The 576,716-nt window shown below is 43.4% G+C and overlaps 19 protein-coding genes, 4 non-coding genes and 1 pseudogene across 40 annotated transcripts; 9 read left to right on the forward strand and 15 right to left on the reverse strand.

Annotated features, from left to right (window-relative positions):
• Positions 1-25,145: 25,145 nt before the first annotated feature.
• SPRY3 (sprouty RTK signaling antagonist 3) lies at positions 25,146-95,398 on the reverse strand. 2 transcript variants are annotated; one of them, XM_036305672.1, is made up of 2 exons: positions 95,023-95,398; positions 25,146-29,052 (listed from the first exon to the last, which is right to left on the reverse strand). In XM_036305672.1, the coding sequence occupies exon 2, from the start codon at positions 28,947-28,949 to the stop codon at positions 28,083-28,085; it is 867 nt and encodes a 288-aa protein (XP_036161565.1). In that variant the 5' UTR covers positions 28,950-29,052; positions 95,023-95,398; the 3' UTR covers positions 25,146-28,082. The 2 variants fall into 2 exon arrangements, with proteins under 2 accessions (XP_036161565.1, XP_036161564.1); XM_036305671.1 differs by lacking the exon at positions 95,023-95,398 and adding an exon at positions 34,556-34,920.
• Positions 94,626-122,027, forward strand: LOC118654339 (histone H2A-Bbd type 2/3-like). Of its 2 annotated transcripts, XM_036305673.1 has the most exons (3): positions 94,626-94,870; positions 114,745-114,923; positions 121,293-122,027. In XM_036305673.1, the coding sequence occupies exon 3, from the start codon at positions 121,485-121,487 to the stop codon at positions 121,830-121,832; it is 348 nt and encodes a 115-aa protein (XP_036161566.1). In that variant the 5' UTR covers positions 94,626-94,870; positions 114,745-114,923; positions 121,293-121,484; the 3' UTR covers positions 121,833-122,027. The 2 variants fall into 2 exon arrangements, 1 of the variants encoding a protein (XP_036161566.1); XR_004966994.1 differs by lacking the exons at positions 114,745-114,923; positions 121,293-122,027 and adding an exon at positions 95,393-95,632 and having other exon boundaries at positions 94,662-94,870.
• A 576-nt stretch (positions 122,028-122,603) lies between these two features.
• LOC118654447 (40-kDa huntingtin-associated protein-like) lies at positions 122,604-125,178 on the forward strand. Its single transcript, XM_036305769.1, has one exon. The coding sequence runs from the start codon at positions 122,622-122,624 to the stop codon at positions 123,828-123,830; it is 1,209 nt and encodes a 402-aa protein (XP_036161662.1). The 5' UTR covers positions 122,604-122,621; the 3' UTR covers positions 123,831-125,178.
• A 6,946-nt stretch (positions 125,179-132,124) lies between these two features.
• LOC118654498 (histone H2A-Bbd type 2/3-like) lies at positions 132,125-132,975 on the reverse strand. The gene has a single exon (XM_036305860.1). It carries the CDS (start codon positions 132,665-132,667, stop codon positions 132,320-132,322), a length of 348 nt encoding a protein of 115 aa, XP_036161753.1. The 5' UTR covers positions 132,668-132,975; the 3' UTR covers positions 132,125-132,319.
• A 15,346-nt stretch (positions 132,976-148,321) lies between these two features.
• Positions 148,322-166,279, forward strand: CLIC2 (chloride intracellular channel 2). 2 transcript variants are annotated; one of them, XM_036305082.1, is made up of 7 exons: positions 155,241-155,247; positions 155,676-155,682; positions 156,463-156,572; positions 156,698-156,823; positions 162,585-162,691; positions 163,642-163,823; positions 164,805-166,279. In XM_036305082.1, the coding sequence occupies exons 3-7, from the start codon at positions 156,517-156,519 to the stop codon at positions 164,958-164,960; spliced, it is 627 nt and encodes a 208-aa protein (XP_036160975.1). In that variant the 5' UTR covers positions 155,241-155,247; positions 155,676-155,682; positions 156,463-156,516; the 3' UTR covers positions 164,961-166,279. The 2 variants fall into 2 exon arrangements, with proteins under 2 accessions (XP_036160974.1, XP_036160975.1); XM_036305081.1 differs by lacking the exons at positions 155,241-155,247; positions 155,676-155,682 and adding an exon at positions 148,322-148,638.
• Positions 166,280-195,486: 29,207 nt separating this feature from the next.
• RAB39B (RAB39B, member RAS oncogene family) lies at positions 195,487-202,161 on the forward strand. The gene is made up of 2 exons (XM_036306092.1): positions 195,487-195,899; positions 199,157-202,161. Exons 1-2 carry the CDS (start codon positions 195,685-195,687, stop codon positions 199,581-199,583), a joined length of 642 nt encoding a protein of 213 aa, XP_036161985.1. The 5' UTR covers positions 195,487-195,684; the 3' UTR covers positions 199,584-202,161.
• A 9,754-nt stretch (positions 202,162-211,915) lies between these two features.
• VBP1 (VHL binding protein 1) lies at positions 211,916-236,414 on the reverse strand. Of its 5 annotated transcripts, none has more exons than XM_036305232.1 (7): positions 236,261-236,407; positions 233,732-233,833; positions 232,005-232,129; positions 222,559-222,649; positions 218,732-218,830; positions 214,385-214,523; positions 211,916-212,687 (listed from the first exon to the last, which is right to left on the reverse strand). In XM_036305232.1, the coding sequence occupies exons 1-7, from the start codon at positions 236,351-236,353 to the stop codon at positions 212,617-212,619; spliced, it is 720 nt and encodes a 239-aa protein (XP_036161125.1). In that variant the 5' UTR covers positions 236,354-236,407; the 3' UTR covers positions 211,916-212,616. The 5 variants fall into 5 exon arrangements, with proteins under 5 accessions (XP_036161125.1, XP_036161127.1, XP_036161129.1 ...); XM_036305234.1 differs by having other exon boundaries at positions 222,583-222,649; positions 236,261-236,397; XM_036305235.1 differs by lacking the exon at positions 211,916-212,687 and adding an exon at positions 213,051-213,082 and having other exon boundaries at positions 236,261-236,409.
• A 10,108-nt stretch (positions 236,415-246,522) lies between these two features.
• LOC118654300 (phosphatidylinositol-binding clathrin assembly protein-like) lies at positions 246,523-281,977 on the reverse strand. Its single transcript, XM_036305623.1, has 16 exons — positions 281,899-281,977; positions 278,353-278,495; positions 274,300-274,375; positions 271,753-271,855; positions 271,499-271,592; positions 270,026-270,137; positions 268,537-268,643; positions 268,125-268,166; positions 265,201-265,280; positions 264,277-264,353; positions 259,235-259,318; positions 259,086-259,116; positions 253,425-253,557; positions 250,011-250,067; positions 247,650-247,757; positions 246,523-247,006 (listed from the first exon to the last, which is right to left on the reverse strand). The coding sequence occupies exons 1-15, from the start codon at positions 281,975-281,977 to the stop codon at positions 247,650-247,652; spliced, it is 1,326 nt and encodes a 441-aa protein (XP_036161516.1). The 3' UTR covers positions 246,523-247,006.
• Positions 281,978-288,728: 6,751 nt separating this feature from the next.
• Positions 288,729-337,065, reverse strand: BRCC3 (BRCA1/BRCA2-containing complex subunit 3). 4 transcript variants are annotated; one of them, XM_036305412.1, is made up of 11 exons: positions 336,878-337,064; positions 336,219-336,235; positions 335,398-335,452; positions 316,023-316,142; positions 312,238-312,325; positions 309,665-309,753; positions 306,094-306,149; positions 303,492-303,623; positions 302,604-302,647; positions 300,789-300,958; positions 288,729-290,181 (listed from the first exon to the last, which is right to left on the reverse strand). In XM_036305412.1, the coding sequence occupies exons 1-10, from the start codon at positions 336,998-337,000 to the stop codon at positions 300,807-300,809; spliced, it is 876 nt and encodes a 291-aa protein (XP_036161305.1). In that variant the 5' UTR covers positions 337,001-337,064; the 3' UTR covers positions 288,729-290,181; positions 300,789-300,806. The 4 variants fall into 4 exon arrangements, with proteins under 4 accessions (XP_036161305.1, XP_036161307.1, XP_036161308.1 ...); XM_036305413.1 differs by lacking the exon at positions 288,729-290,181 and adding an exon at positions 293,597-293,692; XM_036305414.1 differs by lacking the exon at positions 335,398-335,452 and having other exon boundaries at positions 312,238-312,323; positions 336,878-337,065.
• A 174-nt stretch (positions 337,066-337,239) lies between these two features.
• Positions 337,240-347,791, forward strand: MTCP1 (mature T cell proliferation 1). Of its 3 annotated transcripts, none has more exons than XM_036304967.1 (7): positions 337,240-337,815; positions 342,765-342,948; positions 343,066-343,236; positions 343,318-343,369; positions 343,457-343,920; positions 344,840-344,907; positions 347,717-347,791. In XM_036304967.1, exons 2-4 carry the CDS (start codon positions 342,844-342,846, stop codon positions 343,363-343,365), a joined length of 324 nt encoding a protein of 107 aa, XP_036160860.1. In that variant the 5' UTR covers positions 337,240-337,815; positions 342,765-342,843; the 3' UTR covers positions 343,366-343,369; positions 343,457-343,920; positions 344,840-344,907; positions 347,717-347,791. The 3 variants fall into 3 exon arrangements, 2 of the variants coding, with proteins under 2 accessions (XP_036160860.1, XP_036160859.1); XM_036304966.1 differs by having other exon boundaries at positions 337,241-337,815; positions 342,797-342,948; XR_004966932.1 differs by lacking the exons at positions 342,765-342,948; positions 343,066-343,236; positions 343,318-343,369; positions 343,457-343,920 and having other exon boundaries at positions 337,244-337,815.
• Positions 343,937-348,079, forward strand: CMC4 (C-X9-C motif containing 4). Its single transcript, XM_036304965.1, has 3 exons — positions 343,937-344,431; positions 344,840-344,907; positions 347,717-348,079. The coding sequence occupies exons 1-3, from the start codon at positions 344,295-344,297 to the stop codon at positions 347,857-347,859; spliced, it is 348 nt and encodes a 115-aa protein (XP_036160858.1). The 5' UTR covers positions 343,937-344,294; the 3' UTR covers positions 347,860-348,079.
• Positions 348,080-354,774: 6,695 nt separating this feature from the next.
• LOC118654457 (macrophage-capping protein) lies at positions 354,775-355,979 on the reverse strand. Its single transcript, XM_036305781.1, has one exon. The coding sequence runs from the start codon at positions 355,920-355,922 to the stop codon at positions 354,873-354,875; it is 1,050 nt and encodes a 349-aa protein (XP_036161674.1). The 5' UTR covers positions 355,923-355,979; the 3' UTR covers positions 354,775-354,872.
• Positions 355,980-360,721: 4,742 nt separating this feature from the next.
• Positions 360,722-376,207, reverse strand: FUNDC2 (FUN14 domain containing 2). The gene is made up of 5 exons (XM_036305453.1): positions 376,009-376,207; positions 369,432-369,570; positions 367,978-368,053; positions 367,292-367,423; positions 360,722-361,584 (listed from the first exon to the last, which is right to left on the reverse strand). Exons 1-5 carry the CDS (start codon positions 376,139-376,141, stop codon positions 361,507-361,509), a joined length of 558 nt encoding a protein of 185 aa, XP_036161346.1. The 5' UTR covers positions 376,142-376,207; the 3' UTR covers positions 360,722-361,506.
• A 772-nt stretch (positions 376,208-376,979) lies between these two features.
• On the forward strand, positions 376,980-474,797 carry F8 (coagulation factor VIII). Of its 5 annotated transcripts, none has more exons than XM_036304845.1 (28): positions 376,980-377,081; positions 379,223-379,305; positions 382,388-382,559; positions 397,664-397,785; positions 398,687-398,809; positions 401,458-401,670; positions 403,363-403,422; positions 404,434-404,538; positions 407,505-407,726; positions 408,310-408,571; positions 411,714-411,885; positions 413,470-413,563; positions 414,240-414,454; positions 417,584-417,734; positions 418,549-418,758; positions 420,894-423,972; positions 427,803-427,938; positions 429,550-429,762; positions 433,055-433,283; positions 433,686-433,868; positions 439,664-439,780; positions 440,914-440,985; positions 442,584-442,669; positions 445,437-445,592; positions 468,648-468,792; positions 469,422-469,570; positions 471,030-471,206; positions 474,496-474,797. In XM_036304845.1, exons 2-28 carry the CDS (start codon positions 379,233-379,235, stop codon positions 474,649-474,651), a joined length of 7,092 nt encoding a protein of 2,363 aa, XP_036160738.1. In that variant the 5' UTR covers positions 376,980-377,081; positions 379,223-379,232; the 3' UTR covers positions 474,652-474,797. The 5 variants fall into 5 exon arrangements, 4 of the variants coding, with proteins under 4 accessions (XP_036160738.1, XP_036160741.1, XP_036160739.1 ...); XM_036304846.1 differs by having other exon boundaries at positions 377,001-377,081; positions 379,227-379,305; XM_036304848.1 differs by lacking the exons at positions 379,223-379,305; positions 382,388-382,559 and having other exon boundaries at positions 376,986-377,081.
• Positions 382,819-383,267, reverse strand: LOC118653902 (annotated as a pseudogene).
• Positions 403,065-403,171, reverse strand: LOC118654802. Its single transcript, XR_004967069.1, has one exon. It is a non-coding gene; the product is annotated as a U6 spliceosomal RNA (small nuclear RNA).
• F8A1 (coagulation factor VIII associated 1) lies at positions 455,794-458,279 on the reverse strand. Its single transcript, XM_036304850.1, has one exon. It carries the CDS (start codon positions 458,128-458,130, stop codon positions 457,000-457,002), a length of 1,131 nt encoding a protein of 376 aa, XP_036160743.1. The 5' UTR covers positions 458,131-458,279; the 3' UTR covers positions 455,794-456,999.
• LOC118653903 (histone H2A-Bbd type 2/3) lies at positions 459,012-459,596 on the reverse strand. Its single transcript, XM_036304851.1, has one exon. It carries the CDS (start codon positions 459,465-459,467, stop codon positions 459,120-459,122), a length of 348 nt encoding a protein of 115 aa, XP_036160744.1. The 5' UTR covers positions 459,468-459,596; the 3' UTR covers positions 459,012-459,119.
• Positions 474,798-481,325: 6,528 nt separating the features above from the next.
• On the forward strand, positions 481,326-482,784 carry SMIM9 (small integral membrane protein 9). The gene is made up of 2 exons (XM_036305624.1): positions 481,326-481,464; positions 482,651-482,784. Exons 1-2 carry the CDS (start codon positions 481,326-481,328, stop codon positions 482,782-482,784), a joined length of 273 nt encoding a protein of 90 aa, XP_036161517.1.
• A 9,341-nt stretch (positions 482,785-492,125) lies between these two features.
• Positions 492,126-492,315, reverse strand: LOC118654921. Its single transcript, XR_004967160.1, has one exon. It is a non-coding gene; the product is annotated as a U2 spliceosomal RNA (small nuclear RNA).
• A 13,389-nt stretch (positions 492,316-505,704) lies between these two features.
• Positions 505,705-543,285, forward strand: MPP1 (membrane palmitoylated protein 1). The gene is made up of 12 exons (XM_036305290.1): positions 505,705-505,904; positions 522,431-522,574; positions 522,856-522,934; positions 525,329-525,414; positions 528,576-528,644; positions 531,123-531,319; positions 533,974-534,080; positions 537,016-537,096; positions 539,199-539,279; positions 539,916-540,118; positions 540,244-540,318; positions 542,643-543,285. The coding sequence occupies exons 1-12, from the start codon at positions 505,803-505,805 to the stop codon at positions 542,817-542,819; spliced, it is 1,401 nt and encodes a 466-aa protein (XP_036161183.1). The 5' UTR covers positions 505,705-505,802; the 3' UTR covers positions 542,820-543,285.
• Positions 543,286-546,101: 2,816 nt separating this feature from the next.
• Positions 546,102-560,069, reverse strand: DKC1 (dyskerin pseudouridine synthase 1). 2 transcript variants are annotated; one of them, XM_036304809.1, is made up of 15 exons: positions 559,928-560,069; positions 559,091-559,158; positions 558,624-558,710; positions 556,870-556,961; positions 556,473-556,657; positions 555,334-555,398; positions 554,602-554,728; positions 553,828-553,958; positions 552,832-552,975; positions 551,052-551,172; positions 550,018-550,136; positions 549,038-549,141; positions 548,480-548,528; positions 547,579-547,731; positions 546,102-546,909 (listed from the first exon to the last, which is right to left on the reverse strand). In XM_036304809.1, the coding sequence occupies exons 1-15, from the start codon at positions 559,941-559,943 to the stop codon at positions 546,844-546,846; spliced, it is 1,527 nt and encodes a 508-aa protein (XP_036160702.1). In that variant the 5' UTR covers positions 559,944-560,069; the 3' UTR covers positions 546,102-546,843. The 2 variants fall into 2 exon arrangements, with proteins under 2 accessions (XP_036160702.1, XP_036160703.1); XM_036304810.1 differs by having other exon boundaries at positions 559,091-559,155; positions 559,928-560,016.
• LOC118654872 lies at positions 548,609-548,737 on the reverse strand. Its single transcript, XR_004967129.1, has one exon. It is a non-coding gene; the product is annotated as a small nucleolar RNA SNORA56 (small nucleolar RNA).
• On the reverse strand, positions 553,483-553,615 carry LOC118654858. The gene has a single exon (XR_004967116.1). It is a non-coding gene; the product is annotated as a small nucleolar RNA SNORA36 family (small nucleolar RNA).
• Positions 560,070-576,716: the final 16,647 nt, after the last annotated feature.

Raw genomic sequence — 576,716 nt, forward strand, 5'->3', positions numbered from 1 at the left:
ACCCAATTGTGCCAGCCAAAATCCTAGGTTGTTAGCCAATCTTGCTTCATCTATACCCCCAACCCAATGCCCTTCATTTTGAAGCAAGACTAAGATGTATCATTTCATTGAACAGACTGTCAAACTACAACGGGGAGGCCGGGGAGGGTTGGGGGGGCGGGGGTGAGAGATCAACTGAAGGACTTGTATGCATGCATATAAGCATAACCAATGGACACAAGACACTGGGGGAAGGGGAGTCCGGGGGAAGCTCGGGGGGGGGGGGGGAAGGAGACATATGTAATACTCTTTGTAATACTTTAAGCAATAAAACAAAATTTAAAAAAAGATGTATCATTATCATTTCATCCATAAATATTTCAGTATCTCAAAGTACTCACTTGTAAACATAATTACAATACCATTTCTAAAGATAACTATTCTTTAGTTATCTGAAGCTATTATTGCATGTAAAGATAACACCTATTCCTTAATATAATCAAATATTCACCCAGTGTCCAACTTTCTCTGGTTGTCTTCTACATTTTTTACAATTCATTTGTTTGATTCAGGACCTAAACAATGCACATATGTTGGAGTTGGTTGGTATGTCCTTTTAATCTTTTTTTCATCTATAGGTTCTAGTTTTTCTCTTCTCCTTCTTTTCAGTGCATTTGTAGAAGAAATCAGTTCTGTCCTGTAAAATTTCCCACATTCTGGATTTGACAGAATGCTTCTCCCCCATGGTGTCATTTAACCTCGTCCAGGCTTCCCTAACTGATTAAACTGGTGTGGCATCACCACTCACCAGCGCCTCTGACCCCTGTATTTTCCTGTAGTTAGATATTGAGGTTTATCAGATTCAGATTCAAATTTTAGCAAGAATAGATGATCTTTTTAAAAATATATATTTCTTTACTGATTTAAAAATATATATATTAAAAATATGTATTTGTTTATTGACTTCAGAGAGGAAGGGAGAAAGAGAGAAAGATAGAAACATCAACGATGAGAGAGGATCATTGATTGGCTGCCTCCTGCACGCCCTCCTACTGGGGATCGAGCCCACAACCCAGGCATGTGCCCTTGGCCTCAAATCTGAGACCCTTCAGTCCGCAGGCTACTGCTGTATCCACTGAGCCAAGCCGGCCAGGGCATAAGTGGGGTTTTTTTGTACTTCCTATTGCATCCCATCAGAAGACACATTGTATCCGTTTGTCTTTCTTTTTGTGATGTTAACACTGACTGGTTTGTTCATGTGTTGTCAGCTGATCTATCCATTATAAACTTGTCACCTAAAACTGTTGGCAGGTGATCTTTGTCAAAATCTGAATTAATATACTCACTCAGTACATGGCCAACCCTTTAATTACTTCTTGATTTCAAATCTTCAATAACTTAATTCTCTACAGACTTCTAAGTAGAATCAAATCATCTTACTTTGTGATCTCTTTTTCTAAGCAATTTCTCTTTACTTTTAACCTAGTCTTCAACTTAAAAACCAGTTCAGAGAAATAGAAAAGGACTTTTTCTATGTACCTAAGACCTATCACTATTGTGCTCTTTATGATATCATTATGTTCAAATACACAGCGAATTGAAGTTGGTTCCTGTCTCAGCTATTCTCATTTCGTGTGGGTATTTTCTTTTAATTTATAGACATTAACATAATCATTGTTGTAACACAATCATTGATGAAGCAATGCTGTGCAGTTTTTTTTTGGGGGGGGGGTAAGGATTCAGTCTTGGGTGAAAAGATATAGTGACAATGAGTCAGGAACTTAAAAATGACCCACCCTGCTGCCAGCGTTGCTACAGAATCTCTTGGTGAATAGCCCAGATCCCTTCCAGTAAGCGGCTCAAAACGTTTGATTCCATTTTTTTATTTGGTTGCCAATTTATTAAGTGGTTAACCTTGGACTGCATCTATCCAGCATTTAATTAATTAAGGCCAGCTTGAAATACCTTTAGAAATCTTAATAATTTCAATACACCAAGCTGGCACATTTATAAGCATCCAGCAATTGCTGAAATACTAAATCATCTTCACTAAGATGCAATAGTTGCCAGCAGAGCATTAATCAACTCAAGAGATAATTGTTGAACTGAAAGAGTAAAAACAATACAACACTTCTCCCTCTCCTCACAGCTCAAGAGGAGAAAACTGGTGAGAATTACAGGTTTGTAGAATTTCAGAGCTAGACAAACCCTCAGAGGCTACTGAATTTATCATCCTTATTGTAAAATGGAGAAAGTGAGACACGGAACAATGAGTTAGTAGCCAAGTCAGGATTAGATTCCATGGCTCCAATACATAAGTATTCCTCATTTCCCAAATACTTTTTAAAATATTTTTATATTTGTATAGATTTTAGAGAGGAAGGGAGAAGGAGAGATAAAAACATCAAAGATGAGAGAGAATCATTGATCGGCTGCCTCTTACATGCTTCACACTGAGGATCGAGCCCTCAAGTTGGGCATGTGCCCTGATCGGGAATTGAACTGTGACCTCTTGGTCCATAGGTCGACATTCAACCACTGAGCTATGCCGTCCGGGTCCAAATACTTTTATTATGGAAAAGATTCTAACTTACTACTCACTATTCTAACTCACTCTATACTTCTATAGACAATACTAGGAGGAGACGCTGATGTTGCTAAACAGCATTTGTGCATCTTGTATAAAATTTCTGAACTACATTGTTGTTTTACTCTATATCATATTAGTGCATGGAACACAGGGCATAGTTTTGAAAGTATAATTCTAAAGCCATTTCTTTATTCTGAAATAGGAAGTAAGAATTTTCCTCGTTGCCTTTACTTACCTACTATAGGTACATCCCTGACTTCTGGAGTATCAGGCCACAGCAGTACCTGTAACCATTGAATTACAAACAGTGGTTTACACAAAAAGCATTTCTATTTGGCATTGAACTTCAGGATATGAGTTTGTGAAAGCACTAAACCTCATTAATATTATGTCTAGTCAGACACAATGGCAATTTCCATTCTCTGAGTCCATACCAGCTGAATGTGTGGCTCTGCTTGTGGTAACATCAGAAGAAAAATAAAAGTTGACTATGTGGATTCCGGGAAAACAATTCCCCTACAACACATCAACAGTCTATGAGAGAAAAAGAGAGAAAAGAGATCGGATGCAAAGTAACCCTGGGCCAGGCAACAATAATAAATATTTCAATGGTGCTCAAAGTGCAGTGTGTATGAAAACCACCTGAGCCTGGCCTGTATCGCTCAGCGATTGAGTGTTGACCTATGAGCCAGGAGGTTATGGTTCGATTCCTGGTCAGAACACATGCTCTCTCATCATTGATGTTTCTCTCTCTCTCCCTTCCTCTCTGAAATCAATAAAAGTATATTTTAAAAAACCACCTGAGAAAAATTGCTAAAGATATGTAGATAGAGGTAGCAGTGGTTCCCAAACCACTATGTGTGAGCTGGTTACACAATTGTATACAATTACCAAAATTCATCTGACTGTACATTTAAAATGGATGAATTTTATTGTACATAAATAATATCTTTATACAAATTTTAATACCATGAGGTCATGTTGTATAGAGGAAAAGTTCTTGTCTCCAAATCTATGTAGCCATAGAAATAAACTCAATGAAATTTTATTACAAAAAGCAAACAGTAGAGATGCTAACATTGACCTGAGGAAATAATAGGACAAATATATTTAAAAGAGAAGAACGTTCACCTTTCAAGAAGTCAATTGGAACCACAATTGTTTATAACTTTATTTCATTTTAAAATACTTAATAATATTTTAATTAATCCAAAGTAAAGATTCAGCAAGATTTTCTCTCTGAGTCATATCTCCATTTAAAAAAACCCTGTGATGGTTTTCATATTAGTTCCAGCTGCTATCACCTCCTGTCTGTTAAATGTCATATAGACTTTTAATGTGTTTTACCCTAGTACTTACTTGTACTTTGAAATGTGACCAAAATGCCACACTAGAAAAATCCTCAAGGGAAATACTTTACTGTTATACTTTAGGCTTAAGTATTCAGAGATGAGTTTTTCATATAACTTTAATTCTATAGCTATGAGAAATGAGGCTAAAAATAAATTGGTCAATGACTACACAGATCCCATGGGGTAGGATTGGTAACAGAAGCCTAGATACATTCATTAACATAAGGTAATACTAAGTAGCATATCCAATGTACATCATGCAGGAAAGTTCAGTCACATACTAGTATTTAGGTAAAGCCTGATACCTGGAAACTGTTAAGCACAGAAATTGGTATACAGTCAGTTTGAGGGGGTGGACTTTGGCAGCAGAGTGGGTCGAGGCAGGAAGGAGACAACTATAGGACTGAAGTTTAAGATTGTCACTCTATTACTATAGAGGAGAGGTATATGAATACCAGGAAGGTTTTCAATATAAGAGTACAAACACAGGTTTGGAACAAGACAGGGACTGTCAAGGGATCTCAAATTTAAGCTGGTAGCTTGGTCATGTAAGGAGCTGAAATAGGGAGCTGTTAAGAGGGTCTATTAAGATGATATTTTGATAGGAAGTTCCAGGAATATAGGAATCCTGACTTATCCCAATTATTCCTCCTTTCTATGAGGTCCCTGAGGTAGATATAGCTACAAAAGAAGACAAAACAAAAAATATTTGTTAGTTGAGAACTTGGATCCCAACCTTTGAAAAAAAATAGATTTTTATTGATTTCAGAGAGGAAGGGAGAGGGAGAGAGAGAGAAACATTAATGATGAGAGGGAATCATTGATCGGCTGCCTCCTGCACACCCACAGGGGATCGAGTCTGCAACGCAGGCATGTGCCCTTGACCAGAATTGAACCATGACCATAGGTTGATGCTCAACCACTGAGCCACACCAGCCAGGCTTGGATCTCAATCTTAAAAACTCGTCAGTTGGTCTGAGTCATATGAAAAAAAAAAATATTTATTTATTTATTTAAGCCTAAAGGCTTAAGTGGCTTCCTTCTAAGCCCAAACATGAGCCTCTATTACCTTCCAGCAACATGAAAGGCCACATATTCCAATGTCAGGGAAATGGGTCAAAGAAGAAACACGTTACTCAGTACCTAAAACTAAGTTGTCCTAGACCACTTTCCCTAGGCCCAGGTATCATATATGAAAAGAGGACAGGAGATAGAGAAAAAGGTAGGCTTTCTCCTAAGAGTTGCAGGCTCCCAGCCATCTTATCATTAAAACCATTTATTTACCTGTCTTCTACTCTAACCATCTGCAATCTGAGGTAGCTCAATGGCAAACTATCAGGGAATGGTAACATAAAAGCTAGCTATTAGATCTTGATACTGATTGTGGCAAGCAACAGACAAGCAAACCAGCCAGAAATTTAATATGATTTTTCAGGGGATATGATATCAAAAGCACAGGTAACAAAAGCAAATATAGACAAGTGGGATTGCATCAAACCAAAAATTTTCTGCACAGCAAAGGAAATAATAACAGAATGAAGAGACAACATATGGAATGGGAGAAGATATTTGCAAACCATATATCTGATAAGGGGTTAAAACCAAAAATATATAAGGAACTCACTACTAAACAACAATAAATAAAAAGGTAGATAGATAGATAGATAGATAGATAGATAGATAGATAGATAGATAGATAGAATCCGATTAAATGGGCAGAGGACCCAAGGAGACATTTCTCCAAAGAAGACATACAAGTGGCAAAAAGGTATAGGAAAGGTATTTAACATCACTAATCAAGGAAATGCTAATCAAAACTACAATGAGGTAACTCCTTACACGTGTTAGAGATTATCAAATAATCTATTATTAAATAAGATATAAAAATCTAGTCCCAAAATCATAAAAGATAACATGTGCTGGTGAGGATATGGAGAAAAGTGAACCCTTGAAGTTGCTGGTGGGAATGTAAATTGGTACAGCCACTGTGGAAAATAGTTTGGAGTTTCCTCAAAAAATTTAAAAATATACATGTCAGATGATTTAGCAATTCCACTTCTGAGTACATATCCAAAGGAAATGAAATCAGTATCTCAAAGTGATATTTACACTGCCATGTTCATTGCAGGATTATTCATAATAGCCAAGATATGGAAACAATCTAAGTGTCTATCAAAAGATTAATGAATAGCTTTAGCCGGTTTGGCTCAGTGGCTAGAGTGTCGGCCAAGGGACTGAAGGGTCCCCAGTTCGATTCCAGTCAAGAGCACATGCCTGGGGTTTCAGATTCGATCCCCAGTAGGGGGCGTGCAGGAGGCAGCTGATCAATGATTCTCTCTCATCATTGATGTTTCTATCTCTCTCTCTCCCTTCCTCTCTGAAATCAATAAAAAATATTTTAAGAAAGATTAATGAATATATATACTAGAGGCCCAGTGCCATGCACCAGTGGGTCCCTTGGCCTGGCCTATGGGTATTGGGCAGAAACCGGCTCTCCGACATCCCCTGAGGGGTCCCAGATTGTGAGAGGGTGGTTCTCGGGTGATGCACCCCGGAATCGGGCTCCTTCCTCTCTGGTTCTGGGTGCATCACCCAAGAACCGCAGCTGCCAAGTCACTGCAGCTTGGCAGCTCTTGTGTTGAGCATCTGCCCCCTGGTGGTCATTGCGCATCATAGCTACTGGTTGGATGGTCGAACTGTTGGATGATCACTTAGACTTTATATTATATATATATTACCTTTTAAAAAGAAGGTAATCCAGCCATTTGAAACATCATTGATGAATCTGGAGGTCCTATGTTAAATGAAATAAGCCAGACACAGAAAGACAAATTACTCTCTGATCTCACTTATATAGAGAATAAAAAATGTCAAACTCATATATTCAGGGAATGGTGATTGCTGGGGTTGGTAGGTGGGGGGAAATAGGGAGTTGTTGTTCAAAGGATACAAAGTTTCAGTTATACAGTATAAATTCTAGAGATGTAATGTACAACAATGAGTTTAATTTAATGCTGTTATTGTATACTTGAAATTGCTGAGTGGATCTCAAGAGCTCTCAACACATTCACAAAAATAATAACCATGTGAGGTGATGGATATATTAATTAGCTCAATCATGGCAGTCATTTCACAATATATGCATGTATCAAAACATGTTTTATACCTTAAATTATACAATTTTTATTTATCAATTATATCTTAATGCAGCTGAGAAAATCCTCACTCTTCCTCTTGTTATTTTATTGTCTTATACAAATCACTTAACTTTCCAAAGCCTCAGTTTCCACATCTGTTGACAATAGTAAGAAAAAAATATACATCATAAGGTTGTCATGAGTATTAAACTTTATACCTGGAACATAATAGGAACTCACTAATTGGTATCTATTATTTTTATACTGTAGTTATTCCCAAACATACTTCTCTAGAAGTATTTTTACAGTAAACAGGCCTAGTGAACCTGCCCTTGTTAACGATTGGAACTCTTGCCAGGAGAAATCTCTTTGTTTTCTCTAATGAGGATAAGCATCACTTTAAAGGAAAGATTCTCCTAGTGTTCTGCATTTCCCCAGTTTATACTTTCTGCCAGAGATCATAGACTTCCAATTTCAACAAACACTTTTTATGAGGATAATACTTAAATCTTCATCTCTCTGGAGATTAGACTGCATTGGGAATGAAGTGAAGTCGTGTACAGGAGAATGAACAGCCTCCACTAGAAAGTGCTGAAGGAGAAGCAGTGTAATATCAGAGTTTTACTTAATTCCAGAAGTGGATAAAGAATTTTGGAAAGGAACAGAGTGAAGCAGTACATACAGCAGTGTCTGGCACCCAGGAGACATTCAATCAATATTTGTTGACTTCAGTAAAGATTGCTCCAATTTAAATTCCCATAATATCCATTTATTTATTCATTCACAGTAAATATAATATAATCAGGTAGTAAGAAGTCCTGTGGCGGGGGGGGGGGGGGGTGAAGCAAAACAAGAGGATAAAATGGCGAGCAATGCTGATTTAGGGTGGTCAGGGGAGGCCTCCTTGAGGGAGTGACATTTGAGTGGACTCCTGAATTAAGTGAGAGAGTAGAACATGTAGATATCATGAGAAGAGCATGTAGGGAGAGAGAGTCAAGGCTGTTGTGATAGACCAGGGAATGTAAGCTGGGTTAAAAAGGGCCTGAAGGTGGGGAGGTCAATTTTGGGTGGTATTTGAAGATAATAGGAGTGAGAGAGCCAATACTGAAATTATGCAGATCTCTTTTCATGCAAAGATTTTAATACAGTTAACCAATTAAACATATTATTATATATTACTAGAGGCCCGGTGCACAAAAATTTGTGCCCTGGCGGGGGGGGGGGGTGTCCCTCAGCCCCATTTGTGCCCTCTGGACCCCTTGGGAGATAACGACCTGCTGGCTTAGGCCTGCTCATGGGTGGCAGAGGGCAGGCCCAATTCCTAGGTGCAGCCCCTGGTTGGGCTCAGAGCAGGGCCGATTGGGGAGTTGGGGCACTGCCCCCTGTCATGCACAGAGCAGGGCGGATCAGGAGGTTGTGATGCCACCCTCAGTCATGCTCAGGGTAGGGCCGATTGGGGGGTTGGGGAGCTGCCCCCTGTCACACTCAAGGCAGGGTCGATGGGGAGGTTGCAGCGCCACCCCCTGTCACACACAGAGCAGGGTGGATCAGGGGGTTGTGGTGCCACCACTGTCACTCACAGAGCAGGGCCCATCAGGGGGGTTGGGGCTCCGCACCTTGTCACACACAGAGCAGGGCCCATCAGGGGGGCTGGGGCTCCGTACCCTGTCACACACAGAGCAAGGCTGATCAGGGGGTTGGGGAGCTCCCTCCTGTCATGCACAGAACAGGGCCGATCAGGAGGTTGTGATGCCACCCTCAGTCACACTCAGGGTAGGGCCAATTGGGGGGTTGGGGCGCCACCCCCTGTCACACTCAAGGCATGGTCAATGGGGAGGTTGGGGCACCGCCCCGTCACCCACAGAGCAGGGTCCATGGGGGGATTGGGGGGCCGCACTCTGTCACACACAGAGCAGGGCCGATCAGGGGGTTGGGGCGCCGCACCCTGTCACACACAAAGCCGCAGGGCAATCAGGGGGTTGGGGAGCTCCCCCCTATCAGGCACAGAGCAGGGCCGATCAGGGGGTTGGGGAGCCTTCCCCTGTCACGAACAGAGCAGGGTGGATAGGGAGGTTGTGGCCCCACCCCCTGTCACACACAGAGATGCAGGGCGATCAGGGGGTTTGGGCGCTGCCCCCTGTCACGCTGCTCCAGGGGCCAGGAGGCCTCGCGGCTCCACTGATCCCAGTGCTGGGAGGCATATTACCCTTTTACTATATAGAGGCCTGGTGCACGGGTGGGGGCTGGCTGGTTTGCCCTGAAGGGTGTCCTGGATCAGGTTGGGGTCCCCACTGGGGTGCCTGGCCAGCCTGGATGAGGGGATGATGGCTGTTTGCAGCTGATCACACACCCTTCAGGGTGGGGGTCCCCACTGGGGTGCCTGGCCAGTCTGGGTGAGGGGCTGAGGGCTGTTTTCAGGCTGGCAGGTGACTGAAGCTCCCAACCGCTCCTTTTTTCCTTTCTTTTTTATTCTTGGATTTATGGCTGTCACTGGAGCTGAGAGCCAGCTTTAGCTGTGAGACCTCGCTGCTGAAAGCAGGTTTCTGGCTTTGTTTACTTTCTGTATTTGAAACTTTGTTGCGACTCCAGCTCTGAGATCCTGGCTGACTGAAAGCAGGTTTCTGGGGTTTTGTTTAGCGTCTATATTTGTAACAGTGTTTCTTAGCAGCTCAGAGCCCAGCAGTGGCAGGCGGGGAACATTGGAGTCCTCCGTCACTGAAGCAAGCAAGCCTCCTGTTCGTGTCAGTAGCCTGGCTGCTGGCCGCCATCTTGGCTGGCAGTTAATTTGCATATCTCCCTGATTAGCCAATGGGAAGGGTAGCGGATGTACGGCTAATTACCATGTTTCTCTTTTATTAGATAGGATACTATAGGCCCAGTGCACAAAATTTGTGCACTTGTGAGGGCGGAGGGTCCCTCAGCCCGGCCTGTGCTCTCACAGTCCAGGAGCCCTTGAGGGATGTCCAGCTCCCTGTGGGGAGCGGGCTTAAGCTGTCAGTCATACATCTTTAGCTCTGCCGAGGAGGCGGGAGAGGTTCCTGCCACCACTGCTGCGTTTACCAGCTGTGAGCCGTCTTTTGGCTGAGTGGTGCTCCCCTGTGGGAGCGCACTGACCACCAGGGGGCAGCTCCTGCATTGAGCGTCTGCCCCCTGGTGGTCAGTGCACGTCATAGCGACCAGTTGTTCACTGTTCGGTCGATTTGCATATTAGCCTTTTATTATATAGGATACAGGTCATGTCAAGATAAGTTCGCAGCCCTAGCTGGTTTGGCTCAGTGGATAAGAGCATTGGCCTGTGGACTGAAGGGTCCCAGGTTCAATTCTGGCCAAGGGCACATGCCTAGGTTGTGGGCTTGATCCCCAGTGGGGGGCGTGCAGGAGGCAGCCGATCAATGATTCTCTCTCATCATTGATGTTTCTATCTCTCTATTCCTCTCCGTTCCTCTCTAATATCAATAAAAATATATTTTTTAAAAAAGATAAGTTCTCAGAATGTAAGAGAGCACTATGAAATATTCTGGGATTAACTAAGACTATCCCAGGCAAATTGGGACAGATTATGACTCTATGTGTATACCCATTTTTATACTGAAAAGAAGCAGACTATATGGTTAAGAGCACAAAACTTTTGATTGTGCTCCAAGATGGTCGCGGAGTAGGTGGGTGTTACACTCACCTCCTCTCTGGACCAAATTGGAATTATGACTAAAATATAGAACCATCAGCCTTAATAACCATCTGAAGACTAGCTGAAGAGAATTCTTATAACTAAGGATTTACAAAAGAAGCCACATTGAGACTAGTAGGAAGGGCAGTGACACGAAAGGACTGGTCCCGCTCCCACGGGTGGTGGCTGAAATTCCAGAGGGATATCTCAGCTGAAAAAGTTCCCCCTGAGGAGCTGGGGTCTCAATTTCAAGCTAGGCTCCCCAGCCCAGAGCACCAGAGCTGGTAAGCAGTGCCCACATAACATCTGGCTGTGAAAACCAACAGGGATTCTGTCTTCCAGGAAGAGGCAGGAGTCTGCTAGAGACAGGCGCCCTCTTAAAGGGCCAATGCACAAAATCTCACTCCCAGCCACTCATGATGGCCTCTGGCAGAGGGAGAACAGACAGATCAGACTAGAGTCATATAAGAAGAGACTAGGATTTGTGGCTCTGGGGAGAGAACTGAAGGGACAGCCACCAGGGCCCCTGTGCTTAGTCCCTCTTCCACACTGCAAATGCCATCTTTCTTCTGTGGAGCAAACCCCTCTTTATGCTATCAGACTGAAGGAATGCAATAGCCCCCACCATCTGGACTCCCTCTCACCCCACCCTTCGAAGCTCATGCCCTGCTGAGGAGATAGCTGCCTGGGCTGGGGTGCAGAGCTCTGGACAGACTCAAGGTGTGTCAGTGACTGAGTGATGTGTCTTTGGGTCAGGGCCATTCATCCCACTTTCTCATTAACCTGACTGGCACCCTCTACCCCGATAGTAGATCCACTAGCCCGACCCTCGGGGCTCCTGGTGCCCCCAACCTCCCTATTGCTGGTGTTTTGACCTGCAGAGGTCTGAGCAGAATCTAGGATAGACTAAGTAGTGTGGCTCTGGAGTGGGGGTCACTCCTCTCACTTTCCTCCAGTCTGGCTGGCACCTCACCCTCCTGGGACATCCACTAGCCCCACCCTCCCAACTCCCAGTGGCCCCCCTCTGCTGAGCTTGGCATTCCAACAGAATCTTAGATAGGCTGAGGTGTGTGGCTCTAGGATGGGGGCCATTTCCCTCGCAAGCCATGCCAGTGCAAAGCCCTCCCTTTCCACGGACAAATATCAGTGTGTTTGAGCCTGATAAACTCTGCTGGCCTCACCCTGACGACTCCCTGAGACTCAGCCCCACGACAAAGGTGGGTATCCGGCAGGTGGCAGAGAGACTTTATAAACCCTGGGACATTTGCTGACTGACCTCAGACCCAGCACTGGCACTAAGTTTAAACCTGTATCAATCTGGTGAATATCACTCACCTCTACCTAGTAGTGAGTCACTGAGAACCTACCTCATGCAACTCGAGAACTGCCTGAGGCTCTTTCAGTGACTTAGGAATTTTGCTGACCTGCCCCAGGGGCTGGTACTGGTAAAAGGCAGCCTTGGTGCACAGCTTGGTCTTTCTCGCACCACCCAGGCCCAGCAAAGACAGCCACAAACTCTGGATCACTGTATAGCTCCAAACAGATTGCCCAGTGCCAGTCATCCTAGGCAGTCTCACATTGGCCTGCACCAGAGTCCCTCCCAAGAGGCCCCAAAACCATCACACCCAGTGGCCATCTTCAGACAACATCAGGGGAAGATCCAATCAGCTTATAAGAGGCAAATCCAAAGGGAGATCTCAGCAGGCACCAGACACTGCTGAGGTGAATTCCACTTCGTGTGGGCAGCACCTGCACAGCAGCTTGTACACTGTGGTATGGGTCGATCCTCATAGTCAGCCTGAGGGTCAACCCTATGCACAAATGAGTCAGTAGCAATCAAGACTCAATCACAACAGGAAGACCCACGTAAAACACATAGGAGAATTCCTGGAGCACCCAGCTCAGGTGACAAAGAAGACTGTGACACTGAGTCAACAGGACACCTACTATATAAGGCCATCCTACCAAGACTAGAGGTCATAGCAGCTCTACCTAATACACAGAAAAAAAAAAACACACAAAGAGGCAGCCAAAATGGGGAGACAAAGACTCATTCCCCAAATGAAAGAAAAGGAGAAATCTCCAGAAAAAGAGCTAAATGAAATGGAAGCAAGCAATTTACCAGATTTAGAGTTTTTTAAAAAATGGCTATACGGATGCTCAAGGAACATAGTAAGAATTTCAACAAATAGATAGCAAGCATAAAAGGACATAAAACCATAAAAAATATACTAGAAGGAATAAACAGTAGATTAGATGAATCAGAGGATCAAGTCAGCAATTTGGAAGAAAGGGTAACAGCAAACATCCAATGAAAGCAGAAAAAAGAAAAAAGAGAATTTTAAAAAACGAAGTTAGTTTAAGGGAACTTTGGACAAGATGAAGCATAACACAGCCTCATCATAGGGGTACCAGAAAAAAAAGAGAGAGAACAAGGGCTCAAGAACCTATTTGAAGAAATAATGGCTGAAATCTTCCCTAACTCGGTGAAGCAATAAAACACAAAAGTCCAGGAAGCTCCAAGAGTCCCAAGCAAGATGAACCCAAAGAGGCCCACACCATAGTTAAAATGGCAAAGGTTAAAGACAAAGAGAGGCCAAACCAGTTTGGCTCAGTGGATAGAGTGTCAGCCTGTGGACTGAAGAGTCCCAGGTTCGATTCCGGTCAAGGGCATGTACCTTGGTTGCAGGCACATCCCCAGTAGGGGGTGTGCAGGAGGCAGCTGGTCAATGTTTCTCTCTCATCAATGTTTCTAACTCTCTATCCTTCTCCCTTCCTCTCTGTAAAAAATCAATAAAATATATTTTTTAAAAAAGGCAAAGAGAGAATCTTAAAAGCAGCAAGAGAATGACGGTTACCTACAAGGGAGCTTCCATAAGAATGTCAGCTGTTTTCTCCAAGAGGATATAACCCTTGTAAACATTTATACACCCAACATAGGAGCACCTAAATACATAAAGCAATTCTTGATGGATATAAAGGGAGAGATCAACAGTAGTACAGTCAGTGTAGGGGATTTTAAGACCCATTAACATCAATGGATCTTCCAGACAGAAAATCAACAAGGAAACAGCTGCCTTAAATGACGCACTAGATCAGATAGATTTAATTGATATCTTCAGAGCATTTACCACAAAGCAGCAGAATATACATTCAAGTGCACATGAACATTTTCTAGGGTAGACCACATGTTAGGACAGAAAACAAGCCTCAATAATTTTAAGAAGATTGAAATCATATCAAGCCACTTTTCTGACCATAATGGTATGAAACTAGAAATCAACCACAAGAAAAACACTGGAAAACACACAAATTTGGTGAGGCTAAAAACATGTTACTGAACAATGAATGAGTTAATAATGAGATCAAGGAAAAAAAATCAAAAGCTAACTTGAAACAAATGAAAAAGAGAACACAAAACCCCCAAATCTATGGGACACAGTGAAAGCAGTCCTATGAGGGAAATGCATAGCATTATAGGCCTATCAAAAAAAAAACACAAACCAACAAGAAAAACCTTAAAGAAACAAACTTTATACCAGAAAAACACAACAAAGCCCAAAGTGAGCAGAAGAAAGGAAATAATAATCAGAGCAGAAATAAACAAAATAGTCTTTAAAAAAACAAAAACAATGAATAAGATAAGTAAAATCAAGAGTTGTTTTATTGCCCTCAGTGGTCGGCAAACTCATTAGTCAACAGAGCCAAATACCAACAGTACAACGACTGAAATTTCTTTTGAGAGCCAAAATTTTTAAACTTAAACTATATAGGTGGGCACATTGTTATTAACTTAATTAGGGTACTCCTAAGGCTTAGGAAGAGCCACACTCAAGGGGCCAAAGAGTCGCATGTGGCCCGTGAGCCACAGTTTGCCGACCACAGCTTGGCTCAGTGGATAGCGTGTCAGTCAGCCTATGGACCTAAGGGTCCAGGGTTTGATTCAGGTCAAGGGCATGTACCTCCATTGCAGGCTCCTCCCCAGCCTGGGCCCTCGTTGGGGCTCGTGCAGGAGGCAACCAATCCATGTATTTCTCTCACATCTATATTTCTCTCTGTCTTTCCCTCTCTCTTCCACTCTCTTTACTAGTAAAATCAATGGAAAAATATCCTCAGGTGAGGATTAAAAAAAAAGAAGACTTGGTTCTTTAAAAAGATAAACAAGATTGATAAACATTTATCCAGACTCATCAAGATAAAAGGAGAGAGAACCCAAATAAATAAAATCAGAAATGAAAGAGGAGCAGTAACAACTGACTCTACAGAAATTCAAAGGATTATAAGAAAATATTACGAAAAACTAAATGCTAACAAACAGACAATCTGGATGAAGTGGATAAATTCGTAAAACTATACAGTCTTCCAAAATTGAATCAGAAAAAAAAATCAGAAAATCTGAATGGACAGATTATAGCTAATGAAATTGAAGCAGTAATTAAAAAAAAACCACCCCACAACAAACAAAGTTCTGGACGTGGCTTCACAGGTGAATTTTATCAAACATTCAAAGAAGAACTAACATCTATCCTTCTCAAACTATTTCAAAATATTCAAGAGGGAGGAACACTCCCAAGCTCATTTTATGAGGCCAGCATTATCCTAATTCCAAAACCAGATAAAGACACTACAAAGAAAGAGAATTATAGGCCATTATCCCTGATGAACATAGATGCTAAAATGCTCCACAAAATATTAGCAAAATAGATCCAACAATACATCAAAAAGGTCACACACCATGACCAAGTGAGCTTTATTCCTGGGATGCAAGGTTGGTACAATATCCACAAATCAATTAACGTGACATAAACAAAATGAAGGAGAAAAATTACATGATCATATCAATAGATGCAGAAAAAGCACTCAATAAAATCCACCACCTAATTATCAGAAAACAAAACTAAGTAAGTAATCCCATTTACAATTGCATCAAAGAAAAAATAAAACACCTAGGAATAAATTTAACAAAGAATGTAAAAGACCTGTACTCAGAAAATTATAAGACACTGAAGGAAAAAATTGAGGAAGATACAAATATTCATGGATAGGAAGAAATAACATGATTAAAATGTTCATCCTACCCAAAGCAATCTATAGATTTAATGCATTTCTTATCAAGATAAAAATGGCGTATTTCACAGAATTAGAACAAATATTACAAAAATTTATACGGAACCACAAAAGACCCTGAATAGCAACAGCAATCTTGAGAAAGAATAACCAAGTTGGAGGTATCATGTCACCTGATGTCAAACCATATTACAAGGCCATAGGAATCACAACAGCATGGTACTGGCATAAAATCAGACATAGAGATCAATGGAACAGAATAGAGAGCCCAGAAATACACTCATGCCTGTATGGTCAATTAATATTTGACAAAGGAGTCAAGAACATACAATGGAATAAAGATTGTCTGTTCAATAAATGGTGTTGAGAAAATTGGACAGATACATGCAAAAATGAAATTAGACAACTTCTTACACCATACACAAGAATAAACGCAAAAGGGATTAAAGACTTAAATGTAAGACCTGAAGCCATAAAAGTCCTAGAAGAAAACATAGGCAGTAACATCTTTGACATAACTCTTCATAATATTTTTTCTGATATATCTCCTTGAGCAAGGAAAACAAAAGAAAAAAATTAACAAATGGGACTACATTAAACTAAACAAAAAACCAATCAATCCAATTAAAAAATGGGCAAAGGACCTAAATAAATACTTCTCCAAAGAGGACATGCAGATGACCAATAGACATATGAAAAGATGCTCAATGTCACTAATCATCAGAGAAATGGAAATTAACACCACAATGAGATATCACCTCACACCTGGCAGAATGGCTATCATCAATAAATCAACAAATAAGTGTTGGTGAGGATGTGGAGAAAAGGGGACCCTTGTGCACTGTTGTTGGAAATGTAGACTGGTGCAGCCACTGTGGAAAATAGTATGGAGGTTTCTCAAAAAAATTAAAAATGGAACTGCCTTATGACCTCACGATCCACTTCTGGAAATATATCTGAAGAAACCTGAAACACTGATTAGAAATAATAAATGCACCCCTCTGTTCATTGTAGCATTATTTACAATAGCTAAGACTTGGAAGCAGCCCAAGTGCCCATCAGTAGATGAGTGGATAATAAAGCTGCTGTGCATTTACACAATGGAATACTACTCAGCCATAAAAAAGAAGGAAATCTTACCTTTAGCAATAGCATGGATGGACCTAGGAAGTATTGTGCCAAGTGAAATAAACCAGTCATAGAAAGACAAATATCATATGATTTCACTTAAATGTGGAATCTAATGAACAAAATAAGTTAATAAACAAAATTTAAACAGTCTCATAGATACAGAGAACAGACTGGCAGCTGTTAGGAGGGAGGGAGTTTGGGAGGCTGGGTGAAAAAAAGTGAAGGGACTAAGCAAAAAAAAAAATACAATAGCTCATAGATACATACAAGAGTATGGTGATTACCAGAGGGAAAGAGGGTGGTAAAGCGGGAAAAGGGGGGATAAATGGTGACGGAAGGAGACGTGACTGAGTGTTGAACACACAATACGGCATACAGATGATGTATTATAGAACTGTACACCTTGAACCTATATAATTTTATTAATCAATGTCACCCCAGTAAATTTTAAGAAGTTATCTGACATTTAAAAGGAGATGACTGTTAATTAATTCAAGAGCTAATCTTAAACTCTGACAGGCTGAACAATGGAAAAATCCAGGATTATTATCTTGGTGTAAACATAATGTGATTGAGTTGAAAACCACAACAAAAGAGAGATTTCAGCTGTATACAAATATCTGTATGCGCATGTATATAATGTAGCCAAACTTTCAGAAGGCATCATTAAATTAAATAAATATTATTTCCTTTCTTTAAAAAAAAAAAAAAGCACAATAGTTTTAGCCATAGTTCCTGGGTCAAAACCAGACACAGAAAGCCTTAAGTAATTTACCAAAGGCCCATAGCACATGGTGTAGCAAAGTATAATCCTTTGGATGAAATTCATCAAGGCTGTCTCCTCCCATTTTATATTGTCTTGTGTGCTTTTATATTTATTTTTTTTTTAAATTCAATGTTGCTTCTGGACTTTTAGGTTATGCTCTAGCCTTTTATGCAGTAATTGCCCTTTACTCTCTCGGTTCCAATCTCCATTCTGCTTATTTGATGTTCTCTTGAAATAGATTTCAATGTTCCTACTGTTAATGCTTGATACCACAACCACATTTGACCCTTCTTTGAGAACTACAGACATTCTGATTTCTCTGTACACATGCTATTTTATGCAGCTCATCCTAAGATCTTGTGGAAATTGTTGTTGGGCAAAGTACAATCACTCCATTGGCAGTGTAGCTATTAGCAAGGAGCTTTTTGAGTTATATTTTCTAGGAAAATCATAGATCTCTAAAACATGGCCTCTAACAACCCAATTTTTTCATTGCCTCTTAATTGTTACCTGAAAGGCAGCCCTGCCTGAGGCAGGTCAGGATTATAAGTGCCCATCACTGTATTTTTAGGCTTCTTGATTCCCGTAAGTTGCTTGTCTCTGTACCTCCCCCATACAAAAGAAGGCATTTCAAGATGAAATTATTACTAAGTAGATTTTTCTTAACTAGCTTGCAATGTGACATGTAGAAATACCTAGCTTATTCATGGCTTGTTCTTAATTTGTTAACATGGCTCAGATAAGAGGAATAAAGGAGTGCTTTGTTAAATAAATATATTTTTGTATTTAAAAATAACTTTCAAATAAATACTTAAAAATTGTTGGCAAAATGAATGATGAATTAGGAATGTGTATTATACTTTCAAAATAAGGAAGACACAAGAGGTCCATTTTATAAATGGTACAGAATTCCATTTTTACCAAATAAACAAGTAGCCAGATGTATGGCTCTTAGGGGAATAGAAGTGGCCCCCTCTGGAAATTTCTAATATCTGGGATGGACAGGACAGGAATGGGTCTGGGTAATCCGTTCTGGGGCCCTGGAGTTCAGGAAATGTGTTCCTTGCAGTTACAGATCATTCTGAGGACACTAGATCCTCAAATAAACTACTTCCTCAGATTAGCCACATCAGAAAGCCCCTTCCCTCCTTTCTGGCTTTTATAGCAGCAGCTCTTCCTAATAGGCAGCCCTCCCCCCTGGCTTCCTGTACATACTGCCTTTCAGAAGAGACATCCTTTTTTGACTCCCTCTCCCCACCCCCACCACATCCCCCCCACCCCCCGCTCTAACCTATGACAGGCCTCAGGAATAGTCCCAAAGAAACTGTGGGCTAATTCAGTCCTAAGGCCATGCAGATTGAGTATAAGAAGTCCAGAGATCCCATTACTTTGATATATTTTTAAAGAACTTTCTCAGTGAGGGCAAAAAGAAAGAAAAGAATGATCTCTGTCCTCAACTCCTAATTTCTTTGATTGTCATTAAGGCCAAGTTCAGTTTAAAGGTACATACAACCCACCCAAGTGTTAAGCCTTGATGCATGTTACCAGGCAGACACAACACAGAAATGATTGTTATTAAAATAAAAACAACTTTTATTATGTTGTTTTAGAGACTCAGCCTCACATATGTGTTTTACATTAATTCCCTCAAGTATAACATTCCTTTGTATTTGTGCACAACCTCAGACGTTAAAAAATGCTTCTGCTTTAATGACTCTCACAACATCTCTAGCCTTTATTATCTCCATTTTACATATGAGAAAAGCAAAGGTCCAGGGAGGCCACAGAGGAGAGAAAGAAGCAACATGGTATAAAGGCAAGACCTCTGGCAGAGGAGTTAGAACACTTGAATTCCCATACTCCTAACTGCCCCTAACTCACTGTGTGTTTATGAGCAAGTCACTTTCCCTCTCTGAGCTTCAGTGTCTGCATTTATAGAAGAGATGATTGGGCTTTCTCCACGGTGTTTCAGTATTACAATCACCTGGGGGCTTTAAGAAAATCCATTCTTCGGCTCCACCTCCAAAGATTCTGATTTCATTTGTCTGAGGAGACTGTGATTTGCACAACACCACACTGACTCAGAAGATGCCAATCCGAGGAAAGTCACAAATCCAGTCTGGTATTTCTCTCTGGAGGAGAGAAACCTTGTCATTTAGTATAAGATCCAAATACTGTGGGGGCATGTCCTAGAAGGGAGTTTGAAAGGCTGAGAGTGTTAGCAGGCATATTCTAACTTTGAACCTCTAGGGGTGAGCTCAAGGGCCCCATTCCATCCACCTCTCTCTCTCTCCCTCTCATGTGCAAACACACACACACACACACACACACACAGAATCATTCCAGTGGAAGTGCTGTAGGAATTTGAAAAAAAAAAGAGTGCTGATATAAGTCAAGGACAAAATGGAGTTCAAGGATACAACTGCACTAAGAGGTTAGTGAAATGGAGTTTTAGGTGAGAGAAACAAACTGATTTCTTTCACATGGTTATCTTTTCTTAACTTTTGTTTTTCTTCCTGGACCCACATTTACCCACTACTTTTTTTCCTCTCTCTTTCCATCAATAGAGCTTATATATTAAGATGGGCCTGGAGGCTTTTTCTTCTTGGGAGGTCTTCACTCCCATTGGAAGGGGACCTTTTAGAAGAAAATTCACAGTAAAATTGTTTAAGCCAACTCATCTCTGGTATTATAAAAATAGTGGTTTTTCCCTACTATTTCCCTTTTACTGTTCCTTTTTGTTCATCAGAGTGGCAAAATTTTGAAGGCTAAGCTTAAAGTGTAGGCCTAGGATAAAAGGGACATAGACTTCAAAATGAGCCTCAGGATGCATTTATGATTCACCTCAGCTTGTCACAATAGGAGAGCATACAGGTGACTTGAGGTTAAAGCCTTGTATTAATAAAACTTCGGTGTTTGCCTGAGAAACTGTATCTGTTTTTGTTTTTTTACCCTTAGTAACTAGCAACAGCAGTGTTAGTCACTTCTATGACTTGGGGGCTTCCTGATTCTTGTCATCTGTGTCTCTTACCATCAGAGATATGACCATTATCTGGTACAGTCACTTAAAAGAATTGCTTGAATAGTTGGAGAATGACAACTCATGGGTCAGGATTATCCCCTTCTTCTCCAGAGGCCTGGTCATCAAACACATTTGGGAGCAACACATATAACTTTGTAATGACAGCAAGATCCCTGAACAATGAGCAGTGTCATTCCAAAGATGTCCTTTGAAGGGCTATGTGTCTTGTCCATCCTGGTCTTTGAAAGATGCAGCACTGCTAGTGTTGTGATGATAAATTTGAGGGTCAAGATAAGGATACCGGCCTAGATTAGGATAAAGGGAACAAGGATTTCACTCTTATCAAACCTTAGGCCAGAGGTTCAAAAGGGGTACTAATGAGCACATGTGATCCAGCCCAAGTTGCCAGAGTAGAAGACTAATTTAGGATTCAGAGGCTGAGAATTTTGGCTACATTCACAACTAATAAAAAGTCTAGTGGATTACTACAAAGGTTTTGATCTGAGAAACTAGAAGTTGGGAACTGGAATTAAAGGAGAGAGGAGAGGCCGAAAAGGTCAGGCTTAAGGAGAGAAAGATCAAGAGCTTGGTTTGAACACGTTATGTTTGAAATCTCTATAGATATCATAGTAGGGATGCGAAGTAGGCAGCTGAATATATGAGTGGGAAGTACAGGGGAGCAGTCAGGCTGGAGATATAACTTTGAGTCATCATGTAAATGGTGCCCAAAAAGCAGATTCCAAGGATCAGTCCATGGGATACTTGAATATGAAAAGGTGAGGGAGATGAGGGGATCCAGCAAAGAAAACAGAGAAGGAGCAGACAGTGGGAGGAAAACCAGCAGAGTCAGTTATCCTGGAAGCCAAGTGGTAAAAGTGCTTTTTAGGAGGACAGTGTAGGCAATTGTGTCAAATGCTGCTTGTAGGTCAGGTACAATGCGAACTGAGAAGTAATCAATAGACTCACTAAATGGAGGTCACTGGAGTACAGTTTTGGTAGATTGTTTGAAATGATAGCATGATTTCATTATTCACCTTGGAAATTTTTCAGAATTCCCTTATGCTAATCGTTTCCTTTTTTAATAATATATTTTTTATTGATTTCAGAGAGGAAGGGAGAGGGAGAGAGAGATAGAAACATCAATGATGAGAGAGAATCATTGATCGGCTGCCTCCTGCACACCCCTGACTGGGGATCGAGCCTGCAGCCCGGGCATGTGCCCTGACCAGGAATCAAACCGTGACCTCCATGTTCATAGGTCAATGCTCAACCTCTGAGCCACCCCAGCCATGCTCACTTTTTCTTATATGAAAAAAGAAAAGAAAAGGAATTAAGCCAGTGGTATGCATTCAGTGTTTGTTTGTTTTTGTTTTTTTATGATTTGACCATAGATATGAAACCACATCAATGGGTTTCATATCTATGGTCACATGTGTAGGGCACAGGGAATTATTATGTATGAGAATAAAAGATAGTATAACTCTTAGCATGTGTCTAGGCTCCCCCTCTGAGAGCATGCCCCAGCCTTTCCCCTCCCTCTTCTTCCCCCATCGGCAATGTGCATCTCCTAAACTCTAAGAGTCCCCACAGACTTGCAACTAAGGGAGCAGTGGGCAGAGGGCACTCATCCCAGGCTAAACCCCTGAACCTGTCCCCAAGACCTCCTTTTCTCAGACTTCTCAGTGAGCCAAAGCAGCCCAGCCTAGGATCACTTCTTTCCTATAACACTTTTAGGGAACCAAAGCAGGCCCACCTAGTCTCTCTTCTCTTGCTTCTTCTATCCTAGGCCCTTCCTTGTTTCACTGTCCCTAGCTTTAATAAATGTACTCTCAAAATCACCCGTGTTGTGAAATTTTTCCTGCACAAAGTCAAGAATCCACACACTACAGGCCAGCCGGAGGCAGACGTGCTCCAGGCCGGGTTCCTATGGGTAGCACTAATAGCCTAAGCCCTGCCCTCGCTGAACTTCAGGTTTTTCACCGGTATAAGTGGGAAGACTCGACTGGATGTTGTCAGAGGGCCTGTCTAAATGTAAATATTCTGAGAGTGCAGGTTAAGAATTAGATGAGGCTGAGAGGAGAAACATGAAATGTGAACAGTGAAGGCTGGGGAAATGGATTGATCTGTAAAATTAGTGATTGGTCTGATAGCAACAAACCCCATGATCTACTTCTAAGTTTCTTTGAATTTTATAAACCTCCCAGTAGTTAAAATAGTAGGAACTTGGTACACCCTCCCATAATCCATATGTGAGAGAAAAAAGACTGTGTCTATAGGGTACCATCACAATTAGTTGAAATATAAAAAATTCAGTCAACCAACATAGTATTTTATTTCCATGTTACAAAATAACTTGTTTAACCATTTTTTCCTGAATTTATTAACTTGACCAGTTTTTCTGTTATTGTGCTGATGGAGCCTAAATGAACATATGTGAATTGCTGTACTGTACATGCATTGGCTTAGACATGCTTTTTGAAGAGCTCAGTACAATAAAGTTTCTTTTTATACTAAGAAGGCTATCTTGAGACTTTTTTACTCCTCTAGTTGTACTAGAACTTAATTTCCATGTAGAAGGAAGCCCTTCAAAGCATGTCAGAGAATACATAGATTCAGAAAGGCAAATTTAGTACATTTCTGAGCACCACAATAAAGCCTTATGTTCTTTAAAGATATAGTAGGTTATCTCTAAGTCATTTTGAATGAATGTGATCAAAGACATAAGGAGAAAGCACCAGCCTAGTGTGCACTTTAAGTTCATGTGTTTCCCTCTATCCACACACTTGCCTTGCTGTCGGTAGTGGAGCCACAGTGCTATCCCATTGCTCCTGAGGCAGGAGAAGCCATGGTACATGCTTGGGCACCCACACATGCGCTACCCAGAAGTAAAGGGGAAATGATATCCCACGTGGGAGGTATTTGACTAATGGAATGGGAGATATGAGATAAATTCTTCTTCTTTCCTTCCTCAGATGGGCTGTGGAGATGTAGTAGGCCTGTCACATGAGCTTGAGAAATTAGCTTATCATGAAACAGATTGTGGCCAACATAGTAATACACTCCTTTAAGTTTGTCCTCTTTCCTTCCCTACCTCACTACTATTTCTCCCTACTCCTACTTCCCTGGGTATTGCATGAAAGCTTTTGCTCTAAACTCTAAGAAACTCAGACAAAGACATCTGGATATGGAATTAAGTCATAACTCCATCCAAACTCAGAACTACATGACTCTGGACAGGTTGTTTTCCTTTCTGTGCATCTTTTTTCTCCAACTATAAAATGTTGATGTTGAAGTAGATGTTTTTACACCTACTGGCTCTGAAATAATGTCAGACTAAAAGATTGTCAGTGTGAGGGATGGGAAAAGGTAGGGTATTATACTGCCCAATGGTCATCAGTAGATTGCTTACATTTGAATGAGAAAAATGCACTCAATGTTAATAGCTCCAACCAATTTCAAGTTTCAAAAAATAGTTTTAGTTCTACTTTCTGCAGAAAAATACCATTAGGTTTCCTGGGTCTATAAAGAGAAGGCCAAATAAACTCTTACCCTCTCTGTCACAAGTGAAAATACTTCTCTACTAGCTCTACAACATAAGCTGTCTGAGAAATGGCAACTGACTGCAAGCATATTTTCAAAGGGAGTAGTGAAAAATTTTGTAATGTCACCACGTCGGGAAGCAAGACAGCTAAGATATGATGTCCATAACTATTGCTTCACTCTTAACATAGGAGCACATTTGTTTCAGCTCTTAGGTTGAAGATGGACTGGAGTTAGGGAAATGACTATTAACCATTGGAGGCTTGTTATACCAGCAGAGTTTACATCATGCTCCAGCTCCTAGGAGTCAGACAGCATAGGTTCAAATCTTAGCTCAACCATGTACAAGCTTTGTTACCTTTTGTAAGTCACTTAGCTTCTCTTGTGTTCCAGTTTTCTCATCTGTAAAATGGCTATCGTAACAGTATCTACATCATAGAATTATTGTGAGCATTAAATTAGCTAATATTGGTAATGTGCTTAAGATCATGCTTAGCACATAGTAAGCACTATGTACGTGTTCACTATATTTATTATAGCTATTGTGATGAAGGAAGATGGGCTGGAACCAAAGAAAAACTCTTGGCTAAAGCCATATGAAATGTATCAAGGGACCAATATGTAGAAAGCAGTAGAGTTAGGGGGTAACAGATGACCTAACTGCAAAAAAATGCTAAGCAGGAAACACCCTCTAAATATTCTTGTTTATACAGTACATGACACAAAGTCGAAAAATAATGAAAACAGAGCCTCTCTGCAGGATTTAGAGTTCTTTCGTATATATTTTAAATATACATGTGCAATACATTAAAATATATAGAGATGTGTGAATATATATATTTACAAAGGTTATATATATATATATATATATATATATATATATATATATATATATATAATCACAGAAGGGATACATATGCACACTCACTCACACGTCCGTGCGCGTACCCCAACAGGACCCATCTATACGTAAACCAGATGCAGTCCACATCAGGCCAACTTGGACACAAGTGAAAGCCCTGACTCAGCAGCAGATTGCAGATTGCAACTGCATTTGAGTAACCCTTCAGTTTCTTCTACCAAGTGTAAGGCCATTTAGAAACACACTGAGAAGAGCTCGTCTGGGTATATGGCAGAGCCCAGGGCCCCTCTGGCAGTGCACAATTTGCCTGAGTAAGGACTGCAGGATTGGGTTATCAAGGAGCTATCAAGGAGGAGGGACTTGCATTGCTTTGGGCCCTGAAACTAATAAGCAAACATCCATAGAATAACATTAGCTCCAGGAACAAAGCACTAGTGTCATAGAATCCTTATATATCTCAGCACTAAGCAAATATCAGGCAGAAGCGGAGAGAAGTGTGTGTTGCTACTCATCACCATCCAGCTTGACCCAGAGAACTGGGCACAGCTTTTAAAGGGTATATAAGTTCAAAGTTCAATCAGGCAAATTTATAAGATTAACAAAAAAGTACTTAAAAATTAAAGGATCTGAAAGCAACATAAGAGGTTACAGGTATTGGTTTGGGTTTATAAATTTTCCAAGAAGCCAAACCTTATATATGGCACCATTTGCAGCAATATCATTAACATTATTAATAATCATCATAACATATTTATATATACAAAAATAGAGCAAAGCAATTCTAGAAGAGGAGGTGAACATGAAGGCGTGGAGCTGTGCGCAACCCAAATGTCAGTACACTTCAGGAAGATTCAGAACCAACAATGACTGAGTGGCACATATTTCTATAGTACACATCCATCAGGGGGACATAGATGTTCCCTTCTTTTTCGTCCCCCTGTGTATGACTATACATCTCTCCCTACCTCTCCACCCTGCGATACACATCCATGCACACTTTCAAAGAGATGATATATAAAGTTAGAGTCTGGAAGTCTTAAACTAAGTTGGAGCACCTTCATTTCAAGCAAGTGCCCTCAATCTCTGCATTCTGTAGTGTTGGATTCACTTACAGAGGGAAACTGCATCTAGTTCTTGCGTCTTTTAGCATCAGTCTTTCGGAGCCTGCCATCACCACTGCAGCCGTTTTCTATCCAAAGGTATTCACAGCACAGGCTCTCGGCACTTTGAAAAAGAGAAGTCAGTTCTCTGTATCATACACCTTTTTTGTCTCAGTTTTCCACTGTTGCTGAAATTTAGGTTCTCAGGCAACTGTCATTGTAAAGTCAGGAGCAAGCACAGTGTGTGCAGCAAAAGGAGGCGCGATGGCAAAGATACAGCTTGGTTAGGGCTTCCTTAAATGTTCTTTTCTTTTCCACACAAGCTCCTACAAGGTGACAGAGCCAAAGGTGATGTCCACTGGGGGCAGCCCCAACACCTGGTAGTTAATTAGCTACCCACCTTGCACTGTATAAAGATCACCACACTAACTTGGCATGGTTCCTGAAAGTTGAATGGGAATGGCTTTCTGTCATTGTTAATAGAGCCCTCAGAGAAAAGTCCCATGACTTAACATGGAACAGGGTAGAGAAAAATGGAACTAGGAGTCAGAAGGCCTGCGTTCCAGTCCCAACTCTGCTATTAACTCAGTGTGTGGCCTTGAGCAAATTCCCTTCCTATCTCCAGGTCTCAGTTTTCCCATCTGTAAAATAAGGGCATTAAACTAGATTAACTGTTAAGATTCCTTCCAGCTCTACAGTTTTATGACTTTTGATGTCCATTATTAAGGCCTGAGCCATGCAGTCTCAGGGCAGTTAGCTTCTAAGAGAGAACAGACCTCTTTGATATCCTTTGCTTTGTTCATTTAGCTATAAAGCACGTCTGCCTTTGGCACTTGGGTCAGACATACAAAGTTATGAGCATCCTGATTTACTATCCTACTCAGCATGCTAGTGGAATCTGTCAGCACTATAAGTTCATTATTGGGAAAGGGAGTAAAACTCCAACCAATTAAACCTGGAAATGTAAGATACTTTTGCTTCATATGCTCACAAACCAGTTAAGTGTGGTTATGAGTGCACACACACGTCAGGATATAGACTATTGCTAGTGATCAGTCCGTTACAGTAATCCATTTCCCTTAATGAAAATTAGTAAATAGTATAGCATAGCAAAGTTTGGCGTCAAAGGAAACACCTACGGAAAAACAGCACTTTGGGACGTGTTAGAGAAAGAGGGACAGGTAGAGAGAGCAAAGACAGATCAAACAAGACAGAAATACAAGCAGAAAAAGGATTAGACTGAGAGAGAGAGGGAAGGAAGGAGTAAAAAAAAGGGAGGGAGAGAGAAGGAAAGGAGGGAAAGCAGAGTGGGTGAGAATGAAGGGGGAAGGAGTCCAGAACAGTGATGAAAGAAGAGGAGAGAGGAGAAAAAGAAGACTAAAGAAGAGAAGGGCACTCAACAGGGAGAAAGGGTCAGATTCCCTGGAATAGTGAATGTTGTTCCACATGGGCCTGTGAAAACCATCTAGAAGAAAGCTTTCAAAGGCACAGTGGAAAGCAGAGTGACGCCCAGAGCCTGCATCGAGAGGCTTTGCATTGGGGAGCCCCTAAACCTCCACGTTGCTGGCTCTGCCAGTCCTCAGTGTTCAAATCTCATGCCGATATATCACCTGAATTTGTCATGACAGCCATAAGGGCTGAGATGGTGGGGTGCGAAAAGGTTGGAGAGGAGTGGGGTAGATACTGTGAGAAAGAACAAGGCATCCTGCACCAGGATGTACTTGGCCATTCCCCTGACACTGCAGGAACAAAATTGGTGAGGCCCTAGCTTTGGCTACTTTACTCCTCCTTCCCCTCTTCAAAGATGAGGCGTTTGCATTACTGATGGGGGCTAGAAGGAGAAAGCTCTGGATCCATTTGGTGAGGAGGTCATACAGACTTCTCCTGGGCCTTGGGGAAGGGCGCACTACCAGAAGAGATTTTTCTGCACACAGTGTTGGTGTGCCTCTTACAGCGGCAGCCTGGTCGCCGGAGGCTATCATAGCCCTGCTGGCAGAGATGGAGGCATCCACGGGTAGGCAGGTAGCAGCACAGGCAGGGTAAGAAGAGGGAGATGAGGCTCATGGCTGCCCAGCGGACAAAGCAAGAGCTAGGCCCACAGGAGCAGGGCTCATCAGCGCAGTTGTCTTCATCATCAGTGGAGCAGTGGTAGAAGAGGCCCTTAACACAGCAGAGACAAGTGCCATAATCGAGGAGGCTCTCGGCAGAGCAAAGGCAACGCTGGTTGCACAGCCAGCAGGAGGGGAGAGGGCGAGATGCTGTGCAGAGGACACATTTGCAGCGCCCACACTCCTCACAGATAAAGAGGTGCTCACTGGGGTGCATTGCAGATTGCTCATCTTCTCCCTTCAGAGCACCATCAACCTTCGGGTGGGCCCCTGTTCCAGGCTGGGTTCGGATGATGGACTGGCCTGAAGGTGAGGGCGTAATGCTGGCCAGGAGCCTTTGATCAGAGGCAGTGGTGCTATGGGACATCGAGCTGGCAATGCTAGATTGGCTCAGATGCTGAGGCAAGGGCTGCAATTGATGGCACTGGCTGAGACTGCGGGGGAGAGCAGTAGGCATGGTAGCCAAGGACCAATCAGATTTGTGGGTTTGCACAATCAGGGAAGGGCTGGAGAGGGCCTGTTTACAGGGGGCTGGAGGCCGGTCCACATAATCATTGCTAGCATGAGTAGAGCGCAGCTGTTCAATAGGCAGGATTTGTTGGAAGTCATCTGTCACTGCAGCATCCATTTTGCCTTGATTCTTGAGTTCTGAGTGGCTTTGGGTCAGGATGGCACTTATGGTGATAAAGAGCCCTTGTATTTACATAGACCTTAGGGAACATCAGAAAATCCTAGGAGAGAAGAAATAGAAACAATTAATGAGAACACACAGGCATGAGTACTTTGCAGGGAACCGATAAAGCTCAGGCCCTATCACCACCACTACCTTGGATCACTTTATGGTAGATTTCATGTCACATATTTATTCTGTGATGACCTCACCTACCTCTTTACAGGCAAGTCTGATCTTCCCAGTCCGACTATAAAGCACTTTGGGAGCAAAGATCAGATCATTGATTTCTTTTGTGTTCCATCATATGACTAGGGTCACAGGAGCAGCTAGCTCATTCAGATGTTTGCTAACAGAGAGATCTAGGCCTTCAGCATCAAAATTCTAATAAAAACGGACCCTAATTTCAAACATAAAGGCCACTCCCTGAGGCAATGCTGATGTCAAAGAGAAAGCCTCAAAAGTCTTCTGTGAATTTTTATATATAAATTCTCCTTTCATTGAAATCTGTGAGAAGCATAAATAAACAAGTGAGAAATGACATTGCTTGATTCAATGGATAAAGGCAAGCAAGCAAGATGCGATGATGGCAGAGATGTGGCAGAGACGCAGAGGGCAGAGATTAGGCTATCTGCAGAATAACAGGAAAAAGGGCTTCCCAAGGGTGCAAGGATGCCAAGACTAATCATCCTGCAGCTCTCCTCATCTAATAGGCTGATTTAACTTATTGAGGAGGTAATTCTTTCTAAATGGGAGTGTGGCTCCAGAATCAAAATTTTTTCTATATACATGGAAGTAATACTGGGGCTGAAAGAGCCATACAAGATGATCCCCAAATTATTTTAAATATCACCTATGATTATACTTATTACCACCCCAAATCAAGTTTTATTGATGGGATTTACTTGGCAGAATCGGCTTGGGGTATTTTTCTCTATCTTTACCTTACACAATACAATAAACTGGCTTTCTTAAAGAACAGCTATGTTCTTATATCAGATTTAAGCTAAGAAAGCATGTGCTCTATCTCCATTTTACTACAATCCAGAATAATTGGTGGTTATTCCCTGAAGGATTTGATTGAGCCTAGTATTGTTAACGGTGACCATGAGGAAAACATTGTATACATAGCAGTTTAGTGTAATGCACCACCGGAAGACTGAACAGCCAAAAAGGTGCACACAAGGAAAAAACACAAATCTAAGAGTCATCCTGGAGGCATTAGGACCTAGGAAACAACATCACGAACAAAGTACATATTTGAAATCCATCAGATTTCAGGCCGTCTCAAAATAGATTGATTACTCACACAACTGTATGGGATGGAAAGCTTGAATGAGTAATATAATGAACAAGTGAAAGAGCATAGTGCTTGATTAAGCTTCCATAAGCAAGCAAACGTGATACTGAAATATGCCCAAAGTTCAATAACAGGAAAAATAAGGATGCAGTTCATAAAGGACTCCGTGGCTAATAATATGACCAGACTCATTGCCTTTTGAGGCTATATGCCCATGCAAACCTGTTTAGTTGAATTTACATCTGTTCATTTTTTGAAAAGAATATTTAATTTGGTTAAAAATAACTTTTCTGGCACATAACATCACAGAACCAGTGTGAGTATAATTTCACTGTTTAGCGAGTTCTTTCAGTGTTATTTAACGCAGCACGGAGAGTGCAGATAAACACTATGGAGAGTCTAAGACAAATATCTATATAACTTTTGTCAAATCACTTGCTTTGCTTGGACCATAGTTTCACTATCCATATAATTATAGGGATGGACGAGGTGATTCTGAAGGACTGTGCCCCATTATTGTTTATGATTATATAACCACATCATTAGACAAAAGAATTATCTTTGTCTATACCTTCTACACCTTCCATCCTTGAGGGAAAACTAAGCAGCATGGCCTTGTTTATATATCTGGACATTCAAAGGCAAAATGTCTCTTTTATTCACTTGGACTCACAGCCTCCTGAAGCCTCCCACCTCTACCTTTGTTGTATCTTTATTAAGCTTCATAATCTTAGCATTAGAAAAGAACAGGTAGTTTTCATTTGAATACTCAAATAAACAAGGACACATTGTTCAGCTGACTTGCAGGGTATGTGGATGTAGGAGCTTTGGATTGGGAAGAATCTTTTGACAAACTTATAAGAAATAGATTTGTTCACCATCTATCAGGCAAAGAAGGTGTTGGGCCCTTCAAATCCTTTACACTGTAAGAACCACATATACTCTGGATTCATTAGACTTGTTGGTTTCCCAAAGGAAACCAGATTCAAAACATACTGAAGATTCCAAGAATCAGTGACTCAAAGGAAGGCACACAAGGTCTCAAAGCTACAGGAAATTATCATATGGGATTCCAGGGATGTCACCAGGTATCTCAGAAACATGATCAGAAGGTTGAAAGCTAAGCTTAGGGGAATATAGGTCATAATAGAAATGACTCAGAACCATGTCCCAAAGGGATTCTGTCTGGGCAGAAGGGCATGTGGTGTTTAGGCTGAAAAGGTGTATTTGGGTATTGATTAGATTGCTGCAAGATTGAGGAGTTGAGATGATTGGTTAAATGATTAAAGGAAGCTTTGGGCATCAATCTGGGATGATGAGGCACTACTGTCTTGATTACAGGTAAGGGGATTGACAGGATACATTCAGAAGGTTTTTTCTTGCTCTGTAAAATCTTTTTTTTAAGAATGGACCGTGGAAGATCTGCAATATGGTGGGCAGTAGGACCTGGGTAAATTCGGGGTGTTGAGTAGGATAAAACAGGATTGGATGACAATAAATTGTTTGCCATTCTGGACGTGCTGAATCCGATCTGGCTAACAGGATGAACTGAAATAGATACTGTAGGGGAAGGTAAGAGGGGGGAAAAGTATTGAGAAATGAATAGGCAAGAGACTGTTTGCAGTACCTAGATTAGATGAAAAACTACGACTACATGCATGTTTATGATTTAGAAATCCACCCATTAAAGGCCCATTCATTGTGAGCAGCAACAGTTAAGAAACTGACTATGCTGTTAGTCAATTGCATTTTCTAGTAAATGAGAGACAGAATATACATATCACATATTATTAAGTAGGAGCCAAGGTGATTAAAAGTCTTGGCTGTACATTGATGGGATCTAGTGATTTCTGTCACGTAGTGCCTCTGCAGTAATGAATGATGCATTGTAAACCCACTCCCATCTCAGTCCCTCTGGCCAGGTGCTCAGAGCTTTCTCAACAGTTTTTCTGTAGCCCTGAAATTTGCTATGTTCAACCTAAACAGAAATTCCTTTTCTTATGTCAATTTAGGGACGAGAAAGCGAAATCCATTCAAGAAATCCTGCTTGTTAATGAAAGAAAAAAATGTATTTTCTCTCTGGAACCTAAAATCTGCCATGTTGAGACTAAAGTTGAAAACTTTCCTATCTAAAGCCCTTCTAGGCTAACACCTTAAGACAGTCCTGATTTCTGTGATAAATCCTTTCTGATACAATATGATTCATCCTCAATTTCAAAGAAGAGGGGGGAAGAGAAGGAGAGCCTGGCTTCTGTTTGCTCCCACTCCCTTGGGTTCAATGCTGTTTTGTGCCTCCCTGTGTAACGGCTCTGGGGTGTGTTGCCTTTTTCTGTGCTCTGCTGTTATATACACTCCTTCTCAGAATAACTGAAAGCAAACATAGGGGGAATTTCTGCTATGGCTTTATATGTTTTCTTAGTTCTACTGTTCCAAAGTCTGCTCTCTCAAAATCCCTCTCTGTGCAAAAGCATTTGCATCTCTATCACAGCACTCCCCCCTTACAAATACCAAGTTGTATATAGTTTACATTACTAACCTCTCAGCCACTGACTGGGCCTCCCTCCTACCGCATACATCTTGCTGGAGCTGCCAGGTTCTCACCACATTTAACTCTTAACTTGTCACTTTGCTCCCCTAGTCCTATTCATGACTCTAATCGTTTCATTAAGAATCACAGCGATTTCTTTCAAACCAGGGAGTCTTGCAGTTTTAAGCCCTTGCATTTGTAAAGATCTAGGTGTTTTAGTCATGAGCAATACAGGAAAATGGCAATATCAAATGCATCCACACACTTCTAATCCTGAAGAAAATGATAGTTGTTCATTTAAGAAGTAAAAAAATCTTCCCTTGGACCACAAATCATGTTGTAGGAGGCATGAAACTTAAGATCTAGTCCTAGCTCTAGCTCTGCCTCAGTTTCTTCATCTACAAAACGAGGGGAGATGAAAGGAAGGTTGTAAAAGCCCCTTCTTTTTCCGACGCTCTCAATTTTTTATGCTGGCTTTTTAGGTTGCGTTTCTCTGTCTCAAAGGTCTTTCATGAAGAATTAGTCTCCCTTCCTTTAAATTATTTCCTTTCTCACTACTCAGCTCCTCAACGCTGAATAAAATACCTCCAAATCCAAGTCACTCAGATCACTATCTTGATTGTTTCATAGCTAGAAAGACCAAAAACCAGAACACACACACACACGCACACGCACGCACACGCACACACGCACAAAATGTGCAGAATATTACAGTCAAGTCTTAGTAAATGTTTACTTAGAGGTACAGGGGGAAAGACTAATACTTCCTTGTGGATCAACTGCTAGCCTGTACCTTATTTGTATGCATGTATGCTGCTCACTTGTTGGGAACGTGATTTAACACCTGGTATATCTAAATTCATGTGATAGCCCATTAGGTTACAGTGAAGTTTTAATGCACCCAGTAAAGCAACAGTAGTTTGCATTTCAAAATAGATTTTCTGTTTAAGAGTTCAAGGTCTGTTTTCTGTTCGTCCGACTTGGTTTGCAGCATGCAGAGGTGATCATTATATTCAGAAGAATGGAGAGGACTGGAAATCACGGCCTTAGGTCCTATCGAACGCCCATTGGCTAACTAGACATGCTCACAGGTTCTCACTTTGGACAACATTTCCATATGCCACATAGAGACATGTGCCCATACCCCCCAGGCACGGATCCAGAGATTTCTAAATCATTGCTCTGACTCAATGTAAGTAGGGGGTTATGCCGTGTCAGCTTGCGCCATTTCTACCCAGGGCAAGGTGATGTGATGAAATCTGAACGATGCACAGCCCAGACTTGTGAACCAATAGCTGACTAGCCCCACGCTGACAGGATACCCGCTGGGCAGCCAGACTGGCCTCAGCATGGGCTCTCCCTATATCCTCAGTTTGCGTGGTTAGGCTGCGCTATAAGGGACCCAGGCAAGCATCAAAATGCATGGAAAGGTCAACAGGCTAGAAACGAAATTGACATTTGGCCACAAAAGGGTTATTTGGAAGTTCCATTTTGATTTATAAATATCCAGTAAGAATAGTGTTCTGCAGGAGCCGATTCATTTAAATCTCATTTAAATGGTTTTCATTTCATTTTACCCACGCGCTTGCGTTTGTGCTCGTGCACACGCGTGCGCACACACACATACACACGAACACACACACACGCACACGCACACACAGACGATGGCTGGAATGAATGGCAATCTGTGCATAGAAAGAATTCTGGGGTCCTTAAGATCTAATCGGTATGGCTTACCTTGAGGAAAGGATCTATCCATGCTGAGAAAAGCAGAAGAATTAATGCCCCATCTGGCTCAAAAGACCTCTTCTGATTCTTTAGGCTTCTCCAACCTCTTTTCAGAAAGTCTTGAATGAAAACTCCTTCACCGGCAGTGGAGCCAGAAACAGAGATAGTTCTGTCTCGGTCTGGTCTTTCTGACACAGCAGAGAAAACGGAAAGGGAAAAAAAAACGGTGGTGGGGGGAGGAGAGTCAGACCTGTAGTGGCAGATACTTTGTATAGATTTTCCTTGCAGATCTAAATCTTGATGCACGTATTCCCCAAAGAAAGCTCAGCAGGGTAAGTTGTTCGCCTCCTCCTCCTCTTCTTTCTCCTCCTCCTTCTCCTATTTCTCCTCCTCCTCCTCCTCCGCCTCTTTCTCCTCCCCCTTCTCCCCCTCCTCCTCTTTCTTTTTCCCCTCCTCCTCCAGCGTTTTCCTTCCCCTCCTCTTCCCCTCCCCCTTCCCTCCTCCCCTTCCTCCTCCTTTACCTCCTCCCCCTCCTCTTCTGCCTCCGCCTCCACCTCCGCCTCTGTCTCCTCCAATCTGACAGATGAACCGAAGCTGCAGAAACTGCAGTTGTAGACACAGGGTATCTCAACAGAGCAATAGATACCGATAGTGTGTGATTATTTATATAGCGCAGGGTGTGTTGGTATATAATCTGCAGAGAGCAGGAGGGGGGGGGAGGGAGGCGAGATTGCAGCGCGTTCAGCTGAGCTAGCTGGCTGTTTTGTGAATGTAGATGATTTCTGGAGGTCTTGTGAATGGGTTAGAGGGGAGGAGGGGAGGGAAGGGATTTATTGCTCCTTGTTATAATTTCTTTCTCTCCCTCTCTCAGTGTCGTTTGTTTTCCCGGAGCTGTAGCTCTTAATGCTTGGCTAAGTGGCGTCATCCAGTTGAAATTGAATCGACCCATTAGAACTCCCCATAGGAATCTCTGTATCCGGTCCCTGGGTAATGACTGAAACAGGATTTAAAGGGGAATGGGGGCGGGGTGGAGAGTAACAATTTTAAGGAGGCCTTATTTAAATATCTCTGCCAACCACAGTCCTACAGAGCCACTCAGCCCTTGCTGAGTGATTGCAGCTTCAATCAGATGGAGACAGAGCTTCTCCTTTGTTTAAGGGTTTCTCCCACGTCTTTTCTACATTCATTCCCACTTTTTTCAGCGCTAATAAAGATTATCCATCCATCATCCATTGGGAAACCATTAACCAACCTACTTTCCCTTTCTGCCTTTAGTATGTCATATACTCAACAAATATGTTTGAGAGCCTTCCTTTGTGCTAGGTGTTGCGGATTCAATAAGGAAGACAGAATCCCTGTTTCCAGAGGAGCCTCGTTGGGGCCGCCAGGCTTCTGAAAATAAAGCAGCTTTGGACATTTTCTCTGAAACCAAAGGACGGAGTTTTCTGTAAATTATCCTCAGTTCACTGTTTAATTCAATAGGAAGGGGTCTTCCTTCTGGGCACCCAGACAGAAGCACCTTAGATGAAAACAAGCCTCATATTTAAAATAAAAGAGATCTGATTTCAAGTCCTGCTTCAATAGACAAGTAGCAGGAGCTTGACCATCAACATTCTTAGGATGCTTTGGTTATCCCATCGATAAAATTGAGAAGGTAAATGGTGACAGTTAAGAGTAAAACAAACCTGTGAGTCAGGAAACTCAGATTCTTAATCTTACTCTAATTCCTTGTGTGACCTTTGCAATTTACTTTACCTCTATCTAGTGCCTCAATTTCTACATACAGGAGGTGATCTGATTAGGTAATTGCTAAGATACCTTCTAGCTCTGACATTCTATTTACACCCTCTCAGGAGGGTAAAGAAAACACGAGATTAAAAACACGAATGCTTACATGGGTCTGCATGTGCATGTGAGTGCGTGCGTGGCAAAGTTGTTCCACACTGTTTTGTTGATGTGTATGTGTGTGTGAATGTATATACAATGTACCTATCCATTATGTGTGTGTGTGTGTGTGTGTGTGTGTGTGTGTGTGTAATTTCTAAACAAATCAGAATTTCCAGAGTCAAAAGATTTTCCTTTGTAAATTCTTCTCTTTTGTGGCTCAAACCTCTTCCTTACTCTTAACATTGACTTGAGCTTATCAAAATTATAAAAACTATTAAAGCTAATCTGTAAATTCATCCACACAAGAGGATAGATTTGCTGATAGTCCATCCACCATTTTTTAGCGGGTATTTATTGCACATCAACTTTGTGCCAAGCACTGTACTTACTAGATTCAGGTCAAACAGACCAGGGTTCCAATTTTGTTTCTCACTTTATGAGCTGTCTGACTTTGAGCAACTCAATTCATCTCTCTCAACCTGTTTCTTCATCTTTAAAATGGAGGTACTTACATCATAGGATTATGCTGATTCCTATAGATTGAATACAGTCTTGCATTTAAAAGGTATATCATGTGTCTGGAATATAGTAAGTGCTCAATGAACAGTAGATGTGAATATTAAGAACTTTTTCTCACCCTAATGTAGCCTATAGGAGAGGCAAGAGATTCTTTCTATTTGAAATTCTTTTGTTTTTTAAAGTCCAGCTTTAAATTTGAACAGATATGTGCTAAATATATCTTCCTTAAATATGGTTTATTTTCACGCTTTATTCCCTTATATCAAAAACTTATTTTTAATTTCTAAAGCATTAAGCCTAAATTACTCTGCCTGTCAATCAAGTTATTCTCCAACTCTATACATTCCACTTCTCTCCTCTTAACATAAGACAGGTTGAATGTTTTGATAAATACCTGTACTGTTTTTGATCTGTGGCTTGGTGTCTGTGGATACGGAGAGCTGATTGTATGCATTGTTCTATGTCATTTTATATAGGGGACTTGATCATCCGTGGATTTTGGTATCTGTGGAGATTTCAGTAACCAAACCCCTCGTTGATACTGAGGAACAACTTACGTTTTGGGGGAGTCATAAGTTATACAAGGATTTTCAACTGTTCAGGGGGTCAGTGCATTGTTCAAGGGTCAAATGTATAATTAGATATTATTTAATAATACATAATTAATAAATGAATCCTTGCTCCCCAGGGGCTCATACTTTGGCAGGGAAGATAACAAATAGACAAATATAATAAAGAATAAGTGCAATGGAAAGAAGCAGAGAGAAAATACACCTCATCCAGTGTTGAGGGGGTTATGGAATGCTTCCTAGAAAAGGTGACATTGAAATATAAATTTGAAGGATGAGAAGGACATTACAGCCAGTGGGAATAGCATGTGTAGAAGTCAAGAGGTAGCATAAAGGATGACAGGATGAACTGCAAATAGAACCATCACTGGATCTCCCAAACTCAGTATAATGCCTGGAACAGAAAAGATACTCAAAAGAACAAATAAAAATGATTGCAAGCAGAGATAGCATAATGAACAAAGACACAAAGATGTGACAACATGTTTTGTAAACCATTCTAAGGAGGGTACCCTACACTCATAGCCTTAGCAAGTCAAGAGCAGAAATTTTCTCTAGAAGGCACCACCCACATGTTTTATTCATATTCCTGGAATGTACTAAGCTTATTTAGGTTTTCCTAAATTGTAGCAAGTGGAAATAGATTTTATATGAAAACCAAGTTTGTATGATAGTCCAATTCAGTGTCTAAAATAATCATTATCAGAATCTTCATCCATAAACCAAATCAAATATCAAATTCTCTCAGCCTATAATTACAACCAATTCTCTCTTATTTTGTCTGCATGAAACACGTATTCTGCACAAATTCTGAAAACATTTCCTTATTCTCTTTTTCCCAGAATAGAGCCCAAATACATTTGAGAGCCTGTAAGTTCCTATATGAGGCCAGTTCTATCCTTTCATTACTGTCTACTGGAGTCAAGAGTAGCTCTTTAGAAGTAACAGATGAGCCCTAGCCGGTTTTGGATAAAGCGTGGGCCTGTGGACTGAAGGGTCCCAGGTTCGATTCCAGTCAAGGGCAAGTACCTAGTTTGCAGGCTCCTCCTTGGCCCAGGCCCTGGTCAGGGCGCATGCAGGAGGCAACCAATCAATGTATTTCTCTCATATCAATATTTTTCTCTCTCTTTCCCTCTCTCTTCCACTCTCTCTAAAAATCAATGGAAAAATATCCTCAGGTGAGGATAAAAAAGAAGAAGTACCAGATGAAAATCTATGGGCATCCTGACTCAGCAGTGGTGATGCCAGAAGAAGTAAATAATGCCAAGGAAATGGAATTTCTTAACCAAAAACCTATAGGGCTGGTGATAATTATTTTCTTTTCCAAAGAAACTGGCAAACAATATAGGAGCAATATCATCAATAATAAGATCATGGTATAGAAAAGTCAGAGAGAAGAAAATGACCTGGGAGAGTATAGAATTGTAGAATGGAGGGACAATGTGGTCCTGTGGAAAGAAAGCTGCACTAAGAGCAAGGAACTGTAAATTCCAGTATCCTAACCTGCCGTGTGGGTTTGGAAGGTCATTTCTCATCTCTAGGTCCCATTTTCTTATCTGTAACATGGTGTGCTTCAATGTAATTAAATAAAACAAACATATACTGAGTACCTACTCAATATCAGGCAATATATTTGATGTAAAGAAAGACACAGAGATGAATTGTGACACAATATGTCATCTAGTAGGCCCTCAATACTTACTGGTTGAATGAATGAATGAGTAGTCTTATCCTCTCATTACTCAGTCTAGTAGAATAACTATACATATAAACACATAAACTGCAATATAATTGATCATTAAATCAGATGACAGATAATTGTGGCTTGAATGAAGATAGGGACAGTGTGGATAAAGAAAAGTGGATGATCAGTAGAATATAGAATAACCAAGACTTTGACTTATTAGATGTGGTGTGTTAATTGCATCATTTACTGAAATTTGGAGGGAACACTTAAAATACCTTTGAGTACATTGGGGTTGAGATGCCTATGTAATATCTAAATGGTAATGTAGGTAATATTAAACACGGGTTTTGAGCTTAAAAGAGGATATGGATCAAGAATAGAAACATGGGCACTCATAGTGTACAGATTTACGTCATGTGAATAGATGAGTCTAGTCAGAGAGAGTGTGCAGAATGTTAGAGTGACAGAAAGGTATAAGTCAAAACCCCAGAGAGTGCAGGTATTTAAGGGATTGGCAGGAAAGAAGTCTATAAAATAGACTGAGAAGGGATGACCATATATGAGTCAGGAGAATCATGAGTGTGTGGTGTCTGGCAGCTAAGAAAGTATATTTGAAGTTGAATGATCAACTATCAATTGCAACAGATTGGTCAAGTGAGATACATAAAAGATATGAAGTATCTACTGGTTTGGCAATTTGGAGATTGCTAGTAAATTTGGTGGAGAGAATAGAATTGTACCTTTTAAGCAGTGATTCTCAACCAGGACTGCACATCAGCATCATATGTGAAATCTTATCAATCTACATATTGCTAAGCCTTACTTCCAGAGATTCTTACTCGGGAGATATTGGATAAGACCCAGAGAATCTGCATTCTCAAAGAGTCCCATATGGCTCCTGAATGTACCATGCTTTCTCTTACCTCTAGATCCATTACAAACACTATTTTCCTTGCCTGGAGTAATGGAAACTCCCAAATCTACATCTCTGGGCCAGACTTCCTAGCTTAACTCTAGACCCAAATATCCAACAGCCAATCAGAAATTCCCATCCATCATCTTCATTTATCCACCAAAGGTGATGTAGGGTAATGGAGATTGCTATTTTATGTATGGTGGTTATGGAAAGTCTCTCTCATTAGGTGTCATTTGAGCTGAGTCTCAAATAAGCTATATGGGGACAGCAACTTCCACATGGAGGGAACAGTACATGCAAATCTCTGAGGCCAGCATGTGCTTGGCATGTTCTAGGAAGAACAAAGAGATTAGCATGTGTAGAGTGGAAGGAGTAAGGGGAGAAAATGAAACCAGCACAGAACTGGATCATGTGGAGTCTCGTAGGCCATGTTAACAATTTTGCATTTAGAGAAGATATTGTAGGTTTTTGTCCAGAGGAGTGATGTAATATGATTGGTAATTTTATTTTATTTTATTTTTTTTAATATATTTTATTGATTTTCTACAGAGAGGAAGGGAGAGAGATAGAGAGTTAGAAACATCGATGAGAGAGAAACATCGACCAGCTGCCTCCTGCACATTCCCCACTGGGGAAGTGCCCGCAACCCAGGTACATGCCCTTGACCAGAATCGAACCTGGGACCTCTCAGTCCGCAGGTTGACGCTCTATCCACTGAGCCAAACCGGTTTCGGCATGATTGGTAATTTTAAAAAGATCACCGTGGCTGCCCTATGGAGTGCATATTTGGGAGAGGGACTTGGGGTGGAAGCAGGGAGAATAAGTAGGAGGTTATTGCAACAGGTCATATGAAAGAGGAGTAACAGTGGAAGTGATGAGAAGATAGAATTGGAAGTTAGAATTCTGGAACTCTGTTTATATTTTCTGCCATCAAAATACCTGTTTTTTTTTTCTGATTTTTTTTCCATTTCAGTGAAAGGCATCACCTATATTTTCCCAACACAAAGTGTGTGTGTGTGTGTGTGTGTGTGTGTGTGTGTGTGTAAATGTCTCTGTCTTTTCTGAATGTATGTATACTGACTTTGGCCTGTCTGCATGCCCTAAGTTGCACAGGCATGCCATCACCACAGAACTTACCTCTAGGCCACTTATAGTGTGCCTCAAGTACATATTTTTATATGGCCTGTCACACTTCCTACTGGGCCCCTGTGTCCACATTCATGTACCAAAAGTGTACCATGGTGGTGGTGAATATTTTATTGAGCATCTGGCCACGTGGTGTTTAGATTCTGGTATTTACTTAGCGGAACATTTCCCTGCTTTACATATATACCAGCATACCCTTCACTTTTTTCAGCTATGCAACTTTTTTCTCCATCTTAATAACAAGGTTTAAAACAGCAACGAGATAAAGAGACAAAGCTGGGAATGGCAGGAGCTTTGAGGTCACTAATGTGTCCATGTTCCACACTCTCCTACAAGGGAGGACAGCCTGTTACAGGTGACAACAGCACAGAGGATTACATTCGGTTCTGGGAGCAGTTTATTTTCAGAACTGACATCCTACCCAGTACTAAATATAGCCAGTCTCTTCCTTTCAAACAAGGGTTTCTTTTCTGTTAAACTTCAATAAAGCTCTTAGCTCTGTATTACAAAGTCAGTCTCCCTCCCTCCTACCCTTTCCCCACCCCTCTCCACTACCTTTATGAAACTTATTATTGTTATACTCCCTCTCCCCAACCACCTACTTTCCTTTCTCTGGCCTCTTTGGTTTCTTCTCCTTCTAAATATCTCCTCTTTCCTAGTTCTCTCCTCTGATTTCTTGATGTACTTCACTATCCCTTCTGAGCACTTTCCTCTTCATGTCCCCAATTTTTAAAAACAGTCTCTTACAAATGCCCTCCCCCAATAGGTCAAGAGAATACAGATGTCTTAAGATTAAAATGAGATATTTTATTTATTTGTTTTTGAATCTCCCCAGGCTGAAGACAGCCATGTTTGTCTCCTTATGTGCCAACTGATTGTCATGTAATATTAATGACATGCCAGCATTTATTGAGCATTAACACTGTATTTTTCTAAGTACGTTATACATATAACCCTAATAAAAAAAAATCCTCCAAGTAAGGAATGTCCTCCCCATTTTAGGATGGGACAACTGGGGCCAAGAGAGGTAATGGTAAGCTTCCTTAGGCCAAATAGTGACTATGCCATAAATGGAATTTGAACTTGGGCAGTCTGACTCCAGAGCTCACACCTTTAACTCCCATGCCATACTACTTCTCTATAGTAGGATTAGTGTCTATTGTATGCCTACTAAATAAACAGGGAGCAGAAGGGTAACAGCTTCTAAAATAGCTTTCAGCTGACTGAGAAGATTGTACTCTTGTTAACTTTGCTTTTACTAAAGCAAAACGTGAAGGTGAAAGAATTCAGAGAAACTGGGATAAAACATGAAAAGAACTAGAAAGGGTTTTTGCTTTCCCTTTTTCCTGCTTGGTTTGAACTATAATTCTGAGTTTTAGGCACTAATAATCTCTTCGTTCTTTAGTTAGACTATGTGAATTCATCAAGACCCAAACAATTTGTACAGTTATATTGCAAATTCTGCACCAATTACAGCGAATGAATGGTTATATTCATACAATGGATTACTACTCAACAATACAAATGACTTGTTTTAGTCTATTACTATTACTCAACAGTCAGTCCATGATTATTATTTGTACAAAACTTCCTGAGCAACTTCTCTAAATCACACGTTTTTATACACTAGCTACTATGTGTTATCTGAAAATGAAATGAAGAAACCTAATTCATTTGCAATATCATCATAAAAGATAAAATACTTAGGTTTAAATTTAATGAAAGTGCAAGACCTGTCCAGTGAAAATTATAAAATGTTGAAAGAAATGAAAGAAGGCCTAAATAAGTGGAAGAACATTCATGTTCATGAATTAGAGCAGTGTCAGGACAATTTAATGGGGGAAAGAATAGTCTTTTGAACAAATGGTGACGGAACAACTGGATAGCTACAGACAAAAGAATGAAGTTGGACCTCTACTTCAAACCATATACACAAATTAACTCAAAATGGATCATAGACCCAATGAAGGATATGAGTAAAACTCTGTGACCTTGGATTAGGCAAAGTCTTCTTAGATATAATAACAAAAGCACACATGACAAAAAGAAATAGATAAATTGTACTTCTTTAAAATTAAAACCTTTTTTGCTGCCAAACATATCATCAAGAAAATGAAACTACAACCAATAGAATGGGAGAAAATGTTCACAAGTCACATATCTGATTAGAAACTTGTTTCCACAATAGACAGAGAAACCTTCCAACTCAACAACAAAAAACCCACACAAATAACTGAATTGAAAAATGGGCAAAGGATTTGAATAAAGATTTATCCAAAGAAGACATAGAAATGGCCAATGTGTGATGGAATATTACATGGTGGTAAAAAAGAAGGAAATCTTACCATTTGCAAGAGCATGGATGGATTTGGAGAGTATTATGCTAAGTGAAATAAGCCAGTAAGAGAAAAACCAGTACCATATGATTTCACTCATATGTGGAATGTAATGAACAAAATAAACTAACAAACAAAATAGAAACAGACTCATAGATACAGAGAACAGACTGACAGCTGTCAGAGGGGAGGGAGGTTTTGGGGGGTGGATAGGTGAAGGAATTAAGCAAAAAATAAATAAAACCTCATAGACACAGACAACAGTATGGTGATTGCCAGAGGGAAAGTAGGGTAGAGGTAGGTAGAAGAGGGTAAACAGGAGATAAATGGTGATGGAAGGAAACTTGATTTGGGGTGGTGAACACACGATACAATATACAGATGATATATTATAGAATTGTGCATCTGGAACCTATAAAATTTTATTAACCAATGTCACTCCAATAAATTCAATTAAATATTTTTTAAAAGCATGAAGGCAGTTAGACCTCTGGCATAAACATTATTTTTTTTTAGCACTTTGCCATTGGCCTTTTAACTTTATTTATAATACTTCATGCTTTGCAAATATTTTAAATTGTTAGGTAGTTAAACTGATCAATCTTTTCCATTATGAGATTGACATCTAGCTTTAGGCCATATCTCCCCATGTTTTCTTCTAGTACTTCTTATATTTTGATAATTTCATTTTTTCAATAAATCTCCAATGCATCTGAGTTTATTTTGGTGGAGGGATATGTTAGTAATCCAGCAGCGCTACCTCACAGGGATGTGTAGTTTATGCACTGTACAAAGGTGCCTTGAGGATATTTTCTTTGACTTTAAAGCTTAATTTTTTTTTTTACAAAGATCTGTCTAGGCACGTGTCATTCTTCCCATTATTCCCGCTTAATGGGCTCCTTAAATCTGAACACTGAAGTCATTCTTCAGTTTAAGGAAATTTTAGTTTAGTATTTCTTTGATTCCTTCTCCTCCCTCACATTCTTCTTTTCTGTCTCTGTTTCTATCTTTGCATCTCCCTTCTCTTCCCTTCCCTTCCTTTTCTTTCTGGAACTTTTATTAAACAGACACGGGGTTTTTCATAAAGATCTCTACGTCTCATAAGTTTTCTTACCTTTTGTTTGTTGGTTTTTTGTATTGAATCCTGGGAGAATGTATTCAATCTTCAACTAAGTTATTCTTGTTTTAGTGTACTGTTAGTCACCCCTTTAGTAATGAGTAAATTTTTGGCAATTATGTTTTTCATTTCTAAAACCTCTATAGTAGACATTTGTCATATTTGTGTCTGACCAAAATATAATGAATAGCCTTTCTATAGTTGAGAAAATCTTACATTATAATTTTTACCTCTCAAATGTTGAAGTCAAAACTCACACTTCTAGTCTGTACTGAAACTAAGATGTAGAAATATGACTTAGGTCTACCAATCAGATGCCCTAACATGACACTTTGATTTGGAATTGAAGACATGCATAAAGTAATACTGTGTGGTTTTTATTTTTGCTGGAATAGGTGGTAGTGAAGGAACTTGGCTTTGGAGGATGGCAGAGATTGCAAGGTCAAGTTCTTAATTAAAGTAGTGGCATCAGTGCTGGCAGCAGTAGCTGTTGCAGCAAAGTCAATTTCTTGGCATCTAATGCGGAGCAACAGTTTTTCTTATCAGGCAGATTCTGTGGCATTAGTCCTAGGCAATTGTTTCTGGAAAATGAGCTTTAAGATTGGTTTTCCAGCCTTTCCTTAATAAATAACTGCACCATGTACATAATCCCAATTTTAGCATCCCCTTTTCAAACCATTTCTTTCTATCTTTTCTGCTCACTGCTTCTAATGCCAGATTCCTAACATTTTCTTCACCCTACTGGGACCTCCAATCCATTAACTCTGCTACTTTTTACTGCTACTTGTCTTCTTATTTGACTTTGTATTTCATGGCACATCATTATAATCACTCCCAGGCATATACCATTAATTCTTTTGCCGCTCTTTCCATTCATCTTACTCACCTGGGAAAAACCCAAACCTGATTAAATTCAAGTCTCCATTTATTCTGTTCCCATATCAACTGGTTTGATCCATTTAATTTTAGTCTTCAAATTTATGGCCATTAACCTCAGAGGGCCTTTAGTGCTGCCTGGCAATGTTATGACATTTTATGCCCACTCCCTAGATGACTATTTTATACTATCTACTCTCTCCTTAATCCTCCAATATCTAATACACACTCCATTCTCACGCTCACCTGATGACCCTTTTAATAAGCTACCCTTGTTAAGGTTACCAATGACTTCCATATTGCTAATTTCAAAGGTTAATTAACAGTCTTCATCATACTTGACCTGCCAGTATTTTAACTTTATTTTTATTGTTGACACTGTTACTTACAGATGTCTCTATACTCTCCCCACCTCCATCCAGCCTCAGCACCCCCTTCCCTTGGGCCATCACCACACTATTGTCTGTGTCTGTGGGTTATGCATATATGTTCTCCGGCTATCCTCTCCTTGAAACACTTCTTTTACTTGGCTTCCAGGACACCTCTTTATACTTCTTCTCCTATCTCACTGGTTATTTCTTCTCAGTATTCTTTGGTGATATTTTAGTATCCAGTTGCAAAATATTGAAGTAATGCAAGACTCAATCTTTGGTCCTCTTTTCTTCTCTACACCCATTCTTTAGCTGATCTCATCCAGTCTCATGACTTTAAATGCCTTCTATATATAGAGGACTCTCAAATTAATATCTATAGCCTAAGATCCGTCCCTTGAACTCCAGAATAATATATTCCACTGCTTACTCAACATCTCCACTTAGATGTTCAATAGACATCTCCTACTTAACATGTCAAAAAACTCAGCTCTTCTTTCTCCAACAAAATAAATTAGTTCTGCAATTTTTTTTATTAGAATAAATAGCTCCTTAGTTATTCTAGTTCTTCAGGCAAAAATCTTCGAGTTATCTTTGTTCTCTCTCTCTCTCTCTCTCTCTCTCTCTCTCTCTCTCTCTCTCTCTCTCTCTTTCATGCCCCAAATTCAATCCACTAGCAAATCCTGTCCATATTTCCTTTTAAATATATCCAGAGTCTGACCATAAATCCTTCTCCCCACTGCTAAGACCCTGCTCCAAGCCAGTCATCTCATTCCTGTATCACTGTAGTAGCCTACTAACTGGTCTCTCCACTTTACCTTTGCCCTCTCTAGTATATTGTCTACACAACCACCAGAGTGAAATTGTTAAAATGTAAGCCTGATTGCATCAGTCTTCTGCTCGTAACCCTACAATGGCTTTTCATACATCTTACTGAAATCCAGACTACAGTGGTCTACAAGATCCCATTTAATTTAGCCTATTCTTGTCATTTTCTTTTTAACATCCACCATTCTTCCTCACTCACCCCACTGAAGCCACATTGGTCTCTTTACTATTAATAAAACAAACTCATAAATACAACAGAATGGTGGTTACCAGAGAGGAGGGGGATAGGAGAGGGCAAAGAGGGTAAAGGGGATCAAATACATGGTGACAAAAGAAGACTAGGCTTTGGGTGGTGATTACACAATAGAGTATGCAGATGTCATTTTATAAAGTTGTACACCTTAGATTTATAGAATATTATTAACCAGTGTTACTGCAATAAATTTAATAAAGTTTCTACAGATATTATAATTAAAATAGATACATATTTTTAAAACCTAGACACTCCTTTTGCTTGGAACATTCTTCCTCTATTCTCTTGGTTCATGTCATCACTTCCTTTAATTCCTAGTTCAAATATTATCTTTTTAGAGAGGCCTTCTCTGATCACACCAACTACAATAGCGTGCATGAGCGCGCACACACACACACACATACACACACACACACACATCCTTGTTATTTGCTGTCTCCTTTATTCAGCTTGATATCATTTCCTGAGTCATATAGTTCTTTATTGTCTCTTGTATCCCGGTGAAATATAAGCTCCTTAGGACAGGGATTTGTCTGTTTTGCTTTCTTCTGTATCCCCAAAATCTAAAAGACTAGTTGGCACATAGTAGCCACTCAATAAATATTTGCTTATGCTTAAACTAGCCTGTATGAATTAGATTGCTTACAAATAAGAAACCTGCTTTCCTTTTTTCAACAGATTATTTTTATTTTATGAATGTGAGATATTAATAATATAAGAGTATTATAAGTCTCTAAAACCTGTTTATCCATATTTATGAATTCTTTTTCTTTCTCTATTTACTATTTCCTTAGACTTAGTTATTGTGTTGGTTGAGTGTGGTGACCTTTCACGGTTTGTTTGTTTTTTACTTTTCACTAAATATTTGGTGATTCTTTATTACCTATTTATATTTACACATGAAGACCTAGATTTAAAAATGTCTGTGTCTTGCCCTGTCTGGGTGGCTCAGTTGGTTGGAGCATCATCCAGTGCACCAAAAGGGTTGCAGGTTCAATTCCCAGTGAGGGTGCATACAGGTGGCAACCAATCGATGTTTCTCTCTCACATCGATGTTTCTCTCTCCCTCTCCCTCTCTCTCTCTTTCTCCCTTCCTCTCTCTCTAAAATCAATGAATACATCTTCAGGTGAGGATGAAAAAATAAAAATAAATAAAAGCGTCTGTGTCTTGAATTCATATTCTCTGTGCGTGTGAAAATTCTTTTTTTTAAAATATTTTTTCTTTATTGATTACTAGAAGCCTGGTGCATGAATTCGTGCACGGGTGGGATCCCTTGGCCTGGCCAGTGATCATGGCCTATCAGGGCGCCTGGCCGGCATGGGGGGAGGGGCTGCAGGAGGTTGGCTGTGGGAGCACACTGACTACCAGGGGGCAGTTCCTGCATTGAGCATCTGTCCTGTGGTGATCAGTGACCGTCATAGCCACTGGTCGACTGGTCATTCCGGTCATTCTGTCATAATGGTCACTTAGGCTTTTATATATATATAGAAGATATTACGTATGTGTCCTTGTCCCCCCAATTCCCCCCCCCCACTCTTACCCTCACCCCTCTGGTATCTGTGTCCATTGGTTAGGCTTATATGCATGCATACAAGTCCTTTGGTTGATCTCTCCCCCTTACCCCCACCCTCCCCTATCTTCCCTCTGAGGTTTGACAGTCTGATCGATGCTTCTCTGAAAATTCTTGTTCTCTTGGCAGTTAATGCAGAATCGGATTGCTATATCCCTAGTTCATTGTACATAAGAGCAGGGTAAAACCAGAAAGTTCCCTCTTCATGGTAGATGGTGCTCTCCTAATTAGTCTTGAGTCCATGTAGCAGCCAGACATTTCCTAATGCCCAATCTGTTATTCAGCCTTCAATATCAGAATTCTTTTGTTTAAAGTCTTCATCCTGTATCAAACACCAGTAACGGGGAGGATTCATGTCACTGTTCCTCAGTCTTTTAATGAAATCTACCATCTGTCATCCTATGACCCATTCCCTTTCTCTTCTTGCTACCTCTGACTTAGGGTATTCCAAGGCTCTACTAGCAAAATTACTGTTTTTGGAGGTCTCTCTTTTGTCTGTGTGACCACGCCATTACCTAAACACTATTTCTTATAATTACTTAACTATGAAAACATGATATTTGATACAACTACAAATATGTGCCAAACATACTTTTTCCATATGCTTATGATTAGCCAAGATTTCATCATTAAACTATTTTAAGTTTGATTTATAATTGGCAAGTGGCCTTATTGATATGCTCTGCATAACCAGGTGTTTGGTACCTCCTTAAGCATAGCCACCAATTTGTATTTAACATACACACATATCTGGTGCTTACCAGCAGCAGGGATGCTTGAACTAGCCTGCCACTTGAACTATACTCAAAGGACTAGGTCGCCAAATGTAATCCTCATCCTTCCTTATTCAGCATGTGTTCCACAGACCAATACCTGTCCTAAGACTGTGTGTTACCAATACCTGATGAAATAAGTATGATAAACATACAAATCACACAAGTATTATTAGTATACTGAACAAATATACAGATGTTAAGTAAGCAGTTAAATATTTTTAGAGCATTTTAACATTGCTGCTACACCCAAATGCATGATTTCCTATTTTACAAAAGTCTATGGCAGATTAGAATTTTAAAAAATGGCTCTTCACCACAGAGAGCTCAGAAGCCCTGCTTTAGAGTGTCTCAATAATGCTTTTGGTCAGGTGGCACAGTTTCCCTTCTTGTATTACCTTTGTCTTCCTCATGGTTGGCTTTTAAGCCAAAGGACCTGGCTGCCTTCCAAGCAGTCGTTTCCGCATAGTATAATAGCTATAGCCAGTGAACTGAAAGTGCATTTCCTGCCACCATACTGTAAAATTATTATTAATGTAATAGGAGAATGCACTTCTGGTTTTGGCACTGATGTTTGGGATGCTGCATCAGGGCTGGTAGCTTGAAAGAGTGGACAATATTATGGACTATGGATTAACATAGGCAAAACCACAAAGAATACTTCCTGTTAAAATATTCTACATTTGATCCATTTAGAGATAATTTGATAGAAAAACATTTTAAATGAAAATATGTAAAGATCTTATATGGGACCATGAACTTTTGCTCAAAGAAAAATTTAGGGAGGTGGACCTTAGCTCATTTTAAGAAATACTTTTTAAACAAAAATAGCAGTCTTCCTTATCAGGTAAATACTCAATCAGAGACTGATTTATAAACTATCATTGATTCTGTAATAATGAATCATGCAATGAGTTGAAAATTATATTAAGCTCTAGGGCCTTTTCCAAAGAAAGATTCTGTAATTATGAGCTGGGATAATTTAGGCATCTAAGGAAAGAAAATTAACTTTAAATCAAGAGCCATTATGTGTGAGGCCCTGTCATTCCCCTTTAATTTAGAGAAACATTCTGTTATGCTTCAGAAAGGTTGTAATACTGAGGGCACTTGAGGGCTGAAAGTTTGCTTGGAGTTATATAGGGTCTCACACCCACAGTTCAGAGCCAAGAGGAGAGAATGAGGATTCAAAAAAGGAATACATGGAAATATAGGCAGAAATACAGAAATATAGTACTACCTGGAAACATTGCATGTAGAATGAACACTTCCAGTAGCCTTCTTACATAGATCAATCCTGACCATTAAATCATTCATCCTGCAAAAACTACCTATTCCCATGCTCCTATTCTAGATTAGTTGCATCTTTTGCAGGAGTTCATTTATTGGGGCCATGCAGCAGTCCACTGTAGATCAACCAGGTTAGTCCCTCCAGAATTTGAGGGTACCTTAGGGAGGAAAGACTAATGTAGATATACAGTTATTTATTAAAGTTAATGTAAAACTCCAAACACAACCAGGATAAAGCAAAGAGTGAAAAGTAGTTGGTCGCTATTAGAACCACCTTAAAACTTGACAGATATAAAAATAAAAATGTTTGTCTCCCCTTTGTAGTTATAAATTGAGGATTCAAAGCTATCCAAGTTACTGTTGGAGATAGGAAACCCTGGAGAATAGAAAAGTTAATTGAGAGTGAGAAGATTTTCCAATTTTTATAAGGTCTTTATATTGTCCTTCATTTATTAAAATAAAAATGTAATAACATTAGAAAGTTAATATGTTGCTAACTAGGCTCTCCTCTACTGAAACCAGTTCTTAAAAATCAAGTCCATAGGAAGAATTTAATGTCAAACTACCTATCAGTTTATTTTTGTAAATTATTTTTGACCAAATGTCCCAGAAACAAATCAATGTAAAAGATTGTTAATATTTATTTGCTTACAGGTATAAAAGAAAGTAATGTGCGATGTTTTTTTTTTAAGAAAAGAGAAGAATTTTGTTATGAGCCAATTCATACTGCTGCAAATATCTTGGAACCAAGACTGAAAGGCAGAAATGTAAATAATGATAGCACTGCTGCTGCTGCCCTAGATTAAATTACAAAACAAGCAGCACATTTAGAAATTTATGCTGGAAAAATCTTTCAAATGTGTCTGAATACAGAACAGTTACAGTGTTTGTGCAGTCATGCAGTTTGGACTTGTGCCAAGTGTAACGCTCTTACTCCTGGTCCCACCCTCCTGATGAGGAATCTGAAGGCCAGGTTACAATTCAAGGTTTCTATGGCTGGCTCAAGTTCTTACCCAGTGTTACTGAGCTTTCAGCCCTCCTATATTCGCTAGTGAAAATAATAATATTCAGAATCCTTGGTGCTTATTATGTACCAAGCATTATGCAAGGTTAATTATACATTTTTATCTCAATTAGGTTTCACAACAGATTTATGAGGTAAGTACTCTTATGTTCAGATGGGGAAATTGATGCTCAATGGAGGTTAAGAAAAATTGATCAAGGTCAAATTGTTTTATCTGCTCATTTAGAGGTTTAGTGAAATGTCAGTAGTCTCTCCTGATGACAAGAATGATTTTTATGTTGAACGACAAGGCCAAGTATCTTAGAACATCACAGTAAGGTCTCCCAAGCCTGAATATTTAGTTTCTGTCCTCAGAGATGACTTCTATCAACAGAAGTTTTGTCTGTTGTTCTTGCCGGTTGCTTTCAGTCACACCAATAAAAAGTTGTCAGTGGTCCTTAGTAGCTATGCTTCATGACAGTCCTGTACCAGCCCCCAGTCTTATGGGCTGCACAGTAGCAATGTAACTTAATATTACTACAAGGTCTCCAATGTGCCCTTAGTGACAGAAACAGTTAAGTAATAAGTCAAACTTCTGCTTCAAGGAAACCATTCTATAAAACACCAACTAGCTTACTCATTCTAATTGCCTATCTTTGATTTAAACAGAATTTAGGGAATTAAAATTGTGTGCAATGAGGTGAATTTCTACAGCTTGGAGAAAAATGGTTTTCTCTAGAGCTATTCCTGCGACTGGAGTCACATTGAATCTCTGTTCTACATAAGGAATGTTTGAGTGGTGGGAAGAGACTAGGAATTGAAAGGGGCTTCTATGTTCCTTACACACGAGTTCAGACATGATTGGAAATTACTAAAGGGGCTTTGCACTCAGTACTTTACTATCCTACTATTCTTCCTTGATTCTATGTTTTTCTAAAATAAAATCTGAATCAGATACACATAAGAAAGAGTCCCTGAGGCTCAACCCAATGAATTAGAGGAGATTGAAAATCTAGGTATCACCTGGAAAGGCTGCTACAAAATAATCCACAGGTAGAATGACCCTAGGCTAAATGAAAAGAATCCATTGCTAAGACTGGTGTAGCAGGTTTCCTGTGGAAGACTTTGTTTCCCTCTAGTAATGCTCTAAACATTGTGAGCAATGGTTGTGTGCGGCTGTGGCCCCGGCTCTCTGACTTCAGTTTTCTGGATTGTACATTTTTCTCCTGTGTTTTGTGTGTGTGTGTGTGTGTGTGTGTGTGTGTGTGTGTGTGTGTGTCTAATTCTCTCCATGTGATTAATGTTTTTCTATACAACACAACATTGAGAGAAACATTTTAAACCGCGTTTGCCAGGAAATGTCCCTTCTCCTTGAAATTCAAAGCGAAACCAACACCACACTTAGCAGAGATATAGATGGTAGGAGTGTTGAAGGGAAATGTCACCCCAATTGCCCCTGGAAGCAGGAGTGCTTTTGTTGCTGCTTAACCACTTCTTGCCCATTACTGTGCTAGGTTGGCTCCTTTCACACAATCACCTCAGGAGATCTTTCAGATAGCATCGTGTCTGCCCTGTTCAAGCTGTTCCTGTTTGCTCAAGACTCTTGCTTATTCTTAGCATTTGGCTGGAATTTCTACTATAGGATTATTGTAGAACACACACACACACACACACACACACACACACACACACACGGTTTCAGAGTTGTATGGAATTATACTTTGTGAACATTAAGACTTAATTTTCCCCAACCTCCACCTGGCTCACAAGTGGGCTTACTCCAAAGTCCTAGAGTGGCAAGATGCCTTGAATCAGACTCTCTTCCCTCTGTGCCTTCTCCTGCCAAAGACATCAGGCCACACTAAATTGCATGCCTTGCTATGTTGCTTGCTTCCTATGGGCAGTCTAGCTCCAAAAAGAGAAGAGAAAATTGGGCTATGTAAACACTTTTTTTCTGAATATAATATAAACATATAAGATATATATAAGTGGAATCAGACAATATTTGTCCTTTAGCGTCTGGTTTATTTCACTTTACTTAATGTTTTCAAGGTTCATCCATATTGTAGCATGTAGCATGTAGAATTATATACCTTAAAGCTGAATAATATATCATTGTATGACTAGACCACATTTTGTTTTTCCATTTGTCTCTTGGTGGACATTTATGTTTCCTCCCCCACCCTTTTTGGCTACTGTGAAAAGGAATCTTATGAACTTTCATGTCAAAGTTTTTGCTTGAAAACCTGTTTAACTTCTTTTGTAGATATAGTTAGGAGTGCACATTTTTTTGTCATATGGTAACTATGTTTAACACTTTGAAGAATCGTCAAACTTGTTTTCCACCGTGGTTGCAGCATTTTACATTCCCATGAGCAATGTACCAGGGTTTTAATTTCTCTACAGCCTCTCCAACCCTCGCTATTTTCCATTAATTTTTTTTTATTATGGCTATCCTCGTGGGTGTGAAGTGGTATCTCATTGTGGTTTTGATTTGTGTTTCCCTGATGAAGGAGTGAATGAGGATCAGATAAAAGACATGTTTCTATTTACCCTCTACATAAGATATACCAGGAATAGGAAAAACTCTTTCTTTCCGAACAGATATATGAGATAGGTACTATTATTACTTTCATAAATGAAAAAAAAAATGGAGATTCAGAGAGCTAAACTAGCCAAGGTCACACAAGTAGGTGGCGAAGTCATGTCACCATGAAGTTTGACCTCAGAGTCGGTACTTTTAGCCCAGTGACACTCTAAAGCTAAACTAAAAGTTATCAAAGAGCAGATACCATATCTCTTGGGTCTTCTATGCTTGCTCCCCCTCTGTCACAAACTATACAATATTGCACTTTGCACACAGGAGTAACTCTAGAAATATCTGCTAATCAATCATGGGAATATTCAAAGCCCTGCTTGAAAGGCTCAGAATTTTTAAAGCAGAAACTATGTGAGTAGAATAATCATAACTAGAAAGGGTTTTATTAATGCTACTTGCTGCAGCTGTTCTGATCTGAGCACTCCTTATCTGTTTTCTCCCTGGAAGCTATGTTTTCTTTTCTTCAGTATCTACATTTTTCTGTGTACTGTGTACATAAAAGAGGAATTTTAAAACCCCTCTTGTGGAAAGACATTCTTCCTGCTTAAAGTTCAAACTTAAAACTAATCTTGCATTTTGCACAAGCACATATGCTAGGAAAAAGAATTAAAATAAAAGTATTTACAACCTCTAATCCTCACAAATCCACTAAAGGGAATTCTGTCCTTGCATTTCTTGGACTTTGTTTCAAAGACCAGGATAATGGTTAAAAGATAGAAATGGAATAAACCAGGATTTGTTTGATTTACGCTGGAAAGTTTAGACAATTACTAAAAGAAGAAAAATTAACTTAGGTTAGATATAAGTGTTTTTACATAATTTTGAGAGAGATAGAAAGGGATTAGTTTATCTTCTACGCCAGATGAGTGGGAATTTTGGAAAGTAAATAAGTGAAAATTATTTTTTAAAAGATAGTTTGCTATGTGTTGTGAAAGGAATATTAAGAGGGGGAAAACTTAAGGTTTTTTTTTTACAGTTCTTTTTGGATTTTAGACAAGTATTTTTTTGGATATTGACACCATGCTGAGACTGCCACAAGGTAGATTGATTTTGTACAGGTTACATTTGAAAGCTATATCTAATTTTAGCAAGGTTGTGAGAGTCTAAATTGTTATAGCCATTTTGGAGTATATTCTGGCTGTTTTAATAAAATTAAAAATGTTAATAATCTATGACACCCATTCCATTTCTTCCCTGGAGGAAAACATACACATGTATTAGGAGACATGTAAAATAATATTTTTCTACAACACTGCAAAAAATGTGAAAACAGGCTAACTGTTCAATAATAAAGACAGTTAAATAAAAAATTGTATATTTGGCTTTTCTGCTGTCAGCATCATGGTCGAGTGAGAAGACCCCTTTGTATCTCCTTTTAAATTTACAACAAGTTGGACAACTATTATTCAACAAAGGTTCCTTTGCTCAACACACTAACATACCTGAGATCCATGTATCACTACATCTGAAGGTGGGCATATTAGAATGCATAGGAGAGGTGGAATTGGGGACAGGATAAAGATGGTATCCACAGACACAGTTTGGTACTGCCCTGACCCCAGTCAGCATAGTAGTAATTGAAGTGTCAGGCTTTGGACCCCACATTATGGTTCAATGGAAGGTAATAGGGGCAGAAGCAGCCTTGGTGCCCAAGAAGCTGGCTCCTCTCATTTTGGCAGAACCAGGTATCAGCAGCGCAGATGCCACTAACAACACAGCAGGCCTATGGCCATTAGTAACTACGAGACAGCACCATCAGCTTGCAAACCCAGTTCTTCTCCGCCCCCCCTTACCCCACCGCACCATGGTGGTGGTGCCCCAAAACTGAGGCAACCCAGACTCAGCAGGGACAATCACTACCCTGTTCACTCAGGAGTTGATTTACATCCAACCACACTCCCCCACCCCTGTGACCCCAGAAGCACTGGTAGTATAGGTAAAAGGAAAAAACTTGTGCTATTGCACCATCTGCTGGAAAACAAAAGATAGAGCTCTAATTACCAACCTGCTGAATTGTTAAGTTCAAAATGTTACCTAAATAAGAAAAGAGCCCAATACTTCAACTGCTCTGGCAGAGGAACAATATAGGAAGTAACATTAACAAAGAAAACACGGTAACACAGAAAGATAGTGACAAATCCCCAGAAACCAAACTCTAAGTCACGGAGGATTGTGATTTAAATGATACAGAATTCAAGATAGCAGTTTTGAGGAAACTCAAAGAGATACAAGGAAACTCAGAAAGGCAGAACAATGAACTCAGGAATAAAATTAATGAACAAAAGAAGGACTTTACTAAAGAGATTGAAACTATTTAAAAAACACACAGAAATTCTGGAGCTCAAGAACTCAATGAATGAGATAAAGAATGCATTATAAAGAATTGGAAATAGAGCAGATCAAATGGAAGAGAGAATTAGCAAACTTGAAGAAAGATATCCAGAAATGATTCAGATAGAAGAAGAGAGTGAACTAACATTTAAAAAAAATAGAAGAACTCTAAAAGATCTGACTCCATTAGAAAAAAAAAAAACAATATAAGGATAATGGGTATCCCATAAGGAGAAGAGAGGGAGAAGAAAACAGAGAGCTTATTCAAAGAAATAATTGATGAGGACTTTTGAAACCTAGGGAATGAAATGGTCATTTAAATGCAAAAAGCTAACAGAACACATAATTATTTCAAAGCAAAAACATCTCCAAGACACATTATATTAAAACTATCTGAGGTTAATGATAAAGAAAAAATTCTCAAGGCATCCAGGGGAAAAAACACAGTAACCTGCAAAGTAAGCACCATCTGATTGTCATCAGATTTCTCAGGCCAGGAGAGAATGGAATGACATGTTTAAAATATTAAAAGAGAGGAAACACCAACCAAAAAATGATATGTACAGCAAATTATCTTATAGCTATGAAGGAGAAATAAATGTTTTCCCAGACAAACAAAAGCTGGAGGAACTTATTGTCACAAGACCTGCATTATAAGAAATGTTGAAAGAAATTCTTCTACCTAAAACAAAAAGACAAAAGTTTACAAAACTTCGAGTATGTGACGAACAGACAGAAGAAAATGCAGCTCTATGTCAGAATAAGATAATAAACAATTATAACATAAAGGTTAAAGGGGGGAAAGCATTAAAATAACATAGATATTGCAATTTGGTAATGAACATCGAACATAAAAAGGGATAATTGGTGACAACAAAACACAAAAGGGGAGGAGGAAAAAGCCTCAACTTGTATAAGCAAATAAAGATAAGATGCTACTGAAGAAAAAAGAATATTCTTTTAAAATATGTTTTTATTGATTTCAGAGAGAGAAAGGGAGAGGGAGAGAGAGATAGAAACATCAATGATGAGAGAGAATCATTGATCGGCTGCCTCCTGCACACCTCACACTGGGGATCGAGCCCGCAACCCAGGCATGTGCCCTGACCGGGAATCGAACCGTGACCTCCTGGTTCATAGATCAACGCTCAACCACTGAGCCAGATGGAAAAGGACTATTTTATCGATCAGACATTTTATACAAACCTCATGGTAACTATGTGTTGCCTTCAGAAGACACATCTCAGCTTCAAAGACAAACAGGCTCAAAGTGAAGGGGTAGAAGATGATACTCCAAGTAAATGGTATCCAGAGGGAAAAAGCTGGTGTAGCCATACTTATATCAGACAAAATAGACTTCAAGACAAAAAAAAAAAGATAGCAAGAGACAAAAGTGGACATTTTATAATGAAGAGGACAATCTATCAAGAAGATATAACAGTTATTAACATATATACACCCACCATAGTAGCATCAAAATATATAAAGAAATTATTAAAAGACCTAAAGGAAGCAACTGACAATAATACAATAACAATAGATGATTTTAATACCCAACTAACATCAATGGGCTGCTAATCCAGAAAGAAAATCAACAAGAAAACATTGTCCTTAAATGACACATTATACCAAATAGACTAAATTGATATTCACAAAACTTTCCATCCTAAAATGACAGAATACACATTTTTCTCAAATGCACAAGGAATATTCTCAAGGACAGGTGTTGGGACACTAAACAAGCTTCAATAAACCCAAGAAGACTGAAATCATACCAAGCATACCCTCCAAACATAATCATATGAAACTGGAAATCAACTATAAGAATAAAGCTGGGACCATCATAAGCATGTGCAGATTAAACAACATGTTACTGAACAACTATTGGGTCAATGAAGAAATAAAAGAAGAAATCAAAAGATATATAAAGACAAATGAAAATGAACATACAACAATACCAAAAATTTGGGGATGCAGCAAAAGTGATTTAATAAGGGGGAAGTTTATAGCAATACAGAAAAAAACCTCCAGAAAAAAAAAAACTTTAAACAAAAACAATCTAAGATTATATCTGAAGTAACAAAACAACTAAAGCTCAAAGTCAGTAGAAGGAAGGAAATAATAAAAACCAGAGCAAAAATAAATGAAATAGAAAATAAAGAGACAATAGGAAAAATTAATAAAATGGAGAGCTGGTTCATTGAAAAGATAAACAAAGTTGACGAATATTTAGCTAGACTCATTAAGGAAAAGAGAGAGAAAACAAAACCAGAAATAAAAGGGAAGTTACAATGGACACCACAGAAATATAAAGGATTATACAAGAATACTATGAAAAGCTATACGCCACCAAATTGGACAACCTAGAAGAAATGGACAAGTTCTTAGATGCATACAGCTTTCCTAGACTGATTTACGAAGAATTATAAATCCTGAGTAGAGCTGTGGACCCCATGAAGAAAGATTTTTTTGATGTGTATACCAAGAAGGAATTTACCAGTACCTGCTGAGATGGTCAACTGAGGGCCCAAATTTTGTAAATAATAAGAGCCAAGTAGCCAGTTGCTCACAGGGGCTTTTTACAAACTCTGTATACCTGGAAGGACCTCAGGCTGAACTCACGGCTTTCTACATTATGCCCCCCCCCCCCCCCCCGCTGCTTTTTTGTATGCTATCTGAGTCAACCACTGCAGGGAAAACTTGGTTTCATCTTTCTACCAACGGACTGAGACCTACTCCATCCAATCAGAACTGCAAATTTGGATACCTTATTTACATTAAACAGACTTAATTGAGAACCTGGGTGGGAGCTTTCACTATAAAAGGCAGCCTTCCTTTTGCCTGGAGGAAACATAATTAAGGTTGCTACCTTAATCTGTGTCTCCAAACCGGCAACTTCTTTTGCTCGAATAAATGCTTTTTTATTCTTTATTTTAGTCTAAAATTAATTTTGATTTACAGAGCAATCACTAATCAGGAAATTGGAATCGTAATTTTAAAAAACAAAAACAAAAGCCCAGGACAAGAAGGCTTCACTGGTGAATTCTACAAAATAATCAACGAAGATTTAATGTTTGCCCCTCTCAAATTCTTCCAAAAAGTTGAAAACAAGAGAATGCTTCTTAACTCATTTTTACAAAGCCAACATTATCCTGATACCAAAATCAGGCAAGCACATTACAAAAAAAAAGAAATTATGGTCCAATATCTCTGATAAACATGGATGAAAAAAATCCTCAACAAAATACTAGTTAACTGAATAAAACAATACATTAAGAGGATCTTATACCACAATCAAGTGGGATTGGTTTCAGTGATGCAAGTATGGATTAACATCCTCAAATCAATCAATGTGATACAAAACATTAACAAAATGAAAGTTAAAAGTCACATGATTATATCAATAGATGCATAGAAAGCATTTGACAAGATGCAGCATCCATTTATGACATAAAAACTCTCAATAAAATGAGTATATAAGGAAAGTACCTCAACATAATGAAGGCTGTATATGTCAAACCCTCAGCTGATATCATACTCAATGATGAGAAACTGAAAGCCTTTTCTCTAAGATCAAGAACAAGACAATAATACCCACTCTCACCAGAGTTATTTAACCTAGTACTAGGAGTTATAAAAAAGAAAAAGAAAAAGGGCATTTAAATTGGAAAGGTAGAAGTAAAGCTGTCACTATTTGTTTATGACAATTTTATACAGAGAAAACTCTAACGACTACCAAAAACACTATTAGAAATAATAAAAAATACAGTAAAATTGCAGAATGCAAAATCCATATAAAAATATCTGTTGTGCTTCTATATACTAACAACAAAATATCAGAAAGAGAAATGAAGAAAATCCTATTTATAATTGAAACAGAAAAAATAAAGTATGTAGGAACAAACTTAACAAAGGAAGTGAAATATTTGTATGCTGAAAACCACAAGACACTGTTGAAAGAAACTGAAGAAGACACAAATAAATGGAAAGATATTCTGTGTTCGTGGACTGGAAGAACTAACATTGGTACAATGTCCATATTATATAAAGCAATCTGCAAGTCAAAACAATGAAAATCACAACGATATCTTTATAGAAATAGAACAAAAATCCTAAAATTAGTATGGAACCACAAAAGACACTGAATAGCCAAAGCATCCCCCCCCCCAAAAAAAATTCAAACTATACTCAAAGCTATAGTAATCAAAAACAGTATAGTATCACAAGAAAACACACACACAAACCAATGGGGCAGAATTGAAAGCCCAGAAATAAACCCACAGATTTATGGACAACTAATGTAATGACAAAAGAGCCAAGAATATACAATGAAGAAAATAAGACTCTTCAATAAATGGTGCTGCAAAAACTGGCCAGCCATATACAGAAGAATGAAACTACATCACAATCTTACATCATCCACAAAATTTAACTCAAAATGGATTAAAGACTTGAATGTAAGACCTCTTAAAACTCAACAATAAAGAAACCAAACATCCCAATTAAATGGTATTATCGACTAATGTAATAAAACGTACCTATGCAACTAAATTAGAGAAGGCTATTATGAAATAGTCAGGAAAGAAGATATAATAGGAGTGAAACAAAATGAAGACATCAAGAAAGAAATATTAGAATACACCATTCCTGAGTTGAATAAAACAAGACTTGTTGAAATTCTAAAGCACACCTTGATAACCAGGAGACAAACACACACACACACACACACACACACACACACACACACACACACACAAAACCCCACGAAAAACCTTACACAAACAAACAAACAAACAAATACCTAGACTTAAACACCAAAGAATGAGAGCACATCTTCTACCTCCCAATGAGAAATTATGCTCTTAGCATTTTAAAGCACAGAAGAAAATCTCTGTGGATGTCATTTATTCTAGCTCAGTAGAAAAACTACCCAAAAGGTAAAAGCATAGCTACTGCTAGAAGGGGATCAAGATAGAAAATTTCCTAGTTTGTCTGCTTTCAGATAGCCAGAAACAAAGGCAGAAAGAGTAAACTTAAAAGGCTCACTCAACAAGATTAAAAGAGGATAATGGAGATTTCAGGTAATCAAAATAAACTCAGTTTTTTTCAAATGTGAAAAGGAAGGAATATCCCTATACAGTCATGTGCATTGCTTAATGACAAGGATGCATTCTGAGAAATGCATGGTTAGGTGATCTCATCCTTGTGTAAAAACCACAGGGTGTACTGACACAAACCTACATGGCACAGCCTACTACACGTATACCTAGGCTATATGCTCCTAAGCTACAAACCTGTACAGTATGTTACTGTACTGAATACTGTAGGCAATCATAAAACATGGTTAGTATTTATGTATCTAACCATAGAAAAGGTACAGTTACAATAGAGTTAAAAAGATAAAAAATGGTATACTTCTAGAGGGCATTTACCATGAACTTGCAGGATTGGAAGTTGCTTTGGGAGAGTCAGTCAGTGAGTGGTGAGTGAACATGAAGGTCTAGGCCAGTAGTCGGTAAACCGTGGCTTGCGAGCCACATGCGGCTCTTTGGCCCCTTGAGTGTGGCTCTTCCACAAAATACCACGTGCGGGCGCGCAGTACAGCGCGATTGAAACTTCGTGGCCCATGCACAGAAGTCGGTTTTCGGCCTGAGCGAGTCTATTTTGAAGAAGTGGCGTTAGAAGAAGTGGGGGTACGTTCGCTGAGGTCGACCCCTCAGGTTGAGGACGTTTTTAGCAAAGGCCAGCTCAGGAGTACCCTAATTAAGTTAATAACAATGTACCTACCTATATAGTTTAAGTTTAAAAAATTTGGCTCTCAAAAGAAATTTCAATCGTTGTACTGTTGATATTTGGCTCTGTTGACTAATGAGTTTGCCGACCACTGGTCTAGGGCATTACTATACACTACTGTAGACTTTATAAACACTGTCTCACAAGCCTTCCCTCCCCCCCCCCCCCACTTCTATCCGACAGGGTCAGAAATAGAACATCAAAATGTCATGCTGTTCCACAAACAGGGATGTGATTGGAAATATTGAGGAGAAACTGGCTGGGTAAGGTATATATCACCTAATAGTGGCCATCAGGAGGGAGTGAAAGGTGACTTGAGGATCAGAAGGAATAAGAAATCAAAATGGAGAGATAAAGAAACATAGGGATTGTCAGGATCACGTGGTTTTGGCTATTGTATGTTGGAGCAGTAGTCAGATTAAGAAACATTGCGGTATTCATAGAAAAAGTGGGTGTTTAACATGGAGAGGTTATAAAAGTGAGGACCCAATATTTTGACTTTGGAAATTGTTCCGTTGACCCTATCTGGCACAAAGGGCTCTCTCTGGCATTGAGTTGATGGAAGATAGAAAACTTTCCTACACTTCACATCATTACAACCTGAAAATATTTTCAAAATATGGGGATAGGCCCTAGCCAGTTTCGCTCAGTGGATAGAGCATTGGCCTACAAACTGAAGGGTCCTAGGTTCGATTCCAGTCACAGGCATATGCCTGGGTTATGGGATCAATCCCCAGTAGAGGGTGTGCAGGAAGTAGCCAAACAATGCTTCTCTCTCATCATTGATGTTTCTATCTCTCTCTGCCCCTCTCTGAAATCAATACATATGTATATGTATATGTATATGCATATATATTAATAATAAGGTTATATGCTTTATTACCGGAAGACATTACCAGATGTCTTCCGGACGTCATTCCAGACATCCTTCCTAACAAAGCTGGGGGTGTGCCTGGCCTACAAACTGCCCATGGCCCCTCACCCAGACAGGGACCCCCCAGCCCTGATCAGAGGCATGGCCAGCCTGCAAACCCTTGGTGGCCTTAAGCCCAGGCCTGCCCCGACCCCCAGCATGGACCCCCCTCCTGATCAGGGCATGGCCAGCCTGCAAACCCCTGGCAACCTCTCACCCAGGCTGGCCCCACACCCCAGCAGGGAACCACACCCCGATCAGGGGCATGGCCAGCCTGCAAACCACCCGCAGCCCCTTGCCCAGGCCAGCCCTGACCCCAGAGGGAACCCCCCCACCCCAATCCGGGGCCCCCTTCAGAGCAGGCCAGCCAGCCCCCACCTGAGCACCAGGCCTCTATCCTATATAACAAAAGGGTAATATGCAAATTGACCCTAACAGCAGTACAACCGCTGGACCAGTCACTATGAGGCACACCGACCACCTCTTGGTCCTTTTCCCCGGCTGGCAGGTTCCGATCACCTGATGGCCACCCATGGAGGGGGTGGAGCCAGTGAGCAGGCGGGAACAGCCGACCTCTCAGTTCCTTCCCCCAGCCATCAGGCACCGATCACCTGATGGCGAACGGGGAACTGGGGGTGGGTGGCACAGGGGGTAGGGCCAGCTTCAGACAGCTGGAGAAGATGGCCCTGATCGCAGGCCAGGCCTAGGGACCATATCCGTGCACAAATTTTGGGCACCAGACCTCTAGTATTTATATATATTTAAAAGTACAGGACAGGCTGGCTCCTCTCTACCACAGGAAGCTTTTACTTAAATGGCAGTGTCACCCAATACTTGCTAAGGTAGCTCCTGTCGACCTGTGTCCTTGTACAGGATCTTAGATCCTCCCCAGAGAATTTAAAGCAATGTACCCTGAAGACCATCAAGCTGGATCTGGGAGGGCTGTAACACCCTCTTAATATGTAGTTCTGGGGGGGGATAGGCTCCTCTGTGTTGAAACAGGTCAGTGGCTGACTGATTGGGATGTAATCTGTGCACTCAAAATTGAAGTGCTGTGATTAAGATGGAATCTATTGTCAAGCCCCACAGGTATTGCTGCTATAAAGAAAAAAATTCCTCCTGAACCCACATACCCTTCCATGTATTACAGTAAATTCAGCTCCATTATAATCTTATGGGACCATCGTCATATATGTGGTCCATCATTGACCGATACATTGTTATTTGGCCCGTGACTGTAATATAAAATAAAAAAAATATAGGCATAAACAAAATACAAGAAGAAAAAGAGGATAAAAGGCCTGGCTGAAAGAGTAAAAATACAGCAGAAAAATCTAAGACAAAGATACATTTCTGTGTTTATTAATTACTAGTGACCTGGTGCATGGATTCGTGCACATTGAAAGGAAATTAATTAGAAGGTGGCCAGCGGGGCGGGATTGGGTGAGATGGGTCAGACACGCCCTGGAGCCAACCTCTCCTGGACCCTCCCCGGCATCTGCAGAGTGAGCAGGGTTCTTCTGGCAGGTAGGCTCCTTCGGCCTGGCCTGCGGGGATCAGGCCAAAACAGGCTCTCTGACATCCCCTGAGGGGTCCCAGAGTGTGAGAGGGCACTCTGCAAAGTTGCTGTTGTACAGGGTGTGGAACACAAATGCAAGTGTGCAGTAAATCAGATTCGGGGCCGACAGTGCCCCAGCAACAACATAACCCATGGCTGAAGGTGGAATCACGTGGCCCCCCGTGAGGAATTGGGCTTCCTCTTCTCTGGTTTCAGGGTGCATCACTCGAGAACCGCCACTTCCAAGTCACTGCAGCTTGGCAGCTCCTGTGTTGAATGTCTGCCCCCTGGTGGTTAGTGCACATCATAGCGACTGGTCAGACCGTCAGACACTTAGCATAGCCTTTAATATATATAGATACTAGAGGCCCAGTGTACAGATTTGTACACTGGTGGGGTCCCTCGGTCTGGCCTGTGGGGATCAGGCCAAAACCAGCTCTCTGACATCCCCCAAGGGGTCCCAGATTGCGAGAGGGTGATTCTCGGTGACACACCTTGGAATCGGGCTCCCTCCTCTCTGGTTCTGGGTGCATCACCCGAGAACCACAGCTGCCAAGTCACCACAGCTCAGCAGCTCCTGTGTTGAGTGTCTGCCCCCAGGTGGTCAGTGTGCATCATAACTACTGGTCGGATGGTTCGACGGTTGCTTAGGCTTTTATATATATAGATGTGATCAGATTAGGGTTATCAAATATTAATAACAGATCTCACAGAGGTCATTTGTATAATTTTACAGTGTGATACTAGCTGATTGAAAGAACTAATCTCTATAGGCCTAACCAATGGACACAGACAACAAGGGGGTGAGGGCATGAGTAGGGGGATGGAGGGTAATGGGGGGATAAGGACACATATGTAATAACTTAATCAATAAAAAAAATTTTTTTAAGTAACTATATATTTAAACTAAAAGAAAGAAAGAAAGAGAGAGAGAAAGAAAGAAAGAAAGAAAGAAAGAAAGAAAGAAAGAAAGAAAGAAAGAAAGAAAGAAAATATAAAGAACTAATCTCCTGTATCCCTATCCACCAAAAAAGCAGTTAGGGCAGCAAAGTCAGGGACTGGGGATTATGCACAAGTGATTGGCCTGCAAAGAGTTAGCTACTGCATTCATGAATAAAAAGTGACTTTGAACAATCACTTAATGACAAGTCTAAACTGAGGAAACTTAACTTTCAACATCGCAGTAGCTTTCTTCACAAAGAACCTTCATTCAGAGGCGAGACTACATCCAGGCTTTTGTGTAGCTGTAGGCTTGAAAGCTCTTGATTCTACTACTAACTCAATATATGACCTTATGAAATTCTCTTCCCCACTCTGGGTCTGTTTCCTCACATGTACAATAAAATTATACAGCTTCAATGGTTTACAAAGTTCTTTATAATTGATCTGAAATCTAATCCTGTGTAATTTCCACTTTTTGTTTGAATTTATGTTCTAGGATCCAATTGAATAAACTTATCTCTTACACAGGACAAACTTCCTTAATGTGAATTCTTCAGGCTACACATCTCTATCTTCTTTATTTCCTAAATGTATTACTTTCAAGGCCATGGGCAAATCAATAGGCACTACAAGGATGATGTTACAGTAAAGGAAAGAAGGCCAAGGATGTGAGTGACATATTTATGAAAGTATAAGGATTAGAAGAGAAATTAATAGAGAATAAAAGAAGCAGTGCAAATTAATTCAAAGCATGGATCTTTGAAAATACCAGCAAAATTGACGAACCTTTACATAGATTGATCAAGGGGGGAAAAGAGAAGACTCAAATAACGAATACAAGAAAGAGACATTATCACTACCAACCATATAGAAATAAAAAGGATTATAAGGGAATATTATGAACAAGAATATGCCAACAAATTACATAAGTTAGATAAAGTGGACATACTCCTAGGAAAACACAAAACACTGAAAGAAATTTAAAAAGAAATTAAGCATCTTCATAGACTCATAAAAATAGATGAATTAATAACTTAAAAAAACATTACACTAAGAAGTGTCCAACCTAGAGGGCTTCACTAAAATTTCTACCACATCCAAAAGCAACTCTTTTCAGTTCCTTACCAGTATAGATATTTTTTCTTTCTCACTTTTAGTCCTTTTTTTTCTTCAATGGAAAGGACTGACTTGGGATCTCTAGCAAAGGGACACAGACTGTTAATTTGCTAAGTATTCTATAAGGGATTTCTTCAGCCAGAAATATAGAACATTAGAATTGGATACTTTATAGATTAACATAACAAAATCACAAGATTTTTCTATCCATTCTGAAGGGTACTGGAGTCATTCTACTGTAGTCATCAAAGCGTGTGTTTTTTTCTTCTGAAATAAGTTTATAGGAACATTCTCTTAACTGCACTTTAGGAGGTTAGGAATAGAATGGTTTTCTCCTAAATTCAGAGCACAGATAATAAAACTAAGGAGAGAAAAATTTACACTAAGGGAAGTCCCTTTTGACAACTAGCCCATTCAGTCTAGAAGTAATAGTCCATTAGAGTGTGTAAGGATCCTCACATTTCAACCCAGGCCATCTCATTTAATGTGACAGTGCTGATATACCTCTGGACACATCTTTTCTTTATTCAAAAAAGCCTACAGGCTTATGTGGAAGGCCCCAGTATAGCCAAGCACAAGTCCATGGTTTTTCATAAAACCAGATCTTGTGTGTGTGTGGGGGGGGGGGGCTTATTTTGCTTAGCATAATGCTCTCCAGTTCCATCCATGCTGTGTGTGTGTGTTTTGGTGGGAGTTTTCCAACATTACGGGAGTGCCCAGTACCAAATAGTCACTCAGCAGGCATTTCAGTCTGTTCATGGGAATAATAAAAAAGTATTTCATCAGGCCATGAAGTCTTGGCCAGGAAAATAGATAACCTTTCTGCTCTGATAAGACATTTCTTGAAATGACTTCCCAGGTACACAATGGAGTCCACAGAGGTCGCATGTGTTTTCTACGTTTGTAGGAGCTCCATTTTCTGATTATAAGAGCTCTAGAGCAGCGGTTCTCAACCTGTGGGTCGCGAACCCTTTGGGGTCAAATGACCCCTTTCACAGGGGTCGCCTAAGACCATCGGAAAACACATATATAATTACATATTGTTTTTGTGATTAATCACTATGCTTTAATTATGTTCAATTTGTAACAATGAAATTGGGGGTCACCACAACATGAGGAACTGTATTAAAGGGTCGCGGTATTAGGAAGGTTGAGAACCACTGCTCTAGAGGGTCACCATATAACTCCCCCTTTCTTAGCTTGAGTTTGGAACCAACTTAAAAATAGAGAAGTTATACACATGGAGATAAACACATCAACTTTATTACTGATTAAGCTAATTTGGAGAATGTTGCTTTCTTAATATTACACCAAATAATTAGTCACTTATCTATCCAATACTATACAACCATAGGTATGCTTATGTGAAAGCCTGTCCCTGTAAAACTTGGATAAAGAACTAGACAAGACCACATGCTTCCCTGTAGTCTGCTAACAACCAAGGGAAGAGAAGGGGAAAGAGGCTCAGTTACACATGCTCAGTTCATGTTCCCAAATTCATCAGTCAAGTAAGTCACCAGAATTAGTAGGTCAGGGAACAGACAAATAAAAGAAGAGTGCAGGGAAAATTTTTTTCTCTTGGAAACCAGAGGAGAGAGGAAAAGTTGGTCTCCACCTCCCAGAATATCAATTTTTCACCTGCAACATTTAACGTTCTAATAGTCTATGTCTACAGGCGTAGCGATTAGATATGTCCAAACTTTACATCAGTATTTTTATTGATGAGTATTTATTTTTCACTTGATGTTACTCGTAACTTTTTTACACCTTTGCAAATGACTGTAATTTGTTGACTTTACTCACTGTGAATATGTTGTGAGAGATGCAACTATATAATCCTATGATTCAATTATCATGGATAATCACTGCCATGAATCTGCTAAAATACAACTAGAAATGTACAGGATGAAAGGAAAAAAATTGGAAGAACACAAAAGGAGCCTAAGATGTCTGTAGGGATAATGGGTAACATAAAAGCAGTGGGCATCTATGACTACACAGATCTCACATTCTAATAGACCTTTAGAACCGTATAATTTGTAAAAAAATAATTAGGCATCATTTGCCCCAACTTATTTGACACTAGCATCCATAGAAGGTAAGCAACTTGCCAAAAATCATAAGAGCAAATGTGAGCACAACAAGGGATGTGGAATTAAAATTCAGGTCTTCTGATTTCCATTACAAGATATCTTACCAAGATTTATCCTTTGAGAACCACTCACATATGCGATTCATGTGGGGAAAATGCTTGGGCCATAAATTATGTTAACATCTGATTTTTAAAAAGATCAGAATTACTCAGATACCATTTGTCCCCCTATTCCTTGTCAAAGATATTGGTTTTTGTACTGGACTTAATAAAACTTTAGAAAGCAAGATTTTTAGCCCAATGAAAGTGATGAAAGAGAGGAAAGTATGCAGTTAACTCAATGGGCTCAAGTCTTCTAACCAGATGAATTATATTCATATTGAAAAAAGTTATGGATGAGATCCTTCTTGATGATCTTTGAAGACTTATAGAGTATGGGAGAGGAACTCTAAAAAGTGCATAACATCATTAATCATCAGAGAAATGCAAATCTAAACCATGATAAGATATCACCTCACACCTGGTAGGATGACTATTATTAAAAAAATAACAAGGTTTAGCCAAGATATATAGAATTGAAATACTTGTACACTGTTGGTGGGATCATAAAATGGTGCAGCTGCTATGGAGAACATATGGAGATTCTTCAAAAATTAAAATTCAAACTATGATATGATTTGGCAATCCCACTCTGGGTATTTGTTTTAAAAAAATGGAAATAAGGATCTCAACAATTAATCTACACTTGCATCTTCATTGCAGTATCGTGCACAATAGTCAAGAATGAAAACAACTTAAATGTTCATTAATAGATTAACAGACAAATAAAATGTGATATATACATACAATTGAATATTATTCAGCCTTAAATAGAAGGAAATCTTGCCATATACAACAACATGTATAAATTTGAAGTACATCATGCTAAGTGAAATAAGTCAGTCACAGAAGAACATCTAAAATATTGAAACAGTGCTTGTCAGGGGCTGAGAAGAGCTAAAAGTGGGAGTTGTTCAATAGGCATAAAGTTTCAGTTACACAGGATGAATAAGTTCTAGAGACCTGCTACAATGTAGTACTTATAGTTAGAAATCCTGTATTATTCACTTAGATTTTTGTTGTAAGGGTAGATCTCATGTTATGTGTTCTTTTTTTAAAAAAAATCCTCACCCAAGGATATTTTCCATTGATTTTTAGAGAGAGTATGGAAGAGAGGGGGAAAGACAGAGAAATATCGATGTGAGAGAAACACATCGACTGGTTGACTCCAGCAGGAGCCCCGACCAGGCCTGGGTCTGGGAGGAGCCTGCAACCAAGGTGCGTGCCCTTGACCAGAATCAAACCAAGACCCTTCAGTCCGCAGGACGATGCTCTATCCACTGAACAAAACTGGCTAGGGCCATGTTATGTGTTCTTACCACATTTTAAGAAACAGGAAAGAGAACTGAACAGACACTTGCTCAAAGAAGATAGTATATATAGACAGTAAATAAGCACATGAAAAGATGCTCAACATCATATGTCATAAGGAATTGGATATTAAAAAAACACAAAGAGATACCACTACACACTGATTAAAACTATGAAAATCCAACAAGGACATGGAGCAACAGGAACTCTTATTGCTGATGGGAATGCAAAAATAGTACTTTGGAAGACAGTTTGTCAGTTTCCTAAAAACTAAACATACTCTTACCATACGATCCAGCAATTACACCCCTTGGTATTTACCCAGATGGGTTGAAAAGTTAATTCTACAAGAAACCTGTACATGAATGTTTGTAAAACCTTTACTCATCCTTTCCAAAACTTAGAAGCAATCAAGGTATCCTTCAGTGGGTGGATGGATGAATAAACTGCGATACATACAGACAAAGCAATATTATTAGCACTAAAAAGAAATGCACTGTCAAGGCCTGAAAAGACATGGAGAACTCTTAAATGCCTATTTTGAAGTGAAAGAAGCCAATCTAAAAAGGCTACATGCTGTACAATTCCAACTCTATGACACTTTGGAAAAGGCAAAATTATGGAGATAATCCATAATGGTGGATACATGTCTTTATACATTTGTTCAAACCCATAGAATTTGCAACACCAGCAAAGAATCCTAATGTAAACTATAAACTTTGGGTGATAATGGTGTGTCATTGATCATAACATATACCACTCTGGTGGGGAATGTTGATAGTTGGAGAGGCTACACATGTGCAGGGTCAGGTGGTATATAGAAATTCTTTGAATTTTCTATCCAATTTTGCTGTGAATATAAAACTGCTCTAGCCCTAACCTGTTTGGCTCAGTGGATAGAGTGTAGGCCTTTGGAATGAAGGGTCCCAGGTTCGATTCTGGTCAAGGGCATGTACTTGGTTGCAGGTTCGATAGCCAGTAGGAGGTGTGCATGAGGAAGCTGATCAATGATTCTCTCCCACCATTGATGTTTCTATCTCTCTCTCCCTCTCCCTTCCTTTCTGAAATCAATAAAAATATATTTTAAAAATATATAAAGTCTATTAAAATAGAGGTTGAAAATATAGTCCTTAGTTTCAAAATAATGAAGGGAAATTGAAAAACTTATAAAATGTGATTCTAATGTAAAGTTTGGTCAAGACTTTAGAACTAATTACCAAAAAATAATTATGGGTGAGAAGAAAAAAATGTAGTGATCACCAGGAACTGAGAGTTATGACCAACAGTTTTGATAGAATACTATTATTTCCTACTGAAAACTCTGTGCTGGTTTTTGATAGAACAAAAGATCCAAATTAAGTTACTGTGAATACTTCATTTTAGTATATGTTACAGCTAGAAATATCTGTTGTACTGAGGCAAGTAGCTTGCTTTTCCCTTAAGCATCATATTTTGACATAATTTACACCCTTGCCACAGTGTTACATGAAGCTCAATTAACAGAAAACAATATATAACAACATTGTCAGTAGCTGGCAGATGCAGCTGACCAGCCACACCTTTCCTACCCTATCAATTCATGTTCTTTTGGATGTTCTGTTTCACTCATAATGACCAAAGTGGTGGAAAATATTCTTGTTTGGGAACCACCATCTTTGTTGTGTGTTTCCTAACACCTAAAACCTTGTCCCTCCCACCTTGGAGGTCCTCAACTAACTACTTTTTTTAAAAATATATTTTATTGATTTTTTACAGAGAGGAAGGGAGAGAGATAGAGAGTTAGAAACATCGATGAGAGAGAAACATCGATCAGCTGCCTCCTGCACATCTCCTACTGGGGATGTGCCCGCAACCCAGGTACATGCCCTTGACCGGAATCGAACCTGGGACCTTTCAGTCCGCAGGCCAACGCTCTATCCACTGAGCCAAACCGGTTTCGGCACTACTTCTTATTTTTGGAGTTACTTGCCTATCTTTAAGCCATGTGCTGGTCACTCTCCATTACTCTGATATATTTCCCTTCTCATTCCATGGCACTCCCCTCAAATTTTCCTCTTCTCTTTCCATGCAGAGACATATTTCTTGTTTCCTTTTCTCCTCAAGTAAGCCAGAAACACATCCACATAAATTCTTGTGTTCTTATTGGCAAGTGACAGCTAAGCTTCCAATTTTCAATTTCATATCTATTTAGAGACATGTTGCACTTTCTTCCTATGCTGAATCTGGATTGAATGATGCAGGCATTTGACAAAGTTTCATATGATATAATTCTGAAAACAACAGAAAGGTGACAACACAATTAGATGGGCTCACAGCTAGTTGAACAATCAAACCAAAAGCTAGTTCAATATTTTTGCTGATGACTTAGATCGGGATAAAGAGACCTCAAATGGATTTAATATTTTAAAAAATGAAATGTGATCATGATCAACGGAAATGTTCTTCAAATACACAGGAAGGAGCAGACTTGGCTTAAGAGCTTCATATATGAAAAAAGACTTATGGGATTTAATTGACAGCCTATGAACCTGACCGGCATGGCTCAGTGGTTGAGCATCAACCTATGAACCAGAAAGGTCAAGGTTTGATTCCCAGTCAAGGCACATGCTCGGCCTTGTGAGCTTGATTCCCAGTGTGGGGCGTGCAGGAGGCAGCTGATCAATGATGCTCTCTCATCATTGATGTTTCTATCTCTTTCTCCCTCTCCCTTCCTCCCTGAAATAAATAAAAGATATTTTTAAAAAATTGACAGCCTATGAGTCAACAATGTGTAATTAATAGAAAATTGAGCAAAATCACAGTCTCTTTTTAAAAAATATTTTTATTGATTTCAGAGAGGAAGGGAGAGGGAGAGAGAGAGAGAGAAACATCAATGATGAGAGAGAATCATTGATTGGCTGCCTCCTGCAGGCCCCCTACTGGGGATCGAGCCTGCAACCCAAGCATGTGCCCTTGACCGGAATCGAACCTGGGACCCTTCAGTTCTCCGATGCTCTCTCTATCCACTGAGCCAAACCTGATAGAGTAAAATCTCAGTCTTAATTAAGAAAAGTATAGTATACAGAGGAAGGAAGGTGTGAAAATTCTACTTAAATTTGCTCTGACCAAATCCCACCTGAAGGAATGCGCTCCGAGAGGCAAAACTTACTTTGATAAAAGTAGAACCATATAACCATTAGGTTTAGCCAATAATGGAACATACTTCCTTCCTTGAGAGGCAGTGTGTTTTTCAACTCTGGAAGTTTTCAAGAAGAGAATGGAAATTTAATTGGAAAGACTTCATACAAGAAATTTATCTTCAATATGAGAAGATGGTAGAAAAAAAAAAAGGCAATCTTAAAACCTCCCAATTGGTGTGTTGTCTTTGGCATTGGTTTTCCACAAATGGACTATGGGTAGACAATAAGATATTGATTCCTTCAGCTTACACAGTTACCAGACAGAACTTTGGGAGGCTGGAACTTCCAGGCCAGTTGCTTCTGGCTGCAAGCAACCTTACCTGTTTGTCCCAGTTAGATAGACAAATACTGTTTTCATTTTGAGTTATGATGCCAAAAAGATTGGAATCACTATCAAAAATGAACTCTGGGTCTGGGTTCCTTTCAACTATGGTGACTGAATTGTCCAAGTTAGTGTTAGAGTTGTCATTAGAAATTAGTCCAAGGGTCTTTGTAAAATATATCACCCATTGAAAGTCTGGGGCTGGGGGCAAGGGCTGGCTTGAGGGGGTTAATGGGGGTAAAGGGGGAAAATATAATACTTTCAACAATAAAGATATATATATATATATATATGATTAGTGACTAATCATATATATATATATCACCCTTAATAGAGAGTAAAATACACATATAATCTTGAATTGAAGCAAAATAAAGATAGCTGTTGTTGTGGAATTAGACTTAGAGAAAGATGATAAGACAAGTGGACTACATTAAAATAAAAAGCTTCTGCACTGCAAAAGAAACCATCAACAAAATACCAAGAAATCCCACTACATGGGAGAACATATTTGCCAATGATACATCCAATAAGGGGTTAATCTCCAAAATATATAGGGAACTCATAACAAAAGGAAGACAAACAATCCAATTTAAAAATGGGCAAAGGACCTAAATAGACACTTCTCCAAAGTGGACATACAGAAAGCCAAGAGACATGAAAAAATGCTCAAAGTCACTAATCATCCAAGAGATACAAATCAAAACAACAATGAGGTATCACCTCGCACCTGTCAGACTGGCTATCATCAACAAATCAACAAAAGACAAGTGCTGGTGAGGTTGTGGAGAAAAAGGAACCTTCGTGCACCGCTAGTGGGAATGTAGACTGGTACAGCCACTGTGGAAAACAGTATGAATTTTCCTCAAAAAATTAAAAATGGAACTTCCATTGGACCCAGTGATCCCACTTCTAGGAATATATCCTAAGAAACCCAAAACACCAATCAGAAAGAATATGCGCGCCCCTATGTTCATAGCAGCACAATTTACAATAGCTAAGATTTGGAAACAACCTAAGTGCCCATCAGGAAATGAGTGGGTAAAAAAAACCAACTGTGGTACATCTACACAATGAAATACTACATGGCAATAAAAAAGAAAGAACTCTTACCATTTACAACAGCATGGATGGACCTGGAGAGTATTACGCTGAGCGAAATAAGCTAGTCAGAGAAAGATAAGTATCACATGATCTCACTCATATGTGGAATCTAATGAAACAAATAAACTGATGATCAAAAATAGACCCAGAGACATAGAAGCATGAACAGACTGTTGAACCTCAGAGGGAAGGCAGGGGAGAGTGGGTGGGAAGAGATCAACCAATGAACTTGTATGCATATATGCATAGCCCGTGAACACAGACAATGGGGTGGTGAGGGCCTAGGGGGGAGAGAGGCGAGTGGGCTGGAAGAGGTTAATGGGGGGTGGGGGTGGGAAGGAGGACCTATGTAATACTTTCAACAATAAAGATTTAAAAAGTAAAAATAAATAAAAAAGAAGACAAGTGGGATAGGCTACAGTTCTAATGGTCTAGTACCGTGGTCGGCAAACTGCGGCTCACGAGCCACATGCGGCTCTTTGGCCCCTTGAGTGTGGCTCTTCCTAAGCCTTAGGAGTACCCTAATTAAGTTAATAACAATGTACCTACCTATATAATTTAAGTTTAAAAAATTTGGCTCTCAAAAGAAATTTCAATCGTTGTACTGTTGGTATTTGGCTCTGTTGACTAATGAGTTTGCCGACCACTGGTCTAGTACAAGCAGAAATCCCATCCTTGATGCATTGATAGAATTGACCAGAGGTGAATAGGGCTGCCCTCTACTTAACTGTATCCTGAATCAGTGTCTGTTTCCATAAGGTTAGTCTCTCACAGTCCATGGCCTTCTGAAAAAGAGTATAGATACATTTTACCCAGCAAAAGACTGAATAGAAAAACTCCAAGCATGAACTGCCCAAGTAAGAAAGATCTGGGTAAAATGCAGTAAGAAGAGAGTTGGAAAGCTGGGGGACAATGTGAAGGCCTTAGAGGTTTGAGAGGCAGTAGTCAGGGAGGTTGGAAGGGCACCAGAGAAACCTTGGCTGATTTCACACTTTGGCAGCATTTCTGACAAACTTTGGCCAGAAACCTGTCCCACTGCAATGTCCCCTTTTGAGAATACCAGGAAGGATTTACTAAAACCAACAAATGCTTTTCACAGGAGAAATACCAACATCTTTTCACATCTATTTCATATCTCGTGAACAAAGAAGAAAAAAGTTATATACATATAGTAGTTTGAAAGCATATCACTTTCAGTCATATGTTGTGCTCATGACATAAGGCCCTTAAAGGCAGAAACTGTTATGAGCTTTTGTATTTGTATTCTTATTCTGGTGCCTAAGATACAGCACCTAGATAGATAGATATACATGATAGTTATATACTAGATGATAGATAGGTAGATAGATGATAGATAGATAGATAGATAGATAGATAGATAGATAGATAGATAGATAGATAGATAGATAATAGATAGACTATGAATAACTGCTCAAAACAAATGTTTGAATGAAATAGTTGGATAATTGCTAAGACTTGGAATGGTAGCTATAAGAAGACAGAGAATGATTTGTCCTAGCCCTTGGCACGCCCTTCCTGCTTCCTCACCAAGCCCAAATACCAACCCTTAAGATATCCCCATCCCCCAGACATTTGGATAAGCAATAACCTTCCTGCAGAAGAAAACTGGCTCCTTGCCTCAAGGATCAGAATGACTCAGGGGAGAGAGAGAGTGATTAACAAAAATGTTAGGCTAAAAGATCACTGTTTAAATCATGAGCAGTCTACAAGAAAAAAATTTAAAATAAGTAATTGTATTTCTCTTTCCAGCCCATCATTCCCCTATGTCAACTAGTTCTATATCCTCCAGCCCCCAGCTACCTCATTATGTCTATTGCCTCAGCACCTTCCAAAGCCTTAGAAAGTGGGAGTACAATGATTCAGCAAGAGATAAAGGTAAATGGTACAGAGTATGCCAAGTATGCTATATGAAAGGAAAAGGTTACCCTGGGCTCATATCTGAGGACAAGGAAAGACCATGGACTTTCCTTGGTAACTTCCCTCAGGTAACTCTGAGGATGATCAGTGGTTCTGGTCCCCAACAGGCTTTAAAAGTCCAGTATGGTAGTATGGAAAGAACATTGTTGCAGGAAGGTTCTAGCTCCAGTTCTGTCCTGTTGCCCTGTTTGACCTTGAACAAGTCCTTTTGCCACCCTGGCCCTAATATATAAAATTAGAGAAAATAATGCCTACTTTGTATAACTCATAGGTTGCTATGAGGTCAGATAAGATAGTTCTTATAATGAAATTTTTAAAACTATAAATCAAAATGCAAATAAAAGGAATTTTATACTCTAAGCGGTTCAACTTGCAGAACAGACAAGCCTAAAGCCAAGAGATAGGGAGCCGGGTAGAGGGAGACAAAGGGGAGGGGGGAGGATGGGGGACATCTGTATTACTCTCAACAATAAAAATAAACTTAAAAAATACATAGGTACTTAGTAACAGAGCCAAAACAAGAACTCACTCTCCTGACTACAAGTCGGATGCTTTCTCCACTACACTATTTTACCACTAATAGGATAAGTGAGAATTCAATTGACAGAGCATGCAAGCATGGGGTATCTAATTCATTCAGAATAATAATCTACACATTTGCATTCACACTTCAATGGAACTTATTGAGAAAAATCTAGATATTGTCACTGTAGATTTAGGTCTTTTCTGTGGATTTTAACTTAGGAAAAAAAATGGTAATGGTAAGCATGTCCAGCCATTAATTGAAACAGTACTGTGGTCTGTGTTGTGATTAGCTGATAATGTATTAGCATAGGGATTATAAATATGCTTATGATTCATCTTTCTAGAAGGTATGAGATTTTCAGTTTAAGGTCAGTTTCTTAAAGACACGGGTAATAATGTGGGTGATTAATTTGACTTATACATATTGTACACCTTAAATAGTTCAATATTTAGACCATGGCGGGGGGTGAGAGGTCCAAGGATAAATTTTAAAAAGCTTTGTGGAAGATGACTGAGGAATACAATAGTATAAGTAGTTAAGATGGATAGCATGATGTGAAAGAATAAGAACATCAGGATAGAGGAAGGAGGAATAAAGAGGGCAAAGGATAATTAGCTTAAAGGTAACTCTATAAAAGCCATTGATGATTATTTAGAGACACATTAGAAATTATTCAGTGGGTACTTAATGCCAAGAAAGAATCCCTTTATTACTTGTTTGATCTAGGTTGTTTATCTCCAAAAGCAAATCATTGGAATGGGGCCAGTATTGCATTAGGGTTACTAATGGCTCACTGTCTATGATGGCCTACTTTTTTATTTGAAAGACACTTTAAGAACAAATCTTCCATAAGTCTCCCCCTGAGCCTTTGGACCTTTATAACATGGACAATCCTAAATCATGGAACAGGGAAGAGGGCAGAAATACACTATCCTAGAGCTGGTAATTATGGATTGGAACATAGCGACTAGAATATTCTAGAAGATTGGTCTAACCAGAAGAGAATGGAGGAAAAGCACCAGCAATAGAACAGAAAAGGCACAGAGACAATATGGGTCCCAAAGAGAGGTACTTACTCTAGAAGCCGAAGGGTAGGGTTGAGCTTCATAGTAAGAGGCTCAAAGAAAGGAGAGGGAGTGAGGAAAGATGTAATATAAAAATTACCTAGGAGCTTAAAAAATTTATTAGGATATAATATGCACAAAATGCACAAAGAAGAATAATCTTAAGTGTACAGCTAAATAAAATTGCACATATATGTATATGCCTGTGTAACCTCTATAGAGATAAAGCTATCGAACACATCTAACATCTAAGAAAGTTTCCACTGGTCCTTTCTGATTCTATATTCCACCTGTCCCTCCCCAGGAAGTAACCCCCATTTTTATTTTTCTTATAGATTAGATCAGCCTTTTCTAAAAATCGGTACAAGTGGGATGATACACTATGCACTCTATTATATCTGGATATTTTGCTCAGGAAACTGTTTTTGAGACTCATTCATATCGTTATACGTGTCAGTAGTTTCCAATGGCATTCAAATAAAAGTTTTATTCATTCTACTACTGATGGATTTTTGGGTAGTTTCCAGGTTGGGGCTATTACAAATGATGCTTTTTCTTATCAGTCATATACATGTCTTTGGGTAAACATGCACATTTGCTTCTATTAGATATATATTCAGGCGTGAAATTGCTAGGTCTTAGGGTATTCATACTTTCAGCTTCAATAGATACTGTTAATTTTTGTAAATAGATTGTTCTAATTTATACGCCCATCAGCAGTGTATAAGACTCCAATTGTTCAACAACCTTGACAACACTTTGCATTGTCTATCTATAAGCCATTCAGGTGGATGAGCAGTAGACACACTGTGGATTTAATATGCATTTCCTGATTGGTAATTATGTTAAACATATTTTCATATGCTCATATTGGTCATCTGGATATCCTCTTTTGTGATGTGTATTGTCAGGTCTTTTGACCATTTATTAAATTTATTATTTTTATTTTTCAATTACAGTTTATATTCAATATTATTCTGTATTAGTGTCAGATGTACAGCAAAGTGGTTAGACAATCATGTACTTTACAGAGAAGTCCCCCCCACCCCCCACTGCTTCAAGTACCCACCTGGCCCCATACATAGCTGTCACAAGAGTATTGACTACATTTACTATACTGTAACCTACATCTCTGTGACTATTCTGTGACTACCCATTTGTATTGCTTAATCCCTTCAGCATTTTCACCCAGACTCTGAACCTCCCACCCCTCTGACAATTGTCAGTCTATTCTCTATATCTATGAGCCTGTTTCTGTTGTGTTTATTTTGTTAATTAGATTCTACATATAAGTGAAATCATATGGTATTTGTCTTTCTCAGTGCTCATTTTAATTGGGCTATTGTCCTTTGTAATTGATTTAGAGGAGTTCTTCATATAATCTAAACATGAGCCCTTTGTCATGTATATGTGTTGCAATTATTTTCTGTGGCTTTCCTTTCCCCTCTACTAATGGTATCTTTTGATGAACAGAATACACCCACCACCATCACCACCATTATCTCCCCAGCTGAAAAACTTACTTCCTATTCCAACCTTAGAGGGATAACAAAAGCCACCAGATAAGAGTTCCTTCATTTTCTTGCCACAAACCCTTCACTTCCTATTTCTGCCCCTATTCTATCTTCCTTTCAACTTATTATCCTATCTAATAAAAGAGAAACATGGTAATTAGCGTACAACCGCTACACTTCCCATTGGCTAATCAAGGCAATATGCAAATTAACTGCCAGCCAAGATGGCGGCCGGCAGCCAGGCAGCTTGAAACTAACATGAGGCTTGCTTGCTTCAGTGACGGAGGAAACCAACGTTCCCTGCCTGCCACTGCCGGCCTCTGAGCTGCAACTCTAAGCAACTATGTTACAAATATAGAAGCTAAACAAAACCCCAGAAACCTGCTTTAGTCACCAGGCTTCAGCCAGCAGGATCGCAACATTGTTTCAAATACAGAAGGTAAACAAAGGCCAGAAACCTGCTTTCAGCAGCAGAGGTCTAAGAGCTGGAGCCAAGCCTCAAGCTAAAGCTGGCCCAGAATTTAAAAAAAAGGAAAAAAAGGAGCAGTTGGGAGCTTCAGTCACCTGCCAGCCTGAAAACAGCCCTCAGCCCCTCACCCAGGCTGGCCAGGCACCCCAGTGGGGACCCCCACCCTGATCCAGGACACCCTTCAGGGCAAACCAGCCGGCCCCCACCAGTGCACCAGGCCTCTATCCTATATAGTAAAAGGGTAATATGCCTCCCAGCACCGGGATCAGTGGAGCCGCAAGGCCTCCCGGCACCGGGATCAGTGTGACAGGGGGCAGCACCCAAACCCCCTGATCACCCTGTAGCTCTGTGTGTGACAGGGGGCGGGGCCACAACCTCCCTATCTGCCCTGCTCTGTTCGTGACAGGGGAAGGCACCCCAACTCCCCTATCGGCCCTACTCTGTGAGTGACAGGGGGGAGCTCCTCAACCACCTGATCGGCCCTGCTCTGTGCGTGACAGGGGGGAGCTCCCCAACCCCCTGATGGGCCCTGCTCTGTGCGTGACAGGGGGTGGCGCCGCAACTTCCCCATCGACCCTGCCTTGAGTGTGACAGGGGGCGGTGCCCCAACCCCCCAATCGGCCCTACCCTGAGCTTGACTGAGGGTGGCATCACAACCTCCCAATCCGCCCTGCTCTGTGCATGACAGGGGGCGGCGTCCCAACTCCCCAATCAGCCCTGCTCTGAGCCCGACCAGGGGCTGCACCTAGGGATTGGGCCTGCCCTCTGCCATCCGGGAGCAGGCCTAAGCCAGCAGGTCGTTATCTCCCAAGGGGTCCCAGACTGCGAGAGGGCACAGGCTGGGCTGAGGGACCCCCCTCCCCACCGAGTGCACAAATTTTTGTGCACCGGTCCTCTAGTAATTATTATAATAGAGGAGTTGTTCTTCCTCCTGGCTAAGGCCAATCTCTTCTTCCATTTCATCCAGTCTTACCATTTCAGGAACTAGACATTATCAATTGCCCTCTATTTGTCCTGCACCTTCAAATTCTACCTTGAATGGACTCTTTCTCATAAGTATTTAAGTATTTATTTATTCATTTCTCTAATGAGGGATAATTAAGTACATTACAATATTTTCCTATACAAATACTTCACAATTAACTTCCTTTACCATATCTCTTTTTGCATATGTACAATTTTCTATAGGGTATATGCCTAAACACGGGTCTGTGCATCTTCAATATTTACTAGATATTGCCAAATTCTTTCCAAAGCAGTTTTACCAATTTAAAATTACCAGCAATTTACTGTAAAAGTTCCTAATTCTCGCCTGGCTAGTGTGACTCAGTGATTGAGCATCAGTCATCATGAAAGCAAGAAGAGGGTAGAGTGAAATACTGAGATTACTGAAAAAAAAAAAAAAACACCAGCTAGAATTTTATATCTAGTAAAATTATCCTTCAAAAGTAAAGGAGAAATAAAGACTTTCTCAGACAGACAAAAACTGAGGAAATTTATCACCAGCTGATTCAATTCCTGGTCAGAGCACATGCCTGGGTTGTGGGCTTCTCTGTAGGGGGCATGCAAGAGGCAGCCAGTCGATGTTTCTCACTCATCGATGTTTCTATCTCTCTCTCTACAAAATCAATAAAAACATATTCTTTTTAAAAATAAAGAAAATGTGGTACGTCCTAACTGGTTTGGCTCAGTGGATAGAGCATCGGCCTGCGGACTCAAGGGCCCCAGGTTCGATTCCGGTCAAGGGCATGTACCTTGGTTGCAGGCACATTCTCAATAGGGGTTGTGCAGGAGGCAGCTGATCAATGTTTCTCTCTCATCAATGTTTCTAACTCTCTATCTCTCTCCCTTCCTCTCTGTAAAAAATCAATAAAATATATTTTTTAAAAATGTGGTACATAGTACAATGAAATATTATTTGGTCATAAAAAGAAAGAAATCTTGCCATTTGTGGCAACATGAAGGACCTCGAGGGCATTATGCAAAGGGAAATAAGTCAGACAGAGAAACACAAATACCATATGATCTCACTTATATGTGGATGCTAAAAAAGGGGTCATAATATAGTGAACAGATTGGTGGTTGCCAGAGGTGGGGGTGCAGGTGGGTGATATGGTGAAGGAGCTCAACCAGTACAAACTTCCAGTTATAAAAGAAATAAGTCATGGGGATGTAATGTACAGCACGGTGATTATCTACACTAATAAAAGAGAAACATGGTAATTGGCGTACGACCGCTACCCTTTTCATTGGCTAATCAGCGAGATATGCAAATTAACTGTCAGCCAAGATGGCGACCAGCGGCCAGGCAGCTTGAAACTAACATGAGGCTTGCTTGCCTCAGTGACGGAGGAAACCAACGTTCCCCGCCTACGCTGCAGGCCTCTGAGCTGGCAGTTTCAAACATTGTAACAAATACCGCAGGACTTCAGCCAGCAGGATCGCAACATTGTATGCAAAGGCCAGAAACCTACTTTCAGCAGCGGAGGCCTAAGAGCTGGAGCCAAGCCTCAAGCTAAAGCTGGCCCAGAATAAAAAAAAAAAAGAAAAAAAGAAGCGGTTGGGAGCTTCAGTCACCCCCAGCCTGAAAAAAGCCTTCAGCCCCTCACCCAGACTGGCCAGGCACCCTAGTGGGGACCCCCACCCTGATCCAGGACACCCTTCAGGGCAAACCAGCTGGCCCCCACCCATGCACCAGGCCTCTACCCTATATAGTAAAAGGGTAATATGCTCCCCGCACCGGGATCAGTGGAGCCACAAGGCCTCCCGGCACCGGGATCAGTGTGACAGGGGGCAGCGCCCAAACCCCCTGATCACCCTGCGGCTCTGTGTGTGACAGGGTGCGGCACCCCAACCCCCCCCCCCTCGGGCCCTGCTCTGTGTGTGACGGGGTAGAGCCATAACCTCCCCATCAGCCCTGCCCTGAGTGTGACAGTGGCGGCGCCCCAACCCCCTGATTGGCCCTGCTCTGTGGGTGATAGAGGGCGGCGCCCCAACCCGCTAATCTGCCCTGCTCTCTGTGTGACAGGGGATGGTGCCCCAACTCCCCTATCGGCCCTACTCTCTGAGTGACAGGGGGGAGCTCCTCAACCCCCTGATGGGCCCTGCTCTGTGTGTGACAGGGTACAGAGCCCCAACCCCCCTGATGGACCCTGCTCTGTGCGTAACAGGGTACGGAGCCCCAACCCCCTGATGGGCCCTGCTGTGTGAGTGACAGGGGGCAGCACCCCAACCCCCTGATTGGCCCTGCTCTGTGCGTGACAGGGGGTAGCGCCGCAACCTCCCCATCGACCCTGCCTTGAGTGTGACAGGGGGCAGTGCCCCAACCCCCCAATCGGCCCTACCCTGAGCTTGACTGAGGGTGGCATCACAACCTCCCAATCCGCCCTGCTCTGTGCATGACAGGGGGCGGCGCCCCAACTCCCCAATCGGCCCTGCTCTGAGCCGGACCAGGGGCTGCACCTAGGGATTGGGCCTGCCCTCTGCCATCCGGGAGCAGGCCTAAGCCAGCAGGTCGTTATCTCCCGAGGGGTCCCAGACTGCTAGAGGGCACAGGCCGGGCTGAGGGACCCCCCTCCACCACAAGTGCACAAATTTTTGTGCACCGGGCCTCTAGTAGTTAATAATACTGTAATGTATATCTGGCAGTTGCTAAGGGAGTAGATCTTTTTTTTTTTGGTTTTTTTTATTGCTTAAAGTATTACAAAGAGTATTACATATGTCTCCTTTTTTTTCCCCGCCCTTGACAATCCCCTGGCCTCCCCTACCCCCCAGTGTCTTATGTCCATTGGTTATGCTTATATGCATGCATACAAGTAAGGGAGTAGAGCTTAAAACTCATTACAAGGAAAAAAATTTTGTAACTATGTATAGATCATAAATGTTAACTATAATAATTGTGGTGATCTTTCACAATATATACAAATATGGAATCATTACATTGTATACCTGAAACTAATATAATGTCATATATCAATTAAACCTCAATAAAAATTAATTTTAGGAAAATAATTTTTTAAACGTAACAAATATTTTCTGCAAGTCAGAGATGGCTGTTCTGACTTCTGATGAAAGATCTTTGAGGTAGAAGGATTATGAAGCTTTAGCTACCTAAAAAATATTAGTATCTCAGGTTACATTGAGATGAGAAAACTAAACTGAAGGAGAACTTACTTGTGTGATAATTTTGGCCTAAAAAACAAGACATTAAAAACATCCCCACAATGCAAAAAAAAAAAAAAATGAACTTGGACCTCTATATCACACCATATACAAAAACTAATTCAAAATGGATGAAAGATCTATGTGTAAAAGCAAAAAAGAAAACATAGGTATAAATCTTCATGATTTTGGCTGAAGCAATAGTTTCTTATGACAACAAAAGAAAAAAATAAACTGCACATCATCAAAATTAAAAATCTTTGTCCTTCAAAGGATACCATCAAGACAGTGAAAAAAACTACTCACAGACTGGGAGAACATTTTTGTAAATCATATATCTGCTAAGGTCTTGTATCCAGAATATGTAAAGCATTCTTACAACTCACTAATAAAATGACAAGTAACCCAACTTTAAAATAGGCAAAGGATTTGAATAGAAATTTCTCCAAGGAATATATGTAAATAGCCAATCAACACATAAAAGGTCTCAACATCATTAGTCCTTAAGGAACAGCAATACCGAACCACTTTACCCCCCAGTAGGATGGCCATAATTAAAAATAATAATAACAGCCTGGCCAACATGGCTGGGGGTTGGGTGTCGACCTATGAACCAGGAGATCGTGGTTTAATTCCCAGTCAGGCACATACCCTGGTTTCAGGCTCAATCCCTGGTGGGGGTGTGTGTGCAGGAGGCAGCCAATAGATGATTCTCCCTCATCATTGATGTTTCCATTTCTCTCTCCCTCTCCCTTCCTCTCTGAAAAGAATAAAAATATTAAAAAAAAAAAAAACAAGTGTTGGCCAAGATGTGAAAAAATTGGAACCCTCAGACATTGCTAGTGAGAATGTAAAATGGTGGAGCTGTTGTGGAAAACAGTCTTCCAGACCCTCAATAACTAATGGATGCTACCATATGACCCAGAAATTCCACTATTAGAGAAATGAGAATATATCTCCACATAAAAACTTGTACCCACATAGTCACAGAAGTATTATTCACAAAAGCCAAAAGTGAAAAAAACATGAATGTCCATCAACTGACAAATGAATAAACAAAACCTGGCAAATTCATACAAGAGAATATGATTCAGTCATATCAAGAAATGAAGTATTGATACATGCTACAACATGAATTGACCTTAAAACAATAGGCTAAGTGAAATAATCCAGTTACAAAGGACCACACATTGTATGATTTTATTTATACTAAATAATCGGTATAGGCAATATATAGAGATATAAAGTGGATTAGTGGTTCCCAGTAGCAGGGCTGGGGGTCAGGAGATTAAGCGTGTGAGGTTTCTTTTTTTGTTAATCCTCACCTGAAGATATATTTCCATTGATTTTTAGAGGCAGTGGAAAGGAGAGGGAGAGACAGAGAGAGAAACATCAATGTGAGAGAGACACATTGATTGGTTGCCTCCCAGGTCGAGCCTGCAACCAAGGCATGTGCCCTAGACCAGAATTGAACCTGGGACCCTTCAGTCCGCAGGCCAATCCTCTATCCACTGAGCCAAACCAGCTAGGGCCATGAGGTTTATTTTGGGGGTAATGAAAATGTTCTAAACTTGATTATGATGATGAATGCACAACTCTGTGAATGTATTAAAATTCATTGAATTTTAAATGTGTGAACTGTATGGTATGTGAATTATATCTCAATAAATCTGTTTTTAAATCATGCCCAGAGAAGGAGAAACCAAGATGGCGGCATAGGTAAACACCGGAAATTGCTGCCTCGCACAACCACTTCAAAAATACAACTAAAAGACGGAACAGACATCATCCAGAACCACAGGAAGGCTGGCTGAGTGGAAATTCTACAACTAGAAGGAGAAAGAAAAGCATACCGAGACTCAGAGGAGGCGCAGTGCGGAAGTAAAATACTAAGGTGCGGAGGTGCATGTGGAGCGGGCTGGCAGCTGAGGACATGATTGTCTTTTTCAATCGGGAGGGAGTCTCAAGCTCTGAGCTCCAGTTCCGGGCAAGTCTCTGGGGACCCAGACTCATACAGGAGAAACGGGACTGTCTAGCATCTGTCAAACTCGAGGGCAGCTTTCTCTTGGAGGCGCTCGCAGCGATTGCCAGGGCCTCTGAGGGCAGGACTAAGAGCAGCCATACTGCTTGCTCCACCCACCCTGTTGATCCCCAGGACCCCGGCCTGCCCAAGCCATGCATGGAGGCTTTTGCATATGAAAGGCCCAGCCCTTTGTAATCTGAAAATTACTTAACAAACTGCCACTGCCCCAAGGCCCCAGGGCAATTTGCATTGCTTTACAGCTGTAATCTGCTGGGTAGCCTCAGGCAGAGGCTAGATTAGTACCTCCTTAGATCCAAGAGCCAGTGTACCCAGTGGTCAGAGTGGGACCATCCAATTACAACTCCTCAGATCCGTAAGAGACACACTCAGGGGGCAGACTCAGTGAGCACCAAAGCCCCACTGAAGCAAGTCTTGACCCATAAGGGTGTCTTCAGCATGGAAGTTCTCCCACTATAGACACAGCTGATTCTCACAGCCAATTGGCCTGGAGGTCAAATCCTCCCAGGGTTACCTACAACAATCAAGGCTTAACTACAACAAGACTGTGCACAAAGCCTACAAGGGGGTGCACCAAGAGTGTCTACCTCAGGTCATTGGGGAGGCTGAGCCACTGGGCCCTAGAGGACACTTAGCACAGAAAGCCACTCTATCAACACAGGGAAGCATAAAAAATGCCGAGACAAAGAAACAGGACACAAATGACAGAAATGGAGGAAAGCAAACCACTGGATATAGAGTTCAAAACCACATTTTTAAGGTTTTTCAAGAATTTTCTAGAAACCGCTGATAAACTTAATGAGACCCTCAAGAAATCTAGTGAGACCCTCGATGTTGTGATAAAGGACCAACTAGAAATTAAGCATATACTGACTGAAATAAAGAATATTATACAGACTCCCAACAGCAGACCAGAGGATCGCAAGAATCAAGTCAAAGATTTGAAATACGAAGAAGCAAAAAACACCCAACCGGAAAAGCAAAATGAAAAAAGAATCCAAAAATACGAAGATAATGTAAGGAGCCTCTGGGACGGCTTCAAGCGTACCAACATCCGAATTATAGGGGTGCCAGAAGAAGTGAGAGAGCAAGATATTGAAAACCTATTTGAATAAATAATGACAGAAAACTTCCCCTGCCTCGTGAAAGAAATAGACTTACAAGTCCAGGAAGCGCAGAGAACCCCAAACGAAAGGAATCCAAAGAGGACCACACCAAGACACATCATAATTAAAATGCCAAGAGCAAAAGACAAAGAGAGAATCTTAAAAGCAGCAAGAGAAAGACAGTTAATTACCTACAAGGGAGTACCCATATGACTGTCAGCTGATTTCTCAACAGAAACTTTGCAGGCCAGAAGGGAGTGGCAAGAAATATTCAAAGTGATGAATAGCAAGAACCTACAACCAAGATTACTTTACCCAACAAAGCTATCATTCAGAATTGAAGGTCAGATAAAGAGCTTCACAGATAAGGAAAAGCTAAAGGGGTTCATCACCACTAAACCAGTATTATATGAAATGCTGAAAGGTATCTTTTAAGAAGAGGAAGAAGAAGTAAAAGGTAAAGATACAAATTATGAACAACAAATACGCATCCATCAACAAGTGAATCTAAAAATCAAGTGAATAAATAATCTGATGATCAGAATAAACTGGTGATTATAATAGAATCACGGGCATTGAAAGGGAGTGGACTGACTATTCTTGGGGGGGAAAGGGATGTGGGGGATGCGGGAAGAGACTGGACAAAAATCGTGCACTTATGGATGAGGACAGTGGTGGGGGGGGGTGAGGGCAGAGGGTGGGAGGGGAACCGGGTGGAGGGGAGTTATGGGGGGAAAAAAGAGGAACAACTGTAATAATCTGAACAATAAAGATTTAATAAAAAACATGCCCAGAAATAGTCAGCAAAATTGAGACTTTGGGAAAATACAGATAAGCAATCCTTCAATAAACATATGACAAGGAAAAAGTAAAACAGAAGAAAGAGAGATGAAGTCGACATTTTAAAAGATTTAAAAGATAAACTGACCAATTTCAGATTCTGTACATTACTGGGGTCAAATCAAACAAACTGAAAAACAGAAAAGATTTGTCACATGTATGAGATAATTAGAAATTAGGATATTGACTGAATATTTGTTTATATTAGGGATATATTATTTGGTGCAATAATGGTATTGTGGTTATGGCAAATAAAAAAGTCCTTATACTTTAAAACAGTGGTTCTCAACCTTCCTAATGCCACAACCCTTTAATACAGTTCCTCATGTTGTGGTGACCCCCAACCATAAAATTATTTTCGTTGCTATTTCATAACTGTAATTTTGCTACTGTTATGAATCATAATGTAAATATCTGATATGCAGGATGTATTTTCATTGTTACAAATTGAACATAATTAAAGCATAGTGATTAATCACAAAAAAAATATGTAATTATATATGTGTTTTTTGATCGTCTTAGGCGACCCCTGTGAAAGGGTCGTTCGACCTCCAAAGGGGTCGCTACCCACAGGTTGAGAACCACTGCTTTAAAGCTACCTACTGGAAAATTTACAGATGAAATGATAAATTATAAGAGACTTGCTTCAGAATATCTAGATGAAACAAAACTTGGCATGAATTGAGTAGTCAAAGCTGGGGGTAAGGTATGTGGGAATCATAACATTCTTTCTACTTTGGTGTAGATTTCAAATTTGCCATCAATAACAATTTTTTGAAAGGAAAAAAAATGCCTCAAAACTAGATGTGATGTCCCTATACCCTAGAGATTCTGACTTTATAATGGGGACCACCAACCTGCACTTCAAGGTGGTCTTTGGCTACTGAGAGTTTGTAGTAAAAGTATGGGTAGAGCAGGTGCAGTGCAAGGGTTTCTTGCACTGCTCTGTTGGAGAAGTCTCTCTCAGATGTATAGAAATTGTGACATCAGGTGGGGTATAAACAAAGAGCATCCTGAATGCTTGGGCTGCTCTGGAGTTCCAGAAATCCTGAGTCTTTTGCCCAGGAAGTCAGTAATAACAGAAGTTGGGCCCAGCACTACTGATTATACCCTAATGAAGCCCATACTGGAAGGAGGAGACCTTGGCTGACATCAATCTGACTCTCTGAGTGGACAGGATACCATTTGGGAACTTGGCCTCCAGACTCTTGAAGACAATGTTTCCTGTTGGCATGTGATGGAAGTCCAACTCATTTTATGAGAAACAGTTTAAGTTTCTCATAAAATGTTTAATCTAGGGAAGACTTGTGGAAGTCGGGGAGTGGTAAAACAAAGGAAAATCCAAGAAGGGTTTGGTGGGCAATACAAGAGGACCAGGATAGAATCCTAGGTTTGTCAGACTGCAGAGTCTTTGCCTTACCAGCAGTGAGACTGGAAAGGAAGTAATAGGTAATAAGAGAAAAAGTAATATGCCTTTGTGACTAGAATATACTTTTTCATTGTTTTATGCATTTCTTGACTCAAATCCAAAATGGATTTAAAGTCATTTATAATACAGGATATGCATGGAATAAATCTTCTAAAATAAAGGTTAAAAACTATTTACTTTTCCAAACTCACTTTGCGTGTCTCTTTCTTCCTCTTCAGATATCATTATTAATTCATTTTCTTTTATATAAGTCCACTGTAGACTCTGGCTACAAGTGATTGCCCAAGGGGCTTCAGTGTCAAAATCTTTTCATCTCCAAATGTCAATTATATTACTTCCCTTTTTTAGTTTTTAAAAATGTATTGGGGTGACATAGGTTAATAACATTTATAGGTTTCAGGGGTACAATTCTCTAATACATCATCTGTAGACTCACATAACGTCAGGAGAATAACTAAACTGACAATAATGACTGTGGCAGAGTTTGATCACAAAATTTAGTTGTTTGTACATGCTTACATTCATAATTTCTCTGTGAGCAGCCATGATAGTTGCCAGATTGAGTCCAGTATAGAAGTGGCAGCCATCAACATTACTGACTACAGGAAAGTTTCTGTTACAGCAATAGCAGTGGTATAAATAGTGGTACCTAGTGTTTTGTGATATCAAAAGAGCTCTCCTCACCACACCATTTGTGCAGTGAATTTTTGGTTGTTGAACCTGGAAACAGCCCTATGCCTCTTTCTCCAGGCCTCATGATGATGCTGTTAGCTTCCAAATATCCTTTCTTCCAACTTACTTTTTATCAAAGTTATTTTATACACACTTAAATATACAAATCTTAACTGTACAGGTCAATGAATTTGACAAATGTATACAGTGTGGGACCAACATCACAATCAAGACATACAACATCATCATCACTCCGAATGCTGAATGATGTTGAGTTTGTGCTGAATCATATTTCTGTTGAGAGTCAGAAATGCTCACATCCTGCTCATATCCTCAGACACAAATTGATATACTTTCAGCTTTTAACACATTTTTTTTTCCATTGGTAGATGAGGAACATTTTGCATGGCCTAGATGATTTTTTTTAAATGTCAGTGTTTATTTGTTTCTGTATAGAGTTAGTAGAGAATTGTCATAGACCAAAGCCTCCACCAAATTCAACATTGTGTTGTGTCCAGAATATTTATTTTCTGGCTAAGAGTCACTTTCAGTTGCATGACCAAAGTTCATTTTATTATAAATCTTCATTTTTTCCTTTCCTTCTTTTTTTAACCTTTTTAAAGATTGCTCTTAGTTGGTTCTTTTAAGGACCATTATAGCACACTGTTTTAACCGCTTTTCAACTCAAGGTTATGAACAGGATTAGAGAGCATGGCATCTTCATTAAGATGCTAGACAAACCAAGATGTAGATGTTGGCCAAAGATGACATTTGCCAGACATCATTCGTATACAATAGTCCACGCAAGAGATGGTGCTAATTTGGTCTAGAGCAGGGGTTGTCAAATTATAAGCCCACAGGCCAAATTCTGCCTCCTGCCTCTTTTTGTAAATAAAGTTTTATTGGAACACATCCACACTCTCATTTAAGTGTTGACTGTAGCTGCTTTTGCTCAATAAACGAAGAATTGAGTAGTAGCAGACAGAGAATGTATGCACCCCCACAAAGTCTGAAGTATTTATTATCTGACCCTTTATAGAAAAAAAATGCCAATTCTTGGCCCCTGGTGCTATCAGGACAAGTGGAGACAAATAATTGAGCAGATTGTATTATTGGAAGTAGAGCAGGAATAAGCCTGGCATGTTCTAGAAACACAGGAAGGCCATAAACGGATCCAGATACTATCATCTCTCCCCTTATTTTGTAGCACATTTGTACCTGTTGATATTTATTTGGACATTCATTCACTCATTCAGTGAATATTCTTTAAGTTCCCACTGTGGGCCAGACACTGTTAGCTGCTACACACACACACACACACACACACACACACACACACACACACAAATCGTATAAGGGGAACCAACAAGTAAACAATTATAACACAAAATAGTAAGTGCTAACTAAAAATGAGGGGAAAAGGATGCAATTGATACAGAGGAGGCAATACACTTTTCTTTTACCACCTAGTCAGCATCTGCTATTACATGTAACCTTCCTCAAATTATACCCGAACCACATCTCTCCTGGTTGGTCATGCCTCCCCTCCTTCAGTCACTAAGCTACATCATATAATAGTAATAATCATCATCGTAGCAGCTAATCCCCATTGAGCATTTACTGGGTGTAAGATATAGCCAGGTACTGGACACACATTGTCTCATTTACTCATCACAATCCTGATATAAATATTACTATGCCCGTTTGTGAAATAGGAAATTAAGGGTCAGAGAGGTGAAGTCCTTTGTTCAAGTTCTCATGTGTGTTCCACAAAGTAGCGCTCAGGGCATCTGCTATTTTCTTCCTCCTCTGCTCTGGCTTGCTGCTGATGCCTAATGTTAAGATTGCTGCTTGATGGTATCACCTACCGAAGGCGCCAATACCAACCAATGTGTATGCCAAAGTCTTATGTCTAGAGCATTAATGTTCGAGTCCAGGGTATTGTTTCTCATAGATGCTAAATATCTGGGAACAATGACCATATTTTGTGAAAGAGTTCTTTGTAGTTTTTACTTGTGCTTTTATTACAGTTCCTGCCCTTGGGTCTGGTGCCAAATTACCTAGGTTTGAATCTCAGCCCTGAAACTTAAGTGCTGTGTGATCCTGGCGAAATTGCTTAACTTCTTCATTCCCCTGTTTCCCTATCCTTAAAGCAGGAATAACAATATTATCTACCTTTAGTGTCTGTTATAAAACACTTAGCCCAGCGTTATTGCAAAGAAAACTGGCTTCTTTTTCCAACTCTTAAACAGGCCTCTATCTATCAACCTCTTGCCTCTTTCTGGGTACTTTCTATCTGTTCATTTCACCTTACGTTTATTGATTTTATTCACTTTAATTGCTACTGTCATGCTCCTTCCTATTACAGGAACTTTGATTATGCTGTTCACTGTCTGAAATGTTCCTTTTCCTGTTTGCCTGGCCAATTCTTATGTGTTCTTTAAACTCCATAAGGGTGAGGACTCTACCTGTTTTTGTTTGCCGTTTTACACCCAGAGTTTCATATGGCACTTGGTGCACAGTAGGCCCTCATTAACGTTTGTTGCATGAAAACCAACCTGAGTCAGCCTAGTAGCTCACCTTATTCAGGTATTGCTCTGTATATGAATTCACATCCTAGCTACAGCTTTTTTTCTGTCTACTCACTGGTTCTAGACAATTTTCAATAAATAAATAAATGCTATATGTTAGGTTCTGGGCTAGGGTCTTGGAAAATAAATTTTTAAAATAAAAACTTTCGCCCAGCCAGTGTGGCTCGGTGGTTGAGTGTCAACCTATGAACCAGGAGGTCATGGTTTGATTCAGGGCACATGTCCGGGTTGTAAGCTCCGTCCCCAGTGGGGGTTATGCGGGAGGCAGCGAATCAATGATTCTCTTTCATCATTAATGTTTCTGTCTCTCTTTCCCTCTCCTTTCCTCTCTGAAATCAATAAAAATATATTTTTTAAAAAATAAAATACAAATTTTCTGCTCTCAAAAAGCTACTCTTTCATTGGAGGACACAAGCATTCAAAGAGAGAGGCTATAATCTAGAATGATGTGGTATACTTAAGGCCTGTACTGGACTCACTGGGCATAATGGACCCATGGAAAATGAGAAAATAAATTTATTTGGGAAATATAGGAAAGGATTTACAGATGAAGTAACATGTAAATTGAGTTAAAAAAAAATGAGTAGCAGTTTTTCCAATAGACAAGTAGGGGCAAAGCATGAATGCCTTTTCTCCTTTTGTTGATCCTAACTTTTACAAGCTGTTACCCCTTTGACATTAGCCTAATATTTTTCATCTCCAATAACTACAATGCTGCTCAGTTTCCCATTTTCCAGTGTCTCTATAGATTATGTATGTTGTTTATTCTCGCTCTCAATGTGTTCCTCTGCCCTGGACTGCCCTTGCACTGCTAATTTGGTGCACTTTTTGGTCCTTCTTTGTAATATGTATTGTTCATTAATTTTTACGCGCATAAAATATGCATTCCTAATGGTGACTTCCCTTCTAGTGCTCACTGGATTTAGCGCTCTACCTGCACCCTGAATTCAAGGTGCTCAACTGAATTAGTGGGAGTCCCGCATTGAGTGATATGTGACGTAAGTTCAAGAAAGTGCTGGAAGGATAGTGAAAGAATTTTAGATCCAGCAAACCTTGCTAAGCCACCATGAATAGGAGCGGAGTGAGACTAGGTAGGCGCATTGAAAAGGCAAGGACCCGCGTTTTACACGCAGCGTAGTTTACGGGTCCGCCTATTCTCTCTGAGCCTGTGGCTCCCACATCTTTTAAACAGACTAGTCCGCCCCATTCCCATCCTTCTGGATCGGAGGCTCTGCTACGCCGCCGCCGTGGGCCAAGTCCCGGGCGCGCGAGGAGCCCACCCTGCACGGCCGGAAGGAGCGGGGCGGGGCCTCCAGGCTCCCAGCTGGGCCTGAACCCGCTCGGGGAAGCCAGTGTGGGGCCGACTGTTTTTTAGGCAAAAGCCAAGGGCGGGCGCGCCAGGCTGCCTCCCCAGGCTCTCCTTACTTGCAATTCCTTCCGCTTTGCTGAATTGGGAGTCGCGATCTCCAGCACAGGTGGGTCCCGCCCCGTGGATCCGGGAAGGGGTGTCCCGGGTGGGTGCGATGGGTGGGGTTTGCCCGGGCGCTTGCATGCAGGCCTGGCGCAGTGCGGGATGGCACGGCGGCTCCCACCCCAGCTGCTCGGGCCCGTGGGCGGCGGTACTCACCTGAACCCTGGCAGAGAAAGAGGCCCCTCGCGCCTTGCTGCAGGGCCGCCCGTCGTCACGGTTCGTGCCAGTTGCGCGACAAAGAGTCCGCCCCGAGATCAGCGCAGGGCCAGATGGGCCTAACGCTGGAAAACAGCTGCAAGATCTGGAGCAAGCCCGCCTTGGGACTTGCGCCCAGTATACATTGTTTTAAACTCGATCGGACTTCCCAGTCCTGGATCTGAAACTGATTTGGTGTCGAGCTTTCAGCAAGTCCCTGCCCTCTCTCTGCTTCGCTCTGCTTGGCAGTGGAGAGGAAGGTGGCTGCCTGCACGACCTTGCAGCACTGATTTTTCTTTCGTTCTAATATCCACTAATGTTCTCTGCCCAGATTTTACCCTTTGTCTGCCCCTCCTGAGCGAGGATGCCTTGCAAGTCAGGAGTGGCAGGGCAAGGCGTTGCGGAAGCTAGGCAAGGAAGTTCTCTCTCTAATGAAAACAACTCTGAAAAGCCTATTTAATACTACTGCCTGCCCTGAACACTGGAAACAACATCCATTCAATGCTTAGTCTGAATGGCAACTCTGAAGAATGCTCTTGTGAATGCTTTACTATTAAAGATTTTAACTGGATGATTGTTTGACCAAAATGTTTTGTGCTCAATGAACATAATACACTGCTTAGCGTGTCTCATCAGAAAAGACCTGCGTGACTTTAGTGTGCCTACCCAATCGCTGAAAGAAAACCTTCAGCTCTCACATGTAGGAATACTTCCATAATCCATTCCCATACAGCACTTTTTAGAGTTGCTTCTTACCTTGGTATTGCCCTTTCAGGAAACACGGTAGTAAAACTTACATACAATTTATTTTACATGAACTTAACTGTAAAGGCAAAGAAGAATTATAATCACCATGAACCAACATTGTGGGGTCATTCTGACTCCTCTGCATGAAGGAACTGGTGATAATGAGAATGACAACCATATATTATGCAAAGCACTATAATCTGCAAAATGAGAGGTGAATGTGTTTATTGACCACCATACATAGAGAGGTTATACTTTATTTCATAACCAGTGTGATGAAGGGAATGTTCACTGGGGAGGTTGAGTCTGGGGGCATCCTTTGGGTACCCACCGCATTTTTTATCTGCGAAGTGTGGACTGGGACGGATCATTCCTTGCTTTGGCATCTGTGTTAGGAACCACAAGCAGTTGTGAATCTCTGCTTGGCAACCCTGGGAACAGCAGTAAAATATCCAAACATCACTCAGCAACTGCAGTGCTTCTAGCAGCTGTGTTTTCTGCCTGCCAGGAAGGGGGGCGGGGGTGGTGGTGCTGGATTAATGCACCTTTCTGGTAGGAAGAGTCTCTGATTAGAGCCAAAGTGAACATAGATCCACCAGTTGGACACCTTCGTGACCCTCTTTCTACAACAAGAAGTATTTCCCCTGCTCATATAGGCTGTACATGCACCTGCCATGGACCTCATGTAAGAATTTACAGAAGAAGGGGCTCTTGACAAAAACCCATCTGTGCACACCGGCAGATTCCATGTCAGGAGTGGCTGAGATGAGGTGGGTGTCCTTCAGGGCACGGGACCTGATGGTTTCCCAAACGGCTGATAAATGAGAGGGAAGTGGTGGTAGACGTCTGCTGAGTCATCCTTGAGGGCGAGTCTAGGACTGGCTGTTTGGCAGGACCTGGGGGATGCTTTGGTCATATTTTTACTCTGTTCATTCATTCTTTTATTCCAAAGTCAATCAATAAATGCTTACTTTGTGCCAGGATGCTGATCCACTCGCTGCGATTGGCAGCACAGGGGACGGTAAGTTCGGGAGGACAACAGGAATTCAACTTGAAGCATGCTGAGTGGGAGGCATCCTCACTCTTCCCCATTCCCTGAATCCAATCAGTGCAACATCTTGTCACTGCTGCCTCCTGGGTATTTTTAAATCCCACCCACTTCTGTTTGCCTGCCACTGCTACTCCAGATTTCAAGCCAGAATCATTCTTTTTTGGTGATTTTTAAACAATATGTTTTTGGGAGAGAGGGAGAAAAACATTGATGAGAGAGGAACATCAATCAGCTGCCTCCTGCACGCTCCCTACTGGGGATTGGGACCACAATCCAGGTATGTACCATCGAACCAGTGACCTCTCGGTGCATGGGAGGACTGAGCCACACTGGCCAGGGTATTTAATGATTTTAAAATTTTTGTTTTAGAAGATCTAAATCATTGCTGGACCCTCAGTCTTAATGGGAAAACCACCACTCCTACCATCACCACAGCAGCAGCAACAACAACATACAAGAGCCTAACGAGCTCTGTGTTATTCCTAATATAATGTCCAAGAGACAAATTCTTTTTCCTCTGCTTTCTAGGGTGTTTTTAAAATTGTGTATTAAGATATAATTTACACACCATAAAATTGACTCATTTTAAGTGTACACCTTTAAGGATTTTTAGTAAATTTGTTGAGTGGTGCAACCATGACCACAGTGGAGTTTTAGACATTTCCATCACCTCAGTGACATCTCTCTCTTACCCATTCGCACTTAATCCCTGTTACCACCCCCAGCCCCTAGCAACCATTAATCTGCTTTCTGTGCCTACGGATTTGCCTATTCTGAACATGTTATACATGCAGTCATACAGTATGTGGTCTTTTGTGACTTAGCGTAATGATTTTAGGCCTTGTTTTCTTTTTTAATATATGCATTCAATGCTGTAAATTTTCCCCTAAGCACTAAAATTGCTACATCCTACAAATTTTGATAAGCTGTGTTTTTCTTTTTATTTATTTCAAAGCAGTTTTACATTTCTCTTGAGATTTTTTCTTTGACCGTGGGTTAAGAGTGGGTTGTTTAATCTCCAGATATTTGGGGATCTCCAGTTATATTTCTGTACACATTGTATGGTTTCTATTCTTTAAAATTGTTAAGGTGTGTTTTTATGACCCAGAATGTGATCTATCTTGGTGAATGATTCATGTGAGCTTGAGAAAAAGATATATTCTGCCATTTTTGGATGAAGTAGACTATAGATTTCAATTACATACAATTGGTTGATGGTGTTGAGTTCAGCTATGTTCTTACTGATTTTATGCCTTCTGTATCTGTCATTTGTCTTTTTTAATATATTTTTATTGATTTCAGAGAGAAATGGAGAGGGAGAGAGAGATAGAAACATCAATGATGAGAGAGAGTCATTGATTGGCTGCCTCCTGAACACCCCACACTGGGATCGAGCCTGCAACCTGGGCATGTGCCCTGACCGGGAATCAAACCGTGACCTCCTGGTTCATAGATCGACTCTTAACCAGGGAGCCATGCCTGGCTGGACAGATTTCATTCTTTTAGTGACCCTATACCAGTTGGATAATTTGTTTTGCTTTGTTTTACAGTTGAAGCTAAAACATAGACATTTGTGGTTTCAATTTCTTAGCATGATTCTTGTGCTTCAGAAAAAGGAGAGGCAAAGTCATTGTTTTTCCCAATCCCTAATGTAGTCATTCTCCTCAGATGTCACTGCCAGTCATTCAGGAATCAAAATGCCTAGTTTTTTGGCTTGTAGACTTTCAAAAGAGGATGTTTCTTTGTAGTAAACATGAAGAGATTGAAGTTGACACATGTGATTACCTACTCCGACTAGAATTTCTAGCTGTGGCCATTGCCCAAGTGTTTGTGAATATTTTGTAATCAATGATTTTTGGGTCTTGACTTAATTTAACTAACATAAAAACGCATTGAGTCTTTAGTATATGTTTGGCCTGTGGGGATTACAAAGAAATTTGTTCTGTGACCTCGTGGAATTTACAGTCTATCTGGAGAATCAAAGCTTACATTCTTAAATCAATTAGGTCAATTCACTCAAGATAATACCCTCATGTTTGGTTACAACAGTATGTGTTGTTGATCGTCAGGAAAGACAATAAATCTGTGTAGTCCAGGTAAGGTAAGGAAGGCTTCTTTCAATGAATAGGACTTGAAATGGCCTTTGAAAAGTCAATAGAGATTTTACATAAAGAGAACATTCTAAGTAAAGTATTATGAGCAATACCATGGTCAGGACATTGAACACCCCCCCCCCCCCCCAACTAGAATAGTTTGTCTCCTTGAATCACACATACCCACTTCTTCATCATGTACTTCAAACCATAAAAAAAAGGAGTCCTGGCGCATAAGTGGCCATTCACAGGGAAATCATAAGTCATTCCATTTGACTAACACTGGCCCATCTCCCACTTGACTCTCCAGAAACTCTCTTGATTCTCCTGTTGGAACCTTTTCCTCATCCTTCATATGGGACACTCATGGTAACCTTCTTTGTCTCCTGACCACAATCTTATCTTTTCATATTAGTAGGTCATCCTTGGACTATCTCTGATGGTTTCTATTTTGGTTTTATCAATGCTTACAACCTTCCACCTAGACACTGATGGAAATCCTCCTTGGGTTGCAATACCTGACCTTCATAAAGTCTATCCTTCAATCAATAATTCCAGTAGCACCATGGTGTGATGTTGGAAGAGATAATGGTGCACCAGTAGACAATATATATGGCAAGTATGGCCCTGAGGAAAGAAGCTGCCTCCTTTCATATTAAGGATGCCAACTGATAAACCAGCTAACAGAACACAAAAGTTCAGTTGCTAGCTTTGGAGTCATCTTGCTCCACGTACTCTCCCTGAAAAACATATACATGCACAGATACATGAATAAAGCCTTAGTTCCGTTTTCACTAGAAGGCACTAACACTAACACGTATGCTTCTATTGGAACTTTTTTTTTCTAACAATGCATCACAGCCGCCCAGATTTCATAATGATCCCAAGGCACTTAGGGGTGCTCTTCATTTATACCACATCTTATCCCACAGCATTTATGCATCTTGAAAAGGGTCTTCTCCAACACAACAGTACAGGAGACTCCACGTGGGTGATGGGGTGCCTTGTCCATACATATACTACAAGTCCTCAGCAGCCAAAGGCCACTCCCAAAGTATAGGTTGGTAGTCCCTGCTGTAAAGTCATTCTCTCTAGGGCAGTGGTTCTCAACCTCCCTCATGCCGTGACCCTTTAATACAGTTCCTCATGTTGTGGTGACCCCCAATTTCATTGTTACAAATTGAACATAATTAAAGCATAATGATTAATCACAAAAACAATATGTAATTATATATGTGTTTTCCGATGGTCTTAGGCGACCCCTGTGAAAGGGTCGTTCGACCCCCAAAGGGGTCGTTGCGACCCACATGTTGAGAACCGCTGCTCTAGGGTGTAAGGGTGCCCCCTCCAGTGCGCACCAGGGTCAGTAGGCTTCATCCAGAAGCAACACCAGACCAACACCTGTGCTCAGCAGACTTACCAAATGGACATAGAATGTGTGGTTGATGTGTGTATGTGAGTATACTTAAGTATACTGAAAGAAGTATACTTAAGTTGCCAGTTGTAAGTCCTGATGGAAGTATACTTGTGTTGCCAAATCCAATCCCAAATTCTCTGCCTGTACCATAATACCATCCCAGTGTGCCTCTGTGACTCATGGAATAAGTCACTTAAAGATGTTTTGTGGCACTGCATTTGACATTATGTCTTGTGGCATGCATAAACATGAGGTCTGTTCGCTGTAGACAAGGACACACCAGGAAAACCAAAAGGGAAGATCCCCATACTCTTGACCCTAGACCCATGGTCGGCAAACTGTGGCTCAAGAGCCACATGTGGCTCTTTGGCTCCTTCAGTGTGGCTCTTCCACAAAATACCACGTGCAGACATGCATGTACAGTGCGATTGAAACTTCGTGGCCCATGAGCAGAAGTCAGTATTTTGTGGAAGAGCCACACTGAAGGGGCCAAAGAGCCGCATGTGGCTCGCGAGCCATGGTTTGCCGAGCTCCAGTTTGCCGACCACTGCCCTAGACCACCCTTGTTAGACATAAACTTTACCTGTCCTGCCTGCCTCCCAGAACCACAAGCCATACTCTTTACAATAGGTGCACTGATGAAATTGGCCATGTCCTGCTTGACATTGTTTCTCACCAAGGGCCACAGTTGTCAATGCTTTTTAAACCCCACATTCTTTAAACTCTTGCTTCTCTCTTACAGGATACTAAATAAAGTATATGTAACAGTGTTCATCTCCTTTCATGTAAAAAAAGATCTGCAACGTTTTCACCAGCACGGAGCCCAGTGGAAGGTCAGCAAAATGTCTAAAGCACCTCGTAATTCACCTCCACCTGCCTCCACCTACCAGTTGCCTGTTAGGCTCAGTCACTAAAAGGGCCTTTGGTGGTATGTGAGTTGCGTGAGATAGGTTCTCAGTGAGTCACTAGGTAGGGGTGAGTGGTGTTCACCAGATTGATACAAATTCAAACTCGGTACCAGTGCTAAGTCTGAGGCCACTCAGCAAAAGTCCCAGGGTACACCAAGGCCAGCTGTCACCCGCCGGGTGAACACAGACCTTTGAGGTAAGTAGGGCAGGGTCTTAGGGAGTCGTCTGGAGGAGGACAGCAGAGCTCATCAGGCTAAAAGATTTGGACATTTGGAGGGAGGGTTCTGTACTGGAATAGTAGTGCTGGTCAGACAAGCGAGGGAAAAATGGCCCCTTCCCTAGATCCACACAATTAAGCCTTTCTCTCTTCATCTCTGCCACCTGTAGTCTGCCTGGACCTCCTTGAGAGCCTTCCAAGAAAGTCTGCACCATGGGCCCAGTCTGGCCAGAGGCAACAAGTTCCTCCACAACTTGAGAGCTCAGCAGAGTGGGGCCATGGGGAGTCTGGAGGGTGGGGCTGGTGCATTCCCCTATGCTGATGTGGAATGGAAGGGAGTGTTCAACCCAGGAAAGATGGCATCTGTGAGTGGTGTGGGAGAAGGACTCAGCACAGGGGCCTTGGTGGCTGTCCTTCCTGGCCTCTCCCAAGAGCCACACTACTCAATCTCTCCCTGTAGGATTCCAGTCCATTCTGAGTCACTTTACCTCTGCTGGAGCCCAGCAGAGTTCATCAGACCCAAACACAACAAGGTTTGACCATGGGAAGTGAGCATTCTGCACTGGTTGGGCATGTGAGGGATAAGTGGCCCTTGATCTGGAGCCACACAAGTCAATCTGAGATTCTACCCAGACCTCCTGGAGAGTTGGAGTTTGGCAGCGAGAAGTCAGAAGACTGGGGATAGTGGATGTCCCATGAAGTGGTGGCACTGGTCAGGCCAGTGGGAATGTAGATGGAATAGTCCCCACCCCAGAGCCACACAACTCAGTCTCTGACACCCCTTGAGTCCACCCAAACCTCTATACCCTGGGCCCAGTCAGCTGACTTCTTCTCAGGGCATGAGCTCTGAAGGGCAAGGTGACAAGGAGCCAGGCCATTGAATTCCTCCAGGCTAATGCCATTTGGAGGGAAGGGCTATACCCAGGGAAGATGACATCTTTGGTGTGGAAGAGGGACTCAGCACAGTGACCCTGGTGGTTGTCCCTTCAACTCTCCCCAAGGCCACACAATCCAGTCTTCTCACACAAATCCACTCTGCTTTGAGCCTCCCTCCCTCCACTGGAGCCCAGGGTGAGTGGCTGCCAATGAGGTTCTGTGCACTGACCCATTAGTAGGGTGTCTGGCTTTCTAGCAGATCGGCATTTCCCTGGTGGACAGAAATGCCGCTGATTTTCACAGCCAGATGTTATATAGGCTCCACTTCCCAGTTCTGGCGCTCTAGGCAGGGGAGCCTGGTTTGGGGTTGAGACCTCAGGCTCCCCAGGGGGGACCTTTGCAGCTGAGATAGCCCATTGGATTCTCAGACACTGCACATGGGTATAGAGCCAGCCCTTTTCATGATACCATCCTTCCTACTAGTCTCGAGGTGGCTTCTTCTTTAAATCATTGGTTATAAGAGTTCTGTTAAGCTAGTCTTCAGCTGATTATTCAGATTGATTGTTTCATATTTTAGTTTTAATTCCAATTTGGTCCTAGGAGGAGGTGAAAGTAACTTCCACCTATCTGCTGCCATCTTGGATCTCAGTTTGTCATTTTTATCAGAGTAAAAATCTAAGTTGTTTTTTTTTTAATATGTTTTATTGATTTTTTACAGAGAGGAAGGGAGAGGGATAGAGAGTTAGAAACATTGATGAGAGAGAAGCATCGATCAGCTGCCTCCTGCACACCCCACACTGGGGATGTGCCCGCAACCAAGGTACATGCCCTTGACCGGAATTGAACCCGGGACCCTTCAGTCTCCAGCCCGATGCTCTATCCAGTGAGCCAAACCAGCTAGGGCAAAATCTAAGGGGTTTTTTTTTGTTTTTTTTTTAAAAATATATTTTATTGATTTTTTACAGAGAGGAAGGGAGAGAGATAGAGAGTTAGAAACATCGATGAGAGAGAAACATCGATCAGCCGCCTCCTGCACATCCCGCACTGGGGAAGTGCCCGCAACCCAGGTACATGCCCTTGACCGGAATCGAACCCGGGACCTTTCAGTCCGCAGGCCGACGCTCTATCCACTGAGCCAAACCGGTTTCGGCTAAAATCTAAGTTTTTATGTTTTAGTATAGAAGGCCCTTTGTGATCTCCTTTCTGACATCACCTCCTATTAGTTTTCCCCTTGATTACTCAGCTCAGCCACACTGCCTTTAAAATATATATATATATATGATTTCAGAGAAGGGAGAGAGCTAGAAACATCAATGATGAGAGAGAATCATTGATTGGCTGCCTCATGCACGCCCCACACTAGGGATCGAGCCCACAACTCCGGCATGTGCCCTGACTGGGAATCAGTTCCATAGGTCAACAATCAACCACTGAGCCATGCTGGCTGGGCCACACTGCTTTTTATACTGTTCTTTGGCAACAATAGATACAATCGCAGCTTAGTACCTTTACACTGGTCTACTTTACACCAGATATTTTCATGACAAGCTACCTCTCTGTTCAAATATTATCTTTCTCAATGAACTCTACCCTGACCACCATGTTTAAAAGTCCTGCTACTTAACAGCATACACCTTTACTTTGCTGGTTTTTTGCAGCTCTTATTACCTTTAATATACTATATCATTTCCTTTATATTGTTTATCTTTAATTGTCTACCTCCTCCCACTAGAAGATAAACTCCATGAAAACAGGAAATTTGTCTGTTTTGTTCACTGATATATCTATGCCAAGGGCCTAAAATAGTGCCTGGCAGAAAGTTGGCACCTAATAAATATTTCTTAAATGAATTGATTAGCTAGTTAATTCATTAATAAGGATGTCAGGGAAGGTTTTTAAAATGAATTTCTATTTAATTAGAGACCTGAAAACTGAATAGGAAAAGAATGAGAGGGACAACATGGTTGGCAGAGGAAACAACATATGTGAAGGCCTTGAGGCAGTGAGGGCAAGATCAATAAGGCCAATTATGTAAAGCCTTGAGTGTCATTGGAAAGAGATGACTTAATCCTTTTGCCTGCCCTCCAGAGTCTCTCACCAAATGGGGAAGGAAAAATGAACAGCCAATTATTATACGTGTTGTAAGTGTACTAGTAAGAGAATGCAAAAAGAGCTGTGAAAACACTGAGTGGTCAGCTGCTAACTCTTCCTAGAGGAGTTAGGAATATTTTACAAAGAAGGTGACATTAGAGCTAGGTCTCAGGCAGGAGAGTGACATGATGAAAGTGTTTTAAGAAGATTAATCTGGCAATAGTATGGAAAGTGGATGGGAATATGGATGGACTGAAGGCAAAGAAACCATCTAGCCTATGGCAGTAGTCCAGGCATGAAGTGATGAAGGCATCTATAGGAATGGAAAGAGAAGGACAAATCTGAGAGACATTTGGAAGGAAAAATTGACAGGAGCTAAATGGACTCTTGGCTTTAAGCCTTTCAAGAGGTAATGCTTCTTCCTTAGTAATAACCATGAAAAGATTCAGACTGACCTATTATGTAATTGCCTACTCTGACTAGAATTTCTAGCTATGGCTGGCCTCCAAAAGTTTGTTATTGTGATTGATACTTGTTGGACCTTAATTTACATTAAGATGGCTTAGACTCTTAAGGTTGGGATGCTCTCAAAAACATAATTTTGACTATGAAACAGCAAATTATTCCATTAAAAAAGAAATGAGTGAAACCATGGGACTGCATAGGAAGTTTTACAATGAGCTCATAGTTCCTTTTTTAAAAGTATAATATTACATATGGAAAAGAAGAATGGCTGTAACAGGTGGCATGTGCCTAAAGGATTAGTATGTGGAAAAATAAGGCCCCAAATTACCTCTGGCTTGGATAAATATATATTTACAAAAACAATAAGAACAACATTTTAACTATGTTCTCAGAAAGAAAAAAAGGATGTGTGTCCTGGATAAGTTGCAACTCAGATGATATTCTTAAACTACTCTCAATGATCAAGGTATTAAAAAGATGAAATATTGCCATTTTGTAACAACAGGGATGGACTTTGAAAGTATTATGCTAAGTGAAATAAATCAGACAGAAAAGGACAAAACTCATATGACTTCACTCATATTTGAAATATGCAACAAACAAAAAATAAAACAAAATAAAAGCAAATTCATTATCAAATATATGGACATCAGATTGGTGGTTACTAGTGGGGAATGGGGGCATAATAGGTCAAAATGGGAAAAGGGAGTCAAATATATGGTGATGGATAGAAACTACACTTTTGGTTAGTGAGTACGCAGATATCAAATTATAATGTTGTACACCTGAAACGTATAATGTTATAAACCAATGTGACCTCAATAATAATAAAAATGTGTTTAGTTTATCCTTACCTTGATTGATAGTTGGACTTGATATAAAATTATGGGTTACAAATAAAGTACAGAAGTTGTAAAGAAAAAAAATTGGGTTAATGTAAATACATTACCATTTATAACAAAGAAAAAGAAGGAAAAGTTTTCAAGTAAGTGAGTACTTAGAAAGTTACAAAGTTATCAACAAAGAGATTCCACACAAATATAATTTTTACTTCTGACAAGATCATTAGATGTAGTTTATGGAAATATAGAAGAAATATGGAATGAGAAAATGATATTTCATCAAAATTTTAACATCTTTTATGACACACTTATGAAAAATAATTATGAACCCATATTGATGGTTTAGATAATTAAAACAATTGTATATTAATTAAGTTATTAGCATACTCAAAGAGTAATGATTAACAGACCATAGGCAAAGGAAGAGTTTTAATAGGCTGTTTCAAACCTACGTTTGGCTTGACCTAGGCATATTTTTATTATTTTTTTATTTAAACCTTTATTGTTCAGATTATTACAGTTGTTCCTCTTTTTTCCCCCCATAGCTCCCCTCCACCCAGTTCCCACCCCCCCTCCGCCCTCACCCCCCACCACTGTCCTCATCCATAGGTGTACGATTTTTGTCCAGTCTCTTCCCGCACCCCCACACCCATTTCCCCCCGAGAATTGCCAGTCCAATCCCTTTCTATGCCCCTCATTCTATTATAATCACCAGTTTATTCTGTTCATCAGATTATTTATTCACTTGATTTTTAGATTCACTTGTTGATAGATATGTATTTTTTGTTCATAATTTTTATCTTTACCTTTTTCTTCTTCCTCCTCTTCTTAAAGGATACCTTTCAGCATTTCATATAATACTGGTTTGGTGGTGATGAACTCCTTTAGCTTTTTATTATCTGTGAAGCTCTTTATCTGGCCTTCAATTCTGAATGATAGCTTTGCTGGATAAAGTAATCTTGGTTGTAGGTTCCTGCTATTCATCACTTTGAATATTTCTTGCCACTCCCTTCTGGCCTGCATAGTTTCTGTTAAGAAATCAGCTGACAATCATATGGGTACTCCCTTGTAGGTAACTGAGTTTCTTTCTCTTGCTGTTTTTAAGAGTCTCTCTTTGTCTTTTGCTCTTGGCATTTTAATTATGATGTGTCTTGGTGTGGTCCTCTTTGAATTCCTTTTGTTTGGGGTTCTCTGTGCTTCCTGGACTTGTAAGTCTATTTCTTTGACCAGGTAGGGGAAGTTTTCTGTCATTATTTCTTCAAATAGGTTTTCAATATCTTGCTCTCTCTCTTCTTCTGACACCCCTATAATTCGGATGTTGGTACGCTTGAAGTTGTCCCAGAGGCTCCTTACACTATCTTCATATTTTTGGATTCTTTTTTCATTTTGCTTTTCTGGTTGGGTGTTTTTTGCTTCTTCGTATTTCAAATCTTTGACTTGATTCTTGGGATCCTCTAGTCTGCTGTTGGATCTCTGTATATTATTCTTTATTTCAGTCAGTGTATGCTTAATTTCTAGTTGGTCTTTTTTCATATCCTCCAGGGTCTCACTAAATTTATCGGCGGTTTCTAGAAAATTCTTGAAAAATCTTATAACCGTGGTTTTGAACTCTATATCCAGTCGTTTGCTTTCCTCCATTTCTGTCATTTGTGACCTGTTTCTTTGTCTCTGCATTATTTATGCTTCCCTGTGTTGATAGAGTGGCTTTGTGTGCTAGGTGTCTTATAGGGTCCTGTGGCTCAGCCTCCCCAATTACCTGAGGTGGACACTCTTGGTGCACCCCTTTGTGGGCTTTGAGCACAGTCTTGTTGTAGTTAAGCCTTGATTGTAGTTGGTATCACTGAGAGGAATTGACCTCCAGGCCAATTGGCTGTGAGAATCAGCTGTGTCTGCAGTGGGAGAACTTCTGTGCTGGAGACACCCTTATGGGGTAAGACTTGCTTCAGTGGAGCTTTGGTGCTCACTGAGTCTGCCCCCTGAGTGTGTCCCGTATGGATCTGAGGAGTTGTAATTGGATGGTCTCACTCTGACCACTGGGTACACTGGCTCTTGGATCTCTAAGGAGGTGCTAATTTAGCCTCTGCCTGAGGCTACCCCACAGGAACTATGGAGAGATCTGCAGATTCCTCTTCTTTTTTGGGGGTTTGGAGGTGCCCAGATGAGGCCCAGCTGTGAAGCAATGTAAGCTGCTGTGGGGCCTTGGGCTTTCTTTTGGATGTTCTGGGTCTCTCTGACCCAGCTGCAGTTTGTTAGGTAATTTTAGTTTGCAAAGGGCCAGGCCATTCATATGCAAAAGGCTCTGCACACAGTTTGAGTGGGGCAGGGTCTCAGGAAATCAACAGGGCAGAGCAAACAGCTATGGCTGATCCTCAGCCCTCCCCTAAGAGGCTCCAGGTCTCAGTGTCCCTCAGTAATCGCTGCAAGCACCTCTGAGAGAAAACCACCCTCGAGTTCCGTCTGATGCCATACAGTCCAGTTTCTCCCTGTATGAGTCTGGGTCCCCAGAGACTCGCCCGGAACTGGAGTTCAGAGCAGTCAGGAGCTTGAGACTCCCTCCGGATTGAAAAAGACAACCGCGTCCTCAGTTGCCAGCTCTTTCTGCGTGCGCCTCCGTACCTCTGCACCTTACTTCCGCACCTCCTCTGAGTCTCAGTGTGCTTTTCTCTTTCCTTCTAGTTGTAGAATTTCCACTCAGCCAGCATTCCTGTGGTTCTGGATGATGTCCATTTTGTCTTTTAGTTGTAGTTTTGAAGTGGTTGTGCGAGGCAGCAATTTCAGGTGTTTACCTATGCCGCCATCTTGGTTTCTCAATATTTTTATTATTGAAGTAAAGATTCAGAACATGCAGCTTACCAGATTTAAAGAGACTATGAAGCTGGAAGAAAATTAATATAATCCAATTCCCACAAACATTTATGCAGTTTTACTATGTCTAGAAACCATGCTAGATATTAGAGTATAAAAATTAATGAGACCTATGTCTTTCTATTGTGGAGCAGCTAAGTATTTCTAGGAGGAAAGACATAAAAACATAATTTTAGCAAAATGTATTAAGAAGAAAGATAGAGACATAAACAGTATTATGAGAGAACAAAAGAGATACAACTTTATTCTGGGAGTTTAGAGAAGACTTCTTATAGGAGATGATTCTTGAGGATGAATAAAAGATAAAGTAGGAAGGGCTTCCAGTTTGAGGGAATAAAAACATGAACATGAGTTTCTTAGAATCATGAAAGCATTTAGTGGGTCTGGGAAACTATAAGCAATAATGTACAAAGACATAAATAGCAGAAAGTAAGGCTGAGAAGTAGCTCAGGACCAGGTAATGGAAGGCATTGCATAACATGATAAGGAAACTGGACTTTACCCTGAAGACCCTAGCAATCCATTCAAAGGGAATGACATACTGACATATCTGTTTTCTTTTCGTTCAATCCCTACAGTGTGCACAATAGTTTGAATTGAAGGTGTGTGTATATGGATAGATTAATTAAGAGTCTATTACAGTCTTTGAATGAGAAATAATAGTGGACCTGAACTTAGATGGTGATAAGTAGAGATATAATGTAGTACATGGGGTTTAAGAATCATTTAGGTCAGGGGTGGGGAATATCCAGCACAAAAGCCATATAAGGTCTACAAAATCATTTGGTCTGGCCCTGCCAAAGCATTAGGGGTGAGTTAATTAAATGTTTGAGCAAATATAGTAGGCTAATTTTTAAGTTCTACAAAGAACTCTGATCGCATGGAGTCCTCCCAGTTTTGCCAGGCATAGTTAACTGCTTTTTCCTTTGCGCTTTTTCACTGTACTCTGTGATTACAACTATCATAGATAGTATTGGTTATCACCCTATATCTGTCTTTCTTCCTCATTAGATTGTGAGGTGTTTTTTTAAAAAATATATTTTATTGATTTTTTACAGAGAAGAAGGGAGAGGGATAGAGAGTTAGAAACATCGATGAGAGAAGAGAGATCGATCAGCTGCCTCTGCACGCCCCCCAGTGGGGATGTGCCCACAACCAAGGTACATGCCCTTGACCGGAATCGAACCTGGGATCCTTGAGTCCACAGGCCGACGCTCTATCCACTGAGCCAAACCGGTTCAGCGATTGTGAGGTTCTTGAATGGTGGCTGGGGTTGCTGACTTATTTATGTTTATATCTCCAGTACTCAGTAATATATGCTGGGTGAAATAATGAATAAATGAATTAATATACTTGCTTAAGAGTGGTTTGGGGTGGGAAGTAATCTATACTAATAAAAGGGTAATATGCTAATTAGACTGGACATCCTTCTGGACAAAGCCACGGTGGCAGGGGCCAAGGCAGTGGTGGTTAGGGGCGATCAGGCCGGCAGGAGGGAGCAGTTAGGGGGGATTCAGGTCAGCAGGGGAGGGCAGTTCAGGGCATTAGGCTGGCAGGCAGAGGTGGTCAGGGGCGATCAGGCAGGCAGGCAGGCGAGCAATTAGGAGCCAGCAGTCCCAGATTGCGAGAGGGATGGCCAACTGCCGGCTGAGGCCCAATCCCACAGGGGTCCTGGATTGGAGAGGGTGCAAGCCAGGCTGAGGGACCCACCCACCCCCATGCACAAATTTCATGCACAGGGCCTCTAGTCCAATATAAAAGAATAAGAGTATTTGATTAAGAATTGAGCATTAGACCAGGGGTTGGAATTTTATTATGCTTCGAAGGGCCAGATAAGAAATATTGTACACTTTGGAGGCCACATATGGTCTTGGTCTCATAGTCTTCATTATTTTTGTTTACAACCCTTTAAAAATGTAAAATTCATTTTTAGCTTGTAGGCCATATAAAAATAGGCATGGGCCATAGTTCGATAGCCTCTGTAATAGACAATACCCATAGGTAGGAGTTTGGAAAACAAGAGTCTATGGAAAAAATAAACATAACCCAGATATCAGCAGAGGCCACTCTATGCTCTTCTCCTTGCCACCACCCACACACTCTCAATAAATTTGAGTTTAGCTCTTGATTTCCAAACCTGTTATTTCAGAACATTCCCTTCATCATCAGCAAATTCTATTATGTCTTTAGCTATGGCCTCTGGTATGTGATTGGTTTCATCCCACATCAACATGAAATTTAGTCCCCCCATCAGCTTACATCACACACACACATGCACACATCCACTCAAAATTGGCATTTTGTGCCCAGCCGGTGTGGCTCAGTAGTTGAGCACTGACCCATGCACCAAGAGGTCCCTAGTTTGATTGTCGGTCAGGGCACATGCCTGGGTTGTGTGCTTGATACCCAGTGCAGGGCATGCAGGAGGCAGCCAATCAATGTGTCTCTTTCACTAATGTTTCTGTCTCTCTAACTCTCTCCTTCCCCCCCCCTCTAAAATCAATAAAAACATATTTTACCAAAAAATAAGCATTTTGTGGGTTTAGTGACCTTAGGGGTTTATTGACATGGTTCACATCAAGCACCATTCAACTTCTCTGCAGTTGCATATCTTCTCTTTTCCCACAAGACAAATTAATTCCTTTTAAGGCCTTATCCAAATGAAGTTGTTTTATTAACCTTTCTGAAACCATCACACTCAGGGAGTTCCCAACTCCAAGCAGGTTTTTCAAGAGATATAGTTTATTCCTAACAACAACCATAATAATGGTGATGATGATAATGATAATAGCAGCTAACATACATAGGTCTTAGTATGGGACAGACACAGTTCTAAGTGCTTTAGTGCTCATATTAAAACCAGGAGGGAAGTGTTATTATTGTCCTCATTTTACAAAATAGGAAATGGAGTCACTGGAAGTTTAAGTAACTTGCCCACAGTCACACATAATCAGTGGGAAAGAAAGCTCCAAGGAGCCAGGGTGAGGGCAATCAATACTGTCGTAAGTAAAGAGGCCCAGAAGGATGGAACCTGAAAACCAATGCTTATATGTGGTGGGAAGGTTAAAATTAATGAAATTTAGCCCTACCCAGTTTGGCTCAGTGGCTAGAGCGTTGGCCTGTGGCCCAAAGGGTCCCGGGTTCGATTCCAGTCAAGGGCATGTACCTTGGTTGCAGGCTCCTCCCTAGCCTGGGCCCTGGTTGGGGCCCTAGTTGGGACACGTGAAGGGTTCAACTAAGTGATGTGTTTCTCTCACATCAATGTTTCTCTCTGTCTTCCCCTCTCTCTTCCACTCTTCCTAAAAATCAATGGAAAAATATCTTTGAATGAGCATTAACAAAAAGAAAAAAAAATAGTGAATTTTCAAAGAACTACCTCAGATTTTTTGTTCTTTTGGGGGTTTTTTGCTTCATATAGACACAGACAACATTATGGTGATTACCAGAGGGAAGAGGAGGTGGGGTGGTGAGAGATAGAGGACAGTAAAGGGGGAATAAATGGTGATAGAAGGAGACTTGACTTTGGGGGTGAACACAATCCTATCTAATAATAGAGATACATGGTAATTAGCCATATGACCGCTACCCTTCCCATTGGCTAATCAGTGAGATATGCAAATTAACTGCCAACTAAGATGGCGGTTAACCGCCAACAAAGATGGTGGTTAATTTGCATATGTAGGCACAATGCTGGGAGGCGAAAGGGAAAGGATGGAAGAAGCCCCCTGCCACTGACGGTGATTTAAAACCCAGGGGGGAGCTAAGAGCCAGGGGCAGGGCAAAGGTGGCCCTGGGGGCCGCCTTTGCCCTGCCCCCCAGCCGTGATCAGAGAAACCAGTGCCTTTGCCACCCCCGACCAGTGATCACGGGAAGCAGGGGTGGAGCCCGCGATGGGAGCTGGGCAGGGGCGGAGCCAGCATTCCAGGGAGCTAGGGGTCCCTTGCCCAGGCCTAAAGCCTTGGTCAAAGATATTAGGCCTGGGCAGGGGCAGAGCCTGCAATCCGGGGAGCTGGGGGTCCCCTGCACAGACCTAACACCTTGGCCAGAGGCATTAGGCCTGGGCAGGGGCGGAACCAGCCATTGCAGGGCAGAGTCAGCGATCCTGGGCAGCTGGGGGTCCCCGCCCAGGCCTAATGCCTTGGCCAGAGGCATTAGGCCTGGGCAGGGGTGGAGCCTGCAACCGTGGGGAGCTGGGGGTCCCCTGCCCAGGCCTAATGCCTGGGCCAGAGGCGTTAGGCCTGGGCAGGGGCGGAGTCAGCAATGGTGAGCAGCTGGGGGTCCCCTGCCCATGCCTAATGCCTTGGCCAGAGGCATTAGGTCTAGGCAGGGGCAGAGCAGGAGATCGCGGGGCGCTGGGGGTCTCCTGCCCAGGACTAATGCCTCCACCAGAGGTCTTAGGTCTGGGCAGGGGCGGTGCCAGCGATCATGGGTAGCAGGGGCAGAGCCAGGGATGGTGGAAGCTGGGGGTCCCCTGCCCAGGCCTGACACCTCTGCCGGAGGCCTCAGGCCTGGGCAAGTGGCCGATCCTGCAATTGGAGGGTGATGGGGGTCAACGCCTTTGGCCCAGGCGTCAGGCCTGGGCGGGGGGGGGGGGGGTAGCCGTCAATCGGAGGGGTGTGCGGGTCCCCTGCTCAGGCCTGATACCTGGGCCAGAGGTGTCAGGCCTGGGCGGGGGAGGAGCCAGCTATGGGAGGGAGATGGGGGTCCCCTGCCCAGGCCTTACACCTCTGGCGGAGGCATCAGGCCTGGGCAAGGGGCCAATCTGGCAATCAGAGGGTGATGGGGGTCAACGCCTCTGGCCAAGGGGTCAGGCCTGGGCAAGGGTGGAGGCCATGATCAGGGGAGACGGGGTTCCCCTGCCCAGGCCTGAAGCCTGGGCCAGAGGCATCAAGCCTGGGGCGGGGGTGGGTGGGGTGCCAAGCCGCAGATTGGTGTGAACTACAGAGGAAGCACCTTTTCTGACTGCTCATTGGTTAAGCTCCCTGTATGCCACTGGTAATATTCTTAGTAACTTGGGTAATAAGAATCCAAAACGGTGATCTAGGGTTTTTCAGCACACTCCTGGTGAAAAAAACGAAGGTCCGCTGCTGGAGGGCTAAGAAATGTCATATCCTGCCCTAGCAGGTTTGGCTCAGTGGATAATGCCTTGGCCCGCCGATGGCAGGGTCTGGGTTCAATTCTGACCAAGGGCATGTACCTAGGTTGCAGGCTCCTCCCTGGCCGGGGCCCAGGTCAGGGCTCATGCAGGTGGCAATCAATCAAAGTGTTCCTCTCACTTTGATGTTTCTCTCTGTCTTTCCCTTTCTCTTTCACATTCTCTAAAAATCAATGGAAACATATCCATTGATATGTTTATCCTCACCTGTTTATCCTCAGGTGAGGATAAAAAAATAATAAAGAAATTATTATTATATGAAAGACACATCTTGAAAATGCCTAAAGAAAGTTGTCTTTTTTTCATGGTGATGGGACTGGAGTCCGTGTTGATGAAAAAACCTTGCTGGCTGCGGTGACTGGCAGTAGCTGCAGCAGTGGGGTTATGGGGCTGGTTCCTTCCCCTGATCAGCCTGGTCACCTCCCACAAAGGGAGGCCAGACTGCGGCTTAGGCCCGCTCCCCAAGGGGAGCTGGGAGCGGGCCTAAGCCGTCAATAGAACATCCCCTGAGGGCTCCCAGTATGTGAGAGGGGGCAGGCTGGGCTGAGGGACACTCCCCCCACCCAGTGCACGAATTTCATGCACTGGGCCCCTAGTACAATATACAAAGGATGTAGCATAGAACTGTATACCTGAAACCCATGTTATTAACCAATGTCACCTCAATAAATTCAATACACATTAAAAATTAATAATTAAAGAACCACTTCTTAGATAGTGGGGTAAAAGCAACATTGCAAGGCATAAAATCAGAATGGCTGGTGAATAAGTAGAAGTAATGGTTATAGACCACTTATGCTTAGCTGTTTGGAATTTCTTCCTTGTTTAATCCTGTGTAGTTGAAGTCACAAAATCTATTCTTTTACACAGTTTTTTATGTAGTCTTATTCTCTTGGGCTCATAAAAGTTGTTTTATGTTGCTACTAACTCTTTCTTCTTATTATTGAATGTTTTAGGATGTGCCACAGTTTGTCCTACCTGCAAAGCAGGATCCAGGACCTGCTGAGGGGAAGAGTCATTCATTGGGCCTTTCAACAGCCCAACTTCAAAAGCTTACTTCCATTAACCATCCATTGACACCATACAGACTCCAAGCCTCTGAATTGTGCTTGACAACAACATGGAGATGATTTTGGTAAGATGTGTGGGGGAAAAATACTTTCTTTTTAATTGTGATAAAAACAACATAAAATTTAACATAACCATTTTTAAGTGTACAGTTCAATAGTGTTCAATATATTCACATTGTTTTGCAATAACAGATACTTTTTATGTGGACTGAAAATACTTTCTAAGGACCTCTAGCCATTTATTTCCAAGGTTATCCTACAGGTTGTAAGAAAGACAAAAATAATTTGGGCAATAGTAAAATGTCATCCCAGCTAGAAAAAGGGAACACTGTTCCAGCCCCACTCTTAACTCCCTGTATCACATAAGGAAAAATAGGAAAGTAAAGAAAGCCTCATTGTACAAGAGAGAGGTTCAAAGGCATAGACTGGAAATGCTACCACCAGGAAAAGTATTACGTGGAAGAGGGGGCGGGGAAGCTTTATCCCACTGTATTAGTTTCATAACACTGCTATAACAAATTACCACAAACTAGATGACTTTAAACAACATAAATTTATTCTCTCTCAATTCTGGAGGCTAGAAATCTGAAATCAAGGCATTGGCAGGGCCATGCTCCCTCCAAAGACTTTGGGAGAGAGCTCTTCCTTGTCTCTTCTAGATTCTGGTTATCTTTAAATCTATTCTGGTGGTTGCCAACAGTCCTTCATGTTCCTTGGCCTGTGGCAACATCACTACATTCTCTGTCTCCATCATCACATGGCCTTCTTCCCTGTGTCTCTTCTGTGCCTTCAAATCTCTCTTTCCTTACAAGGACATCAATTGTTGGATTTAGGGCCATCCTAATCCAGTATGACCTCAAATAATCTTGGTTACCTTCAAAGACCCTATTTCCAAATATAAGGCCTTATTCACAGGTACTAGGAATTAGGATATTAACATATCTTTTGGGGGCATACAGTTCAAACCATAACACCTGAGAAAGGGACTAAAAGACTTGTGAAGGCCGCACTTCCAAGACATAGGCCCACTGTTCACTCTAAAGATTGAAACATAATTCAAAGATTAGAGAATGTCCTCCTTCCACATATAATACAACCAATATGCCTCTGGTTAAAATAAAAGTGGGCTACAGCTGGGAGAGCTGCAAGAGGCAGACTGTCTCTGATGTGCAGCACAAAGGAATGGGGAGACAAAAACAAGACACCAGAGAAGTTTACTGCCTCTGTTATTCATAGAGGCAAACATCAGATAGAAACCATCTTTGGCCAGACTGATATAAATATTCACCCTGAAGTTCTATTTACCTCAGAATCTACTGTCCTATACAGCATGCCTGGCCAACAACAACAACAACAACAAATTTTAAAAACATGCTAAAAGGCAAGAAATAATACAATTTGAAGAGACAAAGCACCATGAGAACTAGGTTCACATATGATACAGGTGTTGAAATTATCAGTCAAGAAACTCAAATTAACTATGATTACTATGTTAAGGACTCTCATGGAAAAGATAGACAAGATGGAAAATATAAGAATCCAAAAGATCTCTCTCTCTCTCTCTCTTTTTCTCTCTCTCTCTCCTCTTTTTAAAATATATATTGTTTACTGATTTCAGAGAGGAAGGGAGAGGGAGAGAGATATAGAAACATCAATGATGCAAGAGAATCATTGATTGGCTGCCTCCTGCACGCCACTACTGGGGATTGAGCCCACAACCCGGGCATGTGCCCTTGACCAGAATCAAACCTGGGACCCTTCAGTCCTAAGGCCAACACTCTATCCAAGCCGGCTAGGGTAAAATCTGTCTTTTTCTGACCCCCCGCCCTTTTCTTTCTGGTTTGATTCTCTCTCAGTCCTCTCTTATCTGCGCAGACACTCATTCAGTCTCCTTCCAGGAGTTTTCTTCTTTTGCCAGCCCCTTAAAAGAAGTCATCCTTAGTCCCCTTCTATGTTCTCTCTATACACTTTCCCTGTACAATCTCACTATAGTAGGTCCTTGGGTTCCGGGAGATCCATTCCTATGGCGCAACGAAATACGATTTTCACCATAAGTCGGAACCCACCTACATAAGCACCTATGTCACTCACATGGAGCACATACACAGCAGTAATGAAGTGAAATAGTAAAAAAAAAATATTAAAAGAAATATAACAGTTCCTGACCTTTACTTGTGGTAAATAAAAAAACATAAAGCACATATGTGCATACGTCGAAATGACGGAACTTGTTTTTTTAATTAAATAAATGGGAGATAGCGACGTAACCACAAAACCCCGAGGACTGCCTGTACATCATGTCCACCAGAATTATCCTAATGACTCCCAAATCTGTATCTCCAGCCCTGACCTCTATCTCTCTTTAATTCCCACACCATTTATCCTTTATCTCCATCTGAATATCACACAGGCATCTCAAACTGACATACTCCAAACTGAACTCATCTTCCAACCAATATCAGGACCTTCATCTTTAGCCCATATCTCCAGTAATGGCTCCAAAATCCATAGTCATCTCACCCTGCACTCGAGGAGTTATACCAGAGCTTTTGTCCGCTCCTCCACCAATGCTCTACTCTTTCACTCAGCTAACTTCGATTTGTTCTTCAGCGTGGACACAAATGTCTCCAGGAATATGTCCCAAACAGCAGAATCCGTGTAAATTATTCCTAAATGTTCCTATAGCATCTTGAACTTCCCTTCTCATAGCACATATCACAATATAGTGTTTTCATTGTCAGGTTCCTTGTCTATATATCTTCCATCATACTACTTGCAGGAACCTGATGAACATTGCTCATCGGTATTTCTTCAATGCCTACCACAGTCCCAGATGTATAGTAGGCATTCAATAAATTGAAGGAATGAAGAAAAGAATCACCAAGTCACCCTGGCCGGTTTTGCTCAGTGGATAGAGCGTCAGCCTGTGGACTGAAGGGTCCCAGGTTTGATTCTGGTCAAGGGCATGTGCCTTGGTTGTGGGCACATCCCCAGTAGGGGGTGTGTAGGAGGCAGCTGATCAATGTTTCTCTCTCATCGATGTTTCTAACTCTCTATCCCTCTCCCTTCCTCTCTGTAAAAAATCAATAAAATATAGTAAAAAAAAAAAAAAAAAAGAATCACCGAGTCTCCAGCTAGGGTCAACAGTATCATAAATATGTCTCAAGCACCTATTATGTGTCATTTTACTAACCAAATTATTATTTTAATTGTTGACAGTAATACAGATGTCCCCCATTTCCCCCCCCCATTTACCCCTTCCACCCAACACACACCCCACCCAGGCCTTCACCACCCTATTGTCTGTGTCCATGGGCTATGCATATAAGCATATATGTACTTTGCTTAATCTCCTCCACCCCCCCCCACATCCTCCCCTCTGAGATCTGTCAGCCAAATTATTTTTTAAATTGAATTTGTCCCCTGGAGTTATTTACCAATGCCATCATCTTAGTTAAGTATCTATCATTTCTTGATTAAGTTACTGCAGTAGCTTTTTAACTTCAATCTCAGGCCTCTCTATCCTATTTGCCACACAGCTGCCAGAATGAGCTTTCTGGAAACAAATCAGGCCATGTCACTCCACAGCTTAATGGCCACAGTGAGCTCATAATAGCCTACAAGGTATTCCAAAACCTGAGCATAGCAGACCAGAACCTACTTATCTTGGCTCCTGCAGCCTCTACTCTAGCCACATCAACAGCCACGCCCCCATGGGCACCCTACTCTCCAGTCTTAGTAAATGAATTGCAGGTCCCCCCAAATGCCTCGGCTTCTTGTCATGGTACAGATCCCTTCTCTCACACACACTTGCCATCAAGCAGCTTGCCTGGTCCACACCTATGCTTTCAACAAAAGGTGTGTGGACCCTTTGTTAGACACCATGACCAAGTGGGATTTCTCCCATGAATGTAACATATGAAAGGCAATTAATGTAATGCACCCTGCTAATAGAATGCAGGGGGGGGGATCGCATGCTCATTTATTTCATAGATGTAGTGGGAAGGGAAGCATTGGACAAAATCCAACACCCTTTCATGAAAATAAATTCAACAAAATAGGAATAGAAGAGAACTTCCTCAACCTGATAAAGAGCATCCCATTGACAATGGTGAAAGACTGGGTACTTCCCCCAGCCATCAGGAGGAAGATAAGAATGTTTGTTCTTGACATTCTATGCAACATTATACTCAAAGTTCTAGCCAGGCCAGCTAGATAAAATGCATTCCAATTGGAAAGGAGCAAGTAAAACCATCTTATCCAAGACATGTTCATATATATATATATATATATATATATATATATATATATGTAAAACACTAAAGAATATAGTAAAACACAACAGCCTATTCAAACATGCAATAAAGGAGCTCAGCAAAGTTGCAGGAGTCCAGATCAATGTGCAAGCATCAGTTGTATTTCTACACACTAGCAACGAACATTCTAAAAATGAGGTTAAGAAAATCATGGCTTTTACAGCATCATCCAAAAGAAAATACAATACTGAGGAATAAATTTAACAAAAGACATGTCAGACTTGTACTCTGAAAACTGCAAACCATTGCTGAAGGAAATGAAAGAGGACCGAAATACATGGAAAGGCATCCCGTGTTAGTGGATTGAGCATTTAATATTGCTAAGATGGCCACAATCCCCAAGGCAATATTCAGACTCAGTGCCATGCCTGTTACAATCTAACTTGGTTTCCTTGTGAAAATTGACAAGCTGACCCTTAAATTCACATGGAAATGCAAGGAATACGGACAGCCAAAACACGCTCACAAAGAAGAACAAAGTGGGAGGACTCTCACTTCCCAATTTCAGAGCTAACTACAAAGCTATAGCAATCTTACAGAGTGTGGCCCTGGCATAACGATAGGCCTATTGTAGGTCAATGTTTTAGAATTTAGAATCATAAACAAACTCATATATGTATAAATAATTGATTTCCAATAAGGGTACCAAGACCATTCAATGGAACAATGAAACATCTCTTCAAAAAAGGGGGTGCAGGGACAACTCAATATCCACAGATATAAGAATGAATATGGACCCCAAACTCACACCAGGTACAAATATTAAATCTGATGGACCACAGACCTAAACTTAAGGGCTGAAACAATATAACTCTTGAAATAAAGCATAGGTGCAAATCCCCATGACCTTGGATTAGGCAACGGGTACAAAATATGAGAGCAAAAGCAAAGCCACAAAAGACAAAGAAAAAAAAAACAGATAAATTGTATAGCATCCAAATACTAAACTTTTATGCATCAAAGGACTCTGTCTAGAGAGTGAAAGGACAAACTCCAGTATGGGAGAGACATTTGCAAATTACATATCTGATAGTGGCCTACTTTCCAGACTGCATCAAGAACCTTAAAACTCAGCAACAGGAAAGACAAGCAGCCCAGTTTTAGGAAATGGGCAAAGCAGTTGAAAGTACATCTGCTTCCTCCAAAGCAGATGTACAAATGGCCAAGAGGCACATGAAAGGGTGCTCAACATCACTAGCCATGAGGGAAATGCAAATCAAAACGATGAGCTACCACTTCACACACACTGGGATGAGATTATAAGCAAAACAAAAGGGAAATGAGTTTTGATGAGGATATGGAGCAATGGGGGCCTCAGACACTGTTGTCAGAACTGTAAAATGGAACCATCACTATGGAAACCAGTGGGCGGTTCCTCAGGAAGTTCAACATAGAATTACCACATGGCCTGGCAATTCCTCTCCTAGATATGCACACAGAAGAACGGAAAACAGGTGTTCAAACGGAACCCTGTGCAGGAATGTTCACCGCGGTGCTATTCACAACAGCCAGAAGGTGAAAATGACCCAAACATCCATCCACTGAGGAACCGATGCCCAACATGTAGTCCACCCATACAATGGAATGTTATTCAGGCATGAAAAGGGAATGAAGTGCTGATTCATGCTACCACTGGGGTGAACCATAATGAGACCATTATGTTCAGTGAAGGTAGGCAGACACAAAAAGCCACCCATTTATCCTATGATTACATCCCTAGAAATTTCCAGAATAGGCGAGCCTCTATGGACAGGAAGCGGGTTCATGGTTGCCTGGGCCTAGGGGAGGAGGAGAGGGCATGTGGGGGTGGGGAGAGGAGGAGGGCAGTGGGAGTGACTGCCACACAGGGTACAGGGGTTTCTTTTTGGGGAGGTTCCAACGCTTTGGAAGTAGGTAGGTGTGCTGGCTGTCCAACATCACCAGTTATACCTGGTGCCACTGGATCCCGCATGGTTTTTCTCTACAACAATCCTGTCCAGTGGACAATGAGAGTTCCCTCAAAGAGAGGGTCCCATGAGTAAGGGTGAGCAGGGCGCTGCCAGCACCCTTCTTTGCAGGCCGCGGCCCACCAGGGCCAATGGGAAAGCAGTGACCTCACCGAACTTATGTGTCATACAGCCTGTACCTGGACCAATGAGGGGTCGGTCCATGGTCGCGAGGATACAGAGCAGGAGCCTCTGTACTGGCCACCTTGAGCGGTTGAGGCCAACTGGCATCTTCCTGAACCCAACCGCACTGAACCGCACCGCAGCACACCACAGCGCACTGTAGATCTAGGCGGGTCAGAGACAGTGCACCCCAGCGCCCATCATGTCTGGGCAAAGGAGCCGCGGAGGTTCTTCTGATCACCAGAGGCGGAACCGCACCAGAAGCCGCACCAGCAGAGCTGAATTGACCTTCTCTGTGAGCCACCTGGAGCACCTCCTGCGGGACGGCCATTACACCCAGCGTCTCAGCGCCAACGCACCTGTGTATCTGGCGGCCATCATCCAGTACCTGACGGCCACGGTCCTGGAGCTGGCGGGCAACGAGGCCCAGAAAATCGGCTGCAGGCGCATCACCCCGGCGCTGCTGGACATGGCGATCCACAACAACGCACTGCTCAGCGGTTTCTTCGAGAACACCACCATCTCCCAAGTGGCCCCGGGCAGGCGGTAGCTTCCCAACATGACCTGGGCTCCCCGGGCCTCGGCCCACTCACAGCCCAGGCAGCCCGGGCCTGTCTGGCGCCTTGGGCCAAGTTATTGAAAATAAAGTGTTGAAGGAAACCCCTGTGCCTGCTTCAGTCACTCTGTGTGGGAGGTGGTTGGAGGGATGGGCTGGTGGTGGTGTGTTCCTGGGAGCGGGGGTGGAGTCGGGGATGACAGGACAGGAGCAGCCCCCATGGTGACAGTGCAGGGGGTGGTCCAGGGTGGGAGAGGCCGGCTGGGTGGGGGTAGGCTGGGGTCTGGAAAACTCCCCCATCGCCTCTGAGCAAGTCAGAGCCTGGCAAGGTCCCCAGAAGGCTGGTGTTCACTGGGGTAGAGTGCAAGACCATGACTCAGGCATCGTGATAGGGTGAAGGTGCAATGCCAACCCGCCTGCAGAATGGAGGGGTGGGCGGAGTGGTTGGCATCGACTCCAAGAGGGCTTTGACAGGAAGATTGAGGAGTGAAGGGGAGCGGGGACAAGGAGAAAGATGCAAAATCAGAATGAGCGTCACGCCTGGTCACGAGTTTATTTTTGGTCCTGTTCCCTTAGAGATGCTGGAGACACCCTTAGCAACCTGGGTAAACAAGCTGTCACCTAGCAACAGAGGGCTTGCGGCCAGGCCCCGCCCCAGGACCCGTGATTCGTTCATACTCATTGTACCAGACCAGGCCCCGCCCAGGGCATCCTATATTTACATATCACCAGGGCAACGATAGGGCGTGGGATGCCTGTGCCTGCTCTGTGGGAGGGAGGCCGATGGGGGACGCAGGGCACGTCGCTGTCAGCTGCCTGCACCCACAAAGTCCGCCCAGAGGAAGCACTTGGGCTGGGAACATGGCGGCGTCCTCCAGCGGCCTGGGTGGCTTTTCCGGACTGGGGATGGATGCCGGGGACTTCCTGGCCAGGTACCGGCAGGTGTTGAACAAGCTGAAGAAGCGGTTCCTGCGGAAGCCGAACGTGGCGGAGGCCGGCGAGCAGTTCGCCCAGCTGGGCCGCGAGCTGCGCGCCCAGGAGTGCCTGCCCTACGCGGCCTGGTGCCAGCTGGCCGTGGCGCGCTGCCACCAGGCGCTGTTCCACGGGCCGGGGGAGGCCCTGGCGCTCACCGAGGCCGCCCGCCTCTTCCTGCAGCAGGAGCTCGAGGCGCGCCAGCGGCTCGCCTGCCCCGCCGCCTACGGGGAGCCCCTGCAGGCGGCCGCCAGCGCCCTGGGCGCCGCCGTGCGCCTGCACCTCGAGCTGGGCCAGCCGGTGGCCGCCGCCGCCCTCTGCCTGGAGCTGGCCGCCGCCCTGCGCGACCTGGGCCAGCCGGCCGCCGCCGCCGGCCACTTCCAGCGCGCCGCCCAGCTGCAGCTGTCGCAGCTGCCCCTGGCCGCGCTGCAGGCGCTCGGGGACGCCGCCTCCTGCCTGCTGCTGGCGCGCGACTACAACGGCGCCCTGGCCATCTTCACGCGCATGCAGCGCCTGGCGCAGGAGCACGGCAGCCACCCGGTGCCGCCGCCGCTGCCGCCGCTCCCGCCGCCGCCGCCGCCGCAGGTACACGGCCCCGGCGCGGCCCCCGCCCCGCCCGCCGCGCCGCTCCCTCCCAGCGCCGCCGGCTCTGCGGCCGCGCCCTCCCCCGCCGTGCTGGGCGCCTTCTCGGACGTCCTGGTCCGCTGCGAGGTGTCCCGCGTGCTGCTGCTGCTGCTCCTGCAGCCGCCGCCCGCCAAGCTGCTCCCGGAGCACGCGCACACCCTGGAGAAGTACTCCTGGGAGGCTTTTGACAGCCAGGGCCAGGAGGGCAGCGGCCAGCTCCCCGAAGACCTCTTCCTGCTGCTCCAGTCCCTGGTCATGGCCACCCACGAGAAGGACACGGAAGCCGTCAAGGCGCTGCAGGTGGAGATGTGGCCGCTGCTGAGCGCCGAGCAGAACCACCTGCTTCACCTCGTGCTGCAGGAAACCATCTCCCCCTCGGGACAGGGGATCGGATGACTCGCATTAGCCTGGTGACACTGCCTGCTGCCAGACCCCAGGCACCCGCCTCTGCATTTGGAGGGAAATAAAAGATATTGATCACCGCCGTTCTACCTTTGTTAGCTTATTCCTCTTGCCGCCACAGAAATCTCGTTGACTGAAAGTTACCTGTACCCCAAAGATATATTTCCACAATAGTGGGAGAAAAAAGCAGTGTGATGGGACCGGAGCAGAGCACATGGCTCGCTTCCCCAAAAACTGCAACATAAAAATGAGACTCCTTTTACCCCGTTTCTCTTCCACCCAAGTCGCCTCACTCCATACCCCAATCTTTGTTTCATTATCAGGATTTTATTTTGCACTGCTGTCTAAATACTTAAGCTCTGTGGGTTTTTTTTTTTATCATGACTAATTTTTTGATGCATTTTTATATCTATCTACTATCTATGTGATCACCCCATTTCTCATGTTTTATCTACCCCATACATATTCATGGGAACCATTTGGTTCCATACATCGTTGTTGCTACAGCTCTAAATCTATGATAAAGCCATTCCAAAAGTCCTGACATGTGGTTTAGATTTACTTCATCTATAAAATGGGAATAATTTATCTACTTGTCAGGCCCCAGAAAGCAGAAACAGTTCTCTTTCAGTTCCAAGATGTAGTCATTCATTTGAAATTGACAGTGTACTTAGTATGCAAGTACGCTGGACAATGAGTCTACAGAGATCAGTTACTCGGATAGCTGCAATGCAAATGTATCAGGTGCAATGTGGGTTTGGGGGATGTGGTTGGAGGGGGGTCCAAGGCAAAGGTGTCAGGTGTGCATTGGAATTCACATGTATGCTTCTATTCCGAGAGGTACCTATAATCCACAAATTATCATGGCTAATTTCTTGGCGCATTTCTATATTTGTAGTAGGAATCTTTCTACAGCTCTTACATAACTCGACTATGTAAAATCAGCATGGTTCTTTGGTGTTGTGTGATCATGTATGACCAAAGTATGATGGCGTTCCATTTAAAAACTCTAAATTGTCAAGGCTTTTTTGTCTGGATGTTACATGCAAGCTGATTGGCTGTGTGGTGTTTTTTGTTCTGTGTTTTTTTTTTAATTCAAATTTATTTTATTTACAGTTTCAAGAGTGATAAGAATTCTTCAGAGTATACTCACATTCTCAATCATTCAGCTTTGGGGAAATGCATCCCAAACCCAATGCAAAATAATATTGAATGTAAACTGTAACTGGAAAAAAAATTTAAAAGACCAGTTTGCAACAGTACTCAGACATAATAAGGAGAGAACCAAATTACGTAAAAAGGAAATGTGTGAATAAAGTTGATATACACTGGCTGAAAAAAATTGAGTCTTAAATAATTTAAGAATAATGTATTTGTATATAAAACCAAGTTGGTAATAAAAATGAACTGGAAAATACTTGATAGACAATGGAAAGCTAACATGTTGGTATTTGATGTGCCTCAGGAAAAGCCCACCATTCAAAGAACAGAAGAAATAATCAGATTTAAAGCTGGAAATAAAAAGTTCCTGAGTTGATGAAAGACATGTGCTTAAGAATGCACAAGTTAAAATGGGAACAAATTAGGAAGTAAAACTAAGAAGTAAAAGGATTCGAGAAATAAGGTAAGGGAAAAAATAAGACTATTGACTATAACAGATTAAATCAACAGAAGCAACAAAGATAAGTCAACATTACAAAAATCATATAAATTATAAGGAGGGGTAGCATGAAAAAGAAATGCTTTGAGAATACAGAGAATCAGCAAAAAGGTAAAGGTGATTAGAGAAAAACATGTTATGGAGCTAGAAGTCAAATCCAGGCATATCTGACTTCAAAGTCTGCACCGTTGTCTTCTGCCCTTGGATACATGCACAACCACTCACCTTCAACTTTCTTGCTACATTTAGCTTATTTTAATTCCACGTTACACTCTAGACCGCTATCTATTCAAATGACCAGAATATGTATACTCTGTTGAGAATCACATGTCATTAAAGCCATTTCTGATGTATGATCTAATAGGAAAAGATATAAGCCTATGACGGAATAAGAAAGGTATGTATATGAGTTCACAGAACTCAGACCCTACCTAAAATCTGCTCCAGAATACAATGTAGCCTTTCACGGGGAAAATCTGGGAAGGAGTTCATCTATGACCTGCACACCAGGGAAGGCCCGCGGGGAGAAGGTAAGTCCAGCGCAGCCTGCAATCTTTCGCTTGTAAAATGTAAACATCTCCCAGTCAGGAGAGAGCATGGCCCTCAGGTCCTTTGTTTGTTTGTTTGTTAATGCTCACCTAAGGATATTTTTCCATTGATTTTTTAGGGAGAGTGGAAGAAAGAGGGAAAGACAGAGAGAAACATTGATGTGAGAGAAACACATCGATTGATTGCCTCCTGCACACGCCAAGGTACATGCCCTTGACTGGAATCGAACCCAGGACCCTTTGGTCCACAGGCCGACACTCTATCCACCGAGCCAAACCAGCTAGGGCAGTCCTGAGGTCCTTGCATCCTCTGTCCTGAACAGGTAAACGCCATCCTTTCTGCTCTCCACCTCCTAACCTACTTCTAAACTTCTTAGCTGCAGACCCCTCAACTCATCTCTTATTTTCTATATTCTGATGCCCTCCTCACGTCTGCTAATTGTTACTAGACCTCAAGCACTGACGTCCACCTTTCTTCCCCTATCAATTACTTAACTTATCTGTGTCTTAAGTTCCTCTTCTACAAAAACAAAATAATAGTATGAATTTGTCTGTGGACCCTAGTGACTTTGGGTATCATCATATTTTCTAGAGTTGGAATAAGAACCTTATTAAACTTTCAAGAACAGCAAAAATGCAATAATCAAAAATTAAACAAAAGAGAATAGGTAATAGCATTAAATTTGGCATCTAAACTATTGACTCAACTAATCAACAGGAGCAATAAGTTTCCAACATTAAATCATGGACCAGGGTCTTGCTTCAGAATTAACTGAAAAACAGTTAAACATTCAGTGGTCTCATAAGCTGCAAGTGATGCTGTGGATAATCCTAATCATCATATTGTCCAAAGTAGTAGATTTGGCTTTTCCACTTACTTGCTCCAGTGGTCAAATATAGGGGTGGGCAAAAGTGGTTTTACAGTTGTGAGTGCATGAAACACAGAGTTTATTTATTAATTATTGTATTATTTATTTGTTACTATTATTGTTTTTATTTTCATATCCTTTCTTATTATTAGGGTGATAAGGGCTGGTTATTTAACCTACTTTTGCCCACCCCTGTATCTGCCATTTATTCCACCAGTTTCCCTATCTGTGCCATAGGCCAGTGTCACTTTATGTAATGTCCCCAAGAGACCTCTGGAGGGCGGCAGAGGGAAGGATGTCAAGAGCTGTGGTACAAAAACCAACTGGAAAGACAAATTGTAGTCTATTTTATTACTATAGGCATGAAATCTTCAAATCAAATAAAATCTGCAAATTTGTCCCCCACCGACAAGACATCTGGACTAAGGTAATTGTGTTGAAGGTCTGCTTTGCTTTACTAGTGTAGACTCCATCTTTCTGTTCTCTAGAAAAGTCTTTGGTCTTGAACCCAATCTTTTTCTGTACCCTGAGCTGTGGGGCTATTTTCAGTATCAACAGGAAGAGACCTGCCCCAGCAACATTACATTCCCAAAAGCCAAACAATACTTAGACCCCTGGGGAAAAAGAAGTATTCAGTATGTCTCTCAGAAGACCTCATAGGCTGTTTATTCTTGACTTCCTTTTCTTGCTTTACCAGTTCTCTGACACCATGCACCTTCCTCTTGCAAATAAACATAAAACCCTCATATTCCCAGAACAGCAAGAAATACTTGGGAAACATGGTCTTTTGTCAAGTGAATCTCTTGGGTTTATAATAAAAACAAATTCTCTACTCATATTCTATCCTCTTCTAACATCAATTTTATTATTCTCCCTTACATTGCACTCCCAAATTAGCTCCATTGTCTGTGCTCTAAGAATACTTTGGCTCAGTGTAGCCCCCTTCCACTTCAGTGGTGCTGATGAGTGATGTCAGGAAATATCAGCTCACACATGTTTTCTCTATAAACTCACAGATATTGTTTTCTATACCATAGTAATAAGTAATATCTAAATAAGTAAATGTCATAACTAATAATAAAAATAACTAAATGTGTGGTGGGTAGGGATGGGGACTGTCCTCGTGTCAAAAGAAGAGAGAGCATCAGAAATGATCAACTCACCTGAAAATTCTGGGGCTGCTTCCAGCACAATGCCAGACATAGGCAACTCAGCTCTAGTAGAAAATGCAAGCCTGTACAGCTCAGAAATTGTCCCAGAATAGCCATTTGGTGCTGTGCTTCCTCAATTGCCTGCATCCAGCTCACAATGGCACTGGGTTTTAGAATTACTAGCTTCAAACTCATTCAAGACTCTCATTGTCCATACACAAAGAGTCTACTGAGAGAGAGAGAGAGAGAGAGAGAGAGAGAGAGAGAGAGATCCACACCCAGAAAAAAGAGGAAAAAAAAGATAAGAAAAAGCAAATGGGCTATTTCTCTAGTCACAGGGATATAAAACACAGTATAGGGAATACAGTCAATAATATTGCAATAACTTTGTATGGTGTCAGATGGGTACTACTAGACTTATTGGGGTGATCACTTAGTAAGTCATGTAAATGTCTAATCACTGTGCTGTACACCTGAAACTAATATAATATTGTATACCAACTGTAATAGAAAAAATTTTAAATTTATCTTTATTGTTAAAAGTATTACAGATGTCCCCCCTTTTCTCCCATTGATCCCCTCCACCCTGGGCCCACCCACCCCCAGGCCTTCACCATTCTATTGTCTGTTCCATGCTTCTATGTTCCTGGATCTATTTTGTTCATCAGTTTATTTTGTTCATTAGATTCCACATATGAGTGAGATCATGTGATACTTGTCTTTATCTAGCTTATTTCGCTTAGCACAATACTCTCCAGGCCCCTCCATGCTGTCTCAAAGGGTAAGAGTTCCTTCCCTTTTACAGATGCATAGCATTCCACTGTGTAAATATAGCAAAGCTTTTTTTATCCATTCATCTACTGATGGGCACTTGGGCTGTTTCCAGATCTTAGCTATTGTAAATTGTGCTGCTATGAACATAGGGGTACATATATTCTTTTTGATTGGTGTTTTGGGTTTCATAGGATATATTCATAGAAATGGAATCACTGGGTCATAAGGTAGTTACTATTTTTTCTCTTAGGAAACTCCACTGTTTTCCACAGTGGCTGTACCAATCTGCGTTCCCACCAACAGTGCATGAGGGTTTTCTTTTCTCCACATCCTCACCAACACTTGTTTGTGGATTTATTGATGGTAGCCATTCTGACAGGAGTGAGGTGAATCTCATTGTGGTTTTAATTTGTCTCTCTCTGATGATTAGTGACATTGAGCATTTTTTCATATGTCTATTGGCCATCTATGTGTCCTCTAGAAAATTATCTATTCAGATCCTTTGCCCATTTTGTTAATTAAAATATTATTTCATTGATTTTTTACAGAGAAGAAGGGAGAGGGATAGAGAGCCAGAAACATCTATGAGAGAGAAACATTGATCAGCTACCTCCTGCACACCCCCCACTGGGGATCAAGCCCGCAACCAAAGTATATGCCCTCGCCCGGAATCAAACCTGGGACTCTTCAGTCCATGGCCCAATGCTCTATCCACTGAGCCAAACCAGTCAGGACCCTTTGCCCATTTTTAAAAATTGGATTTTTTGTGTGTGTTGAGTTGTATAAATTATATATTTTGGAAATTAACCCCTTATCAGATGTATCATTGTCAAATATGCTCTCCCATACAGTGGGTTGTCTCTTCATTTTGTTGGTTTCCTTTGCTGTGCAAAAGCTTTTTAGCTTGGTATAGTCCCATTTTTTTATATTTTCCTTTGTTTCCCTTGCCTGGGGAGAACACATCAGTAAAAATATTGCTATGAGAAATGTCTGAAATTTTACTACCTATGTTTTCTTCTAGGATTTTTATGATTTTGTGACATACATTTAAACCTTTAATCCATTTTGAGTTTATTCTTATGTGGACTTTTTAAAGAACCCTTGCCTTTATCTTTGGATCTTGAGTCCTAGGTAGGCATAAAGAAACACTATTAATTAAAAAAAAAAAACACTCAGGATCTTAACGAGGATTTTTAAGTGTCATGAACCATTGTACAAGTAAAAAAAAATCTGGAATAAAAGGTAGAATGGGTCTCTAGATGTTGATTCCCAGATTTCTAGTACATGAACTTGTGGAAACCTTCCACTATGCAAAGTCTGTTGGGGAAAGGGGAGAAAAGAGCATTTTGAGCTTGAATTCCAACTAAAACTTGATTCCAACATCTCTAAAATATTAATGCCTTACTTTCAGTTCTGGCAACATAGAAGACTAATCTGATAATCACACTGTAAATAAAAGCAAGATTCAACTTCATGCTGTCTATAAAAGATGTTCTTTAACCATACAGATGAACCTTGAGGACATTATGCTAAGTGCCCTCCCACACTCACAAAAAGAGAAATACTGCACAATCCCACTTACATGAGGTATCTAAAATGGTCAAATTCACAGAATCCAAGAGTGTAATGGTAGTTTCTAAGTTCAAAGGGGAGGGAGAAATGGGGAGTTACTAATCAATGGGCATAAATTTTCAGATAAGCAAGATGAATTAATTCTAGAGATCTACTGTAAATATTGCACCTATCCAACAATAATGTATTGCACACTAAATTTTTATTAAGAGGATGAACCTCATTTTAAATGTTATCACAATACTTACATGTATGAATCCATTAATCTGAAGTTCTAGAACAGGCCAAACTATTATGTGGTGTAAAAAATAAGAACATTGGTTGTCTCTAGGGTATGAGGATGAGGCTAATTGGGTAGGTGCTTGAGAAATCTTTTCATATGATCCAGCAGTCCATCTCATGGGTATTTACCCTAGAGCAGTAGTCGGCAAACTGCGGCCCCTTGAGTGTGGCTCTTCCACAAAATACCACGTGCGGTCACGCACATACAATGCTATTGAAACTTCGTGGCTACACTCAAGGGGTCAAAGAGCCGCATGTGGCTCGCGAGCCGCAGTTTGCCAACCACTGACCTAGAGAAATGAAAATTTATGTCCATACAGAAACTTATCCATGACTGTGTTGAACTAAAAAACAACAGTAAATTAAGTCAGTTATTTTACCAACAAAAATGGGCTCATTGGGGGAACAGCAAAGAATTGCAATTCAGAACAAACTATGGCAAAACCATAGGCAAGTGCAGAGAACAAAGGAGAGGAACTGTTCCTTTTTAGAGGAATGGGGGAAGTTGGGAGAGGCTGTTACAAATAGAGTCCATTGGAGAAAATTGGGAGTTGGAAGTGTAGTGAATTTTCACTGGATGGGCTGTGACAGTTTCTCATTGGTTGTCCGGCAATGAGAAAATCTTCCTTGTAGTTCAGTGAAAGACTAGTACACTGGCATAGAAACAGTAGCCATAATCAAAATCAAACTACATAGGACAAAAAGAAGTCTCATTCACTTTAAATTATGGGTATCAGAGTCAGTTATTAATCTGGCTTTCAGGAACTAAGGCCCCCTTCCCTAGGTATATGTAAATCGAGTGATTTGATGAAGAACCTGGTCGAGCACAGGTTACACACGCCAACTAGGGGTTGGGGGAAAAGCCTTTCCAGGGGCACAGTTCCCATGCAAAAATGTTGAGGGGCTAGACTTTGCCTGGTACAAGCAGCATATGCAAATAGAGAATCCAGGATCAGCCCTGGCCAGGCACCCTCTGTTGCTAGGTGACAGCTTGTTTACCTAGGTTGCTAAGTGTGTCTTTTAGCATCTCTAAGGGAACAGGACCAAAAAAACTGATCCTTCATGACCTTCATTCCGATTTTGCATCTTTATTGCTTGTCCAATCCCCCCCACCCCCGACCCCCATCACTACTCAATCACCCCGTCAAAGCCACTGCCCCATGGGAGTCAATGCCAACCACTCCGCCCACCCCTCCATTCTGCAGGCGGGTTGGCATTGCACCTTCACCCTATCACGATGCCTGAGTCATGGTCTTGCACTCCACCCCAGTGAACACCAGCCTTCTGGGGACCTTGCCAGGCTCTGACTTGCTCAGAGGCGATGGGGGAGTTTTCCAGACCCCAGCCTACCCCCACCCAGCCGGCCTCTCCCACCCTGGACCACCCCCTGCACTGTCACCATGGGGGCTGCTCCTGTCCTGTCATCCCCGACTCCACCCCCGCTCCCAGGAACACACCACCACCAGCCCATCCCTCCAACCACCTCCCACACAGAGTGACTGAAGCAGGCACAGGGGTTTCCTTCAACACTTTATTTTCAATAACTTGGCCCAAGGCGCCAGACAGGCCCGGGCTGCCTGGGCTGTGAGTGGGCCGAGGCCCGGGGAGCCCAGGTCATGTTGGGAAGCTACCGCCTGCCCGGGGCCACTTGGGAGACGGTGGTGTTCTCGAAGAAACCGCTGAGCAGTGCGTTGTTGTGGATCGCCATGTCCAGCAGCTCCGGGGTGATGCGCCTGCAGCCGATTTTCTGGGCCTCGTTGCCCGCCAGCTCCAGGATCGTGGCCGTCAGGTACTGGATGATGGCCGCCAGATACACAGGTGCGTTGGCGCTGAGACGCTGGGTGTAGTGGCCGTCCAGCAGGAGGTGCTCCAGGTGGCTCACAGAGAAGGTCAATTCAGCTCTGCGGGTGCGGCTTCGGGTGCGGTTCCGCCTCTGGTGACCAGAAGAACCTCCGCGGCTCCTTTGCTCAGACATGCTGGGCGCTGGGGTGAGCTGCCTCCGACCCGTCTAGCTCTGCCGTGCGGTTCAGTGCGGTTAGGTTCAGGAAGGTGCCCGTTGGTCTCAACCGCCCAAGGTGGCCAGTACAGAGGCTCCTGCTCCGTAGCCTCGCGACCATGGACCGACCCCTCATTGGTCCAGGTACAGGCTGTATGACACATAAGTTCGGTGAGGTCACTGCTTTCCCATTGGCCCTGGTGGGCCGCGGCCTGCAAAGAAGGGTGCTGGCAGCGCCCTGCTCACCCTTACTCATGGGACCCTCTCTTTGAGGAAACTCTCACTGTCCACTGGACAGGATTGTTGTAGAGAAAAACCATGCGGGATCCAGTGGCACCAGGTATAACTGGCGATGTTGGACAGCCAGCACACCTACCTACTTCCAAAGCGTTGGAACCTCCCCCAAAGAAACCCCTGTACCCTGTGTGGCAGTCACTCCCACTGCCTTCCTCCTCTCCCCACCCCCACATGCCCTCTCCTCCTCCCCTAGACCCAGGCAACCATGAACCCGCTTCCTGTCCATAGAGGCTCGCCTATTCTGGAAATTTCTAGGGATGTAATCATAGGATAAATGGGTGGCTTTTTGTGTCTGCCTACCTTCACTGAACATAATGGTCTCATTATGGTTCACCCCAGTGGTAGCATGAATCAGCACTTCATTCCCTTTTCATGCCTGAATAACATTCCATTGTATGGGTGGACTACATGTTGGGCATCGGTTCCTCAGTGGATGGATGTTTGGGTCATTTTCACCTTCTGGCTGTTGTGAATAGCACCGCGGTGAACATTCCTGCACAGGGTTCCGTTTGAACACCTGTTTTCCGTTCTTCTGTGTGCATATCTAGGAGAGGAATTGCCAGGCCATGTGGTAATTCTATGTTGAACTTCCTGAGGAACCGCCCACTGGTTTCCATAGTGATGGTTCCATTTTACAGTTCTGACAACAGTGTCTGAGGCCCCCATTGCTCCATATCCTCATCAAAACTCATTTCCCTTTTGTTTTGCTTATAATCTCATCCCAGTGTGTGTGAAGTGGTAGCTCATGGTTTTGATTTGCATTTCCCTCGTGGCTAGTGATGTTGAGCATCCTTTCATGTGCCTCTTGGCCATTTGTACATCTGCTTTGGAGGAAGCAGATGTACTTTCAACTGCTTTGCCCATTTCCTAAAACTGGGCTGCTTGGCTTTTCTGTTGCTGAGTTTTAAGGTTCTTGATGCAGTCTGGAAAGTAGGCCACTATCAGATATGTAATTTGCAAATGTCTCTCCCATACTGGAGTTTGTCCTTTCACTTTCTAGATAGAGTCCTTTGAGGCACAAATGTTTTGCATTTGGATGGCATACAATTTATTTGTTTTACAGTGCAGAATGGGGATTGGAAATGCTTCTACTTCTTAAACAGTTTTCACCCTCATTGTTTTGGTGCCCACCCCCTTCACCTCCACTTCCAGTTAGCCTTTGCAGCCTTTGAAGATTCTTCTGGTGGGCAGAAGGACAGTAGTAAATCAGGATGGTTTGGGGCTTTTCCTACTTAGGGCTTAGGATTCCTAGTTTGTGGCCTTCTGGGGTCTGTTCAGTTAATTACTACTCATCTATCTCCTTTCCTGCTTTTTCAATCTTGTCAAATATAATTTTTGAGTAATTTCAGTAGATTTGGGGGACTTGATAAAGTTATATGTGGAAGTATGTGTTCCCCGTCAACTATACCTCATGGAGAGCATGGAGGTCTGCTTGTCTGCCTCATTCACCCTGTGTGCTATTTTTTTTTTAATCAAGCCACTCACCCTAAAATACTCCAGACTCAGATGGTCTCATCGGGTTCTTTCATCCATTCTGTGACCTTTTTTTGCCCTTTCAGCTCTCAGCCCCAAGACCATGTACTCCAAACCAACTTCCTAACCATAAACCCTCAGGCCATGCTTGAAGTTCAGATGCCTTGCCAATATCTGTCTGCTTCATAACCTGTCTATTCTCTCTGACCCCTAGTGTTTCCTCACACTTTTCCAGTTCTGACCCTCATAACTCTACTCCTTCTCACTAAGTATAATGCTGACTCCTATCAGACACAGGCTAGCCCTGGTCCCTCCTATTCATTCAAATTATGATATTGGTGACAGTGATAACTACTAAGTGCTAAATGTTTCTTATGTGATGCTCACTATGGTAGACACTTTATACACATGACTTTGTTTCATTCTTCATCACAGCTTTACCTGATAGATGGCATTTATTAGACCCATTTTGTAGATTCTACCTGATAGATGGCATTTATTAGACCCATTTTGTAGATGAAGAATCAGAGGCTCAAGGAGGGAGAGCAGCTTCCCAGAATTCACCAGGCTGGTAAGAAACAGAGATGGAATTTAAACCCAGATCAGGCCAAGCCCATGCTCTTCTTAGGACATTATCCCGCTTCAGTCAAGGCATCAGAGAGGGAGCTGGTAAGCAGAAGGTGAGAAGGTACTTAGTGCCTGAACTGGAAAAATGGCCACCATCAATGGGACAAAAGGTAGACCATGAAGAAAGATGGGGCTAACAAAGACAAAGCTCCACTGACTTCACAAGTTTGAATAGCATTGATCCTGTGATCTCCATTTGTGCACAGGATAAATTACGATGCTTATCTACCCACACAGACAGAAAGTTAGTACACCACTATAAATCAATATACTCACCAACATGGGTTAACATATTGCGGGTAGATCACGAGCATTCTTGTGTTTTCATATTACACAGTGTTTTGCATAAATGTTAAAGGCACGCCTTAAAATTAAATACCCATTGCATTTTGAAGTTATTTATTGCATGTTCTTACAAGCTAATATCTTTTTAAAATATGATACTTTGTAAAACGTTTTTTGTACTCGTTCAATAGCAACTTATCTGGCCACTGGGTAAAGCTAGCAATAAAACTACTGGTGCGCAATGTGTTAGGATGATTTATCACAATTGTAAAAGGTGCTTGATTATTTTTGTCCAGAAAGAAAGCTTGAATTCTATTAATAAAGCTAAGACTTTTACTGCTTTCTAGCCTGGCACAAAAATGAAGTCATAACAATAAGCCTGAGTCGTCAAGAAAGCATGTAGTCATATTTTACAAACCAAATTTAGGGAATTATGGCCCTAGCTGGTTTGTCTCAGTGGATAGAGTGTCGGCCTGTGGACTGAAGGGTCCCGGGTTTGATTCCTTTCAAGGGCATATGCTCAGTTTGCAGGTTCGATCCCCAGTGTGGGGCCTACAGGAGGTAGCCAATCAATGATTCTCTCTCATCATTGCTATTTCTTTTTTAAAAGAATATATTTTATTGAATTTTTACAGAGAGGAAAGGAGAGGGATAGACAGTTAGAAACATTGATGAGAGAGAAACATCGATCAGCTGCCTCCTGCGCACCCCCTACTGGGGATGTTCCCGCACCCAAGGTACATGCCCTTGACTGGAATCAAACCCTGGACCCTTCAGTCCACAGGCCGGCGCTCTATCCATTGAGACAAACCGGTCAGGGCTCATCATTGCTATTTCTATCTCTCTCTCCCTCTCTCTTCCTCTCTGAAATTAATTAAAAAATATATTTAAATAACAAATTTAGGGAATTAGGGAAGAATAAAATCCACATGGGAAAGATTTACATTGATTTCCCACTCAAGATGGTAGAGTGAGTTCATACTATGGAAAGCCTACCACTCCAAACACATGGCAATGATGGGAAAAAATATTAACAGGTAAAATAAAAAATGAACAGCCAAGACAAAAAAAAATGGTCTGTGTTGAAATGGCAGGCTTTGTAGACTGGAAGAAATTACTGATAGCAAGAAGTTGAGCTCCTTGCAGAGTATAACATTCCAAAAGTACTCTGAGTAAGATGAAGCACGAAAACCAGGCTTATTGCTTCAGCCCAAAGACTAGCATCAAACTATCCAAAACCCCACTAACTCCTGAATGTATATCTGACAGAAAAAGAACTACTATCAAATCTATCAGGGTCATTGGCTCTTGTGAGTTTCAGGCCTACAGAGATGAGAACAAAGACATTGCCTGACATCACAACTAGGAGCTGAGCTAAGTAACCAGCTGGCTCTGTGAGTGGATCCCCTAAGATGCCCAGGAGCTCTCTGCGGAAGTGATATGAACATGTCCTATAAAATGGTTTTAATCCTAACAACTGACTGGTATTTTGCAAGAGTGCAGTAAGAAGGAAAGGGTGCTGAATAGAATGATTTCCTTCTATCACAAAGCTTCTACCTTTGCAACAAGTAAAATTAGAGAAATTGGAAAACACTTTTTAGAAAGTGAGGGGGTTTTGTTGATGTTTGCAAACTATTTATAAAACTAATCTAGCTATTCTTGTGTGTTTTTTTATGGAATTTCCATGCAAGCAAGAAGACAATGAAGTCACATCTTTAAATTATTGAACAATTTAACCCATAATTCTATACCAATTGAAAATATCCCTAGAAAAATAAAGAAGAAATACTTATTAGATGAACAAAAACTGAAAAGAATTGTCAGCATACCTACCCTGCCAGATATGTTAAAAGAAGTTCTTTCAGAAGAAATACAATAGAGTTTAGAAACTTGGATTAGACAAAGAAATGAACAACTTTGTATATGATATAAAGGAATGTAAAATACAACATATTTCTCTCATTTTAAGGGTATTGAAAAATAACTATTTGTTTAAAGCATTAATGGCAGTAATATATGGGCTGTTTATAACATATGCAAAATGAAATGTAGGAGAACAATGACACAAAAATGGATACAATTCTTACATTACACTAGAAGTGGTATAATATTACTGGAAAATAAACAGTCTACTTATTGAAAACTCAAGATAATGACTGAACTAATTTAAGAAAAGATGCATAAATTATATCAATGGAGGAGATAAAATGGGATCATATAAATTGCCCAATTAAAACCAGAGAAGGCAGAAAAAGAGGGAAAATAACGCAGCAGACTTACAATAAAAATAAAACAGCTAGAAATATGATAGATGTTCATCTAATTATATTAGTAACTTTTAATATGAATAGACTAAATACACCGGTAGAAAGAACTTGTCAGATTGTGTTAAAAATTACAACTCAACTAAATCTTCAATAAACCCAATTAGAATATAAACGTATGTAGATTAAAAGTAAAGAGATGAGAAAGGCATAGCCTGCAAATGTTAACAAAAAGAAACCTGGATGGGTGTGCCATCAGCATCATGGCAAAATGTGACACCCTCTTAGTGTTTCCCCATAAGTCTACAGCTTGTCAGACATCTATAATACAACAAAAGTTTCTCTGTTCAACACACTAGGATCCCTGAGAGATCCATGCATTGGCATATCTGAAGTTGAGCATACTGTAATGCATGGGAGAGAAAGGATGGGGGGCGGGGGCAGGAATAGGAACAATGCCCACAGACATGGTTTCTCAAACACCGTGACTATTACCATGACCCCAGTGACCACGGTAGTGTTAGAGGATCCCCAACACCACTTCACCATGAAGGGTAAGATGGGCAGCAGCAGAATCAGTGCCAGAGAATCTGGTTCCCTCCCCCAATGATGGCAGAGCCCCCTGGCAGGAGAAATAAGTCTAAGGTTTGCCATGGTACCAGCAGCCATAGGGAACCAGACAGCAGCACAGAAGGCTTGCAAGACTGGCTCCTCCCACCTGCCACATCTCCTTACCATGGTGATGATGCCCCAACAACCAGGAGACCCATCACCCTAATTACCAACAGGTTGACTTCCAGTTCCACAGAGAGCATCCCCACCCCCCACTGGGACATTGGAGGTGCAAGCAGTGCAGGTAAGAGGAAACAAAAACTTGCACTATAGCACCATCTACTGGAAAATGTAAAGAAAGACTAATTACCAACCTGATGAATGGCTAAAATCACAATGGTACCTAAATAAGAAAACTGTTCACTGCTTCAAATGTGCCAACAGAGAAACAACCCATAAGCACTGTGAAAACTAAGGCGACATGGTAACGCGGAAAGAAAATGACAATTCTCCAGAAATCAAACTCAAACACATGGATTGTGATCTAGAGGATTCCAAATAGCAGTCATGAAAAAAAACTCAATGATATTGAAGAAAACTCAGAAAAGCAGTTCAATGGGATTGGGAATAAAAATAATAAACAGAAGGAATATGTTACCAAGAGATTGAAACTCTGAAAAATACCCAGAAATCTTGGAGCTGAAGAACTCAGTAAATAAGATTAAGAATGTATTGGAAAGTATTTGAAATTGAACAGACCATATGAAAGAGAGAATTAGCAAGCTGGAAGATAAAAATCTAAAAATTATTCAGGTGGAGGGGAGAGAGAACTATTTTAAAAAATTAATGAACTATACAATAGCTGATTTCTTTAAAAAGGGCAATATAAGGATGATTGGTATCCCAAAAGGAGAAGAGAAGGAGAAGGGAACAGAGACTAGTCAAAGAAATAACTAATGAGAACTTTCCAAACCTGGGGAAGGAAAGTTAATGATAAAAAAGAATTATCAATGCAGTCAGGGAACAAAGACAGTAACGCACACACACACACACCCATTAGGTAATCATCAGATTTCTCAGCAGAAACCCAATGGATCAGGAGAGAGTTAAATGATATATTCAAAATATTTAAAGAGAGGAAACACCAACCCAAAATAATATATACAACGAAGTTATCCTTCAGATATAAAGGATACATAAAGGCTTTACAGACAAGTAGAAGCTGAGGGTATTTACCACCACAGGGCCTGCATTATAAGAAATGTTGAACGGAGCTCTTATACTTGAAACAAAAAGGCAAAATACACAAAACTTTGAGTAAGATGACAAACAGACAGGAGCAGAAAAGAATAGCATGTAAACACTTAATTATACCATAAAGGTTAAAGAAAATATAAAAATATCTATAGCTACTTCAATTTGGTAATGAATGCACAACATAAAAAGGGATATTTTTTAAAATACATTTTTATTTGTTTCAGAGAGGAAGGGAGATGGGGAGAGAGATAGAAACATCAATGATGACAGAGAATAATTGACCAGCTGCCTCCTTCACGACCCACACTGGGGATGGAGCCTGCAATCTGGGCATGTGTCCTGACTAGGAATCAAACCATGACCTCTTGGTTCATAGGTCAACACTCAACCACTGAGCCACTACAGCTGGGCAAGGGATAATCCTATCTAATAATAGACAAGCATGGTAATTAACCGTAGCTCCGACACACTTCCCATTGGCTAATCAGGGCGATATGCAAATTAACTGCCAACCAAGATGGCGGTTAACCGCCAACAAAGATGGCGGTTAATTTGCATATGTAGGCCCAATGCTGGGAGGCCAAAGGGGAAGGATGGAAGAAGCCGCCTGCCGCTGCAGGTGATCGAAACCGAGGAGGCAGCTAAGAGCCAGAGGGCCCTGGGGGCCGCCTTTGCCCTGCCCCATGATCGGAGAACCGGGTGCCTTTGCCCACCCCCGGCCAGTGATTGTGGGAAGCAGGGGCAGAGTCAGCAATCGTGGGCAGCTGGGGGTCCCCTGCCCAGGCCTAACACCTTGGCCAGAGGCATTAGGCCTGGGCAGGGGCGGAACCAGCCATCGCTGGGAGCAGGGTCAGAGTCAGCCATCGCGTGGAGCTGGGGGTCCCCTGTCTATGCCTAATGCCTTGACCAGAGGCGCTAGGCCTGGGCATGGGTGGAGCCAGCAATCGTGGGGAGCTAGGGGTCCCCTGCCCAGGCCTAATGCCTTGGCCAGAGGCTTTAGGCCTGGGCATGGGCGGAGCCAGCCATCATAGGGAGCTGGGGGTCCCCTACCCAGGCCTAATGCCTCGGTCAGAGGCATCGGTCAGAGGCATTAGGCCTAGGCAGGGGCAGAGCGGGAGATCTGGAGAGCTGGGGGTCCCCTGCCCAGGCCTAATGCCTTGGCCAGAGGCCTTAGGCCGGGGCCAGCCATCGCTGGGAGCAGGGGCGGAGTCAGTGATGGGGGGGAGCTGGGGGTCCCCTGTCCATGCCTAATGCTTCCGCCAGAGGCATTAGGCCTAGGCAGGGGCGGAGAAGGAGATCGTGGGGAGCTGGGGGTCCCCTGCCCAGGCCTAATGCCTTGGCCAGAGGTATTAGGTCTGGGTAGGGGTGTAGGCAATGGTGGGAGCTGGGGGTCCTCTGCCCAGGCCTAATGCCTTGGTCAGAGGCATTAGGCCTGGGCAGGTGCGGAGCCCACAGTCACGGGGAGCAGGGGCGGAGTCAGCGATCATGGGCAGCTGGGGGTCCCCTGCCCAGGCCTAATGCCTTGGCCAGAGGCGTTAGGCCTGGGCAGGGGCCAAGCGGGCAATCGGTGTGAACTACAGAGGAAACACCTTTTCTGACGGCTCATTGGCTTAGCTCCCTGTATGCCACTGGTAATATTCTTAGTAACTTGGGTAATAAGAATCCAAAACGGTGATCTAGGGTTTTTCAGCACACTCCTGGTGAAAAAAAAACGAAGGTCCGCTGCTGGAGGGCTAAGAAATGTCATATCCTGCCCTAGCAGGTTTGGCTCAGTGGATAATGCCTTGGCCTGCCGATGGCAGGGTCTGGGTTCAATCCTGACCAAGGGCATGTACCTAGGTTGCAGGCTCCTCCCTGGCTGGGGCCCAGGTCAGGGCTCATGCAGGAGGCAACCAATCAAAGTGTTCCTCTCACTTTGATGTTACTCTCTGTCTTTCACTTTCTCTTCCACATTCTCTAAAAATCAATGGAAACATATCCTCAGGTGAGGATAAAAAATATAATAAAGAAATGTCATATCCTATGAAAGACACATCTTGAAAATGCCTAAAGAAAGTTGTCATTTTTTCACAGTAAAGGGACTGGAGTCCGTGTTGATGAAAACACCTTGGTGGCTGCAGTGATTGGCAGTGGCTGCAGCGACTGGCAGTGGCTGCAGCAGCGGGGTGATGGGGCTGGTGCCTTCCCCTGACCAGCCCGGTCGCCTCCCAAAAAGGGAGGCCAGACTGTGGCCTAGGCCCGCTCCCCAAGGGGAGCAGGGAGCAGGACATCCCCTGAGGGCTCCCAGTACGTGATAGGGGGCAAGCTGGGCTGAGGGACCCCCTCTCCAGTGCACAAATTTTTGTGCACTGGGCCTCTAGTTTTTTATAATAAAAACATAAAAGGAAAGGGGGAAAGAATGGAAATTAAGTAAGTAAATGAAGATGCTCTCAGGGGGAAAAAGGAATTATTTTATCTAAAACGTTTTATTACAAACCACATGGTAACCACAAAACAAAAATCCAGATCTGAGACACAAAACATAAAAAAAGATGAAACAGAAAAAAGATCATAGAAAAGCACCAAACACATGGATTAGAGAGAAAAAACTCATAGACACAGACAATAGTGTGGTGATTGCGGGGGGATGGTGGAGGGAGGTGGAGGAGGGTATAGGGAGGATAAATGGTGATGGAAAGAGACTTACTTGGGGTGGTGAACACACAATACAGTGTACAGATGATACGTTGTAGAATTGTGCCCCTGAAACCTGTATAATTTTGTTAACCAGTGTCACCTCAATAAATTCAATAAAAAGGGAAAAATATTTTTTTAAAAAAGAAACAATGGAGGTACATGGCAATCAGAAAACAAAAGATAAAATGGTGGTAGTAAATCCTCACATATGAATAATCAGTCTAAATTTACATAAATTAAACTCATTAATTAAATGCCAGAGTAGCTGAATGGACAAGATCCAAATATATCCTGTCTTCTGAAAACCAATTTCAGAGCTAAAGATAAATATAGGCTCAAACTGAAGGGGTGGAAGATGATGCACTAAGCAAATGGAACTAAGAGAAAAGATGGGCCCTAGCTGGTTTGGCTCAGTGGATATAGAGTTGGCCAGGATTGTCCCGGGTTCAATTCTGGTCAAGGGTACGTACCTCGTACCTCGGTTGCAGGCTTGATCCCTGGCACTGGTCCGGGTGAGTGCAGGAGGCAACTAATCGATGTGTCTCTCTCACATAAATGTTTCTCTCTCTCTCTCTCTCTCTCTCTCTCTCTCTCTCTCTCTCTCTCTCTCTCTCCCTACCACTCTCCTATATATATATGTATATATATTATAATCTCCTCGGGTGAGGATTAACAAAAAAAACTTTTTTTAAAAGAAAAAAGATAGTGTAGCCATACTTATATCAGACAAAATAGACTTCAAAACAAAAAAGTTAACAAGAGGCAAAGGTGGATATTCTAAGAATAAAGGGAACAATATATTAAGAAAACATAACATTTATTTATGCATATGCACTCAACTTGGGAGCACCAAAATATATAAAGCAATTATTAAAAGACCTAAAAGGGGAAATAGACGTCAACACAATAATAAAACACTTTAAAACCCCACTTACAACAATGGAGAACTCATCCAAACAGAAATTCAACAAGGGAACATTAGCCTGATATGACATATTAGACCGGATAGACTTAATAGATATTTAAAGAATTTTTCATCCCAAAGTAACAAAATGCGCATTCTTTCAAGTGCACATGGAACATTCTCAAGAATAGAAAATATGTTGGACACAAAGAAGTCTTAATAAGTTTAAGAAGATCGAGATCATATCAAGTATCTTCTGACCACAAAGGTGTGAAACTATAAATCAACTACAAGAAGAAAACTAAAAAAAAAAAATTACAAATATGTGGAGATTAAACAACATATTACCCAGCAATTATTGGGTCAATGAAGAAACAAAATAAGTCAAGAGACCAATGAAAATGAAAATATAACATACCAAAGTCTTTGTAATGTAGCAAAAGTGATATTAACAGGGAAGTTTACAGACCTATCTCAAGAAACAATAAAAAACTTAAATAAACAATCTATTATTACACATTAAGGAACTATAAAAAGAACAAAGGAAGCCCAACATCGTTATAAGGAAAGAACATATAAAAATCAGAGCGAAAATTAATAAAATACAGAATAAAAAGACAATCGATATAAATTATTAAAATTTTAGAAGAAAATATTGGAAAAAATCTTCATGACCTTGGGCTAGGTAAAGAGTTCTTAAATACAACACCAAAAAAACCCACAACCCATAAAAAATGATAAATTGAACTTTATAAAAATTCAAAACCTTTGCCCTTTAAAAGATACTATTAAGAAAATTAAAAGACAAGCCATAGACTGGAAGAAAATATTTGTAAATCATATATCTGATAAAAGTCTAGTATCCAGAAGAACTCTTACAACTCAAAAGCAAAAAGATAATTCAAATTAAAAATGAGCAAATGGCATGAGTAGATATTTCTCCAAATCAGATATACAAATGACCAAACAGAACATAAAACTATGCTCATCTTCATTAGTTTTTAAGGAAATGAAAATCAAAACCACAATGAGTTTCCACTTCACACCCATTAGGATGGCTATAATTTTTAAAAAGAAAACCAAAAATAGAAAATAACAAGTATTGGTGAAGATGTGGAGAAATTTGAATTTTCATATATTGCTGGAAGGAATGTAAAATGGTACAGCACTGTGAAAAATAATTTAGCAGTTACTCAACAAGTTCAACATAGAGTTACCACATGACCCAAAAATTCAATATCTAGGTACATACTCAAAAGAACTGAAAATGAGTGTTCAAACAAAAGCTTGCATACACATGTTCATAGCAGTACTATTCGCAGTAGTAAAAAAGATGGTAACAATCAACTGATGAATGGATAAACAAAATGTGATATATACATATGACTGCACATTCTTCAGCCATCAAGAGTAATATACATACTACAATATGGCTGAACCTTAAAAATATCATGATGAGGCCCAGCTAGCATGGCTCAGTGGTTGAGCATCGACCTATGAACCAGTAGGTCATGGTTTTTGTCTGTTTGTTTGTTTTTCATAGATGGCCAAAATATTTTATTAAGGGCATTTAATTTTAAAAACACAAGAAAAGGGATCGTGATTTTTAGAAAGATTTACAACAAAAATAGTTACAATTCTTTCCCTTATTTTATGAATTGCTTTTCACACTTTAAAGGTGTCCTTTGATGAGTAATGTATTAATCTTTTTGTTCTTGGTTAGTGCTTTTCCATTCTGTTTAAAAAATAGTTCCATATTTTAAGGTTATGAAAATATTCTTATATTATCTTCTGAAAGCTCTACTCTTTTGATTTTGACACTTAGGTCAAGAATCCACTGGGAACTGATTTTTCCATTATGTACATTCATTTGTCCCAGAGCTTTTTATTGAGAAGACAGTCCTTTTTCCACAAACTCTTCAGGGTCACTTTTGCAATATAGTAAGTTTCTGGCTGAATCTGCTGTAGTTCCAGTTAGCCTTGATATCTGGTAGAAAGTCTGCATTTCTCTTCCTCCCACTCTCCCCACACCCCCTTCTTCTTGTTCTACTTCTTCAAAAATATCTTGGCTATCTATGTTTTTTTAAAAATAATTTTTATTAAGTTATTACATATGTGTCCTTATCCCCACATTACCCCCTATCCCCCCCATTCATGCCCTCACCCCCCTGTTGTCAGTATCCATTGGTTAGGCCTATATGCTAGCATATAAGTCCTTTGGTTGATCTCTCCCCCATACCCCCGCCCTCAACTACCTTCCCTCTGAGGTTTCACGGTCTGATTGATGCTTCTCTGTCTCTGGATCTGTTTTTGTTCATCAGTTTATGTTGTTCATTATATTCCATAAATGAGTGAGATCGTGTGATATTTATCTTTCTCTGACTGGCTTATTTCACTTAGCATAATGCTCTCCAGTTCCATCCATGCTGTTGGAAATGGTAAGAACTCCTTCTTTTTTACTGCAGCATAGTATTCCATTGTGTAGATGTACCACAGTTTTTTAATCCACTCATCCATTGATGAGCACTTAGGCTGTTTCCAAATCTTAGCTATGGTGAATTGTGCTGCTATGAACATAGGGGTGCACATATCTTTTCTAATTGGTGTTTCTAGTTTCTTGGGATATATTCCTAGAAGTGGGATCACTGGGTCAAGTGGGAGTTCCATTTTTAGTTTTTTGACAAAACTCCACACTGTTCTCCACAGTGGCTGCACCATCTGCATTCCCACCAGCAGTGCACGAGGGTTCCTTTTTTTCCGCATCCTCGCCAGCACTTGACGTTTGTTGATTTGTTGATGATCACTATTCTGACAGGTGTGAGATGGTAGGAGGTCATGGTTTGATTCCCGGTCAGGGCACATGCCCAGGCTGTGGGTTGGATCCCCAGTGTGGGGGAGTGAAGGAGGCAGCCAATCAATGATTCTCTCTCATCATTGATATTTCTTTCTTTCCCTCTCCCTTCCTTTCTGAAATCAATAAAAAATATATTTTTTTAAAGAAAATATCGTGATGAGTAACAGAAGAAAGTCACAAAAGACCACATACTGTATGACTGCATATATAACATGTTCAGAATAGGCAAATCCATAGGCACAGAAAGCAGATTAATGGCTGCTAGGGGCTGGGGGTGGTAACAGGGATTAAGTGCGAATGGGTAAGAGAGAGATGTCACTGAGGTGATGGAAATGTCTAAAACTGCACTGTGGTCGTGGTTGCACCACTCAACAAATTTACTAAGAATCCTTAAAGGTGTACACTTAAAATGAGTCAATTTTATGGTGTGTAAATTATATCTCCAAACGAGATTTTTTTAAATACCCTGAAAAGCAGAGGAAAAAGATTCAGAAGCAGCCAAGCGTCCATCCGTAGATGAATGAATAAAACAGCTGTGGTACATTTACACAATGGAATACTACTCGGCCTTAAAAAGGTTGAAAATTTTCCCCTTTGCAACAGCCTGGATGGATCTGGAAAATATTATGCTAAGTGAAATAAGCCAGTCAGAGAAAGACAAGTATCATATGATTTCACTCATATGTGGAATTTAATGAACAAACTGAACTAAGAAACAAAATAGAGACTGACTCATAGATAGAGAGCAGGCAGACAGCTCTAGCGGGAGGGAGTGTTGGGGGGTTAGAGGGATTGAGCAAAAGAAGAGAAAGAATTTATGGTATGGTGACTGTCAGGGGAGGGGTCTGGAAGTGGAAGAGGTATATGGGGGGATAAATGGTGATGGGAAAAACAAAATAAAATAAAATAAAATAAAGAAAAAATAGTTCATCACTTTGACAGTTTATTAGGCATCATACAGAGCTCCTTGGGCTGTTGTATGTTGTTGGTGCTGCTGCTGCTGTGGTGATGGTGGGAGTGGTGCTTTTCCCATGAGGACTGAGGGCCTAGCAATGATTTGGATCTTCTAAAATAAATTTTTTTTTAATCACCAAAAAAGAATGATTCTGGCTTGAAATCTGGAGTAGCAGTGGCAGGCAAACAGAAGTGGGTGGGATTTAAAAATACCCAGGAGGCAGCAGTGACAAGATTTTGCACTGATTGGATTCAGGGAATGGGGAAGAGTGAGGATGCCTCCCACTCAGCATGCTTCAAGTTGAATTCCTGTTGTCCTCCTGAACTTACCGTCCCCTGTGCTGCCAATCGCAACAAGTGGATCAGCATCCTGGCACAAAGTAAGCATTAATTGATTGACTTTGGAATAAAAGAATGAATGAACAGAGTAAAAATATGACCAAAGCATCCCCCAGGTCCTGCCAAACAGCCAGTCCTAGACTCGCCCTCAAAGATGAGTCAGCAGACGTCTACCACCACTTCCCTCTCATTTATCAGCCGTTTGGGAAACCATCAGGTCCCGTGCCCTGAAGGACACCCACCTCATCTCAGCCACTCCTGACATGGAACCTGCCGGTGTGCACAGATGGGTTTTGTCAAGAGCCCCTTCTGTAAATTCTTACATGAGGTCCATGGCAGGTGCATGTACAGCCTATATGAGCAGGGGAAATACTTCTTGTTGTAGAAAGAGGGTCACGAAGGTGTCCAACTGGTGGATCTATGTTCACTTTGGCTCTAATCAGAGACTCTTCCTACCAGAAAGGTGCATTAATCCAGCACCACCTCCCTCCACCCCTTCCTGGCAGGCAGAAAACACAGCTTCTAGAAGCACTGCAGTTGCTGAGTGATGTTTGGATATTTTACTGCTGTTCCCAGGGTTGCCAAGCAGAGATACACAACTGCTTGTGGTTCCTAACACAGATGCCAAAGCAAGGAATGATCCGTCCCAGTCCTTCCCAGATAAAGAATGAGGTGGGACATTCAGAAGATGTCCCCCAGACTCAACCTCCCCAGCAAACATTCCCTGGGTAAGAAGAGAGAAGTGAAATTTTCAACCCAGAAGGGAAATCTCACAGTGGAAGCAGTAGAATCGGGGGTAGGGGACATTTGATGAAGTACATACACTTTTATAACCCTCTTTTAGTCAGTATTGTTAGATAAACATCCTTTTCAATGATAAAACCCAAGTCACTTCTGGTCCTTTTCCTGGAAGAGCATTCTGTTGCTGTCAGGTTACAGGAACAGTAATAAGAGGCCATATTCTGGGCATAGAGCCCAGGACTCAAAGGGAGGCTCGAGAGAACATCTGGTGTACTTGATATATAGAAGCCAGAACTGCATGTGTGTGTTTGTGTGTGTTTGTTTCTCCTCTGCTGACTCATGGCGTTGAAACATCGGTGGGAACACCCTCATCTTGCTAGCTAGCCAGTTTAAACACACCCCTTTGGCTCCTCCTTGATTCAAATGATAGGTCAAGAGGAAGAAGGAAAACAAATTCAAGAGGTGCTCTCAAGCATCTAGAATTCTCGGCCTCCCACCTCTTGAGAAGAAAATTTGGCCCCAGCTCTGACTCACTCCATTAAAAACTGGACTCTTCTCTTAAAGCACCAACTGTATTTGAGCCTTTGGGTGAAACTGGAAGAAAGAAGTTCACAAGTGCTGTGGTCTGTGCAGGAGTCAGGGGCTGCCAACTAGCAGTGAAAACAGAAAGATGGCAAGCCTGAGGCCCAACATTCAAGCAGATCCCGAGATTGAGCTTTTCGTGAAGGTAAGTTTTCTAGCTATAACAACAGAATATTTTCTTTCTTGACCCTGGGCCTCAGCTTCATCTTAAAAGGGCATCATTTGAGCTAGAGATAGGAAAGAATTTTATAATTGTAGTTCTATTCTGAGTCCCAGAAGGATGCCTGGGTGTGTGGTTGTTCTTAGATAACAACAGGAAAACATCTCACCTGGAAAAGGCACGGAGACATAGTGGAAGGAACACTAGACTGCTTGGTAGTCAGAGCAACTAAATTGTATTCTTAGTAGTTTCCTATGTAACCTTGGCCAAACCCCTTCCTCCCTCTCCACTCTCTCCATCTATGCCATGCAGGAGGCTGACAAAATGATCCGTAAGAGTTTTCCAGCTCTCACACTCTGCGTTTTATGTGATAGGTTTTAGAAGGCCTGAAGGGGGGGAGAAGAGGTGCAAGAATAGCCGGAGAGCCCCATTCCCACACATGGCCCAGACAGAGCTTTCTAAAATGCTCCCACAATGGACAAACATCACAGCAGGCTCACATGGACACTATAGGAGAACAAAGCCAAGGGTCTGTGTGCCTGTTATGTGAGAAGGAGGCATTTCAGAATGCTATGTTACCTTTATGGTCTGCCTTGGTGGTGCTTTTTTTTTTTTTGGCCTTAACTTTTCAGAAAAGCCCTTTGGAAAACCCCTAAAGCAGGAGAAAGGAACATGTGTTTCTAAATTAACTCATCAAGAGAAAAAGAGAAATAATTGTGCGTGGGTTATTCCAAGTAAAAATTACATAATTTCCTAAATCCTTGCTTATATTAACTATTTGTTCTCTATACTTTCATTGACTATTGGAGGTATTCAGGATGCTAATGGTAACAAACTCTTATATCATGCTTGATGCTTTTTAACAACTTACATATATTGTCTCATTTAGTGCTACCAAAAACTTAGGAGCTATAGTATTAGTAGTGATAGTAGATCAGTAACAATAGTGGTAACAGTATTCATCATTGTAGTAATAGTGTCACCATTTCTAGATAAGTAAGCTCAGGTAATAAAGTATAAGTAACTTACCTCTAAAACTATATAGCCCCTTGATGGCATACAAAGACATAAAATAACGTATGCTTACCAAATGTTAGCTTAAACTTCAGTTAGCCAAAGTAATATTTTTCCAATCATTTAAAAATTTTTAACAACTGGTTGTATATATACACCAAAGACATAATCAACCTTCCTGTTCAAAATTGTGGCAGAGAAACCCTTGAATTCTTGCATTGCAAAGCAATCCAAACAAATGATCGCTGGACCATGGAGCATAAGAACTACTTGTCCTATCTCTGGATTCTAGCAAAACATGTGACCGCTCAGAAATGATATAAATAAGCCTTGATTTTCTAACTGGCCTTTCACATATACCAATTCCAAACCAGAGGTAATGTCTTTTCATAGGATAACAAAAGTGCTTCTTTTATCTAAACAGTGTATTCAATCTAATCACACCATAACCAGTGGTTGCCATTGATCTGTGTGTTTATCTTCATAGTTTGCCCATATTTGGGTGGTAATCTGGACAGGAGAAGTTAGGAAAGCATATTTTGGATGAACAAAAGTTGAGTTAAATAATAACTTTCAGGTTAAAATAACTAAGCACTTATTTACTATATGGCAGGCACTGTGCTAAGTGGTTTATTAGTAACCATATTTTATGGATACAGAAATTAAAGCAAAGAGAAACTAACTTCATGCAAAGTCACATGGCCAGTGAATGACAGGATTCCAATTCCTTAGCATAGCTATGTCTGTAGACAACAGTGTGGTGATTACGGGATGAAGGAGGTTGAGGGGAGGTGGTAGAGGGCATAAAGGGGATAAAAGGTGATGGGTAAATTTAAATTTAATTTTAAAAATAAAATAGCTATATCTAATCTTATTTGATTGTTTTCAATTTGGCAAGTTTTTCAAAAATTTTCCAGAATTTCATCAGATGGAATCCTTTAGGTATATGCTTATCTAATGACACTGATACAGATGAAAGGTTTCCTGGTAGAATCTTGAGTATCATCTGGTCCAGGTTTTTGTTTTGCTTTGCTTTAAGATGTGATCCTCAGATATCTAGAAGTTTAATAGAAGATGGTGGAAGGGGACACAGAAATTGAGAGGGATGAAAAATATTGATGAGTAACTTTTAAAAGCACTGCTCTTCACCAGTGGTATCTCATTTATAGATAATGAGGTATTGTTCTAAAGATTAAATGAGTCTGTGATTTCCCCAGATACCTTTGGTTGTAGCTTAAAAACCCTACCACAACTTCTTCCCCAGGCCCTGATGCGATTCTTGTAAGAGATTAAGCACTTCCCTATCATAATTAAGAATTTATATCACATCACCTATGTGTTCCATATAGTCAATGAAACATTGCCTTACAGCTCTGTATGATTTGGGCAAGATTTATATCCAGATACTAAAAACAAAAGATTTTCTAACACATTTTATTTTATCTAACTGCAGCATTTATCTTACTGGTTTGTTGTTCATTGTTAAATGAAGTTTTTGTGTTTTCTACCAAACAGTCTAAAATTAACTTTTAGTAGGTCTGTACATAACATGATAGCATCTAACACTTGGCCAAAATTCTATATGTAATGTTTGTCTAAAACATGTTGTCTATGTGGGAAAGAAGAAAGAGATGATACTCTACTCTGAATGTTCAGACCATTTTCAAACTCTCTTAGAACTAACATAACAACCAATTAATTTTTTTAAATCCAACAAAACTATTAGATGAGAGAAAGCTGCATTAAAGAATATAAGTTCTGGAGTAGATAGTCCTGGATTTGCTACATGAAAAGAGTACATATGTCACCCAGCTGGTGTGGCTCAGTAGTTGAGTGTTGACCTATGAATCAGAAGGTCAGGGTACATGCCCAGATTGCGGGCTCGATCCCCAGTGTGGGGAGTGCAGGAGGCAGCTGATAAATAATTCTCTCTCATCATTGATGTTTCTATCCCTATCTCCCTCGCTCTAAAATCAATAAAAACATATTTTTATTAAAAAGAATACATATGTCATCAACTCTTGTCTAAATGAGGGTACTTAAGCAAGTCAGCTTCTCTGAGTTTCAATTTCCTCATCTGTAAAACATGAGTAACAACAGAACCTACCACACAGGATCATCTTCAATGTGAGGATTAAATAAAACAGATATGGAAAACAGAGGAGTTGTTAACATAGTTAACACTTAATAAATGTCAGGTATTGTGGCTATTATTATTTTTTATGTTTAGAAACTTAGATCACAAAGACAAAGAGAAATAAGTTGTTTCAGTAAATGACCATGTCCTGGCTTTGCCAGCTAACGACACTTAAGAGGTAGATAATTCATCAATCAGGCTAGGAAATTTACATCCTAAAATTTTATGTGATGGCACTTTAAATCAGCATATTATAAACAAGAAAAAAAACTACAGTTTTCCTGTAAAACTTTGCTGATTCCCCCCCCCCCCGCCCCACTTCACTGTTTTTGCCTTTCCTTTTGCCAAAGGCGGTCCACCCTTCCTGCTGTATCTATTATCAGAGGCCATTTTTCTTCCTGCTTCCCAACCCTAATCATGTTTCCACTCACTAGCACTAGTTGTGACTGCATCCTCAGTCTGACTTCTGTTACAAAAGAAATCAGCTGCCAAGGTTGGTGGCTATTTCCCATACCTCTTCGTGACATCACAAAGAGCAACAATAAACATGATTTTCTGTGTCGCACCCACTGCCAGGGAAAGGAAAATTTACCTAAAAACTAGAATTATGCTCATGGCTTCTCACGCCTTAATAGTACTAGTAGAAATGACAGATCAGAGCTGCTGTAAGATGAAGTCGCTTTTATTTCCTTCTACAGACTGAGGCAAAAGAGGAAATATAGATTCAAGAGATGAAGAGAGGCTGATGGGTTGGGCTTGGAAAGCTAGCGTTGGACATAGTAAGCATCAAATAAACATTGAATGAATGAATGAATGAATGAATGAATGAATGAATGACATAATAGCCATGGAAAATGTGAGAACTGCACTTATTTGGAAATATTTATAGGTAAAAACTGACAAGAATTAGTAAATATTCAGAGTGAAACAAAAGGATTATTACCGAGTTTCTAGTTTGGTCTCCTAGGTGGATAATGTCTTGTCTGCTCAGGCCGCCATAACAAAATACCATAAACTGGGTGGCTACAACAGCAGACATTTATTTCTCACAGTTATAGAGGCTGTATGTCCCAGATCCAGATGCCAGCATGGTTGGTTTCTGGTGAGAACTCTTTTCCTGGCTTATAGGTGGCTGCCTTCTTGAATTGGAGGGGAGAGAAAGAGAGAGAGAGAGTGTGTGTTTTGGTCTCTTCTTATTCAGGCATAATACCAACATAAGAACCATCCTCAATAGATACAGAGGCAGAGCAGCATCGAACAGACTGTCAAACTACAGCAGGAAGGCTGTGGAGGGTTGGGAGGTGGGGGGAGGGGTAGGAGATCAACCGAAGGACTTGTATGCATGCATATAAGCATAACCAATGGACATAAGACACTGGGGGAAAGGGGAAGCCGGGGGAATGTCAAGGGGGGGGGGGAGACATATGTTATACTCTTTGTAATACTTTAAGCAATAAATAAAAATAAAAAAATAAAAAAGAACCATCCTCATGCCCTCATGTAAACCTAATTACTTCCCGAAGACCTCACCTCCAAATACGATCACACTGAATGTTAGAGTTTCAACATATGAATGGGGGGGCGGGCGGACACAATTCAGTCCATACCAAATGATAGTGACTTTCACTGAATTAGGAGCCTTAAAGAAAAAGTAGGTCAGTGTATGGAGTAAAGAACAGGGAAAGAATTTAGTTTGGGACATTGTTTATTTTATTTTTTGAATATAATTTTATTGATTTCAGAGAAGAAGAGAGATAAAACATCATTGATGAGAGAGAATCATTGGTCAGCTGCCTCCTACACATCCCCCACTGGGGATTGAGCTTGCAGCCTGGGCATGTGACCTGACCAGGAATCGAACCATGACCTCCTGGTTCATAGGTCAATACTCACCACTGAGCTATGGCAAGTTTGCTGGCCAGGCAAGATTGAGGTGTTTAAAACCTGGATCTCCCATGAGGACACTACATCAGCTATAATCCTCTCAAGAAAGTGGCTGCCTTTTCTTCCTCATTCTTCTTGCCACTGTCCCTGGAGATGGGATGGGTGTTCTTTAGGTATCCTTGCTCCTCATTCCTGTTTTCAGACCATTCTGCCACCTCCATCCAGAGAAATACCTAGGTTGACTCTCAGAAAATCAGACTACACCACTCATTACCCCTCCTTGTTATAGTACTCATCCAAACCCCTGGTCATTATCCCTTATTTCTTGAAGATTTTAGCTCCTGGATCATTGTCACTCTCTTCAACACTATTCCTAATTCTTGGTGACTTTAATATCTACACAGATAACCCTTCCAATACTATGGTCTCTCAGATCCTTGACTTCCTCCCCTCCAGTGGTCTCATTCTTCACCATCTCTCAGGCACCTCCTGCCATGTCCATACCCTTACCTTTGTCATTGCAATGTCTGCAAACCCTTCATAATTATTTATTTGAGGGTTTTTTTCCTCTTTTTGAACATCTCTATTTTAATACATTTTATTGAGGTATAATTTGCATAAAATAGAAACTGTCATTTGACCCAGAAATCCTACTTCTGGGAATATATCCTAGGAATCCTGAAACACCAACCAGAAAGAATATATGCACCCCTATGTTCATAGCAGCACAACTTACCAATAGCTAAGATCTGGGAACAGCCCAAGTGCCCATCAGTAGATTAGTGGATAAAAAAGCTGTGGTACATCTACACAATGGAATACTATGCAGATGGAAAAAGGATCTCTTATCTTTTGCAATAGCATGGAGCGGCCTAGAAATTATTATGCTAAGTGAAATAACCCAGTCAGAGAAAGACAAATATCACATGATCTCACTTACATGTGGAATCTAATGAACAAAATAAACTGACAAAAAAAAAAAAAAAAGACCATCAACGTGGAAGCTTGGAACAGACTGACAGATCTCAGAGGGCAGGTGGGAGGGAGGGTTGGATGAGATAAATCAAAAAAACTTACATGTATATATGCACAAAACTTGGTATGGCCAGTCTTTTTAATTTCAGCTATTCTAATGTGTGTGTAATGGCAATCCATTGTGGGTTTCATTTTTCCCAATGACCAATGATGCTGAACATCTTTTCATGCCCTTATTTACTATCTATATAGCTTCTATAAAGTGTTTAAAAAATAAAATGCCACTTCCTCAGAAAACGCCTCCCTGACAAACCCCATATAAACTATATTTCTCTCTTACACATTCTCATAACATGCATGTCCTTCCTTCAAAGACTTTTCAAAGGCTTTATCTCAGTTTAAAACAGTGTGATTTTGGGGGACTATTTTTTATTTTAATATCTGTTTTTGCATATATAATGTCTATTCTATGTTAAAAACATAATTATTTCTTCAGTAAATATTTATTAGGAGAACGAATGAATGAATGAAAAATAGAGTCCACAGATAAACTCAAGTGTATATAAAATTTCAAAGCTGAAAGTGTGTTGTTTTCAATCAGTGGGAGAAGGATGGGGTTTATTATTATTATTATTATATATTTCAGGTGTACAGCATAATGGTTAGACAATTATACAACTTACAAAGTGGGTTTTTTAATAAATATATTTTTATTGATTTCAGAGAGAAAGGGAGAGAGAGATAGAAACATCAACGATGAGATAGAACACACACCGGCTGCCTCCTGGACGCCCCACACTAGGGATTAAGCATGTGCCCTGACCGAGAATTTAACCATGACCTCCTGGTTCATAAGTTGACACTCAACCACTGCGCCACACCACTGGGCAACGAAGTGGTTTTAACAACTGGTGTTAAGACAACTATTAATTATTTGTAAAAATAATAAAGCTGGAGTCCCTCTACACTTCTTATATCAAAATAAGTTCCAAATAGATTAAACAAATGCAAGTATTAAACTGCAAAGGTACTAGAAAAAAACACAAGAGAACATCTTTATTTAAAAAATAAAGTAAATTTTGTAATCTTGAATATATATACTGTATAAGCATATCAGAAAAACCAGGCTGCATAGAGGACAAGAATGATGGATTTTATGTAAAATTTAAATTTTACATGAGATATGCATTTGTAAAATTACCTGTAATGTGTACTAAAACAGTTACTATCTTTAGTATACAAATAATTTTTCCAAATCGATAAGCAAAAAGTCATCACCTTAATATCACCTTAATAGAAAAATGTAAAATTTTCATGAACACTTCATAAAATAAGGAAATCAAATAGCCAATGAACACATGGCATACCTTTCAGGAAAGAAATTTGGCAAGATCTATCAAAATTGGAAATATACATACTTTTTACTCAGCACTCCCATTTTAAAGGTTAACTCTAAAGATATAATCTCAGAGGTACAACAAGTTATATGACAAAAAATATTTGTTGCTGAAGTAGAGTAGCAAAAATTTTGGAATATTTAAAATGTCTGTTGTAGGAAATGGTTATAAAAATCTTGGTACTATATATACTTTATGATGATGATGATGATGTCATCACACTTGTAATTTTACATACAATGAGATTATTTGATTCATTGTTTCTCTCTGCCCACTAATGGTAGAATCCATAAGATTAAGTATTTTTAACTTTGTCTCTAGCAACTAGCTCATTTCCCAGTAGGCACTCAATACATACTTGTTGAGCAAATGAATGAATGAGGCCTTTCTTTATCTTAATAGGCTGGAAGTGATGGGGAGAGTATTGGAAACTGTCCTTTTTGCCAACGCCTTTTCATGATCCTCTGGCTTAAAGGAGTTAAATTCAATGTGACTACTGTTGACATGACCAGGTAAGAGAAATCAGGACAGGTTTCATTTGAAGGATTGAAATCGGCAAGTAGCCATACAGTGTTAGTATGTGTATGCTGTGTGCCTGATCTACAGGCCTAACTCTGCTTATTTTTAATAATCACAGAAAGCCCGAAGAGCTGAAGGACTTAGCTCCAGGTGCCAATCCTCCCTTCCTGCTGTATAACAAGGAGTTGAAAACAGACTTCATTAAGATTGAGGAGTTTCTAGAGCAGACACTGGCTCCTCCAAGGTACAGCATTTTACAGGGTATTATTGTTCTTGAGACCATTTGTTTTATTGGCCTATTTATTGCAGATTGAGCATTCTTAGTTCTAGACAGCTCACTCTTGTTTAATGTCAGACCTGTCTTTTGTTATATTTCTATAAGACTTTGCAAAAGTCCCCCTTGATCACTCCACATATGATTAGAAAACTTTACTGCAGAATTATTTATTTAATGTATGTAAAACCATTAATACTTGATGGATGCAGGTAGTATATTAGGAAAGGGCAAAGAACAGACTTGGAAACCTGGGAAAGGCAGGTAAATTTGGGCCACATTTAATTTCAGCCTCCTTATCTAGTCCATAATGAAGCTTGGGAGCATTTGTACTGATAAAAATCAGACCTTTTTGTTGGAGAGCCCTCTGAAGATCTTCAATGAATGATCTTCTTTCATTATTCAGTCTGATCTCTTAGCTCTACAGGTTGAAAAAGATTATGCCTCAATTTCCCCCTTCAACTTTAAATACACAAACGCTATAGATAGAACATTTCAAATTATTTTTAAATACATAGCATACTTAAAATAAGAAAGCAAATTCTCTTTGGTCTAGAAATAGAGAAATAACCCAAGGTTGGGGAAGAGTAAGAGCATGGAGTAATAACACTGTGTTATTACTGATCATGACTAGGCTTTCACATCACTGATGGCATGAGGTAGAACATGCCCAACACAAGGGCTGGAGGTCAGGAAACAGGTCTCACAGTTAGCCAGAGGCCAGAACGGCACTGTCTACACTTGAATGGAAGTTATATATATCTGCCTACACAGGATAGTGCCTGGAAACAGGAAGTCTGCTGTATTTATTTTTTTATTGCTGTACAACCAATTACTGCAAACTCAGTATTTTAAAACAACACTCATTTATTATCTCACAGTTTCCACTGGTAAGGAGTCGGCTGTGAATTTAAAACTGCTCTAAAAAATGAAGTCTCAGTCATATATATAAATATATATAGTAAACAAAAGGTTCTATCAGTCCATTATTCTACTTACATAAGAAACTAAGACCACTATTCTAGATTCTCCTCTGTGTGACTATATTAGGTCTCTTTCATCAATTATTGATGGCTTCTTAGATTTAAGCACCTGCTCCAAGTTTGTCCTGTACCTACTGAGTCTTATTTTGTTCTTTACTCCTCTGCCATCTTCCTCTACTACTTCTTCCCTAACATTCTCTGCTCCCTAATTTTTTCTTGCTCCCAAAGGTAACTAGTGGAAAAAAAACAACAACAAAAGAACAATTGTGTATCTTTCCATACCTTTTTCTAGGTTCACATAAGCATAATAATAATAATAAGCATAATTTCTAAATATTGCATCTTGCTTATCTCACTTCAAAGAACATTGTAACATCCTTCAACTCTACTGGTTTAGATTTCATTCATTTTAATGTCTGCATAATAGTCCATGTCACAGATGTGCTACAAGTTGCTAAACTATTCCTTTACTGATGGACATTCCCTTTCCTTCCAGTTTTTTTTTTTACCACTACAAACAGTGGTATAAATAACATCCTTGTGTATATGTCCTTATGTGCTAGTGTTTTTGTTCCTATGTAATAGATTCCCTGCAGCAAAATTCAAATGGTTTATAACCCATGAACACAGACAATAGTGCAGGGGAGGCTGGGGGTGGGGAGTTGGATGGAGGGGGGAAGGGGACATAAATAGCACTTTCAACAATAAAGATAAATTTTTTAAATGTTTGATTTGTATTTAGCCACCTTAACAAAATAGCTCATTAATGCTAGTGATTTTTTTCCTATACTTTCTTAGATTTTTTTAGGCATGCAATTATGTTGTTGCTTCTCTTCTAGTTTTTATAGTGATTGCTTTAAAATAGTGTCTTCCACCACTTGCTAGAATGTCAAAAACAATATCAGCTATTGCCCTGCCTGGGTGGCTCTGTTGGTTGGGGCATCGAACACCAAAAAGGTTGCAGGTTCAATTCCGGTCAGGGCACATACCTAGGTTGTGGGTTCGATCCCTGTCAGGGCAGTAGGGAGGCAACCAATCGATGTTTCTCTCTCTCTCTCTCTCTCTCTCTCTCTCTCTCTCTCTCTCTCACACACACACACACACACACACACACACACACACACACAAAATAAAAATAAACATATCCTCGGGGGAGGATCAAAACACAGTATCAGCTGTAATAGCAATTTAAGGTGTTTCTGTTTGTTCTTAAATTTAATATGAATGGTTTTAGAGTCACCATATAGAGTGATTTTTTTTTCTTGTCTTAGTGGTTAGTACATTCAGCACAATGTTGAAAGAGCAGTAGTGATAATGATTATCCTTGTTCTTGGCTGGTTTTAAAAAATTAGTTCTAACGTTTCACCTTTTTTTCTTTTTTAAATTTAAGTATAGTTGGTATTGAACCTTATATTTGTATATCAGTTTAAGATATGTAATATAGTCATTCAACATTTTTATACCTTACAATGTGATCACATTGCTAATTCTAGTAATCATCTCTCACTGTAAACATATCGCAATATTATTGACTATATTTCCCTTCCTTTTTTTCATCCATACCTCCATCCCATCCTTTCTAGTAACCCTTTTGTCTGTTTCTACAGATATGTTTTTGTTTTGTTTGTTTTTATTTTTATATTTCATATATAAGTGAAGCCATACAGGACTTGTTTTTCTCTACCTGACTTATTTCACTTAACACAATACTTTCTAGATCCACTCATGTTGTCACAAATGGCAAAACACTAATTCATAAAGATATACAATGTATGGTAAAAGTAGGTTTACAGTTGTGAATACATGAAACACAGTTTATTCTTGTATTGTTATTTATTAATGATTGCATTATTTTCCTTATGAACAACTGTACATCTACGTTTGCCCCACCTTGTATGCACCCCTATGTTCATTGCAGCATTATTTACAATTGTCAAAATATAGAACCAATCTAGATGTCCAAAGATAGATAAATGGATAAAGAAGATGTGATATGTATACAATGAAATATTATGCAGCAATAAAAAATGATATCTTGCTATGTGCAACAACATGAATATATCACCTTTTTAAAAATATTTGTTATTTTTTGAGGTAATACTGGCTAATAACATTATACAAGTTTCAGGTGTACAACATTGTAATTCAATATCTGTATACACTATAGTGTACTCACCACCCAAGTCTACTTTCCATCCACCACCATATATTTGACCCCCTTATCCATTTTGCCCTACCCACACTCTTTCCCCTCTGGTAATCTCCAATCTGTTGTCCGTATTTATGAGTTTGTTTTTGTTGTCTTTTGTTTGTTCATTTCTTTTTCTTTTTTGTTTTATATCCCATGAGTGAAATCATATGAGTTTGTCCTTTTCCTTCTGACGTTTCACTTAGCATAATACCCTCAAAGTCCACCAATGTTGCACATGGCAGTATTTCATCTTTTATGGCTGAGTATTATTCCACTGTATATACAGGGTGGGGCAAAAGTAGGTTTACAGTTATATGTGAATCACAGAGTTTAATCTTGTATCATTATTTATTAATTATTGTATTATTTTCATACAAACAACTGTAAACCTACTTTGCCCTACCCAGTATGTAACATAGGCTTTTCATCAATTATCTATAAAAGGACACTTAGGTTGCTTTCATGTTTTGGCTATTGGGAATAATGCTGCAATGAACATAGGAGTACATATATCTTTACAAATAAGTGTCTTCAAATCTGGGGGGGGGGGTAAATACCCAGAAGAGGGACTGCTGTGTCATATGTAAGTTATATTTTTAATTTTTTGAGGAACCTCCATACTGTTTCCCATAGTGGCTGCACCAGTCTGCATTCCCACCAGCAGTGCACAAGGGTTCCCTTTCCTCCACATCCTCTTCCACCAGCAGTGTGTGAGGGTTCCCTTTCCTCCTATCCTCTCCAAAGCTTGTTATTTCTTGTCTTGTTGATAATAGCCATTCTAACAGGCGTGAGGTAATAATCTCATTATGGCTTTGATTTGCACTTCCCCAAAACATTTTACCATTTTATATGAAGCTTGCTGAAAGGTTTTGATGCATTCCTTTTATCAAGTTAACAACATTAATGAATTCATGTAATCATTCAACAAATAGTTACTGAATACTTATTAAGGAGTGGGTACTATTCAAGGCACTTGGGACACATTTGTGAATAAAACGGGCAAAAACTCTCTGGCCTGGTAGACCTTACATTCTAGTTGGAGAAGACAGTAAATAATCAAGATAAAAAACAAATATAAACTGCGTTAGATGATGATAAATACTAAGAAAAAATGAGGCAAGGGAGGGAAACAGTGAGTGTTTGGGACAGGGGAGAGGTTGCAGTCTTAGCTAGGGTGGCCAGAGAAAGGCTCACACAAGAGAGCTAGTAGAAAAAAAGACCTGAAAGAAGAGAGGATGCAGATCATGTGCATATATGAGGGAAGGCACTCCATTTAAGTGCAAACCAAGTGAAAATGCCCTGGGTTGGAAGCCTCTTAGGCCTATTTGAAAAACAGCAAATGATCCAGTATTGAAATACACTGAGTGGCCAGATTATGATGACCACCCCATCAGTACTTCATTGACACTTCCAAAAATACTGAATATTGAAAACTTCCTAAGCAAATACTCTCAAGGTTTTATTATTATTATTATTGTTATTATTTGAATAACTAATTCACTTCACTGTACTGATGGGGTGGTCATAATAATCTGGCCAGTTATAATAATCTGGCCACTCAGTGTATGTAAGGAAGAAAAGAAGAGATGAGAACAGAGGGGTAAAGTGGCACAAGATCCCACCAGTCCCTGTAGACCTCTGTGAAGACTTGAGCTCTGAGTCTGAGTGAGATGGGAACACTGCAGGGTATTGTGTAGGGGAGACACACATGACATATTTTAACATGACTGCTCTCACAGCAGTTAGAGAATAGTCTGTTGTGTGGGAGACAAGCATAGGAATAGAGAGAATAGTTACCAGGCGGTTGCAGTAATATAGGCTTTGGACCAAGAAGTGGGCAGTGGAGGTGGTGAGAAGTGGACAGATTCTGGGTACATTTGGAAAAGTAAACTGGCTGGAGTTGCTAATGGATCCGGTGGGGATGGAGATTAAGGGAGGAATCAAGGAAGATGAATATTTGGCCTGGCCACTTCTAGTTGCTAGGAGGTGTTTTATTATTAGGAATTGATTTTCATTGAATACTTTTTCTGCATCTATTCGTGATCATCTGCTTTTCCTTATTTAATTTGTAAATGTAATGAAATTATCACTTAATTTTTTTTATTATCCTAAATGATCTTTGTATTACTTAGAAGAGGACATCTTGCCTACTGTTTTCCATCATCTCCATCTCCTTTATTCCTTCATTTGTTTTATAAGTTACAATATTTGAAGCTATATTTTTTCCTACTATTTACCGTATCTTTGAAAATGTATTACCACCATATCTAATGCCAAAGAGACTTACAGGAGCAAGTGTGGGAACCTAATTACCATTTGAAACATTGTTTCTATAGGTAAATGAACTTTGACTTTCAGACAACTGGTTTCCAAGTGAACTTTATAAACTAAATTATTCTGAGATTGGGAAAATATGTATTTCCAATGAGAGAATTCTCAGGACCTTCAGTTTCCAACACAATTTCCAAAACCTTCATTCTCAGTAGCATGCAAGCTAGGACACCTGGTCTCTGTCCCTTTATGTGTGAATGATACTGCAGTGATGTTTCTTTTTAAGGTACCCTTGCTTGAGTCCCAAGAACAAGGAGTCCTTTGATGTGGGCAGTAACATCTTTGCCAAGTTTTCTGCATATATTAAGAATACACAAAAGGAGGCAAATAAGAGTAAGATAACTTTTCTTTAAATCTCTGTTTTTCTCACTCACTTGCTCATTCTCACTCAGCTAAAATAGGATTTTTTAAAATATATAGTATATGTTGGAGAATACCCTTCCTCTCAGTCCCTGCTCTCTTTTCTGAAATTCCTTTGCATGAAGTTTTATTAGATTTAGAGCCCAAGATTCAATATAGAAATTACCAATGTAGCTCATCTAGAGCATTGGCATGCCAGGTGTAAACTAACTGCAGGACTGGATTTGTTAGATGCCCCCCTCCGAATTTTCCCAGTCCTGTGTACTTTTACTAAGGTTTCTTAAACCATAGCACATAACATTCTCTGTTTTTTTCTTTTTTTGTTAATCCTCACCCAAGGATATTTTTCCCCATTGATTTTTTTAGAGAGTGGAAGGGAAAGACAGAGAGAGAGAGACATCGATGTGAGAGACACACATCAATTGGTTGCCTCCTGCACGTGCCTTGACCACCAGGGATCGAGCCTGCAACTGAGGTACGTGACCTTGGCTGGAACTGATCCCGGGACCCTTCAGTCTGCAGGCCAACACTCTTTCCACTGAGCCACGTAGGCTAGGGCTCCCAAACATTCTTGAAGTTTACTATCCTCTGAGTCATGAGAGCTATTAGTCTCTGATTCCACTTTCTTACTCTTCTGGGCTGAAGGATAACATATCACTTGCTTTTTCCCTCTCTGCCTCTCCTCCCAATGCATCTCTTCAAGAAAAATCCAGAAATATTTCCACTCATCATTTGATTAAACATCGTACTCAGTCTTATCAGTGGCTAGTTGAGCATTCTAGTTAACTATTTAGATTTTTTAAGAGCCAGTGTATGGAGCCTGTATAGCTAGAGATGTTTAAATGTGTGAAAAGCATATTGAGAATGTATTTAGTCATGAAGACAATACATTTATAAGTAACCCTATGACTTCATTGCCTCAGATTTTGAAAGAGCACTGCTCAGAGAATTTAAGCGTCTGGATGACTACTTAAACACCCCACTTCTGGATGAAATTGATCCAGACAGTACTGAGGAACTCTCAGTTTCCAGAAGATTGTTCTTGGATGGGGATGATCTGACACTGGCTGACTGCAGCTTGTTACCCAAGCTGAACGTTATTAAAGTAAGTATTCATAAGGTAGCCTAAATGGTTTGAGCTGGGTTTGGGAATTGCCAGCACGAATCACATGACCATTCTGTGTGAGGTTGTTATATGATGGCTTTAGCATCATCATTATGCATAGTGTGTACATCTTTTCTCTCCTCAAAGGAAAAATCCATGATCTCCCCTGAAAAGCATAAAAAAGTATTATTTCTCCCTATATCAGGGGTTTTCCACTGTCTTGGCTATAAGACAAGAATAATATTACCCAGCCCTAGCCGGTTTGAATCAGTGGATAGAGCGTCGGCGTTCGGACTTAAGGGTCCCGAGTTCGATTCCGGTCAAGGGCACATGCCCGAAGTTGCAGGCTGATCCCCAGTGTGGGGCGTGCAGGAGGCAGCCGATCAATGATTCTCTCTCATCATTGATGTTTCTATCTCTTTCTCCCTCTCGCTTCCTCTCTGAAATAAATTTTAAAATATTTTTTAAAAGAATAATATTACCCATTTCACAGAATTGTTGAGTAAATTAAATAAATTAGGACATGTTAAATGCTTAGAATGGTGTCTGGATCATAACAAGTGATAAATAATGTGGGCTATTGATATTATTATGATAATTTACTCACCATCAAATTTTTATTGAACAGAATTTATTCTATCTCATGTCCTATGCCAGATACATAGAATTCATAAAGTAATGACATAGTTGGGACCCTAAACAACCTCTTAGTTTAATGGGGAAATATGTGCTCTTTTTCTTTGCTCCCTTCTTCTAAACATTAAATACAACGTAATATAAATATGATTGTAGGCATATAGCTTTGTCTACATTTGTACGCTAAACATTAGAGTAGTAATTTCAAGATTCTTTCATTTTATTTAGCAGTACTTTTTGTGCAGATAGCATGTCCACAGTGATCTTGACTTTTGAAATATGTTTCTACACACTGGGCATGTTACTGATGCCTTTAACTGCCAACTGCTTTTTCCAAAACCCTAGATTGCTGCCAAGAAATACCGTGACTTTGACATTCCAGCAGAATTCTCGGGAGTCTGGCGCTATCTCCACAATGCCTATGCCCGTGAAGAATTTGCCCACACATGTCCTGAAGACAAAGAAATTGAACATACCTATGCAAGTGTGGCTAAACAGTAGTTAGGGAAGCTCTTCCAACAGAAAAAGCACTCTATATAACTCTCTTATGAAAACAAAACAAAACACAATACCACACCATGCTGCATTTTCTGTATCTGGCCACTGTGTGTTTTAAAGGTCTTCATATTTTTGCTTAATTTTCTTTATTTCCATGGCATGACCACTGCGATTCCTGTATAACTACTGAAATCCTGAATGATATGGAAAGCACCAAGATCTTTTGCTATTTGACTGAATTCCTAGAATGCATCATATGTAAGATCAACAGATGGCTGAAGTTACAAATGACATAAGTAGAGGCACGATCTCAAACTGCTGCTTAGAAAAAAATCCATCTAAACCATTAAAACAGTTTTCTATTTTTGTTACTTTAATATATGCATGAGTTTATCTGATGTGAATAATAAAATCAGAGAGTGGGCATATCAGAGAGGAAAATCCTAAAAGAATGATTTTTTAAATCAGCTCTAGGAAGATATCAAGACCAACTGGTCTTAGAAGGCATTCAACACCTAGAAACATTACTGCCTCATAGAGATGAGACTAAACCTTTCAGACTAGATGATATTGCTGTTAAATGAGCAAGCATTCATTAGATAAAACATAATTTTTAAAAGATTGGAAGCAAATATATGGCAAAGGTGCAAAATAAATCTGATTTTTTATTCATTAGCAATAAAAAGGAAACCAAGAAATCTGATTTACCAAAGGTCTTGTTGCTGACCTTAAAAGGATAAGGCACCACTTTCTTAGAGGATAATCACACAGCTTTCTACAAAATTGAAAAGGTTCCATTGCTATATATACTCATTTACATGTTAAAATACAATCAAATCTCTCAAATCTGAAAACAAAAGCTGAGCTTAACTCTTATGCCTTCACAGGAGAAACAAAGTTCAGCCTCAAAAAAAAGAAAGGCACAGTCTTATTACAGGCTTTTGGGGAAGGGGGGAGTTTAGGTAAAATTTAAATGAGGCAATGTTTTAATAGGTTCAAAGAAAAGTACGGCAATAAGTAAAAGCTTAACAGTCCTCAACATAGGAAGGGCTCCTGTCCTTGGAAACCACAGAGTTAAGATGAATGTATAATGTGGTATCTCCTCTTTGCTGGAAGATCCCTGATGTGAGAAATTGCACCTGAACTAGATGGTGTGGTTGTGGCTTCTCTGAATAGCTCAGAGCATTCTATTCTCACTGATATGATTTCAAAGAGTAAGGTTTTTTAATATCTATGATTTTTTTAATTAACTCTGACCCTGAAGTTCCATTTTATTGTCCATACCATGGCTTTGATCTTTGCATTAAAATATCTTTATTAAATTTGTTGGGGTGACATTGGTTAATAAGATTTTATAGGTTTCAAGTGTACATTCCTTGGATACATGTTCTGTATATTGCATTGTGTACCCACCAGCCAAAGTCAAATCATCTTCCATCACCATATATTTGGCCCCCTTTACCCTTTACTGCCCCCCATTCACCTTCCCTCTGGTAGCCACCATATTGGTGTCTGTGTATATGAGATTTGGTTTTAACATCCTACATATGAGTGAAATCATATGGTTCTTAGCTTTTTCTGACTGACTTATTTTGCTCAGGGTCCATTCATGTTGTCACAAATGGCAGTATTTCATCTCTTCTTATGACTTTATGACTGAGTAGTATTCCATAGTATATATGTAGCACATCTTTCTTATCCAATCATCTACCAAAGGATACTTTGGTTGTCTCCATGCCTTGGCCATCATGAATAATGCTACAATGACCATAAGGGTGCATATATCTTGCAGATAAAAGAATTCATGCAACACAACACCAAACAAACAATCCAATTAAAAAATGGGCCGAGACCTGAGCAGACACTTCTCTCAAGAAGAAATACAAATGGCTAACAGATATATGAAAAGATGCTCAACTTCACTAGCTATTAAAGAAATGCAAATCAAAACTACAATGAGATACCAGCTCATGCCTGTTAGAATGGCCATTATCAACAAGACAAGTAATAATAGCTGTTTGAGAGGTTGTGGAGAAAAAGCAGCTCTCATTCACTGCTTGTGACAATGTAAACTGGTACAGATACTATGGAAAACAGTATGGCGGTTCCTCAAAAAACTAAGAATAGAGTTACCATATGACCCAGCAACCTCTCCTCTGGGAGTCTACCTGAAATTTTTGAAAGATCCATGATTTTAAAGAACAAGGCTTCTTTAAAGGCTCCTTGCCCTAAAATTCATCAATAGACGTTTTTATGGGTTACACCATACTTAAAGTGTATTCACGTCACCACAAGTTCCAGCACATAACAAGATGGGTAGCTATGACAATTGTTATCTAACTCCATAGGTACCGATATAGCTCAGAATTATCCTCTTAGACAAAAGGATTATTATCTTCTTAGATATCTCAATACAATTCCATTCAGTAATTTCTTGACTACTTACGATGTTTAAATTACTACTTAGTTATTTAATCCTCCCAACAACCCTATGAAGTATGTGAAAACACAATTCAGCCTCATGCCAAAGGAATAGTATCTGTTTTCACAAAACACACAGTTCAATAATGGTGACAGGTACTTAGACATGCAATTACAATGCAGGTATATTACGAAAAGAGTAAGCACAAGGTTATATAACAGAAATGCATTCTTACATGTTCCCCCAGCCTGACCTCAGACAAGTTCCATTTGGTCATATAGCTTTTGCATAGCACAATCTCTGTGAAAATTGAGATGGATGTGTTTTTATGAGCAGGTAAATATACATGTGTTTTTCCAACTTGGGCAGACACAGGACTCCAAGATGGGGTTCTAGATGAGTCCAGTACCAGCAACCTCTTCTCTGACTGATGCAAATTACTTAATATGGGAAGGAAATTTTTACCCATTGGGATCATATTTTTTTTAATAGAAAAGGAATTTTTTTCTTATTAGGAAAGCATTACATGTTGGTGCAAAAACAGATAGTAGTGGAAGAGAGATTCGTGAATCTCAGAGGGAGGGGAGGTGGGAAAAAGAGATTAACCAGGGAACTTATATGCATATATGCATAGCCCAGGGACACAGACAATAGTGTGGTGAAGGCCTGGAAGGGGTAGGGGCGGGATGGAGGGGGTCAATGAGGGGGAAAAAAGGGGGGGGGATATCTGTAATGCCCTCAACAATAAAGATAAACTTAAAAAAGAGAAATGTATGAAAACTTATCTGATAAGGTGGCATTTATGATCAGTGGTGAAACACTAGAACACAATTCAGCCAAGTTCCTTGCCACTTTATAACAAGAATGTCCTTTTTTCCATTAACACATTTCTCATTTCCAACTGAGTTCTCACCAGAACAGCCTTTAACATTCACATTTCTAGGAACATTCAGTCTATTATTATTTTTGTGTTCTCTCAGAAGATGGAAGTTTTCTCTCTAACACTCCTCTTTTCTCTCTGAGCCTTCATTAGAATTGCCTCTAACAGTGATATTTCTAGCATGTACCGTAAAACTATTCCAGCCTCTATCCATTACTCACTTAAAAAGTATCTTCCACATGTTTAGGTATTTGTTATGGTAGCATCCCATTTCTCAGTACCAAAATCTGTCTTAGTGTGCTAGGCTGCCATAACAAAATACCATGAATTGGGTGGTTTAAATAACAGACGTTTATTTCTCATAGTTATGGAGGCCAGGAATCTGAGATCAGAATACCAGCATGGTCAGGTTTCAACAAGAACTCTCTTTCTGGCATAAAGACAGCTGCCTTTTGCTGCGCACTCACATGAAAAAGAGAAAGAGAAATCCAGAGCTCTCTGTTGCCTCTTCTTATAAGGGTATTAATCCCATCGTCGGAGCTCCACCCTTATGACCCCATTAACCTCAATTATCTCCCAAAGGCCCCACCTCGATAAACATTCACACTGGAGGCTATGATTTCAACACATGAATTTGGGGGTAGGGCCACACAATTCAGTTCATGGTAGTTAAACATCAGGATGTCCTGCAATGTGTACATGTCCCACATCCTATAGATCACCTCTACTCTTCCTAGGACTCATTTTACTCTGGATTCTGCCAACTATACCACATTGTGGTGGGAAGAAACCCTACAGAATCATAATTTTTAAAAACAAGACATATTTCTTTTTTTTAAAAAAAAGAAGGTAAGTGTGTACCAGTTAGTATCTGGGGATAGGCCCTCTTATATACAAGTTATGAGATCTGCTTTATGATCAACAAGGGTTAGAAGGACATTGAGACATTCAGGTAAAGAAAATGGTAAGTTGTGAACTCAGCAGAGTAAGGAATGGTGGATCTGGTGTTTATAAGTTAGGAAATGTAAAAAAAAAAAAAAAAGACTATTTAATAAGACTTACAGGCCAGCCAGCATGGCTCAGTGGTTGAGTGTTGACCTAGGAGCCAGGGGGTCACGGTTTGATTCCCGGTTGGGGTGCATGCCTGGGTTGCAGGCTCGATCCCCAGTGTGTGGTGTGCAGGAGGCAGCCCATGATCCTCTCTCATTGTGGATGCTTCTATCTCTCTCTCCCTCTCTCTCCCACTCTCTCCCCTCCTCTCTAAACTCAATTAAGAAAATTTCTAAAGACTTCCTGATTACTGAAGACAATGGTGGCTGCCTTGGTCTGTGTCTCCCAATATTTCCTCCCAAAATAATCCTATATAATAAAAGGCTAACATGCAAATTGTCTCCTCGACTGGGAGTTTGACCGGGGGGCGGGGCCAGCCAGCCAACTGCCTGCGTCCCCTCGCCTCAGCCAGCTGGACCCCACCCATGCATGAATTCGTGCACCGGGCCTCTAGTACATAATAACAAAAAACTTAAAAGCCATGAAAACCACATAGTAAACATAACTTGAAGGCACAGAAATCCCCAAACCTAAAATAATTCTAAGTTTATATAAAAAAAAAACAAAACTAAATCCCAGCAAGTAGTCTCTCACATTCATGCTACATCATAAACTTTTGTAGTGAGCAAGGGCAGGCTGGGGGGGGGGGCGGGGAAGGGGGGAGGGAACACTGTAGGGAATAAGAGAGCTAGTCATGGGTCTAATGTTGATCTAAAATCATTGAAAGAAAGAATAAGTTCTCCTCAAATATGAAAATATTTTAAGTGCCCTTGTAGACCAGAGCACAGAGTACAGGGAAGTAACTTAAAAGTATGCATAATTTGAAGTACCAATCTTCAAAAGGCATGGCTTCTACGGAAGAAATAAAAGGCCAAGGAGAAGTGAGAAACAGCTTTTGGTAACTGGGTGTTGAAGGGAAAATGAAAGAAAAAGAGAACATTTAGGGTCCTATAAGAAAAAAAGAGAATAGAAAAAAATCAGAGAAACACAACTCCTCCCTTCACCACCAAAATAAAAAATAAAGACTCTGGACTTTGATACAATAGCAGAAGATGGTGTGCCTTTAAACTAGAAATATTAGAAACCATCACGCATACACAAAAATTCTAGAGGACTGCTCAGTAAATCTATACAGAGTTATTACCAAAACATCAGAGAACAAGGTTCGACACACCTCAACTGATAAAACATTCCATTTCAGAAAACAACTATGAAGCATAAAAAAACTGCAAGACAACATTCCAAACTAAATTAAACACATGCAAACAAATATTTGGAGGTATGAAAAAAAATCACCTCGATTCAGACTTTCAAAGAATCAAGAGAAAACAGAGAAGATTGAACTGTGAAAATAAATGGAAGAAAAAGGCAAAATTATAAGTGAACGTAAATTAAAAGGTTCCCAAGGGAAAGTAGACTCAAGAAAATTTAATAACATGCATTTAAAAATGCAGAAAAATAAAACATAGAAGGAAGTTAAAGGGATCAGAAAGAAATTGGTGAATTGAAAGAGAAGCAAAGAAAGAATGGCAGTTGTATAATTGCAATCACTGGAAAGGAAAAAAAATGGAACAAAAATAATTAAAAATTTTAATCTATAATCCCCCTCCCAAATTTCAAAATTAAAGACCTCAGTCTACATATTGAAAGATTACACTGCATTCCTGGGGAAATTAATCAAAATTATCAAATCCTAGACATAGCCTAATAATCTATTAAATATCAAAGAAGACAAAATTATAGTCTCAAGGCCTCTAGGCAAAAAGATTAAATAACTTATGTAGACAAATGAACTAATCTGGAATTAGGCTTTCCAAAAACAACACACAAAGCAAGGCAACAATAAAACAGCATTTTTTTTTAATATTTTGATTTTGTACAGAGAGGAAGGGAGAGGGACAGAGAGCTAGAAACATCGATGAGAGAGAAACATCGATCAGCTGCCTCCTGCACACTCCCCACTGGGTATGTGCCCGCAACCAAGGTACATGCCCTTGACCGGAATCGAACCCGGAACCCCTGAGTCCACAGGCCAACGCTCTATCCACTGAGCCAAACCGGTTAAGGCTAAAACAGCATTTTTAAGAAAGTCAAGGAAAGAGTGTGAACCAACGATTTTTTATCCAGTGAAGCTAGTCTTCAAAATCAAGGTAATAGAAAAAAAGTTTTAAACAAAATAGAACTTAAAATTTCCTGGCCCGGCCAGCATGACTTAGTGGTTGAGCGTCAACCTATGAACCAGGAGGTTATGGTTCCATTCCTGGTCAGGGCACATGCCCAGGTTGTGGGCTTGATCCCCAGTGTGGGGTATGCAGGAGGCAGCTGATCAATGATTCTCTCTCATCATTGATGCTTCTCTCTCTCTTCCTCCCCCTTCCTCTCTGAAATCAATAAAATATTTTTTAAAAGATGCAAATCAAAACAGCAATGAGGAACCATCTCACACCTTTCAGAATCACTATTATCAACAAATCAACAAACAACAAGTGCTGGCAAGGATGTGGAAAAAAGGAACCCTCGTGCACTGCTGGTGGGAATGCAGACTGGTGCAGCCACTGTGGTAAACAGTATAGAGTTTCCTTAAAAATTAAAAATGGAACTCCCATTGGACCCAGTAATCCCATTTCCAGGAATATATCCAAAGAAATCAGAAACATCAATCAGAAAGAGTATATGCACCCTTATGTTCATAGCAGCACAATTTATAATAGCTAAGATTTGGAAATAGCCTAAGTGCCCATCAACAGATGAGTGGATTAAAAAGCTGTGGTACATTGCCCTAACTGGTTTGGCTCAGTGGATAGAGCGTCAGCCTGTGGACTCAAGGGTCCCAGGTTCTATTCCAGTCAAGGGCATGTACCTGGGTTGTGGGCACATCCCCAGTGGGGGGTGTGCAGGAGGCGGCTGGTTGATGTTTCTCCCTCGTCGATGTTTCTAACTCTCTATCCCTCCCCCTTCCTCTCTGTAAAAAATCAATAAAATATATATATATTTTTAAAAAGCTGTGGTACATCTACACAATGGAATACTATGCTGCTGTACAAAAAGAAAGAATTACCATTTGCAACAGCATGGATAGAACTGAAGAGCATTATGCTAAGCAAAATAAGCCAGTCAGAGAAGGATAAGTATCACATGATCTCACTCATTTGTGGAGGGGGTAATATATCAACCAAAGGACTTATATGCATGCATAGGAGCATAACCAATGGACACAGACATTAGGGTGGTAAGGGCATGTGCTGGGGGGTGGGAGCGACTGAGGAGAGGTCAATAGGGGGAAGGAGACATATGCAGTACTTTCAACAATATAGAATTTAAATTAAAGAAATTTCTGTACCAATGTACCCATAAGCAATTTTACAAAGGTGTAAGTACAATAGTTATGCAAACATTATTGCTGAGGGAAGCTCTGTGATGGGTAAAAGGGGCCTCTGTGTACCATTTTTGAAACTTCTTTTTTTAAAATACATTTTTATTGATTTCAGAGAGGAAGGGAGAGGGAGAGAGAGATAGAAACATCAATGATGAGAGGGAATCATTGATTGGCTGCCCCCTGCACGTCCCCTACTGGGGATTGAGCCTGCAGCCCAGGCATGTGCTCTTGACCAGAATCGAACCCAGGACTCTTCAGTCTGCAGGCTGACGCTCTATTCACTGAGCCAAACCAGCTAGGTGCAGTGGTTCTCAACTTTGGCTGCACATTAGAATCACCTGGGAAGCTTTTTAAAATCCTGATATCTGGGCCTCATCCTCCGGAAATTCTGTTTCTTTGTTATTAATGTTGTGGCCCCACCCTATAACAAAGAAATAGAATTTCCGGAGGATGAGGCCCAGAAATCAGGATTTTAAAAAGATTCCCAGGTGATTCTAATGTGCAGCCAAGGTTGAGAACCACTGAGCTAGGGTTTAAAATTTCTTTTAATTCTGTAGTTACTTCCACAAAAGTTTCAAAAAAGTTTAAGTACAAAAGGTAACCACTAGAAAAAATATAAACCTTTCTGAGTATAAAAATAAATAAATAAGCAAGCAAGTGATTATAAAAAGCACATCTTGTAGTCAAGGAATCATAAAATATCACAGAAGATACTATGACTAAACATGTCAGTTATATCAATAAATATGAATGGGTTTAATTTGTCTATTAAAATATTTCCAATTTGACTCACAAAACAAGACCTAATCATATGCTACATGCAAGAGGCCATAGAAAACAAAGTGATTCAGAAAAGCCAAAAATAAAAGAAGGGATAAAGATATACTGAGAAATAGAAACAATATGAAATCGGGGTAGTGATTCTTATATCAGACAAAATAGAATTCAAGTCAAAAGCACTGAATGTGATCTTATTTATTACAAAATACTTCTTCTCAGGTATCAATAAAACAATCACAAGAATTGATTATACGTTAGTTCACCAAAAAAGACCAGTAACTTACAAGAAAAGAACCAAGATGGCGGCGTAGGGAGACGCCTGTACTCAATGCCTCCCACAATTACATCAAAATAACAACTAAAATACAGAACAACCAGGAAGTGGATCTTAACTCCCCAGCTCTAGAGTGTGGGCTGTGTTTAGTGATTTGTTTCCAAAGAATATGAAAGGGGAAAGAGTAGGAGTAACTTTACAGTGGAGAAAACTAACAAACAGTACCTCAAAACAAGTGTATTTGTCAGGGTTCTTCGGAAAAACAGAACCAATAGGAGACACACACACACACACACACACACATTATAGAAATTGGCTCCCACAGGTATGGAGGCTGAGAACTTCCACAAAGTGCCATCTGCAAGCTGGAGACCCAGGAAAGCTGGTGGTATAATTCAGTCTGAGACTAAAGGCCTGGGAACTGGGGTGGGAGGGAGGAGTGGGCACAGGTGTAAGTCCCAGAGTCTGAAGACCCAAGAACCAGGAGCTCCAATGTCTGAAGAAAAAAAAAGATAGATGCCCCAACTCAAGAAGATAAAAGGAATTAGCCCTTCTTTTGCCCTTTTTGCCGGGAGCCGGTCCATGCTTGCTGTTTCAAGGGACCTGGCATATATGGCATACTGTTCTTAATATGTTTGCTCACCTTCTTGGCACTATGTGTTTTAACCAAGGTCTCTGAGAAAGGTTGTTTCCCCAGGTAGGGATTTTCCCCTGAAGTTAGGGAGGGAATAAAACCTCTTAACTAAGTGCCAGGTGGGTAATCACTTTAACTATGAACACAGAACCTCTCTGGAGATCCTAAGCAGAACTTCGCTGGAGATCCAGACCAGAACTTGGCTGGAGATCCTGGCTAGAGATCCTGGCTAGGCTGCTGATCAACTGAACGCTGTCTCCGTGTCATTCCTTCTTCGCCGACTCCGTCCACACCTTTGGGGACCCCTGGACCTGCTGGGGTTGGACTCCGGCATCTGGCGCCCGAACAGGGACCCCTAGGTAAGCCCCACTCTCGGGATGGATAGGACTCCACCGTAGGAAGAGGGTGGATAGTCTTCGCCGACTCCGTCCACACCTTTGGGAACCCGTGGAACAGGATTCCCCTAGGTAAGCCCCCCCCCCATTGAGAACCCCCACATTCGGGACGGATAGGACTCCACCAGGGTACTTCAGACCCTCCTATAGAGGATAAGTAGGGTAAGAAGGTGGATAGTACAGAACTTAGATTGAGAAGACGTGCCATACTGAGCCTAAAGAAAAAAGACTCTGTATTGATCTTTTAACACATATGCTTGCTAGCAGAGGAATTAAGGTTACTCCCAGTCAGACAGAACGTTTTATACAAGAAGTATGTCCATGCTTTTCTGAGGAAGGAAAGGTAAATGTAATGGCATGGGAGAAGGGAGGCCCAAGGAGCCTTATCCTTAACCCCACTGCAGCCTTTCCACCCCGGGAAAGTGCAGGATTGGCAAGCTCTCCCTGGGGTGATAGATCAGGACTCAGGTAATAGCGGAAAGCGCCAATCCTACTCTTAAAATGGATACAAGAGAGCATTTCGGGTTTTTCTTTTTAATGCCTGCTTTTAAAAAATAAAAAAGGGGGAATTTGCCGGGAGCCGGTCCATGCTTGCTGTTTCAAGGGACCTGGCATATATGGCATACTGTTCTTAATATGTTTGCTCACCTTCTTGGCACTATGTGTTTTAACCAAGGTCTCTGAGAAAGGTTGTTTCCCCAGGTAGGGATTTTCCCCTGAAGTTAGGGAGGGAATAAAACCTCTTAACTAAGTGCCAGGTGGGTAATCACTTTAACTATGAGCAATCATGCTTAAGCTACATAATCTTTACTCCCTGGAATGGAGATAAGAAACGCCCTAACCTTTGGAATAGAGATTGATAGGATTGGGATCAACTGGTATAAACACAGATGTAAGAAGACAGAACTTAGAACACAGAACTTAGAAGACAGGACTGAGAAGACAGAACCTACACAGAACCTACAGACAGAAGAACTTCACTGGAGAGAACATGGCAAAAGATCCTGGACAGAAACTGGCCTCAGAACCTAGAGACAGAACCTAGCGAGAGAACATGGCAAAAGATCCTGGACTGAACCTGACTACAGAAATTGGCAAGAGAACCTGACTAGAACCTGGTGACTGAACCTGACTGGAGAACCTGGAGAACCTGGCTGGAGAACCTAGCAAGACAACATGGACACAGAACCTGGCTGGAGATCCAAAGCAGAACCTCTCTGGAGATCCAGACCAGAACTTGGCTGGAGATCCTGGCTGGAGATCCTGGCTAGGCTGCTGATCAACTGAACGCTGTCTCCGTGTCCTTCCTTCTTCGCCGACTCCGTCCACACCTTTGGGGACCCCTGGACCTGCTGGGGTTGGACCCCAGCACCTTTTGTTCTATTTGGGCCCTCAACGGATTAGATGATGCCTACCCACAATGGTAAAAGTGAATCTTCTTTACCCAGTCTACCAATTCCAATGCTAATCTCTTCTGGAAATACCCTCACAGACACACTGAGAGATAATGTTTACCAGCTATTTTGACATCCTTACTCAATTTGACACATAAAATGAACCATCACAAGTCCACCATTTGTCAACTTGGCACTTATACAGATCTCTTTACATCATATTTAATCTCCAAATAAAGACAATGAACAAGGTCATAATTCCACCTAACATGATACAATTGTCCTTCATATAACCTAAAACACACTAACCCCTTCCCCAGAAGAGGAGGTAAAGTCCTCGAGTGATGTTTACTCTTCCCCCGATGGCCTGTAACTTGAATAGTATGATGTAAACTTAACAATACTTAAATACTAAGATATCAACTCAATACACCATATGTTACATGATAAAGGAATAAGAGAGAAATGAAAACAAACATATTTGCTCAATATATGTATATGTATGGAAACAAAATAAGGAAGAAATAGTCATGATTACAAGTACAGTCCTCATTTCTGTAACTGGTCACATGGCCCATTTATAACTACCTTCTTCTACTACCCATTCTGTATTCTTTTTGGCCCTCAGTAAGCACCTCAGCCAGTTGTGATTCTTTACATGATGAGTTGACCTAAACCTTCATTCCTGAAAGGTCTGGGCCATTAGTAGTCCTGTCTGAATTGGGTTGTTGCAGTTTTCCACCGATCATAATCACAAGGCATGGTAGTGCTAAGACACACCCTAAGGGCTCTCCTGTATTCCAGACACACTCTTCCTTACCTTCAGTGGGGAGCATTAGTCCAATTTCCCCTTGGTGGTCAGGATCAATCACCCCAACCAACAAAATAACTCTCTTCTTTGCCTGCTGATTCGTAGGCACGAGAAGCCCAAAGTGACCAGGTGGCAAATCAAAGGAATCATTGCTGTATCTCCTGATGGAAGCTTTCCTCTCTCTGGATCTAAGACTGCCGCAACCTAGGGCTAGGGTTCAGGATCTGAAGGAGGGGTCACACAAATGAAAACACTAGACAAGAAATATGAACTTAGAAGGCATGGGGGGCCAGGTGGAGACCTCTCTCTTGGAGAGGCACACTGAAACCTGGCCTTATCCACTTTTTATTCAGTTTTAGATACACATCTTGCCCTCAGTAAAGCACAGCAAACAGATAGCAGACAGACCGTCTCTAAGGTCAATAAAGATCAGTAAAGATCGGTACGGTTCAGTAAACATTTACTTTGAGGTTATTAGGTCAGGAAATTGCATTGAGCCACCGCTATCTCAACACAGCCCTGCTAACGCCCAAGGTCCATCAGCCTTCCACGTTCCTTGGTGCACTCTTATGACAGTATTGGGAAAATGGTGGCTTCCCGCATAAGACCTCCAGGCCAGAAGAGCATAAAGTTGCAGGGACAGGAAGCAAAAATTTTGCTGGTGGCTCACTAGGAGCAATAGTGAGTGGTCCACTCCCACTTCCTCCCCTTGATTCCTGGACCCATGAATCCTGGCTATGCGAGAGAGAGAACCATAGATTGGACACCGGCTCAGAGCATATACATCCTTCTGGAGAACCTTGCTCCAACTATGCAATGTATTGCCACCTAGCTGGCACTGTAATTAAGTCTTCAGAAGGCCATCCCACCTTTCCATCAAGCCAATGGCTACCATCACATGCTCAGACAACTCAGCCAGAACCTCCGCATCGTCCTCATTTCCTCTTTTGCCCTCACATGTCACTTCTCTGTCCTTAGTTTCAGGAAAGGGGTGGAGACAAGTCACAACATAGAGAAATGTGGAACAAAAAGGGGGACATGAAACTGTTCTGCTGACTCTGGGCCAACTTGGGTGAATTTCTCACGGACTGGTCAAGAGGTCAGGGTTTTCACATTGTTAACGTCCCAGCCACTACTGCCACCGCCAATCTGGGTCCAGGCCCCACCTTGCCACCTCCTCAGGATCCCGGGTACATGTGACTGCACCATGAATGTCAGTCATGATGCCCACTGCCTCCGTGCCTGTGGGCCTGGACCCACATATCTACATGCTGGCACCAGCCTATCTGCTTTGCTCACACACATGCTCCATTTTCAAATCTGACTTCACGTATATAACAAAAGCTCAAATACAAAACGATTAAGAATTTCAGTCCTAGCTGGTTTGTCTCTGTGGATAGAGCGTCAGCCTGCGGACCAAAAGGTCCCAGGTTCGATTCTGGTCAAGGGTACAAACTTTGGTTGCGGGCTCCTCCAACTAATCGATGTGTTTCTCGCACATTGATGTTTCTCTCTGTCTTTCCCTCTCTCTTCCACTCTCCCGAAAAATCAGTGGGAAAATATCCTCAAGTGAGGATTAAAAAACAAAAAAGAGAGAAAAGAATTTCAGACAGCAACAGCAGAGCATTAAAGCAAGCATGAGGCAGGGGGCTTCTGACTCCAGGGCCCTATGCAAAGGTTGCACACCACATGCAGGAGGCCAGCTCTGGTCACATTTAATGACATCTATGTACAGAAATTTGATTCATTGATACAGAGAACTTGTTTTTATTTAGGTTATCTGTCTTTCTCTTAATAATCCTGCTTGATTTTCATTAGCTTGAATGCTTTGTCAGAGCTGAAAAGCAGATTCTGTCTACTTTTTCCCCATACAGGAAAAATAGCTTCATAATTTTTTTTAAAAAAAAAATAGAATTTTTAAATTGCCCAGCTGGCGTGGCTCAGTGGTTGAGTGACAACCTATGAACCAGGCGGTCACGGTTTGATTCCCAGTCAGGGCACATGCCTGGGTTGCAGGCTCAATTCCCAGTGTGGGGTGTGCAGGAAGCAGCCGATCAATGATTCTCTCTCATCATTGATATTTCTATCTCTCTCTCCTTCCTCTCTGAAATCAATTTAAAAAAGAGATAAATTTCTTTTAAAAATTTAAAAAAAATGATTTAAACTAATTTCCAGAAAGGGAATGTACAGCTTACAGATTATTGGGGTAACAGGATAGTCTTCCATAGAAAATCAAAGTATAATTAACTAGGATGAGGCCATACGACATCCATGAAACAAAAATAGGTTGGCATTGAAAAAAAATAACTTGAAAATTAAACTTAAAAATATTATAGTTAAACTTGCAAAATATTTAAATTAAGTAAATAGCTAACTGGATGCATCTGGCACATAATTTAATGAACCAAAGGGTCAAATTATGGGATTTTCCTAGCAGGCTATACAAAGGAGTAAATGAACAGAAAAGATGTGCGAAATGTTGAAACATTTAAGATCGATCCAAAAGTGTCAGCATCTATCGTTTAATAGTCATTGGAGAGAAAAGGCAAGAAATGACAAATTTAAAACATTACAGAATCGAATAAAAAAAATAGCAGACCCAGTTCCAGCAGAGTGAATGAGGATGTTCACAGAGTAAGTTGGAGACGTTTCTGTCATTTCTCTGGACTCTAAAACAGTGTAAAACCCATAGAGGCTCAGATTCCTCATTTTTAAAAGTATTTATAACCGAAGGACTTGTATGCATGCATATAAGCATAACCAATGGACATAAGACACTGGGGGAGAAGGGAAGCCGGGGGAATGTCAAGAAGGGGGAAAAAAGGAGACATATATAATACTCTTTGTAATTATTCAAGCAATAAAACAAATTTTTTTTAAAAAAGTATTTATAATAGTACATTTGTCTCCAGCTATAATGTAGAGTAAATATATTCATGTGGAAAATCCTTTAAGAAATTACTGGCATACAGTCAGAGAAAGATAAATACCACATGATCTCACTCATTTGTGGAATATAGAGAACAACATAGACTGATGAACAGGGACAGATCCAAAGACAGAGAAACAGCGATCAGACTATCAATCCCCAGAGGGAAAGTAGGGGAGGGTGGGGGTAAGGGGAAGAGATCAACCAAAGGACTTGTATGCATACATATAAGCCAAACCAATGGACACGGACAACAGGAGGATGAGAGCATGAGTGGGTGGGGGGGGTTGGGGGTTAATGGGGGGATGAGGACACATTTGTAATACCTTAACAATAAAGAAATTAAAGATAAAAAAAGAAATTACTGGCATAGAATAAGAGCAATGAAACGTGCTAGTCAAATAAAATAACCAGTTGGGCAAGTTATTGCCCTTCCTATCAAATGAGAATATATAAGGGAACTTAAGTATTGATGGGATTTTAAAAAATATGTATTTTATTGATTTTTTACAGAGAGGAAGGGAGAGGGATAGAGAGTTAGAAACATCGATGAGAGAGAAATATCGATCAGCTGCCTCCTGCACACCCCCTACTGGGGATGTGCCCGCAACCATGGTACATGCCCTTGACCGGAATCGAACCTGGGACCCTTCAGTCCGCAGGCTGACGCTATATCCACTGAGCCAAACCGGTCAGGGCTTGACTGGATGTTTTATGTTGGACACTATCAATTCTGCCATTGACAGGATTTGGGACATGTCAGGATCCAAGTGAAGGCCCTTTGGATAATTTTCCCTGAGTGATATAGAGAAAAGTATTTGTCCCAAGTACTTCCTGGAGCTTCAGAGCCTCAATCGTGTTTGTCCCTAAATAATCACATGTATTAACTAATAACTTTCTCATGTTTTCTAGAAGCAGGAGCTTCTAACAAATGTCCTTGTTTGCCCTGCAAAAGGAAGGTTTTCTGAGTAAGCTGTATCTAAGGCACCTTAGCCTGTAATCTGATGCTCAGCTCAAAATTACTCTATGCCTGGCCAGTTTTCTCAATGGTTAGAGCTTCAGCCCGCAGACTAAAGGGTCAAAAGTTGGATTCTTGTTCAAGGGCAGAGTTCGGTTGAGGTTTGATCCCTGACCCCAGTCAGGGTGCATGCGGGAGGCAACCAATTGATGTGTCTCTCTCACATCAATGCTTCTCTCTCTCCCCCTCCTCCCTCTCTTCCACTCTCTCGCTAAAAATCAATGGAAAAAATACCCTCAGGTGAGGATTTAAAAACATTACTCTCTCTGGTTGATAATATTTTTGTTTTGTTTTTCTTTTGTTTTTTTATTTTTTTTATTAATATATATTTTATTGTTGATAGTATTACAGATATCTCCCATCTCTACCCTGTTGCCCCCATCCTCTCATCCCCTCCCTCCCTCTGTTGGGGTCCAGCCCCAGCAGGTCCAGGGGTTCCCAAAGGTGTGAATGGAGTCGGCGAAGAAGGAATGACATGGAGGCAGCATTCAGATGATCATGGTTGATAATATTTTTGAACTCAACTTTCTGGAAATGTAGTGTTTAACTTCAGGAGCACTGTGCTATAAAATTACTTTCAAGCACACAAGCCATCATGGTCAAGGCAATTTGGCTCCGAGCATTCCTAAGTGTGTTCAAGGCAAAAGCATTCCAGAAAGTGGTACAAGATAACCATCATAAATACCATTTGTTGATTTCTCACTATATGCCAGTCATTGTGTCTAATTTAATTCTCCTAAAAGTTCTGTGATGTTAACATTATTTGCTTTTGATAAATGTGGAAATGCATTCTCACATACCATAAATTGAGCGATTTTCTTAAGGCAACAGGTAGGAAGATTCAGAGCTGGGTTTGAATCCAGACCAATGTTTCTTCATTTTTTTTGTAATTGTATTTTTTTATTCATATATGAGCATTTATTCCAATAATGCCGGCAGTATGGGGAAGCAGCAGGTCATCCACGAAAGTCTGCTGTGCACCTCCCCATAAACCAGCTACTTATATGGGATAGAAGAACAAAGATTACATGGGGGAGTATGCAAATGGAATAAGAATGGGTACCATATAATGGTTACAGATTATACGCAATGTGGGCTGGGGGTTTGCAAAGGGCAGGGGCAACTGGGACTCCATTGTTTCCTTTCTGAGACCAAGTTGTTAATCTTTCCATGATAATAGGCAGTTCTTGGAACTCCCATGTCCCAGGGCCTTCCAACTCTCAGCCAGGTTAGAATGTGCTTTCTAATCAGAACAGAACAATCACGGTTAACAGAGAGTTAATATTTCTGGCCCTAACATTCCCCACTGGTATTTTTATCATCTCATATCTATGATACTAGTTTTAGGTAGAAAGTTTCATCCTGCATCCCCTCGAACTGCTTTCAAGGCACAAGTAACTCTATTTTTAACTTTCTCCCTAATAATAAAGTGTACATTTATTAGCAAAGCCCTGTGAGACCTCACCTTTGTTGGTCTCTCCAGTTTCAGTTGTTTATCTCCATTCTGCCCCTTTCTCACTGTGCTCTAGGAGCATTGGTGTTTTTGCTGTTCATATTTTTTGCTGATCTTACTTCATGACATTGCTACTTGATGTTCCTTCTTCCTAAAATACACTTCTTCAAAATCTGCACACTACCCTCATCTCATCATTCGGGTCTCAAGTCAAATGTTAATTCCTCAAAGATTTCTCCACAACTCCTAGCTATAGCCCAGGGCATACAAGTATGTCTGACACATACGAGGCACCAAATAAATATTTACTTTCTAAAATTCTGGTATCTTGCCCTGCTGGAGTAGCTCAGTGGCTGAGCATCAACCAGTGAACCGGAAGGTCACAGTTTGATTCCTGATCAGGGAATATGCCCGGGTTGTGGACTCATCCCCAGTAGGGGGTGTGCAGGAGGCAGCCGATTGATGATTCTCTCTTATCATTGATGTTTCTCTCTCTCTCCCTCCCTTTCTGAAATCAATAAAAATATATTTAAATAAATAAAATACTGGTATCTTAAAGTACCATTACACACACACACAGCATTAATTAAGCTTCTATGAAGTATGTGAGCCTATTGTAGTCACCCCATAGAGAATCAATAGTTTATTAACTCACATAATGAGGCTTTCTGGGGAGAGCAGGACCAAGACTCATTTGAGAGAGCTGGGAAAAGAGACTGATTTAGGGCTTTATGGTGGTTAAGAGCTGGCCCTGGGGTGAGGGTTCCTGTGAACTGGGGCTACTGTGGTTCAATGTTCTGTCAGAGTTCTTTATCCACGTGCCCAGATGTGGGGCAGAAGATAGGAAAAGAGTAAGGCTTCAAAACTGTCAATGGTCAAACAACAACAAAAATGGAGTCCAACTTGTTATTACACACTACCCCACTCTCCTTCACATCAGAAATCTCCCCATCTGAGCTCTGGTCATCTAAACCCTGACGTCACCCTTCTTTTTTTCTTCCAATACCCCCTTCCACAAAAACAACAAGGTTTTTGCTTCCTTGCCTATGTGTTAAAGTGTCAAGAAGGGAAATCTTTCTTCAGTGCTTAGTCATGACCCAGTCCTTGTACCCAGTGTTTGTGTAACTGTCGACCTGCCAGTCTGATCCACAGCTCTGCTGGACTCTACCTTCCTCTCTTCTCACAAACCTGCCTCTTCCTATTCTCCCTTCCTCCCTACCATCAGAGAATCCACAAGAACACGAACGAACACGAACACACACACACACACACACACACACACACACACACGCAGATCATTTTCAAAACGTGTTGATTTTATTGTCACCATCAATGTACCCTTTTGGGGGTGTGATTTAGTCTCTATGGGTTGGCTGTTTCTGCAGAGCCTCCACTAGAGACATGAGGATAGTTGTAGCTCTCTGCACTCTACTACACACAGGGCACTACACAGGCAGAATCTGAGTCCCTACGAATCAGGAGAGCTGCTGGTGTAACTCCCAATCCAAAGGCAGAAGATGAGATGAGATGCTCCAGGTCCAATAGTGAGTCAGGGAAGGGGATGAATTTCTCTTTCTTCATTTTGTTCTATCTAGTCTCTCATCAGTTTTTATAATAGCCACTCACAATGAGGAGGGCAATCTACTTTACTGAGTCTACAGATCCAAATACTCATTTCATCTGGAAACACCCTCACAGACATACCCAGATAGCATGTTTAGTCTGGGCACCCCATGGCCAGTCCAGCTGACACAGAGTTAACCATCACAAGTTGAGTTACACATCACAAGGGGTCACAACAAGTTGACCCCTTATCAACCTGACACACATACACATCTCCTTAAAGGATACTTAGTCTCAAATGGAGATAATAACAAGGTCATTATTTCACCTAACATGATACAACTATCATGGATCAAGGTGAAAATGAACTAACCCTTTCCCCAGAAGAGGAGTTAAAGTCCTTGAGAAATATTACAGAAATAAAAATTAAAACAAAACTGAGATACCATTTCTCACCATCTCTCATATGTTGCTGGCAGAACTGCAAACTAAGACTTGCAGAGGGTCATTTAGCAGTATCTTTACATGTGTACTTACATTTTGACCCAGCAATCCCATTTTTCTGAATTTACCTCAAAATATACTTCTAACAAAATAAAAACATACATATTTGATTATTAATTGCAGCATTGTTTATAATTGCAAAATATTATAAACAATTTAAATGCCAACACATAGGCGAGTTGTTGAGCAAACTTGGTACATCCACATAATGGAGTACTAGACAGCTATGAAAATGAATAAGGAAAATCTCTATGAACCAAACTGATATCTAGAATGTTTATCATTAAGTTAAAAAGATAAGTCTAGAGAAGTTTATTCTACTCTAATTTTTATGTAACAAATGAAGGGAAATAAAAGAACATTTATAGATGAAACACAAAAAGGAAACCAGAAACAAATAACATTGGCTACGTACAAGGAGTAAAAAGAGTGGGGAAGAGAGGAAGTTTTATCATTTCTATGTATATAGTTTTGAATAGTGTAGGCATTTTATAATTATGTTAATGTTCTACATATTAAAAAGATAAAATAAAATCAACAAGGATAGGAGAACAATAATCCAAAAACTAAATGAAAACATACAAATGATTCCAACCACAGCTTTCCCCTTTATCCACAGGGGATATGTATCAAGACCCCTCAGGGGATCCCCCTAAAATCATGGATAGTGTCAAACCCTATATATATTGTACTATGTTTTTTTCCTATACATATATACACACATACATACTATGATAAAGTTTAATTGATAAATTAGGCAAAGTTAAGAGATTAACATCAATAACTGATAATAAAATAAAACAATATATGACCTTTCTTTGGCATACCTGAACTGCTGGCATCACAACTCTTACACGTTGGGGCCATTATTAAGTAAAATTAGAGTTACTTGAACACAAGCACTGCAGTACTATGACAGTCAATCTGATAACTGAGACAGCTACAGGTATTGTGTACAGCATGGATACACTAGACAAAGGGATGATTTACATCCCAGGCAGGACAGAACAGGGTGGCACACGATTTCATCATACTACTCAGAATGGTGCACAATTTAAAACGTATGATTGTTTCTTTCTGGAAATTTCTATTTCATATCTTTAAACCACAGTTGACCCTGGGAAAGTGTAACTGTAGATAAAGGGGAATTACTGTATACTTCAACGAACTAACAAGCACACTCAAGGGACAAAATGGAGAAATTCCTACCAAGATACAAACTACTGAAACTAATTCAAGAAGAAATAGACAATCTATGGCAAATGAAGAGATTAAATTAGTAATCAAGGAACTACCCACAAAGAAAAGTCCAGGCCCATATGACTTCACTGCTGAATTTTAGCAAACATTTTAAAAAAACAATTATCATTGTTCACAAACTCTTCCAAGAAACATAAGGGAAAAGAACACTTCCCAACTCATTTTATGAGGCCAATATTACCCTGATATTAAAACCAGACAAGGACTACAGCTGCCATGGATACTGATTCCTCTAATGGATTTGAGCAAAGTAAATTGAAAACCTTCTGGAAAGGATTCGCCATTCAGAACATTTGTGAATCACAGGAAGAGGTCAAAATATCAACATTAACAAGAGTTTGAAAGAAGCCGATTCCAACCCTCATGGGTGACTTTGAAGGGTGCAAGACCTCAGTGGAGGAAGTAACTGCAGATGTAGTGGAAGCAGCAGGAGAACTAGAGTTAGGAGTGGAGCCTGGAGATGGAACTAAATCACTGCAATCTCATGATACAACTTGAACAGATGAGGAGTTTCTTCTATGGATGAGCAAAGAAACTGGTTTCTTGAAATGGATTTACTCCCGGTGAAGATAATTTACTCCTCGTGAAAATGCCTAGAAACCTAATTGCAAAATAACATTTTCACTAAAAAAACACAGGGCTCCTTGCAGAAACAGCTGATTCCAGGTCTGGGACAGAAAGGGTGCCTGGTGAAGCTGTAACATCATTTCATACCACCAGCAAGGAAGCTAGAAACGAACAGGGTCCTGTCCAAGGGACTCAGGAGCCAAAGATGGGACAATTTGAACATTACTAAGGTGGAAACACACTGAATACATTTCAATGCATAAATTCATAATGATCCTTTTGAGAAAACCTTATTGGTCACATTTGGAAGACTAGAGAAATAGTTCATTATATTGAAAACTGGTGAATAGAGGGAAAGAATCAAGCACAATTCTTGTTTGTTTTATGTATAATCATATCTCAGACTATAATAATCATCTTTATACAGAGAAGTTTCTCTTTCTAGAAATAGCCCAGCTAATAAGTAAAGAATGATACAATATAAATATAACCGTTTTGTAAACCCTCATGAAATAATGGATCTGAGAAAAGATTATTAATAGCTGAGTTGCTAACATCACAAAAAAAGGGACATTATTGTGTCCAGATGGAAGTACCCAAGACCACATGCCAAATAATCAAACATAAATCTCTCAAACCCTATATTTAAATACCAGGTTACAGGAATGCAAGGAAGAATAGAATATGTTAAACAATACCTTAGGGTTTCAGGGAGCAAATTTCAGACCATGGATAATTCTACAGGACAAAAAAGACCGAGTTTCTTGAACAAATAAATTGCAAGGGAAACAAAGGGGAGGTGGAGCAATTATATATTAAAAGAGACTTTAGAGTCATGCCACCTAATAGCAGTGTATGGACTTTGAGTAGTGATTCAAAGAAACTAAAAAAATCTGAGCCTCTGACCACCCTCCAATCTCTTTTCCTTCGGAACCATCCTCAGCCTCTGAAACCAGTCAACACCGTTTTTGATCTTAACGCCTTATTGCCGAACAGCCATGAGCTCCCAAATTCGTCAGAATCTTTCCACTGAGTGGAGGCTGCCATCAACCGCCTGGCCAACCCGCATCTGCGGGCCTCCCACACCTACCTCTCTCTGGGCCTCTATTTCCATAGTGACCATGTGGCTCTGGAGGGCGTGGGCCACTTCTTCCGAGAGTTAGCTGGGAAACTCAGCATGGTGGCCGCATTCTCTCCAGAACGTGCTGAAGCCTCCCCAAGAGTGGGCAAAACTCAGGATGCCATGGAAGCCACCATGGCCTTGGAGGGGAACCTGAACCAGGCCCTTTTGGACCTGCAGCCCTGGTTCTACCCGCACAGACCCTCAGCTTTGTAACTTCCTGCAGAACCACTTCCTGGGTGAGCAGGTGAAACTCATCAAGAAGATGGGCTACACTTGATTCACCTCCACAGCCTGGCCACCCCAAGCTGGGTTGGGTGAGTATCTCTTCCAAAGGCTCGCCCTCAAGCACAACTAGGACCCTTTGGAGCCCAGAGGCCTTTCAGGGCCCCTCTGCATCCCATGGTATCTGGCTCTTGCCTGAGCCTCTCCCTGAAACCCCTAGCCATCCTTTTAACCACCCTGTAGCCCTCTCCCATGCATTGGACCAATGGAAACAATAAAGCTTTTTATAAAAAGCTTTAAAAGAGCTTTAACAACAACAACAACAAAAACACACCAAAAAACAGACAAGGACATTACAATAAAAGAAAACTATAGACCAATAAATATTATGAATATGAATGTAGAACTCTTCAAAACTACTAGCAAACCAAATTCAAAAACATATTTTAAAAATTATACATCATGATCAAGTAGGATTTACACCAGGGATGCAAGGTTAATTCAACATTCAAAAATCAATTGATGTAATATATCATGTCAAGAGAATAAAAACAAAAATCATATGATCATCTGAACAAACAAAGAAGCATTTGACTAAATCATTAGGACTACACTAAAAAGCTATTAGGACTAATAAATGAGTTTAGCAAGTTGAAAAATATAAATCAATATAAAAATCAATTGTATTTTATACACTTGCAATGAACAATCCAAAAATAAAATTAAGAAAACAATTCCAAAAATTTTAAGTGCTTTAATATTAGAAAAAATAATCATATTCACAATAGCATAAAAAGAATAAAATACTTCTTAAGAATAACTTAGACAGGGAGAAACCAAGATGGCGGCATAGGTAAACACCAGAAATTGCTGCCTTGCACAACCACTTCAAAACTACATCTAAAAGACGGACATCATCCAGAACCACAGGAAGTCTGGCTGAGTGGAAATTCTACAACTAGAAGGAAAGAGAAAAGCACACTGAGACTCAGAGGAGGTGCAGAAGTAAAGTGCTGAGGTGGGAGGCGCACGCAGAAAGGGCTGGCAACTGAGGACACAGTTGTCTTTTTCAATTGGGAGGGAGTCTCAAGCTTCTGACTGCTCTGAACTCCAGTTCTAGGCGAGTCTCTGGGGACCCAGACTCATACGGGGAGAAACTGGACTGTAGGGCATTGGGCAGAACTTGAGGGTGGCTTTCTCTCAAAGGTGCTTGCAGCAATTATCGCAGGACACTGAGACCCGGTGCCTCTTAGGGCAGGGCTGAGGATCAGCCATTGCTGTTTGCTCCACCCTGTTGATTCCCTAAGACCCCACCCCACCCAAGCTGTGCACAGAGGCGTTTGTATATGAATGGCCTGGCCCTTTGCAATCTAAAATTACCTAAAAAACTGCAGCTGGGTCAGAGAGACCCAGAACATCCAAAAGAAAGCCCAAGGCCCCACAGCAGCTTACATTGCTTCACAGCTGGGCCTCATCTGGGAACCTCCAAACCCCAAACAAAGAAGAGGAATCTGCAGATCTCTCCATGGCTCCTGCTGGGTAGCCTCAGGCAGAAGCTAAATTAGCACCTCCTTAGAGATCCAAGAGCCAGTGTACCCAGTGGTCAGAGTGGGACCATCCAGATTACAACTCCTCAGATCCATAAGGGACACACTCAGGGGGCAGACTCAGTGAACACCAAAGCCCCACTGAAGCAAATCTTGCCCCATAAGTGTGTCTCCAGCACAGAAGTTCTTCCACTGTAGACACAGCTGATTCTCACAGCCAAATGGCCTGGAGGTCAATTCCTCCCAGTGATAACTACAACAATCAAGGCTTAACTACAACAAGACTGTGCACACAGCCCACAAAGGGGTGCACCAAGAGTTTCCACCTCAGGTACTTGGGGAGGTTGAGCCACTGGACCCTATAGGACACCTAGCACACAAAGCCACTCTATCAACACAGGGAAGCAGCCAAAATGTGGAGACAAAGAAACAGGTCACAAATGACAGAAATGGAGGAAAGCAAACTACTGGATATAGAGTTCAAAACCACGGTTATAAGGTTTTTCAAAAATTTTCTAGAAACCGCCGATAAATTTAGTGAGGTCCTCGATAAATCTAGTGAGACCCTCAAGATATGAAAAAGGACCAACTAGAAATTAAGCATACACTGACTGAAATAAAGAATAATATACAGAGATCCAACAGCAGACCAGAGGATTGCAAGAATCAAGTCAAAGATTTGAAATACGAAGAAGTAAAAAACACCCTCCTGAAAAGCAAAAAGAATCCAAAAATATGAAGATAGTATAAGGAGCCTCTGGGACAACTTCAAGCATACCAACATCCGAATTATGGGGGTGCCAGAAGAAGAGAGAGAGCAAGATATTGAAAACCTATTGGAAGAAATAATGACAGAAAACTTCCCCTACCTCGTGAAAGAAATAGACTTACAAGTCCAGGAAGCACAGAGAACCCCAAACAAAAGGAATCCAAAGAGGACCAACCAAGACATATCAGAATTAAAATGCCAAGAGCAAAAGACAAAGAGAGAATCTTAAAAGCAGCAAGAGAAAAACAGTTAGTTACCTACAAGGGAGTACCCATACAATTGTCAGCTGATTTCTCAACAGAAACTTTGCAGGCCAGAAGGGAGTGGCAAGAAATATTCAAAGTGATGAATACCAAGAACCTACAACCAAGATTACTTTACCCAGCAAAGCTATCATTCAGAATTGAAGGTCAGATAAAGAGTTTCACTGATAAGAAAAAGCTAAAGGAGTTCATCACCACCAAACCAGTATTATATGAAATGCTGAAAGGTATTCTTTAAGAAGAGGAAGAAGAACTAAAAGGTAAAGATAAAAATTATGAACCACAAATACATATCTATCAACAAGTGAATCTAAAAATCAAGTGAATAAAAAATCTGATGAACAGAATAAACTGGTGAATAGAATAGAATCAGGGGCATAGAAAGGGAGTGGACTGACAATTCTCGGGGGGAAAGGGGTGTGGGGGGTGCAGGAAGAGACTGGGCAAAAATAGTACACCTTTGGATGAGGACAGTGGGGGGGTGGTAAGGGCAGAGGGTGGGGTGGGAACCGGGTGAAGGGGAGCTATGGGGGGGGGGGGAGAAGAACAACTGTAATAATCTGAACAATAAAGATTTAATAAAAAAGAAAAGAACAACTTAGCCAAAGGAGTATAAAACTTGTAAATTAAAAACTACAAAACATTATTGAAAGAAATTTTAAAAGAAGACCTAAATACATGGAAAGATTTCCTATGTTCAAGGATTGGAAAACTTAATTTTGTTAAGATGGCAATAGTCCCCAAATTGATCTACAGATTCAATGAAATCCCAATTGATATCCCAGCTGCCTTAGTTACAGAAATTGACAAGTTGGTTTTTAAATTCATATGAAATTGGAAGGGTCCCAAATAGCCAAAACCATCTTGGAAAGTAACACAATAGGAGGACTCATATTTGTTAATTTCAAAACTTACTACAAAGCTACAACAATCAAGATAATGTGGTACTGGCATGAGACTGCACATATAGACCAATAAAATTAAAACTGAGAGTCCAGATATAAACCCATAGTCCATGATCAGTTGATTTGCAACAAGAGTGCCAAAATCATTCAATGAGAAAAGACTAATCTCTCCAACAAATGCTGCTTTGACAACTAGATAGCCACATTAAAAAGAATAAAACTGTAACTCTACCTCACAGCATATATAAAAATTAATAGAGATATATGCACCCCTATGTTTATTGCAGCATTATTCATGGTGGCAAAGACATGCAAACAACCAAAGTGTCCTTAAATAGATGATTGGATCAAGAAGATGTGGTACATGTAGACAATGGACTTAGCCATAAGAAAGATGAAATAGGTGGAAGGGAGGGAGGGAGGGAGAGAGGAGAAAAAAAGATGAAATACTGCCATTTGGGACAACATGGAGAGATCTTGAAAATATCATGCTAGCCCTAGCCAATTTGGCTCAGTGAATAGAGCATCAGCCTGTGGACCAAAGGATCCCAGGTTCGATTCCAGTCAAGGGTACATAACTTAGTTGCAGGTTCCTCCCCAGCCCAGGCCCTGGTTGGGGCTCTTACAGGAGGCAATCAATCAATATGTTTCTCTCTGTCTTTCCCTCTCTCTTCCACTCTCCCTAAAAATCAATGGAAAAATATCCTCAGGTGAGGATTAACAAAGACAAAACTAAACTAAACAAAACAAAAATATATCACGCTAAGTGAAACAAGTCAAACAGAAAAAGTCAAGAACTATATGATTTCAATCATATGTGGGATATAAAACTGAAAGCAACAGATGAGCCAACAAGAAAAACAAACAAACAATAACTTGTGGACACAGACAACAGTATGGTGGTTACCAACTGGAAGGGGGATGGAGGGAGGTAGTAAAGGCTAAAGGGGTCAAATATATGGTGATGGAAGAAGATTTGACTTTCATGTATCATAGAAATGTTCACTTGAGACCTATATAATTTTATTAGCCACTGTCACTCCAATAAATTTAATTTTAAAAATAGTCCATAGAAATTCTTACCATTTGCAACAGCATGGATGGAACTGGAGAGCATTACGCGGACTGAAATAAGCCAGTCTGAGAAAGATAAATATCACATGATCTCACTCATATGTGGAATATAATGAACAACATAAACTGATGAACAAAAATAGAACCAGAGTCATAGAAGCATCAAACAGACTGTCCGACCTATGAGGGAAGGTGGGGGTGAGGGGGTAAGAGATCAGCCAAAGGACTTGTATGCATACATATGAGCATGACCAATGGACACAGACGGGGCGGGGAGTGAGGGCATGTGCTGGGGGGTGGGGGTGGCAGGAGAGAGGTCAATGGGGGAGAAAGGAGACTTATATAATACTTGAAAGTCAATAAAGAATTTAAATTATATATATGTATATATATGTGTATTATATATATGTATTATATATGTATATATATAATATATGTATACATATATAATATATGTATTATATATGTATATATGTATTATATATATATATATATATATAATGTGAGCCTCAAATGTTAACCTCAGGTATAATTTCAGATTTTCTAGTAGTCACATTGTAAAAAAAAAGTAAAAACAAGAGGATTTAATTGAATAATATTTATGTAACATCATATATGTAAAACATTATAATTTCAACACAATATAAAAATTATTAGACATTTTTAAATAGGCCATAGGCCTAAATGTATAAGCTAAAACTGAAAAACTCATAGAAGAAAGCATAGGCATAAATCTTCATGATCTTGGATTTGGCAAAGCATTCTTAAACGTAACACCAGAACCATAAGCAACAAAAGAAAAAAAAAAGTAGATAATTGTTACTTCATCAAAATTTAAAACTTTGTACTTCAAAGGATACCCTCAATAAAATGCAAAAAAACACACAGAATGGGAAAAACTATTTACAAATCATATATCTCATAAGGGACATATACCTAAAATATATGAAGAACTCGTACAACTCTATAATAAAAAGACAAGTAATACAGTTAAAATGGGCAAATGACCTGAGCCTACATTTCTCCAAGGAAGATATCCAAATGGTCAATAAGAATGTGAAAATAAAAAATAAAACAAAAAAACAAAAAACAAAACAAAAACAAAAAAAGAATGTGAAAATATTCACATTATCCTTCATCATGAGCGAAATTCAAATCAAAACCACAATGAGATACCACTTCACATCCACTAGGACTTTCAGAATCAAAGAGTCAGAAAATAAAAAGTGTTAGAGAAGATATGGAGAAATCAAAACCGTCATACACTGCTTATAGGAATGTAAATGGTGCAGCCACTGTGAAAAGCAGTCTGACATTTCCTCAAAGGATTCAACATAGAGTTACCATAGGACTAAGGAATTCCACTCCTAGGTTTCAACTCAAAAGAGTTCAAAGAAGCGCATGTTCAAACAAAAACTTGTACACAAATATTCATAACAGCACTATTCAGAATAGCCAAAAGTTAGAAACAACCCAAATGTCCAGAATCCTGATGACTGGATAAAGAAAATGTTTATCCACACAATAGAATATTACTCAACCATGAAAAGGAATAAAGTCCTGATTCATGCTACCAGGTGGAAAAACTCTGAAAACATCACCATAAGTGAGAGAAGCCAGACACGAAAGGCCACATATTGTATGATTCCAATTTTATCAAATGTCCAGAATGGGGAAATGTATAGAGACAGAAAGCAGATTAGTGGTTGCCTAGAAGGGAAAGAGGAGGTTGGCTAAAAGGTAGGAGCTTCTTTTTGAGTGATTACAATATTTTAGATTTGTGGTGATGGCTGCACAACTCTATGACTGTACTACAATTATTAAATTGACCCTAGCCAGTTTTGCTTAGTGGATAGAGCGTTGGCCTGTGGACTGAAGGGTCCTGGGTTCGATTCCACCCAAGGGCATATGCCCAGGTTTCAGGCTCAATCCCCAGTAGGGGGTGTGCAGCAGGCAGCCAATCAATGATTCTCTCTCAGCATTGATGTTTCTATCTCTCCCTCTCTCTTCCTCTCTGAAATCAATAAAGATATATTTTTTAAATTAAATTAATAAATTGTACACTTTGAGTGAGTGAATTATATGACATGTGAATTATATATCAATAAAACTGTGGGGGTTTTTTAAACAAAAAATGAGTAAAGCAATTATAAAAGATTATATAGAAAAAATACACGTGATATGAAGAGGCAATTCCCAGAATAGGAAATACAAATGGCCAATGCACAAGATATGGTGTTGACCTCATTAGTAGGCAGAGAAATGTAAAGTAAAGCAGAGACACTTTTTTATTTAACTACAGCAGATTGGCAAGAATCATGAGAGAATATAACATACCATGCTTGAAGTGATGCAAACAAATGGTCTTTTCACAAATTGCTAGCTAGAATTTAAATTGGTCAATATTTCTGCAAACTACATGTAATGCCCATATCCACTACATTTAAAATACTCATCTCCTTCGACTTCCTAAGCCATGTTGTAAGACTCTCTCTAATGGAAATAATGTATGTGTGACTGTATTTAGGAGCATTTGTAATGGCAAAATGAAGATTAGTTGGAAATGGAGAGATGTCTGTGATTTTTTTTTTGTTAATTTCAAAAAGCGAGTGTCAGGTCTATTTTAATCCAATTTTTGTAAAATCAAAAAGCAATAAATGTACTAGTATATGTGTATACACATATTTTGGGTTTTTTAATATATTTTTATTGATTTCAGAGAGGAAGGCAGAGGGAGAGGGAGAGAGAAACATCAATGATGAGAGAGAATCATTGATCGGCTGCTTCCTGCACGCCCCACACTGGGGATCGAGCCTGCAACCCGCGCATGTGCCTTTGGCCAGAATCGAACCCAGGACCCTTCAGTCCGCAGACTGATGCTCTATCCATTGAGCCATATCAGCTAGGGCCACATGTTTTATTATATATGTATACATGTGCTTATGTATACATATATATTTTCAAGGAAATCCATGTGGAAGAATATATATGTCAAGCTGTTAATAGCTTGGGGAGGGAGGGGCGCAGATAATTACACACTTTTATTCTTGTGTACATTTTTGTATTGCTTCCTAGTTTTAAGAAAAGGCACAAATTTTGCAATTTGACAGGTAACATTTTAAATTAAGAACGGAGGGGGGGGGGGAGAAACTAGAGAAGGGAACCAGCTGTGTGGGGCCATTTCTGTGTGCGCTCCTTTTACAGACAGTGCGGCGGCTCCAGGCGTCGCGTCTATGCGGGGGATTACAGTAACCCGGTTGTCAGTGATGAGTCAGAGTGCGTGGTGCTGATGCTGCTGCCATTTCATCACCTCTGCGAGCGCAGCATCCATCCCTCCGCTCTCCCAGCGCCTGGGCCTACCTCGCCTCGGGCTCCCAGTCAAGCGATGTGCTCGCAGCCGATCTAGATCCGGACCGAGCCGCACTCTCCGAGGGCGGGGGGGGGGGGGGGCCTCGGCGGGACGCCCCCTCTCGCCGCTCAGGGCCAGGGATACGGAGACCTGCCGAGCCCAGCCATGGAGGCCATCTGGCTGTACCAGTTCCGGCTCATTGTCATCGGGGATTCCACGGTGGGCAAGTCCTGTCTGATCCGCCGCTTCACCGAGGGCCGCTTTGCCCAGGTTTCGGACCCCACCGTGGGCGTGGATTTCTTCTCCCGTCTGGTGGAGATCGAGCCCGGAAAACGCATCAAGCTCCAGATCTGGGATACCGCGGGTCAAGAGAGGTTCAGGTGGGAGCGCAGCCGGGGCCCGCGAGCAGTGGGAGGGTCTTCGGAGCTTGCAAAGCCCCTGGGGATAGAGGACTTCCTGGTCCTGGTCGCGCCCGCCCGCCCCTAGAGAGATCCCGAAGGTCTGGGGGCTTCTGATGAAGCCCACCTCCAGCTAGCTGGGAGCGCCCTTCAGGGACAGAAGCGCCCTGGCAGGGAAGGCCGGTCAATAATACGTATTGCTGGCACAGCAACTCTCCCAACCTGCCCCTGGGTGGCTAAAAAATCAGTTGGAATCGATCACTGTCATTCATCAATCTCAGTCCCTATGCTACATACTTTTTAAAATGTTCCCAGGTCATCCCAACATGGATAGGCAGGTATAGACAGATGGTCCTGAGACAGGCATAGGTACAGATATCGATGTATTGTGTTCCATATATAGATACAGATACATACATCTATGCCTTATATATACGTACATATGACAGATGCTAAATGATTGATTCCCTCTTGCAACCAGCACACATTCAGTGATCATCCACTCCATGCCAGATTCAGGCTTGTTTCTGAGGAAACTTACACAAGGGGATGCCATGTAAACAAAACAGACACAGGCCCTTCCCTCTCAGAACCTCTGTGCTGACATGGGGGAGGGGAGGGGGACAGACAATCAGCAATTACACAACAGAGAATCTTGTTGATATTTGTATGCTCGCTCCCTACTAGAACTCGTAGCACGTAGTGAGCAATCAATGAACAGGTTGGATTTTCTCCTACAGCCCTTTGTTTTTCCTTTGGAGTGTGTCTCATTTGCAATTACAGAGGGAGGGAAGGCTACCTGGGGGCGATGAGGCTGGATGAGTAGGACAGAAAAAATGCCCAGGGAGAGGAAACAGCGTGTATAATTATAGACAGAAGTGGCAGAGAGCAATGTACACAGAAAACTTTGAGAGAGCAACTTGGGCTAAAGTCACATAGAGCATCACCCATGTTTCTGAGCATTTATTCATTTATCTATTGAACACCAGTTCAGCATAGAACGTACTGGTTAGGTAGTTGAAGAGCGGATAGGGAGAAGAGATAACTACAAACTTAAGTTGTCTCCAACTCCCCACTTCCACAAACAACACTGGCAAACACCCTGTACAGGTTCACTTTGAACTTGAGAATGCATTTCTCATACTGTAAGTGAAGGAAGATGTCTTCTTATATTTATGGGAACATCTGTATGAAGAGCCTTTTTCTCCCCACTGCTTATTGGTATTGGGTGATACTGATTTGTAAAGGTTCTTTTTTAGATTAGGAATATGTATGCTTTTCTATCACGGACATAGTAAAATATTTGCCCAGTTTGTCATTTGCCTTCGAACTTTGTTCAAGAAAATGTTTTGATGTACAGGTTTTAATTTTTATGCAGCCTTATGTTGTGCTTAGATAAGGCTTTGTTACTTTCTAAGTACTAGTGTAATGATGGATTTTAGAGTTTTGAAGGGATCTACAGCTTGCTTATTGATTTCTTGAGCCAAGCTGTTCACAAATCAAAACCTTTGATCATTGCATCCATGAGTCTTCATACACAAGGGAATCAGAACTGTTTTCATTCCCTAGGGCTGATTTGCCTGGTGCTAGAGACTTGATCTCATTTGTAAGGTTGGCTCTTGCCATCATCTAGTTTAGACTTTAATCCTCTGGACAATGTGCTATTACCATTGGGCCATTTGCCCTAAGCCTTGTGGCAAAAATGAATCACTCATTTTTGTCTTCTTCATCCAAGAAGACAGAAAACCTAAAAATAGACATAGATCAAAAAGCACAATAGTCTAAAGCAAGGGTGGGGAATGTCTGGCCCACGGGCCGTATAAGGCCCACGAAATCATTTGGTCTGGCCCTGCCAAGGCATTAGGGGTGAGTTAATTAAATATTTGACCAAATACAGCAGGCTAATTTTGAGGTTGATAATTTTGTATGGCCCGCCAATGATGTTATAAATATCCAAATGGCCCTTGGCAGAAAAAAGGTTCCCCACCCCTGGTCTAAAGCAAGTCATAGAAGCAAATGATCTATAGCCTCTAATAAGCTCTAAAATGCTCTAAGCAAAGTAGTATAATGTATATTGATAATGAAGCTCCTCTAATCAAGAAGTTTAAAAGAAGTACAGCAAATGTATTCTAATTGCAATGCTTTAAATAAATCATGTCATTTTAAAGGGAAGCTTTGGCTATTTAGGTGGTTTTTCCCAACTGGTGCCTCCTTATTCAGCCTCTGAAATGTGCCAGGAAACATGGCTGATAGGCACTTTGCTTGAGCCCTCTACAGACAGTCTCTCTCTTTCCTATTCCCAACCGGCCTGGAAAATAAAAACAAAGTTGTATTTTTCCTCACAGAAGAGACTGAAGATCCCTGTTAGATTGAAATAATAATAATAATAATAATAATAATAATAATAATAATAATAAAAACAATAATAGAAGGGCCCTAGCCCTTCAGTGGATAGAGCGTCGGCCTGCGGACTGAAAGGTCCCAGGTTTGATTCTGGTCAAGGGCACATGCCTGGATTGCGGGCTCGATTCCCAGTGGGGGGTGTGCAGGAGGCAGCCAATCAATGATTCTCTCTCATCATTGATGTTTCTATCTCTCTCTCCCTCTCCCTTCCTCTCTGAAATCAATAAAATTATATTTAAATAATAATAATAATAATAATAATAATAATAATAATAGAAAGACAAATGTGGTCATGATAAATGGGGAGAGAATTGCAATATACCTATATACTTATGAGCATTTTTCTGTCAACTACCATAAATTTATTTTTTTAAACCCTCACCCAAGGATATTTTTCAATTAATTTTTTTAGAGAGATAGGAGGGGAGGGAGGAGAGAGAGAGAGAGAGAGAGAGAGAGAGAGAGAGAGACATTGATGTGAGTGAGACACCGTGATGGGTTGCCTCTCACAAGTGTTCCAACTGGGGCTGGCCCTTGCAACTTAGGTTGCATCAGCCCGTGGACTGAAGGGTTCTGGATTTGATTCTGGTCAAGGGCATGTACCTCAGTTGCAGGCTCAATAGCCATCCCTGATCTATACAGGTGTGGGAGGCAACCAATCGATGCATCACTCTCACATCGATGTTTCTCTCTGTGTGTCTCTCCCCCTCACTTCCACTCTCTCTAAAAATCAATGGAAAAATATCGTCAGGTGAGGATTATCAGCAACAAAAATATAAAAGAAATACAGGATTTGGGGCGTGGCCTTTATTCTTTACTGTTTTCTTTTGTTTTAGATCCATCACTCGAGCCTACTACAGGAACTCAGTAGGTGGTCTTCTCTTATTTGACATTACCAACCGCAGGTCCTTCCAGAATGTCCATGAGTGGTTAGAAGAGACCAAAGTACACGTTCAGCCCTACCAAATTGTATTTGTTCTGGTGGGTCACAAGTGTGACCTGGATACACAGAGGCAAGTGACTCGCCATGAAGCAGAGAAACTGGCTGCTGCGTACGGCATGAAGTACATTGAAACGTCAGCCCGAGATGCCATTAATGTGGAGAAAGCCTTCACAGACCTGACGAAAGACATCTATGAGCTGGTTAAAAGGGGGGATATCTCAATCCAGGAGGGCTGGGAAGGGGTCAAGAGTGGATTTGTACCAAATGTGGTTCACTCTTCAGAAGAGGTTGTCAAATCAGAGAGGAGATGCTTGTGCTAGTCAGGCCTTTTTATTTCCAAAACATGCTCTCCAAGCTGAACTTGAAAGTGGCTGAAATGAATAGAATCCTTGTGTGACTGAAGAGAACTCAACCTTCCTTTTGGATACCAAGTGAGCCTCCTTCCCAAGGGGCACTCTGACAGGTTGTAGGCAGGGGAGTGGGGGAGCCTGGGTGCTGTGACTGGGGGACTAAATGACTGCCATGGGCCAGGCACTGTTTTGTGGCCCATGCTGGGCAGTGGCTGCTCCATGTGCCCTTTGTGGACCACATGTCAAGAGCCTGAGGTTTGGGGAGCTAGGCCCCAGAAAAATACACCCACAGACAACTCTTTCTTGGTATTTCAGCTCATTCATAGGTCATGAACAAAAAGACATTATGTAAGGGGGGGGGAATATATCATTGGGAACAATTAGCAAATTTTTTTAAAAGACTGAGATCATCTTATTCCATGAGATTATCCTATACCAAGTGTGTGTGCTGGGTTTGGTTTGGTTAATAAGTACTGATTATTCATTCCCGGGTTTCGACACCAAAAAAAAAGGACCGATTAGCTTCTCAAGAGCTCATCTGTAAAATGAGGGGTGTGGACCAGCTATTTACTAAGACACTTTCAAGACCTGGTGTTCTGATAACAATGGCGTCAATATGAAAAGGGAGGCTGTTTACACACTTATTATCACATTGGGGGAAATGTACTCCCTTGTGGTAGAATAGCCAGCCGTGTGAAAGAAATTGTCCCATGCAAAGTACCCTGTAAGTAGAAGAAACACTAACCCGAACGCCATGCCCTTTTCCCTCTGACCATGCCTGGGGTTTCACTGCATTGGCGACTGCAATCTAGAAGTAAACAATGTGCCTGTCTTTTCAGGTCATGGCAACGATGTAGGGATTGCCTCCGAAAAGAGAGGCAAACCCTCACTCATCAATCCTGTCTTGAGTACCTGCTCAACAGGAGGCGCTATAACCCTTACAAAACCCATTACACTCACTTATTACTTATTTGATCATCATTACAGGCCTGTGAGATTTCTTCCCCATTTGACGAAGGTAAACTAAGAGGCGGGTGATTCACTTGGCCAAGGTGAAAGTCTCTTGAATCCTAGTTCTTGTTTCACTGCATCATCCTGCTGTCAGATGAACGAACGGTTGTTAATTTGTTCACTTTGGAAGAGATATGACTGTAAATAAATGCTCTCTACATGTTAGGATATGTTTCCTTATTGATTACAACTCAGCTATAATTCTGAGAATCAAAGGTAAAGCCCATTCAGGTGTTACTGATAGAGGGCTTTCACCAAGTGAATAATTGTACAACTGAAAACACATTAGAACTGTGTATGCTAGAAGTGTTCTTATCACTGAAACACAGTGAACATATTACTGAAAGGAACCAAATACAGCAGTGGGAAGTGGGATGGGGACAAAATACTCACCTCACCATGACCTTGGCCATCTGTTTGCCATATACCTATACCAGATTCTTGTCTCCCCTAGAAAGTCAGCTCAATTCTCAGGTGAACAGACAGATAACTGCATCAGAAAGTTGGACTGGTTGGCTTGGGATTTAATTATCTTCTTGAAGAGATGTGATGCTTTAAATTATTTTTTGTATTGTAGCCAGTTCAGCTGGGCAAAAGCCATACTTTTCACAGTCAGAAAACAAGTCTGATGGGAGTCAGATCTCTCATCTTCATTGTGATAGGAAAGCCTGAGAATGGTTAAATTGCTTTGAGATATAGTGTTAAACTTCAGTGTGAATGTGATTGAATTTGAAAGTTGGGGGATTTACTTCAGCCAGAATAAAGAAGCCAAATAATGAAAAGGATGGAAACAAACCACATTGGACCAACCTGCAGCATCAACTACAAGTGAACCAATCATGATTTTTACATTCCTTTAACATGACCAGGCTTGGGTGGAGTGATTAAGTGGCCAGTTTTGTGATTATAGATGACAAATAAAAGATGGTGAATTGGGTTAACACAAAGTTTATCAACTACTATACTTAATTGTGTTTAAAAGATTCCGAAAGCAAGATTATCCACTGGATAAATGAGAGTTGACTGGATTCTGTCAGTTCAAAACAAAAGATAGAAACAAAACTTCTCTCCAGTTTTCTTGACTAAAATACATTATATGTATACTTTTCCCATTCCTTGCATTTTTAGGCAGGTTTTAAAATACTCAGCATAGATCCAGCAAAGGTGGCTGAGCTTAATTGCTTAAACAAGTTCTAGAAACTTTAACAATCATTTTAGTAGACTTCAGTGCTGTTGTCACTGCAGTAAGTGGGTTTTAGAAAATAAGTGTGAAAAAATCAGGTGTTAATACAATACTAAGGATAAAGCTTTAGAAGCTATTTTACTACATAGGCAAAGAAAAGATTAACTTGTAACAAAGACCACAACTGCATGTTGGAATAGATCGTATCATATTCCAGAATAAAATGTACTGTATACTTTTCCTCACTTTGTTGTGCACTGTAATGAAATGTGAAAAAATGTTTTCTTTAGCTGTATGTGAATGAAAATATGCTTGTATTTAGTAAAATGGTTGATTATGTGACTGTGAGATTCCAAGTGTGTGTTGTAGCTATTTCCAGAATCTGTCTCTACAGCGTAGCAACCACTACCAAGGATATCAACTAGATATGACATATACTATGCAGCACAGTATTTACCAGTATCTCAAAGCCAGAAAGAGAATATGATTTTTGAATGTTGTATGATCATCATGTTGAAAGTCACAGGGAACTCACTACTGCCTGGGAATCTCATACCATTTTTGGAAAAGTTGTTTCTGTCAAGCCTATATCTGAATCATTGCGATTTTTAGTCAAGGATTTAAATTCTGACACCAGGTAGCAGATTATAACTATTGTCTCCCCTGGAAAGTCTTCTTTTCTCCAGGATAAATTGCCTGAGCTTTTTAAGTCCTTCTATGGTATGCTTTTTGCGTCAGGATCACGCAGTGTGGCGCCCAGTTTGGGACATAATAGTTCAGAACATTGTTTAGGGTTTACAGTACATATTTTTAAAAATACTTTTATTGATTTCATCGAGGAAGGGAGAGGGAGATAGAAACATCAATGATGAGAGATAATTATTGATTGGCTGCCTCCTGCATTCCCCACACTGGGAATTGAGCCCGAAAGCTGGGCATGTGCCCTGACCAGGAATCAAACCGGTGACCTCTTGGTTCCTGGGTCAATGCTCAACTGCTGAGCTACACCCGGGCAGGCTATAGTACATATTTAGATAAGAGTAAAAGAAGAAAAGATATCTAATTCTGAGTTTGGGCATAAGTAGGTTGAGTTCAGCACAGCTTTATCATGTTTATAGTCATGAGTGAATGAGGGAAGAAGGAAGAAAGGAAACACTAATGATGCAACAGCATTTAATATAGTTTATGACTCCATTCTCCTTAAAACACTCCCTAGGGCTTGATCATCTTTTCTTCAGTTATATTAATTCTCTTGGTGACTTTATTCAGCCCCATCCCTGTAAATACCATCATTAAGCCAATGAGTCCAACTAGTCTCCTTGGACTCCAGACCTTTATAACCAACTGCTCTACTTGACATTTCTATTTGAATGTCTATTAGGCATCAAAAATGTAACAGCTTCTAATCATCCTCCCAAATTCCTTCCTCCCATAGCCTTCCCCTTCTCAGTAAATGGCAACTTTGTCCTCCCATGTACTCTTGTCAAAAACCTTGGAGTCATCCTATACTCCTCTCTTTCACAGTTCACATTTTATCTATCTTGAAGTTAAGCTTGCTCTATCTTAAAAGTATAACCAGAATCTGACAGCTTTTCCATTTTCACTGCTAACACACTAGTCCTGGCAACTATCATTTGTTGCCTGAGTTGTGATAGCTAGTCTCCCTGTTTCCACTCTAGTCCTCCTTAGTCCATTCTCCACACAACAGCCAGAGGAAGCCTGATAAGACATTAGTTATAGGCCTAGCCGGTTTTGCTCAGTGGATAGAGCATTTCCCTGCAGACTGAAGGGTCCCAGGTTTGATTTCAGTCAAGGGCATATGCCTGGGTTGCAGGCTCAATCCCCAATAGGCAAGAGGCAGCCGATCAATGATTCTCTCTCATCATTGATGTTTCTATCTCTCTCTCCCTCTCCTTTCCTCTCTGAAATCAATAAAAATACATTTTTTAAAAAAGACATTAGTTATAAGCAATCATCTATTCATAATTCCCCAGTGGTTATCCATTTTACTTAGTTTAGAACCGAAAATCCTCCCAATGGCCTTCAGAAGAACCCTTAGAAATGAATTCCATCTCCATCCCATAGCATCTGTAACCTTGTTTCTTAGCACTATTCTCTTTATCATTCTACTCCAGCTACACAGGTTTCTTTCCTGTTCTTCAAACACATCAAGCATATTCACATCTCAAGGCCTTTGTACTTGCTTTTCACTCCATCTGGAATCCTCTCTCGCCTCCATCAAGTTCTAGAACAAAGAGCTTCTAAAATTTGCAAGCAGCTTTCTGATCCTAGAAAAGATGTGGCTCCAGAAGTCCTTCCTGACAGCTCAACATAAAGTCTAACTCTTTAGTCTTCCCTGGAGAGCAACAGAGTTTAGGGTATACAAAAAAGAGGTGAAGGAGCCCGACCCGGCGTGGCTCGGAGGTTGAGCATTGACCTACAAACCAGGAGGTCACAGTTCGATTCTCCATGGAGGTGGGGCATGCAGGAGGCAGCCAATCAGTGATTCTCTCTCATCATTGATGTTTCTCTCTTCCTCTTTCCCTTCCTCTGAAATCAATAAAAAAAAGTATATCTTTTTTTAAAAGGTGAAGGAAACTTATAGGGAGGAATGGAAAACCCGGAAGTACAGTTCCACAGGAAAGAGTGGACAATAGTATCACAATGCAGCAGTGGGTTCATAAAGACAAGGACTAAAATATAAGGTGTCCCCACAAAACGTGTACACACCCTTTGAATAATTATAAAGGCACTGTTTACTAAAGTACATTTCATTTTTAAAATCCAGCTACTAACTGTTAAAGAGTGTATACAGTTTTGGGGGGGACACACTGTATATCCATAGGATTTGAGGGAGCATGCAGCCATGAGTGACCTTGGCCAGCATAGTGTTGGTAGAATGATTTCTTCCTACTCCAAGCCTCTCAGGAGTCAGTGTTTTCATTTCTGTTGGAGGCCCGATTCTTTTCTCGCTCTCCATCCTCTCCTCTCCCTAGGCAATCTCACATACTCATGACTTAAGTGACTGTCTGTGCATTGATGACTCCCAAATGAAGGGCTCCAGCACTCTTCTGAGCATTATAGCTATGCAGCCAACCTGCCTACTAAACACATCCACAAATTCCTCAAACTCAACATATCCAATATGAATTCAGAATCTATCAAAATGTGCTCCTTCCACCCAGTCTTTCTCATCTCCATGAATAACACCCCCACCCAACCCTCATTTCCCATATCAAATCCATCATTAAACACAATCAGCTCTATTTTCAAAATATATACAAGTCTTCCCTGGCCGGGTGGTTCAATTGGTTGGAACATCGTCCTGTATACTAAAAGGTTGAAGACTCAATTCCTGGTCAGGGCACATACCTAGGTTGTAGGTTTAATCCCTGGTTGTGGGGGGGGGGGCATATACGGAGGCAACAGATCAATGTTTCTCTCTCACTTCTCTCTAAAATCAATTTTTAAAAAACATATCCTCAGGTGAGGATTTTAAAAATAGCCATTTTTCTTTATCTCCATTGCCATCACCTTTGTCCAAGCCTTTCCTGAACTATTTCAGTATCTTCCTAACTGGTCTTCCACTTCTACTTTTATTCCCATGATACATTTTCAACATAACAGCCAGAATAATCTTTTCAAAACAGAAATAAGATTAAGTCATTCTTCTGCATAAAACCCACCAATGGTTTCTCATCACATTTAGAACAAAATCGAAATAAACCTTGCATTTCTTTTTATTTTTTATTCTTTTTATTTTTTGGTTAATCCTCACTGGAAGATATTTTTCCATTGATTTTTAGAGTGGGGGGGGGAGAGATAGAGAGAAATAGCAACATGAGAGAGAGACACATCCATTAGTTACCTCCCGCATGCACCGGGGCAGGGATCAAGCCTGCAACTTAGGTACATGCCCTTGACCAGAATCGAATCCGAGACCCTTCAGCCTGTGGGCCAATGCTCTATCCACTAAGCAACACTGGTTAGGACTAAACCTTACATTTCTTAACATGAGAACAAGGCCATGTATAATCTGGCTTCTGCCTATTTCTCCAATTGTAAGGTACATCAAAGCAAGAATTTTATTAATCTTATTAATCTTATTGTTCACCAGTATTTCTGTAACTTATAACATAGATATATGCTTGAATAATCAAATATTTGAATGGATGATTGTATTCTTGCCCTGCTTTAATCCAATGACCCTGTTCCTTCACTTCAAATGTAAAATACACACATGGTCCTATCCTGAAGCATTACCAAATGTTATATAGCCTTTAAAATTCCATTCTGACTACAAGTTCTGTTTTTCCACTCTATCCCATGAACCATGTTTGAAACTTCCTTAAGAGCACCAGAACTGGATGGCTCAGTGGTTCAGCATTGATCTAGGAACCAGGAGGTCACGGTTTGATTCTCAGTCAGAGCACATGTCCGGGTTGTGGGCTTGATCCCCAATGTGGGGCATGCAGGAGGCAGCGGATCAGTGATTCTTTCTCATCATTGATGTTTCTATCTCTCTCTCTCTCCCTCTCCCTCTCCTTTCCTCTCTGAAATCAATAAAAGTATATTTTTTAAAAGAAACTTCCTTAAGATCTTCAGGCAACTACTACTGGTGCCAGTCTACCATTGCAGCCCTTGACTTTGTTTCCCTCCCTCTTTCTTCTGGCTCTTGTGGTCAACTGCAATCAAGCTATCAGTTCCTAAAGAAAATGATTGTTTAAAGTTTGGTCTGCTTCCTTCCAGATTTCTTTTTTTTTTCAAATGGTTATTTAACATAGTGGTTAAGAGTATGAATTTTGGAGTAAGACAAACATGGTTTCAAATTCTGACTCTACCAGTTAATGTATGTGTGATTCAATCTCTGAGTCTCGGTTTACACATATATTTAAGTTAGATAATAAGAGAATTTTAAATTCTGTCAAGAACATTATTTTGGTTTCAGCTGACAGTTTATCTGAGTGGGTTCAGGTCACATGTTCCAACGTGGCCTCTGTGGGCTGTTGTTCCTCTGCTGGTTGTTTTCAAAGCTTTTGTCTCTGATCTTTCCTGTGTTCATGCACCACCCAGTGGCCAGTCGGAAAACTGGGCGGTGGTCTACCCTTTTGTTCAGTTCTGGAAGTCTTTAGTATGCTAGTTAGGAGCACATAGGGAACCCAGGAGTTGGTAATCAACATTATGGGGTTGCTTTCCAGAGCTCCTCCCTCTCTGTGTCACACCCCAATACTCTCCAGTTCCCTTGGGCTTCCCTTTTCTGTGCTCCGGCCAGAAATCCCAACCAAGTTGGGACACTATTAAAGCAGAAGGGGCCGCCCTAGCCGGTTTGGCTCAGTGGATAGAGTGTCAGCCTGCAAACTGAAGGGTCCCAGGTTCGATTCCAGTTAAGGGCACATGCCCGGGTTGTGGGCTCCATCCCCAGTGGGGGACTTGCAGGAGGCAGCCAATCCATGATTCTCTCTCATCATGGATGTTCTATCTCTCTCTCCCTCTTCCTTCCTCTCTGAAATCAATAAAAATATATTTTTAAAAAACAACCACAAATGTATTATTTTAAAAAAAGAGAAAGTAGAAGGGGCCACTAAATAATCACTAGGTGTTTAACTGCAGGTAAAAATCAGAACTACCCCTGCCTGGCCAGTGTGGCTCAGTAGTTGAGCGTCAATCTATGAACCAGGAGGTCAAGGTTCGATTCCTGGTAGGAACATATGTCTGGGTTGTAGGCTCGATCCCCAGTGGGAGATGTGCAGGAGACAGCTGATCAATGATTGTCTCTTATTATTGATGTTTCTGTCTATCCTTCTCTCGCCCTGAAATCAATATATATTTTTAAAAAATCAGAACTTCCCCTGGCAAACCATGGCACACAGTTGAGTTAACTGTTAAGGAGTAACTAAAGCAAGGATGTTGAATAAGAATATGCATTTGTGTGGGGGAAGGGTAATAATTGCAAATGGTCATATGATGCTTATTTCTTCTTTTTTATTTATATTTTTATTGATTTCAGAGAGGAAGAGAGAGAGAGAGAGAGAGAGAGAGAGAGAGAGAGAGAGAGAGAGAGAGAGAAACATCAGTTATGAGTGAGAATCACTAATGGGCTGCCTCCTGCACGCCCCCTACTGGGGATCGAGCCTGCAACCTTGGGCATGTGCCCTTGACCAGAATCAAACCCGGGACCCTTCAGTCCGGAGGCCCATGCTCTATCCACTGAGCCAAACCAGCGAGGGCTGAAGCTTATTTATGAAGTTACATTTGAGTGGCAACCTCACAACCTCGTTGAGGAGTGAGCCGTGTAGCTATCTGTAGATTCCTAGGATGCACTTTCCAGAAAAAGAGAACAAGTGGAAAATCCTGAGATAGGAGCAAAACAAGTGCATTCCAGGAAGAGCAGAGAGACAGTTGTGCTGGAGCCGAATGCACAAGGGGAAGGATGTTAGGGGGTAAATGAAGAGATTGGAAGACATCTTATGCAAATGAATTTAGAAACGGAGTGGGGGACTCAGATTGGGTAGCATTTTATAGACCATTTTAAGGACTGTGGCTTGCTCTAAGTGAGATGGGAGGCACTAGGAAGTTTTGAGCAAGAGACACCTGCTCTTACATTGTACCAAGATCCCTCTCCTCTGACTTCTTTAGAGCAGTGGTCGCCAACCTTTCGGACCTCACGGACCACCAGTTGGCCATCACTGCTTTAGAGTATGAACCGAAGGCCCTGGCCAGTTTGGCTCAGTGGATAGAGTGTTGGCCTGCTAACTGAGGAGTCCCAGGTTCCATTCCCGTCCAGGGCATGAACCTGGGTTGCAGGCTCAAACCCCGACCCTGGTCCGGGCGAGTGTAGGAGGCAACCAATCGATGTGTCTCTCTCACATTGATGTTTCTCTCTGTCTCTCCCCCTACCTTCCACTCTCTAAAAATCAATGGAAAAATATCCTCGGGTGAGGATTTAAAAAAAAAAAGTTAAAATAGAGTATGGACTGAAAGAGGGCAAAGGTGGAAGCAGGGAGCAGTCAGAAGGTGATGCCATGATCCACGGGAGACATGTTGGTGACTTGGACCAGGGTGGTAGCTGAGTGCATGGCAACTATTAAGGGTTGAATTGTGTTCCCCAAGAAGCTATGTTGAAGTCTTAACCCTTAGTACCTGTGAATGTGACTTTATTTGGAAATAGAGTCCTTGCATATGGAATTAGTTGAGATCATACTAGAGTCGGGTACATCCCTAATCCAAATGACTGGTGTCCTTATAAAAAGGGGACATTTGCCAGTGTGGCTCGGTGGTTGAGTGTCAACCTATGAACCAGGAGGTCACAATTCAATTCCCAGTCAGGGCACATGTCCGAGTTGTGGGCTCGATCCCCAGTGTGGGGCATGTAGGAGGCAGCCAATCCATGATTCTCTCTCATCATTGATGTTTCTATCTCTCTCTCCCCTTCTCCCTTCCTCTCTGAAATAAAAAAAAAAAATGTATTTTTTAAAAAAATGGTTCCTTCTCACAATTTGTAGAGTATTGATATGTAGGAAATATGGTTAATCAGCAGGCCCGCATCTCCTTTATGACACTGGTTGTAGTTATAAAGTATCAAAATAAAAAGTATAAACATGAGAAATGTAATCAATTTTGGCCACTATTCTAGAAAGTCATTCTGTAATGACTAAATAGTCTAAAATTGTGGCATCACTTGGTTTTTGAGTCAAGAAAAGCTCTCCAACCCATTGTGTAATTATAAAACTTTGGAGACTAACTACTTGGACTTCCCGGCTGATGCCTTATTTTTACCTAACACGGACAGAAAAGCTTCCATCTGGCCCTTGAAAATAAATGATTACTATTTTTTTTTTTTTGGCAGAGGCACTTAATAGCCAAGGGGCCTTATGTAAAAGGAACTAGAAAAGGAAATAAACCATTGTAACAACTGGGCCATGATTATGCAAGATTCAACAAACTACAAGAGTGAGGTGTTCCAAACCCCTTTCTCCTTTCAAGGTGACCAACTGACCTTGGGTTAGCTTTCTAGCTCGGTTGCCCCTGGAAACCTGATGAAGATGGACCATCAGCTGTGGGATCAGGGGAAATTAATTCAGGTAACATGCCCAGGGTAGTACCTTGTGTCCAAGCCAGGAGGGCTGTCAGTGGTCGTAAACACTTGCTGGGAGCCACAGCTCTGGCTTCCCAGTGCAGTGCACCTGTTGTCCCTGGGGCCTGTCCCTGGCCAGGACATGGGGATGCTAGGCACGGGGGACTTTTCCAGGAGGTAGTGGTCCCTTCAGGCTCCTAAGCCTGGGGCTCCTGCACCCATCTGTGTAGTTTGGGAGGACTGCTGCCAGAATTCCCACAGAACTGTGCCTAAAGCTGCCCCCTGGCATGGTGTCTTGCCTGTCTCGTGTCCTTCAGAGTAAACTAGTGTCAGACATGGCCTATCCAGGCCCTGGGAGTTTATATGTGTAGCTGTGATGGGTGTTGTGCATGCACTTGGCAGTGTCTTCAAAGATGGCACAATCCCACATTAATACCAAATAGGCACAGGCATGGCTATCAAAAGGGTATGAGATTAGAACCAACCAAGATAAGTAAACCTTTAAGAAATGGCTTAAGACCCTTAAAGGTACCACTGAAGATTAGGGCAGAGAACAGCAAACATACAAAGGAGAGTATTCATTCATTAAAGGATTGAACTTAAGTCAACACTTTTACCAAATTTAGTCATAAAGGAGCAAGGCATCGTGGTACAAAGGGGGGAAATTCAGGAGCTGGATCTGACTCTGACTATGCAGCTTTGGATAAGGCCATCCGTGTTTGTATGGCAGAGGGTAGGCAGTGGGAATAAACTGTGCTTTCCATCAGCCCCTGCTGTTGCTTCTGACAAAACTACTCTGTTAACCCCAGAAAATAAAACGCTACAATCGTTAACACCATAATTATATTTTTGGTAATCTAATCTCAGGGAAAAAAATCTTAAATACAAGAAAAAGCCCTATGTAAAAATGTAAAGTGAATTCTTTGTTACTTAAATAGAGAAAACAATTTAAAGCCACCCAAATGTCTGTGAATCACAGTCTACTACATTAGGCTTCTACTATAAAACTAGTATGTTAATGTAATAGCACTATATAAGTAAATTCCATGTTAAGTAAAGAATGGATAAAAATCACAGAAAAAAATATTTAAGTTATTTTTAAAAAACTATGCATAGAAAAAGAAATGGAAGACGGAATGTTAAGGGAGACTACAAGTCAAACTTAAAATCTTTTCCCTCCATTTTCTAAAACAAACCTTGGTTTTATCATGCAAAAATCATTAAATTTCAGTTACATTTCCAACATATTTGTTACCCAGTATCAAGTTTTATAGTTAATCCTTTTCCCATATCTTCTCTAGGTATATTATACTACTATTCTGATTAAGCTTGAAAATATATCAAGTCAAGTTGGCTATGTTAATTCTGAAAATGTAAACCATTATATGAGAAATGATCTGGCTGAGGCAGAGTTTAAATATCTTTCTTTTACGTAATTATCAGAGCCTAACACCATTCCTCAACATACTGGGTGTGTATATATATATATATATATTTCTAAAAAGCTGTCTCTCTTCTTACTGCCTAGAATACCCAAAAATTCGTATTTCCATAGTAAAGTTTGGGGAAAAGTAGCACTTTTGATATCGTAAGATGTTTATAAACCTCAAATTCTAAAGCATGAGAATTTAAAATTATGGAAGAAAAACTGACTCAAGGAACTTTGGTACCTTTCAGATCGAACTTCTCAATTGTTTGCTTATCTGCCATCCCGCCAAGGGGATTTTATGTTTTTTTACAAACATCAGAAGTTCTTGAGACATGCAAGTTATATGTACAAGTAAATAAACTTTACGAGTATGTGAAAAGACCATGTTAACTTGAGAAAGAATGACATGAAAAGGGTGTCATGCCAGTTTTAACTTCACTGTTTTAATAACATGAAATACAAGTACAAAACATTGTACAAGTAAGTATACTTTTTACTACATGGAGATGGAATAATACATTTGTGTTTTTACCAGAATCTGTATCACCCACTACTATTCCTATAAGGTTTTAACATGAATAAAAAAAAACACACAAAAAAACAAGTTGTTTCAACCGTTGTTTTTAATCTTAATATTTTTGTTCAGCTGCTTTGGAGAATGAAGAAATACAAAATCACCTTAGCCAAGAGTTTGAGTGGGTAATTTTGTTATTTCATATTGGCTGAAATCTCCCTTATGTTGGCATTGCAAAGACACTGTGCACTGACAGAGGACAGGAAAAAGTGTTGTCTTAAGAACCCTCTTAAAACTTAAGAAGGCAAGTGACCATTTCCTGTAAAGTACAGAATATTATAATAAATAACAGCAACAGAGGGCTATAAAGCCCCACATGTACTGAAGAAAAGCAAGTCTGCAAATATTTGAGAGTAACATCATATAATAAAGAAAAAGTAAACTGTGCTTAAGTGTCCAGAATTCAGCCTCCACAGCATACATCTGTTTTCAGCCATTTCAATTAAGACTTTTCTTAAAATAAACAAACAAAAAAATGATGAAAGTAGCATTTACTATGTTGGAAATGCAAATAAAAAGTAAAAAATACTGCTAATTCCATAAAATATTTGGAATTAATTTTGTTTTCATAAATAAATAAAATGGTGTCAGTGATTATCTCTTTCTAAAGTTTTAATGATCATTCTTACTGTTTAAAAAAACATTCAAATTAATGTCAACTTTTAAGAATAAACTTTGGAATATTTAAAAGGACATGTTTGGAAAAATGAACCACATTTTTCATTGCGAGAATTATGCTTTGTTCTTGGCGGAATCATCTTTGTTTCTTCTTTTTACGTCCCAATTATAAACCCTGGCCATATCTGCAAGAATTGTTAAAGAAAATGCAAGTGCAATTCTAAAGATAACATTTGCAATGACTGGGTATGCACACACACTGAATCAAAGTCAGAAATCACACACACAAAATACTGGTGACAAGTAGTGTTGTGAGCCATCTTTTTTTTTTTTTATTGGTTTTTTACAGAGAGGAAGGGAGAGGGATAGAGAGTTAGAAACATCGATGAGAGAGAAACATCGATCAGCTGCCTCCTGCACACTCCCCACTGGGGATGTGCCCGCAACCAAGGTACATGCCCTTGACCAGAATCGAACCTGGGACCCTTCAGTCTGCAGGCCGACACTCTATCCACTGAGCCAAACCGGTCAGGGCATGAGCCATCTTGCTATAATATCATTTGCTACGAAAATACTGGAACTAAATTCCACCAAAATTAAGTCAAGGTGTCAAATCAGCAATTGTTTAGCATATTTAATCAATTATGGTATTATATTTAACATATATGTGCTTGACACTGTCAACAGTTTTAAAGACAGCCCCTTATCCTGATATGTAATATTTAAATTAGTATAATTTAATTATCAATAATTTTACCTTTGCCCTTCCCTTTAATAGGTCATTCAATTTATTAAGCACCAAAAAAAAAAATTATTAAGCACCTACATCTTTTCCTTTCCACAAGCAGCACCTGTGTAGGCCCTCACATATCAATTACAGTGGGGCCTTGACTTACGAGTGTCCCGACTAACGAGTTTTTTGAGATACCAGCTGTCTCTCGGCCGATTTTTTGCATTGAGTTGATAGAGTAATTTAACGAGCTCCTTAACGAGCTCGGTCTCAGAACGAATTAAACTTGTAAGTCAAGGCCCCACTGTACTTCTTCCATGGATAGTGACTTTGGTGTTGTATCCACAAAGTCAACATCATACTCAAGGTCATCTAGGTTTGCTCCTATGCTACCTTCTGGGAATTATACGGGTTATTTTTTTCTCCAAAGTCTTTACATTCAAGTCACACACCATCCCCGCTCTGGCCTCAAACAGGCCTGCCTTCCCTCACCCAAGCACTCAATGCCTGCCAGGTGCTACATACTGTGGAGAAAGTACAGCTTCTACACTTGAAGAACTCGTAGTCTGACATGAAAAACAAATGAAGAACTATGTGCAAAGTGCTAGGTAAGCCCAGAGGAACAAAACACCCTGAGAGGGTCAGAAAATGTTCAAAAATGTTCTGATGCTTGTGCTGAAATATGAAGGATAAAAAGTAAGCCAGGTCTGCCCGGCTAGTGGGGCTCAGTGGTTGGGCATCGACCTATGAACCAGGAGGTCACGGTTCCATTCCTGGTCAGGGCACATGCCTGGGTGGTGGGCTCAATCCTCAGTGTGGGACGTGCAGGAGGCAGCCAATCAAAGATTCTCTATCATCACTGATGTTTCTATCTCTCTCTCTCCCTCTCTCTTCCTTTCTGAAATCAATAAAACATTTTTTTAAAGTAACCCAGGTAAATGGGAGGAAATCATTCCAGGCACGAGGAACAAAGTGAGGAAAAGCAAAGAGTGTGGCATTTTGGGGGAGGGCTAGGGCAGAAAGAGTCAGTGGCAGGAGGTAAGACTGATTGGTCTAAGAATAAGGACATTCTTCTCATTAAAGCAATGTAAGAAAGAACATTGTAAACATCTTTACCCTTTCCTCCCTTTGTTTCTTGTTAAGAAAGGATACTGACTTCAGTGGTAGTAAACTGATCTCGAAGAAAGTCAAGGTCTTCCTCAAGAGAATCCAGGTTTTTTGTGGCAGTTGTTAAATTCTTTTCCAACAATGCCTGAGCTTCATCGATATCATATTCAAGCATTACGTTAGCCTGAGAGAAAGAGAGAGAGTCATGAGAATTACTAAACATTCACATAGTGCTTTATAGGTTAGAGCAGGGGCTGGGCGAAATCCAGCCGGCTGCCTTTTGTCTTAAGTTTTATTGGAACCCAGCTATTCTCCACGCACTTCTGCTTTCAAGCCAGTGTCAGAGCTGAGTAGTTGTGACAGTGACCAAATGGTCTGCAAAACCAAAAACATTTACTCTCTGCCGAAACCGGTTTGGCTCAGTGGATGGAGCGTCGGCCTGCGGACTGAAAGGTCCCGGGTTCGATTCCGGTCAAGGGCATGTACTTGGGTTGGGGGCACATCCCCAGTAGGAGATGTGCAAGAGGCAGCTGATCGATGTTTCTCTCTCATCGATGTTTCTAACTCTCTATCTCTCTCCCTTCCTCTCTGTAAAAAATCAATAAAATATATATATTAAAAAAAAACAACAGAAAAACAACAACAACAAAAAAAATTTACTCTCTGACCTTTTTTATAAGTTTATTGAGCCCTGGCCAGTTTGCTCAGTGGTTGGAGCATCAGTCCGCAGACCAAAGGGTCTCAGATTCAATCCCCAATCAAGGGCACATACATGGTTGCAAGTTTGACCCCAGCCCGATCAGGCTCGGGGTGTGTGCAGGAGGCAACCATTCGATGTGTCTCTCTCTATCTTTCTCTCTCTCTCTCTTTCTCTCATTCTCTCTCTCCCCATCCCTCCCTTCCATTCTCTCTAAAAATCAACGGGAAAATGGGAAAAATATCCTCAGGTGAGGATTAAAAAAAAAAGTGTATTGACCCCTGGGTTAGAGAATATATCTACATACATTATATCATTTACTCCTAGTAACAACCCTGGTAAGGCAAGTTATTTTCATCTTTACAGTTAAGAAAACAGGTTGAAATGTTAGGTTGCTTATGTTTGCATAGCTAGTAAGTAAATGGGAGAATTAGGGTAAAAACCAATGTTTAGATACCAAAACCTATCTTTCCATCATGACACTAAGTAGTGTTACATTTGAATCCATTTAAATAGCTGTTTCTGATGTTAAGATACAATAATTTAAAAGTTTTCCAATACATCTATGTTTGATTCAATAAGAAAAACAGCTAGCTTTTACTGTCCCCCTTCTACCGCCAACAGATGTTAGGGGTGAAGGCAAGGTGACTGTGTCTGGGATTCTCAAGAGCTGGTGTTACTGCCGACACTTGGGGTGTGTGCACTGTGGAGGGGGGAACCATACCTTTTCCAGCTCCGAACTCCTCCTATCACCTGACTTACCACCAAGCATTTCCTGAACCACTTTCCTCATCGGATAAATGGGATTTTAAAATGACTCACAGGATTGCTGTAAGCATCAAATGAGACAACATGAAAGTGTTTGGCACAAAGTAGGTGCTGCAAAAATACCGACTAACGCAATCCGTAATTAGAAAACTGCATAAAAATTCAGATAATACATTTAAAAACACTTCATTTATGCTAGAAAGCATCAATTGTTCTTCAGGAAGTACCCTGTGCCAAGAATTTCTCCTCAGTTGAGTCACTCCTCAAACGCTGCCTTATCAGCCTCTGCACTTGACGCTCTAAATAGGCATCTAGGACGGACATGCCCAAAACACAACTCCTAGTCCCCCACAAAACTCTTAGTGCTTTGCTGCAATATGAGTTTCCTGTTCATTGTCTTTTGACTTACGATTTCTGACCTTTGTGGCCTAAAAAACCATTGCTATTTCAGGGTTACAAAATATGTCGTCTCGGAGTTGGCCTAAAATTTGATGGTGTCAGCACTCCGTGTAAGTATGTGATCCATGTGGAATTCATCCTAGTGTGAGATGTCAGGTGGGCTCCAGCCGTAATTCTTCCCAGAGTTCCCTGTTGTCCCAGGCTAATGAATGGAATCATCTCATCCCCGCCTGCTGATGGAATGTGGGTGGAGGGAAAGAGAAACCAAGGTGAATGACCCCTAGGATTTGAGCCGCTGGGTGAATGGCGGTTCCACTTGCAGAAGTAAAACTCAACAAGACTGTGCACAAAGCCCACAAGGGGGTGCACCAAGAGTGTCCTCCTCAGGTAATTGGGGAGGCTGAACCACTGGGCCCTATAGGACACTTAGCACAGAAAACCACTTTATCAACACAGGGAAGCATAAAAAATGCGGAGACAAAGAAAAAGGACACAAATGACAGAAATGGAGGAAAGCAAACTACTGGATATGGAGTTCAAAACCACACTTTTAAGGTTTTTCAAGAATTTTCTAGAAACTGCCGATAAACTTAATGAGATCTACAAGAAATCTAATGAGACCCTCGAGGTTGTGATAAAGGACCAAGTAGAAATTAAGCATGCACTGACTGAAATAAAGAATAGTATACAGACTCCCAACAGCAGACTAGAGGATTGCAAGAATCAAGTCAACGATTTGAAATACGAAGAAGCAAAAAACACCCAACCGGAAAAGCAAAATGAAAAAAGAATCCAAAAATAGGAAGATAGCGTAAGGAGCCTCTGGGATAGCTTCAAGTGCACCAACATCCGAATTATTGGGGTGCCAGAAGAAGAGGGAGAGCAAGATATTGAAAACTTATTGGAAGAAATAATGACAGAAAACTTCCCCTACCTCGTGAAAGAAATAGACTTACAAGTCCAGGAAGCGCAGAGAACGCCAAACAAAAGGAATCCAAAGAGGACCAACCAAGACACATCATAATTAAAATGCCAAGAGCAAAAGACAAAGAGAGAATCTTAAAAGCAGCAAGAGAAAGAAATTCAGTTACCTACAAGGGAGTACCCATAGGACTGTCAGCTGATTTCTCAACAGAAACTTTGCAGGCCAGAAGGGAGTGGCAAGAAATATTCAAAGTGATGAATGCCAAGAACCTACAACCAAGATTACTTTATCCAGCAAAGCTATCATCCAGAATTGAAGGCCAGATAAAGAGCTTCACAGATAAGAAAAAGCTAAAGGAGTTCATCACCACCAAACCAGTATCATATGAAATGCTGAAAGGTATCCTTTAAGAAGAGGAAGAAGAAGAAGGTAAAGATACAAATTTCGAACAACAAATACACATCTATCAACAAGTGAACCTGAAAATCAAGTGAATAATCTGATGAACAGAATGAACTGGTGATTATAATAGAATCAGGAACATAGAAAGGGAATGGACTGGCTATTCTTGGGGGGGAAGGGGTGAGGGGGATGCGGGAAGAGACTGGACAAAAATCGTGCACCTATGGATGAGGACAGTGGGTGGGGAGTGAGGGAGGAGGGTGGGGTGGGAACTGGGTGGAGGGGAGTTATGGGGGAAAAAAGAGGAACAAATGTAATAATCTGAACAATAAAGCTTTAATTAATATTTTTAAAAAACTCAACAAATATGGGAATGATCGTATAGAATTAAGTGCACAAACTCTGAAGATATTACAATCAACAACAACCAGGAGGAGGAACTAAGGGTTAGAGAGGTGAGTGTCTGTGTACTAAACGGTCCTCCTTTCACAGGTCTCTCTCAGGGGTGATTCCACAAAACAGCAGCAAGGGGGAGTCCTCAGTGGGGAAAGCTGGGAACAGTACACTTGACTTTCTATTTTTGTATGGGAACTTGCCTGCGATAACAAGACCTATGGACAGCTAGCTAGACCAGCGGTCACCAACTGGTGGTCCACGGACCACTGGTGGTCCGTGAGGTCCGAAAGGTTGGCGACTGCTGAGCTAGACAGTCAGGAATGGCTTGGTTAGGGGACTGAGAGGAGTAATAAAGGAAGCATCAAAGCAAGGTCTATGATATCATCTAAAGCTGAAGTGTATGGTTTAAAAACTGAACTCCAACCTCAAGGTTTTTTTTAATAATAATCTTCCCCCCACCACCACCAAGTTTAGAGAGATCTTTCTAGAACTTATAAACTCCTATTGGGAAGGAACATTTATCTGAGGTTCAGCAGCTCCTTCCATTGCCCCGCCTTCAGTTACATATAAGAGATAAAGCAGTAGCTGAAGGGAAGTAGGGCTTGGTCAGTTGTGTTTGTTTGGCAGAGACTTGAGAAGGTTTTTGTAACAATTTTCATCGCACTCCTAATTTCAGTCAATTTCTAATATGGACCACCTGAATCCCACCCCTTCCTTCAACAGTCAAAAGGAGATAAGCATTTACGTAGCTCAAACAGGGAAAGCAATGTCAGCCAATGAAGCTGTGGCTATTATATTTACTTACCCCCAACCACAGACACACTTTATCGGTAGGAGGAACTGAAGCTTTGCAGTACAGGTTATCTGCCAGTAAGAATCTGGTCTCCATTGAATTGGTGGACTCCTTCAAAAAAAAAAAATTATAGTACTATAAGCAGACCAGTTTAATACCAAGGTCATAAAGGAGAGAGCTCACAGCTGAACCTAAGCCATTTAAATTAGTACCATCATGTACCCAGCCAGTATGGCTAAGTAGTTGAGCATCAACCTATGAACCAGTAGGTCACGGTTCGATTCCCAGTTAGGTTGCGGGCCTGCTCCCTAGCAGGAGGCGTGCAGGAGGCAGCCAATCAATGATTCTCTCTCATCATTGATGGTTCTATCGCTCCCTCTCCCTTCCTCTCTGAAATCAATAAAAATATACTTAAAAAAAATAAAAATAAAAAAACAGCACCATCATGCAAACTAAGTATAGTGTTAAAAGAAATGAATGCTTGGAGCCAGATGGCTGGACATGGATTCTGGTTCAACTGCCTACTACCTGTGTAAATTTGGCATATCGCCCTAACCGGTTTGGCTCAGTGGATAGAGCGTCGGCCTGCGGACTGAAAGGTCCCAGGTTCGATTCCCGTCAAGGGCATGTACCTTGGTTACGGGCACATCCCCAGTGGGAGTGTGCAGGAGGCAGCTGATCGATGTTTCTCTCTCATCGATGTTTCTGACTCTCTATCCCTCTCCCTTCCTTCCTCTCTGTAAAAAATCAATAAAATATGTATTTTTTTAAAAAGGTCACTACCGTTAAAAACTGGAGTTACAAAACAAGTTTAAAAAAAATTTGGCTTATCACTTAACCTCTGTGTCTCAGGTTCCTCATGTGTAAAATACGGATAATAGTCCCCACACCTCTGAAGGCCATCACAAGCAGAGCGCGCGTGCGAACACACACACGTGAACACAGGAACACGCGAACACACACACACACACACACCAGTGCCTGGTACAGAGTAGGCACTACACAAGGATTAGCTATTATTCTTATTTAATCAGTGCTTCATGCCCAACCACCAGTTCTGAAATCTTACCAAGTTCACCGACATAAAATAATGTACAGGAAATGCAGTTACTCTACCAGTCAAGTAATACATCATATAGCCACACATATAACCTTTTAATACAACATCCTTATGAAATTTAATTTTTACAGATTTCTTTTAGTTAATGAGTATTGGATTAAGACTCCGAAGATTCTCAAATCTAGTTCTGCCAGTAACTAGCTATGTGACACTGGGTAAGAACTTCTCTGTAACTGTATGGTCAGCTGTGAAACGAGAATCTGAAACATAATTTCTAAGATTCTTTCCAGCTCGAGAAGTCTTGGACTCCCTCCTTATTCTCAGGGAGAACAGTAACAACAAAAAACCTTAGATGCTGCTACTGCAAAATAAGACGTCTTCTTTTCGTTATCCTATCTAATAAAAGAGAAACATGGTAATTGGCGTATGACTGCTACCCTTCCCATTGGCTAATCAGCAAGATATGCAAATTAACTGCCAGCCAAGATGGCGGCCGGCAGCCAGGCAGCTTAAACTGAACATGAGGCTTGCTTGCTTCAGTGACGGAGGACTCCAACGTTCCCCGCCTGCCTTGCCGGCCTCTGAGCTTGCAGTTTAAGAAACATTGTAACAAATATAGAAGCTAAACAAAACCCCAGAAACCTGCTTTCAGCCAGCCGGGATCTCAGAGCTGGAGTTGATACAGAGTTTCGATTATAGAACCGAAACAAACCAGATACCTGCTTTCAGGAGCGGAGGCCTAAGAGCTGGAGCCTCAGAGCTAAAGCTGGCCCAGAATAAAAAAAGAAAAAGAAAAAAAGGAGAGGTTGGGAGCTTCCGTCACCCGCCAGTCTGAAAACAGCCCTCAGCCCCTCACCCAGACTGGCCAGGCACCCCAGTGGGGACCCCCACCCTGAAGGGTGTGTGACCAGCTGCAAACAGCCATCATCCCCTCACCCAGGCTGGCCAGCCACCCCAGTGGGAACCCCCACCCTGAAGGGTGTGTGACCAGCTGCAAACAGCCATCATCCCCTCACCCAGGCTGGCCAGGCACCTCAGTGGGGACCCCCACCCTGAAGGGTGTGTGACCAGCTGCAAACAGCCCTCAGCCCCTCACCCAGGCTGGTCAGGCATCCCAGTGGGGACCCCCACCCTGATCCAGGACACCCTTCAGGGCAAACCAGCCAGCCCCCACACGTGCACCAGGCCTCTATCCTATATAGTAAAAGGGTAATATGCCTCCCAGCACCGGGATCAGCGGAGCCGCGAGGCCTCCCGGCACCGGGATCAGCGTGACAGGGGGCAGCACCCAAACCCCCTGATCGCCCTGCGGCTCTGTGTGTGACAGGGGGTGGGGCCACAACCTCCCTATCGGCCCTGCTCTGTTCATGACAGGGGAAGGCGCCCCAACCTCCTGATCAGCCCTGCTCTGTGCCTGATATGGGGGAGCTCCCCAACCCCCTGATCGCCCTGCGGCTCTGTGTGTGATAGGGTGCGGCGCCCCAACCCCCTGATCAGCCCTGCTCTGTGTGTGATAGGGTGCGGCGCCCCAACATGCCCCCCCCCACGGGCCCTGCTCTGTGTGTGACGGAGTAGAGCCATAACCTCCCCATCGGCCCTGCGTTGAGTGTGACAGTGGCGGCGCCCCAACCCCCTGATCGGCCCTGCTCTGTGGGTGATAGAGGGCGGTGCCCCAACACCCCCCCCCACGGGCCCTACTCTGTGTGTGATGGGGTAGAGCCATAACCTCCCCATCAGCCCTGCCCTGAGTGTGACAGTGGCAGCGCCCCAACCCCCTGATCGGCCCTGCTCTGTGGGTGATAGAGGGCGGTGCCCCAACACCCCCCCCCCACGGGCCCTACTCTGTGTGTGATGGGGTAGAGCCATAACCTCCCCATCAGCCCTGCCCTGAGTGTGACAGTGGCAGTGCCCCAACCCCCTGATCCGCCCTGCTCTGTGTGTGACAGGGGGCAGTGCCCCAACTCCCCCATTGCCCCTACTCTGTGCGTGACGGGGGGAGCTCCCAACCCCCTGATTGACCCTGCTCTGTGCGTGACTGCGGGGAGCTCCCCAACCCCCTGATGGGCCCTGCTCTGTGCGTGACGGGGGGAGCTCCCAACCCCCTGATTGACCCTGCTCTGTGCGTGACAGGGGGCAGCGCCCCAACCCCCTGATTGGCCCTGCTCTGTGCATGACGGGGTGGCGCCGCAATCTCCCCATCGACCCTGCCTTGAGTGTGACAGGGGGCGGTGCCCCAACCCCCCAATCGGCCCTACCCTGAGCGTGACTGAGGGTGGCATCGCAACATCCCAATCCGCCCTGCTCTGTGCATGACAGGGGGCGGCGCCCCAACTCCCCAATCGGCCCTGCTCTGAGCCCGACCAGGGGCTGCACCTAGGGATTGGGCCTGCCCTCTGCCACCCGGGAGCAGACCTAAGCCAGCAGGTCATTATCTCCCGAGGGGTCCCAGACTGCGAGAGGGCACAGGCCGGGCTGAGGGACCCCCCCCTTCCCCTCCGAGTGCACAAATTTTTGTGCACCGAGCCTCTAGTCTAAAATAATTTCAAATTGCATTTAAGTTTTGCAAATAGTACACAGAAATAAAATAATGCAAGTATGGGCCCTAGAATTAAACATGGTTTGGAGGAGGAAGCCACAAAACCACGTTTATCACGGAAGCACACTGTCTATAACATCAGTACACGTGGTCGAGAAGGCTGACTAGATCTCCCAGCACACATCAAATACCAGTGAGCAGAGTCAAGAAAAACGCATCTCTGAAGTATCCTGGTTCACTCACATTTATAAACAAAAATGCACTTACTTTCTTCTTCTGCATGTATTTCAGAATTTCTAAAGTCTGCTTAATTTCAGGAATCTGACCCTTTAGCCTGTGAATAAGAAAAGAGGTTAACCTAGGGCTTCGCAGCAAGAATAAACACCAGGACACAGTCTTACAAGTTTTGCCTATTCTACTGATATGTTCTTGAGGACTATTTACAAATATAAAATATTTAAGATCTTTCATAAGGTTTATCAAAATATTTAAGATATAAATATTTACTAACATATTTAGATACGATAACAGTATTTATAGAATACCTATTGTACACAAAGCCCCATTCTATCAAACATCACATCATTACTTAACATTTCAAGAGCAAACCATATTCCACAGAGATGATTCAGAAATCCCACATTTGATCAAAACTGCATTTTAAGCGGATTACTTTTAAAAATAATGTGCATTCAAATATTATATTCTGAACTCGAAACCACTGGAAACCACCAACTCCCTAACCAGGGCTGCACGTAGCTGCTCCTGGCGAGTACTCAATGCACAGACAAGTACATCACCGTCAGCCAAATGCCAGCCAAGTACACTGGCAGCTTCTCAGGGCTTACGCTTGTCACACTGTAAGAAATGTACAATATCACTGACTGTGTAACACACCACATTATGACACAGTATAACTTAGTGATTCTTTTAAGTTTTGGGTAATTTTTCTTGATACATGCTTTTAAACTGATAAATGCTTTTTTAAATTATAAATGGATCATTTGTTTAAAGACAGAAATTTTTAAAAATGATGATGGGCATGATGAGTTTGATCCCATACAACAGGTTAAGTTACATCGATAGCTACCAGCAAAACTACTAGCCTAGAACTAGATATGCACACACAAAAATGCATCTAGACACAGCCTTTATACACTTCACAAAAATCATGTCAAAATGACTCACAGACCTAAATGTTAGAAACTGAGTTAAGTGTATTCATTTGTAAAATATCTAATACACACACAACATAAGTATGTTCAGATCAAGTTTTTTGCCATGTAAATTATTTCTATATTTTCGTATGTATAAATTATATGTGATACATAAATTATGATGCATATTAATGAATCAAGCAGCTGCAGCCCCAGCTAACTTAGGAACCAGATTGCCAAGGCCACTGTGCATGTCCAAGCACTACATTCCTCACCCCACCTTTCTCCATGCCAAGAAACAGTAGCTCTCCTGAACTGTGTTCACAGTCACTGTATCCTTTTTCAAATAGCTTCATCACATACATGTGTATCACTAAATATATGCTTTGCTGGTTTCTCAGCTCAATAAAAACGATCTCATGTACTTTAGGAGGTTTACGTTTTAACCTCATTTAGTTTTTCTAGGACTTGTTCATTCATTTTCACTGCTGTGTAATATCCAATTATGAATACAGAACAATTTATCTAATCTCCTGTTAATGGACAATTGGGTCAGTTCTTGGTCTTTGTTATTATTTGGACAGTGGAGATCTCTAGGTCCTTGGAGTAGGTAGGGAAGTGAAGTAGCTTCGAAAGGAAGTGAACCAAGTCTTCCACAGGGGAGTAGGCTAAGGAAGAACTCTTTGGGTGTTTTTTTTGTCCTTCTGAATTGCCCTGGGTGAATCACTATACCTACCCCATAACTGTTACAGGGTAGAAAAACAGTAGAATTAGCCAAGGACAGGAGGAGCTGGGAAGATAAGTACAAGTATATACTGGCCTCAGTAGTCTCCATTCCCCACTCCCACACCCAGGGGTAATGTCAGGGAAGAAAGCCAAGGGCAAAGGAAAAGAGAATCCCTGTAAGCCAAGTTACTTGGTTAGGAAGAGGGAGCATTTGTCTAGTGGCCACGCCCTATATTTTAACGCCAGCAGCATTCTTCCTACCCCTCCAAACCAGGATGGACTTAAATTACTCCCACCCCCACATATATTACTGGCCAAAGTAACTAATATCCCTGAGAGAATATGAGCTGACAGGGCAAAGAAATGGTAATCTGATAAACGCAACTATAATTAAATAAAGAAAATAAACTCAACAACCTCTATCAGATGAAACAAAATTAAATGCTAAAAGATAACATTATACAGTAAGTATTAAAAATACCTCAAAGAGAAAAGACAGGATATTGGTAATATGAAGAAGAAACAAGCAGATATAATAAGAACCAACCAAAACTATTAGTTATAGAAAATGTAATAATGGTTGAAATAAAGGACTCACAGATATCCATCTAATTGCCAAAAGACAAATGAAATACAAAGTCAGCAGAAGAGATGATAAAAAGAAATGAAAGGCAGAATTGGAAGTGTCAACATGCATATTAACAGGCAATCCCAGGAGAGAAAGAAAAAAATTAACAGATGATAAAAAAACACTTTTAAATGGCAATCACAAAATTTCCAGTTAAAGATAAAAGGCATGTGATTCATGTATTAAAGAGATCACCACAAGAGAATTATGAAATACAGAAATTTTACATAGCTGAAGGTAAAGGATAAATAACAGACTACAAAGAAATGGGGCTGGACCCCGGCAGATGGCGCCCGAACAGGATTCCCCTAGGTAAGCCTCCCCCCCACCCCCCATTAAGAAGCCCCACACTCGGGATGGATAGGACTCCACCAGGGTACTGCAGACCCCCCCTATAGAGGATAAGTAGGGTAAGAAGGTGGATAGTACAGAACTTAGATTGAGAAGATGTGCCATACTGAGTCTAAAGGAAAAAGACTCTATTGATCTTTAAACACATATGCTTGCTAGCAGAGGAGTTCAGGTTACTCCCAGTCAGACAGAACGTTTTATACAAGCGTGTCCGTGCTTTTCTGAGGAAGGAAAGGTGCCGGAAAGGTAAATGTAGAGGCATGGGAGAAGGTAGGCCCAAGGAGCCTTATCCTTAACCCCACTGCAGCCTTTGCACCCCGGGAAAGTGCAGGATTGGAAAGCTCTCCATGGGGTGATAGATCAGGACTCGGGTAATAGCAGAAAGAGCCAATCCTACTCTTAAAATGGACACAAGAGAGCATTTGGGGTTTTTCTTTTTAATGCCTGCTTTGGATTGAGTAAATGGATTTTACTTAGTTTTAACATATCAAAGTTAGCTCTTGACACAAAAGGAAAAACTAACAGTTTGGCTCGAAATTGGGGTTTTGTTTTGAGGTGCTGAGGCTCGGGGGTGGAGCCAATTCACGGTTAGAAATGTGAAGCTGCGGTTTTTTGGGTTGAAGTGAGAAGTTGTGAATACAGAGCAGGATGTATGTTTATATATGGTCAGAATTCCAATATAAACCTTTTCTATAAAAACAAAAAAGGGGGAGAAGAATGTTATATGTTAAATTTTTTAAAATTACAGCCGAAATCGATTTGGCTCAGTGGATAGAGCATCGGCCTGCGGACTGAAAGGTCCCAGGTTCGATTCCAGTCAAGGGCACGTACCTGGGTTGCGGGCACATCCCCAGTGGGAGATGTGCAGGAGGCAGCTGATCGATGTTTCTCTCTCATCGATGTTTCTAACTCTCTATCTCTCTCTCTTCCTCTCTGTGAAAAATCAATAAAATATATAAAAATAAATAAATAAATAAATAAAATAAAATTACAATGCAGAGGGTTGTACAGCAGTCAAAAGGCATCGGGCCTCTTGTACAATAGCCTCTGCTGGTTTCGCCTGGTAGAAGGATACAAAAACCAGCCAAGAGTTTTACCAGATCTAGTAATGATGTGGGGAAGAGGTTGTGTTTTGTATCTTTCCGGAAGGAGCAGTGCAGCCAATTTGGGTACCAAAGCATTACAAGTGTCACCACAATGGACCCAGAGAAGCTCCTTGTCCCATCATTCCAAAGACTGAGAGTTGCCCAGATGACAGTAAAGCGGAAAAAGAAGATGATGAAGGCTACGCAAGGGTCTGAGGTGCCAACATGGGGTCAGCTGAAGAAGTTAACAACTGAGGTCCAGCAGATGGTAGAAAAGCAAGAAGTGGACCAAACCTGGCGACCGAACCTGGCTGGAGAACCTAGCGAGAGAACATGGCAGGAGAACCTGGACAGAACCTGGCTGGAAAACCTAGCAAGAGAACATGGCAACAGAACCTGGACAGAACCTGGCGACCGAACCTGGCTGGAGAACCTGGAGAACCTGGCTGGAGAACCTAGCGAGAGAACATGGCAAGAGAACCTGGACAGAACCTAGTTAGAGAACCTAGCTGGAGAACCTGTCCTAGACAGAACCTGGCTGGAGAACCTAGCGAGAGAACATGGCTACAGAACCTGGCTGGAGATCCTAGGCAGAGCTTGGCTGGAGATCCTGGCTAGAGATCCTGGCTAGAGAACCTGGATAGAACCTGGCTAGAGAACCTGGCTACGATGATCGACTGAACGCTGCCTCCGTGTCATTCCTTCTTCACTGACTCCGTCCACACCTTGGGGAACCCCTGGACCTGCTGGGGCTGGACCCCAGCACATGTACAAATTCAAACCACAGATTTATTGCTTGAGCACAGTGCTGAGAAATTTGTCTTCTAAAATAAAAGATACTCTTATTAACAGGAAAAAAAAAGAAAGAAAGAAAAGCAAGAAGTGGAAGCTACTCCCTCAACCATGTTTCTGGCTATGTTAGCATTGGTTAGCTGCCAGTCTTGCGCAGCCACGTCCAAGGACTCTGAGTAAATCAGCAAAAGAAACTTTCATTTAGCAGAAACTTACTTATTGCTGTTTTGCATTGCCATTGTTTTATTATTCTTAGTAGTTTTAAAAACGTTATGTTTAAGTTTTAAAATGTTTTGGGTTTTGCATTGGCATTATCCTATCTAATAAAAGAGAAACATGGTAATTGGCGTACGACCGCTACCCTTCCCATTGGCTAATCTAACTGCCCTCTAAGATGGCGGCCGGCAGCCAGGCAGCTTGAAACTAACATGAGGCTTGCTTGCTTCAGTGACAGAGGACTCCAACGTTCCCCGCCTGCCACTGCCGGCCTCTGAGCTTGCAGTTTAAGAAACACTGTAATGAATATAGAAGCTAAACAAAACCCCAGAAACCTGCTTTCAGCCAGCCGGGATCTCAGAGCTGGAGTTGATACAGAGTTTCGATTATAGGACCGAAACAAACCAGATACCTGCTTTCAGGAGCAGAAGCCTAAGAGCGGGAGCCTCAGAGCTAAAGCTGGCCCAGAATAAAAAAAAAAAAAGAAAAAAAGGAGCAGTTGGGAGCTTCAGTCCCAGCCTGAAAACAGCCCTCAGCCCCTCACCTAGACTGGCCAGGCACCCCAGTGGGGACCCACACCCTGAAGGGTGTGTGACCAGCTGCAAACAGCCATCATCCCCTCACCCAGGCTGGCCAGGCACCCCAGTGGGGACCCCCACCCTGATCCAGGAAACCCTTCAGGGCAAACCAGCCAGCCCCCACCCATGCACCAGGCCTCTATTCTATATAGTAAAAGGGTAATATGCCTCCCGGCACCAGGATCAGCGTCACGGGGGCAGCACCCAAACCCCCTGATCGCCCTGCGGCTCTGTGTGTGACAGGGGGCAGGGCCACAACCTCTCTATCGGCCCTGCTCTGTTCCTGACAGGGGAAGGTGCCCCAACCCCCTGATCGGCCCTGCTCTGTGCCTGATAGGGGGAGCTCCCCAACCCCCTGATCACCCTGCAGCTCTTTGTGTGACAGGGTGCGGCGCCCCAACCCCCTGATCTGCCCTGCTCTGTGTGTGACAGGGGGCAGTGCCCCAACTCCCCTATCGGCCCTACTCTGTGAGTGACACGGGGGAGCTCCTCAACCCCGATGGGCCCTGCTCTGTGCGTGACTGCGGGGAGCTCCCCAACCCCCTGATGGGCCTGCTCTGTGCGTGACAGGGTACGGAGCCCCAGCCACCCTGATGGGCCCTGCTCTGTGCGTGACAGGGGGCAGTGCCCCAACCCCCTGATTGGCCCTGCTCTGTGCATGACGGGGTGGCGCCGCAATCTCCCCATCGACCCTGCCTTGAGTGTGACAGGGGGCGATGCCCCAACCCCCCAATCGGCCCTACCCTGAGCGTGACTGAGGGTGGCACCGCAACCTCCCAAACCGCCCTGCTCTGTGCATGACAGGGGGCGGCGCCCCAACTCCCCAATCGGCCCTGCTCTGAGCCCGACCAGGGGCTGCACCTAGGGATTGGGCCTGCCCTCTGCCACCCGGGAGCAGACCTAAGCCAGCAGGTCGTTATCTCCCAAGGGGTCCCAGACTGCGAGAGGGCACAAGCCAGGCTGAGGGACCCCCCCTCCCCCCCGAGTGCACAAATTTTTGTGCACCGGGCCTCTAGTTTTGTTATTAATAGCCAGAGTTTTGTTCTTGATGCTTACGTTTTACTTTCATTATGGTAGCTTAAAAACTTGCATTTATAGTAGCATAAAAATAAAAGAAGGGTAAGATGTGGGGAGCCGCTATAGGGTTAAACCTCGGACTGACCTGTTGGCAAAGTCACAAACAAGTCCCAGCTTAGAGGGCACAGTCCTCTTAAGCATAATTAGGCTTGACCTTATGACACTACCTAGATCTTACCTGGGAAGCTAATGGACTGAGGGAAGTGCATCAAGAACAAGAACAAAAACAAGTGAAACTCACAAGAACAGTGTAACTTTGGTAACCACTACCTTGTTTACCTCTGACTATAGAAATAAAGGCTCAGATTGCCTCGGGATCTTTCTCTGTGGCCTCAGCCAGGCACAGGAAGATCCACGGAGACTAAAGAGAGCTAGAGAGCTATGAACGCTGTGTCCGTGTAAATCATTCTTCGCTGACTCCATCCACACCTTTGGGAACCCCTGGACCGCTGGGGCTGGACCCCAGCAGAGAAAGATTTGCAACATATGTAAAGAAAAAGGTTAGTATTCAGGCTACATAGAGCCATCTGCTGCAAAAACACATAGCTGACATCACAGAGGTGAGGTGAATTTCAGAAAAAAGTAAAAGGGCTTGGCCTGTGTGGCTCAGTGGTTGAATAATGTCAACCTATGACCCAGGAGGTCACAGTTCAATTCCCAGTCAGGCCACATGCCCAGGTTGTGGGCTCAATCCCCAGTTGGTGCAATCAATCAATGATTCTCTCTCACCATTGATGTTTCTGTCTCTCTCCCTCCCTTCCTCCTTCTGAAATCAATAAAAACATATTTTAAAAAATGAAGTAAAAGGGAAAAAACTAGAAATGGCTTTGAGTTGAGCAGTGAGAGGGCAAGCAAAAAGTAGGCATCATAAGGCAGGTGCCTATACCAGCTATAGACCTGAGCCTAGACCCCTGACTTGCTCAAGAACTTGGAACAGCGCTCAAGTGGTTCAAGGCTGGTATAGACTCACAGCTCCGAGCAAAAGCAAAATCCTCTATGGATAAAGGCAAACCACAGAGGTATACATAGTTACAGGAAACTGACATACACAGTTGACCCCTGAATAGAGTTTTGAACTGTGTAGGTCCACTTATACATGGATTTTTAAAATAAATACTGTATACATACTTTCTCTTCCTTATGATTTTAACATTTTCTTTTCTCTAGCTTACTTTATTACACAAATACAATATATAATACATATAACATACAAAACATATGCTAATCCACTATGTATCAGTAATGCTTCCAGTCAACAGTAGGCTATTAATAGTGAAATTTTTGAGGAGTCAAAGGTTATAGGCAGATTTCTGACTTCGGGGGGGGGAGGGGTCAACACCCCTAACCCCTGCACTGCTCAAGGATCAAATGTAGTTATTTAAGAAGTTAAGAAAGCTATCCACACATAGACAAATTATAATGAAGATGACCTTGAAAGTATCTAAAAACAATAATTTGTTTACATAAAAAGACAGGCTGAATATAATAACAATAAACCATATGTTGTTTACATGGAAAACCCTTAAATATAAATCATAAAAAGGTTGAAAATAAAGGGACTGGAAAAGATACACCAAGTAATATTAGCCAGAAGAAAGCTGGGATAGCTGTAAGTATCCAACAAAATAGATTTCAACACAATCAGCATAATTTTACATAGGCTTCAATTCACCAAGATGACATAATTCTCAGATTGCATGCACCTAATAAAATAGAGTAAAAAGTTTTTTTAAAGGACAGAAATTATTTCAGGTTAAGATGGCAACAGACCAGCGCTCCCACCTCTAACGCTCAAAGAGCCAGAGAAAATCCACCTCTTTGTTGGAAGGCAGCAGAGAGCTGCTGGGGGGGGGGGGATAGGAACTACAGGGATAAGACTCCATGCCCTGACCGGTTTGGCTCAGTGGATGGAGCGTTGGCCTGCGGACTCAGGGGTCCCGGGTTCGATTCCGGTCAGGGGCATGTACCTTGGTTGCGGGCACATCCCCAGTGGGGGGTGTGCAGGAGGCAGCTGATTGATGTTTCTCTCCCATCGATGTTTCTAACTCTCTATCCCTCTCCCTTCCTCTCTGTAAAAAATCAATAAAATATATTTTTAAAAAAAAAAAAAAAAGGCTCCTGAAAGGGAAGAGATTGAGAGGGAAACTGATTTCCTACAGCCACTTTTACCAAGTAGTACATGAGGGGATGCTTCTTTTTATAGAAGTATGCCAGCTTATTAATAAATAAATAAATAATAACTGAATTAGAACATCATCATCTTGCAATTCATAATTAATGGATCTAGGCATTGAGTATCATAAAAAGGGACAAAATACTATGTCTCTTAATGGAAGAACAATAATAAACTTATGAAGCAATGTTGCCAAAAAAAACTTAATACGATCAAGACTGTAGATCAGTGGTTCCCAAACTTATTTGGCCTACCGCCCCCTTTCCAGAAAAAATATTACTCAGCGCCCCCTGGAAATTAATTTTTTTTAAATTTTAATAGCAATTAAACAAAAAGATATATGTATTAATGTTTCTACCTTTTTCGTAAAATATAGTAAAGAAAGGTGTAAATTAGAAACATTGAAGTTTGAAATTATGAAACTATTTATTGATCTCAGAATAGAAAGGTAATATAAAAAAAGTTAAAACAAATGCAACTGTGGCCATCACCGCCCCCCTGGATCGCTGCAGCGCCCACTTTAGGAATCACTGCTGTAGATCCAACTATCAATTTATAGTAAATGGAGAAGAAAAAGAAACATACTTGAAAATCCACGATTGCTTTGAAATTTAGCACAACACACTTCTGAATAACTGGATTATAGATCTAAATGTGAATAAGAAATCATTAAAGCTTTAAGAATAAAGCATTAAGAGAATATCTTCATGGACTTGGAAGAGACAAATATTTCTTAAACAGGATACAAAAGCACTAACCATTAGGGAAGAAGATTGCTACATAGAACTTTAATAAAAGGTATTTAGATCAGAGCTGGAATTTGAAGAAAAAAAAAAAGTCAACTTTTTAAAAGTTTAAGTCATACCAGATTAACTTTTTTAAAAACTTGGAAATTTCTATGCTTACCTCCTTTTCTTTTGAGCAAGGTTGAGTTCCATAAACTTATACTTCTGGTACTGTTCATCCAATTTCTTCAGCACTGTATCCGCAGTCTCATTCCCAGGCTGTTTCATGTAGGAATCCACATCTTCCTTTAATATCAAAAATAATACATTTCCAATTTTAAGCCCGGCCAGCGTGGCTAAGCGGTTGAGCATAGATCTATGAACCAGGAGGTCACAGTTCGATTCCCTGGTCAGGGCACATGCCCGGATTGCAGGCTCGATCCCCCGTAGGGGCCGTGCAGGAGGCAGCTGATCCATGATTCTCATCATTGGTGTTTCTATCTTTCCCTCTCCCTTCCTCTCTGAAATCAATAAAAATACATTTTTTTAAAAATTTGGAATTCACATGCCTAATCTGACTTTTTACTTCTTTAGCTCTATTTTTAAAACATAAAAGACAAGTGGTGTCAGCACCCTGAATGCCGGGAGCCAGTGCATCCTTGCTGTTTCAAGGGACCTGGCATATATGGCATACTGTTCTTAATATGTTTGCTCACCTTCTTGGCACTATGTGTTTTAACCAAGGTCACCTCTCTGAGAAAGGTTGTTTCCCCAGGTAGGGATTTTCCCCTGAAGTTAGGGAGGGAATAAAACCCCTTAACTAAGTGCCAGGCGGGTAATTAATCACTTTAACTACGAACAATCATGCTTAAGCTACATAATCTTTACTCCCTGGAATGGAGATAAGAAACACCCTAACCTTTGGAATAGAGATTGATAGGATTGGAATCAACTGGTATAAATACAGATGTAACAAGACAACAGGACACAGAACCTAGACACAGAACCTACACAGAACCTAGAGAGAGAACTTCGCTGGAGAGAACATGGCAAAAGATCCTGGACAGAAACTGGCCACAGAACCTGGAGACAGAACCTAGCGAGAGAACCTGGCTGAAGAACCTAGAGACAGCACCTGGCTAGAGAACCTGGACAGAACCTGGCTGGAGAACCTAGCGAGGGAACATGGCTACAGAACCTGGCTGGAGAACCTGGAGAACCTGGCTGGAGAACCTAGCAAGAGAACATGGACACAGAACCTGGCTGTAGATCCTAACCAGAACTTCGCTGGAGATCCTGACCAGAACTTGGCTAGAGATCCTAGCTAGTCTGCTGATCAAATGAACGCTGTCTCCGTGTCATTCCTTCTTCGCCGACTCCGTCCACACCTTTGGGGACCCCTGGGCCTATTGGGGTTGGACCCCAACACCTGAACATGCCCGGGTGGGCAGTGCCCGGCTACTGCTGCTTTTTGAAATGATGCCGTGCTTTGGTGTGACCCAAGCTGTGAAGTGTGGCTGGGCTTCTCTCCTGTGGAGTGCTGATCACTCACACAGCGGGTTTGGTGAATATTGGTTGGGGCAAGTCTTGCCTGCTTCCACTTGGTCATCTTTATATGAATCCAATGAGGTGGGGGGGGGGGGGGCGGTATTGTTTTTGTTTGTTCTTTTTGGTCTTTCTGAAACGGTTTTTAGGTGATATTCATGAAGAGCATTCCATACCTAGAACTGTGCCACTAATGAGAGGAAAACCTGTCTGAGAAGGTGCGTCTTCCCACAGCTGCCGTCCCACCCTTGGGGCCTCTGCTGGGAAAACAGAATCAAGTCTCAAACAATGCCTTTTTAAATGTATCTCTAGTATTATGGACGTAGGGCAGGGCTGTATCATACCTCTGTGAATGGAAAATACCTTGTACCTGCTTGATGATACGTAGCAGTGACCGTGCTTTATCAGAGCTGTTTTTAATGATGTTATCCTAGAATATTTTCTTTCCAGATGATGATGGAGAAGCTTAAAAAAGAAAATGGTGCCAGGTACCACAACAGTAATAGAACTTTGCTGTTTTCTGGAGATTTGTTTTTTACTTTTTTTTTTTTTATTGGAGTGTGCTGGATGTCTATAATTTTGTTCAGATGACTGCAGAACCTGGAAAAGCTGTTGCTATTGATGCATAAAATACTGCTATTGGTATATATATATATATATATATATATATATATATATATATTTGAATTTTTGGAAACTTTAGCTGTGCTGTCAACTTTGGAAAAACTATCCCAGTTGTACTGTGTTTGGTTGGCATTGTACAGAAATTAACAGCCATATTAGTCTAGAAACATTCAACATAATTTTTTCCATTTGTACAGGGGTAACGCACTGTATTAAACATGTAAGGTCTTAATCTACATGGGTTTGATTACAGAAACTAATAAAGTATTCTCTAAATAATGAAAAAGCCGAAACCGGTTTGGCTCAGTAGATAGAGCGTCGGCCTGCGGACTGAAAGGTCCCAGGTTCGATTCTGGTCAAGGGCATGTACCTGGGTTGCGGGCACATCCCCAGTAGATGTGCAGGAGGCAGCTGATCGATGTTTCTCTCTCATCGATGTTTCTAACTCTCTATCTCTCTCCCTCTCTGTAAAAAATCAATAAAATATATTAAAAATAAATAAATAAATAAATAAATAATGGGGGAAAAACATAAAAGACCAAAAAAACCTTGTGTTTTTCTCTCAAGGCTTGTTTTTTGTTAATCCTCACCCAAGGATATTTTTTCCATTGGTTTTTATTTAGAGAGAGAGTAAGACACATTCATTGGTTGCCTCCTGCACACACCCCGACTGGGGGCCAGTCATTAAACCTGGGACCCTTCAGTCCGGAGGCCAAGGCTCTAACCACTGAGAAACCAGCTAGGGCATTCCAAGACTTGTTTTTAACTAAAATGGTAATTTTAAAAAATTAGACCATTTTAGACAGTGCACACACATTTTGTTTTTGCTTTATTTTTGTTGTTGTTAATCCTCACCTGACGATATTTTTCCATTAATTTTTCAGAGAGATTGAAAGGGAGAAAGGGAGGAAGGGAGGGAGAGAGAGAGAGAGAAAGAAAAAAACATTGGTGTGAGAGATACATCCATTGGTTGCCTCTGGAATGTGCCTGATGGGGCTGGGGACTGGGGGTCAGGGATTGAGCCTGCAACCAAGGTACGTGCCCTTGACCAGGAATCAAACCCTTGCTCCTTTGGTCCACAGGCCCATGCTCTAACTGCTGAACCACACTGGCCAGGGCAGTGCACATACACTTTGTAGCTAATTTACCCTCCCTCCACCTTCCTCTTTTTATTTTTATTTATGCATAGGGAAAGAACGACGACCTTGTCAGCTTTATGCATCCCCCCCAGACCTTAGTAGTAAATATAAAAATTACCAACAAACACATTGCCCAGTCATGTGCCCTAGCCACAAAGTGATTCAACAGATTGTATGCCAAGATTATTGATTTTTATTACTTAAATTTTTAACTCAAAAGTTCTACCATAGAAATCATGCTAAATATGGTCATTAGGTGCCCAAGGCAAGCCACAATACCTCTGCAAGTATCAAGTGGTGGAAATAAAATAAACCCAAAAGGCAAACAGAACAATCTTTTGTACAGGAATAATGAAGCCCAACAGAACTGAATGGGAAAAGACATAATACAAGGTTGAAAGCATCTACTTTTTTCTCTTCGTTTGGACTTGGGTTGGTTTGCCCGTTTGGTGAAGCCTCCCAATTGCATCCCGTGCCTCCCCTCTCAACTCCACACATTTCATCACTAAGTTGTTAGAATGATGTACCCCAAACCAAATACGATTATGCAGTGGCCTCATTTAGACACCTTCTCATGACAGCCCTTTGCCTGCTGGATAGAGAGCCTCAATTCCTTAGCATACCAAACAAGGACTTCGCATTCGCACCCTCGCCTAATTTGCAAGGAAAGAGAACACTGCATTCCTTCAACAGGCTAGGTTGCGTTTCCTAGTTTCACCCTTCAGCACCAGAGGTTCTGCCTACTCACTGCATCCCAAGTGACCGTGGATCAGTCGGGCTCATCCGCATCTAGGCTGAGTCTCAAGCCTCTCACTGCCTCCCTTTTCCAGGCAGCAGAGGCTGAAACCTGGCGATCGGAGGGTCCAAGGGACCGCCCCAGGCCCCCATCTCCTCTCAGTCCTTCTGGGACTGCGTCCCCCTCCCCCGGCGGATCCCAGCCCAGCTGAGTCTCTACAAGGGCGGAGGGCAAGAGGGGATGCAGCGCGCTCTCCCAGATCCCTTAGCGCAACTCCTTCCACCACCACCACCACCCCCCCCCCCCCCCCGCGCAGTCAAGACCAGGTTGTGCGCCCGGAAGGAAGCGATCGCGGCCCAGCACCAAGATGCCTAGGACCGACACGTCTCTTACCACAAACACGGCCTCCGGAATCCCCAGGTGGAGCCGCCGGCCGTTCCCTAAGGAGAGTTCTCCTAAGCCACAGGCATCTCTAGCCACCGCCATCTTGGGGAAGCTCGCGCGCGACTACCAGCTTCTGGGGCCGCCGGCCGCCGGGGGCCCGTGATTGGCTCGCTCACACCTACAAGGCCCGCTCCTCCCTTGGGAGCACGCACATTGGTGAGCAAGCAGGAAGTAACCACCCCTTCTCCGAGCGGCCCAACCTCTGGGTACTGATTGGTTGCGTGCTGGTGAGTGACAAGTATGGGGGGGCCTCCGAGGGAAGCTGGCTGTGTGGGAAGAACCAATACGGACTCCTGGGAAAAGGAATCTTGGGGATTTGGGGGAGTGGGGTGGGGACGGGGAGCAGGGCTGGAGGACCCTAGAAATCAGGGACAAAATCGGACCCCATTCCCAGAATGTCCTTCACAGCGACCTGATCCCCTCTCGGATGCAAGCAAAACCAGGACCTAGATGCCACCACAGGGCTTCATCGGTGCCTTTCTGGTCCCACCATAGCAGCGAGCTTGCCGACCCTTGAAGGGGATTTATAATCCATCGCACCAATCTTTCCTGAAAGCCATCTTTGATCAGAATCTCGCGACCACAGCTCAAACATTTTCCAAAGTTCGTAGTCTAGCCCTAGCTGGTGTGGCTTAGTGGATAGAGCATCCACGTGTGGACTGAAGGGTCTCGGATTCGATTCCGGTCAAGGGCACATGCCTGAGTTGCTGGTTGGTGGTGGGGCGTGCAGGAGGGCAGCCGATCAATGATTCCCTCTCATCATTGATGTTTCTATCTCTCTCCCCTCTCCTTTCCTCTCTGAAATCAATAAAAAATACGTTTTAAAAAAAGTTCATAGTCTACATACACAATATTTGTTCCTGCCTTTGCTTGAACTGGGGTGCTAGCCAGTGCTTCACCCCCTCCCACGAACCCTACCATGAGCCAGGACCTTTATGATTAAGGCTAGATGTCAGTTTCCTTGCTTAGTGGGGACACATAGTAATAAGTGATTAACATTTATGTAAAAACTAACTACATGCCAGTCACTAAGTAGTGTTATTTCATCCCTACAGCCCAGTGTGAGAGGGACTGCTATTGCCTCTAGCTTACAGACAAGTAAAGGGACTTTAAAGTGAACCATTTGTAAGAGAATAGGATGTTGTAACAGTCACATATCTGGAAAGGAAGGGAGTACAAGTGGAAGACACTGCCTAAATTGATTTTAAAATGAGAATAACAATGCCTGGGCTGGTGTGGCTCAGTGGTTGAGCTTTGTCCTATGAACCAGGTTGCTGGTTTGATTCCCAGTCAGGGCAGATGCCCGGGTTGCAGGCTCTATCCCCAGTAGGGGGCGTGCAGGCGGCAGCTGATCAATGATGTTACTCATAATTGATGTTTCTATCACTCTCCCTTCCTCTCTGAAATCAGTACACACACACACACACACACACACACACACACACACACACCTTTAAAAGAAGAGTGGTAAGAAAAGTATGTCAGCCTCTAGGAATGGAGAGAAGTGGGGGGAGTAACTAAATGGATGTAGAGCAGGGGTCCTCAAACTTTTTAAACAGGGGGCCAGTTCACTGTCCCTCAGACCGTTGGAGGGCCGGACTATAGTTTAAAAAAAAACTATGAACAAATTCCTATGCACACTGCACATATCTTATTTTGAAGTAAAAAAACAAAACGGGAACAAATACAATATTTGTATTTGCATGTGGCCCGCAGGCCGTAGTTTGAGGACCCCTGATGTAGAGGGTAAAAGGTAGGAGGTGGGTGCGTGGGACAGACTAAGTCAGAAACAGGAAAACAAGCTACTGCTGCCAGAACTGTAAGGACAGTTCAAGGAGTTGTCTGTGTCAGGTTTGGGTCCTTCTAGCAAACTCAGGAATCTGTTCAGAAAGGGTAGGGGCTGGATACTGGGAGATGTGTGGATCTAGAGGAGTAAGGAACGTGGGAGCGGCTTTAGATTGGAAAGAAGGGGGTGAAACTCGAGGACTGAACATAGGGGTGGTACTAGAGGACTGGGGAGAGGGGGGATGTGAGCTGGAAATATGAGTGATGTGGAGGAGTGAAGAAACTGGGCGGTGCAGTAGGACTAGCGGGGTGGGTGGGCTGAGGACTGGAGATAGTGGGGAGGCTTGAAGACTTGGAATAGGGCTGGTGGTGGAAGACAGTGGGAGCTTCTATATAGTCATAACAAAACCTTAGAATGTGAAATTAAACAAGACCATTATATTAGAATTTTAAAAATATAAATCACTTGGTAGTGTTAACTCAAAAATAATATCAACTAGTTGTTTCGTCACCAAAAAGGACTTATTCGGGAAAAAGGGGGTTGCAACCCAGTGCATGTGAATTCAGCAAGCCACACGTGCACACTGGTCTGAATGCCAAGATGGAGGGTGTGGACCCTGAAAAAGAAAATATCTACTAAGAAGGCTCCTGGTGCTAACTGGGTTCAACTTTTTTAAAAAAAACCAATAAATAAAAAAAAGAACAACCTATCTTAGCAGCCATTTCTACACAAGGGTTGTGCTGGGCTGCATATCTGGCACTTCAGCCAGACGGGTCAAGCTGTGCTGTCTGTTCCTAAAACACATAGATAGGAAGGTACTGACATCAGGCCAGGCCTTGAGATATGGTCTCATGGCCCCTTCCCAGCACGAAGGCCTTCTTTCTCAGAAGGCCCGGAAGTCTCATTCCAAATTTGGGAGACAAAAGACTGGAAAAAGTATAAATAAAGAGAGTTTCCTCCATATTGGGGGGCCCAGAATTTGAAAGACACATTTTTCTCTGGGCCTCCACAAAATTTAATAATAAAATGTAACTCCTGTAGTAAGCGCTGCAGTTCAGCCTCTGCTTTGGCAGGGTGCTGTGACTGTGGTCAGCTGGCCAGCTTAATAAAGGCTCTTACATTTAAATTCTGAGTCGGTGGTCTACCTCGCTAAGTGAACCCATAACATTTGGAGGCCCCAGCGAGATCCCCGGCAGGGAGGAGAGGGACCCCTTATTTAGGGCTGGAGGCTCTCCCCCGGCAGGGAGGAGAGGGACCCCCTATTTAAGGCAGGAGGCTCTCCCCCGGCAGGGGTGAGAGGGACCCCTTGTTTAGGGCAGGAGGCTCTCCCCTGGCAGGGGTGAGAGGGACCCCCTATTCAAGGCAGGAGGCTCTCCCCCACTTGTCGCCGGGCACGCAGCAAGATACCCCACATCCCTGTGGGGAACGACTACCAAGGAGGCATCCGTCCCGGGTTCCAGGGAGGCGGAGGAGACTCCACCCAAAACTTTCAATTCGGAAACCGAACCACCTGGACTCTCGAGAGAGGTAAGGAAGACCTGTCGTTAAACTGGAATTGGGACGTCCCATGGAAGGACCTATACGGAGGGCTGAATGCAGCGGTACTTCTGGTCCTGACCCGCGGCCACCATGGTGGCCGGGGTCTCTGGTTTGTGCTGCTTTAGGCTGCACCGGGTTTGTCTATCTGGTGTTTGTTATCTTGGTGTTTGTTGTCAAAAAGTCATCTGCTTCTGTGAGCACCCCGCTGCAATGTTTTTTGAAAAATTTTCAGGACTTCAAGGAGCGAGCTGCAGGTTCTGGGCAACCTTAGGTTGCATTTGTCTAGTTTGTTTTGTCTTTGTTCTTTGTTGTCTTTGTCTTTGTCAAAATGGGTTAGGGTCAGTCGTCTTCTTCGACCCCCTATCAATTAGGCCCACTCCAAGCGAGTGGAAGGGGAGCTTGATCACCTCCTGGGAAACCATAGAGCTCCCTTAGGCAATTAGTCAGGAATTGGTTGGATTGCTTAAACTCTGAGTAAACATTTGGTAGAAGTCAAAACTTGGACTGTCTGGTGTATGAATGTAAGTATGAGAGTCTGTGTGAAGCGAAAGCTACTTTGTGTTATCTGGCTGTACACATAAGTGTATTTGTTATCTCTGTTGTTTGTTTAAAGATAGGGCAAACCCTCCTTTAAGGGGAAGACAGCAGAGAACTTTTAATTGCTTTTTCCTGAGGTATAATTTTGCTGTGTTAGGTTAAAATGTTAGAAGTCTAGGGTTAATTTAAAGGTATAAGGTTGCAACCCAAAGAAGTTTAAACAAAGGCTTGTTAGGTTAAGATTAGTACATTTTCCCTTTACAGTAGGTCTCTGTTGGGGACAGCATCCGCTCTAACTGGGGGAGGAAGAGAGCTGAAAACTGCTCCGGAGCGGGTGTGAGATGGGGTAGTGGCGGTAGGATTCACTAGATAGGGTAGTAGGCTCTCAGCCTGCTGAGATAGAGGAGCCTTAGGCTGGGGGACAGGGGGATAGTCAGAGAGGTCAAAAGTAGTAAAGGAGGAGAAGGATTTGAGTCTCTGGGTCTTACAAAAGGAAAAATCTAGGAGGGAGAGAGCTAAGGAAATGGTTAATGCAGAAAAGAGGGGGGCCGTCGGCAGGGAAAGCAGACCAGAAGTTTTGTTGATTTTTACTTATCTGCTGAACTCAAGGCTGAAAGCTTCTACTAAGCACAGTAAGTTTTTCTCTGCCCCGTTTTATTCTCTTTAACCCTTCCAATACTAAATTAAACTGATACAGTATACTTGAAATTGCATAGGGAAGGAAGCACCTGCTCTTAGTAATCTAAGAAATACTGGCTATAAAGGATTGAGGTTTCTAAGAATAAGGAATTACTGGGTAGAAGGTCTGAGGCATGGTTATGCATTTTTAAAGGACATAGAAAGAAGATTTAAAGGCTAATTTGAAAGTATGAAATTTAGAAAGGTTGTGTATGTGATAAGGAGAAGAGAAATGTTGAAAGGAAATTAATCAAATGGTACAGGCCAGTAAGTCAGAAAGAGTAAATAATTTATATTCTGCCTCCTAAACAGAGGGTAAATAGTTATGCCAAAGTACTTAGGAAGGACTGATAAAAGAAATGCCACAGTTACTGTTTTGTTATAACTCTGGAAAGTCCATAAAAAGGACTGACAAGGAAAATCAGAAGATCTTAAGGCAGGTCAGTGGCTTTTTCTCCTTATGTAATTCCTCTAAAATTTGGCAATGCTAAATAAGTTATGGCAATACATTTCTTTGCATGAATTCAATAAGACCGGTTCCCAATAGTGGTTTTATTGAATGAAAACTTTGACTGGAGGATCATGTTTTAAGGAGCCCTGTCTGAGCTCTGAAGACTTGAAGCCAATAAGAGTGCCATGGAGAAAGCCTGGTATCCTGCTTGGGAGCCCTGAAAATAGCTGGCACTGGAGCATCAGGCCCATGCCCTACCATCACTGGCAGTTGGTCAGAGTAGAGGGGGAGGCAGAACCCCCATGCACTCTGGGCCGCAACGAGTAGGAGGGCTGCTGAGAAGGGCCTTGAAGCAAGGACAATGGGCAGCAGATACTGCAGGCAGGCCTGATGGTGGCTGGATGGCTTGGCTTCCTGGCCCTATGGGGCACATTAAGATTCATGAGATTCCAGCAAAGGTAGTCAGTTACCATCCTTGTTGTGTTTATGCAAACAATCAGGCCAAATTGAATACAATAAATAAATTAGTATTTTGATGGACAGAGGGGTAATTTTAAGGAGAAAAACTCTATTTCAATAGAGGTTATTAAAACTGAAATGTTTTCTTTGTTAGAGTTTGTCTCTGCCAGGTCACAAGCCCACCTACTTCTATGCCCAGGCCTCATTGTCCCTCTGACAGGCAGCAAGGATCTCTTGGCTCTGAGAGAAACTTCTGACCCTCCTCAGCTTGAAGTAGTTACAGAAGAAAATCCAACGCCCATTTTCCCTGAAAGAATTCAGAGCCAGGATCCTTGAGGTAATATAGTAGGCAGTTAGACAGACATGAGCAGAGCAAGGACGATGGGCCAACTGGCACTGACTCCCCAGAAGCAAGAGGGAACTTGGCTGCAGACGAAGCAGCCCGGGAGGCTGCCCTAAAACCAGTGGGGCCTTTACAGATTCTAGTGACTCCTCCAGACCCTGAACTACTCATCTCACCAGTTTACTCAAGTTCTTTCAGGCTTTACAGTCTACCCAGAAAGCAGACCAGAAGCACATCTGAGATGTTCTGCCTGTATCCGGTTCATCCCTCCCAACATGGTGACTCTGTTTGGGTAAAGAAATTTGCCACCCAAGGACTGACTCCTACCTGGAAAGGACCACCCCCACGGCAGTCAAGGTCGACAGGATCCCGACGTGGCTTCATCACACTCGGCTTAAGACAGCCCCGGCAAAATAGAGAGCCCAGGACTCTTTGGACCCTCTAGAGATCATTCCAGGCCCTTATCTTATAAACAGGCCCACTGACTTTATTTGGCAAAGAATTAATTCTATCAAGCTTATAGTCCTGAGGGGTCAATATAACTCCCTCCCCAACAATGACCCAAAAGAGTCCATGATTTGACTCATGTACATAAAACCAGTGGGGAATGTGCTGGGCTGCATATCTGGCACTTCGGCCAGACGGGTCATGCTGTGCTGTCTGTTCCTAGAACACACAGATAGGAAGGTACTGACATCAGGCCAGGCCTTGAGATATGGTCTCATGGCCCCTTCCCAGCACGAAGGCCTTCTTTCTCAGAAGGCCCGGAAGTCTCATTCCAAATTTGGGAGACAAAAGACTGGAAAAAGTATAAAGAGAGTTTCCTCCATATTGGGGGGCCCAGAATTTGAAAGACACATTTTTCTCTGGGCCTCCACAAAATTTAATAATAAAATGTAACTCCTGTAGTAGTCAGCGCTGCAGTTCAGCCTCTGCTTTGGCAGGGTGCTGTGACTGTGGTCAGCTGGCCAGCTTAATAAAGGCTCTTAAATTTAAATTCTGAGTCAGTGGTGGTCTATCTCGCTGAGTGAACTCATAACAGGGTCTCTCATGCAGACCACACTTCAGGGAGAAGCCTGCACCAAGTGACCTGCCTCCTGCACTGAACTGCCTGCCTGCACTGTGTTTCTGGCATCTGGGCCAGCCTTTATAAAGGAGTTCCTGGAGTTCTAGTTCAACCAGTAGGACTGAGGCATTCCCTGTCCAATCACAGCTGTGCAGCTATATCCCATCAGCATCCTCGCTGACCAATCAGAGCAGCTCCATTCTGAACAATCAGGACAGTGTTTTTTGGAGCAATCAAACTGGGAGAATTTAGAGATGGACTAATCAGGGACGAGGGGCAGGGGCTTCTGTCTACATAAGGCAGCCCCCCTCTGGCTCAGAGAGAGCACTTTCCCTTTCCACCAAAGAAGACTATGTTTCTTCAGCTGGAGCTGCAACACCCAAGACGTCTTGCCAGGGACCCCTGCAGAGCAGACCCATCCAGATGTGAGCAGAGGGAGCAGACCAGGGCAGAGCTGTGTAGCTGGAAATGGGCCTCTCCCTGAGGCCACCTGCCCCAGGGCCGCCTCACAGCTGTGCTGTTTCACAGCCCTACTGCTTCTGAACTGAGGTGTAACGCGATTAAGCTGTTCCATGGTCCCAGCTGTGCTGTATCACAATTGAGCTCTTTGCACTGAATAAAGTTTATTGCTTCACTGCACCACAAATTGGGGATTCCTAATGGTGGTGAATTGGTGCCAATGACCATCAGTTGACATGCGGTATTTATAGAGGGGAAAGGGAGTCAAGGGAAGGGGAAGTTAGAACCATAAAGCTTTATTATGAACACTAGAGGCCCAGTTCACAAATTCATGCACGGGTGGGGTCCCTTGGGTTGGCCTATGGGGATAGGGCCCCAGCTTGTGCCCCCAGCCTCACAGCCCCAGCTCACACCCCAGCCTCACAGCCCCACAGCCCTGCCTGGCACCCCGCCTTGGCCTGGCACCGCCTGCTCACCTGCTCCACCATCCTGCTCTCATTGGGGCCCATTGGGAGCTGGCTGCACAAGTTCCACGCTGCCCCCTGGTGGTCAGCGCGTGTCATAGCAAGTGGTTGAGTGGCCTTAGCATTTCATTTCATATCACACTTTGATTGGTTGAACGGCAGACCGGACACTTAGCATATTAGGCTTTTATTATATAGGATCATTGACTATATTCCTTATGCTATGCTTATGTCCCCATGTTGTCAATCAATTTTTTAGAAATGTACCAAGTCAGTCCAAGAGAAAGAAAGTTGATTTTCACAAATGTGGCAGGAACAACTAGATAACTATATGGAAAAGTAAATCTCTACCCTTACCTGTCACCAAACATAAAAATGTATTTTTACATGGCAGGGGATGCATGGGTGGGTGGGTGGGAAGAGAGCAACCAAAAAACTTGTATGCATATATACATAACCCACGGACACAGACAATAGGGTAGTGGAGACCTGGGGTGGGAGGCGTGGTGGGATATAGTCAATGGGAGAAAAAAGCGGACATATGTAATACTTTCAACAATAAAGATTTTAAAAAAAAACGTATTTTACATGGACCATAGATCTAAACATAAAAGCTAAAGCTATAGATCTTCTAGAGGAGAAATGCAGAATATCTTTATGATGTTGGGATAATCAAATATTTCTGAAGACACCAAAAGCACTAATCATAAAAGAAAAACTTGACAAATTGGACTTCAAAATTAGAAAATATCTTCTCATCAAATGATACCATCAAAAAAGTGGAAAGGCACCCTAGCTGGTTTAGCTCAGTGGATAAAGCATTGGCATGCAGAGGGAAGGGTCCTAGGTTCTATTCCAGTCAAGGGCAAATGCCTGATTGTGGGCTCAATCCCCAGTAGGGGGCGTGCAGGAGGCAGCAGATCAATGATTCTCTCTCATCATTTATGTCACTCTCTCCCTCTCCCTTCCTTTCTGAAATCAATAAAAACATATTTAAAAAATAAGATAAATAAATAAGTGAAAAGGCAAGTCACAGTCTAGGAGAAATTATTTCCATAGTATATCTAATATAATTAATATTCAGAATATATTAAAAAACTATAAACCAATAATTAAAAACAAAGAAAAGCATTAAAGGGGACAAAATAGTTGCACACTTCACAAAAAACGATATTGGAATGGTCAATAAGTATGTGAAAAGTTGCTTAATCATCAGGGAAATGTAAATGAAACTTCATGTTATATTACTACAAACTCACTAGAATGGCCAAAATTTACAATTTTAATAGCAGTAACTGTTGGCCAGAACTTGGAGCACCTAGAATTCTTATACATTGCTGGTGGGATAAAGTGGTAGTTTTTTTTAAAACTTTTGGCAGTTTTAATTTAATTTTTTAAAAATTGTCATTGATGAGAGAAAGAGAGAGAGAGGGAGAGAGAGAGAGAGAGAGAGAGAGAGAGAGAGAGAGAGAGAGAGAAACATCGATTGGTTGTTCCACTTTTTTATGCACTCATTGGTTGATTCTTGTATGTACCCTGACTGACTAGGGATCAAACCTGCAACCCTAGAACAATGGGCCATTGCTCCAACCAACTGAGCTACCTGGCAAGGGTGGCAGTTTTAATTTTATTTATTTTTCATTTTTAAATAGATTTTTGTTGTTGAGAGTATTAGATATCTCCCATTTTCCCTCCGTTCCCCCACTCCTCTCAGTCCCTACCCACCCCCCACCCCCAGGTCTTTACCACCCTATTGCCCATGTCAATGGGCTATGCATATACATACATAAGTTCTTTGGTTTATCTCTTCTCATTCCCTCACCACTCATTGAAGTATGTCAGTCTGTTCCATGCCTCCCTGCATTGGGTCTTATTTTGTTGGTCAATTCATTTTGTTCATTAGATTCCACAAATAAGGGAGAGCATGTGATATTTGTCTTTCTCAGTTTGGCTTCTTTTACTTAGCATAATATTTTCCAGGTCCATCATGCTGTGCCAGTTTTAATTTTATACCAACACCTACTATACGACCCAGCCATTCTACTCCTAGGTATTTACCCAAGAGATATATCCACAATTGTACACAAAAAGACTTGTATAAGAATATTTTCAGCCCTAGCCGGTTTGGCTCAGTGGAAAGAGCTTTGGCTTGCGGACTGAAGGGTCCATGGTTTGATTCTGGTCAAGGGCACATGCCTGGGTTGTGGGCTCGAACCCCAGTGGGGGGCATGCAGGAGGCAGTCAATCAATGATTCTCTCATCACTGATGTTTCTATCTCTCCCTCTTCCTTCCTCTATGAAATCAATAAAAATATATATTAAAAACACGTTTTCAGAGCTTGTATATGTACATCAATTTAAAATTTATTTTTAAAATGTGAATAAATATATTTTTACACAAACAAAAATTACGTTTATCACCAGCATAAATAAAGTAAATGAACTTCTAAAAGATGTTAAAGGAGAGGGAAATTATTTCAATGCAAGAAGGGGTAGTAAACAACAAATTCTAAACACATAGCTAAATCTAAACAAAAACTGTTTCTATAAATACTAATACTCTTAATTTCAGAAGTGTAAAATATTTGACCACCAGACTATACAAGTTGGTTAGAAATGCCCTTGTAATTTAAAAATGTAAAAGTGTCCTAAGTTCCTAATGTTATTTTGGAAGGAAGAGTAAGATACTAACTTTAGGTTTTGATCATTTTGAAGAATAACTAGTTAAACAAGAGAAATAGAATGCATCACCTCCAAGATATTGAATTGGAGAGATCTCAACAGTATTGCATGTTTATTTTACTTGGAAGATGTGGATGATTTTGTTCCGGTTGTAGAGAGATGACCATTTTTTTCCCCCCATCACTGAATTCCAGTGGTTTTGCTTCGGTACTTCTACATGAATTGTACCTACTTGAAAGAAAGATAGGTAGGTAAATCTTTCTACACTCATCCATATTACCACTGCCTGCTTCCACTTCCATGGTCAAGCTATATTCTCTGCCTGTAGTATCAAACTTCTGTCTATACATCTACTAGTTGAGATTCTCCTTATCATTTGATACTCATTGCCCTGAATCTTCCATCCCTGAATTAATCATTCCCTCCTGTGACCCCCACATAGTGCTTTGTGCTTCCTTATCTGTTTATATGTTTGTCTGGAATAGCTTTTCCTTACTCCACTGACTATTTTTTAAATCTTAGCATTAAACTTAGGTATCACTTCCTTGGGAAGTTGTCCTTGAAACTCCAGGCTGAGTGACCTGCCCCTTTGGCACTGATCACAGTTGGGTTTGTTAAATGAATGAATAAAAGGATTGCTGAATAGCTATCAGAACCTAGTTGTGGTTTAACAACACAGGTTTGTAGAGGACCAGGTCTGCACAGATCTGTGTCTTTCTACAAGGATGAAAACGTTCGAATTCGTTTTTCTTCCATGGGAGACCAACAGTGCACAACAGATGTACATATTGTAAAACTCAGTTCTAACCCTGGTCCTGCCTCCAGTGACTGCACATCTCTACCAAGGCTCTGAGGAGCGACAGCTCAAACATACCTAATGTTCTGTGAGGCGAGTGGGAGGTTTGTTGGCCTCTAAGTCTTGCCGGGTATAATCCATGGATGGAAGTGATATTGGGAAAGGAGCTCCCACTGAAGCTGGAATCTATGAATTCGAATGGAAAAGAAAACAAAAAGTGAAAACTTAGTTAGTATTTAATTGCTCTCCTAATACAATAGCACCAAGAGGATAGGTAGTTCCTCCAGTCTAGAGTAATTATTACAGTTGATGGATGTCAACTGAAAGGAATGTTAAATGTCAAATGAGAGAGAGAGAGAGAGAGAGAGAGAGAGAGAGAGAGAGAGAGAGAGAGAGAAATAGATCTGTGAAGTAGTTGCTAGTGATAACGAGTGAAGTGAGAAGACCTAAAGAATAGCTCTTGAAAAGCAGGGACTCTCTATGAAAAAGAAAACTCCTACATCTCCAGGCCAATAATCCTCATGGGAAAGGGAAGGAAGGGAAGTTTATAGGTAGACATGGAACATGTTAAGTATATAATGGTATGTATGTATCTTTGATGAAATATTTTAGTTACAGGTTATGTCAGTTCATATGAACATGTAAAAGTTAAATGTGAAGGCCCAATTGGTGTGGCCCAGTGGTTGAGCATCGACCCACGCACCAAGAGGTCGCTAGTTCGATTCCAGTCAGGGCACATGCCTGGGTTGTGGGCTCAATCCTCAGTAGGGGGCGTGTAGGAGGCAGCCGATTGATGATTCTCTCTCGTCATTGATGTTTCTCATGCTCCCTCTCCCTTCCTCTCTGAAATCAATAAAAACATATTTTTTTAAATTTCATTTTCAAATGATCTGAAAAAAATTGTGATAAAAAGGTGAACATTTGGTAATTCAAGATGCTGAAGTACAGATGTTTGTTATCCTGTCTACTTTCCTGTATTTTTTACATTTTTCCAAATTGACATCAACAACAAAAACATAAGTTGAGTGAATTGGTGGTGAGATTTGCAGACTGGATGACTTCAGAGCTTCCATTATCTGTGTTACATCCCATGAAATTGATGCAATGCATCACAGCTATAAAAAGGAGAACTGGTGACTGCAAACAATGTTTAACTATGTAAAGAAAAATTCTGAATTATGAAAACATCGTCAAACAGGCAGAACAGAAATAACAGACTAAAATTAGTTAGAGAAAAGGTGGATAAAAAGCTCAAAATCAGAAAAATGCCAGATATTCCACCTGTATTAATAATTTCTCCCATGGAAGTCTTGCACAATAAGAAAAAAATCAGCCTTATTAATGTCCACTTACTTTTTACCTGCTTGATGCAAAGCAGAAGTGACCCCAAACAGCAAATGGCAAGTTAAACAAAACAAAATCAAACAACAAAAAAACCTTTGCAAAAAGAAAGGAAATATGGCAGCAAACAGTAGCTCATAACTCTTGGTAAAAACCAAGAATGTAAATTCAGTTATACTTGAATCTCTATTATGTGCATATTAGTTATTCCTATTTTGGATTATCTATTAATTCTGGAACAGTTTTCCACTTACACACATCCCTCCTCTTCCACATTTCTAGGGTCGCTTTCTCTATTCCATTTAGCTATTTCACAGTGCCTTTGTGAAAAAGAGGGTTATATAGCCCAACTGGTGTGATTCAATGGTTGAGCACTGACCTATGAACCAGGAGGTCACAGTTCAATTCCCTACTAGGGCACATGCACAGGTCGTGGGCTTGATCCCCAGTGTGGGGCATGCAGGATGCAGATGATCAATGATTCTCTCTCATCATTGATGTTTCTCTCTCTCTCTCACCCCTTCCCTTCCTTTCTGAAATCAATACAAACATATTTTTAAAAATACAAAGAAAAAGAGGGCTATTTCTTTTTCCAATGTAAGGAAAGGATACAGATGAATTACCTTCCATTTTAAATTATATATATATACACTAGAGGCCCAGTGCATAAAATTCATGCACTTGGAGGGATCCCTCAGCCTGGCCTGTGCCCTCTCGCACTCTGGGAATACTGGGGGATGTCTGACTGATGGGTTAGGTCTGCTCCCTGCCTAAGCGAGCAATCAGACATCATTAGCGCTGCCGTGGAGGCAGGAGAGGCTCCTGCCACTGCTGCTGCGTTTGCCATCTATGAGCCCGGCTTCTGGCTGAGCAGCGCTCCCCCTGTGGGAGTACACTGACCACCAGGGGGCAGCTCCTGTGTTGAGCGTCTTCCCCCTGGTGGTCAGTGCACATCATAGCAACCGGTCATAATAACATTTGGTCATTTTGCATATTAGCCTTTTATTATATAGGATCATGTTGTTTTCTGTTAGTGCAAGCCATGGGGAGTTTTTACTCTATCTCCCACTTTTGATATATTAAAAGGTTTTTTCTTACCACTCCATACACAGGCTCTTGCTCTGAATTCACTGGACAGGGTACTGGGACTGGTACCTTGAAGCAAAGTGTCAGTTACTATACAGTACAGTTTCTACTTATATTCAATAAGAAATATTATAAGATACAGAAAACATTCTATCTATTTAATATTGAGGAAAAATATAGCGAATAGTTCCTAACCAGAACAATGGTCTTTCCCTGAGCATGAGAAATTTAGGAGTTTTAAGGACTTCTAATTACTGGTATGTTGTGTTGGAAATCATAGCAGACTTCACAGGAGCTCAATTTTCCTGAGGAGTGGGAATTTGCTTGGACAACATTACACATCCAAGAGAAATATGGCCTTTTAGATAATAAATAGTTATGACTCTCCTGTTCATGCTGTATAACTAAGAAAATAACATTAGTAAACAAAACAAAAAAAATTGTCAACCACAATCTCACTACCTCCAACAAATAAAACCTTCTTAATTTTTCAATGTTCCTTCCAGTCTTTGGTTATGATATCAGTTGGGTATATGAGATAATGTGAAAAATAAAGAGAATTTGGCTTTCATCACAGCAGACAAAAAGTAGTGACATACAGTATTTAGTGCTACGAGTGTGATGTCAAATTATGCCTGGCTTTCAACCCTGATTTAGTCTCCTTGTCTATACCAGTCACAACTTTAATCCTGGTCTTCGTCTCTTTGTGTACTGCTAAGTGATGTAATATGAGAGACAGCAGTGGTCTTTGACCTTAGACTTATCCCAGAGTGCTAGAGACTGGCCAGAAGAACTTGAACAAAGAGGCAAAAATACATGTTTAATCTTGGCCAGCGTGGCTCAGTGGTTGAGCATTGACCTATGAACCAGGAGGTCATGGTTTGATTCCCGGTCAGGGCACTTATGCTCAGGTTGCAGGCTCGATCCCCAGTGCGGGGAGTGCAGGAGGAAGCTGATCAATAATTCTCTCTCATCATTGATATTTCTCTCTCTCTCTCTCCCTCTTCCTTTCTCTCTGAAATCAATAAAAATACATTTAAAAAATGCATTATTACTATCAATCTTTCAGATCTTTCCCAAAATATTCTTGTACCTTGGCTCCTCATTCTGCTATAAACATTTTTCTCCATTTTTGATACATATTATCTAAACCAAATTGGTAACTGTATCATAAATAATTTCTATTCTCACAGCTTGTGCTTTATTAACAGACACTTACTACTCAGAGTCTGATCCGTGGACCCAAAGCATCAACATCAGTTGGGAGCTGGCCAGAAATGGGGAATCTCAATCACCACCACCACCACCACTACCCACCACCCACCCACCCCCGTGAGTCACATGCATGTTGAAGCTTGAGAAAAAGAAAGTGTAGCAAGGTTCTAGAAAATTTGGTCAAGGAAGTATGCCCAGCATTTTCACAATCCCCCAGAGCCGTGGTCGGCAAACTGCAGCTCACGAGCCACATGTGGCTCTTTGGCCCCTTGAGTGTGGCTCTTCCTAAGCCTTAGGAGTACCCTAATTAAGTTAATAACAATGTACCTACCTATATAGTTTAAGTTTAAGAAATTTGGCTCTCAAAAGAAATTTCAATCGTTGTACTGTTGATATTTGGCTCTGTTGACTAATGAGTTTGCCGACCACTGCCCCAGAGCATCTTCATTATTGTTAGGGGGAGTGCTTATTCTCCCTGCCTTCCTACTTCCACATCCCTCTCTGGGTGCCGAGGAGATTTAATTTAATGCTCTGTGTTTCATAAACTAGTGGGTGGGAGTACTGTGTCACAAAATCACTACCATCACCATCACTGTCACCATCACCATCATCATACTGCTAGTGAATATTTATGGAGCACTTACTGTGACCTAGGCACCATTCGAAGCAATTTATGTGTATTACCTCATTGAATACTCACAACAATCCACTGCTCCACATCCTTTAAGTCCTTGGGGACAAATGTGTTTTGGAATTCAGAATGTTTTGTATTTTAGAAAGATGATTACAAATTACACATAGAACATATTAGTAACACCCCAAGGGAGCTAGTCTAGCACCCTGTAATCAAACACATTAATATTTCTTTAGCAAAATGCAAATCCAAAATTCATGTATGAATAATTACACTTAGTGAAATAATGACGATAGCCTCATTATAATTCAGGTAAAGTTTTCCAGCCAAAAGAGTTTGTTGCAAACTTAAAGAAAAACTTGTTTTCCAGAGATTTTTGAATTTTATTGGAGACTCTTATTTCAACTTTCAATCTATTAACAATTCCTGTCAAGTCTATCTGTATATCTATCTCTCAAATCTCTTTCTTTCCATCTACTGCCACCACTATAGCATTCTAGACCTGGCCACCCTAGATCTCTTGTTTGAATGACTTGAAAAGATTTCTGAGTTGCCCAATCTGTATCATATTTCCCTATTCCCCATCTTTCACACTCCTCCTAGACTAATCTTTCAAAAACATAAAAGTGATGCCCGGCTGGAGTGGCTCAATGGTTGAACATCAACCTCTGAACCAGGAGGTCATGGTTCAATTCCCCATGCCCAGGTTGCGGGCTCAATCCCCAGTGTGGGGCGTGCAGGAGGCAGCCGATCAATGATTCTCTCTCATCATTGATGTTTCTATCTCTCTCTCCCTCTCTCTTCCTCTCTGAAATCAATAAAGATATATTTACACACACACACACACACACACACACACACACACACACACACACACACAAAAGTGATCATGTAATAGCTTTGGCTCCCCACTGCTTATAAGATAAAACCCAAACTCCTGCACAAGATCTGGCCTGTTAAACACTCTAGCCTTATCTCTTGTTGCACCCATCATGCATTATATTATAGCCACGTAAAATTACTTACAGTTCTCCGAATAGCTCATAGAGTTTCCTGCCTTTGCTCACACTGCTCTCTCCGCTTAGAATGCCCCATTTGCCGATCAACAACTGTCAATTCACCTCATCTCCTTTTGCCTCATGTCCAGCTCCTTTATGAAGTTAACCAACCCGCCCTCTAAAGTATTCCACCTTAGCACTTATAATATTCAATGCCTCTATTTGATGCAAGGCCTTTCTTGCTACAGCTCCTATATCTTTATCTCTCGGCACACTCCCTGATACCTAGTCAGTGCTCAATAAGTGTGGAGCTAAGTCGTTGAAGTGAAGATTCTGTGATGGGGAGAGAACCACGAACCTTATGGAAGCCCTAAATTTGAATTTTCACATTTTAACTGATGAGACAGTTAGTTTAATATGTCTACAACAAATGTTAGCACAACACATTAAAACTGAGGAAAAAGAAAGCGTGTCTTTCTCTGCCCACATCCTTCATCCAAATGTCTATGCTATGTTATTCATAGATATCAAACTAATTGAAAAGAAAAATGCAAGGTAATAATACATCACACATTTTACCATGTGGAGAATGGGAGAAACAGAAACAGGATTCCAAAGGTCTGATGTGTAGTGGTAGTCCTCCATAGTCAACTGCCAGTTTAGTCTCTCAGTAAACTCCACCTCTGAAGATTGATGGCAATTCATGTCAGATCTAAAGTGGGATTTATAAAATAGAGACAGAGTTAAGGAAGCATGGAACAGACTGAGGAATCTCAGAGGGAAGTGGCGGGGGAGCGGGAAGAGATTCACCAAAGAACATATATGCATAACACATGGACACAGACAATAGTGCTGTAGGCCCGGGAGGGGGCGAGGACAGGGTGGAGGGGGAAAAGGAGGGGGCATCTGTAATACTTTCAACAATAAAGATAAATTTTAAAAAAATAAACTGGGACTGGGGCGGGGGAGGAGACATATGTCATACTTTAAAGAATAAAGAATTCAACAAAAATAAATAAAGTGGGGTTTATAAATCAGCCCATCTGGGAGAATGACAAACCTAGCATTTAAACATCTAGCTAGGATATATCCTTTGAGACAATATTTATGCTTACCAACAGGTAAGAGATAGTAGGAAGGCGTCACAAACAGCCAAAAAAAAAGGCCACTGGCTATTTTCTATATGAAATTATGTTATCATTACAAACTAAATGTTTCAGTTTAAGTATGCTAGAGAATGCCAAATTAAAATTCAATAGAAGCAGTTTCCCATAAATAAAGTGACTTGAATGGATACATTTTAGTCTAAACTATTTTAATAGTTTTCGAGAAAATAAAAACGAGGAGTCTGCACAATGGGGGGTCAAAAGGGCACAAGAACTGAATTCTGAGCCCCACCAGGCTATTCACTAGCTTAATAACAGGGGTGGGGAACCTTTTTTCTGCCAAGGGCCATTTGGATATTTATGCTATCATTCGAGGGCCATGCAAAATTATCAGTTTAAAAATTAGCCTGCTGTATTTGGTCAAACCTTTCATTAACTCACCCCTAATGCCTTGGCAGGACCAGACCACATGATTTCTCGGGCCTTATACGGACGTTCCCCACCCCTGCTGTATAACCTTGATTAGATAACTCAACCTCCTTATTTGTAATTGGGGATAAACAATGCTTCCCTATCTACTTCATAGCATTAGAGTTATTAGTTATGAGAAAAATGATGCCATAAAGAAAATATTATGTATAAATAAAAGAATAAATAGAAAGAAAAGGAAACAAACTCTTATTGGACATCTCTTCTTGCCAGGCTCTATTACATGTTTTCACAATCTTAAGTTTATCATTTAATTTTCATAACAACCATGTGAAGTGAGTAATATAAATTCTCATTGTATGGAAGACCAAACTGAGTCTCAGAGAAGGCAATTCTGTTGCTAAAGATCCTACAGTTAATTAATGGCAGGACTAGGAGCCTACTCTCGAACACATCTGTCCTGGGACTCTATATCCTTCTGTTCCAATCTAAACTGGCTGCTGTATCAATGTCGCCCTGGGACCTCCATCATTGTTGTATTGTGACTTCCCTTCGCCTCTCACTTAAGAAAGGCTGGCTCTGTTTCCCTGAACCTCATGTGTTCCTCTTTCTTAGCTTACTTTTCCAGTTTGCTGGAGCACACCCTGTAGGAGCTTCCTGAGCGAAGGTGCACAATAGGATTTTTAACAAAGATTTGGGGTGTCTGAACATGTTTATCTCTTGCATTTGGTTGAGAGCTTGTCTGAGTACAGATTTTTATTTTATTTTTTAAATTAGTTTTTCTGAACTTTTTGTTGTTGTTAATCCTCACCTGAGGATATTTTTTTTTCCATTGAGAAAGTAAGGGAGGGGGGAGGAAGGGAGGGAGAGAGCGAGAGCGAGAGCGAGAGCGAGAGAGAGAGAGACATTGATGTGAGATACCCATCAGTTGCCCTTCCCACACTCATCCCCATGGGAATGGAACCCACAACCTGGGTATGTGCCATCACAGGGAATCAAACTTGCCACCTTTTGGTGCACAGGACGAAGCTCAAACCAACTGAGCCACACCGGCCAGGGCTGAGTAATGAATTTTAGATTGGAAGTAAATTTCACTAAAAATTTTTAAAAGGTTGAAGTGTTGTCTTCCAGCTTCCAGTGTTATTATTTAAAGGTCCAGTGCTACATTTATTCCTGATCCATTGTTTGTATTTTCTTTTCGTCAATCCTTGACACATGCCTGCTCTATTCAACCTCTTCAATTTTAGGATGTTTTGAAAGTTCAATTCTGGACCTACCATTATCCTCTTTGTTCTCTAACAAGATGAGTTAATTTAGTCTTATGGCTTTAACTACTACATTTACAACTCACACGTTTTAAAAATTTATCTTTATCGTTGAAAGTATTACAGATGTTCCCTTCCCCCCCCCCCCCGCATTGACTCCCTCCACCTTGCTCCCGCCCCTTCCGCAGGCCTTCACTGCACTACTGTCAAGCTCTTTGGTTAATCTCTTCCCACCCCCCTTCCCTCTGGAATTCATCAGTCTGTTGCATGCTTCAATGACTCTGGATCTATTTTGTTAGATTCCACATATAAGTGAGATCATGTGATACTTGTCTTTCTCTGACTGGCTCATTTCGCTTAGTATAACCATCTCCAGGTCCCTCCATGCTGTCTCAAAGAGTAAGAGATCCTTCTTTTTTATAGTTGTTCTAGAGGCCCGATGCATGCGAAATTTGTGCAAGGGGCTCAGCCCTTGCTGGTGTGATGGCTTGCCTCAGCCCTTGCAGTCCTGGCTTCGTCCAGAAGGACATCTGGAAGGTCGTTCAGCTGTCCGGTCTAATTAGCATATGACACTTTTATTATTATAGATAGTATTCCGTTGTGTAAATGTATCACAGCTTTTTTATCCACTCATCCACTGATGGGCACTTGGGCTGTTTCCAGATCTTAGCTATTATAAATAGCACTACTATGAACATAGGGTTGCATACATTCTTTCTGATTGGTGTTTCAGACTTCTTAGGATATATTCCTAGAAGTGGGATCACTGGGTCAAATGGGAGTTCCACTTTAATTTTTTGAGGAAACTCCATACTGTTTTCCATAGTGGCTGCACCAGTCTGAATTCCCACCAACAATGTACTAGGGTTCCCTTTTCTCCACATCCTTGCCAGCACTTGTCATTTGTTGATTTGGTGATGATAGCCATACTGGCAGGTATGAGGTGATACCTCATTGTCATTTTAATTTGTATCTCTCTGATGATTAGTGACTGAGCATTTTTTCATCTCTCTTTGCCATCTTTATGTCATCTTTGGAGCAATGTCTATTTAGGTCCTTTGCTCAGTTTTTAATTGGACTGTTCGTCTTCCTCTTGTATGGGTTCTTTATATATTTTGGAAATTAACCACTTATCAGATGCATCATTGGCAAATATGTTCTCCCATACAGTCGGCTCCCTTTTCATTTTCTAGATGGCTTCTTTAGCTGTGCAGAAGCATTTTATTTTGATGAAGTTCCATTTTTAAGTTTTTTCCCTTGCCCTAGATGTATCAGCAAACACTGCTATGAGGGATGTCTGAGATTTTGCTGCCTATGGTTTCTTCTAGGATTTTTATGGTTTCACGACTTACATTTAAGTCTCACAAATTTTTATCTCCAACCTTAATATTCAGATTCATATGTCTACCTGCCTCTTGGATGTCTAATACATATGTTAATCATGTCAAAATGGAACTTAATTCAACTTAAAACTCTTTCTCATCCTAATATGTGACACCATCATCCCTATAATAGTGCAAGCCAAAAACCTAAGCACCAATCCCTTAATCTCTTTCCCTCTCACCTCTAATACCCAGTGCTATCAATTCTACCTCCAAAACACGTCCAAGACAAATCACTTTTCATTATACCACCTCCATGACAACAGTCCAGGGTGTTTCACTTGGCATGCTCCAAGAGAAAAGCAGCAGTCTGTACAGGTAGTGGAATTTTAAAATATATTCCTGGATTTTATTTGGGAATATTTTATGTAGAATTCTGACATCTATAATAAATGAGATTGATCAGCAGTTTCCTCTCTTTGCTGTACTTTGATATTAAAGTTACACCATTTCATACATTGAATTGTAGATCTTGCCTTTTTCTCAATAGCCTGGAATTGAAATTTCCTCATCTTTAAGGGCTAACATTCAACCATGAACCCAGGATGCATTGGCCAATCTTCAATACCTTCTTCAAAAACTTACGTGATGATTGCTGTCTGTATGCTTCCACTTCTTCTCAGATGAATTTGTCATTTCTATTTTGCTTGGAAATCATCACGTTTCACTAGATTTTCAACTATGTTGTTGCCAAACAGTTGCAGAGTATTCACTTATATTTTAATCTCTCCTACATCAGCTCTCTTATTCCTCATGTTATAGACTTTTACATTCTCTTTCTGTTTAATCAGAGGAGTTCATTTTACTGAACTTTACAAAGAAATGTTTTAGGTTTATTAGTTTTTGTTTGCAATTTTATAAACTTAAGATTTTATTTTTATAAATGTTATCATCCTAATACATATTTATTTTATATCTATTTTCTTACTATAAAAACTATATTATTGTTAATTTCTCTTTTTTTGAACAATGATAAAATTCTGAGTTTATCTTTCACAGTGGTCCATTAGCTTTGGTATAGAGTACTCTTTTTCATTGCCTCTACATAGTAGATAACTTTCTTTTGGTTTCCTCTTTGGCAAAAGGATTATATTTTAAAATTTATTAGTAGTTAAGATTGTCATGGTAACTATTTATTATTTCTAATTTGATTGGATTATGAGAAAATGTAGCCTGTAAAACTGTTGAGTGTTTAGTTAAGCTTTTCTTTGTGAATGCTTGGAAGAAAATGAACATTCTGCGTTTCTGTGTGTGTGCACAAGTAAGTTTATTATTTACTTACTATGTATTATTCAGGTTCTTCTGTGTCCTTATTTGTATTTTGTCTATTTGATCTAATAATGAATGAGGTGGTTTGCAACCACCCATTACTACTGCATCCTTCTCCATGTATTTCTAATAATCTCAGCTTTATGTATTTAGCTTTGTGTATAAGCTATTAAAACTTCTAGCCCCATAGATAGTGCCTTTTATCATTAAATGATATCCCTCTTTATTCTGTTAGTGCTTTTAACCTTACAATCCACATTATTAATATTGTTAATATTTTTTCCTGCCTTCCTTTGGTTTCCATGTGTCTGCTGGGGGTGCTGAAAATGTAGCTATTAACTCAATGAAATAATGTTGATTATCATGTAATGCTAATCTGGTAGTTTTATTGTCTTTGTTTATAAAATAAAATATGAGTATTACTGATTCAATACAGTCTATATAATAAAGAAAAGAACCAAAAATACAAAGAACTATGAAGAGTGCCAATATTTAAGACATGATTAGAAAAAGAAGATCCTTTACATGAACCATAAAGGGATTGTCAGAGGGGTAGAAGGAGAACCACGCAATACAGAATACTTTAACCAAGAACTTTACCTACAAAAATTGGGTTAGTATATAACCAATAAATTTCCTACTTTAAGTAAAAACTCACATACTATAGAGTTTTATAACAAATTATTCCTATATCGAAATCAAAAATAACTATTTTTCTAATTGTTACTCTCATGTGTGCCTTCCTCTCACACATACTTATTGGCTATCTTTTTTTAAATAAAAACTTACTTGTTGACTGGGATTTCTTCAAGTTTAAAATCTGTTTTACAAAACAAACACAAATCTTACATTATTTTTGTGTGAATACTTTTTCTTAAAATGTATTTTAAAATAATATATATATATGTAAAAATATTAATTAATTAATTCACATGTACTTTCTACAAGGTTAGCAAATGAGTCATCCAGCTTGTTTTCTGTGCTTGCTCCATGACGATGTCTGGTTTTAATAGGTTTGTGACCTTATGATGGTAATATTGGTTGTAACATATCATGTAGACAAAATAACCTGAAAATAAAAGACAGAAATTAGGTGAAACTCTAAAGCAAATTTATATCAACACACTAATTACTTATATGTACCTTTCCATTACAAACGAACAGGACCTCAAATTATTAGGTTAGTGAGTATAAAAATAAAGTCATGTTAAATTATTCATTAAATACATTTTAATTGAGCATCTCTTATCTGCCAGACCCTGTATTAACTAGGTGGTAAAGATACAGCAGTGAGTAAAAAAGATAAAAAGCCCTGTCTTGGTATAGTTTTCATTCTACTTGGAGACAGAAAATAACCAAGACAAATAAAGCACATACTATGTTAGAGTGTGATAAATGCAAAAGAAAAAATATCAGGGAAATGGGCATGATATGTGCTGGAGGGTGGGGATACTTAAATTTCATATTTTAAATATATTTTTATTGATTTCAGAGAGGAAGGGAGAGGGAGAGAGACAAACATCAATGATGAGAGAATCACTAATCAGCTGTCTCCTGCATGCCTCCACTGGGGATCGAGCCTGCAACCCAGGGAATGTGCCCTGACTGGGAATTGAACCGTGACCTACTGGCTTAGAGGTCGATGTTCAACCACTGAGCCACATTGGCCGGGTGGAATACTTAAATTTCAGATAGGAAAGGCTCACTGAGAAAGGGACTTTTAAGTAAAGAACTGAAGGGTGTGAAAGACTGAACCGTGTAAATCCAGCAGAAGGAACAGCATGAACAAAGGCTCTAAGGGAAGCAGAGTGGTTAGTGTGTTTAAAGAATAGTGAAGAGGCCAATATATCTAGAATCAGAATGATCAAAGGAGTTAGTCATTAACTGAGATGGAAAAAGCAAGTTTGGGGTAGGGTATCAGGAGCTTAGTTTGGGACATATTGAATTTTGAACCCCTGTCACACATTCAAGTGAAACCACTGAAGAAATACAATTCTGGCCCAGCTGGCATGGCTCAGTGGTTGAGTGTTGATCTATGAACCAGGAGGTCACGGTTCGGGTTTCAGGCTCAATCCTCAATGTGGGGTGTGCAGGAGGCAGCCGATCAATGATTTTTCTCTCATCATTGATGTTTCTATCTCTTTCTCCCTCTCCCTTCCTCTCTGGAATCAATAATGATATTTAAAAAAGAAAGAAGCCCTAACTGGTTTGGCTCAATGGATAGAGCGTCGGCCTGCGGACTGAAAGGTCCCAGGTTCGATTCCAGTCAAGGGCATGTACCTTAGTTGCGGGCACATCCCCAGTAGGAGGTGTGTAGGAGGTAGCTGATGATGTTTCTCTCTCATCAGTGTTTCTAGCTCTCTATCCCTCTCTCTTCCTCTCTGTAAAAAATCAATAAAATATGTTTTAAAAAAGAAAGAAATGCAGTTCTGGAATTCAGGAGGAATGGCTGTAGCTGGAGATACTAATTAGGGAGTTCTTACCATGTGAATGGTACTTAAGGTCATTTAGGAAATGAGTAAATTATAGATAAAGAGAAACAAGGATGAATCCGTGAAAAAAAAAGTCTTTATAAAAAGAAGCCAAGAGTCTGATAAGAAGAAAACCAAGAGGCAAACTGAAGAACGTGTATCAAAGATGAGGAAGTGATGAATTATGTCCAATGCTGTTGAGGCATCCCAGTAAGATGAAAACTGAGAAATTACCATTGGATTTTGCAATATGGATGTCACTGGTGACTTTGACAAGAACCATTTTAGTGGTTTGGTGGGTACAAAAGCCTGATTTGTATTCCCTAACTATTTAAAGTACTTAAAGTAATTCAAAAGCAAATAGGGGAACTATTAACACACCTTTCTTAGTAATTGGGCATATGCTCAAGTTGTGGGCTCGATCCCCAGTGTGGGGTGTGCAGGAGGCAGCCGATCAATGAGTCTCTCTCATCATTAATGTTTCTATCCCTCTCTCCCTCTCCCTTTCTCTCTGAAATCAATAAAAATATTTTTAAAAAAGAGAGAAAACATGGTTTCAGCTAGCCACACAATTTTCAACAGAACTAGTTCAAGCAATGAGTGTTAAGCAACCAGGGCCAAGTGCTCAGGGTAGCATGCGTGGAGTTCACCAGTTTGAGTCTGTTGGTAATCAGGCCCATCTATACTAATAAAAGGGCAATATGCTAATTAGACCAGGTCAACTGACCATCTTCCAGATGTCTGACTTCCTTCTGGACAAAGCCATGATGGTGAGACCAGCAGGGGAGGGCAGTTGGGGGCTACCAGGCTGGTGGGGAGGGCAGTTGGGGGCAACCAAGCCAGCAGGGGGGGGAGCAATTGGGTGCAATCAGGCCAGCAGGGGAGCAATTAGGGGTGATCAGGCAAGCAGGCAGAGGTGGTTAGGGGCAATCAGGCAGGCAGGCAGAGTGGTTAAGGGCAATCAGGCAGGCAGGCAGGTGAGCGGTTAGGAACCAGTGATCCCAGATTGCGAGAAGGATGTCTGACTGCTGGTTTAGGCCTGATCCCATAGGGGTCGGGCCTAAACCGGCAGTCAGACATCCCCCAAGGGGTCCTGGATTGGAGAGGGTGCAGGCTGGGCTGAGGGAACCTGCCCCCCCCCCGCCATGCACAAATTCCATGCACTGGGCCTCTAGTAGGTCTTTATAATAGCGTGGGAGTAGCTCCCCTACTCCCCCTTTACTCTACTTGGGATTCACATCCACAGCAGACTGAATCCACAGCTTGTTAACCACTATGTTTGTAATATCTGCTGTAAACACTAATGATTCCCAAACCATAGGGACTCAGAAAAATAGTCATTCTTTTGGAAATGACGCAAATGTATAGTTTTTGCTATATATGTGGTTTGACTCAAAGGACTTACATTCATCATAGTTTGAGTTAAACTCACCATTGAAATTTCAGGTGTATCCATTGAGAATATGCACAAAAGAAAAAGAAAAACATTTAAAATAGATACAGTTTAAATCTTTTCATTAAATTAAGAACTATAATTCAGATGCATATAAACCCTACGATAATATAGCTCATTATTACATGGATTTGTGTCTAAAGGATCAAGTAACATTATTGAAATACAATCACCCATTAAAAAATAAAATATGGATAGCCACCTGTCAGAATGGTTATCATCAACAAATCAACAAACGACAAGTGCTGGAGAGGATGCAGAGAAAAAGGAACCCTCATGCACTGCTGGTGGGAATGCAGACTGGTGCAACCACTATGGAAGACCGTATGGAGTTTCCTCAAAAAGTTAAAAATGGAACTCCCATTTGACCCAGTAATCCCACTCCTAGGAATATATCCCAAGAAACCAGAAACACCAATCAGAAAGGATATATGCATTCCTATGTTCATAGCAGCACAATTTACCATAGCTAAGATCTGGAAACAACGTAAGTGCCCATCATCGGATGAATGGATTAGAAAACTGTGGTACATCTACACAATGGAATATTATGCTGCTGTAAAAAGAAAGGAATTCTTACCATTTGCAACAGCATGGATGGAACTGGAGAGCATTATGCTAAGTGAAATAAGCCAGTCAGAGAAAGAAAAATACCACATGATCTCACTCATTTATGGATAATAAAGACCATTATAAACTTATGAACAAAAATAGATACAGAGGCAGAGCAGCATCGAACAGACTGTCAAACTACAGCAGGAAGGCCGGGGAGGGCTGGGTGGGGGAGGGGGTTAAGAGATCAACCAAAGGACTTGTATGCATGCATAGAAGCATAACCAATGGACACAAGACACTGGGGGTAGGGGAGGCCAGGGGAAGGTCAAGGGAAGAAAAAGAGAGAGAGAGAGACATATGGACCACTCTTTGTAATATTTTAAGCAATAAAACAAAATTTTAAAAAATATAGAATATGGTTGATTATGAGCAGTCATATGAGTAAATGTATAGCAACAAGCTCTCCAGAAAAAAAGGCCTGTTTTGTAGTGTTTGTCTATTCCTGTGGTGTAAATATTTCTATCATGGCCAATTTCAAGTGACTAATGTGACATCAAACAGCTTACAAAATTCGTGAAATTTTACGAATGGGCTCTTGTAAACTGGTATGAACTGTATCTAGTACACCCGTAAATTATAAAGCAAACTAGACTTAAGAAGTTACAGTATGCCTTAGCCGGTTTTGCTCAGTGGATAGAGCATCAGTCTGCGGACTGAAGGGTCCCAGGTTTGATTTCGGTCAAGGGCATATGCCCAGGTTGCGGGCTTGATACCCAGTAGGGGGCATGCAGGAGGCAGCCGATCAATGATTCTCTCTCATCATTGGTGTTTCTATCTCTTTTTCACTCTCCCTTCCTCTCTGAAATCAATAAAAATATTTTTAAAAGGAAATTACAATATATCACACTGTATGTATGTATTAATGTGTTTCTTTGCAAAATTTTTATTTTAATTAGTAATCATTTGCATGTACAAAATTCAAAAATTACAAAATGGTATACAGTGAAGACTCTTTCACCCATCTCTTATCTTGAGCCACTAAGTTCTGCTTGGAGAAAGGGTATTTTATTCATTTATTGTATATAGAAATGATAAACATATATTCTCTTTCTGTTTTGAAAAACAAAGATGGTAGCATACTATACTTTGTTTCACATCTTGCTCATATTCCATTTAACAATAAATCTTGGATATCATTCCATTTCAGTACATAAAAACAAGGCCCCTATTCATAGTCATTTTGCTATTACAATGCTGCAATGGATATCCTTGTGCATTCATCATTTCAAAACTCTGAATATATATATGTGATAAATATATAGATTAATATTAGATAAGTTCCTAGAAGTGAAATTGCTAGGTTAAAGAGGAAGCAGACCTAGTAGGTGGTTATGCAGTGGAAAAATTAAAGATTCCACTGTTGGAGTAATCCTGTCCTCAATTATTACTGACATTCATACAATATAATCATATTATATTACATAATCATACACTATATTACCTGAAAACCAATTTTGCCTTGATGAAACTTTCATAATTGAACTCTTTGAGATGGAGTGAATCAATGAGTGCTGGAGACTTAAGAGATCACAAGAAAGATGAGGCACATGAGAATAAATAGAATGACATACAGTATAAACTACCCAACTGAATCTACATTTCTTTAATTCACCCATCTATCCATTCATCTATCAATCCATCCAACCGTATACTAACTACACATCTAACTGTGATGAAGAGATAATTAAGAAATAGTCAATAGACCTGTTGTCTAATAGAAGGTGGTAATATAAATTAATTACAATCAACATAACCTAAAGAGGAATGAATGCATAATGCATGACCCTTATAGAAATTTTGGACAATACTGAAAAGTACAAAAAAGAAAATTGAAATCAACCAGAATTTTCCACTCAGAAATAGCTCATGGGAATAGTTCCAAGTGGTGTACCGAAAATCTGTATTATTCAATGCATATGTATATGCATATATGGAGGGGTGCACGAGTGTCTATGTGTATATATGCATATATGCCTTGAATGTTATTATGAATACTGTTTTATGGATAAACAGTTTGCTATACCATTAAATAATTGTCTATAACAGTTATTCTCACTAGGGAAGTCCTTAAGGGAGGAAATCAAATTATTCAAAAGAGGTGGCTAATCCAGTCCCAACCTCTGACTTTGAGACTCACTCAGTGTAATAAAAGACATTCCTTTGGGAAACAATCACCCTTGTGAAGAGGATGGAATCCCACAAAAGACTGAAAAACGCTATTCTGTATTATAACTTAAAATCACTGCATAATATTCCATCATATTCGAAGCCCATAATTTATTTAGTCACTCTCATGTTGTTAAAATGAGGGAAATTATTTAGAGGAAAACAAAATTAACCTATACTGAGACATTTATTAACTTACCTGTAAGGAGGAAAAACTTCATTTTTCTCGTCCAATGAAGCTAAGTGCTGTTTTAGTGCTTCAAGTAAACTGTTGGGTGCCTAAAAAGGAAGTTATTGTGAAAGAGTTATTTACTGATAGTTGTGTTTTTTTTTTAGCAAATTCATACTCTCCTATATCATTAAAAGGTTTTGAAAAAAATTAGGACACCTGTGTAGCAAATTCATTAAAGCTAACGAATTGCTATAAATAAATTCATTATTAAAAGTGACCTCTTGGGCCCAGCTGATGTGGCTCAGTAGTTGAGCATCGACCTATGAACCAGAAGGTCACAGTTCGATTCCCAGTCAGGGCACATGCCAGGTTGTAGGCTCAATACACAGTAGGAGGTATGCAGGAGGCAGCCAATCGATAATTCTCTCTCATCGTTGATGTTTCTATCTCTCTCTCCCTGTCCCTTCCTCTCTGAAATCAATAAAAGTATAGCTTTTAAAAAGTGATCTCTTGTTAGCAAATCAGATTTTCAAACTGCTTTTATGTACATTTTTTAAAAACAACAGGAAAAAAAAAAGCTTCTTAAAATGATCAAAGAACTGCCCTAACTGGTTTGGCTCAGTGGACAGAGCATTGGCCTGTGGACTGAAGTGTCCCAGGCTCGATTACAGTCAAGGACATGTACCTTGGTTGTGGGCACATCCCCAGTAGAGGGTGTGCGGGAGGCAGCTGATCGATGTTTCTCTCTCATCAATGTTTCTCTCTATCCTTCTCCCTTCCTCTCTGTAAAAAATCAATAAAAATTTTTAAAAAATGATCAAAGAACTGCTAAAATATCTATCCCCTTTGGAGAAGACATTGGGCTTGAAATCATTTATTATTTGTGGTTCCTTCATGAATCACCAGATCATAAAATAAATTTAAGTATAACATTAAGGAAAAGAGGGTGAAGGGGAGAGAAAGAAACTGAGAGCTAGAGAAAGGAAGAAAAAAAAAAGAGAGAGGATCTCACTCATATTAGCAAATTTAATCGCAGTTTCTGGCCTCTGCTGGAATGTTACCCCCTCAACAGAGATTTCCTTGACTATCCTATATAGAACAGTACCTACCAAGTCTCTTTACCCTCACTATGTTTGATTTTTCTTCATAGCATTCACCTTTACTGAAATTATAGGTTTATCTCTCTGTATGTTTATTATTAACCACAAGGGGAGTGCCGCTCAGCCACAAGCGGACCTAAGCCAGCAGTCGGACATCCATTGAGGCCTCCCAGATTGCAAGAGGGCGCAGGCCAGGCTAAGGGACCTCCCCCCCCCCCCCCGCCCAAGTGCACAAATTTCATGCACTGGGATTCTAGTCAATGATAAATGTCGTTGGGTGAGGATTAACAACAAAAAAACACATAGTTTAGTTGTTATACTATGAGTCACCATTTAGCACTCAACGGGGAACAGCCTCTTTATAAGACCAACAGCTCACAGACCTATTCAGAAGACCTAAGTCTATGTGTATATACCAGTGATTTTCAACTGGTGTGCCACAATTTTTAAAACATGCCAATACCTGACTGTTTTGTTTGGAGCACTGACCTCTTTTCCCTTGGATTGTCAAATTTAAAAAAATAACAACAGCCAACACAGCAATAGCCATGCGATGTGAATGAATCAAAATTATACCTTTTTTTTGTCAGAGCAACCAAAAATATATTTTTTTGGTGTGCCACAGAATTTTAGTAATTAGTTTATGTGTGTCATGAAATTAAAAAGGCTGAAAATTGTTGGTATATACATATGTTATTCATGGGGAAATGAAAACACACATATAGGTATACTAGTGGCCCAGAGCACGGAATTCGTGCACATTAAAAGGGAATTAATTAGAGGAAATATTTTAATATTGTTATTTGTTCTTTCTCTATATTAGAAGTGTCAGAGATGAAAGAAAATTAGTAAAATGCATATGAAAATCTCCCTCCTGTCAGAGTCTGGGGTGCACCGCAGGACCCAGAGTCAAGTCCCCACCCACCACCTACACGCACTTCGAAAACGCAGGAAACCCAGACCTGGCCAGCCCCACCCTCACTGGGTGAGACCCAGACCCGGCCAGCCCCACCCCCATCAAGCCCCTTCAGGTGGGGGGCACAGCCTCAGGTCCCCCAGCCCGGCGCTGGGTGACAGGTGCAGTCTCAGGTCCCCTGTCAAGCCCCACAGGGCGGGGGTCACAGCCTGAGGTCCCCCGACCCGGCACTGGGGCAGGGGAGGCATGGCCTGAGGTCCCATCTCAAGCCCCGCTGGGCGGGGGGTGTGGCCTGAGGTCCCACAGCCTGGCACTGGGGCGAAGGCCGTGGCCTGAGGTCCCCCATCAAGCCTTGCCAGGCAGAGGGCACAGCCTGAGGTCCCCCAGCCCGGCGCTGGGGTCGGGGGCATGACCTAAGGCAGGGGTTCTCAACCTGTGGATTGTGACCCCTTTGGGGGTCGAACGACCCTTTCACAGGGGTCGCCTAAATACATCCTGCATATCAGATATTTACATCACGATTCATAACAGTAGCAAAATTACAGTTATGAAGTAGCAACGAAAATAATTTTATGGTTGGGGGGTCACCACAATATGAGGAACTGTATTAAAGGGTCGCGGCATTAGGAAGATTGAGAACCACTGGCCTAAGGTCTCTTGGCCCAGTGCCAGGGCAGGGGGCATGGCCTGAGGTCTCCCGGCCCAGTGCTGGGGCGGGGGCCGTGGCCTGAGGTCCCTCGCCCTGGCCAGGCAACATGCAGCCTCAGGTCCCTACTGTGTTTGGTCATGACATTAAGGCATCCTGGCTAATTTGCATATTCCTCTACTATTATATAGGATGGCAAAGGATGGAGTCTCAGATTATGATTAACATAACAAACATACAAACATAAGGATGGAGAAGTCATTTGAATACATAGGAGAGATACACTGACCTGAGCAAGATATGGAATGTTGTTCTGGTCGATTCCAACTTGCTGAATTCACATAAAGGGGGGAAAGGACACATTATATATATATGATTCTCATGATTGATGATTCTCATCATGGATGTTTCTATCTCTCTATCCCACTCCCTTCCTCTCTGAAATCAATATACATATATAATTTTTTTAAAGAAATCCTTGTAAGATTACTATTGTGCACAAGTGCATTTGGATAGTACATTTGAGGGACTTAATGTTAGTTTTTTTTTTTTTTTTTAGTTTTACTGTTTACAAAATAGTTAAAACTAATACGAATTTCTGTGTGTTTGTGTGGTGGTGGTGGTAGTAGGAGGGGAAAGTTATGTTGGATATTAAACTAATATAGAAAATAGAAAAGCTTTGGATAGAAAGAGTTGTATACCTCTGCAACCTTCAGGAACTGTTCAAATTTGGTTGTTCCTGCGAGGAACTGGATGTACATGTCCAGACTTTCGTTGCACTGGCGCTTCGTCATGTGAAAGAACTTGTCTAAAAATAGAAAAAAATTGCCATGAAGGAGCCAATAACTTAGGAATTTTCAAGTTTCACTCCATTCTAATGATACTATTTTAAGCTGATTTTGGATGTGAATTTAACTTATACTTAATAGTTTTAAAAAGATGTATCTTTATTTTGAAAGTATTGCAGATGCCCCCTCCCTTTTTTTCCCATTGACCCCCTCCACCCCCCACCCGCCCCCCCTCCCAGGACTTCATGGGCAAAATAATTATAGTTTTAACCCAGTTATTTTCTGTTTTAAAAAAACAACACTACTCAATATATATATTTAAAAGATTTTTATGGGGTAACTACTGCCTGCCAAACACTGGTGCTGAAAATACACCTAGAATTGTTAAAAAGATGTTTTTATTGTTTTCAGAGAGAGGAAGGAATAGGGAGAGAGAGAAACATCAATGATGAGAGAATCATGATCGGCTGTCTACTGGGGCTCGAGCCCACAACCTGGGCATGTGCTTTGACTGGGAATTGAACCATGACCTCCTGGTTCATAGGTCAATGTTCAACCACTGAGCCACACCAGCTGGGCACATCTAGAATTTAATAGCATAGAGGTTTTTTTGGATAATTTAGATTCAATTTCTACAACTTCTAGTATGTAATCATTTTGAATTCTCTCAGGGAAGAGGCTGTGCTTCCCACTCTTTTATAACTCTATAAACGTGCTAGGTACTTTTAAGTGTAAGAAAAATCTCAAATTCTCATCAATGAAGTCTGGAGAACCCTTCCTATGAAATAATTCACTAGGGTGAAATAATGACAGATAATTCATGAAAAGACTAAGAAATATATGCCTGTATTAAAAAAAAAACAATTACTTATTATTTTCCTAGAAAAATCAGAACTGTATTTTTGACCTTGGTGGAGTGGGCCTTAATGCAGAAAGATGGCAACCCATGTTGATTCCCTAGTAAATTTCTCCAAAATGTCAGTTAGCACATAAAAATACTGAAAAGTTCTGTGGCTAATTAAGCAAATTTTTAATCAAAAGAACAATATAATGTCTCATTATTTAAAAATATATATGATCATGCAACTATCCTCTATTTTGAACCTAAAACAAATGAGTCTACTTATATGCATATATGCATAACCCATGGCTGCAGACAATGGGGTGATGAGGGCCTGGGGTGGGGGGTGGACGTGGGCTGGAGGGTGTCAATGGGGGGGGAGATTACATATGTAATACTTTCAACAATAAAGATTTCTAAAAAATAAAAAAATAATAAAATAAAAAGTAAAAAAACAGGAAAAAAATAAAACAAATGAGTCTAAATATAGACGTAAAGATTTTTATAAATAAATTGTTTTACCAGTTTTTAAAAGTATGTAATGTTTATTCTTTAGCCTACCTAGCACATTGAGAATTCCCTCATTATAGGCTGCAAAGAGGCGAAGAGAATCCTTAAAGAGGAGCATGAAAGCAGCATGTATTATACGATTAGTTAGTTCATTTGCATTTGCCTGGAAATTAAGTAAAAGAGTAATCAATTATCACCACAGTTAAAAAAAATTTCTTCCCCCACCTACAAACAATGCCATCTACACTAATAAAAGAGAAAAATGGTAATTGGCGTACGACGCTACCCTTTTCATTGGCTAATCAGGGCTATATGCAAATTAACTGCCAACAAGATGGCGGTTAATTTGCATATGTAGGCACAATGCAGGGAGGTAAAAGGGAAAGCAGGAAGAAGCCCCCTGCCACTGACAGTGATCGGAAACCCAGGGGGGAGCTAAGAGGTGGGGGGCATAGAGCCCCCCAGCCATGATCGGAGAATCAGGTGCCTTTTCCGCCCTGGCCAGTGATAGCAGGAAGTAGGGGTGGAGCCAGCGATGGGATCTGGGCACAGTCGAAGCTGGCAGTCCCGGGAGCTAGGGGTCCCTTGCCTGGGCCTAAAGTGAAGCCCACGATTGCGGGGCCGCTGCAGCTGCGGGTCCCCGCTGCCCGAGCCGGACACCTCAGCCAGAGGCGTCCTGCAGGGGCAGGGGCGGAGCCCGCGCGATCGTGGTGCCCCCCGCTGCCACGGCCGGACACCTAGGCCAGAGGCGTTAGGCCTGGGCAGGGGCGGAGCCTGCAACCGCGGGGAGCTGGGGGTCCCCTGCCCAGGCCTGACACCTCTGCCGGAGGCCTCAGGCCTGGTCAAGGGGCCGATCCAGTGATTGGTGATCGGAGGGTGATGAGGGTCAACTCCTCTGGCGGAGGCGTCAGGCCTGGGCAAGGGGCCGATCAGGCGATCGGAGGGTGATGGGGGTCTACGCCTCTGGCCGAGGCATCAGGCCTGGGCAAGGGGCTGATCCTGCGATTGGAGGGTGATGGGGGTCAACGCCTGAGGGCTCCCAGTATGTGAGAGGGGGCAGGCTGGGCTGAGGGACACTCCCCGCCCCCCCACCCAGTGCATGAATTTCGTGCACCAGGCCCCTAGTCTATACTAATAAAAGCCTAGGTGGCCCTCGCGCCCTCATGTCGTCACAAGATGGCCACCATAAGATGGCCAGCAGGGGAGGGCAGTTGGGGCGATCGGGCCAGCAGGGGAATAGTTAGGCATCAGTCAGGCAGCAGGGAAGCGGTTAGGGGCTGATCAGGCAGGCAGGCAAAAGAAGTAAGGGGAATCAGGCAGGCAGGCAGGCAGGCAGGCAGGCAGGTGAGTGGTTAGGAGCCAGCAGTCCTGGATTTTGAGAGGGATGTCAGACATCCCCTGAAGGGTCCCAGATTGGAGAGGGTGCAGGTTGGGCTGAGGGACACCGCCCACCCAGTGCACAAATTTTGTGCATCGGGACTCTAGTTTACCAATATTTTGATAAAGGATTTATAAAGCTCTTACATTAAAACCAAGAAGAGCGTCAAACTGAGTTTGAATAACTGGAAGTGTGTTTAGCAGGTCTTTAGTATTCATATTTCTCATGAAGCCATCCAGCCTATAAAAGATCAAAGAAATTTATAACATTAATAATTAAGAGTTTTAGAAGCACTATGACATCAACATCTTGAAATACAGTTGTTGTTTTTACAAACTACATATTAGAGCACATATGTATTTCTGTATTTCTTGCTTACAAACTAATGATATTTACTGACCCTCTCTTGGTTTTGGTGACATCATATCCGATCAGTCTATATGCGAGTGACTTTTCATTCAAAAACCTGCTGTATCGTCTGATGAAGGTGGACATGGCGTAGCCTAAAAAGAAAATATTTTCATTATTTCTAATTTAACCAATATTAACCATTTGCAATATCTATATATATACATATAAAAAGGCAGCTACCCTAACGGCCATAATAACCTTAACCTAACAACTGATCACTATGATGCTCACTGTGGCCAGCAAACTGACCCAATCAGAGGGTGGGGTCAGCGGCCAACTTCACGGCCCCTCCCCACTGCTAGCCTGCCCCTGATCGGACTCTCCCACCACAATCAAAAGTGGGGCCTGCCGGCCAAACACCCCCACCCTTCCCACCTCCCGCCAGCCCAGCCCCCAATCAGCCTGCCCCACCACGATAGGCCCACCTCTGATCGCACCGCCCCTACCCCAATAGGGAGCAGGGCTGGCCAGCCAACTTCCTGCAGCCCCTCCCCTCAGCCAGCCACACCCCCAATGGGCCCCCACCACCCTGATCAGCCTGCAGCCCCTTTTCCCCAGCCAGCCCCAGCCCTGATCACCCCCCCCCACCTCAACAGGGGGCATGGATGGCAGGCCAATCTCCTGCAGCCCCTCCCCCCAGCCAGCCCCACCCCAGATCAACCCCCCACCCCAATCAGGGGCAGGGCCAGCTGGCCAACCACCCATGGCCCCTCCCCCAGGCCGCTGGCCCCTGATGGGCACTCCCCACCCACCCTGTTCAGGGGCGGGGGTGGCCAGCCCACCGCCCACAGCCCCTCCCCATGGCTGGCCCAGCCCAACCTCTAGGCTGGCTGGCCAACCTCCCACCATCTCTTCCTCCTGACAGGCCCAGTTCTGATCCCCCCTGATTGGAACCAGGCCAGCCGGACCCAACCCATACATGAATTCGTGCACTGGGCCTCTAGTATGTCAATAAATGCAAAGACCTCTTATTCCACATTCACCCATATACCTCAACAATTATCTTTAAAGTACAAAAGCTAGAATAGCCTTTATTAATCATCTAGTCCAATATTCCTCAAATTTCTACTGATTATTTTTTATTTCCTCAAAGCCTTGATATAACTTCATGATGTGGTGCTGATGGTGACATTCCTGAACAGAGGAAATAATTAAACTTTATCGATTTTTTTCACATTTCTACAAAAACTATTGTAAATTCTTAGCATTTTTCTAAAACTCCCCATCTCATTGTAGTCATCCCTTCCCTACCCTCCCTCCATGCAGAAAATGACCTTGTTCCCTACTTCATAGGCAAAATAGAGAAAAAGGGGCCATGAAGGAAACTCAACTTCTCACTACTCAACTTCCAAACATACCTTTTTTAAAAATATATATATTTTTACTGATTTCAGAGAGGAAGGGAGGAGAGAAATATAGAAACATCAATGAGAGAGAATCATTGATTGGCTGCCTCCTACACGCCCCACACTGGGGATCAAGCCTGCAACCTGGGCATATCAAACCATGACCTCCTGGTTCATAGGTTGGCGCTCAAACACTGAGCCATGCTGGCCAGGCTCAAACATACCCTGATTCATTTATTCAATTTATTTATCCATTCAACTGCCAACTGAGCCAGGCACTGTTCTAGATGTTGGAAATTCAGCAGTGAAAAAAAATAAACAAAAATCCCTGTCCTCGTGGTGCTTATATTCCAATGTAGGACTCATAGACAAGCAAAAGAAAAGAAAAACGCAGAGATGGCTAGTGAGAAGTGGAAAGGATAAAACTCAGGCAGAGAGGGGACATAGGGTTGTGCCACGATTTTTGGAAGACTGAGCAACGAAGGCTTACTGAGTAAATAGTGGACAGTTCAGTTTCCTCTGACTTTAGCACGTAGCATATTCTGTTATTCTTAGTAAGTATTCAAATATTTTGTACCAATGAATTTAGAAATTATTTACCATTATAAAATGTGTAACGCACCACACCCTTTATAATTTAGAAGCATTTTCTTTTTTTTAAATATATTTTATTGATTTTTTACAGAGAGGAAGGGACAGGGATAGAGAGTTAGAAACATCGATGAGAGAGAAACATCCATCAGCTGCCTCCTGCACACCCCCTACTGGGGATGTGCCCGCAACCAAGGTACATGCCTTTGACCGGAATCGAACCCGGGACCTTTCAGTCCATAGGCCAACGCTCTATCCACTGAGCCAAACCGGTTACGGCTAGAACCATTTTCTTAAACATGCATGATTTTCAGAACTTTTCCCTCCTTGCCACGTAGAAATATTTTTTTTTTACATATATTTATTGATGTTAGAGAGGAAGGAAGAGGGAGAGAGAGAAAGAAACATCAATGATGAGAGAGAATCATTGATCGGCTGCTGCCTCCTGCATGCCCCACACTGGGGAATGAGCCTGTAACCTGGGCAGGTGCCCTGACCGGGACTCGAACCCTGACCTCCTGGTTCACAGGTCGCTGCTCAACCACTGAGCCACGCTGGCCGGGCCACATAGAAATATTTCCATAAAAGAACCATCTTACCTTCTACGACACTGTTATCCAGGAAGCTGTGTAAAGTGAACAAAGAGCTTCGAGATGCAAGATGACGGATAAAACGCTGTCAAACAAATGTGCCAAATCCAAAAATTAGTTTGTCCACAAATAGAGTTCATTAATGATTTTGTCATTGGGAATGAATTCTTAACATAATTCTATCCTACAGCTTCTATATACTTCATGAGCATTAAGGTGAGCAGGATCATATCCTGAGCTACACAGCATAAGGGCCTGCAGTGTTGTCCTCTGTGCATATACCTCCCAAGTACATAAAGGATTAAACAGCAAAGCTCATGTGTATACGCATGCTTCCCCCCACCCCCAAGACTTTCTATCTAGCCATTCCCCCTTTTTGATTTTTGGAACATTTACTTAATTACAGAATTGATTATTTTAATTAATAGTAAATCACTTAATACTTTAATTTACAGAAAAATAAAATTTTTATACATCTGTGTACCCCACCCCACTACCCAGAAATGACAACTGCTTTCTGACATATTTGTTTCTTCAAGTCTATTTTTAAAATAAGAGGATTAAAGTATTACAGATAAAGTTAAAAATGCCCTTTAGCCTCATCCTTCAGGTCAATTTCCTTCTTCTACCTGAAGATACCTGTATTGTGATTTTAATGTGCTATCTTTAGTCTATTTTCTTTATAGTGTCATATATTATTTATTCCATGGAAAATATTAAGTGCATTTTAAAAATTTATATAAATGATATTATACTCTACCATTTTATAACTTGCTTCCTCTATTAGCATTGCTTTTTGAGATCTAGCCTCGTTGGTATAGATTGTATTTCGTGCAGTGTAGTATTTCATTGTATAAATGCACCTCATTTTGGTTATCTGTTCCCTATGATTGCTATCGGGGTGATTTCTTCTTTCTAAATATTATAAACTAGAGGCCAGGTGTATGACAATTCATGCACTGGAGGGGGGAGTCCCGCAGCCCGGCCTGCCCCCTCTCACAGTCCAGGAGCCCTTAGGGGTGGGAGGCAACTCGGCGATCAGGGGAAGGCGATGCCCCCATCACACCTCTGTTGCTGCCACTGCCAGCAGCACAAGCCTTGGCCGGCCTTAGTTACCTGAGCCTTGGGCAGCCCTGGGCGGCTGGGCAGCTGCCATCCGAGGCTTGCCTGCGCCTCAGGCTGACCCTGGGCGGCTGGGCAGCCGCCATCTAAGGCTTGCCTGTGCCTTGGGTGTCGGCTGGACAGCTGCCATCCAAGGCTTGCCTGCGCCTTGGGCTGGCCCTGGGCGGCTGGGCGGCTGAGGGGACTGGGGGACTCCAGGGGCAGATGTGCAGAGCAGCTGGACCCGCCTAGGGGCGGGCCCGGCCTTGCTGCATGCCTGCTGCCCCCGTGGGGCTGAGAGGACTGGGTGCCGCCATCATTAAGGGTGTGGCAGTCAATTAGTATATTCCCTTTATTGGCTGTGGGCGCTGCCATCTTTGTGAGGGCCTGATGTTCAATTAGCATATTCCTTCTTTATTAGATAGGATATGCTATGAGTAGTGGGCTTGCTGGGTTGCTGGGCATTTTCAGTTTTACTAAACATGTCTCAATGCTTTCCTTTGACAGTGATAAACTGCAACAACTAATATTTACATGTCATCTAACATTTTCTTAAGGTCTTCACAACTCTTGATGCTGCCATGCATTTTCAATTTTGCTTTTCTGAGCATGTTCTCTGATGGTTATCAGCCATTCTGGTTTCCTTTTCTATAAATTCTGTTCGTTTTTTTGTTCATTATTGCATTGTACTGCCCTTTTCTTATGGATAATGCATTCTGAATATCAATCTTTTGTCTGTAATATATAAAATCTTATTCCAACTTTATGGTGTCTTCCCTACTAAAAGGTCATCACCATATTCTCCTACATTTTCTTTGATTTTAAAATTTAGGGTTTTGCATATATAGATATTTCCTTCATGTGGAATTTATTTTGGTATAAGGATTAAAATAAAGATCTCATTCTATTTTCTCTATATGAATGTTACTTGTACCAAAGACTTTATTTTAAATTCCATACATTCCCCCAAGCTCCCATACAAGCAGAGTTCTACTTCTGAGCTCTCTCTACTGAGTTCCATTTATAAAAATGCTCTATTTTTATCAACACCATATTATGCAATTACTGTTGCTTTATAATAAGTTTCAAAATCCAGGAAATTTCTAAATCCTAATTTTTTTTAAAAAAATTTTTAATGACTTCAGAGAGGAAGGGAAAGGGAGAGAGAGAAAAACATCAATGATGAGAGAGAATCATTGATTGGCTGCCCCCTGCACACCCTACACAGGGGATTGAGCCCGCAACCCAGGCATGTACCCTTGACTGGAATCGAACCTGGGACCCTTCAGTCCGCAGGCCGATGCTCTGTCCACTGAGCCAAACCAGATGGGGCTAAATCCTAATTTTTTAATGCAAAGCTTACTGAGATAAAATGTTAATTTGAAGTAGAAAATAATTTGTTATAGAACACTTCAGTTGTTCTATAAAATACAAAGAGTGTTGTATGTGAGGTGGACAGGTGATGTAATATACTCAGGTATCGAGTTTCTCCTGGTAAAGTAAAGCAGTTAGGTAGAAATACATTTATTAAAAAAATCTTTATTGTTGAAAGTATTACATATGTCCCTTTTTCCCCTCATTGATTCCCTCTAACCCACCCCCACCCGGCTCCAGGCCTTTACCACCCTATTGTCTGTGTCCATGGGCTATGCATATATGCATACAAGTTCTTTGGTTGCTCTCTTCTCACCCACTCCTACCTTCCCTCTGAGATTCCGCAGTCTGTTCTATGCTTCTACATCTCTGGATCTATTTTGTTCATCAGTTTATTTTGTTCTTTAGATTCCACATATGAGTGATTTCATGTGAAACTTGTCTTTCTCTGACTGGCTTATTTTGCTTAGCATAATACTCTCCAGGTCCCTCCATGCTGTCTCAAAGGGTAAGAGATCCTGCATAGTATTCTATGGTATAAATGTACTATGGCTTTTTTTATCCACTAATCTAATGATGGGCATTTGGGCTGTTTCCAGATCTTAGCTATTGTAAATTATGCTGCTATGAACACAGGGGTGCATACATTCTTTCTGATTAGTGTTTTGGGATTCTTAGGATATATTCCTAAAAGTGGGATCAAATGGCAGTTCCATATTTAATTTTTTGAGGAAACTCCATATTGTTTTCATAGTGGCTGCACCAGTCTGCATTCCCACCAGCAGTGTACGAGGGTTCCCTTTTCTCCACATCCTTGCCAGCACTTGTTATTTGTTGATTTGTTGATGACAGGCATTCTGACAGGTGTGAGGTGATACCTCATTGTCGTTTTAATTTGCATCTCTCAGATGATCAGTGACTTTAAGCTATTTTCATATGCCTCTTGGCCATCTGTATGTCCCCTTTGTACAAATGTCTATTTAGGTCCTTGGCCCATTTTTTAATTCTTTGTCTTCCTTTTGTTAAGTTTCTTATATATTTTGGATATTAACCCTTTGTCAGATGTATAACAATACATCTTTAAGGGCTTTCTCTTTTTTGGTCTAAATCAGTGGTTCTCAACCTGTGGGTCGCGACCCCTTTGGCGGTCGAACGACCCTTTCACAGGGGTCGCCTAAGACCATCCTGCATATCAGATATTTACATGATGATTCATAACAGTAGCAACATTACAGTTATGAAGTAGCAACGAAAATAATTTTATGGTTGGGGTCACAACATGAGGAACTGTATTTAAAGGGCCAGAAAGTTGAGAACCACTGGTCTAAATCATCTAAAGAATTGAGTGAAATATCCAATCTATTGTCCACTTTTTTATCCAGTAGCTAAAGTAATAGTATGTACCTCAAATACTGATTACAAAGATAGTCATATGCAAAAAATGAAAAAAAATCAGTTTTTCTAATACCCACTGCTATTACTTCCCCTACTTGTCACAATTGAAAGTAAAAGGTGGTTAAGCCTTTGCCAAACCAAGAACGTTTCTGCAGTTGGAAAAGACTACCATTGTATAAACACCACACTCACCTCGTTTCCATGCACCATAAGGTGATGAACAGTAACCAGGGCTTTGAACACCACTACCCAGCTGCTGCTCTTCGCCTTCTGAGAAAGAACATCTGCCAGGCGTTTGACACCCATGTTTGATGCGTTAATGTAGTGCGTGAGATCTAAATCAGAAGACAGTGACAAGCATTACAATGCAGGCTGAGAACTAACTTTCAAAACCAAAATCGTTAGCTTTACTGGAAATCCAGATGCAATCAAACCTCAGAGAACAAAGGGAATACAGAACATTTTCTGCATTATAAGTATCAATTTGTAATGACATATTACATGACATTTAATGCCTGTCTATCCTATTGCTCTATATACTTGATGATGGTAGGGACTGTGTCCGATTTGGTCACCACTATATTCCCGAGACCCAGCACAGTCGTTGCTATCTAATGGGTTATGGTAAATAATTGTTAAGTGAATAGGACTCAAGAAGGTAAAGTAACAGCCCTAACTGGTTTGCCTCAGTGGATAGAGTGTCAGCCTGAGGACCAAAGGGTCCCGGGTTTGATTCCGGTCAAGGGCACATGCCTGGGTTGCGGGCTCGATCTCCAGTAGGGGGGGTGCAGGAGGCAGCTGATCAATGATTCTCTCTTATCATTGATGTTTCTATCTCTCTCTTCCTCTCCCTTCCTCTCTGAAATCAATAAAAATATTTTTTTAAAAAAAGGTAAGTAACGGACATACAAATACTTAAGTCGCAGGGCTGGGCTTTGGAATCAGGTTTGTTTGACCTCGGACACCAAGACATTAATCATTACGTCATACTGCCTCTTTTTTTAAATATATATATTATTAAATATATATTTAATATATATTATTAAATAAAATATATAGATTATTTCAGAGAGGAATAAACAGATAGAAACACCAATTGTAAAAAAAGAAAAAGAAACATCAAGTATAAGAAGGAATCACTGATTGGCTGCCTCCTACATGTTGGACTGAGCCCGCAACCCAGGCATGTGCCCCCAACTGGGAGAGAACCTGGGACCCTTCAGTTCTCTCCACTGAGCAAAACAGGCTAGGGCCATACTGCCTCTCTTAAGGAAAGTGTCATACCATGAAGGTTCATGGCAGTGTCTTTGCAGTGTCTGTAGTGTCACTTTACATCTGACCTTTTATTTTTTTAATTATTACCCGAGGGTATTTTTCCATTGATTTTTTGGGGAGAGTAGAAGAGAGAGGGAGAGGGAAAGACAGAGAAACATCATGTGAGAGGCCACCCATGATCGCACCCCCCACCTCAATAGGGGGCAGGGCTGGCCAGCCAACTTCCTGCAGTCCCTCCCCTCGCTGGCCACGCCCCTGATGGCCCCACCACCCTGATCGGCCTGTAGCCCTTCCCCCTGGCCAACCCCGCCCCTGACCCCCACCCCACCTCAATAGGGGGCGGGGGGGGGGGGTGCGGGCTGGCCAACCTCCTGCAGCCCCTCCCCCAGCCAGCCACGCCCACCATGGGCCCTCACCCCCATGATCAGCTTGCAGCCCCTCCCCCAGGCCAGCCTCCCCACACCAATAGGGGGCGGGGCTGGCCGGCCAACCTCCTGCAGCCCCTTCATCTGGCTGCCCCACCCCTGGCCACACACCCCCACCTCAGTGGCGGGTGGGGCTGGCCAGTCAACCTCCTGCAGCCCCTCCCCCTGGCCGCCCCACCCCTAGTCACACCCCCTCCTCAATGGCGGGTGGGGCTGGCCAGTCAACCTCCTGCAGCCCCTCCCTCTGAAGGCCCCACCCCTGGTCACACCCCCCACCTCAATGGGGGGCGGGGCCAGCCAGCCAACCTCCTGCAGCCCCTCCCCCTGAAGGCCCCACCCCTGGTCACACCCCCCACCTCAATGGAGGGCGGGGCCAGCCAGCCAACCTCTTGCAGCTCCCCCCCCCAGATCAGCCCCTCACCCCAATAAGGGGTAGGGCCGGCCAGCCAAGGACCCATGGCCCCTCTCCCAGGCCGCTGGCCCCCAATCGGCCCCCCAACCCCAATCATGGCGGGCCCTTTCCCCAGCCAGCCCGGCCCTGATGGGGTCCTGACCAGGGGGGTGGCAGCTCCCGCCATCTCCTCCTCCCAACAGGCCCAGCCCGGATCCTCCCCGATTGGGCCAGGCTGGCTGGCAGGACCCCACTCATACACAAATTCCTGAAATGGGCCTCTAGTATATATATAAAGAAAATTAACTTGTTTCACTTAGTGAACTGTTAGTTGCTGTGATACATGTACATTGTCATGAGGATCAGATAACATTTCAGAAGGCAAATACATATTAAGTCAATGGAGTTTTAAAGGAAAATACCAAAAATACCAAAATAAGAGGTGATCAAAAGAATGAGTCAGTTATGAAGGTTTTAAAAGCAGTAGGATTTATGTATATAGCCAACAGCACATATTTATAAAGTCCCTACTCACAATGGACTCAAACAATAGGGAGTGGGGAGATCTCTTCTGTCTTTGAGCAAAAGCTAACTGTAAGAATCAAAATTCTTTCCCCTGGAAACATTCACAGGGAACACAAAAAAGGTTGCCATGGAAACCCTAAAGCCTATTCATGAAACTTAAATTAGGATTGCCTATGGGAAGATCTGCTTTTTTTCAAAACTTTTTCAACTTTATTGTTGAGAGTATTACAAATGTCTCCTTCTTTCCCCCTCCCATTTGACCTCCCCGGGCGCTCTCCCCAGGCCTTCCAGGCACCATTGTTTTTCCATGGGCTATGCATATACGCATATAAATTCTTTGTTTAATCTCTTCCCCCATCCCTTCTGAAATACATCAGTCTGTTACCTGTTTCAATGTCTCTGGATCTGTTTTGTAGTACATCAGTTTATCTTCATTAGATTCCACATAAAAGTAAGATTGTATCATACTTCTCTTTCTCTAACTGGTTTATTTTGCTTAGCATAATGCTCCCCAGGTCCCTCCATGCTGTCTCAAGGGGTAAGAGATCTTAATAGGTTTTTTAAAATTTATTTCAGAGAGAAGGGAGAGGGAGATAGAAACATCAATGATGAGACTCATTCATTGGTCAGCTGCCTCCCCACGGCGCGTACTAGGGGTGGAACCGGAAACCGAGGATGTGCCTGACAGGGAATCCAACCATGGCCTCCTGGTTCATGGGTGGATGCTCAACCACTGAGCCACAGCAACCTGGCAGGGAAGATCTGCTTGATAAACTTTTCCTCCCTTTATTTCAGAAGACCCACTGAATGTCATGGGGCCTGGGGTGGCCTTTGGAATTGAGACTTTTCGCAGAAGCCTGTGTTGTTATTCCCCCACCTCTTGTGCCCTAAGCTACTTGAATAACTTCTAGTTTGGAGTTTAAAAGTCCAGTAGTTCTCTTCTAGGCCCAATCAAAGGTGACCAGTCCTACAGCAGCGAGGAGTGGGGAGCGGAAAGCCGGGAGGGGGAGGGGAGGGGAGTGGGGTACCACCCACCCGCCATTTAGAGGCCCTCAGATCACTAGACTTCCTACGCCTCCTCCTTCAGTTTGGTGAGTCGTCCCCACTGGACCTTCTACTCACCATCTAGGTGTCTCGAGTCTGGTTCCACGAGCTCATCCTTGGTCGCTTCGAGGGCAGCCTTGGACACAGATGACCCCATGTGTGCGTCGTAGACGGCCGGCCACGAGGGCGATGGCTGCTGAAGTGTGGCTCCTCCTCTTCCTGTCGGCCGACTGAGCGGCGGCGGCGGCGGCGGCGGGCCGGACTGAGCGACGGACCACACCCCCTGGCAACGGGTGAGGCCCCTACTGTGACGAAAGAAAGGCCTGACCTGCAGTCAGCTTGCACCTTGGTGACCTTTTCACAGACCCTGAGGCAGACCTGCTGCCTTATGACGTGGGATTTTTCAAATGTGAGGCGGGAGACATGTTTCTGCAGGGAAACTGGGAAAGATGGCCGTGGGTCCCAGAACGAGGCCTAGGGCGGGGCAGCTCCTGAGAGGCCACCGTAGAACCTTTGCTTACTTAGTAGACACTCAAAACACAATCAACAACACCATGGAATGAATAGGATGACGAAGGGGGATATTGGGGGGGGGGGGAACCAGGAAAGCTCTGGAAGTGGCCACGTGATAGTACTTAGGGAATCCTTTGTGAGGGAGGCTTCGATCACACATTATGGGAGCTATATCCTGCCTGAGGTGATGTCCTCATTCAGCATCAGATATACCAGTCCTTACAGTTTGTTTAACAGTATTCCTTTGTTATCCTTTGAATGCCTGCGTAATCAGTAGTGATGTTACTTCTGAGGTTCTTGATATTGGGAATATTTAAGTCGTCTCATTTTTATCTTGATAGATCTGGCCAGAAAGTTATCAATTTTATTGATCATCTCCCTTTAGGTTTCGTTGATTTTTCTCTATAGTCTGTCTAATATTCCATTTATTTCTCTTCTTATCTATATTATTCTCTGTCTTCTGCTTGCTTTCACTTTCTTTTGCTCTTTATTTTCAGGTTTCTTAAGGTAGGATAGCTGACTGACTTAAGATTCTTGTCTTTTAATAATATACGCATTTAGAGTTAAGCACTGCTTTTGTTGCAAAGAACATATTTCTGATGATTTCAGTGAATTAAAACTTGTTATTTTGTGGCACAAAATATGCTCTATCAAGGTAAATGTTCTGAGTAAAATTTTCTTGAAAATATTCTAGTTTTATATACTTGGCCAGCATACATACAAAATTGCAAATACTAAATGTAACGATGACCTTTAAATTCTTTATTTTGTACATATGTTGGAAGTGTGAATTTTTCATCTATAAGAAATTGTATTGAAGTGTTCAGTTCACCTTCTTACACAAAGTTATGCCTACCCTGGTTTGAACATGAAATGTATGTGTTCAGAAAAAATTCAAAAAAAGTAAATTGTTTTTCAATTACAGTTTACTTGCAATATTATTTTATATCGATTTTGGGTGTACAGATTAGTGGTTAGGCAATCATACACTTTACATAGGTTTCCCCTTAATACTTCCAGTATCCAACTGGTACCATACAAAGTTATCACAATATTACTGACAACATTCCCTATGCTTTACTTTATTTATTTATTTATTTATTTATTTATTTATTTATTAAATTATTAAATTTTATAAGTATTACAATTAGTAGTACATATGTCTCCTTTTTTTTCCCCATTGACCTTCCCCTGGCCTCCCCTACCCCCGCCCCTAACCCCACCCCCCATCCTCCGGCCCCCCACCACCGCACATGCCCTCAACCCCCTCCCAGTGTCTTGCGTCCATTGGTTATGCTTATATGCATGCATACAAGTCCTTTGGTTTATCTCTTACCTCCCCCCACAACCCTCCCCGGCTTTCCTGCTGTAGTTTGACAGTCTGTTCGATGCTTCTCTGCCTCTGTATCTATTTTTGTTCATTAGTTTATAATGGTCTTTATTATCCATAAATGGGTGAGATCATGTGGTATTTTTTCTTTTTCTTTCACTGACTGGCTTATTTCACTTAGCATGATGCTCTCCAGTTTCATCCATGCTGTGGCAAATGGTAAGAATTCCTTCACTACTTTATTTATTTTTAAATATATTTTTATGGATTTCAGAGAGGAAGGAAGAGGGAGAGATAGAAACATCAATGATGAGAAGGAATCATTGATCGGCTGCCTTCTACATGCCTCCTACTGGGGATTGAGCCTAAAACCTGGCTATGTGCCCTGACCAGGAATCCAACTGTGACTTCCTGGTACATAGGTCAACGCTCCACCATTGAGACATGCTGGTTGGGCCCCTATGCTTTACTTTCTTTTTTAAAAATTTTAACTTATTTTTTAATTAATTTATTTTTTACAATATACAAAATAAATCTATTACCAGATTATAGATACAAAATAGCCATTTACATGCAACAAACATTAATATTTCAAAAAAAACGATTTTAGCTGTAACCAGTTTGGCTCAGTGGATAGAGCGTCGGCCTGTGGACTGAAGGGTCCAGGGTTTGATTCAGGTCAAGGGCACATACCTTGGTTACGGGCACATACCCAGTAGGGAGTGTGCAGGAGGCAGCTGATCGATGTTTCTCTCTCATCAATGTTTCTAACTGTCTATCCCTCTCCCTTCCTCTCTGTAAAAAATCAATAAAATATATTTTTTTAAAAAGAAAAATGATTAAATACAATAATGTTACATGCAATAATATTAATATTTTAAGAAAAACAATTTTAAATATAATAACATTACCTGCAATAAACATTACTATTTTAAGAAAAAAGATTTTAAATATAATACCAAAACTGTACTAACATAGTATAATATCACAAAAGTTGTAGGAAATATTAAAAATCTGCAAATAGCCCTGACCGGTTTGGCTCAGTAGATGGAGCGTCGGCCTGCGGACTAGGGGGTCCCAGGTTCGATTCTGGTCAGGGGCATGTGCCTTGGTTGCGGGCACATCCCCAGCGGAGGGCGTGCAGGAGGCAGCTGATGGATGTTTCTCTCTCATTGATGTTTATGGCTCTCTGTCCCTCGCCCTTCTTCTCTGTAAAATATCAATAAAATATATATTTTTAAAAATCTGCAAATAACAGGCTTATTTCTATTATATTCTAAATTTTTTTTCCTATGGCTCTATTTTTGTTCATCAGTTTATGTTGTTCATTATATTCCACAAATGAGTGAGATCATGTGGTATTTTTCTTTCTCTGACTGGCTTATTTCACTTAGCATAATGCTCTCCAGGTCCATCCATGCTGTTGCAAATAGTAAGAGTTCCTTCTTTTTTACAGCAGCGTAGTATTCCATTGTGTAGATGTACCACAGTTTTCTAATCCACTCATCCGCTTGCTGATGGGCACTTAGGCTGTTTCCAACATCTTAGCCATGGTGAATTGTGCTGCTATGAACATAGGGGTGCATACATCCTTTCTGATTGGTGTTTCTGGTTTCTTGGGATATATTCCTAGAAGTGGGATCACTGGGTCAAATGGGAGTTCCATTTTTAATTTTTTGAGGAAACTCCATACTGTGTTCCACAGTGGCTGCACCAGTCTGCATTCCCACTAGCAGTGCACGAGGGTTCCTTTTTCTCCACATTCTCGCCAGCACTTGTCGTTTGTTGATTTGTTGATGATAGCCATTCTGATAGGTGTAACATGGTCCCTCGTTGTTTTGATTTGCATCTCTCGGATGATTAGTGACTTTGAGCATCTTTTCATATCTCTTGGCCTTCTGTGTGTCCTCTTTTTAAAAGTGTCTATTTGGGTTCTTTGAGTATAGCCCTGGCTGGTGTAGCTTAGTTGTTGAGCATCACCCCATGCACCAAGAGGTTGCTTGTTCAATTCCACGTCAAGGCTGATGCCCAGGTTGCAAGTGTGATCCCCGCTGGAGGGCATGCAGGAGGCAGCTGATCGATGTTTCTTCTCTCTCTGTCTCCCGTCCTCTCTCTCTAAAATCAATAAAAAAAAATTTTAAATCCTCACCTGAGGATATTTTTCCATTGATTTTTCAGTGAGAGTGGAAGAGAGAGGGAAAGACAGAGAGATATATCAATGTGAGAGAAACACATCAATTAGTTGCCTCCTGCATGGGCCTGGGCCGGGGAGGAGCCTGCAACTGAGGTACGTGCCCTTGACTGGAATCGAACCCAGGACCGTTTGGTCTGCAGGCTAACGCTCTATCCACTGAGCCAAACAGGCTAGGGCAAAAAAAAATATTTGAAATAATAATTTTCTGAGTACAAATCTTTTATCTCATTGATTAAATATATTCCTAGGTATCCTATTTTATTTTTTTGAAGCTATTGTGAATATATTGTCTTCTTAGTTTCCCTTTCTGATAGTTCATTATTGGTGTATAAAAATGCAACCAATTTCTGGATATTTATTTTGTATCCTGCTACTTTACTGAATTTATTTATCAGTTCTAGTAGTTTTTGGTGGAAACTTTAGGATTCGCTATATACTGCATCATTATCATTTGCAAATAATGAGTTTTCCTTCTTCCTTTCCAATTTGGATGCCTTTTATTTCTTCTTCTTTCTGATAGCTGTGGACTTTCAGTTCTCTGTTGATAAGAGTGGTGAAAGTGAAAATCTCTGTCTTGCTGTGATCTTCCGGGAAATGCTTTTAGTTTTCCCCATTGAGTATGATAACTGTAGGATTGTAATATATGGCTTGTATTGAGATGCGTTCCCTCTGTTCCCACTTTGCTGAGCGTTTTTATCTTAATGGGTGCTGGATTTTATCAAATGCTTTTTCTGCACCAATTAATATGATCTGATAATAGGATTCTTATCACTCGTGATGTGTAATGTTGTTTTTGTTTTTTGTTTTTTTTAAAAATATATTTTATTGATTTTTTACAGAGAGGAAGGGAGAGAGATAGAGAGTTAGAAACATCGATGAGAGAGAATCATCGATCAGCTGCCTCCTGCACATCTCCCACTGGGGACACGCCCGCAACCCAGGCACATGCCCCTGACCGGAATCGAACCTGGGACCTCTCAGTCCGCAGGCCGACGCTCTATCCACTGAGCCAAACCGGTCTGGCACGTGATGTGTAATGTTAATTGATTTGGGGAGTATTGTACCAAACTTGCACCCCAGGAAAAAATTGCATCTGATCATAGTGTATGATCCTTTTTAATGCATTGCTAGATTCAGTATACTCCATATTTTGTTGAGGATTTTAACATCTATGTTTACCAGGTAGGGCCAAGTGGTGTTCACCAGATTGATACAGATTCAAACTCTGTGCCAGTACTGGGTCTGAGACCACTCAGCAAAAGTCCCGGGGTACACTAAGGCCAGCAACCACCCACCAGGTACACGCAGACCTTTTTGATGGGACAGGGTCTCAGGGAGTCAGCTAGGTGAAGCCAGCAGAGTTCATCAGACCCCAACAGACCAAAATTTGGCCATGTGAAGTTAGGGCTCTGCAGAGACATGGTGGTTTCAGTCAGGCATGTGAGGGAAAGATGGCCCTTGCCCTAGAGCAGTGGTTCTCAACCTTCTGGCCCTTTAAATACAGTTCCTCATGTTGTGACCCAACCATCAAATTATTTTCGTTGCTACTTCATAACTGTAATGTTGCTACTGTTATGAATCATAATGTAAATATCTGATATGCAGGATGGTCTTAGGCGACCCCTGTGAAAGAGTCGTTCGACTGCCAAAGGGGTCGCGACCCACAGGTTGAGAACCGCTGCCCTAGAGCCACACAACTTTCTCTCCTAGATTCTGCCTGGACCTACTCAAAAGCCTGAGCTCAGCAGGCAGGGACACCAGGAATCAGGAGGGTGGGGCTAGTGAGGGGGCGGGATGCAGGGCAGACTCGTGTGAAGTGGGGGAATGGCCCGTGCTCCAGAGCCACACAAATCAGTCTCTCCTGGATTCTGCCCAGACCACCCTACCTGGTAAAAGAAATAGACTTACAAGTCCAGGAAGTGCAGAGGGTCCTAAACAAGAGGAACCCAAATAGGCCCACACCGAAACATATCATAAAGAATCTTAAAAGCAATAAGAGAAAAGCAGTTAGTTACCTACAAGGGAGCACCCATAGGACTGTCAGCTGATTTCTCACCAGAAACTTTGCAGGCCAGAAGGGAGTGGCAAGAAATATTCAAAGTGATGAATAGCAAGGACCTACAACCAAGATTACTCTACCCGGCAAAGGTATCATTTAGAATTGAAGGTCAGATAAAGAGCTTCTCAGACAAGAAAAAGCTAAAGGAGTTCATCACTACCAAACCAGTATTACATGAAATGTTGAAGGGTATTCTTTAAGAAGAGGAAGAAGAAAAAGATAAAAAATATGAATAATAAAATAGCAATGAATATCTAGCTATTGACAACTGAATCTAAAAATAAAAATAAACAAACAAGGAATCTAATGAACAAAATAAACTGATGAATAAAATAGAACCAGAGGCATGGAAACATGGAACAGGCTGACAAATCTCAGAGGGAAGCAGAGGGTGGGTAGGAAGAGATTAACCAAAAAACATATGCATATATGCATTACCTATGGACACAAAGAATAGGGAGGGGTGGGGCAGGAACCAGGTGGAGGGGGATAATGGGGAGGAAAAAGGAGGACATCTGTAATGTTCTCAACAATAAAGATTAAAAACAAAAACCAGCCCTGACCGGTTTGGCTCAGTGGATAGAGTGTCGGCCTGTGGACTCAGGGGTTCTGGGTTCGATTCCGGTCAGGGGCATGTACCTCGGTTGCGGGCACATCCTCAGTGGGGGATGTGCAGGAGGCAGCTGATCGATGTTTCTCTCTCATCGATGTTTCTAATTCTCTGTCCCTCTCCCTTCCTCTCTGTAAAAAATCAATAAAATCTATTTAAAAACAAACAAAAAACCCCCACAAAAACCAAACCAACATATTGAAAATGGTATAATACTCTTTATTAGACTGCAGACTGTACCCAGTTTCACATGATACAATGGTACAATACTCCTTATCAGATTGCAGAACTTATTCAGATTTTACATGCATTCATTTGTGAGTATGTGTAGTTTTAGCACATATTTGAATTCATTTAATCAACACCACAATCATGACATAGAATTGTTCCATCACCACAAAGGAACTGATTGTGTTATCCCTTAATAGTCACACATATCCCATACCCCTCCAGTCCCTTCCTGGTCACCATTAATCTGTTCTTTGTTTCTATAATTTTGTCATTTCAAGAATGTTATATAAATCAATCATACCTATGTGACCTTTTGAGACTTTTTTAATTCATCATGATACCCTTAAGGTCCATTCAAGTTGTGTGTGTCAATAGTCTATTCCTATACATTGAATAGTAGTATTCCATAGTATGGATGGTTGGTTTAACCACTCAATTGGGGGACATCTGGGTTGCTTCCAGTTTTGAGCTATTACAAAGAAAGACACTAAGAAGATTTGTGTATAAGTTTTCTTGCCAACATAGTTTTTCATATCTCTGTAATAAATGTACATGAGTTCAACTGCTGGGTCATATGGTACATGTATGTTTAACTTTATTAAAATTTCATTTTTCATTTCTATCAGCCAAGGATGAGAAATCCAGTTTATATGTTCAACAGCATGATATTTTCAATATCTTTTCTTTTAAGCATTCTGATAAATGTGTAGAAATACATCATTGTGATTTTAATTTGCATTCTCTGATGACTAATTAAGTTCAACATCTTTCCATGTGCTTACTTGCTATCCATTTATCCTCTTTAGTGAAATTCATTTAGCCTATTCACATCTTTTGCAACTGGATTGTTTGTTTTTACTGTTATGTGTTCTAGATTGATCAGATATATGATTTGCAAGTAAGTCTCAATTTCTTCCTCTTAAATTTTTTCTGAAGCAAAAGTTTTTCATTTTGATGAAGTCCAATATATCAATTTCTCCTTTTAGGATTGTGCTTTGAGGGTGGAGGCTGAGAACTTGTTGCCTAGTCCAAGATCCTGAAGATTTTTCCATGATTTTATTTCTAAATTTTTTACATGTAAGTTCATGATATAGTTATGTTGATTTTTGTATAAGGTTTGCATTTTATGCCAAAGTTCATTTTTTGCCTTTGGGTGTCCAATTACTCCAGCATCAACTTGTGTTGGTGGTATAGTGGTGAGCATAGCTGCCTTCCAATTACTCCAGCATCATTTGTTAAAAAGAATATCCTTCCTTTACTGAATTGCTTTCATAACTTTGTCAAAATCAGTTGGGCATATACCTTACCATCTGATTACTCTTGTTTTATAGTAAGTCTTCAATCAAGTAATGTGAGTCTTCCCACTTTTTCTTCAAAATTGATTTAGCTTAATTAATTTTACACTTGGATATTTTCATTTTTTCCTATAGGGAGACAAAAAGAGGGAGAAGAACTGTGGCTGTGAGAAACTAGGGAAAATATAGCGTTTATACTGCATATGCCCTAGTGTAGTGGTTTTCAAACTTCAGCATGCCTTAGGGTCAGCTGGAGAGTTCATGACAATTTCTGGGCCCCACCCCTAGAAATGAAGTTTGACCTCCAAGTAATTCTGGTGCAGGTGGTTCTGGACTATACTTTGAAACATGAAAAACAATAACCTAAGAAGAAATAAGAAACAAAACAAAAAACAACACTTTGTTGTTGTTGGGATTAGGGCTCTTTTTGTTTACTTTCTACCTCCTCCAGGAAGTTCCCCCTTTTATTTCCAGTATGCAATAGGCTTGGCTCTTTTCTGAAGACCACATTTGTGGTTACATAAGAATAATGTAACAGAACATTTTTAAAAAATATATTTTATTGATTTCAGAGAGGAAGGGAAAGGGAGAGACAGAAACATCAATGATGAGAGAGAATCATTGATCAGCTGCCTCCTGCACACCCCACACTGGGGATGGAGCCCTCAACCCAGGCATGTGCCCTTGACCAGATCGAACCTAGGACCCTTCAGTCCACAGGCTGATGCTGTACCCACTGAGCCAAACAGGTTAGGGTGCAACAGAACATTTTAAAGTATCGTTTTTGTTATCTCCTAAATCCTAAATATTTCTGGAAAAACACATTTATATTATAACTAGAGGCCCAGTGCAATTCATGCACCGGTGAGGTCCCTCAGCTTGGCCTGCGTCCTCTTGCAATCCAGTACCATTCAGGGGATGTTGGAGAGCCGGTTTTGACCTGATCCCCACAGGCCAGGCCAAGGAACCCCACTGGTGCACGAATTTGTGCAATGGGCCTCTAGCCTATAATAATAAAAGCGTAATATGCATATCAACCGAACAACCAAACAGCAGAACGACTGTCAGGATGAACTTCTGGACGACCACGCTATGACATGCACTGGCGCCAGGCCAGCCAAGGAGAGTGCAAAGCAATTAGTCGGGGTGGCCCGCCATTGCCCCATGATCGCCCCGCAGAGGGAGGTCCAGGCCACCTTCTGTGGGGTGATCGATGGGGGGGCTCCAAAATCGATCTCCCTAAAGAGGGAGGCCCAGGCCACCGGCCGGCGGGGAGATCAATTGGGGGGGGGGGGGCTGCGATTGCCCCAAAGGGCCTCCCTTTGCTGGGCGATTGATCTGGGGGCCCTGCAATGGATCACCCCAAAGAAGGAGGCCCAGGCTACCTGGCCCTCTGTGCAGAGATCGATCGCAGAGCCCTGGCCAGGTGGGCGGGGCCTCCCTCTGCTGGGCAATCAATCTGGGGGCCCTGTGATCGACCGCCAGATTCATCAGTCTGTTCCACGTTCCCATGCCTGTGGTTTCTGCTTCTGCGTTGAGCGTCTGCCCCGATGGTTAGTGCGTGTCATAGCTACCAGCCAGTTGGCCAGTCACTTAGGCTTTTGTATATAGACTAGAGGCCCAGTTCACAAAAATTTGTGCACTCCGGGGGAAGGGGGTCACTCAGCCTGGCCTGTGCCCTCTCGCAGTCTGGGACCCCTCGGGAGATAACGCCCTGCTGGCTTAGGCCTGCTCCCGGGTGGCAGAGGGCAGGCCCAATCCCTAGGTGCAGCCCCTGGTCGGGCTCAGAGCAGGGCTGACTGGGGAGTTGGGGCGCCACCCCCTGTCATGCACAGAGCAGGGCGGATCGGGAGGTTGCGATGCTACCCTCAGTCATGCTCAGGGTAGGGCCAATTGGAGGGTTGGGGCACCGCCCCGTCACACTCAAGGCAGAGTCGATGGGGAGGTTGTGGCGCCACCCCCTTTCACACACAGAGCAGGGCCCATCGGGGGTTGGGCTCCTTACCCTGTCACGCATGGAGCAGGGTCGATCAGGGGGTTGGGGAGCTCCCCCCTGTCACGCACAGAGCAGGGCCCATCAGGGGGTTGGGGAGCTCCCCCCTGTCACGCACAGAGCAGGGCCCATCAGGGGGTTGGGGAGCTCCCCCCTGTCACACACACAGCAGGGCCCATCAGGGGGTTGAGGAGCTCCCCCCTGTCACACACAGAGCAGGGCTGATGGGGAGGTTATGGCTCTACCCCAGCACACACAGAGCAGGACCCGTGGGGGGGGGGGGTTGTGGCGCCGCCCTCTATCACGCACAGAGCAGGGCCGATCAGGGGGTTGGGGCACCGCCACTCTCACACTCAGGGCAGGGCTGATGGGGAAGTTATGGCTCTACCCTGTCACACACAGAGCAGGGCCTGTGGGGGGGGGGGACGCGGGTTGGGGTGCCGCACCCTGTCACACACAGAGCCTCAGGGCGATCAGAGGTTGGGGTGCTCCCCCGTATCAGGCACAGAGCAGGGCTGATCAGGAGGTTGGGGCGCCTTCCCCTGTCACAAACAGAGCAGGGCGGATAGGGAGGTTGTGGCCCCGCCCCCTGTCACACACAGAGCCGCAGGGCGGTCAGGGGGTTTGGGTGCTGCCCCCTGTCACGCTGATCCCGGTGCTGGGAGGCCTCTCGGCTCCGCTGATCCCGGTGCTGGGAGGCATATTACCCTTTTACTATATAGAATAGAGGCCTGGTGCATGGGTGGGGGCTGGCTGGTTTGCCCTGAAGGGTGTCCTGGATCAGGGTGGGGGTCCCCACTGGGGTGCCTGGCCAGCCTGGGTGAGGGGATGATGGCTGTTTGCAGCTGGTCACACACCCTTCAGGGTGGGGGTCCCCACTGGGGTGCCTGGCCAGTCTGGGTGAGGGGCTGAGGGCTGTTTTCAGACTGGTGGGTGACGGAAGCTCCCAACCGCTCCTTTTTTCTTTTTTCTTTTTTCTTTTATAATTCTGGGCCAGCTTTAGCTCTGAGGCTCCAGCTCTTAGGCCTCCGCTGCTGAAAGTAGGTATCTGGTTTGTTTCGGTTCAAAATAATGTATAACTCCAGCTCTGACTCCAGCTCTGAGATCCCAGCTCGCTGAAAGCTGGTTTCTGGGTATATTTGTTAAAATGTTTCAAACTGCAGGCTCAGAGGCCTGCAGTGGCAGGCGGGGAACGTTGGTTTCCTCCATCACTGAAGCGAGCAAGCCTCATGTTAGTTTCAAGCTGCCTGGCTGCCTGCCGCCATCTTGGCTGGCAGTTAATTTGCATATCTCCCTGATTAGCCAATGGGAAGGGTAGCGGTCGTATGCCATGTTTCTCTTTTATTAGATAGGATAGATGGAAATTCTTAGGTAAATAGAATCTGCTTGATACAATTTTACTTCAAATATGCTAAAACTCATCTATTGGGTTAGAAAGACACCAATGTAGACTCCACTTTGATAGGTATCTCAGAATACATATTTCAATTAAATCCTGCACTAAGAAAAAAAAAAGAATACATATTTCAGAGATCAAGAAGAAAGACATAATCCTTGTGTACTTGTTTACTTGTGCAACATCATAACTACAAAACTCAAACATTAAATACTATTCTTCCTTCAACTTGTTCTAGGGAGTGAGTGTATCTGAAAATGAAAACAAATATTTCCAAGTTAAACAAGGAGAAAATAAGCATTTAAAATATATCCCTCAGATACCCAGGGAGTGGGAAATGGCGACCAGCAGGAAGGTAGGGAGGGAGAGAGTGTGAGAGCGCAAGGAAGTGATAGAGGAGTGTGTGGACGTGTGTAGTGTGTGTGTATGAGCTAGGGACAGTTAGATTCTGCAGGTCTTCTAAGGGGCTGCTAAACCGGGCAGTCTTAGGCGGCGGAGTCCCGCTCCCTGTGCGGACACTCCTGGGAGGCCAGCACAGGCACGGCGACCATGCCATCTAGGGAAACAGAGCTGCTGGAGACTAGGATCCTGGCCTTAGCACCACCCAGCCTGATCTCAGACGCATACCAGGACCCTGCAGCCACTGGGGACAGAGACCTGTGACCACAGCTACAGACCTGCGGACACCAAAAGTTCAGAAATCCCCGCGGCAGATCCGTGAGTAACAGAGCCCATCCCCCCTTCCCGCAGGCTTGCAGGCAGCGCCAGAGTAACTAACTGATAGAGCCACCCCTTGCTGGGGCCTCAGCGCTCCAGGAACTTTAGCCTGGAAGTGCACGAGCACCTTGGAACTGATCCCGCGTAGGGCCGGGTTCAGGAGTCCTGGGCTGGGAGCAAACGCGAGAACCCCAGGAACTGAGCCTACGCGCACTGCCGGCTTCTGAGCCCTGGGCTGGGAGCAAACACGCGAACCCCAGGAACTGATCCTATGCGCACTGCTGGCTTCTGAGCCCTGGGCTGGGAGCAAACGCGCGCGAACCCCAGGAACTGAGCCTACGCACACTGCCGGCTTCTGAGCCCTTGGCTGGGAGCAATTGCGCGAACACCGGGAATTTGTCCCACGTATCACAGGCCCAGGGACCCCGATTCTCTGGGCAGGAGGCAGCACCAAGCACCAGTGACTTGACTGTGTTTCTTATCACCTGCGCCTGAGATCCTGATTTCCTGTGCATTCATACTAAGAGCCAGTGACTCCAATTCCTGGTGCAAGGGCACACAGGGATCCTAATTCTCAAGGCAAGGTCGCGCGAAGCAACAGAGACTCTGATACTGGATTCTTGGGGAACTGTGACTCCTGGCGCACGCTAGGGGGCTCTGGTTTTCAACACGCTCCAGGGGGTTCTCTGTTTCAGCATGGTGCAGGCAGGGTCCCTGATTCTAAGGGCGTGTACGAGGCCACATTGAGCGCTGACAACACTGACTCTGAGCGAGCCTGGTTCCCACCAACCCACAACAACCACACATCTTAGTGTCAGAGCTCTTCAGTGACACTAGGGTGGTGGGAGGCTCCCACTGCACACGGCCCAGGCCCACACAACTCGACATTTGAACCATCAGGAGATAATCAGAATGAAGAGATGAAACAACACCCAGAGGAAAGACAATGAGGAGTCTCCAAGAAAGGAAATTAATGACGTTGAAGCATGCAACATGACAGAAAAAGAATTCAGAATAATGGTTGTACAATTCATTCACCGGATGGATGAGAAAATCAACAACCTATGCAAGAATCAGGAAGAAATGAAAAGTGATATAGCTACAATCAAAAACACCAAGGAAAGTTTCAACAGCAGACTAGAAGAAGCAGAGGACCGAATTAGTGAATTAGAAGATAAGGCAGAGAAACAAGCTCAATCTGAACAGCAACTGGAGAAAAAAATTAAAAAGCAGGAGGAGAGCCTAAGGGAGCTTTGGGACAACATGAAACGAAGTAACATACGCATAATAGGGCTGCAAGAAGGACAAGAAGAGCAGCAAGGATTAGAAAATCTATTTGAAGAAATAATGTCAGAAAACTTCCCAGATATGGGGAAGAAAAAAGTTACACAAGTACAGAGAGTCCCAGGCAAGATGAACCCCAAAAGACCCACACCAAGACACGTCATAATAACGATGGCAAATGTACAAGACAAAGACAAAATCTTAAAGGCTGCAAGAGAGAAACAGAGAGTTACCTACAAAGGATCCCCCATCAGATTATCAAATGATTTCTCAACAGAAACACATCAGGCCAGAAAAGAATGGACAGAAATTTACAAAGTGATGCAAAGCAAAGGACTGAATCCAAGAATACTCTTTCCAGCAAGGCTATCATTCAAAATTGAAGGGGAAATAAGAAGCTTCACAGACAAAAAAAGGCTAAGGGAGTTTATCACCACCAAGCCAGCAATGCAAGAAATGCTAAAGGGACTGGTGTAAAAAGAAGAACTAAAAAGCCCAGAAAGAAAACAGCCACACAAAAAAATAGAAATGGCTACAAACAAGTACCTTTCAATAATAACTTTAAACGTAAATGGACTAAATGGTCCAATCAAAAGACATCGAGTGGCTGAATGGATAAAAAAAACATGACCCATATATTTGCTGTCTACAAGAGACCCACCTCATTAGAAGGGACTCACACAGACTGAAAGTGAAGGGATGGAAAAATATCTTTCAGGCAAATGGAAATGAAAAAAAAGCTGGGGTAGCAATACTTATATCAGACAAAATAGACCTCAAAGTGAAGGCCATAACAAGAGATAAGAAAGGCCAATTCATAATACTAAAGGGATCAATACAACAAGAGGATATAACCCTGATAAACATATATGCACCCAATGCAGGAGCACCCACATACATAAGAAAACTCCTGGAAGATATCAGGGGAGAGATCGACAACAATACAATCATAGTAGGGGACTTTAATACACCACTGACATCACTGGATAAATCCGCTAGACAAAAACTCAGCAAAGAAACAGCAATCCTAAATGACTCACTAGATCAGATGGACTTAATTGACATCTTCAGAACACTTCACCCCAAAGCCACAAAATATACGTTCTTCTCAAGTGCTCATGGGACATCTTCAAAAACAGACCACATATTGGGTCACAAACAAAGTATCCCCAAATTCAAGAAGATTGAAATCATACCAAGCATCTTCTCAGATCACAAGGCCATAATATTAGAAATAAACTATAATAAAAACAACTCAAAATACTCAAACACTTGGAAGCTGAATAGCACGTTATTAAATATTGATTGGGTTACCAATGAGATCAAAGAAGAAATTAAAAACATCCTGGAAACTAATGACAATGAAAACACAACAATCCAAAACCTTTGGGACGCAATGAAAGCAGTCCTGAGAGGGAAGTTTATAGCTCTACAGGCCTATCTCAACAAACAAGAAAAAATGGTAGTAAATCATCTAAATCTACAGCTCAAAGAATTAGAAAGAGAGCAACAAGAAAAGCCCAGAGTGAGCAGAAGGAAGGAGATAATAAAGATTAGAGCAGAAATAAATGACATAGAGACCAAAAATAAATACAGAAAATCAATGAAACAAAGAGCTGGTTCTTTGAAAGGATAAACAAGATTGACAAACCTCTAGCCAGGCTCACCAAGAAGCAAAGAGAAAGGACCCAAATCAACAAAATCAGAAATGATAGAGGCGAAATAACAACATATCCCACAGAAATACAAATGATTGTTAAAAAATACTATGGACAACTCTACTCCAACAAACGAGACAACCTGGAGGAAATGGACATATTCCTAGAAAAATACAACATTCCAAAACTTAATCAGGAAGAATCTAAAAATCTCAATAGGCCAATAACTATGGAAGAAATTGAAGCAGTCATCAAAAAGCTTCCAGCAAACAAAAGCCCAGGACCAGATGGCTTCACAGGGGAGTTTTACCAAACATTCAAGGAAGAACTAAAACCTATCCTCCTCAGACTACTACAAAAAATCCAAGAGGAAGGAACACTTCCAAGCTCATTCTATGAAGCCAGCATCACCCTAATACCAAAACCAGGTAAAGACAACACAATGAAAGGGAATTATAGGCCAATATCCCTCATGAACATAGATGCCAAAATCCTCAACAAAATCTTAGCAAATCGGATCCAGCAGTACATCAGAAAGATCATACACCACGACCAAGTAGGATTTATCCCAGGGAAGCAAAGATGGTACAATATCCGCAAATCAATAAACGTGATACATCACATAAACAAATTGAAAGAAAAAAACCACATAGTCATATCAATTGATGCAGAAAAAGCGTTTGACAAAATTCAACACCCATTTTTGATAAAAACTCTCAGCAAGGTGGGAATTGAAGGATCATACCTCAACATAATAAAAGCCATATATGACAGGCCCACAGCCAACATCATACTCAATGGACAAAAACTAACACCATTTGCCCTAAGAACAGGAACAAGACAGGGATGCCCACTCTCACCACTCCTGTTCGACATAGTACTGGAAGTATTAGCCATTGCAATGAGACAAGAAGAAGAAATAAAAGGCATCCAAATTGGAAAAGAAGAAGTAAAACTGTCCTTATTTGCAGATGACATGATATACTTAAAAAACCCTAAAGACTCCATCAATAAACTATTAGACTTAATAAAAGAATTCGGCAATGTAGCAGGATACAAAATTAACGCCAAGAAATCTATGGCATTTCTATACACCAATAGTGAATGTGCAGAAAGAGAGACTAAAAAAGCAATCCCATTTACCATCGCACCAAAAAAATTAAGCTACCTAGGAATAAACTTAACTGAAGAGGTAAAAGACCTCTACTCAGAAAACTACAGGACGTTGAAAAAAGAGATAGAGGAAGACATAAAGAGATGGAAGAACATACCATGTTCTTGGATTGGTAGAATCAACATCATTAAAATGTCCATACTGCCCAAAGCAATCTATAAATTCAACGCACTTCCCATTAAAATACCAATGGCATATTTCATAGACCTAGAACGTACTCTCCAAAAATTCATCTGGAATAAAAAACGACCCCGAATAGCTACAGCGATCCTGAGAAAGAACAAAGTAGGTGGGATCTCAATACCAGATATCAAGCTGTATTACAAAGCCACTGTTCTCAAAACTGCCTGGTACTGGCACAAGAACAGACATATAGATCAATGGAATAGAATAGAGAGCCCAGAAATCGGCCCCAACCAATACGCTCAATTAATATTTGACAAAGGAGGCAAGAACATACAATGGAGTCAAGACAGTCTCTTCAATAAATGGTGTTGGGAAAATTGGACAGATACATGCAAGAAAATGAAACTAGACCACCAACTTACACCATACACAAAAATAAACTCAAAATGGATAAAGGACTTAAATATATGACGGGAAACCATACAAATACTAGAAGAATCCAAAGGCAACAAAATCTCAGACATATGCCGAAGCAATTTCTTCACCGATACAGCTCCTAGGGCATTGGAAACTAAAGAGAAAATAAACAAATGGGACTACATCAAAATAAAAAGCTTCTGCACAGCAAAAGAAACCATCAACAAAACAACAAGAAAACCCACTGCATGGGAAAACATATTTGCCAATGTCATATCTGATAAGGGCCTAATCTCCAAAATTTATAGGGAGCTACAACTTAACAAAAGGAAGATAAACAATCCAATCAAAAAATGGGCAAAGGACCTCAATAGACACCTTTCAAAAGAGGACATTCAGAAAGCCAAGAGATATATGAAAACATGCTCAAAGTCACTAATCATCCAAGAGATGCAAATCAAAACAACAATGAGGTACCATCTCACACCTGTCAGACTGGCTATCATCAACAAATCAACAAACGACAAGTGCTGGAGAGGATGTGGAGAAAAAGGAACACTTGTGCACTGCTGCTGGGAATGCAGACTGGTGCAGCCACTATGGAAGACAGTATGGAGTTTCCTCAAAAAACTGAAAATGGAACTCCCATTTGACCCTGTGATCCCACTTCTAGGAATATATCCCAAGAAACCAGAAACACCAATCAGAAAGGATATATGCACCGATATGTTCATAGCAGCACAATTCACCATAGCTAAGATCTGGAAACAGCCTAAGTGCCCATCAGTAGATGAATGGATTAGAAAACTGTGGTACATCTACATGATGGAATACTATGCTGCTGTAAAAAAGAAGGAACTCTTACCATTTGCAACAGCATGGATGGAACTGGAGAGCATTATGCTAAGTGAAATAAGCCAGTCAATGAAGGAAAAATACCACATGATCTCTCTCATTTCTGGATAACAAGACCATTATAAACTTATGAACAAAAATAGATACAGAGGCAGAGCTGCCTCGAACAGACTGTCAAACTACAGCAGGAAGGCCGGGGAGGGTGGGAGGGGAGGAGGGGGGTGGGTAAGAGATCAACCAAAGGACTTGTATGCATGTATATAAGCATAACCAATGGACATAAGACACTGGGGGGCAGGGGAGGCCAGGGGATTGTCATGGGCGGGGGGAAAAAAAGGAGACATATGTAATACTCTTTGTAATACTTTAAGCAAAAAAAAAAAAAAAATCCCTCAGACATGTTATTACAGGTTGTCCTTGCCAATACACCTACTACAGCCTTTTTCTTAAAATATATTTTATTGATTTTTTACAGAGAAGAAGGGAGAGGGATAGAGAGTTAGAAACATCGATGAGAGAGATCGATCAGCTGCCTCCTGCACGCCCCCCAGTGGGGATGTGCCCGCAACCAAGGAACATGCCCTTGACCGGAATCAAACCCGGGACCCTTGAGTCCGTAGGCTGATGCTCTATCCACTGAGCCAAACCGGTTCGGGTGAAAGGTTTTTTGAAAAGGCTGTAGCAGCGGAACCGGTTTGGCTCAGTGGATAGAGCGTCTGCCTGCGGACTCAAGGGTCCTGGGTTCGATTCCGGTCAAGGGCATGTACCTGGGTTGCGGGCACATCCCCACTGGGGGGCGTGCAGGCGGCAGCTGATCGAGGTTTCTCTCTCATCGATGTTTCTCTCTATCCCTCTCCCTTCTTCTCTGTAAAAAATCAATAAAATATATTTTTTTTAAAAAAACCCTTTCATAGTCTCCTTAAGTCATCTTGTAATGCTCTTTGTAGGCTAGTTATAGGGAGAGGGTTCATTAAGCCCCAATGAAACTTTTAGGAAGATGTCCTGTGTTTATTCCATGCATAAAACTCATCCACTGTGATATAAAAAGAGTTGCTCCCTGTTTGGCTATATATGAGGTGTGTGAATTTTCAGACCATTGAAAAAAAAGTTTCTTACTTCATTTTGTCTCCCACTTTATTCTAGAGAAGAAAGTTCTTGCATAAGCTCTTCCTTTTCTTGTTCCAACTCCTGCAAATGATGTTGGTTTTGCTCCAGTCTGTCCTCCAACCACTGTAGGAGAGGTCCGCTGACTGCTGACATCTGACTGCACAGGTTCTTGGTAAACACTTCAATAGGAAAAACACAGATGAGTAACATGCCACCCCCAGCAGCTCACCCCCCAACTGTGAACGCAGAAAGAAGGGGTTGGAGGAGGAAGTAGAAAAAGTACAATAAGTAGGACTGGCAGACAATTTTGTACGGCCATCCAGAGGAAAGGCAGAACAGCTGAGCCAAGGTTACCTATTCTGAGGCATTCCTGAACACCCCTGGACGCATGGGCCAGAGGGAAGCCTAGCTAAGCAGAGAGCGGAAAATGACCAGCTCTTTATTCCCTTAGATAGAAATGATGGGACCAATACACTAAGCCAGTGGTCGGCAAACTGCGACTCGCGAGCCACATGCGGCTCTTTGGCCCCTTGAGTGTGGCTCTTCCACAAAATACCCACTTCTGCGCATGGGCCACGAAGTTTCAATCGCACTGTACGTGCGCGCCCGCACATGGATTTTGTGGAAGAGCCACACTCAAGGGGCCAAAGAGCCGCATGTGGCTCGCGAGTCGCAGTTTGCCGACCACTGCACTAAGCCATCTCTCTCTTTTCCTCTCAAAGTAATTACCTGTAACACTTAAAAGCCTCCCCTTCTTCCTCACTGGTGACTTTGTCAGCCACTGGGGAAGACTGCACAGAATGGCCTGCGACTCAGGACTAGAGAGGAAATGTGGGTGGGTAGCTGTGTATGTTGGGGAAAGGTAATTTTGTACATTGTATTGAGTTTGCTGTTTCTTGGCCTTGTATAGGGATTCCTTCTATATTTATTGGCATGAAACAATTTCCTTCCTCGTGCCCTCCCTCCCTTTCATCTGTCTTTCTGTCTGTGTTTCTATCCAACTCTTTTGATTCCCACCCACCATCATAGGCTGGTAGTGGTATGCTAGAACCAACTTCGACCAGCTCATGAGAGCCAACTGTTGACATTTCAAAAAGTTTGTTACCTGATTGAAGCCATATTAGTTATTTGAAATTAGCCATGAAGAGCTATTATACCATGGAAACTGGCAAACACACCAAATCAGGGACCTCCGCCTCCCTGAGAATTGGTTATTAAACATGTACCAGCACACCACTGAGGGGGAGTCTCTCATAAAACTTGTCCCTGTCTTTTCTCCAGTCTTACTTTAGGCAGCACTTCTATTATCTGAGGGTATAAGGCAGCGGTTCTCAACCTGTGGGTTGCCAACTTCTGGGTCGCAACCCCTTTGGGGGTTGAACGACCCTTTCACATGGGTCGCCTAAGACCATCGGAAAACACATATATAATTACATATTGTTTTGTGATTAATCACTATGATTTAATTATGTCCAATTTGTAACAATGAAAATACATCCTGCATATCAGATATTTACATTAAGATTCATAACAGTAGCAACATTACAGTTATGAAGTAGCAACGAAAATAATTTTATGGTTGGGGGTCACCACAACACGAGAAACTGTATTAAAGGGTCGCGGCATTAGGAAGGTTGAGAACCACTGGTCTAAGGCATTTGATAGAAAAGGTGAGAGCAGGATTAATGATTGGCAAAGCTTTTGGGAAAGGAAACGTGAGGATAACTTGTACCAATCGCTTCAGTCACTTCAACTAAATTTGCTTCTGTCAGCTGAGTATTCCAGAGATGGATCACTGCCTATAAACAAGAAAAAAGATCTTACCTGAGCCATTATGGATCTTGGTTACTGAGTCCAGATGTGTAAGACTAAAGGGATAAAATAGTTAAGGTTAGCAACAAAGCAGCAGTGGAGGGAAAACAAAATGGTCATGGACTCTATACCAAAATGATACACTGTGCCAGATCTCTGCAATCTGGACTAGATGAATATGTATAATTTAAATTCACATTATGGTTAAATTTTGCATGATTTTTGAGACATGACTTTATTCAGAACTTGAATATAACTCAAAGAGATATTTTTTTAAAATCCTCACCAGATGATATTTTTCACTGATTTTTAGACAGAGTGGAAGGGAGGGAGAATGGAGAGAGAGAGCGCGCAAGAGAGAAAGAGAGGCAGAGACAGAGAGAAACATCGATGTGAGAGAGACACATCAATTTATTGCCTTCCGCTCAAGCCCCAACTGGAGTCAGGGGTGGATCCTGCAACCAAGGCATGTGCCCTTGACTGGGAATAAAACCTGTGACCCTTTGGTCCACAGGCTGATATTCTAACCACTGAGCAACTGGCCAGGGCTCAAAGAGATAATTTTGAAATTACTGTCTCTCATTGAAGCCTTCACATAGTATATATTTATTGGGCAAGACCCAGTGCTTGGCATCAGGGCTAAGATATTGCAGTTTATTATTTTTTTACAACCCAAAAAGTGTCTGTGCACTTGGAAGATCCAAAGTGCTACAAGAGATAAACAATTGTTAATGAGATTGTTATCAGACAGTGTGAGAAACTTTATAATCAGAGACTGCTATGAAGCATGCTCCACAGAGAGGTAAAAGGAAAGAGCTGAGCTGCTAAGATGAAAGGAGAGAAGAGGACAATAGGGACTGGCCCTTAGAAGTGGAGAAGAGAAGTGAGGAAGCTTCCTACCTGTGGATCCTCCTATATGCATCCTGCTCTTCTTGGCACAGGATCTTGGGCAGCTCAACTGCTGATTCAAGGCACACTTTTCCAATGCTCACATGAGGTACAATATGGATTGGGATTTCAATTCTCTCATACCTGCAAGACAATCAATTCAAGTCAGTTTTTGTTTGTCTGTCTCAAGCTTTTTGAAGTATAATTGACAATAGGAATCTTATATAATAAAAGGGTAATATGCAAATCAACTGAACAGCAGAACAATGGGTCGCTATGACGCGCACTGACCACCAGGGGGCAGATGCTCAATGCAGGAGCTGCACCCTGGTGGTCAGTGCACTCCCACAGGGGGACCACCACTCAGCCAGAAGCCCAGAAGCCAGGCTCATGGATGGTGAGTGCCTCCACGGCAGTCGGACATCCTGAGGGCTCCCGGACTGCAACAGGGCACGGGCTGGTTGAGGGACACACCCCCAGTGCACGAATCTTGTGCACTGGGCCTCTAGTTATATATATTTAAGGTTTACAAATTGATATTTTGATATATATACACTGTGAAATGATTACCATGCTCAAGCTAATCAACATATTCATCACCTCACAGTTATCGTTTTTGTCATGAGAACACTAAGATTTACTTTATTAGCAAATTTCAAGTATGTAATATAATAGTTTTAACTGTAGTTATCCTGTTGTACATTAGATCTCTAGAATTCATCCTGAAATTTTGTATCCTTTTACCAACACTTCCTCATTTTCTCCTCCACCACCCCACCCCTAACAACCACCATTCTACTCCCTGCTTCTATGAGTTTGACTATTTTAGATTCCACATGTAAGTGAGAGCATGTAAGATTTGCCTTTCTGTGTCTGGCTTATTTCATTTAACATAATGTTCTCCAGGTCCATCCATGTTGCTGAAAATGGTATATATTCATACATATACACACATCACCTTTTCTTTATCCGTTTTTTTCCACTGATAGACATATGTTTCTTCCAATTTGTTGCTATTTCAAACAATGCTACAATGCTTTAATAATAACTTAACAATTATTATAAGAAAAAATTTAAAACATTCTTTGCTTCTGTTTCCCAGTTAGATAATCAGCCTGACTTTCATCTTTGCATCCTCAGTGCCTACCCTGATGCTTGGCATACAGCAGATATTAAATTAAGATTTTTTCTAATTTAGGATTAATTGAATTTAAATGAGGAAGCTAACCAATGCAAACATTGGAATGAAATACTGTAATTCTACAGTTAAGTTTATGGCACAGCAAAGACAATAGTCTATACAAATCTATAGTACTCCGCATACTTGGTCTTTGATTTACAATTCACCAGAAAAAGGAAAAGTAACAGTGCAACTCAGAAGAGATACAAGAAATGCTGGACAGGCCCAGCCGGTGTGGCACAGGGTTGAGTGGAGACCTCTGAACCAGGATGTCACTGGTTTGATTCCCAGTCGGGGCATGTGCTCAGGTTGCGGGCTCGATCCCCAGTAAGGGGTGTGCAGGAGGCAGCCGATCTCATCATTGATTTTCTATCTCTCTCTCCCTCTCCCTTCCTCTCTGAATTCAATAAAAATATATTTATTTATTTATTTATTTATTTATTTTTAAATATATTTTATTGATTTTTTTACAGAGAGGAAGGGAGAGGGATAGAGAGCTAGAAACATCGATGAGAGAGAAACATCGATCAGCTGCCTCCTGCACACTCCCACTGGGGATGTGCCCGCAACCAAGGTACATGCCCTTGACCGGAATCGAACCCGGGACCTCTCAGTCCGCAGGTCGATGCTCTATCCACTGAGCCAAACCAGTTTGGCAAAATATATATATATTTTTTAAAAAAAGAAATGACAGGACTGTGAGGGTGTAATTGCAATTAAAAGACTGCTTGTATGACCCTAGCTTTCTAGGTCCCCAATACCCAAGATGCTAAAGAGATTCTAACTCCTCACAGAGATGTTAGTGGAAATAAGTAGACTATAGAATTCTTAGTCTTACCAGTGAGAGAAATAAAATGAAACAAAACAGCCCTAACTGTTTTTGGCTTGCTGGATAGAGTGTGAGCCCATGGACTGAAGGGTCCCAGGTTCGATTCTGGTCAACGGAGTGTACCTCGGTTGCAGGCTCAATCCCCAGCCCTGATCAGGAGGCATGCGGGAGGCAACCAATCAATGTGCCTCTCTCACATCGAGGTTTCTCTCTCTGTGTCTCTCCCCGTCCCTTCCACTCCCAAAAAATCAAAAAAATCAATGGAAAAAATATCCTCAGGTGAGGATTAACAACAAAAATAAACAAAACAATCGCCCTAGCCAGTTTGGCTCAGTGGATAGAGCGTCGGCCTGCGGACCGAAGGGTCCCGGGTTCGATTCCAGCCAAGGGCACATACCTGGGTTGCAGGCTCGATCCCCAGTAGGGGGCGTGCAGGAGGCAGCCAATCAATGATTCTCTCTCATCATTGATGTTTCTATCTCTCTCTCCCTCTTCCTTCCTCTCTGAAATCAATAAAGAAATATATTTAAAAAGAAACAAAACAATCAATGTCCTGGACTAGAAATTAGCCCATCAATACATACGTACATCTCTGCCATACTTACTCTGAGCTCTTTTGGGCCTGAATGGATTGAAAGCAAGTGTAGAGTACCCGGCCAGTCTACAAAAAAATAAATAAATAAATAAGAAAGATAGGTCACACAGAGAAGGATTAATTTTGAAAAAGGTATAGCAATGTTGTGGACTCTAACCTCAAGTTCAAAGAGCACTCTGAAAGTGGAAGGTTAAAAGAGATCACAGAGATGGAATATGCCATAAATCAGCTTCTGTAAGTATCATGTAACTAACTCAACACACAGTGGCCACAATCACATGGATGGACCTGGAGAGCATCATGCTAAGTGAAATAAGTCAGTCGGAGAAAGATAAATATCACATGGTCTCACTCATTTGTGGAATATAATGAACAACATAAACTGATGAACAAAAATAGAGCCAGAGGGGGAAAGTAATATTTTAGAATATAATAGAAGTAATCCTGTTATTTGCAGATTTTTAATATTTCCTACAACTTTTTTGATATCATACTATGTTAGTACAGTTTTGGTAATATTATTATACTTAAAATCCTTTTTTTCTTGAAAAATTAATGTTCATTGCATGTAATATTATATTTAAGGTAGTTTTTCTCGAGTAATTGGTGTTTACTGTATGTAACATTATTATATTTAAAATCATTTTTGTGAGATATTGTTTATTGGATGTATTATATTTAAGATTGTTGCCGAAACCGGTTTGGCTCAGTGGATAGAGCGTCGGCTTGCGGACTGAAAGGTCCCAGGTTCGATTCCGGTCAAGGGCATGTACCTGGGTTGCGGGCACATCCCCCAGTGGGAGATGTGCAGGAGGCAGCTGATCGATGTTCCTCTCTCATCGATGTTTCTGACTCTCTATCTCTCTTCCTTCCTCTCTGTGAAAAATCAATAAAAAAATATAAAAAAAAAAAGATTGTTTTTCTTAAAATATTAATGTTTATTGCATGTAACATTATTATATCTAAAATCATTTCTCTTGAAGTAAAAAAAAGTTCTCATTTGAAAAACAAAAAAAAACAAAACACACAGTGGCCACAATCAAACATCTGCTCATATGATAGTAGAGAACTGCTCACAAACATGAGAACCGAGAAGCTAAGAACCAGAATATTCAAACTGCTCTGTTGGAAACCAACACACTTATTCAATAGCCATTTATAATGACAACAAATAAATTTATGATGACAAAACCAAAAGCATTTCAAATAAAGTATAAAGTTCAAAATACTGAACTTCACTTTGCGGAAACGTGATTTTATGGCCCAGCCAACATGGCTTAGTGTTTGATTGTTGACCTATGAACTAGGAGATCATGGTTTGATTCCGGTCAGGTCATATGCCTGGGTTGTGGGCTCGATCCAGTGGGGGCTGTGCAGGAGACAGCCGATCAATGATTCTCTCTCATCATTAACGTTTCTATCTCTCTCTCCCTTCTTCTCTGAAATCAATAAAAATATTTTTTCAAGGTGATTTTATGAAGAATATTCATTGTTAACATAGATTCTGAGAATATAACTGATGAGCTAATGATAGGACTCACTTGATACTGTTGGCAAAATTCATACCAACAATGTTAAAAAGTACTTTTCTTTCTGTTTGAATGGACATCTAGCAAAATCTCTTTACATGAACATAAAATTCAAACAGAAGCACTCTAAACAGAGAGTGGCAAGACTAGCCATTGATCAAATTGCTTAACATCTCTGAGCTTCAGTGTACTCATCCATAAAATATGGATAATAATGGATCCTCATTGGCTTGTTATCAGGGTTAGAGCATATTTATGTAAAACACCTAATAAGTATGTGCCATACAATAAGATAAATGGTAGTACTTGTTACTATTATTAGCCATCAAAATATATTCAGAATCTGGACACTTCACATTGCCTCTATTCCTACCACTATGGTCAAACCTCCATCATTTCTTGCTAGATTACTGTAATATCTTCTTAACTTCTTTCATGGATCCATGGATTCCATAGCTCCCCCCACCAATCCCACCCTAATGCTAATGCAAACCTTATGCAAATTATTATTAACACAGTAACCAAAAATTTCCCATCATCGTAATAAAAGGCTAATATGCAAATAGTCATCATGCCATCATGCAAATCAGCAGGGACCTGAGGCTGTGTGGCACCGGGCTGGGGTGGGGACCTGAGGCTGTTCCCCCTGCCTGGCGGGGCTTGATGTGGGACCCGAAGCCACGCCCCTGCCCTGGCACCTGGGCTGGGGCACCTGAGGCTGCACCCCCTGCCCTGGTGCCGGGACGTGAGGCTGCGTCCCCCGCCCGGCGGGGCTTGATGGGCATGGGGCCAGCCAAGTCTTGTTGTCGCCCAATGGGGATAGGGCCAGCCAGACACTTCTGTTATAGAGAAAGGATGAATAGCAATATTAAAATATTTCCTCTAATTAATTCCCTTTTAATGTGCATGAATTTCATGCACTGGGCCACTAGTTCAAACATAAAATCACCCTCTAGTGCAGTGATTTTCAACTGGTGTGCCACGGCACTCTGGTGTGCTGCAAGGATTTTTAAAACATGCAATATCTGACTAGGCACTGACCTCTTTTCCCTTAGAATTCAAATAAAAAATGACAAAAGCTGCCCAGCTGGCATGGCTCAGTGGTTAAGCATTAACCTATGAGCCAAGAGGACATGATTCAATTCTTGGTCAGGGCACATGCCTGGGTTGCGGGCTCGATCCCCAGTAGGAGACGTGCAGGAGGCAGCCGATAAGTGATTATCTCTCATCATTGATGTTTCTATCTCTCTCTCCCTTCCTCTCTGAAATCAATATATATATATGCTTCCCACTCGCCTCCCACCGGGGGTTGAACCTGCAACCCAGGCATGTGTCCTTGACCAGAATCGAACCCAGAACCCTTCAGTCCACAGGCCGATGCTCTATTCACTGAGCCAAACCAGCTAGGACAAAAAATATACATATATTTTTAAAAATGACAATAGCCAACACAACAATAGCTATTTGGTATGAATGATCAAAATTATATCTATTTTATTTGTCAGATCAGCAAAAAAATATATTTTTTGGTGTGCCACAGAATTTTAGTAGTTAGTTAATGTGTGCCATGAAATTAAAAAAAGGTTGAAAATCACTTCTCTCGTGGCTTCTCAACTCAAAGTCAAGGCCTTACAAGATCTGGTCCCTGTTATCTTTCAGACCTCATGGTAGGATAACCAAATGAGTTATCATCCAAACCAGGACTCTTCCAAGAAGTAAATCAACTGCATAGGAGATGGGGATATTGGGGTAAAACTGGGGCTGACAGAGGCATATGGGGACATGTGGTCACGGTCTTCCTCACTCTGCTGCAGCCACACTGACTCCCTTGAACATGACACACTCACCTCAGGTTCTTTGCACTGGCTATTTCCTCTGCCTGGAACGCTCTTCCCCCAAGAAATCCACAAGACTTGCTCCCTCACTTTCTTCAGGTCCTGACTCAATGACCTTTCTCATTGAAACCTTCCCTGGCCACCCTATTGAAATTTCAAAAAGATTTTTCTCTATTCTGCATGCACGCACGCATATGCAGGCACACACACACAATACCTTTGTGTTTTTATCTTCTATGAAACAGGAAAAAATAAGTCCTACAAAGCCTTGATCCATCATCTGGTACATGGCTTGTGTGCGAACATCTGTAAATAAAAATCAAAATCTGCTGTCAGTATCTCATAGTCATAAAGATTTAAAAGTGGTATACAATCCTCCCAAGATTCAGATTCTATAGGCAGAAAAGGAATATATCCTCAGTACAATATGGTTGTCAAAGTATTAATATTTCACTAGGTCAGAAAAATACTATGGGATGTCTGCAATTAAATTAGAAAACTTATTAATAACTCTAGGCTGCCTACCCCAAGACTAGCCCTCCTATGAAACGTAGCATAGAAAAAGAAAAATGGAAAACTTAAATTAGCCCCCAAAACTTGATAATTGCTTCTAGGGGACCCAAAGAGAAAGGAGGGCACTGGAAAGAAACAAAAAGATTTCCTAGAGTCCAGCCACCATGACTCAGTGGTTGACTATTGACCTATGAACCAGGAGGTCACATTTTGATTCCCAGTCAGGGCACATGCCTGGGTTGTAGGCTTGACCCCCAGTGGGGGGCGTGCAGGAGGCAGCCGGTCAATGATTCTCTCTCATCATTGATGTTTCTGTCTCTCTTTCTCTACCTTTCTCTCTGAAATCAATAAAAATATATTTTTAAAAAAGATTTCCTAGAATAAATTTTTTGATGGATAGCTTCTGGGGAAGTGAATATATTAGACTTGATACTAAAAAACAGAAGCATAGGCCGAAACCGGTTTGGCTCAGTGGATAGAGCGTCGGCCTGCGGACTGAAGGGTCCCGGGTTCGATTCCGGTCAGGGGCATGTGCCTGGGTTGCGGGCGCATCCCCAGTAGGAGATGTGCAGGAGGCGGCTGATCGGTGTTTCTCTCCCATCGATGTTTCTAACTCTCTATCTCTCTCTCCCTTCCTCTCTGTAAAAAATCAATAAAATATAAAAAAAAAAAAAAAAACAGAAGCATAGACCTATTACAGAGGAAATTCTTTTTTTTTTTGCATTATCTTTTTTTTAATCTTTAATTTCTTTATTGGTTAAGGTATTACAAATGTGTCCTCATCCCCCCATTAACCCCCCCCCCCATGCTCTCATCCTCCTGTTGTCCGTGTCCATTGGTTTGGCTTATGTGCATGCATACAAGTCCTTTAGTTGATCTCTTCCCCTTACCCCCACCCTCCCCTACTTTCCCTCTGGGGATTGATAGTCTGATCGCTGTTTCTCTGTCTTTGGATCTGTCCTTATTCATCAGTCTATGCTGTTCTCTATAGTCCACAAATGAGTGAGATCATGTGATATTTATCTTTCTCTGACTGGCTTATTTCACTTAGCATAATGCTCTCCAGTTTCATCCATGCTGTTGCAAATGGCAAGAGTTCCTTCTTTTTCACTGCAGCGTAGTATTCCATTGTGTAGATGTACCATAGTTTTTTAATACACTCATCTGCTGATGGGCACTTAGGCTGTTTCCAAATCTTAGCTATTGTAAATTGTGCTGCTATGAACATAGGAGTGCATACATCCTTTCTGATTGTTGTTTCTAGTTTCTTGGGATATATTCCTAGAAGTGGGATCACTGGGACAAATGGGAGTGAGCAGGGCCAGCGCCTTCAGTGCATGGCAGCCACAGTGATGGGAGTGGGCTGCAGCAGACAGGAGACTGGGGACCATGGTGGGAGGGACCGGGCAGGGGTGCAGAAGATGGGCCAAGACCCACCCCTGTGCCCACCACAGCCTCACGGCCCACAGTTTCTTTCAAGCTGCACAAATTGGTGCACTGAGCCCCTAGTCTGTTAAATAAGAATAAACATCATCCCTACATTCACAGGGCTTTGTATTTTTAAAATTGCAAGATTTTTTAGCACAAAGCCTAGCACATCAAAGATATTTCATAAGCATTCCTGAAGCATTGTTGAAGAACGGCTATCTGAGTCTGAAAAGGATTACTGTCCATACCATCCCACCCAAAGTGCTTTTCTCAAGATCACCAATGATCTATTCTTGGCCCTCAATTTACCCGATTGTTCCCTCCTTAAATCTGTCTTCACTTGGCCTCCCACTCCCACTCTTCCCCTCTGTCCTCTTACCTTCGTGGCTGATCTTTTCCAGTCTCTGATCTTGTTGGATCCTTCCCATCTTCCCACTCCTGACATAGTGGCATACCAAGGGCTATACTCACTCCCTGGGGGATTTCATCCTAGTTCCACGGCTTCATACCTCATCTCTACACTAACCACTCCCAACTCACCCCCAATAAACTCTAGTCCCACACTTCTACCCCAAACTCCAGAATCATATATGCAATTGTCTACCTGACACTTTGCCTTGGTTGTCTGACTACAGTGTCGCTCATTCAAGATGGAGTGCTGAAATTTTATCTCTATTAAAAATACTCAACATGATGTAAATCATTACTTTTAAAACATAGCACAATAAAAATCAGGAAACCTGTTTAAGGATAGTTAAATTTTGCTTGAAAGCAACCATAGCTCACATAATGGAAAAGGAAAATCATATTCATGTCTAAGAACAATAAACACTGCAAGCCCCTACTTACCAACATGTGAAGGCCAAACAGTTATATGAGGATGGGAGTGATACCAGCCCACCACTCTCATGGGACGACCTGTTAGTTCAGCCAACCTGTGTGTCTGTCAAGGTATTTTCAACTTGTGGGAATAAAAGCAGTGATGCTGACAAGGGCTCAGAAAGCATCCTGAGGTTGAAAACAAACCGTTTACAATTTAATGTCAATAAAGAATGAAGTAAGGTTGATACCCAGAATTTCCCAGACTTCCCATTTAAAAACAAAGGAGTCTCTCTCTCTCTCTCTGAAATCCACTCAGTTCCCATTATTGTATATAGTTACATTCTCCTTAGCTAATGTTTGATCACTGAAATACTTATCACTGCGCTGTCTGGAAAAACTTTTCTAAATCTTTGGAAGTCGCTTACATTATTAACTGGAGTACAGTGGGGCCTTGACTTACGAGTTTAATTCGTTCTGAGACCGAGCTCGTTAAGGAGCTCGTTAACTCAAATTACTCTATCAACTCAATGCAAAAAATCGGCAGAGAAACAGCTGGTATCTCAAAAAACTCGTTAGTCGGGACACTCGTCAGTCAAGGCCCCACTGTACTGTTCTAACCTCTCTCTCTCGCTCGCTCCATCCTACTCCCATTTTTGAGAAATACAAGATTTTAAAAATTCATTTGCTTTCTCTCTGGCAGACTACCCATGTCAACAATAGCAACCAGGGTGGTTTTGTTACAGGATAGTAAGAAGCTAGGAAAATTGCAGGGCAGAAGGAATAGGGAAACTGAGACAGGAAAGTTCAAACAAGGTCAAAGCTTGTGGGCAATTTGCAGCTGGCCTGCAAATAACAAGCAATTATCTTCCCCGGCCAAGGACACTTGAGAGCAAATGGTTAAAATCCTCCCTAAGGAAGGAATGCAGGAAAGGAGGGGGGAAGGGGAAAGGAAAGAAAGGACCGTTTTACTCCCTAAGCAGAGAAGCCAGGAGTCTCAGGGCTTGGAAGATAAAATTGCCCCGTGCTTCTCATGAATTCTGGGAAGGCCACAACAAAGTTAAAAGGGACCTTGAGAATCAATCTAAACCAAGATATTCAACAAGAGAATCTTTGAAACCTATAGACAGGAGGGCATATAACGCCTAGAACCCTTGCCAGGTACTCACTTTTCCGGGTTAGCCGGAAAAGCCCATCTGTGCTCCCAGCTGGTAGAAATGAAAGGGATTTGCTCGCCTTGCTTCTTTAATAAGTTCGCTTGCTTGAATTGCTTCAATAAATTAGCTTTATCACAATGCAATCATCTGCAGTTTTCTCATTTAAATTCATTTCTTTGAGAAGACAAGACTCGAGGTTGGGGACAGCCCTCTCCCTCTGGTGTCTGTGTGAGGTGCCTGTCACATGTGCAGAGATCAAATGAACCTAGTTCCGTCTCCCCATTTGTCTAGAAATAGCCCCCAAAGGAATCTTTTCCTCCTTCGTTCTGGAAATAAAATTTGCCTATAATTCTGAGGCTCTAACTTGAGATAAGAACCCAACTCAGAGCCCTTGGCCAGTTTGGCTCAGTGGATAGAGCGTCGGCCTGCAGACTGAAGGGTCCCAGGTTCGATTCCGGTCAAGGGCATGTACCTTGGTTGTGGGCACATCCCCAGTGGGGAGTGTGCAGGAGGCGGCTGATCGATGTTTCTCTCTCATCTCATTGATGTTTCTAGCTCTCTAACCCTCTCCCTTCCTCTCTGCAAAAAATCAATAAAATATATTTGGGGGAAAAAAAGACTATTGCTGCTAAAGTGCAAAATGCTGGCTCACTTCCCTGCAAATTACATTAAAAGACGATAACACTTTTTTATACGACTGAGTCTAAGAAAGAATACTTTTTAAGTTATCTTTTTATTTTTCAGTCGCCAAGAAAAATTACTTAACTGCTCTGAGCTCATTTCTTCAGCTGCAGATGGGGGAGTCCAGCTCACACAGTGAAGAGTAAATGAGGTAATCCAAGCAAGGAGCATCTTGCCTGGCACGGAGTAAATACTTGATAGACACTCACAGTCATGTCAGTACATTAACACGCAACAATGTGTCCAGCCATTCCTCTCCCGCTTTGAGAATGGACTCCTTTCAGTTTGAAGTTACAATCCATAATCACAATCAACACACATCTTTTCTGGGAATTTTATTTGGGGTGAGTTTGTCTTTGTTTGCTCGAATACCAATGAATGGGCTTTCTGCTTCTGGCTCAAACGGAAGAAGAGGGACTGGACTTATCTCCTGCCTGAGACAAGCAAACAAGCTGGATTATATGAAACAGGAAGGCCAACATATGGGAAACAAACAAGGTGAGCCCTTGAGAGAATGTCCAGGCCACAGAGCAGGAAGGGGAACTGAGGTGCAGCTCAGCCGGCTCCCTGGGCTTAGGAGATGGATCGCACAGTCCAGCAGCTAGAGTTGGCAGGGCGGAGGACTGAGAAGAGAGCAGTAGAGGGAAAAACTCTTGCATATCCAGAGGGTCCCTCTGGAGTATTCCACAGACCACTGATCAGCACAGTCTCTTCGTGAGGAGACTAGATGAGGTATGGAGTCCAGATCATAGGAAGCAAATGTCCCATTTGACCATTCTTTGGTTGTACTTTACATGGAATATTGCATTCAGTTCTCAGCAGTGCATTTTTATTTTTTTTTTGTTTTGTTTTTTTAAAAAATAATATTTTTATTGAGTTCAGAGAGGAAGGGAGAGGGAGAGAGAGATAGAAATATTAATGATGAGAGAGAATCATGGATCGAGCCTGCAACAGGGCATGTGCCCTTGGCTGGAATCGAACCTGCGACCCTTCAGTCCGCAAGCTGACATTCTAGCTACTGAGCCAAACCAGGCAGGGCGAGCATTGCATTTTTTCTTTTGAGAGGCAGCCTCAAAAGAGAATGTTTCCAAACAACATAGACCAAGATAGTAAAAAGCCTAGAAATTAAATGATACTAGGAAAACTGGGGAAGCGGGGCATAAGGGACTGAAGAGGGGTGGAGAGAGGAGGACGAAGGGACTCCTCATAGAGTTCATTGTCATAGGATTTGACCTTGGGATCTTTGGGCATTTAAGAGAAGGAATGTTAGAAATTTCTAATTCTTCAATAAAAGCCATACAAAAGGAGAAGTGGACAAAAATTCTGATTAACCACCCAGCCAGTGTGGCTCAGTGGTTGAGCCTCGACCTATGAACAAGGAGGTTTGATTCCTGGTCAGGGCACATGCCCGGTTGCAGGCTCCATCCCCAGCGTGGGGCATGTAGGAGGCAGCCGATCAGTGATTCTCTCTCATCATTGATGTTTCTTCCTCTCTCTCTCTCTCTCTCTCTCTCTCTCTCTCTCTCTCTCTCTCTCTTCCTTCCTCTCTGAAATCAATAAAAATATTTTTTAATTTTTTTTTAATTCTGATTAACCAAGCAATTGGATCTAAGGGGCAAATATGAAAACTGGGAGTCACCAGGAAGAAAGCCTGTGAAACCTCCTCCTTAAGCAGGCTAAGGTAGCAAACAGAGGGACCTGGCTTAGAAGCCCCAGAGCACATAAAAACTTCTCATCAAGCCCTGACCAGTTTGGCTCAGTGGATAGAAGGGTCCCAGGTTCAATTCCAGTCAAGGGCATGTACCTTGGTTGCAGGCACATTCCCAGTAGGAGGTGTGCATGAGGCAGCTGATCGATGTTTCTATCTCATCGATGTTTCTAACTCTCTGTAACTATCCCTCTCCCTTCCTCTCTGTAAAAAATCAATAAAATATATTTTTAAAGAAACAACAACTTCTCATCAACCAATAAGGATATCTCCGCCTCTGTTGAGGCCGCAGATAACTGCTCTGGCGAAATTTCCACTCGGTCCTTCCTCTTATCAGAACGTCGCAAGATGATGACAGAATGGATGTGAACAATTCTGACGGTGTCAACCTAAGGAAAAATCCACAAAAATGTTTACTTCTGTCTCTCTCCAATAATATCTCCCTCTGCAATTATAGAATTGCATTGTATTACATTATCAGGTTAAAGATTCCATTTTAGAAAACTGATATTCTCCCCGCGAATGATTGAATGTTTCAAATAAAAGACATCTAACCTCACCATATACATTTCAAAACAAAAAAATACTAAAGCTAATATTTGCATCAAGGAAGGGCTTTTTGAATGATCAACTTAAAATCATCTGATTCACAACTATGTGTGAGACACACAAAAGAAGGCAATTTCCACAGTGCTGAAAATTCAAATGTTTAAAATGCTAACAGTCTGGTTGAGCAAGTATATTAATTCACTACATTATAAAATAATGCAGTAAATTAATGCTACAGAAGCTCAAAGGAAAGGAGTCACTTAGATTAAAAAAAAATCTTCATAGAAAAGGCAGATGAGCGTTCATATTTCCTGACTGCTGTGTGTGTGCACACGCATGTGTTTGTGTGTGTGCATGCATGCGTGTGTGTGTATGTGTGTGTGTATAGATAGAATTTCTTAAGATTTCAAATGCATGTGGGTGATATGTTTGGGAGACAAGTTGGCCAACTGATTTAAAGAGAAAACTTGAGATGGAATGGCAGATAGTAAGGCTGAGAAAGAAGGTTAAAGTAAAAATGTGCGGGACCTCAAATGCCAACCCATGACCTGCAGGATGAACCAGACAAAGGAAAATATTTCAGATCGCCTGGACATGAAGGGATGATAACGTACTGGACTAACTGTATGGCAGAGATGGAAGAAAGAGATATGAGATTCATTAAGAGGGAAGAATCCACAAGATTTGGTAGCTTATGGGCCATGGGTGATAGAAGACAGGACAGTGTCAAGGATGACTCTGAAGTTTTAAAGTTGAATGGTGAAACAGGAGGCAGATCTAAGTTTAGCAAGGATCAGGACGGAAGGAAGGAAGGAAGATGAGCGTGTTTTCAGATGAGTTGATCTGGGATGAGAGGATGCAAATAAAAGCAAGGAATAGTGTGGAGAGGCACCCCAGAGGTCCAGGCCTAAATCAAGGGAGGTACCCACATTTTGGATGGAGTACAATAAGAGGAGCCAGGAAGGAAGACAGAGGAGTCAAAACCAGAACAATGAAATGGTTCAAAAGTTTCAAGGGGAAAGATGGGTGTGGCATTGCCAGACGTTGCAGGGACATGGGTAAAATCTAAGAGGAGATTTTTAAGTAAGCTACAGACCTACACAGTGCAATACAGCAGCCATTATACACATGTGGCTATTGAGCTTGAAATGTGGTCCCCTTTCATGCCTTTGTCTACCTGGTGAACTCTCTCATAGCCTTTAAATTCCCTTTGATGAGCCTTTAAATGCTCATCCTATAAAGAATTGATCATTCTCCCTTGTCATACGTTTTTTAATAATACAAATACACATCTTTGCTAGAGTTTATGTCATGTGGTGTTCTCTTGGTTAACACAATTTCCTCCTCTACTAGAATGTAAGATCCTAAGAGCAGGGAACATGTTTTAGTTATGTTTTAACCCCAGTGACCATACAGTGTCTGGCAGGCACAGAGTACACAATATGGAAAATCAAAAGCAGAGACAGAAAGACACTAGACCTTCGAAGGAGCAACAAGAAAAAGAACTGACTTTTCATTGTAGTTTTGATTTGCATTTCCCTAATAGCTAGTGAGTCAAGCACCTCTTCATATATCTGTTGGCCATTTTGTATGTCTTCTTGTGAGAAGTATCTGTTCAGGTCCTCTGCCAATTTTTTAATTGGATAATTATTTTGCTGTTAAGTTGGATGAGTTCTTTCCAGTTTTTGGATATTAACACCTTGTCGGAGCTATTGTTTGCAAATATCGTCTCCTATTCAGTTGGTTGCCTTTTTGTCTTATTGGTGGTTTCTTTTGTTGTGCAGAAGCTTTTGAGTTTGATAGTCCCATTCATTTTTGTTTGTTTGTTTTGTTTTTACTTTCTTTGCCTTTGGGGTCAAATTCATAAAATCTTTTCTAAGACCAAAGTCCATAAGTTTAGAACCTATGTTTTCTTTCTGTGTAGTTTATTATTTCAGATCTTATATTTAGGTCTTTGATCCCAACACCATTCATTTTTTTAATTTTTAATTTTTGTTAAACCTCCCTCCTGAGGATATTTTCCCCATTGATTCTTAGAGCAAGTGGAAGGTGGGGAGAGAGAGAGAGAGAGAGAGAGAGAGAGAGCGAGAGAGAGAGAGAGAAAGAAACATCAATGTGGGAGAGACACACTGATGGGTTGCCTCCCACATGCACCCCCAGGGGGACTGGGGATCGAACCTGCAATCCTTTGGTGCATGGGGCCCACACTCTATCTAACCACTTCAAAACACAGGCCAGGCTTCCCAGAACCATTTATTGAAGAGGCTTTTTTTTCTCCATTGTACCACCTCACATCTGTTAAAATGGCTATTATCAACAAGATAAGTAATAACAAATGTAGGAGAGGATGTTGAGAAAAAGGAACCCATATTCACTGCTGGTGGGAATGTATACTGGTACAGCCACTATGGAAAACAGTATGGCCCGGCCGGTGTTGCTCAGTGGTTGACATGAAGCTATGAACCAGGAGGTCATAGTTCAATTCCTGGTCAGGGCATATGCCCAGGTTGCAGGCTCAACCCCCAGTAGGGGGCGTGCAGGAGGCAGCCAAGTGATTCTCTCTCATCATTGATTTTTCCACCTCTCCCTCTCCCTTCCTCTCTCTGAAATAAATAAAAACATATTTCTTAAAAAAGTAAACAGTATGGATGTTCCTCAAAAAATTAAGAATAGAGTTACTATATGCCCCAGTAATCCCTCTCCTGAGTATCTACACAAAAAAATTGAAAACATTTATTCGCAAAGATATATACATCCCTATGTTCATTATAGCATTATTCATGGTGGCCAAGACATGAAAACAACCAAAGTGTCCCTCAATAGATGACTGGATAAAAATATAGTACATATATACAATAGAATACTACTCAGCCATAAGAAAAAATGAAATACTGACATATGCAACAACATGGCTGGGTCTTGAGACTATCATGCTAAGCAAAATAAGTCAGAAAAATTCAAGAACCATATTATTTCATTCATGTGGGATATAAAACTGAAAGCAACAAATGAACAAACAAGAGAAACAAACAAAAAACTCATAGAAACCGACAATAGTATGGTGGCTACCAGAGGGAAGGGAGGTGAGGGGTAGTAAAAGGAAGGTAAAGAGGGTAAAAAATATGGTGATGAAAGGAAACTTGACTTTGGGTGGTGGACACACAATGCAATATACAGATGATGTATCATAGAAATGTACTCTTAAAATCTACATAATTGCATTAACCAATGTCACCCAAATAAATTTAATTTTTAAAAAAGAAAAAAGAGCTGACTTTTCAACAGAAACAATCAAAGCCTAAAGAGAATGAATACAACCTTCAGAATTGAAGGCAAAATACAGATACGTACATATGCAAAAAGTTGAGAGAATTCATTATCAGCACAGAAATACTAAAGAGAGTTCTTCAGGAAGAAAGAAAATCCCAGCTATGAAGGAAAGAATAAAGAACACTATAAAGAGTAAAATATGGCCCTGACTGGTTTGGCTCAGTGGATAGAGCGTCGGCCTGCGGACTGAAGGGTCCCAGGCTTGATTCTGGTCAAGGGCATGTACCTTGGTTGCGGGCACATCCCCAATAGGGGGTGTGCAGGAGGCAGCTGATCAATGTTTCTCTCTCATCGATGTTTCTAACTATCCCTCTCCCTTCCTCTCTGTAAAAAACCAATAAAATATATATTTTTTAAAAAAAAGAGTAAAATATGTGTGTAAATGTAAATGAATACTAATTGTACAAAACAGTAATAATAATGTCATGTGGTGCGTAAAATATCCATAGAATTAAAATGCATGACAGCAATAATCCAAAAGGTGGGAGGGTGTAAATGAAATTAAAGTGTTCTTAGATTCTAGTATTAGCAGAGAAATAGTAAAAAAAAAAAAAATCCATTTTTATTAGACTAACAAGTCAAGAATATATATTATAACTAGGGGCCCGGTGCACGAAATTCGTGCACTGGGTGTGTGTGGGGCGGGGGGGAGTGTCCCTCAGCCCAGCCTGCCCCCTCTCACATACTGGGAGCCCTCAGGCGTTGACCCCCATCACCCTCCAATCGCAGGATCAGCCCCTTGCCCAGGCCTGATGCCTCTGACAGAGGTGTCAGGCCTGGGCAGGGGACCCTCATTTCGCCCCATCACTGGTTCTGCCCCCAGCCCAGGCCTGATGCCTCTGGCCCAGGCATCAGGCCTGGGCAGGGGACCCCCATCACCCTCCGATTGCCTGATCGGCCCCTTGCCCAGGCCTGATGCCTCCGCCAGAGGCGTCGACCCCCATCACCCTCCGATCGCCTGATCGGCCCCTTGCCCAGGCCTGAGGCCTCCGGCAGAGGTGTCAGGCTTGGACAGGGGACCCCCATCTCCCCCCGATCACTGGCTCTGGCCCCCGCCCAGGCCTGAGGCCTCTGGCCCAGGAATCATGCCTGGGCAGGGGACCCCCATCTCCCTCTGATCGCTTGCTCCACCCCCCGCCCAAGCCTGACGCCTCTGAACCAGGCTTCAGGCCTGGGCAAGGGGACCATCATATCCCCCCAATCCCCAGCTCCGCCCCCCACCCAGGCCTGACGCCTCGGCCAGAGGAGTTGACCCTCATCACCCTCCGATCACCAATCACCGGATCGGCCCCTTGACCAGGCCTGAGGCCTCCGGCAGAGGTGTCAGGCCTAGGCAGGGGACCCCCAGCTCCCCGCGGTTGCAGGCTCCGCCCCTGCCCAGGCCTAACGCCTCTGGCCTAGGCGTCCGGCCTGGGAAGCGGGGACCCGCAGCTGCAGCGGCCCCCCGATCGTGGGCTCCGCTTTAGGCCCAGGCAAGGGACCCCTAGCTCCCGGGACTGCCAGCTTCGACCGTGCCCAGCTCCCATCGCTGGCTCCACCCCTACTTCCTGCTATCACTGGCCAGGGCGGCAAAGGCGCCTGATTCTCCGATCATGGCTGGGGGGCAGGGCAAAGGCGGCCCTGGGGCCGCCTTTGCCCTGCCCCCCAGCTCTTAGCTCCCCCCTGGGTTTCCGATCACTGTCAGTGGCAGGGGGCTTCTTCCTGCTTTCCCTTTCGCCTCCCTGCATTGTGCCTACATATGCAAATTAACCACCATCTTGTTGGCAGTTAACTGCCAATCTTAGTTGGCAGTTAATTTGCATATAGCCCTGATTAGCCAATGAAAACGGTAGCGCTGTACGCCAATTACCATTTTTCTCTTTTATTAGTGTAGATATGTAGGATAAGCACTAAAAGGAAAGTAAAAGAAGGTTATAACTAATTAATGGAGGATCAAAGTGGAACAATAAAATACAGTTAATGCATCCAAAAGAAGGCAAGAACAGAAAAGAACAAACCAAAGTGGGTCAAATAGAAAGCAAAAAGATGGAGCAATAACCCACATATATCAATCATTACAACAAAGGTAACTGGACTAAATACTCCAATTAAAAAGATTATCAGGCTGGATTATCAAAACTATATGTTCCTAATAAGACACACTGTAAATATTAATACACAGAAAGGCTAAACATAAAAGAATGGAAAAGATATGCCATGCCAACACTAACTAAAAAGATAAGGTCCCTGAATTCTCGTGAAGTTTAATATCTACAGTCAAATCTCGTTTCTCGAACCTCTCCCATTTCCAACATTCGGTTCTTGACCAAGTTGTTCAGAGAAAAGGTCTCCCTTGTCAAACCAAACTTCCACTGACAATCCTTTCAAGCTTATAACTCAGCATGACCAAAAGCATCTCTCTCAGGCAACAAAGGAAAAAATGCTTTTGTTGCTGGAGAAATCAATGATTAGCAAAATTTTAAAACATAAAGAGGCCCCAAGAGTGCCAATGTTGCTAAGGAGGTGAAAGAAACTGATCACAGGCAATGGAAGAGGTAGGAAAACTGCTGCTGATTTGGATGAAGGAAAAGCAGCTAGCCAGGGACAGCACTTGGGAGGCAGTGATATGTGAACAAGCAAAGATGCTGCATGCTGACCTGAAAGACATCCCTGGACCAAATGCTAAAAGTGATTCCTTTAAGGCTAGTAGGGGTGGTTCGATAAACTTAAGAAAAGAAGTGTTTATTTGTAGATTAAACAGTAAATTAGACATGTACGGTATATAAGAAAGGTTACAACAAGGAATCATTTGGGGGTCTGGAACAGATTAAGTCTACTTCTAATGGGTGAAAATGATTCCGTTTTTGAACAAATCACTTCTCGAACAGCCTTCTGGAACAAATTAAGTTCGAGAACCGAGGTTCCACTGTATTTGGATGTTACAAACTGACACAGAATTTAAGATAAGGGAATAGACTCTTGAAAAATAAAATTATGTCAATAAGATTGGAAATGCATTTTAGTAGGAGCTGATGCCAAGGGTGAATATTCTCTTTGTCTCTAGTCAGAAATGGCTGCAGTATCCAAGAATAGTGAGCAAAAGAAATTCAGGATAGAATGGCAAGACCAGGCCAGGAATAGATGAAAAACAAAATAAAACAAGCATAAATAAAGGCTACAAAGGACTAACAGGTGTCCTTGAAAAGCACAGGTAGCTGAAGGGCCAGAGGAAGACTGTTATGGTCATAGTCACGTAAGTAGTAAGATATTCCAGTTTGGCTAGATCGGCCCCTACACCTTTTCAGTCTTGGAATTAAGATACTGAAACCAGTTCCTTTTGTTCCTGTGTCTTGGTATAGATCAACGGTTGGCAAACTATGGCCTGCCTGGGCTGCTTTGGGCCAAATCTGACCACATCCATTCATTTATGTATTGCAGCTGCTTTTGTGCTACAATGGCAGAGCTGAATAACTGCAACAGAGACCACATGGCCCACAAAACTAAAAATATTTTCCACCTGGCCCTTTCCAGAAAGTTTGCACCCTCTGGCGTGGCTTTCCATGGGTAATGGGCACATAACACTAATTTCCTATTGTAGAGGACATACATTCATTCATACAATATGTATTTATTGATTATATACTATATGGGAGGCACTATAGAGTAGCCTAAGTGTACAATGATAAACAGGATACAGTAGTGACATCCAGGAAGAGAGACAGGGAAACAACTCCACAACAACATATAAGCACTGTAATAGATATGCTCAAGGAGCTAGGGTAGCACAGAGGAGGCTATTTAACCTAGCCTACAGGTCAGGGCAGGCTACTTAAAGGAGGCAAGTGGCACCCAGGCTGAACTGCCAGGGATAAGTTGTTAACCAAGCGGAGAAGAGGGAAGCAGTCCATGCATAACAACCAGCAGATACAAGGAGTGAAACGGCAGAGCATAATGTGGAAACCGACATAATTTACCATGGTTAGAACTTGGATCCATGTAAAGAAATCCTATCTAATAATAGACAAACATGGTAATTAACCATACCTTGGACACGCTTCCCATTGGCTAATCAGGATGATATGCAAATTAACTGCCAACCAAGATGGCGGCTAATTTGCATACTACAGGCAGGGCGGGACAGCGCTATCCCGCCTGCCCCCCTGCCATCCGGGCCTGCTATCTGTGACCGGGGCGGCAGGCAGCCCGTATGGGACCCTACCCAGGGCTGGCCGGCGGGACCACAACGATCTGCCACTGGACACGCCCACAAACGGCCCTCTCGCAGGGATGCGTGGCTGGCAGGTGCTAATGTACTGATCAGCCACTGGCTGCGCCCACAAACAGCCTTCCCGTGGGGATCCTGGGTTGGCAGGTGCTAATGCACTGATCCACCACTGGCCACACCCACAAACGGCCTTCCCCTGGGGATCCCAGGTTGGCAGGTGCTAATGCACTGATCCGCCACTGGCCACACCCACAAACGGCCCTCCCATGGGGATCCCGGGTTGGCAGGTGCTAATGCACTGATCCGCCACTGGCCACACCCACAAACGGCTTCCCCTGGGGATCCCGGGTTGGCAGGTGCTAATGCACTGATCCGCCACTGGCCACACCCACAAACGGCCCTCCCATGGGGATCCCGGTTTGGCAGGTGCTAATGCACTGATCAGCCACTGCTGCGCCCACAAACGGCCTTCCCGTGGGGATCCCGGGTTGGCGGGTGCTAATGCACTGATCAGCCACCGGCTGCACCCACAAACGGCCTGCCCGCTGGGATCCCGGGTTGGCGGGTGCTAATGCACCAATCAGCCACTGGCCACACCCACAAACGGCCCTCCCATGGGGATCCGTGGCTGGCAGGTGCTAATGCACCGATCAGACACCGGCTGCGCCCACAAACGGCCTTCCCGTGGGGATCCCGGGTTGGCGGGTGCTAATGCACTGATCAGCCACCGGCTGCACCCACAAACGGCCTGCCCGCTGGGATCCCGGGTTGGCGGGTGCTAATGCACCAATCAGCCACTGGCCACACCCACAAACGGCCCTCCCGTGGGGATCCGTGGCTGGCAGGTGCTAATGCACCGATCAGACACCGGCTGCGCCCACAAACGGCCTTCCCGTGGGGATCCCGGGTTGGCGGGTGCTAATGCACTGATCAGCCACCGGCTGCACCCACAAACGGCCTGCCGCTGAGATCCCGGGTTGGCGGGTGCTAATGCACCCATCTGCCAATGGCGACGCCCACAAACGGCCTTCCTGCGGGGATCCCGGGTTGGCAGGTGCTAATGCACTGATCGCCACTGGCCACGCCCACAAATGGCCTTACCGTGGGGATCCCGTGTTGGCGGTTGCTAATGCACCAATCCACCAATGGCCACGCCCACAAACGGCCCTCCTGCGGGGATCCTGGGTTGGCAGGTGCTAATGCACCCATCTGCCAATGGCCACGCCCACAAACGGCCTTCCCGTGGGGATCCCGGGTTGGCAGGTGCTAATGTACCGATCAGCCACTGGCTGCGCCCACAAACGGCCCTCCCACTGGGATCCCAGGTTGGCGGGTGCTAATGCACCCATCCGCCAATGGCCACACCCACCAACGGCCCTCCCACGGGCATAAGTGGCTGGCAGGTGCTAATGCACCGATCTGCCACCGGCTCCGCCCACAAATGGCCCTCAGGCTCTCGACCCCCGGTGGCGGCAGGTACAACGTGGCTCCTCTGTCATGTCAGCTTCCTCATGACAGTTTCGGAAACTGACAGCAGGAAGGAGGAAGTCCCACCCCCACAGAATCATCCAGAATCAGCCGTCAGTCGCATAGCTCTCAGTGGCCTGACAGGCAGGACTCTCATTCACCTGCATCTCAGACCGTGTCAGTAGACAGGTAGGACTATGTCCAAAGAAAAACAGTTGATACAAGGTAGCTCTGCAGCCGAAAGGTTTCGGCATTATCGACAGAAAATGTCTGCGGAGCAACGTGCGTCTGATCTTGAAAGAAGGCGGCGTCTGCAACAGAATGTATCTGAAGTGCAGCTACTGGAATAACGTCGCTCTGAAGCTGAAAAACAGAGGCGTCTTCGACAGAAAATGTCTAAAGACCAACATGCCTTTGAAGTTGAAAGAAGGCGGTGGCGATGACATACTATGTCTAGAGAACAGTCAACAAGTACTACCAATACCGGTAGGAACTGCCTTCTCAGCGAAAATGGAGTACATGAGGATGCAATTCTCGAACATAGTTGTGGTGGAATGACTGTGAGATGTGAATTTTGCCTATCCCTAAATTTCTCGGATGAAAAACCATCCGATGGGAAGTTTACTCGATGTTGTAGCAAAGGGAAAGTCTGTCCAAATGATATACATTTTCCAGATTACCCGTATATTTAAAAAGATTAATGACAAACGAAGATTCTGACAGTAAAAATTTTATGGAAAATATTCGATCCATAAATAGTTCTTTTGCTTTTGCTTCCATGGGTGCTAATATTGCATCACCATCAGGATATGGGCCATACTGTTTTAGAATACATGGACAAGTTTATCACCGTACTGGAACTTTACACCCTTCGGATGGTGTTTCTCAGAAGTTTGCTCAACTCTATATTTTGGATACAGCCGAAGCTACAAGTAAAAGATTAGCAATGCCAGAAAACCAGGGCTGCTCAGAAAAACTCATGATCAACATCAACAACCTCATGCATGAAATCAATGAATTAACAAAATTGTACAAGATGCTACATGAGGTAGAAAAGGAAGCCCAATCTGAAGCAGCAGCAAAAGATATTGCTCCCACAGAGGTAACAATGGCGATTAAATATGAGCGTAACAGTGACCCGGGTAGATATATTTCTCTCCGTGTAACCAAAGTTGCTGTCATATTCAGAAACAAAGATGGAGAACCTCCTTTTGAAAGGGACTTGCTCATTCATTGTAAACCAGATCCTAATAATCCAAGTACCACAAAAATGAAACAAATCAATATCCTGTTTCCTACATTAGATGCAATGACGTATCCTATTCTTTTTCCACATGGTGAACAAGGCTGGGGAACAGATATTGCATTGAGACTCAGAGACAACAATGTAATTGACAATAATACTAGACAAAATGTAAGGACACGAGTCACACAAATGCAGTATTATGGATTTCATCTCTCTGTGAGGGACACGTTCAGTCCTATTTTAAATGCAGGAAAATTAACTCAACAGTTTATTGTGGATTCGTATTAAAAAATGGAGGCCAATCAGATAAATTTCATTAAAGCAAACCAATCTAAGTTGAGAGTTGAAAAATATAGTGGTTTGATGGATTATCTCAAATCTAGATCTGAAAATGACAATGTGCTGATTGGTAAAATGATAATACTTCCATCATCTTTTGAGGGTAGTCCCAGAAATATGCAGCAGCGATATCAGGATGCTATGGCAATTGTAACGAAGTATGGCAAGCCCAATTTATTCATAACCATGACATGCAATCCCAAATAGGCAGATACTACAAACAATTTACAACGCTGGCAAAAAGTTGAAAACAGACCTGACTTGGTAGCCAGAGTTTTTAATATTAAGCTGAATGCTCTTTTAAATGAATGTCTGTAAATTCCATTTATTTGGCAAAGTAATAGCTAAGATTCATGTCATTGAATTTCAGAAACGCGGACTGCCTCATGCTCACATATTATTGATATTAGATAATGAGTCCAAATTAGGTTCAGAAGATGACATTGACTGTATAGTTAAGGCAGAAATTCCAGATGAGAACCAGTGTCCTCGACTTTTTCAAATTATAAAATCAAATATGGTACATGGACCATGTGGAATGCAAAATCCCAGTAGTCCATGTATGGAAAATGGAAAATGTTCAAAGGGATATCTGAAAGAATTTCAAAATGCGACCATTGGAAATATTGATGGATATCCCAAATACAAACGAAGATCTCGTAGTACCATTTCTATTCGAAATAAAATTGTTGATAATACTTGGATTGTCCCTTATAACCCGTATTTGTGCCTCAAATATAACTGTCATATAAATGTTGAAGTCTGTGCATCAATCAGAAGTGTCAAATATCTATTTAAATACATCTATAAAGGGCACGACTGTGCAAATATTCAAAGTTCTGAAAAAAATATTATCAATCATGACGAAGTACAGGACTTCATTGACTCCAGGTATGCGAGCGCTCCTGAGGCTGTTTGGAGACTTTTTGGAATGCAAATGCATGACCAATCTCATGCAATCACAAGATTAGCTATTCATTTGCCAAATGATCAGAATTTATATTTTCATGCAGATGATTTTGCTGAAGTTTTAGATAGGGCTAAAAGGCATAACTCGACTTTGATGGCTTGGTTCTTATTGAATAGAGAAGACTCTGATGCACGTAATAATTATTATTGGGAGATTCCACAGCATTATGTGTTTACTAATTCTTTGTGGACAAAACGCCGAAAGGGTGGGAATAAAGTATTAGGTAGACTGTTCACTGTGAGCTTTAGAGAACCAGAACGATATTACCTTAGACTTTTGCTTCTGCATGTAAAAGGTGCAGTAAGTTTTGAGGATCTGCGAACTGTAGGAGGTGTAACTTATGATACATTTCGTGAAGCTGCTGAACACCAGGGATTATTACTTGGTGATACTATCTGGAAAGATATGATTGACGATGCAATCATCCTTAATATGCCCAAACAACTACGGCAACTTTTTGCATATATATGTGTGTTTGGATATCCTTCTGCTGCAGACAAATTATGGGATGAGAATAAATCTCATTTTATTGAAGATTTCTGTTGGAAATTACACCGAAGAGAAGGTGCCTGTGCAAACTGTGAAACGCATGCCCTTAACGAAATTCAGGAGGTATTCACATTGCATGGAATGAAATGTTCACATTTCAAACTTCCAGACTATCCTTTATTAACGAATGCAAACACATGTGATCAATTGTACGAGCAACAAAGGGCAGAGGTTTTGATAAATTCTCTGAATGATGAACAGTTGGCAGCCTTTCAGACTATAACTTCAGCCATCGAAGATCAAACTGCACACCCCAAATGCTTTTTCTTGGATGGTCCAGGTGGTAGTGGAAAAACATATCTGTATAAAGTTTTAACACATTATATTAGAGGTCGTGGTGGTACTGTTTTACCCACAGCGTCTACAGGAATTGCTGCAAATTTACTTCTTGGTGGAAGAACCTTTCATTCCCAATACAAATTACCAATTCCATTAAATGAAACTTCAATTTCTAGACTCGATGTAAATAGACTCGATGTAAAGAGCGAAGTTGCTATTAAAAAGGCCCAATTTCTCATTATTGATGAATGCACCATGGCGTCCAGTCATGCTATAAACGCCATAGACAGATTACTAAGAGAAATTATGAATTTGAATGTTGCATTTGGTGGAAAATCTCCTTGAGGGGATTTTCAACAACGTCTCAGTATTGTACCGCATGCTATGGGATCGGCCATAGTACAAACAAGTTTAAAGAACTGCAATGTTTGGGAATGTTTCAGAAAGTTGTCTCTTACAACAAATATGAGATCAGAGGATTCTGCTTATAGTGAATGGTTAGTAAAACTTGGGGATGGCAAACTTGATAGCAGTTTTCATTTAGGAACGGATATTATTGAAATCCCCCATGAAATGATTTGTAACGGATCTATTATTGAAGCCACCTTTGGAAATAGTATATCTATAGATAATATTAAAAAAAATATCTAAACGTGCAATTCTTTATCCAAAAAATGAGCATGTTCAAAACTTAAATGAAGAAATTTTGGATATACTTGATGGAGATTTTCACACATATTTGAGTGATGATTCCATTGACTCAACAGATGATGCTGAAAAGGAAAATTTTCCCATCAAATTTCTCAATAGTATTACTCCTTCGGGAATGCTGTGTCATAAATTAAAATTGAAAGTGGGTGCAATCATCATGCTATTGAGAAATCTCAATAGTAAATGGGGTCTTTGTAATGGTACCAGATTTATTATCAAAAGATTACTACCTAACATTATCGAAGCTGAAGTATTAACCGGATCTGCAGAGGGAGAGGTTGTTCTGATTCCAAGAATTGATTTGTCCCCATCTGACACTGGCCTCCCATTTAAATTGATTCGACGACAGTTTCCTGTGATGCCAGCATTTGCAATGACTATTAATAAATCACAAGGACAAATTTTAGATAGAGTAGGCATATTCCTACCTGAACCCGTTTTCACACATGGTCAGTTATATGTTCCTTTCTCTCAAGTTCGAAGAGCGTGTAATGTTAAAGTTAAAGTTGTAAATACTTTATCCCAAGGGAAATTAGTCAAGCACTCTGAAAGTGTTTTTACTCTTAATGTGGTATACAGGGAGATATTAGAATAAGTTTAATCACTTTATCAGTCATTATTTGCCTCAGTGTTGTTGTTTTTTGTTTTTTTTTTAAATATATTTTATTGATTTTTTACAGAGAGGAAGGGAGAGAGATAGAGAGTTAGACACATCGATGAGAGAGAAACATCGATCAGCTGCCTCCTGCACATCTCCTACTGGGGATATGCCTGCAACCCAGGTACATGCCCTTGACCGGAATCGAACCTGGGACCTTTCAGTCCGCAGGCCGACGCTCTATCCACTGAGCCAAACCGGTTTCGGCTCAGTGTTGTTTTTATATCATGAGTTTGTTGTTGTTATATTTTATTATTGTTTATTTATTAATAGAATTATGTATTATTTTCATATACATTGTACTCATTTCCTTTTATCTCTCATACTTTTATTATAGAGAAAGGGCAAATAGCAATATTAAAATATTTCCTCTATGCCGTAACCAGTTTGGCTCAGTGGATAGAGCATCAGCCTGTGGACTGAAAGGTCCCAGGTTCAATTCCGGTCAAGGGCATGTACCTTGGTTGCGGGCACATCCCCAGTAGGGAGTGTGCAGGAGGCAGCTGATCGATGTTTCTCTCTCATCGATGTTTCTAACTCTCTATCCCTCTCCCTTCCTCTCTGTAAAAAATTAATAAAATACATATTTTAAAAAAATATTTTCTCTAATTAATTCCTTTTCAATATGCATGAATTTCATGCACTGGGCCACTAGTCCTAATATATAAAAACCCAGGGTCTGTAACGAACAAAACGACCGAACACCAGGCTGCGCACGCAGCAGGCTCTGGTGGGTGGGGACTGGCAAGCGCGCTGAACTGCTGACCTCTCAGGAAGAGAGAGAGGCGGGGCTGATTAGCAGCTACCACAGCTGCTGGTGAGGCCCGGAGAGAGAGAAAAGCAGGGTCTGATCCGCAGCCTCCTCGAGGCCTAACCCAGCAATCTGACATCCCCCAAGGGGTCCCCGATTGGAAAGGGTGCAGGATGGGCTGAGGGAACACACACACACACACACACACACACACCCGTGCACAAATTTTGTGCACCGGGCCACTAGTATCCTATAGAATAAAACCCTAACATGCAAATCGACCAAACAGCAGAATAACTGGACACTATGATGTGCACTGACCACCAGGGGGCAGACACTCAATGCAGGAGTTGCCCCCTGGTGGTCAGTGTGCTCCCACAGGGGGAGCACCACTCAGGCAGAAGCCAAGCTCACAGCTTCCCCTCTGAGGAAGTGCTAAGAGGGTGCAGGCTGGGCTGAGGGACTGCCCCCCCTAGTGCATGAATGTCGTGCACTGGGCCTCTAGTAAGGACATAAACAGAAATGAGAGGCCCTGAATGCTTCACTAATGGGACTTCATCCTAAGGATTTTAAGCAGAGGTATATCAGACTTATGTTCTCAAGAGATTACATCCTAAGCAGTAAGAAAGGACTAGCGTCGAGACTCGAATCAAGGAAACTAATGGAGAGGCTAGCACAGAAATCGAAGAAAGAAGTGATGAGGACCTCAAATAAATAAGGTAGCAGTAATTGGGATGAAGCATTGGAAACAAATATGAAAGCAATTTAGGTTTATGGCTCTCAATGGCAGGCAGTGGTTACCAAACTTGGCTGCACATAAGAATCACCTGGATAGAGCATTATGCTAACTGAAATAAGCCAGTCAGAGAAAGAAAACTACCACATGATCTCACTCATTTATGGATAATAAAGACCATTATAAACTGATGAACAAAAATAGATACAGAGGCAGAGCAGCATCAAACAGACTGTCAAACTATAGCAGGAAGGCCGGGGAGGGTTGCGAGGGGTGAGGGAGGAGGTAAGAGATCAACCGGAGGACTTGTATGCATGCATAGAAGCATAACCAATGGACACAGACACTGGGGGGTAGGGGAGGCCGGGGAAAGGTCAAGGTGGGGGGGCAAGGAAAGATATGTAATACTCTTTGTAATACTTTAAGCAATAAAACAAAATTTTAAAAAAAGAATCACCTGGATAGCTTTTCCAAATTCTGCTGCCCAGGTCACACCCCAGACCAACTGAACCACCTCAGGATTTTTTAAAGATTACTGGGTGAGTCCAGGCTTGGGAACTACTGTGGCAGGAGGGATGTTGAAGGGTTTGAGGAAGAGAAAAGGTTCAGTTTTGAACATGTTAGTTTAAGATGCCTGTGTTTAGCCCAGCTAGTGTGTCTCAGTGGTTGAGCACTGAACTATGAACCAGGAGGTCATGGTTTGATTCCAGCCAGGGCACATGCCTGGGTTGTGGGCTCAATCCCCAGTGGGGGCGCGGAGGAGGCAGCCAATCAATAACTGTCTCTCTTCATTGATGTTTCTATCTTTCTCCCTCCCTCTCTCTTCCTCTCTGAAATCAATAAATATCCTATATAATAAAAGCCTAATATGCTAAGTGTCCGACCATTTGTTCAACCATTCTACCAGTTGCTATCATGCACACTGACCACCAGGGGGCAGATGCTCCAACTAGTAGGTTAGCTTGCTGCTGGGGTCTGGCCGATGGGAACTGGGCAAGATGGGCTGGACATGCCCTGGAGCCCTCCTGGGGTCCCTCCCTGGCCTTTAAAATATTTCTTCTAATTAATGTCCTTTCAATGTGCACGAATCCATGCATGAGTAGCTCGCTGCCACTTGCCTCAGCTGGCCACCCCACCCACCACTGCTGGTAGTTCTCCACCGCTCCTACCTCACTGCCACGCCCTCCTGTAGCTCTCTGCCCGCTGCCCCGCCCTCCCGTAGCTCTCTGCTGCTTGTAGATTGGTCATGACATTGCGGCATCCAGGCTAATTTGCATATTCCTCTATTATTATATTACGTTTTAAAAGATGCCCATGTTTAGCTAAACTTGGATGTCCACTAGACAGTTGACTATGACATTCTAGAGCCTGGAATAATTTATACTAACTAGCATCTACTGGTTAACAACAACAGTCAAAATAGCCAATATTTATTGGCTACCTGCCATGTGTCAGGCACTTGTAAAAGGGCTTTTCATGTATTAAATTAATTCTCCCAATGACCCAGTGAGGTTAGTACTATTGTTATGCCCATTTTATAGGTGAGTGTTTTACTTACATTACGCAAATCCAACTTTCCCAACAACTCTATGAGGTTGGTGATGATCACTATCTCTGTTTTACACATAAAGAATGAGAAGCTCGAGGATGTTAAGTAATGTACCCAAAGTCACACAGTAAGTATCAGAGAAAGGATCTGAAGACAGATCTCTCTAACCTCAATGTCTGTTGCAACTAAAGCCACAGGAGAGGTGATGTTGCCTAAGAAAACATTCTGGCAAGCCCAGCTGACATGGCTTAGTGGTTGAGTATTGGCCTATGAACCAGGAGGTCAGGGTTCAATTCCTGGTCAGGACACATTCCCGGGTTGTGGGCTTGATCCCCAGTGTGGAGCATGCAGGAGATAGCCAATTAATGATTCTCTCTCCTCACTGATGTTTCTCTCTCTTTCCCTCCCTTCCTCTCTGAAATCAATAAAAATATAAATAAAAAAAAACATTGTGGGAAGAGAAGGAGGCCAAGGCAGAAACTTGGAGAATAATGAATGAATAGGCAGGGGAGGAAGAGTCCAAAAAGAATAAGGAAGGGGAGGAATATGGAGATACCGCAAAAACAAAACAAACAAAAACCCTCATAGGAGTTCTGAGTTCCGAACTGAAAGATTAAGAGATGCACCAAGAAACAATCCAGGGATGTAGCAATGAGAAGGGGGCTGGAGAGGCAGAACTGGAAAGCAGATTTTGGTGGGTTTGAATGGAGAAGGTAAATAAGGGCTGGCTCTTAAAGGAAGGATGTGAGAGGAATGATTACAGGGAGATAGATGATCAAGAAGTGATTTTTCTGTCCCTTCTGAAAATGAGAGTGATATAAGCACATTTGTATCCCAAGGGAAAAGAGCCAGATGACAGAAGGTTGAAGACACAGAAGAAAGACAATGTATTTCTTTTTTTAAATATACTTTTATTGGTATCAGAGAGGAAGGAAGAGGGAGAGAGAGATAGAAACATCAACGATGAGAAAGAATCATTGACTAGCTGCCTCATGCAAGCCCCCCTATTGGGGATCGATCCCACAACCTGGGCATGTGCCCTTGACTGGAATCGAACCTGGGACCTTTCAGTTCGCAGGCCGACTGGCTATGGCAAGACAGGGTATTTCATAAGCAAGGTCCTTGAAGAAACTGTAGCTCTGGATAGGGAATGAACTTCTTTCCTTCATATAGGAAGAAAGGACGCCAAGTGGTTAACATGATGAATTTTGTATATCCTATATAATAAAGTGGTAATATGCAAATTGACCCTCATGCCCTCACATCACAAGATGGCCACCCCATGATGTCACAAGATGGCCATCACAAGATGGCCACCCCATGTCATCACAAGATGGCCACCCCCACGTCATCACAAGATGGTTGCCACAAGATGGTTGTCCCCATGTTGTCACAAGATGGCCACCCCTACTGTCACAAGATGGCTGGTAGGGGAGGGCAGTTGGGGGGGACTAGGCCTGAAGGGGAGGGCAGTTGGGGGGGACCAGGCCTGCAGGAGAGGGCAGGTGGGGGTGATCACGCCGGCAGGGGAACAGTTAGGTGTCAATCATGCTGGCAGGGGAGTGTTTAGGGAGCTATCAGGCTGGCAGGCAGAGTGGTTTGGGGCAATCAGGCATCCAGGCAGGTGAGTGGTTAGGAGCCAGCAGTCCTGGATTGAGAGAGGGTCAGGCTGGGCTGAGGGACACCCCCCCCCAGTGCATGAATTTAGTGCACCAGACCTCTAGTAGAGTTAATAAGTAGATGGAGTTGTTGCCCTATAGCTTTTATCACCTCTATCATCTGCTTGGCAGAGGAGAGGACATAATTTTTGTTATTGTCTTTTACAAAAGCACTGGCCTGCACCATAATGGGGGGAAATTAACTGTTCCTATACAACGATTAGGTTGAGAAGCATTATACTAGACCATATGACTAGAACAAACCAGAAAAGAGAAAGTCAAGGTAGACTAAGAACTATGAGCTTTGGATAGTTTGCCTGTAAGGAGAGAAGGTTTTGCCTGAGTAGATATTCGGACTCAGGATAAAAAGATAACAATGACATGAGTCAGCCAGAAAAACAGACAGATGTCAGCAAGGAGGAAAGCTGACAGTGATTACTCATCTTGATCAAATAGTAAAATTTCGCTACAAAGAACAGAAAATTGGTCCCATTCCTAGTGAGTAGATTTAACTAGAGAGAACACGCCACTCAGCCACAAATGCGGTCCTACACAAAAGGAATCGATCCTTGGCTGAGTTCATCAAACAGAGCACAGAAATCCCTCCCCAACTGCAAGTCTCCATCATGCAAATTCAAGCACACATACCTTTTCAGCGACTGTGCGCATTTCAGTTCCAGTATATGTAAATTTGGAGTCACTCCTTTTGGGGATAAATTAGAAAAAAAGGGAACAATAAAACCTTAGCAGAGACAAAGGAAGAAGGAAAGTAAACTGAAGGTAAAGCTGTGAGAAACAGTCTGACACGCATGCATATGTGGCTGAGTGTATAAAGTTTTCATGGGCAAAGCTAAATTCCTAGTATCCTTGGTATTAAAGAGGTGGGCATTGAGAGTACACATTCTGCTATGCTTCTAGGCTTAAGTTAAAACTTCGAAGCATCCAAGCTACTGGAGGTCTCTGAGATCACTGTAGGGTTCAGCAGCAGGAAGCGGAAAGCCATGGAAATGGAAGAGTGAGTTTAGATGAAGGAATGGGTCAATAGGGGGAAACGTCTCTTAATATGCACATTATCTGCCACAAAGAAAATGACTAGTATCTCACTGTCATTTTAGGGGAGACAGAACATAAAAACATATCAAGCAAGGAAATGGAAAATAGCAGCACCATATCAGTCAACAGAATTCTATCTGTAAGAGAGTTCACACGTTCACTCATGATCTTGTTTTCCTAAACCACATTTTTCACATAAGGTCACAGATATATCAACTGAAAATCCTCCTACTAGGAAGTTAGGTGGAAACCAATCTTTAGGATTGGGAAGCTATTCAAAGTGTATCATTGAGGGAGCTCCAGACATCATGGTAATTTAAAATACAATCCCTAACCAATATTGCCAAGCTTGTCATAACTCTGAGTTAATAATGGCATATAGACCAAAAGACACGAGTAAACAAACATTGTCTTACCTGGTGTCATCATTCAACTAGAGTGAGAAAGAGGAGAAAACATTATTGATCACAGTACGCTTATTTGATGTACATGATACAGATTATACGAAAAATAGGGCATGCGAGCATGAAAAACTGGAGAATTTTTACTTCGGATTGTAAGCAACTAAGCTCTATTTCCTCATCCTCTTTCGCTCCTCTGCAACACTTTATCGCTGCAGAAACTTTTGTGTCTTTGAAACCCTCTCCTCTCTTAGGTTCTTTGATACAATTAAAATGCATCCTAGAGGAAAGATTGCAGCTGCCCTAACAGTGGTCAGTAGCGTCTTAATACACTGATGTCCTATTGTGCTATATTGTCTTTCTGGCCTGACTTTCAGGTTTGGTCAATGGGGTGATAACTTCCAGATTTACAGAAGAGGCCAGGGATTAGTCGAGAAAAAAGCTTTCCCCAACCCCTAGCTTAGCCGGAACGCTGGGGGGTTCTGGGGGGTTAACCAAGCTTCGAGCAACCCGAGGATACCGAAACTCCGCGACAGGACCATCCAAAGGATCTGTCCCAGGATCAAAGCCAGGGTGCCTGTGGCCTCCGCAGCCCTGGGCGCTAACACCGACCCCAAGGACACGCTGGGCTGCTCTTCAAGGTTCCGGCCAGGCTAACTCACTGACCTACTCACCTCCCCTATGCACAGTCCCATCACCTCCTCCTTCTCTGTGCTCAGAGCGTGGTTGAGACAAACTAGGAAAGCATCCGACTCCAGATGAACCGCCTGCACCGCTTGCACCACCTGCATCGCCATCTTGGTCCGACCCTGCTCACGTCCGGCTAGGGCCCTCTTAGGCCTGACCAACCCTGAGCTCCAGCAAGCGGGTTCCGCGGGGGCGGGGCTTGGGGAGCGCGGGCGGGGCGGGGCGGGCGCGGAGCTTAGGGCGCGCGGGCGGGGCGGGCGTGTGGAGCGGAGGCGGAGCTTGGGCGGAGGCGGAGCTTGGGCGGGGGCGGAGCTTGGGCGGGGGCGGAGCTTGGGCGGGGGCGGGGCGGCCCAGCGGCACCTGGGAAACGCCCGCGCCGGTTAGGGCAGGCGTGGCCGTCGGGGCAGAGGGCTGTGGCCGGCCGCGGGAAGGGGTTCAGGCCGGGAGGCCGGGACGCAGGGGCGGCTGGGAGGCGGTGCTCCAGGGCCGCAGGCGGACGCGGTCTGTGAGCGGCGCCCGGGCTGCGGGGCAGGCGCCTCGGGAGCGCCGGCGCCCATTTTGCCCGCCCGCTGACGCGGCCTACACGCTCCAGGGACAACCCTGAGGCAGCTCCGCCGCGCGGGTCAGCCTCTCGAGCCAGTGGGACGCTCTTTGGGAAATTCCGTCCTAAGATAGTTAAGGTTTTATTTCGTTTTGTTTCCAAGTTGCGGCCCCTGAATTTTGTCCCACTCTTCCCTGGACCACTTCCGCTTGCCGGCCCTTGCCTGGAAACTTCGGTTCGGGTGACCTCGGCCCCAGATGCCCCTCTGCTCGCCCCTGGCTCACGTCCTGATCCCCGCTTGACTGACCCGAGGTGGGGGACCTGGAAGTTTTAGCCTCGCTGATCCCGAGGCGGATTAATTAGCCCAAGAAACATTATATTCATGTGAGTAACCTCTTGCAGAAACAGTGCTATACTGTATCTGAAAAAGTATCACTCTCAAACTTGGCTGCTGCTACTCTCTGCAAAGAATGTTAACTATTTGTTCTAGGGAAGGGGAATGGGGGACTTCAGGTTTTATTCAAGGTCGGGTGTATCACAGTAGTTATCCACTCTACGAGTTTCCTCGGTTCCCTTGTCTGGACGCTCTCAGACATGGTGAAATGATAGGTAAAAGTAATTTTCTTTCGCCGTATGCCAAATGTGCCATGGGTTGAAAGTAGCGATCTTTCAACTCCCAAGGTTAGGAATTACAGGGGATTTGGGGAACGATTCAAAAATCAAAGAAAAATCTATGCCGAGCCACCTCCACAGCCCATCGGTGCTTCTGTTTGTTTGATCTCGCTTTCTATCTATTCGCTGTGGAGTTTGGAAGCCAGGTAGACATGGCAGTACTGGAAAGGGAACATTCCCAAGGTGCTACCTGAAGAGGTGTTGATGCTTTGCTCTTTTCTCCCTAGTCAGTTCCAACCCACGTCTTTCCACAGATAGGGCCCTCATCCAGTAGAACTATCTGTGGTATGTATGCCAGCAACCTCCATTTTTACCTAATGCTTCAGGATCACATGGCACAACTTTCCGTGATTCATTTTGATAATGATGAAGCTCGGGAGAAATTTCAAGTGTGCAATTACATTGGACCCACGTAAATTTTCACTTAAGTTTCGATTTTGCACCACATATTTCCAATTACTGTTCGTGGCTAGTATGCTATGCCCTGATGGGGCGAGAGTGGCTGTGATTATGTTCAGTGATGGGATATTTTGAGTTTATAAATTGTCTTTAGGCACCTTCAAAAAGAAAAAAAAAAACCCTTTGTTTGTTGATGTTAATCTCATAATCTAGAATGGCATTCTCTAACTTTTATAATGCTCATGGCTTCATTTTATAGCCCTAAACGTTTAATAACATGTATGGCAAGCTTAATATGTGCTAGCCCAGTGGTTCTCAACCTTCTGGCCCTTTAAATACAGTTCCTCATGGTGTGACCCAACCATCAAATTATTTTCGTTGCTACTTCATAACTGTAATGTTGCTACTGTTATGAATCGTCATGTAAATACCTGATATGCAGGATGGTCTTAGGCGACCCCTGTGAAAGGGTCCTTCGACCGCCAAAGGGGTCGCGACCCACAGGTTGAGAACCGCTGTGCTAGACGATCTACTAAGCACTTACAGACTTTGTGTAAACTGCCCCAATTTGGAATCCGGCTCTGCAACTTCCTAGCAGTGTGGCCTCAAGCAAGTTACCTAACTTCTGTGTGCCTTCTCTTATCTTTTTTTTTTTTAAATAACCCTCACCTGAGGATATGTTTTTATTGATTTGAGAGAGAGAGAAACATCATTTGGTTGCCTCCTGTGTGCGCCACAACCTGGGTATGTGCCCTGACCAGGAATCGAACCTGCTGCCCACCAGACCAGGGCTACTTCCCTCATCTTTAAGTGGGGGGAAAAATAGTATTAATCTAATCAGGTGATTATGAAAATTAAAAGTGTCAATGTATATGAAACACATAGGAAGTGCTAAATAATTGCTGACTGTTCTAATCAATATGTTCTTTAATTCTCATTTTACAAATCAGAAAACAAGTATAGAAAATTTAACTGAGGTCACACAGCTAGTAAGTGGCAAAACCAGGATTTATACACAGGCCAGTCTGATTCCAGGTATATATGTTCTTGGTATCCTCATCTATTATAATTGGATGAGTTCATTAATTGATTTCAAATGAAATACGTGTATTTAACTGATTAATGTTTAAAAACTGTTAAAACACCTGGAAATTAAAGCAAACGCCTTTTTTTTTAAAGACACAAAATAATCTATTCTGTAAAGGAAAAATAATGGTTTTACTTAGATTACTACCTAAGGAAGCCTTCTATATTTTATATCATCCATTTAAAACATAATTAATTTACAGAACCCCTTACTAATAAATACTCTCTCTAGGCCAGTGTGGTCTCCGATTGTGGCATTAAGGTGACCCCCATGGGGACAATCTCTTTTAGTGCCTTCATGGATGTTAAAGCTATATAAACACTTTTTAAATGTATTTGAATTTGCAGCTGGAGTATTCCTTGAGTTGAGTGGAACAAGTTTATGTTCTGTGTATTGTAGCGCACCTTTTACCTAAGCTTATCTTGAGGTTTTAAGAGATTTGTCCTAGTTCAAGGGGTCCTGAATTTTGTGAGCAAGTTTTATGTGCAGAGAAATGCTCTCTAGTCAAATAAATTTGGGAAATGTTAAACGACATAAAGTTTCTATACTACATAACTTGCCAGAGCTTTTACATGTGTTAACATGCTTTATGACGCTATCAGATTCCCAAATTTATTTGACCAAGGAAAAAGTTAGGGGCACGTGTTCCAAGAATCACATTTAGAGAAATGATGTCCCATTCATACAACCTGTGATTTTGTGGGCTTTGATCTTAATCCCTCTCACTCAGCCTTTGCTTTTGCGGTTCTCTGCTGAGGATGTTGGTTAATGTTCACGTGATGGCTTCTCAGTCCCTTGATCACTGCAGTCGCCTTTTACTGGGCCTTCATGCTCTCTGAGTAGTAAGTAGCGTAAGCAAGTCCGGAGTCGTATGCTCATGCCCAGCATATTGGCCTTTGGGTCTCAACAGCACATCATGCTGCGTTTCCAGCATATTTTGTAATGACTCATAGGCCTCTTTGTAGTGATTCATAGTAACTCAGATCATCATCTCCAATTTGTTTGCCCACTGGAATTATTTCCTTTTCACGTCAGTGCAACCAGTAAAATTTCGCTTTCCAAAACCAATTTAAATGTCAATAATGTTGGTTGTTGCTGCGACCTATCTGTGAAGTTGCGATGATATTGAAACCCATTAACACTTGGTTTCTACTTTTAAAAAAAAGTAGCCACACTTCTTTTGTACTTGAAATCCAGACTTTAATATATTTTCTTTTGACATTAGCATTTACTGGGATTTTGTTTATATCACTCCTTCCCAAAGCCCCGGGGAAGAGGAGAGGCAGAACAATGATTATCTATTTGACTAGTATTTGAGACTTGGGGTGCCCAGTACTGTATCATTCGTGCTACTGAAGAGCTTAAAGTACTGCATTTGGGGAGAGCCAGGACTTGTGAAATAAGCAGAGCAAATATGCAAAGAAATATATAATTAGAGGCTAAAATATGAGTTTAGACTTAAAAGCTATAGTGGTCATAGGGAGGCAAGAAGTTTTCATGGAAAAGGCAGACACTTGCCCTCGGCCATAATAGTACTGAGGTAGAGAGGCCTGAGGAGGCATTTTAGGCAAGTGGAGAGCAAAATCAAGGATATAGAGCTAAAATTAGCCGGTGTTTGGGAGAAAGTTTATCTCAAATACAGTGGTAGTGGTTCTTCCTAGAATTGGTGACAGATAGCATGTAGCAACTGAAGCAGATGAAGGGGTTCAAGACAACTAGTAAATTTCTGCAGGAACAGGAGGGGTGGTGTTGCCATTGAGAGAAATCAGAATTTGGTTAAGGAGAAGGGGTTTCACTTTAGGTGAATTTGAAATGAGGGAACCCTATTGACAGGAGCTGACAATGGACTCAGAGTCAGAGTACACTGGGCAAAGCAACTCTGATGTTGTTAAATTATTCACTAAAATCAGACCCTTTCTTAAATCTATAAAAGATATTTTCTACTTTCCTTTTAAGGGAAGGTAAACTAACAGTGTTTAGAAAAAAATCAGACTCAGATTATTGTTCTGAACAAAGGGCTTGGTTTAGCTCAATTAATCCTTTCTGGCTCACTTTGTCCTGGGCTGCTTCATTCTGTGTTCTGGCATCTCATTTGCTCTGGACAGTCTCACTGGAGGGTTGAACAACTTCCCAAGCTGTGCTGGAGTTCCTTTCCCACCTAATGGCAACCCAATTGGAATAGGAGGCCTGTGTTTTGTGGGGAGATCCCCCAGTGTTGTACCTGTGCTCTGCCAAAAGTAGAAACACAGTGAAAACTGTGCGGTACAAAATGCAAAGTGCAGGCGAAGTTATTGTGAGGCCCTGAAGTGAGATCCAGGGCTGGGCGGAGGATGTATGGGTTTCGAGCCCAGTTTGCCCCATGTGAAGAGTTGGTCCAGGAGGTGGGATTCCTTTATACCTCTCGAAGGGCAGAGGGACTTTTCTGGGTTTCCGACTCGGGAAACCATAATTTAAACCCACACTTGTATGGAAAAATGCACTCCTGTGACATCCTGAAAAGCATTACTAAGATGAAACAAGGACCTAGGTGGATAATTATCATTTTCTCTCACTCAGCTCCAAATCGCCATGGTCCCAAAGCCTCTTGCAGCTCAGAAATTCCATGAAGCTACCTTAAATATTCTCCCTAATACGCATACCCCCTTCTGGAAATGCCCAGCTGCGATACCTTTCTAAGTAAACTGATAAATAGGTCGTTTGCTCTGAAAACAAACTTTTAATTTCAATTTAGAAAGCCATGCACATGATTCACCTTCTCAGTCTTACCTTTTAAAAGGAAAACTGCTTTTACATGGGGAATGGGGCGTTCATCTGTCTTTCATAACGCATTCCTGCCCAAATAAGTGTGTCCTTAGGCACACTCCTACGCATATTCTGTTGCTAACTACACTTCGTCAGATACTGCTTTGTGAATGCAAACTTGAGACCACTGCCCAGCTTCCTGTAATGCTAGTCCTACATTTCCACAGAACTCCTTACCTAACTAAATTCTTGAGTGCTTTGTAGTCAACCCAGGGCTCTGCCTGAGTGTCACTTCAGTGTCTTGCAGGGAGCTTCAGATGGCCTTGGTTCTATTTAGACTGTGCACGTAGACATATATGAAGTTTGGTTCTGGTTGGTGGTTGCTAGTACCAGGTCACCTGGCTCACTGGTGAGTTCATTCAAACCCCAAAAGTCACACCTGTGTCCTGTGCACGGGTGCTGCAGGCTTAGGTGGAGAAAAGCAGGGCTAGAATTGGAACTCAAAGCCCAGAATGGCAGGAGAGGATGTGGGGGCTCCACCCGATCGCCTCTGGGTTCACCAAGAGGGTATCTACCGAGACGAATACCAGCGCACGTGGGTGGCCGTCGTGGAACAGGTAACTTTACGTTTTGCTTATTTCTTTTTTGATTTTGCTTTCAATCAACTTGGTTTCTGACTAGTCACAGTATCCTGAAAGTCTTTGGTTTTATTTTTGATCATTTCTTTCCATCAGGGGACGAGTTTCCTAAGGGCACGAATCCAGCAAGTTCAGGTTCCCTTAGGTGACGCAGTTAGGCCAAGTCACCTTCTTACCTCCCAGCTACCTCTCATGTGGCAACTCTACCCTGAGCAGCGCTACATGGATAACAACTCTCGCTTGTGGCAGATCCAGCATCATTTAATGGTACACATGTTGCTTAATCATTTTCCATCATATTGGGACTCTTGTAACAGAGTACTCTATAAACTTTTCTTTTTCTGACAGGTCAGGGGAGTACAGGAGCTGTTGCTTAAGCTTTTGCCTGATGATTAACCTGGTATGTATTTTTGTTTCTCCACTGTCTCTCTCTCTTCTTTTTCACTCTGTCCGGTTGTGGTGATTTTAATGATCTATTTTTTTCCAGGTGCTGGGATTCTAGGAAGAAATGCTCCTCTGTTCTGTTCAGTATATGGCAATCACTTCATCCACCACTGCAGTGCACCCACCTGTGGGCCTGGGGGAGGGAGTGGGTTGAAAAACTGCTCAAGAACACAGAAGTTTAGGAAGGGTCATGAAGAACGCCGCAAGTGGAACTGCAGAGAGGGGGTTACACAGGCAGAAAGCGAGTCAACAAAAGCCCTTAGTCAGGATTCGTAACTTGAAATTGACTCCTTTGGAAATTGCCATAGAACCTTTAATGGACATCATCAGCCGGAACTGGGATCTGATGAATCCCACAAAAGTCAGCACCTGCTACACAACAGATGCTCTGATCACCAAGGACTTGGTACTGATTTAGAGAGAAGAGAGCAGCTCCTAGCAGCATCAACATCTATTGGTCGTTTCTTTGCCCTGCAGCAATTCACCTGCCTTTCCTTCTCCCATCCTGTAAATATCTTGGGTTTTGCTCCAGTGTTTCCCATCCCAGTACTGACCTAACTTGGATCTACTAAGAATTTAGGGAGCTCTAAGGGAAAAAAAAGAGGTTATTTGCATTAATGAAATTAGCTACAAAGGCTCCTGGCCCTTTTTCTTTCTGAAATTGTGTCTTCAAATTCTTAGATGTTGCTAATAATCAAAATAGTGGGCACTTAAGATTATTCTCTGGTTACAGATATTTTAAATAAGTCTTTTCTGTAAGAGTTCAAAAAAAATTTTTAGCTGCTAAACTAGCATTTATCTCAGGGCCAAATATTGCTGATCCCTAAGAAACCATTTACTGCCTGATAATTTCCTGAGTTAAAATAGTTATAACAGTTTATATGCAAAAAAAAAAACCCTTAGTTTTGCTTTTTAAAAATCTCAGGAACAATAGCTACCACGTAGCGAGTCCTTACTGCCTTCCAGGCACTATTCTATGCACGTCGTATACTTTTAATTCTTCCACCAATGCTTTGAGGTAGGTATGATCCCCAGTTTACACATTAATAATAAGGGGAAAGGCTCAAGGAGCTTGATCATTGCCAAGGGTAGTTCTGTCAATGACAGAGTGGGCAGTGGGCGGGTCCTTCAGGTTGCGGCGTCGGCTCCTCTAGTCCAACATTGGTTTACAATATTCAGGATGAATTTATTGAATTCAAGGGTCTTTTTCCCATGTAAAGCTACTTATATCTTTCGAATCAAATGAAATGGCTATTATAAAAAATACAGTTGATTCACCCTATGAATGGGAAGAGTATTTTTCAGTGTAACAGTCTTCCAACAATTGGAAGGGCATACTGCTTGTCTCTGAAGAAAATTCCTCCTAGAGGGGCTTTAAAGTCCTTATAAATAAAAGACAAAATAAAAATCATTTTTCTTATTTTAGTTTACTGGATATGCTGCAGAAGGATCCGTGCCAGAAACAAGCCTGTGAAATACAGAAATGTTTACAAGGTACTATGTTCAATGCTTTTTACATAGTTTCCACTTTATCTGTGAACCAACTACAAGCGACCAATTGTTCTTTTTATCAGCAAACTATATTAACTCCTCTCAGAATAGAATATTTCTGTAATTAATTTAGCCTGAAGATCTTTCTCACTGTACAATTGAAGATATAGAAAATAAAAAGTGATGTGATCTGAGCTTGTGGTTTACAATCTTGGGTGTATAGTAAAATCACATGGGAAGCTTTAAAAACTTGCCTAGAACAATGAAATCAGACTTCCAGTGAGTGGGGTCTGCGCAGAGGGACCTAAGAAGCTGACCACGTGATTTTAATGTGCAGGCAGAGTTGAGAATTACTAAGCTGAGCAAAATCCTTAAAAAAAAAAAAAGACTAGTTTTAAAATAGGTTGATTATACTTAACTGCCTAATAACTCACTTTTTAAAAGCAGTCAGGTTAGAATGGGGGGGTGGGTGTTGAAAATACAATTGGAATTCAGGCCGCCAAACTTAGCAACTAACTTTTAAAGGTAAAAGTGAATTTCAACTAAAGTCTATGTGATGTGATTTGTCCATTTGGTTTTAAATCAGCCATATGTTTGAACAAATGCCAGAGGATTTCTTTTTTTTTTAATCAGTAAATGATTATTGGCAGAACAAATGAAAAAAAGCATCAAGACGATGTGAATTTGAAAACTGACTTTTTGATCATTTTCCCATTTTTAAAGTACAATAATAGAGATGGATACCCATGAAAATAGAGAAAGGTAGGAAGGGAAAATGTTGAGTTCCCCCAAAGACTCAACATCAAAGAAAATCCTTGTTTGTACATTTTCTCTTTTTAATGTCTATTCATTCTTTTTTTTAAAAAAAATATATTTTATTGATTTTTTACAGAGAGGAAGGGAGAGAGATAGTTAGAAACATCGATGAGAGAGAAACATCGATCAGCTGCCTCCTGCACATCCCCCACTGGGGAAGTGCCCGCAACCCAGGTACATGCCCTTGACTGGAATCGAACCCGGGACCTTTCAGTCCGCAGGCCGACGCTCTATCCACTGAGCCAAACCGGTTTCGGCTATTCATTCTTGAACTTTCCATTTTATGATGTAAGCAATATTATCTGTAAAATCTTTTAATCTAAAGTGTTTATAACAATGCCATTTTATTCATCCCTTTCTCCAAATTTAAGAAAAATGAAAAATCTTTTTCACAATTAATTTCTTCCAAATAAACTAACTGATTTGAACTAGCAACCCATGACTTAGGGCAGCGGTTCTTAACCTGTGGGTCGTGACCCCTTTGGGGGTCGAACGACCCTTTCACAGGGGTCGCCTAAGACCATCGGAAAACACATATTGAATATATAATTACATATTGTTTTTGTGATTAATCACTATGCTTTAATTATGTTCAATTTGTAACAATGAAAATACATCCTGCATATCAGATATTTACATTAAGATTCATAATAGTAGCAAAATTACAGTTAAGAAGTAGCAGTGGAAATAATTTTATGGTTGGGGGTCACCACAACATGAGGAACTGTATTAAAGGGTCGAGAGATTAGGAAGGTTGAGAACTACTGACTTAGGGAGAACAAGAATCAAGTTAGAACTAGTTATACCCCTTGCCACAGTGTGGGAGGATTGAGGGCTGGAAGGACTAAGAGTTCGAATTAATCATTCCCTGGATGACAGTTATAGCCAAAAGGGCTTTAACCATATTAAGTCATTTGATCGTTTCATCCATGAGGTAGATGTTACCATGACCTCCATTTTACAGATGTGGAAATCAACACAGAAGTTACATAACTTGCCCAGGGTCACACAACTAGTAAGGGGTACAGTGAGGGTTTGAATCCCACTGATCTGGCTACGAGCCTGGACTCAGCAACTCCACTATACTCTGGGTGGTCAGAATTGTCTTTCCTATCACAGGCTAACTCCCATGCACTCCAATTTAGTATCGAGGGACCCAAGTCAATTGAAGATGATTTAGAACCGTTAGGTCAAGTCCTCCTTGACTTAGGATCTATGTATAGCCGGGTCTGCAAATGTTTTCTATAAAGGTCCAAACAGGAAATAGTTTAGGCTTTGGAGGCCAGGAGGTCTTTGTTGGAGAGAGAGAGGGAAAGAGGAGAGGCAAATTACAACCCTTTAAAAATGTAAAAACCATTATTAGCTCACAACTGTAAAAAAGGGTTGACTCAGGCTGCAGTTTCAAACCTCTGATGCATAGACTTGGTAGGGAAGCTTCTAGTAGCCACCTTAAACTGTATGCAAAATGCATTTTTCATATGCGCATTTTTCTAATTCACCAAATTGTAAAGGAGTTAGTGACCAAGGAACATGAACTATTAACTCAACCTTAAGGAAAATGAGCCCAGTTGGTTGAGCTTTGAGGTCGACCTATGAACCAGAAGCTCACAGTTTGATTCCTGGTCAGGGCACCACGTCCAGGTTGCAGGCTTGATCCCCAGTGGGGAGTGTGCAGGAGGCAGCCGATCAATGATACTCTCTCATCATTGATGTTTCTATCTCTCCTTCTCCCTCTCTGAAATCAATAAAAATACATACATTTTTTAAAAGAAAAGAAAATTATATAGAAAAATACCTTTTGACCACTCTGTAAATCATACTTTTCTTCCTGGTCTCTAAATCAGGAAGAATTCCATGGACTTTAAAAAATCCTCTTTCTTCCAGGTCTGTACATACAGTAAAGTAAAAAGGAGTGGGAAGCATTGATCTAACCCCCCAACTCCCTGTGCCTTAGTCCTATGAGATCATGACTAGATTCTGCCTCTCTGTTTTTCAGCCAACAACTACATGGAATCTAAGTGTCAGGCTGTCATCCAAGAACTTCGTAAGTGTTGTGCTCGCTATCCCAAGGGAAGATCTCTCGTCTGTTCAGGATTTGAAAAAGAAGAGGAAGAAAAGCTGAAGTCCACATCAAAGTAAAGTTCTGCGGAGAAGTTCAATGCTGCACCACCTTTCCACCAAGCGAGTTCTATTTATCCTCCTGACTCTTCAGGCCAGGTAGCAGCAAATAGCAAATGAAAAAGTCAACTATAAAAGTTAATAAATATGCCATCTATGCAGAACAGATAGAAATATATTAAACAAATATGTAGAATGTAATAAAACTGAGCTGCTAAAATAAACCTGTTATGTGAAAAAATTTTGGTTTGGTACTGTGATATCATCACTCACAGGAAATATATATTTGGTTTTTGTCTCCATTCCAGACACAAACCTCCTAAAACCTTTGGAATTTCCTAAGTGATACGAAAGATAAAGATGTCTTATTACATTAATGAGGTGACTTTTAATGAGGAAAGCTCCTAGGTAACCCATGGCTGGGGGCCGGTTGCCATGGGAGCCACATGATTAGAGGGTTGGAACTTTTAGTCCCCACCCCCATGCCCACACCCAATTTCTGGGGAAGGGAAGAGGGGCTGGAGAAGATTGAGTTCAATCACTAGTAGCCAAGTGTTTGGTGAAAACATCTCTCCTGTGACATCTTTGATAGATTACATGCTAAATTCAAAGGTTTCTCTAACCCAAACCCATTCCCGTTTTCTATATATATAAAAGCCTAAGTGACCAACCAGTAATTATGATGCGCACTGACCACCAGGGGGCAGACACTCAACACACAGGCATGGAAACATGGAACAGACTGGTGAATCTCAGAGGGAAGTGGGGCAGGGAGAGATTAACCAAAGATCTTATATGCATACTAGAGGCCCAGTGCATGGATTCATGCACTGGTGGGGTCCCTCAGCCTGGCCTTCGGGGATCAGGCCGAAACCGGCCTGGTGCACAGATTCTTGCACCAGTGGGGTCCCTCTGCCTGGCAGAAACCGGCAGTCCAACATCCCCTGAGGGGTCCCAGATTGTGAGAGGGCACAGGCCAGGCCAAGGGACCCCACTGGTGTGCGAATCCATGCACCAGGCCTCTAGTATTTCCAGTAATTTAAAGCAAAGTGTCTTCCCAAATGCAAGAAAGAGCATTTCTTTCTGCTTTTGCATCCCCGTCAGAGTGCCTGGCCAGAAGGCATGTCATACTTAGTGAGTGAGTGGTAGAAAAGGCATAGAAATGATTCTTCTTTTTAATGACCCCTAATTTATCATGAGAGAACTTTACTGGAAGTTGGGCAGGCAGCAACTGAATTAGAATTCTTAGGTGGTTTATCTACTCTTTATATTCTTTTTTTTTTTTTTAATATATTTTATCGATCTTCTACAGAGAGGAAGGGAGAGAGATAGAGAGCTAGAAACATCGATGGGAGAGAAACACCGATCAGCCGCCTCCTGCACATCCTCCACTGGGGATGCGCCCGCAACCCAGGTACAAGCCCCCAACCGGAATCGAACCTGGGACCTCTCAGTCCGCAGGCCGATGCTCCATCCACCGAGCCAAACCGGTTCCGGCTACTCTCTATATTCTTATGATCAAAACTGATTACAGCAGGTCCTGGTGTTAATATAAGGCTGCCAAAGGAAACCTGTTGACAGTTGTCAGTGACTTCTTTGTGTTTGTGTGTGGTTAATCCTCACCTGAGGATATGTTTACCATTGATTTTTAGAGTGGGAGAGACAGAGAGAGAAAGAGAGAAACATCAGTTGGTTGCCTCCCATTCACGCCCCAACTGGGGCCGGGGACCGAGCCTACAACCGAGGTACATGCCCTTGATCAGAATCAAACCTAGGACCCTTCAGTTCACAGGCTGACACTCTATCCACTGAGCCAAACTGGCTAGGACTGTTAGTGACTTCTTACAGTGGATGGGGGGTTGCCAGTATCAAACAGGCCATTTGCTTTCCTCCCTTCCCCCCAACCAAACAAGAAAAAGATTACTTTCTAAGCAAGAGTAGAAACAAATTCTGATAGGCACCTAATCTTAGTCCAAGCTGCTATGACAAAATACCACAGACAAGACATTTCTTTTTCATAGTTCTGGCAGCTGGAAGGCCAAGGCCAAGGAACCACAGATTCAGTATCCAGCGAGAGCCTGCTTCCTTATTCGTAGATGGCTGCCTTCTCCCTGTGTCTTCATGTGGTGGGAGGGGAGAGGGGGCTCTGTGGGGCCTCTTTCATAAGGGTATTAACCCTTCATGAGGGCTCCACCCCCATGAACTAATCACCTTCCAAAGGCCCCACAGCCAAATACCATTACATTGGGGGTTAGAATTTCAAATGTGAACTTTGGGGTGCACATTCAGTCCATACAAGGATCCTTCCTCGCCTCTTCCAGCATGCTAGACAAAGCCTGCATTGCTGTGGATGGACTGAGATAGTCTATCCCTGATGTGCAAATACCATTATTATCTGAGACCAACTGTTCTTTAAAGCACCATTCCCCAAAGTGTTTCTAGGAATTGCTATCATAGGGGGGAAAGTCTTCTGTGTTCAGATATGTCTGGGGCATGCTAGGTTAGACCCAGTGTGGGGTCACGCAAGGCTATAGCCCAATTCCCCCCGCCCTGCCCCCAGTCAGTTCAACATTGTTTGCCTGGCTGGTGGCCACAAGAAACAGAGCAGCACAGACCCAGGTGTCTTCCCACGTCCTTGACAGCCAACAAGTCTCGGCAGACCCTGTTTGTCCTTGGCCTGCACTCAAGCTATTCCAAAGCATGGCACCCCCTCCCCTCTGCTAAATAAGCCCCCGCCTGACCCTGGCAGGGTTGGGAAACTTACCCGACAGGCAGCCATTGGGTCTTCCCCATGTGCAAGTAATAAAGGCTATGTCCTGGCCTGCTGGCATGGCTCAGTGGTTGAGTGTTGACCTATAAACCAGGAAATCAAGGTTTGATTCCCAGTCAGGGCACATGCCCAGGTTGCAGGCTCGATCCCCAGTAGGGGGCGTGCAGGAGGCAGCCGATCAATAATTCTCTCTCATCATTGATGTTTTTATGTCTCCTTCTCCCTTCCTCTCTGAAATCAATAAAAATATATTTTAAAAAAATAAATAAAGGCTACATCCTTCTCTTCTGGTCCCCCACATGGTTTTTCCAGGCTATCAAAGAGCAGCCTGGTGCTCCTGAAATTGGAGCTCTTATGTTGCACACAAGTAAACAGGTTTCTTTCCTGTAAGATTTCAGAGCTTTTCATATGCTAATGTGAATTATGATTCTTTGCAAGGACTATTGTATGCAGTACTTTTCAAAGTATAGCCAGCGAACCCACTCTGCGGACAGCATCTCTCAGGGTGAATGTTCTCCAGAGAGACTTGGAGAAATGGTGCCTTAGAGATGTTTGGCCCACATACCAGGTTAACAGTGCTACAAGTTCATAAAATCATCCAAATGAACCTTTGTGTTCGTAGTGAAACAATTTATTGATTTCAGAGAGGGAAGGAGAGGGGGAGACAAAAACATCAGTGATGAGAATCATTGATCAGCTGCCTCCTGCATGCCCCCTACTGGGGATTGAGCACACAACCCGGGCATGCACCCTGACCAGGAATCAAACTGTGACTTCCTGGTACCTAGGTGATGCTCAACCACTGAGCCATGCCGGCCAAGCAGTACTGAAACAATTGAATAAAACATTTTAAAACTATGTTTATATCATATACAAGTCTAAATTACATTTAAAATGGTCAATTGATGGTGGTGCTGGGATTTCCATTAGGAATCCCATGATCAAATAGATTGCTTTTCTATGCTTTATTATAAAATCATTTTTATTGAGTTAATTACTCGTTTCAAACTTTTAAATTTTTTTTCCTAAAAGCAATAAAAAATAAATATTTTTCCTAAAGTATATTACTTTATTTAGGGATTTGAAAGCTTCAAATCAATCGTTCCTTCCTATCTTTTAAACTTAGTCCTGTCTCAGTTTAAGTCAACATCTATTGGCAGACACTGATTGAAATCTTATTCTTCTTAGCTATTATGACAGAAAAATCAAATAGCCACCAGAGAAGTTCAGTTACTGAATGTTTTTTATGTGTTAGGGACCATGATTTGCACTGAATCTGTCTTCAGGGAAGAACTGGGAAGGGAAGAACTATGATCTCATCCTGCATTTTAGAGGCTGAAAAGCTTGTAAATGGGCTCTTAGTGATGATAAGTTTAATCACTTGGTTAAGAAGTGAATGACAGACCTCTACGCTGGAAAGTTCGTTTTCCCTCTGTAATGGATATGTGGGGCTATATGTTGATGCCCTACGAATATCCCACAACCTTTCACCTAATAGCTGTAGCATCCCCTGGGGACAAAAGGCCCTGCTCTGCCATTATGCTGCAGTGGTTCTCAACCTTGGCTGCACATTAGAATCACCTGGGAATCTTTTTCAAATCCTGATTTCTGGGCCTCATCCTCCGGAAATTCTGTTTCTTCGTTATGGGATGGGGCCACAACATTAGTAACAAAGAAACAGAATTTCCAGAGGATGAGGCCCAGAAATCAGGATTTGAAAAAGATTCCCACGTGATTCTAATGTGCAGCCACGGTTGAGAATCACTGTGCTAGAGGGCCAGTGCTCTTCCCTGCATCCACGCCACACTATCCCTGTAACATTTAATACACTGTAATACTACACTTATGTTCAGCACCTGAAGTTGTATGGCATTTAACTTAAAAAGCTTTAAAGGGTCCATTAAGTATTTATTTATTTATTTATTTATTTATTTATTTTGGAGAGAGAAAGGGAGAGGGAGAGAAACATCAGGATTGATTGGCTGCCTCCTACACGCCCCCTACTGGGGATGGTTCCCATGTGCAACCAACTGAGCAACACCAGACAAATAGTCACTTTTATTATTTTTGTATTTTTTTTTATTGATTTCAGAGGGATAGGGAGAGGGAGAGATAGAAACATCAATGATAAGAGAGAATCATTGGTCGGCTGAGCCCACAATCCAAACATATGCCCTTGACTGGAATCGAACCTGGGTCCCTTCACTCTGCAGGCTGACGCTCTATCCACTGAGCTAAGCCAGCTAGGGCACAAGTATTCACTTTTAACAGCAGAACTATATTTGTATTAGCACCAGCTTCCCACTCTGTATTTCAGTAGTTTTCAACCTTGGCTGCTCATTAGAAACACTTGAGGCATGTGAAAAACTCAGGCTGGCCTGGCCAGCGTGGCTCAGTGGTTGAACATGAACCCATGAACCAGGAGGTCACAGTCCGATTCCCAGTCAGGGCACATACCTCGGTTATGGGCTCCATCCCCAGTAGGGGGCGTGCAGGAGGCAGCTGATCAATGATTCTCATCATTGATGTTTCTCTCTCTCTCCCTTCCTCTCTCTGAAATCAATAAAAACAAATTTAAAAAAGAATATGCCTCCCTACCCAATTAAAAATAATAAAACATTTGAAACAAACAAAAATAATGTCTCCCAACTTTAATCACCTCCTGTCTTCTGCCAGCACCCAGTAGGCAGGGCTTTCACCCAAGTAATAGACCAGGCAAGGAAGTCAAGCCCCGCCCCTCTGTCCTGTTGCTTAACGGTCCTAGGCTGAGTGGTGAGAGATTGAACCAAATAGGGAAGCAGGAGCAAAATCTTATTAGTATGTTATCACAATGACAGTGACATGACAACAGGGAGGCTCAGGCAAGAATCCGGTGAGCTCAAACAGTGTCAGCACTGAGACGTCTCTCCTTAGGCAGAAAGAAAACATCCTGAATATTTGTTGAGCCTGAACGTAGCCTTGTAAAGCGAAAATGCCCCTGGATCCCTCTCCTCTCCTCTCCTCTGACGCCAGGAAGAACTTGGGGGAGAAGGGACTCAAGCATTATAGCTCTACTGTATCCGGACCCAAGTCCTCATCCTACCCGGTTCCATCGCAGGAGGAATGCTGGGTCAAAGGATGGCCCAGAGTGGTGAGGATGCTGCGATGTGAGGAGCCAAAGGGGAGATGAGCCTCGCTGGAGCTCCGGCCACCAGGTGTGGATGTTTAGTGCTGATACCCACTTCGCTAAGTGCCAGAGGATAGTCTCCCAATTGGGGTCAAGCTACAGGTTGAGAAGCCCTAAGTGCGGCATTACACGTTCCTGCCAGCAGGGGGCGACAAAACTATAAACATGTTCAAAGTCAAGTTGCTGGGGCGGAACCACACAGAACACTCTGAATCCCTCAATAAGCCAAGGAAAAACTGCTGTCTCCCCGTCCTCCGCTCCCCACCCCAAAAAAGAACGCTCAGCACATTATTGGACTCTGGGTACTGGAGAAAAATAAGCGCCTCGCTAAACAGGCCTCACTAGTCAAATGAAAATAGTGCATTCACAGCTGCAGTAGCCCGGTCCTGGTATCTTGGTTTTACATGAAGGGGTGGCAGCTCTTCTTCGGAAGGAAATCCTTATCTCCCACTTCACCACCTGAAGCAAAGCTGCTGGCAATAGAGCCTCAATTTAGAGGCTCCCCCAGATGCCCAAGCCTGCTTCACTGGCGACTCAGCTCAGGGGAAATGCAAGATGTGTGCCAGAGTGCTGCCAGGTTCAACCCTGCACCAGCTCTGCACAGCCACGTGGTGGCCCACTCAAGGCCATTCTCATAGCAGCAGGATGAGGCCCACATGGAATATTGCCCTCAACCATGCCCCTTGGGGGTCCCAGAAGCAGACAGCTGGGAATATACTTTAAGAAGACCTATTGCCCAGCCAGTGTGGCGCAGTGGTTGAGCATCAACCTATGAACCAGGAAGTCATGGTTCAATTCCCAATCAAAGCACTGCTCAGGTTGTGGGCTCAATCCCCAGTGTGGGGTGTGCAGGAGGCAGACGAACAATGATTCTCTCTCATCAATGATGTTTCTATCTCTCACTCCCTCTCCCTTCCTCTCTGAAATCAATAAAAATATTTAAAAAACATCTATAGATCTTTTTTTTTTTTTTTTTTTTCTTTTTTTTTTTTTAAAGCACTTGTCTCCTTTATTGAACATCTGCAGGGCACCTCGGCACTGCCTGGGCAGCAGGAGGAAGAACAAGCAGGCAGGGGGGTGCGCAGCGAGACGGCCCTCTCACTTCCAGTTCTTGAAGAATTGCTTGAAGATGAGACTTTCACGGCCCTGGGGCAGGATCTCCACCTGCGTGTTTGGGGCGTACCGCATGCGGGAGATGAAGCCCTCGGCCACTTGGAGGGCCGCCTGCCGCTCCTTCTCATTAGCTTTTCGCCCCTTCCAGATGTAGATCTTGCCGCAGAGCCCGTTGTCCAGCACAAAGCAGTCATCAGGTATCAGCAGCTCCATGGCGAAGGGGCTGGCGTCGGCCACCTTGGTCAGGTTCATCTGCCCGGTGGCGTCAGAGACCTTATACAGAGCCGCAGCGTGGGCATTCGTCTGGTCCGCTGTGAGGTCTTCCTCAGGGTTGCCCTCCTTCAGAGCAGGCTTGGGGCCCAGGACCTGGATCATCTCGGCAGGCTCCTCCCCATCGCTGACGATCTCCACCTGGGCCTTGCCCTGCCGCTCGCTGTCCCGGATGGCCAGGGCCAGGTCCCGCGCCTTGTTGCGCTCCAGGATGTTGGACTTGGCCCCGCACCAGGTGAAGATGTTCTGGCCCAGGTCCAGGATGAAGCAGTCCCCGGTGTTGAAGCTGTCCCAGCTCAGCGCCCGCTCGGTGGCGCGGATATTCTTCTTCCCCTTCACCTGGTACAGCTTCCTGATGGCCTCTGGGGCGGCCTCTGCGGAGATCTTGTGAAATGCCGACTCCACGCCGCCTTCCTGGTACTTGAGGCCCCTCGGGAAGTAGCTCATGAAGAGGTCGGACTCATTGCCCTGCACCTCGCGGTGCTGCACAGGCCGCTCCCCCAGCAGGGTGTTGAGGTGCACGGCCAGCACCGCGCAGGCTCCCTGCTCATCCCGCGAGGACTGCTGGCCTATCCACAGGTGCAGGTGGGAGAACTCCTCCGTGCCGTTGTACAGCACCAGGTAGGAGTCCCCCGAGAAGAACACGCCCTGGTTCTCGGGGGCCACGGGCACCGGCTTCATCTTCTCCACCCGCCATACGTACAGGCCGGGCTCCTGCACTGATGTCGAGAATGGAGAGCTGCTCTGGGGGATGGGTGTGTACATGCTGTTTCCAGACCTTTCGCAGCGCGGCTTCTGCTTCTCAACATCTATAGATCTTATTTCAGTCTATTATCTACTATTAGAGGCCCAGTGCATGAAATTCGTGCACTGGGGTGGGGGTCCCTCAGCCCAGCCTGTGCCCTCTCGCAGTCTGGGAGCCCTTGGGGGATGTCCAACTGACAGCTTAGGCCTGCTCGCCAGCTGTGAGCCCGGCTTCTGGCTGAGCGGTGCTCCCCCTGTGGGAGCTCACTGACCACCGGGGGAAGCTCCTGCATTGAGTGTCTGCCCCTGGTGGTCAGTGTGTGTTATAGCGACCAGTTGTTCCACCATTGGGCCGAAACCGACTCTCCGATATCCCCCGAGGGGTCCCAGATTGCGAGAGGGCGCAGGCCAGGCTGAGGGACCCCACTGGTGCATGATTGGGGCCAGGGAGGGATGTGGGAGGTTGGCCAGCTGGGGAGGTTGGCCACCTGTCTTGCTCAGTCCTGATCAGCTGGACCCCAGCAGCAAGCTAACCTATTGGTTGGAACATCTGGCCCCTGGTGGTCAGTGCACGTCATAGCAACTGGTTGACCAGTAGACTGTCTGCCCCCTGATGGTCAGTGCATGTCATAGCAAGCAGTTGAGCAGCCTTAGGATATCCTATCTAATAATAGACAAACATGGTAATTGACCGTACCTTCACTATGCCTCCCATTGGCTAATCAGTGCAATATGCAAATTAACCGCCAAAAAAGATGACAGCTAATTTGCATACTGCAGGCAGGGCAGGACAGGGCAGCCGCCAGCACCAGCCGCCATCCTGGGCTGCAGGCCAGCCCCAGAAGGTGCCCAGAGCCGGTGATTGGGGGAGATGGGGGTCCCCTGCCCAGGCCTGAAGCCTGGGCCAGAGGTGTCAGGCCTGGGCGGGGGCACAGCCAGCAATCGGAGGGGTCTGGGGGTCCCCTGCCCAGGCCTGACATCTCTGGCGGAGGTGTCAGGCCTGGGCAAGGGGCCGATCCTGCAATGGGAGGGTGATGGGGGTCGACGCCTCTGGCCGAGGCATCAGGCCTGGGCGAGGGCTGAGCCAGTGATCCGGGGGAGATGGGGGTTCCCTGCCCAGGCCTGAAGCCTGGGCCAGAGGTGCCAGGCCTAGGTGTGGGAGCGGAGCTGGCAATCAGAGGGGTCTTGGGGTCTCCTGCCCAGGCCTGGGCAAGGGGCTGATCTGGCAATTGGAGGGTGATGGGGGTCGACGCCTCTGACCAAGGCGTCAGGCCTGGGCGAGGGGCCAATCTGGCGATCGGAGGGAGATGGGTGTCCCCTGCCCAGGCCTAACGCCTGGGCCAGAGGCATCAGGCCTGCGGGGGGGGGGGGGGGGGGGGCTAAGCCAGCGATTGGTGTGAACTACAGAGGAAACACCTTTTCTGATCGCTCATTGGTTAAGCTCCCTGTATGCCACTGGTAATATTCTTAGTAACTTGGGTAATAAGAATCCACAAAGGTGATCTAGGGTTTTTCAGCACACTCCTGGCGAAAAAAACGAAGGTCCGCTGCTGGAGGGCTAAGAAATGTCATATCCTGCCCTAGCCACTTTGGCTCAGTGGATAATGCCTTGGCCCGCCGATGGCAGGGTCTGGGTTCAATTCTGACCAAGGGCATGTACCTAGGTTGCAGGCTCCTCCCTGGCCGGGGCCCAGGTCAGGGCTCATGCAGGAGGCAACCAATCAAAGTGTTCCTCTCACTTTGATGTTTCTCTCTGTCTTTCCCTTTCCACATTCTCTAAAAATCAGTGGAAACATATCCTCAGGTGAGGATAAAAAAATAATAAAGAAATTATTATTATATGAAAGACACATCTTGAAAATGCCTAAAGAAAGTTGTCATTTTTTCATGGTGATGGGACTGGAGTCCGTGTTGATGAAAAAACCTTGCTGGCTGCGGTGACTGGCAGTGGCTACAGCAGCGGGGTGATGGGGCTGGTGCCTTCCCCTGATCAGCCCAGTTGCCTCCCTCAAAGGGAAGCCAGACTGCAGCATAGGCCCTGTCCCCAAGGGGAGCAGGGAGCGGGCCTAAGCCGTCACTAGGACATCCCCTGAGGGCTCCCAGTATGTGAGAGGGGGCAGGCTGGGCTGAGGGACACCCCCCCCCCCAGTGCACGAATTTCGTGCACTGGGCATTAGTCATTAGCATATTACGCTTTCATTGGTTGAATGGCCAACTGGATGACCACTTAGCATATTAGGCTTTTATTATATAGGATTATAACCCACTCAAAGCAGCTTAGACCAACCTGCTAAGCTTTGTTGTCAACACTGATAATCAGATAAAAAAATAGATGGACAAAAGGAACCCACAGATTACTGGAGAGGCATTCAGTGGCCACTTTCCCCAAATGCAACCCAAAGGTGCACAGGGCACTTCAGTTAGGTTTTATAGTCACTATTCCATTCGTCTGTGTGAGTCACATGGGTAGTCATGAAAGGCTTCAGACTTGCCATATGTGGCATAACCCGGGTACCCAGGCATCAGAATGTGGGGAACTAGGGAACAAATAACCGTGTCTTCAATAAATATACTGGAAGTCAAAATAAAAAGAGCATATAAGACTGAGACTTGAGACATCCAACTGGATGTCTTATATGCATTGATTCCAACAAACCAAATGTAAAACTTGAGAGGGAATTTTGAACAGTGACTACATATTTGATGCTATTAAGCGATTATTAGTTTTTTATATAATAGGATATTGGATTTATGGTTTTTAAAGAGTTCTTACCTTTTAGAGATACATACTAAAATATAAAATGACACATTTGGCATTTATTTCAAAATAAATCATAAAACGAGCTCTAATTTGATTATCATTGTAGGTGGGTGATGGATACACAGGGGATCAAGTGTATCATTTTCTCTACTTTCATATATATTTGAAAGTTTCCATAATAAAAAGTGAAAATATTTTAAGTTCTTGTATAAAAATATGCAACAAAGAGGCTCATAGTATTACTACTGAGGACAATTCATAAACATTGCAAGCAAAATAACTTAAGCTGCCATAAAGTACTACCGTAATGTGAGAAAAATGCACCCATCAGAAAGAATATATGCACCCCTATGTTCATAGCAGCACAATTTACAATAGCCACGATTTGGGAACAGCCTAAGTGCCCATCAGCAGATGAGTGGAGCAGATGGATGAATTCTAAAAAATTCCACAAATCCATTGGTAGCTACAATTTCCACATTCAATATACCATTCCCAAGGTAATTTAAAAGGCAAACATTTTAAAAGAAAGGCCTTAAAAACATACATTTTGCAAGGGATTAACTGCAAGTTTAAAAACAAATTCCAGCCCTAGCTGGTTTGGCTCAGTGATAGGGCATCAGCCTGCAGACTAAAGGGTCCCAGGTTGATTCTGGTCAAGAGCATAAGCCCAGGTTGTGGGCTCCATCCCTGGTAGGGGACGTGCAGGAGGCAGCCGATCAATTCTCTCTCATCATTAATGTTCCTATCTCTCCCTCTCCCTTACGCTCTGAAATCAATAAAAATATATTAAAAAAAACAAATTCCAAGTTTTTTGTATCCTCAGAATTCATAAAGTCTTAATTCCTTAAAAAACAAAAATAAAAAAATAAAGTCTCAAGTCTTTGCATCAGCCCCTTTTCCAGATACCTTTGTATGAGGTCATTACTCATATATTCAGCAAATGGTACCTATTAAGTGCTAGGCTCCATGGTATAATGGTGAACACACAAACCTTGCCCTCTAGAAGCAGATATTCTAGATAGGGCTGCAGATGTGATATCAGACCATTACAGCAAAGTGCACTAAGACTCTAAGCCTATGTTTGTCTATAAACTTTTTTTTAATATACTTTTTATTGATTTCAGAGAGGAAGGGAGATAGATAGAAACATCAATGATGAGAATCACTGATCAGCTGCCTCCTGCATGTCCCCCACTGGGAGGGATCGAGCTCACAACCCAGGCATGTGCCCCTGGTAGGAATCGAACCCAGGACCTTCCAGTCTGTAGGCTGATGCTCTATCCACTGAGCCAAACTGGCTAGGGCTGAACTTTTATTTTAAAGAATAAGTCTAAGAGTCAGAGTCATGAGACAGCAGTTTACATTTCATGATGGAAATAATTGATTTCACATGTTATTGCCACCATTCTCAATTCTGAATACCTGGGATGCTACCTTTTCATTTTATTGTGCACCTTCAACCAAGGATATTTTTCCATTGATTTTTAGAGAGAGTGGGAGGGGGAGAGACAGAGAGAGAGCAACATCAATGTGAGAGAGACACATCCATTGGTTGCCTCCAACACTTGCCCCTATCAGGCCTGGGGATCGAGCATGCAACCCAGGTACATGCCCTTGACTGGAATCGAACCTGGGTCCCTTCAGTCCATGGGCTGACACTCTAACCCAGTGGTTCTCAACCTTTTGGCCCTTTAAATACAGTTCCTCATGTTGTGACCCAACCATAAAATTATTTTCGTTGCTACTTCATAACTGTAATGTTGCTACTGTTATGAATCGTCATGTAAATACCTGATATGCAGGATGATCTTAGGCGACCCCTGTGAAAGGGTCGTTCGACCGCCAAAGGGGTCGCGACCCACAGGTTGAGAACCTCTGCCAGTCAAACTGGCCAGGACAAGGATGGTTCAAACATTAACGTATTTTATACTAACTGGATAAAGAAACAATTGGCACAGAGGAGCTAACTACCCCTAATGCTTTGTCAAGAAGTAAATACTTCACATTTCAAAGCTTAAAACTGTTTGTATGAAATAAAAATCCAAGAGCTTCCTCCTCCCAGCTAAAGTCATTTATTTGACCATAAATAAACGCTTTGGGAATAGCCATGAGCCGTATTATCCTGTATGGTGGAAACCCCCCATCCCGGGATAACATCTTAATGCCCCAAAATGATTCATTAAGTCTGATTATCCAATGATGTATCTATTGGTTGATTTCCCTAAACTTTGTCCCACCAAACACCCTATCTTCAGTTCATCATATGTTTAGCACAAGTTCATTCTACATTCATAATGTTTCAATTATACTGTTTATCCCACCATTTTGTCAGGATAATTTTAACAGTTATAAATACCTCTTCCTGTAATCCAAAACCAACTAAAAAAGAAAGTAGACACCAAAAATCTTTCATGCTTAAATGCAAATGTATTCAGTTCCTTTCCATGCCGCACATACTAAGGTATCTATGTGCTTGTTATTCCTGTTCTAATTCAAGTTGGGGCACCTTTGAGGATCCACTCATCCTCCACAGTGAGCTATATTGCACTGTGCTAGTAAGTATCTTATGTCGGGGGAAAGGAACGTTCCTGACCTACAGCTCAGTCAAGTGGGGAGTGTTCTGGGAGGACAGGTGGTCTATTGTATCTTCCGTTGTTGTCATGAGGCTCACAGTAGGGTCATTATCAGTTCGTATCAACAGATGCCTATAGAAGCCACTCAGATATGCTATAGCAGGGAAGAAGGCACAGGAGAAGAGGAGGAGACTTGATGTCCTATGATGGAGTGTAGAGGCTGGTCTAGGTACAGAAACCGGGAGTAACGGAAGAGAGGAGGTCCTCCTTAGGATGCCATGCCAAGCAGAAAGCCTCCGAAAAATCCACCAGTCACTAGAACATTCTTCTTCACAAACAACACCACCTGGGAAACAAGAGACAGGCAATAAGCTATTTTGCTAAGGATCTTACTATTATTAGAAACTAGAGGCCCGGCGCATGGAATTCATGCGCAGGAAGGGTCCTTAGGCCTGGCCTGAGATCAGGACTGATCTTCCCCGGCTGCCGGCAGCTGGCCCCGCCTGCCACTGCCACCGGTAGCCCTGTGTGTGGGGGGCGACTGGGCCCCGGCACTGCCTGCATCTGCCACCACCCACCCCCAGTTCCCAATCGGGTGATTAGGGCCTGCAGGCTGGGGACAGCTCCTGTGTTGAGCATCTGCCCCGATGGTCAGTGCACATCACAGCCGACCAGTTGCTCCACTGTCGTCGATTTGCATCTTACGCTTTTATATATATAGAGCAGTGATGGCGAACCTATGACACGCGTCAGAGGTGACACGCAAACTCATTTTTTTAATTGATTTTTCTGTTAAATGGCATTTAAATATTTAAAATAAATATCAAAAATATAAGTCTTTGTTTTACTATGGTTGCAAATATCAAAAAATTTCTATATGTGACACGGCACCAGAGTTAAATTAGGGTTTTTCAAAATGCTGACACGCTGAGCTCAAAAGGTTCACCATCGCCCTAGCCGGTTTGGCTCAGTGGATAGAGCGTCGGCCTGCAGACTGAAAGGTCCCGGGTTCGGTTCTGGTCAAGGGCATGTACTTTGGTTGTGGGCACATCCCTGGTGGGGGGTGTGCAGGAGGCAGCTGATCGATGTTTCTCTCTCATGGATGTTTCTGACTCTCAATCCCTCTCCCTTCCTCTCTGTAAAAAATCAATAAAATATATTTTGAAGAAAAAAAAAAGGTTCGCCATCACGATATAGAGATTGTCTCTGTTATCTTTGCCATCTTGACAATGTCAATCCACTCATCTGTTGAGTAGTTTGTACTTTACCCACAGGGTAAGAGAAGCTATAAATGGACCTGCATGTGAAAAAGAGCCCTGGCTGCTGTGGGGAGAATAAGACTACAGGGAGCCCAGGAGGAAGTAGGACACAGATCAGGAGGTGAGATGGTAGGTGTTTGGATCAAGGTGGTAGCAGGGGTGCTAGTGCACAGTGATCAAATTCAACAGATGTTTTCAAGACAGGACTTTGTGTGACCACATAACTGGTCATATAGAGGCTGAGGAGAAGTCAAGTGAGAGTGGAAGGGAGGGGGAGAGACAGAGAGCAACATTGATGTGAGACACATCAACTGGCTGCCTCCCCCACCAATGGACTCTGTCTTTAGGAAGAGAGCTAAGAAATCCGCCCAAAAGTTCACACAGGGACAGGGACAGGGAAGGACAGAGTTCATGGGGGCAGTTATGGGGAAAGAGCAGAGCTGTATTCAATAAACTGGTTAGAGCAATTCAAGATTTCCAATTTCACCCCTTCCACTCTCTTCAATACCTGCTATCCAGTGGAGGCTGTTCACTCTGAATCTCAACTCCAAATTTTTCTATACATTCATCCTATCCATCCATCTGTCCATCTATCCACCCATACCCCTCTGAGACCCTCTCTCAAGGAGATGCTATGTATTCTTATTCTCACACTTCACTATATCAGAGGATGACTAAGAGATGAGGTCCTTATTTTCTTAAATTCCCAAAGCTTCCTACATCCAGTCAAGTTAGTTCCTACTCATCTGAAGCTCCCATGTCTGTGTTCTATAATCTCCACTTCAGAATGTTGGTAAAAGAACTTTCTTCCAAGTAGAACCACCACCTTCAAAAGTGTTCATGGGGCCCTAGCTGGTTTGGCTCAGTGGAAAAGCATTGGCCTGAGGACTGAAGGGTCCCAGGTTCGATTCCAGTCCAGGGCACATGCCCGGGTTGGGGCTGGATCCCCAGGAGGGGGTGTGCAGGAGGCAGACTATCCATTATTCTCTCTCAGCATTGATGTTCCTATCTCTCCCTCTCCCTTCCTGTCTAAAATCAATAAAAAAATATATTTTGAAAAAAAGTGTTCATGGGGCCTGGCTGGTGTGGCTCGGTGGCTGGGCATGGACCCATGAACCAGGAGGTCATAGTTCAATTCCCTGTCAGGGCACATACCCCGGTTGCGAGCTCGATCCCCAGTAGGGGACGTGCAAGAGGCAGCTGATCAATGATTCCCTCTCATCATTGATGTTTCTATCTCCTTTTCCCTTCCTCTCTTTGAATAAAAACATTTTTAAAAAGTGTTCATGGGCTGAGGAATCTCAGATGGAAGGTGTGGGAAGGTGGGAGGGTGGGAAGTGACCAACCAAAGAACTTGTATGCATATATGCATAACCCAATGGACACAGACAATAGGGTGGTGAAGGCCTGGGGCGGGGGTGGGCTAGAAGGGGTCAATGGGGGGAAAAGAGGGAAAAGTGTGATACTTTCAACTATATTTTTTAAAGCAAACTGGCCTGATCTGGGGGTGGGGCCGGCCCCACCCCTGGTGGGTCCCTACCACCCTGATGGGCCCATGGCCCTTCCCCTCAGCCAGCTCCGCCCCCGATCAGCCACCCCACTCCAATCAGGGGCAGGGCTGGCTGGCCAACCACCCATGGCCCCTCCCTCAGGCCACTGGCCCCTGATCGGCCTCCCAACCCCATTCAGGGGCGGGGCTGGCCGGCTCACTGCCCCTCCCCACAGCCAGTACTGCCCCATCAGCCTCCACCACCCCGATCAGCCCGCAGCCCCTCCCTCCAGCAAGCTCCGTCCCTAATCGCCCCCCCACACCAATCAGGGGCTGGGCTGGCGGGCCCTCTGCCCACAGCCCTTCCAATGGCCAGTCCCAACCGCAATCGGCTCCCCTACCCCAATTGGGGGTGGGGTCCGCCAGCCAACCTCCCACCACCTCCTCTTCCCCACAGGCCTAGCCAGACCCCACCCTCTAGTCTTATATAATAAAAGCCTAATATGCAAATTGACTGAACGGCTGAACGACCGGTGAAATGACCAGTCGCTATGACGTGCACTGACCACCAGGGGCAGACGCTCAGGCCGGCCAAGGTGGGTACCAGCAGGCCCTCCCCCCACCCCCCGATCGCCCACCGGTTGCCCCGCAGATCAGCCCTGATCATCGCCAGGCCTAGGGACCCTACCCATGCATGAATTTCCTGCACCGGGCCTCTAGTATTATTATATTTAAGAATGTTTTTCTTGAATAATGGGTGTTTAATGCATGCAACATTATATTTAAAATCGTTTTTCTTGAGATATTAATGTTTATTGCATGTAACATTATCAAAGATCATTTTTCTTGAAATAAAAATTAAAAATATCTTTAACTCAATTTAAAAAAACTGTCTTCATATACCTGTATGCATGCATATAAGCACAACCAATAGATGCAAGACACTGCGGAAGGGGTTGAGGGCAAGTGCTGGGGGGTAGGGGAGGGTCGGGGGGGGAGAGGGTCAATGGGGGAAAAAAGGAGACATATGTACTACTATTTGTAATACCTTAAACAATATATAAATAAATTTTGAATAAATAAATAAATAAATAATCTTTAACTCAATTAAAAAAAAACCTGTCTTCATATACCTGGCTATGCGGAATGGTGTTCAGCCTTTTTCTAGTCTGCTAAGTCATTTACCACTCAGATACGTGCTTTCCAACTCCCCCAAATTTGCTGACATTTGCTGTCTACTGATATTCCTCTCCTGTTCCCTTGGTCCTTGTGGGTTTAACCACTTTTATTTTATTACTGTCATTTAGGTATATTTCAGAAGGAAGCAGAGAAATGCTATGTTCAATCTGCCAACATTTAACCCAAGTTCACCTACTACCACCTATTCTATTTGATTACATGACTTTCTCCTGTCACTGCTACTAGAGTGTGAGTGCCTCAAAGACAAGGCCTAATTCAGTTTACTCCTAAGTCATAAATCCTTCCCCTTTCTCTGTGAATCCAGAACTCCATTGCTCCAGGCTATGGAAGGTGCCAGCCATTTATTTCTCTACAGTTCACTGTAATTATTACTTGGGGACATCTAACATATTTCTCTTTTTCAAATATATTTTTATTGATTTCAGAGAGGAAGGGAGAGGGAGATAGAAACATCAATGATGAGAGATAATCAATAATCGGCTGCCTCCTGCACACCCCCTACTGAGGATCCAGCCTACAACCCGGGCATGTGCCTTGACTGGGAATCAAACCGTGACCTCCTGGTTCATAGGTCGACCCTCAACCACTGAACCATACCAGTCGGGCTAATAAAGCAGTAGCAAAACACATCCTTTTAAAAAAGAAAATTTTTTTCCTGTTCTCCAGTGCCAGCCAATATAACCTAAACTGGTTTTGTGCAAACCACACCCATGGGTCAAATCCAGCTGGCTGCGTGCTTTAAAATCAAGTTCCATCACATCAAAGCTGCACCCACTTTGTCTGAATATCATTTATGGTTATTTTCGTGCTACACAGTGGAGTTCAGTATTTGTAACCACATGGCTTACAAAGCTGAAAATATTTACCATTGGCCCTTTACAAAAAAAGGTTGCCACCCCCAAGGCTAGACATTAAAGATCATTTTTCTTGAATTAAAAAAAAAATCTTTAACTCAATAAAAATAACTGTTTTCATATACCTGCATGCATGCATAGAAGCACAACCAATAGATGCAAGACACTGCGGGGGGTGGGGGGGAGGTGAGGGCAAGTGCCGGGGGGTGGCGGAGGCTGGGAGGGGACAAAAAAATGTGTCCATTTTTTGCATGGACACAAAAAATGATTGTATTGGCTGTACCATCTGCATCTTTATTATCCTCCTCACTGGCTGCATTGCCCCCATCCCTACAAGAACTAGTTCAAGAGATGATGGACTCATGTATGTGCACATATCACTTTGCATTCTCACTCACTGACAAGTCACCAAACACTTCAATTGTCCAGCTTTTTAAAAAAAGGACTCTGGCCTGGCTGGAGTGGCTCAGTTGCTCAAGTGTCATCCTATGCACTGAAAGGTTGTGGGTTCGATTCCCAGTCGGCATGTATGGAAGACAACTGATTGATTGATGTTTCTGTTTCTCTCTCTCCCTCTCTCTCTATTTCTGTCCCCCACACTCCTCTCCCTCTCTCCCTCCCTCCCTCTCTAGGCATGTCCCCGGGTGAGAATTAAAAGAAATGCCTGAGCCCAGCCAGTGTGGCTCAGTGGTTGAGCACTGACCTATGAACAAGGAGATCATGGTTCAATTCCCAGTCAGGGCACCTGCCCAGGTTGTAGGCTCGATCCCCAGTTTAGGTGTGTAGGAGGCAGCTGATCAATGATTCTTGCTCAGCATTAATGTTTACCTTTCTCTCTCTCCCTTCCTCTCTGAAATCAATAAAAATACATATTTTTTGCCGAAACCGGTTTGGCTCAGTGGATAGAGCGTCGGCCTGCGGACTGAAGGGTCCTGGGTTCGATTCCGGTCAAGGGCATGTACCTGGGTTGTGGGCACATCCCCAGTGGGAGATGTGCAGGAGGCAGCTGATCGATGTTTCTCTCCCATCGATGTTTCTAGCTCTCTATCTCTCTCCTTTCCTCTCTGTAAAAAATCAATAAAAATATATTAAAAAAAAAAAATATATATATATATATATATATGTTTTTTAAAAATGTCTGAGGTGAAGCTATTCCATCCAAAGTTGACAAATAGATGTCTAAGCCCATTTTTGGGCACACACAACTGTCTGCACCCTTCACACACTTCACATAAACAAAACCAGACGCACCTCCTCGGCTTTGCTTTTCACCTCTGTAGGTAAGTGGTTGCTCTTGCGGATCTTCAGCTGTTCCTTGGCCTTCTTCATGTCCTTCTCTACTCGTTGCCAGTCAATTTTGATGTAGCCAGTGTGGTTTGCAATCTATAGTTTCAACAACAGCAAGAAATAGGAAACATAGGCTCATTCTTTCTTTTTGTCAGGATAAATCACTGAAGTGCTTTATCGAAAACCCTTCTGACTCCATTTATTGAGACATTTGCCATCCAGGACTTTGTATGACAATGATATTCACTCAACATCTACTTGGCATCCACCCTATGTGCAAGGCCCTATGCCTGGCACCAGAATTCAATAGACAGCCCTTCAATGACTCCTGGCAAATCTTTTACTTTATTTATACACTTACCCCTCTCTAAAAGGTTTTAAGTTAGAGCCCTGGCTGGTGGTATTTCCGTGGTTAGAGTGAGAGAGAGAAATAGGTACTTATATCCCCATATTATAAGTGAGAAAATAAAATGCAACTAGTAATTGATGAAGTCTGACTCAAAGGTTGCTGGCATTTCAAATAGTACATGTATACAAGTGCAAAGACTATTCTAGTGTAATATTGGCAGAGTTACATTACAGCTCCTCATACCACATCCCTAATGGGCAAGCAGAATTTCCAAACACCGAGGAATATTTCACATACAGACCTGAAGGAGAAAAAAACCTCCTCCCACAGCTGTTGCAGCCAATTTTCCAACCTTCTGGAATATGAAACCTGTGCACCTACAAAAACCAAACCACCATCAGACAAGTCGACAGGCTGTTAAATACACAAAAAGTTCTGACATATATATACATATATAATGAAATATTTAAAATAATTATATATATGAAATGATATATATATCATATATATGATATGAAATATTATTTAGCCTTAAAAATTTGAGAAAATCTTACCATTTACAACAACATGGATGGACCCACAGGGCATTATGCTAAGTGAAATAAGTCAGACAAAGAAAAACAAATACTGTATGATCTCCTTTATATGTGGAATCCTAGAAAAAGAGAGCCCTACCTGGTTTGCTCAGTGGTTAGTGTCAGCCCACTGACTGAAGGGCCGTAGGTTCGATTTTAGTCAAGGGCACGTACCTGGGTTGCAGGCTCAATCCCTGCCCCAGTCAGGGCACATGGGGGAGGCAGCCAATCGATGGGTCTCACATCGATGTTTCTCTGTTTCTCCCCCTCCCTTCCACTCTCCCTAAAAAATCAATGCAGGAGCCCTAGCCGGTTTGGCTCAGTGGATAGAACGTCGGCCTGCAGACCGAAGGGTCCCAGGTTCAATTCTGGTCGGGAGCACATGCCTCGGTTGCGGGCTCGGTCCAACGTGCAGGAGGCACGTGCCGATCAATGATTCCCTCTCATCATTGATGCTTCTATCTCTATCACCCTCACCCTTCCTCTCTGAAATCAATAAAAATATTTTTTTTTTAAAAAAAAATCAATGGGGGAAAAATATCCTGGGGTGAGGATTAACAAAAAAAAAAAACACAAAAAAAGAAAGAAAGAAAAAAGAAAAAGATAGAGAGCAGGGGGAGGGGGAATTGGAAGAAGGCGGTCCAAAGATACTAACTTGTAGTTATAAGACAAATAAGTACCAGGGATGTAAAGTACATGATGACTAGAGTTAACACCGCTGTATGATAAATAGGAGAGTTATTAAGAAAGCCAATCCTAAGAGTTCTCATCACAAGGAGACTTTTTCTTCTTTTTTATTGTATCTATATAAAATAATGGATGTTAACCAAACCTACTGTGGTAAACATTTTACAATATATGTAAATCAAGGCATCATGCTATACACCTTAAACTTATATAGTGATATATGTCAATTACTTCTCACTAAAACTGGGGGACATGAGGATAAATAATAACAGTACTGATTTCAGAGTTGTGAGAAGGAAATGATTATATGGCATGTAGTAAATACTTTGTGTAACCATTAAATCACACTTTAACATGTTTTGATAAATGCTACACATTAAGTGATCGATTTCACAGAAGCCAATGTGCTTTTATTGGCTAACGGAGGTGATTCCCATCACCACGATATTAAAACATGCAAACAAAAACACCGGCCACCTTTCACATCACTCACCATCCAGTGACACCTCCGATTAACAGCTGGGTTGCAACGCTGTATTTTTCAGCTGAGGGCCCAGTTTCCTGCCCGAACAGCTTGCGCCACCATGGTTGCTTCTTAGCATATTCCGCAAGGTCCAGTGACTCAAAATGACCTACAAGAATGAAGATAGTGAATAAGAACATGGCCACTTTTACAATAAATTACTGCCATTCCTAACTAGATTAAGAGATTTAAAAAGACGTAGCTGGAATAAGAACCTCCCAATATTCTATTTTCAATAGTAAATTAGTTCTGAAATTCTGACTGGCAATTCTTGAAAATCTGAGTGAAATCAACAAATAATATTTGTCCTAGAGGAAAACAACCTAGACGATTTAAAGTCAGTAACTCTAGTTTTTCCTCTCGAATTTAAAAACCACCAAAAAGCCCTAGCTGATTTGGTTCAGTGGATAGAGTGTCTGCCTGCGGACTGAAGGGTCCCCGGTTCAATTTCGGTCAAGGGCACATGCCCAGGTTGCAGGCTCGATCTCCAGTAGGGGGCGTGGAGGTGGTGGCCGACCAATGATTCTCTCTCATTATTGATGTGTCTATCTTTCTCTTCCTCTCTGAAATCAATAAAAATATATTTTTAAAAAGACCACCAAAAAGACATAGGAAAAACTGCTAATAATACTTAGTAATGCATTCTAAATTAAATGGATTTCCTTCATTTTCTTCTCCTTTTCAGGAGTAACTCAATAATATTCAATGGCCCACAAATTGCTAGATTCTGAGTATTATGTGGATCTCCAGCTCGGGCTGCCCCAGCAGTCCTCACCAGCCATGAGCCCTGCCTCTGGCATCCTCCCAAGGGGAGTGGCCTGTGGGATCAGGCCGAAACCGGCTCTCTGACATCCCTGAGGGGTTCCAGATTGCGAGGGTGCAGGCCAGGCCAAGGGACCCCACCAGTGCATGATCGGGGCTGGGGAGGGACCGTGGGAGGGCTCCAGGGCATGTCCGGCCCAGTCTCGTCCAGTCCCAATCGGGACCGATCGGGGCAGATAGGGGCCGGCAAGCCAGGGAGGGATGCAGGAGGTTGGCCAGTCGGGGAGGGACCGCAAGAGGGCTTCAGGGCATGTCCGGCCCATCTCGCTCAGTCCCGATTGGCCCAGCAGCAAGCTAACCTACAGGTCAGAGCGTCTGCCCCCGGTGATCAGTGCACTTCTTAGCAAGCAGTTGAGCGGCCTTAACATACTAGAGGCCCGGTGCACAAATTTTTTGCGGGGGGGGGGGGGTGAGGGGGGAGTCCCCTCAGCCAGTTTAGGCCTGGTCCCTAGGATCAGGCCTAAACCGGCAGTCGGACATCCCTCTCACAATAAAGGACCGCTGGTTCCTAACTGCTCACCTGCCTGCCTGCCTTATCGCCCCTAACTGCCCCCCCCCCGCCAGCCTGATCGCCCCTAACTGCCTCTGCCTGCCGGCCTGGTCGCCCCCAACTGCCCCCCCTGCTGGCCTGGTCATCCCCAACTTCCCCCCTGCTGGCCTGGTCGCCCCCAACTTCCCCCCTGCTGGCCTGGTTGCCCCTTACTACCCCCCTGCCGACCTGGTCGCCCCTTACTGCCCCCCCCCGGCCTGGTCGCACCTTACTGCCCCCCCCCCGCCAACCTAGTCGCCTCCAACTGCCCCCTTCTGCTGGCCTGGTCGCCCCTAACTTCTCCCCCTGCCGGCCTGGTCACCCCCAACTGCCCCCCCTGCCGACCTGGTCACCTCCAACTGCCCCCCCCTGCCAACCTGGTCACCCCCAACTGCCCCCCCTGCCAACCTGGTCACCCCAACTGCCCCCCGCTGCCGGCCTGGTCACCCCACACAGCCTGCTGTTCAGTCGTTTTGTCGTCCCTCACTAACCCCATGCCAACCTTGTCACCCCACGCAGCCCGCCGTTGGGTTCTCCATCCAGTTGTTTCGGTTGTGACAGCCCCAGGCTTTTTATATAGTAGGATTACGCTTTGATTGGTTGAACAGTCTACCAGTCACTGGACAACCAGACATTTAGCATATTAGGCTTTTATTATATAAGATTGACAAACTGCTTCTAAAATGTATATGAAGATGCAAAGGGCCCAGCGTACTGTTCCAGTTACTATGACTATAAAACAAATTACCCCCAAAACTTCATGGAGCAAAACAATCATTGATTGTGCTCTCAGACGCTGTAGAGCAGGCATTAAGACTGGGCGCAGCATCACAGCACATGCCAGTTGCATGATGTATGAGGCTTCAAATACAAGACTGACAGGCAGGGGTCTGAAATCATCTACTACAGTCACACACACAGGCTGCCCCTCTATGTGGTTAGTTTGGACTGCCTTAGAGCATGGTGTCTAGGTTCAAGGATGCCTGTTCCAAAGGAGAAAGTGAGAGAACAAGGGAGTCTGAGTGGTGGGCAGAATGACCATTTAAGGCCTAGCCTCAGAAGCCAAACAGTGTTACTTCCACTGCATCCTGTTGGATCAGCCACAAACTCGCGCTCAGATTCAAGAGGGAATACAGACCCCATCAACTCAGTGGAAGTGTTACCAGAAAGGGGACCTGGCCTAAGGGTCTGCCTAGAGTCAGCCAGTAGTGTGTGGTTTCTTAACTTCATGATGGAAACGTTTCAGGAGTCCAGGTGAATTTTAGAGGATGTTTATTAAAGATGGGGACAAGGAAGGGCTTAGGATAACAGGAGAAGCACTGGGTAGGGAAATGAGCCTAGGCTGGGTTGCTTTAGCTCTCTAAAAAGTCAGAGAGAAGGAGGCCTTGGAGACAGGTTCAGGGGGGTTTGCTTGGGATGAAATGCCACTACCCCTCACTGCCCTGGTTGCAAGCCTTGTGGGGTCACTTAGTGATACAGAATAGTAAGAAGCTAGGAAAATTCCAGGACAAGTGGAATAGGAGAAACTAAGACAGGTAGTAGTTACATAGCAGTTTACAGCCACCGAGTAAATCCTATCTTCCCTAAACCAAAGACACTTCTCCCCAACCAGAGAATAAATAGCTTAAGTCACCCTACTCAGGGAGACAGATGACAGAAATCCAACTAGTGCCATTTGCAAGTCACACCCAAGGACAGATAAATTAAGAGAAACTCATTTTGGTATGTCAGCATAAAGCTGATGAATATTCTATTGATCCACCCCTAAGACCTCCCCTAAATGCCCAACCCTTAACTCCTGAAAATTAAGGTCCCTGTGTGCTCCCCCTCCCCACCCCTTATGCCCTGCCACGTATGCCCAAACATATAAGGGAGCCCATGAAACTTACAACCAGGGATGCAATGGGCAGCAGCAGCTCAGTCCCAGGGTGCTCTCCCTCCTGGGACCATGCCTGTGCCATTCCCTTCCCCTCTTTCCCCCACAGGCATGTATCCCCTAATCTCTAAGGGACCTCATGACATTTACAACCAGGGGAGCAGTGGGCAGCGACAGCTTGTCCTGGGCTAACCCCTGAACCTGTCTCCAAGGCCCCCCTTTCTCTGACTTCCCAGTGAGTTAAAGCAGCCCAGCCTAGGCTCTCCTGTTGCTTCTTTATGCCCTTCCACTGTCCTAAGCGTCTTTCTGCTTCAGTCAATAAATTCTTGCTTGCTTCTCTGCATTTTGTCTCTTGATTGAAATCTTTCCTTCAAGGAGACAAGAACTGAGGTCTGGTTGAGTTTAGGAGATGCATGCCTGCAGGGGAAGAAGGGAGTGGGGGAGTGGACCTTTATTTTTGAGGGGTTTTAAAGGCTGGACATTTAGGGGAGGATCTCAATAGAATACTCATCAGCTTTATGCTGATGTACCAAAAGAGATTTAGTCTCAACTCCATCTGTCCTTGGGTGTGGTTGGCAAATGGCACTAATTTGGATTCCTGCTGTCTCCGTGAGTAGGGTGGTTTAAGCTATTTTCCCTAGGGGGGGGGGAGGGGGCGAGAAATGTAAACCATTTACTCTTAGTGTCCCTGGTTTAGGGAAGATAGAAATTACTAGATGGCTGCAAACTGCTGTTTAACTATCTGTTTCAGTTTCCCTATTGGGTGTATCCTGGCTTACTAGCCTGTCTCAGAAGGAATGTCAAAGTCACAGTGAAAAGAAAGCACGTGGAATGGAAGATGTTGCTGCAACCATTTAGGAAAACACAAAGTGCCATAAGTGACCAAAGCAATTTTTTGGGGAAAAGAACAAAGGTCAAAGAATTTCAAGACTTACAAAGCTACCATATTTGACAGTGTAAAATGGACCTAAGGATACACATATAGTCATTTGATTTTTGAAACATGGCACCAAGGTAATTAAATGGGTAATGAAACTCTTCAGCAAATTGTATTAGAACTATTAGGTGTCTGTAAAATCAAAACCCTCAACCCTTACCTTAGCTATCATACACAAAATACAATTCAAGAATTAATTCACGATGGATCCCAATTCCCTAGATCTAAAGTATGGATGTTTGAAGAACTGGGCTGTCTATGGCCTCACAAGTAGTTAAATGAAAAACCTTTTTCTAACATAAGAAAACATTACTGCTGCTCGGCCAGCGTTGCTCAGTGGTTGAGTTTTGACTTATTAACCAGGAGATTGTGGTTCGATTCCAAGTCAGGGCGCATGCCCGGGATTCAGGCTTGATTGTCAGTAGGGGGGCGTGCAGGAGGCAGCCAATCAATGATTCTCTCTCATCATTGATGTTTCTCTCTCCATCTCTGAAAGCAATAAAAATATATTTAAAGAAAAAAGAAAGAAGACATTACTGCTATGCTGAAAAAACTCTTTCCCTTTGTTAAATAAAACTGAAAGTAAGAGTGAGTTTTGAGTTTTGTTTTCATGTAATTTTACCAAGCCCCTTAGCTCAAAAGGGGCTCCAGTCAAAAGGGGGATCAAATTAGAGCCATTTAGTTCACACAACTTCAGTCATTCAACAAACACTGCTAAGCACTGGGGGAAATCAGTGATCACAGTGTTACGTGATGATCACTATGATAAAGATCGAAATTCATGATATCAACCTCAAAATTTCTGGCAATAATTTCCTAGGTGCAAATACTTGATCAAACTACACATTTGAAGTGAGTAAGGGCAGACTGCTCTACAGGAAAATAATTAGATTGTGCATTGCAATCCCTTAGTCATCTATATTCAGTGGTGTGTTTATAAATGTTTAACAAACAGTTTGGGGGGAGGGCTGATTTGTAGTGTGTGCCCATTTCCTTGGTGTATTCACTCACTGTGAGTGTGACATCACTGAATTGTGACATCACTGAACACAGTTTGGGAAGAGATACAGTAGTGCACCATACTGCCATTTCCATCACATAGATACAATAAATGTAAATAGCCTTAAGAGCATAAATAACAGTAAAACATGGCAAATAATAAAGTGATAAGTTTTGACTATTTTCACTGTCTTTGTTTTAACATCATTTATGTAATTTTTAAAATTGGTTTCAGAGAGGAAGGGAGAGGGAGAGAGAGATAGAAACAATGATGGGAGAGACTTATTGATCGGCTGCCTCCTGCACACCCCCCACTGGTGATCGCGCCTGCAACCTAGGCAAGTGCCCTTGACCGGAATTGAACTGGGGACCCTTCAGTCCACAGGTAAACACTCTATCCACTGAGCCACACCAGCCAGGGCATAATTTATGTAATTTTAAGTTTATATAATTGATTTTTAAATTTTTATTTTTAGCCTGGATGGTGTGGCTCAGTGGTTGAGCATTGACCTATGAACCAGGAGGTCACAGTTCGATTCCCAGTCAGGACACATGCCAGGGTTGTGGGCTAGATCCCCAGTGTGGGGCGTGCAGGAGGCAGCCGATCAATGATTCTCTCTCAGCATTGATGTTTCTATCTCTCTCTCCTTCTCCCTTCCTCTCTGAAATCAATAAAAATATATTTTTATATTTGTTTAAAGTATTACAGATGCTGCGTCCATGCGTTATGCATAGAAATTCTTTGGTTAATCTCTTTCCACCCACTCCGACCCCCTTTCCCTGAGATTGTCTGTTCCATGGCTCCGTTTAGTACTTGAATCTTGTAAGCAAGTACTGAATTGACTATGACTATGAAGTAGTCAAAGTAGGGCAAGAGCATGATTTAAAGACGTGTTCCCCTGCGTATTATATTCTTGGGAATCTTCCTTTACGCAGACTAAAGAAAAGACTATTTCAAAGTACCATCCCAAGGATACTACTCTTTAAAAATCATCAACAGCGCCAGGGTAGGCGCCTTGCACACAGAAAAACACTTGCCAGGGGTTTGACATGAGCGTTCAAAGGGAGAAATAAGCCGCCTTAGTCTCAAAGTGCCGGACCTACGGAGAACAGGGACGGAATGTCTCAGGGCTTAGGTTTTGGGGGCGGCGCCGGAAGTCTGAGCCCAACAGGAGGCAACACCCCGGGCCGATCAGCCCCTGCCTGGCGCCTGACCTTGGCCGGACCCTGGGAACGGCCGGGACAGGGGCAAACCCCGGACGCCCACCCCGTCCCTGCGCTGTTAGGGCTCCCGGGGGAGCTCTGCCGGGCTGTGGAGCCTCCTGCTTCCGCAGCCGAGGAAGGCGGCTCCCGCGACGCCGGCGGCGCGCGTGCTCGTCCTTACCTTGAGTGGACGCGGCCATTTCGGCGAGTTGGTCTCGCGATGACATGCGTGGCAGCTCGGCGCCGAAAGACAAGGAGTGGCGCGGCGGCGTCGGCGTGAGCTGGTTTCCGGCACGTGGTTCAGATGTTTCCATGCCGGAGGCCTTAGCGGAAGAGGGCGGGCTGGGCTCCAGGCGGTGTCTCCCAACCTCAGCGCGCAACTGCGTCACAAGGCTCCCGGCGCGGCGTCATTAGCCCCGAGGCCCCGCCCAGCAGATGCGTCGCGCATGCGCAGAAAAGCCCCGCGCGCAGTTTCTCAAAGGTACTTCTGGGAGTTCATGTCCTGAGGAGTTTCACGGGCGTGAACGAAACCGGGTCCTCCTCTAGTAAAGACGATTTTAACTAAAAATAAAACAGGCTTGTCCTGTTTGTTTATGTAACCATTGAGCAAATCTTTATCAGAGCCGCTATGATCCCGACGCTGATAATCAGTAATAGAAGCGCTCAGAAAGAAAAGAGTTTCTGGTGGAACAGAGTGAGGAATCTGTAAGGGAAGGCGGGGGAAGGTGGATGGGTGGGTGGGAGGTGAGCAACCAAAGACCTTGTAAGCATATATGCATAACCCATGGACACAGACAGAAAGGTGGTGAAGGCCTGGGGAGGGGTGCGGGGGTGGGCTGGAGGGGGCCAATGGGGGTAAAAGGACATACACTTTCAACAATAAAGATATAAAATAAATTGGATTTAAAAATTCTAGCTTAAGAAAAAGAAATTAAAGAGCTTCTTTGCCTACAATGCCTATGGAGCCCTTGTTATTCGAACTCCTATCAAACCCCACAAATCCAATTCATTAGCAACCCCCATAAACTCTCCCTTCACAGTGAATCTAACCATTTCTCACTCCCCCGGTGCTAACATTTTAGCCCAGGTCACACCCAGTTAACAGGTTGACCTGTTTCTACTCTTGTCTCCATAAAGTCTATTTTCTCCAACAGGACCAGAAAGATGAGTCTTAAAGGTAATTGCTGTGAAAAAGGTGAAGAGATTAAGAAAAAAAAAACATCATGGACACAGGCGACAGTATGATTACCAGAGGTAAAGTGGGCTGGGGGGAAGGGGACGGGGTCCTAGGGGTCTGCCTAGGGCTAGCCAGTTCTGTGTGGGTTCTTGATTTTGTACAAAAAAATTTCACAACACAAATCCAGGTGAATTTTAGGGGATGTTTATTAAAGCTGGGGACAATGCCTGGCTGTTGCGGCGCAATGGTTAAGCATTGACCAATGAATCAGGAGGTCACAGTTAGATTCCTGGTCAGGGCAAGTGCCCAGGTTGTTGGCTCCATATCCAGTCAGGGTGTGCAGGAGGCAGCCAGTCAATGATTCTCTCTCATCATTGACGTTTCTCTCTCTCTCTCTCCCTTCCTCTCTGAAATCAATAAAAAAAGAATGTTTTTTAAAAATGCTGGGGACAGTGAAACAAAGAAGGGCCTAGGATATTAGAAATACTAGGTGGGGAAATGAGCCTAGGCTGGGCTGCCTGGGTTCACTAAGAAGTTAGAGAGAAGGGGATCTTGGGGACAAGTTCAGGGGGTTTGCCAGGATGAACTGCTGCTGTCCATTGCTACCCTGGTTGCCAACTTCTTGGGGTCCCTTAGAGTTTAGGAGATACATGCCTGTGGAGGAAGAAGAGGAGGAGGAGGAGGGGAAAGGCACTGGGCGTGCTCCTGGGAGAGCGCAGGCTTGACCCTCATTTTGAGGTGTAATAAAGGCTGGGAATTTAGGGGAGATCCTAGGGGAGGATCTCAGTAGAATACCCGTCAGCTTTATGCTGATGTGATTTATTCTCTTAACTTCATCTGTCTTTGGGTGTGGTTGGCAAATGGCACTAATTGCCTACCACAGAAAGAGACTTGACTTTGGGCCAAGGGACCCCACCGGTGCACGAATCCATGCACCAGGCCTCTAGTATGCATATAAAATCTTTGGTTTATCTCTTCCCACCCTCCCCCCTCTTCCCTTCCCTCTGTTTCCATGCCTGTGCATTGAGCACCTGCCCCCTGGTGGTCAGTGCATATCATAGCTACCGGTTGAATGGTCAGATAGTTGCTTAGGCTTTTATATATATAGACTAGAGGCCCAGTGCACAAAAATTTGTGCACTGGGGCGGGGGCCCTCAGCCCGGCCTGTGCCCTCAGTCTGGGACCCCTCGGGGGATGACCACCTGCTGGCTGAGGCCTGCTCCCGGGGGATTGGGCCAAAGATGGCAATCAGACATCCCTCTGGCAGCCTGGCAGCCCTTGGGGAATCCACTTGCCAGCAGGGAGCAGACCTAAGCTGCAGTCGGACATCCTTAGAGCTGCTGAGGAGGCAGGAGAGGCTCCCACCACCACAGCTGTACTGGCAGCCATCAGCCTGGCTTGTGGCTGAGCAGAGCTCCCCAATGTGGGAGCACACTGACCACCAGAGGGCAGCTCCTGCATTGAGCATCTGCCCCCTGGTGGTCAGTGTGTGTCATAATGACCAGTCATTCCCAGTCTTTCTGCTGTTAGGGTCAGTTTGCATATTACCCTTTTATTATATAGGATAGAGGCCTGGTGCACGGGTGGGGGCCGGCTGGTTTGCCCTGAATGGTGTCCCAGATCAGGGTGGGGGTCCTGCTTGGGTGCCTGGCCAGCCTGGATGAGGGGCTGATGGCTGTTTTCAGGCTGCCTGCACCCCTTCAGGGTGGGGGTCCCCACTGGGGTGCCTGGCCAGCCTGGATGAGGGGCTGATGGCTGTTTTTAGGCTGCCTGCACCCCCTTCAGGGTGTGGGTCCCCACTGGGGTGCCTGGCCAGCCTGGATGAGGGGCTGAGGGCTGTTTTCAGGTGGGCCAAGCCTGCAACTGAAGCTCCCAGTCTCTCCTTTTTTCTTTTTTTTCTTATTCTGGGATTTATTTACCTTCTGTAATTGAAAATTTGTTGCGGCTCCAGCTCCAAGGGTGGCCTGCTGAAAGCAGGTTTCTGGGTTTGTTTAGCGTCTATAATTGAAACAGTGTTGCATCCGGAGCTCAGAGCTGGGCCGTGGCAGGCGGGGAACCTTGGCTTCCTCCATTGCCGGGGCAACCAAGCCTCATGTTTGCTTCAGCTGCATGGCTGCCAGCTGCCATCTTGGTTGGCAGTTAATTTGCATATCACCCTGATTAGCCAATGGGAACCGTAGCGGAGGTATGGTTAATTACCATGTTTTTCTATTATTAGATAGGATAGGATGTTGTACAACAATGATTACCATTGGCTGTCCACATCTGAGGATCCCCAACCCCAGGAGGCAGAACCCACAGGTATGAAGGGCTGACTGTACTTTCTTTTGTGCACATTTATTTTACCTTCTAACACAGTGAATAAGATACTAATGTATTAGAAGTATTGCTTATTGTCTCTCAGCTGTTTTTATTTTTCACAACTGTGCACCCAGTGCCTAGGACAGATGGGTAATTGCATAGCCTTAGGCAAACCATTTAATCTCTGTGCACCTCGATGCTTCATCTCTCTCTCCCTCTCCCTTCCTCTCTCTCTAAAAATCAATAAAAACATATTTTTTTAAAAACCAAAAAAACTATAAAGCAGATCCTGTCACTCCTTTGCAGAGCCCTCCGCTGGCCTCTGACCTCACTCAGAGTAAGATCCTGGGTCTCTACCAGGGTATAGTGCATCCACCATGATCTGCATGTCCCTACCTCCAACCTCCATGGTCTCATCTCACTCTGGCTACTGACCTCCTTGCTCTTCCTTAAAATACAAAGCAAACTCTTGTGCCTAGAACTTAGCACCCGCTATTTCCTTTTCCTGAAACACCTTTCTTTGCAGTTGCATTGTGAGGATTAAATCAGATAATGTGTAAAGCATCTGGCAGAGAATTTATCACCCTGTGTTGTAACTATGGGGATACTTTTCTGTCTCTCCCATTGGACTATGTCTCCCAGAAGGCGGGACCTGGATTTTATTCATCTCTGAGGCTTAGGGGTTAGGAGCATGACTTCTGGAACCAGATTACCTGGGTTTGAATGCTACCACTTACAAACTGGGTGACCATGGCCAAGTTGCCTAACCTCTCTATGCTTCAGTTTCATCACCTGTAAAATGAAGACAAGAATTACAGTTGTAGCCGGTGTGGCTTAGTGATTGAGCATCATCCTATGCACTGAGAGGTCACCTGTTTGATTCCTGGTCAGAGCACATGCCCAGGTTGCAGGCTTGATCCCCATTGTGGGGTGTGCAGGAGGCAGCCAATCAATGTTTCTCTCTCATCTATGTTTCTATCTCAGCCGTGGGCAAACTACGGCCCGCGGGCTGGATCCGGCCCGTTTGAAATGAATAAAACTATTGAAAAAAAAGACCGTACCCTTTTATGTAATGATGTTTACTTTGAATTTATATTAGTTCACACAAACACTCCATCCATGCTTTTGTTCCGGCCCTCCAGTCCAGTTTAAGAACCCATTGTGGCCCTCGAGTCAAAAAGTTTGCCCACTCCTGTTCTATCTCTCTCTCCCTCTCCCTTCCTCTCTGAAATCAATAAAAAAATATTTTTTAAAAGAATAGCAGCTGCATTAGAAAGCACTTACAACAGTTCCTGGCATGTAGTACATGCAGTTATTACCTCTGCATCCTGGTGCCTGGTAGAGAGAGGTACAGCACATTTTTATCAAAGGGCCTTCCTCTGGCTTGTTTCCAAGCTGGACAACATCTCACCAATTGCTGCCAAACACATTCTTACCCGGGCAGAACTGAACTCTCAGTGATAACATTTCTTATTGCGACCCTGGTCAAGTTTCTTCTTATTATCTCCTATACTTTGAGGGCCTTGGGGAGGCCCTCACTCCCCCTAATGTATATTAACCCAATAGTTTCTCTGCTTGAACTAAGCATGGCAGGTTTCTGATGTAAGGAGATACAGTATCCTATACCTGGGCCAAATGTAAGCAAACGTAAGAAGCCTCAAGTAGCAACGATGCAAGATAAATAGACACATACATTTCTGGTGGTTATGAGTGCTATGTATAAAAACAAAGCCAGGCCCGGCCGGTGTGGCCCAGTGCTTGAGTGTGGACCTATGAACCAAGAGGTCAAGGTTCCATTCCCATTCAGGGCACGTGCCCCGGTTGTGGGCTTGATCCCCAGTGTGGGGCATGAAGGTTGCAGCCGATCAATGATTCTCTCTCATCATTGATGTTTCTATCTCTCCCTCTTCCTTCCTCTCTGAAATCAATATTTTGATTTTTTAAATATTTTTTGAAAGTAACTAAAAAAGCCAGGAGGGATATCAGTAGTGCTAGTGTGGGTACAGAGCTTACCATGTAAAGTTGGTCCTTGTTGGAGCTCATTGGGAAGGCAAGATTTGAGTCAAGACTTGAAGGAGATGTAGGAGTGGGAATGTGTGGGGATCTGGGGGAAAGGTGTTTCAAGAAGAGGAAATAGCCAGTGGCAAGTTCTAGGCACAAGAGTTTGCTTTGTATTTTAAGGAAGAGCAAGGAGGTCAGTAGCCAGAGTGAGATGGGACCACGGAGGTCGGAGGAAGGGACATGCAGATCATGGTAGATGAACTAGGCCTTGGTAGAGACCCAGGATCTTACTCCGAGAGAGATTAGAGACCAGTAGAGGGTTCTGAGCAAAGGAGTGACAGGATCCGCTTTATAGTTTTTGTGTGTGTGTGTTTAAATATGTTTTTATTGATTTTTAGAAAGAGAGGAAAGGAGAGGGAGAGAGAGATAGAAACATTAATGATGAAAGAGAATCACTGATTGGCTGCCTACTGCACACCCCATACTGGGGATCGAGCCCACAACCCGGGCGTGTGCCTTGACCGAGAATCGAACTGGTGACTTCTTGGTTCATGGGTCAACACTCAACCACTGAGCCACATGGGCTGGGCTGCTTCATAGCTTTAAGAAGTCAGTGGTGGCGTGTGAGGGGCCAGGGGAGAAGTAGGGAGGCTATTAGGATCCTGGTTACTCTTGCTTATGCAAGTGGATTCCAGAATCTGTTGCTGCTACTAAGGAAGAGGGTCGGAGTAGTCTGAGAATATGAGTACTTTGACCTCCCCCTCCCTCTCTTCCTTTCCTTAAAGGTTCTGATTAAAGCAGTATTCTCGTGCTCTTACTGTTCTCAGAGGTGAATGGGTTAAGCTTTAGCTCAGCCGCCCTTTTCCTAGTCAGTTCTTCCTGTGGTTGCTTCCCACAGCCAAAAAGGAAGCAATCCTATCCCTTACTGCTCAGTGCTGCTGCTGTCACATCCAGCAGGTAACGCTCCCTAAAATCCTCTGCAGAAATTTTGGGACTTTTCACTAAATCATAGAAGATTTACCTTTTTCTCTCTTGGGAGCCAAGGATGTTTTAGAGAAGAATTAATCTTTCGTTTCTCCAGTTGAACATTTCCTAGCCGTAAGAGCCATGCAAATAGAGCTGGCCACCTGCTTCTTTCTGTGCCTTTTGCCTGTCAGCTTTAGTGCCACCAGAAGATACTACCTGGGCGCAGTTGAACTGTCCTGGGACTACATGCAAAGTGAACTACTCAGCGAGCTCCACATGGATACAAGGTAAAGGCACATTCCGTAGAGTTTGACCAGGGTTGTGGGGATATGACTGGTTGGAGGAAGGTGCAGACAACAGGTTAGAATGGCTGTGATGCTAGTTAAGCGCTGAAAAAGCATTTCCAGGCAAGGCATGTGTGCATCTGTGCTATTAGCGTAAATGCTAACTGCCTGTCCCTTTCATAGAACTGACCTATTTGATATTTTGTTCTGTTTTGTCCGTTGAATCTTTTTTTTTCATTTTAAGTTTGTAATGAAAGTTGTATATAATATTACTTTATTCCTGCATCTTCTCAATTGTTTCTTCCTTGTATTTGCCCTTTTCCTTTCCTACTTGGCGAGACTTGGCTTTACGTTCAAGGATCTTTTTGCGGTCTTTGTCCAGCTTTAGTCTAGTGATTACCACCTTGCTGGGGTGAATGTCCCCATGAACAGTTGTACCATTAGCTTTCTCCCGTTGTACTTGTTCAGTGTAGATGGCATATGTCTTCCTGTAAACTGAGGCTACTTTGCCAATTTGCTGCCTTTATAATGTCCTTGAACAACCTGAACTTCATCATCCTTTCAGATGGGCATGGATTGAGCATTGTACTTCTGTCTCAGCTCTTTGGAAAGAGGAGAAGACATAATCTTCCTTTGAATGTGGGAAAGTGTGTTGAAATGCCTTTTACGGTTCTTGCTCGGGTCAGAAGTCATAAAGAGATTGAACTTCATTTTGACCATTGGCACTTCTACAATAGCTGCCTGTCCATTGACTCCTACTGTCACACTAGAGGTCCAGTGCACAGATTCATTCACCAGTGGGGTCCCTCAGCCTGGCCTGCGGGGATGGGGCCGAAAACGTCAGTGCGACATCCCCCAAGGGGTCCTGGATTGCGAGAGGGCACAGGCCAGGCCGAGGGACCCCACTGGTGCACAAATCCATGCATCGGGCCTCTAGTATGCCTATAACATCTTTGGTTAATATCTTCCCGCCCTCCCCGCTCCCCCCTTCCCTCTGAAATTCATCAGTCTGTTCCATGTTTCCATGCCTGTGGTTTCTGCTCTTGCGTTGAACATCTTCCCCCTGGTGGTCAGTGTGCATCATAGCTATCGGCCAGTCGGCTGGTCACTTAGGCTTTTATATATATAGATAGACTAGAAGTCCAGTGTGTGATACCGCGCAAGACCCAGACTGATACCCGCTGGCCACGCTGGGTGGGAGGCGGGACCCAGTGGGCATCATAGAGACCGGTTGTTAGGTCGTTATGGCTGAGAGGTGCTCCATGCACCTCCTGGTGACCAGTCGTTTGGTCGTTTTGGTCGTGATGCCTTTTGGCCTTTTATTATTATGATGCTGCCACTCTGGAAGCTAGAGGATGGAGAAAGGGCAAAGAGGCAAGGAGCATAAGAGAGAGAACATAGCTTCCAGAGAGAGAAGGAGAGCAATGAGATCCCATCAACATTACACAGAAGTTTAATCTCTTGTTGTAATGTGTGTGTGTGTGTGATGTGGTTTTAACTTCTTTGCCCAATTTTGGCATAAGGATAGTATTAGCCATGAGTTCAGAAGCTTTTCATCTTTGGGGGGTTCTGATGTATTTTGGGAAAGTAGTACTAAATAACCTTTTCAATATTATCTATGGTCATCAATGTATTCAGATTTTTCTACCTCTTCTTCAGGCAAATTTGGTTATATATATTTTCCTGGAAAGCAATTATCCATGTATTTGATAATGTACTGATATCAAGTTACATAACAGTTTTGTAATATTGTTAAACTATTCTGTGTCTGTAGTTATATCTCTTTTTCATTTTTAAAAATATTTTTCATTGATTTCAGAGAGGAAGGGAGAAGGAGAGAGATAGAAACATCAATGATGAGAGAGAATCATTGATCAGCTGCCTCCTGCACATGCTCTGACCAGGGTTTGAACCCTCAACTTTTTTTTTTAGAACCATCAACCTTTTGGTGTACAGGACGATGCTCCAACCACCTGAGCCACCTGGCCAGGGCTTTGTAGTTATTTTTTTTTTAAATATATTTTATTGATTTTTTACAGAGAGGAAGGGAGAGAGATAGTTAGAAACATCGATGAGAGGGAAACATTGATCAGCTGCCTCCTGCACACCTACTGGGGATGTGCCCGCAACCCAGGCACATGCCCTTGACCGGAATCGAACCTGGGACCCCTCAGCCCACAGGTCGACGCTCTATCCACTGAGCCAAACCGGTTTTGGCTGTAGTTATTTTTAAATTTAATTCATTTTTTAGATTTTGCCCTCATCAATGATCTCTTCTTAGTGTCTTTGAGTTTATTGTGCTGTATTTTTCTAATACCTTAGGAAAAGGTTATATGTACTTTTCTCTTTTTTGTCCTTCTTTAAAATAGTGAAGGCTCTTAATGGTATATATTTTTCTCTGAGAACATCTTTTCCATATCCCATAGGTTGTGGTATGAAGAGTTTACTTTTCATTGTTTTCAGTATAGTTTATAATATCATCTTTGATTTCATTTAGAAACATGATTTTAATTGAATTTTTATTTGCTTGTTTTTTTTTAATATTTACCTCTATTTTGAGTATTCTTTTAGTTTCCTACTGCTGTGTAACAAGTTACCTCAAACTTAGAAGCATGCGAGAAAATCCATTCATTTCACAGTTTCAGTGGGCATGACTGGGTACTTTGCTCAGGGTCACACAAGGCCAAAATCAAGGTGTGCACAGGGCTGTGTTCCTTACTGGAGGCTCTGGGGAGAGTTCACTTCCAGGCTTATTTAGAATTCAATTCCTCCTCTCAATTTCCATGTAGTGCCTCCCATCTTCAAACTAACAAGAGTGCATTAAGTCTTTCTCATGCTTGGAATCTGTCTGACTTAAATTTCCACTACATCTCTCAGACCTTCTTTTCTGTCTCCCTCTTCCACTTTGTGGCCCTAGCCAGTTTGGCTCAGTGGATAGAGAGTTGGCCCAAGGACTGAAGGGTCCCGGCTTCGATTCTGGTCAAAGGGCATGTACCTCAGTGACAAGCTCGATCCCCAGAGGGACTCCTGTAGAAGGCAACCAATCAGTATGTCTCTCTCACAATGATGTGTCTTTCTCTCTGTCTCTCCCCTCTCTCTAAAAATCGATGGAAACATATCCTCAGGTGAGGATTTACAAACCAACAAACAAAAAAGAACCTTTGTGATTACCTTGGGCCCACCCAGATAACTCTCCCCTTTTAAGGTCAGTTAATTAGCAACCATAATTCCATATGTTGTTGGTTGTTGTTTTTGGCCAGGTAACAAATTCATGGGCATAAGCAAAGGTCATGAGGGACAAAATTTTGCCTACCATGGGTATAACTTACATACAATGAAGTGCACAGATTTTATTTTATTTTGTTGTTGTTAATCCTCACCCAAGGACATTTTTCCATTGATTTTTAGAGAAAGTGGAAGGGAGGGGGAGAGAGAGAGAAAGCCAACATCAATGTGAGAGAGACACATTGATTGGTTGCCACCCACACTCGCCCTGACTGGGGCAGGGATCAGCATACATGCCCTTGACTGGAATCAAACCCGGGACCCTTCAGTTTGCGGGCCGAGGCCCTATCCACTGAACAAAACTGGCTAGGGCAAATGCACAGATTTTATTTTATTTTATTTTTTAAATGAGGCTTATTTTCTTTTTTCAAAAAATTTTTAAAATATTTTTTATAGATTTCAGAGAGGAAGGGAGAGGGGGAGAGAGATGGAAACATCAATGGTAAGAGAGAATCATTGAGGTACTGGGGATTAAGCCCGAAACCTGGGCATGTGCCCTCGACCAGAATCGAACCCGGGGCCCTTCAGTCACAGGCCGACGCTCCATCCACTGAGCCAAACCGGCTAGGGCAAATGCACAGATTTTAAATGTGCAGTTTGGTAAGTTTTCACAAATGCATAGAAGTTACATAAGCACCACCCTAATCAACATATAGAACATTTACATCAACCATTCTGCAACTTTTCATTGCGTTTCCCTCCCTGACCAGGCCTCTAGCAACAAGCTGCTTTCTGGAATCATGACTCATTTTTTACTTTTTAAGAGTTTTATATCAGTAGAGGCATATAATTTGCACTCTTCAATGTCTGGTTTTTTAGCTTCAGCATCATGATTTGGAAATTTATCCAGGTTGTTGCATGCAATAGCTATAGCCCAGTGGTCGGCAAACTGTGGCTCGCGAGCCACATGCGGCTCTTTAGCCCCTTGAGTGTGGCCATGAAGTTTCAATCGCACTGTACGTGCGCTCCCGCACGTGGTATTTTGTGGAAGAGCCACACTCAAGGGGCCGCAGTTTGCCAACCACTGTTCTAGCCTTTTTATTGCTAATTACTGCTCCATTATGGGAACATATCATAATTTGCATATCCATTCACTGTCACCTGTACCTTTGGAGTGTTTTCTGTTTGGGGACTAATATAAATAAACCTACTATGAACATTCCTGTACAAGTTTTTTGTGTGGACATCTGTTTTAATTTATTTTAGCTAAATATCTAGGAGTGAAATTGCTGGATCATATTGTGAATGCATGTTTAACTTTATAAGAGACTGCCAACAGATTTCCAGAATGGCTGTACCGTTTTATAGTCCCACCAACAATACGTGAAAGTGCCAATTTCGACACATCCTGGACAACATTAGATGTTGCCAGTATTTCTCATCATTTTAATCACGGTGTAGTAGTATCTCACTGTGTACATATAGTATGAGGAAGGGATATAAGTTCTTTGTATAGTTTATATAGGGGAAGTTGTGCCGTGTTAATGACCCAGAAGTAGAGGTCCAGATAGTCAATAGTGTGGTATCTAACTAACCATTTAGCCACGTATCCATTAATGTTGATATTGTTAAAAATTAATATTGAGATAATTGTACTTTATTCATTGTGCTTTGTTTTGTAGCTCCCCTCTAACATGCAACCTGTGGCATAGTGAATTATAGTCTGAGTGAAAAATTGAATTGAATGGAGAAAAGGATTTGTTGTCTAGCTTTGTGTTGTTGTGTAGGCAGTCACATGTACTTACCAAGAAAAAATTGGTAGAATTTTTATTTTATTTTTTTTAAGTTAGAATAGTAGTTATGTTTTGTTTGTTTTTTTCATTTTTTTGTAATGTATTTTTATTGATTTTGGAGAGGAAAGGAGAGGGACAGAGAGATAGAAACATCAATGATGAGAGCGAATCATTGATCAGCTGCCTCCTGCATGCCCCCTCCTGGGGATCAAGCCCGCAACTCAGGTATGTGTCCTTGACCAGAATCGAACCCAGGACCCTTCAGTCTACAGGCTGACGCTCCATCCACTGAGCCAAACCAGCTAGGGCTAGAATTTTTATTTTTATGATACCATTTTATAGTCTAGATTATTTTGATACTAACAGGATCAGCTGACGCTGAACACATCCTGACAAGCTCTGCCAAGCTTTGAAATAAACATCTGGGGAAATTCAGTTTTATATTATCTGTTCCTGCAGCTGCTCAGCTTCTTCTAAGCAAGGGTCAGGAAATAGAACAGGTTTTCTGATTGGTTTTAGATAAAATGTGAAAGAACAGTTCATGTCAAGGACATTGTTGCCAAATATATTTGGCAAGACTTATATATCCAGTCTCCAGGGAAATACACAAACAAAAACCCCACAAAAGTTAGGAAGGAGTAAACCCTATGAATCCTGGAACATTTTGTCACTTACTGTGCAGATTACCCTGAAACTGAGACAGGCACGTATTTTTGTTCCAGTGAAAAATATTCACTCTAATGGAAAAGGTCTCAGGCTGGGGAGCTATATGGTCCTGGATAGGCTCATCTCTGAACTGAACCCCACACCTGGCTACTGCTAATGCTCCTAGGAATGTATAGTATGTCCCTTTGAATGGAGAGACCTACTCTGAACCTAGGCCTAGGCCTCCTGTTTCTCTGTCTCACAACCTTGTTTCTTCATCTGGCTTCTTGTTTTTTTCACTCTTCCCTCAGAGGGAGGAACATGTGTTTCTGTCTACTCTTTTTTAAAAAATATGTTTTTATTGATTCCAGAGAGGAAGGGAGAAGGAAAGAGAGAGATAGAAACATCAGTGATGAGAGAGAGTCATTGATCTGCACGCCCCACACTGGGGATCGAACCCACAACCCTGGCATGTGCCCTGACCAGGAATTGAACCACAACCCCCTGGTTCATAGGTTAACGTTCCACCACTGAGCCACGCCGGCCGGGCAGTTTTTGTCTACTGTTGATCCTTTTCCCCCTCTGCTTTTCCAAGCTCTTGCTCTAGTAAACACTTTCTGTGTGTCTTATATGTTCATGTTGGTCAGAAATATTAAACTGTGCTAGTGCATGTCAAATACCTATCTTTGGACATGGATCTGAGTCTTGTTAGAAACCAATGGAAACTTTGGAGAAACTGGGTAGGATAGACTCAGCAGAACCTAGGAGACAAAATGGGGAAAGAGGAAGAGGAGCACACTGGGGATGAGTTGAAAAGTTTGGAAGGGCTTAAGTCTCAAAGTGGCCAGGAGATGGGACAAATGGACTGAAGGGAAGAGTACACACAATGATATCAGCATCAAATAATGTTTAAATAACTAAAAACCACGCAGGTCTATGCCAAAGCTAGTGCCATGGAAATTTTTAGAGATGGATGAAATTGGAGCACATTTAAATATGAATTAATGTCACTGGTTGTGTTCCCTGGAAGCATATTGTGAAACAGAGATGAATGTGCAGGAAGTTGCTTTAGAGTGCTCTGAGGACCAGAACGGGAAGGGAAGGGAAGGACAGGGCAGAGGCAGGGGTGGGCTGAGGGAGAAGCTGGGCTGCAGTGCAGGCCGACCGTACAGGGAGCTCTGGAGCTGGAATGACCCTTCTGAGTTGTCCCAAGTTGGGCCAGCTTGGCCAGGCCTTTATATTTCCACTAGAGGCCCGATGCATGAAATTTGTGCAAGAGTAGGCCTTCCTTCCCCCAGCTGCCAGCACGGGCTTCCTCCGACACCCAGGACCTGGGCTTCCCTTGCAGCCCCGGCTTCGTCCGGAAGGTTGTCTGGAAGGACCTCTGGTCTAATTAGCATATTACACTTTTATTATTATAGATACTGATTAGTCATTAAGCGCTGGCTATCCTGGGAAGGGGGCATGGCCTTTTGTGGGCAGGGGCGTGGCGTGCCTTGGGAAGGGCCTGTGGGATGCTTTGGGAAAGAAAGGGAGGAGTCTTGGGCTCCTGACCCAGGGCCGTCCTCCAGCTTCCCCCTCCCCACATGTGGATGGGGGTTGAGTTTTTTCCTGGCCACCCCTTCCAATGCACCGTGCCCTTAAGGTGGTATGGTTGCCCTTTGGTGTAGCGCATTCTTGCCTACCCCGGTGTGACAGCACCTCCCCTACTCATGATCACAGCCTTGGAGCTCCAAGTCTGGCCTGCTGCTCCTTTGGTACTTATGAGTAGCCCCAGCTGCCCAGGCGTCACCTTTAGCTTTTCATTAATGAGATTCTTGTGTTTCTGCTGAGTGAGCCTTCTAGACTGCCAAGCCCAGAGCTGCAGGGAGGGGCAACACAGAGTTGCTAGGTGGGTCATGGGGAGTGATGGTAAGTAAGTAGAGCTTTTGTTGTTGCCACTCTGTGGTTCCTAAAGCCATGTGCCCTTTTATTGGGGACACAAGCATCTTTGAATGAATGCATATACAGCATCTTGGAGATTGGCCCTCCATCCTCCCAGGGACTTGTGCAAGCTGCATCTTTAGCTGTGCTTTAAGAAGCTTCTGGATGGGGGAGCATGTGATAAAGCCAATGGAGACCATGGTCGTGGGTCCACTCCAGCACATCCTTTGCTGTACAGTGGGTCCCCTGGTCTGACATGATGCTATATCAGATCCCACATCAGGGACTCAAACCCTCTGTAAGTCCTCAGTGAGTGGTACTGGCAGGAAACGCTAAACATGTACCTGGAATGCATGTCTCTTTCAATCAGAATGAAGTGCTATCCCTTCTAGGACAGAAGAAGTCCAATGCAGTCAACTGGCTGGCTGGTCTCCATGATAGGCAGTACCATATTGGGAACTCAGCATTGGTTTCTATTGCTGACAGGTTGGACTTTGGGGGGCTACACTAGCCTGATCCGCCTTAGTCAGAAGGAATCCATGCATTTGTATCCATGCATAAATTCTCTCCCTGCCACCAGAAACGCTTAGCACTGGGGTGGCTGATGTTCATTGCTAGTAATTTTGTCCACATTATTGTTTTGTGCTTCTTCCATGGTAGATGCTCTCTGATGGCATTAACATATGAAATGATCTTTCTATTTAGTGTCTATTCACTGAATAAGCCTTGCCCAGAGACACTTTTGTCCCTGATATTTTAGTCTTTTCTTTCAAGGCCCCTGACCAGACAACCAAGCCATTTGCTGTTGTCCATTAGTCTGTATATATTTGAACCTTGGGCCATTTCGCTTTTCTTCTTTTTTTTTTCTAATACAGTGGGGCCTTGACTTACGAGTTTAATTCGTTCCGTGACGGAGCTTGTAACTCAAATTACTCGTATGTCAAATCATTAAAGTGAACGAGTGAGACACGTGGTGCTGGGCTGATGCTGTGGCGTTCACTGTGATGTTCGCTGCGCCAACTAGCGGTGGGGTATCTGAAGCTGGCTCGTAACCCGAATTTTAGCTCGCAACGCAAAGCAAAAAATTGGCCGAGAGACAGCTCATATCTCGAAAAACTCATTAGTCGGGACACTTGTAAGTCAAGGCCCCACTGTCTATTTTTATTGATTTCAGAGAGGAAGGGAGAGGGAGAGAGAGATTGAAACATCAATGATGAGAGAGAATCATTGATCGGCTGCCTCCTGCATGCCCCCTACTGGAGATCGAGCCTGCAACCCGGGCATGTGCCCTTGAGCAGAATTGAACCCGGAACCCTTCAGTCCACAGGCTGACGCTCTATCCACTGAGTCAAACCGGCTAGGGCGGGCCATTTCTCTTTCTACCCAAAAGGACAATCAACAACAAGGGCCGAAGTTGGGCCCCTTGGGGGATTTACAGCAATCAGTTTTTGGCTTGCATCTGCATATCAAGACTTCCCAGGCTTTTTCCTCCACTAGTAACTGGTCAGCAGGGATCCCCCATATAGCCACTGGTGTGATTGAAAGTAAGGTGTCAGTGTACCACGAGTGGACAAGATGTGCCTCTGATAACCTGCTCCTGCAGCATGCTGGTGGCTCTCTAAAAATGCAGGCCCTCATTCCTTCCTCGGTAAATCAACTCCTTTTACTGGAAGAGCTTTCTTATCAGTACTCTGGCCTCTGGCCCTCAGCCAGTACAGAAAGTCATTTGTCATGGCCTCGGGTTGGCAGAGCTGCTCCTGCTACGTGCTTTCTCGGGTGGGTGCCCAGAAAACACTGGAATGGAGTGAAATGCAGGGCTTTGTGGGAGGGGAGGGTGCCTAGAGAGGTGAGAATGAACTCAGCCTCACCTTTACCCCATTCATTTGGTCTCTTTGAGAGAGGTCAACTCAAAACAATGCGCAGGCCCGGCTGGTGTGGCTCAGTGGCTGAGCCTACCTATGAACCAGGAGGTCACGGCTCCATCTCCAGTGGCGGGGTGGGGGAAGGGGGAGGAATGCAGGAGGCAGCCAATCAATGATTCACTCTCATCACTGATGTTTCTATCTCTCCTCCCTTCCTCTCTGAAATTAATAAAAATATATATTTTTTAAAAACCAATGCACAGGTTCAAGAAGCCTTTTCAGCCAATCTGCTGCTAGGTCCCTCCAAGGGTGTGAAGGTCTTCCTCTGTGACTGTACGCTGGTCAATTTCTCCTCGTGCTCCCAACAGTCTTGACTTTATGTGAGTGAGTGCTCACTGTTCGGTGTAGGCTCACCATTCTAAGGCTCACCCAACCCCTTCTGTTTTCTTAAGAGGCAGTCTCCCTGGTTTCCTCAGCTAATTCTTTCTGCCTTGGTTTCCACATCACATGTCTGGGGTTCACAGAGCCTCCTTCTGTGAGCAGCTGTCTGTTCATCCCTCTCTTTTCGAACATTCTGTGCAGTTTGAGTTGGGTGTGACTCCTGGAAACTCACATTGCAGGGTCTGCTGTGTCTGCAATTTGATGGATTTTTATTGTTCACTAGAATAGTTCAAACATATGTCTCTGGGCCACACCCCTCATCCAAACTCCAGGAGCACAAACTCAGGGACCTACTCGGGTTTCACCCTGATGGGAACCTGGATGCATTTTTCCACTTTCACCAGTGTTTCCTGATTTGGGTGGGTGGAGGATAACTGTGTGCCTCACAAAAAAGGTCTTATGGCCTCACCTCTACCCTTTTTGGCAGTTCATTATCCTATATAATAAAAGGCTAATATGCAGATTGACCAAACAGCCACTATGATGTACACTGACCACCAGGGAGCAGATGTTCAATGCAGGAGCTGCCCCCTGGTGGTCAGTGCACTCCCACAGGGGGAGCTCCACTCAGCCAGAAGCCGAGCTCATGGCTGGTGAGCGAAGTGACAGTGGCGGGAGTCTCTCCCGTCTCCGCAGCAGCACTAAGGATGTCTGACTGCCGGCTTAGGCCCGCTTCCCAGGGGGAGCGGGCCTAAGCCATCAGTCAGACATCCCCCAAGGGCTCCCAGACTGCGAGAGGGCACAGGCTGGGCTGAGGAACACACATCTCCCCCCACCCCACCCCGAGTGCACAAATTTTGTGCACCGGGCCTTTAGTAGGTATATAAAAATGCAACTGATTTCTAGATATTTATTTTGTATCTTCTTCACTGAATTCATTTCTCAGTTCTAGTAGTTTTTGGTAGAATCTTTAGGGTTGTTTATATATAACATCATGTCATCTGCAAATAATGACAGTTTTACTTATTCTTTTCCAATTTGGATGCCTTTTATTTCTTCTTCGTGTCTGATTGCTGTGGCTAGTACTTCCACTGGGATGTCAACTAAGAGTAGTGAATGCGCACATCCATGCCTTGCTCCGATCTTAAAGGAAACATCTGCAGTTTTTGCCCATGGAATATGATGTTGGCTGTGGTTTTGTTGTATATGGCCTCTATTATGTTGAGGGATGTTCCCTCTATTCCCATTTTACTGAGACTTTTTATCATAAATTAATGCTGGATTTTATCAAATGCTTTTTCTGCATCTATTGGTATGATCATGTGTTGTTGTTTTTTGTCCTTCATTTTATTTATGTGGTGTAGCATGTTTATTGATTTGCAGATATTGTATCAACCTTGCATCCCCAGAATAAATCCCACTGGATTATGGTGTGTGACCTTTAATGTATTGCTGGATTTGTTTTGCTAATATTTTATTGAGGATATTAGCATCTATGTTCATCAGGGACTTTGGCCTATAATTTTCTTTCTTTGTAGTGTCTTTGTCTGGTTTTGGAATTAGGATAATGTGCTGGCCTCATAAAATAAGCTTGAGAGTCTTCCCTCCTCTTGAATTTTTTGGAATAGATTGACAAGGAATAGATGTTAGTTCTTCTTTGAATGTTTTAAAAAAACCCACAAAAAACCTGTGAAGCCATCTGGTCTAGGACTTGTTTGTTGGGAGTTTTTTATTACTCCTCCGATTTTACTAGTAGTAATCTGTCTATTCAGATTATCTGATTTTTTCCTGATTCAGTTTTGGAAGATCGTATGTTTCTAGGAATTTATCCATTTGATTCACATAGTCCAATATGTTGGCATATAGTTGTTCATAATATTTTCTTACAGTCCCTTGTGTTTATTTGGTGTCAGTTGTTACCTCTCCTCTTTCATTTCTGATTTTATTTGTTTGACTCCTGTATTTTTAAAAATATATTTTTATTTATTTCAGAGAGGAAGGGAGAGGGAGAGAGTGATAGAAACATCAATAATGAGAATCATTGGTTGGCTGCCTCCTGCACGTCCCCTGCTGGGGATCGAGCCCGCAACCCAGGCATGTGCTCTTGACTGGAATTGAACCCGGGACCCTTCAGTCCACAGGCCAATGCTCTATCCACTGAGCCAAACCAGCTAGGGCTCCGTCTTTTTTTTTTTTTTATGAGTCTGGCTAAAGGTTCATCAAACTTTAACTTTTCAAAGAACCAGCTCTTGGTTTCATTGATTTTTTGGGTATTGTTTGTTTGTTTGTTTTTTAATCTGTTTCATTTATTTCTGCTCTAGTATTTATTATTTCTACTCACTTTGAGCTTTTTATTTTTCAGGTTCCTTTTAGTGTAAAGTTAGATTGTTTGTTTGAGATTTTATGTTTGTTTCTTGAGATAGACCTGTAATACTATGAAATTCTCTCTTAGGACTGCCTTTGCCTTGTGCCATAGATTTGGGGTTGTTGTTATGTTTTCATTTTCATTTCCTTCAAGGTATCTTTTGATTCATTCCTTGTACATCACTGATTTTTCAGTTTAGCAACGTTCTCAATTTTATATTGCATTTTCCTTCTCTACCTCAGCATTCCTACTAAAGCCTTTATAAGAAAAAGGAAAAAAAAAATTCTTACAGGAATGAATGATTCTTTGGTGTGGCTGCTCCTGAAATAAACATTGATATTTTTGTTATCTCAGCAAAAGATTGAGAAAGAAATAAGCAATAAATGTCAGGTACCTTGTTATTGATTTCACATCCTGGCAATCCTAGGTATGGTGTGGCTTTTGCTCCAAGCATACTAATATCCACAGTCGGAAGCTGCCTCTCCTTTCCGCCACCTTATCTTTATTGTTGTCATTTGTAGCTAATGTTTGGGGTTCTTTCTTCAGTGGTATCCCATACCAAGTATATCACCATTTATTTGTGTTGTCCTCCTTCCATCACATCTCCCACTTTTCTTACACACACATATATATATTTTATGGATTTCAGGGACGAAAGGAGAGGGAGAGAAGGATAGAAACATCAATGATAAGAGAGAATCATTGATCAGCTGCTTCCTGCAGTGTGTTGTCCTCACACTGGGGATCGAGCCCACAACCCAGGCATGTGCCCTGACCGGGAATTGAACTTTGACCTCCTGATTCATAGGTCGATGCTCAGCCACTGAACCACACCGGCCAGGCATATCTCCTGCTTTTCAAAAGCCCTTGAGAGTCAATAAGACATCAGAAACAACACCCAGTCCACATGTAATTATATATCTTTAAAAACCTCTCTTTTTTCATATTTATTTTTAGCATGTGTTTTATGATGGCACAGCGGCATGTAATATCTCTATATTTGAAAGCCTAAGCGACTGTTAGGACCAGTCGACCAAACGACTGGTCGACCGATCACTATTACGTGCACTGACCACCAGGGGGCAGATGCTCATTGCAGGAGCTGCCCCCTGGTGGTCAGTGTGCTTTCATAACTAACTTCTGTGGCCGGCCAACCTCCCGCGGTCCTTCCCCTGGCTGGCTGGCCCCCATCGGCCCTGATCAGGACTGGGCGAGACAGCCCCGATGGCCCCGATCAGTGGCCAGGCTGAGGGACCCCACATGTGCACAAATTCGTACACTGGGCCTCTAGTATGGTTTATAAATGAATGAATATACATCTTTGGGGGGAGTGAGTGCTTAATTTTTTTATGACTGATTAAGGTTTGGAGACCAGGATCTGCACATGAAAACTTTCTTCCAGGGCAAGAGCCTTTGCTTTCTCCACATGAATATTCATTCCCGAAATGTCCATGCCTGTGCCTATAGTCTCTTGATTGTTGAAACAAAACCAGTTGGTAAAATCCGGTGAGAGATTAGATGTCCAGAAGCATAAGCCAGGAGAGGCTCTCTATGGCATATAGAAATCTGCAGAAACACTCCCTGGGGTGCAAAAATAATTAGCAGATGAAAACCAGTGCGTGGAAATACTCACCTCAACCAGTTGGTATTTTCTACCAATTCACGGGGACCTTCTTCACTAGGATTCGCATTGGTCCTTTTGATTACTCAACCTAAACTGGGCCTCAGGAAACAACAACCTAACTTGTCAGGTAGGGAGAGAGGAAAAGGTTTTCGGAACCAGCCTTCACCTAAAAGAGTTTTATCCTTTAGGCATAGGAAACATTTTGGGAACATTTATATAATTATAAAATTTCTGATTTAGTAGCTGATCCACAAATAAATGGATAATTGGGAGTATCTGACTGGAGACAATAATAAGCATTAGCCCAGCCGGTGTGGCTCAGCGGTTGAACATCGACCTATGAACCAGGAGGTCACAGTTTGATTCCCCGTCAGGGCACATGCCCAGATTGTGGGCTCAATCCTCAGTGTGGGGTGTGCAGGAGGCAGCCAATCAATGATTCTCTTTCATAATTGATGTTTCTATCTCTCTCATCCTGTTCCTTCTTCTCTGAAAGCAATAAAGATATATTTTAAGAAATAATTAGTATTAATGGAGGATTGACTCTAAATTATAGCTCCTGGCACCTGTAGGTCTCAGTATACATAGTTTTCATTGGAAGGTCATTTTCTCTGTTGTATTCCTTATTTCTGGTATCCCTATGAAGGGAAGTATAATTTTAGGTACATACTGACAAAATTTGAATACAAGGTACTTAGATAAAAGTTATAGTCTGTTTTAGAGATGAAATTGAAGGATACTGTAGTTATTGCTTTGGCAAATGATTTTTTGGCTGCTGCACTGTATGGGTATCAATTATATGATTTATCATTTTTAAAGTATATTTTTATTGATTTCAGAGAGGAAAGGAGGGAGAGAGAGAGAGAGAGAGAGAGAAAGAGAAACATCAATGATGAGAATCATTGATCGTCTGCCTCCTGCATGACCCCTACTGGGGATCGAGCCCGCAACCTGGGCATGTGCCCTTGACTGGAATTGAACCTGGGACCCTTCAGTCTGCAGACCGATGCTCTATCCACTGAGCCAAACCAGCTAGGGCTGATTTATCATTTAAAACAAATTTTTTTTTATTGACCTCAGAGAAAAAGGGAGAGAGAGAGATAGAAACATCAATGATGAGAGAATCATTTATTGGCTGCCTCTTGCACACCCTCCACTGCAACCTGGGCATGTGCCCTTGACCAGAATCAAACCCGGAACCCTTTGGTCTGCAGGCCAACGCTCTATCCACTGAGCCAAACCAGCTAGGGCTATGATTTATCATATAACTTTTTCCTTTTTTCACACAGGTTTCCTCCTGAAATGCCAAGATCTTTTCCATTCAACACCTCAGTCATATACAAAAAGACTGTCTTTGTAGAGTTCACGGATCACCTTTTCAACACTGCCAAGCCCAGGCCACCATGGATGGGTATGAAAACAGTATTGGTTGTTTATTATAAAACTGGGTATCTGCTACCACCTATCAGGAAACACACTGGGTGAATAGTCTCAATTTTTTTCTGCTGGCCCCTCCTCCTCTGCTTTTACTGTAGATATTAGAGTGCCAAGGGTCGTGGACCTGCATTTGCTTTATTTTCTTTCTACCTTCAGTCCCTAGGTGATCCTGTTCAGTCTTATAGCTTTAAAATATCATCTCTATGCTAATAATCTTAAGTTTATATCTTCAGTTCTGACTGCTTGCTTGATACCTTCACTTAGATGTCAAATAAGCATGCAATAAGATGTTAAGATGAAACATTTTCTATCTTAGAATTATTGCTAAAAATTATAGGTGACAAGTATCCCCAAATTCTAAAGAGAGATATCAACCCACCTATTCAGGAATCATTGATTGGCTGCCTCCTTCACGCCCCCTACTGGGGATTGAGCCCGCAACCCCTACATGTACCCTGACTGGGAATCAACCATGACCTCTTGGTTCATGGGTCAACACTCAACCATGGAGCCACACCGGCTGGGCTTATTTATTTATTATGTGCTTAATGTCTCTCAACTGTGATCTCCATGATCTGTCCTATTCACTATATCTCCGCTGCCTAGGACAGTCTCTAGAATATACTGTAGTCGGAACTCAGCTACTATTAGTTAAATGAATGAATGCATTGAATGAATTGCCAGAACTGTGTCCTCAGAACAATCATAAGGTTGAGCTGGTGATAGCAGTTTCTACATTCATTCGACTACCACTTTTTATCAGTAACCAAAGAGACATGCTTCTCCACTGTGACTCAGACCATAACGTTCATAAAAACAGGTTTTCTGGAGTGCCACCCTCCAAGTGACCTTTGGGGTCCATCTCATTCTTGCAGGTCTGCTGGGTCCTACCATTCGGGCTGAGGTTTCTGACACAGTGGTCATTACACTTAAGAACATGGCTTCTCATGCGGTCAGTCTTCATGCCGTTGGTGTTTCCTACTGGAAAGCATCTGAAGGTGAGTCAAATGTCCTCCTACTGTCCTGTCATCTCGGCATAGAAGAATATTGAGTATAAGGTCATAAAACTAATGAATAGTAGAGTTAAGAGGCTAACCTAGGCCTATTTCATGAAGTTAAGAACATTGTCATTTTAATCTAATCCCCTGAATTTTTATTTGGTTCCCTCTTCTCCCATGGGAATCCAAGCCACAGATCCTAAAATTCCCACTTCATCTGCCTTCCTATGCCCAGAAAACTTACTAGAGAGGAATCAAGACTCATGGTATAAAGTTGAAACAGAATTTTCCTTCTCCTTTTTTAGATTCTGACTTTTCAGATATTTTCTCTCCTTCCCCTCCCCCCATTTCTAAATATGGATGCCACCAGGGGATGAGAGACAACTAGCAGAAGCACAAGCTGACCTCGTTAAAACAAACAACCTGTTTGGCCACAGTCCCCACTTCAACGATCTTCTCCTTAAACTTCACAATGCAGGAAGGGAGTGAAGCAGGTGCCACAATTGACTATGATATTGTCCAGGTAGATATAGATCAAGAAGATTCAAGAAAATCCTTAATAAATTATTGGAGCACATGCTCTATGTTGTACAGCCTAATTGTGCTTATATGTTGACCAATTTCTTATTCTGAAATTGGAAGACCTTAATTTTCTGGGTTGCACTCATGAGGCCAGGGCTGACCTGGATTGGGGGAAGGAGATAGGACGGGGCAGATGGTATAGAGGAAAAAATCATTCCAAGCTCTGGCTGGAGCTGGGTTGGCTATTTCCATGAGGCTTATCTACTTGGGAGCATTTAAAATAAGTCTAGGGGCATTTGAGAGAGTCCAGAGTTCTCACAATTGTGCAGCATATAGCACTTGTACCCTAAGCCAGGTAAGGTTTGGGAAAATTGATTATCTAATTTCTCACATGGGCATCTATAGTGGTTCTGCCCAGGAACAACACAGTCAGGTGATGGCCTAATGCCCATGTGATTTGTAGTCCTATCATGAGCCTTCATATTTTTACTAGAGGCCCGGTGCATGATGTTCTTGCACTAGGGGGGTCCCTCAACCAAGCCTGTGTCCTCTCGCAGTCCGGGACCCTTCAGGGGATGTCTGCCTGTAGGCGGATATCCCCTGAGGGGTCCTTAGTGCTGCTGCGGAGGCGGGAGAGGCTCCCTGCCACCACCACTGCGCTTGCCAGCCATGAATCCGGCTTCCGGCTGACCACCAGGGGGCAGCTCCTGCATTGAGCGTCTGTCCCCTGGTGGTCAGTGTGTGTCATAGCAACCAGTCATTCTGCCAGTCAGTTGATTTGCCTATTAGGGTTTTATTATATAGGATGTTATGATCAAGAAGCTCCTGACCTTCTTAAACTAGCCTGGGAGCCCACGACTGTCAAGTAAATTTGTGATGATGTTGAATATCATTCTATGAGTTTGTTGACTTTTCTCATATCCTTTTGTAAAGTATTTGATCTAGAGTTTAAGCGTTTATCCTGTTGAAAACAAATGAGTTGTTTATTATTTTCTTATTGACTTGTGGAGGTACTTTATATTCAAAATACCAATCCAAAGACATATAAATATTTGCATATCTTCTAGTCTGTGGGTTGAATTTTTACTATCTTAATTTTATTTTCATAAACACATGTTCTTAAAGTTAATGAAGCATAGAAATTCAACAGTTAATGAAACAGAAAAATTTATCACATTTTTCTTTTATTTTAGAGCTTTGTGTCCTGTTTATTAAGACATTTGCCTATCCCAAAGTCACGAAAATTGTTTTCTATGCTTTCCTCTAGAAGTTTTATTATTTTACCCTTCACACCATCTCAAATTGATTTTTGTGTATAGCTACCTCATAGCATTTTTAAATAGCTTTATTGAGGTACAAATTAGATACCACAAAATTCACCCATTTAAGGTAGCTTGATGACTTTTAGTAAATTTAGACAGTTGTGCAGTCATCAACACAATCCAGCTTTAGGACACTTAAAGAAGTTCTCTCTTTCAAGTTCAAGCCCCATTTCCACCCCCAGTCCCAGGCAACCACTGATATGCTTTGTATCTCTATGGCTTTGCATACTTGTCATTTTTTAAATTGATTTCAGAAAGGAAGGGAGAGGAAGAGAGCAATAGAAACAATGATGAGAGCCCTGACCGGTTTGGCTCGGTGGATAGAGCGTTGGCCTTCCGACCAAAGGGTCCCAGGTTTGATTCCAGTTAAGGGCATGTACCTTGGTTGCGGGCACATCCCCAGTAGGGGGATGTGTAGGGGGCAGCTGAATTGATGTTTGTCTCTTATCAATGTTTCTAACTCTCTATCCCTCTCCCTTCCTCTCTGTAAAAGATCAATAAAATATGTTAAAAAAAAAACAGTGATGAGAGAGAATCACTGACCAGCTGCCTCCTGCACACCCCACAGGCACACCCCAGGCACATGCCCTGACCAGGAATCAAACCGTGACCGCCTGGTTCATAGGTTGATGCTCAACAACTGAGCCATGCTGGCCGAGCTATAGCTGCTGCTTATTAGTCTTCCAAATAAAGATGCAGAAAGGCTGTTGCTTGTGTAGAATCTACTGGTGACAATAAATTTGATATGTTTCCCCGAGTGGACAATGGGCATAAAAATGACAGTTTTATGCATTCTTGCTTTAGGTGCTCAATATGAGGATCAGACCAGCCAAAGGGAGAAGGAAGATGATAAAGTCATTCCTGGTGACAGTCATACCTATGTCTGGGAGGTCCTGAAGGAGAATGGCCCAATGGCCTCTGACCCACCATGTCTCACCTACGCCTATTTTTCTCATGTGGACCTGGTGAAAGACCTGAATTCAGGTCTCATTGGAACCCTCCTGGTTTGTAGAGAAGGTAAGTGTAAGAAAAGGTAGGATTGAGAGGAAATAAGCAGGGAAATACAAACATCTGGGTCTGTCCATAAAAGATAGCATTTATGTTCTTTAATCTGAAAGAGGTTCCTTTCCCCTAGCATCATGCCCATGAAAAGGAGCGTAATCTAGTTTCCTAGAGGAACAGGTGTTCATCCTATGTTGCCGCAATGCAGTTTTTGTTTTGTTTTGTTTTTTATTATTCCTTACCTGAGGATATTTTTTCCATTGAATTTTAGAGAGAGTGGAAGGGAGGGGGAGAGACAGAGAAACATTGGATGCGAGAGAGACACATTGATTGGTTGCCTCCTGCTCACGCCCCAACAAGGGCCAGGTATCAAGCCTGCAGCTGAGGTACATGCCCTTGACCGGAATCAAACCTGGGACCCTTCATTCCACAGGCTGATGCTCTATCCACTGAGCTAAGTCAGCTAGGGCCACTTCTTGATAATTTAAAAAATAAAATAAAGTTTTCCGATAACTTTGCTTGTATTTTAAATTTGTATAGGTGAGTTACTTTCTTTGTCCAATCTAACTTTTACTTTCCAAGCAGCCAGGGTACAGGAGAGACAAAAGGGGAATATCATGAGCAAAAATCTTCCTACTCACAATAAGGCTTCAAAGAAAACTTTCCCCCAAAATGAAGAAATACAATGCTAAGAAAGACAGCCAACAAATTCAACCATTAACACATGAAGCAAGCTCATTTTTAACAGTAACAATTCTAAATATTGGTGTACATGGTGTTCATTTAAAGTGACTGAGGTATTTAATATAGATAGTTGTTATTTTGCTCACAACTTTTTTGTTTATTTACAACTGCAGAAGTAAAAATGTTAAACATAATAGAAATTCTCTATATTAATTGCTTATAGGCACATTTTGTAATTTTTCTTTTTCTCTTATATTTGCTCTGAACACATATGGATATACTATATAAAATATAATTATATGGGCTTGTATTTTATATATCTTTTAAAATATATACATATATTTTAAATCTTTATTGCTGAGATTATTACAGATGTCCCTTCCCCCACACACACATTGCCTCCCTCCACCAGGTTCCCGCCCCGTCCCAGGCCTTCACCACCCTATTGTCTGTGTCCATAGGTAATGCATATATGCATATAAGTTCTTTGGTTAATCTCTTCCCACCTCACACTAGGATGGAGCCTGCAACCCCGGGCATGTGCCCTAACTGGGAATCGAACCACAACCTCTTGGTTCGTAGGTCGATGCTCAACCACTGAGCTATGCTGGCTGGGCTAGTAATTCATTTTTATTACATTTTACAAAAGTCATGGTCTGCAACAAATTTGAAATTTGAAAAAAAAAAAAAAGGTTCTTTACCCGAAATAGTTGTGGTGGTGTTTTTTTTATATGGAATGCTTCACGAATTTGCGTGTCATCCTTGTGCAGGGGCCATGCTAATCTTCTCTGTATCGTCCCAATGTTAGTATATGTGCGGCCGAAGTGAGCACCCGAAGAGTTTTAGAAGCATTGGTATAGGAAACCTCACACCAAAGAAATGATGGTATGGTAAAGTTAACAAGAGACAAAGGACTACATCTGTGCTACTCTCAGGCTGTTGATGAAGTAATGTCTCCTCCTAGTGTCAGTTTGCTGGGAAAGGATTTTCAATAGACAATAAATGCCCTCGCTTCTTTTGCAGGGAGTCTGGCCAAAGAAAGGACACACGAATTTGTACTGCTTTTTGCTGTATTTGATGAAGGTTAGTGAGCTGCAATCTGAATTTTGAACTACTGAAAGAAAGCAAATATATTAATTTATTCTGGTACTTGAAATGAGAGCTACTATTGTCCAGAAGTGATTCTAGAAAGATCATAAACTACTTTACTGTTCAGAAATGAAGGAGGTGGAAATGACAATGAATCCCCACCCCTAAATGCACCCATGGTTTCATTGGCAGCTGAGGTAAGAAGATACAGGAGCTGGGTCACAGGTTAGCCTAATCCCTCTCATAAATCCACAAACAAGGACTTTTTGCTTAACTTACAAAAATTTTAGTAAAAATTGTACATTGCACATATTTAAGGTGATGATTTTACATACATAAAGTGAAATAGTTAACTACAGTCAAGCTAATTTGACATCCATCTTCTCACAGTGACCATTTGCGTGTGGCAAGTGTACGTGAAATCTACTCTCTTAGCGTATTTCCACTGTTCAACACACTCTTTTTTTTTTTTTCAACACACTCTTAGTAACTATGATTATCATGCCTGTGCTTTCTATCCCCAGAACTTATTCATTTTAAAACTGAAAGTTTGTACCCTTGACTAATATCTCCCCATTTCCCCCATCCCAGCTCTTGGAAACCGCCATTCTACTCTCTGCTTCAATGAATATACCTTCTTTTATCTTCACCTGTTAACTTTTATTTATTTACTTATTTATTTTTATTGATTTCAGAGTGGAAGGGAGAAGAAGAGAGATACAGAAACATGAACAATGAGAGAGAATCATTGATCAGCCGCCTCCCGCACCCCGGGCATGTTCCCTGACTGGGAATCGATGTTCTCTCTCGTCATTGATGTTTCTATCTTTCTCTCCCTCTCCTTCCTTTCTGAAATCAATAAAAAAAATTTTTTTTAAAAAAAAGAAGAAGAAATGCTTAAGGTGTGAGCAGTCTTTACCCCATGGGAGAGAGGGAAGAAGAAAAGGAGGGTCAGTCATGAGACAGACACTCAGTTGGGCCTACATTTGCATCCTCTCTCATCAGGGAAAAGTTGGCATTCAGAAACATATGAGTCCTCCACACAGGCATCTGCTCGGCCCCGGACTGAAATGCACACAATCAATGGCTATGTGAACCGGTCTCTTCCAGGTATGTATACACTCGCTGAAGAATCCTCAGGTTCGCCCTAGCCGGTTTGGCTCAGTGGATAGAGTGTTGGCCTACGGATTGAAGGGTCCCGGGTTCAATTCCAGCCAAGGGCACATGCCCAGGTTTGGGGCTCGATCCCCAGTAGGGGGTGGGCAGAAGGCAGCCGATCAATGATTCTCATCATTGATGTTTCTATCTCTCTCTCTTTCCCTTCCTCTCTGAAATCAATATATATATATATTTAAAGATTCAACAGGATCCTTCATTAATAAAGTAATAATAGGATTCTATGAAAAAATAATCAAACACCAATATGCTTACAAAATTAGCACTACAATGGTCAAAATACAAACTCAATAGAAGGTAGGTCGCCGGAACCGGTTTGGCTCAGTGGATAGAGCGTCGGCCTGTGGACTGAGGGGTCCCAGGTTCGATTCCGGTCAAGGGCATGTACCTGGGTTGCAGGCACATCCCCAGTAGGAGATGTGCAGGAGGCAGCTGATCGATGTTTCTCTCTCATTGATGTTTCTAACTCTCTATCTCTCTCCCTTCCTCTCTGTAAAAAATCAGTAAAATATATTTTTAAAAAAAAAAAAAAGAAGGTAGGTCAAATAGAAAAAAATCTCTCAGTAAAACAAAAAAGAGATTAAGAATATGTTTAAATATAGATCTTAAAATTAAAGAAATGTGTTAAGAATAAAAAGATTTGACACATATGTAATACCCTTTGTAATACTTTAAGCAATTAAAAAAATAAAATAAATAAAATAAAAAAAATAAAGATTTGAGTCTTTGTATTAAAATTTCACAGCAGGATAAATAAATAAATAAGAAAGATCCCAGCACAAAATTATTATTGTGGGATTCTGAGAACACAGAGACCTGGGAGAAACAGTCACATACAAAGACATGAGAATTAGATTGGCAATATAATGAAGCAGTACTTTAAAGTTCTAAGGTAGAAGTCATTTTCAACCTAGAATTCATAGCCAAACTGTAAATCAGCATTGGGGGAAGAATAAAGACATTTTTAGAAATGGTAGCCCTTAGAAGCCATTGAAGATGTAGTAAGTAAAACTGGAATGTAAGCCAAGAAAGAGGAAAATGGAAAATTTAGAAACATAAGAAAATAATAAAGGACGAGGACAGGTATTCCCTTAATTCTTTGCTGTATTTCCAATAATTCTATCATGAATATGCATGATTTTAGAATTAGAAAAGAAATTAACTTTCAAATCATGAAAGTCCCTGCTCTCACATAGCTTAGAGCATAATAGGCAGACATGTTGTAATCAAATAATCATAATAATAAATACAAAATTACAAACCAAGAATTCGAAGGAAAATTGCATAATCATATGTGAACATACAATAAAGGAGACTGATCTAGACTGGGGATCAGAGAAGGCTTCCCTAAAGAAGTGCCATTTATATTGAGTGTTGAAACAAGATTGGGAATAGGGAAATGAGGTGATGTGAGATGAGACTGGGGAGGTACAGGGATCCAGCTATTCAGGGATTTCTAGGCCTTCCTAGAGAGTTTGGACTTGATTCTATATGGAATGGGAGTCACTGAAGGGTTTTGGGCTGAAGAATACTACAATCAGATCTGAAATGCAAACATACCACGTAAGTTTCCTTGTGAGTGGAAAGCTTGGAAGGGAGTATGACCAGATGTGGAAAGACCTCTAACGAAGCTATTCCAGTGGTTGAGGTAAGAGATCATGGTAGCTAGCTTGGCTTAAGATGGTTGGGGTAGTAATGATAGTGAAAAATAAATATATTTGAAGGCTCCGGGAGCCAAAATAGAAAACAGCTGTGCCCTAATAGTTAACAGTATGATATCTAAATATTTAGTTGCTTGGGTTCAAATTTGAGCAAGTTAATGAACCTCCCTGGACATGAGTTTCCTCTAAGAGAAGGAGGATGATAGTAATTTCTACATTCATAGGGTTATTGTGAGGAGTGAATGAGTTAAAACGTGGAAAAGACTTTGGACAGTGCTTGAAATAAAAAAATGCTCAGTAAATATTAGTGTTATTAATCACATTGTCACAATTGGTGTTAGATTGGATGTAAAAAGTGAGAGTGAAGACTGTAATAACTTTCACATAATTGAATGCAGGATGGTACCAATCACTGAAACGAGGCTCTCTGAAAGAAGATGAGGTAATAAAGATCTCAAATTTGATTTTGGATGTGTGGGTTTTATGAAATAATCCAGGTGAAGATAGTGAAAAGGTTGTTGTATGAGCCTGGAGTTATGGGAGAGGTCTGAAACAGGAGAGTTATCAGCATATAGATGATCATTAACACCATGAGAATCGATGTTATTGATCAGGGAGAAAATATTGATCAACAAGAAAATAAGGCCTAAAGCTGAGCACTGAGGTGATCTGTCATCTCATGGGTGAGTAGAGAAGGAGGGATCAGGGAAGGAGACAGAAGAAGCACTTTAAACAACAGGGGAACAAAACCCAGAGAGGTGTTGGCATAGAGGCCAGTGAAGAAGAGAATCACAAGAAGGAATGAATGGTCAACAGGTGCAAATGAAAACTAAGAATACCCATTGGAATTAGCAGCATGACAATCATTCCTGACTCTGGCAAGAGCTGTTGCTTTCACAGTGCCCCAGAGCCCTTAGAAAGTTTGGTTCCAAGTCAAGATAATAAACTTTATAAAGTCAATTTGTTCATCCTATTCTTTTGTAAATGTTTTCATTGATTTCAGAGAGGAATGATGAGGGAGAGAGAGATAGAAGCATCAATGATAAGAGAATCATTGATCAGCTGAGTCCACAACCCGGCATGTGCCCTGACTGGGAATTGAACTGTGAACCCATGGTTCATAGGTCGATGCTCAACCACTGAGCCACGCCGGCCAGGCTGTCCATCCTATCTTAGACAGTGTTTTCCATTTCAGTTTCTCTACTTCATGATCATAGCTATCTTATTACAACTTTACAGGTCTGATCGGATGTCACAAGAAATTGGTCTACTGGCATGTGATTGGAATGGGCACCGCCCCCGAAGTGCACTCAATTTTCCTTGAAGGTCACACATTTCTTGTGAGGAACCATCGACAGGCCTCCTTGGAGATCTCACCAATAACTTTCCTTACTGCTCAGACACACCTGATGGACCTTGGCCAGTTTCTACTGTTTTGCCATATCTCTTCGCACCAACATGGTAATACTTGTGGATCTTAAAAACTAGTATGATAAGTATCCAGCTCTTATTTTAATTACATTTTCTGTCCACTGTCCAGTATAGGATTATGTTAGACCTCAACTGAGATTCCCTGGTTGCCAGCTTTCAGAGTAAAGATGTTGCCTTGAGTATAAGAGGGCTTGAGTACTTGTAGTATTGGTGACATTTTAGTTAAATACCTGTGATAGAGGCAAGGTAGATGGGTTCAGGATAAATGAAGTGGCAAAAGTGAGGAGGACAGTATATTATTGGTTTTCCAGCCTGATCCCATTACCTAGGCCTTGATACTGTGGAGAGATGGCAGGTCATACATAGCTGAAGAGATGTTTTATGAGAAAATGTAGGGCATGCAGGAGGCAGCTGATCAATGATTCTCTCTCATCATTGATGTTTCTATTTCTGTCTCTTTCTCTTTCTCCCTCTAGGAAATCAATAAAAATACATTTTTTTTAAAAAAAAAAAGAGGGAGGGCCTTGAAGGCCTAATGACAGAGAATGATGCCAGAAGTTAAGGCAAGAAAGTTTTGTAGGAATTTGACATTGTTTTGTTTGTCTGACTCCAGATGGTATGGAAGCTTATGTTAAAGTGGATAGCTGCCCAGAGGAACCCCAACTACGGAAGAAAAATAATCAAGAAGAGGAATATGAGGATGATGATACTTACGACTCTGACATGGATCTTGTCAGGTTTGATGATGATGACCCTTCTGCCTTTATCCAAGCCCGCTCAGTTGCCAAGAAGCATCCTAAAACTTGGGTCCACTATATTGCTGCTGAAGAGGAGGACTGGGACTATGCTCCCTCAGTCCCCTCCCCCAATGACAGGTAAGCACCTTTTGACTCTTGCTACTATCTCTTCCCAATACGCAAAAAGTTCTGCCTAGTTATTCAGAACAATAAATCTTCAAACCACATTTGAGGTAGGTGCAGGTATGACGTCAAATGTCAAGTACATTAATATGTTTGGAAACTAAAATAGCTAAGCATCAAGGATGTATGGAGGGACCTGGAGAGTGGTATGCTAAGTGAAATAAGCCAGTCAGAGAAAGACAAGTATCACATGATCTCACTCCTACGTGGCATCGAATGAACAAAATAAACTGATGAACAAACTAGATCCAGAGACATAAAAGCATAGAACAGAATGCAGAATCTCAGAGGAAAGTGGGGGTGGGTAGGTAGGTGGGAAGTGATCAACCAAAGAACTTGTATGCATATATGCATGACCCATGGACACAGACAGTAGGGTGGTGAAGGCCTGGGACAGGCTGGGGCAGGCTAGAAGGGGTTAATGGGGGAAAGAAGGGGGCATGTAATACTTTCAACAATAAAGTTTTAATTTTAAAAAATAGTTAAGCATCAAGGATGCTTGTACTTTTCCCACTCTTTTCCTTGATTAAATCATTCAGCTGTTTTAGAGTTAAATTTTAGCTACCTGTCCTCTCCCTAGAATTCTCCATTTCAACCTCTCATCTTTTTTTTTTTAATATATTTTTTATTGATTAAGATATTACATATGTGTCCTTGTCCCCACGTTACCCTCTACCCCCCACCCCCCCACCCCCGCTCATGCCCTCACCCCCCCGTTGTCCATGTCCATTGGTTAGGCCTATCTGCTTGCATATAAGTCCTTTGGTTGATCTTTCCCCCTTACCCCCACCCTCCCCTACCTTCCCTCCAAGTCCCGACAGTCCAATCAATGCCTCTCCGTCTCTGGATCAGTCCTTGTTCATCAGCTTATGTTGTTCATTATATTCCACAAATGAGTGAGATCCTGTGGTAATTATCTGCTCTCAAGTTCCATCCATGCTGTGGCAAATGGTAAGAGTTCCTTTTTCTTCTTCCTCTTCTTAAAGAATACCTTTCAGCATTTCATATAATGCTGGTTTGGTGGTGATGAACTCCTTTAGCTTTTTCTTATCCGTGAAGCTCTTTATCTGACCTTCTATTCTGAATGATAGCTTTGCTGGATAAAGTAATCTTGGTTGCAGGTTCTTGCTATTCATCACTTTGAATATTTCTTGCCAGTCTCTTCTGGCCTGCATGGTTTCTGTTGAGAAATCAGCTGACAGTCGTATGGGTACTCCCTTGTAGGTAACTGACTGTCTTTCTCTTGCTGCTTTTAAGATTCTCTCTTTATCTTTTGCTCTTGGCATTTTAATTATGATGTGTCTTGGTGTGGTCCTCCTTGGATTCCTTTTGTTTGGGGTTCTCTGCGCTTCCTGGACTTGTAAGTCCATTTCTTTCACCAGGTAGGGGAAGTTTTCTGTCATTATTTCTTCAAAAAGGTTTTCAATATCTTGCCCTCTCTCTCCTTCTGGTACCCCTATAATTCTGATGTTGGTACGCTTGAAGTTGTCCCAGAGGTTCCTTACACTATCTTCATATTTTTGGAATCTCTTTTCTTTTTTCTTTTTCGGTTGGGTATTTTTTGTTTCTTTGTATTTCAAATCTTTGACTTGATTCTTGGGATCCTCTTCTCTGCTGCTGGATCTCTGTAAATTATTCTTTATTTCAGTCAGTGTATGCTTAATTTCTAGTTGGTCCTTTTTCATGTCCTCCATGGTCTCCCTATACTTATTGAGGGATTCATTAAATTTATCGGCGGTTTCCATAAAATTCCTGAAAAACCTTATAACCGTGGCCTTAAACTCTATATCCAATCGTTTGCTTTCCTCCATTTCTGCCATTTGTGGCCTGTTTCTTTGTCTCCGCATTTTGGCAGCTTCCCTGTGTTGATAGAGTGGCCCTGTGCGCCAGGTGTCCTGTAGGGCCCAGTAGCTCAGCCTCCCCAGTTACCTGGGGTGGACACTCTTGGTGCACTCTTGGTGCCTTGGTTGTTGTAGAATCACTGGGAGGAATTGACCTCCAGGCCAATTGGCTGTGAGAATCAGCTGTGTCTAAAGTGGGAGAACTTTGTGCTGAAGACACCCTTCTGGGGCAAGACTTGCTTCAGTGGGGCTTTGGTGCTCACTGAGTCTGCTCCCTGAGTGCGTCCCTTATGGATCTGAGGAGTTGCAGTCTGGATGGACCCCCTCTGACCACTGGGTACAGTGGCTCCTGGATCTAAGGAGGTGCTAATTCAGCCTCTGCCTGAGGCCACACAGCAGGAGCCACGAAGAGGCTCAGCTGTGAAGCAATGCAAGCCGCTGCGGGGCCTTGGGCCTTCTCTTGGAAGTTCCGGGTCTGCCTGGTTCGGCTGCAGTTAGGTACATTCACATGCAAAAGCCTCTGCCGCAGTCTGGGTGGGGCGGGGTCTCAGGGAGTCAGAGGGCGGAGAAAGCGGCCATGGCCGATTCTCCGCCCGGAGTCGCGCTTCTCAGTGTTCCGGTAACGGCTGCAAGCACCTCTGAGGGAAAGCCGCCCTCAAGTTCGCCCGCTGCCGGACAGACCAGCCTCTCCCCGTATGAGTCCTGGGTCCCCAGAGACTTCCAGGAACCGGAGTTCAGAGCCCTCGGGAGTTTGTGATTCAAAAAGACAGCCGCGTCCTCAGGCACCACCCCCTTTCCGCGCGCGCGAGCCGCCGTACCTCTGCACTTCACCTCCGCAGCGCCTCTGGCTCTCAGCGTGCTTTTCTTTCCTTCTAGTTGTGGAATTTACACTCAGCCAGCCTTCCTGTTGTTCTGGATGATGTTTGCTCAGTCCTTTGCGGTAATTTTCTTTTTTTTTTTTTTTTCTTTCTTTTTTTTTTTTTTTTTAAATATATTTTATTGATTTTTTACAGAGAGGAAGGGAGAGAGATAGAGAGTCAGAAACATCGATGGGAGAGAAACATCGATCAGCCGCCTCCTGCACATCCCCCACTGAGGATGTGCCCGCAACCCAGGTACACGCCCTCGACCGGAATCGAACCTGGGACCCCCCAGTCCGCAGGCCGATTGTTGTGTGAGGCAATAATTTCCCGGTGTTCACCTATGCCGCCATCTTAGTTGCTCGCCAACCTCTCATCTTTTTGTTTCTCATACAGCAGTTATAAAAGTCTATATTTGAATAATGGTCCTCAGCGTATTGGTAGAAAGTACAAAAAAGTCCGATTTATGGCATACACAAATGAAACATTTAAAACTCGTGAAGCTATTCAATATGAATCAGGAATCCTGGGACCTTTACTTTATGGAGAAGTTGGAGATACACTGTTGGTAAGTTGAGGGAAAGCTATAAGGTTGGGTAAGAAGAAAAAGTCTGGAGGGATTTGAGATTCTCAAAACTTCATAATTCAGCCTTATCTCTAATGGGCATTATCTTTTCAAAATCATAAATACTACACAAATAAATGTGTATTATAAATTGGTTTAAAAATATGAGTGTATACAATACAAATTTAATGCCACTCATTAAACCTGCCACTCCTTTGAAATATTCATTGCTTAGGCTTTGATACATACCCTTCTAAAACTTTTCCCACCAATTATATAGTACAGGAATCAGCACACTATTGCCTGTGAGCCAAATTTGGCTCATAGTCTATTTTTGGACAGCCTGTAATGAACTACACCATAGTATTTCAGTAAAAGAAAGAAGCACATGATCACGTAATAGTTGGAGAAAGGGGTTTGACAAAATCCACTACCCATTCATGATCGGAAAAAACTCTGAGTGAACTAGCAACAGAAGTCAAGGTCCTTAACTTGAACATCTAAGAAAACTTTATAATGTGGTGAAAAACTGAATGTTTTCCCCTAGTGATTGGGAACAAGTTAAGATGTCCACTCTTGTCACTTCTATTTAATATTGCACTGGAAGCCAGTGAAATGAGCCACACACACACAAAAAGGAATTAGAAGCATTTGGATTGAAAAGGAAGATTATTTGTAAATAACATAATCTTATTTGTAGAAAATCCTGCTAAAAAGCTGTTAGAATAAACAAGTTTAGCAAGGTTGTGAGATACAAAATCAATATTAAAAAATTATATTTCTGTATATTCTTATCAGTTAATACTCTGATAACGAAATTAAGAAAATAATCTCATTCACTATAATATCAAAAAAGAATAAAATGATTTGGAATAAATTTAACAAAAAGGGACTTGTGCACTGAAAACTACTAACCACTGCTTAGATAATTTAAAGATGTAAATAAATGGAAAGACATATTATGTTCATGGATTGGAAGAATCAATTACTGTTAAGACTCTTCCAAATTTATCTATAGACTAGAGGCCCAGTGCACAACATTCATGCACTTGGGTGGGGGGGTCCCTCAGTCCGGGCTGCACTCCCTTGTAGTCCGGGAGCCCTCGTTGGATGTCCATCTGACAGCTTAGGCCAGCAGTCGGACATCCTTAGTGCTGCTGCCACCCCTGCACTAGTCAGCCATGAAACTGGCTCAGGGCTTCTAGCTGAGCGGCACTCCCCCTGTGAGAGTGCACTGACCACCAGGGGGCAGCTCCTGCATTGAGCGTCTGCCCCTGGCGATCAGTGCGCCTCATAGCAACCAGTTGTTCTGCCATTTGGTTGATTTGCATATTAGCCTTTTATTATTAGGATTCAAGTCAATCCCTATCAAAATCCCAACTGCCTTTTTTGCAGAAATTGACAAGCTAATCCTAAAATATAGATAGAATTGCAAAGGAACCCCATAGACAAAAGAATCTTGAAAAAAAGAACAAACCCCAGTAATGTGGATGTAGAGAAGCTTTTGTTCTCTGGCTATAGGCCACACTTTTCTTCTTGATCCTGGTTGTCTTAGGACTTGATCTTCTAGCTCATTTATACTTTCAGATTATATTTAAGAATCAAGCAAGCCGACCATATAACATCTTCCCTCATGGAATCACTGATGTCAGGCCTTTGCATGAAGGGAGATGGCCAAAAGGTAAGTGTTAACTCAGTTTTATAGTTCTTACTTACCTGTAGGTACAGATGAGGTCACAGTCTCAATAACAACTAAAATTGTGCTGGGCCTGCCCAGCTGTTTTGCACCATATAGGCACATTTATCACCCACAATCCTTTATGCTACAATTTCCAGATGTATTTCATTTATGTACTTTATAATGCTCACAAGAAAATGCTATAATTGTTGCTTTAAACACACATATGTAGTTTTAGAAAATTATGGGGGTGCCCAACGGCATTGCTCAGTGGTTGAGCATCGACCCATGAACGAGGAGGTCATGGTTCAATTCCTGATCAGGGCACATGCCCAGGTTGCAGGCTTGATCCCTAGTGTGGGGCATGCAGGAAGCAGCCAGTCAGTGATTCTTATCATTGATGTCTCTATCTGTCTGTCTGTCTGTCTCTCTCTCCGTCCCTCCCTCCCTCCCTCCCTCCCTCCCTCCTTCCCTCTCCCTTCCTCTCTGAAATCAGTAAAAATATATTTTTTAAAAATTGTATGAATCTTAAACTTGTAATAGGTACAAATTTAGTTTCCATTTATTGAAAAACATATGTACATCTAGATGTATAGAGCTCTTGCAATAGCAACATGATTACCAATATGTGGCTTGTTATATTCTAATCAAGCTATTCTGGGGTTTGGAATGTGGGTAGGTGTGAAACATCTGAAAGATATGCCAATTCTGCCAGGAAATATATTCAAGTACAGATGGACAGTGACTGTAGAAGATGGGCCAACTAAATCAGATCCTCGGTGCCTGACGCGATATTATTCAAGCTTCGTTAATCAAGAGAGAGATCTGGCTTCAGGGCTCATTGGCCCTCTCCTCATCTGCTACAAAGAATCTGTAGATCAAAGTGGAAACCAGGTGAGTTCTTCTCTTTCCAAGTGCTTATTTGAAGCTAAAAATGACATGATGTATAGGAACTTCCACATAAGATTTCCTATACTCCCTCGGTGTATGTCTCCCGGTAGAATGCAGACAGTATAGTCATCTGCGATATTGGCCAGTAAAAGAAATGCGTTGGGTCTCTCAGGTGTTAATTGATTTTGAGTTTGGTGTAATAATCTTGCCTGCTGGATAAATAGGAGACCTGGGCCCTATTATTTCTCCAATACTCATACCCAGTCTAAAATTCCACTCCTTGTAGGTGATCTTGCCCCTTTTAATATGCTCAATTATCACCTATTTTTATTTTTATTTTTTAAAATATATTTTTATTGATTTCAGAGAGAAATAGAAACATCAGTGATGAGAGAGAATCATTAATTGGCTTCCTCCTGCACGCCACTCGGGATCGAGCCCGTAACCTGGGCATGTGCCCTTGACTGATATCTAACCAGGGACCCTTCAGTCCACAGGCCAGCGCTCTTTCCACGAAGCCAAACCGGCTTAGGGCAATTATCACCTATTTTTTGATGACACACAAATCTTATCACAGCCTAGACTTCTCTAGAGTTCAGTAAATATTTGCTGAGCAAAATACAGGGAAAGATATAAAATATTTCAGAATATGACTAGAATTTGGACCACTTCTGCTACTTTAAAAAATAAAGTTTAATTCTCTGAATAAGAAAACTTACTTCACAAAAACTCATGGCCATGTTGCTGAGGCTTGACTATATGTCCATTTGGTTATGATACATAAGATTCCTACTAATCTGAAAACACTTCATTGGTTTAGAGACTAAAGCACATGAATTTTAATGCAAAAAAAAAAAAAAGTGGTACACAAACCCAGAGGCATCAATTTGGCCAAGTACCTGTCTTGACAAATTTTTCCTAATTATGGTTTCTCCACTATTTGGGGGAAGAGGACTAAAATGTACGTCTAAAAAATAAAATAAAATAAAATAATATATACGTATATATACTTTAATCTCTTCCCATCAGCATTTTGCTTTGTGTAGCAGTAGATTATGCAAAATGAAATTGATACATATTAGTGAAGTTTACACATTAAATTTTAGAAGATTCAGTTAAGTGACTAACTCATAACTTTGGTTCTTATACAAATTGATCTTCTGAAAAACACTTAAAATTTTTTCAACAGAAAACTTAAGGTATTAATAATAGTTAACATTTTGCAGTTCATCTGAGCTTTATTATTTGATCTCTGTTTTCTATTTAAAAAAAAATTTTTTTTTTGCCCTAACCAGTTTGGCTCAGTGGATAGAGCATTGGCGAGTGGACTGAAGGGTCCCAGGTTCGATTCAGGTGAAAAGCATGTACCTTGGTTTCAGGCTCGATCGCCCATAGGGGCCGTGCAGGAGGCAGCTGATCGATGATTCTCTCTCATCAATGTTTCCATCTTTCTATCCTCTCCCTTTCTCTCTCTAAAAAATCAATTGAAATATTTTTAAATTTTTTTTTTGTTAATCCTCACTCGATATTTTTCTATTGATTTTTAGAGAGAGTGGAAGGGAGGGGGAGAGACAGAGAGAGAGAGAGAGAGAGAGAGAGAGAGAGAGAGAGAGAGAGAGAGAAACATTGATTGGTTGCTGTGGGGGGCTGTTTCTCTCTTTTCCATGTCCCGCATGGAAAAGGAAACAGTCCATTTGCTGAGTGGAGGAGCTGGGGATTAAGAAATTAAAGAAAGACCAAGACGCAGAAATAGATTTTAAGCTGGGGCCAGGTGGGCGCCATCCTCTCTGATGGAGAGGCGGCAAAAAGCGGGCTGAGCCACACAGCAGGTTTATTTTAAAGGCCTAGATTTACATATCTAGTTCCGCCCCTGCCTGATTAACATGTCCAGCCTTATTGGGGAAGCATGTCCCCAAGGCGTGGCTCTGCCTAAGCTCTGAGTTCAGCTGACAATAATATAAGAAAATGCCTAGGTGCCTCCCTGGCGGCCCTCTACAGGTTGCTTCCCTCATGTGCCCCAGCCAGGGCTGGGGAATGAGCCTGCAACTGAAGTACGTGCCCTTTACCGAAATTGAACCTGGGTCCCTTAGTCCGAGGATTGACACTCTATCAACTGGGCCAAACAATGCAGCGCCTATTTTTAATTTTTTTTAATAGATTGGTAGCCTTGTGGAAGGGCAGTTGCTAGATGGAAATTTAGGAAAGGCATTAATCTTACTTGACGTGACTAACTTATTTAAGAAAGACACTGAATAATCACTTGGGTCTTTACGAGTAAAACTCCTCTATTCTGAACATGGAAAGAATGAGGCGCCAAAACCGGTTTGGCTCAGTGGATAGAGCATCGGCTTGCGGACTGAAGGGTCCCGGGTTCGATTCCGGTCAAGGGCATGTACCTGGGTTGCGGGCACATCCCCAGTGGGAGATGTGCAGGAGGCAGCTGATCGATGTTTCTCTCTCATCGATGTTTCTAACTGTCTTTCTCCCTTCCTCTCTGTACTCTGTAAAAAATCAATAAAATATATTAAAAAAAAAAAAAGAATGAGGCTACAGACTGTACCAAAAAATCAGTCATCGTATGGCTTTGTCTCCAGAATAAATGAAGTTTAATGGGTCCAGTCAACCTCTTGTCCTGAGGATACATTCGCTTTGAACATATGCTTACTGCTGCCCTAGCCGTTTTGGCTCAGTGGATAGAATGTCGGCCTGCAGACCAAAGGGTCCCTGGTTCGATTCCGGTCAAGGGCATGTACCTCAGTTGCAGGCTCCTTCCCAGCCTGGGCCCTGGTCAGATGCGTGCAGGAGGCAATCAATTGATGTGTTTCTCTCACATTGATATTTCTTTCAGTCTTTCCCTCTCTCTTCCACTCTCTCTAAAAATCAGTGGGAAAATATCCTCAAGTGAGGATAAACAGACAAACAAACAAACAGAAAACATATACTTACTGCCCATAGCACCCACTCCCACTCCCAAGCTCTGGTCCATGCCATAATAGTGACCTATGGAGAAATGGAATTGAACCAAAGGATTATAGATATAGCACATGCATGCTATCACTTCTATTGTAGACAGCAAATTCTTACTTGACAATGGTAGTAGTATTTCCTTGTTTCAATGTGTGTAATTAACAGATGATGTCAGACAAGAGAAATGTCATCCTGTTTTCTATATTTGATGAGAACCGAAGCTGGTACCTCACAGAGAATATGCAGCGCTTCCTCCCCAATGCAGATGGAATGCAGCCCCAGGATCCAGACTTCCAAGTTTCCAACATCATGCACAGTAAGTAAAGCAGCACCCGTCTAATGAGTAATAGACAAAGGGAAATTGAAGCCAAATTGATGACCATATAGTGGATTGCTTTATCTGCCATGCAAGTCATAGTTCCTTAAAAATCATTATATACAAACATATACAATTTTATATAAATGCATATGATCATAAAACATATTTTTTATTTAGAAAGCAACAAATATTTGGCGAACTTTTTAAAAGTTTTAAAAATATTTTTATTGATTTCAGAAAGGAAGGAGAGGGAGAAAGAGGTAGAAACGTCAGTGATGAGAGAGAATCATTGATTAGCTGCCTCCTACACGCCCCACACTGGGGCATGTGCCCTGATCGGAATCAAACCATAACCTCCTGGTTCATAGGTCGATGCTCAACTACTAAGCCACACCGGCCGGGCTGTCCTGCTTTTTGGAAACCCGTTAGTCCTTGAATCTGGAACATTAACATATTCATTTGGTTCACCTGATCAAATTTGTTTTTCTTTCTGAGTTTTCCTCTGTCTGGTTACTCCTTTCCCCCTTGCAACTATAAGCAGTTTGGAGGGAGACACTTTGAGACCATGCAAATCCCCTGCTCCCCACCCACACCCCCATATAGCACTCAAAGCCATCTCTACCATGATGGTCTATGACTCCCCTGCCCTTGGGATTAGGACCTAGCTGACCAAGTATTAACAATCGACTTTTCTGGAAGGTATAATGCTATCGCTTCTTGGACATAACCATCATTTCTAATCCTATCACGACAATCCAAACTAGTAAACCCTGATACTGCTAAACCCTCTTGATCTCCATTTCTTTTGCAGGCATCAATGGTTATGTTTTTGATAGTTTGCAGCTGTCGATTTGCTTGCATGAGGTGGCTTACTGGTACATTCTAAGTGTTGGAGCACAGACTGACTTCCTTTCTGTCTTCTTCTCTGGATATACCTTCAAACACAAAACAGTCTTCGAAGACACACTTACCCTATTCCCGTTGTCCGGAGAAACTGTCTTCATGTCAATGGAAAACCCAGGTTAGTTATTTACATTATTCTTTTTTTTAAATATATTTCATTGATTTTTTACAGAGAGGAAGGGAGAGGGACAGAGAGTTAGAAACATCGATGAGAGAGAAACATCAATCAGCTGCCTCCTGCACACCCCGCACTGGGGATGTGCCCACAACCCAGGTACATGCCCTTGACCGGAATCGAATCTGGGGCCCTTCAGTCTGCAGGCCGACACTCCATCCACTGAGCCAAACCGGTTAGGGCTACATTATTCTTTTAGTAACAGCTGTGATTGCACCACTAGCCACTCATATGCTTTTTGGTCCACTGGCCCACATTTGGGCAGATATTAAGTGGTTCAAGTGATTTCGGGTAATTGCAAGGTATTTTAATGACAGCGCCACATTAAGTTACTTAAAAGTCTTTGCTCTAAAAACTACCTTTAGCCCAGCTGGTGTGGCTCAGTGTTGAGTGTTGACCTATGAACCAGGAGGTCACGGTTTGATTCTCGGTCAAGGGCACATGCCCGGGTTGTGGGCTTGATCCTCAGTAGGGGGTGTGCAGGAGGCTGCTGATCAATGATTCTCTCTCATCATTGATGTTTCTCTCTCCCTCTCTCTTCCTCTCTGAAATCAATAAAAAGCATATTTATATCATGTTTTGTAACCTTTTTTTTCCACTTAATATATTTGATACTTTTCTATGCCAGTAAATATATATGAACATCATCATTATAAAAGATTGCTTAATATTCCATACTAGGATATTGTACTAGCCTTGGCTGATTGAAGAGCTCTTGTCTTTTGAAGCCTGAAATGTGCTTGTACCCGCTTGTGGTAGGCTCTGCTCTGTCTCTCTGGGTTACTTTGATAAGAACAAGTTCCAGGATTGATAACAGCTTACAAAATTAGCTTACTGACTCCCTGGTTAGATTATTGAGGCACAAGGCTGATCTATATATTTGTAGTGCTGATCAAGTCTCAAACTTGCCCAGGCATTTTATGCCTGTGCCAGAAGTTAGAGGAGACTGGCCGCTGAATTTTCTTCAAGGAAATTATAATCCTTTTGTGCATCAGTGATTATATCTCCTTTTTTATTTCAAATTTTTTATATATGAAATTTCTTATTTTTATTTGGTGATTTATTTTATTGAGTTTTTCATTACAAAAATCAACTCTTCTTTAAGCTGTTGGATTGAGATTTATTCACTAACTAGAGGCCCAGTGGTAGGGTCCTGCACTGGTAGGGTCCCTAGTGGCTGCCAGCTGCTGGCCAGGGCCTCCCTCCCTTCTCCTGGCCGGCCCCGCCGCCTGGTCCAACTCCTGGGCAAACTCCTGGTCGAGGGGACAATTTGCATACTATGCTTTTATTATATAGGTTGATGTGTTAAATTTATTTTTATTCAGATATGTATTTTTTTTCACTTATGCGTATGCTTCTACTTTACTACCATGAAATTCCTTCATTGGATAAACCTGGCCACAGTAGAAATTAATATTGCTAAAATTGTGGTGGGATTTGTATGTGTATTCTAATCCTAAATCCTACTCCCTTGTGCTTATTTACTGTGCAAATTGGTGATGCTGTGGATGCTAGGCATTGTGTTATATGATTAGAATGCATTATATGATGGGCTAGATACTATTAGCCTCATTTATAAACTGGAAAACTAGAACTCAGAGAGCTCAATTGATTTTCTCTAAGTCACATAGCTGGTAAATTGTAGGGCTAGGATTTGAATCCAGGCAATCTGACTCTAGAACCTGTGCCACTGTTATATAGCAATAACAGCTAGCCTATATCACCTTTCCTGAGTTAAGGCACTGTCATCATTAGCGCTCTGTGCGACTATTAAGACTCTCCACTATTGTGCATGCTAATTACATTTCTCCATTTTTATTCCAACATCTATTCACTTTTAATCACAACCCTTTCTTATGGTCACAAACAGATATACCACAACAGCAGCCATGCAAATCTCACTTTTGCTACCATTGCTAAACTACTGTTACAGGTTTAGAATACACATACCAATTACCTATAATGGTAACCAATTAGTATTTTTTCATTCTTCTGGGAATAGGAGATACCCTCTAACACAAAACTAACTTGGTACCTAGGTTATGAGTAACCAGAGTCTTATTCTTTCTCATCTCCAGGTCTGTGGGTTCTGGGGTGCCACAACTCAGACTTTCGGAACAGAGGCATGACAGCCTTACTGAAGGTTTCTAATTGTAACAACAGAAACACTGGTGATTATTATGAGGATCCATATGAAGACATTCCAACTTCCTTGCTGAATGAGAAGTATGTCATTGGACCCAGAAGCTTCTCCCGGAATTCAAGGCACCCCAGCACTAGGCAAGATCAATTTAGAGGCACTACAACTCCAGAAAATGATATGGAGAAGATTGAGCTTTGGTCTGGAGAGAGAACACCGCTGCATGAAGTACAAAGTGTTTCCCCTGATGATTTGTTGATGCTCTTGGGACAGAACCCTACTCCACATGGATTATCCTTATCTGATCTCCAAGAAGCCACATATGAGGCTGATGATCATTTACCTGGACCAATAGAAAGAAACAAAGGCCTATCTGAAATGGCACATCTCAGGCCAGAGCTCCATAACAGTAGGGACAGAGTATTTACTCCTGAGCCAGAACTACAATTAAGATTAAACGAGAATTTGGGGTCAACTATAAAAGTAGACTCAAAGAACCTTGATTTAACAATTTCTAATTTATCAAGCAATCTAATGACTTTACCAACAATTTCATCAGAAGAGTTGACAGCAGGTACTGAAAAGACAGGTTCCTTAGGACCCACAGATATGCCAGTTCACTTTAGTAATCAATTAGGCACCATTGTATTGGACAAAAATGCATCTCTCCTTATTGGGTCTGGTGTGCCTTTGGACTTAAGTAAGGAAGATAATGATTCCAAGTTGTTAGAAGCAGCTTTAATGAATAGTCAAGAAAGTTCACTAGGAGAACATGTATCATCAATGGAGAGTGATAGGTTATTTAAAGAGGAAAGAGTCCATGAACCTACTTCACTGACCAAAGATAATTCTTCATTCAAAATTAATGTCTCTTTAGTAAAGACAAACAAGGCACCAGTTATCTCAACAATGAATAGAAAGACTCACATTGATGGCCCAACATTATTAATTGAGAATAGTACATCAGTCTGGCAAGATATTACATTAAAAAGTAATGATGAGGTTCAAGAAGTGACTTCTTTGATTCCTGATGAAATGCTCATGGACAAAAATACGACAGCTTTGGGGCTAAATTATGTGTCAAATAAAACTACTTCACCAAAAAGTATGGAAATGGTCCACCATAAAAAAGAGGACTCTGTTCCAGTAGGTGCAGAAAATCCAGATACATCCATCTTGCCAGATTCAGCAAATTGGATGAAAAAGACCCATGACAAGAACTCCCTAAGCTCTGGACAGAGGCCTGATCCAAAGCAATTGATACCTTTAGGATCAGAAAAACCTGTGAACGGTCAGAATTTCTTGTCAGAGAAGAATAAAGTGGTAGTAGAAGAGGATGAGTTTACAAAGGACCAGGGACTCAAAGAGATGATTTCTCCAAACAGTAAAGACATATTTTTTACTAACTTGACTAATAGCCAAGAAAACGATACACACAATCAAGCAAAACTATCCCAGGAAGAGAGAGGAATGAAGGAAAAATTAATCCAAGAGAACGTAGTTTTGCCTCACGTGTATACAGTGAGTGGCACTAAAAAGTTGCTGAAGGACCTTTTTTTATTAAGCACTAAGCAAAATGTAGACAGTTTAAATGAGAGCGCATATACTCCAATACTTCAAGGCCCCAGGTCATTAAATGATTCAGCAACTAGAGCAGGGATTCACATGACCCATTTCTCAAAAATAAGAGAGGAAGCAAACTTGGAAGGCTTGGGAAATCAAACAAAACAAGTGACAGAGAAGTATCCAAGTCCTAATCCAAGTCCACAGAATGTTATTGCTCAGCGTGGTAAGAGGGATTTAAAACACTTTAGACTCCCAACAGAAGAAATAAAGCTTCAAGGGGGTGTAATTTTGAATGATGCCTCAACCCAGTGGTCCAAAAACATGAAATATTTGGCCCAGGATGCCGTCACACAGACAGAGTACCATGAGAAGAAGAAAAGGGCCATTACTCAGTCCCTCTTACCAGGTTTTTCTATGAGAAGTCATGGCATCAATCAAACAGATGGGTCTGCATTACCCGTTGTAAAGGCATCAGCATTTCCATCAATTAGACCTACAGATGTGACCAAGATCCCACCCCAAGACAACCCTTCTCATCTAGCACCAGCCTATACCTTTAGGGAAAGGAGTTCTGGAGTCCAAGAAAGCAGTCCTTTCTTACAAGGAGACAAAAGAAATCTCTCTTTAGCCTTCCTAATGGAAATGATGAGAGGTCAAGAAAATATTAGCTCTCTGGGAGAAAGTGCTACAAACTCACTCATATACAAGAAACCTGAGGATCCTGTTCTCTTGGAACCAGGCTTGTCTGAAGCATCTGGCAAAGTGGAATCTCTTCCTGAAGTTCATATTCATCAGGTAGACTCTTTGCCTACGAAAACTGGCAATGGTTCTCCTGGCCACGGGGATCTGGTAGAAGAGATCTTCCTTCAGAAAACACAGGACGCTGTTAAATTGAACAAAGTAAATGAACCTGGAAAAATGGCTTTTCCGAAATGGGCAGCCGAAAGCTCTGAAAAGACTCCCGCCAGGCTGCTAGATCTCTTTGCCTGGGATAATCAATATGCTACCCAGATACCAAGAGAAGAGTGGAAATCCCAAGAGAAGTCACAACAAAATATAACTGTTAAGACAAAAGACACCATTTCACCCCTAGACCCTTATGAAAACAATCATTCAATAGCAGCAATAAACGAAAGACAAGAGAAGCCCCAAAGTGAGGCCACCTGGGCAAAACAAGGCGGGACCGGAAGATTGGGCCTTCAAAATCCACCCGTCTTGAAACACCATCAAAGGGAAATAACCCCTACTCCTCTTCAGTCAGAGGAACATGACATTGACTATGATGATACCTTCTCAACGGAAACGAAGAGAGAGGATTTTGATATATATGGTGAGGATGAACGTCAGGACCCTCGCAGCTTTCAAAAGAAGACACGACATTATTTTATTGCTGCAGTGGAGCAGCTCTGGGATTATGGATTGAGCAAATCCCCCCATGCACCAAGAAACAGGTATGGGTACGTTGATTATTCCTTGGTCCTGCTATGGTGACCTTTGATTTTACCAAATACTGAAACAATAGGAAAGGGACAGCCAGTCTGCAGCAGTGTAACTCCAGGTGGCTTTATAGACCCCTGAGAACCAGATGGCAATGTCTAGAATTCAGCGGTTCTCAACCTGTGGGTCGCGACCCCTTTGGGGGTCCAATGACCCTTTCACAGGGGTCGCCTAAGACCATCAGAAAACACATATATAATTACATATTGTTTTTGTAATTAATCACTATGCTTTATTTATGTTCAATGTGTAACAATGAAAATACATCCTGCATATCAGATATTTACATGACGATTCATAACAGTAGCAAAATTACAGTTATGAAGTAGCAACGAAAATAATTTTATGGTTGGGGGTCACGACAACATGAGGAACTGTATTAAAGGGCCATGACATTAGGAAGGTTGAGAACCACTGGTCTAGATGAAGCTGAGGAGTAAATGGGAGGTTAGATGAGCCCAACAATGAAAGTTAGAGGATGGTAAATCCAGATGGCATGAAACTCGTACTCTGGTGGGATGGAGGAGAAGGAGAGGGGCTTACAGAAGGGTAGAAGTGTCAGAGTCAAGAAGCAGCAATGGAGAGTAGGAAGAAAGTCAACTTTATCAGCCTTATGAGCTGCCATAATAGTCATAGTGTCATGAGAGAGCCCTGAAGAGGCAGGAGGAAGAAGTGAAGTGTGTGACAAAAAAGTTGAGGATGTAGGAAAAGTTTTTCATGGTGCTTGGGGGTACAGAGGGCAAAGTTAGGGGAACAGAAGGAGGTTGGGCAGGGGAGAGAAAACAGAGAAATTTGGAAGGTAAACATAAGAGTTTATTGCAGTCATCAAATATTTATTGAGCACCTACTACATGGCAGACAATTTTGTAGGCATGAGTGCAGCAAAGTAGGAGCTCACATTCTGTTGGGGAGGGCAAAAGATAATAAATTAATAGAAAAATAAAGGGGAGAAACCAAGATGACGGCATAGGTAAACACTGGAAAGTGCTGCCTCCCACAACCACTTCAAAAATACAATGAAAAGACAAAACAGACATCATCCAGAACTACAGGAAGGCTGGCTGAGTGGAAATTCTACAACTAGAAGGAAAGAGAAAAGCACACCGAGACTCAGAGGAGGTGTGGAAGTAAAGTGCAGAGGTACGGAGGCTCGAGCACTCACGGAAAGGGGCTGGCACCTGAGGACGCCGCTGTCTTTTTGAATCGGGAGGGAGTCACAAGCTCCCGACTGCTCTGAACTCCAGTTCGGGGAAGTCTCTGAGGACCCAGGACTCATTCGGGGAGAAACTGGACTGTCTGGCAGCAGGCAAAACTCGGAACTTAAGGGAGGCTTTGCCTCAGAGATGCTTGCAGCTGTTACAGGGACACTAAGACGCGGGGCCCCTTAGAGCAGGGCTGAGGATCAGCCATAGCTGCTAGCTCCACCCTGTTGATTCCCTGAGACCCCGCCCCACCCAGGCTGTGGCAGAGGCTTTTGCATATGAATGCCTTGGCCCGTTGCAATCTGAATATTACCTAACAAACTGCAGCTGGGCCAGACAGACCCAGAACTTCCAAGAGAAGGCCCAAGGCCCCACAGCAGCTTGCATTGCTTCACAGCTGGGCCTCATCTGGGCACCTCCAAACCCCCAAAGAGGAAGGGGAATCTGCAGATCTCTTTGTAGCTCCTGCTGGGTAGCCTCAGGCAGAGGCTAAATTACCACCTCCTTAGATCCAAGAGCCAGTGTACCAAGTGGTCAGAGTGGGACCATCCAGATTATAACTCCTCAGATCCATAAGGGACACACTCAGGGGGCAGACTCAGTGAGCACCAAAGCCCCACTGAAGCAAGTCTTTCCCCAGAAGGGTGTCTCCAGCACAAAAGTTCTCCCACTGCAGACACAGCTGATTCTCACAGCCAATTGGCCTGGAGATAAATTCCTCCCAGTGATAACTACAACAATCAAGGCTTAACTAGAGCAAGACTGTGCACAAAGCCCACAACGGGGTGCACCAAGAGTGTCTACCTCAGGTAATTGGGGAGGCTGAGCCACTGGGCCCTATAGGACACCTAGCACACAAAGCCACTCTACCAACACAGGGAAGCATAAAAAATGCAGAGACAAAGAAACAGGTGACAAATGATAGAAATGGAGGAAAGCAAACGACTGGATATAGAGTTCAAAACCATTGTTATAAGGTTTTTCAAGAATTTTCTGGAAACCGCCAGTAAATTTAGTGAGACCCTGGAAGATATGAAAAAAGACCAACTAGAAATTAAGCATACACTGACTGAAATAAAGAATAATATACAGAGATCCAACAGCAGACAAGAGGATCCCAAGAATCAAGTCAAAGATGTGAAATACGAAGAAACAAAAGATGCCCAACCGGAAAAGAAAAAAGAATCCAAAAATATGAAGATAGTGTAAGGAGCCTCTCGGACAACTTCAAGCGTACCAACATCCAAATTATAGGGGTGCCAGAAGAAGAGAGAGAGCAAGATATTGAAAACCTATTTGGAGAAATAATGACAGAAGACTTCTCCTACCTGGTGAAAGAAATAGACTTACAAGTCCAGGAAGCACACAGAACCCCAAACAAAAGGAATCCAAAGAGGACCACACAAGACACATCATAATTAAAATGCCAAGAGCAAAAGACAAAGAGAGAATCTTAAAAGCAGCAAGAGAAAAAAAGTCAGTTACCTACAAGAGAGTACCCATACGACTGTCAGCTGATTTCTCAACAGAAACAATGCAGGCCAGAAGAGAGTGGCAAGAAATATTCAACGTGATGAATGCCAAGAACCTACAACCAAGATTACTTTATCCAGCAAAGCTATCATTCAGAATTGAAGGTCAGATAAAGAGCTTCACAGATAAGGAAAAGCTAAAGGAGTTCATCACCACCAAACCAGGATTATATGAAATGCTGAAAGGTATCCTTTAAGAAGAGGAAGAAGAAAAAGGTAAAGATAAAAATTATGAACAGCAAATACATATCTGTCAACACGTGAATATAAAAATCAAGTGAATAAAAAAATCTGATGAAGAGAGTAAACTGGTGAATATAATAGAACCAGGGGCATGGAAAGGGAGTGGACTGACAATTCTTGGGGGGAGAGGGGTGTGGGGATGCAGGAAGAGACTGGACAAAAATCGTACACCTATGGATGAGGACAGGAGGGGTAAGAGCAGAGGGTGGGGTGGGAACTGGGTGGAGGAGAGCTATGGGGGGAAAAAAAGAGGAACAACTGTAATAATCTGAACAATAAAGATTTAATTTTTTAAAAAATCAAAAAAAAAAGAAAAATAAATAGGGGCTCTTGATGATGCTATTCAGAAGATAGAATTGAATAATATGATAGAGTAACACTGGGGTGTTACTTTAGCTGTGGTGGTCAGAGAAATCCTTTATGGAGTTGAGACCTAAATGATGATAGATCAGCTCTAAGAGATGTGTCCACGCAAAGGGAACAGGAAGTGCAAAAGCCCTGAAACTGGGACATCCTTGTCCAGCCAGTATGGCTCGGTGGTTGAGCATCGATCTAGGAACCAGGAGTCACAGTTCAATTCCCAGTCAGGACACATGCCTAGGTTGCAGGCTCCATCCCCTGTGGGGAGTGTGTGGGGGCAGCCGGTCAATGATTCTCTCTCATCATTGATGTTTCTATCTCTCTCTCCCTCTCCTTTCCTCTCTGAAATCAATAAATATATTTTTTTAAAGGAAAAAAAAAGAAGGTGAGGTGTTTCTACACACCTGGTCCATAAAGATATTGCTTTTCCTCTGCTTTTGTCTTCAGGGCTCAGTTCAAGAAGGTGGTTTTCCAGGAGTTTACTGATGGCTCCTTTACTCAGCCCTTATACCGTGGAGAATTGAATGAACACTTGGGACTCCTGGGGCCATGTATAAGAGCAGAAGTCGAAGACAATATCAGGGTGAGTTGAGGACAATGGAATCACAAGGAAATGAATCCTGTGTATTTTTTGTCTCTGAGTATAAAAATAATGTATTATCATTTTTAAAAAATATAGAAAATAAAGAAGTTGAAAAATAATCTCATAAATATCATTTTGGTGTATGTTCTTTTTTCCTATGTATTCTTCTGTTTGTGTATTCAAAATTATACAATGTATAATTCTCCTATTTTGATTAAATATATCATAAACATTTCTAATGTCATTTAAAAATACTTCCTAAGTATATTTTTAAAGTGATTGCTTAATAGTCTATTACATGAATTTATGGTTTACTTAACCATGCACTTTGAATAACCCTATAATAGGTTTTTTTCACTATTTAAATAATGCTGCAATAACAACTTTTCCTAGGATAAAATTCTAAAAGTGAAATGTATGTGAACAGTTTAAGACTTTCTGTAACGAATGATCTCTTAATATTCTTTGCACATTTGACAATTTTGGAGGCAGTGCTTTTCTTATTAATTTATATTCTCATATATTATAGATCATTGATCATTTTAGTGAATAGTATTTTTCCAAGTTTGTTGTCTCTTAATTTTATATATAGTGGTTTTTTCATTAAAAACAGGAAGTAACCTGTAATCCAGTGGTTCTCAACCTTCCTAATGCCGCGACCCTTTAATACCGTTCCTCATGTTGTGGTGACCCCCAACCATAAAATTATTTTCGTTGCTACTTCATAACTGTAATTTTGCGACTGTTATGAATCGTAATGTAAATATCTGATATGCAGGATGTATTTTCATTGTTACAAATTGAACATAATTAAAGCATAGTGATTAATCACAAAAACAATATGTAATTATATATGTGTTTTCTGATGGTCTTAGGCGACCTCTGTGAAAGGGTCGTTCGACTCCCAAAAGGGTCACGACCCACAGGTTGGCGACCCACAGGTTGAGAACCGCTGCTATAATCTTTTCTTTATGCCACTTTCATAGCTTTCATGTTTATAAAAATCCTTCCCCATACAGAGACTTTTTTCTTAAAATCACCTATTCTTGAACTTTCTTTTACAATTTAATTTCTTAAAAATTAACTTTTTAACCATCAAAATTTCTATAGACAAAGTTATTTTGGTGCATTGTGGGAGCCAAAGGTCAAATTAGTTTTATTTTTTCCCCAAAATCGTCAATCATTGTCCCAATTGATGGTTTACATTAAGGATATAGAAGGGTATAAAATTATGGGATGGTGCCTTGATTTGTATTTTACTTTTCATATGTCCTATGAAACGTATCATTTTTTTTCAAATCTGAAAACCGGGCTTTTAAAAAGATTATGTGCATTCATCCTGAAATTTGTCATGAAGAACCTTAAGTACCAAGCAAGTCGTGAGATTATGGTCTCTTTAGGAATTTCCTCCTTTGAGTCCATGCCTTAAAACATTGTTAATTCAAAAATTCCTCAGCATTTCCTCTATAGATCTTTAGGTTTGGGTTCTTACAATAGCCATCCTATACCACTTTCTCTGGGTATTAAAACTTGGACAGAGCCAAAATAGGCATTACGATTAGGGATGTAAACGCTACAATACTTGCATTCTTTTTCTGTTTTGCTCTGCAGGTAACTTTCAAAAACCAGGCCTCTCGTCCCTACTCCTTCTACTCCAGCCTTATTTCGTATGAGGAAGATCAGAGGCAAGGAACAGAACCTAGAAAAAAGTTTGTGGAGCCCAATGAAACCAGAATTTACTTTTGGAAAGTGCAACATCAGATGGCGCCCACTGCCGATGAGTTTGACTGCAAAGCCTGGGCTTATTTTTCTGATGTTGATCTGGTAAGCAGGTCGACACTGTGCTGGCCACTTTCTGGTTTAAAAGAAATGGTCTTTGCAATATCTGCTAAGAATTTGGGTATTTATCTTAAGTATAATGGGAGGTTTTAAATAGGGAGAGGTAGCCCGACCGATGTGTCTCAATGGTTGAACGTCAACCGATGAACCAGGAAGTCACCAGTTCAATTCCCAGTCAAGGGCACATGCCTGGTTGCAGGCTCGATCCCCAGTGTGGGGCCGGCAGCAGGCAACTGATCCATGATTCTCTCTCATAATTGATGTTTCTCGCTCTCTCTCTCTCCCTCCCTCCCTCCCTCTCCCTTTTGCTCTCCCTCTCCCTTCCTCTCTCTAAAATCAACAAAGACATATTAAATTTTTTAAAATGTATTTTTATTGATTTCAGAGAGTAAGGGAGAGGGAGAGAGAGAGAGAAACATCAATGATGAGAGAGAATCATGGATTGGCTGCCTGCTGCACACCGCCCACTGGGGACCGAGCCCACAACCAGGGCATGTGCCCTGACCGGGAACTGAACTGTGACCTCCCAGTTCATAGATCGACGCTCAACCACTGAGCCATGCCATCCAGGCTTAAGTTTTTTCTTTGTTTTTTAATTAAATCTTTATTGTTCAGATTATTACATTTGTTCCTCTTTTTCCCCCCATAACTCCCCTCCTCCCAGTTCCCACTCCACCCTCTGCCCTCACTCCCCACCCACTGTCCTCATCCATAGGTGCACGATTTTTGTCCAGTCTCTTCCCACATCCCCCACACCCCTTTTCCCCCCAAGAATAGTCAGTCCATTCCCTTTCTATGCCCCTGATTCTATTATAATCACCAGTTCATTCTGTTCATCAGATTATGTATTCACTTGCTTTTTAGATTCACTTGTTGATAGATGTGTATTTGTTGTTCATAATTTGTGTCTTTACCTTTTTCTTCTTCTTCCTCTTCTTAAAGGATACCTTTCAGCATTTCATATAATCCTGGTTTGGTGGTGATGAAATCCTTTAGCTTTTCCTTATCTGTGATGCTCTTTATCTGACCTTCAATTCTGAATGATAGCTTTGCTGGATAAAGTAGTCTTGGTTGTAGGTTCTTGCTATTCATCACTTTGAATATTTCTTGCCACTCCCTTCTGGCCTGCATAGTTTCTGTTGAGAAATCAGCTGACAGTCATATGGGTACTCCCTTGTAGGTAACTGAGTTTCTTTCTCTTGCTGCTTTTAAGATTCTCTCTTTGTCTTTTGCTCTTGGCATTTTAATTATGATGTGTCTTGGTGTGGTCCTCTTTGGATTCCTTTTGTTTGGGGTTCTGTGTGCTTCCTGGACTTGTAAGTCTATTTCTTTCACGGGGTAGGGGAAGTTTTCTGTCATTATTTCTTCAAATAGGTTTTCAATATCTTGCTCTCTCTCTCTTCTTCTGGTACCCCTATAATTCGGATGTTGGTACGCTTGAAGCTGTCCCAGAGGCTCCTTACACTGTCTTCGTATTTTTGGATTCTTTTTTCATTTTGCTTTTCCGGTTGGGTGTTTTTTGCTTCTTTGTATTTCAAATCTTTGACTTGATTCTTGCGATTCTCTGGTCTGTTGTTGGGAGTCTGTATAATATTCTTTATTTCAGTCAGTGTATGCTTAATTTCTAGTTGGTCCTTTATCACAACATCGAGGGTCTCACTAGATTTCTTGAGGATCTCACTACATTTATTGGCAGTTTCTAGAAGGTTCTTGAAAAACCTTAAAAGTGTGGTTTTGAACTCTATATCCAGTAGTTTGCTTTCCTCCATTTCTGTCATTTGTGTCCTGTTTCTTTGTCTCCACATTTTTTATGCTTCCCTGTGTTGGTAGAGTGGCTTTCTGTGCTAGGTGTCCTATAGGGCCCAGTGGCTCAGCTTCCCCAATTACCTGAGGTAGACACTCTTGGTACACCCCCTTGTGGGCTTTGTGCACAGTCTTGTTGTAATTAAGCCTTGATTGTTGTAGGTAACACTGGGAGGATATGACCTCCAGGCCAATTGGCTGTGAGAATTAGCTGTGTCTACGGTGGGAGAACTTCTGTGCTGAAGACACTCTTATGGGGCAAGACTTGCTTCAATGGGGCTTTGGTGCTCACTGTGTCTGCCCCCTGAGTGTGTCCCTTATGGATCTGAGGAGTTGTAATCTGGATGGTCCCACTCTGACCACTGGGCACACTGGCTCTTGGATCTAAGGAGGTGCTAATTTAGCCTCTGCCTGAGGCTACCCTGCAGAAGCCAGCTGTAAAGCAATGCAAGTTGCCCTGGGGCCTTGGGCAGCTGCAGTTTGTTTAGTAATTTTCAGATTACAAAGGGCCGGGCCTTTCATATGCAAAAGCCTCTGTGCATGGCTTGGACGGGGCAGGGCCCCAGGGGATCAACAGGGCGAGCGGAGAGAGCAGTTATGGCTGCTCTCAGTCCTGTCCTCAGAGGCCCCGGCAATCGCTGTGTGTGCCTCTGAGAGAAAGCTACCCTCGAGTTCCGACCAATGCCAGACAGTCCTGTTAATCCTGTATGAGTATAGGTCCCCAGAGACTCACTCGGAACTGGAGCTCAGAGCCTGGGACTCCCTCCCGATTGAAAAAGACAATTGTGACCTCAGCCACCAGCCCTCTCCATATGCACCTCCGCACCTTTGTATTTTACTTCCGCACCACACCTCCTCTGAGTCTCGGTATGCTTTTCTCTTTCCTTCTAGTTGTAGAATTTCCACTCAGCCAGCCTTCCTGTGGTTCTGGATGATGTCTGTTCTGTCTTTTAGTTGTATTTTTGAAGTGGTTGTGCGAGGCAGCAATCTCCGGTGTTTACCTATGCCGCCATCTTGGTTTCCCTCAAGTTTTTTTGTTTATTTTTAATAAATAAATAAGAGCCCTGGCTGGTTTGGCTCAGTGGATGGAGCATCAGCCTGCGGACTGAAGGGTCCCAGGTTCCATTCCAGTCAAGGACATGTACCTTGGTTGCGGGCACACCCCCAGTTGGGGGTGTGTAGGAGGCAGCTGATTGATGTTTCTCTCTCATTGATGTTTCTAGCTCTCTATCCCTCTCCCTTCCTCTCTGTAAAAAAAATCAATAAAAGATATTTTAAAAAAATAAAAATAAATAAAAGGAGATAGCATCATATTTGTGTTTTAGAAATACTATTCTGGAATCTACCGAGGAGGATGAATCATACTGTGGGAAGATGGGGAGTAGATTGGAGTGGCATAAAAGTTGATGAGAAACCTACGCTGGTTTAGAGGTGGGGGAGCTTATACTCACAGGATTGGTGTCTTCCCTCTCAGGAGAAGGATATGCATTCGGGCTTGATTGGACCGCTTCTGATCTGCCGCGCCAACACTCTGAACCCTGCTCATGGGCGACAAGTGACAGTGCGGGAATTTGCTCTGTTTTTCACTATTTTTGATGAGACCAAGAGCTGGTACTTCACTGAAAACATGGAAAGGAACTGCAGAGGTCCCTGCGATATCCGGATGGAGGACCCTGCTTTTAAAGAAAAGTATCGCTTCCATGGTAACGTATCCCATGCCCAAATATATCCCACGCTCACTGTGAAAAGCAGCATGCACTATGACAAAGGAGCCTCGAGCCTGAGGCTTGGACACTGTATGAATTGAGAGTGTGTGTATGGGAGTGGAATCTTCAAAGAATCAATATTTTTGACTGGAGTGGAGGAAAAGAAACTTCTAGCTTGGCCGGCGTGGCTCAGTAGTTGAGTGTCAACCTATGAACCAGGAGGTCATGGTTCAATTCCCAGCGTGCAGGAGGCAGCCCCATCAATGATTCCCTCTCATCATTGATGCTTCTGTCTCTCTCTCTCCCTCTCCCTTCCTCTCTGCAATCAATAAAACATACTTTTTCTAAAAAAAGAAACTTTAATAGATTTTAACAGCCTTCTCTGTTCTCCTTCTCCAGCGATCAATGGCTATGTGATGGATACTCTACCTGGTTTAGTAATGGCTCATGATCAAAGGATCCGATGGTATCTGCTCAGCATGGGCAGCAATGAAAACATACATTCTATTCATTTCAGTGGACACGTCTTCACTGTAAGGAAAAAAAAGGAGTACAAAATGGCAGTCTACAACCTCTATCCAGGTATGGGCTGGTTTGTGCTCTTTCTTCTACTTTCTGTACTTATTGTATACTAGAGGCCCAATGCACGAAATTTGTGCAAGGGGCTCGGCCCTCACAGCCCTGGCTTCATCTGGAAGGTCATCTGGAAGGATGTCCGGAAGGTCGTTCAGCTGTCTGGTCTAATTAGCATTTTACGCTTTTATTATTATAGATTTACTTGAAATGGTCTAGGCACTGGGAATATGATCAGTGAAAAAAGCAGGCAAACTTCCTGTTCATGGGTAACTTACTTTTTCAAGTAACTTTACCCTACAGAAAGATAATAAATAAGTTCGTAAGTGAATATGATAATTTCAGATACAGATAATGTGCTATAAAGGAAATAGAATAGAATAAATGGATAGTTAATGGCATAGCACTTTCCTAGGAAAAGAGAGATTTTTTTTTCCATCTCAAATCCCACATATGGCACCAGTAGTTATCCAAGAAGTGACTTGTTTATGTCTGTTACCAATATGTTAACTACTACTTACAATGTTGATCAAAGCACAACTTCATTAGTTCTCCACTGTCCCTTTAAAACAGGTTTAATAGTAGGAATAAACTTGCCCCATTTTTGCATAAAACTTCTGATAGGACCAGTGACTTTTCTGCTTCACTCTTACCTTTTTTATGTATGATTTTATTGATTTTTTTATTTTATTTTAGAGAGAGACAGAGGAAGGGAGAGGAAGAGAGATAGAAACATTAATGATTGATAAACATTGATCAGCTGCTTCCTGCACACTCCCTACTTGGGATCAAGCCCACAAACTGGGCAGGCATATATCCTAACCGGGAATCAAACTAATGATCTCTTGGTGCATGGAATTGCGCTCAATCCACTGAGCAACACTGGCTGGGCCACTCTTATCCTTCCTATACAGTAGGTCCTCGAGTTACATCAGAAATCCATTCCTATGGCTTGACGTAATGTGATTTTCGCTGTAAGTCGGAACCCACCTACATAAGCACCTACGTCACTCACATGGAGCACATACACAGCAGTAATGAAGTGAAATAGTAAAAGAAAATTAAAAGAAAGATAATTCCTGACCTTTACTTGTGGTAAATCCTATCTAATAAAAGAGAAAGATGGTAATTAACGTACAACCGCTACCCTTCCCATTGGCTAATCACGGTGATATGCAAATTAACTGTCAGCCAAGATGCCAGCCGGCAGCCAGGCAGCTTAAACTGAACATGAGGCTTGCTTGCTTCAGTGACGGAGGACTGCAACGTTCCCGCCTGCCTTGCCGGCCTCTGAGCTTGCAGTTGAAGAAACATAGCTACAAATATAGAAGCTAAACAAAACCCCAGAAACCAGCTTTCAGCCAGCTGGGATCTCAGAGCTGGAGTTGATACAGAGTTTTGATTATAGAACCTAAACAAACCAGATACTTGCTTTCAGCAGCTGAGGCCTCAGAGCTAAAGCTGGCCCAGAATAAAAAAGAAAAAAAAAAGAAAAAAAGGAGCAGTTGGGAGCTTCAGTCCCAGCCTGAAAACAGCCCTCAGCCCCTCACCCAGACTGGCCAGGCACCCCAGTGGGGACCCACACCCTGAAGGGTGTGTGACCAGCTGCAAACAGCCATCATCCCCTCATCCAGGCTGGCCAGGCACCCCAGTGGGGACCCCCACCCTGATCCAGGACACCCCCTTCAGGGCAAACCAGCCAGCCCCCACCCATGCACCAGGCCTCTATTCTATATCGTAAAAGGGTAATATGCCTCCCAGCACCGGGATCAGCAGAGCCGCAAGGCCTCCCAGCACCGGGATCAGCGGAGCTGAGAGCCTCCCGGCACCGGGATCAGCGTGACAGGGGGCAGCGCCCAAACCCCCTGATCGCCCTGCGGCTGTGTGTGACAGGGGGCGGGGCCACAACCTCCCTATCGGCCCTGCTCTGTTCCTGACAGGGGAAGGCGCCCCAACCCCCTGACTGGCCCTGCTCTGTGCCTGATAGGGGGGAGCTCCCCAACCCCCTGATCACCCTGCGGCTCTGTGTGTGACAGGGTGCGGCGCTCCAACCCCCCACCCCCCACGGGCCCTGCTCTGTGTGTGATGGGGTAGAGCCATACATAATCTCCCCATCGGCCCTGCCCTGAGTGTGACAGTGGCGGCGCCGCAACCCCCTGATCGGCCCTGCTCTGTGGGTGATAGAGGGCGGTGCCCCAACCCCCTGATCTGCCCTGCTCTGTGCGTGACAGGGGGGAGCTCCCCAACCCCCTGATGGGCCCTGCTCTGTGCGTGACAGGGGGGAGCTCCCCAACCCCCTGATTGACCCTGCTCTGTGCGTGACAGGGTGAGGAGCCCCAACCCCCCTGATGGGCCCTGCTCTGTGCGTGACAGGGGGCAGCGCCCCAACCCCCTGATTGGCCCTGCTCTGTGGGTGACAGGGGGTGGCGCCACAACCTCCCCATCGACCCTGCCTTGAGTGTGACAGGGGGCGGTGCCCCAACCCCCCAATTGGCCCTACCCTGAGCGTGACTGAGGGTGGCATCGCAACCTCCCAATCCACCCTGTTCTGTGCATGACAGGGGGCAGCGCCCCAACTCCCCAATCGGCCCTGCTCTGAGCCCGACCAGGGGCTGCACCTAGGGATTGGGCCTGCCCTCTGCCACCCGGGAGCAAGCCTAAGCCAGCAGGGTGTTATCTCCCAAGGGGTCCCAGACTGCGAGAGGGCACAGGCCAGGCTGAGGAAACCCCCCTTCCCCCCTAGTGCACAAATTTTTGTGCACCGGGCCTCTAGTCCTATCTAATAAAAGAGAAACATGGTAATTAGTGTACGACCGCTACCCTTCCCATTGGCTATTCAGGGCGATATGCAAATTAGCTGCCAGCCACGATTCCGGCCGGTAGCCAGGCAGCTTCAAGCTAACATGGGGCTTGCTTGCTTCAGTGACGGAGGACTCCAACGTTCCCCGCCTGCCTTGCCGGCCTCTGAGCTTGGAGTTTGAAACATTGTAACAAATATAGAAGCTAAACAAAACCCCAGAAATCTGCTTTCAGCCCACGGGGATCTCAGAGCTGGAGTTGATACAGTGTCTCGATTATAGAACCCAAACAAACCAGATACCTGCTTTCAGCAGCCGAGGCCTCAGAGCTGGACCAGAGCTAAAGCTGGCCCAGAATAAAAAAAAAAGAAAAAAAGGAGCAGTTGGGAGCTTCAGCCCTCAGCCCCTCACCCAGACTGGCCAGGCACCCCAGTGGGGACCCCCACCCTGAAGGGTGTGTGACCAGCTGCAAACAGCTATAATCCCCTCACCCAGGCTGGCCAGGCACCCCAGTGGGGACCCCCACCCTGATCCAGGACACCCTTCAGGGCAAACCAGCCTGCTCCACCCATGAACCAGGCCTCTATCCTATATAGTAAAAGGGTAATATGCCTCCCAGCACCGGGATCAGCGGAGCCACAAGTCCTCCCGGCACCGGGATCAGCATGACAGGGGGCAGCGCCCAAACCCCCTGATCACCCTGCGGCTCTGTGTGTGACAGGGGGCGGGGCCACAACCTCCCTATCCGCCCTGCTCTGTTCCTGACAGGGGAAGGCGCCCCAACCTCCTGATCAGCCCTGCTCTGTGCCTGATACGGGGGAGCTCCCCAATCCCCTGATCGCCCTGCAGCTCTGTGTGTGACAGGGTAGAGCCATAACCTCCCCATCGGCCCTGCCCTGAGTGTGAGAGTGGCGGCGCCCCAACCCCCTGATCGGCCCTGCTCTGTGGGTGATAGAGGGCTGCGCCCCAACCCCCCCTCCCCTCCCCCTGCTACAGGCCCTGTTCTGTGTGTGATGGGGTAGAGCCATAACCTCCCCATCGGCCCTGCCCTGAATATGACAGTGGTGGCGCCCCAACCCCCTGATCGGCCCTGCTCTGTGGTTGATAGAGGGCAGTGCCCCAACCCCCTGATCTGCCCTGCTCTTTGTATAACACGGGGCGGTGCCCCAACTCCCCTATTGGCCCTACTCTGTGAGTGACAGGGGGGAGCTCCTCAACCCCCTGATGGGCCCTGCTCTGTGTGTGACAGGGGGAGCTCCCCAACCCCCTGATTGACCCTGCTCCATGCGTGACAGGGTAAGGAGCCCCAACGCCCCTGATGGGCCCTGCTTTGTGTGTGACAGGGGGCAGCGCCCCAACCCCCGGATTGGCCCTGCTCTGTGCGTGGCAGGGGGTGGCGCTGCAACCTCCCCATCGACTCTGCCTTGAGTGTGACGGGGCGGTGCCCCAACCCCCCAATTGGCCCTACCCTGAGTGTGACTGAGAGTGGCATTGCAACCTCCCAATCCGCCCTGCTCTGTGCATGACAGGGGGCGGCGCCCCAACTCCCCAATCGGCCCTGCTCTGAGCCCGACCAGGGGCTGCACCTAGGGATTGGGCCTGCCCTCTGCCACCCGGGAGCAGGCCTAAGCTAGCAGGGCGTTATCTCCCAAGGGGTCCCAGACTGCGAGAGGGCACAGGCCGGGCTGAGGGGACCCCCCCCCCCGAGTGCACAAATTTTTGTGCACCGAGCCTCTAGTAAATAATAAAAAACATAAAGAACATATGTACATACGTCAAAATGACCAACTTTTTTTTTAAATAAATGGGAGTTGGGGACATAACCACGAAACGACGTACGTCGAGTCCGATGTAACCCGAGGACTGCCTATAATAAAAGGCTAATATGCAAGTCAACCAAATGGCAGAACAACTGGTGCTATGATGCGCACTGACCACCATGGGGCAGATGCTCAATGCAGAAGCTGCCCCCTGGTGGTCAGTGCGCTCCCACAGGGGGAGCTCCACTCAGCCAGAAGCCGGGCTCACTGCCAGTGAGTGCAGAAGCCTCTCCCACCTCCACAGCAGCACTAAGGATGTCTGACTGCCAGAGAGAGAGGAACATCAATGATGAGAGAAACATCCATCAGCTGCCTCCTGCATGCCCCACACTGGGGATGGAGCCCACAACAAGGGCACGTGCCCTGACTGGGAATCGATCCCTGACCTCCTGCTTCATAGGCCGATGCTCAACCACTGCGCCACACCAGCTGGGCTACCTGGAAGATATTTAAAACTGACTCTTCTTGCTGGAGACTTCCAGGGGGCTCTTTTGGGGACCCTCTTTCATGAAATCCCCTTGACCTGGTTGGTTGGTTCCATCTTCACCCCAGGTGATTGCTCACTCATTCCTCAGGCCCTCAGCATGCACTTCAGGCTCTCTGCTGGTGGGGTTACTCTAGCACTCAAGGCAGCTCCAGTGGTTATATCTGGGAGGACCTCCCTGACTTTTCTCTCCCAGGGAGCCCGCATCTGGTCAATGAAAAACACACCTGTGGCTCTGAAAACCCCGAGTATAGGCCTATGCAGTAGCTTCCTCCCGTCTCTACCATCAAAGCATTCTGTTGCCCTCTCTCCCCTTTCCCAGGGTGGGAGGCTGTCAGAACTCAGTCTCCAGGCCCTGGCCAGCTAGCTCAGTTGGTTAGAGCATCATCCCGTTACGCCAGGTTTTGGGGTTCAATCCCTGGTCAGGGCACATAGAAGAATCAACCAATGAATGCATAAATAAGTGGAACAATAAGTGTCTCTCTCTCTCTCTCATAAATAAATATGTTTTTTTTTTTTAAAAAAGGACTCAATCTCCAGTGCTCCCAAATAGGGATCTGATAGCAAGCACTTTGGGTTTCAGGATCTATCGGTGGTGGAATTGACTTAGGTAGATCTCTGTTGATATTCTGCATAAGCCAATGTATCTCATGCTCATTTTTTAGTGAAAACAATGTTTTTGTTCCTTTTGTTTTTTATAAGGGGTTTTTGAGACAGTGGAAATGCTACCATCCAAAGTTGGAATTTGGCGGATAGAATGCCTTATTGGCGAACACCTGCAGGCTGGGATGAGCACTCTTTTCCTGGTGTACAACAAGCGTGAGTAGCAAGCCCGTGAATTTTGGTATCTGCACGAGGTCCTGTAACCAATCCCCTACAGATACCGAGGGACAACTGTATGTATTTAGAGTGACTAACTGAATATGCATTTTTAAAATGATAAATAATGGTAATATTATGTGTAATGTGATGTACATATGTTTAATGTATATTAGCCAGATCAATGCCATATTCACTTCTATATTTAGTCTTGAGTGGTTAAAGGGAATCTCCATCTTTTTCTGATCCACAAATTATTGTTAACCTGAAATAAGTTATTCTAGAAAAGAAAATATCCTTTACACCTTTGCACAGGAGACCCTATTATAATTGGAAATTCTGAATTCAAATGGATTAAAAATTTCTTTATTGAAGGAAAATAAAAGAGTGAGTAGCGATATGGGCAGAGTCATGCTGCCTACTCAGCCTACATCTATACACCTTTTCTCCTTCCTAGAGAGGTTGCCTTTGTCAATTAGTAAATACAAGCTCACAGTCATTAGGGAATCTGAAATGAATATTGCTGGTAGAAATTATGAGTCTTCAGAGGAGGGTGGTTATGCTTGAAGCTTTGAACACTTTGAACTTGAAGCTCTAAATACAGGGTGGGGCAAAAGTAGGTTTTAAAGTTGTGAGTATGTGAAATACAGAGTTTATTTTCCTATCATTTATTAATTATTGTATTATTTTCCATATGAGCATCTGTAAACCTACTTTTGATGCCCTCATATTGAACAAACGAATGCTAAAAAAAACCTCTCTCTTCATTTTCACAACTTTGTGAAGCTCCAAGATTGCCAAGAGCAAATTTTGAGACTTAATTTTGGTTTGATTACGAAACATAACTATAAATATTGCTTGGAAGAGCTTGATATTTAATCTTAAATAAGAAAGCCACTGGTCTACTTATGTATAGACCCTAGTTTCCTCAGCTAAAAAATGTGAATAGTTGTAGCACCTACCTGTTGGGGTGAATGAAATGAGATTATACAATAAAATGTTTCATACAATTATTGACACATAGTAAACAAAATATGACCATTTGTTGGTATGCTCCCATTTTTGTTAACTTGAGTTTGTGAAGCTCAATTTCCTGCACTTCTAGTTACTGTGTTTCCCTCATTTGATTTCAGAGTGTCAGGCTCCACTGGGAATGGCTTCTGGGCGCATCAGAGATTTTCAGATTACAGCCTCAGGACAATATGGTAAATGTTATTTTCTCTCTAAGAACTGGACTGAGTATATACTTTTTACTCCTCTTTAAATATATTCTTATTGACTTCAGAGAGGACGGGAGATGGAGAGAGAGATAGAAACATCAATGATGAGAGGGACTCATTGATCAGCTGCCTCCTGCATGCTCTCTACTGACGATCAAGCCCGCCACCTGGGCATGTGCCCTGACCGGGAACTGGGAATTCGGAATCAAACCATGATCTCCTAGTTCATAGGTCGATACTCAACCACTGAGCCACACCCACTGGGCTATCTTTTTTACTTTTGTTGGATAGGTTCAGATAACCAATCCATCTCGATCTCCTATTAATTTTACTCCATAGGTGCCTCTCAAATGTATTTTCTCTTCATTTCCCACTGTGACGATCCTAATTCAGGCCACCATCACTTCTCACCTGGGTAATGCCACTGCCTCCTTAAACGTCGTGCCTGCCTGTGATATTATTCCCCTTGAGTCCATTTTCTTCACTGTAATAGGAAGCTGCACTTTTATTCTATTTATCTTTATTGTTGAGAATATTACAGATGTCCCTCATTGCCCCCCTCTACCTGGTTCTGCCCCACCCCAGCCTTCCCCACACTAATATCTGTGTCCATAGGTTATGAATATATGCATGTAAGTTCTTTGGTTAATCTCTTACCACCCACCCACCCCCTCCCGCCTGGGATTCCTCAGGCTGTTGCATGCTTCCATGTCTCTAGACCTATTTTGTTCATCAGTTTATTTTGTTCATTAGATTCCATATATAAGTGAGATCACGTGATACTTGTCTTTCTCTGACAGGCTTATTTCGCTTTTCTATGTATTTATGTTTTACTTTTAATTTTCTAATTTTTCCACAGTGAACATACATTGTGTAATAAAGAAATAATAATATTTGATAGTGCTGGTAACACATCCCATTGTCAGATAATTAGAGGGACTAACGGTCAACAAAATTATTACATTTTAGAAAATAAAAAGGACAAGCAAAACACGTAGGTAGTTAGTAATCGATACTGCTTACTTTGTGTCTTTATCGTCTTCACAGCTAGGCTTGACATTTCTCAAGAGAGTAATTTTGGCCCTAACCAGTTTGGCTCAGTGGATAGAGTGTTGGCCTGTGGACTGAAAGGTCCCAGGTTCGATTCTGGTCAAGGGCATGTACCTTGGTTGTGGGTACATCCCCAGTAGGGGGTGTGCAGGAGGCAGCTGGTCGATGTTTCTCTCTCATCGATGTTTCTAACTCTCTATCCCTCTCCCTTCCTCTCTGTAAAAATCAATAAAATATATTTTTTTTAAAAAGAGAGTAATTTTGCCTGGCTGGCATGGCTCAGTGGTTGAGTGTTGACCTATGAACCAGGGTCAGGGCACATGCCCGGGCTCCATCCCCAGTGGAAGGCATGCAGGAGGCAGCTGATCAGTGATTCTCTCTCATCATTGAAGTTTCTGCCTCTCTCTCTCCTTCTCCCCTCCTCTCTGAAACCACTAAAGATATATTTTCCAAAAAAGAGAAAGTAATTTTATTCCTAAGTGCCTAGAACCAACCCAACTGAACCTAATCTCTCTCCCCTTTCTTGGGCAAAGGAAAGTGGGCCCCAAATCTGGCCAGACTTCATTATTCTGGATCAATCAATGCCTGGAGCACCAAGGATCCCTTTTCCTGGATCAAGGTTAGAAAATGCATCACATATTCCTCTTGCAAGCTCACAGCACTACACATCTCTTTTATACACTCTCATCAAACTCCAGGTAACAGATGAGGGGAGAACTGGGGAATAGAATTGAGCGTGCTGAGGTGTTCTAGTTATGGTTCTTCATCTTTCTCCTGGGATTAGGACATCTGAATACTTTCCACGTCATTGAACTCACTACCTCCCAAGATCGTGTATTCTATGATTAGATGCCTCCAACCGAGGTGGCCTGTGGTCCTCCAATCTCTTTATTTTAACACAGAAACAAATGGCTCAGTCTCCCATCACACAAGCCAAGAAAAGTTGGCTTCTTTATTTGAGAGAACAGAATCCATCTTGTTCACAAATTCTAAACCACTCAGTGGTAGGAAGCACCTACTGAAGTTAGTCCAATCTTGTCAACTAATTTGGAGCCAGGAGCTGAAACAGTGCCTTTCGGTTAACTCAGTTTCTTTTTAAATGACTGAATCTTTCAGCTTTTCTCACTTCCCCATTTCCTCTAGAGCAGCACTGTCCCGTAGAAATGTAATGTGAACCACAAGTGCAAACCACATGTGTAATTTTACACTTCCTAGTAGCTACCTTATAAAATTATGACACGTGAAGTTCATGTTAATACCATTTTATTTAGTACAACATATACAAAAATAGTGTCATGTCAACATGTGATCAATCAGGACTGTGACCCCCGTCAAGGGCATACATACGGGAACTTCTGTGTCCCCTCCATGCCACATGAGAGCTGAGCGCAGCTTGGGAGTGCCAACTCAACCTCTCTGCTTAACCACAAGGGTAGGTTCCTTCTAGAGCCCAAACAGGAAAAGGGAGGAAACGTTTCTGCTTCCGGCTTTGCTCTCGACCTAACATGCCTCCCACCTCTGGTACTTACACCCTGGAGAGGGACTACAGTACACATGTTTTACCACCTGCTTCCCACAGCTCCATCCACTTCTCATAATGCACCAGCTTTCTTCTTTCTCTTCTTCGTTGGCTGAAGACATTCCCCTATGTATTTTTTTCTTTGTGAGATGGCATCTGTTCTTCTCTTTTTCCTGAGGTTAAAAATGCTGAATAGGAATCAGGAAAAATAAACTGCCTTACCAGCAAGCAGGCGCAAAGAGCACATCTGTTAATGCCACATCAGTTCATCTTTTTTATTTGTTTTGTAGGCGCTGCCAATTATGACTCGATTTGAGAGGACTGTTCACTAATCCCCAAGTATTTTTGTTTGTTTGTGAGGCTGCCAAACCACATGTTCTCACCTTGTATTCCTGTAGTTATCACTTTCATTCAGAATATATATATATATATATATATATCTCCCTGTGTAGTGGACATTTTAATCTGTTTGGCTGCTTTGCATCTGTTCTATGCATTTATTGTTTTGTAATAGCACCCTTATTTCCACTTGGGGAATTATATCTCCCTCACTGGATACAGTTTGATGAGACTGGTAGAGGGTTTCCCATGCCAAAGAACCCTGAGGATTCCACTTACTAGATTTGACCTGTTGTTCCCGCTTGCCAAGATTCTGTTTCCCAAAGTATTTCCTAGTCTTCCCAGTTTCACAGAATTTACTGACTTGATCACTAAGCTTTTTAAAAAAATTTTTTTTTTATTGATTTCAGAGAGGGAGAGAGAGGAACATCAATAATGAGAGAATCATTGATCGGCTGCCTCCTACACGCCCCCTACTGAGGATCGAGACCCAACCTGGGCATGTGCCCTGACCGGGAATCAAATCATGACCTCCTGATTTATAGGTCGATGCTCAACCACTCAGACACGCTGGCCACATGTGTCAACTCTTTAATCCTTCTGGTAAACCTTTGAGATAAACACCATTATTATCTCCACTTTACAGATAAAGAAGCTGAGACACTGAAAGGTTAGGCCACTCAAATAGGTTCGTTGCCTTAAGGATTTCAGTCTAACAAAGAAGGCAGATAAGCAAAGAAACCTTTATAACATGGTGCAATAATTTGTTATAATGAAGTTATTATACAAAATGGAGTGGAAGCATAGAAGCAGCAGCACTAAATTTGTCTGGGGTAGTAGGAAAGGCTAATCAAGAGAAATAGTTTCTGAACTAACACTTGAAGGAGGAGAAGCAGTTTATCACAGATAGAAATGGTAGGCTGGAGGCTGGGCTGGAGAGAGAGGAGGAAATTGGCTTTGACTAGGCTGAGGTGTGGGAAAAGCACTAGGTTATGTGGGTTCATGTGTACAGCACAAAGGATGTGAGTAGAGCAAAAGCTTCAGTTCTTTCAAAGCATTCTGGTTTTACAGGAAGTAGGCTGGAAACTCAATAAGCACCTTTCACCCAGCTGGCCTGGCTCAGTGGTTGAGCATCGATCTATGAACAAGGAGGTCACAGTTTGATTTCGGTCAGGGTATATGCCCAGGGTTGCAGGCTCCATCCCCAGTGTTGGGCATGCAGGAGGCAGTCGATCAATGATTCTCTCTCATCATTGATGTTTCTCTCTCTCTCCCTCTCCCTTCCTCTCTGAAATAAAATATATATATATATATAAATTTAAAAAAAAAAATAAGCACCTTTCCTACTCATTCCATCATATACCCCATGGCTTCACACACACCTACATTTCAACATTGGTATCTGCTTCAACTGCACATCCAAGGTAATACTGGGCATATCTGTGTCAATGTAGATTCTCCTTAAGTCAGTACTTAATTTCAGAAGGTGGTCCATACATTTAAAATAAAGTGTTGTTTTAATTGGCAGGTGGATCTGTTGGCACCAATGATTATTCACAGCATCATGACCCAGGGTGCCCGTCACAAGTTCTCCAGCCTCTACATCTCTCAGTTTATCATCATGTATAGTATCGATGGGCTGAAGTGGCAGAGCTATCGAGGGAATTCCACTGGGACCTTAATGGTATGTAATTAATCCTTTCCAGAGAATGCATGAATCTTTTAAAGAGCTTTTGACAGATTTCAGATATGAGACAAATACTCCTAATATCTACAGACTTAACTCCCAGAGTTTTCCATGTGTGTGTAGTAGGAGTGATTATGGATATACTAGAGGCCTGGTGCACGGATTCGTGCACCGGTGGGGTCCCTCAGCTTGGCTTGCACCCTCTTGCAATTCAGGACCCTGCGAGGGATGTTGGACTGCCCGTTTCGGACTGATCCCTGCAGGTCTGGCCGAGGGATGTAGTAGTGTGCGAAGCGGCAGGTGGAGGTTCCCGAGCCTGGGCCAGGCGCCTGGTGGCTCCCGCTCATCCGGTCCTGCTGTTCCTGCTACCACTGCTCAGTAAGCTCGCTGAGAGGCATTCCCACTGTGTGAGCACATTGACCACCAGGGGGCAGCTCCTCTGTTGAGCGTCTGCCCCCAAGTGGTCAGTGTGCGTCATAGTGACCAGTTGAATGGTCGTAACGGTCGCTTAGGCATATATATATATATCAACGGTTCTCAACCTGTGGGTCGCAACCCCTTTGGGGGTCAAACAACCCTTTCACAGGGCTCACCTAAGACCATCAGAAAACACATATATAATTACATATTGTTTTTGTGATTAATCACTATGCTTTAATTATGTTCAATTTGTAACAATGAAATTGGGGGTCACCACAACATGAGGAACTGTATTAAAGGGTTGTGGCATTAGGAAGGTTGAGAACCACTGATATAGATGGACAAAAAATGTGGTAGGATCTCATAGATAATAGAAATTAAGAGATGCTCTGTTGACAGAAACATGTGACTCAGGACTGGGTGGACTGATAAGATGGTGAGTTTGCTTAAGGATAATCTAAGTTTGAGGTGACAGTAGGGCAATCAAGTTAAATGTCCAGCAGGCAGTAGATGAAAGGGGGCAAAAGCACCAATGCAGGCGAAGATTTGCATCTTCCACACAAAGGGATGGATGAAACGTGGGAAATGATGAATTCTCTAGGGGCCCAAGACCCTTAAACAGGCTTAAAACCTTAGCAGTAGCATCTACTCTTCCCTCATTTTTATGCCCTCTAATGAATTGACGCACAAATCCAGCCAATTCTTTCTTTGTAATGCCTCTCACGCCTCTTCTGCTTCATGGACACTGCTGTTACTATAGCCGGGGCCCCACCACTTCGCAAGTGACCTATTATGTTACGTTCCTAACTAGTCTTGTGGCCCCTACGAAACCCAGATGAATCATGGGAAAATGACAGATCATCACAAATGTAATCAGGTGGTGATGACAAAAATATGGCAAATTCCAGATGTGGTATCTCCTCTGGAATAAATGAAGACAGAAGCAGGCACCTGATATGGAACTACTGACATGGAAAATGCTCTTTTGGTTATTCCCATTGATAAGCAAAATGAGAATATATTTGCATTTATGAAGTAGGAACAGGAGTATTAACTTTACTGTTCATGCCTCAGGGTGATGCCAGCTTCCTTGGTTTTTTGTCATAATATAAACCCAAGGGACTCCAAACATCTTGTCACCCCCCACAAAACACCATACTGGTCCATTACACTGATGACATGCTGACAGGACCTGGTAAACAGGAAATAGCAATCACCCTAAATCTTCCTATGATTAACATGTTAATATACATACACCCCGACACACAGTCACATAGATGATAGATAGATAGATAGATAGATAGATAGATAAAACAAATAAGCCTATCTTATTCCTGACTTTAATGGGGATGGAGCCCATATTTTACTGTTTTATATAATGTTCACGGTTAACTTCAAACAAATACCTTTTGTCCTGTTTAAAAGTTTCCTTCTATTTTTACTTTACTTGGAATGGCTGCAGAATTTCATCAAATGCTTTTCAAGCATTTTTGCTGTGATCACATTTCTTCTTTCCTATCGTCAAATTATATTTACATTCAGTGGTGTGCTAGCAAATGTTTTACAACGGGCTCTGGAGCAAAATGCAGGAGGGTTTGATGGGGGGAAAGGCCTTCTCTGTAGCATTTGCTGATTTCTATGATGCAAATACTCCCATTACACCAGGTTCCAAGCTGCTGGTGTAATGCCACTGAATGCAGAGCTTGGAACCCATGAACACAATGAACACAATTGGCTCTCACAAGCCAGTACTAGTGAGCGACAGCACAGCACTGTACTACATTCCTGGGAAAACTGCCCTCGGTCATAGTGTATTAATCATTTAAAACTTTTCTGGGGCCCTGGCCAGTTTGGCTCATTGGGTAGAGCATTGGCCCGCAGACTGCAGGGTCCTGGGTTCAATTCCTTTCCCTGGGCTCCAATCCTTTCCCTTCCACTCTCTAAAAATCAGTGGAAGCACTAACTGGTTTGGCTCAGTGGATAGAGCGTCAGCCTGCAGACTGAGGGGTTCCAGGTTTGATTCCAGTCAAGGGCACATGCGAGGGTTGTGGGCTCGATCCCCAGTGGGGGGTGTGTGGGAGGCAGCAGATCAATGATTCTCTCTCATCATTGATGTTTCTTTCTTTCTCTCTCTCTCTCTCTCTCTCTCTCTCTCTCTCTCTCTCTCTCTCTCTCTCTGCCTTCCTCTCTGAAATCAATAAAAATATATTTAAAAAAATAAAAATAAAGTAAAAATCAATGGAAAATATCCTTGGAAGAGAATAACCAAAAAAAAACAACAACTTATCTGGATTCAATTTGCTACCATCCTATTTAGATCTTTTCTATCTATACTAATAAATAAAATTGGTTTACCTTTTTCAGGGGCTCTATTATCAGGTTTTGTCATGAGAGTTATACTAATCTTGAAAATAAATGGAAAAGCTTCCATTTTTTCCATTAAACTATTGCTCTAAAATAGTTTAATTAATGTAGTAATCATGTGTGTAATGAAAGTTAGATGGGAGGAGAAACCAAGATGGCGGCATAGGTAAACACCGGAAAGTGCTGCTTCCCACAACAAATTCAAAAATACAACTAAAAGACAAAATGGACATCATCCAGAACTACAGGAAGGCTGGCTGAGTGGAAATTCTACAACTAGAAGGAAAGAGAAAAGCACACTGAGACTCAGAGGAGCTGCAGAGGTGGAGAGCAGAGGTACGGAGGCGCATGCTGCAAGGGCTGGCGACTGAGGACGCAGCTGTCTTTTTGAATCAGGAGGGAGTCACAAGCCCCTGACTGCTCTGAACTCCGGTTCCAGGAAGTCTCTGGGGACCTGGACTTGTGCGGGAGAGACTGGACTGTCTGGCAGTGGGCAGAACTCAGAACTCGAGGGCGGCTTTCTCTCGGATGTGCTTGCAGCAATTACAGGGACACTAAGACGCCGGCCCCCTTAAGGCAGGGCTGAGGATCAGCCATAGCTTCTTGCTCCACCCTGTTGATCCCCTGAGACCCTGCACCACCCAAGCTGCAGCAGAGGCTTTGCATATGAATGCACTGGCCCTTTGCAATCTGAAAATTACCTAACAAACTGCAGCTGGGCCAGACAGACCCAGAACTTCCAAGAGAAGGCCCAAGGCCCCACAGCAGCTTGCATTGCTTCACAGCTGGGCCTCATCTGGGCACCTCCAAACCCCAAACAAGGAAGGGGAATCTGCAGATCTCTTTGTAGCTCCTGCTGGGTAGCCTCAGGCAGAGGCTAAATTACCACCTCCTTAGATCCAAGAGCCAGTGTACCAAGTGGTCAGAGTGGGACCATTCCAATTACAACTCCTCAGATCCATAAGGGACACACTCAGGGGGCAGACTCAGTGAGCACCAAAGCCCCACTGAAGCAAGTCTTTCCCCAGAAGGGTGTCTCCAGCACAAAAGTTCTCCCACTGCAGACACAGCTGATTCTCACAGCCAATTGGCCTGGAGGTCATATCCTCCCAGTGATACCTACAACAATCACGGCTTAAATACAACAAGACTGAGCACAAAGGGGTGCACCAAGAGTTTCTACCTCAGGTAATTGGGGAGGCTGAGCCACTGGGCCCTATAGGACACCTAGCACACAAAGCCACTCTACCAACACAGGGAAGCATAAAAAATGCAGAGACAAAGAAACAGGACACAAATGACAGAAATGGAGGAAAGCAAACGACTGGATATAGAGTTCAAAACCACACTTTTAAGGTTTTTCAAGAACTTTCTAGAAACCGCCGATAAATGTAGTGAGATCCTCAAGAAATCTAGTGAGACCCTCGAGGTTATTATAAAGGACCAACTAGAAATTAAGCATACACTGACTGAAATAAAGGTTATTATACAGACTTCCAACAACAGACCAGAGGATCGCAAGAATCAAGTCAAAGATGTGAAATACGAAGAAGCAAAAAACACCCAACCGGAAAAGCAAAATGAAAAAAGAATCCAAAAATATGAAGATAGCATAAGGAGCCTCTGGGACATCCGAATTATAAGGGTGTCAGAAGAAGAGAGAGAGCAAGATATTGAAAACCTATTTGAAGAAATAATGACAGAAAACTTCCCCTACCCCGTGAAAGAAATAGACTTACAAGTCCAGGAAGCACACAGAACCCCAAACAAAAGGAATCCAAAGAGGACCACACCAAGACACATCATAATTAAAATGCCAAGAGCAAAAGACAAAGAGAGAATCTTAAAAGCAGCAAGAGAAAAAAAGTAAGTTACCTACAAGGGAGTACCCATACAACTGTCAGCTGATTTCTCAACAGAAACTTTGCAGGCCAGAAGGGAGTGGCAAGAAATATTCAAAGTGATGAATAGCAAGAACCTACAACCAAGACTACTTTATCCAGCAAAGCTATCATTCAAAATTGATGGTCAGATAAAGAGCTTCACAGATAAGGAAAAGCTAAAGGAGTTCATCACCACCAAACCAATATTATATGAAATGCTGAAAGCTATCTTTTAAGAAGAGGAAGAAGAAGAAAAAGGTAAAGATACAAATTATGAACAACAAATACCCAGGGGGGAGCTAAGAGCCGGGGGCAGGGCAAAGGCGGCCCCCAGGGCCGCCTTTGCCCTGCCCCCCAGCTGTGATCAGAGAACCTGGCACCTTTGCCACCCCCAACCAGTTATCGGGGGAAGCAGGGCTGGAGCCCGCGATGGGAGCTGGGCAGGGGCGGGGGCGGAACCGGCAGTCCGGGGAGCTAGGGGTCCCTTGCCCAGGCGTAAAGCCTTGGCCAAAGACGTTAGGCCTGGGCAGGGGTGGAGCCTGCAATCCAGGGAGCTGGGGTCCCCTGCATAGACCTAACGCCTTGGCCAGAGGCGTTAGGCCTGGGCAGGGGCAGAACCAGCCATCGCAGGGAGCAGGGGCGGAGTCAGCGACCCTGGGCAGCTGGGGGTCCCCTCCCCAGGCCTAATGCCTTGGCCAGAGGCGTTAGGCCTGGGCAGGGGCGGAGCTTGCAACCACCGGGGAGCTGGAGGTCCCCTGCCCAGGCCTAATGTCTCAGCCAGAGGCGTTAGGCCTGGGCAGGGGTGGAGTCAGCAATCCTGAGCAGCTGGGGGTCCCTTGCCCAGGCCTAATGCGCCGAGGCATTAGGCCTGGGCAGGGGCGGAACCAGCCATCACAGGGAGCAGGGGCGGAGTCAGCAATCCTAAGCAGCTGGGGGTCCCCTGCCCAGGACTAATGCCTCAGCCAGAGGTGTTAGGCCTGGGCAGGGCCGGAACTAGCCATCGCGGGGGCGGAGTCAGCGATCCTGGGCAGCTGGGGGTCCCCTGCCCAGGCCTAAGGCCTCGGTCAGCGGCATTAGTTCTAGGCAGGGGCAGGGCGGGAGATCGCGGGGCCTGAAGCCTGGGCCAGAGGCGTCAAGCCTGGGGCGGGGGTGGGTGGGGGGCCTCTGACTGAGGCTTAACGCCTCAGTCAGAGGCGTTAGGCCTGGGCAGGGGCGGAGTCAGCAGTCGTGAGCAGCTGTGGGTCCCCTGCCCAGGCCTAATGCCTTGGCCAGAGGCATTAGGCCTGGGCAGGGGCAGAACCAGCCATCGGGGGCGGAGTCTGTGATCCTGGGCAGCTGGGGGTCCCCTGCCCAGGCCTAATGCCTTGGCCAGAGGCATCTGGCCTGGGTGGGGGGCAGAGCCAGTGATGGGGGGAAATGAGGGTCCCCTGCCCAGGCCTGATGCCTCTGGCAGAGGCATCAGGCCTGGGCAAGGGGCCGATCCTGCAATTGGAGGGTGATGGGGGTCAGCACCTTTGGCCCAGGCGTCAGGCCTGGGCGGGGAGTGGAGCCGTCAATCGGAGGGGTGTACAGGTCCCCTGCTCAGGCCTGATACCTGGGCCAGAGGCGTCACGCCTGGGCGGGGGGCGGAGCCAGCTATGGGATGGAGATGGGGGTCCCCTGCTCAGGCCTTACACCTCTGGCGGAGGCATCAGGCCTGGGCAAGGGGCAAATCTGGCAATCGGAGGGTGATGGGGGTCAACGCCTCTGGCCAAGGGGTCGGCCTGGGCAAGGGTGGAGCCCGTGATCGGGGGAGATGGGGTTCCCCTGCCCAGGCCTGAAGCCTAGGCCAGAGGCATCAAGCCTGGGGCGGGGGTGGGTGGGGTGCCAAGCCGCAGATTGGTGTGAACTACAGAGGAAGCACCTTTTCTGACCGCTCATTGGTTAAGCTCCCTGTATGCCACTGGTAATATTCTTAGTAACTTGGGTAATAAGAATCCAAAATGGTGATCTAGGGTTTTTCACCACACTCCTGGTGAAAAAAACGAAGGTCCGCTGCTGGAGGGCTAAGAAATGTCATATCCTGCCCTAGCCACTTTGGCCCAGTGGATAATGCCTTGGCCTGCCAATGGCAGGGTCTGGGTTCAATTCTGACCAAGGGCATGTACCTAGGTTGCAGGCTCCTCCCTGGCCGGGGCCCAGGTCAGGGCTCATGCAGGTGGCAACCAATCAAAGTGTTCCTCTCATTTTGATGTTTCTGTCTTTCCCATTCTCTAAAAATCAGTGGAAACATATCCTCAGGTGAGGATAAAAAAATAATAAAGAAATTATTATTATATGAAAGACACATCTTGAAAATGCCTAAAAAAAGTTGTCATTTTTTCATGGTGACGGGACTGGAGTCCGTGTTGATAAAAAAAAACCTTGCTGGCTGTGGTGACTGGCAGTGACTGCAGCAGCGGGGTTATGGGGCTGGTTCCTTCCCCTGATCAGCCCAGTTGCCTCCCACAAAGGGAGGCCAGACTGCGGCTTAGGCCCTATCCCCAAGGGGAGCTGGGAGCGGGCCTAAGCCGTCAATAGGACATCCCCTGAGGGCTCCCAGTATGTGAGAGGGGGCAGGCTGGGCTGAGGGACACTCCCCCTGCCCCCTGCATGAATTTCGTGCACTGGGCCCCTAGTCATTACATAAAAGGGTACGGTCTTTTTTTTTTTTTAGTTTTATTCATTTCAAACGGGCCAGATCCGGCCCACGGGCCGTAGTTTGCCCACAGCTGTTCTAGGTTCTAGCAAAAGGATGAGCAAACTAGAACCCATGGATTTGGACTACAACCTGATTTTGTATGGGCTGTGAGTTAAGAATGGTTTTTACATATTTAAAGTTGCAAAAACAAAGAAAAGTACACTACAGAGGTCATTTGTGGCCTGAAAAGATTAAAATTAAAATATTTTTAGCTGGTCCTTTACAGAAAAGGTTTGCAGACTGACGTGTAGTCTAATGGCAGTACAGACACCTAGGCAGTTGGTGTTAACCAGAACCTTCTGTTCCAGAGCTTGTCTAATTTATAAATTTCAGTCTTAGTAATCTTCCTCCAGTGCAGTAGTTCTCCAGTGTTTCATATCTTTGTACCATTCACATACAAAATATTTTAAATATATTTTTTATTGGTTTCAGAGAGGAAGGGAGAGGGAAAGAGAGAGAGAAACACCAATGATGAGAGAGAATCATTGATCGGCTGCCCCCTGCATAATCGGGGATGGAGCCCACAACCCGGACATGTGCCCTGACCGGGAATCAAACCGTGACCTCCTGGTTCATAGGTCAATGATCAACCACTGAGCCACCGAGACCAGGCCAAAATATTTTTCATAATCAATATTTCTCATCACAGAAGCTCTCCATAAAGGGAGGAAAGGGGACCCCCCAAACCCTTTAAAAATCAATGATTCGCTGCCATTTTCAGGTTTATAATACTTTGAATGCTAATTTTGAATTGTCAATGAACATTTCAATGATGCAAATCTTTCCCTCTGGTTTTCAAGTTAAAAAGACTGACCATCTCCTTTAAAATATTTATTTTCAATCATGTTAGCAATCAGTGTGAATTTGGGTATTAAGTTGCTATGTGGCAAGAGAACTTTGTCAAAATCACTGAAATCTGGCTTGGGCCCAGCTATCTATATTATGAAATTTCTGAGGGACATACATAAATGAGCCAATGGCGAATGGAAAACAACCTTTAGTGTTTCCTAAATTATACTTATAAACCCAATACTTGCCTCTCTGGTAACCCCCACACCCACCTCCTTAATGCAAGAAGTTTAGATCAGAGGCCTAAGGAGGATTTTTCTTTTTTTTAAATATATTTTATTGATTTTTACAAAGAGTGAGAGGGATAGAGAGCCAGAAACATCGATGAGAGAGAAACATCGATCAGCCGCCTCCTGCACACACACACCCCCCTCTCCCCCCAGGGATGTGCCCGCAACCAAGGTACATGCCCTTGACTGGAATCGAACCCAGGACCCTCCAGTCCGCAGGCCGACGCTCTATCCAATAAGCCAAACCAGTTAGGGCAAGGAGGATTTTTCTTAAATCCAAATCCAAATACTACCATTAGTCACATTACAGAACTCCTAAGCATTCCTGTCATAAGACAGTAAGACAGCCGGCCAGGCCTGCAGAACAGGGTGAGAAGAGTATACCCAAAAAAGCAAAGCACAAAGCAGCATGCACCCTTACCACTTTTACAATAAATTGGACTAGGCTTTTAGGGTACCAAAGGGCCTTTCCTGGCAGCCAATGAGAGCACAGGAATGGTGACTCAATCTGTCACAAATAGGTGTATGCTATCACTCCTTGCCTATTGCTTCCACACTGTTGAAATAGAAGCAGAAAAGTCCCACCCATTTTGCCTGGCCAGTGTGGCTCGGTGGTTGAGTATCCACCTATGAATCAGGAGGTCACGGTTCAATTCGTGGTCAGGGCACATACCCGGGGTTGTGGGCTCAATCCCCAGTAGGGGGCATGCAGAAGGCAGCCACTCAATGATTCTCATCATTGATGTTTCTCTCTCTCCCTCTCCCTTCCTCTCTGAAATCAATAAGAATATATATATTTTAAAATTCCCACCCAGCCCTGGCCAGTTTTGTTCAGTGGCTAGAGAGTCAGCCTGCAGACCAAAGGGTTCTGGGTTCAATTCTGGTCAAGAGCATGTATGTACCTTGGTTGCAGGCTCCTCCCCAGCCCATGGCCCTGGTCAGGGCGCGTGCAGGAGGCAACCAATCAATGTGTTTCTCTCACATCGATGCTTCTCTCTGTCTGTCCCTCTCTCTTCCACTCTCTAAAAATCAATGGAAAAATATTCTCGGGTGAGGATTAACAACAACAAAAAAACCCCAATAATTTAATTAATTAATTAATAAAATTCCCACCCATTTTGAGGCACTTAATTCATAGAGACAACCATCCACATATCCCCTCAAAAAATACAAAACAAAAACCTACCCCCAAACTGTGTCCTTAAATCTCACCCCAAAAGATTAGTACTGTATACAATTTCAGCCTAAAGGATGAGAACTCTGGAGTATACCCAAAGAGTGTATACTCTGAAGTTCTTATTATCACTCTGAAAACTGTAAATATGATAAACTGCATTAAAACAAAAACAGCTAAGTGGGTTTGCATGTAACATTTAGACCAAAAAGCATTGGAAATTTAGTGTTTTTAAAAATGGCATGCTATTGCCTAGCTGGTTTAGCTCAGTGGCTAGAGCGTCGGACTGAAGACTGAAGGGTGCCAGGTTCAATTCCAGTCAAGGGCACATGCCCGAGTTATGGACTTGATCCCCAGTATGGGGCATGCAGGAGGCAGCCAATCAATGATTCCCTCTCATCATTGATGTTTCTATTTCTCTCTCTCCCCCTCTCACTTCCTCTCAGAAATCAATAAAAAATTAAAATAATAATAAAATTAAAATTAATAAATAGCATGCCATGATGGTTTTAGAGAATTACACTGGCTTGCATATACATGATCACACAACACCAAAGAACCATGCTGATTTTATATATTTGATTTACAGAAAGATCGCTACAGATAAAAATGGTCATGGGTAGTACAGATACCTCTCAGAATAGAACCATAAATGTGAATTTCAGTGCACACCTGACACACTTAAGTTGGGCCCCACTCCCTTTCAGTCTACCCTTGAAATGACCTTGCACGGAATACGTTTGTATTGCAGCTCTCCGAGTAAGGACCACAGGGCAAATGATGTCTGTAGATTCACTGTCTGGCATAGCCCACACACTAGACTAGACACACTGTCAACTTCAAATGAATGAATAATCTTGGAACTAAGAACTACCTGTTTCTGCTTTCTGCCCCCTGCCAGGTAGATAAGTTATACCCATTTTATAGGCGAACTAAATCTAAACCACAAGTGAGGGGTATTGGAATGGCTTTATCATGGATTTAGGGCTATGGCAACAATTATACCAAGCAACTGATTCCCACCAATAAGTATGAGGCAGATAAGGGAGAAATATGCCAATAAATTAATCACCATGAGAAAACCACATAGCTTAAGTACTGAGAGTGTGTGCAATAAATTCCTGACAATGAAACAAAGACTAGAGCATGGGTGCATGGGGCGGATCAACTTGGGTGGAAGAGAAAAGGGATAAAAGGATTCTCATTTTACCCTGGCCTGTGGGTTCAGTGGTTAGAGCGTAAGCCTGTGTGTGTGTGCGCGCGCGCGCACACACACACACACACACACACAAGGATTGGGATTTGATTCCGGTCCAGGGCAGGTCCGCTGCAGGTTTGATCCCCACCCCGTTTGGGGCGCATGCGCGAGACAAACCAATTGACGTATAGCTGTCACATCGATGTCTGTCTCTCCCCCCACCTCACCTCCCTTCCACTCTCTCGCTCCCTAAAAATCAAAAGCAGCGGCTCTCTTCCGGTGAGGGTTTTTTTGTTTTTGTTTTTTAAGGAGTCTCATTTTTACGTTGCAGTTTTTGAGAAGCGAGTCATGTGCTCTCAGATCCCATCATACTGTTTTTTCCTCCCACTATTGTGGAAATATATCTTTGGGGTACAGGTAACTTTCAGTCAACGAGATTTCTGTGGCGGCAAGAGGAATAAGCTAACAAAGGTAGAACGGCGGTGATCAATATCTTTTATTTCCCTCCAAATGCAGAGGCGGGTGCCTGGGGTCTGGCAGCAGGCAGTGTCACCAGGCTAATGCGAGTCATCCGATCCCCTGTCCCGAGGGGGAGATGGTTTCCTGCAGCACGAGGTGAAGCAGGTGGTTCTGCTCGGCGCTCAGCAGCGGCCACATCTCCACCTGCAGCGCCTTGACGGCTTCCGTGTCCTTCTCGTGGGTGGCCATGACCAGGGACTGGAGCAGCAGGAAGAGGTCTTCGGGGAGCTGGCCGCTGCCCTCCTGGCCCTGGCTGTCAAAAGCCTCCCAGGAGTACTTCTCCAGGGTGTGCGCGTGCTCCGGGAGCAGCTTGGCGGGCGGCGGCTGCAGGAGCAGCAGCAGCAGCACGCGGGACACCTCGCAGCGGACCAGGACGTCCGAGAAGGCGCCCAGCACGGCGGGGGAGGGCGCGGCCGCGGAGCCGGCGGCGCTGGGAGGGAGCGGCGCGGCGGGCGGGGCGGGGGCCGCGCCGGGTCCGTGTACCTGCGGCGGCGGCGGCAGCGGGAGCGGCGGCGGCGGCGGCGGCACCGGGTGGCTGCCGTGCTCCTGCGCCAGGCGCTGCATGCGCGTGAAGATGGCCAGGGCGCCGTTGTAGTCGCGCGCCAGCAGCAGGCAGGAGGCGGCGTCCCCGAGCGCCTGCAGCGCGGCCAGGGGCAGCTGCGACAGCTGCAGCTGGGCGGCGCGCTGGAAGTGGCCGGCGGCGGCGGCCGGCTGGCCCAGGTCGCGCAGGGCGGCGGCCAGCTCCAGGCAGAGGGCGGCGGCGGCCACCGGCTGGCCCAGCTCGAGGTGCAGGCGCACGGCGGCGCCCAGGGCGCTGGCGGCCGCCTGCAGGGGCTCCCCGTAGGCGGCGGGGCAGGCGAGCCGCTGGCGCGCCTCGAGCTCCTGCTGCAGGAAGAGGCGGGCGGCCTCGGTGAGCGCCAGGGCCTCCCCCGGCCCGTGGAACAGCGCCTGGTGGCAGCGCGCCACGGCCAGCTGGCACCAGGCCGCGTAGGGCAGGCACTCCTGGGCGCGCAGCTCGCGGCCCAGCTGGGCGAACTGCTCGCCGGCCTCCGCCACGTTCGGCTTCCGCAGGAACCGCTTCTTCAGCTTGTTAGACACCTGCCGGTATCTGGCCAAGAAGTCCCCGGTCTCGGGCCCCGGGCCCGCACCGCCACCCAAGCCGCTGGAGGACGCCGCCATGTTCCCAGCATAAGCGCTTCCGGTCGCGCTGACGCAGCAGGGTGGACCTGCGGGTGCTGGCAGCTGGCTGCAAGGTGCCCTGCGTCCGCCTCAGCCGGGCAGCACGCAGGCTCCCGCACCTAAGCCCCGCGCCCCCTGGTTGCCGTGGTGATATGCAAAATATCAGTGTCCTGGGGCGGGGCCTGGCCCGGTGCAAAGAGCATAAACAAATCACGAGTCCTGGGGCGGGGCCTGGCCGCAAGCCCTCTGTTGCTAGGTGACAGCTTGTTTACCCAGGTTGCTAAGGGTGTCTCCAGCATCTCTAAAGGAACAGGACCAAGACGAAACTCGTGATCCCGCATGACCCTCATTCCGATTTTGCATCTTTCTCCTTGTCTTTCCCTCGGCCCCCGCATCAGACCTCAATCTTCCTGTCAAAGCCACTGCCCCATGGGAGTCGATGCCAACCACTCCGCCCACCCCATTCTGCAGGCGGGTTGGCATTGCACCTTCACCCTATCACGATGCCTGAGTCATGGTCTTGCACTCCACCCCAGTGAACACCAGCCTTCTGGGGACGTTGCCAGGCTCTGACTTGCTCAGAGGCGATGGGGGAGTTTTCCAGACCCCAGCCTACCCTCACCCAGCCAGCCTCTCCCACCCTGGACCACCCCCTGCACTGTCACCATGAGGGGCTGCTCCTGTCCTGTCATCCCCGACTCCACCCCCGCTCCCGTCCTGTCATCCCCGACTCCACCCCGCTCCCGTCCTGTCATCCCCGACTCCACCCCCGCTCCCGTCCTGTCATCCCCGACTCCACCCCCGCTCCCAGGAACACACCACCACCAGCCCATCCCTCCAACCACCTCCCACACAGAGTGACTGAAGCAGGCACAGGGGTTTCCTTCAACACTTTATTTTCAATAACTTGGCCCAAGGCGCCAGACAGGCCCGGGCTGCCTGGGCTGTGAGTGGGCCGAGGCCCGGGGAGCCCAGGTCATGTTGGGAAGCTACCGCCTGCCCGGGGCCACTTGGGAGACGGTGGTGTTCTCGAAGAAACCGCTGAGCAGTGCGTTGTTGTGGATCGCCATGTCCAGCAGCTCCGGGGTGATGCGCCTGCAGCCGATTTTCTGGGCCTCGTTGCCCGCCAGCTCCAGGATCGTGGCCGTCAGGTACTGGATGATGGCCGCCAGATACACAGGTGCGTTGGCGCTGAGACGCTGGGTGTAGTGGCCGTCCAGCAGGAGGTGCTCCAGGTGGCTCACAGAGAAGGTCAATTCAGCTCTGCGGGTGCGGCTTCGGGTGCGGTTCCGCCTCTGGTGACCAGAAGAACCTCCGCGGCTCCTTTGCTCAGACATGCTGGGCGCTGGGGTGCGCTGCCTCCGACCCGTCTAGCTCTGCCGTGCGGTTCAGTGCGGTTAGGTTCAGGAAGATGCCCGTTGGTCTCAACCGCCCAAGGTGGCCAGTACAGAGGCTCCTGCTCCGTAGCCTCGCGACCATGGACCGACCCCTCATTGGTCCAGGTACAGACTGTATGACACATAAGTTCGGTGAGGTCACTGCTTTCCCATTGGCCCCGGTGGGCCGCGGCCTGCAAAGAAGGGGCGCTGGCAGCGCCCTGCTCACCCTTGCTCATGGGACCCTCTCTTTGAGGGAACTCTCACTGTCCACTGGACAGGACTGTTGTAGAGAAAAACCATGTGGGATCCAGTGGCACCAGGTATAACTGGTGATGTTGGACAGCCAGCACACCTACCTACTTCCAAAGCGTTGGAACCTCCCCCAAAGAAACCCCTGTACCCTGTGTGGCAGTCACTCCCACCGCCCTCCTCCTCTCCCCACCCCCACATGCCCTCTCCTCCTCCCCTAGACCCCAGGCAACCATGAACCCGCTTCCTGTCCATAGGGGTTTACCTATCCTAGAAACTCCCTAGAGAAGGAATCATACAAAAAATGGTTGGCCTTTTGTGTCTGGCTATTTTCACTAAGCTTGATGTTCTCGTTCTAATTCAACCACATGGTAGCAAGAATCAGCACTTCATTCCCTTTTTGTGGCTGAATAATATTCCATTGTATGGGTGAGCTACATGTTGTTCATTAATTAGTTCCTCAGTTGATGGGTGTTTGGGTCATTTCCACCTTTTGGCTATTGTGAGTAGTGTTGCAATAGACATTCTAGAACAGGGTTCCATTTGAATACCTGTTTTCAGTTCTTAGGGGTGTACGTGCATGAATAGCATTATGGGTTTATTTATGGATTCTTAATTTTATTCCATTGATCTAATTATCTGTCCTTATGCTAGCACCACATCGTTGGGATAATTGTAGCTTTATGCTGTTCTGAAATAGGGAAGTGTGTGTCCTCAAACTGTTTTCCTTTTTCAAGATTATTTTGGCTATTCAAAGTCTCTTGAAATTCCATTTGAATTTAGGATTGGCTTTTACATTTTTGTAACAAATCATTGGGATTGGGATAGCAATTGCATTTACTCTGTCAATAACTTTTTTTTTTTTTTATCATGCACCATGACCAAGTGGAATTTATTCCGGGGATGCAAAGATGGTACAATATCCACAAATCAACAAATGTGATACATCACATAAACAAACTGAGAGACAAAAATCACATAATTATATAAACTGATACAGAAAAAACATTTGACAAAATCCAACACCCTTTTTTTTGTTTGTTTGTTTCACCATATTATTTTAATTTTATTTTTTAAGTTCTAGGAAATAGAGTTTATTGTGGCAGGGAGTGTTACACACGATTGAAGGTGTGTACATTAGTAACATCACTCTGCATCCTTCATTGTGTTGGGGTCCAGCCCCAGCAGGTCCAGGGGTTCCCAAAGGTGTGGACAGAGTCAACGAAGAATGAAGGACACGGAGACAGGGTTCAGTTAATCAGCATAGCCAGGTTCTCCCGCCAGGCTCTAGCCAGGTTCTGTGTCCATGTTCTCTCACTAGGTTCTCCAGCCAGGTTCTGTGTCCATGTTCTCTCGCTAGGTTCTCCAGCCAGGTTCTGTGTCCATGTTCTCTCGCTAGGTTCTCCAGCCAGGTTCTGTGTCCATGTTCTCTCGCTAGGTTCTCCAGCCAGGTTCTGTGTCCATGTTCTCTCGCTAGGTTCTCCAGCCAGGTTCTGTGTCCATGTTCTCTCGCTAGGTTCTCCAGCCAGGTTCTGTGTCCATGTTCTCTCGCTAGGTTCTCCAGCCAGGTTCTGTGTCCATGTTCTCTCGCTAGGTTCTCCAGCCAGGTTCTGTGTCCATGTTCTCTCGCTAGGTTCTCCAGCCAGGTTCTGTGTCCATGTTCTCTCGCTAGGTTCTCCAGCCAGGTTCTGTGTCCATGTTCTCTCGCTAGGTTCTCCAGCCAGGTTCTGTGTCCATGTTCTCTCGCTAGGTTCTCCAGCCAGGTTCTGTGTCCATGTTCTCTCGCTAGGTTCTCCAGCCAGGTTCTGTGTCCATGTTCTCTCGCTAGGTTCTCCAGCCAGGTTCTGTGTCCATGTTCTCTCGCTAGGTTCTCCAGCCAGGTTCTGTGTCCATGTTCTCTCGCTAGGTTCTCCAGCCAGGTTCTGTGTCCATGTTCTCTCGCTAGGTTCTCCAGCCAGGTTCTGTGTCCATGTTCTCTCGCTAGGTTCTCCAGCCAGGTTCTGTGTCCATGTTCTCTCGCTAGGTTCTCCAGCCAGGTTCTGTGTCCATGTTCTCTCGCTAGGTTCTCCAGCCAGGTTCTGTGTCCATGTTCTCTCACTAGGTTCTCTAGCCAGGTTCTGTGTTTTATTGTCTTGTTACATCTGTATCTATCACTCTGTCAATAACTTTGGTTAGAATTGCCATCTTAGCAATGTTAAGACTTCCAATTCATGAGTGCTGATATCTTTCCATTTCTTAGGTCATCTTTAATTTCTTTCAGCAATTCTTTATAGTTTTCAGTGCACAAGTCATGCACCTCCTTGTCTAAATTTATTCCTGTGTATTTTATTTCTTTTGATGCTATTTTAAATAGACTTGTTAATTTCACTTTGGATTTTTCATTGCTAGTCTATAGAAATACAACTTTTGTGTGTGGGGGGGAGGGTCTTGTATCCTGAAACTTTATTGAATCCATTTATTAACTTTAATCTTTTGTGGATTCATTAGGGATTTCTAATATACTAGGGGCCCGGTGCACAAAATTCATGCACTGGGAGGGAGTCCCTCAGCCCAGCCTACCCCCTTTCACATACTGGGAGCCCTCAGGGGATGTCTTACTGTCGGCTTAGGCCCGTTCCCTGCTCCCCTAGGAGCCGGCTCTACCCCTGCCCAGGCCTGAGGCCTCTGGCCGAGGCTTCTGGCCTGGGCAGGGGACCCCCAGCTCCCTCCAATCGCTGGCTCCACCCCTGCCCCCTCCGATTACCGGCTCCGCCCCAGCTCAGGCCTGAGATCACCAGCTCCACCCTGCCCAGGCTATTCCTGGGTAAGGGACCCCCAACCCCCTCTGATCACTGGCTCTGCCCCAGCCCCCTTCCATCACCAGCTCTGCCCCTGCCCCCTCCAATCACTGACTCCACCTCTGCCCAGGCCTGAGGCCTCTGGCCAAGGCCTCTGGCCTGGGCAGGGGACCCCCAGCCCCCTCCAATCACCGACTCCACCTCTGCCCAGGCCTGAGGCCTCTGGCCAAGGCCTCAGGCCTGGGCAGGGGACCCCCAGCCCCCTCCCATCCCCGGCTCCGCCCCTTCCCCCTCCAATCCCTGGCTCTGCCCCTGCTCCCTCCAATCGCTGGCTCTGCCCCAGCCCCCTCCAATCACCGGTTCTGCCCCTGCCCAGGCCTGAGGCCTCTGGCCTGGGCAGGGGACCCCCCAGCCCCCTCCGATTGCCAGCTCCGCCCCAGCCCAGGCCTGAGATTGCCGGCTCCACCCCTGCCCAGACCTGAGGCCTCTGGCCTGGGCAGGGGACCCCCAACCCCCTCTGATTGCCAGCTCTGCCCCAGCCCCCTCCCATTGCTGGCTACGCCCCTGTCCAGGCCTGAGATCGCCAGCTCCACCCCTTCCCAGGCCTGAGGCCTCTGGCCTGGGCAGGGGACCTTCAGCCCCCTCTGATTGCTGGATCCACCCTCTGCCCAGGCCTGAGATCACAGACTCTGCCCCCCCCCAGTCCCCTCCTATCACCAGCTCTGCCCCAGGCCCCTCCCATTGCCGGCTCCACTCCTGCCCACGCCTGAGGCCTCAGGCCTGGACAGGAGACCAGCCCCCTCCTATCACAGGCTCCGCCCCTGCCTCCTTTGATCACTGGCTCCCCCCCTGCCCCCTCCGATCACCGGCTCTGCCCCTGCTCCCTTTGATCGCCGGCTCTGCCCCTCAGCCACCCCCCTCCTCCTCCGCCACCTGCCTGGCCAACAGGCCTGGACACTTCAGCTGCAGGGCTGAGGGGAGTGGGAGCCGCCATCTTGTGGTTATGGGCACTGCCATCTTTTGTGATGGAGTGATGGTTGATTTGCATATTATTCTTTTATTAGATAGGATGATATAATGTCATCTGAAAATAGAGATAGTTTTACTTCTTCCGTTCCAATTTGGATGCCTTTTATTTCTTTTTCTTTCCTTATTATTCTGGATAGAACTTCTCTTACAACCTTGAATAGAAGCAGTGAAGGCAAACATTGTTGTCTTGTTCTGATGTTAGGGGAAAAGTTTTTATCTTCCACCACTGAGTATGACATTAGCTTTAGGTATTTTCTAAATGCCCTTTATTATGTTGTGGAAATTTATGTTGTTGGATTTTGTTGATTTTTTTTTTTTATGCATCAACTGAGATGGTCATATTGGTTTTTATTTTTAGTTCACTAATGTGGTGTTGATTAATCACTTTTCTTTTTTTAATATATTTTATTGATTTTTTACAGAGAAGAAGGGAGAGGGTTAGAGAGTTAGAAAAATCGATGAGAGAGATCGATCAGCTGCCTCCTGCACACCCACCACTGGGGATGTGCCTGCAACCAAGGTACATGCCCTTGACCAGAATCGAACCTGGGACCCCTCAGTCCGCAGGCCGACACTCTATCCACTGAGCCAAACCGTTTGGCGATTAATCACTTTTCTTATGTTGAACCACCCACCATTGCATTCCTGTGATAATTCTACCTGGACATGGAATGGAATGTTTATACTATACTCTTGGATTCATTTTGCTATAATTCTTATGAGGATTTTGCATCCATATTGGTAAAGAATATTGCTCTGTAATTTTTTTCTTGTGGTATATATATCAGGATTTGGTGTCAAGGTAATGCTGACCTTGTAGGATAAGTTGGGAAGTTTTCTCTCCTTTTCTGTCTTTTGGAAGAGTTTGGAAAAGATTGGCATTAGTCTTTCTTTAAATATTTTGTAGAGGAGAGATCCAAGATGGTGTCAGAGTAGGTGTACACTCACCTCCTCCAAAAACCAAACTGGAATTACAACTAAGATATAGAACAGTTAACCCGAGTAACCAACCAAAGACTAGCTGAACAGAAGTCTTATAACCAAGGATTTATAGAAGAAGCCACATCAAGACTGGTAGGAAGCACAGATACTCGAAAAGGACTGGCCCTGTTCTCATGGGGCAGGCCTGAGAATCTGGAGGGATATCTCAGCAGCAAATTTTCTCCCTGAGGAGTGAGAGGTCCCAACCCCATACTGGGCTTCTCAGCCCACAGCACCAGAGCCAGGAAAATATCCTACATAGCATCTGGCTGTGAAAATCAGTGGGAATTCTAACTGCCAGGAATTGGCAGGAACCTGCTAGAAACCAAGGCACCCTCTTAAAAGGCCAGCACACAAAAATCTCATCCACAACCACACACCCTGGGCTCTGGTGATGGGAGGGCAGAGCAGACTAGAGTCACGTGGGGAGAGGCAGGGGTTTGTGGCTCTTGGGAGAGAGCTGAAGGGACAGCCACCAGGATCCCTGTGCTGAGTCCCTCTCCCATACCATAGAAGTCATCTTTCTTGAATGAAGTACTCCCTTACAGCATCAGCCTGGGAGAATGCACTAGCCCTACCCTCTGGACTCATTGTCACCTCACCCTGCAGAGCTCACACTCTGCTGAGGAATCAACTGCCTGGAAAGGGGTGTAGAGATCCGGGGAGGCTCAGACAGTGTCAGTGATTGAGTTTGGTGCCTCTGGAGACTGAGCCTTCCCCCAAGCCTGACTGATGCTCCCCATCATGGGAGATCCACTGGCCCCACCCTCCCAACTCTCAGCAGCCCCGCCTGGCTGAGCTTGAACTCCTGGCAGAATCTGGAACACAATGAGTTGTGTGGCTCAAGGACAGGGGCCATTTTCCCCTCACACACCTGATTGGTATTGAGCCCTCCCTTCACAGGGCCAAATCTTGGCCCGTTTGGGCCTGATAAACTCTGCTGGCCTCACCCTGACAATTTTGTGAGACCCTGCCCTTCCACAAAGGTCAATGGGCACCTGGAGGATGGAAACTAGACTTGGTATACCCTGGAACATTTGCTAAGTGGCCACAGACCCAGCACTGACACCAAGATTGAACCTGTATCAATCTGGTGAACACTACCTTCCCCTACCTGGTGACTCACTGAGTCCCTTCCCCATGAAACTCTAGTACCACCAGAGACACTTTCAGTGACTGAGCCAAACAGGCTGCCGGGAGGTAGAGGAAGGCCGAGGCAGATCTCAGATGCCTTGGACCTTTTACTGACCTGCCCCCTGGTGGAAGCCAGCCTTGGTTTACAGCTTGGTCCTTCCTATGCACACCAAGGCCTATTAGAGACAGCCACAAACTGTACTTCCAAACAGGTTGCCCAAGGCCAGTCACAGGCAGCATCTGGCATTGGCCTGCACGAGAGCCCTCCCAAGAGCCCCCAGAACAAATACACCTGCTTCAAACAACATCAGAGCAGGATTGAATTAACTGCACAAGTGGCACATCTAAAGGGAGATGTCAACAGACACCAGGCCCTGCTGAGGCAAACCAGCACCCGCACAGCAGCTCATGCACTGTAGTCATGTTCAGTCTCCACAGTCAGCCAGCCTATGGGTTGACCCCATGCACAGACAGGCCAACAGCAATCAAGACTCAATTACAATAGGAAGGCTCACATAACCCATAGAAGGGACATTCCTGTAGCACCTTGCTTGGGTGATCAGGAAGACTGTGCTATTGAGCCTCATAGGACAGAAACAAATACAGAGGCAGCCAAAAATGGGTAGACAAAGAAACATGCCCCAACAGTTATAATAAGACAAAGAAGGAAACTACATAATAATAAAGGGATCAATTCAATAAGAGGATATAACCCTTGTAAACATTTATTCATCCAACATAGGAGCACCTAAATACCTAAAGCAAATCTTGATGGACATAAATGGAGATGCTGACAATAATACAATCATAGTATGGGACTTCAACAACCCATTGACATCAATGGATAGAGCTTCCAGACAGAAAGTCAACAAGGAAACAACTGCCTTAAATGACGCACTAGATCAGATGTATTTACTTGATATCTTGAAAGCATTTCACCACAAAGCAGCAGAATATACATTCTTTTCAAAGTGCACATGGACAACCAAAGGACTTGTATGCATGCATATAAGCATAACCAATGGACATAAGACACTGGGGGGTAGGGGAGGCCAGGGGATTGTCAAAGGCAGGGAAAAAAAAAGAGACATATGTAATACTTTTTGTAATACTTTAAGCAATAAAAAAAAAAGAAGAAAAACAAAAAACAAAGTGCACATGGAACATTTTCTAGGATAGACCACATTTTAGGACACAAAACAAGTCTCAATAAATTTAAGAGGATTGAAATCATAGCAACATCTTCTCTGACCATAACGATATGAAACCAGAAATCAATCACAAGAAAAATATGAAAAACACAAACACCTGGAGGCTTAATAGCATGCTACTAAACAATGAATGGGTTAACAATGAGATAAAGGAAGAAATCAAAAGATACCTTGAAACAAATGAAAACGGGAACACAACAACCTAATATTTATGGGACGCAGTGAAAACATTCCTAAGAAGGAAATTCATAGCATTACAGGCCTACCTGAAAAAGCAAGAAAATTTTCTAATAAACATTCTAACTTAACACTTAAAGAAACTAGAAAAAGAGCAATCAAAGCCCAAAGTGAGTAGAAGAAAAGAAAAAATAAGTGTCAGAGCAGAAATAAACAAAATAGAGTCTAAAAAAATCAATGAAACCAAAAGTTGGTTCTTTGAAAAGATAAACAAGATTGACAAACCTTTTTTTTTTTTTCTTAATCCTCGCCTGAGGATATTTTTCCATTGATTCTTGAAGAGAGTGGAAGAGACAGGGAAAGACAGAGAGAAACATTGATGTGAGAGAAACATATCAATTGGTTGCCTCCTGCATGAGCCACTACCAAGGCCCAGGCCGGGGAGGAGGTATGTGCCCTTGACCGTAATCTAACCCAGGACCCTTTGGTCCACAGGCCTACGATCTAACACTAATCCAAACCAGCTAGCGCAAGATTGATAAACCTTTAATCAAGCTCATCAAAAAAGAGAGAGGATCCACCTTTTAAAAATTCTTCATAATACTATAACTCAGATGTGTGATTCAGGGTGGGGCAAAGGTAGGTTTATAGTTGAGTCCATGAAACAGAGTTCATCATATTATTATTATTATTGCATCATTTCCCATATGAACAACTGTTAACCTATTTTTGCCCCATCTTGTATAACAAACATATTGATTCTTATTTCAGTGTATTCAAATAGATATAGAATGCCAGGTATTTTATGAGAGATGATTTTCAACTTTCTTTGCACTGTACACCATGTTTTAATTCTAGGCCTTTGGAATTGGCATTACTACCATACTTCTCAAACTGTGTTCCTTTTCCCTTAAATATGTCATCTGCTTTTCTCTAGAATGTAGACATGTCAAGGTCCTAAATTTCACATGTTGGATATTAACATTTTTCTCATAAATTCATACATAAGGAATCATTCATTAATGCCCAGCAGTTCACACATGCACACAGAGCCCAGAGTATTTTTTAAATTTATTGGGGTGACATCGGTTAGAGCATTCGACTGCAGAGCCCACATTCTTGGAAGACGATTGAGACCAGTGTGGTAAGCTGCCGATTCCCAGTCCTCTTTCCTAGCTGGCTCTGCCCTAAGCTAGTGCTTCTCCAATTTTATGTTCTGATTCAGTAGATTTAGAATAAGGCCAAGATATTACATTTCTAATTGCTCCCAAGTGATGCTGATGCTACTGGTCTGTGGCCCACACTGGATTAGCAAAGCCCTAGAGGGCTTCCTCAACATTGGGGAACTTTTTATGGGGCCCAAAATAGACTACTTTACCTGCCCAGACCCGATTTCCCTTGCTCCATTCCTCTTCCTGGCATTTTTCTCCTTCTTGAACTCTATCCTGACATCTGTCTAGCCAAAATGGTTTTGAATGTTGGATGCTTTTGAGAAACGCACAAAGGAAAACGTGATTGCGAGGAATTGCTTTTTGCTCTGTCTTCACTTTCCACGTATCTGTGCTAATCCCTCTCTACAGGTCTTCTTTGGCAATGTGGATTCGTCTGGAATAAAACACAATATTTTTAACCCTCCAATTATTGCTCGGTACATCCGTTTGCACCCAACACACTACAGCATCCGCAGCACTCTCCGCATGGAGTTGATGGGCTGTGATTTAAACAGTAAGTGCCATGTCATCCCATATCCTTCCATCTCCCAACCATGAATAGAATAATTAATAGTCCTAGTTTTCCAGAGGCTGCGGATTTTCTCAGCACATAGAACTATTAATGCTAAAACCAGCAGAGTCCTGGGCAAACCCAGGACTTGGTCATTCTTTTTTAAAAAATATGTATTTGTATTGATTTCAGAGAGGAAGGGAGAGGGAGAGAGAGAAAAACATCAATGATGAGAGAGAATCATTGATCAGCTGCCTCCTGCATACCCCACACTGGGGATCGAGCCCACAACCCTGACCTGGAATCGAACAGTGACCTCCTGGTTCATAAGTCAGTGCCCAACCACTGAGCCACGCCAGCCGGGCAAGAATTTGTCATTCTAACCATGGGATTCCCCATGGGCAGCCACCTCCTACTGTACTATTAACAAGGCAAATAAATCAAAGTCAAAGCTGAGCAGATCTGACCAGAAAAAAAGGGGGCATGTTACCAATAACAGAATCAATGCAAAAGTTAATTCCTGGGAAGTGACGTCATGATGACAGTAGTCCTCAAGTGTCAGTGGAGGCAGGCTAGTGGGACCAGGGCTGCATCTTGTCCCTGTGATTACATTCTCCTTTCGTTTCCTTCAGGCTGCAGCATTCCACTAGGAATGGAAAATAAAACAATATCAGACGCACAGATTACTGCCTCCTCCTACTTAAACAATGTGTTTGCCACCTGGTCTCCTCCACAAGCCCGACTTCACCTCCAGGGGAGGACTAATGCCTGGAGACCCCGGGTAAGAGGCAACAAATATTCTATTCAGCTGCGGCAGCGTGGGAAGTAGCGGTTGGGAAGGAATGAAGAAAGCCCTTGACTGTTTCCGCAGAGGTATTTGTGTCACCTGGTTGTTCCCCAAGAGTGTCAAGGAAGGTTGACTGTGGGCAGAAAAACCCACAGATATTTAGCGGTGTCAAACACACAGCATTCATCGGGGGAAATGATCCCTAACTGGAAACGGAATCTGTAGATGCAGTTCTAGGCTAATATCTGTCATAGAATTCCAGCTGAAGTCCAGTTTCACAGAAAGAAGTATCAATAATTAGCTCTTTTTTAAAAAAAAAAAATATATATTTTATTGATTTTTTACAGAGAGGAAGGGAGAGGGATAGAGAGTTAGAAACATCGATGAGAGAGAAACATCGATTAGCTGCCTCCTGCACACCCCCTACTGGGGATGTGCCCGCAACCTAGGTACATGCCCTTGACCGGAATCGAACCCAGGACCCTTCAGTCCGCAGGCCAACGCTCTATCCACCGAGCCAAACTGGTCAGGGCTTAGCTCTTTTTTTAAAAAAATATATTTTATTGATTTTTTTACAGAGAGGAAGGGAGAGAGATAGAGCTAGAAACATCGATGAGAGAGAAACATCGACCAGCCGCCTCCTGCACATCCCCCACCGGGGATGTGCCCGCAACCCAGGTACATGCCCTTGACCGGAATCGAACCTGGGACCTCTCAGTCCGCAGGCCGACGCTCTATCCACTGAGCCAAACCGGTTTCGGCTCAATAATTAGCTCTTTATGCAGATTTCTCAGCGTCTCAAAGAAAAGGGTCACAGTCATGGAACAGTTCATTGGGCACAATTCTTTTCCAGAACCACTCAGTCTATGAGTTTTCAACCACTGAATAGCTTTTGGGGATGAATGGAGTTAATGGTGTCTGCTCCTTTCGGGGGCTTAATTTATTTTATTTTTAAATATATTTTTATTGATTTCAGGGAGAAACATCAATGATGAGAGAGAATCATTGATTGGCTGCCTCCTGCACGCCCCACACTGAGGATCAAGCACACAACCCAAGCATTTGCCCTGACTGGGAATTGAACCGTGACCTCCTGGTTCATAGGTTGATGCTCAACCACTGGGCCACACCAGCCAGACTGGGGGCTTACTTTAAACAAAATAGGTTATATAACACATGGCTAAACTTAATAAATAGCCAATCTCTCTATGGCTCATATATTCATCCATCAAACATTTACTAAGTATCGATTCAATAGCTGGCCCTGGGGATACTGAAATGAATCATGAAGAATGATAGCCCTCAAGTTACTCAGAGTCTAAGAAGGGGGACTGACAAAGACAATTAAAACGCAGAGTGTAGGTGCTGTGACGTGGTTAATGAGAAGGAATTCGGGATTTCTGGGAGCAAATCCTGACCAACGGGAAACTAGTCTAACTAGATTATTCCTCAGGTGAATAGTCCAGAAGAGTGGCTGCAAGTGGACTTCCGGAAGACAAGGAAAGTCACAGGAATAACCACCCAGGGTGCGAAATCTCTCCTTACCAGCATGTATGTGAAGGAGTTCCTCATCTCCAGCAGCCAAGATGGCCATAACTGGACTCCGTGTCTTCAGAATGGCAAAGTAAAGGTATGCTGCTCTCATAGGAAAGGCACAACCCTGACCGAGAGCGTGACATTTAAGAGCACAACAAGGTTGATACAGGATCAAACTTTCAGGATAAACTTCACCGAGTATCTGTAGTAATAGGACACCATGAAAAGCATTTGGGGAGGACACAGTGACTCTAGGCAAGGATGTATAATACCCAGAAAAGGGCAGCGTAGAGCCCAAAGTTGATTTTCCTCATGAATTTTCATGTCATCCAGGATTGTGGAAGCAGAGGGGTAAGGAAGAATGACAAGTATTTCCCAAAGGCTTCATGGTGTCTGTATCCCTCATCAGCAACTTAGATTCCCAAGCCTCATTGACCTTGAACTTTAGTGACCCAGACAGTCTTCCTTCTTGATGTTGATTTGCTAGATACGTCAACAAATTATGCTATTTAGAGGATGTAGTGTACTAGTAAAGTCTTGCTATCTCATGAGTTATGAGGGGATGTATAATTCATCTCTATGGTGTCTTTTATCTTCTTTTTCACCAAGAATGATGTGGCCCTTACTAATCTCTCTAGTACAGTCTCTTGACACCTGCTCCTTTGCTCTCTAAGCTCCACCCAGAATAATAAACTCCCAGGCCCCTAAAAATTGCATGTTCCTTCTGACAACAGGCTTTTACACATACTGTTTCTTCTACCTGGAACGTTTTTTTTCTAGGGATTTCCCACTGTCCCTGTCACCTTGTTCATCCTTTAAAAGTCTCAGATAAACATCATCTCCTCCAAGAATTCCCTGGCCTCTTAAGGCTGAATGAAAGACTTAGGGTATAGATAATATACATTCTGGAGGATATTCTGGATGAACTTTGAAAATATTATGCCGAGTTAAATAGGCCAGACATAAAAGGGCAAATATTGTATGATTCCACGTACACAAGTAGTAGTCAGGGTTCTCCAGAGAAACAGAACCAATAGGATGTGCACGTGTGTGCCTAGGTACATGGGAGTGTATGTATAAAGAGATTCATTATAAGGAGTTGGCTCACAGGATTATGGAGGCTGACAAGTCCCCAGATCTACAGGCTGAATCCGAAAGCTGGACACCCAGGAGAGCCAATGGTCTAGTTCCCATTCGAGTCCATAAAATCACTTCTAAAAAGAGATTGAAAGTATGTGTGGCTAGAGGCCGCAGATTTGAAAAGGCATTTGTTTCTGGTGTAGGGGGTTACATATCTTGCAGGCTTTGTGATGAACAAAAAGAATTCAAATGGTGAAAATTAAGTGTCCTGTAAAAGCAAAAACAAATCACAAAATCACAAGAAACAACCCCCTTACTGGCCCATCTAGTAAGAAATAGATTGCACTTCACTTTATCAACAGTAGGCGGTACTCCTGGACTAAGAAACGTAATAGGTCGCCCAAACCTTTTATAAAACCACCTCTTACTGATAGAACGAGAAAAAAATAAGGAATTTCTAAATGAACAGACAATGGCAGATGAGGTAAAGGGTATTATTGTTTGTCCTTGCTTTTTCATTCCCTCCTTCCTTGGAAACTCCATTGACTTTGGGCTTGGCAATAGTACTCCTTTTGACTAATGGAATGTAGTAGGTAGACATGACATACACCACTTCCAAACAGAAGCCTTCAATGTGATTGCATCTTTGATCATCTTGTGTCTCTGCCTTCTGGCATACGATAAAAATGTGGAAGAAATGACAAAATTAGGAAATCAATTTGCAACTATCAGCATGCTATTGAATGCTTGCAGGGAACTTTAAGGGATGCCAAAACCATTGATTGAAAGCCTGATGGGGAACTGAATATTTACATCGTTTCACAGATTGTTGGCCAGGAAAGGGAGATAGCTACCTCTATCACAGAGAGAGCTGGTGATCATCACTTTAACCAAGTGGCCAAACTCGTGTCAATAATGGGACCAGCTGGTATTATGTGTCCCCTGATGCGGTGTGATGGGAAGGACGCATCACCTACTTAGTATTTGCACTGAAAATGTTTAACCAAAAGCTAATAACGAGAAAACAGTCACACAAATTTAGAATGTAGGACATTCTATAGCACAATGGTGCTGGACGTTTTTAAAAATGCCAATGCCCCGCCCTAGCTGGTTTGGCTCAGTGGATAGAGTGTCGGCCTGAGGACTGAAGGGTCTCAGGTTTGATTCTGGTCAAGGGCACATGCCTGGGTTGCGGCCTTGATCCCCAGTGTGGGGCATGCAGGAGGCAGCCGATCAATGATTCTCTCTCATCATTGATGTTTCTATCTCTCTCTCCCTCTCCTTTCCTCTCTGAAATCAATAAAAATATATATATTTTTAAATGCCAATGCCCCAGATTTCCAAAGTAAATTTTCCAAATCCAAATAAGTAAATAAATAAATAAAGTCAATGTCATGAAGGTCAAAAAAAAGACCAGAGAGTAGGAGTCTCTTCTAGATTAAAGAGATATGATAAATACATGCAATGTGAGATCTTTTACTAAATTCTGGATTAGAAAACTATATGAAGACAACATTGTGATATCAATAATACATTTGTTGGCTATAATAATGTTATCCTGTGGTTATGTAAAAGAATGGCCTTAGTTTTATTTGGTAAATATATTTTTATTGATTTCAGAGAAGAAGGGTGAGGGAGAGAGAGAAACATCTATGATGAGAGAGAATCATTGATCAGCTGACTCCTGCCTCCCCAATGGGGATCAAGCCTGCAATCCGGGCCTGTGCCCTTGACTGGGAATCAAACTGTCATCTCCTGGTTCATAGGTCAACACTCGACCACTGAGCCACACCGGCTGGGCAAGACATAGTATTTAAACCAAGACCCAAAGGATAAAAATGGGATAACAGGAGGGGTAAGAGCATTCTCAACACTGGAAACCACGTATACAAAGGCTCTCATGATAAAAGGAGTTGGGCTGAAACCGGTTTGGCTCAGTGGATAGAGCGTCGGCCTGCGGACTGAAGGGTCCCAGGTTCGATTCCGGTCAGGGGCATGTACCTGGGTTGCGGACACATCCCCAGTAGGAGATGTGCAGGAGGCAGCTGATCGATGTTTCTCTCTCATCGATGTTTCTAACTCTCTATCTCTCTCCCTTCCTCTCTGTAAAAAATCAATAAAATATATTTAAAAAAAAAAAAAAAAGGAGTTGGCACTGTCCAGGACCTAAAGACAAAGGCCTCCACAGCAGCAAGCAGAGTGCCCTTAATTCTAGATGTCACACTCACTTCTCCTGGCCATGTTGGGAAAACATAATTTTTTTCCTGCCGGACAACAAATAAATGCTGTCATTCCTCTTTCAGGTTTTTCAGGGAAATCAAGACTCCCTCACACCTGTGGTGAATTCGCTAGACCCACCGCTCCTGACACGCTACCTGAGAATTCACCCCCGGAGCTGGGTGAACCACATTGCCCTGAGGCTGGAGATTCTGGGCTGCGAGACGCAGCAGCTGTCCTGAGCAGGACAAGAAATACAGTATGAGCCCTGCTGGTGTGGCTCAGTGGTTGAGCGTCGACCTAGGAACCCGGAGGTTACAGTTCAATTCCCAGTCAGGGCACAGGCCCGGGTTGCAGGCTCGGTCCCCAGTGGGGGGCCTGCAGGAGGCAGCCGATCCATGATTCTCTCTCCTCATTAGTGTTTCTGTCTCTCTTTCTCCCTTCCTCTCTGAAATCAATAAAAATATGTTTGAAAAACAGAAATAAAGTATGAGAACTTTGGCATTTTCAAGGGACTAGTTCTGAGACCGTCGTAAATTCTCCTGATCCAATGAAACCACTAAAACATAGAATTCCTGTCATAAAATGTAGTAAAATACAATGGTTTGTATAGTATACAATCATAGGGTTGTCTTAAGTGCCCCTCCCACCGCTATTAACATGGCACCACTAGCATAACCACCATCCCAGTTTGTCCTGGACTATCCCGGTTAAAGCAAAGCCCTTGCCAGTCTCTTTGCCCCTCCCTCCTGGGCCCAGAGCGTTCCCTAACTCTAGTCCAACATGCCTCTCTCTCAGACTTGCCTTCTACCCGTGAGCCTGGCCTCTGGGTTACTTCGTGCCCTGCACTGCCCTTAGCACTATCATTTTCCTGTGTATTGAAAGGATGCAGCCCGGCCAGTGTGGCTCAGTGCTTGAGTGTTGACCTATGAACCAGGAGGTCACAGTTCGATTCCTGGTCAGGCACATGCCCGGGTTGTGGGCTCGATCTCCAGTGGTGGGGCGTACAGGAGGCAGCTGATCGATGATTCTCTCTCATCAATAATGTTTCTATCTCCTTCACCCTTCCTCTCTGAAATAAATAAACAATTTTTAATATCTTTATTGATTTCAGAGAGGAAGGCAGAGGGAGAGAGAGAGAGATAGAAACATCAATGATGAGAGAAAATCATGGATCAGCTGCCTCCTGCACTCCCCATACTGAGGATCGAGCCCACAACCCGGGCATGTGCCCCTGGCCAGAATCGAACACAGGACCCTTCAGTCCACAGGTCGACGCTTTATCTACTGAGCCAAACCGGCTAGGGCTAAACATAGATTTTTTTTAAAAAAGAAACACAGCCTAAGCAGACACTGCCCTGAAGCTTCCCAAAGCACTTGTCATTAAGCCTGCACTTTAGGGGAGTGTTGCATACTATTTAATTCTTAAGCATTTCTGCAGCTGCTAGAAGACTGGTCTTTCCTTCCATGTAGTCAGGCAAAAAGATATGTCTGAGGAAACCCATCTGGAAAGCATTCTCCTCTGACAAATGGGGCCTCGCCCACAGCCACCACTTCCTCCTCTGTAGCAAAACAATGTATCTAAACTTGGCAGAGGCTTCGAACATTGAAAATAAAACTCTCACTTTTTTATTATCCTGGTCAAACATGGAACAACACATTTGGGGGTCAGATCATCACAGTCTGGAAGTTAAAAGGCAAGTCATTTTGACATCCTGCAAAATGGAGATAATATAAGAACGACTCCGTTAAAGTCTGGTTTTGCCTCCTTAAAAATAGATATCTTATTTAGCCATCTTGGGGCACTGTTAGTGGTATATTCTTACCTCAGAAACTAGTGTTCTAGCCCAGCCAGCATGGCTCAGTGGTTGAGCGTCGACCTATGAACCAGGAGGTCACGGTTTGATTCCAGTCAAGGGCACATGCCCAGGTTTCAGGCTCAATCAATAAAAGATTATAATTATGTTCTTTTTAATTATATTTTTATGTATTTCACAGAGGAAGGGAAAGGGAGAGAGAGATAGAAACATCAATGATGAGAGAGAATGATCGATCGGCTGCCTCTTACAGCCCCACCGGGGATTGAATCTGCAACTTGAGCATGAGCCCTTGACCAGAATCAAACCCGGGACCCTTCAGTCGGCAGGCCAGTGCTTTATCCACTGAGCTAAATCAGCTAGGGCTAAAAGTAGTGTTCTTAAACTGAGGCTCATAGATGGGATTCAAGAGCCCCCAAATCCCCTGGATTAGGTACATTTATGTATGAATGCATATGTGTGTTTTCTGACAAGAGTGTCCAAAGACTTAAGAAGATTTTTAAGGGCACAGGGCTTTAAAAATATCAGAAAGATGTAGAAATGAAGCCATTTGGTCTTACTTCTAATCAACAAAAAATATAATAGGTTAGGATCACTAATACAAGAATAAACTCTGTGTTTTGTGTACTTACAACTGTAAACCTCCCTTTGCCCCACCCTGCACAATCTCAGTCCACAACTGATCAAAGTGCAAATGATTTATGGTCCCATAAGGTTCTTTTAAGGTTAAAGGTTAACTTACAGGAATCAATAACTCATTTTGCTTTATAGCCTGGTAGAGAAGTTAACCCCAAAGGTGATATGGTTTTATTTCTGTAAAAGGTTAAACACTCATGTCTAATTAATTTTTTTACAGGTTCCAAAGGGAAATGCTACAGAGTATTTCATCGATTCACAGTTAACAGTTTTGTGAGAGGATCTTCAGGGAGCTTTGTGCCACAGAGTGCATTATAGAAGGCAATCGCTACTCATGCTATCTTTGACGAAATCTGAAATAGTATAATTTAATAATCTGGTTTTGACATTCTTTTCCCATTGACTATATATACATCTCTAGTTCTCCAATGTTCTTGGAACCAGCTAAATAAGACATTGACACATAAACAAATGGCCTTTGAGAGTTGTGTTTTACCCTTGAGATAAAAATGTAAATGATGATATTTTTAAAAAGAAAGGCACTGCCCGGTCAGTGTGGCTCAGTGGTTGAGCAGCAAACTATGAACCAGGAGGTCACGGTTGGTTCAATTCCTGGTCAGGGCACAGGCCCAGGAGGCAGGCTCGATCCCCAATGTGGGGAGTGCAGGAGGCAGCTGATCAATGATTCTCTCATCATTGATGTTTCTATTTCTCTCTCCTTCTCCCTTCCTCTCTGAAATCAATAAAAACATTTTTAAAAATAACTAAATTACTGAGTTAGAAAACCATATTAAATTGAACTCACAGTAAAAAGTGATATAGCCAAAATAAAATTTTTAAAATTAAAAATGAAGTCTTGATCCAGAAGAGCTTATATAGAGGGAGACTGAGAGAGCAATGGGGAATTTCTGTCCAACAAATATAGTTTCAGTTATGCTACATGAATAAGTACTAGAGATCTGACATACAGCATAGTTTCTATAGGTAATAAGGTATTGTGCCCTTCAAAAGTTGTTAAGAGGATAGATCTCATGTTAAGTGTTCTTACCATTATAAGAAATTGAAAGTCCTGAAGGAAAGATCAGAATGAATGTGGTCAAATAAAACAATATAAAAATTTTTACTTGAGATAAAATAATAATAAAAAATGTGAATCTTCAGATCAAATAGAGTCTCTTAGTACAAGGAAGGATTAAGGAAAGACCAGAACAGAACATAGCCAAGAAGCAACTGGATTTACACTAAGAATCCTTCAAAACAGCCAGGAATTGGTGGCTTTGGTTAACTCTGGAAATGGAAGCACAGGTGGCATGCTAAATTGCTTGAGAAACTGTTGAATTAGACAGTTTGAAAAGTAGTTTAATCCTACAGTTTACAATTTTCTATTCAGTTCCACACAGCAACACGAGTAGAAATTGATTCTCTCAAGAGGTTAGGAGAGAGGATCTAAGAAAAGGGAGGCACCAGGCATGATCAAGAAAGAGACGCTTACTCAACTAGCATTCTCTCCTTCCTTACCTCACAGATAGGAGTTCCCATACCAGCAGGAGTAATTGACCCTGGTATTCATGAGGAGTCAGGGCTGCTGCTACACAATAGGGGCAGAGAGTAATACCTACACTGGGCACTCAAGGGAACAGGGGGTATTTCTGAAGACTAAGTGCAGCAGTGGGGACTGTGGCTTATCCCATTAACCCTCCTTTTATAAGTTTTCTAGAGATTGTGACCAATAAGAACCTTGGAGAAGATGTCATATATGTTAAAAAATGCATTATCTAATGCAGGGGTCCTCAAACTTTTTAAACAGGGGGCCAGTTCACTGTCCCTCAGACCGTTGGAGGGCCGGACTATAGTTTAAAAAAAAAAAAACTATGAACAAGTTCCTATGCACACTGCACATATCTTATTTTGAAGTAAAAAATCAAAACAGGAACAAATACAATATTTGTATTTGCATGTGGCCCGCGGGCCGTAGTTTGAGGACCCCTGATCTAATTTGTCATTAATCTTCTTTCTTTACAATATTTTACCGTATGAAAGCTTTATATTTTTTATGCAATACATTTATCAGGATTTTCATGACTTTTTGGGTTTTATGACATGCTCAGAGTAGCTTCTTCCACATTGATTATAAAAACATTCACCCATAATTTATTTCAATATGTATAGGGTTTTACTTTTGTTTAGTTCTTAATCCATCTAGAATTTGTTTTTGTGCATAGGGCTCTCACTTTAATGCATCCAAATGGGTAGCTAATCATTATATTAAATCATCTTTTTTTTCCTCTACTGGTGTAAAATGCCACCATTTTCATCTATTAAAGTCCCATATATACACTATTGTAAACTGTAGTAGCTACCATGTGGCAAATAAAATATCTTAGAATTCTTCACGTGTTAAGAGGATACAGCTACTGTAAGGATGGGTTTCAGGATCAACACAGATGTTTATGCATAGACAGAAAAAGATGTCTGTATGCCTAACTGTCAAATGGAGAGAGGCTGGGGAGGGTCAAATGCAGTAATGATGTCATAAGGAGTGGTAGAATTCTATTTGGAATTTCAGAGACATAAGGGGGAGACCGTTACTAGCTTCTTCCGTTGTACTTTGAAGGCTGAGGTCAAATTCACTGCTTCTTTGGATCCGTTGGTGGTAAGTCAATTTTCAGGTAAGTGGTTTCCCACCTAACATGGCTGTCTTTGAACCCTATGACATAGTGGATGAGTGTATCAGTTATAAATGTCTTAAGTAACAGAAACCCCAAATTCCAGGGACTCAAATAGGGGGTTATCTTTCTCACACAAGCAGTCTTGAGGTAGGCAAATGGACATGTTGGTTTAGTGGCCTGAAGTTGTCAGAGCCAGAATGGATGTCACTTTCTTGACCTTTTTCTCATGTGCATTGCCTCATGGTCACAAGATGGCTGCTCCAACTTCGGCTAACACTTCAACAATGGTCAAGGCAGCACAAAAATGGCAGCACCTTCTCTTTGATCAATACAGCAAAAAGTCTTCCCAGAAGCTACCCATCAGATTTCTGTTTGTTTCTTTGTCTCCATTTTGGCAGCCTCCCTGTGTTTGTTTCTATGTATTAGGTAGAGCTGCTACGTCTCCCAGGCTTGGTAGAGTGGCCTAATGTAGTAGGTGTTCTGTAGGGTCCAATGACACAGCCTCCCCAATCACCCAAGCTGGGCATTCAAGGCGTGTGCCCCAGTGTGGGCTGTGTACACCCTCCTTTTGTAGTTGAGCCTTGATTGCTGTTGGCATGTCAACGGGAGGAACTCACCCCCAGGCCAATCAGCTACAAGGACTGGCTGGGACCATCAGCCAGCAACTCTAAGCACCTACCGTTGTGGAGGATCCCTGTGCAGGGTCCCATCCCACAGAGAAGAGCTTACTTCAGCGGGGCTCCTGTGCTCACTGAGTCTGCTCCTTGAGTGTGTCACTTATGGAGGTGGTTGAGTGGTAATGCTCTGGGGCATGGTCTAAAGTTGTCCATTGGGTGCACTGGTTCTGGGGCCTCCTGAGAGGTGCAGGCCAAGGTCAGCCACTGCCTGTGTTCTGCTCAGGACCACCCAGCATGAGCTACAAAGTGATCTGCAGATGGCTGCTACTTCTGATGAGCTTGTAGGTACCCAGGAGAGGCCAAGCTGTAAACAAAGGCTGGCTGCTCCTGATGCCAGGGCTGATGCCACTTAGGAAGAAGAAGTAAGAGACACACCGAGGCCAGCAGCTGCTTGCTTGAGAGATTTTTAGGAAATCTGAAGCATGAGCCAAGACAGGCCATTGCTGTGGAAAAGCCACTGGAAACAGCTTGGGTGGTTCCAAAATTGGGGGGGGGGAGGCACTTTGGGAATCACTAGGGTGGGGAAAACAGTGTGATCCCAGTTAATGGAGTCTCAGATGCCAACTCTGTGGGGGGAGGGCTCATCAAAGGAACAATGGCCTCTGCCAGCACTTCTGTCTGGGAGAAAGCTGCCCCCCCCACCCCCCGCCCACCAGGTCTTACCCTGATGCCAGACAATTCAGTTTCTCCCCATATGTCTGTGGGGCCTCCCTAGCTTCTGCCCAACTCTGGAGCTCAGAGGGAGTGAGTCTGAGTTGTTCAGTGTGTAGCCGTTTAAGAGGAACTGCCTGGCCCTACCTGGTTTGGCTCAGTGGATAGAGCGTCAGCCTGCGGACTGGAGGGTCCCGGATTCAATTCCAGTCAAGAGCACATGCCTGGGTTGCAGGCTTGGTCCCCAGTAGGGGGCATGCAGGAGGCAGCGGATCAATGATTCTCTCTCATCCTTGATGTTTCTATCTCTCCCATCCTCTCTGAAATTAATAAAACTGATATTTTTAACAAAACTAACCCATAGTTTTGTAACTTTTCAGACAAAGCTGCCTTGGAAAGAGCCAAGGAAAAACATCCATCTTTCCTTGGCTGAGCGAGTGCAGCTCAGCGGCCCTTGGGAGAATCCATGAACCTCCAGAAGTTGCTGATTGTTGGATTTCTGCTATGCTCTCTAACTTGCTTCTTGGAACCTCTGGTTTCCTCTTTGTCATCTTTAACTGCTTATAGACTACAAGAGGAGGAAGGATCAAAACCCCTCTCAAGGGGTTTGTCTGTTGTTAGAATGAATGTTCCTGTCTTCTTAAGACATAACATGCATGCCTCAGGTCAGTATTTAAAAGTAATGTTCACTTCCTAAAGAAAACACCCACTATCTCGAGCCTTACCTTAATCAGTAGACTCCCTCTGAAGCTCCTTCTGCCAGTTGCCCTGGCCCCTTCCCTCTTTGGATGCTGGTGGCCTTCTCCTTTCTCTTTCTGGGACACTTACTACCAATTTGACTCATAAAGAGGCAAAGATTATATCCATCGGTGGCTGCCTTTTAAAATATATATATTTTTTTATTGATTTCAGAGATGAAGGGAGAGGGAGAGGGAGAGAGAAACATCAATGGTGAGAGAGAATCATGGATCAGCTGCCTTCTGCACGCTCCCTATTGGAGATCGAGCCCATAGCCCGGGCATGTGCCCTTGACCAGAATCGAACCTGGGACCCTTAAGTTGGCAGGCTGATGTTCTATCCACTGAGACAAACCAGCTAGGGCTGTGGATACTTTTAAATTATTATTATTATTTTTAACTAGAGGCCCAGTGCACAAAATTTGAGCCTGGTCTGCATCCTCTCCTATCCAGGATTCCTCTCACAATCCGGGACCGCTGGCTCTTAACTGCTCACCTGCCTGCCTGCCTGATGCCCCTAACTGCTCCCCTGCCTGCCTGATTGTCCCTAACCACCTCTGTCTGCTGGCCTGATCACCCCTAACTGCTGGCCTGGTCACCCCTATCTGCCCTCCCCTGCTGGCATGGTCACCCCTAACTGCCCTCCCCTGCTGGCCTGGTCACCCCTAACTGCCCTCCCCTGCGAGCCTGGTTGCCCCTAACTGCCTTCCCCTGCTGGCCTGGTTACCCCTAACTGTTCTCCCCTGCCAGCCTGATCACCCCTAACGGCCTCTGCCTCTACCCCCAACACTGTGGCTTTGTCCAGAAGGACATCCGGATGGATGTCCAGAAGATGTCTGGTCTAATTAGCATATTACCCTTTTATTAGTACAGATGTGGACCCCTTGAACATCTTAGAGGCAGCAAAGCAAAATAGATAAGGATATGGGCTTTGGCCAACTGTAAGAGCATTATACCTGGGACAACTATTTGAACTTGAATCAGTGTTGAAATCACAGCATCTTCATTTACATACTTGACCTCTCCTCAATGAAACTCTATGCTCTTTATGCAGAAAACTACAGGTCCTGGATGAGCAACTTCAAGGGTTACTTGCGGGATCTCATCAAAAGCTCCCTACCTCCGGCAGCCATTTTTGCCTTTCTTGTGAGCACCATGCTAATGGGAACTCTTTGCTGCCTCACGTAAGCTGCTGTGGGATGAGGGGAGGGAGGAGAGAGGGAACCCCAGGAAGAGACAGGAACATTCAGATTCCACACCAGCCTGTGCATCGGTAACTCGGGGGAAATGATAAGGAATGTGATTCTGAAACCAAGGTGTGATGTTTGAGTCCAAGTTCGTTGTCTTGCAAAATTGAAGATGGATTTGTAGACCAAAAAAAATGGTTAGCAGAAGCAAAGTTTATTGAGAGAAGCCAGTCCTGGAAAAGGTGCAGCTGGGGTTCCAGGAGCAGGCCAGGGTCCAGAGCTTCTGTTCCATGTTGCAATTGGGTGTAGTTCAGCATCCAAGCAAATTAAAGTCCATTAGTCCATGTGTAGAGTCCCACATGGCCATAAGGAGAGAGAGAGACAGAGAGAGAGAAGGAGAGAGAGAGAAAGAGAGAGAGATTCTTTTTCTAGGGGTAGATACATGCCTTGCTAGCTCCTGATTGGTTCCTTCAAAGAATTCTGCTTAGTAACATTCTTGTGATTGGTTATACGCCTCACTACCTTTTGATTGGTTGTCTGCAAGCTGCTGGTCTTAGCAATATCTATACATTTTAAAGCTTACGTCTGCAAGCACCCTTCTTTCCCTGTCCAGCTGGGTTTCTTTAGTAACTTCCACAAGCTGGTTTCCCCAGGTTCCTCCTGTTCTCCACCCCTCCCCCCCATGATCCCCTCACTGTCTACCTAGCCCTTCCATCTCCTCAATTATGGGAACAAAACTCTGAAAGACCATGTGCCCCCTTTTCAAAAGCTTCCCCTACTTTCTTTTATTCCTCCAACCTGCTCTGCCCATACCAGCAACTTACAGGTGACCTTTAATAACCAGTGTTTGCAACTGATCATTTTTTTTATTAACTTTATTAACTATTAATTATCCTTCCCTTTGGTTGAGGAACTATACATGGAAAATATATAATTCACTATTTTTTCAATTGCCTGAAAATTTACCAAAATATTTATCTACATCATCAATTTTCAACCAGTGTGCTGCAAGAATTTTTAAAATATGCAATATTAGGCTATTTAGTCAGGGGCACTGACCTCTTTTCTCTTGGATTTTCAAATTTCTTTTTTAATATATTTTATTGATTTTTTACAGAGAGGAAGGGAGAGAGATAGAGAGTTAAACACATCGATGAGAGAGAAACATCAATCAGTTGCCTCCTGCACGCCCCCCATGGGGGATGTGCCCGCAACCCAGGTACATGCCCTTGACCGGAATCGAACCTGGGACCTTTCAGTCCGCAGGCTGACGCACTGTCCACTGAGCCAAACCGGTTTCGGCTGGATTTTCAAATTTAAAAATGACTACAGCCAACACAATAGCTGTCCAGTGTAAATGAATCAAAATTATACCTATTTTTGTCAGAGAAGCATAAAGTTTAATATTATTTGGTGTGCCACAGAACTTTAGTCGTTTGGTCATGCCACGAGATGAAAAAGGTTGAAAATCGCTGCTCTACATAAGTCACATGAAGCCAAAGAGATTCCTGAAATAGGAAACAATATAGTTACAGAGAATTAGAAAAGCCTAAATTTCATTACTTCAGTTCGGACTTATCAAGAGATACCTACCTGACTGTCTCTGTCCTGGTTGTTAGAGAGACAGAGAAATAATGACAAAGCTGATGGGTCAGTGCTATGGTGGGGAAGCCTATGAAAGAGTGTGATGGGATTATTGAAGGCTTTGTGTGGTAAAGGGCTGTTCAAACTTTACAATCTAAAAAAGTAGCTGAGGGCAAAGATTAGATTGAGGGTGTGGCGTCTCCACCTATGACTCCTAAGAACCCCGAAATGATCACAGGATTAAGAACTGTGTCTAAGCCTGGCCAGTGTGGCTCACCAGTTGAGCAATGACCTATGAACCAGGAGGTCACAATTCAATTCCTGGTCAGGGCTCAATCCCCAGTGGGGGGCATGCAAGAAGCAGCCAATCAATGATTCTCTCTCGTCATTGATGTTTCTCTCTCTCTGCCTCTCCCTTCCTCTCTGAAATATATATATATATATATCCTATATAATAAAAGGCTAATATGCAAATCGACCAAACAGCGGAACAATCGGTCACTATGACACACATTGACCACCAAGGGGCAGAAACTCAATGCAAGAGCTGCCCCCTGGTGGTCAGTGTACTCCCACAGGGGGAGCACTGCTCAGCCACAAGCCAGGCTCACCAGTAGCGAGTGCAGCAGCGGTGGCAAGAGCCTCTCCCGCCTCCACAGCAGCACTAAAGATGTCTGAGTGCTGGCTTAGGCCCATTCCCCAAGGACATCCCCCAAGGGCTTCTGGACTGCAAGAGGGCACAGGCCGGACTGAGGGCCACCCCCCCTGCCAGTGCTCCGGGCCTCTAACATAATATATATATGTTAGAGGCCCGGTGCACAAAAATTTGTGCACTCAGGGGGGAAGGGGAGCCTCTCAGCCTAGCCTGTGCCCTCTCGCAGTCTGGAACAACCTCGGGAGATAACGACCTGCTGGCTTAGGCCTGCTCCCGGGTGGCAGAGGGCAGGCCCAATCCCTAGGTGCAGCCCCTGGTCGGGCTCAGAGCAGGGCCGATTGGGGAGTTGGGGCACCGCCCCCTGTCATGCACAGAGCAGGGCGGATTGGGAGGTTGCGATGCCACCCTCAGTCAAGCTCAGGGTAGGGCCGATTGGGGGGTTGGGGCACCGTCCCCTGTCACACTCAAGGCAGGGTCGATGGGGAGGTTGCGGCACCACCCCCTGTCACGCACAGAGCAGGGTCGATCAGGGTGTTGGGGAGCTCCCCCTGTCACGCACAGAGCAGGGCCCATCAGAGGGTTGAGGAGCTCCCCCCTGTCACTCACAGAGTAGGGCCGATAGGGAAGTTGGGGCACCGCCCCCTGTCACACACAGAGCAGGGTGGATCAGGGGGTTGGGGCACCACCCTCTATCACCCACAGAGCAGGGCCCATCAGGGGGTTGGGGCGCTGCCACTGTCCCACTCAGGGCAGGGCCAATGGGGAGGTTATGGCTCTACCCAATCACACACAGAGCAGGGCCCGTGGGGGGGGGGGTTGGGGTGCTGCACCCTGTCACACACAGAGCCGCAGGGCAATCAGGGGGTTGGGGAGCTCCCCCGTATCAGGCACAGAGCAGGGCTTATCAGGAGGTTGGGGCGCCTTCCCCTGTCATGAACAGAGCAGGGCGGATAGGGAGGTTGTGGCCCTGCCCCCTGTCACACACAGAGCCGCAGGGCGATCAGAGGGTTTGGGCGCTGCCCCCTGTCATGCTGATCCCAGTGCCGGGAGGCCTCTCAGCTCCATTGATCCTGGTGCTGGGAGGCCTCGCGGCTCTGCTGATCCCAGTGCTGGGAGGCATATTACCCTTTTACTATATAGGATAGAGGCCTGTTGCATGGGTGGGGCTGGCTGGTTTGCCCTGAAGGGTGTCCTGGATCAGGGTGGGGGTCCCCACTGGGGTGCCTGGCCAGCCTGGGTGAGGAGATGATGGCTGTTTGCAGCTGGTCACACACCCTTCAGGGTGGGGGTCCCCACTGGGGTACCTGGCCAGTCTGGGTGAGGGGCTGAGGGCTGTTTTCAGGCTGGTGGGTGACTGAAGCTCCCAACCACTCCTTTTTTTCTTTTTTCTTTTTTATTCTGCACCAGCTTTAGCTCTGGCTCCAGCTCTGAGGCCTCTGCTGCTGAAAGCAGGTATCTGGTTTGTTTGGGTTCTATAATCGAAACACTTTATCAACTCCAGCTCTGAGATCCCGGCTCGCTGAAAGCAGGTTTCTGGGGTTTTGTTTAGCTTCTATATTTGTTACAATGTTTCAAACTGCAGGCTCAGAGGCCAGCAAGGCAGGCGGGGAACGTTGGTTTCCTCCTTCACTGAAGCAAGCAAGCCTCATGTTAGTTTCAAGCTGCCTGGCTGCCGGACACCATCTTGGCTGGCAGTTAATTTGCATATCGCCCTGATTAGCCAATGGAAAGGGTAGCGGTCGTATGCTAATTACCATGTTTCTCTTTTATTAGATAGGATATTAACAAAAGAGAAACATGCAAATTGGTGTCACTCTGCTATGCCCACCAGCCAATCAGAGCAACTATGCAAATTAACCCAACAAAGATGGCGGTCAATTTGTATACGCAGCCGTGGAGCGAAGACTGAAGGTTCTGGCTGGAGTGAAGACTGAAGACTGAAGAGGCTTGGCTTCTCCGCTGTGGCTGGACCAAAGGCCTGGGTCCCGGGTGCCAGAGGAAAACCGGTGCCAGCAGCAAGGGGAAGGAAGGCCTATTGCACAAATCTTTGTGCAACGGGCTTTTAGTATATATCTATATATATATATATATATATACATCCTATCTAATAAAAGAGAAACATGGTAATTAGCGTACGACTGCTACCCTTCCCATTGGCTAATCAGCGAGATATGCAAATTAACTGCCAGCCAAGATGGCGGCCAGCAGCCAGGCAGCTTGAAACTAACATGAGGCTTCCTTGCTTCAGTGACGGAAGAATCCAACGTTCCCCACCTGCCTTGCCGGCCTCTGAGCTTGCAGTTTAAGAAACATTGTAACAAATATAGAAGCTAAACAAAACCCCAGAAACCTGCTTTCAGCAAGCCCGGGATCTCAGAGCTGGAGTTGATAAAGTGTTTCGATTATAGAACCCAAACAAACCAGGTACCTGCTTTCAGCAGCAGAGGCCTCAGAGCTGGAGCCAGAGCTAAAGCTGGCCCAGAATAAAAAAGAAAAAAAAAAAGAAAAAAAGGAGCAGTTGGGAGCTTCAGTCCCAGCCTGAAAACAGCCCTCAGCCCCTCACCCAAACTGGCCAGGCACCCCAGTGGGGACCCCAACCCTGAAGGGTGTGTGACCAGCTGCAAACAGCCATCATCCCCCACCCAGGCTGGCCAGGCACCCCAGTGGGGACCCCCACCCTGATCCAGGACACCCTTCAGGGCAAACCAGCCAGCCCCACCCATGCACCAGGCCTCTATCCTATATAGTAAAAGGGTAATATGCCTCCCAGCACCGGGATCAGCGGAGCCGAGAGGCCTCCCGGCACTGGGATCAGCGTGACAGGGGGCAGTGCCCAAACCCCCTGATCGCCCTTCGGCTCTGTGTGTGACAGGAGGCGGGGCCACAACCTCCCTATCCACCTTGCTTTGTTCGTGACAGGGGAAGGCACCCCAACCTCCTGATCAGCCCTGCTCTGTGCCTGATACGGGGGAGCTCCCCAACCCCCTGATCGCCCTGCGGCTCTGTGTGTGACAGGGTGTGGCGCCCCAACCCCCCCCCCCCCACGGGCCCTTCTCTGTGTGTGATGGGGTAGAGCCATAACCTCCCCATTGGCCCTGCCCTCAGTGTGACAGTGGCGGCGCCCCAACCCCCTGATGGGCCCTGCTCTGTGGGTGATAGAGGGTGGTGCCCCAACCCCCTGATCCACCCTGCCCTGAGTGTGACAGGGGGCGGTGCCCCAACTCCCCTATCGGCCCTACTCTGTGAGTGACAGGGGGGAGCTCCTCAACCCCCTGATCAGCCCTGCTCGTTGCATAACAGGGGGGAGCTCCCCAACCCCCCTGATGGGTCCTGCTCTGTGTGTGACAGGGGGGAGCGCCCCAACCCCCTGATTGGCCCTGCTCTGTGCGTGACAGGGGGTTGTGCCACAACCTCCCCATCGACCCTGCCTTGAGTGTGACAGGGAGCGGTTCCCCAACCCCCCAATCGGCCCTACCCTGAGTGTGACTGAGGGTGGCATTGCAACCTCCCAATCTGCCCTGCTCTGTGCATGACAGGGGGCGGAGGCCCAACTCCCCAATCGGCCCTGCTCTGAGCCCGACCAGGGGCTGCACCTAGGGATTGGGCCTGCCCTCTGCCACCCGGGAGCAGGCCTAAGCCAGCAGGTCGTTATCTCCCGAGGTTGTCCCAGACTGCGAGAGGGCACAGGCCGGGCTGAGGGACCCCCCCTCCCCCCCGAGTGCACAAATTTTTGTGCACCAGGCCTCTAGTCTATATATATGTATATATATGAACTATGTCTAGGAAACAACCTTGGGTATGGTTACTGGCACATAGAACTGATTGGAGCCAAATAGAAGTCAGCTACGTTTTTGAGAGAAGCTTATTGCTGAAGAAACCACGAACCAAAACAAAATAAGCTACTCATTGTCTGAGCCTTAGAACAGTATTTGGACACAGGCTTCGAAGGCTCCTGGGAGAGTGTGCTCCCCAACACTGACCTCAGATGCAGCCATAGAGAATAATGGACAGGAAGGGCAATGGGCCAGGGAGCTCTCCTATAAAGCAAGGTGCTGGCCTAATCAATGTCTGCCCAGCAGGATTCCACAATTAGTACAGAGAAGTGACTGCTGTGCCTCCCATTCTTCCTCTTTCCATATGGGAAGGTTGATGGTGCCTATCTTCTTCCTGCTCCTTCGTTATATGTGGGGTGTGGCGATCAGGGGCAATATAACTTGTTTCAGTTCATAGGCCACTTAACCAAGAAGAACTAGACCCAGACTTGAGAGAAGCAAGCATCACACAGATACTCTGGACTTTGAGCTGGACAAGATTAGGACTGGATTTGAGTCTTGGGGAAATGTGCCATAAGTCAGGTGTTCTGGAAGTGGACAGTGAGCTAGGACTTTGGTACACAGGGTATTATCAGTGATCAATGCCTGTGGAGGGTAGCAGGGGGGAGGGGGGAGGGAGGAGGAGAAGTTCAAGTGCCTTACAAGTTCAATGAAGCCTTGGTTGACCCCATCAGAGCTGTCCCACCTTAGCCTGAAATAGCTGGACCTGTATAACCTCACCTCAATGCGTTCATGGATGTGGGAAGTGCAGGCAGCTCTTGACAGCTGAGGCAAACCCTGAAATTGCTAGCAGCTAGCAGCTGAGTATTGATTGACAGCACTCTCAGCAGCTGGAAAAACCGGGTCGTTTCCAAGGGGGAGTCTGGGTGGCATGATTCCGTGCGCACTACAGGGCGGCTGCGTTCTGTGTATGGAAGGAAGAGTGAAACAGGTATTGGTGGTCAGGAAGACAGACTGTGACGGAGACGGGCTATACGTCCACCAGCCCTATTCCTTCCTCGTAAACACAGAGGAAGACTGCATTTCCCAGCTAAAGAAGCCAGGACTCATGTTGTTGTAGGTCAGGGGTGGGCAAACTTTTTGACTCAAGGGCCACAATGGGTTCTTAAACCGAACCAGAGGGCCGGAACAAAAGCATGGATGGAGTGTTTGTGTGAGCTAATATAAATTCAAAGTAAACATCATTACATAAAAGGGTACGGTCTTTTTTTTTTTTAGTTTTATTCATTTCAAACGGGCCGGATCCGGTGCAAGAAATAGAGAGTCCAGTGAATCAGAAAAGAAAGGAAAGGAAAAGGTTTATTTCTGCGTCCCTGGGAGACCCACGTACCCCAAGGACAGGGCATGTGGATTCACACCAACAGGGAGGGGGGCGCTTTTTTTATGGTTGGGTGAGGGGTGGGGGCATGAGCTGAGGTATTCAGTTGAGGAAGTTTCAGCTGCAGGGGGGTCAGCCAGGTATTCAGGAAGGAGTCAGTATCTGTGTGGGGTCGGTGTTGATTCAGGGAGAAGCCAGTATCTGTGTCTGGCATGCTGACCTGCCAGACATGCCAGAGGGAGTCCATTATCTCGTCACATGTCTGCATGTATCCGATCCTGGGCTTTCTCCGACCTAACATCGGGCCGTAGTTTGCCCATGGCTGTTGTAGGTGGAGGGAACAGCGCCAGGTGTCTGACCTGTGGGGTCAGACCAACCCTGGGTTCAGCAACCTCGGTTCTTGGGTTCTGGCTAGGGAGGAATTCAGAGCAAACTGTAAGAGAACGTTTCTTTGGTAAATTATAGAGGCAGAATAGCAATTCCTAGATGAAATGGGCTTAGGAAATGAGGTATGAAAGTTAAAAAAAAAAGGGTCTTTGGAGCTTGGGAATGAGAAAACTAAAGGTAACTTGCCTGGGGCAGGGAAGGGGAGGGAGAAGGGAAAGGGAAAGGCCTGAGCGTGCTCCTGGGAGGGAGAGCGCACTGGGTCCTCCATCCTAAGGGTTTAAGGGCGGAGAGTTCAGGGGAGGTCCCAGGGGAAGATTTCCATAGAATATTCAGCAGCTTTCCAGGTGTGTCCTTGCAGGGTTGTGGTCCCCACCAGGGCAGGGGGCCATCATTCCATGCAGCTGGTTCTGAGGTCAGTCCGTAGCTGGTTTGGGTGCTTTTCTGGGCCTGGAGCCGAAATTCAGCTGAGGCCTGATGTCATCTCTAGGGAGGAAAGGCCAGGGGCTCCAAACCTCATGACCAGGATCTGCTAGGGGAGGGAAGGTCACCCTGGGGGCGAGGCCCCACCCCACCATTGATTGTCCATTTCTGGGCACCTGGGGCTCTCCACCCTGGTGGTCTTCTGTACCTGGCCCATCGTCCTGGCTCTGTGCATGTCTGTCTAACTGCCTACAACGAAGTCAAGATATATCTGATTCTGTACCTTTTAAGTCATGTTACTGAAACTATGGCCAGCCGCCAGCTGCATGACAAACATCTGAAGGATTGGTTAAAATGCACATCCAGAGGCACTTCTGTGTAGATAAAGCAGGCAACAGACCAAGAGAAATACTTTCTCCTTTGAAGTAAATGGCTCAGCCTGAGGAGAAAACCCAGTGAGCCCTCACGGGGAACAAGCTGCCTAAGGCAAGGCACATCCGGGCAGTGAGGGCATGAGGGCAGGCCAGATAGAGCAAAACCAAAGCAGATATTGAGGAGAAGTTGGAGGTTGGAATGCAGGAGTAAAAAAGCCGGTTCTATGAAATAGAGATAAACAAAGACTTTAATGGAAGGAAGATTAGAGGGAAAATGATAGATGCAGGAGACAATTTCTTTGTAGAGGAAAAGCAAAATAATACAACAGAAAAGAATACTCCAAGGTCTAATTTTTTTAAAATGTTGCAGAAATAAAGGAACAATTGGCACTTGGCACTGGGGCATGTAGTACTTGTTGATTTTTTTTTAATCCTCATCTGAGGATATTTTTTCCATTGATTTTTTTTTTGGAGAGAGTGGAGGGGAGGGAGCAGGGGGTATGGGGAGAAAGAGAGAGAGAGAGAGAGAGAGAGAGAGAGAGAGAGAGAGAGAGAGATGTGAGAGAGACACATTGATTGGTTGCCTCTCACATGCACCCTGATGGGGCCTGGGGATTGAGCCTGCAACCAAGGTACTTGCCCTTGACCAGGAATCCAATCCTCCAGCCTTTGGTCTGTGGGCCGACACTCTAACCACTGAGCAACTGGCCAGAGCTGATTTTTGTATTAATACATTTCACAGCAAGGATTGCAAAGTTTGTGCTTCTTTAGTGTGTGTGCACTTTTCCCAGAAGTACTGCAGTACTGGGTTAATGTGCAGAGTGGATGGAGCAAGCTCTATTCTATCTCCCTGCTCCAAAAATACATTTAATATATTGTCCTCGGCTAGAGGACGTACCAGATAGTAAACTGATAAGAACAAATACTACACTTGATCTTAACCAAAAGGCCAGGAAGCAATCTCTCTGTGCCTCTTTTTTTAAAAATATATTTTTATTGATTTCAGAGAGGGAGAGAGAGAGAGAGAGAGGAACATCAATGATGAGAGAGAATCATGGATTGTCTGCCTCCTGCATGCCCCACAATGGGGATCAAGCCTGCAACCCAGGCATGTGCCCTGACCAGGAATAGAACCATGGCCTCCTGGTTCATAGGTCAACGTTCAAGCACTAAGCCAAGCCGGCAGGGCGATTAGTGTGTTTTTTAAAAGATACTTTAAAAACAAAAGAAGAAAAACTATCTGACCATACTTCTACTTCCACCTCCAATCCTACCTATACCAGAAACATTTTCTCAAGTCACCAAAGCATTTGGTTCAAATCAAAGCATTTGGTTCATATTAAAAGAAGAAGTTGTCTAAGTTCCTATCTTGGAAAAGATGATGTAACTGTGCAGACCAGGAGAGTGGAAAAGAGTTTAAACTTTGTTCAGCATTCATTATTTTCTCTTTTTTCCCACAGCATTCTTGTGGGTGAACCAAACCAATAAAGTCCTAGAAGATTCAATTGGGCAAGCATGGAGTTTAGTTGGCTGGATTTCAAGAAAGTGCAGTGTGCTCTTTGCTTATAATGAGAATGTATCTATGAATTTAAAAAAAAAAAACATAAAAAAATAAATTGTATTTATCTTGCACTATTTTTGTCTTATTTTCTCCTTTAAAACATGCAATTGAAAAATGGTAATACCCTATTACTGTCTTGATTATAAAAGTAACGCATGCTTGTTGCAAAATTTTTTTTTCATAAGATACAAAAAGAAGGAAGAGTATCCATAATTCTAGAGCCCGGAAATAAACATTGTTAACATTTTGGTGTGTTCTCTTTTCAAATCTTCCTATGCTCATAGTACCAGTTTCCCAAAATCTTTTCTAGGAAACAATACTTCTGTTTTAATAAAAACGTTATGAGACAATAGGGGCTCTGAGGTCAATTAAATTTTTTAAATATATTTTTTATTGATTTCAGAGAGGAAGGGAGAGGGAGAGAGAAACATCAATGATGAGAGAGAATCATTGATCGGCTGCCTCCTGTACGCTCCCCACTGGGGATCAAACCCACAACCTGGGCATGTGCCCTTGACCGGAATCGAACCTGGGACCCTTCAGTCCTCAGGCCAACGCTCTACCCACTGAGCCAAACCAGCCAGGGCTCAATTAAGTTTTGAGAGATGCTGGATTAACCAAATGTAAGCATGGTGTTTTTTTTTCTTCTTTTTCAATTGAATGTATTGGGGTGACATTGGCTAATAAAATTTTATGGGTTTCAGGTGTACGCTTCTATAATACATCATCTGTATATTGTATGATGTGCTCACCACCCCAAGTCAAGTCTACTTCCATCACCATTTATCCCCTTTCCCCTACTCTACTTCCCCCACCCTCTGGTAATCACCACACTGCTGTCTGTGTGTATGAGGCTCCCCCAACTCCCTCCCCTCTGACAGCTGTCAGTCGGTTTTCTGTATCTGTGAGTCTGTTTCCATGTTGTTTGTTTCTTTGTTATAGGACCTTTAAAGGCAAATATGAACCTCCAGCAGAGGGTATAACGTGCAGAAATTGGAACACGGGATTGAGAAATGCTGACACACACAGTCACAGAAACTCATGGATAATTTTTCTTTTACTAAATAGCACACAGTGCATGCTATGTTGTAGCTTACTTTTTTCTTCACTGTGACATATCATGGATATCTTTCCCTATCAATAAATAAGTGTCTACATAATTTTTTTCCATATATTTTCCTGACCGGGAATCGAGCCATGACCTCCTGGTTCATAGGTCGACGCTCAACCACTGAGCCACGCTGGCTGGGCCATCATGGCTCTTGATTGCATTATTTTCTCTTGTGCTTGATTTACTCTCAGGTTAGCACAGTAACGTGCTGTACAGGCCTACGAGCAATAGGCTGCATCATACAGCCTAGGCGTGCAGTAGGCTGCACCATCTAGGTTTGTGTACAGGCACCCTAAGATGTTTGCATAACAATACAACCACCTAACATTTCTCAGAAGTCTCCTCGTCCTTCAGCAGTGTGTGACTGCATTTAAGGTTTTTCTATGTTTTCACTATCTATTTATATAAAAACCCTGGGTGTAGCGCGTCACGACCGAGGCTCGACCAACCGGAAGGAAGTCAGTCCTGCAGTGGTCGTCTTGGCAATGGCTGTGCCAACCTCGAGCTGTTTCCTGGAGCTGTTTCCCTTGAGGGCGAGGTTTGAGGCAGGAACCGGCCCTCAGAGTGTGGACGCACTGAGTCCTGGGTCCTCTTAGCAACAGCTGCACCCTTCCTGAGCTGTTTCCCTTGAGGGCGAGGTTTGAGGCAGGAACCGGCCTTCAAAGCATGGACTCACTGAGTCCTGGGTTGCCTTGCCAAGGGCTGTGCCCTCCCCAAGCTGTTCCCCATGAAGTTTTTTTAAAATATATTTTATTGATTCTTTACAGAGAGGAAGGGGGTGGGATAGAGAGCTAGAAAACATTGATGAGAGAGAAACATCGACCAGCTGCCTCCTGCACAACCCCCACTGGGGATGTGCCTGCAACCAAGGTACATGCCCTTGACCAGAATCGAACCTGGGACCACAGGCCGACGTTCTATCCACTGAGCCAAACCAGTCAGGGCTCCCATGAAGTTTTAGTACATAATATTAGAGGTTGTGGTGGTACTGTTTTACCCACAGCATTTACAGGAATTGCTGCAAATTTACTTCTTGGTGGAAGAACCTTTCATTCAAATATAAATTACCAATTCCATTAAATGAAACTTCAATTTCTAGACTCGATATAAACAGTGAAGTTGCTAAAACTATTAAAAAGGCCCAAGTTCTCATTATCGATGAATGCACCATGGCATCCAGTCATGCTATAAATGCCATAGACAGATTACTAAGGGAAATTATGAATTTGAATGTTGTATTTGGTGGGAAAGTTCTCCTTGTCTATATATATAAAAGGCTAATATGCTAAGTGTCCAACCATCTGACTGGTCACTATGATGCACACTGACCACCAGGGGGCAAATGCTCAACACAGGAGCTGCCAACCTGCAGTGGCTTAGCAGCAGTGATTCTCGGGTGATGCATCCCGAAACCAGAGAGGAGGGAGCCCGATTCCTTGCAGGGCTGCACGATTCCACCTTCAGCCATGGGTTATGTTGTTGCTGGGGCACTGTCACCCGAATCTGGTTACTGCACACATGCGTCTGCATTCCACACCTTGTACCACAGCAACTTTGCACAGTGCCCTCTCACACTCTGGGACCCCTCAGGGGATGTTGGAGAGTCTGTTTCAGCCCCATCCCCACAGGCCAGGCTGAGTGATCCCACCTGCCAGAGGGACCCTGGCTCACTCCACAGATGCCCTTTGAGCAACAGTGCCACCCCAGGTGCAGCCAGCCAGGGAGGGACTGCAGGAGGTTGGCTCCAGGGCATCTGGCCCATCTGGCTCAGTCCCACCCTGCCAGCCACCTTCTAATTAATTTCCTTTCAATGTGCACGAATCCGTGCACCGGGTCACTAGTTATAAATATAATGCAGGTAATGGTTTTATAAATTATTCACTGGCTTTTCCCTTTTGTTGTTCTGCGTTTGAAATCATTCACTCAGTGGACACTTACTGAACACCTACTGTGAGCCTGGCACTATTCCAGGCAGGTAGCAAAACAGACACCCATCCTGGCTCCTGTGGAGCGCCCCTGCCCCTGCCAGTGGAGGATTCAGATTATTCAAAGGCAACAACAGGTGTTCCAGGCAGAAGGTGCAGCAGGGCACAGGCACTGGACTGAGAGAGAACCCCTGGTATGTTCAAATAGCAGCAAAGAAACCAGAGTCAGCCCCCTGGCATAGCTCAGTGGTTGAGCGTCGACCTATGAACCAGGAGGTCATGGTTCAATTTCTGGTCAGGGCACATGGCTGGGTGGTGGGCTCAATCCTCTTTGTGTGGCGTGCAGGAGGCAGCCAATCAATGATTCTCTCTCATCATTGGTGTTTCTATCTCTCTCTCCCTCTCCCTTCCTCTCTGAAATCAATTTTAAAAATATATTTTAAAAAACAACAACAGAAGAGCTGCATTTTTCTGAACATCCAAGTTCAGGGTTAGTAGCATTTGGGATTCTGCTACACAAACAATTGATGAGCATCCTTACACACATCTTTTTTTTTTTTTAAATATATTTTATTGATTTTTCACAGAGAGGAAGGGAGAGGGATAGAGAGTCAGAAACATCAATGAGAGAGAAACACCGATCAGCTGCCTCCTGCACACCCCCCACTGGGGAGGTGCCCGCAACCCAGGTACATGCCCTTGACCGGAATCGAACCCGGGACCCTTCAGTCTGCAGGCCGATGCTTTATGCACTGAGCCAAACTGGTCAGGGCCTTACACACATCTTTATAGTCTTTATATCTTGTCCAAGTTCCTTAAGTTGCTGAATGCGGAATTGTTGTGTTATAGGCTATGACCATTTTATGGTTTTTTATATTGTTCCACAGAATAGTTGTAACAGTTTATACTCCAAGCCCATAGCCCTCTCTCCTCCCACTGTCCTGTACATTGTGTTATTTCATCAGTTTCCTTTATATTTTTGGCCATTATGTTTGGCAATATCTATTTAATTTTGCCTGTATTTTTTAAATTCTTGAGGTACCCTGAGGCTCAATGCCCCAGAATTTTCTAACTTTTTTTTCAAAATATATTTGTATTGATTTCAGAGCGAATGGGAGAGGGAGAGAGAGATAGAAGCATCAATGCTGAGAGAGAATCATTGATTGCATGCCCCACACTGGGGATGGAGCTCACAACCCAGGCATGTGCCCTGACCAGGAATCGAACCATGACTTCCTGGTTCCTAGGTCAATGCTCAACCACTGAGCCACACCAGGTGGGCCTCACTTCTTTTTCTGAAGTATAGTGTGCCTACAGAAAAGAGCACAGATAAGTTTTCAGCTCTAAGAATGATCACAAAGTAAACAAATTGATTGGCCTCCCCCCTTCGCATCACCAGCTCCTCCTCACCCCTAATGTAACCACTGACCTGTCTTCCAGCATAATAGTCTTGCTTGTTTTTAAACTTCAGAAAAACTAAATCATATGTATGCATTCTGTGATTTTCTCCTTCTACTTGCTTTATGTCTTAAGATCCATCATGCTGGTGCTTGCAGTAGTAGTTAGCCCGTTTTCATCCATTCTGTGTAACATCCTATTATATGAAAAGGGCTCTACTCACTTAGACCATCAACTGTGAAAGGACATGTGTATGGTTTCGGGGTTTTACCTAATTGAAATAAAGCTTCTATAAATATTATTGCAGGTCTTGTGGGCCACATATGCAAGAATTTCTCTAAAGAATACACCCATGCCGAAACCGGTTTGGCTCAGTGGATAGAGCGTTGGCCTGCGGACTGAAGGGTCCCGGGTTCGATTCCAGTCAAGGGCATGTACCTGGGTTGCGGGCACATCCCCAGTAGGAGATGTGCAGGAGGCAGCTGACCGATGTTTCTCTCTCATCGATGTTTCTAGCTCTCTATCTCTCTCCCTTCCTCTCTGTAAAAAATCAATAAAATATATTTAAAAAAAAAAAAAAAGAATACACCCAGTGATTGACTTGCCAGGTCAAAGGGTCAGTGCACACTTCACTTCATTATACAATGCCAGCTTCCCAAAGTGATTGAACCAATTTATAGTCCTACCAGCAAGCAGGAGGAGTGTAATGTTCTCATTATCCCACTTCCTTGAGAACATGCAATATTATCCGCTTTTCAATTTTTGCCAATCTTATGGATGAGAAGTTGTATCTTATTATTTTTTACTTTGCGTTTCCCCTGATAACTGATGAGATTAAAGGCCTTTTTAAAAGGTTTTATTGATTTCAGAGAGCAAGGGAGAGGGATAGGGAGATAAAAAAACATCAATGGTGACAGAATCATTGATCGGCTGTACATCCCCTACTGGTGATCAAGCCCGCAACCCAGATATGTGCCCTGACTGGGAATGGAACCATGACTGCTTGGTTATGGGTCGATGCTCAATCACTAAGCCATGCCATCTGGGCAATTAAAGACCTTTCTCACGTATTTATGGATCATTTGTCTTTCTCTTTTATGAAATTACTGTTAATGAATTTTGCCCATTTTTCTGAATTGTAGTTTCATTTATTCCTTATTTGTCAGCAGGAATTCAGGATGATATTTTCACTCTCGATGTGATGTATTTTGATGAGTAGAAGTACTTGTTTTAATGTAGTCGAATTTGGCAATCATTTTTCTCTGTTAGTGTATTTGATGTCTATTTAAGAAAGCCTTTTCTACACCCCACCCCCCAAAAAGGAAACACTTTTCTACCCCAAAATCTCAAGTCTCCCATATTGTCTTCTAAAAGCTTTGTAGGTTTGCCTCTCATATTTTAGTCCTTCAGCTACTTGGAATTAATTTTTATATGGTGTGAGGTAGAGTCCAATTTTATTGTTTTCAATCTTGTAAGAAGCTAGCCTTTTCCACTCCTGAACTTTGAACTGAACGTTTGTGCCTAAGGGCAATTCTAAGAATTGAAAAAAGCAGGTACTTGCAATAAATTCCAAGGAGCAAGATCAGATTCTGAGTAGTGAGCACCTTGAACTGGAACTGGCTGACCAGAAGAAGGCATGGGATGTTGAAAAAGGACAAGATGCCAAAACCGGTTTGGCTCAGTGGATAGAGCGTCGGCCTGCGGACTGAAGGGTCCCAGGTTCGATTCCGGTCGGGGGCATGTACCTGGGTTGCGGGCACATCCCCAGTAGGAGTGTGCAGGAGGCAGCTGATCGATGTTTCTCTCTCATCGATGTTTCTAACTATCTCTCTCCCTTCCTCTCCGTAAAAAATCAATAAAATATATTTTAAAAAAAAAAGAAAAAGGACAAGCTGTGTGACCATCCATCCTCGGAGTCAGCTGACTCGCTTGCCCAGTACTTTTCCACCCTGAGCTCTGCCTCAGTAAAAACTTTAAATTGTGTCCAAGGAGTCACCTCCTCTGAACTTCGTCCAACCGCAGTCGTTTGGATAGAATGTTTGCCTGCACCTCTAACCAGTCTGTTTCTGTTTTGATGATATGGCTTCCAACATGCCCAGTACCACTTAATGCAAGTCTGTCTTTTCCCTACGGCTCTGTAGTCATGTTACCAAAGGTCTAAATATGCATAAATCTGCTGGTTTGGCTCGTGGATAGAGCGTCAGCCCTCGCATGGGCTGAAGGGTTCCGGGTTTGATTCCAGTCAAGGGCACATACCTTGGTTGCAGGCTCGATCCCCAGCCCTGGTTGGGGCGTGTGTGGGAGGCAACCAAATGATGTGCCTCTCACATCGATGTTTCTCTCTCTATCTCTCCCTCTCCCTTCCACTGTCTCTAAAAAAATCAATGGGAAAAAATATATATATATGTAATAAAGACCTAATATGCTAATTAGACCGAACAGCAGAACTACTGTCCGGACAACCTTCCAGATGAAGCCAGGGCTGTGAGGGCCAGCTGAGGCTGTGAAGGCTGGGCCCCTTGCACGAATTTCGTGCATTGGGCCTCTAGTATGTATATGTGTGTGTGTGTGTGTGTGTATATATATATATATATATATATATATATATATATATATATATAGCATAAATCTGCTTCTAATCTCTCTTTTGTTCCACAGTGCTATTTGTCTATTTCTGTGCCTCTATCACACTCTCTTAATTACCATAACTACAGGTCTTGGTATCAGGAGGCAGATCTCCCCACCTTGTTCTTCTAGAATGTTTTTGCTCTTCTTGTTGTTTACAACTCCACACCTATTTTTAAATTAGATCGTCGGGTTTCACACAACATATCTGTTGTGATGTCTATTGGACTTGCATCGAGTCTACAGGCCAGTTTGGGAAGAACTGACATCTTCATAAAACCGAGTCTTCCAAACCATGAACACGACTTATCTCCCCCCTTTTTTTTTTAGCTTTTCTTTAATGGATTCCAACAGAGTTTTACAATTCTCTCCATACAGTCTGTATAGACAGATTTATTCCTAGGTATTTGATCATTCTAGATGTTGTAATAAATGGTGTTTTTTCAATTATATTTTCTGTGTGTTGCCGGTGTACAGGAATGCAATCAATTTCTGTGTAATGATTCTAGCCAGCAACCTTACTAATAGTGCTTATCATTTTAATGATTTATCTGTAGGTTTTCAAATATTCTACAAAGACAATAAGTAACTGCAGATAGTAACAATTTTGTTTCTTCTTTCCCAATCTTCATACCTTTATACTCTTATTGTTGTTTTGTTAATCCTCACCCAAGGATATTTTTCTATTGACTTTCAGAGAGAGTGGAAGGGAGGGGGAGAGACAGAGAGAGAGAAACATTGATGTGAGAGAGACACATCGATTGGGTTGCCTCCCAATTGGTTGCCTCCCACATGCTGGGGTTGGGGGCTTGATTCCAGTGTGGGGGACTTGCAGGAGGCAGCCGATCAATGATTCTCTCTCATCATTGATGTTTCTCTCTCTCACTCCCTCTCCCTTCCTCTCTGAAATCAATACAAATATATTTTAGGAAAACAAAGAAATTGCTTACAGTTACATTATCTACTTAAAGTTTGTCAGGCCACCTGGGAAGTGTGACTTTGGGCAACCAACCAGTGCCAGGGCCAGTCTGTACTTATAAAACTTTGAGGGTGAGTTTTTTTTTTAGCCCCTGGTGGTAGATTCACTTAGTAACCCTACAGAAAACAGGTTTGTGGTTGCCAGGGGCCTGGGGAGGGGGTTGGGAAATGACTGATGATGGGTGTGGGAATGTTGAAATTGCTCTGAAATTAGATAGTGGTAATGGTTGTACAACTCTGTGATTATACTAAAAACACTTGAATTGCTCACTTTATTGTTTAATATGTTTTTATTGCTTTCAGAGAGGAAGGGAGAGGGAAAGAGAGATAGAAACATCAACGATGATAAAATAATAATTTTTAAAAAACAAAGAAACGTCAACGATGAGAGAGAATCATTGATTGGCTGCCTCCTGCACACCCCACACTGGGGATCGAGCCCACAACCCAGGCGTGTGCCCTGACCAGGAATCGAACCTCCTGGTTCATAGGTCGACACCCAACCACTGAGCCACACCAGCCGGGCATGAGTTGTTCACTTTAAATGGGTGGATTTTATGGAAAAAGACTAAGACAGAAACTATTCTTAAGGATTGATATCAATCACTGTAGTTACTTGACATATAAAAATGGGAACATTGGACCCAATTTATACCTCTCAAACTCAGTCTGAACAGACTCATGGAAGCTCTGACTCCTACGACTTCCGGACTCAGCACTGAACTGTGGCATATGGGATCTGACTCCCCAGTGACAGCCAGGACCAAAGTAACACAACTCAAAGGTGTGAGGAAAGTAACGCCCAGTTGGGTGAACTTTGGCCACTGAGAGAGATGAGGTCAAAACCTGCTGGCAGATCAATTCCTTTCCCTTCCTTGACAGTTTTGCTTCTGGCTTTGTTTTCCTCTGAACCCAGAAACCAATCTTCTAGTTATAAAATCTTGTCTTGGGTCAGTCCCCAAAGGAGGCCTGCTTCATGGGGAGGTGGGGGAAATGAAGAAAGATTTGGCTTGGGAGAAGGAGCAAAGCCATGCGTTCTATGGGTTCTCTTTCAGGACAAACAAGGCAACTCTGGTTCTGAATATTTTGTATGCGCATAGACTCAGCGGTTCTCAACCTGTGGGTCGTGACCCCCTTGGGGGTCGAACGACCCTTTCACAGGTGTCGCCTAAGACCATCGGAAAACACATATATCATTACATATTGTTTTTGTGATTAACCCTATGCTTTAATTATGTCTAATTTGTAACAATGAAATTGGGGGTCACCACAACATGAGGAACTGTATTAAAGGGTCGCGGCATTAGCAAGGTTGAGAACCACTGGCCTAGAGAAAGGCTCAGAAGGTTACCCCCCAAACTGGGGAAGGTTGTTTCCTCTAGGGAGTGAGAAGGAATGAAGGAAGGGTTTTTCTCTATTTTACATATGCATGTATCTCTGATTTGTTTTCTTCTTGTTTCATTAATATTTCATTGTGTTAATATACCGAAGTTAATGGGCATTTGAGTTGTTTTTGCTATTAACAAAAGTATATCTACGAACTTTGGTGTACATGGTCCCTGTGGTACATATTTAAGAATTTCTCCTGGGTCTGGCTGGCATGGCTCAGTGGTTAGTATCAACCTATGAACCAGGAGGTCATGGTTCAGTTCTTGGGTCAGGGCACCTGTTCGGGTTGGGGGCTCAACACCAAGTGTGGCACGTGCAGGAGGCAGCCAATCAGTGATGCTCTCTCATCACTGAAGTTTTTTATCTCTCTCCCTCTCCCTTCCTCTCAAATAAATAAAAATATATATTTTTTAAAAAAATAATTTATCTTGGAAGATAGATGCATGTTCAATTTTAAGAGATAATGGGGAACTGTTTTCCTGTTAAGTAGCAATTGTTATTCCCACCAGCAGTGTTCAAGAGCTCATATGGGTTCACATCTCCAACAGCTGCTATTAATTTTTGATAATTGAATGAGTATACAGTAGAATTTCATTGTGGTCTTGATTTGCATTTCCCGTATCACTAATGACGTAGAATATCTGTTCATATACTTGTTGGTCCTTTGTATTTCTCCATCTATGAAATGTTTATTCATGATTTTTACCCATTTCGCTACTGGATTATTTGTGATATTCTTATTACTTTGTACATACATGTATGTATATATATATATATAATATACATATACGTATATATTCATAATAGGAATCCTTTGTCACTTGTGTTTATTGAAAATATTTTCTCCCAATGCACACCTAGTCTTTTTTGCTTTTGGCTTTGTCTTTTGATGAGTAAAAGTTCTTTTTTTTTTTTTTAAAGGGTGTGGTCTTTTTTTTTTTTTAAATATATTTTATTGATTTTTCACAGAGAGGAAGGGAGAGAGATAGAGAGCCAGAAACATCGATGAGAGAGAAACATTGATCAGCCGCCTCCTGCACACCCCCCACTGGGGATGTGCCCGCAACCCAGGTACATGCCCTTGACCGGAACCGAACCTGGGACCTTTCAGTCCGCAGGCTGACGCTCTATCCACTGAGCCAAACTGGTTTCGGTGAGTAAAAGTTCTTAATGTTAACAAAGTCAAAGTTATCAATATTCTGTTTTATAGTCAATGGTTTGTCTGCATTGTTTTTTTTGTTTGTTTGTTTTGTTTTTTTTATATATATATTTTATTGATTTTTCACAGAGAGGAAGGGAAAGGGATAGAGAGTTAGAAACATCGATGAGAGAGAAACATCAATCAGCTGCTTCGTGCACGCCCCCTACTGGGGATGTGCCTGCAACTGAGGTACATGCCCTTGACTGGAATCGAACCTGGGACCCTTCAGTCCGCAGGCTGACGCTCTATCCACTGAGCCAAACCGGTTAGGGCTGCATTGTTTAATAAATCTTTTTCTATCCCATAGTTCTTTGCCAATGTTTTCTGTCAAGAGCTTTAAAGTTGTGTTTATGACATTTAAGTCTTATCTACCTGGAATAGAGTGTGTGTGTGTGAGTGTGTGTGTGTGTGTGTGTGTGTGTGTGTGTGTGTGTGTGTATGGCATGGGGGAGGGTTACGATTTCATCTCTTTCAGTATAAATACCATTTTCCAGCTTCACTTAATGAAAAGTTCCCCTTTACTTACCACCTCTACCATATACCCCCGTTTTACACATGCTGTTTCTGTGTTCTCTAATCTATCCCTTTGTTCAGTCTATACCTGCACAATATCACACTCTTAATTTTGATATCTCTCTCTCTCTCTCTCTCTCTCTCTCTCTCTCTCTCTCTCTCTCTCTCTCTCTCTCTCTCTCTCTCTCTCTCTCTCTCTCTCTCTCTCCTTCTGTAGTCCTTTAGGGCAGTGGTCGGCAAACTCATTAGTCAACAGAGCCAAATACCAACAGTACAACGATTGAAATTTCTTTTGAGAGCCAAATTTTTTAAACTTAAACTCTATAGGTAGGTACATTGTTATTAACTTAATTAGGGTACTCCTGAGGCTTAGGAAGAGCCACACTCAAGGGGCCAAAGAGCCGCATGTGGCTCGCTAGCCGCAGTTTGCCGACCTCGGCCTTAGGGCAATCTTGGGGAAGGGAGCCATCAATTATGTGAGCTCAGCTTCTTGCCAAACAAAAGTGGGTGATCTGGCTCCAAACGCTTGCCCTTGGATTTCCTCCTGTTGGTTGAGTTACTAGCCAGTCCAAATAAGATTACACAGAGTAATTAACTGCGTATAATGCCGTGAGGTTATTAGCTTGGTGTAAAGGGGACCAGGTTGTTGTTTTTTTTAATCAGGTAAAGGCTTCTACAGACAGTGAACAGCGCTGAGCCCTGCGCAGTCCAGTAAAAAGTTTTGTTTTAACACCATTAAGGCGTTAGGATGCTATGGAATCCTGTTCCAATGTCGTCCCCCTTCGCTTCCGCTGATCTCTCAAAAATGTGGTCCATCAGCAGCAGGTGTGGCCCATCCAGGTGAAAACCAGTTTGCTTTGGGAGGCCATCGGGGCCTTTGATCATTGAACAGCAAAGTATAGTGGCGCCCCAGCCAGCACTGCACAGCAATGCAAATGACAGAGTATCTCCCGTGCAGGAGCCCTAGAGGCATTTTCGCAATGTCTCCTACCCGCATCCATTTCTGGGTAGAGCCTGGAGTCCAAAGGGAGGCCGTCGAAGCCCCTAGATCAGCGGTTCTCAACCTGTGGGTCGCGACCCCTTTGGCGGTCGAACGACCCTTTCACAGGGGTCCCCTAAGACCATCGGAAAACACATATATCATTACATATTGTTTTTGTGATTAATCAGTATGCTTTCATTATGTTCAATGTGTAACAATGAAAATACATCCTGCATATCAGATATTTACATGACGATTCATAACAGTAGCAACATTACAGTGATGAAGTAGCCACGAAAATAATTTTATGGTTGGGGGTCACCACAACATGAGGAACTGTATGAAAAGGGTCGCGGCATTAGGAAGGTTGAGAACCACTGTCCTAGATGCTTTCTGATCTCCCAGGACTTTGGCCAAGGGAGTGGGCCTCGAGCTCAACCAGCGGGAGGCTGGGGGGTCCCTGGCCTGTTTGGCGCTGTTTTTACTCCTCGGAGCCCTTGGGAATTTAGCCGCAGGGGCCTTGAGGGGAGCAGCGCCTCCTGGTGGCGCTCGGGAGCCAGCGCCGCGGGGGCCGGGCGGGGCGGGCCCAGGGGCGGGGCGAGGGCGCTAGTGGGCGGGGCGTCCGCGGGGTGGAGACTGGCCCAGCCGCGCCGCCTCCGCCGCCTCCGCCGCCCTCGCCCCGCAGGCACCGAGCCCTCGCACAGCAGCCGCGCTCCGGCCCCTGGTCTCGGCGTCTCCGCGTGTCGGCGGCCCGGCTCCCGCAAGATGACGCTCAAGGCGAGCGGGGGCGAGAGCGGGGGCAGCATGCGCACCGCACTCTCCGACCTCTACCTGGAGCACTTGCTGCAGAAGCGCAGCCGGCCCGAGGTGAGCGGGCCCCGTGGGTCCCCCGGGGCGCGGGATGCCGAGCCAGGAACCAGCCGCGCCGCCTGCTGCGGGACCTCCTCCGTCTGCGGCCCTGGCCCCGGGGAGCCTGCCCTCGGGGGTCCTGTCTCCGGGGTGAAGGCCGCGGCGGGCAGCAGCGCGTGCGGAGTTTTGGGTGCGGTGGGTGGTTGCCCTGGGCAGCCCTTCTGGGTGGGAATCAGCCGAGGCCGAGGCCTGGACATAGTGTTTTTTAAGGTCAGGGAAAACTTCTTCGTGGACGGAAGTCAGGGTAACAGAAAGACTTGAGCAGATCCAAGAGGTCTGATTCGTTGGTGTTGAAATGCTTGTGTCTGGTCAGCAGAAAGGGTTGTAAAAGCCAACTCCGGCTCTAAAGTGCTCACTCACTGTCCCTCTGCATGTAGCAGGATCCCTTGTGTTAGTGTGTGCGTGCGGTCGCCTGTATGTGTGTGTGAGTGGACGAGGAATGCAAGGATTTCAGAGGTAATTCCGCCCTCAGGGTCTCTGCGATAATCTTCGAACCTCTGTCCTCAAAGATGCCCGCAGGGGAGGGTGACCATTTTCTTATTATTTCTCAAAGTTCTGGGTGTGAGTGGGACCCAGCAAGGCAAGGTGGTCGCTCAGGGTCTCTCCGGCAGGGGTGCAGTTAACCAGAAAGCTCACTCACTCCCTCGCTCATCTGAGGCTCTCATCTGGACCCATCAGCCACAGGACATGCCAGTGGCCTGGCCTTCCTCACAGCGTGGTGGCCACGTACCAGTGAATGAAGAGGGAGGGAGGGAGAGAGAGGAGCAGAGAGGGAGAGGGGGAGAGAGAGAATCCAACTGTGGGCAGTCCTTTTCTGTCTGCTTCCTTTCACTCAACATAAGCTGAGCCCCCTCTCTAACTCCCAAGACCAGACTGTGTGTACATCTGATGGGCAGGTGGGGAGATTGTCCGCCTATTTGAAAAGAGGCCCTATGACTGCAAGAGTTATGTGGTGGGTGCACCGTCTGAGTAGATGGCGGCTTTTGTGGAGCTGTGAGTTTATCCTCAAATATTGGATACAGTCTGTGGGTCCTCCCAGTTGTTCTGTTGTTATTAGAGGATTTGGAAAAAAGCTGAAAGAAGAAAACGTACTAAATCCCTGAATGACAGCGTATCCAGATCTGCCAAGGTGTGGGTGGGCTTCGGAGGGAGAATCTCCAAGTGGTGATGGGTGGCTTCACCCCACCAACCTGCTGATTCTTATTTCTTTTTTTAAAATATATTTTTACTGATTTCAGAGAGGAAGGGAGAGGGAGAGAGATACAGAAACATCAATGAGGAGAGAGAATCATGGATCAGCTGCCTCCTGCACGCCCCACACTGGGGATCGAGCCCACAACCCAGGCATGTGCCCTGACCGGGAATCAAACCGTGGCCTCCTGGTTCATAGGTCAATGCTCAATCTCTGAGCCACGCCAGCCCGGCTGATTCTTATTTCTTGAGGTTCACCTTTCCTTCGGGGCTCTTACCAGTCTTCATTGCCAACACTAGGCTGTGCCTCGGTGTTGTGTGGCCTCGGGCAAGCTGCTGAAGCTCTCTGTGCCTTAGGTTTCTCTTCTCTGTAAAATGGCCCCGCCTGGAGAGTCATAGTGATGCTTCCCTGAGATAATGCTTGTCGGGCACTTCAAACCGGGCTAGAACATTGAACTGCACTGGGACATCCAACATCTCTCTAAGAGCTGCCTGTCCAGGGGCAGGCATCCCGTGTTCCTATCCTGGCAAGACTCGAAACCCAAAGTTTTATTTCTGACCATAGCCCACATTTAATATTGAAAAAGTGTCAAATGATAATTTTGCAATAGGTTTGAACTGTAACCTGTCTCTCCCACCATTAAGTACAGTGGGGCCTTGACTTACGAGTTTTTTTTTTTTTTTTTTATTGATTTTTTACAGAGAGGAAGGGAGAGAGATAGAGAGTTAGAAACATCGATGAGAGAGAAACATCGATCAGCTGCCTCCTGCACATCTCCTGGGGATATGCCCGCAACCCAGGTACATGCCCTTGACCGGAATCGAACCTGGGACCTTTCAGTCCGCAGGCCGACGCTCTATCCACTGAGCCAAACCGGTTTCGGCGACTTACGAGTTTAATTCGTTCCGAGACCGAGCTCGTTAAGGAGCTCGTTAACTCAAATTACTCTATCAACTCAATGCAAAAAATCGGCGGAGAGACAGCTGGTATCTCAAAAAACTCGTTAGTCGGGACACTCGTAAGTCAAGGCCCCACTGTATATAGTTCCTTCCTTAGAGAAACTGATTTTATAAGCTTTCTCTGGCCTTATTCTTTTTAAAAAATATTTTTATTGATTTCAGAGAGGAAGGGAGAGGGACAGAGAGATAGAAACATCAGTGATGAGAGAGAATCATTGATCAGCTGTTCTCTGCGCGCCCCATGCTCGGGATTGAGCCTGCAACCCGGGCATGTGCCCTGACCCAGAATAGAACTGTGACCTCCTGGTTCATAGGTTCAGGTTCAACCACTGAGCCACGCCGTCTGGGCTGGCCTTATTCTTTACATAGTGTCCATTAGTACACATAAAACTGATTGTAAAATTCCTACTACTGCTTTTCTCTTTAGTCTGATTTGAAGCAGCACTTTTCCCATGACCTGGCATTAAATAGGTCGAGAATCCCGAAAAATTCACTTGTGCCTATCCCACATAAAAAAAATGAACGAACAGGCCTGGCCAGTTTTCTCCGTAGTTAGAACATCGGCTCACGGATTGAAGGGTCTCGGGTTTGATTCCATTCAAAAGCACGCGCCTCAGCTGAGGCTCTATACCTGACGCTGGTCAGGCAGGTACAGGAGGCAACCAATCAATGTGTCTCTCTCACATCCATGTTTCTCTCTGTCTCTCCCCCTCCCTTCAACTCTCTAAAAACCAGTAGAAAAAATACCCTCGGGTGAGGATTAACAAACCAAAAAGAAAAAAAAGAACTAACAAATAAGTCAGGCCCAGGTGAGTTTCCACTAAGAAGACCTGTCTATTGGTTCTTAGGCCACCACATGTAGCATCACTCCACACTGGTCATCATTCACGCTGGCCTACTATGTGCAGGCCTGCTGCTGTGGCTAAGAAGGAAATAAGTGAGGACACAGAGGCAGGTGTAGGGTGCTGTGAAGCTGTTGGAGCCCGAGTTGTTTCTTTTCACAGAAAGCATAATAGAAAATAAAGTGTAGCCCAGCCGGCGTGGCTCAGTGGTTGAGCATTGACCTATGAACCACGAGGTCAGGGTTCGATTCCCGGTCAGGGCACATGCCCGGGTTGTGGGCTCGATCCCCAGTGTGGAGCATGCAGGAGGCAGCCAATCAATGATTCTCTCTCATCATTGATGTTTCTCTCTCCCTCTTCCTTCCTTTCTGAAATCAAGAAAAACATTTTTTTTTAAAAAAAAAGAAAGAAAGAAAGAAAAGAAAGTGCAACTTTCAAATTATTTAGTCCTCTCCCTACTTTCCCAGCACAAGGTGTGGTCTCTGTGGGACTCCTTCCCTTCTGGGAACTTGGTGACTGCCTTTCAGAACTAAAGAGTTTGGTGTCCTTGTGACCACTCGCATTCTAGTCAATATTTTAAATTAGAGAAGATAACCTTTTCTAAGTCATTTGTTCCCTGACAATGAATTCGATTTCCCAGGTCAAGACCAATTCCCTGAAGTCGGGGTCTCTCTGACCTTGGCATTATTGACATTTTGAGTCCGGTAATTCTTTGTTGGGAAAACTAATATCTGCCCCACTCCCGACTTGGGACAACAAAAATGTCTTGAGACGGTGCCAAATGTACCCTGAGGCAAGCAAGACGAAATCAGTTGACATTTCATTGAGGTAGGGATTTTCCCTAAGCAGTGACTTGCTCAAAACTTTCAGTGTTGCTCAGAAAGGAGGGTTCTGGGTGTGGGGCATAGGAAGGCAAGAGTAAGTAGCCAAAAGCTCTGGGAGAGGGGAAGTGACCCCGGGGGAGGAGGGAGGCAGGAAGAAAAGCTCTGAATTACGGAACCAGAACACAACTTTCGTAACTTGGACTTTTCTTTTCTGATTCTTCACTTTTTCTTTTTCCTCCATATAAAGAAATATACAGGAACAGAATACATATGTATGGGTTTGCTCAAAAATCACCTTTCCTGCAAGGCCTCTTCTGGACACCCTACTTAATTTGTTTTCAATTTATTTCAGAGAGAGGAAGGGAGAGGGAGAGAGAGAGAGAAAAACATCAATGATGAGAGAGAATCATTGATCAGCTGCCTCCTGCACGCCCCCTACTGGGGATCAAGCCTGCAACCTGGGCTAGTGTCCTGACCAGGAATGGAATCTTGACCTCCTGGTTCACAGGTCGACAACCACTGAGCCACACCGGTCGGGCTGGACACCCTACTTAAAATCGCAAACCCCCTTGCCCCACTTCTGCCTTATTTTCCTCCATAGCACATACCGTCTTTGATATTCCATCTAATCAGCCTACAGACCGAAGGGGTCCCAGGTTCGATTCCAGTGAAGGGAGCTTGCCCAGGTTTCGGGCTCGATCCCCAGTAGGGGGTGTGCAGGAGGCAGCCGATCCATGATTTTCTCATCATTGATGTTTCTGTCTCTCTCTCTCCCTCTGATTGTGTAGTTGTTGGGTCTTGTCTCCTACTCATTGCTGTACCCCAGGCACCTGCATGTACCTTCGTCAGGTAAGCACTAGTCCCTCACGGGCTCAGCTTGCCCAAGTTGTGTGGAGAAGCCCCCCAAGGCTTGGACTCCAGGTGAGGAGATGACTTGGGAGCAGAGTGCCCTGCAGTTCCGATAGAAATGAACTTCCATCAATACCCATGTGCGCCCCTCACATAAAGCCCCCCCCGCCCCCCGTGCTGTGCACTTTGGAAGGTGCTGTGCCCTTCCTCTTCCTCCAACCCTCACAAATTCTGAAGTCCATTCTCTTTTTGAAAAAATACTTTTTTTTTTAATCCCTGGCTGGTTTGGCTTAGTGGATAGAGCATCGGCCTGCAGCCAAAGGGCCCCAGGTTCAATTCTGATCAAGGGCATGTACCTCAGTGGCAGGCTCCTCCCTGGCCCAGGGCCCTAGTCAGGGTTTGTGCAGGAGGCAACCGATCAATGTGTTTCTCTCACATCGATGTTTCTCTCTTGTCTCTCCCTCTCTCCCCCACTCTCCCTGAAAATCAATGGAAAAATATGCTCTGCCCTAACCGGTTTGGCTCAGTGGATAGAGCGTCAGCCTGCAGACTCAAGGGTCCCAGGTTCGATTCTGGCCAAGGGCATGTACCTTGTTTGCGGGCACATATCCAGTAGGGGGTGTGCAGGAGGCAGCTGATCGATGTTTCTCTCTCATCGATGTTTCTAACTCTCTATCCCTCTCCCTTCCTCTCTGTAAAAAAATCAATAAAATACATATTTTTTTTTAAAAAAATGCTCCGGTGAGGATTAAAAAATAATATAAAAATATTTTTTTATTGCTTTCAGAGAGAGTAAGGGAGAGGGAGAGAGAGAGAGACATCAATGATGAGAGAGAATCATGGATTGGCTGCCTCCTTCACGCCCCACACTGGGGATTGAGCCCACAACCTGGGCACACGGGGAATCGAACCATGACCTCCTGGTTCTTAGGTTGACGCTCAACCCCTGAGCCATGCCGGCCGGGCCATGCTCTTAATTTAAGTCCTAGAGTCTGAAACTTACTAGCCCTTTAACTTCAGACAAATTTCTAAACCTTTCACACAAAGTATCTGGCTTTGCAGTCCTGTTTGCCTTCAGTGGACATCATACAGTGGGTAGATAAAGGGTATTGGAAAAGGATCTTTAGGGAGTTGGCCTTTGGAATTGATGTATGTGTTCTCAGAGGGCTTTACTGCCTGAGAAACAATGCGCCTAGTTAATGTATAATTTTAAGACAGTACTTGCCAGAAATCCTGGCTCTTAAGTCTTCCTCTCTCCCCCCAGCTCTTCCCCCAGTTCTCGGTCACTTGTGGTTAAACAGTGATAACCTCTTCCTAGTGCCTTGGAGCCCGCTTTGGTTTCCTTAAAGTTTGTCTTGGTTGTTTTTGTTTGCTTGTTTTGTTTTCCCAAAGTGGACTAGGATCTCGTGGGCGGGCGAAGGGTGGGATGTTTGCATGCCCCTGGCCCTGGGCCGGGCGGGGCCGTGGGAGGCCGGCAGCTGTTAAGGGGCAGTGCCCAGGGTCTGCCCTCTTGGTGGCCGCCCACCTTCTGGGCCCGGACTCTCTCCTGTCTCTTTGCCAGCTGCGGGTTGGCAGAGAGCCTGGCAGTAGGCTGAACTGTATCCGTTCTTTCCTCGGTTCACTGTCACTCCTTTGTCATTTGATGGTTTGAATGAGAAGAGCCACTTTCATTGCCCCCGCTTCATTCACTCCCCCCCCACCCTACCCCCACGTTTGTTTTTCATCTTTTTTTAAAGCCCTTTGAACCCTGTGGCAGATGTTTCCTCCAGAGGGGGTTTCAGAGAACAGGCTTGCCACTCCAGCAGTTTGTAGGATTCAAGGCCAAGAGGCTGCAGGGCAAAGGCCAGCCGTGCAGCCGTGTTTGCTCCCCGGTTTCTCCTGAGCCCGAGCAGTCATCTCTAAGGAGGGTCACTCCACCTTGCCCCTCCGGGGGGGTGGGGGTGGGGAGGCCCACCTCAGCCCCAGGGCTTCCCAGGTGCACCCGAGATGAGGGTGGCGGTTTTGAAGTTGTGGAGGGAACTCTGCAAAATGGAGTTTAGTTACCTTTGACTTTTCCCTTTTGTCAGCATTGCTCTCGTCAGTTACCACTCACATGTGGGTGGCGATGATGGTGGTGGCAAAACTGAAAAAGCCCGGCGGGCGTGGCTCGGTGGTTGAGGGTCAGCCTATGAACCAGGAGGTCATGGTTCGATTCCTGGTCAAGGGCACAAGCCCCGGTTGCGGGCTCGATCCCCAGTAGGGGGCGTGCAGGAGGCAGCTGATCTATGATTTTCTCTCATTGTTTTTTTTTTTTTTTTTAATATATTTTATTGATTTTTTTACAGAGAGAAAGGGAGAGAGATAGAGAGTTAGAAACATGGATAAGAGAGAAACATCGATCAGCTGCCTCCTGCACATCTCCCACTGGGGATGTGCCCGCAACCCAGGCACATGCCCCCGAACAGAACCGAACCCGGGATCCCTCCACTCCGCAGGCCAAGGCTCTATCCGCTGAGCCAAACCGGTCTCGGCTTGATTTTTTTTTTTACAGAGAGGAAGGGAGAGAGACAGAGAGTCAGAAACATCGATGAGAGAGAAACATCGATCAGCCGCCTCCTGCACATCCCCCACCGGGGATGTGCCCGCAACCCAGGCACATGCCCCCGACCGGAATCAAACCTGGGACCCCTCAGTCCGCAGGCCGACGCTCCATCCACTGAGCCAAACCGGTTTGGGCATGTTTTTATTGATTTTTAGAGAGAGAGGGAGAGAGAGATAGAAACATCAATGATGCCTTAGGCAGTTTGGCTCAGTGGATAGAGCATCAGTCTACAGACTAATGAGTCCTGGGTTCAATTCTGGTTAAGGGTATGTGCCCAGGTTGTGGGCTCCATCCCCAGTGGGAGGCGTGCAGGAGGCAGCCGATCAATGATTCTCCCTCATCATTGATATTTCTCTCTCAGGAAGACAGGGTGGCTCGGGGACAAGTTCATGGTGGAGATTGTGCTTTGCTTTTGGATGCCTGCCTGTTGCGAGGTTGGTTCTTTATTTACCACGTCGGAGGCTTCCGTTGCCCTTAATCATCATTTGTAACTTCTGGGGGAGGGTGATAGTGACTCTTAGTCATCGCGGAGGGGAATGACTTGATGGATAAGCACATTTGAAAGACCAACCTTTGGGATAGCAACTCTTGAACTTGTCTGACTGGAATGTGTTTTGCCTCTGGTAAGCTTTCCTGAGTCCTTAATTTAAAGGCTGACATGTTCAAATCAACCTTTGTAATGAGGCTGAGTAAGAAGTTTATCTGCCTCGTCTAGGTCCTCTATCGTGGAGGCTTCTCCCCCTTTCAAAGGTCGTTTTGTATTCTGTGGACTAAGACTTTCTAATCGGTCATTATTCAGAACATTATACAGGGTTCGCCAAGTCTGAAAGCACAGATGAATCATCATAAATGGTTTATCGTGGGACATTACAGCACATGATAAAATAATATGACCCACCTTTCCAGACTTTATGGCCACCTGTATACTGTTACTTCCCAACACACAGAAATGGTAGTTGCTGATAAACCCATACAATTAATTTCCAAGTTCAGGTTTCAGCTTTCTCAGCCCCACAATAACGAGTGATAAGAGATTCATAAGTCAGGGTCAAGGAAAGTCCTTAATTTTATTTCATGCTGTGCATTCAAAATGTGAGATTCGAGCTCATAATTTGAGGGCAGCAATTATTCAATCCCTGGTCCTTGAATTCCTCATTCTATAGACTCAATCTGTAATCCATGCACATGGTAAAAACATACAAATAACATAGATGGTTAACTTGAGTAAAGGAATTTTCCCTGCCAACTTTATGCTGCTTTTACTCTGGTTTTCCTGAATCTACTTGGATATCTGATCTTGTGCCCTTTACATGGATCTGTGGCGGTAGATACCTAGCTTTGAAGAGCTCTAACCAAATGTCCCAGGTCACCATGGGCAACGCTTCGAGGAACTGCCTCATCACTGTGTATTGTATCATGGCTTCTTATTTTCCCATCCCAGAATATGAGTGGGAATCTCATAGTCTGTAAACCAATCCTGTATACTGCATATTTCTCAAAGATCTGTTGCTTGTACCCATTCCTTGGTACCAAGCTCTCTTAGTTATAGTTCTTTGGTTGCAAACAAGTGCTACTGGCCAGCCATTCTGCTACTTATTTTATGCAATAAGCTCAACTCTACTAGGAGCTCAATAACAGTACAGTATCAAAACCATGGATTTGACATTTGTATGATGTGTGAGTGTAGTTCTATTCCATTTGATCACGTGTAGATACGTAACCACCACTACAATCAAGATACATTGAAGAGATTGAACTGTTCCATCACCACAAAGATGTTCCTGGTGCTCCCGCTTTATAGTCACACTAGAGGCCCGGTGCATGAAATTCATGCACTTATGGGGATCCCGCAGCCCGGCCTGTGCCCTCTCACAGGCCAGGACCTCTCACTCCTTACCACCCGCCTGCTTGCTGCTCCTTACCTATCAGCTCTCTGCTCCTTAGCGCTGCCACAGAGGTGGGAGAGGCTCCCGCCACCGCGCTCGTCAGCTGTGAGCCCAGCTTCTGGCTGAGCTGTGCTCCCCCTCTGGGAGCGCACTGACCACAGGGGGCAGCTCCTGTGTTGAGTGTCTGCCCCCTGGTCGTCAGTGCGCATCATAGTGACTGGTCATTCCACCGTTCAGTCGATTTCCATATTAGGCTTTTATCATATAGGATGTCCCCCTCATTCCCACCATCCCTAACCCTTGGCAACCACTCCTCTGTTCTCCATCTCTATGATTTTGTCATCTCAAGAATGTTATATAAATGGAGTCATATAGTATGCAAATTTTTGAGATCGGCTCTTTTCACTCATCAGAATGCCTTTTAGATCCATCCCAGGTTGTTGCATATATTAATAGTTTATTCCTTTTTATTGCTGAGAAGTGTTCCATGGTAAGGATGGACTAGAGTCCATTGAAGTGCTCCCCTATCGTAGGCCATTCTGGTTGCTTCCAGATTTGGGTATTATGAATAAAGCTGTTATGAACCTTCATGTACAGATTTTGTGTGAACATTCCCCAACAAAGGACCCAGCTCTCTTCCCAAATGCCCATACCATTTTACATTCCCACCAGCACTGGCCGAGAGATTCACTTTCTTCGCATCCTCACCAGCATTTAGTGCTGTCACTATTTTTAACCTTAGCTATTCTGAGTACATAGTGGTTTCTCATTATGGTTTTCATGTACATTCCTCCCTGATGATGGGCAACGTGTTTGCATATCCTCATTTGCTGTCCTTCCTTAGATATTCTTTTAGTGAGATAACTGCTCATGTCTTTTGCTCATTTTCAACTAGATTGTTATTATTGAGGGTTTTTTTTAATTTCAGAGAGGAAGGGAGATAGAAATATCAATGATGAGAGAGAATCATCAATCCGCTGCCTCCTGCATGCCCCCCACTAGGGATCAAGCCCACAACCCAGGCATATGCCCTGACCGGGAATCGAACGGTGACCTCCTGGTTCATAGGTCAATGATCAACACTGAACCACGCTGGCCGGGCTACACCACACATTCTTTTTTTTTTTTTTTAATATATTTTATTGATTTTTCACAGAGAGGAAGGGAAAGAGATAGAAAGTTAGAAACATCGATGAGAGAGAAACATCGATCAGCTGCCTCCTGCACATCTCCCACTGGGGATGTGCCCGCAACCCAGGTACATGCCCTTGACCGGAATCGAACCCGGGACCTTTCAGTCTGCAGGCCGACGCTCTATCCACTGAGCCAAACCGGTTTCGGCTACACCACACATTCTTGATTACTTGTAGCTGTATGTCTTGAAACTGTGTACACAGATTCCTTCTGGTGTACACAGATTCCTTCTGACTTCCTTTTATATATATAGATAGACAGATTCCTTCTGACTTCCTTTTATATATATAGATAGATAGATGGATGGATAGATAGATAGATAGATAGATATAGATATAGATTTCAGAGAGGAAGGGAGAGGGATAGAGAAATAGAAACAACAATGATGAGAGAGAATCATTGATTGGCTGCCTCCTGCATGCCCCCTACTGGGAATCAATCCCGCAACTCAGGCATGTGCCCTTGACTGGAATCGAACCTGGGACCTTTCAGTCCACAGGCCGACGCTCTATGCACTGAGCCAAACCAGCTAGGGCTGTACTGTCTTCCTTTTTGAAAGTGTTTCAGTTGTTCAGGGCCTGTGCCTTCACATCACATACATGATTTTTTAGTCATTCAGAGGGGCTTTTAGTGTAACCCACATGGATCAGGTGAGTGACGCTGCTTGTATATTAGGGAAGTAACGTCCCAGGAACAGGGGAATTGGCAGCCCGCACTTGGCTTCTGTACAGGGAGCAGGAAGGAAAGACCTGGAGAGCATATGCCTGCCTGCAGGGGGCAGCCATTCCTCAGCCCAACCCAACAGCTTTGCCCCACTTGCATGCCTTCAAACTGTGCACTCTCATTCCTTCTACTGCAGTGGTTCTCAACCTTCCTAATGCCGCGACCCTTTAATGCAGTTCCTCATGTTGTGGTGACCCCCAACCATAAAATTATTTTCGTTGCTACTTCATAACTGTAATGTTGCTACTGTTATGAATCATCATGTAAATATCTGATATGCAGGATGTATTTTCATTGTTACACATTGAACATAATTAAAGCACAGTGATTAATCACAAAAACAATGTGTAATTATATATGTGTTTTCCGATGGTCTTAGGGGACCCTGTGAAAGGGTCGTTCAACCCCCAAAGAGGTCGCGACCCACAGGTTGAGAACCGCTGTTCTACTGTCTTCCTTATCCCAGCTCTCCCTGATCTTGTTTGGGATGGCAAGACGCCAAGGCAGTTCTTCTTCTCTCACTCAGTCCCTTTTGCAGCCTGGGCTGGCCACGTTCAATTCTGGCCGATGAGACGCGAACAGATGTGCACTGGAGACGTTCTGGGACGGCTGTCCTGGCCCTTTTCCCTTCTTCCTGCCTTGACAGTGCAGCTCAGGGCCTGATTGGCAGCTTTTCGGGAGATGTTTTCACCCCAAGCTCATGTTTTCCTTTCTCTGTACAGGGACTTTGGAGCCCTGGGATCTTGTGCTTTGCAGAGCGACACACCTCTCCCCAGCCAAGTCCTCCTCTGCCCTCTCAGCTCTGCTTGATCAGTAACCCTTCAGTCCCCCATCTGCTTTCCGTCTTCTAAAAAGTGATTGAAGTCTCTGGTCCCTGATGACTTCCTCATGTTTTCTTTTGGGGTGTGTGTTTCTATGTCCTTGCCCCCCCCCCTTGCTCTCATTTAAACAGGGTGTGGGGTGCACACAGGTACTGAGGCTGCCAACTTGAACCCAAATCACAGTCATGAGAATTCTCTCTCGCCAGAATGGAAAGCATTGCACTTTGTAGAGCTTTCAGGAATAATAGATTTTCATTTGCCTGTGTAGAAATAAATTGAGCCCAGCTGGCGTGGCTCAGTGGTTGGGCGTCGACCTATGATAAACCAGGAGGTCATGGTTTGATTCCCGGTTAGGGCACATGCCCGGGTTGTGGGCTCCATCCCCAGTATGGGGTGTGCAGGAGGCAACTGATTAATGAGTCTCTCTCATTATTGATGTTTCTCTCTCTCTCTCCCTCTCCCTCCTTCTCTGAAATCGATAAAAATATATGTAAAAAACAATAAAAAACAAATTAATTGAAACTGAAGGAATGCATGAAAAATTTTTATTTTATTTTATTTTTTTGTTGTTGTTGTTAATCCTCACCCAAAGATATTTTTTCCCCGTTGATTTTTAGAGAGAATGGAAGGGAGGAAGGAGGGGGAGAGAGAGAGAAAGAGAGAGAAACATCTATGTAAGAGACACATCTATCGGTTGCCTACTGCACACACCCTGACCCAGCCAGATCGTGCCTGGGACTCAGGTACATGCCCTTGACTGGGAATCGAACCTAGACCCTTTGGTCCATGGGCTGATGCCCTAACCACTGAGAAATACCAGCCAGGGCTGATACATGAAATTTTATATGCTGAGCATCTTCTGTAGCAGTGTCTTTCTGGATTCGTTTTTTTTCTTTCTTTTTTTTAAATCCTCACCTGAGGATATTTTTCCATTGATTTTTAGAGAGAGTGGAAGAGAAAGGAAAAGACAGAAAGAAACATCTATGTGAGAGAAACATATCGATTGGTTGCCTCCTGCATGTGCGCCGACGAGGGCCCAGGCTGGGGAGAAGCCTGCAACCAAGGTATGTGCCCTTGACAGGAATCGAACCTGGGACCCTTTGGTCCGCAGGCTCATGCTCTATCCACTGGGCCAAACAGGCTAGGGCTCTTTCAGGATTCTAAATGCATCTCAGCACTCTCCTGCAGACAGACTTGCACAGCATCTTGACAACAGCCCACATTTGTAAGTGAAGCACTGAGAGCTCAAGAAACGTGCCCACCATTACCCAGATGTTAGTAGAAGAGTCAGGACGCGGGACCCAGACAGTTTGGGTCTGTTTCTGTCAGAAGGCGTGCCTATGATCTGTAACCTATGCTGTGTTTTTTCTCTCACTGATGTCTTTTTTTTAAATATATTTTATTGATTTTTTATAGAGAGAAGGGAGAGGGATAGTTAGAGACATCGATGAGAAAGAAACATCGATCAGCTGCCTCCTGCACACCCCCCACTGGGGATGTGCCCACAGCCAAGGTACATGCCCTTGACCGGACTCGAACCTGGGACCCTTCATTCCACAGGCCAACGCTCTATCCACTGAGCCAAACCGGTCAGGGCTCTCACTGATTTCTTTTACCGCAGTAACACATGCACATAGTAAGTAATTTGAAAGGTTTAAGTGGCTACACGGTGAATACAATTTCCTTCTCGCCCCATTCTGTGGTCACCCAGTTCTCCTTCCCAGAAGCAGCTACGGTTGCCTGTCTCTCCTTCCAGAGGTCGCATATGCATTTACAAGCAAGTATGAACGTGGCCATTGTTTCACTGTTTATGCTGATGATAGCATACCTTTCCTCGCTGTGGCTTTTTCTTCCTCTTAACAATTTATCTTCAAGGTTAACCTCAGCACCTCCTTGTCATTGCTGCATGCTAGGATACCCCCATGAGATGCAGTGTGAACTAGACTATTGAGCCGTCTACTATAGAGAACCTTGAAGTTATGATTTCTAAATATACAACCGTATCTCAGACAATTCTGTTTTAATAGCGATGTCATATGATTTGGTGTCATGTGAGTCTGGTTGCTACACAGGCAGTTTCTCTTTCTTAGTACTTCCCTCATTTGAGGCCACCCCGTAACTAGAACTATTTCAAATGTCACCATCTTACCAGAGTCTCCATTGACCTCTTAAAAGTATGTTAATTAAAGTGACAATAGTAGCCCTAGTGGTTTGGCTCAGTGGATAGAGCGTCGGCCTACGGACTGAAAGGTCCCAAGTTTGATTCTGGCCCAGGGCACATGGGAAAGGCCACCGCCATCCGTGCTCACTTCTCCACGTTACTGAGGCTTTCCCACTGCACTTGTCCCCTCTGCCTCCTCCCATTATGAATTAACACCCCCCCTTGGGCTCAATCCCCAGTGGGGGGCGTGCCGGAGGCAGCCGATCAGTGATTCTCTCTCATTGATGTTTCTCTCTCCCTCTCCCTTCCTCTCTGAGATCAATAAAAATATATATTTAAAAAAATACAGTAGCCCTGTCCTCTTAAAAAATGTCAAGGTCATAAAAGGCTGAGGAACTTTTCCAAATGAAGGGTGACTAAAGAGATGTGCAAACTCAAAGCAGTGCCTAATCCTGAATTGAATCTTCGTCTAGGAAAAGAAAATATCTATAACAATAAAAGCATAATATGCTAATTAGACCAGACAGCCAAATGACCTTCCAGACATCCTTCTGGATGACCTTCCAGATGAAGCCAGGGCTTCGAGGGCCCAGCCCCTTGCACGAATTTCATGCATCAGGCCTCTAGTATAGCTATAAAAGACCTTAGTGGGAAAGTTGATGGTGGTTTCCACTTTTCAGCTATTATGAATAGAGCTGGTATGAACATTCATGTACAAGCCTTTTTGTGAGAATCTGTTCTCTTTTCTCTAGGAGTGGGATGGCTGGGACATAGGGTAAATGTTAACTTTACATAAGAAATTTCCAAACTGTTTTCCACAGTGGCTGCACCATTTACCATTCCCACCGGCAGTGTATGAGAGTTCCAACACTTGGTATCATCTGTCTTTTTCTTTTTTAATATATCTTTTTATTGATTTCAGAGAGGGAGAGAGAGATAGAAACATCAGTGATGAGAGAGAATCATTGATCGGCTGCCTCCTGCACACCCCACACTGGGGATTGAGCCCACAACCCGGGCATGTGCCCTGACTGGGAATCAAACCATGACCTCCTGGTTCACAGGCCAACGCTCAACCGCTGAGCCACGCTGGCCAGGCAAATAGAATCCTATATAATAAAAGCCTAATTTGGACCATTCGTTCAACCGTTTGACCAGTTGCTGTGACGCACATTGACCACCAAGGGGCAGACTCTCTGACCAGTCGGTTAGCTTGCTGCTGGGGTCCGGCCAGTCGGGACTGGGTGAGATGGGCCAGACACGCCCTGGAGCCAACCTCCCACAGTCCCTCCCCAACCTCTAAAATATTTATTCTAATTAATTTCCTTTCAATGTGCACTGGGCCTCTCGTTTCTTTATAGCCTCAGAGGTGGTTTGTGAGAAACTGATGTGTGACCCAGAGCATCAGGAAGTAAAGAGGGAAGAGCAGTTGGGTCTGATGCTCACCAGAGCTCCTGTCACTGGAGAGGCGCTCATTGTTGGGATGGGAAAGGCCACCGCCATCCGTGCTCACTTCTCCGCCATCCGTTACTGAGGCTTTCCCACTGCACTTGTCCCCACTGCCTCCTCTCATTATGAGTTAAACCCCCCCCCCCCGCTTGGGCCTTCACTATGGAGTATGTGTGTGTATGCCCCATGCAGGTACACAGCCCCTTACCAGAAGCTCTTGGGGCCCAATGTGCATTAGAAATCACAGTTTTCCTGACTGTGTTCTATTTTTTGTAATTCTCCCAGCAGGGCAGCACCCTGTAAATCAAACACATTAATATTTCTGCAGAGAACTGAGTCAACATGTCTATTAAGTTGGATAAATAAAGCTTTCAGACAGCTTCACATAAATTCAAATGAGAGTGGATGCCAAACTCAGAACTGTTGGTGTTCAGAGCCTTGGGGTTTAATGTTTTTAATATGTTTTTATTGATTTCAGAGAGGAAGGGAGAGGGAGAGAGAGAGAGAAACATCAATGATAAGAGAATCATTGACTGGCTGCCTCCTGCACACCCCCTACTGGGAATTGATCCCACAAACCCAGCATGTGTCCTGACCAGGAATCGAACCATGACCTCCTGGTTCACAGGTCGATGCTCAACCACTGAGGCACACCAGCTGGACCATGGGGTTTTATTTTATTTTTATTTTTTTAAAAAATATATTTTATTGATTTCTTACAGAGAGGAAGGGAGAGGGGTAGAGAGTCAGAAACATTGATGAGAGAGAAACATCGATCAGCTGCCTCCTGCACACTCCCCACTGGGGATGTGCCCGCAACCAAGGTACATGCCCCTGACCGGAATCGAACCTGGGACCCTTGAGTCTGCAGGCCGACGCTCTATCCACTGAGCCAAACCGGTCAGGCAGGGCCATGGGGTTTTAGAATTGCTATTACAGACTGGCACGGGGGAGGATCTTCGCTGTTTACTTCACACATTGCTCTGTTATTTTGATGGGACAGGCCGTGTCGCACCAGTTGAATGCCGTGACCGAGGACATGTATACCGAAGAGTCTGCTGCCCCAGGTAGCCCTACCCAGGCTAAGGGACAGGAGGTGCGGAAGGTGCGACTCATCCAGTTCGAGAAGGTCACAGAGGAGCCTATGGTAACCCCTTATCCTGTTTACCCCCTGCTTACTCTCAACCACATAAGTCACTGGGCCATGAGAGGAAACTCAGAAACTGAATTAGGGAAGCAGCCAGCTGTCGTATAGCCTGTCTCCATCTCAAGCTCCTCCTCCAAGCAGGCTTCATGCCCGTTCTAGTTGAGGAGCACCCCATGTATAGATGGAAAATCTTTCTCCTGAGAAATTGCCTTAAATTGTCTTCAAGATAACCTCAGAAAGAGCTTACATGAAAACATTCTGCACCATTGTCTCTATTTCAGGGAATCACTCTGAAGCTGAACGAGAAGCAATCCTGTACAGTGGCGAGAATTCTTCATGGTGGCATGATTCATAGACAAGGTACTCTGTGGGGTTCCTAGATTGTTTCATTCGCCTCAGTGGTGAGGGACATGGAGCTTATAATCTTCAAAACTGGGAGCATTTTTTGGTCCTAGCCGGTGTGGGTCAGTGGTAGAGCATCAGCCCTGGCACTGAAGGGTCATGGGTTTGATTTCCCGGACATGTACCTCCGTTGCAGGTTTGATCCCCGGCTCTGGTTAGGCTGCTTGCGGGAGGCAACCAACCAATCGATGTGTCTCTCTCACATCGATATTTTTCTCTCTCTTCCCCCGACTTCCAATATCTCTAAAAATCAAGGGGAAAATATCCTTGGGTGAGGATTACCCAAACAGCATTTTTGTATGTGTGTCAAGAGATTATTTGTGACTTAGTAACTGGCTCTTTAGACTAATTGTGTGATAAGCTCTTCATATGAATTGCCCAGTGCCACCATCTCTCCCTCTGAGCTTTTCTTATACACCTATTTATATACTAGAGGCCCAGTGCACGTATTTGTGCACTGGTGGGGTCCCTCAGCCCGGCCTAAGGTGATCGGGCTGAAACCGGCTCTCTGACATCCCCCAAGGGGTCCCAGATTGTGAGAGGGCACAGGCCAGGCCGAGGGACCCCACCAATGCACAATCAGGGCCAGGGAGGGACTGAGGGAGGGCTCTAGGGCGTGTCTGGCCTGTCTCGCCTAGGCCCGATTGGCTGGACCCCAGCAGCAAGCTAACCTACCGGTCAGATCGTCTGCTCCCTGGTGGTCAGTTCGCGTCATAGCAACTGGTCAAACAGTCTAAAGGTTGGACACTTAGCATATTAGGCTCTTATTATATAGGATACCAATATTTTTCCAGTTAATATTTGAGCAATTACTGTATACAACCCATTGCATTAGAACTTGAGTACAGAATAGTGAACGAAACAAACCATCTATTCCTCCTGGAGCTCACAGTTAAATTGAGCAAATAGACATTAAACATTAGGTCCTACACTTTTATGTTCAGTTTTGTATCTGGGGTGGCACAAATATTGGTAAGCACTCTTCACATAGAATCTAAATACTGATGAACTTTACCATTAGGTAACAGTTTGTGGTTTTAGCTAAACAACAAAGAAATATCGAACTTTCTGCCGAATGAGGAGTACTGTGTTCTTTGCCTTACATTGTTATTCTTTTTAGTGGGATCTCTAATTACAGGGAACTTTGAGGATGAGGTGCTTTCATTTATTTTTTCTTTAAATTCTCACTCGAGGATATGTTTAGTGATTTTAGAGAGAGAAACATCTATCAACTGGTTGCCTCCTGTACATGCCCCGACCGGAGATCGAACCCACAACCTAGCTATGTGCCCTGACCGGGAATCAAATGTGCAGCCCTTCAGTGTATGGGACAGCGCTCCAACCACCTGAACTACCTGGTCAGGGCAAGGGCGAGGTGCTTTTATTCTGCTGTTGGAGTACTGAGGTCAGGGAGGATGTGATAGTCTTAAACTGTGAAGTACTTGCCTCAATACATTCCTCAAGGGAAACAAAAGAACATTCATGGTTGAATTGTGTAAAATCCTGTATTGTGTACTATGCTCTAGGTCCGTGGTCGGCAAACTGCGGCTCGCGAGCCACATGCGGCTCTTTGGCCCCTTGAGTATGGCTCTTCCTAAGCCTTAGGAATACCCTAATTAAGTTAATAACAATGTACCTACCTATATAGTTTAAGTTTAAAAAATTTGGCTCTCAAAAGAAATTTCAATCATTGTACTGTTGATATTTGGCTCTGTTGACTAATGAGTTTGCCGACCAGTGCTCTAGGTCATGGTTTCTTTTCTATGGTATCCTTTTTTAAAATATATATTTTTATTGATTTCAGAGAGAAAGAAGAGAGAGAAACATCAATGATGAGTGAGAATCATTGATTGGTTGCCTCCTGCATGCCCCCTACGGGGGACTGAGCCCCCAACCGGAATCGAACCCAGACCTTTCAGTGTGCAGGCCGATGCTCTGTCCACTGAGACAAACTGGCTAGGGCTGAACATTTCTTCTTTTTTTAAAATATATTTTATTGATTTCAGCGAGGGAGGGAGAGGGAGAGAGAGATAGACACATCAATGATGAGAGAGAATCATTGCTTGGCTGCCTCCTGCACGCCCTCTACTGGGGATAGAGCCTACAACCCGGGCATGTGCCCTGACCGGGAATCGAATCGTGACCTCCTGGTTCATAGGTTGATGCTCAACCACTGAGCTACACCAGCCGGGCTGAACATTTATTCTTCACAAAATTTTTTTTCAATTACAGTTTACATTCGATATTATTTTATGTTAGTTTCAGGTATGCAGCATAGCATTAGACCATCATATACTTTACAGAGTTGAACATTTATTCTTTTGTGGACTGATTTTTTTCATTTCATGGCAGGCTCCCTTCACGTGGGGGATGAGATCCTAGAAATCAATGGCACAAACGTGACCAATCACTCGGTAGATCAGCTGCAGAAGGCGATGGTGAGTATTTCTATGTCATTGTCTTCATCGGTGTCACTTTGCCTCATTTTCCTGTCAAAGTATTTGTATCTCGTGGAGGAAACGATTACCGTTGGCAATCTTTATTCTGTGCAAGAAATGAGAGTTCTCTGCTTTCATTGAGTAAACTTCTCAAACAAGGCAAATAGCGCAGAGCATCTGTCTAGAAAGAACATTGGTCTGGGTGGCAGAAGGCCGTGGTCTGTAATGGCAGCTCGGAATCCCTGCCCTACTTTATTCTAGCCCTGTGATTTTGAGCAAGTGAATTAACTTCTCTAAGTCATCTGTGAAACAAAGATAGTAACTCCTTCTTCTTTTTCTTTTTTTTAAAGAATTTATTTTATTTTTTATATTTTATTGATTTTTTACAGAGAGGAAGGAAGAGGGACAGAGAGTTAGAAACATCGATGAGAGAGAAACATCGATCAGCTGCCTCCTGCACACCCCCTACTGGGGATGTGCCCACAACAAAGGTACATGCCCTTGACTGGAATCGAACCTGGGACCCTTCAGTCCGCAGACCGACGCTCTATCTACTGAGCCAAACCGATCAGGGCTTATTTTATTTTTATTGATTTTTTTTATTGATTTTTTACAGAGTAAGGGAGAGGGATAGAGAGTTAGAAACATCGATGAGAGAGAAACATCAATCAGCTGCCTCCTGCACATCTCCTACTGGGGATGTGCCCGCAACCCAGGTACATGCCCTTGACCGGAATCGAACCTGGGACCTTTCAGTCCGCAGGTCGACGCTCTATCCACTGAGCCAAACCGGTTAGAGCAGTAACTCCTCTTCTTATGTCACAGATTTATTATGAAGAGCAAATGGGATATTCTAATGAAAAGTTGAGTGTGCCCTTTAGATTCGGTCAATATTTGTTGAGCACTTACTATGTGCAGGCATTGTACTTGGTGTATGTGCTGCCTGTCCTATGGGCCCCTCCAGATTCTTCACCATCTTCCTCCACCTCTGCACACACCAGAGATCATTCCTGTAACCAAAGCATTAAAATACCCATGGGGGACACAGACAATAGGGTGGTGAAGGCCTGGGGCGGGGGGTGGGGACAAGCTAGAAGAGGTCAATGGAGGGGAAAGGGGGCCATATGTGATAACTTTCAACAATAAAGCTTTTTTGAAAACCACCCAGGGGTGGTTGGGTGTAATTGGCCACCGCAGCAGAAGCCACACCTTGGGTACTTAGGAGTGAGATTCTAGGGTACTTGCCTGGGAATGAATCAGAGAACAGCAACCCAGAAGGAAGTGTCATTTGAAAACCAAAATGTGTTTTCTCACTTGAGACAGAGATGAGGAAATGGAACTTTGGAGAGTTCTGAAACTTGCCCACAATCACATGGCTTTTAAGAATTTGCTTTCAGCCGAAACCGGTTTGGCTCAGTGGGTGGAGCGTCGGCCTGTGGACTGAAGGGTCCCAGGTTCGATTCCGGTCGGGGGCATGTGCCTGGGTTGCGGGCACATCCCCGGTGGGAGATGTGCAGGAGGCAGCTGATCGATGTTTCTCTCTCATCGATGTTTCTAACTCTCTATCTCTCTCCCTTCCTCTCTGTAAAAAATCAATAAAATATATTTAAAAAAAAAAAAAAAAAAGAATTTGCTTTCAGCCCTGGCCGGTTTGGCTCAGTGGATAGAGCGTCAGCCTGCGAACTGAAAGGTCCTGGGTTCGATTCCGGTCAAGGGCACATGCCCAGGTTGTGGGCTCGATTCCCAGTGAAGGACTTGTAGGAGGCAGCCAATCCATGATTCTCTCTCATCATGGATGTTTCTATCTCTCTCTCCCCCTCCCTTCCTCTCTGAAATAAATAAAAATATGTTAAAACAGGGGTCCTCAAACTACGGCCCGCAGGCCACATGCAAATACAAATATTGTATTTGTTCCCGTTTTGTTTTTTTACTTCAAAATAAGATATGTGCAGTGTGCATAGGAATTTGTTCATAGGTGTTTTTTAAACTATAGTCCGGCCCTCCAACGGTCTGAGGGACAGTGAACTGGCCCCCTACTTAAAAAGTTTGAGGACCCCTGTGTTAAAAAAAGAATTTGCTTTCATCAAAACGTCTTGTGTAGACTTCTGCTTCTGACCAAGATGGAGAACAGGGACCATACGTACCCTACCTCTTTTTTTAAAAAAAATATATATGTTTTATTTATTTTTATTTTTTAAAAATATATTTTATTGATTTTTCACAGAGGAAAGGAGAGGAATAGAGAGTTAGAAACATCGATGAGAGAGAAACATCAATCAGCTGCCTCCTGCACACCCTCTATTGGGGATGTACCCGCAACCCAGGTACATGCCCTTGACCAGAATCAAACCTGGGACCCTTCAGTCTGTAGGCCGATGCTCTATCCACTGAGCCAAACCAGTTAAGGCTGTACCCTGCCTCTTGAAATGACCCAAATCCTAAATGCCCATGCCCCTAATGACAGAACTCCAAAGTACTTGAAGCAAAACCTGATAGAACTGAAAGAAGAAAAATACAAATCCATGATTATAATCCAAGATTTCACTTTCTCTTTTTTAAAAAATATGTCTTTATTGACTTCAGAGAGGAAGGGAGACGGAGAGAAACATCAATGAGGAGAGAGAATCATTGATCAGCTGCCTCCTGCACTCCCCCCGACTGGGGATCGAGTCCACAACCCGGGCATGCGCCCTGGTTCATAGGTCAATACTCAACCGTTGAACCATGCTGGCTGAGCAATAAATGCTCTTGATTCAAAGCTTAGTCTGGCTTCACCCATTATTTCAGTTAAACCTGAAAAGGAGTGAAAATTGAGTTATCAGCTGTTAAAGTGTGTATACTACATTGTTTTGGGACACCCTGTATTTGTAAATGTTTTTATTGGTGTAGAGAAAGCCTCGGACATGTGTGCCAGGACTCATCTCAGGTACTTTGTGGTCGAGTGTGGGGAGGAGGGGAAATCATTAGCTTTTTCTATATTATTCTTTGTGCGTCTCCATGTTGTTACAGTGGTTGGGGGCACATGATACTAGAATTGAAGGAGGAATTGTCCTACAGAATTTCCAAGTGTGCAGGAAAAATGGGACTTTGAGGGGGGAAATGACTTTATAAAACCCAAATCATCCAAGTTAACATTTTATTACCCTTTTCTTTTTCAATAGAAAGAAACCAAAGGAATCATCTCATTAAAAGTAATTCCCAACCAGCAAAACCGTCTTCCTGCATTACAGGTGGGTTTGCTCTGTTGCGATGATGGCAGAATTCAGGCCCAGTGTTGAGATGTGATTGAAATGACATGATTGTATTGAAAATATAAAAAATGTTTTTTTTATTGACTTCAGAGAGGGAGAGGGAGAGAGAGATAGAAACATCAATGATGAGAGAGAATCATGGATCGGCTGCCTCATGCACGCCCCACACTGGGGATCGAGCTCGAAACCCGGGCATGTGCCCTGACAGGGAATCAAACCGTAACCTTCTGGTTCATAGGTTGACACTCAACCACTGAGCCACGCCAGCCGGGCATAACTTTTAAGTTCTATATATCTTACAGATGTAGCTGCCTGGTGCTCTCTGAACTAAACTAACATCCATTACAAATAGACAGGCCTTCTTTCTGCCCACCGGCAGGGCTGGTACTTTGCTGCCTGTTTGCAATGAATGTGAAAGGAAGGGATAATCTCCTTATTCCACAACCCCAAGAAGAAAATGGGTGAAGAGAATGAAGAGATCATTCCTAGGAGGAAAAATGCACACGGCAGGAAACATATGAAAAAATATCCGCCGAAGAGAGAAATAGCTCGGATGGGGCCTTGACAGAGGAATGTGGGAGGAGTTTGGTTTGGTTGGTTTGTTTGCTTTGTTCAAAACAACTCTGAAGTTTTATTACAGATTATTGTAACGACAAGTTCAGGGTCTTTAATAGACATATCAGTGTTCATATTTTCATTTTCTTGTGTCATGGCTGGTAAATTGTGTTTTTCCAGTGATCTGTCAAGTGTATTTGTGTGAAATTGTTCATAAAATCGTATAACCTTTTGAACATCTCTGGGATCTCTGCTGATCTCTACTGGGAAATTGTATCTTCTCTCTTTTCTTAATTGGCCTTGCTAGGTTGTTAATTTCGTGAATCTTTAAAGAACCACTTTTGCCTTTGTTGATCCTCTCAACTCTATTTTCTGTTTGATTTGTTTCTGCTCTTTATTATTTTTCTTCTTCCTTTGGCTTAGATATGCACCCCTAATTTTCCCACCCGAGGTAACTGGTATTAAATTCTGGAGTAGTTTCTTCCAGTCTTTTTTTCTATGTATAAATAAATACTTTTTTAAAATGTCAAGTGTGCTAGGTATTGTTTTTGTTGGCGGATATTCTCATTTAATGTTATATCAGCAGCATTTTTCAAGGGCTTTAAATATTCTTCTACAAATTGATGTTTGTAGGTATGTGGTCATACATTCAGTAGATGACCATAACTTAACTAAATTCCCCATTCTTGGAAAATGACGTTGTTTCCAGTAGTTCATCTTTATAAATAATTTTGTGGCCCTAGCCGGTTTGACTCAGTGGTTCGAGCATCGGCCCGAGGACTCATGGGTCCTGGGTTCGATTCCGGTCAAAGGGCATGTACCTCAGTTGCAGGCTCGATCCCTGGCCCCCGGTCAGGAACCATGCAGGCAGCAACCAGTCGGTGTGTTTCTCTCACATCAATGCTTCTGTCTTTGCCCCTCTCTTCCACTCCCCCTAAAAATCAATGGAAAAATATCCTCGGGTGAGGATTAACAAAAAAAATAAAATAAAAGGAAAGGAAAAGAAAAATAAAATAATTCTGCAGTGAAGATATTATCTATACATTGTAACTGACAACTTCTGCATAGAAGTGGATTGTGGGGTCAAGGGGACATCAACTCAGACCAATAACCACAAACATGTTGACTCAAAAAGGCAATTTATACCTTCTTGTTGGAGGGCTCAGGTCTGACCCCTCCACAAACACCACAGTAACCAGTTCCAGTCGCTTCAGCTCCCCATCTATTCTTTTTTTTTAAATATATTTTTATTGATTTCAAAGAGGGAGAAGAGAAAGATAGAAACATCAATGATGAGAGAGAATCATCCATCAGCTGCCTCCTGCACGCCCCCCACTGGGGATTGAGCCTGCAACCCTGGCATATGCCCTGATCGGGAACCCAACTGGGGACCCCTTGGTTCCTGGGTGGATGCTCAACTAGTGAGCCACACCGGCTGGCAAGCCCCCCGGCCCCCTGCCCCCCCATCCATTCTTTTTTTTATAGCAAAGGTGGAGATTTATTGAAGAAAAAGTACAGACTCCCACATGGGGAGAGGGAAAGAGTCCCACAGAATGGACTCCCAAGTAGGGAGGGGGGAAGGGTCCCCCCCATCCATTCTTGCCTCTGAGTTATTCATTCAGTCCTGACCCTACTTTTCTTAAAATATATTTTTATTGATTTCAGAGAGGAAGGGAGAGGGAGAGAGATAGAAACATCAATGATGAGAGAGAATCAATTGGCTGCCTCCTGCATGTGCCCTTGACTGGAATCGAACCCAGGGCCTTTCAGTCCACAGGCCGACACTCTCTCCACTGAGCCAAACCAGCTAGGGCCTGACCCTACTTATTTACAGTAGAACTTTCTATTACGCGTGCTGATGCCGGTGTTTCTCCTGAAGCTGTCCCTTGCCTTCTCTTTCAGATGTTCATGAGAGCACAGTTCGACTATGACCCCAAAAAGGACAATCTGATTCCTTGCAAGGAGGCGGGACTGAAGTTTGCCACTGGGGACATTATCCAGATCATCAACAAGGATGACAGTAACTGGTGGCAAGGGCGGGTGGAAGGCTCCTCCAAGGAGTCAGCAGGCCTGATCCCTTCTCCTGAGCTGCAGGAATGGTGAGCTGCTTTCCCACGGGTGGGATTGGCGGGTGGAATGGGCCCATACCTGTCACCAGTAATGTTTTCACTTCCTGAACCTGTCATCTTGCGTGTAATCTCTCTCTCTCTCAACCAAGCCAATCTCCCAGCTTCCCTGGCATAATGGGTAAGGGCACAGTAACAATGAGTTGATAAGCTTACATAGCAGGACTTTTTAAAAATATATATTTTTAAATATATTTTTATGGCCGAAACCGGTTTGGCTCAGTGGATAGAGCGTCAGCCTGCAGACTGAAAGGTCCCGGGTTCGATTCCGGTCAAGGGCATGTGCCTGGGTTGCGGGCACATCCCCAGTAGGAGATGTGCAGGGGGCAGCTGATCGATGTTTCTCTCTCATCGATGTTTCTACCTCTCTATCTCTCCCTTCCTCTCTGTAGAAAATCAATAAAAAATATTAAAATATATATATATATTTGATATATATATCAAATATATATATATATATAAATATATAAATATATATAAATATATAATATAATAAATTATAATATATATTATATATGTAATATAATATATATATTTATTATATATTATAAAATATAATATATAATATATAAATATATATAAATATATATAAATATATAAATATATATATCAAATATATATATATTTGATATATATATATGATTTCAGAGAGGAAGGGAGAGGGAGAGATAGAAACATTAATGATGAGAGAGAATCATGGACCGGCTGCCTCCTGCACTTCCCACACTGGGGATGGAGCTGCAACCTGGGCATGTGCCCTGATGGGGAATCGAACCGTGACCTCCTGGTTCATAGGTCGATGCTCAACCCCTGAGCCAAGCCGGCCAGGCTGGCAGGCCTTTAAAGGAGCCCGAATTGCTCTTCATTTGTCCGAGGGCCTCTGTTTCCTCAAATGCTCTCCCCGTCCCTACAAGGAAGTGGCAGCACCGGGACTGGCGCTTCCCTGGTCTCCTGCCTCCCAGGCCAGCGCCTTTTCGAGAAGATATCTTCTGAGCCCTGCAGAAAGCAGTCACATTTTAAATACTCGTCCGTTATGCAAATTGCCAGTGCATAGAAAATGAGGGGAGAATCAGCCTCTATCGCATATACTTAGCTGGTTGATCCAGCACTATTATTGCAAAGACCACACTTCCCCCATGCACTGTGGTAAATCAACTTGTTCAAAAATGAGCTCAGAGGCAGGGGCCAGGCCTCAGGCCCCCGGCCAGCTGCCATCCAGACCAATGCACGGATGGCTTCCCAGGGATTCCCAGGGCTCAACACCCCCTCACCTCTCAGGAGAGTTCTTTTTTAAAAAACATATATATTTTTATTGATTTCAGAGAGGAAGGGAGAGGGGGAGAGAGAGAGAGAGAGAGAGAGAGACATCAGTGATGAGGGAGAACCATTGATTGGCTGCCTCCTGCACGCCCCCTACTGGGGATCAAGCCCACAACCCAGGCATGTGCCCTGACAGGGCATCGAACCATGGTGATCTCCTGTGACCTCCTGGTTCATAGGTCAACTCTCAACCACTGGGCCATGCCGGCCGGGCCCTCTAGAATTCAAATGCCTGGCAATGAGAATGTGTCCGGGAGGGAGTGAACCCCCACCACGTCCTCCTGTCAGCGCAGCCTGACATTGCAGTTGGGCTCATTCCACCTCTCTCTGTGGAGCCCCCGGCTCCAGGCAGCCAGCTCCCAGTGTGGTACCGAGAATACAGCGGACACATCGGCACATGTGATTCTCTCCTCACTTCCTCCACGCTGCTCACCACAAACCCAGAGCCTTCTACACACAAGAGAGAGGTTGAGAGAAGGAGAATGGGGGGTGAAGGGAGGGAAGAAAGGATAGAAAAAGAGAGAGATAGACAGGGTGAGGGTTGCTGGCAGAGACAGCTTAGAAAGAGCAGGGATATGAGAACTTGAAGATGAGAAAGGGTAGGTTATGAGAGAGAGATGAGGAGTACGGGGACAGGAGAGAGACACGTACAGACACTGAGAGGCTGAGAGACTGAGGGGGGTTCTCAGAGAGAGATAGAAAGTGGGAGGGGGGGCATGCCCTGCCAGTGTGGCTCAGTGGTTGACATCGACCTATGAACCAGGAGGTCATGGTTCGATTCCCAGTCAGGGCTCATTCCGGATGATGGTTCTCTCTCATCATTGATGTTTCTCTTTCTCTCTCCCTCTCCCTTCCTCTCTGAAACGAATAAAAAAAATATTTTTAAAAAATTATAAGCCCTAGCTGGTTTGGCTCAGTGGATAGAGTGTCGGCCTGTGACCTGAGGCAGCCAATTAATGATTCTCTCTCATCATTGATGTTTCTATCTCTCCCTCTCCCTTCTTCTCTGACATCAATACAAATACGTTAAAAAATAAAATAAAAAGAGAGGGGCAGAGAGAGGGGAGGGGGAATGAGTGTTAGAGACTCACAGAGAATGAGCAGCTGGCAGAGGGTATGAGAGAGGAGAGGTTCAAGAATGACATGAAGGTTTTGGGCAAATGCCAAGGGAAGGAAGAAGGCAGATCAGTCTGGAGGTTTTGCGTAGACGGGGAAGGGGGTTACTCAGCTCTGTCACAACCCAGGGGAGCGAGCCTGGGGCTTTCCCACTGGCCTCTGCTGACACCCTTGATCATCTTTCCTACCAGGAGGGTGGCGAGTGTGGCTCAGTCTGCTCCAAGCGAAGCCCCAAGCTGCAGTCCCTTCGGGAAGAAGAAGAAGTACAAAGACAAGTACCTGGCCAAGCACAGCGCAAGTGAGTGTCCTTGAACTTCCTGGGCTCCTCTCTGTGGGCTCCTGGCAAAGGGCAGGGGGTGTGGTGCTCAGTGCAACATACGTGATGCCGAAAGCATGCCATTTCTTCTGCTTTTTTTTTTTTTTTTAATCCTCGTCCGAGAATTTATTTTTTCATTGATTTTCAGACAGAGTAGAAGGGAGAGAGGAGGCGGGGTGGGGAGAGAGACATTGATTGGTTGCCTCCTGAACAACTGGGGCTGAGGATCAAACCCACAACCAAGGTATGTGCTCTTGACCAGGAATCAAACTCACGACCCTTAGGTCCACAGGCCGGTGCTCTAACCATTGAGAAACCAGCCAGGGCATCTTCTGCTTTTCTTACTATTTCTTTTTTATATATATATATATTTTTTTATTGATTTCAGAGAGGGAGAGGGAGAGGGAGAGGGAGAGGGAGAGAAACCAGCCAGGGCATCTTCTGCTTTTCTTACTATTTCTTTTTATATATATATATATATATTTTTATTGATTTCAGAGAGGGAGAGGGATTGGGAGAGGGAGAGAGAGAGAGAGAGAGAGAGAGAGAGAGAGAGAGAGAGAGAGAGAGAGAGAAAGAGAGAAGCATCAGTGATGAGAGAGAATCATTGATTGGCTGCCTCCTGCACACCCCACACTGGGGATCAAGCCTGCAACCCCGGGCATGTGTCCTGACCAGGAATTGAACCAGGACCCCCTGTTTCATAGGTCGATGCTCAACCACTGAGCCACATCGGCTGGGCTCTTCTGCTTTTCTTTGATTTCAGAGAGGAAGGGAGAGGGAGAGAGAGATAGAAACATCAATGATGAGAGAGAATCATTGATTGGCTGCCTCCTGCATGCTCCCTGCTGGGGGGGGGGATCGAGCCTGCAAGCCAGGCATGTGTCCTTGGCTGGAATCGAACCTGAGACCTTTTAGTCCACAGGCCGACGCTCTATCCACTGAGCCAAACCAGCTAGGGCTCTTCTGCTTTTCTTTTATTACATTCATCTTCCCAAGCTCTCTGAGACAATGCCAGTACATACAGGGTGTCCCAAAAAAACGTATCCACACTTTCACAGCCGATAGCTCAATGTTGAAAATGAAATGTATTTTAATAAACACTGCCTTTATAATTATTCAGAGCGTGTGCATACATTTGGGGGACACCCCATATTAAGGAAGGCCAGTGGCCTTTTCACACCTACTCATCACCCTCACCCCTCAGGTAACCAACTGAACAGCCTTCCAGACCCTTCTCAGTGTGCCATTCCCATCAGCATCCCCAGCCGGAAGGGCTGGACACCCCCAGAGCATAGCTTGTCTTCCCGAGATCTTATTCTGGCTTCGTTTTTTAACCTACCATGGTTGGGAATATAATATACTAAAATTATAACCGGATTTTCAGGCAGATTGTAGATAACAAATGAATAATTAACACTTTTTTATTTTTTTAATGGTACATCCACTTTATTTTTAATTCTTTATTTTAAATCCTCTCCTGAAGATATGTTTCCATTGATTTTTAGAAAGAGTGGCAGAGAGAGGGAAAGACAGAGAGAAATATCGATGCGAGAGGAACACATTGATCGGTTGCCTCCTGCACAAGCCAAACCAGGGCCCAGTCTGGGGAGAAGCCTGCAACCAAAATACGTGCCCTTGACCGGAATCAAACTCAGAACCCTTCTATCCACTGAGCCAAACCGGCTAGGGCGATGGTGAACCTTTTGAGCTCGGCGTGTCAGCATTTTGAAAATCCCTAACTTAACTCTGGTGCCGTGTCACATATAGAAATTTTTTGATATTTGCAACCATAGTAAAACAAAGACTTATATTTTTGATATTTATTTTATATATTTAAATGCCATTTAACAAAGAAAAATCAACCAAAAAAAATGAGTTCGTGTGTCACCTCTGACATGCGTGTCATAGGTTCGCCGTCACTGGCTAGGGCAAGCTCAAAGGCTAACATGGGCCAAATGAACAAGGTTGAAGTTTATACGGGCCACACACACAAATAAAAGCCTCAATTTTCATAGAAACGTAGGTTTATTTTGGTGGAGACACGCTGAACACAAAGGGCTGAAATAAATGAGTCATCGTTCACATAAAGTAATAGAACATTTTAATAAAAATTAATATTTTTTCTTGAACATTAACTTACCAGACACTGAATAACTGCACAGATTAATAAGCGTCACGCAAATAAACCTATTTTTCTTGTTCTCCAAAAGCGAAGTATTTCCTGTTGCGCACACCAAACAAGTCAGTCCAGGCTAAAGACGTGGCAATTGGCTGCTAAAATATTCGCTGCTGGTATTAGTGGAGAGAAATGGTGCTCCTGTGCGTAAGGCACGTAAGGGAAATGAATGCAACAGGATTATAGTACTCAGTCATTAGCGAACGTTGTAGTTCGTTATTAATAATTATATATAACAGGATATTCTAAAAATTAAGTTATGAAATTTTTATTAAAACCTTTCTTACATACCTTTACATTGGCTGGGCCGCACAAATATTCGTTGTGGGCTGCATGCGGCCCGCGGGCCGTGAGTTTGACATGCTTGGGCTAGGGCAGTGGTCGGCAAACTGCGGCTCGCGAGCCACATGCGGCTCTGTGGCCCCTTGAGTGTGGCTCTTCCACAAAATACTGACTTCTGCGCATGGGCCACGAAGTTTCAATCACAGTGTACGTGTGCGCCCGCACGTGGTATTTTGTGGAAGAGCCACACTCAAGGGGCCACAGAGCCGCATGTGGCTCGCGAGCTGCAGTTTGCCGACCACTGGGCTAGGGCATTGAGGTAGCACTTGTTAAACGCCTCCATCCTGCTCTGGATAAAGATGGGAAGAGGCAGGAGAGTCACAGGCAGGGAAGCCGCCTGGCGCGCTTTCTCCTGGGCTCTGGAAATGAACTTTGCTTGGTTTTCTTTGTCTCTAGTTTTTGACCAGTTGGATGTCGTCTCCTACGAGGAAGTGGTCCGGCTCCCTGCGTTCAAAAGGAAGACCCTGGTGCTGATCGGTACCTTCTTCTTGCCCCTCCTGTTGCTTTGCTCGTTACAGGACCTTTCTGACCTTGTTTTCCTGCCTGTAGTGTCCAATCCTTCCAACAAAAAAGACAGCGAGGAAAAGAAGAAAAGAATAGGAGGAAGGTCTGTTGGGTTCTCCATATAGGACAGATATAAGGAATTTTCTGAGTTCTTACCTCATCTGGGTTCACCTTACAAGTTTTCCTGCCACTAATTCTTTTTTTAAATGTGTTTTTATTATTTTTAGAGAGACAGGAAAGGAGAGGGATAGAGAGATAGAAACATCTGCGAGACATCGATCAGCTGCCTCCTGCACGCCTCCTATTGGTGATCAAGCCCACAACCCAGGGCATGTGCCCTGACCGGGAATCGAACCAGTGACCGCCTGGTTCATGGGTTGATGCTCAACCACGCCAGCTGGGCTACAACTAATTCTATTAGATAGGGTTTGGGGCTGGCCAGTCCTAACCTGGGTTTTTCTCTTTGTTCATCTGACTGACCGTAGAGGTGTTCCAGTCCTGAGCCTTTTGTTTGTTTGTTTGTTAATCCTCACCTGAGGATATTTTTTCCATTGATTCTTTTAAAAAATATTTTTTTATTGATTTCAGAGAGGAAGGGAGAGGGAGAGAGAAATAGAAACATCAATGATGACAGAGAATCATTGGTCAGCTGCCTCCTGCACACCCCACACTGGGGAACGAGCCCGAAACCTGGGCATGTGCCCTTGACCGGAATCGAACCTGGGACCCTTCAGTCCACAGGCTCTGTCTTCTGAGCCAAACCAGCTAGGGCTCCATTGATTTTTTAGAGAGAGTGGAAGTAGGGGATGAGTTGGAATAGGGGGGGGGACAACATCGAGGTGAGAGAGAGACATCCATTAATTGGCTGCCTCCCACACCACTCCCTCCAATTGGTGCCAAGAAATGAACCTGCAACCCAGGCACGTGTTCTTGACTGGGAATTGAACCCACGGCTCTTTGGTCCAAGGGCTGACACTCTAATCACTGAGCCAAACCAGTGAGGGCAGTCCTGTGCTTCTTTTTTAAGTATATGTGTTAGAGTGCTTTGTTAGTAACATAAGCTCTTTAGTCATCCACATGAGCTCTGGCCTTGAAATGAAATGAGTCCTTGCTCCAAACCCAGGTATGTGGGCCTTGGCACTGGAGGGTGGCTCACCTCCCTGTCTTCAGAATTAAACATTAGTTGGTTAGAAGATCTGGATTAGGTTTTGGTGAAATTTCCAGTGGAAACACCATCTTAAATTCAACACTATTCATTTGGGAGAGCTCAGTAAAGCTGTCCTTAGAAAACAGAAACCCCCATATGTTAGCTGGCTTCTCTGTGGAAGTAACAGTTATGCTCTGAGTCCTGACCCTCAGCCCTTAGAAAGAGCCTCCTTCCCCAACTGGGACACAAGGGCCTGGAGCCCGAAATCCCCCTGCACCTAAAGCAGGGGTGGGGAACCTATTTTCTGCAAAGGGCCATTTGGATATTTATAACATTATTAGAGGCCTGGTGCACGACATTCGTGCACTGAGGGTGGGGGGGGGTCCTTCAGCTCAGCCTGTGCCTTCTTGCAGTCTGGGACCTTTTGGGACCCCTTTTGGCTGAGCAGCACTCCCCGTGTGGGAGCACACTGACCACCAGGGGGCAGCTCCTGTGTTGAGCGTCTTCCCCCTGGTGGTCAGTGCGCATCATAGCAACCAGTTGTTCTGCCATTTGGTCCATTTGCATATTAGGGTTTTATTATATAGGATTCTCAGGCCATACAAAATTATCTACTTAAAAATTAGCCTGCTATATTTGGTCAAACATTTAACTCACCCCTAATGCTTTGGCAGGGCCAGACCAAATGATTTCACGGGCCTTATACAGCCCAAGGGCCAGACGTTCCCCACCCCTGTGCTAAAGGAACGCTTGCACCTGACCCCAGCCCAGAGGCTGTGCCAACTCACTTTCACCTGTTGGCGATTCCAGGCCCTGAGAGAGGAAAACCATGTCCTATTCCTACTACCATCCCCTCCTTTCTCTCTGGGGAAAGAAATGGAAGGCTTCATGAAAATCAGCAACCTGGATTCTCTCTCCTCTTCTGCAGGAGCCAGTGGGGTGGGTCGCAGCCATATTAAGAATGCCCTGCTCAGCCAGAACCCGGAGAAGTTTGAGTACCCAGCCCCGTGTAAGTAGCTCTGGGAGCCTTGGAGGGCAAGTGAGAGCACTCTCCATCCGAGATACCGTAGTGGTCCTTTTTTTTTTTTGGTGATTTTATTTGAAATGTTTCATTATAAAAACAAAACACAATTTAGACAAGATACAGATTTGAACCCGTAATCGCTCCAACTAACAATGTAACTGTGTTTTCTTTTTCTTTTTTTTTTTAATATGTTTTCATTGCTTTCAGAAAGAGGAAGGGAGAGGGAGAGACAGAAACATCAATGATGAGAGCGAATCATTGACTGGCTGCCTCCTGCACACCCCACACTGGGGATCGAGCCCACAACCCGGGCAAGTGCCCTGCCCAGGAATCGAACCCTGACCTCCTGGTTCCTAGGTCAATGCTCAACCACTGGGCCACGCCAGCCGGGCTGATAGAAATTTTTTATGTTGGGCTTTGCCTCCTGAGGGTTAAACATGTTCTGGGTGGATGGGGGATTTCCTGATCTGCATCATCTCCTATCGTCAGCCCTTAAGGATCCCGAGGGAGAAAACCCCCTATCAGCTCTCTGCACCACAGGCAGCTAGCGTTTTGGTATAGACACCGTGGTCCATGGTGCGGACCCTGAGTTTGTCAGGGGCTGGGGCTTCTTGTGCACAGATACAACACGGCTGCCCAAGAAGAATGAGGAGGACGGGAAGGAGTACCACTTCATCTCCACGGAGGAGATGAGCAGGAGCATCTCTGCCAATGAGTTCTTGGAGTTCGGTAGCTACCAGGGCAACATGTTTGGCACCAAGTTTGACACAGTGCACCGGATCCATGAGCGGAACAAGATTGCCATCCTGGACATCGAGCCGCAGGTGGGTCGGCGCGGAAAGGCAGGAAGCGATGGAAATAGGACTGGGCTTGGTGACGCCCAGAGATGCATCGGGACAGCTGACTTAAGTTTTTAACTCTTTACTTCTTTCCCCTTCCTCTTTTCTAGACTCTCAAGATTGTCCGGACAGCAGAACTTTCACCTTTCATTGTGTTTATCGCACCTACTGACCAGGGCACTCAGGTGGGAAGGAGGGGGTTGTACAGGGGGAGGGATTAACTCTCTCTTTTTTAAAAATATCTGTTTATATCATAGAGGAAGGGAGAGGGAGAGGGACAAAAAACATTAATGATGAGAGAGAATCATTGATCGGCTGCCTCCCGCACGCCCCCTACCCAGGCATGTGCCCTGATAGGGAATCAAACCGTGACCTCCTGGTTCATAGGTCGATGCTCAACCACTGAGCCATGTCAGCCAGGCTATTTGAGTTGTTTAAAACCTTGGGCTATTGTAAATAATATGGCACCAATGGCTCTGTACATATGGCATTGCATGTGTGTGCAAATATATCTGTAGGGAAAAATCCAGACAGGATTGCTGGGTTCAAGTATGCATGCTTTGGGAAGTGGGAATTCAGAGATGATTATCTGGGAGAGTGCTTGCTTCCCTGTGCCAGGATCATGTTTTCCAAACTTTCATTTTTGACTAATCTAATAGAGGGGAAAATGGTATCTCATACTTTTATCTTGTACTGTAAGCAATTATCATGTCAGACTCTTAAGGGCCATTTGTATGTGTGTATATATATATATATGTATATATATATATATATATATATGCATACCCAGCCACCAGAACAGTGGAATGACCAGAACAACCTGTGGCTATGACATGCACTATGGCAGCCAACCAGCCTGATCCGGCCCGATCAGCCCATCCCCACAGGCTGCCCGGCCCTCAACACCTCCATCAGGGGCGGGGCCGGCTGGCCAACCGCCTGTGGCCCCTCTGCCGGCAGGGCCCAATGGGCCCCGCCTGTGCACGAATTCGTGCACCAGGCCTCTAGTATGTATGTGTGTGTGTGTGTGTGTGTGTGTGTGTGTGTGTGTGTGTATATATATATATATAGTTTTTATTTCAGAGAGGTAGAGAGAGGGAGGGAGAGAGATTGAAATATCAATGATGAGAAAGAATCACTGATTGGCTGGCTCCCACTTCCCCCTCACTGGGGATCGAGCTCACAACCCAAACATGTGCCCTTGATTGGAATCGAACCCAGGACCTTTCAGTCCGCAGGCTGACGCTCTATCCACTGAGCCAAACCAGCTAGGCCCATTTGTATTGTCTTTTTTTTTTAATGCATTTTATTGATTTTTTTTACAGAGAGGAAGGGAGAGGAATAGAGTTAGAAACATCGATGAGAGAGAAACATTGATCAGCTGCCTCCTGCTCACCCCCTACTGGGGATGTGCCCGCAACCAAGGTGCATGCCCTTGACCGGAATCGAACCTGGGACCCTTCAGTCTGCAGGCCGACGCTCTATCCACTGAGCCAAACCGGTTAGGGCTGTATTGTCTTTTTAAAAATATGTTTTTATTGATCTCAGAGAAAGGGAGAGGGAGGGACAGATAGAAACATCAATGATGAGAGAGAATCATCAATCTGCCACCCTCCTGCACCCCCTCTACTGGGGATTGACCCCACAACTGGGGCATGTGCCCTGATGGGGGAATCAAACCGTGACCTCCTGGTTCATAGGTTGATGCTCAACCACTCAGCCATGTCAGCCGGGCTATATTGTCTTTTCTGTTAACACTTGTTCTGTTGGGTTATTGGCCTTTCTCTTAGTGATTTCTAGGAACTCTGTATTAGCGTAATTAGCCCTTCGTGGTATCAGTTGCAAGTTTTTGTTTTTTTTCCAATTTGGCATCTCTCTTGGTGTTTATTTCTACAGAACCATTTTTACTTTTACAAAGTTAAATTATCAGTCTTCATGGCCACTTGGTTTTGGGGCCTAGAAAGAGGCCCGGGGTTCTAAGTTGCACTTGCCCTTGTCCTGCGATTACAGCTCTGGTGGTTGCTGAAATGGCTGTCCATGTTCAAGGGCAAGAGCTGGGAGATAGTTATTGGTCTTCCAGAGAGCTCCAATTAGCTTGAGGGTTAGTTTGAGATCCTCTGATAATTGTTCGTAATTGATTGCCTCTCTATGCCCTTCCAACAGTCTCAAAGTCTTCAGAATTTGTCTCTAAGCAGGTGACTGGAAGCCAGGCAATGGTCACAACAGTCAACACCTGCTTAAAAGCTGTCACTAGCCCCACCAGCGTGGCTCAGTGGTTGAGCGTCGACCAATGAACCAGGAGGTCATGGTTCAATTCCCGGTCAGGGCACAGGCCCGGGTTGTGCAGGAGGCAATCAGTGATTCTCATCATTGATGTTTCTATCTCTCCCCTTCTCCCTTCTTCTCTGAAATAAAAAATAAACAACTACTTTTAAAAAGTTGTCACTAGCCCCTCTGGCTGGGCGTGCTGCACCTGCTTCATCAGTGGCTGTTTCTCTTTCCTTTGCAGACGGAAGCCCTGCAGCAGCTGCAGAAGGACTCGGAGGCCATCCGCAGCCAGTACGCGCACTACTTTGACCTCTCGCTGGTCAATAATGGCGTTGATGAAATCCTTAAGAAACTGCAAGAAGCCTTTGACCAAGCGTGCAGATCTCCACAGTGGGTGCCTGTCTCCTGGGTTTACTAGGCTTGCAGAAATGGGGCTACCATATACTCTGTCCAGTATTTGGAACGCCACTCCCCTTGCTTTAAGACAAACAGGGTCGCTCCAGCTAGTTTTGTGTCCGCTTCCAGCTCTATGCAACTATCCTAATTAGGCCAGTGGGTGGCAGTCTTACTCAAGCTCCTCAAGGGCTCGGCTCTGGTTTTCCTGCTGCATGTGGCCCCATTGATTTCAAAAGAATCTCTGGAAATTGGGGCAGGTGCACGACCCAAATGCAAATGCTAATCAAAGATGGTGCTCACAGCGAGGAAAAGCCTGGACCGTGTCCCTCTAAAGCCTACGCTCCTTCACCTTTAATCACGCCTTTACTATGAAGAAAGCATTTTTTTTACTGCCTTTCTAAAATGCCAAAATGAAACAGCTCTGCAATAGGATGTCTGCTCTAGGAAAACCCTCAACAGCAATAAAGAGATTACTGTTAAAATGCCAATGACCTTGTAACTCTCTGGGTTGTTTTTTTAAAATATATATATATATATATATAGTATTGATTTTTTACAGAGAGGAAGGGAGAGGGATAGAGAGTTAGGAACATTGATCAGCTGCCTCTTGCACACCCCCTTCTGGGGATGTGCCCGCAACCAAGGTACATGCCCTTGACCGGAATCGAACCTGAGACCCTTCAGGCCTCAGGCCGACGCTGTATCCACTGAGCCAAACCAGTTAGGGCTCTGCGTTTTTACCTGCACCACAAGCATCTGACTGGAGAAATGTCACTCAGCGGTTCTCAACCTGTGGGTCGCAACCCCTTTGGCGGTCGAACGACCCTTTCACAGGGGTCACCTAAGACCATCAGAAAACACATATACAATTACATATTGTTTTTGTGATTAATCACTATGCTTTAATTATGTTCAATGTGTAACAATGAAAATACATCCTGCATATCAGATATTTACATGACGATTCATAACAGTAGCAAAATTAGTTATGAAGTAGCAATGAAAATAATTTTATGGTTGGGGGTCACCACAACATGAGGAACTGTATTAAAGGGTCGCGGCATCAGGAAGGTTGAGGACCACTGTCCTGGAGGATGGCATCGCCACCAGATGCCTCCCTCAAGTGTTGAGCAGTCCTTTATAAAAATGTATTTTTTTTTTTTATTTCGGAAAGGAAGAGGGAGATAGAAACATCAATGATGAGCCCTAACCAGTTTGGCTCATTGGACAGAGCATTCGCCCGCGGACTGAAGAAGGGTCCCGGGTTCGATTCTGGTCAAGGGGATGTACCTTGGTTGTGGGCTCGATCCCCAATAGGGGGCAGTTTCTCATCAATGTTTCTAACTCCCTATCCCTCTCCCTTCCTCTCTGTAAAAATTAATAAAATGTTTATCATTTATCAGCTGCCTCCTGCACACCCCACACTGGGGATAGAGCCCTTAACCCGGGCATGTGCCCTGACCAGGAACCAAGCTTCCTGGTTCATAGGTCAACACTCAACCGCTAAGCCACCTGAACAATCTTAAGGGTCAGAATTATCCTACCTCCTATTTGGGGGCTAAGGTGTGCATGTGCTGGGCAGGGCACAAATTGGTGCACTGAGGCAGGCATGTGTACATGTACACGTGCAACACATAAAAAGCACTCTGAGAGCATTGGTGTAAGATTGTCCAGTTTTGCTCCACGAGGAGATAAGCAAACATTTTTGCTTCTGCTGGCACCAGCCTTGGCTATATCGTGTCTACTAAATCTTACCATTTTTCCCAAGTCACTCCTTTTCTTTCTCTTTATTCAAAGATATGGCTTTTTAAATATATTTGTCTTAATTTCAGAGAAGGGAGAAACATCAATGAGAGAATCATTGATTGGCTGCCTCCTGCATGCCCCCTACTGGGGATCAAGCTCACAACCTGGGCATGTGCCTGATCAAACCTGGGACCCTTCAGTCCACAGGCCAACACACTGTCCACTGAACCAAACCGGCTAGACCACAAGACATGGTTTTAGAGCACCCACATGACTGGCTGCCCAGATTAAACTCTCAAGAGCTGGAATGAGCAACTACTAGGATTACAAGCACATGCCCTAGAAAAACCCCTACCCCGTCCCAAGCCTAGTGTCCACACAGGACTTGACCCTGAACCCATCCCTGGCAGGCATTTAGTTTCCTAATACTTGGAGGCTTACATTCTGGTCACATGGTGGGGGGGCAGGTGGCAGCCTCTGGGCTTAGTAGGGGGTCCTTGCTGCATCTGGAGACTGCTCCCTATGTCAGGGGGCTCCCTTCTCCATGTCCAATATGGGGGGGGGGGACCGGTTCTTTTAAGTAGGAGGCGCTTTGGGGATTAGAGAAATGAAAAGACACAGAAATAGAGGGAGAAGCTGGGTCTGGGTGGGCTTCTAAGTTCTCTTATGGCGGAGAGGCAGAGACCCAGCACAGAAGCAGCGTGTTTATTTTACAGCCCAAATTCCCCAAAATATCAGGTTTCACCAAAACTCAAGGGAGGTATTCCAGGTGCTTGACTGAATTTACATAATAAAAACCCATTCCCAGCACCTAGGCTTTGAGAGTTGAGCTGAAGGCATTCTCACCTTTTGGTCAGAAATGCCCCCAAGGTAGGGATGTGCCTACCCCTTGGGTTCAGTCAACATGACTTAGAGAGCCATGGCGCCTTCCCTGGCAGGGGGCCTCCCACAGCTCCCATATTGTTTCATGGGTTTTGGTACCAAATTGGAACCAATCCTAGATGTCACCAAGCCCTTGATTCCTGAACATTCACCCATCACCCCCCCCCCCCCCGAGGTTTTTGCCACTCACTGGCCCCCACACCACTGAGTTGGAGCACTAAGTATTTAGATACTTGAAGGCCTGTCAAGATCTGGCTCTTTGGCTGGCCCATGTGGCTCAGTGGTTGATCATCAACCTACTAGTATAAGCCAGGAGGTCATGATTCAATTTCCGGTCAGGGCACAGGCCCAGGTTGCTGGCTCGATCCTGTGTGGGGTGTGGAGGAAGCAGCCGATCAAGGATTCTCTCATCATTGATGTCTCTCTCTCTCTCTCCCCCTCCCTCTCTGAAATCAATAAAAAAGTTTTTTTAATCTGGCTCTTTCATGCTTCCTCAGGCCTTTCGCAGGCACCCCCCACCCATTCAGAGACACACACACCTTCTGCCAGACACATTACATAATTAGCATCAAATTTTAAGTATGACATAAAGGCCCCCTGATTTTTAATCAAAGTACTTTATATTTTTTTGTTCTGCTAGTTTGAGACCACCATCAATTAGAAAACCCAACAGGAATACTTTAAAAAAACATAGTAAGCAAACTTTAATAAGTAAAAATTACAACCACCTTCTCCCAGCAAGGACCGATTGCATCCTTTGAAAGAAAGAGGGTAGAAACAAGAGAATACATTTTGGATTTTGTCACAAACACAAGTAGTCAGCTGGACCGAGGTACATGAGGCTGTACCCAAGCTGAAGTGCACCAACTGCTAGGCCAGATGGGATAGGAATAGCTAGAAAGGTGGAAGACCAGGAGTCCTTGCCAGCCGATGGAATAACAAAGGTGGCGCTGACACCAGCCTAGCCCACTGTCCTCATAACACGCTGGAGATTTACCCCAGCAAACATGGTTGTCCTATTCTTTTACTTGCTCTACACCGTTTCACGGTGCGATTGCTATCAACTTTTTTTAACAGAAGGGCATGGGGGAGTGGCAGAAGCAAACGAGTAGAGGAGGATGGAGTTAGAACAGCTGTCAGGAAACAGCTGTGCTGGTTACCAGGCAGTGCAGGGTCTGAAGGTGAGGCTTCCCCACTACCCCCAAGGAGAGAAGTGGGTGGTATCCAATCTGCTTCCTGCACCCATATCCTTAAAACAGGACAAGATGGGATGACGACACCAGGTAACATCACTCGGGTCTCAGCTAGCAGCTAAATGTGCCTCAGCTCTCACCCTTTAAGAACAGAAGGAACTATGTTTTCTCAATAAGGCTTTAATTTCTGCTCCCAGCTGGGCACAGTGCTTAAAGTGATCGCCACTAGTCAGAAACGACTTCCATTTTGATTTTCTTTTTCTTCTTCTTCTTTTTGGTGGTATCACTGTCCTGGGAGAGAGAGAGAAAAGAAAGCTCACAGAACCTGTTAACAGAATAACTGCCACTCTCCCAAAAGGAAATCGGAGACGCTCCATGCAGGCAAGTAGGCCTTTTCAGGATCTGTCAGGATACCCAGGGTTCAATCATTTTTGAACATAACAAAGTCCTGAGCTTGTCAGTGGCACCCCAGTGGCCCACTTTTACAAACAGGAGCATTCAGATTCTCAAGCTACACGCCCTACCACCTGCCATTCACAGAATTCTAACTATGAGCAGTTACTATACAATGCCAGGGCCTGCCCGACCACAGTGGCTCAGGGTGGAATGTTAGCCTGTGAACCAGGAGGTCACGGTTCAATTCCCAGTTAGGGCACATGCTCCGGTTGCGGGCTTGATCCCCATTGTGGGGTGTGCAGGAGGCAGCTGATTGATGATTCTCTCTCATCATTGATGTTTCTATTTCTCTCCCCCTCCCTCTCTGAAATCAATAGAAATATATTAAAAATATAAAATGCCAGGGTCTGTCTCTACGATCCTGCGGGGATAGTGGGGGGAAAAGGCACTCCAGTAATATGGCACAGCTCCCCAAGTAACCAAACTGGCACCAACTGGGCAATTCAAACAACCCCGCACCTGAGGACTAAGCGAGCTAAGGATCCTGAGCATGTCTATACACACCCCATCTGCCACCTCGCCTGCATCCTCTGCAGCGGCTTTGGCCTTCTTCTCCTTCTTCTTCTTTTTCTTCTCCTTTTCCTTCTCCTTCTCCTTGACCGGCTCTGGAGACTCTGGCTCTGGCGAAGTCTCATCACTTTCACTCTCTCGACTCCGCTGAGGAGACAATTGACCAAATGTTAGATTTTAGGCAAAAATGGATGAGAAAGATTCAGGAAGTGAAAAGGTAAGAAGAGATCCTTACTGGGTACACAGGAGGGTCCTGAAGTTTACCAAGGATTCAGAGACTGTCTCATCCACAAAGAGCAGGAAGCCCGTATTCCTGGAGGCCAACCTCACTAGGATTACAAGTTGGAACTCCATGTCCCCTAGGGGTGCCCCTTGAGTCCTCAAAGGTGACAAGCAAAGCAGGAAAAGCTCCTCTAGACAGCTTGCTTCAAGTCACTCTGCCACACGTCTTTCTGTGCTGTCATGCCAGTGGTCCCCAACCCTGGGAAGCCAAGCTGCCACTTTGAAACACTGAACTGGTGCTGTCTGGAGATAGCTTGCGGGTGGCATTGCTCCCGCATTGCTCCTGCTGAGTCCCACACAACTCCAAGTGTTACAGCCTCCCATTTCAACACACGTGTGCCATCACTTGACCCAGGGTGGGGGCCAGAATAATACGCACCCCCCAGTTTCAGTGCTGCCTGAGCTGAGGTGGAAGATGAGACCAGTCTGATTCCTGAGCCCCCATGTGTCCCAGCAGACACAACATGTCATCTCTCTGTGCACCACGCACCCATGGGGCGGAAGGCCCTGCCAGACCAAGCCAGGATATATGGCTGGACTGCAGTCACCAGGATAAGCCACACAGAACCATCTCCCGAAGTGCATTCCAAACGAATCACCACATGCCCCGTACCTTTGCGGCCTTTACTGGTGAAGCAACCGCCTCTGTCTTCACGGCATCACTGAAAGGAGAGGGGAGCCAGGGGGTTAGATTTGATGAACAGCTTTCTGGGGAGGGACTGCTTCATCTGCAGCCAATCAGAGTTATCTGGCAAGTCTAAAGCCACCATCAAAATATTGACGCTGGACAAAGCAACTCACCACTTACTGTTGCAGACTGACTCCCTCTAAAGTCCCACATGCCAGACTAGAAAGGGATAACTGTCTGCTGCAGAGGCCAGGCAGTCAAGGCACAGCAACCTCCCTGCCCCAACAAATCTACGGCCAAGGCCCCATTCACCACCCTTCCCCCAACAAATCCTGCCCCCTCCCCACAGCTGGGCCCCATGACCTCCTGGCCTCATGTGTAGTTGATGTGCTTGTCCAGGTGGCCGGGCATGCTGCGTCCACCCCTCCGAGTTCCACATCCTCCTGTCCCCACTGCCACTGCCATCCAGTGTAATGTCAACTCCTGCACGCAGGCAAGCATGCAATCTGCATGCCCTGGGCCTCCACAGCATCCTGCCCTCACCTGTAGTCAACATACTCCTGTGTCCAGGTGGTGGGCGTGCTGGCTGTGGCCTTGCCGTGCTTGTCCAGAAGGCCCTGCTTGATCATCAGCTTCTTCTGACTGGCCTGATGGACATCAGGATTTCAACGTCAGGACGGCGTCAACACATATAGCAGGCTGACTGCATGCACATGGCCCAAATCAAGTTTCTCCCTTGTGTATTCTCACCTGGGCCCCAAGCTCCTATATAGAGCACTCAGAATTCACCCATTCTTGCCCTGGCCAGTGTGCACAATGGTTAGAGCATCAGCCAATGCACCAAAAGGTCTCAGGTTTGATTCCCAGTCAAGGGCATGTACCTGGGTTGCAGGTTTGAGACCCTAGCCCCGGTCAGGGTGTGTGGGGGAGGTAACCAATAGATGTGTCTCTCACATCTGTTTCTCCCCCCCACCCCCACTCACTCCCAATCTCTAAATAGCCTTAGGTGAGGATTGAGAAAAACCAAACAAACAAACAAAAAAACCCACCCATTCTCTTTGATAAGCACAAACATGGGACTTGGTAAAGATCACGGAGCTTACAGCCTTAGTGAGAGCCTCTGCAGTGTCATTATGTGGCACAGGGCCTTTGCACATACTATTCCAGCTGCCCTGGACTTTTCCCTAGCTCATCACCTCATCACCATCTAATCCTTCACACTGGCAGGGCTCAAGTGAAGCTCCCTTACCCAGATCCCCTCATTGCAGACTCTTGAGGTGCCAGGCTCCTTGAGAAACCCTCACCTTGGCTAAAATTCACCATTCTGAGTGATGCCCATCTGCTTCCTCCCATCAGACTGAAATCTCTAAGGTCTGAGGCGGGCCAGTTCCTACTCACCACTGACTCCCCCAGAGCCCAGCACAGAGTAAGGCAGTGGCGGTGGGGTCACACCGAGAGCTGCCCAAGTGCTCAACAACGCTGAACCTAGTAACTCAGGAGGGCACATGACTGGTCCCACTTACCTTTGGACCTAAACCCCACTTCCGAGGGTAAGTGTCTCTTTCCATGATCACTCTCTTGATCTTGGCTACTATCCCATGGTCGCAGGTAGAGATCACTGCTGTGGTCATTAATGCAATAGCTGCAGGTGTTCAAAGAGAGAAAAGAATGATTTAAGTCCAGCCAGTGTGGCTCGGCGGTCGAGCATCGACCTAGGAACCAGGAGGTCACAGTTAGATTCTAGTCAGAGCACATGCCCAGGTTGTGGGCTTGATCCCCAGTAGGGGGTGTGCAGGACACAGCTGATCAATGATTTTCTCTCATCATTGATGTTTCTATCTCTTTCTCCCTCTCCCATCCTCTCTGAAACCAATCAATACACACACACACACACACTGATTTAAAGGGGCAAGACACAATTGCTAAGCCCGAATTCCAGTTTTATACTTTTTAAAAGCTCTACTGCCGCCCTAGCCGGTTTAGCTCAGTGGATGGAGCGTTGGCCTGCGGACTGAAGGGTCCCAGGTTCAATTCCAGTCAAGGGCATGTACCTTGGTTGCAGGCACATCCCCAGTAGGGGGTGTGCGGGAGGCAGCTGATCGATGTTTCTCTCTCTTCGATGTTTCTAGCTCTCTGTCTCTCTCCTTTCCTCTCTGTGGAAAATCAATAAAATAAAATAAAAAATAAAAAATAAATAAAAGCTCTACTGCCTTAATTGAGGTTCCTTCGCTAAAGATGTACATATGGATATATAGACAAGAAGTGGAATAAAGGCTCTTCATTGATAACCATAGATACTTATTCCCGTTCTTCAGGATGTCCTCTCTTCTCATTAGAGAACCAACCTGCTGAGACATGGCCTCTAACAGCAGCCAGAGGGATAAGGGAAACGCCATCTACCTCCTCCTTGCTTGGGTCTGTCTGACATGGCCCTTTGCTGGGACCACACCTACAGACCCTTGGCAATATAGTGAGATCAAACCGAGGGACCAGGATTTGAGGACCTGCTCTTCGGGAGCCTGGCTAGGATGGTGCAGGAGGGAGAGCTTCCCCATACCTATGCAAATAGCTTCCCCTTTGGTGGTGATGACCACGATCTCCTGGTTGACTTCAATGCCGTCCTCATATCGCAGCACACCTGGAAGCATGATCTTGGCCCCATAGCAGATTGCGTTCACCTACAAGGATGACATCACCCCTGAGAGCCCCAGCCACTGCCTTCACCCCACACCAGAGCCAAAGGGGAGGGGGCCCGTGGCCATCTCCCCACATGTGAAATGGGGCCAAGGATAGTCATTATCTGCAATGAGCATGTAGAGACTCTGAATAACAACCACTCACCACACACTAGGACTTTAAACAGCAACTCCTCTATGTCTGTGGAACTTAAGGATGTTTTCATTTTAAATCAAAACCTTAGTTTCCCTTAATCGCTCTTCTGTTCCTTTAATGAGAGACAACCTTAACAGAACTAGGAGACCTATTAGATCTACTGGGAGATTTGGGTAGTGACAGGTTCCTGGAGTAACTTGCAAGCAAGATTACCAAGACCTATTGAACCAACTACCCACAGGTTTTGGCATAACTTATAGGCCAACAGGTACGTGTTAAGGCCACCTCTCCCCGAGTTCAATGGCACTTAATGCATCCCGCTCCACCTGCCTTGTCCTATCTAGATCTCTTCTGTTAATGACCATGGGTTCAATTCCCAGTCAAGGGTACATACCTCAGTTGCAAACTTGATCTCTGGCCCCAGTCAGGGCGCATGCAGGAGGCAACCAATTGATGTGTCCCTCTCACATCGACATTTCTCTCTCCCCATTCTTCCTCCCCACCACTCTCAAAGGAAAAAAAAAATCAATGGAAAAAATATCAAGTGATGATTTTTTAAAAAATTCTATTTAACAGGTTTTGAATATGAATGATAAACCTCAAATTACTGAATACAGAAATTTATGTTCTTCAAAGTCAGAAAATCTTTTTATTACTACATAATGTTGGACAAAAACTTGGTTATGCAAGCTGGGCACAAAGACAACCTTAATTTATAAAAGGCTATTCTCTGACCATTAGAAATAAAAAGGCTATTTTAAAAATTCTGGACTACTTAGAAGAGAAATAACTTATCTTTGAAACTCTAGTCTCAACTTTTTATCCCCACCAAAACAACCTTTTCGACCTAACCGGTTTGGCTCAGTGGATAGAGCGTCGGCCTGCGGACTCAAGGGTCCCAGGTTCGAGTTCGGTCAAGGGCATGTACCTTGGTTGCGGGCACATCCCCAGTAGGGAGTGTGCAGAAGGCAGCTCATCAATGTTTCTAACTATCCCTCTCCCTTCCTCTCTGTAAAAAAATCAATAAAATATATATTTTTAGAAAAAAAAAAAAACACCACCTTTTCTTGCAGCGATTTAAATAAGATCCATTTATTACACACATGCAGAACTACCAGGTTATAGGAAAGCAAATTCCATGTACCACTGATAAGTCTATTTCTTGAACCAAGTTAGTTTGGGAAAACTCTTAGGTAAATGTTTAATTAATTTGCGTTATTTAAAAATACCATTAGACCTAGCATTAGACTTTTACTTTAATTCAGTATATTTGGTTCTGATTTAATAAAAAAGTTAATCATAAATGCATAAATGCTTCATTAAAAAAAAAGGAAGAACCCAGTGTCCAACCTACACAACAAAACAACGAAAAGCAGAAACCCCATGGAATTTAAGTTGACGTCACGTTTCACCTCTTTAAATAGAAAACGTTTTCAGAACATGGACCACATCTCAGCTGTGAAGTCACGTTTTGTCCAAACATGGACTTGAAACCCAGAACTTACTGCGCTGTCTTTCATAACCAGCCGTTTATGAGATGTCAACAGCTTTTCCAGAGGGTAAACAACTCGCCGCAGGTAACTCTCATCTTTGTGGTTATCGTACAGCCACTGGGCATCGAGCACGTCATGCATTGTCACCATGTGGTCCTGAAAAGCAGCCATGTGTGAAAATTAGTCATTGTATCTCAAGTAGCACAACAGACGCCAAACTTCCAAAGGCGGAATGAATCGAGTTGTCTGCTAATCCAAGCTCATTAGTCTTCGGTCCCTTCAGAACCTTGTCTCTCTTGGATACCTTAACCTGCTGATGCACAGTAGGTCCTCAGGTTACGTCAGAGATCTGTTCCTACTGCGTGACGTAACGCGATTTTCGCCGTAAGTCGGAACCCACCTACATAAGCACCTAGTCACTCACATGGAGCGCATACACAGCAATATATCAAGTGAAACAGTAAAAAAAACTTGTAAGAAAGATACCAATTCCTGACCTTTACTTGTGGTCAATAATAAAAAACATAAAGCACATATGTACATATGTCAAAATGATGGAACTTTTTTTTAAAATAAATGGGAGATGGCGATGTAACCACGAAACGACATGTGTTGAGTTTGACGTAACCCGAGGACTGTCTGTACTTCCATCTGAGCAAGCATCTTTGTAGGCTGGGAGGTAAGTGAATAGAACAACGTTTTCTATCCGGTCATCTCCCCTAGCCTGTGTTTCAATGTCCCAAAGTTTAATTAACAGAACAGGGAACTGTCCTGAACTGAACTCAACACTTTGGAAATTGCCTTTTCCAGGCTGTGAAGCAGGTGGCGTTCCACCAGGAGCTAGAATATACGGGGGGGGGCCAAAAGTTGGTTTATAGTTGTGTGGAAAATAATACAATAATTACTAAATAATAAACTGTTTCATCTACTCACAACTGTAGACCTACTTATGCCCCACCCTGTATTAAGTACCAGCTCTAAAACTGCTAGGCCCTTGATGGTGTATACCTTCTCGCTCATGACTCCAGAACGAATCCGCCGAAGTTCCTGCATCTGACCGCCAACTCCCAGTAACAAACCAAGGTGTACACACAGCGTCCGAATGTAGGTGCCGGCCTCACAACTCACCCAAAAGATTCCTAAGATGCACACACACACAAAAGTAACCCACATTTTCCGGAGTAAACACGCCACCAGTTGAGAAACCCAGAGTTATTCTCTACCTGAGCCAGAGAGACTAAAGACAGACACAGGCCATGACTGCACCATGTTCTAAACCAGTGATGGCGAACCTATGACACACATGTCAGAGGTGACATGCGAACTTTTGGTTGATTTTTCATTGTTAAATGGCATTTAAATATATAAAATAAATATCAAAAATATAAGTCTTTGTTTTACTATGGTTGCAAATATCAAAAAATTTCTATGTGACACGGCACCACAGTCAAGTTAGGGTTATAAATAAATAAGATCCGTTTATCACACACATGCAGAACTACCAGGTTTGGGAAAGCAAATTCCATGTACCACTGATAGTCTATTTCTTGAACCTAGTTAGTTTGGGAAAACTCTTAGGTAAATGTTTAATTAATTTGCGTTATTTAAAAATACCATTAGACCTAGCACAGTCCATGCTGACACGCCAAGCTCAAAAGGTTCGCCATCACTGTACTAAACTAAGGACATCTACTTTGAATTAACAGAGTATAATTCTCAAGAATCCATTTCTACCCACGCATGGCCTGTTAACTAAGCTCCTTCACAGGCCTAGTGACCCACCTAATCTTCTTTCAGGATCATACTCAACCATTTTGCTCTCGTAGATGGTCCGCACTCGGAGTTGCCTCTTTACTGCAGCAATAAGTGGGGGACGCTGGAATAAGGCGCCTGTCAGAGTTTCTAGGGCCTGAGAATAAGCACAAACCAAAATGACGACTCGTATTGCATAGACTCTCCAATAACATCAAAGGGCATTATTTGGGGGAGTTGAAGGACACAACTGAAACACAAAGATTCCTGTCAATCATTTAAGGTCTAAAATGCCCTTTCAAATTTTTTTTTTTAATTGATTTTTTACAGAGAGGAAGGGAGAGAGATAGAGTCAGAAACATCGATGAGAGAGAAACATCGACCAGCCGCCTCCTGCACATCCCCCACCGGGGATGTGCCCGCAACCCAGGTACATGCCCTTGACCGGAATCGAACCTGGGACCTTTCAGTCCGCAGGCCGACGCTCTATCCACTGAGCCAAACCGGTTTCGGCCCCTTTCAAATTTTGCTTCTTTCTTCAACTACACAGAGATGGCTCAGTGCTGAAGTAGAACTCTCTCCTCAGAAGGGACATGGCCGGAAGTGCCCCTGCCACCTGTAGTCACCAGTCCAGGCTGCGATGGGCAAACTGCTCAAAAGGGCACGAGAGAGGCTAGCCAGGAAAGCTGACCCGTCTCCACATGCCTAGGGGCTTCAGAAATCCAAGTCACCAAAAGATACCCTCCCTAGAATTACACTTACCCTAGCAAGCTGAGTCCCCCCTTCAATAGCATTGTGCAGCCGGACAATTCCCACATACTCTTTGCCTGAAAAATGACAAAAGAGTAGTCAGGTGTGGCCACTGACTTTTCTGTATTTTTTATATACTCCTATCTCATCGCTCCTATTTTGTGCAGCAGGAAAAGCAGGCAACTGGACCTTCTGTTTCTGTAAAATTTGCATTAAGACCGATTTCCTGGGGCAAGTGTGGGAAAGGGATGCAGACACAATCTCTCACTCCCTGGGAGTTCAACGTTCAACGTGCTGACAAGGATAGTTGGAGAACCCGGTGGCGCCTGCAAACCAGGAAAAACTCTGCAAAGTGAAGGTGGAGAATCTTCCCAGATGAAAATGCGGGAAGGGTAGCCCTAGCTGCTTTGGCTCAGTGGATAGAGCATCGGCCTGCAGACTGAAGGGTTCCAGGTTCAATTCCAGTCAAGGACACATGCCCAGGCTGTGGGCTTGATCCCCAGTGTGGGGTATGCTGGAGGCAGCCGATCAATGATTCTCTCTCAGTGATGTTTCTATCTCTCCCTCCCTCTTCCTCTCTGAAATCAATAAACCATATTTTTTTTAAAAAAAAAAAAAAAGAAAGAAAAGAAAATGCGGGAAGGGCACTTTATTTATTTTTAAGCCCGAGGATATTTTTCCATTGATTTTTAGAGAGTGGAAGAGAGAGGAAAAGAGAGAGAAATATCATTATGAGAGAAATGCATTGATTGGTTGCCTCCTGCACTTGCCCTAATCAGGGCCCTGGGCCCGGGAGGAGCCTGCAACAAGAGGTACGGTCCCACAAGCTGACACTCTATCCACTGAGCCAAAGTGGCTAGGGTAAGAAGGGCACTTTAGACAGAAGCAGCAATATCACGTCAGAGGAGCCTGGAGTGATAAGCTGAGCTGGGCTCGAACACAGGTCTGCCTCAGTGCTAGGAACAGACATGGTTGGCTCAATGTACACATGCCTAGTAACCCAGCACTCCAAGAAAAGGCAGACAAACAGCACAGACGGTACACAGAAAACTAGGATTTTTTTTTTTTAACTAATGAAGAAATCGATTTCAAGAGCCAGAATGTGGAAGGGAAAGGAAATAGGGAAAACCTTCCAATGGCAAATTACATACCTGCACTCTGTTGCGATTTTACCAAGCGAGTGGCTCGTTCTATGCACACGATTAAACAGCCGGTCACCTTGGGATCCAGAGTACCGCTGTGTCCTGTCTTCTCCACCCGAAGTATTCGTCGGATCCAGGCTACCACCTCGTGGGAAGAGGGGTTAGAGGGCTTGTCAAGATTAATGAACCCTGTCCTAGAATGGAAAAGAAATTACTGGGCATTGGTTCTGGTCCCCTAATCAAAACTGAATCTGAAGAGTCAAAGAGAAACCACCATGGGTACAGGCGATGAGATTTAGGACAATGCCATTCTAAGATGCCACTACCTCCTTAAATAACTGATGCTAAAAGGTGTCATTTTGAAAAGAACAGAAGTTAGAACCGTGCTCGCTCCAAACACACTTACCTGATATAATCACCAATCTCCCGCTTCAGAGGATTGGAACCACAAGGAAGAGGCGTATAGTGTGTCGTCCTTATATTTAGCTTATCAAAATTCTAGAAAGCAACGATACAACACAAAACTATTGCTCCATGTAAAACAAGAAATGAGCACCCACCATCAGTTGTGATATGGTTACCCTTCAAGTTCACAAACTTGAGTTTGCTCCTGTATTTTCGTTATCTGCTGTGACAGACTGTTTCTCAGGGCCAAAACACAGCCAAGTCGAGGAGGACTGGCAGCAATGTTTCTCCAACATGGCTTGTTTGTTCTTCCTCCAAATGCTCCTCTCTGTTTGTCTCATGTCTGTTCCTCGTTACTCTCCTTTCTGAGGCACAGTCACTGGTCTGAAAGCACTCACCTCACTTGAAGCCCACCTTTCATATCACCCGCCCCCAGTTTAGTTTTGTTATGGTGTTTATCACAAATAGAAATTATTTTAACTATCGCCCACCCCTAGATTTTAAGTTCCACGACAGTAGGGACATTGCCTACCAGGTTCACTAGCATATTCCCAGGGCCTGCGATAGAAAAGCAGATGCTACCTAAATGGCAGGCACATCTGGCTGTGTAGAAACTCAACTGGGTTGAATTATATTAACAAAGCTCATTCCTTTCCCATATATGTTTTATTAAAACACTTTGTCAAGGGGTGTTCTTGGGAACCCAATCTCAGAGCTGGTGCCTAGTCAGTCCTTTAGGAAATTTGCAACTCAACTCATTAATAAACTGCCTTATTAAAAACCCAATATAGCCGAAACCGGTTTGGCTCAGTGGATAGAGCGTCGGCCTGTGGACTGAAAGGTCCCAGGTTCGATTCCGGTCAAGGGCATGTACCTGGGTTGCGGGCATATCCCCAGTAGGAGATGTGCAGGAGGCAGCTGATCGATGTTTCTCTCTCATCGATGTTTCTAACTCTCTATCTCTCTCCCTTCCTCTCTGTAAAAAATCAATAAAAAATATATATAAAAAAAAAAAAACACCAATATAGCCAAAACCAGGTTTGGCTCAGTGGCTAGAGCGTCGGCCTGCGGACTGAAAGGTCCCGGGTTCGATTCCGGTCAAGGGCATGTACCTGGGTTGCGGGCACATCCCCAGTAGGAGATGTGCAGGAGGCAGCTGATCGATGTTTCTCTCTCATCGATGTTTCTAACTCTCTATCTCTCTCCCTTCCTCTCTGTAAAAAAATCAATAAAATATATATTTTAAAAAAAAACAATATAATAATCAATCATTTCTAGAGGACATGTTACATGCCAGGCACTATGGCTAGACATGTTTCATGGATTACCTTTGGCTTGACTTCCTAAAAGATACTATGAGCAAACAGCCTCAGAGAGGTGAAATGACTGGCCCAAGGTCACACACTGCCCATGTTCAATAAGCAGTAGACCTACTCCATGTGTGGCTCACAAACTGGTACCAGTTGGTCAAGTGAAGTACAGAAACCAAGAACTAATTGCTTATAAACTGTGATAGCAATTTAATGTTGTTTTGACATCTTAACCGTATTCTATGACTGTGCCGGGTGCACTGGAAATGGAAAAAAAAACACACCTGGTCCTTCATCTCAGACTTTGAGGAACACCACTACAGACTATCACCTGGCACTTCCTAAGTGAAGGATGCTAGCATTAAGCACTCTTAACGAACTGTTTAACCGTTAGAAATACTGTAAAAGCCAGGCACTGACCTCATGCACAATCTTAGCCACGTACCTTTAGCAACAGAGGCCACTGAGATGTGTCCAACTGAGCCACTTTGGATTCAGGTTTGATAAGAAATTCTCCAACGTGTTGGATTTCCTTCCAAGGACAGAAACACACTCTATTAGACTTCCCACCGGATTCCGCACAACTCCATTAACGCCAAAGCCTATGCCCCTTCAACAGGACCCACAAGGGAAAAAGAAATAAGCCAGGACCTCAAAAGGGGACAGGTATTTAAAGAGAAAGAGGGATAGTGGGTCTGCAGGTGGAATAAGAAAGAAAATTTCAGGGAAAGCAGTTGGTGTGGCCAACACCACTTAGCGAATTGTATGTGATGGGAGAGATTTAGGTTGGCTGGGGTCTTGTACAATGACCACCCAATTCTAACCCATTCCTTCAAAACCTCTGACAATAGTTTCATTTGTTACCTAAGTTTTGCTTTTAGTCAAAACAAAGTGAGACATATTCCTACTCACTGCAACATCTTCTTCTGGTAATGACTTGGATTCTTTTTTCTTTTTATGCTTCTTGGGCAAAGTAACTGCTAAAAAACAAACACACGAGATTTGGGAGTTCTTTCCGAAAATAAAGGCAATGAAGTTTAAAATAGAGAACGAACCAGGGCAGGTAGGCAATGGACGTTTGGTCTACAATTACTTTGGAAAACAAAAGTGCGTAAAGCCAAATGCGCGGGTTGCCGTGACTCAGTCACAGACTAGAAGCGATCGCACGTGTCAGCTTCCATTAAGTTCACCACGTGGCGGGGTTTCCTGTGCTGCAGAAGCGCTCGGCCCGCGTGCCAGAAAGTTCCCTAAGTGACTCCTTGATTATCCCCGCGTGTTTGTGACCTCCAGAACTTTCTTGCGTGTCAAAGCTACGCCCGAGCCCCTCCACCCCTTTTCTTCTGCACCCATTGCGACCATCCTTTCCTCCCTCGACCTGGAGCGCTGCCGGCGGCGTCTGGGCTGCTGGCAGCACCGGTACTGGTCTCCTGCCATTGCAGGGTGCACGCCAGCAGGGTCGTCGCCTTTCGTTGGCGACCCGGGCCCTAAGGTTGTGCTGTCAGTGGGAGGCCCGGGCCTCGTAGCGTCAGCTCATCGCGAGGGCCTCCCGCGTTCTTGCCCTAAACCGTGGAGCCAAGGCCAAGAGGCAAGGCTGGCAGGAGGCTCTGCAGCGACCGGACCCGCGGGGCAGCTGGAGCTAACGGAGAGCTCTGGCTCCGACGCCGGCCCCCCGACCCAGGATCTCCGAAGCAGCAAAGCTGGCCCCAGGCGGGAAAACAGTCAAATCAGTCGTGACAGACCGACCCTTACCTTCCATATCCGCCATGTTCCCCGGCAGAGCGTGCAAACCGCGCGAGCCACCTCCAAAAGAGCGACTATAGATTCCCACCTCCCAAAGGCCCGCCGCTAGAACCCGCCCACCTGTGCGCCTCCCCGTGCGTGCCGCGCCGCGGGGCGGGGCCAGGATGAAGGGGGCCCGTGGCGCGCGCGGGCCACCTGCGCAATCTCATTGGCTGTATTCTCCCCAGCGGTGACGCGCGTGCGCGTGCGCGTGCGCGTGCGCTTTGGGTCTCGGCCCCCGCCCTTGGCAGCTCGGGCTGTGATGAGCGCAGCCCCCCCCCAGGCAGCGCGTAGCCTGTGGGCGTGGCTTCGGCCGCTGTTGCTCTACCTTCGCTGGGTTTAACCCGGATTTGCGCACCTGGGCACCCCGCTGAGTACTCCATTAACTGTAGCTTGTTGCTGCCTCTCGCCGACCCTTTAAGGTTACTATCGGATCAGTCCCAATAGAAAAATGAAGACGTTAAGGCACCGAGAGGTTGAAAGCCCTTTGCTACTTACAATTTCTCATGCAGCAGCAGAGTCGCTGGCCAATAGGAATGGAGTCCGAGGCACTCGTGGACTTTTAAATTTTCTAGCAGCCACATGGAGAAAAAAAGTAAAAAGAGAAAGTTGGCCCTGACCGTTTTGGCGCAGTGGATAGAGCATCGGCCTGCGAGACTCAAGCGTCCCAGGTTCGATTCCGGTCAAGGGCATGTACCTCGGTTGCGGGCACATCCCCAGTGGGGAGTGTGCAGGAGACAGCTGATCGATGTTTCTCTCTCATCGATGTTTCTAATTCTCTATCCCACTCCCTTCCTCCCTGTAAAAAATCAATAAAATATATTTTAAAAAAAAGAAAGTTGAAAATTATTTTAATGATGAATTTTATTTAACCCAGCTATCCAAAATATTATTTCAACATGTAAGCAATACACAATATTATGAAGAGGATATTTTCCTTTTTTTTGGTACCAGATCTTTTTGGTTTGTGTTTTACACTTAGCACACCTCGAATAGCCCCAGGATCGCTTATGGCTGCGGAATTGCACAGCTAGGAAGTGGCTCCTGGTTTAAGACCTCTGCGCTTCTATCTTTGGTATTCTCCCTTTTCTATCTCTCAAGGTGGGGGAAGGGGGTCTTAAACTTGCCTCTCTGGACTTGATGGATCCCTAGTTATATATTTTATTGATTTCAGAGAGGGAGAGGGAGAGAGCTATAGAAACATCAGTGATTCAGCTGCCTCCTGCACTCCCCCTACTGGGGATGGAACCTGCAACCGGGCATGTGCCCTTGAAGGGATTTGAACCCAGACCCTTCAGTCCGCAGGCCAACGCTCTATCCACTGAACTAAACCAGTGAGGGCCCTAGTTATTTCTTTATTGCTATTGTAAAGGGTGCATTTTGCCATTATCTTTTCTAATGAGTTGCTCCTGACAGAAGAGAGCAATTATTGCTTTTCTTCCAATCCTCCTCTGCCAACCAAAGAATAGATAATATTCCATTTTATTGTACTGTGGCTTAAAAAAACCCAGATGATTGGTTTTTCCTCAGATAACTTTTACTCTATCTAGAATTTATTTTGGGCCCTAACCGGTTGGCTGAGTGGATAGAGCGTCGGCCTGCGGACTCAAGGGTCCCAGGTTCGATTCCGGTCAAGGGCATGTACCTGGGTTGCGGGCATATCCCCAGTGGGAGATGTGCAGGAGGCAGCTGATCGATGTTTCTCTCTCATCGATGTTTCTAACTCTCTATCTCTCTCCCTTCCTCTCTGTAAAAAATCAATAGAATATATTTTAAAAAAATAATTATTATTATTTAAATTAACTTTTTAATATATTTTTTTTATTGATTTTTTACAGAGAGGAAGGGAGAGAGATAGAGAGTTAGAAACATCGATGAGAGAGAAACATCGATCAGCTGCCTCCTGCACACCTCCCACCGTGGATGCGCCCGCAACCCTGGCACATGCCCTTGACCGGAATCGAACCCGGGACTCTTCAGTCCGCAGGCCGACGCTCCATCCACTGAGCCAAACCGGTTTTGGCTAAATTAACTTTTTATAGATAACCAAAGCCTCCAGTATCAACCAATCCATGGGCAGTTCATTACTTCCCCCATTATTTTATAATATCCCATTGGTACAGGTTTGGCTGAATAAGTTTGAGGTATTCATTGATGGTTCTTTTATGAGGTTCATCTTTCTCCAGCATTCATCTGATCTGTTAGCAAAGCCTGTCATCTTTGCTTTTAAAAGAGATGCAGAGCCCAGCTGGCATGGCGCAGTGGTTGAGCATCCACCTATGAACCAGGAGGTCACGGGTTGATTCCCAATCAGGGCACATGCCCAGGTTGTGAGTTCGGTCCCCAGTAGGGGGCGGGGGGCAGGAGGCAGCCGATCAATAATTCTCTCTCATCATTGATGTTTCTATCTATCTCTCTCCCTCTCCCTTCCTCTCTGAAGTCAATAAAAATATTTTTTTAAGAAAAGATAGACAGAAGAAATCAAGATGGCGGCATAGGTTAACGCCGGAGATTGCTGCCTTGAACAACCAATTCAAAAATACACCTAAAAGACAGAACAGACATCACCCAGAACCACAGGAAGGCTGGCTGAGTGGAAGTTCTACAACTAGGAGGAAAGAGAATATCATACCCAGACTCAGAGGAGGCGCAGTGCTGAAGTGAAATACTCAGGTGCGGAGTGCTCGCAGAGCGGCTGGCGGCGGAAGGTGTGGTTGTTGTTTTCAATCAGGAGGGAGTTTCAGACTCTGAGCTCCAGATCCGGGCGAGTCGCTGGGGACCCAGACTCAAACGGGAGAAGCAGGACTGTCTGGCTTCGGTCGGAACTCGAAGGCAGCTTTCTCTCCGAGGTTTGCAGCAGTTGCTGGGACTCTGAGAGGCAGAGCACCTAAGGACGGAACTGAGAGCAGCCATTACTGCTCCCTCCGCCCGCCCTGTAGATCCCGGGACCGCCCCGCCCAAGCCCTGCACAGAGGCATTTACGGGATAGCCTCAGGCAAAGGCTAGATTAGCACCGCCCTAGAGATCCAGCACAGAAACTCTCCCATTGCAGACACAGCTGACTCTCGTAGCCAGTTAGCCTGGAGGTCAAATCACCCCCGACAACAATCAAGGCTTGCCGAAACCGGTTTGGCTCAGTGGATAGAGCGTCGGCCTGCGGACTGAAAGGTCCCAGGTTTGATTCCGGTCAAGGGCATGTACCTGGGTTGTGGGCATATCCCCAGTAGGAGATGTGCAGGAGGCAGCTGATCGATGTTTCTCTCTCATCGATGTTTCTAACTCTCTATCTCTCTCCCTTCCTCTCTGTAAAAAATCAATACCATATATTAAAAAAAAAACAAACCAAAAAAAATCAAGGCTTAACTACAACAAGACTGCACACAAAGACCACTAGGGGTTGAACCAAGAAAGCATAAAAAATGCGGAGACAAAGAAACGGGACGCAAATGTCAGAATTGGAGGATATAGAGCTTAAAACCACACTTTTAAGGTCTTTCAATACTTTTCTAGAAACTGCCGATAAACTTAATGAGATCTACAAGAAATCTAATGAGACCCTCGATGTTGTGATAAAGAACCAACTAGAAATTAAGCATACACTGACTGAAATAAAGAATATTATACAGATACCCAACAGCAGACCAGAGGAGTGCAAGAATCAAGTCAAAGATTCGAAATGCAAAGAAGCAAAAAAACCCAACTGGAAAAGCAAAATGAAAAAAGAATCCAAAAATACGAAGATAGTGTGAGGAGCCTCTGGGACAGCTTCAAGCGTACCAACATCAGAATTATAGGGGTGCCAGAAGATGAGAGAGAGCAAGATATTGAAAACCTATTTGAAGAAATGATGACAGAAAACTTCCCCTACCTGGTGAAAGAAATAGACCTACAGGTCCAGGAAGCACAGAGAACCCCAAACAAAAGGAATCCAAAGAGGACCACACCAAGACACATCATAATTAAAATGCCAAGAGCAAAAGACAAAGAGAGAATCTTAAAAGCAGCAAGAGAAAGAAACTCAGTTACCTACAAGGGAGTACCCATACGACTGTCAGCTGATTTCTCAACAGAAACTTTTCAGGCCAGAAGGGAGTGGCAAGAAATATTCAAAGTGATGAATACCAAGAACCTACAACCAAGATTACTTTATCCAGCAAAGCTATCATTCAGAAATGAAGGTCAGATAAAGAGCTTCACAGATAAGGAAAAGCTAAAGGAGTTCATCACCACCAAACCAGTATTATATGAAATGCTGAAAGGTATCCTTTAAGAAGAGGAAGAAGAAGAAAAAGGTAAAGATACAAATTATGAACAACAAATACACATCTATCAACAAGTGAATCTAAAAATCAAGTGAATAAATAATCTGATGAACAGAATGAACTGGTGATTATAATAGAATCAGGGGCATAGAAAGGGAGTGGACTGACTATTCTTGGGGGGGAAAGGGTGTGGGGGATGTGGGAACAGACTGGACAAAAATCGTGCACCTATGGATGAGGACAGTGGGTGGAGGGTGGGGCGGGAACTGGGAGGAGGGGAGTTATGGGGGGGGGGGAAGAGAAAAAAATATAATAATTTGAACAATAAAGATTTAATTTAAAAAAAGAAAAGAGAGATAGCCGAAACTGGTTTGGCTCAGTGGATAGAGCGTCGGCCTGCAGACTGAAAGGTCCCGGGTTCGATTCGGTCAAGGGCATGTATCCTGGTTGCGGGCACATCCCCAGTGGGGAGTGTGCAGGAGACAGCTGATCGATGTTTCTCTCTCATCGATGTTTCTAACTCTCTATCCCTCTCCCTTCCTCTCTGTAAAAAAATCAATAAAATATATTTTAAAATAAAAGAAAAGAAAAGAGAGATGCAGAATCTAATGGTTTTTTTCACTGCTATCACTGTAGTCCATGCCATCATTATGTCTCCTAGATTGTTTTTCAGTGGCCTCCTGCAGTTCCCTTTTCTACTTTTTCCAAATATAGTGTCTTGTCAACACAGCAGCCGGAAAGAGCCATTAAACGCTAAGTCAGGCCATCCTCTGCTCAAAGCCCTTCAATGGCTTCCCCTCTGTAATGGGGTGAAGCGTTTGCCCTCAAAAGATATGCACTGCCAGCACCGGTTTGGCTCGGTGGATGGAGCGTCGGCCTGCGGACTGGGGGGTCCCGGGTTCGATTCCGGTCGGGGGCGTGTGCCTTGGTTGCGGGCACATCCCCGGTGGGAGGTGTGCAGGAGGCAGCTGATCGATGTTTCTGACTCTCTGTCCCTCTCCCTTCCTCTCTGTAGAAAATCAATAAAATATATTTAAAAAAAAAAAAAAAAGATATGCACTAACCCCTGGAACCTATGATCATGGCCTTATTTGGAGAAAGGGTCTTTGTAGATATAATGAAGTATCTTGAGATGAAATCGTCCTGAATTGCCCAAGTGGGCCCCAAATCCAACAACAAATGTCCTTGGAAAAGAAGGGAAAAGACAGAAGAGAAAACCACGTACAGACGGAGGCAGAGATTAGAGTGATCTCCATATTCCTGCCTCCATGACTGTGAGAGAATAAATTTCAGTTGTTTACGGCCACCCAGTTGGGGGTCATATGTTATGGTAGCCCCAGGAAACTAAAGTACCATCTCACTAAGACTAAAAGCCACGCCCTGACTGGTTTGGCTCAGTGGAGAGAGCGTCAGCCTGCGGACTCAGGGGTCCCAGGTTCGATTCCGGTCAAGGGCATGTACCTGGGTTGTGGGCACATGCCCAGTGGGGAGTGCGCAGGAGGCAACTGATTTACGTTTCTAACTCTCTATCCCTCTTCCTTCCTCTCTGTAAAAAATCAATAAAAAAATATTTAAAAAAAAAAAAAAAAAAAAAGAGTAAAAGCCACACTACAGTGCCTCTTAGCTGTTCAGGATACTCCAGGCACATTCTTCCCTCTTCCTTAAATGTACCTTGTTTATTGTCTGTTCTTCACTAGAATATTAACTTTATGAAGCCAGGAAATGTTTGTCTATTTTTAAAATATATATATTTTTTTATAAAATATATTTTATTGATTTTTTACAGAGAGGAAGGGAGAGAGACAGAGAGCTAGAAACGTCGATGAGAGAGAAACATCGATCAGCTGCCTCCTGCACATCCCCTACTGGGGATGTGCCCGCAACCCAGGTACATGCCCTTGACCGGAATCGAACCTGGGACCCTTCAGTCCGCAGGCCGACGCTCTATCCACTGAGCCAAACCGGTTTCGGCTAAAATATATTTTTATTGATTTCAGAGAGGAAGGGAGAGGGAGAGAGAGAGAGAAACATCAATGATGAGAGAGAATCATCGATCAGCTGCCTCCTGCACGCCCCACACTGGGGATCGAGCCCACCACCCAGGCATGTGCTCTGACCGGGAATCAAACCTTGACCTCCAGGTTCATAGGTCGATGCTCAACCACTGAGCAACGCCGGCTGGGCAATTTTGTCTATTTTGTTCACTGCTCTATACCCAGCTCCTAGAAGATGCTCAGTAAATATTGGTTGAATGAATCTATATCTTTTTTTAAAATATATTTTATTGATTTTTTACAGAGAGGAAGGGAGAGGAATAGAGAGTTAGAAACATCAATGAGAGAGAAACATTGATCAGCTGCCTCCTGCACACCCCCTACTGGGGATGTACCAGCAACCAAGGTACATGCCCTTGACCGGAATCGAACCCAGGACCCTTCAGTCTGCAGGCCAATGTTCTATCCACTGAGCCAAACTACTCAGGGCTGAATCTATATCTTTTTAACCCAGAAACCCATGGATCTCCCCTTCCCAATGGAAACAGCTTCTCCTCCCCTTCTGATGAAGCCGATCCTGCCTTTCTTGGAAACCTTGTAATGAATTCACCTGGTCCGTTGCCCAGCAAGGGGATGCCAATTCTCCTTGTGCCCAACTCCTCCCATCTCTCATTGTCTGCAATCCCAACTTTCTCCGGGAGGTGGGAATGGAGGAATGGAGTTGTCATGTGCACCCGCACTGGCGCACCCCTTAACTACATTCCCTGAGAGGGCTCAAAGGACATTCCTTTCATCAAAGCACTTAGACCAGTGGTTCCCAACATGGGCACACGCCCCACAGAGGGGAAATTTGATTTATTTTTAAATATATTTTTATTGATTTCAGAGAGAAAGGGAGAGATAGAAACATCAATGATGAAAGAGAATCATTGATTGGTTGCTTCCTGCACGCCTCTACTGGGGAGGAGCCTGCAACCCAGGCATGTGCCCTTGACCAGAATTGAACACGGGACTCTTCAGTCCACAGGCAGACGCTCCATCCACTGAGCCAAGCCAGCTAGGGCGCAATTTGTTTTTTAAGGGGGGAAATTCGAGAATGAGTTATTAACAGTGAATGTTTTGCATTTCTTATGGTTCTAGTGGCCTCAGATACAGTTTATAAATATATATTGTGACATATTTATGCATTTCAGTTCTCTATTATGTGCTTTGAAACTTTATGTGCTATTTTTTCATATCACTTCATATCACTTTATTATCATTTTTTAAAAACAATTTCCTGCCCTGACCGGTTTGGCTCAGTGGATAGAGCATCAGCCTGCGGACTGAAGGGTCCCAGGTTCGATTCCAGTCAAGGGCATGTACCTTGGTTGCGGGCACATCCCCAATGGGGGGTGTGCAGGTGGCAGCTGATCGATGTTTCTCTCTCATCAATGTTTCTAACTTTCTATTCCTCTCCCTTCCTCTCTGTAAAAAATCAATAAAATATTTAAAATATATATATAAAAAAACAATTTCTTAGTGATTTCTTCCTCAGTACTTCAACCTTCCTTTCGTTCTTTTGTTTTTCTCTTTCATGGGTGCCATGTTCTTTGGAAGCTTGTTTAGACCAAGTGAATGGCCTTTTAGGCTTCCTCCACGTGAATAGGAGTTACTTTTTGGATAATAAGCATTATATGTCACGGGGGTAGGGGGGTAGGATTTTAGCGATGCTTAGGTGGGGCATGGCCAAAGAAAGGTTGGGGACCACTGACTTAGACATACTTTGGTGAAGGTTCTTGAGAACTAGTCGGGGAAAGGAGGCAGGCAGCATTGTCATGGAAACAGGCTTGCACTCTCAGTGGGAATGATGGGCTCCGGGAGCGGCAGAACCCACGGAGTGGCATTAAATCTCATAGAAACACGATGGGTAGCCTGACAGGTAGCTGACTGGCAGCTGGAACCACAATAGTGTCTCCCCATGGATCTTCGGTGGTGGCTAATTGATCATGTTATCCTGTTAATGGGCCACCTGTCGCGGGCCATGATGTCTATAACCCCAGCAACCAACAACAAAAACTCTGGGTGTGGTGAATGGCAGCCTGCCTGGCCTGGTACATCATGGCCCTTCATCTAATTCCCAGACCCCGTCAGTTCACAGGTTGGGAGCCCATAAGGGAAGGTGAGGCCAGGTACATCTAACACTTCAATGCACACTGGGTTTTAACGCCTCCTCCTACTTTCCCCTGGGGACATAGAATGTCATTGTGACCCACTGGTCAGAAATGGAGTCTTTGTCCATGTCCCTTTCAGTGCGGACCCCCTTGTGGCTCTTTCCCCAGTTCCTCTTTGCATAATTGGAATAAACACAATTGGCAGATGGAAATTCCCACAGGGGCTCCCTGACTCAAGGGCTGAGGACAATTATGGACAGAAAGGTCAAAAGGAACCCCCCACCCCCACATTGTCCCTTCAATGCTCTGGGCTATTATCATAATTAAGTCCCCAGGGGGCTGACTTGATCATCTCATTGTCCTCCAAGGCATCACGCTGGGCTGGCTGGTCTACCGCATTAATGACATCATGCTGACTGGGCCTGGTGCATAGGAAGTAGCAAATATTTCACCACAGGATGAGGGAAAAGCCCCCCCCCTGTCGCCCCCCCCCAACATTCAGGGGCCCAGCACCTCTGTGATGTTTCAGGGCATCCAGTGCACTGAGGCATATCCAGATGGTGAGAGAAACAACTTGCTGTACCTCAACCCTACTGCCCCTAAGAAAGAAGTTGCCCAGCCAGCGTGGCTCAGTAGTTGAGCATTCACCATGTACCAAGAGGTCCCTGGTTCGATTCCGGTCAGGGCACAATGCCCAGGTTGCGGGCTTGATCCCTAGCAGGGGGCATGCAGGAGGCAGCCAATTGATGTTGATTCATTCATGTTTCTTTCTTACCCTTCCCCTCTCTCTCAAATTAATAAAAACATAAAGTAATAAATTAATTCATTAAATCTGCCACATCCACCAAGACTTAACCAATTGCTGTGCAGACCAAATTGATGAATTCAATGGGGTTGTGATAGAATTTCCTTCTCTGCATTTTTCAAGTCTTTTTTAAACTTTATTTTTATTGATTTCAGAGAGGAAGGGAGAAGGAGAGAAAGATAGAAACATCAATGATGAGAGAGAACTGGCTTATTCAAGATAGAAGTTTGTTTCTTTTATGTATATATAAAGTAAAGATACTTCAAGTTAAAAAAAAAAATGATGAGAGAGAATCATTGATTGGCTGCCTCCTGCACACTTCCTACTGGGAATGGAGCCCACAACCTGGGCATGTGCCCTAACAGGGAATCAAACCATGACCTCCTGATTCATTGGTCAACGCTCAACCACCGAGCCACACCGGCCGGGCATTTTTAGATAATTTTCATATAAGGTTTTGGTTAAAATTTTTAAATTTTTGTTTTGTTTTGCTTTGCCCATGGATGTGTAATTGCTCCAGCACCATTGAATAGACTGTCTTTCATCCACTGAATTGCTGTTGTGCATTTGTCCAAAAACAGTTTGGCTAATTAATGTGAATCTATTTTGGGGGTTCTCTATTTCATTCCATTTATCTATGTGTCTATTCCTCTACCAATATCACAAGTCTTGATTCCTGTAGCTATATAATAAGCCTTAAAATAGTGTAAAGAGCTTTGTGTAATGATCCTGCATCCTGCAGCCTTGTAAAACTCATTAATTACAGGAGTTTTTCTGTAGATTCCTTGGGATTTTCTACGAAGACAATTCTATCATCTGTAAATTGAGACAGTATTATTTCTTCCTCTCCAGTCTGTCTGTGCCTTTTGGTTTCTCCCCCTCCTCCTCCTCCTCCTCCTCCTTCCTCTCCTTCTTCTCCTTTTGCCTTATTTTACTGGCTAGAATTTCCAATACTATGCTGAACGAGAGTAGTGAGAGTGGCCCAGCCAGCGTGGCTCAGTGGTTGACCATCAGCCTATGAACCAGGAGGTCAGGGTTCGATTCCCGGTCAGGGCACATGCCCGGGTTTCGGCCTCGATCTCCAGTGTGGGGCGTGCAAGAAGCAGCCAATTAATAATTCACTCTCATCATTGATCTCTCTCTCTCTGTCTCTCTCTCTCTCTCTCTCTCTCTCTTCTTCTCCTTTCCTCTCTGAAATCCATAAAAATATATTTTAAAAAACCACAAAAACAAGAGTAGTAAGAGTGGATATCCTTGCCTGTTCCCAATCTTAGGGGTTATGTATCCAGTTTTTCACCAGTAAGATGTTAGTCATATGTCTTCTGTAGATGTTCATTAACAACTTGAGGAAGTTCCCCTTCTTTTTTTTTTATTTCTTTAAATGTATTTTATTGATTTTTTACAGAGAGGAAGGGAGAGAGATAGAGAGTCAGAAACATCGATGAGAGAGAAACATCGATTAGCTGCCTCCTGCACACCTCCTACTGGGGATGTGCCCGCAACCCAGGTACATGCCCTTGACCGGAATCGAACCCGGGACCTTTCAGTCCGCAGGCCGACGCTCTATCCACTGAGCCAAACCGGTTTTGGCGAAGTTCCCCTTCTATTCCTAGTTTTATGAGACTTTCGTCATGAATTGGTGTTGGGTTTTGTTAAGTGCTCATTCTGCATCAGTTGATAGGATCATGTGATTTTTCTTCTTTCGCTTGTTAATGTGGTGGATTGCATTGACTGGTTTTCATATATTAAACAAGCATTGCAGCTCTAGGATAAACCCCACCTGGTTGTGGTGTATAAGTCGTTATATATTTGTAAGTTCTACTTGCCAGTATTTTGCTAAGGAGTTTTCTGCATTAGGCATATTGGTCCGTAGGTTTTAAAAATTATTTTTACTGTATTTTTTTCTGGTTTGGGCATCAGAGTAATACTGTCCTCATAGAATGAGTTGAAAAGTGTTTGATTTGGACTTGTGACAACAATTTTTTCCTCATTAAACTTTGTTTCAATGGGTCTCAACATTCTGTGACATATTTTTGGTCAAGTTGTTTCTATTACAAAGTACTGATTGTGGAGACTAATCACTCAAAAGTTGCCACACAAAGAAAACCAAATGGTCCACAGAACATTCGCTTTTCCTTCTGTAATTTTACGATGCGTTGTAATCATTAACCAGTGTTTTACTGTTAAACTTAAGTGGCCAATTGAAACAAACAGTTCTTGCCTGTGTGTGTGTGTAGGGATTTTTTTGTTTGTTTTTTCATTTTGACTTTTCAGATGCAATTTATTATTACATTTGGGATTGCTTTATTAAGCCATAACACTTGGGATCTGTCTGGGTCATTTTTTATGGTTGCATATAGAGACAAACAGTTCAGAAACCCTTCTTTCACCACTAATTAAGTCCACGGTGGCAGTATTGGGGATAATATTCATTTAGCCTGAGCTTTCTGAGCAGACACGGTGACTTTGCCAGCTCCACTGCCTCCTTGTCCACTGCTTTGATGACACCCACAGTAACTGTCTCATGTCATGAACAGCAAAGTGGCCCAGAGGAGGGTAGTCAGAGAAACTCTCAGCACATAGGGGCTTGCCAGGAACCATAGCAACAGTGGCAGCATCACCACATTTTTTTAAAAAATATATTTTATTGATTTTTTGCCGAAACCGGTTTGGCTCAGTGGATAGAGCGTCGGCCTGCGGACTGAAAGGTCCCAGGTTCGATTCCGGTCAAGGGCATGTACCTGGGTTGCGGGCACATCCCCAATAGATGTGCAGGAGGCAGCTGATCGATGTTTCTCTCTCATCGATGTTTCTAACTCTCTATCTCTCTCCCTTCCTCTCTGTAAGAAATCAATAAAACATATTTAAAAAATATATATATATTTTATTGATTTTTAAAAAATATATATTTTATTGATTTTTTACAGAGAGGGATGGAGAGTTAGAAACATCTATGAGAGAGAAACATCAACCAGCCGCCTCCTACACACCTCCTACTGGGGATGTGCCCGCAACCAAGGTACATGCCCTTGACCGGAATCGAAACTGGGAACTTTCAGTCCGCAGGCCGACGCTCTATCCACTGAGCCAAACCGGTTATGGCAATTTTATTGATTTTTTACAGAGAGGAAGGGAGAAGGATAGAGTTAGAAACACTGATGAGAGAGAAGCATCGATCAGCTGCCTCCTGCACACTCCCTACTGGGGATGTGCCTACAACCAAGGTACATGCCCTTGACCGGAACCGAACCTGGGACCCTTGAGTTTGCAGGCTGACGCTCTATCCACTGAACCAAACCAGTTAGGGCACATCACCACATTTTAAACACTTGGAGCCAGCTTCCAGCTTTTTGCCAGAACAATGATCAGCCTTCTCCTTCAGCTCAGCAAATTTGCAAGTAATGTGAGCTGTGTGACAATTCAGCACAGGTACCTCGCAGCACTGATTTGGCCTGAATGGTTCCGGATGAGTTTGTAGACCTCCTGGAGGAGCGGACCCAAGGACTTGTCAATTGGACAAGTTGGTGGCAGGATGCAAACCAGAGCTTCAGGCAGGGCGGTTCCAAAGGCACCGCCATCCTCAAGGGTGACTTTCCATGCCTTGAACCAAGGCATGCTAGCACTTGGCTCCAGCAGGTTGTCACCATTCCAACCAGAAATTGCTACAAATGCTACTGTGTCGGGGTTGTAGCCAATTTTCTTTTTTCTTTTAAATATATTTTATTGATTTTTTACAGAAAGGAAGGGAGAGGGATAGTTAGAAACATCGATGAGAGAGAAACACCGATCAGCTGCCTCCTGCACATCTCCTACTGGGTATGTGCCCACAACCAAGGTACATGCCCTTGACTGGAATCGAACCTGGGACCCTTCAGTCTGCAGGCCAACGCTCTATCCACTGAGCCAAACCAATTAGGGCTTTTTCTTTTCTTAAATATATTTTTATTGATTTCAGAGAGGAAGGGAGAGAGAGATAGAAACATCAATGATGAGAGAGAATCGTCTGTCAGCTGCCCCCTGCACACCCCCCTACTGGGGATCGAAGCCACAACCCGGGCGTGTGCCCTGAGTGGGAATTGAACTGTGACCTCCTGGTTCATAGGTCCACACTGGCCAGGGCTGTAGCCAATTTTCTTTTTTAAAAAAATATATTTTTATTGCTCTCAGAGAGGAAGGGAGAGGGAGAGAGAGATAGAAACATCAACGATGAGAGAGAATCATTGATTGGCTGCCTTCGGCATGGCCCCCACTGGGGGCCCACAACCCAGGCACGCGCCCTCAACTAGCATTCAACCCAGGCCCCTTCAGTCCGCAAGCCCACACTCCATCCACCGAGCCAAACCAGCCAGGCTGTAGCCAGTTTTCTTAATGTAGGCTCTGACTTCCTTAATGATTTCCTCATATCTCTTCTTGCTGTGGGGTGGCTCAGTAAAATCTGTTTTGTTTCACACCCAGTGCGTAAGCCAGAAGGGCAGGTTCCCACGTCTGCGCATTCTTGGAGATACCCACTTCAGTTTCAGCAACTAAACTGACCAATAAGATTGAACCAGAGGCATGGAAATGTGGAACCCACTGGGGAATCTCAGAGGGAAGGGAGGAGGCGGGGCGGGAAGAGATTAACCAAAGAATTCATATGCATATATGCATTGCCCATAGACACAGACAATAGGGTGGTGAAGGCCTGGGGCGGGGTGGGAACCGGATGGAGGGGGGAAGTGGGGGGGAGGGGGGACATCTGCAATACTCTCAACAATGCAAATTTTTTTAAAACTAAAAAATAAAAATTTCACCAACGCCAGCAGCAACAATCAGGACAGCACAGTCAGCCTGAGATGCGCCTGCAATCATGTTGTTGATGAAGTCTCTGTGTCCTGGGGCATCCATGATGGTCTCCAGTTTCCACAGGGAGATATCACGTTCAGTTTTCAGTTTATCCAAGACCCAGGCATACTTTAAGGCAGTGGTTCTCAACCTTCTGGCCCTTTAAATACAGTTCCTCATGTTGTGACCCAACCATCAAATTATTTTCGTTGCTACTTCATAACTGTCATGTTGCTACTGTGATGAATCATCATGTAAATATCTGATATGCAGGATGGTCTTAGGCGGCCCCTGTGAAAGGGTCGTTCGACCGCCAAAGAGGTCGCGACCCACAGGTTGAGAACCGCTGCTTTAAGGAGCCCTTTCCCATCTCAGCAGCCTCCTTCTCAAATTTTGCGATGGTTTTTTTTGTCGATCCCACCACACTTGTAGATCAGATGGCCAGTAAGTGGTAGACTTGCCCAGATCTACATGTTCAATGACCATGATGTTGATATGAATCTTTTCTTTCCCATTTTGATTTAGATTTAACAGGTACAGTGGTATTCACCTGTGTTCTGCTGGCAAACCTGTTGGGAAAAAAGCCATACTATTGCCCAGCCAGCATGGCTCAGTGGTTGAGTGTTGATTTATGAACCAGGGGGTCACGGTTCCATTACCAGTCAGGGCACATGCCCGGGTTGCTGGCTCGGTCCCCAGTAGGGGGCATGCAGGAGGCAGCAGATTAATGATTCTCATCATTGACGTTTCTTTTTTAAAATATATTTTTATTGATTTCAGAGAGGAAGGGAGAGGGAGAATGGGCTATCGAAACATCAATGATGAGAGAGAATCATTGATTGGCTGCCTCTTGAATGCCCCCTACTGGGGATCGAGCCTGCAACCTGGGCATGTGTCCTTGACCAGAATTGAACCCTGGACCTTTCAGTCTGCAGGCTGACTCTCTATCCACTGAGCCAAATCAGCTAGGGCTCATTGACGTTTCTATCTCTCCCTCCCCCTTTCTATCCTGAATCAACAAAAATATGTATTTTTTTAAAAGCCATACTATTTTATTTTTTAAAAATATATTTTATTGATTTTTTTTACAGAGAGAAAGGGAAAGGGTTAGGGCGCCATACTATTTTAAATGTAACAATTATGGATATGACGTCAGGATTTTCCATAAGATGTGAAAAAGACTATCATTGGTAATATTTTTTTAAAAATATATTTTATTGAGTTTTTACAGAGAGGAAAGGAGAGAGATAGAGAGTTAGAAACATCGATCAGCTGCCTCCTGCACACTCCCCACTGGGGATGTGCCCGCAACCAAGGTACATACCCTTGACCGGAATCGAACCTGGGACCCTTCAGTCCGTAGGCCGATGCTCTATCCACTGAGCCAAACCGGTTTCGGCTATCATTGGTAATATTAACGTCAAATTTCATATTCCACATGATAGTGAGACGTATAATCTGATAGAGCACCTGAATTAATCTGAAAAAGAATCATATTATTTTAAATCTTAGAACACATATACTTATGTGATTAGGGGGTTAAGTTTTTCTTAAGTTTCCTTTTTAAGGCCCTCGCGAGTGATTAAGGAGGTGACTCAGCTGTGAATCCAGCAAGCAGAACCGATAAGCGGTCAGACTGACCCACCAGAAGTCAAAACATCATCTCATCCCCATCATCTCATCCCCATCATCTCATCATGTGATGACTACAATAGCTGAGGTCTGGGGACCCCCGGGGCTGCACATAGCACCCCAGCCCATCCCCCTTTATAGTCCTGTCCCCTGCACCTTGCTGGAAGGCAGGATTTGATGCTTATAGGCGCCCTGCCTTCTCAATAAACGCCTTATATGATTCAAACCTGCCTTCGTTATTGGACACAGCGATAGGCAGCCCGAGCCCAACTAGATGTTTCTCTGGTAACACATATGGAAGGTGGGTTACTTTCACTCTCAGAAAAGCACTTTATAGATGTTCATATAGGCAAAAAAAAAGAGTTTCCCTATCTGAAATCGTACCACGGTGGTCTGGGCCTCTAATTCACAGACTTCATAGAGTAGTTGAACAAGAGGTGGGGCCCTGACTGGTATGGCTCAGTGGATAGAGCGTCAGCCTGCGGACTCAGAGGTCCCACGTTCGATTCCGGTCAAGGGCATGTACCTTGGTTGCGGGCACATCCCCAGTGGGGAGTGTGCAGGAGGCAGCTGATCGATGTTTCTCTCTCATCGATGTTTCTAGCTCTCTATCTCTCTCCCTTCCTCTCTGTAAAAAATCAATAAAATATATTAAAAAAAAAAGAGGTGGGGAATATAGGAAGGCACAGCCCTCTTCTCTTATTATTGGCCTTTCACATACATGTAAGCTATCTCCCCATGTATGTCCCTGATCTGGAAATTGGAGAACTATTTTATTTTCAAATTTTCTCTCTTTGCACAGAAAATAACTTAGCTGCATGTCCACTTTGCCCATATAACACAATTGAAATAGAAACTTTTTTTTTTTTGGTATAGCAAAGGTGGAGATTTATTGAAGAACAAGTACAGACTCCCATGGGGAGAGGGAAAGAGTCCCACAGAATGGACTCCCACGTAGGGAGGGGGAAAAGGGTCCCCGAAATAAAAGCTCTTGCCCTAACCGGTTTGGCTCAATGGATAGAGCGTTGGCCTGCGGACTCAAGGGTCCCAGGTTCGATTCCGGTCAAGGGCATGTACCTTGATTGCAGGCAC

The sequence above is a fragment of the Myotis myotis genome, unplaced genomic scaffold (genome assembly GCF_014108235.1).
Source record: "Myotis myotis isolate mMyoMyo1 unplaced genomic scaffold, mMyoMyo1.p scaffold_m19_p_4, whole genome shotgun sequence".
Taxonomy (NCBI): Eukaryota; Metazoa; Chordata; class Mammalia; order Chiroptera; family Vespertilionidae; genus Myotis; species Myotis myotis.

What these genes read in the sequence shown, in the direction of transcription:
- SPRY3 (XM_036305672.1), bottom strand. Translation starts at nt 28,949, where the DNA reads ATGGATGCTGCAGTGACAGATGACTTCCAACAAATCCTGCCTATTGAA.
- LOC118654339 (XM_036305673.1), top strand. Translation starts at nt 121,485, where the DNA reads ATGTCTGGGCAAAGGAGCCGCGGAGGTTCTTCTGATCACCAGAGGCGG.
- LOC118654447 (XM_036305769.1), top strand. Translation starts at nt 122,622, where the DNA reads ATGGGGGACGCAGGGCACGTCGCTGTCAGCTGCCTGCACCCACAAAGT.
- LOC118654498 (XM_036305860.1), bottom strand. Translation starts at nt 132,667, where the DNA reads ATGTCTGAGCAAAGGAGCCGCGGAGGTTCTTCTGGTCACCAGAGGCGG.
- CLIC2 (XM_036305081.1), top strand. Translation starts at nt 148,582, where the DNA reads ATGGCAAGCCTGAGGCCCAACATTCAAGCAGATCCCGAGATTGAGCTT. An exon ending in AGATTGAGCTTTTCGTGAAG is followed by an intron (nt 148,639 to 156,462) that starts GTAAGTTTTCTA and finishes TTATCTTAATAG; the next exon opens with GCTGGAAGTGATGGGGAGAG. An exon ending in CAGACACTGGCTCCTCCAAG is followed by an intron (nt 156,824 to 162,584) that starts GTACAGCATTTT and finishes TTTCTTTTTAAG; the next exon opens with GTACCCTTGCTTGAGTCCCA.
- RAB39B (XM_036306092.1), top strand. Translation starts at nt 195,685, where the DNA reads ATGGAGGCCATCTGGCTGTACCAGTTCCGGCTCATTGTCATCGGGGAT. An exon ending in GCGGGTCAAGAGAGGTTCAG is followed by an intron (nt 195,900 to 199,156) that starts GTGGGAGCGCAG and finishes CTTTTGTTTTAG; the next exon opens with ATCCATCACTCGAGCCTACT.
- VBP1 (XM_036305232.1), bottom strand. Translation starts at nt 236,353, where the DNA reads ATGGCGGTGGCTAGAGATGCCTGTGGCTTAGGAGAACTCTCCTTAGGG. An exon ending in TTCCGGAGGCCGTGTTTGTG is followed by an intron (nt 233,834 to 236,260) that starts GTAAGAGACGTG and finishes TTCTTTTTTAAG; the next exon opens with CTTCTCCATCATCATCTGGA. An exon ending in CTTGCTCAAAAGAAAAGGAG is followed by an intron (nt 222,650 to 232,004) that starts GTAAGCATAGAA and finishes TCTTATTCACAG; the next exon opens with GCTAAAGGGTCAGATTCCTG.
- LOC118654300 (XM_036305623.1), bottom strand. Translation starts at nt 281,977, where the DNA reads ATGGGGTCATCTGTGTCCAAGGCTGCCCTCGAAGCGACCAAGGATGAG. An exon ending in AAGGCAAAATTGGTTTTCAG is followed by an intron (nt 259,319 to 264,276) that starts GTAATATAGTGT and finishes TACCATCATAAG; the next exon opens with GTCACAAACCTATTAAAACC. An exon ending in TTTCTCCCATTCTCCACATG is followed by an intron (nt 250,068 to 253,424) that starts GTAAAATGTGTG and finishes CTTTGCTTCAAG; the next exon opens with GTACCAGTCCCAGTACCCTG.
- BRCC3 (XM_036305412.1), bottom strand. Translation starts at nt 337,000, where the DNA reads ATGGCGATGCAGGTGGTGCAAGCGGTGCAGGCGGTTCATCTGGAGTCG. An exon ending in TGTTTGGCCTTCACATGTTG is followed by an intron (nt 309,754 to 312,237) that starts GTAAGTAGGGGC and finishes TTTTATTTACAG; the next exon opens with ATGTTCGCACACAAGCCATG. An exon ending in CAAGATCCATAATGGCTCAG is followed by an intron (nt 300,959 to 302,603) that starts GTAAGATCTTTT and finishes TTCCTATTGAAG; the next exon opens with TGTTTACCAAGAACCTGTGC.
- MTCP1 (XM_036304967.1), top strand. Translation starts at nt 342,844, where the DNA reads ATGGCAGGAGAGGATGTGGGGGCTCCACCCGATCGCCTCTGGGTTCAC. An exon ending in GGGTGGCCGTCGTGGAACAG is followed by an intron (nt 342,949 to 343,065) that starts GTAACTTTACGT and finishes TCTTTCCATCAG; the next exon opens with GGGACGAGTTTCCTAAGGGC. An exon ending in AGATCCAGCATCATTTAATG is followed by an intron (nt 343,237 to 343,317) that starts GTACACATGTTG and finishes TTTTTCTGACAG; the next exon opens with GTCAGGGGAGTACAGGAGCT.
- CMC4 (XM_036304965.1), top strand. Translation starts at nt 344,295, where the DNA reads ATGCAAAAAAAAAAACCCTTAGTTTTGCTTTTTAAAAATCTCAGGAAC. An exon ending in TCTTCCACCAATGCTTTGAG is followed by an intron (nt 344,432 to 344,839) that starts GTAGGTATGATC and finishes TTCTTATTTTAG; the next exon opens with TTTACTGGATATGCTGCAGA. An exon ending in AATACAGAAATGTTTACAAG is followed by an intron (nt 344,908 to 347,716) that starts GTACTATGTTCA and finishes TCTGTTTTTCAG; the next exon opens with CCAACAACTACATGGAATCT.
- LOC118654457 (XM_036305781.1), bottom strand. Translation starts at nt 355,922, where the DNA reads ATGTACACACCCATCCCCCAGAGCAGCTCTCCATTCTCGACATCAGTG.
- FUNDC2 (XM_036305453.1), bottom strand. Translation starts at nt 376,141, where the DNA reads ATGGAAACATCTGAACCACGTGCCGGAAACCAGCTCACGCCGACGCCG. An exon ending in AATGGCCGCGTCCACTCAAG is followed by an intron (nt 369,571 to 376,008) that starts GTAAGGACGAGC and finishes TCATTCTTGTAG; the next exon opens with GTCATTTTGAGTCACTGGAC. An exon ending in TGAAAAGCAAAGCCGAGGAG is followed by an intron (nt 361,585 to 367,291) that starts GTGCGTCTGGTT and finishes CTTGTTTCCCAG; the next exon opens with GTGGTGTTGTTTGTGAAGAA.
- F8 (XM_036304845.1), top strand. Translation starts at nt 379,233, where the DNA reads ATGTTGTACAACAATGATTACCATTGGCTGTCCACATCTGAGGATCCC. An exon ending in CCAGGAGGCAGAACCCACAG is followed by an intron (nt 379,306 to 382,387) that starts GTATGAAGGGCT and finishes TCGTTTCTCCAG; the next exon opens with TTGAACATTTCCTAGCCGTA. An exon ending in ATCCCTTTTCCTGGATCAAG is followed by an intron (nt 442,670 to 445,436) that starts GTTAGAAAATGC and finishes TTTAATTGGCAG; the next exon opens with GTGGATCTGTTGGCACCAAT.
- F8A1 (XM_036304850.1), bottom strand. Translation starts at nt 458,130, where the DNA reads ATGGCGGCGTCCTCCAGCGGCTTGGGTGGCGGTGCGGGCCCGGGGCCC.
- LOC118653903 (XM_036304851.1), bottom strand. Translation starts at nt 459,467, where the DNA reads ATGTCTGAGCAAAGGAGCCGCGGAGGTTCTTCTGGTCACCAGAGGCGG.
- SMIM9 (XM_036305624.1), top strand. Translation starts at nt 481,326, where the DNA reads ATGAACCTCCAGAAGTTGCTGATTGTTGGATTTCTGCTATGCTCTCTA. An exon ending in ATCAAAACCCCTCTCAAGGG is followed by an intron (nt 481,465 to 482,650) that starts GTTTGTCTGTTG and finishes CTCTTTATGCAG; the next exon opens with AAAACTACAGGTCCTGGATG.
- MPP1 (XM_036305290.1), top strand. Translation starts at nt 505,803, where the DNA reads ATGACGCTCAAGGCGAGCGGGGGCGAGAGCGGGGGCAGCATGCGCACC. An exon ending in TCCTGGACATCGAGCCGCAG is followed by an intron (nt 540,119 to 540,243) that starts GTGGGTCGGCGC and finishes CCTCTTTTCTAG; the next exon opens with ACTCTCAAGATTGTCCGGAC. An exon ending in CTACTGACCAGGGCACTCAG is followed by an intron (nt 540,319 to 542,642) that starts GTGGGAAGGAGG and finishes TTTCCTTTGCAG; the next exon opens with ACGGAAGCCCTGCAGCAGCT.
- DKC1 (XM_036304809.1), bottom strand. An exon ending in TGATCCTGAAAGAAGATTAG is followed by an intron (nt 553,959 to 554,601) that starts GTGGGTCACTAG and finishes TGTGCATCTTAG; the next exon opens with GAATCTTTTGGGTGAGTTGT. An exon ending in CAGGAGTATGTTGACTACAG is followed by an intron (nt 548,529 to 549,037) that starts GTGAGGGCAGGA and finishes CTCTCCTTTCAG; the next exon opens with TGATGCCGTGAAGACAGAGG.